This window comes from Ursus americanus, chromosome 1, assembly GCF_024610735.1.
Source record: "Ursus americanus isolate L20-20 chromosome 1, mUrsAme1.1.p, whole genome shotgun sequence".
Taxonomy (NCBI): domain Eukaryota; kingdom Metazoa; phylum Chordata; class Mammalia; order Carnivora; family Ursidae; genus Ursus; species Ursus americanus.
Window position 1 is genome coordinate 39,552,996 of NC_142127.1, and position 576,716 is coordinate 40,129,711.

Sequence of the window (576,716 nt, forward strand, 5' to 3'; positions counted from 1 at the left end):
TCTAGTAAGATCTACCTGTTAAAATAAGAAAGAAATATGTGTGTGTTTGTATTTATATATGTACCATATATATGTATATATATTGAGATATGCATATATATATATATATATATATATATATATATAGTGAGATATACAAACAGATAAAAATAGTTTAACAGGAAGTTTTTTTAAATAACACACACACACACCTATACTAGGTATAGCAAAGTCAACTGGATGAAAAAATTAACCTAGTGACTTTCTCCCCAGTTATTGACTAACAATGGTGTTTCATGATGCATCATCTTCAGATGTTGACCTGAAGCAGGATTGGCTGCTATGCAAGGACCATGAATGTAAATACATTTCAAGCTGAAAAAAATAAAAAAATTTGACTAGTAAGTTTCCCCATAAAACACACACCTAGAAATTGCAAAGGTCAGATTGAAATTTCAAAGTGAACTTGAACCTCCATGAGATTTGTAAAGTCTTAAAGTTGTTAAGGACACTGAAGAGCAGGTTTGGGTCCAACCTGTGCCGTCCAGTGCCCAGTGTCTCTCCCAGGGCCTACCTCCGGGACAGGTTTACAGGATGAAAACCACTGGGGTACCCCTGTTGCTCTCTCTTTGCTGGTTGTGCAGCCAAACGGGAGAGAACAGAGGATGAAGTTTTGATTCACATTTGGATATCTCCAAGGCACAGGGAGGCAGCATTTAACCCTGCTGTGGCCCACGCACCAAAGGAATTAATGCATTGGCCCACGCTGTGGGACTAGGTGGCTGCTGCCCAACCCCCTCGCTGCAGAAGCCTCATCCAGAACTTCACGTATTTAGTACTAGAGTAGCCAAGCCCAACTGACCTTTAAAAGAGTCACCGTGATGTCTTGAACTTAAGTTTCCTTGCTTTTTAGTTGTGTTAACTTGAGTCTGCTGCAGTATAATAAAATTTAATAGAAGGGAGAATTTCTGTTTATCACATTTCATTCAATCCCTGTTTCTCATTCCCTCCAAATAAGGAATTTTTTTCCCATTTAGATTTCCATAAAATTAATTGTTATGAATTACTAACACTTAAGTAAATTTACTCTTTTGAGAGGTCAGATTTCTCCTATGGTTAAAGAATGTTATTGATTGGATAGCTTTCTCTAGTACTGGAAGTACCTAAAGGACTGTATGTGGAGAGGTGAAGAAGAGAGCAAATCGGAAGACCCTGGGTTGCTTTGGGGGCTGCCCTTTGTCATTCGGGAGGCTTAACAGGGTGTTTCAGGGCATGATGGTTTCTGTGTTGAAGAGTCTTAAAGGGGAAACCTGAACAAGATTAAAACATGTGAACCCTCAGCTGAAACCCCCACGGAGCTGGGTCTTCCCGCTGGGAAACCCCACAGGCTGCCTTAGTCAGGGGAACAGCAGGTTCACAAGAATAAGTACATTCAAAATGAACAGCCAATCACCCCCACTCCCATTTTTCTCAACATCGCCCATACATAGATGCTACCCCAAAGACTTGCTCTTCCCACTTCCCAAACTTTCCAGTCTTTCCTGGATTTCCCTCAAGCCCAGCCAAGTAAACTTTTTGTTTCTTTCTTCTCCTTTCCTGGGCTCAGTGCCTTAATGTTCAGAGCAACTTAGCCTTGCATTCTTCTTTTAAAACTTCTGTTTTATTACCTAGATCCAGCAGGCACTCTGGACTTGGGCACAGGAGTTGCTGTGACCCCCCAGCCCCTGGAGAGTTAAGTAGAAAATGGGGCTTTGCTATTAAGGGAACTGTATGAGTTGGTGCTGGGTGACTACCAGCTTAGACCTGGGGGACAGGTGGGGACGAGTGGATCTGGGATGTGCATACCCTGATATTGTATATTCATTTGTTTACTCTCCTTTCCTTTCCCCTACTAGAAACTGCTTATTTTGTTCATTTCTGTATCCATAACCATAAGAATAATGTCTGGCATTTACTAGGCACTTAATAATACTGACTGAATGAATTTAGTGGGCATCTACTATGTTATAGGTGCTGGAAGAGACAGGCAGTGCCAGCATGCTGCAGATGGAAAAACTAAAGTGAAAAGTGATTTTTTCAGTGTTATTCAAAATGGGAACCACTTCTGGATTTCCAGATATCCAGCTTTTGTCTACAACACACAATTTGTTTCAGAGTATAAGTACTCTTGACTTGAAGACTTTCCCTATCCTTTTGTAAGGAAAGAGCCTTTCTAAGAAAAGGACTTCTTCTAAGCTGGCTCCTTTTGTAAGCACTGGTTTCTCTCTAGTTAGTTTTGGGAAAATGCGCATGGCACCATGGAATCTACCAAATAGATGCCCAGAAAAGTAGCACCGTCTAACTGTATTGGTTTGCTATAGCTGCCATGACAAAGTATCACAGAGTGGGGGTCTCAAACAACAGAAATATATTTTCTCACAATTCCGGAGGCCAGAAGGCCCAGATTAAGGTGTTGGCAGGGTTGTTCTCCCAAGGCCTTTCTCTTTAGTTTATAGACGGCCTTCCTCTCCCTGTGTCATCACATGGTTGTCCTTTTGTGCACATCTGTGTCCTAATCTCTTCCTTATAAAGACACCAATCATATTGGACTACGACCCAACCTAATGACCTCATTTTAACTTTATTACCTTTTAAAAGACCTTATCTCCTAATGCAATCATATTCTGAGGTACTGGGGATTAGGACTTCAGTACACAAGTTCTAGAATAGGGACCACAATTCAGCCCATAACACTAATCCTGGTTTTACAAAATGTAGGGTGTATTGTAACCATGCAGCAAACTGCAGCCAGTTCCCTGCTGTCTCCTGCCTTTGGTGGCTGCCTCTTTCTGTTCTTCTCCTTGACCCCAGAATGAGACCAGCAGGGTGGGCAGAGCAGGTCACACAGGGATCCAGAAATCCAAGAAGAGGGTTTTGTACCAAATAAATAAAAGGAATTATCATCCATCTAAGGTTCATTGTTTAAATTACCATGTTTATTTATGTCAACACAAAATACAATAAAACAGCTTACAAAAAAACCATTTATCTTCATGTAATATAACTCTTCAGTGAACAGAAGTACTACTGTTAATGTTTTGGCCTTTTCAAGGTCCAGCCTTGGGTCAAAACAGTATTCAGAGAAATAGCAGGTTCTTTTCTACCTTCCCCAATATACACACAAAGGAAACTCATATTTTCTAGAATTGTATTCTAGTAATAAAAAATATCACGTGTAGAGGTGAACACTAGTGTTGTATCATCACTATCGCAACTTCCTTGTTGCTGTAGATTTTCCCCAGACTCTGGGCTTCAGTCAGGAACACAGTGGGTACATCTGCCCTTCAGGTGTCCAAGGTGATTGTTTAGTAATTCTTTTAGTATAGCTGTGTATTCCCCAAGTGTCTGATTTACCTGAGTTACTTAGAAACCAGAGAAGAAATAAGTCTTCAAGTGATCAAATGTGTACAGATCTATATGGTAGAATTGAAGAAACTTATCATAGATTATCTGTGCCAATTCAGTGGATACATTTGAAGCCTCCATTACATAATGAACTATTCACCTAGTAAAAGGTTTCACGTTACAATTTACTCAAAGGTAACAAACACTGCACCAAAGTACAAGACCTTACCTCATGCTCTAGTAGTTTAAATGCTATTTTAGTCTCAGGACATTTTCAAACAAATGATAGTTACCACTTAACTAACCAAATCTTTCCATCATTTCATGGACAAAAGAGTCTCATACTGTGGAGAGAAGAAGTAGCTTGGAGCTGGAAGATCTAGATTCTGGACCAGTTCTTCTACTCACTCTCTGAGGCTTAGCTTCCTTATCAAATAAGATGACAGTGCTTCATGAAGCAGTTCTAATAGGAAATAATATTCTACAGACTTCATCTCTTCAATCAACCTAGGGATCCCTAATTATCCACATGTAGTTTGCAAGTAAAATCTTACTTTTTAAAGTAAATACACGACGCATATTCACTATATGCAACTGAAATGTGCAAGTAAGTTTATATAAATGGAAACGAATATAGATAGAAAGCCTATTACTCATGAGAGACAGTACTCTTGATGTGTTTGCTTTAAAGGCATTGAAAGTGTTATTCTGTTTAACCCATGTTCCTTTGGCATTATTGGAGCTCTTTTTGATTAAATTATCTGACCATTTAAAGTAAATTTTAATAAGATATTAAAACTTTCATATTCCATTTTCAGGGTTGAGATGACTATGAAACTAAGTAAAATGGATTGAGAAATATGGGAGAAGTAATGGTTTGAAAACTCAGGGTCAGGAGGGAACTGAGTGTAGAAATTTCTTCTTCAGGTAATTAAAAATAATCTAAATAATAGACTATTTTGTTTTTACTGGTAACTCTCTAATTTATTTTTTTTAACTTTCTAATTTATAAATTACTTCTTATAAAATACTTGTTTGTGTACGTGACTTTTAGGTACATGCAAATCCACAGAAATTATTAACACTTATTACATTTGGGACTTCTTTAGAAGAATTGCATCCTCTCCGTTGAAGTAAAAATCAGTATCTCATTTTTCATAGATTTTTAAAAGAATCCGCCTTTAGGAAAGGGCAGATTTCCTAAAAGTTTAAAATTAATTCGCAAGTGTGATTATTTAATGTGAGCATATGGACTTTGCGACTTTGCTGAGACAAAGACTTCAGGTAGCTATATTCCTGCAACAAATGAGATTCTAATTTCAAACATTTTTCAAATGCAAATCAGGCCCCCATGTGTCATTTTGATGATTTTTTGAGGCATTAATGCAACAGAGTTAGTATTCCTCAATGATCCCCAAAGTCACCCCTCTGCTAAGGATATTTCTCTTCCTGATTATTTTGAACCTGCCAACACAGTCTCTAACCTTCATACAGACAATGACTGATCTCCAAATGACCTATTATTATCTTAAACCAACCTCGTTTTGAAGCAACAAAAAAAGAAAAATTAAATAGTGCATTAACATTTCATATCAGCGAAGCAGACTTTTTTCATGCATGAAGTAATTCTATCCATCCGTGGAAAGGTCCATCTTTTGTTTTTCCCTGTGTTTATAGGTTACATTTTTAAAGGTACTGGTAGAGCCTCTGTATAATGGATTGGTTCCCTAAAGAAAAAAAAAGGTTCAAATGAAAGTATGTTATTACTTGGTTTTAATATATTTAAATAATTTCATTGTCCATTACAAACTAGAAGAAGAGAGTCAGGCTCAAGCTTGGAAGCCATTTGAATAATTTTGATTAATCATACTCTTAGCATTTTAAAATTTATACATCTTCATTTAATTTTTTAATATGCAGGACCAGTGCCTTATATGTATCATAAAAATCTTACCCTGTTGGAAACACACTAATTTATAGGTAGAAAATAAGACTTTGGCTGTTTTGTTCACTGCAGTTTTACCACAGTTGAGAGAAGTGTCTAGCCAACAGTAGGCACTAGGCACTCAGTATTTACCAAATTAATAGAATGAACCAATAGGTGGTCCCCAAATGAAATATAAAGTAAAAAACATAAAAAATGGGAAAAGTGAACTTGTAGAAGCATACAAAGATGAATGACATAGTATCTGCCTTTAAGAGACATGCTGCTGGTTGGGGGGCATCATGCAAGGGCACCGATAATCTTCCTAAAATGAGATCAAAATTCAGGATAAACATCTAGCTGCTTGGGAGAAGCAAGGAAAGATCCCTAGGACAGTGAACACCTGCTCTAGATGGTCAAAGAATTCGGTGGCATTCGCTTGCTAGAGAATAGCAGTGTGGAGCACAGAGTCACGAGGCACTAGTGTGTGGGATACGGGGCTCAGGAAGACCTGCAGGCCCCAGGGTAGGTTGGGCAAGATGGCTTTGCTTTTGGGGCAGTGCAGAGGATTTGTGCCAATGTCTGGATAATTCAGCTGTGCTCCTCAGGTTGTAGATGTGTTTCTAGGAGCCATCACCAGGACAACAGGTCCAAGTCTCTGTGGGTGTTTAAAGAAACACCAAGCTTGACCCTCCAATTTCTATCCTTTGGTTGAATTGCTCCAGGCAGGCTCAAGGTGTCTGGGTAAAGTACAGTTTCTTCTCTCCCACTTTCCAAGGTTGACCACACAGGCATGGATGTCAGAGAGCCTGGGTTCAAACCCAGTACCACCGCTTAAGCAATTCTGAGTCGTGGTGCCCTCACCCACAGCAGGCATTACCAAAGTGCCTATGTCATCCATGAAATAGCATACTTTAGAACAGACCCTGTCACATATCAAGTGCTCAGTAAATGCTGCCTCTTCTTTTTTTTTTTTTAAGGTTTTATTTATTTATTTGATAGAGAGAGATAGAGAAAGCAGGAGCAGGAGAAGGAGGGAGAAGCCAAGCAGGGAGCCCGACATTGGGCTCGATCCCAGGACCCTGGGATCATGACCCGAGCTGAAGGCAGACGCCCAATTGACTGAGCCACCCAGGCGCCCCTGCCTCTTCTTATTAGTTCTTATTTATACCTCTTCTTCACATTTGGAATTTCCTTTCCTTTAAGTTTTGGAGAGGGTTAGAAAGATACTTTTCCCCGGAGTTTTCACACTCAACATTTCCAAGCCCACTTCTGCATGTGTGTGAAGTCTAGGTGCCACCGATGACCCTCCAAATTACTAAATCTTGTATTTGGTCTCCTTATGCCATGAATTGTAGAGATGGCAGCAAGTTCTAGACATAGATTTCAAAAACACAATTGTATTTGTTTTCCCAGTACGTTTCTCTCAGTTCCCAGAAGAACTGAATAAAATTGAAAAACATTCCCAGGCATCTCCCCGCTTGTCACCCTTGGATCTGCTGCAGTGTCTTTATTGTGAGGAAGAATCACACCTGCACTTGCTTCTATGTTGCCCAGAGCCAGTGGCCTGACCTCTGACTGAGTAACATGTTACCTTTGTTCATGTGCCTTCAGAGAGAGATGTTATCTCGGTAATGAGGGCAAACAGAAGAGTCTCCTTAGTGGTGGATGATGGGTGAAGGCCAAGTCACCCATATTGCTTCTACTCCTGAACTCCTGAAGTCAACCCAGATAATTCTGAGGACCCCTCAGTCCTTATTTAGTCCTGCTGCCATAAGAACTTGGAATTTGGAGAGTGAAGGGCAAACAGATGTGGTCTTAAATGCAGGTGGAGTCGCATTGGGAAACAAAAATCATGTAGGAATTCTATTAAGTTTAAAAGACTACAAGCTATTAAGTTTAAGCTGGTCATGGAAAAATAAAGGACTCAATTGAAGAGGAAAAATGGCTAAAATAAGTGCATGCTGGGGATGACAAGTGGAGCATTGTCTGGAGGAAGGGGAAGCCTTAGGGAAGAGAAAAAATACTCTGAAAGAATAAATGGGCTGTGAACAGGGTGAGCTTAGATTTTCATAGGACCAGGAACTCTTTTGTGGGCTCCATCCCATATCATGTCAAACATATTAAAATGTGGGGTGCCTGGGTAGCTCAGTCAGTTGAGCGTCCAATTCCTGGTTTCAGCTCAGGACATGATCTCAGGGTTGTGAGATGGAGCCCTGTATTGAGTTCTGCACTCAGTGCAGAGACTGTTTGGTATTCTCTCCCTTTCTCTCCTTTCCTCCCCCTCGGCCCTCTCCTCATGCTGTCTCTCTCTCTCAGATAAATAAACAAACATATTAAAATGCACCCATGTTCCACACTAAGTATAATTTATATGCACTATAAAGGAGGTGACTTAAGTTGACCAAATCCATGATGTTACTTTGCAGACATTCAGTTGAATGTTAATTTTGATTGTGCGGTTTTCGTTCTGTATTTTGAAGCAACTTTTTTCAGGTCTACAATATTTGGGGGCATCTCTTGCAAAGCTAGTTGTAGAGTCTGGTTATGCTAATAGGGGGTGATGGACAAAGCAGACCCCACCCTAATAGGAGGGTAAGGTGGGACTTTAAAGGTGGAGAAAGAGCAAGTATATATTGCTGGGAGGCAGTCGTGTTTCCTGCCCTCAGCTGATGATCAGAACTCAGGAGAATAAGCTCAAAGCAGGTTTTGTTGGCAGGAAAAAGTGTGGCAATGTCTAGTACTGCCTCCTCTAGTGCCCTGTGGGTGGCAACTTCTCTACTGAGGATTTCCCCTGAGACATAGGCTTGGGTCTCCGTTTCATAGGAGTCTGAATTCTTTCACTATTTAGACAAGGTTCGGTTTCCCCCAACAATCTGAGGTGACCAGGCTTATTTCCCCAGGAGTCCAGGGGTGCTAATTTAGGCTGCAGATTCTGTAAATGCAATGGCACATTTTTGGAGCTTGAAAAAGTGGTAATAAGAAAGCTCTCTGTCATGACCCATAGCTCTCTTAATGATTGCCTAACTGCCAAATGCAGACCTGATTTGCTTAGCACAGTACAAAATCAATCCATGACTGCAAGAAATGTCAGACTGAACATTTTTTGCCTCTAGTTAATGACTTGTCATCCTAGAAAAAACGTCTAATCAAAGATGAATTTAAATATCTTCCCTTTGTGTTTTCATAAAGAATATGGATGGGGAGGTTATTTTTAAAAGTATAATAAAAGCTAACCTTTCTTTATGGCTATGATGAAATGTTTCAAGAGGCAAGAAACAAAGCTCTTTCTTGTCCTGAGCTCTGTCACCTTTGGAGTCCAATGGAGGCCTATGGGTCAGGAGACCTAACTACCCGAGCAACTCTGGAGGTCCCCTTGGATTTGAAGACTAGTCAAATTCAGTTCTTCAAGAAGAAACAGGTTTTAGATTAAAAATGGAATCAAACTGAGGACCCCCAAAATGGATGCACTGAGTAACATTTTTCAAATAGGATATATTAGTGAAATTTGAATTGAATTATTTGAATTAAACCTCTTTTGCATCCAAGTGAATAATTATTACCCAGCTATTATCTAGTCAAGAACATCAAATATTTGTTATTAAAAGAAACTCAATTTAACAAGGGAATAATACTTTTCATTTATGATTTTATCTGTTTAATGCGAATTTTTGTTCCATTTTAGATGAAGAAACAGTAAAAATTGAGCATTTGAATTTCAGTCATGTTCTACATCCTGAGGGAAAACAATGCATGTTTTGGGGAAATTAACCATTAATTAAAATGTTATTTTCAAGATATTAATCATTTGTCAGTATTCGTGCCTTTGTATGAGAACATTAAAATGTGCTGGTTAGTAGATACCCAGCACATCATTGCCCAAGTACTTGTTTGCAGAACACCTGCATATTATTTCTGGGAGGGTCAAGGCTGTGCTTGGAAGAGGCTGCAATTAGGTTTTCAGCTCCACCATGAACCAATTGTTTGGGAAGTCTCTTAACTTCTCTGAGCCTCAGTTTCCTTATATTGAAAATGGGATTATTCAGACTACTTCACAGGGCTGACGTTGTTCAACAAGCTACTGCCAAGTGGTTCTTTGTGCCAACTTAACCATATTCTTTTGCCTGATTGCCCTTTTTGACCATTGCCAGGCATTTGCTTGACAGTTAGTGATAGTTAAAAACATCTATGGCCAGGGGATCAGGTGAAGTTAACTGACCCAACACTTCAGCTTCATAATACTATGTTCTAAGTCACCAAACTAACCTATCTGGTTACATTTTACCTTGTTAGGTATGGATAAGTTATATCCTCATTGCAAATCCAAATTTACTTTCCTAAAGGTTTTTGTTTAATTAGGAAAAATTCATACATACACAAAAGAAGAGGAAAGCTGTCTAACAAATCTCTGTAGACCCATCACCCAGATTCAACAATTATCAAGATTTTGCCACATTTGATTCACTATCCCTCTCTCTCTTTTGGCTGAATTATTTCAAAGCAAACCCAATCTTCATTTCCATTCACTCCAAAATATGGATATTTTCTAGCAAAGTCATCATGCCATTATCTTACCTAGTCAAATTAATCACAATGTATTGCTATCATTCTAATACCCAGTCTATATTATCCTTCTTCCAGTTGTCCAAGAAATGTATTCATTTACAGTTGGGCTGTTCAAATTAGGAGCAAAACAAGACCCATGCATTGAATTTGCTTGTTGTGTCTAAAGGCATTTTTAACAGGAAGATGAAATAGATGAAAATTTTTATTGTCCATTGCCCTGCACCAAATGTTATGGTTACTTCAAAATAACTGTTTAAGATAGAGACATTCCCTCATCAGGATAAATTTATCCAAAACAGAAATTCCATTTTCTTTAAGAATTGAAGATATCACTATATACTTGGAGAGAAAAAAAGTGTTAACGTCAATTTATTTGGGCAGATGAACCCAAAGGAACATTGTGTTTGTCTGTATTTTCTCCAGTGATATCACTGTTTTTAGAATCAGCAATGTAAGATAATTGCTATTAGAGAGCTGGGCACACCATTAGAGATAGAAAGATGAAATTAAAACCATGAAATTGTTTCTATGGCCCTCCAGAAATGTAATTATCTGTCCTGTGGAAAAGAAACACAGAAAATTGGAGTCCTGTTTTGTGTTTGTCTACTGTGAAGAGGAGACACATAAATTAGATCTATTGAGTACATGTATTTAAAGGTTGACACTTTTTAGGTATCTTTCAGGTAGCTGTTTAAAATTTGTTATTCAGAAGAACTAACTAGATGGTATTTAAAAAGTCTTCTCAACCTGGCATTGTGACCTATTATAAGTAATGAGTATTTCTATGGAAATTGGCCTGAATTGCCATACTACTCATGAACATTATTCCTTTGGCTATAACACAATCAATTTATGGAAGTGTTTGGATACAGCACCTATGCTTTATCAAATGGGGCCTAAATGATCATCCTGGTGATGAAGATTAAATGTATTTCCTTGATGTCCCTAAGCAGCTATATAAGGAGTTTCATGAGACTCTTCAGAGTGGGGGAAATTCCCACTGCACTGAGAGAAAAAGCCATGCTCTGAGCCCTATCTAGGTCCCAGATAATGGACAGAGGTTCCTTCATCTTCAAAGCAAAAAAAAAAAAAAAAAATCATAGCTGTTAGGGACACAATGAGAGCGGTAGGGAAAGAACATGGCATTCTCACTCTCTGTTAGAGCAGAAGAAAGCTGACATCTATCTCTTCCACAAGTCACTTTCTCCCCTGGACAAGGAATAGCCCCTAAGGGTTTGCATACCGTTTGCCACTTGGCCTTCGACCGTTCTGCTTCAAATTTGGCAACTTCTTTACGATCATGAAATGACACCAGCAGCTTCCAAATGCACAATAGGACGATCCCAATGAGAAGAATAGCCAGTGAAACCCCCAACATGATCATGGGAATATTTGGGGGCTTTGGACAGTCTGTAGAAACAAAGAAAATTACATTAAGAAGATGGTATAATTGGGGCATCTGGGTGGCTCAGTCGGTTGAGCGTCCGGCTCTTGTTCTTAGCTCAGGTCTTGATCTCAGGGTTGTAAGTTCAAGCCCCGGGGCTCCCAGCATGGAACCTTAAAAACTTAAGAAAAAAAAAAAAAAAAAAGAAGAAGGAGAAGAAGAAGAAGAAGGTATAATCAATCTTGTGATGTAGAGAAAACATTTCTCATTAAATTTTCCAACCATATTTTTTTTCCAGTAGAAGGAAAAATAGTAACCCGTTTTATTTTGCTGAATTAAAAACAAATGAGTTACTTGTTGAAGGATAGCCCTATTCCTACAAAGAAGAACAAAAGATAGAGTTTGGTTATTTAAGGCAAATGGATATATACTTGAATGGCTGACTCAAAAAGAGTTAGAATCCAAGAATGAGGATTAATACACACGGAATATATAAAGGGCCATGAAAAAGACTGCAGTTTAATGACTAAAAATGGTCTTTTCTGGGTACGTGATAGAACAGAAATGAAATGTGTATGTGTGTGCGCATTTACACAAACACATGACATTCCTTTTTCATGGATTTCCTTGAAACATGAACTGTCTAGGAGATTGTATTCAAACATATAAACTCCACCCTCCTAAGAAGTTTATTACTTGCTGCTGCTTTTTTTTTTTTTTAATAGACAGAAGACAATGATGGCTTTTAGTTTTATTTTAACATTAATGCAGTGTTCTGGTGTCCTGGAAAGTTCCTGGACTGGGATCAGAAGAGGTGGGTTCAATTTGCGTCCAATGTATAGTAGCTATCTGATATAAAACAAGTCCCATGACCTCTCTGAGCCCCAGGATCCTCAACCATCAAACAAAGTGGTGGGACTTCAGCATTCCCTTAACTTCCTTAAGGATAAGACTGAGCTCAGGTGCTCATGCTTATTAAACTCACAGCTTCCTAGATCCCTCCCCAGAGATTCTAATTCAGTGGGTCTTAGATGGAGCCACAGATGATGATGATGATGATGATGATGATGATGATGATGATGATGATTAACAGTATCCCAGTGAATTCTTATCTTCAGGGAAGTTGGGAAACTAGATGTTCTGTGTGGTCCTTTCAACTTAAAACATTCTATGAAATGTTATTTTGACTCTATTGATGATATTAATATAATTTTACAATTACACAGCGCCTTCCCTCACTGACAGCAGAATGACTAATAATTCTTCCAATATGCCTGGGAGATGATACATTTCTTAATGAAACATTATAATTAAGCTCTCCCCTTGCTTTCATGAGAAAAAAACCCCACATAAAAATTATCATTAAGTATCTGTCTCCCTCTGCAAGAAGTGAGGCAAATCTGTGGTATCTGGGGAGGAAATGAATCATGCTTAGTTTATCCTAACTCTTATTGCTTTTAGATATTTAATAAGGAGAGTTATACACACAGGACTTGTCATGCTGCTTTCAAGGTATGGATCTATAACTGATCTGAATTTGAGCAGGACTAATGACCCCACAACAGCATGATGCCTGGCCTCACACACTTTTGTTCTTTGGATGAAACAAAAACAAACAAACAAACAAACAAACCATGTAAGGACATTATGCAGAAATAAGTAAAGGAGCTAATGAAGTAGTTACTATGGTATGAAGATCTAAAGACTGCTTCCAGCATAACAAATGAACCATGGCTGCTTCTAAGGGGTTAGCAACAGTATTGCAAAGAAAGTGGCGGGCATGTGTCAGTGAGAATATATACTGGCTACATCTTTGACTACGGAATGTCTGGGGTGGGGCATAGCATGTTCTTGTGGAAAGCAAAATGAAGCTTGCTAGACCCTGCAGCCAGAATGTGAATTAGGAGGGCTCTTCCGTAGAGAATAAATAAAGGAGGAACATGCATGGCCTGGCAGAGATAATTTTTTAAGAACTTAGGGTCATTATACATTTATACATTGAGAATACATTATACATTGAAATATTCTACATTTCTCAGGAAAAGATTTTGTCCCAAGTACCACAGCAGGTATTACACAATAGAAATGTCCACTATTTATACTGTCTTTAGTGTTTCCTGAGATGTTCAGACTGAAGGCATATTTCTAGGTGGGAGAAGAGGCGCCATGTTGACTGTCAAGTCCTGGCCAGTGCCAGCTGGTTCTCAGGTCCTGAATCCCTGAGCTGCCAGCCTGCCAGCTCTGTCACATGCAGCTATTGAACCCAGAAATGTGACTTTTCCGAATTAGGTTGTGTGGTAAGTATAAAACTCACATTGATTGTGAAGACTTAGTATGGAAAAAAATAAAGCATCTCAATAATTTCTGTATTGATTACATGCTAAATGACAATAGTTTAGATAGAATGGATTGAATAAAACATTACTAAAATCCATTTCACCAGATTTTTACTCTTTAGTGGGATTACTAGAAAATTTAAAATTACATATGTGGTTTGCATAACATTTCTATTGCTGCCGATCTAACAGGTTTCCATACAGCCAGTGGGAGGCAGTAAAGCACAGTAGTTAAGAGCACAAGCTCCAAGCCAACCGGCCAGATTTTCCCAGCCAGCACTGGTACGTAATTACTGCAAGACTTAACACATTTTTTAACTTCTTTTTGCCTCAATTTCCTTATCTGTAAAATGGAAATAAGAGCAATATGCTTTACATGGTTGTTATATGGAAGGTACTAAAAGAATTAATGCATGTAAAACATATGGAATGATACCTGGCATATGTAAAACATATAGAATGATACCTGGTATATGGCATTAGTAAGGGCTCAATAAATGAGACCTGCTATTATTATTAGCAGTAGTATTAGTAGTATTACTACAACTATACTCTTCCTGCTTTTCTATCCTCAAGAGTTCAAAGGCCTGGAACCTCCACATTGGGACCTGTGGGTGTAACATCCACACCTACATTCCTGCCAGGAAGGCTCCCAACTGTCATTCCTTAACTGTGGCTCTTATGAATGTTGCTCTTCTTCTCTGAAAATTCTTCCAGATGTAAGGAAAAAGACGAGCAAAGATCCCTCTACATCCACATACACCCTGATGGTGACTGTTCGCTTGGTTTCTTTTGAAATTTGTTTGTAGGACCGTGGGAATGCTTAGCCTTCACTTCCTCCCTCCTATCGTTGCGTCTGATGTGCAGTCCTGGGATTCTCCAGTCTTAGTGCTGTGAGAAGGGCTTACAGATTCTAGGACAGGCTCTGTCTTCAGGGCCCCTAGAAGCTTGGGTCCTACCTAGGAACGGGAATATTTGCCACGGAGAAGCATCCTTGGAGCTGTCAGGTGACTCCTGTTTAGCCTCGGGAAGCTAATTTTCTCCCTCACTTTTCCCAACTACAAAAGCACAGGGAGAAGAAAAAGCCCTAATAAGAAGTCATCAGGGAGTCTGAGTGCTTTTGTTTATGTGCCACTCAGATTGCGTGGAAGCACCAAAACAAACAAACAAACAAACAAACAATGACCAAGAGTTCGGTAACAAGGATGCCCTTATCAGCTAAAGGCATGTTTCTTTCTGTCACACACACACAAGATAAAAATAAAAGTAAAACCAACCAGATACAAAAGCCCTTGAATTAAAAACAATTCTGGAAGTTCATTTTTGTTGTTTGGAACTCATTTTTCCAATGGAATCAATATTAAAAGGAATGGCTTTGATTTCAGGAGGACTTGCTAAAGCTCCTGCCACTGCCACAGAGGCTTGGAGGGTGTAGTCCCACGAATCTGACTTTATAAAACACATAACTAGGAGGCAGGTTTTTTGTATTAGGTAATTCTTCCTTGTACAGCAGGATTCACATTAAATTTCCTTAACTAATGGCCTCTACAAAGTATTTTATATATGCATTTCAAAGAAGTTGATTTATATGAAATTTTCAAAGCAAGTCCCAGGTGCACTCTGCCCACCTGAGCTTCAAGGCCAAGGTCACAATCATACCTTTGTATCTTGTATTGTGCTGACTTCTACCTCTCCTTGACCCTCAACTCTGCAATGTGGTATTTTTCTAATATTTTCTTCCTTGGTTTATACTGTCTTGAACTTACTTTTTGGTTACTTTGGTATTGCTTTGGTTTTTACACTCTTTAGTGGTGGCAGTTTGATTCTCTTGGCTTTAAATTCAGGACTTAATTATTTTGTTGGCACATTGATAAGCAAGCACACACAACAAAACACATCTCCCTGCTAGCCTGCCCTTGCTGCTATTGTCTGGGCAGAACCAGGCTCCAAGCTTTTTGGAAGACGAGAAGGAGGTTGCTGACAGGGTCTGGAGAGATCTGATTTAATGCAGCTGTCATTTCTGCCAGAAAGATTTAGGAACACATCATTAATTGAAGACAGAAAGAGGCACCTGTGAATATCTAAGACCACAGCCAGGGAGGTCTTGAAGCCATCCGTAGCAGAGTAGTATTAGAATGCAGAGTCCTTGGGGCGCCTGGGTGGCTCAGTCAGTTAAGCGTCTGCCTTCTGCTCAGGTCATGATCTCGGGGTCCTGGGATTGAGCAGACTTCCTGCCCAGTGGGGAGTCTGTTTCTCCCTCTCCCTCTGCTTCCCCTCCCCCACCCCCACTTGTGCTCTTTCTCAAATTAAAAAAAAAAAATGCATGGGGAGTCCAGGGCCACACATCACACCTGCTGACTCAGGATGCACAGGATGCAGGCATTTTAACAAGCCCCCAGGTGAGTCTGACACTCACTAAAATTTAAAACTTCTCAATAAAAGTACCTTTTATACTATTTTCTTTTCTACCTGTATAAACTTCTCTCTCTCCTTCACTGAAGAGATTTTTATTTGAGAGCTTCCCAAGTTCCAAGCGAACTCCATATGGATGGTATGGGTGAAAACCCACAGAAGCGATGGACTCTTTGTATGTATGGATCACTTCCTTCCTCACCTGCTGCTTCATGTCTTTTCTGACTCAATGACCCATTACTGTAGGTTATGAACTGGCACATTTTTATATGCATTATTCTATTTAATCCTTGAGTCAACCCTCAGAAGAAAGTACTATTATTTTTCCCATTTTACAGATAAGGAAATAGAGACTCAGAGGCAAGTATCTTCCAGAATATCAAGCAGCTATTAAGTGGCAGAGCAGGATTTGAGCCAAGGTTTGCCTGATGCAAATCTCATTCTTTTCGACTATTATGCTCCTCACTACTAGCCATTCCTAAAGATATACCTTCTTCTAATATTGGACTTTATCATAAGTCCATCTTTCTATAAACCATCAGCCAGCTTTTGAGGTAATAATGCTTAGTACAAATATATCTTGTTATGCGGGCTAAGGAAGAGACATTGGAACACATCAAAACTTTCAACAGGTATATTTCAATCACGGAGAAAGTAGAAGCACTCTATCAAAATTTTGGCAATGTCTCTCCTGGAGAGCTACCACAAGCATCTTTCTGGTTGTTTCTTCCTCTCCCATGTGGTATCACTTACCATTGACAATGGAAGGCATGCCACCCACCTTTCTCACTGATGCTGTGAATGATGCTTTTCCCTTCATTATCTGTAGTTATTAGGAATGTAATAAGACATTCATTTTCTCCTTGCAGAGAACAGGGAACAGAACTATCCTTTGAAAAATCTGCAGATAAAGGAGTCATTCATTAGATTAAATGGGATTCCAAAAGAGATTATTTTTAAAGCAAAGTGGTATTAAGTTTTAATATGCAAATAAGAATTTCCAACACTGCAGAATAGGAATAGAAAAGACATAGGATTTTTCCCACCACCTGAAGTTTTAGTTTCTATTCATGTTCCAGAAGAACAGTTCCAGGTGTGGTCAATCAGGACTGACCATCAAATGCACTTATCATACTGATGGGGGGCAGAATTTCAATAGAGTGAAAGTACTTAAAGGCAGGTATGCCTAGTTGTTTGGGGAATAGAATGGCTCTGATTGTGGTAATGAGGGGGCTGTATGTTCCTCTTGGCTGACAGCATCTGGGAGGAAGCCTAGATTACATTTCAGAAAAAGACAACACAGCCCAAACTGATACTGATACTTCTAAGGGGGCCTTTCCCACAGTCAAGATTGCTGGCCATGTATTGTCACAACAGTAAATACCAATTAATATCAGGAAATGGGCATTGAAGTGTTATGTACTCAGGGATTGGGGGATGAAAGTAAACCCCAGATTAAAAGGAACCCAGTTGACAGTTGGCCTACCATTCAATATAGCCCTTTGTTAATTCAAAAAAAAAATAATAATAATCCAGTTTTCCTCAAATCTTTTTCAAAAAGAAATGTTTTCTTACTGAGCTTATTCAAAAGGCAGAAAATGAATGTCACTACAGAAACTGAAAATAGAGTAAAATGGTCAGTCCTAGATGTCAACATTATTTATCAGAATTTGTAGTGGTCTGGTACCTATGCCAGAATTATGTAGCATTTTCCAAATTAAAAAAAAAAAACCCAAAAACAAAAAAACCCACAAAACTTGCTTAAAATTCTCCTATCTTCTAAGTTGGAGACTTTGTAATGATACTGTTACAAACACTTTTTTTGGAAACCAAACTGTTTTTCAGAAACTTATAAACAGAACAACTGTTTGCTTTTAACCTAAAATTTTGACATGATCCAATATTAGTGTATTATGTATGACACAGTGGGTCAGAGTATTGAAACTGGGACTGTCCCAGATAATCTTGGACATACTCTTGCTAGACCTATAACGTTTCTTATTAGCTTAAAAATAAAACAGTTTTAATAAAACAGAATCTATATGTGTTTCTTTGATTCTAACAAAGAAAAAGTAAATAACATGCTATTCATTGCTCAACAATGCTGTAGCCACAGAAAGAAAAATGTTGTTTTTGCATTTAATTTATAAGATAAAAACCTCATGTCAGGGTCTGTGAGAAGAATGTCTGTATTATCTATGAAAAAAGGGACTAGTAAAACATTTAGCATTTTGGATAGGATTTCAGATGATAGATTTAAGTAAAGAAATTGCTTTTGAATCTATTAGAAGCATCTATTTACATAGGACTATTAGGAAATCTAATTCTAAATCATTCTCATCTGGTCATTCCCAAATGTTTAGGATCTTCTAAATCACCTGGGATTTTTTTCAAATAAGGATTCCAGGGACCCTCCTGGGTATCTGATTTGAGAGGGCAGTGGTATGCACAGGAGCTTGTATTTTAGTGAGTTGTTTAATAGTATTTTTAATATGGTGATCGGATTATGACATTTGGGAACCTCTGGGCAACAGTTGATTAGTGATATTTGTGTTATTTTGTGTGTATGTCATGAGTGGGCACTGCATATATAACTCATACTTTGGTCATTTTTAGATGGCCTTTACCACATGTCCTCTTACCACACTGCTCCAATTAATTAGGATTCATAAAGTCTTGGAGAATATGCCTTTTCTTGGTGGAGAGTTTTTTCCCTCCCTCTCTTTCTCTGCCATGACAGTGCACACCTACTCTGTTCCTCTCGAGCTTACTTACTGGAACATTTTATTCTTGGGTAGAAAATACACAGATAGCTTATAACACTCCTTTCAGTAATATTAATCCTGCTTTTTTATTTTCTTTTAAATAGCTACAGTGAAGTACAGAGAGGCTTAATTTACTTCACCAGGATTATTTAAGTTTTCACGGAACTGTTAATATGACCTTTGAGTCATGACTCCCTTCTTGCTTTAATTACTTCACCACTCTTTTCCATGGCTGTTATGACTCTAGATTTAGCCTGTTTGGTCATGTTTGGGTATTAAAATGGTATTATTGAATGTGCAATGAAAGGGTCCAGCTTGGGTTGGAGATTTGCATAATTAGCCGCTAAGGTTTTCTTTTGTTGTTTGTTAAGGAATGGACCTTTCTTTTTTACCCTCCTTTATGAGTGCCAGCACTGCTGCCCTAGAATAATACAATGAAAATAAGATCTCAGGCAGTCCATGAAATTTTACTTAGAAAAGGAAGAAATGCGAGAATGGGGGTGAGGAGGCTGGCATCTAGGAAGGTCCAGGAAGGATACAGAAATATAAACCATGTGCATATGCACCACGGAATTATGACAACTACGTGTTTAAGACCTGTGCTCTGGGGACGAGTCAGGAATTCTCAGGGGCAATAGTTTCCCAAGGAAAAGAAAAGGGTTCTGTGGTCAAGTAAGTTTGGGAATCCTTCCTTACTCTAATTCTTACTTTTGCATCTCCTGAAAATTAACAATGCACATTTAATGTAATGTGCATAATTTTTTAGGAGTCCTGCGGGGGGGGGGAAAAAAAAAGCTTAGCTTCCCATTTCCAAAACTGATATGACCATGGGTGCTATGTCCCATCTAATACTTTCAGAATTAATGTCCCATGGAACACACTTTGAGTAACAATGCTCTGAATACATGAGTGTTTGGGTAAATTAAAAAGTGACTTTCAGCAAAATGGAATGAGTAAAGTTAAACCCTGAGCATCTTTAGAGATGCTCATGCGAGTCTCCACGGCACAGTTAAGGAACAATGTCTTTGGGTTATAAAGTTACACTATTTGACTTTATTCTCTATGTCCTTGTTGGGGGAAAGATGGGCTGATAAAAGCCCCTGTGCAACAGCAAATATGTGGTGATAATTTCAAGGTGATGTGATCAATGCCATAACTGAGTGAGTAACTTGAAATAGAACTTATAAAAAGTCTCATTAGAACAGTGACTTCTTGAGGCACCTGGGTGGCTCAGTCGGTTAGGTGTTTGCCTTCGGCCCAGGTCATGATCCCAGGGTCCTGGGATCGAGCTCCGCATAGGGCTCTCCACTCTGCAGGGAGCCTGTTTCTCCCCCTCCCTATGCCTGCTGCCCCCCCTGCTTGTGTGCTCTCGCTCTCTCTGTCTAATAAATAAATAAATAAAATCTTAAAAAAAAAAAAAAAGAAAAGTGACTTTTTAAGTCATTTATAGGCTGACAAATATATTTTTTCTCTCAAATTGAACAAGGTTAGTGCTTTAAATGGAATTAGGAATCCAGTTATTATTTTCAGTTTCTGAGTTAGAAGTAGTTGTATTCCCCTGTTTTGAAGATAATTTACCCAGTTACACAAAAAGAATAATGCAAATATTTTAAATGCCCCTTGAGACCTAGTATTCCTCTCAAATCGAAGCATTTATGAGAATCTACTTAGAAAACTGTATTTAACTATAGTAACTCTCTGTTCAGGACTTACCATGTTTCCAAGGTTTACTCCTTTTCCCCCCTCAGCACATTAGATTTCCCATGCTGCCTGTGAATGGAGTTCTAGTCATTTGCAGGGCAGTTTCTGCAATTTTTAGCCATTTCTTAGAAACACTTGGTAAATATCTCAACTGTTTGCTGTGAAATGAAGCCCGAGGATATGCTTTGACATTGAACTAGTTCCTAATGTGGTCAGTCCACGAATGCTACTTTCCTCGGTGCTTTTACCGCATCCTACTTTCAGTATTAGTGTAAGACACACACCATCTTGCCCAATTTATGGTTATTTGGCATATCTATCTTTAGTCACCAGAAAAGCACAGCCGAGGGGTCTTACGAGCACGAATCATGGTCCTCCCTCCAGGGTTATTCAACTGTGCACAGTCAGAAACCCCAATTTTGAAACAATGTAGGTAATTTTCAAAACGATATAAATGCCACTAACGTATTCCACTTGGGAAATGGATTAATTTCTCTACTCCATTTCTGTGTCTTCAAGATACATATTCTAGCGTGTCATAAATTGTCTTGAGTATTGCACTTTGCCCGAGATACATCTTGGTCATGTCGCTAACGCGCGTAAAGCTGCAGTTCCACCTGAGTCGCGTGAGAACGCAGAGTTTGGGATGAAGGAAAAACAAATCCCCCTAGATTGACCCTGGAGGAGGAGCTAGTCCTCTTTTTCACAGATTATTTTTTAAGTGGACTTCCCAGCTAAAATACAATGGATTTAAATATTTGAGATGACATTTTGCCATTAAAAAGAATCTGAGTTTAAGTCATTAAATTTTAAAATGGCAGGTGAAAGAAAGCAAGAGCAGAATTTGCTTCGTAGTTAAAGGTCACAGGCCCTTCTTGTATTTGGGGAGTGAACAACAGGGAATTAAGGGTGGTCATGTAACACCCATGTTTGGAAAGTTCGGAGTAAAAACACTTGTAAAGAAGTGGAGGGAAAATGGCCACTGACCAGAAACTGCCTGGTGTCTCCGGGCTGCTCTGGGGAAACCCATATTACACTTCACCTTGTCCTATCTTGACACAAGGCAATCAGATGATAGAGGATGAGTTCAGGTTTAGGGGTTAACATTTATCTATTTAAAAAATTTTCTCCTTGGAATGCCTGGGTGGCTCAGTCAGTTAAGCATCTGCCTTTGGCTCAGGTCATGATCCTGGTCCTGGGATCTAGTTCCTTATCCTGCTCCCTGCTGAGCAGGGAGCCTGCTTCTTCCTCTGCCTGCAGCTCTCCCTGCTTGTGCGCTCTCTCTCTCTGACAAATAAATAAATAAAATCTTTATTTTTTTTTCTTCTTTTCTAATTAAAAAAATAGCATTCTAGAGTTCTCTACAATTGCATTTGTTAAGCAAAGATGAACTTGCCAATAAAGCCGAAGTCAAAGAGAATGGCTATGACTTTAAATTGCTTGTATCCCAAACCGTCATGTTTTTAGTCTTCTGGGATGCATTTACTCTTAAAAACTAATGTTGAACTAATGCCCGGGTTCAAATGAGGTCAATCTACTGAAAAGCCCCTCACAGATTCTGCCTCTCAAGAACAACATAAAGAAAAAGAAAGCAATTTAAGAAAAATCTAACCTTCTGCTTCACTGATGGTCGCACCAGCTAGTTTGCATTTGTCAACACATTCTTCTTGGGCCTGACCATCTGCAGACAGGTGGCATTCAATGCAGCTCCTGTGAACATTATTCAGTAGAGTTTATCAGTTCGTGTTGGTGGAAAACAGATATGCAGCTGGGATATTGCTTTAGCACTGTTACTATGATTCGTGCTATAAGAGTATCTCATAAGAGGATGTTGCCTTTTGTTACTTTCAGAAAGATATTTGGGTGATGTTCAAGAGGAAATTGCTTTATTCCGATTCCCCTTAGTAATCAGTGTTTCGTGAGCCAGGCTTTATAATAGCTACTATCCTCATTTATTTATAATGACTGCTTCTGATTGGTTAAATAACAAACAAAAAGCCCCAACAATCAGACATACTTATTTTGGTATTTGATTTAGTTTTTTGGTTCATTTTACATTCTCCTGAGAAAGGTTTATGCTCCTAAAATATGATCAGTGACTAAACAAATTCGAATTTCTTAACAGAAATGGTCTGTATTTTAACAAGAATTCTAAGATTTCATACATGTCATGGATGACTATTTAAAGAGTCACTTGTCTGTAACTATTTTGAATGAGTCTAAGCCTTAAAGAGTTATTTTCAAAAGCTGAAGTTATGGCTTGGACCTCATTAATTCAGGCTTTTTAATAAATGACCACTACTTACAGAAAAGTGTATTTCCAAGAACATAGCCAGGGAATTAAGCTTCTCTAATGATGTCTATACAACTAAGTAAAACTCAGAATCTGAATTAATCTTGTGCTGAAAATCACTTTACAACTAGATTCTGTTTGGATTAACCCAAAACAGCAAAAGTTTTCTTATGCATCATCCTGCCTCTCTCTTCCCCAGGCCATGCAAATGTATACTCTTTTAAGTGCTGGAAACATTCTCCTTCCCACGCTCCACCCCCAGGTTTCCCCCAATCTCAGCCAAAACTGTCCTGCCCTAGGCAACTCTTCCCTAACCCTTACACATTAGTTCTCTTGCAGTGTAAGCCTCTGTGTTCCTTTGTAGGAAGGGCTGCGGAGCAGCAATCGATGTGGGAGTGGGGATAGAAGTCTTGGCTGGAAATTGCCTTTGCATTGCAATTATATTGCATTTATCTAGGTTATATATTTACTTAGAGTGGCTTTGCAGGGGGCTGCTGGACACTGTGGAAACCCTTAAAACCTCTAACCCTTGGTGCATCTCATTGATGTCTGCCCAAGCTTGTGTGGTAGCCCTGCTGTATGGTTCCATAGCACCCTTCATATCCTTTATTGTGACTGTCAGCTCAGTTACAATTATAATTGTATTATATTTTTATTACATTTACTTTATCATAATTTTATTATAATTATTATAATTACTTTATAATTACCTTAATTATTATATATAATTATTATTATATTATTATAATTACTTTAATTAATGTCTGTCTTTCCCACTAGATTCTTAGCACCTGTGATGACAGGAACTGTAACTGTGTCAGTCATCACTATAGGCCCTTGGCTTAAGACGATTTCTGGTGAACAGTAGGTACTTAATACCTATTTGATAAATGAATGTATGAATGAATAAGTGGAATGGACTCATCTCAAAGCTAGCATAAACACCAAGGAGATTACCTGATTCCTCAAACTCAAACTACCTCGACTGTTAACTTCATATTTTATAAACCACATTTTAAATTGAATCATGTTTACAGAGAAGATTAAATAGATAAATAATGGAAGAAACATCCTGAAAGGACATTTTACATTTAATTCCATTCAAGTACATCTAACCATGTCCCCACACTTCTCTTGGAGTATGTCCAGGCACAGCAACAGAGAAGGTTTGACACCTGAATGGTGAGGAACCACTGAGTGAATATTGATTTTCTCACTCTGTTTACACTAGAAATGCAAATGTCACCATGTTGGGTACAGATTTAATGAAACTACGAACTGCTTTAGCATGTTTGCTGCATAATACATTATACACTGCAATGTCATAACACAGCCCATTCGGAGACTTGCTTCACTTGACCTAGAAATGTTGCCCCCACTTCCATTATGAAGTTACTTACCAACCAAACAAATAGTGATTTACTGGAAAACAAAAAAGTGGTTTGTTGTTGTTGTTCATGTGGTATAAAAGAAAACACAACACACAATAGCTGTGTAGAATGACAACCAAAGAGAGTTGCCAAAGAGCATGAGTGGTAAAGAAGAGGGAAGAAATGGAAAGCCACAGTCCTCTTTCTGCTTTTTTGCCTCCTTGAGTCTATAGAGAGGAATGAATCAGCAAGGTCAGGCTGTAAACTTCTAGATAAGGAAGAAGCTTGTCTGTTTCCCCTGAAAAGGCACTGAATGTGTGTGTCATCAGTCTACCTCCAGGGCATTCCTTATGTGTGGCTGGTATTGTAAGTGAAAGGCCATCTGATGTTATCAGTGTTGGACATTAGCTCAGCTTCCCCAGGCTTGTCTCTAGCAGAAACGTGACATTGTGGTCCTGGATAATCAGGACAAAGAAAGAGGCAAGTGAGACACCGACGTTCCAGGCTGACGATCACAGGGGCCTGCCTGGTGGGTTTGTGTATTTGAATGGATGGTCAGAGAACAAACCCGCCAAAAGCAATATGAGGGAAGTTGAGACATTACCGTTTAGAGTTACAGGGATCACCACAGGTAGGACAACGTTCACAGGTCTGTCCAGAGGCTCCGGGATTCGTGCAAACACACTTGCCACAGATGCAGTCCCCTCGCCCGCTACAGAGCACTCCATCCTCAGAGACGCAGGAGTCCGTGCTGGTGGTGCAGTTACAGTACTCGCCTGCCCAGCCGGGCCTGCACACGCATTCACCGCAGTCACACACGCCGTTATCTGCAAAACAAATGCTCCGTGATGCTTAGGGCCACGGCCACTTCAGATGGGGGGGGGGCGGGGAATCTTTTCCCTTGGCCTTTAAACACCATCAGAAAGACTGAAGAAGAAAAATGAGAAAAAAGTGAGTGTGGAGGGGGGGTTGGGGGAGCGGTGAGCGTAGATATATTTTATGGAACGAATTTTGCTAAGTGTGTATATTTATTGATCTGGTCTCTTAACTGAAGACCAATCTGATTACCTGATGTTATATCAAAAAGAACTTACAGAAAAATGAAATGAGATAATCCAGAAGCCTGTAATAGCAACTTCAGGGGTGTGTGTGTGTGTGTGTGTGTGTGTGTGATTATGCGTATGTGTGTATTTAAATTGTTTTTACAATTTTTTTGCTTTTAATTAAGGTGCCATAAAATAGAGATGCAGCGCAGACCTGGGTAGGGCCTTGCCTCTACAGCATTCAAGCCGGGTGATCATAAAAGCCTCATCTATCAAATAGAGGGAATAAAATCTTACAGCAGTTTTGGTCAGATGAGATAATGTGTAAATCTTCTAGCTTCCCATTCACCAATTAGATGTCCTACAGGCATATAGTGAGTGCTCAACAAATTCATTTATTTAAGAAACTTTAATTGAGCATATATCATGTGCCAAAGATTGCATTAGGCACGAAAATACAAAATTAAATAAGGTCACTGAGCTTATAGTCTAGAGTAGGAGACAGGCAAATAAATACTACCAGTAATAAATACAGTACAATGGGATAAGTGTTATGCACACAGAGGGAGAGTTTCCAAATTAGACCAGAGATTTGGAGATACTTCCAAAGGAGGTGATGCTTGAGCTGAATTTGGATGCTATAGATAAAAGATAGAAGAGGGTGTGAGCTGCTTAATACCCACAGTAGTTTCATATAGGTAGAGTGAAAGGTGCATATGAGCAGTGGCCAGAGGGCAGGATGGCGGGGGTGGGGGTTGGAAAGGTCAACAGAAAGTCAGAAATCACATCATGAAAAGCTTTATGGGCTAAAGAAAGAACTGTTATCCTAAAAGTTATGGAATTTTAAGTAGAGACCTGAATAAATAGATATGTGTCTAGAAATATCCTGGCATCAGTAGAGAGGGTCAAACTAGAGACAGGAAAACTGGTTAGGAGGTTTTGTTGCAGCAAATGAGGCAAGAAGATCTGAGGTCCTGAACAGCACCAGTGGGAGTGGAGAGGAAAGGGGATACAGTTCAGGGGACGGATACTCAGGGCATGAGTGCAATTACTGCCATGGTGGAGGGGGCAGGGAAGAGAGAGAGGGATAGAATCTTCCCCAGGTGACCAGACAGCTGCTCAGTGGAGGGTGCTGATTTTTACTCACCTGGAATGGAAGCTGCCTGCTCATGCTCACTGACTTATCCCCAGTGCCTGGCACAGTGCTTAACTGTTGAACGAATAGATTGTTCTGAAGCAGAGGAAGAAGAGCAGCTTTGGGTAGGGAAGATCATGAGTTCATTTTTGGTTCTGTTGCGTTCTGAGGGCCCTATGGGACATCCTAGTAGGCAGAGATATATATACGTATGTATATATATGGAAAGAGAGACAGAGAGGTTTGAGGTTTGGATCCATCAGAGATAGATGGCAGGTAAAGCTATGGTAGATCAGGTCATGTAGAGAAAGCAGATAGAGTGAGAAAAGCCCTGAAGAGCATCAGCATTTAAAATGTGATCAGAGGGGCTCCTGCGTGGCTCAGTCGTTAAGCTTCTGCCTTCGGCTCAGGGTGTGATCCCAGGGTCCTGGGATCGAGCCCCATGTCGGTCTCCCTGCTCAGCGGAAGTCTGCTTCTCCCTTTCCCCCTGCTCGTGCTCTCTCTCTCTCTCAAATAAATGAATCTTTAAAACAAATGTGATCAGAGAGAAGGATCTTACCAGGGAGACTGAGAGGTAGGAGAGCAATGAGAGCAAAGCTGCAGAAACCTAGGGCAGAGGCAGCTTGGAGGAGACGGCGCATGGCAACTTGCTGCAGACATAGCTCGTCTAAGTTATCCTCTAAAATACAATTGCTTTTTGTTTCTTCCTCAGCAAAAAGGGAAACTTATTCTCATGATAGGGATACATTTTTATATTGAAATTTATTCCAGAAAATTAATATGATTTATAAATATTGTTAAATGAAATGTGCATTTCCTTTGAGAGAGCCCAAGTGTATCACTGCATGTAAGAATTACTTGGCAAAAATTTAGAAAACTCTTCCAAGAGCTCCTGTCGGAATTTAGAAACCCTTCTTTCTGCAGCCTTTCCTCAACCATCTACCATATCACTGCTAATTGATATCCACAAGCAACCAATTATAAAGTACCTGTTCATATAACCACAACCACAAAAACAACAACAAAACCTTCACGATGGCTTCATGAAGAAACAAGATGATAACCAAAGATCAAGACAAAATTGTCAGGCTCTTTTCAGAGGGATAGGTCTTTCTGGAATGCCATTGACTGAAAACTGTAAGTGCATAATGGCAGGAAGTATTTTCTGTAATGCTATTTGCCTGTTAGTTTCCCGTCTCTTAGAATCAAAATATAAAAGACTAATGGAATTTGGGCAAGGGAATAAATCAATGGAGCCCTATATCTGTGAGTGCTTACAGACGGATGAAAGAAGGTACATGAAAAAGAACATTGTGGTAATAGGCCTTCAGAGAAGTGACACATTGCAGAGTGAATTAGTTGTTGAAGAAGTGAGATCTGCATGAGAAGGGGAGCTGAACCATATGTTGGCCTCTGCTGCAAACAACAGAGTGTCTGTTCACAAGGCCAGGCACCGTTTTTATCCCTGCACTAAGCAGGGTGCCAGGCACATAGTAGGTACTCCACAACTATTGTTGAATTTGAATAATAGTTCTTACTTTTGTTATACCATTTTTTAAACTTTTTTTTTTTTTTTTTTTTTTTGAGTAGGCTCTACACAAAGTTGGAGCCCACCTCAGGGCTTGAACTCATGACCCTGGGATCAAGACCTGAGTTGTGATCAAGAGTCGGAAGTTTAACAGACTAAGCCACACAGGTGCCCCTATTATACCTTTTCAAAAGAAAGTTAACTAATAATACAGTGACATCCTTTGCGATGTTACTACAAACAAAATAGCTTTTGAGAAACAGTAATGATTGAGAATTGTAAAGGACCCTCAAATATGAAGGAAATTGGCATTAGGGAAGTTTTCAGAGTCCAACTGAGGAAATCATTGTGTTTTCTAAATAGAATATCTCTAACGATCGTTGTATCTGATAAAAAGAGAGGCCCTATTGTCAGACCTTCCAAACTACAATGCACAGATCAAGTCAACTCTTTCTGAGTGTACTTCCCTTTGCAAGCATGGCACCAAGTAAAGTGAAAGACCACCCACAAACCGGAAGAACTGTGTTGCTGAGCACAGTTCAGCAGTCTACACTGCTCTAGAATTCTTCGACCTAAGATTTAAAGGGTGAAATATAGGTGGGGGTAGGATTGCGATCCTCCTGTATTAGATTACAGGTAGAATTTTTTTGAAAGGTGATTTCAAATGTTTTGAGCACATATTTTGTTGAAAGATTTTTATTAGAGATGCAATCTGGGAGTCTGCCGAGCATATTCTTTTCAAGGCGTGGTGACAGCCTCTGGCTTCGGGCTGTGTCCTGCCTACATCTTATGAGAAGAGAACTGATGTGGATTTGGAAACACACCCATTAAATAAGGAAATAGACCTCCGAATGAAAGGGGAGAGAAATGTGTCTCAATCTGGACAGACCCTACATTCTTCCCTCTCTGGGGAGAAGATAGAAGGCAGCCTCAGAGGCACTTGCTGGTAGCAAGGGCCGCCGCAAAGAAATGAAATGGAGGTACGCTTCTAAGGGCATCACAGGGTTTTCAAAGAGCTCGGAATTCTTTGAGGCTTCTCTTCTCAGGCCTTTTTTCCTGAAAATCAGTCTCTTTTATATGTTCCTGACACTGCGGTTTGAAAACATAACTTTCTTAGTTTTCTTTAAAGATAATGGCTTTCTGTTTTGAAAAGCTGCCTGCTCACACACTGTGAAAAAGGGAGACACTGGGAGCTTAAATTCAGCTGTTCGTTAATATTCCTGTTGTAACATAAATTTATATCATTTAAAGAACATGAACACATTTGCAATTCTTATGCAGAGAGATTATACTTAAATATATGGATACATATCAGAATGATTTTTATAATAGTCTTAGTATATGCAATATATTCTTAAACTACAGTGATTCTCCATATGCGAAGGATTTTAAAACATATATTTTTCTGCTATTTAAACATTTTCTTGATCATAAAAATTCCAAAAATGTTTCATTTTTACCCTTTCCATGGCCTTCATATGTCCTTGTTCATCTTTATTATACCTGTTGCCTAATCTAGTATCTGTCACATAATAAGTGTTTAATAAATATCTGTGGAATGAATGAAGGCCCTGAAAGTTCATTTAGTATTTCTGTGTCCCTTGTCCTTGGCAATATGCCCCTTAAGCAGCCTAGCTTTTTATTTTTCCAAAGTAATAGGCATTTAAGAGTTGGGTAAGATACCGAGAAACCTGATCCAGAAAAGTCTGGAAGATAATGGAGTACAGATTACATGCAATTTTGTGGAGTCTGGGTAATAACCAAAGAGAAGGCATTTCCATTTTTTTGCCTACTGAACTCTGAGGGAAATAACAGAAGAGATGTAAGTTGAATTGGCAGAGATCTCACCCCAAGAGAATGTAAGAGCCAGAGAAAATGCAAACGAAGTTCAGTTACTTTGGTTTAGAGATTGACCCACTCCCTTGATCAGCAAATATTTATTGAGCATCTGCTCTGCCCAGACAAGTGTAGAAGGTGCAAAGGATGCAAAGCCCCTTCTTGATACTTGCCCAGTTGTGGTGTGAGGTGGATTTAGACAACACCTACCTCCGCAGAGCAGCCCTTTGTGCCTCACGCAGGAGAAGTTGTCACACTGGCAGTAAGGCCCATAAATGTTTCCATAGGGAGACAAGTGGCAGATGCACTGCCCACAGTAGCAATCGCCTCTTCCACTGCATGAGGGGTGATCCGGGGCCTCCTTGCAGGAATCTGTGCTGAGTGTGTCCTCCCCACACTCACAGCGAGGACCCATGTGGCCGGGGTTGCAGGCACACACCCCACACTGGAAGGAACCGTTCCCGTTGTGACATTTGGAGCTGTTCACTTCCACTTCTTTCTGACAGTCACAGTTGCATTCCGGACTGACAAGTATTTCTAGCGCGTCCCCCAGCCCCACAGGCTTTATGATAATGTGTCTGCTTCTTCTCTCACAGTTGGGTATACTCACGGTCACGTTAAATGAAGCCTGGAACAGAAAATACTAATTATCTTCTTCCATCCACCGAAAGGCATGGGAGGAAACAAAGTTGCATGGGGATCAGCTTTGCCAAAAGCATTTATTAGGAAATTTTGAAAATCGCTTTTGAAACACTTGAAAGGAAAAATCCAGCTTCAGGGCAACAAGGTCACTTCTGACTTACCTGAATATTTTTTCAGACAATCTATTGACCCTATACTTACTGTGTCTCCCACCTTCATGTGAGAGCATTTCTTTTGGTGTGGGAAGAGGACCCCGTTGTTACAGGTAGCCATGAAAGATAGGTTGAGTCCTTCCGTGTCTCCTAACACTTCAAGTTCCACCTCAGACCGCAGTTCCTTCAGTTCGGACATAAAGGGTTAAAGTCATAACCAAAGAATACAACCAGGAGAATCTGTGAATCCTGTTCATTAAACTACAAGTGAGTAAAATGAAATTGGTCTAAAAGAAATTCACCATACCATCAATCAAGCAAGAGAGCCAGCAAGACACACACACACACACACACACACACACACACACGTGCACATATACTTGTCATGTTTTATTGAGTCTAAGAGGCTATCGATTACAAAACACACCATTATTTTATGACAATGACATTATGACAAAATATCTCATGATCATTCTTTGCAACCTATGGATCAATCCTATTAGTCTATCATGGCTTTGAAAATTATTTTATGCATTCTGAGGGATTTGGCAAATTCTCCAGCCCTGAGTAGCATTGCTTGGCATCTAAAACACTTTTCTTTTTTGCTTTAATCTCAGTAACACAATATAACAATGGCTTCCTTTACTTGTAAGTATTGTCACTTCTTAGCTCCCATAAAGCAGCTGGTTTTTGCTTTGCGAGGAATACCAAATTACAGTCATTCCTTTGACAATGAATATTTGTTTCACTGATACCAAATTTATACCCCGCTGCTGTGTTTTGGTACATTGCTGCATATACAACTTTTCATTTCAATATCAAATCGTCATGCAAAGTTTTTGAAAATATCTGAAAATGGCAATTATGCTAAACACCTTTAACACCAATAGTGAACTTAACAAATTGAGGTGACAACAACATATACAGTTAGGGCCAATTTCATACATTTGCAGGCAATGAATACTCCATTGTGACTTCTACCCAGCATTTGTAAGACACCATTAATCATAAGACATTTCCCAATTTTAGAGATGTTAAACGTGGGAGAAACTGTTCCTTGAAATCAATATTGGAATTTCATATGTGCCTATTATACATTTAATGTAGAGTCGGGTCTGGGGAATGAGTTTAAGATGGGATTTCTGCCCTCAAGATGATTATCATTTTGCTGTGAAAAAAACCAAACAAATGGAACCAAGTAAAGCAGTTAACATGCAAGTCAATCAATGTACCATTATGTTTTAAAAAATCATGTCATACAGATGCAGGTTTGGGACAGTTCAGAAAAGAGTGGTCAGTGAAGGTTGAAGTATTAGAAGTCCTTAATGGCTATGTTGGATGTGGATGTGTGGACAGGATGACAATGGTGTCTCAGGGGAGGGGACCAGGAGAGAGAAAGCTCAGTGCCAGGAGTGTATAGAATGAAGACAAATGGGGCTCAGACCCAGCCCAGACTTCTGCTATCCTGTGAGACACCAGACAACAAAGAGCCTTGAGGTTTGGAGAGATGACTTAAGACCTGTGGGAAATATTTGCTATAGCTTTAAAGCAGGGGCCAATCTGCTGAAAATACAGCTGCAGGGAAGTTGTCTGAGAGGTGTGTGCAGAACAGACTTATGGTGTGTCAGACTTACAGGGCAGGGGATAGGGAGACTGGAGTCAAGAAAGCTGAGATGCTGTATTTGCCCAGGCTGAGGCACAAGGATCAGGAACCTGGGGTGGTTGGTAAATGTGATAACATAGATTGAAGAGAGAAAGACTAGATATGAAACATTATGACAGAGGGGAGATAAAGACAAGGTTTTTCTGGGGGAAGAATGTCAGGGAAGGAGGAAGAAAGAGCTATTTATTATGGGGAAATCTAGTGTTATGTAGACTTTCTCTGTTCCTCTTTCTTTTGCAAAATAAAAGTCTATATTTGGAGGACAAAACAAAACTATGGAAAATAAAAACAATAAAACAGAATAAAAATAAATGTAAATGTAAAACATTATGAGTTAAGTAATACTTCAGCTCACCTAAAAAGATTCGAGTCCCTATAATCCTGGAATTTTAAAAGCATATTCAGCTTCAGATTTTCTTTAAGTATGATTTTTCCAACTGCATGGTAAAATGACCTTATCTTTCTCCAAATTCTAAGTTGCTGACTGTAAATTCTAAGTTATTCTTCTTCCCTGCTTTTATATTTGCCCCATATCGTCACTCCTTCAGTAGATGGACATAAGGCTGATTTTCCAGAATATAGTCTTCATCAGTGATTAAAGTGTCATTTCTCAGTCATAAAGATTATTTCTATCATGTCTTAGTATTTCAAATTCTGCCAATTTAGCATTACAATTTACTCTTTTAATCTGTTTCATTTCAATTAGTTACATTATAAGTTTATTCATCCAGAAAATATTTATTGACTGTCCATGATGTGCCAGACACTGTTCTAGGTGCTTGGGAAGCAAAACCCTCTAAAATAGCTGACCTTTTGTAGTCTATATTCCAGTGCGGGTAGTCAGAGAGGAAACAACATAACACATAAGAAAATTATGTAGCATGCTAGAAGATGACAATGCTATGCAAAACATTAGGGTGGGATAATGAAGATTAAGAGAGTGTGTTTAGGGGGTGTAGTCTGCAATTTTTTAAAAAGTAGAGTAGGATTCAGTAAGAAGATGACATTTCAAGGAAGTGAAGAATCAGATAACATGCAGATATCTGTCAAAAGAGTGTTCCAGGAAAGAAGTACAGTCAGTGCAAAGACCCTGAGGCAGGAGTATGTCTGGCCTGCTCTGGAAACAGAATAGCAAGGAGGCCAGAGTTGCTGCACTGGATCAACTCTCTGATGGAGTAATAGGAGGTGAAGTCACAGAGGTAACAGTGTGAAGGAGAATAGATCTGCTAGGGTCCTTGTAGTGGTTTTAAAGAAAGTGGCATTTACTCTATGTAAAATGAGAAAACAATTAGGGCTATCTATAGAAGAGTGTTATGACCTTACTTAATATTTTTAAAGAAAAATTCTAGTTGTTTTGTTTTATTTTGTTTTAGCAACAGAATGTAGGAAACCAAAGGTGGAAAAGAGAAATAGCATTTAAGAGGCTTTTGCAATCATTCAGGTGAGTGAAAATGGTGGCTCCAATCAGGATGAAGGCAGTGGAGGCAGTGTCTGGATCAAATTCTGAATAATTTTGACGATAGAGCCAGCAAGATTTTCTGATGGATTAAATGTGCAGGATAAAAGAAAGAGGGGAGTCAAAGGTCATTACAAGCTTTTTGGCCCTAGCCACATGAAGGATAGGATTACCATCAATTGAGAAGGAAAAAAACTATTGGTGAAGTATGTTTAGGACAGTCCAGGTTACCCTCCTAAATTGCTAATTAACATCAACCGACTCCTAGACATCTGCACTTGGTTGTCTCCTAGAGAAGTATATATAGCATGGCATGGTTGCTGGGCAGCAATGAGGGCCCTCCTGAGGTCCATGATCATGAATTTAGTGAGATCGGTTAGCACAATTGCATGTTTTTCCCTTTCCTGTTCAGCTATGCAGGGTGAGTGGACAGTTGGGTTTAACCAGGACCATGATCGGCCAAGCAACCTCAGTGGAGCCGTAAGGGGCATGGGAGCTGAGGGTGGGTCTATAGAGTGATCCTAATGGTTGAACTTAAGCTGGAGGCCCAGGCACAAGAGGACATAGAGGGGATGAGGAACTGAAAAGAGAAGGTAGGGTCACTTGAATAAAAAAGAGAGAGAGAGAGAGAGAGAGAGAGGGTAGGGCCAACCAACTGGAGATCCTGATGGGTTGGAAGAAATACTAGGGGAACTAGCAGGAGTGAGCTGAAAAGGTAGGAAGTGCTGAGCAGGGAATGGGTTGCATGAAACTGAGATTATAGAGGAGTCTATTAGCGATGGCAAAGTTTAAGTATGACAAAAGGGGGATAAGATCATTTTAGAAGCAGAGTTCAAGAAACAAAGGCCAGAGTACAGGAAGGAATATATGTATACTGAAGCTGAAATCAGGAGGTAAAGCAGGAGTAATGTTAGAGACAGTGGCTCTGTGAGTGCGGAGCAAAGGGAGAAATGAGAGATATGAACTGCAAGTCTGTAGATTTGAAATTAGGAAGAGTGGGTGACACAATCTGACCAAAAAAGGGGAAATCGCAGCATTGATATATTTGGAATATCATATTGCAGATTTTGCTAGGAATATTTTAATGTGAATTTCCCAAAGAAAGGGCATAAGTGTTTATGTGTATATTTCATCAAATCATTCACTCATTTACTGAGCATCTACTATGAACCAGGCAAAACAAAACAAACCATGTCACTTCCCTTCTGGAGCTTAAATGCTAATAGAAGAGCTTACCGTTGGGAGCACTGGTATTTCAGTAGCTTTTATTACATGGTTAAGGAAGGAATAAAATTAGTGAATGATGGTCAAATGAATACACACCAGGTATTTCAGGTTTTTTTTTTTTTTGTCAATATGGTACTGTAAAACACTGAGCTGAAATTCAAGTCACTAATTATAAACACAAATTGTCTACCTCTGCCTCAGAGTTAGTCAGAAGTATTTTCTCTCAATGTATTCTCTTTCCTTTCTATCTTTTTATAGACTAGAAAGAAATACAGTCAATGGATCCCCATATTTTATTTTATTTTTTAATTTTTATAGATGGGAGAGAGGCAGAGGGAGAGAGAGAATCCCAAGCAGGTTCCACACCCAGAGTGGAGCCGGACGTGGAGCTTAATCTCACAACCCCAAGGTCATGACTTGAGCTGAGATCAAGAGTTGGTCACTTAACTGACTGAGCCACGCAGGTGCCCCTGGATCCCCATACTCTAAAAGTTCTTTTAGAATACATTTTAAAATAACAGGATAGGAAAATAATGTGAACTAGTGCCAAGATCTATTACACACTTCATTCAGTGAATCACAACGTTATAATAATAACTCCAGAGCAAGATTATATAGTATAAGAATGATAGACACTTCTTTATATTTTTGGACAGTAACATAAGGACATGAGATTCACTTCAAATGTTTGATGCCTTGATTCTACCACCCCGTAAGTTACGTGGGTGATTTGGGAGCACAAAGGGAGACAGAAACCCTGACAGAGTAAGCAGGGGCATGCACGGGGCTGGTCAGACAAGAGGGAGAAATGTTTTTGATGTTTACGGTTTTCTAATTTGCTGAATTCCTTTCAAGATATTAGTGGCCAATGCTTCTGAGAGTTCTGGGTTAAAGAAAATTGAGTGTGTTCTAATGCAGTGGAGGATTGCTGTGTGATTTTATCTGATTCTACACATTAAAACTTTAATTACTGCATAAGAGGGAGGATGGTTTTTATAGTAGTTTGTTGACAAGCTTTCCTGTCTGGAAGAATTTCAAGCATGAGCTAATGTGTAGTTAATTTTTGATGTGAGCTAAGAACACTGAAGTTTCTGAGGACATAAGTTCAAAAAAACCCCTCATCCTATAGTTTTAATGGACACATCTGTTATTTTATTCTCTGAAGAAATGTATTTGAGAAGAAATACCTTGTTTTTCCCACTTAAGGTGAGTTTCAAAATTGGTGGTATGTTGTCAAAATCACTGGAAAGTATTTTTTGCAAAATGCGTAGCTCTTCCTTCCCTTAAAGTTCTCCTAAGACGTCTGTGAGAGGAATCTGGATACACTTTAAAAGCTTCCCAGATGATTCTGAAAAGTTGTTTAGTTAAGGAACACTGGCTCAGTACATGCCAAGTATTTTCATATAGTGCATATAGGTCATTTATTTGTAATTTTAAAACATCCAAAATTAAAATTTTATTTATTTGTTATTATGTAACTGCTGTTTAGAATAACTATCGGAGATTTACTGCTTTATAAAAATTTACTTTTTTCATTCATGTTCTAATTTAGACCTTCATTTTCATCTTTGTGTGCATGTATGTGCACATGTATGTGTTTTTTCTTTGTTAGTTAAGGCAAAAAATGGAAAGGGTACCTAGAAAACAAAATAAAAGAAGATCTGGTAACTGGCCATCTACCATTGATTAATTATGTTATGAAATGGGGACAAAGCAAGAGAACATAGCAACCCTATAGCTATGTATTTTCTTTTAAGGGAGGAATGCTGTCCTCTGGTACTAATTTAAAGTCAAGGCAAAAAAAATGATGTCTACGTATACATATATATGTATGTCTCTCTCTCTATGTATATATCCATAAAAATGAAAAATTCTTTGGTCCTCAAAAGTAGAGAATCTACAAAGTGGTGCTCCTGATATGCTTGGTGTCTTTTTTCCTCTTTGAGTTATGAGGTAGTCTTATTAAGCCTGTGGAGTTACTTCTCCACATAGTTCTGTTACTCACTGGTATTTTAAACTAAATTTTTTTTTTTTTAGGCAGGAAAGAGGGGAGCTTAATTGTAGGGCTCATGGAGCCTTTTCAATAGAATTAAAATTTTGCTATTGGTTATAATTACAAAAATAACTTCAACTTTATGATCAGGTTATGATTTTTTACCTTATTCCTCACCTTTCAGGAAGAATATCTGCAAATAAGGAGAACAAAATTTATGTTTTGGCTGCATTAGTGCAGAGAGATTTTGTACTCTCTCCACTAACAAATCCCAGTGCATTTAACTGCCTAAAACACATCTTAGTTTTTGAATACCACAGAAATGCAAAGAAAAAACAAAGCAAAACAAAAGAAAACAACTGTAAAATATCATACTTCATAAGCCGAGATGATCAGCTGGAGAATGTTTCCGGAGTCCTTTCGAAGTAGCCCTACTGTAGCTCCAGGAATGAGTTTTGCATAATTCTGTAAACAAAAAAGAATAAGTCAACCTGCTCCCTGTAATCAAGAAATGTTAAGTGTGGGTTTCGGCCTGCCGGTTGAGATCACCTCTATTTAACTGGCTGGGGGAAACAGGGTCCTGATAATAAACCAGTGTTTTTCCCGAAACTGTGGCCCTACTGGTGCTCCTTCCTGTGCACAAGTGGGAAGTGGACTGGCCAGAGCTGCCATTGGGGACATCAAGTGTGTGTGGTTGCCTTAGTCTAGAGCTGTGATTTATATCACAACTGGAGTCAAGTCTCAAATAATAATAGCACTTATATACCATCTTCCATTTGCAGAGCATCCTTTGTCCAAAAAATTCTGAGCATACTACCGGGAGCTATCTTCTCCTCGTGTAATGTTACAAAAACCCAGGTTCCACACTGGCCCCTCTTCGCCATTAGGTTGCTCTGCAAATCATTCAGTCCAGGGGTCTTAATTGTCAACCGCTTGATGGAGAAAAGAAGTGAGTTATTTGGATGCTTGCTGTTAACCTCCTTTCCTAGTAGTAATGAGCACCTGTTTAGGGATGTCACCGTGGTGCTGGGGTTGATCGGAATTGTCTCCACACATCACGATGGAGTTAGTCAGAACCTATCTCTAAATTATCTGCATTCTCTACTTATCTCCTTTTCCAAGATGTCGTTCCCATCTGCAGAGAGCTCACATTAGTTCAGCCACACTCCAGGTATCAAGCATGACCAGGGAATGAGGCGTTGCAAAGAAGAGAATTTTCTAGACCGCTGAAAATTACCCCTCCCTTAAGTTTTATGTTTTAAAACTTATTTTCAAATGAAAAGTTTTCTAAAGTATACAGCACACATTTCTGTCTTCTTAAAGATTCCCAAGCATACTTGGACTGTTTCCTTGCAGAAACAGTCATACTTGTCAATATTAACTATACCTCTATAATCATCAAAGACTTCTAAAATCCATGGGTAGATCACACTCATACCAAGTGGACACCAACTACTATGCTTTTGCTTCTTTTATTTGCTTTTAAATAGTTTCTATCTTCTCCTTGCTAAGCTGTAAGGTATCACTCACCTACCAGTTTTCTCATTCATTAATTTACTGTTGCGTTCAACACCTATTAAGCAGGCTTAATATTGTGTGCTACATCAAGAGGAGACAATCATTCCTTTTTGTCAGCTGTGGTCTTCTGAGTTGCTATGTGTTGTGAAATCAGATGACTGAATTTATTAAAATGATATGTAGAAAGAGAAATAAGTTTAGAGTGAAAGATTGAGGGCACCTCCTCGAGTTCAAACATAATGATATCTTGTCTTATTCCCAAGAAGATTTAAGTTGCTTAGAAGATGTACAAAACTAAGGTAGAATTAATAGTAATTATTGATTGAAATTGTGATACTAGATAAATAGATCAGGTCACAGGGAGCCAAGGAGAGGAACAAATGAAGCCAGAGTGACATTAGAACACCAACATGTTCTAGGAGGTCTCAGGCCCTTGCTAGAGGCGGGCACCTGGGGTAAGTCCAAGGTTTCTACAACTCTCATATGGAAAAATGGATGCTGCTTTTAATTGGTGGGTTTTGTAATATTCCACTTATTTCAGTGTTTATTATTATGTTTAAGTTTGAAATTGATGGAAATCTGAACTCTTAAAAATGTCAGCTGTCATGCTGCCTTGACACTGTGTTTTATTTTTGAAGGGGTCATGGACAGTAATCCAGGTAACATTCCTCCCATTACCCAGAGCCCCACATCACTGTGTATTGAAGGTGGGCCTCACTCTGTTTCCCTGAGTCAGGTAGAACTTGTCAAATATGAGGAAGGTACCGGTTCATTGACTTACCTTTTCAAATAAACACATGTCAAAAGGGCCGTGAAGCATGAGACCTGTGGTTAACAGTGAATACTTAAATAGGAACTTGACTCTCACTCAAGTGGAGCTGGAATGTGTGTAAATTTGGCTGGTCCCAAAAGAGAAGGCAAAGGGAAACTTTAAAGCTTGATGAAGAAAGGTTTGGATCTTTTTGAAAAAGAATTTCATGACTCTTAGCTTTGCACGAAACTGATAGCCTTGAAAAATGTCCTGGTTTCTCCAAGGCCAAGGTATAAGGGGTACTTTCCACAAGCACTAGTTCAAGTGGCCTCTGAATTTTGGGTTAATGCTTGGTTAACACAGCCAAATCCATCAACTTCCTAGAGAATAATTATGATCCTGCATGTGGTATGACATTTGGCATTGGCTATTAGGACAAGTGGTTTAACATTAATCGCCTTTGCTGATTGCTACTAGAGCAAGGGTATAAAGGAGTTGGCAGTTAGTAGCAGTACCCTGTGATAACTCAGACAATTGTGTAGGGGAAAACTACTAATTAATTTTTGGATGCTGATTCCTCCCAAAGCATTGCAAATAATTAACTAAAAACATGGACAATTTGGCTTCCTGATCTAACACTGTAAAAAATTATACTTTAAGTCTTCTAGTATTATGATTACTGTAAATATCACATGTCAAATGCCTTTCTTTCATTAAAGCCCTAAAGTGCTATTATAAATTGTCCTGATTAAACATGTTTAGTGTTAGAAAAAGGATGATTTTGGATGCCTGGGTGTGATAAATTATAGCACCGTGACTGTAAAAGATAACTCCTGGATATTAGAAATGGTGAACTCTAAAAACAATATGTTTCATGAGCTGATTAGAAATGCCAACTCCTTGGGCTTGAATATCTTGAGCTTGAATTCCCTGTTATCTATCCATGGATTATCCTAATTATGGATTTTTCTCCCTCTCCTTCCACCATGCTACCCACGAGTTCCCGAGGTTGCTTTTCTCACTCATGTTTGCAAAGTTGGCTTTTTCCGATTGCCTTAGTTATCTTAACTTCCTTCATCAAGCCCTATTTATTTGCTCACTATGTCCCCATCTCAGAAAAGAATTCTTATTTGTCCAACAGTCTGCATTTGCTCCTTAGAGATTTCCTGCTTGTCAAGGAAGAAGGATAAGAGGAGGAGAGGGGGTCATTTGGTGGGCAGACAACAGAGAGAGGAAAGTGCCTGAATTCACACCTGCACTCTGGGCTTCTCTAAGGGAATGTCTCCAAGGTCAGGGCCTCTTGGTGTCTTGCTGCTAGAACCAGCTGTCCGGCGTGTACTCCTGCTTGGTTGAGGGCAGAAGAACCTGCAGATGCACACCTGCCATCCCAGCTATCCATGGACAGACTACTGGTTGGCTTTTCCCTCAAGGAGACTCAGACTAAGGACCATGGCAGATACTTGGCTGCTTTTGGTGCTAGAAGGGACGTTCCTGATGTGACTTGCATTCTTCCTTTGACTGCACTTCCTGTTGGGTTCACTCTTCTCCAGGTTGAGGATCTGGGACATGGTTTAGTATTAACTGTATCTTTGCTGGACATCTTGATTGGGTTTCTGCCTTAGATTGTTACTCTCCTGGATCCTTCTGTCCTACTGTTGTGACATTTCTGCTGTGGTCTCAAAGACTCTTCACCACCTGAGACTCAGTAGCCACCATTTTATACAGACCACGATACTCATGCCCCTCATCAGAGGGTGGAGGGGTTGACTTCCCATACATCTGCTAGCAGCCATTTTAATAAAGAATTTGAAAACCAACCTGCTGCTTCTCCTTAGGCTCTATGCTTGCTTAACTCTTTATGCAAAGCCTCATTAATATGGAGGGATGTTATGCCCAGTATCGTTTATTTTCAATATTATATTATTAATCAACATCAGATCATTTCTGGTCTTAAACTGTATTACTAAATGTTTTTTGTTTGCTAAAATACATTTAGTCAAAGTGTGGCTTGTATAGATTGAGAACCTATGATGTTATATAATATATCCACAAATATTTTCTCTAATACCTCACTATATATATACACGTATAGTCATTACCTTGTATATCTTCAATTAGTAGCTCATATTTGTCCATTTTCTCTCTCTCAGAAACTTTAATGGGAGTATAACACACATGCACAGCATACAAGTAATAAGTATACAGTTCAATGAACATTTAAAAAGTAAACAAGCAAGTGTAATCAAACCAAGATCAAGAAATAGAGCATAATCAGCCCCCTGGAATCCTCCCTTGTAATGCTTCCCAGTCATTACCCTCCCTTAAAAGACTAAACACTGTTCTGACTTTTATTACTATAGAAGTCAGGGGAGATAACTAGGTTGCCTTAAGGATAACAAAAATGGCTTAAGTAGGACGCAAAAGCACTACCTATACAAAGGAAAGGATTGATAAATAGGACTTTAAAGTAGGGATTTCTGTTTTGAAAAGATGCCTTGAAGAGAGCGAAGAGGAGCTCTTGAGTGGGAGAAAATATCTGTAATACATACATCTGATTTGGCACCAGAATATCTAAACGACTCTTACAAATTGACAAGAAAAAGACATCTGGAAAAAAATGGATATGCAAGTGGCAAAAGAGTATGGCAGAAGGGTTCTACATCATTAATCATTAGAGAAATAGGAATTAAAGCCACAGTGAGATGCCAGGGTGTACCCACTAGAATGGTTAAACTGTAAAAAGAACTGGCGATGCTCTCAAGTACCTGCAGGGGCGTCTACATTGGGACCAGTACTTTGGAGAACTGGCAGTAGCTGCCATTGTTGAACATGAGCACGGCCGATGGCTCCCCCACCCCACTCTTAGGTATGGCCACACAACAGAGCTGAACCCATGATGTGTGACTGCTCAGAGACAAACAAATGCATAGAGAAACATTCATTCTTGTTGTCAAGAAGATGCTTCTGGTAATCAAGATGTCACCTAAATTAGAGAAAGTACAGATAATTCTTAAAGGATCTTAGATCTTTCAGGCGTTTGGCCATAAGGAGTAATCAGTTCTTCCCTGGATTCCTTCTACCTGGGGATGGACCCAGGGGAGCTATACACTGGCAAACTCCTCAGCACCCACAGCATAGCCTGCTTCTTTCTGTATCTCTCTCCATCCTCAGGAGCTGGTCTCAGGACCAGGTCCTCATGAGCTGCATTCACCAATTCAGGGGGCCTCACAATGGGGTGGAGAGATCCTCACAAGCCTCCTGGCCTCCCCATGCCTTTTGACACCTGCATCCTCAGGAACCCAAGGCTCCTGGAGCATCTTACTTATTGTGGGCACTCTGGGACAGCCTTGGGGAAGTGACAGAAAAGCACGGGAGGGGACCATCTTGCTCTTTAGGTCCTTAGTTCCATATAGTTCTTTGTTCTGGTGCAGCGAGCCCACAATGCAGACAGGCCTAAAGGTGTCCAGAACTCGCCTGTAGCCCACCATCATCTAGGAAAGATGAACTAGAGCTAATATTTGTGGTACCTGGCAGTCCCATCTCTCTCATTCTTCCCACAAGCTCTTTTGTTCAGATACCATTATTATCTCTGTTTTACTGCCAAGATATTGAAGCCCGGAGAATTTAATTCGCTGCCTGAAGTCATCCAGCTTAGAAAGAGCTGGATTCATCTTCTCTGCTCTAGAACCAGATCCCTTAGCCAGGCCACTGATGATAAGTGCCTGGCAATGGCTGTTCTGGTCTAGTGATGTTATTGGTGAGCCTGAGAGACATTAACAAGTAAGCCTAAGTTAACTGAATGTATTAGTTCCACAGGGCTGCTATTACTAAGTGGGTGGCTTAACCCAACAGAAATTTGTTGTCTCACGGTTCTGGAGGCCAGAAGTCTGAGATCAAGGTGTCAACAGGGCATGCTTCCTCTGAAACCTGTAGAGCAGATTCTGTCCTTACCCCTTCCTAGCTTCTGGTGGTTGTTGCCAGTCCTTGGTGGTCCTGGGCTTGGAGATGCCTCACTTGAGTCTTTACCTCCATCCTCACATGGTGTTCTCTTTTCTGTGTCTCCATCCTCGGGTCTCTTCTCTTCTTATCAGCACGCCAGTCATGTTGGATTAAGGATCTACCCTACTCAGGTATGACCTCATCTTAACTAATTACATCTGCAAGGCCATATTTCCAAATAGTACCATATTCTGAGGCACTAGGGGTTAGGACTTTAACGTATCTCTTGTGGGGATACAATTCAACCCCCTACACTCTGCTAGGGTTCTTTTGATTTGTTTAATCAAATTTGTTTAATTTGTTTAAACCCTTAGTTTTCGTTGGAGACGGGAATACCTTCCTTGCACGGTCACAGAACTTTTAAGTGGTAGAAACAGGTCTTGACTCCAAATCTAGTGCTCAGTCGGCTCCCCCAGGCCCTTGCTGGATGATGAGTGATGTTGAACATCTTTTCATGTTGGCCATCTGCATTTCTTCTTTGGAAAAATGCCAACTGCCATTAAGGGTGAGGCTCATTAGAAAGTTAAGATAATAATGCTTTGTATTTATATATAGTGGCTTAGAGAATATAGAACATTTTCTTACCTGAAGCAAAAAGAAAGAAAGAAAAAGGGTTGTGGCTATCATCACTTTCAAATGGAAAGGCTACATCTTGAAAGAAATGGAGCAAGTAGCAAAAGCATAGAAGCAAAACAATTTTTTTTTTTTTGTCCCAGGGGACTGTATTGTGCTATTTATCTGGTCAAAGGAAAACAGCTCTTTGCTGGTGATGCCTTGCTTTTGTTGAGCAGTGTGCTTCTTCCAGAGCTAGGGGCGGGCTGGGTTTGCTGAAATAAGTCCTTCTGAAGGCAATCAGAAGGGTTTCTTCCCGTGAGGTCTTTCATTCTTGTGGGATTTTATTCTGCTGGTTCTCATGTTCATTATCAGTAAATGCAGGGCTCCCAGTATTATGCAAAAGTTTACCCCCAGGCTTGACTGTGTTACTAGGACACCCAAGATTCCAAAAAGAATATGTAATTGTTTCTGGCACAAGGTAGCATGAATGTCTGTCTCTGGGTTGCATGATATCTGCTTTGCCTTCAGGCTTTCAATTGTCAGCATTCCACAGTCAGGCAGGCAGCAAAGGGAGTGTGCTAATTAGATCAGGTGCTTGATCTTGAAGTCTGCACCAGCAATGACTAGGTAGTCGGCTTTGGAACTTTTGAGCACTACCTGTCTTTCTCCCAGTCTGCCCTGGAATGTAATTATCTTGTCAGCCAAGGAGCTGTAGCGCACAGCTGAACGAGTGCTCGGCAGCAGTGACAGGGTGATAAGGGAAGACGAATGGACCCACCGTGCATGACTGTTCCGAGACAAACAAATGCACACAGAGGCATTGGAGAACGGAAACTTAGAGAACAAAGAGGCTGCACTGACTGTTTGTTGCTGAGGAGACTTCAGATCGTCCCTTAATAAGATTACCCTGCTTTTCGAGAGCGATTGCAGACCTTTGTTGGCAAACTCAAGTCCCAAAGCTTTAGAAAGCTCTTCTAAAATGGGAAGCAATGTTGGGTTCAATAGCAGCTTATGTGCTTTGCAGACCAAACGGCAGGTAATAAAACTTTGAAAGATGACTAGTAGGAGCACGATGAAGGGGACCAACAAAGAGAAAGCAGGTATATATACAAGGACTGCTAGCTCGCTATCAGCCCTTGCTACTGCAAGTGTGGTGGGTGGACCAGTAGCAGCAGCAGCACCTGGAAAATTGTGAGAAATGCAAAAACTCATTCTTAATTTTTTGAGGGCCCTCCATATGGTTTTCCATAGTGGCTGAATCAATTTACATTTCCACCAACAGTGCAGGAGGGTTTCCTTTTCTCCATATCCTCACCAACACTTGTTACTTCTTGTCTTTTTGATGAGAGCCATTCTAACACGTGTGAGGTGGTATCTCACTGTGGTTTTGATTTGCATTTTTCTGATGATGAGTGATGTTGAGCATCTTTTCATGTTGGCCATCTGAGTGTCTTCTTTGGAAAAATGTCTATTCAAGTCCTCTGCCCATTTTTTAAAAATTGGATTGTTTAGGGTTTTTTGTTTTTGTTTTGCTATTGACTTGTATGAATTCTTTATATATTTGGACAGTAGCCCCTTATTGGATATATGATTTGCAAATATTTTGCAGGTTGCCTTTTCATTTTGTTGATCGTTTCCTTTTTTGTGCAGAAGCATTTTAGTTTGATGTAGTTCCACTTGTTTAGCTTTGCTTTTGTTTGTTGCCTTTGCTTTCGGAGTTAGATCCAAAAAGTCACTGCCAAGACCAATGTCAAGGATTTACCACCTATGTTTTCCTCGAGGAGTTTTATGGTTTCAGGTCTTACATTCAAGTCTTGAATCCATTTTGCATTAATTTTTGTGTGGTGGAAGACAGTGACCTAGTTTCATCCTTTTGCATGTGGCTGTCCAGTTTTCCCAAAATCCTTTCTTGAAGAGACCTTGAAGAGACATTGTATATTTTTGCCTCCATTGTGGTAGATTAATGGACTATGTATGTGTGGGTTTATTGCTACCATATAATCCAATAATTCCACTTCTGGGTGTTTATTCAAAGAAAATGAAAACACTAACTCAAAAAGATGTATGCACCTCCATGTTTACTACAGGATTATTTATAATAACCAAGATATGGAAACAACCTAAGTGCCCATCCCTAGGTGAATGCATAAAGATGTGATATACATACACACACACACACACACACACACGCACACATATGCATGCACACACGCACACACGGTAGAATATTACTCAGCCATAAGAAAAGAAAGGAATCTTGCATTTGCAACAATACGGATAGACTTTGAGGGCATTAGGCTAAGTAAAAGCTAAGTAAAGTAAGTCTGGCAGAGAAAGACAAATACTGTACAATTTGATCAAATAAAAATAAAACAAACAAAAATGCCAAGTTCATAGATACAGAGAACACATTGGTAGTTTCCAGAGGAGAAAGAGAATGATGGGGCAATGAAATGGGTACGGGGAGTCAAAAAGTAAAACTTCCAGTCATCATGGGGATATAATATACAGCATGGCAACTATGGTTAACAATATTAACAATACCATATTGCATATTTGAAAGGCGCTAACACAGTAAATCTTGAAAGTTCTCATCGCAAGAAAAAATTTTTGGAAGTAGGTACGGTGATGGATGTTAACTAAATTTATCATGGTGATCATTTTGCAGTGAATGCAAATATTTAATCATTATGTTGTGCAACTGAAATGTCAATTATACCTCAACTTTAAAAAAAAAGAAGAAATGCAAAACCTCAGACCCCATCCTGTACCTGAATCAGTGCTGGTGTTTTAATAAGCTTCCTGAGTTATTAGAGACACCAGAGGAGCTTTAAAAAAAGAAACCAACAAAACACTGATGCCTGGGTCTCAGCCTTAGAGATACTGAATTAATCAGATCAGGGTGTGGCCTGGGCATTGAATTTTTTAGAAAGCACCCTAGGTGATTTTAATGAGCACCAAAGTTTAAGAATATCTGGTATAGAATAGTCTATCCATACCCTTCTTGTTGCCAAATGGATGCTTCCAGGAAGGCTGTGACAATTTGGAAAATAAAGTTGCTATGTTTTTAAACCTGTACACCATGGATGCCTGGGTGGCACAGTCAGTTAAGCCTCCGACTCTTGCTTTTGACTCAGGTCATGATTTTGGAGTAGTGGGATTGAACCCTGCATTGGGCTCCCTGCTCAGTGGGGAGTCTGCTTCAGATTCTTTCACCCTCCCACTCTGCCCCTCCCTGCTTGCATTCTCTCTCTCACTCTCTATCTCAAATAAATAAATACATAAATATAATCTTTAAAAAAAACCCTGTACACCCATAATTTATAAGGGGTCCTCAGTCAGTCAGATACCTGTGACATCTATTCTCTAATCAAGAAAAAAATTGGTGTTTTGGAATGCCTGATGCCCATAGAAAGACACCATGCTTACTTCCCTAGGCCTTCAAGACTGAGGTATCTAGTTTTAGCCTACCCTTTCCACTCCATTCTCTTCTATGCTGGCTCACATCAAGCTGACTCGCCTTTTTTCAGTTTCTCAAAAGCATTGAGCTCTGAGTCCTTTGCTGCCTCAGGGCCTTTGCACATGCCTTCTCCTCTTGAAAACTCCTCAACCTTAAGGTTGCTGCTCTATAATCACGTCTTGAAAGGCGTCTTCCCAGAAGATCCTATAGAAGTAAGTCTTATACTCTCCTCTTTAATTTTTTCCATTGTTATACATTATTCTTTTCCATTTTTTAGTAATATTTCCAAAGTTTTTAGTATAAGCATGTTCCAAATATTGCATGGAGCATACTAATACTAAAAAATTATTTTTGTTTATTTGAAATTCAAATTGAATGCCCTGTATTTTTAATGTGCTAAATCTGGCAGCCCTATAGAAAAAGTATGTGAACTTCTGAATAAGTGAATAAAGTGTGCCAAAACTGTTCAAGCTCAACAAAATGTTCTCCTTTGAGAATTTTCTGTCTACTTTTTGAAGATTCAATACCATAAGGACAACAAAATATTGAACAATGTTATAATTAATAGTTATCCCTTGTAGCATATTTTTGGCTTTTTTAGGTAATTAGGCATAAAATTAATATGCATAATACTCCCAAAATTTCTATGTCCAGGGGCTGTCAGTTTAACTTGTCCCTTGTACCTTGATGCCCTATGTAATCTGTAAAAGACTATGCCATGTGGAGAATGTGTTGTAGTTAAACTCCTCCTTGGTGATCTGAGCCAAGGTGAGCTTCCTTTAAGCATCGCTGTAATTTGGGCCAGCCTCACAGTCATGGACAGAGAGGCCAACTGTCACTGTAGAAAAGGCTTCAGGGGATAAATGGGTAACTGAGTTAAATAAGAATCCCTGAATTCTGTGAGGCTCTGAGGAAGTGAAGAGTAGAGCAATTACACAACTCTGAGCACTTTGTAGTACAGAGAGGCACCTTTGAAGAAACAGTTTGTTCACAGATGTTGGAGTCCCCATCAAAAGGGCACTTTCAGGGATTAGAAAAAGGATACTAGAAATAATTTGTTGGTCCTATTAAGGTTATAACATGAATGTATAAAAAAGTAACTAAGTATCATTTGAATATGTAAAAAAGTAGCCTGGTAGTTAATGTAAAAATATAGTAATTATGGATGTTCTGGGACTGCTGATGAGAGGGGAACAAGTTGTTTTTTTCTTTTCAAGATTTATTTATTTATTTGTGAGAGACAGAGAGAGCATATGCATGAGAGGGGAGGGGCAGAAGGGGAGGGAGAGGGAGTGGGAGAAAGAATCTATAGCTGACTCAGTGCTGAGTGCTGGAGACCAACACAGGGATCCGTCCCATGACCATGAGATCATGACCTGAGCCAAAACCAAGAGTTGGAGGCTGGAGGCTTAACTGACTGAGCCACCTAGGCGCCTGGGAGCAAGTTTGTTTTTATTTTAAAGCAGATACCCTATAAGTATGGCAACCACAGATTTGGAATACTGTAGAATGACCTTGATTTCATCTAATGTGATTCTTGTCAGTAAAAGTGATTGTTTGACATATAACTAAATGCAATTTAATTTTCATGCCTTTATAAGACTGTAAATGTATAAACTCATTCAAAAAATCTGAATATACTTAATATGTACAGTATGATGCCAATTATGTTAAACTATGTAAATGCATGCAAAAAAAGAGAAGACTTATTTTAAAATGTCAAGATTGGTTAGCTGTGTCTGAGTGGTGAGTTTATGAGTGATCTTTATTTTCTTTGTGCTTTTCTGTATCCACCTCCCCCTGCTCTTTTTTGGGCAAATAACATGGATTAATTTTGTCATCAGAAAAAAAGTAATTTAAAGTGTGTGGTCTTTTTTGATTTTTGGTTTTGGCCACACTCCCACAGTGTTGGTAGGAGAGTAACTGATACAGCCACTTTGGAAAGCAGTTTGGACACATCTAGGTGACTTGAAGATGCTGTTTCCTGTGAGCCAAGGACTTGAGTTCTAGACATGGATTGTCAATGGAGAACACATGTGTAAGGATGTGCATGGCTGCAACCTTGGTAATGCTGAACAACTGGAAACGATCTGATGTTGTCAGCTGCAGAAAGAACACACTGCAGTGCATATACTCAATGGACTGTGCGTGGCAGGGGAACAAAGTACACTGGAGTTACATGTATCTCTGTGGATAAGCCTCAGAAACATAACACTGAGCATCACAGTGTGAGTGTACTTAATGCCCCACCACGGTAATAGTTAAACATGGTTAAAATGGTAAATTTTATGTTATGTGTGTTTACCATCATAACCCAGCCCTCCAAAACATAACATTGAGTCAAAATGCGAATTGCAGAAATAATAGGCACAGATGAAATTAAAAATGTAAGCCAAAATTATGTAGTTATTTATGGATCTACATATTTTTTAATGGTACAAAAAATAAACATGGGCACAATGAACTCTAAGTGCTGAACATTGGTTACTTCTATGGAAGAAAAGAGGAGGGTAGGGTTAGTGTTGTACGAGGACACAGCAAGCAACTATATCTGGAATGTCTTATTTCTTTAAAAAATCTGAAGCAAATATGGTGGCAAATGTTGAGATTCGAGACAGTTGGGTAGTAGGCATGTGGGTGTCATTATATTACTTCATTTTTCTGTATGTTTGAACTGTATCATCATAACAAAACCCTATAGTCTTTGTTAAACCATGTGTCCCCCTTTCTCCTTTGGCTTGAACTGTATGGTGATTGCCATAGACAATAGCTGTTGGGGATGTGCTGGCCCATGGCATGATGGGCCCAAGCTGTGTGGCCTGTTCTTACCACTCAGAACTTAATAGCCCATAAGGCAGAATCCAAATGTCTCTCTTTTTTCAACTCCACACATTTTTAAATTACTCTATTCATCTAAATTAGCAGCAGCAGTCAAGATGAAGTGTACACTGGTTTTGAAGGACTGCCATTTTTAAGAATTCTATCTATTCATCTCTTCATCTGTGAGGCTGCTCTGCTCCACCCTTAGGCTCTGTGCTTTTACTGCTCATTGACTTTCAAAGCTGGTTACTTTGTTTACAAGGCTGCTTCTTTGGTTGTCTAGTAGTTAGGAATTGGCATGCTCTTTCAGGACAGCGGCCAAGGTTCCAGTGCAACTTAACTCAGTGATTGAGGCTGTAGACTCAAAGAGTCTTGGTTCAAATCCTGGCTCTCACAGGCAACTTGCTTTATTTTGAATTCTTTTATTATTTATTTCATTTTAATTTATTTTATTTGGTTCGATTTTTATTTTTTATTGTATTTGGGTTTATTTTGGGTCCATAACATGGAGATTAAATGATAAAATGAGTTAAAATACTTAACCCAAGCTGCCACCTAATAAGCCCTCCGCAAACCTTCCCTATTATTCTCATAGTCATAGCTGCATAACGTCTTTGGCTCTCAGTTTCGACTGCTATAAAGGGAAGGGCTTAGTCCAACGCTATCATACTGTTAGCATCAAAGCTAGTTTTACGATAGGCAATTAATTTGCTGCCCCTTCTAACAAAGATGGTGAGTAGAAAAAAGTAAAAACATTGACAGATATGAAAACTCTGACCCCTCAGCAAAACTCTGCCTTGGGATGTCTGTCCAGAACACAAGTTCTAAAATCCCCTCATCCTGCTCTTTAGGCAAATTATTGGTCTACAACTCTGTTAATGCTCTATGAGACTTCTACTTTTTTTCTTTCCAAGATTTTATTTATTTATTTGACAGAGAGAAAGAGTGCACAGAGGGAGAGTGAGAGGGAGAAGCAGACTCTCTGCTGGGCAGGGAGCCTAATGCGGGGCTTGATCCCAGAACCCTGGGATCATGACCTGAGCCGAAGGCAGATGCTTAACCAACAGAGCCACCCAGGCGCCCCGGCTCTGTGAGACTTCTTATGGCAGTTACTCTATTTATCTTCCTCTGTTGTCACAAACCATGGCCTAGTCCAAGGGAGGCTCTCAAGAAATATTTGATGAATGAATGAATGAATGAATGAATGAATGAATGGCTTTAGTCAATAGCATATTGGTTCTAATGATATGCTAGACATTCTGGATGTTCTGTAAATCTTGAAACATTTAGGCTTTGTATTGAAATTCCATTCTAGGGGGGACCTGGCTGTCTCAGTGGGAAGAGCATGAAACTCTTGATCTTAGGATCATGAATTTGAGCCCCACATTGCGTACAGAGCTTACTTAAATAAATAGAATTTTTTAAAAAAAATCCCATTTTATATTTGTCCAAGGGTTGGTCTAATAGGGCATCTCATTAAAACCCTATTTTAAAGCTGTATCTTTTAAAATTTTTTACCTGTGTGTTTATTTTCTGATTTATGAGTCTTTGAATTCTTTAGAAGAAAAGTACTATGTGTAAACTCGGTAACTACTGGTGACTTTTCACGGTTGTGATTTATTAATTAGTCTGGAAAATGCTTCTAACTACTTTGCCCTGATAGTCTGAGGACATGAGTGTTATTTCCAAATCCTCCCTCTCTACAAGCTGTTTTTATTAATGAGGAAAGCGTAGGCTGGCTCTCCTCAGTCTTTATTCCCAGATACCATCAATTAAAGATAAATCAAAATCCTTTTCCATTACACTTGCATTAAGAGGAATTTGTTAACTCTGTGGGGATTTCTTATAATCCAGAAGTTCTCTTTTTATTCCTAGATGATTTTATATTCACTAAAAGCATAAATTTGGAATACTTCTTTACAGGATGGGGTTGATAGGATAAAGAACAACTTTTTTGTCCATGCCCTAAAATTAGCTGTATTTTGGCTAGCTGGACTTGGTGTGTAGATCATTGGAATTCATGGTGATTTCTCTCTTCCAGGTTGAGAGTCACTGACTACTAAAGCTGGAGGTCATCTGGTCCAGTCCTTTTATTTTGTCAAAATTGAAGCCAGAGAAAAAGGGATTTTCATCAGAACAAAATTGTTTTGATCTTTTCCAGTAGTGAACATTATAAAACAAAACAATAATAGAACGGGCTAACAGACAGCAAAAGGGTCCAATTTTTGTTTTATCTCCCTCTCTAATTCTCTGCCTCCTTTCAACTCTCTTGCTGCACTGAAAAGCTCAGACGATGAGCAAAAAGGAAAGAAGGGGTGAAATAAAAACTGGGTTATTGATTCTTGAAAAAATGAAACTTTATGTGATAGATAATATTCACAAGCCACACAAAAACAGCAGGCTCATAGCATGTTGTGGCTACTCTTTATGCTTGTTCTTAGATAACAATGATCATCAAATGGGGGTACTTGCTCAGGGGTTTTCCTTTTGTGGCCTAATAAGAAGGCTCTTGAGCTTATCCAACAAGGTGGTCCCAAGGGTGATGGCAGAGAGTTCCTTTCCTCTGGTGCCATCTGGGTCCAACGTGGAAGGGGTGGAGGAGGGGACAGCCAGGGCTGCAAAGGATTATAGCAATGGGTCAGGCACACCTCTCCCTGCTTGTGTATATGGGCTCCCTCGGCTTTGACAGGTATTTGTCACATGAAACTCCAAATTACTATTTAGAAACTTTGGCCCAATTTGACTAAAGATGAAAATCTACCGTGTATTTGGAAATAGCCTAAACAGAAAGATGAGCAAAACCCACTATTCTCCTCAAAGAGGCAATCATTGAGGGCATTTCACCTCTAGAGAGAAGGGCCCTTTGGTGGTATTAAAACCAGCACGGGTCCACTGTCCCTGTGCTTTAGATACATCACTCTGTCCTAATAACCACAGGGACATCAATTAGCAGTCATAAATGTTAGCAACTAAACTGGCAGTGTCCATTACCAATGTCTAGTTTACTTTCTAATGTTTCAACATTACATTGTAAATACTAGGTTATATAATAATTATCGTTAATCAACTTCACAAAACTCATCTTTTCCAGCCAGATGTAGACATTTTGAAAGATTAGAATATTTCAAAGTCTTGCAACTAATCCCAGGTGATAAATAATATGATTTGACAATGTAGTTAAGAATGCTAATTTAATTGTTTTTTATCTCAATATCTCACTAGGAAGAAAAGACTAGTCAAATTAGACAGTCAGGCTTTAGTAGCCTGATACTATCTTAATGTAAATTAACAGTAAACATTTGAAAACAACAGAGGAGATAAATTTTTTTTTTTTAAGCTTGGGTAATTGAATCCTGATTCAAAATGGTGTTTAGCACTAGAATGTAATATGCTACCTACTGCTCGGTCTATTATCTATCATTATCTTTTGAACCCTGTAATTGGACAAACAGGCATCTATTCATAATAATAAGTTTGTTCAAAATCATCTGTTTGCTGGAGTCTGGGGTGCACACTGCTGTCGTATTGAACTGACTGCAAAGCTGCTTACTTTTTTCCTTTCCATTGTCTGTTCTTCTTTGTTACCACAAAGTACAGCAACACTACATATCTGGACAGTCCAGAGCATCTTACCAAAGTTACAAAAAAAAAAACCCAAAAAAACCCCACAACCCAAACCAAATTTTTCCTGCATTCCATGAATGGACAACATAAATCATATTTGCTGCAAGAGGGGCCGCCATTGAATCTGAGCCATCCCCTGCCTGGAGTGTGTGCACATAACTATGCTTAACACAGACCTGGGGCAAGCACATTGCCTTCTGGAATTTCCATAGACCCACCCACTTAGTTGCTTTATTTATCCTATCACTGGTTTCATTTTTCAGGGATTCTTAGTAGTCATGTTCCTTCTATCACAGCTATCCAAACATCAGCTTGCATGGGACTCCTGCTCACAGAGGTCTCCTTCTAAGAGATTTAAATGGAAGGGCAAGGCAAGCCATTATTGGTTTATTTTCAGTTTTCATTACCAGTAAAACAAGAGATCGGCATTTTCATGCTGTATGAAACCTTCAGGGAAGTGCAATGTCGCTGTCATTATTTTTAGACCCGACTGCCCCCGCCTGCCCCCACAAAAGCAGATGGAATGATGAGTCCATCAAAATAGAGATGAAATGATGAAAGAAAGCATCAGAGTCATAGAGTGGGCTGCTGCCCTGGTCTGCTGCGTGGCTCCCTGACAATGTCCCTTTGAATTTAGTGGAGCCTGGATGGTAAAGACCACAGATCATGACAAAACATAAATTTGCCTCATAATGAGATTAGTAGGCAGGCAAAATAAATGTCCTGCTGTTACATTAGAGGCAGGCTCTAATCTGGTGTTTTCCTTGGAAATGATCATTTCCTTTGCAACGGGGAACCGTCGGCGTCTAAGGAACTTAAATCTGACAGATTCTGTTTTGCCACGTGGTTATTTTTCATGTTCTGTCTTTTTAGTAGCAGTTTTGAGGAGGTGTGTAAAGGAGTTGTGAGTCTTAGAGACTATACCGAAGTGAGTTACGGACGACTCTGTTCTCGATCACCAATCCTATTTCCCAGACTCCCCTTTTAAGAAAAGTTCTGTACAACCCTCCTCCCACTTCTAAACAGGAACTGGCTGTGGAGGAGGTGTTGTGACCCCCAAGGTCCTTCCACTCTAGCCTTAAGGATCAAAGGCAGAAGAGGTGCACTATTGTAATTGGGGTATTTTTTTTTTTTAATCTTTAGTGCAACTCGACTACTTAAAACCACTGGAAACAAGTATCACATACTAAAGAGACTTAAAAAAATGCCCAGATCAGGTGAACCCACATGGTCTCTGAGTAGAACAAAGGACTTGAGTATGCAGCTTGATTGCAAAGGACTTTTTTGGTTTTCAGCAGAAGGCAAACTCACCTGGAGTACAATACCCTGCTCTCATTAAAAATGCAAGATAGGATCTCCTCCTGGATCCTTTCTACAGAACCCAATGCAAGTTCATGGGCTGTACTGTCCTTAGCAGTGAGTGGCATTTAATCAAAGCCTTCTGTGAAATAATCTGAGTTTCCTGAGCCCTGTAAAGTCACCAAGAGAGTTAAGGGGTCCTTTCAAAGGAAGGTCAGACTCTGAATTTAGGAGTATTTGAAGCTTCTGCATAGAAGGCATAGACAATTTAATGTACACTTATTTTCTCTACATTTTCTCAGGGCCAGGCTGGAGATTCCTTACTTCTCTGTGAAACCACCCTTTAGGAATAAAGCATTTGCTACTACCTTGATTCATGGTATTTGACCTACTGTTTTCATAGGCTGGAATACAACCACAGAAACCTTTTGTGTTTGCCTGTGCATTTTACAGTTTAGGCAGTGGTTTATGAACATTAGTGCATCTAATAAAACAGTTCCCTTTCTGCATCTGGTGTTTCTATCCAAAAACTTGAACTGCAAATCCAGCTAGTAGGAGGGAGAAAATATATTTTGGACCAATTTAACAAGTTTTTCCTTTCAACTTCTTACTTCTCAATGGTTGAAATTGTGTCTCTACTTATGTATTTTCTTTTCTTTTCTTTTTTTTTTTTTGAAGATTTTATTTATTTATTCGACAGAGATAGACAGCCAGCGAGAGAGGGAACACAAGCAGGGGGAGTGGGAGAGGAAGAAGCAGGCTCATAGCGGAGGAGCCTGATGTGGGGCTCGATCCCATAACGCCGGGATCACGCCCTGGGCCGAAGGCAGACGCTTAACCGCTGTGCCACCCAGGCGCCCCTCTACTAATGTATTTTCTATGCATCTGATTTGTAGGCGTCTGAAAGTTTCAAGTCAATTCCGCTCCTATTCTCTGTTAACCCCCTCCTCGTCAGATGGAACAGTTCAAGGGAAGACAGACTGATTTCTGTTAGACAGGTGCTCCTCCATTCATTCGTGCTCTTACAACTTACCATGTCATTCTCGAGTTCTTTCTTCCTTGCCCTACCATATCTGTCCCCCACTCTCCATCGCAGCCCTGGGCTTGTAATTTAAATTGCAGATAGTAACCGAATCCACTCTACCAAGTGTCCAGTATATTTGTCATGTGTTCACGATTTTCTAATGGCATTCCATGCATTAAACCCTCAGAGTTCATGTTAAAGTTTCATGTCAAGTAATCTCCTTGAAGGAATTCCCCAAATGGTGTTTACTTACCTCATATAGATGAACTTGTTCTTGGGTTACGGCAAAGATTAATAGCACGTTATTTTGCACCAGTTTATCAATGAGTTGTCCAATTGTTGGATATTCCTAAAATTGACATAGAGAATTTAAGTATCATCTTAACACGAGTATGTAAAATAAAGAGAGGAATACTTCTTTCAAAGATATCAAAGATATCAAACATATCATTGGCATTTTGCTTTGGTTCTAAGTTAAAAAAAAATCACAGTTAACATTAGTCACTTAATTGGTTTAATAATTGTTGCCTAAATCTTGTAAATCCAATTAATTCCTAAGAGTCAGTGCCCAGCAATGTGGTGCATTGTGGTCTGTCACTTCTAAGGAGAGCACTTGGAATTTATTTAAAGACTTATAGTGTGTCATATTTTCAAGGGTAGAGACACAGTTCTTCTAAGTGCCACTTGGCAGCAGGCTCAAGCTGTAGAGAATGTTTGTTAGAGTCAGGGGAGGAGCGGATAGATGATGACAGACGTGACTGAGGGGACTCAGGTAGCTCAGAAACTCCTACTGGAATTGGATGAGGCGGGCTGAGGGCTGAGGGCCGAGGAAAGGGCAGCCTGCTGAGGAATGATACACTACAGTTCCTGTGTCCATCTGATCTGCGACACTCCTGCGCCAGTTTCGGGTTTGGTCTTACTGAATTTTTGATGTCAGTGACCAGTTTTATGGGATCCTGCAATATATTTACAGGACAGCTGAAAACACATTGTACCTTTTTCTCATTGACACATTAATTCCCAAGTGATATGAGTTCTTTAAAAACTAAAGAAGGTATAAATTGTCAAATTTGATTACTTTCTAAAGTTAAAAAAGGTACAGCACATTTGGCTGTTGTAAGACTCCAAATGTGGATAATGTACAAAGAGGAAACTCAATGAAAGAGTAGCCTGCAAACAATGAAACTAAGAATATGTTGGTCGCGAAGTCAGCCAAAGTGGAGGAACGCTGATAAGTACGCTTTCCTGGACACTAACATGTTCACATATTCTCGGCATGCTGGGAATAATTCTGCCTAAGAGCTTCATTAGGCCCCAGATTCAAGTTGAGGGAAAAGTACAGTTTCGCCTAAAATACTCAGGTAGATGAACCAGCTGCATATCTGGCTGTGTAATATGTGCTTGCCATCCAATTTGGATTTTTATTAATAAACAGTAAGTAGAATCCAGGTAATATAAATTTTCCAGAGGCTGACATATTTAGTGTTCCCTTCTTTTTCAACTGCCCAAACACCAACAATCATTGACCTTTAAGCCTGAATTCCCCCAACGCTGGCCCCTCCTAACGACACGTTCTTGCATTTTCAGCTGCTGTGGGTGTGTAGCAAGGATCACACCATGAAGCCCTTCGTAGGTGGACAAATGTCGTTTTCTATTTGACGTAGATCAGTTGGCTCAATTCACGCAATTATATTGTGTGTGTGTTCCTCAAAGACAGGGACCATGTCCTATTATTTTGTGGCCCCAGAAGCCAAGCCCAGTGTTGCGTGCATAGGAATTACTCAAAGGACCTGGGGAACTATGCTGTAGGCATGGAGATAACCCATGACTTCTGTGCATTTGCAGCAACTTACTGGGCAACAATGAATTGAACACTTATTAGAAGGTCATACGAAGCAACAAGTAATGTTTGCTTCTATGATCCTGCTTTTTCCAAGACGTCTATTAATGGAGCATTTGAATAGTTACAAGAAAAAGTAATAAGAAAGAGATCTATGTCTCACAATTTCTTGGCACTCAAAGGAAATGTGGCTATTCTCATGGATATTGTAATATGGAAAGGCAACTTATGTGATAAAATTTTGAGGACTAATATTGATCAGAATTTAGGGGAAAACACTCATGGTTGAAGTTTAGCAATTTAAGTCAAGGAATGGTAGCAGGTGATTTGTGAATCATTAGTTTTTTAAAAAAAACCAATTAGCATCATATATATATATATATATATATATACACACACACACACACACACACACATACACATGTGTTATCTCGCTGAATTCTTTCTTTAGAGAATAGTTTTTCCAATCTGATATTAGTATTCTGGGTTCTCTTCTCTCTCTCTTTCTCTCTCTCTCTCTCTCTCCTTCTCTCTCTTATATACATTCCTATAGCATTGTTATTTTATAAAGTCACTTGAATTCTCTGTGCCATATTTCCCCAAGTGTTAAATGGAGATAATATGAACTTTCCAGGGTGCTGCTTCATAATTCAATTTTATTTCATACATAGTCAGCTCCCACTGTGTTCTGGACACTGTGCTGGCAGGAAATAGAGGTAATACACCAGTCCTCGTCCCAAGGAATGCATATTAGAGAAAGACAGACGAACATAAGCAAACACATTTCCACATAGCGATGGGTAAGAAGAGATCTATGTACTAGAGCGAGGGGAGGGATGATCACTTTGGGGCTCAGTAAAGGGCAAATAGGCCTCTCTGGGAGCAGTCATGATTGAGTTGGATTTTAAAGGATAATCGAGAGTCTCTCAGCAGCCTCGGAGGGAAGGGCATTCCAGACAGAGGGAACAACATGTGCACAAGCATGGCAGCCTCGTGATCCATTCAAGGAAAACAGATACCTAGGGTCCTGAGGAGTATCAAATGCGATCATGTATGTCAAAGAGCTCTGAAAATTTTATGTTATTTTACACAAGTCAAGGAAAACAGATACCTAGGGTCCTGAGGAGTATCAAATGCGATCATGTACGTCAGAGAGCTCTGAAAATTTTACGTTATTTTACACAAGTCAAGAGCTTTTTTCCCACCCTTTGAATGTTACCAGCATTTTTAAGATGATGTTTTAAATGACAAAAATAAGCCAAATGTGAATAAACACCAGCCAAGCAGTACTTGACAGCCGTTCCCCATGGAGCACCATGGTGCATAAAAGCATGATGTTATTTAGGGCCATGACTCTGGGACGTATCATTCACAGAAACTCCTAGGTGATTGTTGTTTTGGCCTCAGCTCCCCTTTCTGGGGCTGTCATTGAGAACAGAATGAGCCGATGGCACTGCTTTTTACTGACCTTGGGCTTTGTGAGAAATCAGGGAGGTTCTGGGATCATTCAAGCCATAGTAGACCCAAACTTCTCACCATATCCCCACCACCCACCTGTGTTCCTATGGGAAGCTCTAAGGGCAATTTGTTCGTCTCAAAGCAGAAAATGTGTACTGTTTTCACCAAAAAAAATGTGGGTTATGTTGTGTATTGCAGTGATTGTTGCTTCATTTGCCTACTTGCAGCCCTGGAAACAGTGTAGAGCGCAGGTTACACACCAAGACAGTTGACATGGAGTACTCATTCTTGCTGTCCAAGTGACAGAGACCATCGTTAGGAATGACAATGCCTGCCAGTTTGCTATCCATTCCAAAATGAGAATCGGCATCACTCACAAAGACCAGGAGATGGAGGGAATCATTCCGCCAGCCAATCTTTTCCTACAGTGAGAAAGAAACATTTGGGTCATGTGGGATAGAGGCAGGCATTTATTGAGAGTGGATCAATTATGACTGGACACATTCAGATTACAAAAACTATATTGCAGATCTATCTGTTTTGGCCTTTTTCATCTATTGTGAGTTGATGATTATTAATGTATTTAAAACATGAAATTGTATGGCAGTTGCTTTTTCTTGGATAACACTTTCTGATGATTTATGTTTCAGAAAAAATGGTTCCACTATAATCACTATCCAGTTGATCTTGATTTTTGTATAGTTAATTATTTTTACTGTCCAACTTTCAATTTACCAGAAAAATGAGGAGAGGGAATGAGGGAGGTCATAGATTATCCCAAATCCAAGCTGAAGAAAAGCTAGTAAGAATGCAATACACAATGGACTTAAAGGATGCCTGTTTTATTAAAATGTCACCCAAAATTAGGCACATTTTTCTCTTTCTACTGATACCATCCAAAAATTATAAATGTAATACAAAGATAGGAAATGGTTATCAAAGTATGATCCCCAGCATATGGCTTTTTAAGATGATCTGTTGTCTGTTTCTTAGCAGAGCTCTCCCCTTTAGTTGATATTAGTTCAGGAACTAGTGGGACAAAAAGTCATCCTGGCAGGGCCATCCCACTTTATCCTTTTTCTTCTTTCCCTAATACCTCGCCCCCCCACCACCCCAACCATCCAGGACTTTCAGCACTGTCTGTTTCCTGGTATTTTCCAGGAAGAGCTGTCATCTGAAGACAGGGCAGTCATTCCCTTTGATACCTGTCTGATTATCAAGGAGGAGTGGTGTTCCTGCATTGTTGTAGGGACAATGTAGCTTCTGATACCGATTTTGTTGTTTCAAAACAATAAATATCTATTCTTATGTAGAAGTTTACACTGACTCAAGACATTTTTACTTTTTTCGTTAATTTCTGCCTGTGGTTTTTATTTTTACCATGGTTAATTCAAAAATAATCTAATCTTGATCTTTGAAAATTAATCAATTTTTCCCAACACTACTCTAATGTTATTAGATTATTTGAATATCAGACATAAAAAAGTGTCTGTTTCAACATGACTAAATTACAAATTTTTGGAAATTTTATGTTTTAAGAAATGTAAAAATATGGCAATTAAAGGAAAGATAAAGTTAGCTAAGCTTTTCAAAGTAGATTTGCTAATAAGAGACTCAATTTGTGTTATCCCTCAGCATACCTTACACACAGCAGCTTGCATAATTGCATCAAATCCACCTTCTGGTGTGTCAATATTAGCAGAAATTTTCTGATTCTTCACAATTTCATTGAATCTTTCAGCATCATTCGTCAATGGCAAAATGTGCTTGAATCCAAATGTAGGTAAGCAGAAGTATGGAATACTACTGCAAAGGTAAGATGTGAAAATGTTCTTAATGAAATGTGATACCACACACAAGTAATGGACCTAGTAGCCTAGCAACTTCATCTTAAGTGAAGGTGGATTTTCCTTAAGAGCCTGACTCTGGAACTTCGTTCTCCGTCTCCCCGTTAAGCTTGTTTCAGCATTTCCCACTTACCCCTTCCAAATTGACCGTATTAGCTACTACTGAGTGCTTACTGTGCTTTTTACTTTGGCTCAAGCTCAGATAACAGATAATCAGGTCGGACTCCCCACTCCTCTGTGTGTGTGTGTGTGTGTGTGTGTGTGTGTGTGTGTGTGTGTGTGTGTGTAATCACTACCTTCTAGTGCTTCTCAACCAAAATCTACCATTAAGTTTCTGTGATGACAACAATTCCTTTGTATTCTGATAGCTTAAGCTGTTATCAAGTATGAGTCACCTTGTAGCAAGATTGAGAGAGATACCCATCTTCTTTCTTCTCTGCTCCTTCCTGTACTCCCAGCCCTGACTGCCAAGGGCCCCAAAATCACAGCAGGGCTCTTGGTTCTGGAGCTCAACTCGACTATGGCTGAACAGACTGTTGTGGACGTGGGTAGGAATAAAACTATCTCTTAAAACAATTGCCACATGGGAGAAATGTTAGGATGAGATCTGCCCCAAAGATATTGCAGTTGAACAGAAAAAGCTGATCATGAATTCAGCCACATCTTATTCTGAAAGCCAGTTAGTAGTCGTGGATGAGAGTTTGGACAAGTTGCTCAATCCTTCTGAGCTTCAGGTGTTCATTTGTAAAATGGAGAAAATGGTACAGAGCGGAGGTTCTTAAGTGCAGTCCTTGGACGAGCCGCACGAACATCACATGGGAACTTGTTATAAATGCAAAATCTGGGATACTCTTCCAGACTTACTAAGTGAGAAATGTGAGGGATGGGCTCCCTGATGCATTCAAATCTTCCTTATGCATTCTAATGTTTGAAAAACAGTTGTATAGAAGTACAGAGACACCAAAGGGTGGCCCCCAGTGAGGTTGTGCTATGCCGCCTGGAGAGAGCTGGTTGACTCTTGTAAGAGCAGCTTTCGAGGTTCAGGGCCTTCTTGCGAGCACATGAAGAGCTGGAGCATCTTTCAGAGTGAGGCTCCTGTCCACCAAGTTCATCTGCCTGAGGTAGACAGTCTTCAGTATTCAGATTCCATATCTGCAAATTCACCTACTCACTAAAGTTTACTTCTAACCCCCCAATCAATACCCTCAGTATTTTCTGAATCATTCATGTACACACACAGAGTGGCAAAAAATTTGAGTCGCCTGGTTCGCAGGTTCCCAGCGGAGGTGAAACAAGGCTCTGTGTTCTCGCTTCAGCTCTCCAACTGTAAACAAGTGTCCCTTTTGTGGTCTATTTGGTGCCAATTTTTTTTTTCATTTTTGTGCTTTTTTTGGGCACATTTTGCTGCTTAGAATGGCCCTCAAGTGTAGTGTTGAAGTGTTGTCTAGTGTTTGTAAGTGCGGGAAGGCTGTTATGGGCCTTACAGAGAAAATATGTGTGTTAGATAAGCTTTGTTCTGGTGTGACTTATATAGTGTTGTTGGCTGTGAGTACAATGCTAATGAATCAATAATATATATTCAGTTGTTTTAAACAGAAAGACACAGAAAATAAAGTTACGTATTGATCAATTGGAAAAAAAAATGGCCAGAGGCTCACATGAGCCTAATTCTGTGTTTCCCCTTGGAGCAGTAGTTTTAGCATTGGCTAAGTCAGTGTTTGAGGAGACTTTATAGAGCAAGACTCCCACGAATGATGAGAATCTACTATACAATCAGAATGACTCCGGATTAGTTCACACTGGGAAGTGGAGCTCTGCTGGGACCGAAATGCTGGTGTCTGCAAAGGTAGCTATTTTCTTCCTGTCAGTAGACTTTCATGGAAAGTAGGTCATAATCCAAAATGTCCTCAGGCTTCAGAACAAGGGGAGTTGGAGGACCGCAGCTCTCTGAGATGTCCCAAGAAAGCTATCTCCAGAATGGATGCTCTTGGTCATATCTGGCTCCTCCCTCACCTGTAGTTGGTTTTTTTAGTTAACAAAAATTTGGGAAGCCCTGGTAGCCAACAGGACTGGAAACTCTGGAAGAGCCTGGGCTAAGGCTCTTGGATGCATGTGGCCCATACTTGCCTCTGGGTCTGCTCTTTCTTGGCATTCCCCTAACCTACGATGAGTAAGCCTATGTCTGTTCATTCTTTCAGCTCTGTCAAGACACCTGGTCTGGGGGGCCCAGGAGCCAGCCTATAGCTTCTGGGGAACTTCTTGTATTTCCCTTCTGACTCATTATTTTTAACTTTAATTCTCAAAAGGCAGTCTTATTCTCTTTTATTATCTTGCATTAGCTTTCACTGAAGCTCTGAAGTGCTGACCACAGATAGTATCTATTTAGTAGGATTGTTGTAAAGCCTGAATGAGATTAAATATGCAAGGCACACAGCACAATGAGCTCTTCAGGTAAGTGCTTACTAAACATTACTGTCATTTTTTACATAAATCACTTTTACACAGAGTCTAGCACAGACTTGAGGACAGAAAGGGATTTGGCCAATGACATCTAGAATCATATGTTTTTTTTCCTGATTAAAGGAATAATACATGTTCACTGAAGAAAATTTGAGTTAATATAAAAGTGTAAAGAAGAAAATAAAAATCTAAATTTTAATAGTTACAAGATATATCACAGTTTGATAATCTATTACTAAAAATTTATTTCATAAATCTTTCTGTAATTAAATAATGTAGTGATCCTTCTGCATACACCTTTCGGACTCTATTATATCTCTGCTTAGAATTGATTCTTTCAAGGGTAATTGCTGGGTTACTTTTCAATCCATATTAGCAAACTCCTTTCCAAAAAGTTTGTATCAATTACATCATGAAAAAAAACAAAATAAAATAAAAATATATCAGATGATTAGTTAAAAATGACATCTTAATTTAATTTTTAATTTCCATTTTATTGCTACTAAGACTGTGCATTTGTACATATTTATTGACAGTTTGTATTTCTTTTTTGGCCAATTACCAGCTTCCATCCTTTGCTCATTTTCTTATTGGAATATTTTTTATTTCCTATCTTAATTTTAAGAACCTTTTCTCTTAAAAATATTAACCTTTTGTCTTTGTGGTTTGTCTTTTAATTTTGTTTATGCTGTTTTGGGATATATACCTTAAAACTTTTTATGCAGTCAAGTGTTTTTCAACCTTCAAATATGAGACATTTTTTAAAGAGGAAGAGGTTTAATTTTCTTTTCAAATTGTTACCTATTAAATGGCAATGATTTAGCATTTGTTCTAATTGCCCCAATAGCATTTTAAGTAGTTGTGTGTTGGAAAAAAATGCATTCAATTTAGAACAAAAAGACTGAACAGTTATCTATTCTTGGGCAAGCTACTTACCACTGCTGGGCCTCAGATCCTCATCTGTAAAATGAGACTGATAATACTATCGACTTCACAAAGTTCTTGTGAAGGTTACATGAGATAAAAAGCATGTAACTATCTGACGTGTACTGTTGTCCCTGTAATCTAACTGCTCTTGGAAACTGAGCATCTTCTGAAACCAAAGAACTAGCATTCCTATCTTTTTGTAAGAAATTTACATGTTTGTTGGTTAGAATTGCTAGGTAGATCCTACTAGAACTCTGTGCTTTTGGAAAGTGGAATGAAATGTTAGTTTAATTCAATAAATAGGCCCCTGTGCTGTGAGACCCATGTAACTAAAGCAAAGCAGAATGTCAGACTTGGGTCATGCCAGGAAATTTTGAGTGTAGACTCTCCCTGTTTTGGTCGAAGTCCTTCCTCTAATAGGGGCTCATATTTGGCTGTTACTTTTCTAGCATAGCAATTGAAGGAAGTATGTACTCATCACCAAATAATTTGATTTTGAGTCCCTAGATAACAATAGATTTGCATTTAAAATGCAGAATAATTATGAAACACAGTATACAAAAATGCTATTTATATTTTTGGTTAGATTTTTAAATAAATATACATAAATTAAGATTACAGTGATACATGCCAAATGGCTAACACCATCTTTTTTGAGTGGGATTAGAAATAATTTCCCTTTTCCTCTTTTTGTCTGCATTCCCACATGGGCTTCTATTACCTTTGCAATAAGAAACTATTCTGTATACTCATATATATTTATGTTTGTGTGCATAGAAGAAGTCTAAGCATTTCATGGTTCTGTTTCCTCTTTTGCAAAATTACGATGAATCCCTCACTGTTGGTGTCATATTAAAAAACAAACAAAACCTGAAACAAAACATAGCACATATGGAATAATGTTAAAAAAGAAATCTCTCACAGTGTTTGATAGAGGAAGGAAATTTGACCTTTGTGCTATTAAATATTTTTAAATGCACATTACAGCCTATCTGCAAATATAGAAATGGAGAGAATATATTCTTGTCACTGTGTCTTAGATAACAGCCTAAGGAAAACTTCTTTAAAAATGTAAACCACTTCAGCATTCTTACATGGTGAAATAAAATTTTTTAGTGACTCTACATCCAAGGGAGATAAAGAAAGAAAGCTACTCCAAAAAGCATTGAAATTAGATTAAAACAGAGGTTTTAAAAGTGTGGTGCACAGACCCACAAAGGTCTCTCAGACCTTTTCAGAGAGGCTTTCAGGTCAAACTATTTTCTAATAATAATAAAAGATGTTATTTGTCATTTTCACTGTGTTGACATTTGCACTGATGCTGCAAAAGCAATGGTGAGGAAAACTGCTGGTGCCTTCACACGGATCAAAGTAGTGGCTTGAAACCAGCTAGTAGTCCTTATGATTTTTCCTGGCATCATAATAAAATTGCTAGTTTCATTTGACTATCCTTGATAAAGCAGTAAAAGTTATTAATTTTATTAAGTCTATACCCTTGAATACGTGTTTTTAAAAAATACATATTTCTGGGGCACCTGAGTGACTCAGTGGGTTAAGCCGCTGTCTTCAGCTCAGGTCATGATCTCAGGGTCCTGTGATCAAGCCCCACATGGGGCTCCCTGCTCAGTGGGGAGTCTGCTTCTTCCTCTGCCCTTCCCCCTGCTTATGTGTGCGCACTCTCTCTCTCAAATAAATAAATAATATCTTACCAAAAAATATATATATATATATTTCTGGGGCACCTGGTTGGCTCAGTTGGTAAAGCATGTGACTCTTGATCTTGGGGTCACAAGTTTGAGACCTATCTTGGGCATGGAGCATACTTAAAAATAAATAATTAATTAAATAATTAAAAAAAGATTTCTGTGTAATTACATGGAAAGTGCACATATAGCATTTCTGCAGCATACCAAAGTACAATGTTTATAGTGAAAAAAATGTTTGCAATTATTTGAGCTGAACCGGCCCTTTTTTTATAGAACGTTTTTACCTGAATGAATGCTTAAACCCAGACTATTATTCCAACATGGGCACTTAGCAGACCTGCTCTTAAACATGAGGAAAGCCTGCGAGTTCAAGGAAGACAACTGTCAGTATTTGTGGCCAATGATAAAATTTGAGGTAACTAGAAAATCAAAGTTTTGGAAAACATTAATCTGTACCCATGAGATTAATAGCTTCTCAGTACTTCAAGATTTATCTGATGAGATTTATGGTGATATTAACAAATGAGACTTTCTTTATACTATGTCATGAAACTTGGAAGATCTACATAATTCACTGAAACAATATTTTCCAAGTGGCCAAAGCATTATATTACAAAATCACATACATAAGTAAAAGAGCCATTCAGAGTGCAAGACAGGAGCACCTGGGTGACTCAGTCAGTTAAGCTTCCGACTCTTCATTTTGGCTCATGTATGATCTCATGGGCTGTGGGAACTGGCCCTGCACCAGGTTCCTTGAGCAACACAGTGTGCTGGGATTCTCTGCTTCTCCCTCTCCTTCTTCCCCTCCCGCCACCTGCAAGCTCTCTCTCAAATAAACAAATTAACAAAATCTTTTTTTAAAAAAGATTTTATTTATTTATTTGACAGAGATAGAGACAGCCAGCGAGAGAGGGAACACAAGCAAGGGGAGTGGGAGAGGAAGAAGCAGGCTCATAGCGGAGGAGCCTGATGTGGGGCTCGATCCCATAACGCCGGGATCACACGCTGAGCCGAAGGCAGATGCTTAACCGCTGTGCCACCCAGGCGCCCCAACAAAATCTTTTTAAAAAATAGTGCAAGTCAGGCCAATGGCTTTATGAAAAGTTCATTGAAATTGTTTCAGATGCCTCTTGAAACTAACTTTTACCTCTTGTCTAATTTGAACTTAGTATCAAAGAAGAATGTCCACAGACATTGCCAAAATGTCTTTTCTTTTATATCAAATGCTTTTCTTTTTTCCAATTATATATCTATGTGAGGTCTTTCTTCATGGAGTTCAACCAAAACAAAATATTGCAACAGATTAAATGCAGAAGAAGATATGAGAATCCAGTTGTCTTAAACCAGATATTTATTAAACCAGATATTTTAAGAGATTTGTAAAAATGTAAAACAGTGCCACTCTTCTTGCTAATTTTTGTTTTGTTATGAAAAATATAATTATTTGTAAAAAGATGTGCTTTTATAGTAATGTGCAGTGTGTTTTTATTGCTATTATTAAACAAACCAATAAGTAATTATTTAAAATTTTTTCTGTTTTATTTTCTAATATGCTAAATATTGATAGATATAACCCACATAATCTAAAGCTCTTTGGGGGTCTTAATTTTTAAAAGTGTAAGAAAGTCCTGACATCTAGAAGTTTGAGACGCTATTTTAAAATAACTAGAGATACCAAGAGTTGATGAGAGGAAGAAAATTAATACTTTTTTGTTGTAGTCTAAGCTTAATTGTCACGATTACCCTAGGATGTGAATATTATTATCCACATTTATAGGTGAAGATATCAAACTCAAAGAGAGTAAGTTGTTTGTCCAAGGTTATGATTTAAACCCAGGTCTGAAAAACTCCACACTCTTTCCTCTTACCTCTCCTTGCCTTCCTACTAAAGATCATTTTATTCTATAATTATAAGGTTTGGATTGATCAAAGGATTGACTTTTATGTTTGGTATTTGAGTTCTTGGTGTGTATATGTCTGGGAGATGGTATCTGGACAGGGAAAGTGGAAGAATTAAGAATGTGATGGGCAAGGAAAAAATATAATGTTACAGGAAAGAGCTCGTTATTTATAATTTTAACTAATGGTGAATTTTGCCAATAAGAATAAAGGAAACACCTTTAGAAAATGGGAAAATACTGACCTTTCAAGAGATCAAATGTGTGATCCTCCTTTGGGACCCCATTCACCACACCTTATGCAGTGGTCTGGTCTCCTCCTAACTTCACTGTATTGGTGTTGGTAGTAACTACCATTTATGGAGGGCTTCACTGACAAGCCCAGGACCAAATGCTTCATTATCTCACCCAATCCTTAGGACCACGCTGTATGATCAGTGTGGTTATTCCAAACTAAAGCTTTGAGGGTGAAATTCTTCACCTAACATGATGTTATAAGTGAGTAGATGAGTCAGAACCAAATCCAGGGCTGACTGCAAAGCCCATGCTCTTAAATCACCGTGCTGTACTGAGTACCTGCTCCCCAAAGAATTTCAGCTTTTTGAGGACTGGATACAAATCTTTCTCTTCCAGATATCCCCATGCCTAGTACAATGCTTGGTGCAGAGTTGGAGCACAGTAAATTTTTGTCTAATGAATGAATGAATAAATGAATGCATGAATGAAATGCAATCAGAGCTATGAAAAGCCAAACTGCTTTCTGTTTTCTAGGAACCTGATTAAAGTCGGGGTCTTATTGTTAGATGATGGGCTGCCCACTTAGCTGAACCATTTATTTGTTAATTTTAATTGTTTTCTCTGGCAACATTCCTTACTCTTTGTTTCTCATTGTCATTATTGTATTTCATATTACTACATTTTATCTGGCCTGTGACAGAAAGAATGATTTTAAACAAGCCCTCTGAGACAGAGGTAGCATTTTGTAATCCTAAATGAAACTACACTGCTAGACTCTCTACTAAAGCTTATTGCAGGAGAAAGACATCTAACATACCAAAGATCTAAATAATACAGATTTTAAACAGGTACAATATTCTCTGATTTAAAAAAAAAGGCCAGAGCATTAGAAACACTTTTATATTAAACATTTAGGAGGCTGTTAGAACCAAGTTTATTTCACTTTACAAGCGAATCAAACAACTGATAACAGTAATCGTATCTTACTATTTATTATACAGCATAAATCTGTTCTCTAGAAATCTGTTTGTTCAGTGTTGTTGGAACTGCTAGAAAGATCCATTCTTTTTTTTCTTCCCTACTAACAGAATCCTGGCTTTATGTGGGGGTAACAATATACTTCCTTTGCAACTAGCAGTGGCCATGCAACAAAGTCCTGCCAATAAGATGCAAGTATAAGGAGGTGGGGAAAATTTCTGGCAAAACTCCTTAAATCGAGGAAATAAAATTCAACATCCATTAATGATTTTAAAAAATTTTACCCAACAAGGAATAGAAGGGAACTTCCTTGATCTGATCAAAGGAATCCAAAAAACCACTAGCTAATAACATAATCAATGGTGAAATGTTGAAGATTTCCTTCTAAAATCACAAGCAACATAAATGACATCTCTCTCCACTTCTATTTAAAATGACCCTAATCAGTGCAATAAGGCAAGAAAAAGAACAAAACGATATACATATTGGAAGAGGAAGAAGTTGTTACTCATAAATGACATGATCAAGTACAGAGAAAATTCTAAGGAATGTATAAAAAATTAAACTAGAACTAGTAAGAAAATTTATCAAGTTTGCAGAATACAATGTGAGTCTGCAAAATCAATTGCGTTTCTATATGTTTTCAACAAACAAGTAGAAAACACCGTTAACAATAACATTTTTTAAAAAGCCTAGGAATAAATCAAACAAAGGGCATGTAGGATATCTACCCTGAAAATGACAAACCATTACTGACAGAAAGAAGACAAGATCTAAATGAATGGAAATATATGTCATATGCAATGATTGGAACATTCAGTATTTTTAAGATGTCCATTATCCCTAAATTGACCTGTGATTTCAATACAATGCAAATCAAAATCTCGGCATGTTTTTTGAAGATGTCCATTATCCATAATTTTTAAGATGTCCATTATCACTAAATTGACTTATGATTTCAATACAATTCAAATCAAAATCTCAGCATGTTTTTTGAAGAAATCAAGAATCTGATTCTAAAATTTCCATAGAAATGCAAAGGATCTAGAATAGCAAAACAAAAAAGGAACAAAGTTGGAGGATTTATACTCCTGATTTCAAGACTTTTTATAAAGTTGCAGTAAGAAAGATGGTAAGGCATTGGTGGTTACAGGGGTCTATTCAACGGGTCAGTGGAACAGAATGAAGTGTCCAGAATTACCCTCATACATATGCACTCAATTGCTTATTAACAAAGGCATAAAGGTAATTCAATGTGGAAAGGAAAATCTTGCTTAACAAGTAGTGCTGGAGCAATTGGCTATTTGCATGGAAACAAAAGACAAATCTAAGCCTTTTCCTCATTCCAAATATAAAAACTAATTTGAGGTCATAGACCTAAATGCAAGAGCTTGAACCATAAAGTTTCTAGAAGAAAAATAGGAAGAATATTTGGGATATTTGGTTAGGCAAAGACTTTTTAGGACAAAAAATACACTAACCATAAAATTAAAAATTGACAAATTGGACTCCAACAAAATTAGAAACTTTTCCTTGACCAAAGGCATTACTAGAAAAATAAAAACAGAACCCACAAACTGGGAAGAAATATTTAGAAAGCATGTATTTGGCAAAGAACTTTTATCCAGGGTATACAAAGAATTCATATGACACAATATTAAGAAGAAAATCTAATTGTTAAGAACGAGCAAAAAGCTTGAAAAGATACTTCACAAAATAAGATATGGGAATGGGAGAAAAATAGATGAAAAGATGCTCAACACCTTTTGTTACAAGGGAAATGCAAATTAAAGCCACAATAAGATACACAGCTATCAGAAAGACTAAAATTAGAAAGACTGACCATACTAGGTGTTATCAAGGATTTGGAATGATTGGAACCCTCACACATTGCTGATGGAAATGTGAAATGATGCATCACATCTACTTTGGAAAACAAATTGATAGTTCTTTTAAAAATTAATGTGACACTTATTACACAATTCAGTAATTCCAATTCTATGTACCTACCCAAGAGAAACAAAAACATACATATACACAAAAATTTATAGGCAAGTGATTGACCATAGCAGCATTTTTCATGATAGCCCAAAAGTGAGAAGCAACTCAAATGTCCATCAATGAAAGAATGAATAAATGAAGTATAGTAAATACATACGGTGGACTATTACTTAAAACAAAAAGGAACAAACTGCTGATAAATACAAAATTATGGATGATTCTCAGAAACATTATGTTGAACAAAAGAAACCAGAAATAAAAGATATATACTATATTATCTCATTTATATGAAATCCAAAAATAGACAAAAACCCATCTAAATTATGGAAACCAGAAAGTGGTTACCTATGAGGGAGTGGAACTGACTATAAGAGGGCACAAAGAAACTGTCTGAGGTGATGGAAATGTTCTACATCACATTTTAGGTGGTAATTACGTTGGTATATTCAATTGTCAGAACTCATCGAACTGAGCATTTCTGATGTGTGCATCTTGGTACATGTCAATTATACCTCAAAATAAAAGGTGGGGAGAAAGACAGTGCCCTTTATTGACCCGCCCCTCTTTTCCTCTTTCTTTCCTGCCTGGAATGAAGAAGTGATGAATAGCATCCTAGAAAACTCCTTGGGCTTTGAAGATAAAATCCAAGAGCCAATATGACAGAGGAGAAAGCAGAAAAACCCAGATCCCAGCTGACATGCCAGCCCCAAATTGCCTTTCTCTAGACGCCCTTCATGTGAAAAAGAAAAGAAAACAACATCTCTCTCTTTTTAAGCCACTATCTCTGATGATTGGAACCAAACACAGTTCCCTAACAGTTACAATCAGTGATGAATTCCTTTCATGGTCAAATTATTTTGACTGTGTCAGATTCTAGTTAGGAACCACATTGAAATGTTTTTAAATGTTATTATAAAGGTGCTTGTCTTTTAGAGATTGATGCCTTGGTTGTATACAAGTATTAAAAGTCAATATATTTTTTGGAAAGTCATTGCATATATACTAGATTCATAGTGGTAAGGGGCTTGGTTTGGGACCAACCCAGATTTGGTACAGATTACTGATTAGTCATGCGGCCTTGGGAAAAGTACTAACCTTGCAGAGCCTCTATTACTTCCTCTGAGTATAGGTATGATAAAACCTGCTTTGAACTGTTCTTATTATGAAGACTGAATGAGGTCATGTATGTGAAACCTTCAGCACAGAGTCTGGCCTAGAGCAAACAGTAGCTCTTTTTAATAGAAAGATATCGAATAATTTGATTCTGAACATGTCATTGACTATAAAGGTAAGCCATCACAAAGCAACTTGCCCTTGGCCATCACCTGGATAATAAACGGTTTTAATAGCTGATAATAACAGATTATAATGGGGTCCATAAGGCTTAATTTCCTACTGAATTGGAGAGTGGTGAAGGCTGCAAAGTCCTTCTCCAAGCAGTAAGAGAAATCCACATTTCCCAAAGTATGTCAGAAGGAGCTGCACGAAATTTTGGCAGAAGTCATTGAAGAGGAGAAAGATACTCTGAGAAAGTGCAAGTTACTGTCCAACAGCCTCAGAAAGCTGTGGTCATTAGTCCTAGAAGGTCTCTAAGGGGCTGTGGCTGGAGACAGGCCATCGGAACCTATAGTGAAAGACTTGCTTCCCTAGTCTATAAAACATAAAGCCAAAGTTGCCACATCCTGAAAAAGATGCTGCACAGGAAGACAGATGTGAGGATGCTGCAAGAACCCAAGACTAGAACCAGGTATTAAGATGTAGTCAACTTGGTTCCAAGGAGCCCAGGCAACTGAGAGAGCTGCTGATATCCAGCCTGGCAGGAGGGAAATGTCAGGGAGTTAGCAAGCTCCTGCCAAGTGCAGCTCAGAGCGGGGCTCTCTCTACAGGAAATCAGTGTTCAAAGATGCCAGAGAATCATTTACTTACCTGCAAGGGTTGGCGATTTCTTCTGCTGTTGTTTTCACAAAAGGGGAGACAGGTTTTTCCACAAAAGAGCCGAAGCCCAGTCTAAAGTTGCTGGTTAATTTAGACATCTCCTTGGAAAGTAGGGAGCCCAGCTCCTTGATTGTGTTGAGGTCATCATCCATGGAGGCTGAGAGGTCCATGAGGTAATACAAGTCCACCGGGTAATCCTCCGTCTGGCGGACTTGCACTTGCAGAGTCTGTTCACTGCCTGCAAAGCCCCCACAAGAAAAGCAAATCCATAAAAATACATCGAGACTTCTTCGTGAGTGGCCAATTACTGGACCACCTGGCTATTTCATTTCAGTGAGAACTTACTTAAGATACTTAGGATTTCATAAACTCTCTGGTAAAGTTTACAAGTGAATGAGCCCATGAAAATCTTTCAGCAGGGCGTTTAGAGCTACCGAAGGAGGTAAAACTTAGGATATTTTATATCTCCTTGGGAGAACTAGCATCCATTTAGATGGAAGATAAGCTGAATTTTTTGTATGTGGTTTTAGCAAAAGAGAAGAAAATAAAGAGGGGTTTAAAGCTACATTACAACGCTTAAAGAAATGTGAGGTAAGCCTTAACAACATCTGAGTAATTCAAATGCTTACTATTAGATAAGCTTATTTTAGTAACGCATTTGGAGTATAAGTGACCGATGTGAATGAAGAAAAGTGTATTAAGCCAGCGATTCTCTACTTCCTTAAGAATGGGAAATCTGAGTAATAATAATCAATGATATGTAAGATGGTATAAGATATGTTAGCTTACTAATGGTATTACCGTGTGTGGCATGAGATTTATTTACATGAGCCAATGCTCGTGTAAATCATAACATACCTGGTCTCAATTTAAGAGTCAACTTTTGAGGCGCAATCTGAACAATGTCAGAACTATTTTTCTGTCTGCCTACACTGAGAGGCTTATTTGTATGTATTTCTACTTGGGAGACAGGGTTTTCGATGAAAGTTAGTTGACATCCTTTAGCTAAAAGAGTTGCTGGGGTATCACACCTTTCTCCAACTCCAGATGGATGGGTAAAATTCTAAAAAAAAAAAAAAAAAGACAAAGAGAAAAAGAAGACAAATCTCCATTTGTTTATAAGACAAAAAAATTTTTTTTGCTTGGTTTGGTAGTTAGGTATCTTGCCATACTCAGTTTATCATATTCCCATGTGCCTGATGTTAATTGTAGGTCTAAAATTAAGTTTTAGCAGAATAACCAGAGAATTCTGCCAGTAAAATTCTGAGTAAAATTGGATCCTCCTTTTAAGTATATCCAGTTGAATTCACCTAACAGTCTTTTATTTGTTGGTATTGCTATTTTGTTTTTAATATTCACTTCTTTAAAGCTTCTTCTGTGCCATGGCCAGATTCTTGAAACAGTTGGGTTCTAGAGTTAATATCCCATGAATTTATCTGTTTGGGTTGACCTGTAGGCTCCTGGACTGTCTTAGCTCTCAGTGTGTCTATTACCAAATCTGGTGGCAAAGAGAGCCTATCCTGTGAGGTCTGAAAGGGCAAAAGATTATGACATCTCGCCATCTAGCTCTCTGTTCTGGTTTAATTCGTGGATGCATCATTACACTTCTATAGCAGCTTTACCTCACTAAAGTCATCGTCTTGGGGACTTTAAACTCAGTGTCCGAAAGTGTTCCAGTTCAAGGTCTTTTAGAACTTTTCTCCAAGATTTGGAGGTGGAGAAGGAAAGAAAAGAGAATATGGTATAAAAGACTGCTTTTTTTGTGTAGGACTCAGGAGTTTCCCAGGACCCTTCTGATCCACTTGGTAATAGGAGACAGTGAGATGAATATTTCCAGGCAGAGATCTGGCCATTATAACCTTGCACCATTGACCTGTCTTACCTGATGGTCAAGGCGGCTCCAGAGCTATTGTAGCTCCAGGCAAAGTCAAGCTTGAGGCTCATTGACTGTCATGCTTGGAAAGAAGCAAACCAATACTCATATTGTTTTTCCTCATCTCTTACAAATCTAAGCCACTCTAGCTATTTCACCAACTAGAAAATGTACATTTCTTCTGAAATTGATTTTTAAAAGATTCATTTATTTATTTCAGAGAGAGAGCACGAGTAGGGGAATGGGCAGAAGGAGAGGGGAAGAGAGAGAATCTCATGCAGACTCCTCGCCGAGCGTGAAGCCCAACGTGGGGCTCAGTCCCATGACCATAAGATCATGACCTGAGTTGAAATCAAGAGTCGGATACTTGACAGATGAGCCGTGAAGGCTCCCCTGAAATTGATTTTTTACGATATAACTCATTATCTCTTTTAGTCAGACCTGTGCATATCTGAGGCCTTAGACTAAGCATAACGAACACTGTAACTTCCCCTGATCTATCCAAGGCAAACAGTGTCTTGATAAGGCCTCGGGATGCTTCTTAGCACAGTGTTACTGCTACCACCTCTAACCACAGTGTTGGCCAACGCATCAGAGGTGGTGTTAACCGTAAAACCTATTTTTTCAATCTGCTCTAAACGGAGGCCTAATGTACTTTTTGCTTCAGTTTCCTCTACTACTTCTACTGTTAGAGTGCATTTAGAATAATCTGGCCTTAAAAATTGATGGTAATTTGTGGGACACCTGGGTGACTCAGTCGGTTAAGTGTCTGCGTTGGGCTCAGGTAATGATCCCAGGGTCTGGATTGAGCCCCGCGGTGGGCCCCGCGGTGGGCTCCCCGCTCAGCAGAGAGTCTGTTTCTCCCTCTTCCTCCACCCCTCCCCCCAACTTGTGCATGTGTGCTCTCTCTCTTTCTCTCTCTCAAATAAATAAATAAAATCTTAAAAAAAAATTGACAGTGATTTGGCTAACAGCTATCATCCATGGTAAAGCTGTCAGTAGTAACTTAAGAAGCTCTCTTAAATGAATGCTAAAAAGAATGCAGTGAAATAAAAGTTCTACAGGTATGCATATAGTTAGACTGATTTGTTGCTTTTTGTCTCTGGCATGAATCTAATACTGTCTTCTTCACGGAGTCAACAACAAAAAAAAATATGTGGGTTTTTCCCTCTTGGTATATTCTCAAAACTACTTTTGATACATGAGCTCAAAAAAAGCATAATTCTTTTGCACTTTTATGTATGGCCCATCAGTCAAGGCAGTAGGGGGGGAGCAAGCTAGGGTTGTGCTCTGTGTCTGTGAGGCCTTCCTCCCTGGTACACATTCAATGTGGAATTTGAGTATTAATAGTTATCACCTCCTCCTGAGCCAGGCACCCAGGCTCGTTCCCCTTTGAGCCTGCTACTCAGTTCTTGCTGAACTTGGCATTTGTATGCTTTCATTTGTGCTCAGATACTCTTTAAGGGATTCGGCAGAGAATTGTTTTGAATCCAGAAAGAGTTAAGGCGGCTCTTTCTTACCAGGAATCATTTACAGACTGTTCTATAGGGGTCACAGGAGGCAGTGACTTGGGATTCCCTGTTACATGTGCCCCCACCCCTTATATTACTTTCACATACTTTTCAGTTTGATCAGATAAGGAATGTCTGTTTCGGGCTTTGTCATCTGTGTGGTACAGTCACCAAGCTCATGAAAGCTTAATTTTTAAAAGAACCGGGTACTGTCTGAGCAGTAAAATTTGACCCAAACCTAGAAGACGTCTCTTAGAACCTAACACTGGTTCCCAATGGATCCTGGTTCCCAGATGGAATGCAATTATGACAGTGAAGTCAAATGTATATTTGACTTTAGAAAATATCATCTCCATGATCTCTGATTACTCAGAGCCTCGGCATTTGACACGTAACCAGTGAGAAATGACTTTAAAATAAGAGGAGGAATCAGGTTGAATAAAGGAACCCGAGTTAGGTATTTTTCACAATGATTTGACCTTCGCTACCTCCGCAGGCTGTTTTTGGAAGTAATCACAGGATTGACACTGCGACCTACTGATGCTTCTATTTTCCTTTCCTGCCTTGTCCCACTCCTATTCCCCACGGGAAGCAGGACGCTAGGAGAACGATCACAGCGGAAGCCATGGAACCCGTAACTGCAGTTTTACCAACATGCTGAGGTTGTTTGTTTACCTCCTGAGAGCACCAGGCACACTGAGGTCCAATGAGTAAGCAGTCTTCACAGGTCTCTGCACCTCCCATGGCACAGCCGCCTGTGTTTAAACCCAGCAAGACACAAGGGATTCAGCACACGCGCAGTCGTTTCCATTTACGAGAAAGAAGACTAGTTCTTAAAGTACTTGAACGAAGCAACATCAAAGTTGGTGTTAGCCTCCAAAGATCAGTCCTTAAAACATTAGCAACTCGTTAAAAAGTTCTTATTTTATGTCTGTCACATTGAGAATAGGTATGTCTTTTTAGCCAAAAGTGACCTTTTTTTTTTCCTTAAAATATACAAATATCTCAACATTCACAAACTTAGGACCATTCATTATGTTTATTATCCTCATTCACTATCACCCACTTTAATTTTTGAAAATTATTTGCAACCAGTAAAAAATGAGTCTCTTAAACGCATGATTTTTTAATTTTTAAAGTAAGTTCTTCTTTCTCGAGATTATTCCTTTTAAGTGGAAGCCCTTGTCAATAGAATTGCCAGAAAAGTTACCAAGATGGTTGTCACGAAGGTATTAAGGAGCCCTATTGTGTAGTAAAGCTGTTTAATTCTCCTCATTAAGATGCCCATGCAACCTTTGTATTTATTTACCTGAAGCCTAGAGCATTTGCTGTGGGAACAGCCCTGCCTCTGCCTGCAATTTGTTAAAGCGTTCGTTCAATGGCAAACGAGCGATCGAACAAATCAAATAAAAAATGACTTCAGATCTAGTTTCTGAACCAAATGACAGGTTTGTCAAGCATACCACGAAAGCAATATATCGGAGAGCTTAGGTCTTACCTTGTACGTGATCAGTCCTTCCTAGAAATAGAAAGAACAGGCAAAGCAGTTCAGTCCCCATTCGTTTCAGTTCTCGCTGTGCAGACAGATTAAAAAATGAATTACCTTCAGCATTATAAGACCAAAGCTGAACATCGTTAAAGTCCTTCTTTCTTGAGGTGTTAAAATGTTAAATACTACTTACACTGCTTTGGAAAGAAACTTGAGATGTAAATTTAAAAGTTTTCATTAAGACTGAAATGAAAACAGGCTACCTGGACAGGTAAAGAAGGAAAGCTGTGTTTAAAAGCAACTTCAACATGATTTACTTCCTTGTTCTCCTTATAAGGAAGGCAGGTGTACAATCACCAAGAAGGTGGGGAAATTCATTCAGTAGAAATTTTTGTGGGAGTTCTCTTAGTCTTTCTGCATCCTAGAGAAAGTTAATATCTTTAGTGAAATATTGATCAATAAAATGTCAAAAGAGCAATGGAAATATAATCTAAAGTTGTTCCTAGAATAATTTTAATTTAGTAGCAACAGTAAAGGTGATAAATAAAACACAAACATGTAAGTTATCTGAAAGGAAGTTTTTAAAAATGAGCTAAAGGAAGATACCTGAGATTTTTGTATTCCATTGTTAAATGCTTTGCAGAAAATTGAAAGGAACTCTGAAAAATAAAAATCGTTTTACAATTAAAATAGAAGGCAGGCTAGGGAAAGCAAAACACTGTCCTTTGTTTTTCAAACTGGATGAAAGATATTTTTCCATGAGTATAGAATTCTTAATTAAAAAGTGATATTGGAAATAAACATAATGTATGAAAATGAAATTAGAGCCAGATTATACAATTCCACAACAACAACAATGGAAACACACACGGTGGTGCCTAGGATTTCGTGTCCCTCTGGACAGGGACCAAGGGCTCTTCTCTCTGTCCCAGCCTCTAGCTCAGCACTTGGCACAGGGCAGGTATTTACTTGTTAAAAGTTAGAGTGATCAATTTAAAATAGATACAATCTATGGTTAAATTCATGAGGTAGATTATATATTTTTCCCAATGTATTCAAGAGAGAGTTTGGAGATTTGTAAAAACTGCAAACAGGTAAGAATCAAATATTCGCTTTGTTACTCTCTAAACTCTCTGACCTTGGACAGGCTTCTTTGTGGCTGGGCGTATGTCCTGGGAGATTATCTTTTAAAGGTGTATTTCTAGACAAGCATGCGAATCCTGTGGAGAGAGGAAAAACTAATTATAGACTGCTCAGTTCTCCTCAGAAGGCTATGTTCAATTTTGAACTCCATCATACACAAGAACATGAAAGAACATGGCAAGAATCCTGTAGAGAGAAACCAGAATTATTAAAGAGCTGAAAGATATGCCTTTTGGGAGAAAAATACAGTTATGAAATCAGTTGATTTAGCTTAAAGAAGAAAGATTGAGGCACAAAATATCTCTGCCCCTGATATTGTCTCCATATTCGTACTTAATATTAGCTGTAATTCATTCATTCATTCATTCATTCATTCAACAAATGCTTATTGAGCATCTACTCTGTGCCGGGTATTGTTCTAGAAGGAGAAGATATGTCAGTGAGCAAAGCAAAGTTCTTAACTCATGAAGCATATATTCTAAGCTGCTGGTTAAAATCAGGCAGTCATAAAAGTGAAGAAAAATGATAAAGCTATTTAGGATAATCAAGGAAGAGTTCTCTGCTCAACTGACATCTGACAGAGCCCTAACTGACTTGGGCAACAAAGTGCAAAGGCCCTAAGACAGCCTCATGCTCAGCATTTTCAAAGACAGTGAGAGCAAGAAGGGAGAGGAAGGGTAGCATATTAGGTCAGATTTAAAGACGGAGGTCAGAGTGTACATCGCCTTGAACTTGAATTTTATTCTAAATGTGTTTGGAATGTCATTGGAAGGTTGAAACAGAATAATAATTATTTGATTTACATTTGAAAAGAATTACTTTGGCTGCCATGGAGGTTAGAACGTATGGGGCAAGATTAGAAGGTAGGAGGCCAATTAGAAATTTATGGTAGTTGTCTAGGACAGAGGCAAGGTGGTTGAGACAGGATATGGTAATGTAGAAGGATAGCAGTAGTCAGATGCATGTTATAATTTGAAAACAGAACAGGCTTGGGACACCTGGGTGGCTCAGTCAGTTAAGCATCTGCCTTTGGCTCAGGTCATGATCCCAGGGTCCTGGGATTAAGTCCCTGCACTGGGCTTCTTGCTCAGCAGGGAGCCTGCTTCTCCCTCTGCCTGCCACTCCCCCTGCTTGTGCACTCGCTCGCATGCTCGCTCTCTCTCTCTGATAAATAAATAAATAAAATCTTAAAAAAAAAAAAAGAAAAGAAAACAGAATGGGCTTATGGAATATTGGTGTGGATATGGAAGAAAGAAATGTTTGCCCAGAGCAACCAAATGTCTAATACTCTTTCCTAAGAGGGGTTACCCTGGGGAAAGACCAATTTTCGTGTGGAGGATGGGACTCAAAAATATGTTATGCTCGAGACTTCTAGAAGATAACCAAGGGAAGATGCCACATAGCAGTTCGCTCTCTGAGTCTGGAAGTGGGTCGGTGTTGAAGTGTAAACTGTACATTTGGGATCATCAACATGGATTTAAAGAGAAGAAACGGACTGAGAAGCTGGATGAGGAAGGGCGTGTAGATTAGGAAGAGCTCTGAGAACTGAGCGTGGGGTCTGCCAGCATCTAGAGGTCAGGCGGAGGAGGATCCAGTAAAGGAAGCTGCCCTCTGAAGAACACTCCTGGCTAAAAAGGAACCTCTTTCTTGGAAGACAATTCTCCAAGTATCTCTCACATTTCTGCATACCTTGCAAGCAGAGGCACTGACTGCCTCTGTTCTAGATTCTCTTTTCAAGGATGTTCGTAACGTGAACAGCCTTTGAAGGTAGAGATACGGTCTGTCTGTAGGGCAAAGAACAGATTGCTTACAGCTTTGGAAGATGGAGATCATGTCACCCTCCACAATGGGAGCAGGCATGCCTATGTGCCTGCACACGGGCCCCCTCTTCCCCTTTGCGTCACCTTGTGGGAACGGACCTTGGTGAACTGGTGGAAGAAAGTGCTGCCCTCTGGCCACTGCTATTGCTGTGAATCACACAGGCCTGTATCTCTGACCTTGGCACCTCCTGTGGCTATCTGCATCCATGAATCTGTGATGAGCTAACTTGTTAGCCTGCAAGGAAAATCTCAAGCCCTTCACAGTTCTTGACAATTTTCTTCCTGAAATCCGCCTTTTTCTATAGATGGAACACATAGTTGTCAAATCTCATTTTGGAAGGTAAGATCTTACACCCCACAAAACTGTCGGAAGTAGCTTGGACAGACCAGTGTTGCTCTGGTCACTGAGTTGTCTGTCTGCCCACTGACCTCCCTGGCAACCAGGGTCAGGCACTTTGAATAAGCTGGGGTCAAGGATGCCAGTACAACTCTGGATATGACCACTTCCTGGAACCTTTTCTCTAAGGTTCTAGCTGCCACCAAAAATCTCTTCTTCCGGGGAGCACAGTTAGACTACCTCTCCCAGCCTGTCTTGCAGTTAAGACAATTCTAACGACTAGCTCTTGCCGAGGGAATATGAGTGGGAGTGGTACACACCGGGTCCAGACCATCTTCCTGTCCCTCTGCCAGCTGGATGCAGACAGCAGCAGCAAGGTCCGAGAGGAATTGCAGATGCTCAATTCGACCCTGTGTTTAAATGGAGGACCCTGTACTATACCATGTATAGACTTCCCTCCCAGTTCTCAAAATCATAATTGCCGCCTTTATTTATGCTGTCTCCAATTGTGACCCCTCGATATTCATTCCCTCCCCTACTTCCACGCCTTTGCCCGCACCATTTGTGATGCCTGGGGGCTCCAACCTTCACTTCAGTCCTCTCATTGGCTAACTCAGCTCACTTCCAGGTCTCAGCAGAGGCCTGAGTGCCCACAGGAGGACCTTCATGGTCTCTCCAGGCCTCTTCCTGCAGACTTTCTCCAGATGGCCCTTTTCACTCTGCTTGTAATTGCCTAACACTTGCCTCTCTTGCCCACGAGGCTGGGAGCTCCTTTAAGGCACTTGCTTATTCAACAAGTATTTGCTGAATTCTTACTACACATCAGGCAGGGACTATGTCTTAGTATCTTCATATTCCCAGCAAACGGCGTAAGCCTGATACTTTGCAGGTAGTCAATTAATATTTATCAAGTAAATGGATGAATTTTATGTCTTCATTGTCTAGAATTTTACCTCTTATAAGCAGACCCTCCATGGATATTGAATAAATCGATAAGTAAATGAATGAATGATTTGGAAGCTATATAATGCAATTAGAAGAAGGAAAAGGTGTCCCTTTTGCTTGGGTTGTGATGAAAGCTGAGAAAAAGCTTAAAAGGCAGGATGGAAAAAAATATTTAAGAGAAAATACAAAGTAGAACAATGCTACAAGAAAATGTCCATCCACTCTGTTTTCACCTGGGCACCTCTCTGAAAATTTGTAACAGGCTATAAGGTATAGAGAAAACATTCTTGCTCGTTGAAAATGATGCACCTGGTACCTTCTTCTGGAAAGTACCCATCCTCTGTACCCTGTGGAGGGAGGTGGCCCGAGTTGTTCCATGAGCTGACCGGCACCCCATAAGGTACCCTGGATGAAAACTGTGTCCCCTTATCAAAGGCACCCAGATTAATTACCTCTGTTCCTTCGCATATGGAATTGGAACTGGGAAATACAGACTAAAAATTAGGAGTTTGGTATTGGGAACAAAAGCTAACAGGGAATGGACATCAGGTTGGAGGGAACATGACGCTTCAGGAGGGGATCAATGGCAGGAGGAACTGGCAGCTACAAGGAGGTGCAAGTAGGAAGAGGCCCAAGGCGGAGGAAAGCTATAATGAGCAGAAGATGAGGTGGTGGGCCGAGAGCGTCATAGTCAAAGCAGCAGAGAAGCGTCCCTGAGCCACATAAACAGGGCACGAGAGTCAGGTTGGCAAACTCCCTCTGTCAGGGAGAATGACCCAGGCTGAGAATGGCTATGGATCCCAAATGCCCTTCCAGATCGGATCTCTCTGAGGCCTGGCTCTTCCTGGGTCTCCCAGGATCCTGTCTCTTTTAGGGCCACATGTATCCTTATAAATAATTCCCATTACTTATAGGTGGTCAGAGGAGTCTCTATTCTTTAACATCAAGAGATCCTGTCACACCATGTACATTTTTACACAGGCTGGTCAGGCTCACAGATAGAATTATACTGTCCTGATTGCTCATAACCCCAGCCTGGGGGCTTTGACTTCCTCCAGGGGTCTGACCTTCTTCAAAGGGTCTGAGCCGGGGCGGGGACGAGGGGCAGTAACACAGCTCAGGGAGCCACTTCTGCACTCTGCCCTTCAATGAGCCTTTGCTTCTGAGATTTAGCAACGGGCTGTCTTCAGCGGAGCCCTGACTTCAGGAAGCCATGCGAACCCATCTGACCCACTGTAATTGGTTTGGGTCTCTCCTGATGTAGCCACTCATCAACATCAGAGAATGATAATTTAGGGCCCGGCTGGGCCAGCCCCAGGGCACCTCGAAATGCTCCGGAGTAGACCTGGCTGGTATCCAATTCAAACCCTGGGGACCTTAGTGAGGACTGCCAGCTTTGGGAATGGTCTTGCTGTGTTACCAGCTTTATTTCAAGTACCAGTGACAGGTCTACCTCTAGTTGTCCTTCTAGGAAAATGTTTCACAGTGAGTAGCTGGAAGAAGACAGTGGGAATGGATGCTTCGTCTTAGGGTCTGACCCTTATGTATCATGTGTGTGATACGATGCGGGGCAGGTGGCTTGTGGCGTGCTATGTCTGACTTAAGGATGTGTGTAATTTGCAAAGTGCAGAATCTCAAAGTGGATACCTTTGTATCCACTTGAAATATGATACCTTCATATTTCAAGGCTTTCAAAAAAATTCTTGTAAAGAGAATATGGACCAGTCTCCTGTCATCCTAGTGAATAATGCCCACAATGTATTAAGTGCTAGAGAAATTTTTTGTGGCCCAGGTCTTCCATTCTAGTCTGGAGTTCACTTTTTCTATTGTGGTAAAATATACAAAACATAAAATGTATCAGGGTAACCATTTTTAAGTGTATAATGCATTGGCATGAATTACATTCACATTGTTGTGTGACTTTCACCACTATCCATCTCCAGAATTTTTATCATCCCAAACCGAAACTTTGTACCCATTAAACAATAACATATTGTGTCCCTGGCCCCTGCCAACCCCCACTCAGTCTTTCTATCTCTATGAATTTGACTACTCTAGGTAACTCGCTGTAAGTAGAATCATAAAATAAAGCCTTCTATGTGTGGCTTATTTCACTTAGCATAAGGTTTTCGAGGCATCCACATGCTTTAGAATTTCATTCCTCTTTCAGAAATAATATTCCGTTGTGTGGATAAAGCACACTTTGTTTATGTACTCATCTGTCCCTGGCCACTTGAGTTTGTCACCTTTTGGCTATTGTGAATAATGGCGTTGTGAACATGGGTTTGGTTTGCATCTGGAGCTCTATTTTTGAAGTCTTCATGATGCTCATGATGTCAGGAAGTTGGGTGTAGTGGAAAGAAGTTACACTTTGTATGTAGAGAGACCTGGGCTCAAATTGCAGCCCTGCCAAGTTCTATTGTATATCACTGGGATTGCCATTGATCTCTGAGCACTTTCCAGTCTGAGAAATAGTGATAGTATCCACTTTTCAAGATTATGGTGAAGATTTAATTATATCATTCTGGGATGAATCCAGTTGTGAAAGGTCTAAAGAGTAAATGATTTGGGGTGCCCTCTTTAAGAAAAGGAATGCAGGAGTGCCTGGGTGGCTCAGTCGGTGAAGTGTCCAACTCTTGATTTTGGCCCAGGTCGTGATGTCAGGGTTGTGAGATGGAGCCCACATCAGGCTCTGCGCTCACCAGGGAGTCTGATTGAGGATTCTCTCTCTCCCTTCCCCTCTGCCCCTCTCCCTGCTCACATGCTGTCTCTCTCTCAAATAAATAAATCTTAAAAAAAAAAAGGAATGCAGAATTGGAAATAAATTGGGTACAAAAGGGTCTATTTAGTTAAAATGAGAAGGAAAGAAAAAAAAAACATGACAAACTATGGAAGACTTGGAGATTCTAGGTCTGTTCTTCTTGATATCTCCTTAGGCAGGCAGTTCACCAGAAATGCTTCCTGATAGTTATCTGGCTTCTGTTCTCAGTTGGAGCTGCCTATTGCCGCCAGCTACTCCCAGACACCTGCACAAGGTGGGACTTCATCCCTTTCATGGCAAACCCGCTCTGATTTCACTCAGGATTCATGTTTACTGTAGTTAGCATTATTGAGGTCTTCCCATGTGCTGGGCACTGTTGAACATTTGGTAATATTGCCTTATTTCATTCTCATAATACCTCTATGAAGTAGGGATTACTTTATTTCCATTTACCAGATGAGGAGACTGAGGCATGAGAAGCTTTGTGAACTGACCAGTGTCACAGAGCTGCTCAGGCACAGAGCCTTGGAGACAGAATGCTCCCTCCACCCCAAACTTAACGTCACCAGGCAAACTGCCTCCTGATGGATAAAAGATGTTCATAGAATCATCAAGCAGCGATGAGCAAGAAAAGAAATTCTCCAGGGAACCTTTAGACATGTCTGTCTCTCAATCTCTAGACTCCGTGTTCCAACTCTGGCTCTGTGTTCAGCTGTCTTCCTTTCGGTTTGTTTTGTTGTTCATCCCGTGGATCATTCACCACCAAAAAACGAGACAGAAATGTGGTCCTAGATCACACAATCCTTTAGTATTCTTTCTCTGATTGAAGTCTGATACAAATCACTTAAAAACAAATGAAACAAAGCCTGTTGCCCAGGCCTTCGGAGGAAGGTGACACCGCTTGCCAGAGCCAGGCCTGGCATCGGGTCCAGGAGAGGGCGGTCACAGGCATGTCCTGTGGCCAGGAAATGACTCAGGATTAACTCCTGCTCCTCCAAGGCAGTCCCTCTCCACCCAACTCTGGAGTTCAGTACTCAGTCACACTGAGTTAAAGGAAGAGAGTTCTTACTTGGCAAGTCTGGGGTACATCTTGTATGTGAGGCCTGCTGGAGAAACTCATTGACTTCAGGTTTTGGAAATGATTTTGAAGTCTAAAAGAACTGATCTTCTTCTGCACTTTAGTTTGTGGAAAAATTCCAAAGACAAGATTTTTCATAAAATCTCAGTGAATATGAGTTTATTCTAACTTGATTCAGAACTCTCTTTGTGCCCTATTTTCCCATCTATGCAGTGAATGGTATGCCATGGCAAGAGGTCCATATGAACACACAGATTGCAAAGTGATTTGCTCATTCACAGCTTGCAAAACTGCTTAAGCATTTTTTTTTCTTTTTAAAAGATAATTCAAACAGTCTAACCAGAAGTTAAGATTTCTTGGTTTTAAACAAATTTTTTTTTCTGATGAGCACCATGTCTTATTTCTGGGACTGCAATGGACAGTGGTATTACTGGTAAAAATGGACTCTGATTCATTCATTCATTCATTCATTCATTCATTCATTCATTCACTTATTCATTCAGCAGCTACCTATTGAGATCCTACTATGTTCCAAGCACTATTCTGGAAATACGGTATTGATTAAACTGACGAAGTCTCTGCCTCACAGAGCTTATGTTCCTGGGAAAGATGGACAATAAACCCACAAACAAAGATGTCAGGCAGTGATACATGCTAAGAAACATGAAGAGTAGTAAGGGGTTAAAAAATGACTGAGGTGGGGTGGCCAGAGAAGTCTCTGATAAGGTGGCATTAGGCAACACCCTGGGGAAGTGAAAGAGGGAGACACATGGCTCTCTGGAGGAAGATCAAGTATAAGATCCTGGGCAGCAGGATTTGGGAACAGACAAGGTGGCTGGTGAGATTAGGTTGGACAGGGTGGATGAGTATGAGGAGGTAATAGGAGACAGGCCAGAGAGGCAAGAGGAGGTGGGGAGCTTGTCAGGAGAGCCTTGTGGGCCATGGGCAGGACCCTGGATTTGTATTCTGATAGAGAAGGGAAGTTCTTATGGGTTTTTGTGGGACATGATGTAGCTTATGTTTTGAGAGGATCACTCTGAGCAGACAAGAACAGAAGCAGGAAGACCTATCAGAGGCTATTTCAGTAGTTGAGGCCAGAGATGATGAAAGCTCGGACAAGGAATGTAGCGAGAGGTGGTCAGATTCTGGACATACTTCCAAGATAGACAGGATTTACAAATGGGTCTCGTGTAGGGAAGGAGAGAAATCAAGGGCCCAAGGAAGACTCCAAGAATAACGAAGGTCTCTACTTGATAACCCCACCACCATCAACAGGTTTCTCCAGACACGTCATAGACATATTGGATGATGTCTGCCCACAGTAAGAGTCCTGGTCAGTTCTAGTTGACCCTAATGACCTGGGGAGTCATGTGGAATCGTAACTGTGCAAAAGGTATTCTGTGGCAGAACAGAAGGGTCAGAACTATGCAGGCAAGTGCTCCATGGTGAGACTATCTACATACTTATATTGTTAACATTCCTTCAGCTCGGTGAAAGTCCGATTAGCTGGCACCTCTGTTCTCGAATTCCCCATGACTTGGCATTGGAGGAGCAAAAGAAAGCCTGGAAAATCCCCATGGTCTCACAGTCCTCTCTAGCTGCACAGGCAGACAATTGGGGTGAGTTTCAATAGCAAAAGAGTCTGCCCTAACAGATTTTTTAAAAATACATTCCTTATTAGGCCACTGTAGTAAGAAGGCAGGTGAAATGAGCCATATTTTAATTTTTAAAAAATCTTGCAAAGTGGAAGGATTCTGAACCTTTTTTGACCTTGAAGATGTAATTTATGCAACTGCAACAGTAGAGAAGTTTTTATTTTCTAAAAAGTGGGAGAAATGGTCACCAACAATTATGTTTAAGGAATATCCTTGAGGAGGTCAGTAGAGGATTTACTACTTTCAGCTCCCATTTGATGGACTTTTCTCCTTGTTGTTGATGCCCACTCACTGAATCCTACCACTAAGTTTATGTGAAGTCAAATAGGGAAAGGGATTGAGCATCATCAAATGCTCTAATTGTTAAAGAGGCTAACCAATAAATTATTCTAATAGGCTATTCAAAATGTTGTTAACCTGGTGATATCTCGAGAATTGGAAATGTCTGGGTGGCTCAGTCAGTTAAGTGTCTGCCTTCGGCTCGGGTCATGATCCCAGGGTCTTGGGATGGAGTTCCATATGGGGCTCTGGGCTCAGTGGGGCATCTACTTCTCTCTCCCTCTGCTCCTCCCCCTAGTTCCTGCTCTCTCTCTCTCAAATAAATAAAATTTAAAAATCTTAAAAAAAAAAAAAAGAATTGGAAAAGAAGAAAGGAGAAAAGCCTTTAAAAGCAAATTCAGGGCGCCTGGGTGGCTCAGTCGGTTAAGCCGCTGCCTTCGTCTCAGGTCATGATCCCAGAGTCCTGGGATTGAGCCCCGCATGGGCTCCCTGCTCAGCGGGGAGTCTGCTTCTCTGCCCCTCCCCTGGCTAGTGCTCTCTCTCTCTCTCTCTCTCTCACCCACTCTCTCTTTTTAAAATCTTAAAAAAAAAAAAAAAAGCAGATTCAACTGGCATGTAGATTAAATGAAGCAATGTATCTACATATTGTTGGGCATGATCACTTTCAGACAAAATACGCCTCCCGTGAGCTGTCAGATGTGAGGGACTTTGAGGAAGTATGCAAACTGCCTGTCTGTCCTGCAAACTGTTGTCTCAGAATTACTCTGGCTGAAGCTGTGCTGGCAGATAGTCCCTTCCCCAGCCAGGTAGCTGAGGAGCGTGTACCAGGCATTGGGTTTTAATGGATGCCTAGAGCAGCAGAGGGCTCAACCGTAGTTTCAACATTTTTTTAAGTAGTGAATAATTTTCTTCATATCAAGGAGTTCAAAGTTTTAAAATTCCAACCAAAACACATGTAATGAAGGTTTTTTGATAGAAGAATATTTGTGTTAGTTGAAAATATTTTGGAAGAATTTTTTTTTGTTTTTTTGGCCAATATTCCTACACATTGATAAAATTATGACATCTTGAGTGTTAATAGAGTAACAACCCAAAGCGTGGAAAAGATAGTGGATTACTGGATATTTGTTGCAAGGTGTAAATTAACTTTGAGATGACTTCGGGTCTAAACTTCAGGCAGTTAAGGATTAGCAAGACAGGATTTAAACGTTAACAAATAGAATGATTTATTTTTATGTGTGTCACTGGAGGAAGAGCACTGAATAAAGTATGGACTTTAGGGGAACCTGGGTGGCTCACTGGGTTAAGCACCTGCCTTTGGCTCTGGTCATGACCCCAGGGTCCTGGGAGCGAGCCCTGCATCAGGGTCCCTATTAAAGCGGGGAGTCTGCTTCTCCCTTTCCCCCTGCCTCTCCTCCTGACTTGTGCTCTCTCTCACAAGTAAATAAAATCTTAAAAAAAAAAGTATGGACTTTAGATCATAATAATATATTGGTATTATCTCCCAAATTCTACTCTGAAAAGAGCTGTTAATCCTTGCCCTGATGGTGAAATGTTCCTATAGTTTAGTTAATACAGAGGGTCAAAACTCCCATATCAGAAAGCACAATGCTCATTAGCCTATTACACACTTTAAGATGCCCCACAGTGAAAAAAAAATTACTTACCTTTGTTTAACAATTAAAAAAACAATTAAACAAAAAAATTATTTACTTAAGGAAAGCCTTTTTTCTTCATGTACTCATTAGCATTCCTAGATCCAAATTTCCACCTAATAGTTTCAGAAGTGTTAGAAGAAAGAATAGAGATGCTAAAAGTTTTATGAAATTTTACAAACCAGGCTGCTGTCAAGGAGACCTAGAATCAAACTTAAACATTGTAGCCAGATTTCCTAAGAAAATCCAGGTGTTAATTTGTTTCCTGCTGCATTTTGAATGCATTATCTCATTCAAAGACCTTTCAAGATCGGTTTTCCTGGAGAAAATTCTCTTTCTCAGGGAAGTCCAAAAAACGAGTCCATTTAGATGATAGTTCAGATTAAGAACTTGGGGTAGTGATGACTCATTAATCTCTAAACTCAGACCCAGGCCTTGACCTTGGTTATTTAAAATGTTTTTTGTACTGAACAACCTAGTCTGGTTTCCCTTATGAAACACTGCACATTACTTCCTTAAGACACAGAGGACCCCAGTATGGCTTGTGTCCACCCTTTGCCTATTTCTTGTTAGCACAGCATTCCATCCTCGAGCTCTTGTCTGTGTACCCATCAGCCAGTGTTGCTTGCAGAAAGTCTAGGAGAGTATTTCCCATTAAGACAACAGCATTTTCTTCTTTGGGTAGGAAGCATTGCTTCGGGTGAGAAAGTGTGCACTTCATTCCAAATTTGCTTTCCTTCCTATTGTCTCAAACCTTTGGATGTGTGGCTTCAAGATTCTGCTTGAATCTGTATGTCCTTCCTTGACACGATCATTCTCATAAGAAGCTTCACTTCTTACAGTGGTCAGTTTTACGTCATTCTTTAACAAGAAAAATGTTGTTCTTTCATTGAGATGAGAATCTACATGAATATATAAGAAAGGAATAATTTGTCTACCTTGTGGGGTATCAACATAGCAAAGGAAGAGTCACTGTAATTCAGTCTGCTTGATTTATTTAAAAAAAAGGGTAAAATGTGATATAGGTGCTTTTAAAACAGAGAAGCCAGTAACCAATTTTTTTTAACACATGAAGATATGTTTCAAAGCTATATTTGCAAGTATTTTTTTTTCTTGTTCTCAGATAAACAAGCTGGATTATTCATTTGAACTGCATGCAGATCATAGGATGGTTGTCAGAAATCAGTCTGAAAACCTAAAAACCAAGAAATACTGAGGTATAAGAGAATGTTTAGTGACTTTATTTGGCTTCACCTAGCTTTGCAGTGAGACAAAACTAGAGTTACAATAACATTTTCAGACGTCCTTACTCTAACAATATAGCACTATCTTACTTTTAAAAGAAATTATTTAGCCTGTTTCGTGGAACACAGAAAACACACTTATCTTGGTCTTGATACTAATCCTAAAAAAATAATAGTAAACGATGGCCCTTACAATGTGCCAGGCACTGTTCTAAATCTTGTTTCACACAGTGAGGCAAGGTACTATTATTCTCCCGACTTAAAAAACAATATTTAACTTAATTTGATATTTTAGAACCATTTTAGATTGATTGGTACAGAGGGTTCCCATATGCCTCACACCCAGGCATCCCTATTATTCCCTAGTAGTAACATCTTATATTATTATGGTACATTTGTTACAATAATAAACCCATACTGATACGCTATTATTATCCAAAGTCCATATTTTATTCAAATTTCCTTGGGTTTTACTTACTGTCCTCTTTCTATTCAAGAATCCCATACAGGAAACCACATTACACCTGTTGTTATATCTCCTTAGACTCCTCTTGAGTTCTCCCCATTATACAAAAGAAAAAAAAAATGCGGTGTGGAGAGAGGTTAAATAACTTGCCCATGGTCTCATAGTTACTAAGTGGAAAAGTTGGCCTCAAATCCAGGCAATCTGATTCCAGGCATGGGATTAACCTTTGTACTGAATTATTGTTACCCTGATAGGATTATTTCAACTTGAATTACTGACATTATGTGTCTGGTCAGGCAGCGGAGGGGTGAGCGTACCTGACCCAGGTCCTAGCTAGTTAGTGACTGGCCACAGTCACATGGGCCGTTTTCAATAGTAGAGCAATAGCTCCTGGATCCTCAGAGCCTCGTGTAGATCCTGGAGGACAGGTAGCTGGAAACAACAGAACTTTATTCCCTCGAAGTTCAAGAAGACAGAAGTCTGAAATCAAGGTGCTGGCAGGGTTGGCTTCTTCTGGAGGCTCTGAGGGAGGATCCGTTCCATGCCTCTCTCCTCGCTTGTGGTGGCTGACAGCAACCCTTGGCCTTCCTTGAGTTAGCAACTCAGTGCTCCAGCACCTCGTCTGCACGCAGCTGTCTCCTCTGTCTTCTCTGTCTGTGTCGTCCCCTCTTCTTATAAGGACACTTGCCATTGATTTAGGGCCCACCCAAATAGTCCAGGATGATTGCATCCCATGATCCTTAATTTCCCTGCAAAGACTCTCTTCCAAATAAGATCACGGTCTTATCACCTGTCACAGGTTCTAGGCAGACATATCACGTGGCGCAGCCAACACTTAACTCACCACAGGGGCTGGTAAGGCACACAGGCGCGCTGTGAGCGTTATAGAATTACATCAGGTACCTGATACGTGGTCGGCATACTTTAAAAATAATAGCCATTTTTATTATTCTTTTGTATAACATGAGGCCCCCGAGACAAAAGTGTTAAGTTGGGTAAATGTCTCAACCGAAATGAATTCATTCATCTGTGTCTAGTTTACTACTATTATTAACCTTAACCATTGCTTTACATTATGGTTGTCTTAGTTTCTAACACTTAGTCCTGCCAGAATCTTCATAAGGCTGTGTGAATTCAGCCTTCTTTCTTTTCTAGGGGGTAGGGGTGGGGAACACCCTCAATCAACACTTTCCACTGATGACTTTGGTCAGAAACACAAAAAGACTTTAGGCTTACAAATAATCTCCTCATCAAGAGAATTATGAACCAGAATCTTGATGAATGAACTTCCTGTCCATCCCCCTTGTTGATAGACATGCAGCAGAATAAAACAGCTGGGCAGCCTCAGCTGTTTCTCTGCCCTTTGGTTACCCTCTGTGGTCACTGGATGTGGCAGCCCCATTTTCTGATCTGGATCTTTATCTCTGGGATGGAGTTAGGGCTCACTGCTGAGTTTTCAACACCCGCCCCCTTCACCCCCGCTGCTCTGCATTGCTCTTCCTGCCCCTCCCCGCACTGTCTCCTGCGGTCACTTCCTGGCAGCCGCAGCCCTCTGAGCTGGCTTCAGTGAAATTCTTTCTGCATTTGTCAGAGAGCCATAGAGTCTCAGAACGTTAGGGCAGAAAGGACTTTCGAGAGCCAAATGCAATCTCCCTCTATTGTCTCTCCAACCCTGTCTTCATACAATTGATCAATAGATGCGCACTGAACATCTGCTCTGGGTGACACACGATGCTGGGTGCTGGTTACAGTAGTGAGCAAGCTCAGGGGACACCTTCCCAGAGTGACAGTGGGGTCACCTCCATGCTGTATGAGTAGGTGTCCATATAATCTCTGATAGCTTATGTTTTACTTAGAAACAATCCTTTAATAAACATGTTCTTAACCCGAGGTCTACCTACTAACGGAACTTAAGGGGGAAGGTCTGTGACTTTGAAATGGAAAAAAAATTTGCACTATTTCCAGAATAAAATTAAACATTTCCTTCCATTATAAATGTAGACAACAAACCACTGTCATATTAGTAGTACCTGTTAACTCTCACTGAGAGAAATCACATTTATTTTTCATATCACTTTATAGTTCTAGCAGATATCGCAAAATGATGTCAAAAATGATCATTGTGTCAAAATCGTAGTAGTCCTCAGACCTCTTTCTGGACCTTGTTATTTAAAGTGTTAAAAAAGAGGGACATGTGTTACTATAACATAAATTTGTTTCCCAGCATTTTGATAACCATGTTTCAATCTAATTGGCTTTCTTTCTAATTATATATATTTTAGCTCAGGAATTTTAAAACATTTTTTCTGCAAAGGGATCCATAGGCTTCATTAGACTGCCAAAGGGGCCCATGCCATACAAAAAATGTTCTGAACCCCTAAGTAAGGAAAGGCACTAGTCATGCAGGCCAAAGACTCTTTTTCTAGACCTTCCAAAATCCAAAATTTTCTTCATCTTTTTATCCCTGAAATGAGATTGAAACATCAAAAAACAGATGTAGGCCACATAATTATTCCTGGACCATTCAATTAAATGTACAAGTTGGCCCTGTGGAAGGTAAAATGAGCATGATTTGGAGTTTCCAAACTAAGATCTAGTATTTGGGAGTTATGTTTTGACTACCATTGATGTTCTTTAAGCCAATACTTCCAGGTGTCTCTGAATCCCAAAGTTAAGAAAGACTGAGTTTTGAGAAGGGCCAAAAAGGAGTCCCAACAATGATTCCAGAGTTAAAAATAAAAAGTTCTTAAAGAAAGTATTATTCAAATGATTAATGTATTGAGTTATGCGTATGTCATAAATCCAACTTTTATTCAACTTTTTAAAAGTTTTTTAAACTTTACTTTTTTAAAACTCTCATTGTAGGTATGACATCATTAAACTACCTGTAGTGATTCACATTTGAATTTCCATATACCAGTTGATGAATTAACATTTTGTTTTATTTTATTTTATTTTGTTTTGTTTTATTTTAGAGAGAGTGTGGGAGCTGAGGAAGGGGCAGAGGGAGAGAATCTCAAGCAGATGCCTCGCTGACCTCAGAGCCCAATGCAGGGCTTGAACTCACTACCCTGAGGTCATGACCTGAGCTGAAACCAGAGTCGGTCACTTAAACAACTGAGCCACCCAGGGTGCCCCACAATGAATTAACATTTTAAATTTAAGCTATTGTACATTGCTCTGTCTGGGTGGCCCATATTTCCGTTTGGGGAATAGTGCCATCTTTGTTTATTAAAATTCAGGCAGATTGAGTATCTTGTTAAGTTAAATAAATTTGGTTCGTTTTATTTTTTTCAAAAAATTGTATAGAAAAAAGTTGTTGACAATATTTATAAAAAGAAGAAATATTATAAGCTTGGGAGCCATTAAGTTGAAAGCAGCACACATTTAGCCCCACATGGATGCTCACTCAACTGTGAATTTACTTATGAAAGAACAGAGCAAAATGAAAGACAAAACAAAACAAAACCACATTAGAAGCATTACCATTGAAGACCATGTAAAGTGAGGATGGTATTGGGGGGGGGTGTCTAAAGATTTTTAACTTTCTGGGAACAGACTCTCCCTCCCCCTGACCCCATCTGAAGGAAGTATTTAATAAGCTTTTGTACCCTGAACCTCCATGCATGTTTTCATGGAAACAAGACTATCTGCTTGTGCACAAGCAACTTAAAAAACTGTATTTTACTTATACAACTCCCTCTCCCTTTCCACAAACAACAGCAGTAATTCTTGAGTCAATGATATGATTTCCATCACTCTCTAAAACCTGCCCAGCCTCATGCCATGCTTCTTAGTTGAAAAGTAGGTGATTAAATAGGTCTTTAAGCCACTCTAAGTGGTCTTTAAGTGGCTTTTTCTCTCCCAGCCTTTTTCTATCACTTACATATTACACACTGGCTAAAACCCTACTTTTCAAAGTCAACCACCTTTGGTGATTCTCCATAACCTATAGAATAAAACCCCCAAACCTTGACCCAGCCTTCAAAGCCTTCCATAACTTTGCCCCAATCTATTGTCATGATGTATACTGCATGACTCTCCTATGAAAACTATGGTTTCTGAAAAACAAGTTTTTCCCAATTTCTCAAAAATCTATTTTCCCAGTTTCTGCCAACACCCTTATCCTTGTTGGAAATGCCTGCACACACCCACCACATCTGCTTAGATTATACATATTCTGTGCATCCTTAATCACCAAGCTCAAGTCCAATCTCTTGCCTGATACCTTGGCCCAATGTCTGTCCTGCACGAATTTCCATAGTCCTGAATATATTACTCATTTAGGATTTATTAAGAAGTGAAAACATTCATTTTTTAAGTAAATTTAAGTTTTTTAAGTTAACTTAAGGTAAACTTTAAGTAAAGTTCTTTTAAATAAGAACTAGCACAATTTCAAACACACAGTAGGCATTCAATAAACCTTGGTTTTGTCATTTACTGATTATTTGGGTCCATAACTTGACTTACCTGGCGCTTAGCCTTCTCATTGGTAAAATAAGAATAATTGCTAACCTGCAAGGTTGTCGTTAGAATTAGAGATAATATATGTCAAGGGTCTTGCATAACAGATAATATAATGAGGCATCCCCACCTAAAATAGATTATCATCTAGTTGGAGAAATAGATATAAATTAAAAGAGACAAATTGATGTAGGGGAAGAATAGTAACAAGGAGCTAGGAGACTTAATTCCCCTCCCCATTTAGCCTCTCAGCAAATTAGTGACTTCTGTTCATTCTTTTCCTAAGTCTCAATTTCCTCATGCCTAAATTCATCAGAGGTGGTCTGTGTGGAGTAGAAAATCCCCAACATCTTTTCCCACAGCAATTTACAATGATTCCAGAAGCAGAAAATAAAAACCGAGCATAGAGCTGTAATTCTGAATTTTGAGCAGGATAAAGAGTGAAGAGTAGTTCAAGGACATTGTTTTTGAAGATGAGACTCGAGACAAATCTTAAAGAAATTGAAGGACATAAACTTGTTGGAAAAGAGAGAGTACGGCAGGGATAAAAAGCATGAGCAAGATTAACACCAAAAGCAAAATCTTGGAGTAGTTGTGTAGAAAAGCATCAGATCCCTGGCTGGATCTGTTCTCGGGGCTGTGATGCAGTTGGACATTAAAGGGAAGACCAGTTGATGGAAGCCTTGAACACTAGGCTGCAGAATTTAGGTTTGAACTGCTCAGCAATAGGGAGCTGCTACAGGTTTTGAATAGGGAATGACAAGAGGTTAACAGCATTTAGGAAATAACATGATGGCAGTCACTCAATTGTTAATGTAATATGGAGAGAGAAGCAGGGAAACCCCAAAGGATCTGTGGGAACACTTCTACTGCAGCCAGATTTTATATATATATATATATATATATATATATATATATATTAGGATTAGTCATCCCTTCAGATTTAATAATGCAGGTGTGAAGCGATAGGATCCTTGGCTAAGATGGTAGAGTAGATTGTTTTATTGATCAAAGTATTCATTTTGTATAGTCATGACCACTGATGTCAAGCTTGGCCCCATGACTTGCAGTGGCCCCAATTTAATGACTATCATATATCTATTCCTACTGAACTCAGAAGAAGCCTTGTGGCCTTTGGCCAACAAAATATGAGTGGAAGTGTTACATGCTACTTCTAAGCAGAAGCTTTAAGAGCCACTGGAAGGTTCTACTAGCTTTTCTTTTCCCTCCGCCATGAACTAGTAGTATTCCTCAGAGGAACTGCTTCATAAGCCTATATCCTAGAGTGAAAAGAGAGTGAAGCAGAGCTGCCATTGACCCAAAGGCAACATATAACATGTGTAAGAAATAAACACTGTCAATGGAACCCACTGAGATTTTGAAGTTATTTGTTACTGCAGCTTATTTTAGCCTTAGCTGACTGATACAGCTGGTAAGTGTAAGAAAAGACTCTATTGAAGAGAACAAAGAGGGACAAGGCAGTCGCTAATTTAATGAAGTAGAGGAGATCAGCACTTCTTGAGCTCAGGGCATGAGGATGTTACCTCAGCTGTGATGAGGCACTTATCAAAGGTTTAGAGGTAGGTGAGAAGCAAAGGGGTGGTAATCCTGTTCCTGACATTCTGAATTAGAGCAGACATTAGGGCACCCAAAGGGAGACTCCTTAGGTGTCAGGCCTAGCCAGACTTCCTTCCTACTCCTCATTTTTCTAATTTGACCCTAGTGTGCGGAGGGCAGTGCTAGATCCAATGGAAGGTAGCAATTCTGGGGCTCCCAAACCAGATCATTGAGTATGCTAATGTTAGTCATAGGAATTTAGGTTTTGCTGTATAGGCAATGGGAGTCTAATGATGTGAAGGCAGTGAGTAGGAATGACCACTGGGCTTGGAGTAGTGATTTTGGTGGTCTGGAGGTGGGAGAAAAGAATTAGTGAATCAGGGCAAGAGGTGAGGGGGATCTGATGTCATGCAGAGCCCTGGGAATGAAAGGGATGGACAGTTTTGAGGTCAAATTCACATGACTAATTTATAGACTTCCTATATTTGATATCATGTTTCTTCTTTATATTACACCTATAATCAGTGATCCTTCCAAAAAGGAATCCAGAAATTAATCTCTGGTCTCACAACCAACCCACAACAGACCCTCCGTTATCTTCCATCTAATTGCCAAGCCCATTTATTTATCATAATAATGACGATGATAATGATAAGGATATTTAGCATGTACTGTGTGCCTGGCACTGTGCTAAGCAATTTATATGTTGTTGTTGTTGTTGTTGTTTTTCCGTTTAATCCTAACTATGCATGGGCAATTTGTTAAGTTAATGTCTCAGAGCTCCAGACCCGGCCATCTCTACCCAGTTCTGTGTTGCTGAAGCTGGGAGTCTACAAACCCCACTTCTGCCTTGGCAGCTGCCTCATGTCAGGCTCTGCCAACAGGCCGATAGAGGGAAGCTGCAAGGCTGGGGGTGAGGGAAGGACCTGCTGCTTCTTGCCTGCTTCCTGTTCCAATGTCTCCCCAGCGACACCTCCACACCCTGGCTGTAGAGCTCATTCCAGTAGCAGAGTCGAATCCAGTTTGCTCTTTTTGCAATTAGCAGAACCAACCTCATTATGCCCACCAAAGACCCCCAGTGCCAGTCCCGCAGTGCTCCTGCTCAGGGGTCTGAGTCTCAGCCCTGTGGGAGCCCTCCTTCAGTCCTTAAGTGCTTAAGTTTTAATAATTCCAGTTCCTCCTTTTTCTCTAAGGGTGGTAGCCACTTCCCACATTTGCTACCCCAGTGACACCTTTGATGTCTCTTTCCACCCTTTCGGTTGCCTAGTTGACAGCCTTACACCTGGTCAACAATTCTTTGTATTTAGTTCTTTCTGTTGAGATAACTGGTGTCATTTCTATCTCCTGCTGGGGCCCTGACTGGTACAGTGAAGTAGTTACTGTTCTTTCCTTTTCCTGAATGAGGTAACTGATGCTTAGTGTTAAGAGAGTTTAGGTAACTTGCCCAAAGTCATGCTGATAATAACCGGAGTCAAGTCATGAGTCTAACTCCCTGGTCACGGCTGCTCTCATGTCTGCTTCATTTTGGGTCTCCTCATCTTGCTCCCTTTCATGGCGCTCTCTTTTTTGTGTCTCAGGGTATGCCGTCACTTAGCAGACTGCACTCTTCCCGCCCTCTGGGTGCAGGGCGGAAGCCCAGGGTGTGGGTGATACAGCTGGCCTGGGACCAGAGAGATGGCCTAACCAACCGCTGGTGCCCACATTGGCCACATCATGAGCTCAGGGCTCCACGTCCTGAGAACCACTGTGCTGAGAACCACCCTCTGCTGAAGCTTTTCTCTACCCAGCTTCTCCTGGCAGCTTCAGTCAGGGAGAATGGAGCAGTAGGGTGTGGATAGCCTGGTGGCTTGAGAAGGAGAAAGGCTGCTGGGGGCAAGCAGGCGGGTGATCTGTGGGGAACTCCCCAGTGTTTGGCCTGTTGGCTTGGGAAGGAAGTACAGACTTTAAATCTTGGTCCTCTGTGAATGAAGCCATGCCGGGGTGATGCGGTTTTGCTTAGTGCTATAGCTGGAATGCCCTTCTTCAAACAAAGCTAACAGAACAATGCAAACAGTTGGTCCTCTTGACCACTGGCTCCCAGCCTGGGAAGCCTCCTGCAGGCAGAAGTGGTGCTCTGTGCCGTGGAGGAATGGAAGGAGGGTGAGCTCAGCCCGGCTGCTCCCTGCCCACTTCCAGGAAGCGTGACCTAAACACGACTTGCTGGCTCTTCAGCAGAGCTTGGAGGACAAGGAAATGCCAGTCTTAGTGCCGGGCCTACCTTGGCCTGCCCCCCTGCCCCGTGTGCCTCCCTTCTGTGACACTTGGCTCTGGGCCAGAGGACCAGAGGACCAGGCTGACACCTGGATGGGGGTGGGGGTGGTCTGGGAGCCAGGTGGGACCCTTCTGCCATTCACAGTGTCCTTGTTCTGAGGCTGTAGATTAAGAGAATGAGGCTGGGAGTATCATCTGCAAACAGCCACGAACTGTGGGAAGGGCCTGAAGGCTCGCCGTGCTCCTCTGTTGACGAGCATCAGGAATTGAACGGGCCAAAGTTTACCGACTGCCTGCAGTGCGCCAGGCACTGGAAGGAAGGTGTAAACCTGGATAAACACAATCCACATGGCTGACATTGTAGATTTGCCTATTCATTATGACAGTTTTCTGGGAGATGGCAACGGTGTCTTGAGGGAGGGGCGTCATCCTCTATCTTGGGTAAAGACACCACATGGGCATTCTTAGTGTACTTGGACACCCCCTTTCCTCATGCATATACCCCACTATGGATTTCTGTTTGCGTCTCTGGTGTCTGTACTGTCATAGAAATGCACAAGAGCTTTTTTCTTTCCTTCTAGAGAGGGAAATGCTGGAGGAGTGAACAAAGCGAGGAAGGTGGAAGGACTGGTGTGTTCTTTACTCTGCACATCCATTTTTGAGGACTCTGAACTCCGGTCACAGGGCAGATGGCCAAAGCAGATAAAACTGCTCAATAAAATTCAGTGAGGCAGGCGTGGTCAGTGAACTGCCTCAGGGCCCAGGGATAAAAGGCTGGGAAAGGAGCCCTTCTTCTCTCTGCATGGCACCCAGTTCTCTTCTGGCCCCTGAGAACCGTAGGCCTTGGGAGCAGGCAGTGGCTGCCCCCTTGGCAGAAACCTTGACCACCCAAGGATAGGTGCCGGCAGAGAGGCTCTCTGCAGCTTCGGGAGTGAGGAACATGGAGCAGCAAGCCCCTGGGATGACAGACGCTAACTGGAGATTGAGACCACCCCTCCGTTCTTCAAATCTGCGAACATCACAGACTTTGGAAACAACCATCAAGAAACAGCTGGCAGACCGGTGGGGGAGACTGAGATCCTGCTTCTTCACTCCCCCAATATTTAGAAACGCAGTTGGCTACTGTATCCGGGGTGGGAAGTGTAGTCCTAAGAGGTGACATGGTGCCTCAAATGACCCTAAGGGAGGAGCCCGACATAGGGAAAAGGGGCATTTCATGGGGAGGGAACTGGTTCAAAAGGTTTGAGGAGGGAGCAGGTCAGGCTACTCTGTGTGCCAGAAACTATGAGCCATCCAGTAGGGCTGGAACCAAGGGTGTGGAGACAGTGGTGGAGCTGAGAGAGTCCACAGGGAGCCAGACCCTGAAGGTCTCAAAGAGCGTTTCGGTTCTCCTGTCAATGAGATGGGAACCATTGGAGGGTCTTGAGCAGAAGAATTATGTGGTCTGATGTTCGCAGATAAGGTTCTTAAATCAGTAGCCATTTGAGGTTTGCACATAGCAACCTTTGATGGAGGTACTATTATTGTCCTAAAAGCAGGAAAGTTTCGCTTAGAGAATTCAAGTCACCGCTTGGTCAGCCCATGAAGAACAGGAACTAGAATTTAATTTAACCCCAAGCAGAATGAGCCATGCTTTTTATCGCTGCTGCCTCTCCATTGCTGAAAAGCTCATCATCTGCAAGAACCTTTTTCTTCTAGCCTCGTAGTAGAAGGGACGGTACTCTCCATGCCTGCCAAGAACTTCCTGACCTCCCAGGGATTTACTTCACTCTGCAATCATCCTTCCCACTCACTGGAACGCCCACCTGGCGGGGCTTTCTAGGGGATGCCAATGCCTCTGGGTTAAGGATCTTATCTGAATTTATTGGGAGATCTCCAGGGATCCAGAGATCTAGTCCCATTAAGCCTGCACATTTATTTAATTAAAAACAAGTCCAAATGCTGAGGCTTGGGAAATTGCCTGCCTGGTAATACAAATCTATAAATCCCACTTCCTGCTGCTTCCAGGCAGACTGTAAATACCCTGAAAATTCAGCTTCACTGGAAATGTTTTGACCATTCTGCTTCTGGCTCAACGGGTAGCAATAAATAAAAATGAAAAGTGGTGGGAGAAAAACGGGATTAAATTTATTTAAAGCTTAGAGCGGCTCTGCTCCGGGAGAGTGGGTAAGGACTTCTGGTTTGTTCCTGTCATGTCTGACTTGGTCCTTTCATTCCTAAACGCAGGCCCAAGGGGTCTGGATAAGCACCCCCTGCCTCTGTGATGACTCACCTTCAGCTCTCCAGGGGATGAGCACAGATGAGTCACCATTATTTCAGGAGCAACTGTTGATGGAAAGAACCTCAGTTTTGCTATCTAACTGGGGCAGTTACATAATCCTGAACCAAAGCAAGCATGAAGCCCTGGCGAGGGCTGCCCAGGAGGTACTCACCAGGCAAGGGAACAGGGTATCTGAGATTGAGGGTATTCTTGGGAACCTGTCATATGAAACTGAAGTCAGGGTCTTGGAGCTGCCTGAATTCTCTAAAAGGGTAGGCTACCATTTAAAGATGGACACATTTCCTAAAGGATACATTCCCTTCCAGGGCATAACAGCAGTAATGATTATGGTACACCAAACCTGCCCCAAGATGCTGCCATCTGAAGGTCTTCTGAGTTCGCCTGAATAATCCCTGGGAGATTCATTTGTGATGTCAGCTCTGAGATAGGCAGACTCTCAGAGCTGTTGGTGATGCTGCCTGGATTGCACATGGGACAATGTGACTAGCTGGTCTACCTGGTCTTCCCAGGGAGGCCGTCTAAGGAGCCGTAAATGAGGCGTAGCTGTCAGCTCCTTACTCTGCTCCAGCAGATACCTGCCTACCCTGTGAACATGACCATCTTCTTTAGGCACAATGACCAGCTTCCTCCCAACCCCATACTGATCTAGGGCTTTCTTTGATGACCATTCAGAGGTTCCCAGGCTGCTCAATGATGACAAAGCCCCATTGCATTTAGGTCAGTCTTTAAGTCTCCATCCTGCACACTGATGAACTTCATTCTAGTTGCTTAGCATGGCATTCACAGTGCTCACCATTGTGGCTGTAGACTAATGGTCTCTGACATTCTGTTAACTGATTTTCCCCATGTCATTTGGAATGTGCCTCCTCTACGCTACCCTCCAGGGTTTCACTTCTAGAGATGAGCTGCCAAGTCAGAAAGAACATTCATTTCTTGCTGCAAGTCGATTCTCTCATGCGACAGATGTTAAGTACCTGCTGTGTGTAAGATCCCAGGGAGGCTTTTGAGGATATAAGAATGCATAAGTTACGGTCTCTGCCCCCCAATAAACAAAGCTAAATTTCTCGCTGGTGATTTGGAAGATAATTACATGTGTTTATATTCAACTTCTAAATAGAGAACTTTAGAAACCCAATCTGAATTGAACCCTTTTGCTCCAGATCTGGGGCACCTTTCTGTTGCACTGACAGTGTCCTTACAGGGAAGGAAACTATTCTACATATTTGGTAAACTTATGCAGCATGTAACCCCTTAGGCAGAAGCCATTACAATTAGCTCCTGTTAATTAATTATGCCTATTTAAGCACAGAAGCAGAGGGGCCGGTGGGCTTGGAGCACCCTCCTAGCAGCCCACAGAGGGTTGGGTGCCACAGTAAGGCCATTGTTCTGCCCATTGTTGCCTTTGGCTCCCCCTTGGCATTGGTACTTAATTGCCTCCCAATTGAGTAGGTCTGAACCTGTTTACTGAGCCTCGTTGGCAAGGATGTAACCAAATGTCCCCAGGCCTCACCAGCCTGTGGGGGCCAATTAGATCATATTTTCACTCAAATTTTGCTAGCTGATTGCTCCACATGCTAGCCCTCCATGCCTCCTCTCTCTTAAAGTCTCTCTCCTTATTTGGGCTAAGTCCATAGGATGTATCAAGTATACTCAGAAAAAGTTTGCAGCTCTTGGGGTACATGGTTTGATGGTCATTTGAAACCACCACTCTGCTGGTGCCCTGAGTGCAAACATGTCTGCACAGGGCCCAAGTCTCTGATGCAGCCCCACCTGGCACAGGCTGCTGAGCTGCTGGCTGGAGCCTCTGTGAGCTCTTGGGTACTAAGGCCGTGCAGAACTCTCCAGTGACCTGGGGATCCATTCAGTTCACTGGGACATTGGCACTGCTCAGACGAAAGTGTTGCAGTGTCCTTGTCTTCTAGAACCCCAAAGCTGCCCCCCACCCTTGGCCCACGTGCAGAGCTCCCCCGAGCTCTGTGCTCCTTGCCATTGCTCTTCATGCTGTGGGCACACTGCATTCCTTGCATAGAAAGGGAAAACACCCTCACCCCACCCTGGGCCATGTTTATAGCCTGAGTCCCAAAGCTGCTTTGCTTGTGCTCAAAGATCCAAAATTCTTTCCTGCAAACAGCACCTGAGCTTCTGGCTCTTGCTTTGCCCCCTGAAGGCTCAAGCCCTGCTGGGCCCCCTCATTTCACCCTCAGTGTCCATCCCCATTCATTAAACTCTTCCTTGAGCCTTCAACTGAAAAACAAGATGATGCAGATCAACCAGGCAAATAAACTCTTGGAAAATATTGGTGGATCCTTGTCTCACATGTCTGATCTCTGTTTGGGCTTAGCTGGCTCCGCTACAAGGAAAGCACTGAGCCCCTAACATGCATATTCCTTTTTCTGGCATTAGACAGAAAGCAACATAGAGCTTCTTGGCAGCAAGGTCCTTTGATTACTTTTCCTTAATTTCCTCAGAGTTTCCTACAAGGATCATATGCGATAATGTGGCAACGTTTATACTTAGATCGAAGCTGGCCATGCCATTGTAATATAAGGTTAAAACCTTGCATACTGTAGATGCTCCACAGATAAAATTACTGAATGGCCATTGGCCATGACATTTATTATTTATCTAGTCATCCACTCAAAATAGATTTAAAAGCACCTACTCTTTGGCAGGCTCTGTCCTAGACACTGAAGATACAGGGTGAGTAAAAGAGAGATAGCCTAATGGGGAAAGATAAATGTTAAATAAATTAAAAATAATAAATAAGAAAATATCAGACACTGTGATACGTGCTCTGCAGAGAATTCTTTGAAGGCGATATGGTAGGGTGACAAGGTGGCTCCTTTGGAGAGGGATACCAAGGAAGGCCTACCTGATGAGGTGACTGCAAGTTGAGATTAGAACAAAGAAGACACCACCCATGTGAAGATCAAAGGAAAGAGGGTTCCAGGCAGAGCAACAACACAGTCAAAGAAATGGGGCATGCTCTAGGAGCCTTGATGATGGGAAGAATACAGGATGTCCAGGGAAGGGGAGGGTGCCACCAGAAGAGGTCAGTCAGTCACCATGAGAGACCCAGGTGGTAGAGGGCTCACTGAGGCAGGAGAGACATTTGGTTTTTGCTTTAAGCAGAATGGGAAGCAATTAGAGTTTGAAACAGGGGAGCCACATAATCTGATTTATGTTCTAAGAAGAGAATATAAGCTGCTGTGGGAGGAATGCACTTTAGAGGAGCAAGACATAGCAGGGTGACCAGACAGGAGTCTGATGTGGTAGGACAGATGGGAGAGGATGGTGACCAGGTGACTGGGTCAGACCTCCAGAGCACAGATTCAGATCTTTGGGAGCAGAGCTGACAGGACTTGCTGATTGGCTGTAGAGAGTGAGGAAAAGATGGGCCTCCAGAGAGTTTCCTCAACTGGCAAGGGAGGGAACCAACCCCTCACCAGCTTGGGATGTGGGTGGCCTCAACTACGGTGGTTGTCAAAGTATCTGAAGGGTTGCTTATTCTAGGTTTGAGCATGGAAAGGGGCATGAGCACCTCCTTCTCCCTCTCTTCCTCCTCAGCTCCTGCCACCCTCTCTCCCAGTATGTACAGGTAAAGGAGAAACATGGAGAAAATCTGCTAGAGGAATCAATTGGTTCCAGATTTTTTTAAAAAGCAGCTTTTGAAAGTAAACCATAACCAATTCCACAGGCTAGAGAGTCAGATAACTTAAAAATAGCCCAAAGCAGGTAGAGAGCATTGAAGTAGCCAATAGTTCTGTTTACCTGATAAAATATCCATGGCAGCAAGAGGGAGAGTTCAGGAGCTGGGCTGGGCATGGGAACTTGTGATAACAGTCTCCACGTTGGAATTTAATTTGTTTTACTTAAAGGTAAACCTGAGTGCCTATTCTTGCGAAGACTGCCAGCCCAGTCTATCCTCCAAGGACCTGAAACCCTAGACCCAGAAGGAACATTCTGCTTTGCCAGCATTCACTCTGTCCCAGTGTTTGCCGATTTCACAAACACATCTCTATGAAAATATGAAAAACCCCACAAAAGGGTAAATGTATGAAATACTCTGGGGGAGCTCAAGGAAATTTCAAATCTCTCAATTTTATCACTGTGCTTACTTTTTAATTAAAAACAATAACTGCTTCTTATGGGTTATTACTGACAAATAAAAATGCTGATGTCATTCAAGCCTAGGATACAATAATCTTTCCCAGAACTGGGAGTATCCAGGACTAGATAGTCATGGGGACTTTTCCCCCCAATGTCTGAGACTTTCTCCTAATTCTGTCTTAGTCACACATAGTTACTCATTACCTGGAAGGGCATTAGGAGTTTATCCATAGCCACCGTACATTTCGTGCTGCTTTGTTATACCAGGAAAAATGCAGACAACTGAGTCATTGCTTTCAATTAGTTTTTCATTTTCACCTGGAGCAAAGTTTTTCTATATCCATACCAGTTTTATTGCTCTCCATGTCACGCTGCTCGTATACTTTGTGAGATAATTCAGTCTTTTGCTTGAGGATATTAATAATATGTATTGTAAGTAGGAAGTAGCATTATCAAAGTACTCTTAAACAGATGTAAAAATGGAAATACGGCAAGATTTAGTAATTCACATTCAAGGTCTACAGAGATGGGGCAGAGAGGTAAATAGAATGAGACAATAAAAAACCTTGAAATCATGGCAGAGCTTGGTCACCTCTGAAAGAACTAATCTCGTATGGTTTTCAAATCTAAAACTTGTTTAATTCAACAGAAATTACACACCTATTATAGACCTAACCCCATTGTACAGAATAAGTACCTTCAAGCAATTGGTAAATAAAACGTGTTAAGTACTGCTTACGTGTAGAATACTAGAAACGAAGGCCCTCTCTTCCAGGAACCTTCACCTAATTGGACAAAAATACACACAGGAACTAAGTTCATGTTCAAATTTGATGACAAAACACAGTGGAACGTGAGATGGGCTAAAATGAGAGGTGTGGATGGTGCTTGGATATCAAAGACATAGAAACGATGCAGCCTAGACTTGTCAGGATCCTGATGTCAGCACAAACATGACTTGGATGGGAGATATTAGGACAAGGCACTCCAGGCAGTGGGAACAGTGTGTACAAAGGTACCGCACTGGGAAGGATTAGGATGTGTCTGCAGGAAGAGGGACCCACCTGGAAAGGCTATTTGGAGGAGACACATTGAAAATAATGTATACTAACAAATCATGTGACTTGCTGTGATGGAAGCAGCATTTTTCTGGTGGCAACAATGCCTCAGTTCACACAGAGTCTCTATGCAGTTGTGGAGGAACTTGGTGACAAATAGTCTGTCTCTCTTATCTATATTTGCATGAGTCAGGCTGGAGCTAAGAAAATCAATGATAAAACATCTCATCAAAGAAGTAGTAACACAGGGGTGCCTGGGTGGCTCAGTCGTTAAGCATCTGCCTTCGGCTCAGGGTGTGATCCTGGAGTTCTGGGATCAAGCCCCACATTAGACTCCTCGCTGGGAGCCTGCTTCTTCCTCTCCCACTCCCCCTGCTTCTGTTCCCTCTCTCACTGGCTGTCTCTATCTCTGTCGAATAAATAAATAAAATCTTTAAAAAAAATGGTAACACAATTCCTAGGGAACAGGAATAATTGGATGGACTCACACTGAAGTTATTTAAGGAAAGAAGAGACAGAATCACCCAATGGTAACAAATTTACCTCCCAGCCCTATGCATTCATTTCCACCCATTGAAGAAGTTTGACCTTGAAGGGATTCATTCTTCATCTTTTGGAATTAAAAAATAATCTCAATAATCAGGAGATTCCTTTGGCTCAGAGAGTTCAATGGACTTAAAACAAGAATGACAACTTTAGAGACTGTCCAATTCTCAATCCACCAGGACCATTCATTTGCCGCATGTGTGATCCTGGATATAATTATAAGGCTCCACTTTCTTTGTCTTTAAAATGCTTATCAAAGTGTCTCAAAAAGCGAAAGGTAGGACTCATTCTCCCTTGCTCTCTCTGGCTAGAATAATACCACAAATCTAACCCAACCAGTCTTCAAAACCATAGTTGGCTGTGCCACTTGCTACCTGTGTGAATTTGCACAAGATATTTAATTTCTAAAAGCCTCAGTTTCCTCCTTTTAAAATCAGCATAATAATACCCCTGGATAGAGATATTATAAAGAGGAAGACAATATGTGCAAAGTTTCAAGCATTCAAGAAAACACAGCTATTGTTCTTTTCATTAAATCTGCATAGTTATTTATAGCTTGTAAAACATTTTCATAAATTTTATAGAAATCTTTTAAGGTAAGTACAATTATTGCCATCATTAGAGATGAGAAAACTGAGGCTAAAAAAATAGAAAGCCATGCAATACCAGTTGCAATACCATTTCAATGGTAATTACTCTCTGCTCTAGTTACCTTTTATAGTGAGACACACAAACGAAAAGAAAATGAATTGTACTTTTATTTCATATAATGTGTAGTGAGCCCTCAATCCATGTGGTTCCCTTCTGAATGCTAGGTAGCTAGCAAGAGCTCTAGGCAACACTGGTAAGTTGGTTCTCTAACTTTGTGATGTCCCCTATGGGAGCCATGACCACGCGGAGCTATTGAGTACTTGGAATGTGGCTAGTATGAATGGCGAAGTGCTACACATATAAAATACACACTGGATTTCAGAGACTTAGTGTGGAAAATATGTAAAATATCTCATTAATAACCTTTAAATTGATTACACGATGCAATGAAGTTATTTGGGGTATGTTTGGTTAAGAATTTCACCTATTTTTTTTTACTTCTTTCTAATGTGACTACTAGAAATTTTTCCATTGCGTAAGTGGCTCTTACTTACGGCTTGCATGACATTTCTATCGTGCAGAGCTGCTCTACCTAATCTTCTGCCCTTCCACTGGCATTTCCTGGCCTCTCAGCCCTCCTTTCTCCTCACTAGAACCCTGAGATCCTCTTCTCTGGACAACAATGATCCACTCAACTACTTCATGCCAGGGTGTTAAGGATCTCTCTCTCTCTCTCTGCAGAAAATCTACTTTCAGAAAAGGTACTGAAGTGGAAATTAATGTATCTGGGATTGGGAGAGATATTAGGGTGACGATCATAATTTTGAGTGCCTACAGGGATCAGAAGGATAGCATAAAGTTGACGAGGCATAGGTAGCAATAGGGAGTGGTGGGGACTGTGGTAAACAGAAGCTCATGTGTCTGATCCAAAGGGGACAGCCCCACCCAACTCTAGCTGATTGTTGCCATATTTGGATTTGATCCTAATGCAGCCAGATCTTTTGATTTTTCAAGAGCAACCAGAAATTACATTCTTATGTGACATCTTCTGATTTTTAAGGATTTTCAAATGACATAAAAACATTTAACAACTATTATAAAGGGCCTATAAAAATCTGCTTTAGGGCTTTATTTGGCCCACTTGGCCTCATTTTCTACCTCTTTATTTACCTATAGATAAGGCCCACCTGGTGAGATGTGTGGCAAACTGGACAGGTAGCACTTATTACATTGGCTTTCTCTCTTGGCATTTGTAGAGCCAGAAGAGTCCTCTCCCTTCATGGAAGAGATACTGAGGTCGAGAGAGGACAAGTGGCTTACCCATAGTCATACTGTCACTCATTCAGGATAAGAATGTCAGGTTCCTGATTCTTTATCCACTGATCCTTTAAAACAACAGAAAATGTCTTCTGTCTGCCCCCAAGTTTTGCCTCTGAGAAAGAATCTTGATGAACTGAAACTACTCTGCCAGGTGTGTAAGTAAGTCTTAGAGCAGAAGGCACTGTGCCCATACTAGTCTCTGTTGGCTAGGGGAATAGCACCAATGGTTAACATCCTTTGTGAGTCTCTTTCACACATCATAGCTTTTATTCTACAAGGATACACACTAATCATTTACCCAGAGTGAATTGAAATCCCCAAACGATCCAGGTGGAGAAAAATAATCACAATGCTGAACACTCCTGCTATTTGTGAGCAAGTGTATATTCTAGACACCTGAGTCAGGCCCCACAGGGAGAAAAGTTCTTTATTCTGCAATTGACATAGGAAGATTTCCATTGATGTCATACTTGAAATGCGTGCGCCCTCTTCCCAGTTTTAAAGTGTGAATGACCTGGGGTGCCTGGATGGCACAGCGGTTAAGCATCTGCCTTCGGCTCAGGGCGTGATCCTGGCATTATGGGATCGAGCCCCGCATCAGGCTCCTCTGCTATATGAGCCTGCTTCTTCCTCTCCCACTCCCCCTGCTTGTGTTCCCTCTCTCGCTGGCTGTCTCTATCTCTGTTGAATAAATAAATAAAATCTTTAAAAAATAAAAATAAAAAAAATAAAGTGTGAATGACCTAACTTGGCCAGTAGAAAAAATGCAGACATGAACTTAGCATTCACGCAACCCCAGCATTTGTTCTTTCTGGCCTCTCCTTTTACAAATAGATTTTATAGCACTGAAGACTTAAGCTGCCTGCTTATGTTATTGATAATGGTTCAAAACAAATATCAGATTCGGAGTAATTTCAACTCTTGCTTAAAACCTGGGACTTCCCTGGGTGAGGTAAGAGGGCTAAGCTTTTCCAAATTATGCAGATGATGATAACATTGCAGAGTTAACTTTTTGGTAATTTATAATACCATGGCTTTTAGAGTTTTCAAGTCTTTCTTTCAAGCCTTAAGAGCAATTTCATTTCTACTCTGTTTCTGTCAACAGAATGAAATTGGAAGAACAGATTTATTGTCCACCTTTTAGAAATGAGGAAACAGTCCTAAGGGACTGACTCCATGACTCAGCTAGATAATGACAGGACCAGCTATCTCCTGGTCCTTAAATACATTTCTTTCTATTATAACTAAAGCAATGAGGATCTAAGAATTCTCTAGCTCCCATTTCCAATAAGAGTGAAACCCCATCACAACACAGTATATTATTACCTTGCCTTAGATATTCTGTGGGCAAAAAGGAGGTATACACCTTCATATTCACCTTGATCCTATCTCCTAGCCTGAGTCATAAAGATAATTTATAACATTAATTTAAAAAACAAACAAGTAAGCCAGAACAAGCAAACAAATAATCCCAAGACTATTGAATTTGCCACAATTCTGATATCCCTGAATGACATGGAAACATCTTCCCTTTTTTTATAGGTATCTAGACAAGAGACCACATCCTCCTAAACAGGTGGTCTTGACAGGCTCTTTTCCTGTGACTGCTCTTTTATTGTAAGGAAATTAAAGATACAGGGAGGAGGCAGGGGTTGGTAAAGGGAAACAGCCAGCAAAAGGGAAGGTGAAATGGCAAAGACCAAGGAAAAGGTGGGAGAGGGGAAGAATGGGGGATGTGGGCACTGGCATGGATGCAACACCAAATGTGAGGTCACCAGATTGAAACTCAGACTTCCAGCTTCCCTTGAGGAATTCAAAGATCCTTTTCAACATCTTTAAAGGCTTTTCTCAAGCATGGTCACCCAAAGCACATAACAACACCCTTTCTAATTCAATTTATATTTTGTTGTTTGAGACTGGTAATCCAATAGTATTCTTTTCTCCAATTTTTCGTCTTTGATTTATGGTACGTCAACTGCATTATTCTCAAATAGCCCTACCTGCGAAGCTCTCCCCTTCATCATGCAGGTTCTATAAGACAATGTGTTCCAAGTTCCATCAGCTGACTTAAAAATGAGCTGCAAGAACTCACCCTATCTGTCACCTGGGGGTGGTCTGTGAGGACAGTGACACCACAGGAGTAAGCTGCAGGTGTACGGTATGCATCTTAGAAATGCTTCAAGAAAATCGAAAAGACAACTAGCGCACAATGTTTTACCAAATTCACTAATCCCCGTGCCCCAGGGCCTACCTCTGTACTGGCCCCTGGGAGTTTCTGGGTAAATATTTGTCGAAAGCAGTCTCACATCTTCATGTGGACTAACACACACCTTGTTTAGCATATGTTTTTGTCTTTTTAACAAATCAAGGAATAAAATAATTATTTACAGATCACCACATAAGCCACAATAAATGTGCTTTGCTGCTTTAAAAAATATATGTACCAAATCCTCTGTACTAAATTATTTGACTGGTGCAGAACCCTGTGATAATTCTCCCACAAGCAAGCAGTCCTTTATTCACTCCAGAAGTCTCTATGAAAACCCCATTGTGCCAAGGTCTGTTGTAGGCCCTGGGGAGAGGAAAGAGGCAAGAGTCCCTGCTCTCATAGAGCTTATGTCCTGCAGCTGAGAGAGACAATAAACAATATTTAAAAAGTCAAACATACAGTTCATTAGATAGTTAAAATTGCTAAGGAATGACGAAAACAAAGCAGGGACGGGAGCTAGGAATTGTCAAGAAGGTGGAGTGGCTACAGAAGCCCTGGCTGGGAGGTGGCCTTTGTGCGAAGACCCAAGGCAGTGAAGGATATCTGAAGTGGAACGTTTAAGGCAGAGAGAACAAGCGCTCGGGGCCTGAGGCAGAAGCATTTCTGACGCGGTTAAGGAAGATGAAGGAGGCCAATGAGGCTGGCAGATTGAGGGGGGAATAGTGGTTAATACAGCCCACGAGGTAACACTTCATATGGGTCTTATGTAGAGAGAAGGAAGAAAGGCGTCTATTCTAAATCTGATATTATCCTCCCAACAAGTAGAAATTGCTGTTTAGCTTCCCTCACCTCCATGCAGACCAGCCATCTGGAAAATATTCCCCACAAATCCCAAAGATGGTCATCTCTTTGGTTTGCAATACACTTTGTCTTACTGATTGTACACAACATAAGCATACGTTTGCTTCATCAGCTCTGCTCCATTTCCATCCCCCTTACTCCAGCCTAAGACTCAGGGTCTTTCCTCTGGGTTACCGGAGAAGCCTTGAGCTCTTGTCCTGCCTGCAGTGTCTATAGCTTGTAACCATCCCGCACACCTGGCCCAGCCCCCTCCCTAATACCAAGAACACTGAGGGTCCCCTGAGGTCTCTGGGAAAGGCAAGAGAAAGAAGGAGGTGATGGTTGGGGCTCTGGATCCTCATTCCCTTTTCAGCCAGACCATCCCTTGTTTACCAGAATGAAATACGATACCTCCCTGGAAGATTTTTTTGTGCTCCTCAGACTGGAAAACCACTGAGCAGCTCACATCGTATTATTCTATTGCTCTCTTGCTCCCAAACCTTCAACACTACTTTGCCCGTAAAATAAAGCCCAAGCTCCCACTATGCCTGGAATAAAGAGCAACGTTCTTACAGTGGCCATCAGGCATAGCCCAGCCTGGCCTCCCATGGCCTCTCTGACTTCCTCCCCTCCTCTCTTCTCATCCCATTGTCCACTCCAGCCACTCACAAGGCTTGCCCTGAAACCCTCCCCATCCCCTAGCACCTCAGACTTCTGCGCTGACTTTTTCCTCTGCTGGGGGCATGCTTCTTCTGCCTGTTTGGCTGACCCATCAGTCCCATCTACAGGTGGGAAAATAAGACAGAGGTTAAGAGACACACTAAATCCACACAGCTGTTAAGTGGCAGATGAGCCCAGCGGTCTGTCTCCAGGGGTCCTGCTTTAAGTCACCCCACTCTAGTGAGGCGTGCCACATGGGACTCTCTGTAACATGGGTTTATACGAACATTTTCTAAGACCAGGAAAGCAGTACTCCTTTTGCAACCACTGTGTATCCAGCACGTTATGTACCTGATCTCATTTAAAGTTCTCAGTAACCTTATGAAGCAGGAATTATGATCAACACCTCCAATCACCCAGTTAGTGGGCGGTTCACCTCTCCACTGCCTTTCCATCCGCGATGATGCTCACAAATAGCACCAGGACCTAATGCACTCTCCCAACCACTCGTTAAGTCTTCCTTATGGTGGGGCACCTGGGAGGCTCAGGTTAAACGTCTGCCTTCAGCTCCAGTCATGATCTCAGTGTCCTGGGATCGAGCCCCGCATTGGGCTCCCTGCTTAGCGGGGAGTCTGCTTCTCTCTCTCTCCCTCTGCACCTCTTCACCCCCAACTTGCGCCTCTTCTCTTTCTCTGTCTCTCTCAAATAAATAAATAAAATCTTCTTTAAAAAAGTCTTCCCTATGGCCACTCCTTTACAGCAATTCCTTCCAGAAGCCTAGGGATGGGCTGAAGGAAAAGACCTCTCCTAGGAGGAGTTCGGAAAACAGCCCTGGATATTTGGAGAAAAGGCAACAGCATCCGCCAAGGGCACACATACATCCGGGTAGCTTTTCTTTCCTTTTACACAAGCCTGTCAGGCCAGAAATAAAAGAATAAAAAGGTCTGTCCGCCAATACAAGTGACAAATGTGGATAATCAAAGACTCAGCGAGAAAGAGGAGAAGGCTTGCCGGCTGGTACCTCTGTACCCTGAGAAGGGGGCCCACTTAACACGGAGCCAGGCTCTCTCGAAGCTTCAGTAGGCATCCTCTTCCACCCCAAATCACACGAATAGGCATTGTAATGGAGTGTAGGACAAGGATGAAGTGAGCACCATTTTTCTCTCTCCAAAGGGTAATGATGGCAGAGACCAGAGTAATCAAGCCAAGTCTAAGAGGAAAGTTTCTGCAGGTCTGTGTCCTCAGCACCAAGGCTGCTGCAGGACAATGGAACCCAAGGGCCAGTGCAAAAAATAATTTGTCGGGAACATGACTCGCTTGGGCATTTGCATTCTTCAGATGAGTCCCTGAAGAGGGAGTGGAACAGGGACACCTGGGCTGCCCATCATAGCTCTGGGCTTCCCTCTTGGCTGATGAAACTTCCTCAAAATTAGTTGGATATTTTTCAGCCAAGGAAGTGTTAAGCTTATTGAGATTCTTAGGTAAGTAAATAACCAGGAAGATAGAGGAGACCCTGGAGAGCAAGAGTAAGATGATTGTGAACCTGGAAGATTCTACTACAAGTTACCTGGTGGGTAGCTCTGCTGTCCTTAGCTCTGGAGCCCCACAACTCCTGAGTGAGCCCCTCAGGGAAGACCTGGGGGATTCAGTCCCATTTAGGGAGAGATCTGAAGCCGTGGATGCCTCTTAGCTAAATCGGTTAAGTCCCAACCACAGCTTCCTGAAGTAAAGGAAACCCTCACCTCCTCTTCTTGCTACTTCGTCCTCAAGTGAGGGGGGAAAGGCGTGGTCATGCTCTCGTTCAGGGAGAGAGTCGACTGGAAGGGCCTACACCTGGTTAAGGGAGGATCTGGCTTATACGAAGGTTGACAAGCCTCCCACAGCCTTCTCTTTGAGTCTTTTGGTTTGTTCCCTTTTCACACTGCTTTCTCTTAGGTTTTTTTCAACCGAGACTTACAGACATCAGGATAGCATATTCCTTTAAAAGCCAGTTTAAAAGGGGCCACTTTTCAATCTGCAGAACAAAGGCTCTTCCTGCTCATGTCCAGCAGCCCTGTTTCTGGGCCAACGTGTTTAGGGTGCAGTGACAGAACCCAAAGCCAGCCTTTCCCTGAAGCCTCTGGGCAGAGGAGAAATCCCCAGGGCTCCTGGAAAGGAAGTGAGGTCATGGTGAGTTAATCCCATCACAGCAGGCGGGGGAGTTCTTGAGAATCTGTACCTTAGGAGGAAGAAAGCTTTTTCAGCCTTAAGGTTGCCTGTATCCAGAAAAACCACCCTGAACATCTCTCTTTCTCCTTCAAGTTTTTGTCTTGTCTTTTCCTTCTTCCTTCCTTCTTTTCTTTTCTTTTCCCTTCTTTTCTTTTCTTTTCCCTTCTTTTCTTTTCTTTTCTTCCTTTTCTTTTCTTTTCTGTTCTTTTCTTTTCTCTCTCTCTCTCTTCCTTTCTTCCTTTCTTTTCCTCTCTGTCTCTCTCTCTCTCTCTTTTTTTTCTTCTTGGTACTGTGAAACTGGGTGCCCTGGACGCCTGGGCAAAAGTGTTTTATTCCTTCTTGGGTCTGTGCCAATCCTGGCTGTCCCTGCCCCGGGCCAGGGCAGCTGCAGGTGACTCACCGTCTGAGTCTAGTTCCTGCAGATTCTAGGCTGGGTTTGTTTCTTTAGGAAACCTCCAGCATCGCCCTGGACTTGCCTTAATCAAAGCTTTCTTTGAGATCTGGGACTCTTTCCACCATTATTTCTAGCACTTAGCACAATGCAGGGCACTTAGTAGGCACTCAAAAAAATATTTGTTGAGTGAACTGAAGGAATGAATGAACAGTGTGTTTTACATGATTCATGTGTATGCTGCATATCTGTTGGGGTTCTCCAGAGAAACAGAACCAATAAGAGATTTTAAATATAGGTATAGATATATAGGTATTTATTTTGAGCAATTGGCTTATACCCTTGTGAGGTCTGGCAAATCCTAAATCCATACGGCAAGCCAGCAGCTTGGAAACTCAGGAGGCAGGAGCTGGTACTGAAGTCTTGAGTCAGAATTTCTGCCTCTGTGGGAAATCTCAGATTGTGCTCGTAGGGCCTTCAGTGACTGGATGAGGCCCACCCACATTATTAAGAGTAATCTCCTTCATTTAAAGTCAACTGATTGTAGATGGTAATCACACCTCCAAAATACCTTCACAGCAACACCTAGATTAATATTTGAGTAACTGGGCGCCAACCAAGCCTAACCAAGTGACACAGAAAACTAACCATCATATCATGTGTCAAATTTTGTCTGTGGAAACAATTACCACCACCACCACAGAAAACCTGCCACCAAACAAATACCACGTAATAAAAACCCAGTAAAACCGAGTTAAAAACCTATATCCCAGTTCCGGCTAGGTGCCGGCAGCACCAAAATGCTTAAAACACATGCCCTCGAGGAGACAATTTTCCAGTAGGAGAGACAGTCCGGTAGGCAGATCATCCCAAACGAGTTTAATACATGCTATAACCAAGATGTAGATAAAACTTGCTTCCTGCTATTTAGAGTTGGTAACCTCGAAGTGGTCAGAACGACTTGGTAACTCGAGAGAAGGTCTGATGTCTGCCGAGCTAAGATACAACCTTAGCTGCCCTGCGGAGAAAGTTTCAAATACCTTAAATAAATGGGCTGTGAAATGGCCGCAGGGTCTTAATGCCAGCAAATGTCAAAACACCCAGGGCGATCTGGGTATTTGGGGAAAGGCCTGCCAGGCAGCCACCCTCGTTCTGCCGCCTGCAGCTTTTCCTGAATGCCAATCAGACCCCTCCTGCCCCAGCCCTGCTCAGCTTTAGAGCTGAAGTCCTCTGAATTCATTCCCCAAGAAACTGATGCCTGGAAGGGCAGGTTAGAGATGTGACTCTGTCTACTGCCTTACCTATGGTACATGAGGCCCCTGGGCTAACTCCAGCAACATTTCTGTTTCTGGAAGAGCGGCCTTGCATTCTGTTTCCCTCCCCTCAGTGTATGAGCAGATGAAAGGCATCTGTTTACTTCAACAGTGCTGATGGCTTTTATAAGGTGCATCTTCTTTTTTTCCAACAATATCCGTTAAGTTAAAGACTGGGCTCAATCTATTTAGTTGCCAATGCATGGCTAACACCAAGACGGGGTTGTCTGATGTACCTCTTGTGTCCAGCATAGAAATGTTCAGATCACACAATGAAGTGCCAGTGCTTTCTTATGCCAGTCCATGTGGTCAAGTCCAATGGCAAAACTCCAAGTCGAAGTTGCCCTGTGTTAAATCTGCCGCTGAGTCTTGTGGACGCACAGGAGCAGGATAGCGGTGGATCTCATGGGTACAGAGAAGCAGCAGGGATGCTAAAAGGTCATGTTAAGATGTCAGCTCCTGGTGGGTCAGAAAAGAATTCAAAGACCCCAACCAGAAGCATAGGAAGAGTCTGGAAGGAAAGCCTCAAACCTTATTATGGGTCTCAGGAGGGTGGGATCGGAAGGGGGCACAGAGGAGCCCTCATTTTTTACTTTGTGCACTTCCACATTGCTTCAATTTGATACAAAGGAGATATATTATTTTGTAATTAGAACATTAAAGCTAAAATTGTTTTGTTTTGTTTTTTTAAAGAAAATCGATTAACTCTGGCACAAGAGCAGCAGCCGCAGTGGCCGACACAAGAGTACCTACCAACTGACCCTGTTGGCAAATACCCTTGACCCCCTGACCCCACCAAACACACACTCTCTAGAGCAGATTCTAGCTGACTTTGATCTTGGGTTTCTTGACGTGGATTTTAAAAGCACGACCTATCCAGGGCAGTCCATTCAGAACAGTGTCAGCCTCCGGGGTCCCTGTGTGAGGAAGTCCCGCGGCCCTGCCTAAGCCTGAGGGGTGGCGGACGGCAGTGGTCATCCAAGTGTGTACTTGCCCACCCAGGCCGAGCTTGGGACTGACACACGGTTTAATTATCATGCAGAGCTGCTGCTGGAGGCAGCTGGAGGGAGTTGGCATCTGCTTTTGCAGAGCACAGTTTCTGCAAATAATTAACCACCAGAACTCTTGATTCTCTCTAATTAATGAAGAGGAAGGCTGGAATCTTCAAAGTCCACGGATGTCATGCTGCCATTGTGTCAGGATTGATCTCCTTTGTTCTAAACCGAAGAGCATGCCTCTCCTGCCTCTCCTAATTCTTTATAAATTGAATTTTTCTATTACTAGTTGTGACAGCTAAGTAACATGACTTCAGAAATTCACCCGCAGTTCACGCCAGTATTAGAAGCCTGAATAATAATAATTTTTTAAAAAGAACCATAATGGAACAAGCTTTCTGTCTCTGACCGAGAATTAATCATAGTGAGGAGACACCTACTGAAAGGAGGGTCGTTAATTAGCTCTAATGGATCTTGCTAGGTGGAGTCTGAATTACTGGGAAGCTGCAAACAGGGAAAGAGGGGATTCTTCCTTCTCTCTGTCAATCTCTATGTGAGGCTGGGATGAAGATGATGGGGTTTTGCTTCCAGAGGGGCAGGGAGTCATGAGGGAGACACAGATGAGTTCAGTTCAGCGGGAGATGCTGATGTGTTAGCCGGGAAGTCTGCCAACTCTGAACATCTTGGAGGAAAAGCAAGGGGAGTGGTTGTTTTCAGTGCAAAGGGTCTATCTCTGTGACGTTGCCTGAACATATAATGAAACCATACAGAACGGGATCATTTTAAAACCTAAGTCAGATCACTCTACCCCAAAGGCTCCAATGGTCCCATTTCACTAAAGAAAACAAAGTTTGTATATCAGTCTATAGAGTCCTACCTATCTGGTCACTGTTTCCTCTATGACCTGATTTCCTCTCTGTTCCTCCTTGCCCACTCCATTCTAGGCATACTGGCTTCCTTGATGTTCTACCAACACTCCACTCAATGCTCCTACTGCAGGACCTTTGCACTGGCTATTCTGTCTGTCTCTAGCACCACTTTCCAGATACCTCTTTGGCTTTCTTCTCTTCCTCTAAGACTTTGCTAAACTGTCACCAGTTGATGAGGCCAATATTGACCACTTCATGTAAAATGGGCCCTCTCTCCCCCAGCACTCCCCATTCCTCCTACCCTGCTCTATTTTTCTCTTACCTCCTCACGTACCATATAATTTCCTTATTTATCATGTTTGTTGTTGACTATTTGCCTCCTCCACCTCCTACTAGAATATAAACTCCACAAGATCAGGGATTGTTGTCTGTTTTGCTCATCGATGTATTGCCAGCACCTAGAGCTGTGCCAGTTCAATAAATATTTGCACAGTGAATGAATCAGTCATCACACTTCACAGTGTTTGCTGGTATGTGTGAAGACTGCATGTGCCCATCCAAGATGATTGCTCAAACATCTTATAAAGGCTGGGGTATGAGCTGTTCCTTTTTCTTTCTTAAGTGTCTAGATGAAGTGCTGTTATTTCTTCTGGCTGCCAAATGTTAATAATTAAAGCAAACAGTGTGATCAGAGTTAAATATTACTTGAGTTGTTTCTTTCCCAGTGGCTTCTGACAGAACACACTAGTGTGGGACTGGCCAAGAATGAGGCTGTTAAAAAGGGGGTTGGCTTTTGTCCCCAGAGTCTGTGTTCTTCCTCTTTAAGTCCGTAGAGAGTCCTCTTTAAGACTTGAGAGATAGTGTGCAGCAGAAATCATGGCAGGGTGAAATGGGTCCATGGTGAAATTTAAGTTTCCCTACTGAGGGGGAATTACTCAGAGACACCCAACGAAAAGGCAGATCTGCTGCGGGCATGAGGTCAGGGCCAGAGCAGAGAGTTTTAGGCAGGGAGTTACAGTGAATTTTACATCTGTGGATTGTTGCCATATCTACGGATTGTTTCCAGATCCCCTTGCACCCTTCCCCTCACGCTTCCCAGCAATGGGGCCATAATAGATTTCTGCTCTAGAATCTTTCCATTAAAGAATGCCTACCGAGTCTTGCTTGTGTCTGGCACTTGCTGGGGTTTAGATAAATCTGGAGGAGTTGCAGGGTAGACTGATCAGGGCAGTAGGAAGTATATAGATCTAACCTTCCACCCTCTACTTAATTTGTGCCTCATATCAATCCAGTTCTTAGCTCAGACGGGCTGATGTCAGAGGAAAATATATGTAAGTTCAGTTAACAAGCCACCTGGTGCTAGGCTAGGTGCTGAGTCCTGAGGCACAGGCTCTAGCCCTGATTCTACAGCTGCTGGCTGAGCAACTTCGGCCATTCAGCATCCTGTACCATGGTTTCTAACTGGGCCTTCTTAATACTTCACAAAATTCTTTCTCGTTTATTCTTCTGAATAACTCTGTCTCTTACTTTAGAGAGAAAGAAAAAAAGGCCCAGAAAGGTCAAGGTACTTGCCAAAGTACCTTGGCACTGTTATTAAGAGGTAGGACTAAAAACATTAAAAATAGAACTACCATATGATCCAGCACTCCCACTTCTGGGTATTTATCCAAAGGAAATGAAAATAGGATATTTGAAGAGATATCTGCAGTCCCATGTTCATTGCAGCACTAGTCACAATAGCTAAGATGTGGAAACAACCTATCAAAAGATGAATGGATAAAGATGTGGTATATACACTCACAAAAGAATACTATTCAGCCATAAGAAAGAAGAAAACCCTGCCATTGGCAACAACACAGATGGACATTATGCTAAGTGAGATAAGTCAGACAGAGAAAGGCAAGTACTGCACAGTTATCAATCATATGTGGAATTTTATTTTTTTATTTTTTATATTAAATTCAATTAATTAACATATATATGTTATTAGTTTCAGAGGTGGAGTTCAGTGATTCATCAGTCTTATATAATACCCAGTGCTCGTTACATCACGTGCCCTCTTTAATGTCTAGCACCCAGTTACCCAATCCCTCATCCCCCTCCCCTCCAGCAACCCTCAGTTTGTTTCCTATAGTTAAGAGTCTCTTGTGGTTTGTCTCCCTCTCTGTTTCATCTTGTTTTATTTTTTCCTCTCTTCCCCTGTGATCCTCTGTTTTGTTTCTTAAAATCTACATATGAGTGAGATCATGATAATTGTCTTTCTCTGATTGACTTATTCTACTTAGCCTAATACCCTCTAGTTCCATCATATGTGGAATTTTAAAAAACAAAAAAAGTCAAATTTTTTGTAACAGAGGGTAGAAAAGTAGTTGCCAGGGGCTGGAGGGTGTAGGAAATAGGGAGAAGTAGGGGAAAGAAAAGAAAGAAAAAACAACACCCACCCTATGTTCCTCTTGGAGCTACAAATGGAACTCTTCTTATGAGTAAAAAACGATTTTACCCATCCAAAGTGGATTATTATTAAAGAGGCCTCCCCAGGTTAGAGGATGTTCGGAGGGTCAGAGCTGAGAACTCAAACTAAGTCTCATGGCAGTAAAAGCATGAACTATTGTGTTTTTCACATATTCTAAATTCAAATTCCAAGGCTGACATTTAGAGCATCCCTTCAAAGCCAAGTTTGGTCCAGTGCTCTGGTTCTAAATAGCAAAACTGACCTTCCCTCTTAGACTCATATTCTAAATTATTCTGAAGACTCCCACTCTCAGACTGCTCCCGACAACCACCTGAAGCAGCAGCCCGGGGACACTCTTGCTGATTTACAGCTGCAATCTCGCTGAAAGGAATGGGAAAAAGCCAGGGCGAGTGTCTGTTAGGCAGAATGAGTGGCATGAAATACTAACATCGCTACAACTTGGCATACGACTGACTGGCTGTGGGACAGCCCTCCCTTTCTTACTTCACCAAAGCAGGTCATTTGTTAGGAAACTAAGGGAGCCTTGTTCCTCAGCCTCCACCCCCAAAAGATAAAGGGAGAAGGCTGCGGCCATGCTCCTTAGCGTGGGCCTGCGTGTCGCTCCCAAAAGCCAACACTGGGCCGGCGAGCCTTTCCTTGTGACTTAGTGGTTTGTCTTTGATGAGGGTCTGTGACTGCTGTACGCAGAGCCCTTCTGTTTCCTGCCTGTATCGAAGGGATAAGGACTGGGCAGGAGGCGCACAGCAAGCTCCCGCTGTCCCTGCCTAAAATACAATGATTAGATGTGAATCGGCCACTTGGGTTTGACAAAATATTATCTAAATGAAGAAAAGGGTCCTTTTCCCTCACCTTTATTTTCTCCCAGAAACTTGACCCCGTGCTATCAATTGGTCAATCAAATATGTGTTGACAACTCCCCCTATCTCATTTTACACAAAGCAAAGGGTGCAGCAAGAAGCAAAATCTTACAAGTTATTAAAGACTTAGCTTGGATAATACGGTGGATATTCATTCATTGAGAGTGGAAAACTCAAATGACTACAGGGGCCAGGTGGGCAACGTGAATGAATGAGGGCATGAAGCTGTTATATGATAGCTTCTTAAGGGTATTTTTTTGGACACAGATACATTTTCTTGGTGTATTGAATACCCAGGAATGTTCTTTTCTCCACAAAATCACAGCCCTGTTGGCCTATCTTTAGTTTTTAAATTTTTTTTTATAGCAACAAAGGTATCTTCTTCATCTCTCCTGTAAGACAACAGTAGGGTAAGTGCCGATTCAAATGGCAGCAATGGCAGAGCTCAATGTTTTGTGTGTTTTTTTTAAGATTTTTAAAATTATTTATTTATTTGACAGAGATAGAGACAGCCAGCGAGAGAGGGAACACAGGCAGGGGGAGTGGGAGAGGAAGAAGCAGGCTCATAGCGGAGGAGCCTGATGTGGGGCTCGATCCCATAACGCCTGGATCAGGCTCTGAGCCGAAGGCAGACGCTTAACCACTGTGCCACCCAGGCACCCCAGCAGAGTTCAATGTTAAGAAACAATTGGAAATGCTACACGAAAGTGGGGCTATGTCTAGTCGCAGAGCTTGGGGGTTACCACCAGGGAGCAGCTGCTTACTAGGTGCCATGTTGCCTTATTCCTGAATGAAAATGGGGCCCAGAATATATCTGCAAACTCCTCTAAAACACCATTCTTCCCTTCACAGGTCATGGAGTATGTTGCCATTTTGGTCCCTTAGATTTCTTTAAGTTTGTCTTGTTCTTCTGTTTCCCCCAAGTGGATAGGAGGCTCCTCCTGAAGGCTGAGGTTTCCCCTGTTTCGTCCACTCTTAGGGATGGTCTGAACCCTTTGTACATGGCTGCTGGGCAGTAGTTACTCCATATTGTCATTAGGCTCATCACAACAGAGAAAACACCCTTCTTGTGGTCTGGATTATGCAGAGTAATGCAGCAATGGATGAGTTTTGATTCTCAAGGAAAGCAGAAGGATCTCCAAAGTGACATCTAGGCTTCATTTAGGTAATTTTGAAAAGGTCTCTGTAGTAGACTGTGAAATGGTCATAAATACCTTTCTTGTGTGCTGGCCTCTTTGCCACTCTTTCCATCAAGAAATCTGTTTGACTCTGGGCTTGACTATGTAACTTGTTTTGATCATTGAGTATTAGCAAATGTAATACAAGTAGGGACTTGAAAAGCATTGGCACATCAAGGCTTACCAGCTCTTGCTTCCTTGGATCCATGAGAGCACCATAAAAATAAGCTCAAAGCCCCAACAACAACTTGCTAACCACCAGTCACGTGAGTCAGGCTTGTCCTAGACCAGCCATCTGGCCTAGATGAGACTGGCAGAAGAACCAACCAGCTAAGCCCAGCCCAAATTTCCAACTCACAGAAATGTGAACTAATAAGTGATCCTTGTTTGAAAAACCAAAAACATGCCTGCTCTCCAATCCAACTGAGAACAGAGTCTGCCCACTGCTATCAATTTACTCCATGCTGCGGTTATGGTAACTCCACAGCGACATGAGGGAAGTGCCTGTGAGATCACAGAATGTCTATGCAAGGACACCACACCAGTCCCCTCCTCCTACATGCCAGGTCAGCGCTCTGCCTGTTTCAATGCCTTTGATAATACCAGTCGCCTTTGAAGGTAGCCACTTCTACCTTAGGTCAGTTTTGACTCTCAGAAATGCCTTCTTTACATCGATCCAAAGTGTCTCTCCTATGACTTCAACCCAATGGTTCTGGATGCAGCACAAGGTGAGCAGAACAAGTCTTCTGTACATGAAAGTTCTTCACGTTCCTGAGCACACCAACCACAGCATACCTAAGGATTCTCTGGCTTAATCTCTCATTCCTTCAACAACCTTTTATAGGACATGATTCCAAATTTCTTGACCATCCTATTTGCTGTCCTCCACATGGGCCCCGGTATGTGTCTCCACGTGGTGCCCTAAACTGAGTACAGCTCTCTGCTGTGGTCTGACCCCAACACAGTAAAATAGGCATGACTCACTTCCTCACCCCAGATGGCACCCGGTGTTTCATGTGGCCTAGGATCCAAGGCTAGGATCCTTTTGAAGCAGGCCCGTAATGACCTCTGTTGACTAAACCTCAAAAGAATTTTCATTCAGACTGAGGTAAAATTATGTCTTTCACACCTGAGAATTAGATTTAGGCCACAGCTCCAATCTTCAACATTCTTTAGCAGCTTCCATAGTTTTAAAATATATTCACAAAATTTTTGAATACTCCTCCCTTCCAGGGGTGAAGCCTAATTCCTGTCCTTGGGTACAGGTGGACCTAATGACTTGTTTCTAACAAACAGAATAAAGTGGAAGTGATGCTGTGTGTGACTTCAAAGACTAGCTCCTAAAAGGAACTGACTTTCTTCTTCTCTTGACTTGCTCTTTCTGGGGGAAGTGGGTGCCATGTCTTGGGGGCGCTCATGCAGCCTGTGGACAGGCTTACATGGTGAGGACCTGAAGTCTTCTGCCCACAGTCATGTGAGTGAGGCAGATTCGAAATAAATCCTCCACCGTAGTCAAGGCTTCAGATGACTGCAGCCCTGAGCCACATCCTAACTGAAGCTACATGCGAAACCCTGAGCCAGAAACACCTAGCTAAGCTGCTGCTGCATTTGTGAACTAAATAAAGTACAAGATAATAAGCACGTGTTGTGTAAGCCACTCGGTTTTGGTGGGGTTTGCTATGGAGCGAAAGATAACGAATACATCTGAATTCTGTGCTTGGATAGCTTTCTTATCCACCCATGCTATTCACACAAGGAGTAAGCATGCCTCTTCTATGTACATCAAAATCTACAATTGATACAAATGATAGGTATGACAGAGCCCTTGGAGATACTACTACAGGCTTCCTTGAGATCATCCCTGGTTCTCTACACAGCATCCTTAGATATGGTGCTTTAGCCAGTTCTTAATACGCCCTGCTATAAGAGAGAGACAACACCAGGCATTGGTGGGAAGACTTGGATGGGACCTTGATGAGTTATAAGAATTCAGACAGGCCCAGAGGGATGGCAGGTGCGAGCATATTCAGTGCACACAGACAGATTCCTATATGTAGGTCAGATTCAAGGAACAATAGAGAGACAGCCAGATGGCAAACTCTTGAGGAGAAGGACTGTGCTTATCTCATTTACCACCCATATCTCAGGTCTGGCACATAAAGAAAGGCTCGGTAACTTTTTTTTTAATAATAAGAGAATGCAAAAATGGAGAGTTTGAAAGACGAAGAGTAAGAGAAGTTTAGATATGGAGGCTAGCCGGAAGAGTTTCTTGATCAAAATACTTTTCTGGGAGTCAATTTTTCAGTTAGTGAGGATAAACTTCTGCTTGAGCTTTGAGCAGAGCTTAAGCAGGGTTGATAGTTGGTGTGACAAGGAGGTACAGGGAAGACTGTGGGTCATAAACTGTGACTCAAATGTCACCTAAGGTAGGCAGACATTAGTTCAACCTCAGCAGGCTCTTGAAGAAGTATTTGTCTTGGGGAAAGCACTGTGGGGGGAAATGACTAACCTAGAAAGGCAAAGATAAGAACCATGCTAGTAATTGATCTTGGAGTCAAGGTTATCAGGTTAAGCCTAGATCTAAGCTGGGAATTTGCATGGATGAACAGAGGATATAGGAATGTAAGTAAGAGAAGAGACAGCCTAGAGGCATACAATATGTATGAACCATGCATGGTGCCTGTCTCAATGTTAACAGCTCCTTTGGTCCCAGAGTCTTCCAGAACTGGACTGTGCTCGTTGGGCAGCACATCTCAGCCCCAGCACATCCTTGCTCCTGACTCTTCTCTGACCTAATTCCCTGGTCCCCAATATTTTTGTAGTTCTTCTCTTGGCAAAAGCATCAGCTTTCCTGAAGTGCAGATATCGGTCCTTAGACCACAACTCAGCTTGGAACCTGATAAATCAAGTTCTGTTTAGCAAAGGGCATAGGTAAAGACAGGACTTAAATTAAAATACACTTTTCTAGATATGACTGGCTGATTTGTTTGTGAGACTTATATTTTTATGAATACGACAAAATTTATATACTTCTTTAATTTAAGTATGGCTGTAGATGTTGAGAACACACAAAAAATTAATAATATGATTCTTACATTAAGAAACTCACAGCTTAGTAAGGGAGAGTCCAAACTCTGTGCTTCTGTGGTGTGTGTGTGTGTGTGTGTGTGTAGTGATACAAGAACTAAGAGTCAATAGCGGCCTATGGAGCATCCTGGATGGAGGGACTAATTGCACACACGTGCATGTGAGCTGCATTTCCCCAAGGCGCAGAATTTTACTCAGGTACACACTGATCTTTATACTGTAACCAAATGACTTTATGTTTGAAACCCACTGCTAAAAAACTTTAACTATGATCTGCTAAGCCTGTTCGGAATCCAGAACAGTAAAGGAAAACCATGGCTCTCTGACCAGAATCTTTATTCTGTCCATTTTAGGCCTGTTGAAAGCCAATACGCTAGAACTCTGTGAGTCTATGGGGAGCTTTGGAAGAGTGTCAGAAAAGCTCCGTCAAAAAGATAATGCTCGAACTGAATCTTGATGGAATAAATATAGAAGATCACTAGGGAGATAAGATCTCTAGACAGATCCGAAGACATGGGAGAGCATGAGGGTTTGAGGGAGGGGGCATATTTATGTGATGAAGGAAGTGATGGAAAGATGGCATGAAGGGAATGATAAGAGATGAGCCTGGAAAAGTAGGCAGAATGCCAATCTGGAGAGTACGAGATTTATCTGGTAGGTGATGGGGAACCGAGGAACAATTTTAAACAGAAGAGTTATGCATTCCAGGGGTGCCTGGGTGGTCAGTCAGTTAATCGTCTGCCTTAGGCTCAGCTCATGATTCCAGGGTCCTGGGATAGAGGCCCACATTGTCGGGCTTCCTGCTTGGCAGGAGTCTGCTTCTCCCTCTCCCTCTGCCCCTCCCTCCTGTTCGTGTTTTCACACTCTCACGTGTGCTCTCTCTCTCTAGTGCGCTCTCTCTCAAATAAATAAATAAATAAATAAATAAATAAATAAATAAATAAATAAAATCTTATAAAAAAAGAAGTGTTATGCATTCTGATTTGTAATTTTGAAATATAACCAATGGTGGAATGCTGGTGAATTGGAGGCAGGAGATTGGTTGGAAAGTTACTCCAGCAATCCAGGCAAGAGTAGGTGAAATGTAATGACAGTGGACATGGAATAGGAGAGATCTCTAAGGATCTGAATGGACAAGGCCTGGCAGGGATTAGAGGCTGGTGGATGATAGTAGTAAAGAAGGAAGCTAAAGAAGCCTGGGGGTTTCCTGCTCAGGCACCTGAGTGAAGTACTTTGATGTAGTAGAGACGTATGCGTCAGGAAGCTTTGTGTTGTTCGACAAAGATCAGTAAGGTCCGTTTTAATATTATCATTGGTCATACCTGTGCACCCTCTCTGGGGGTCTGGAAACGGGTAAGATGTTATAAAGGGAAGAAGAGGCCAGTGTATCAAGCAGATTATGGTTGAGAATGGTTAAGTATAAAAGTGACTGCCAGCAGCATGAAGGACAATCAAGGGCCTTCTTGTGGGAACTCCAACCGAAAATAGCTCTCTGGGCTGGCCCGGCAAGCCCGCGCACTCCAACGAGGCATGGGGGCCATCTGGGTAAGCAGGCTGAGGAGATCCCCAGATGACCCTGGCCTATAGTTAGCTCTCACATCAGCTGTGGCTGGTTTCCAAAGTAGCAGCAACGGCAGCTGACAGCTTTGGAAGTATATTTTCTTCTCTGTAAAGAAAAAGTGTCCATAAGCAGTACGTTTCCCAAGAAGCTACTCTTCCTGGTTTGATTAAGGGCTTCTGTGGCAGAAAATATGCAGTGTTTCCGTAAGGCTGTTTAAAAAAATTAATCACTTTTCTCTTGAGGCAAAACACCTTGAACCTCTTGGGTAACTTAGAAGAATCGAAGTGTTATGTCCTATTCTTGGAACACATGTCCAAGTAAAGTCTGCTTGTGTGCCTTAGGTCATTAGAGAATCTTTTCCCCTTCTGCATATCACAATAAAAGTGAATTAGAATATAAGGGTTCAAAGGCAGAGAAGGAATGTAACCTTAACAGATTAGAAGTCAATGCCTGCTTTGGGGATCTGACGTAGGAATACAGGAATCTAAGTTTGAGACTCTCCAATAAAAAAAATTCTTGCAGTCACTCAGTGTTCATGTCAAAACGTCTGATGGCAAGTGTGCTTTAGTGTATGATAAGGGGGGAAAATATTGAGAGATTGCAATAACTTTTTGTGTAAGTGCAGCATTAGGTCCCTGTACTTCATCCAGAAAACACTAGAGGGAGTAAGTCAGATAGAGGAAAAGGCCACCTCAGAATGTACAGGAATGAGACTGCATTTCTGCATTTCCCCAAGGCACAGAATTTTACTTAGGTACACACTGATCTTTATATTGTGACCAAGCGACTTTATGTTTGAAACCCACTGATAAAAAACTTTAACTATGATCTGCTGAGCCTGTCCAGAATCCACAACAGTAAAGGAACACCATGGCTCTCTGACCAGAATCTGTATTCTGTCCATCTTAGGCATGTGGAAAGCCAATACGATAGAACTCTGTGAGTCTTTAATTTTAGAGGACACATTCTTTGGATGCATAACCTTTCACGGATATTGGATTTTTTTTTTTAATATAGCACTGGTAGTCATGCTTCCAGTGCTCAAAGTGAATAGTAATGATACCAGGCATTTTCAGATACTTGTAGAAGTAAAATGAGCTCTTTGTAAATATCTTAGACTGGCAGCCTTCCCCTCTTCGTTTTTTCTATGGTTCTCATGAATTAGGTCTACATTAAAACATCATTTTATAATCTAGTAACACTGAAGTTAACCGGCCCAATGTCATGCATGTGTTGATGAGAACTGATAAGACTTCTTGTTTAAATTCCCAGTTCTTTAGTTCCTCTGTGACCCCTTGAAAACGCCAAAAGACCTAGTGAAGTCCAGAGTCAAATTGCCTATTTTTAAAAAGAATTAACGATTAATCACTATAACCAGAAACAAATATCTTAAAAAGCTGCTTTTAGACCCTATTCAACTGAAGGTTAAAATATTTTCCTGAATGATGAACCAATAATTCCATGAAATACTGCTCTTAAACCATAGCAGATTTTTGAAGTACAGCTGTTAAAAGCATGTGTGAGTTCAAAAGTAAGAAAAATCACAATAAAGCATGCTAAATTAATGAGGAACCGCCCTTTCACAAACCATGGGTTCAGCCTCACCTGGATGTTAATATCCAGAGCATTGAAGTAACGTTATGAACTTCCTGAGGCAGCGTCTGTCGGAAACGATCAATTACACGGATGAGGAAAACTTAGCTCCGAAGTTTGGGTTTGCGTTTGTTAGTCATGCATTATACTACTTACCTCTCAGGGCAGACCTTTAATTTCAGAAAGTGCTGAGATGCATTACTGCACCCGTTATCAAGTCTTTGGCACAAATACCATTTATCCTTGTTGTGGTAATGAACAGATTTATAACACTCTGGTGTCACCATTCCTGAAAAAGCACGTTCATTTGAATATCTCTTCCACGAACATAGTGAAATATTTCATGAAGGCACATTGGTGTAGTCTACTATGGAGAGATATTGCTGGTGAATGACAGAATGTCTGGTTGATTTACATGAAACCCCAAGTGCTCGTATGAGAATAGGTTAGGTTTAGATTGACGAGCAAATGTGTAACCAGACTTCTGGCTGACAAATGGCAGAACTATGCCAGCGCATTAGCTGCTCTGGAGAGAGACCAAAAGTAAGGCGGGGGGGGGGGGTGGGGGGGGGTGGGGATCAAGTTCATTCCATAAAGGACGTTCAAACCTAATGGATGGCAGGGTGGCTGGGACATGAAACACATATAGATTTAATACCCCAAAATAGTACCGGGCAAGTTTAGAGCTGAGCTGGCATCCAAACCAATGACCAAACTCCTATCAAATTTTCCTGTATCGTGTGTGTTGTTTATATTTACATTCCTTCAAAAGGATCCTGGTGTTTTTTCAAGATAAGTCTATTTTATTGGCAGCTCTGGCTTAAAGTAACTAGCTTCTAAAAATGGCTTGCTTGGATAAACTAGAGAATGAAAATAAAAACTGATGAGATTAGTATTAAAGATGGTGCCAAACACTAAACAGTCCAGATTGGATTTGATTTGTTCCAGTTGGGCACAGCTGAGAAGAGATATCCATACTGCTTTTGTGAAGAAGGATGAAGTGTTTGGACCACACTCTTCTGAGGCTGAGACCAAAAGTGCAGGGTTTTGGGTCAGCCTTCAAGGAGGTCATGTGATTGTAATGACAGACATGCTCCCTGAGCTGCCGTGGTGTGCCGGGCCCCCACCCAGCACTGGACATGCATTATCTCACTTAATTCTTACTCCCACACTGTGGGGTGGGTTGATGGCCTCGCTTTAGAGATTCGTTGACTTGTCCAAGGTCACATGCTAGTAAGTGACAGAGTTAGGATTTAAACCTCAGTCTGACTCCAAAGCACTTTCCATTGTGCCACGTTGTTTCTTGAACGGCTGATGAGCATTGCAGGTGGAGGTCTGGCAGCTTTCAAATCATGTGGTATTTGAGTGGTATGGAAGCAAGAACAACAGACAGCCAGGAGACCAGGGTCTGAATCCTGACTCTACCATTTACTGCATATTTGATCTCAGAAATATTCCTAACATCTCTGAGCTATTTCCTTGTCTATAAAGAACGTGTGTCTTGTGTGTGGTGGAGTATTAGAAGATTTGTAAACCACATTTCATTTCAAACCTCTACGATATCGTGGAACCTTCAAGGGTCTTTTAATTCCTTTTGCTCATTAAGTAAAATCATATGTGAGGAAACGCTTCGATCTGGAATTCGAGAATGGACTTGATTTCTGCCATTGAGATATTATTCCTTCCCTCAAAATTCATTTCCTCTGTGGGTTGCCCCAACACTGACTATCTTCTGTTTCCTGGGGGGACCAACTCCACTGTGCACTGAGCGGGGTGCTCTGCTCACAGTGAGCCATAGAGAGGCCCGTAGGACATGCTAGAAATACAAAATGGTATTTCAATAATATTATCAAAAAGAATACCACTAAAGTTGGCAATAAATGTTACTTCCAGTGAGTTAGAGAACCAAATATCCACGTAGTTGCCTATTTTGGATGTTTTGTTCTATTTCTATAAATTAAGGAGGTTTTATGGATTTTATCCCCCTCCTTATGTATAATTCACCGTGATACGCTGACAGGTTTTGTCTGAAAACTGCCGTCTACCATTACAATGTGCCGTCCGGTCCTTGTTTGGCTTGTACCCATTCTCTTGTTGGTGAAAACGTATACCTCGGCTTCCCTGCCATGGGCGTTCATCTCCTGCTGCTCTGCTGCTCTGCTCGGCATTCTTGAGGATCAGATGACATGGGCTGGGCTGGATGTGGGGAGCAACGTTGGAAAATTCCTTTGATGTTGCTCCCTGTGATACTCAATGGCTAAATCCAAGCTCTTGCTATTTGACCAAATGCCAAATGTACTAGTTCCTGAATATCTATGATCTTACAGATAACTGAATGGAAAAATAAGAAGAAACCACCGGGAAAAATATTTCAAAACTATTTTACAGTGTTAATTAAGGTAAAGCTTTGATTAATTGGAAAGTTAGTTGAGCAGAGTGTTAATTAGTTAATTAGGAGCTAAGGTATAGCACTTAAAAAAATCCACTTAATATATCCTGAGTGTCATCCATGTATAAGGTATTAGGAATGCAAAAAAGGTCAAAAGTTCATATAGGCCTTCTGTCCAAAGCAACTTCTGGCTTTCTTCTACCCATTACTGTTGATTATTTTGCTCTTTTTCCTTCTGGTTCTTTTTAATGCTCATTTTTTTTTTTAAGCAATGATGTGATCAGACAGAATGTGTACTTTGAATCCATTTTTTTATTCATTTAACATTGTAAGAATTTAATCTAAGCATCACCTAAGCCTCTAATGGTGTGCTTAAACATTCTTTTATTTGTTTAAAATTTACGTTGTTTCCACGTGTTTTCCATGACAGGAAATGCTGTAAAGAAAATCTTTATACAAAGAGGTTGCCCTTCATCGTCATTATTTTTAATTTTTGTATTTCCTACGACAAACTCCCTTATGTGGAATTATTGGATCAAAAAAGACAATTTTATGTACTCATTTAAATATTTCATTTAAATATTCAATGCAACATGCATTGCAGTTGCTTTCCATAGGAATTATACCAACATATCTTTGCACTACTGCTGTTCGACTATAAATTTGTCCCTATTATCTCGATCATCATTGGGCTTTTGATTGTTTGTTCACATTTTTTCCTTATAAAACAGGCAAAATGCTTTTGAATCAAAAAACAAATTTAACACCCATTATCTATTGAATTCACACAATGACCTTGCAAAGTCAACAGTTCACAGATGAATTGATACAGGGAAAGATTAAGTGAGTTGCCCAAATCTGTACAACTATTATCAGAGCTGGGACTTGATCTTGCTTTTTTTTTTTTTTTTTTTAAGATTTTATTTATTTATTTGACAGAGAGAGACAGCCAGTGAGAGAGGGAACACAGCAGGGAGAGTGGGAGAGGAAGAAGCAGGCTCCTAGCCAAGAAGCCTGATGTGGGGCTCGATCCCAGAATGCCGGGATCACACCCTGAGCCGAATGCAGACGCGTAACGACTGCGCCACCCAGGAGCCCCTGATCTTGCTTCTTGAGTCCAGGCCCATGCACTGCACTCTTCCACACCTGCCCCTAAAAACCAGGAGGGTGGAGGCGAATGAGCCTCCAAGATAAGCCTGGAGAAGCTCCATGGTGGTACTGGTACGTATAGAGATGGACGTGAGCAGGACTGTCCAAATGGCTTGTTCCTTTAAAAGTCAAACATTTCAAGCTGAGTGAATTTTTGGTTAATTTACACATGCTGTTTCACCCTCCCACATGCACAAGGATTTTTTTTTTAAAGAGGAATGTTATTTAATAGTGACTGAGTGTTGGAGGGTTTTAACTAAGCTCAGATACACACGAGTAACTTCAGTGGAGGTTGTTCATGCATATCTGAAGCAGAATGTGGACTTTTGACTTTAGCCTATTAAACACAAGGAAATTCATAGTTAAAATTCCACTGTCAGCTCTCCAGCGAAGATGGGAATTGCCCTGGCCACAAAACATGACAGACAAGCCTGCCACGAGGCCCAATAAACTGTTGGCATTATAGAGTTGAGTAGGCAAGCCTCAGTAAATCAAGGCCTCACCTTCATTTTTCAAAAAGCCAAATGGATCAAAGTGTGTGCTTCATTCCTTACGGTGAAAACGGGTTTTGCTGGAGGGCACTGTGTGGAGTAAATGGCAAATGCCTCTCAGTTGGAGGGGGTTTGGATGTCCCAGGTATCCACTGGGAAGGTCATCATGGAAAAATGACATGGAACCATGTGGCCTTCTTACTCTTTGCAAGAGTGGAAAGAAGGAAAACCCAGTCTGGAGGTCCCAGTCCTGTAGGACAGCAATGTCTGACAGTGTTGGCTCCACTGAGTGTGGCTTGGGTGCAGCAGTTTGTGCTTCTGTTCAGCTCGGGATTCTTGAGCCTTAGAAGGTCCCCTGTAAACTGAGCAGGAGGCTGAAGAATGGAGCTGAACAAAACTCAGAGATAGGTTCACCTTACCTAGATTGCAAATTCCGTTAGTCGCTGATCTGACTACCATTTAATGGACGTTAAGAACAAACCAACAAATCACCAATACTTATTTCACACAGATACGACTCTGAATGTGGATAGCGGAAAGGATGTCCTATTAACATCACCCAACAACTCTGTTTAGATAATTGCAAAGAAGGCTGGATTTTTCAAGCATTCAGATAATTTTCTCTAGAGGCTTCTATAGGGAGACGAAACTGCTTTTGTGCATCCTTCAGTGCTGAGAAGTTGATTTGGATTCATTCTGCCTTAAGGAGAAAAGCTGGAAGCAGCAGGATGGATTTGTAGAGATGTAGACAAGTGAACGTCTCTCCAGGTCGCTCGTTTTGTAACTAGATTTTAATCAGTGAGGAATCCTGAAAAACAATAACGGAAAATAGCTTGGAAGCAGCTTTGATTTCAAAATTTCACAGTGAAGTCTCCACTCCACCAATGTATTTTCATTGCCTTTTGCCTGAAAGGCCGGGCAGTAAATATGCATATCACCCAGCGCTCTGCCTGGAGCTGGGTTCTTGTTTAGCTGGAAGGCATTCGAGAGAAGACATGCTGAGCTGATTACCAGGAGCATTTTCCCCTGTCTAGTCAGAAAGCTAGTCTCTCTGACGTGACCAGAGTGTCTTCTGTCACCTCCAAACCTTACACACTGTGACAACATTGATTTCCAAGGCTCATAGCCTCTGTGACACTCAGGAATCCACCGAAGATGCCGGCAGAGTTAGACAAGATGGCTGAGCCCCTCCCGCCCAGCCCCGGCCCGGAAGTGGAGCTGCGGAGGGGCTGACCCTCACGTTGCCTGTTGTTTTTGGAAGGCTTTCATTTAGGTTTTTGCTACTGGGTGGTCCCATGGGCCTCCCAGTACATTCCAAATATTTCCAAAACTCTCTGAGAGGTAGCGGTTCAACCAAACGAGCGGACTGTCCTAGCTCACGGGGAAAGCTGTAAGTGCTGGCTGTCCTTCTGTAACACGTTCTTTCATGTTTTCCCCATTCCTTTCCTTGAAAATGGTTCCAACAAAATAGAATTGTGAATCTGAAGTTCTAAGATGCTGCATCCAGTGGTGTGTTTCTTTGTTTTTGTTTTTTTCCAGCCCTTTATGCTTTCATGCTCAGTGGTCTCCAGTCTTTTTGGATGGTTCACCAGAATCAGTAAATGATTTTAAACAGATACGCCCCATACTTGTTATTTATTCATTAACATACATGTACTATTGAACTAATATGTTAGCTAGACACACACAAAGAGAAAATTTTAAAAGACGAAACAATATTAAGTTCTTTATTTTCTCCCTGGTACAAAAGACCCCAAAAAACCCTTTTTGCTTTTACTATTGCTCTCAGTGTCCTATGCTCATTTTCTAGTTACCTGTGACCTAGCTGAATATGCTTCACTTGATAAGCTTGGTGATAAGGATTCAGAAGTCTGATTCTAAGTGCAATTTGTTTTAATACTTGGTTTTAGTGACTCTTGTGGCTAAAAACAGTGCTCCGAAGATAATGCAAGAAGCACACTGCTGTCTGTAATTATTCCGTCATGACTCAGGTTTCAGCCACATCCACCAGCTAATGCAAAGGTTCTGCGCAAAGTTTACTAATAAATTTCCATCTTCCTTAGCATCAATCAGTTGTTCTTATACTCTAATCGAAAGTGCTTCTTATTGACCAAACCCAGAGAAAGGAGCAACGGAGCCTAGTTGATGCACATTTTTAGAGATGGATACACGATAAGTTAAATAGATATGCTTGAAGCTCTCTGAAACTACACATTTGAAAGATTTTTAAATAATTTAGAAAAATCCCACTTCCCAGTTTTAAAAATGTGTACATACCAGAATTTTTTCACAGAGGAAGCACGGTTTTCAGAGATAAACTTATTCAATGGTGGAAACAATTCTGAATGTCCATTTCCCAAGTGTTCTCTCCGAGGCATGAATTTTTCACAGCAGCCACGTTCATACTCACCGCTACAATGTCAGCCTCACCTTGGTTGCACAGACTGTCTGGAGTCTTTCTGTTTTGCAAGGGCTCACCGCTGGGTTGCATATACCAACAGCTTCTTGTCACCATAGGAGACTTCGAATTTTTTTTTTTTTTTTTTTTTTTTTTTACAAAGTGCAGTGGCAGAAGGCCCATCTCCCCCTCACCTGGGGACCCTGTGTACAGCTCTGGTGTGTTTCAGCAGGGTAGGATTACATTTTAGTAACAACTCCGACAAACTGTGAGGGAGACAAGTGGATGGGTAGAAGTTCCTGCGAGCACCTCCTGGTGCACTCTAATGGGGTAATTGAAGAGAGTTTAATGAAGGTAGGTAGTGAAGGGAAACCGCCATGATGGGGCAGCAAGAGCAGGGAGCCCTTACTTCCTTCCCCTCAGCGTGGGGTCCGGGACAGAGCAGTGACCCACGCCTAGGGAGAGAACTGTGTTTCTAGGAGAGGGAGCGTGGTCTGCACCTGAGATTCCAGTACAGGGACTGTAATAAGTTTGCTCAGAATGCCCTGACAAAGTACGGGAACAGGGTGGCTGAAACAACAGAAATTCATTTTCTCACAGTTCTAGAGGCTAAAAGTCCAAGCTCAAGGTGCTGGCAGGGTCAGTTTCTTCTGAAGCTGCTCTCTTGGCTTGTAAATGACCATCTTCTCCCTGTGTCTTTGCATAGCTTTCCCTTAATGCACGTGTCTCTGTTCAAATTTCCTCTTCTTATGACCACACCAGTCACATTGGATTAGGGCCCACCCAATGACCTCATTTTAACTTAATTACCTCTTTAAAAGCCCCGTCTTCAAATACAGTCACATGCTGAGTTACAGGGACATATAATTCAACACATGAATTATGGGGGGAACGCAATTCAACCCATGACAGGGACAGTGCCAACCTGTGGCCCAAGGGGAGGAAGCCGGGGCAACAAGCCTCACCGGATCTTCCCTCCAGCCCACCAGCTCTCTGCAGGGACTTGGCATTGGCCAAAACCAGATGGACGCCAGGGCCAGGGAGCTTGCTTGATGCTGCCCCCAAAGGTCAGTCTCCCAGTCTCCTAGGACATAGAGTTAAAAAGAGCAAACTGGAGGAACAAACGGAGAATATCCAGCTCACAAAGTCACTGTGCTGAGCTTAGAAAACAGAAATGTCATTGACATATAGGGTTATAAATAATTTAACATAGAAGGAAAGAAGGCATGGTCAGATAAGCCAGGGCATTCAGCTTTGGGGATAGCACTGAAATGCTAGTTTTTGAGAACTGCTGCCGCTAGGTTTGGCTTTGTGCAACAGTTTGAATGTCCTGCACAGCCCTTGTCCTTGTGAGAACTAGAAAAAGACATCCCCGTGGGCAGTCAAATGAGAGAAAGGTGGTTTCCATGGACTGAGCAGTTCTTTCAATGCATAGCTTTGGGGAGCTCCCCATTTGCCCTCCTTAGCCAAACACACTCTGCATGACCCTATGCAGTGACCCTTATCATGGGCTCAGGGTCATGATCATCACACCCTCCGTCCCCTTCTCCCAGACCCTCACCACGGACAACTGGAAGGATACACGTTGATCTGTGTCTGCTCTAGTCTTCAAACTGGCAGCCCCTCGAGTTCCCTATGGAAAAACCATTAAGCGATGGCAAAATTCACATCTATCACTGGCCGTTTTATGAAATCAATCAAGCCCCTTTTGCTGGCAGTTTCTGGCTCATCTGAACTTAACTATTTGGTGGATCTCCCACCTAAAGGGAGTAATTAATGTTCTTGTAGACAATTGTTTCTTGTTAGCACCTCTTGGTAACCTCATGTTAAGAGTTTGGGATTACTGGCAAACATGAGATTTGACTTTACTTATCCATCAGACAGACAGCCTGCTGGTGACAGTGAGAACAGCTCGCACATTCACACAGTCGTTGCAGACTTGAGTGGTTGTTCTGACAATTTTCTGGCAGGTGGCACTATATGGTCCTAAGAAGGGTACATAGAGAGTTCTGAGGCAGGGCACCTCCTCTGTCCCCAGCGGCTATGAAGTCGCTGTTTGGGTAAGTGGCCGGTTGGGTACGCTGTGTGTGAGGGACTCTGCTAGGCTCGGGTGTGGGGCTGGGGAAAGGGAAGGACACAAAGAAGATGAAGACGTGGTCCCAGCTTCTCCATGCAGTGAAGAGGAGGACATACGGGTACCCCTTCAGCTTCAGCTTCAGAATAATGTCCAGATGGACCACCTTACCTGCCCCACCCTCTCAAATTGTCAGTGAATGAGGAGTGGCAGGGCTGAAGAAGAACTTCCACACCCCTCCCAGGCGGTGGCAACATTTGGCTACTGCAGGGATTCTTTGGGCTCGAGGGGCCGAGCCTGTGAAAGACCCGTGATCCCTGTGGCCAGACCAGGAGTGGAGACCACTACTGGGGCTGAGGGGTGGGAGCCGGTGGGACTGGGTAGATGGGGGATGGGGGTGCTGGCTAGGAGCAGCCTCGTGGGTCCCACAGCGGCAGCGGGTGTCTGTGGAAGCCACTAAAACGACACCCAAGGCACCAGAGCCCCCTAACAACGAATGGCAGCTTGCTTGGCAAATCCCAGTTCCTTCTTTTCAGTAGAAAGAAAGGGAGCTCTTCTTCAGTGTTCACGGTGGGAAGCCGTTTATATTACTTATACCCTTGCCCCAGCACCTTCCCCCTCCTATGAAGACTGGGCCCCCTTCAGCTGTGGTTCCTCACCCTGACTTCTGATATTTGCTGATACTCACTTTTGACCCTCTGGGCTCTTACTACTGGTTTTCATGTTGTTGTTCGTTTTTTGTTTTAAATCTTAAGTAGAGGTATTCTTTGAAAGAAAGTTATTTCATCTAAGCCCAGGATCTGTGACCACCACTTTGAAAATATTTTGGCATTATCTTGTAAAACCGAAGCTAGGCATACCCTATGATCCAATAATTCCACTCCTGAGCGTAGACCCTGCAGAAATACATGCACAGCTGCACCAAGTAACAGTACGAGCGTTTCCATTAAGAATTGCAAAGAGCTTCCATGTCTATTAGAAATAAAATGGACACATTTTGGTATGTTTATGCAATGGAATACCATACCATACCGACGTATTACAGCTATGCAAAAACACAGGATAAAATCTTAAAGATATAATATTGAGTGAAAGAAGCAAAACACAATATATTTAATGCGTGATGTCATTTACATAAAGTTCAAATACAGGCAAAACTCAACGGTGGGTTTTAGGGATGCATATTTGGGTAGCAGAACTGTAAAGAAAAGCAAGGCAGGGTATCCCCTATAGTGTGTGTAGTGTTACTTGCTGAGCGGAAGGAGGGGTTCATGATTGTGAAGGGGCACCGTGGAGGGGGCCATGTTTTATTTCTCAGCTTGGGTGGAAGTCACAGGAACCCACTTTGTAATGAAACTCTGAGCTGTACATTTGTGTTTTATGCACTTTTTTAAGCTTCTTTTATAATTGAGGAAAAGTGAAAAAGAAAGTAGTTCTTTATTGCCTAATTATTCTCAGGAAGATTAGATACTGGGTTGAATCTTGAAGGATAAATAGGAGTTATCCACGTGGAGGAAGATATTCTAGAAGTCAGACAAGAAGGGGCAAAGGTGCAGGGTAAAGAACTTTTCTGAGATTTTAAAGATCAAGATGGGGTGTGGCTGGAGGTGGAAATGAGGTCTTGGGGAGCTAGGCATTCAGATGTGGAAGGCTGGTGCAGGGATTTTAAGCAGGGGATGAAATTTCAAGAAGAGCAGGACTGACGACAGGGACACATGCAACAAAGAGGTCATTCGGGTAAAGACTGAGAGGTGTTTGACTTGGGCAAGGCATTCCCTAGCCCCCCCCCCCCCCCCCCCGCCCCGCCCCCCCGCTGGGAACCATGCAGTGGGGAGCTGGCTGTGGGAGCCAGATTGCAGCAGGAGGAAGTGTAAGGGGAAGTAGGGGAGAGGAGACAGATGCATTTGGCAGCACTGGCAGATGCTGCAGAGCGGGGCCAATGGGAGGAAAAACAGATGAGGAGGTTTAGGCTGGTGAACTCCCTGTTTCTCCATGGCCAAAGAAGGTTGTAACTCTTTTCGGTCCCCAAGATTCAAAGGCATTTATTTCAGACTTCAAGATTCACTCATGCGTAATGAGATGGGTCAACTGGTAAGGAAGTGTCACCCTGCTCGGTGAGGTTGGACCACATTCCCTTGGGAGGGCTGGGAAAGTCCCTGGGAGTATCAGGAAGCTACCACACCGGGGTTTCTGTGGGATGTTGGATTTGTGGCCTCAGAGATGGCAAGTCGCTGTTGCCATTGGAGAAACATCTCTGTTCCCTTAATTTAATGCACACCAGAGTTGGTGGCTGAGAGCTTGTAAGAGACCAGTCTGTTAACCAGGCCCTGAAGCAATGGCTTTGGGAGGGTGGCGTCAGCCAGTGGTTTCTATTATCTTCTTTTCTCTCCTGTACTCCAACTATCATACCTGTGTTTTCCTACCAGTCTCCCTTTCTAAGCCTCTCTTTCCTACTCCCTTTCTTCCTCTTCTTCCTGACATCCTCTCAGTCTTTCCTTTACATATGCTTTCTGGAGTTTCCATTTCCACACCATTCCTGTACTTCAGATCCCTGTTTCAGACCTTTAACGACTTTCCATCTGACCGTGAGAGGTAAGCAGACTTCAAGGGACAAATTTATGGCATCATAAAAGGCCCCCTTCTTTTGGGGAGGCACCTGCCCCAATATGGCAGGGTGACTCCTGCCCCTTGACATACGGTTCTTGTCTCCTCCTGGGCAGAGTTGGAGGAGAGCCAACCTCCTCACCACCCCCAGACTCCCACACAGAGCCAGAGCTTTGGGAGCAAGGCTGAGGCATTGGTGCAGCCAAGAGAGTGAGCTCAGAGATGGGGGGCTGGTTATACACAGGGGGACTGACTCAATGTGTAAATATATCAAGGTTACTAGGAGCCAGGTTTCCTGCTGTCAGAGAAGAGAATTACAAATATGGGAAGGGAAAATAAACCCAGAGGTGTCAGACTGGAAATGGAGGTAAAAACATGCGAACACGTTTTTCACTATTTACGGATAAAGTAGAAAAAACGGACGTAAACGTATGCACGTGCGCGTCTGCGCCCACATACACATTCCCTAACCCTGCTCACTGCCGGGGCTTGCAAACAGCAGCGTATCCATAGCAGCGTGCACCCCGTCCCCAGATCTTGCCTTCTAATTACCGTTCTCCACTAAAAGGAACCACCAGGACGCTTTGGAGAAATGGTTGAAACCAGAACTGGGACAGGGAAGGTACAAGATGAGTTTGGGACACCTGGTGGTACCAGAAAGCAAGGAAATGCTTAAAAAATAATGGGGACGTGTTTTAAAAAACACAGAAGCCAGCATGCAGGGCCTCCCACTGACCAAACCACCTTCATTAAGTGATCTAAGGGAACATCATTGATAACGAGAAAATGGAAATCCCGCACCTTCCACAGGGAAGCAGTGAGGAGCACACAGATTCACTTTGGTCATGTTCCTGCCAAAGGTGCATGACCACATGGACTCGTCAGACAGGCGTATAACCTGAGGACATGCTGCAGAATAACTGGCCTATAATCTTTAATCATGTCAAAGTCACGAAAGTCAAATAAAGACTGAGGAGCTACGTCAGACTGAAGGAAACTAAAGACATGACCCCTAAATGCAATGTATGATTTTGAACTGGATCCTTTTCTTACAAAGACGTTACTGGAATAGCGGGTGCGGTCTTCACGTTACTTTCCTCATCGTGGTGGTTGCACTGTGGTCGTGCAGGAGAACGTCCTTGTTTGTAGAGGATAATGGAGCACCCGCTTGATAATTTGCTCTCCAACAAATCAGGCTAAAGCTTCTTTGTAGTGTACTTGCAACTTTTGTGTTTCAAAGTTAAACAAATAGTAATAATAAATAAGATGGCACAACCATTTTGGGGAAAATGGGAAAGATACAAGGGGAACACAAAATTCCCACTAATTGAGGAGAAAACATGACAAATTTTGTGTTTATGGTGGGTCATGTAGGGCTGTGCCTCAACATCCCTGGAGTTCCCTATGCTCTCTCCTCAGCTCTCAGGGGTCTTCTGACAGAAAAATAGAGAAGTGTTATTATTTTTGAGAGTCCTTGGAAAGCTGCAGTAGTAGGTAATGGAAAGTGCCATGATTCTCCTTCCCAAGTCACAGGCCTTGCCAGAGGTCTGAGTATAGCCCAACGACTTGGACCCCTTGCTGCTGCTTCCAGCGAAAGGGAAGAAACCTGACAGTGTGGTGAGGATAACTAGAAGCTCTCAGTAAGCAGTAGGACAACCTGTGGCTCACATCTCTTTTTCCATTTGAGGGAATGAATGTGGAAGTGAAAGGAGCGTCTCGAATGTTTGTGCTGTTACGAGACATTTTGAACTTCTGAATCAGAGTAGTGGGCTTGGTGGGAGGGATGAAGTACATAGAACATTTGAGAAGAGACTTAACTGAGAACGTTTATTACAAGTTTATAGCCTTCTAGAGTCACTTTCATGGAATGGTGCTGATGTGCTGTCCTTGGCTTTCATGGAGGGGCTCTACCTGAAAAAGCCTGGGGAAAGTGTCATTGTATTGGCAGAGGAATATGGTGGACACTGCCCAGTGCCTCCTGCAGGAGTCTCTATACAAAGCTAATCAATACTTTTTCCAGAGGATCTGGTAGGCTTTGTTCCCATTGACAAGAGTTATAGATGTGTGTGCTCTTCTCCTTTTTCACCTTGGCTGCTAGGAAACTCAAAATTATTGAGCTTCGACGATAGGGATGGTGGAGGCCTTTTGGCTTGCAGAGTTCCATTCTGTGCACACCTTCTCTCTTCACTGTTAACCGCCCAAGCACTGATTTCTAAATATGCTTTATTGTGTTTCCTATAAATAGCTTCAAACTTTTGTAAATTAAAAGTTTATAAACCAAATAGACAAAAGGATCATTGGAAGAGTACAAGTTGAGGGAAACAGAAAACGTTCTCTTTAAAACAGAACTAAACATTGGGGGGAAAGTTATATAGCAAGAATGAAAGAAGTTCCTTCAGTATTTCTCAAGTAAGAAAATAAGAGGCAAGAGGGCCAGGAGCAATATTTATGGTCTCAGGCATGTGTCAAAGCACAGTGTGTAACAAAGCAGATATAATGGGATTCCTGCCTAGACTTCTGAGAAGAAAGTAATAAATGTAAGAGTTTTCAAGATCTAGTAGAGGCGGGAGGGGTCAGAAAACTACACAGGTGTTTGCAAATCCACAATCTGGCAAGTGCAGAACATCTGACAGAGGGTAAACAAAGTCAAAATGACGCTGTTTAAAAAGTACCCTACACCTGGCTTGATTAAACCAAACCAAACCAAAACAATACTTTGTCACACACTGCAGTATTTTCAGAGCAGGAGTGACAAAGGCACATCGAGTCTTTGGATGTCTGCTCCAAGTCTCATTCTGGCAACAGCAGACCTACCAAAGACTTCATTTGTATGCCTGACAATTTCATCTCTCAGAAGGCACAGGAACTGGTGAGGGAAACGGCTGCTTCGGAGTGAATTCTGATCAGTAAAAACGGAACCGGTTGGTAATGCGGAAATGACAAGAATATCAGGAGAGAGTGTTTAGGTCGTCTTGGCCCCTCACAGAACTCCCAAAGCTCTTTATTTAGGTCATGCTTTTGTTACTTCTCCTTGCTGTATTGTCATTCATACATTTGTGCCTCCCATAAGAATGTGCCTTGAGGACTGGGACCTCATGTCATCTTTGTATCTTCTGATGTCTGCTGCGGTATCTTTTAAATGCAAAAAATTAAACATGCTGAGTTAGAATATAATAAACATGGAGACTTGTATAATTTCAGGATGATCGGACAACATTCTTTGTTAAAGCTTTCTCCGCCCGATTATAAAATGTTTTCATGGTATAAAACCGGAAAAATTTGGAAAAGTATAAAGAAGCAAATATAAACTTCCCAATATCCTTCCACCCACAGCTAAGTATTTTGGAACACCTCCTCATCTTTTATACTTAAATACTGTTTCCTAATTATGAACATACTCCATCCATAGTTCTGTACCTAACCGTTTTCATTTACTTTATATTGGGTTTTTCATGCCATTATGATGTCTTCTTTTAAAAATATAATATTCCATTGCATGTCTTTATTACAATTATTGTGACCAAAAAATAAACAACATAAGGATTTCAATTAGTTACAAGCATTAAGAACTGTGGTGTATCTGAGAAGTCAAAATGGAAACCATTTCACCTGTAATAGAAGGATAGGGCCGAGGGGCACCTGTGTGGCTCAGTCTTTAAGCGTCTGCCTTCGGCTCAGGGCGTGATCCCAGAGTTCTGGGATCGAGCCCCACATTGGGGTCCTCCGCTAGGAGCCTGCTTCTTCCTCTCCCACTCTCCCTGCTTGTGTTCCCTCTCTCGCTGGCTGTCTCTCTCTCTGTCAAGTAAATAAATAAAATCTTAAAAAAAAAAAAAAAAGGATAGGGCCGAGCGGGGAGCTAGGTGAGGCCTGGGCTATTCCTGGGGTTCTAGGTGTTGACCCGAGTCACCTGTGGTGCATCGACAGGGTGAGCTGATGGTGCACAGTGTGGAGCCCGAGCCGAACGTTCAAGCTGCAAGGAATGTTCACAGAATCATGGAGCCAGCAGTTCTCCACATTTGAAGAACGATCGACTTGTCTCTCCTTTTTTTTTTAAAGATTTTATTTTATAAGCGGACATACATTAAAAGATCTTTTTTGGGGGTGTCCAGTTCTATGAATTTTAGCACATATATTTGTGTAACCACCACAACCAGGATATAGAAGAGCTTCATCACCCTCAAAAAACTCCCTTGTGCTGTGGCTTTCTAATCACATCCTCCTGTCCTCTTTAATTCCTGGTAATCGCTCTTCCGTTCTGTCAATATACTTCCGTCTTTTCAAGAACGGGAATGACCGACTTGTTCTCCAGCATCTCAGTTGGCAGAACTCAGGCTGATAGGTAGAAATTACAAAGACGCAATTTGACTCCTTTAAGCCAGTTTGAGAGCTGTTCCAAAAAAGATCCGGGATGCCAGGTGAGGTGGGAAGTGACTTGTCACTGGAGGTATTCAAGCAGAGAAAGTGGATTCAGGGATACTAGATGGTAGGAGATACCTGCAGTCTCGATTATGATCCGTATCTTGTGCAAATGAGCAATGGAAGGACTTAGATCAAATCTCAGCCTTGCAGAGTCACATTTAAAATGAAATGAATAATAGCATTAAAGTTTGTATTGAATCCAATGCCACCTGTTTTCAATTCTGAGCAGCCCAGAGACCTGCCAGAGCTTTCTTGCTCCTCCAAGTCATGAGGTCTGGCAAGGCTTCTGGCTTCCTCCTCTGCCCCCAGCTTCCTTGAGCCTTAAAAGTCACATTTGTTACTTCCCGAGTCTGAGCAACAATGCCCTTGATGAGGAAGGAGGGGCTGGCAGCATCAGGCAGCGGTGGTTTTGTGTCTCAGTTCTTACCATTACTCCCCAGTTTGGGACCCCTTTACCTCCAGTGGCATGTGCCTGCAGCTGCTGAGTGCCGGCCCACAGTCGCCCTCCAAGGCCCCGTGCGTGTGCAGCCCCGTCTCCTGCCCGAGAGCTCGCAGCTGGAGCTGACGAACAACGTAACCCTCCCTCTAGTGGCTCGAGCGAAAACACTCCGGCCCCACCAAGACCCAGAGCGAGACGCTCTGGAGCCATCTCGCAGGGTTGAAATTCCAAGGCTTCTCCGAGTTTATCCCCCACGGAGGGATGGGCACAGGGCAGCGCCTCTCAGCTGTGCCAAGAGCTGCCTGCTGGGACGGGTGGGCGCCCACCTCCCAGCCCCGCTCCCCGCTGCCATCTGGCACGGGCCACGGGGTGGGGGCCGAGATCTGCGATGACGGAGGGCTGGTTGTCTCATCACGCTGCTATTTGAGGGAAGAAACTGCCCAGCTTTTCTTAAACCCTGAGCTCGGAGTTTCCTCCCTTCTCACCTACTTGCCATCTTCTGAAGCTCTGTGTGCCAGGGGGAGGGGGGCTGGTGACAGGTCCATGACCTTTACTCCGAGTCGCTGGATCTTTTCCTTTTTGGCTACTCTAGTGGAACGAAGAGATCGGTCAGACTGAGCCTTCTTTGAGCCCCACTCAGGCTGGGAGGCACTGCTTTTCTACCGGCAATTTCCAAATCAGTGTCTAGGAAATTCAAGGAGTGGAATTCAGGCTCCAGTGGATTTGCCTGGTGTCATTGCCCAACTTCATCCCAGCCAGTGGGGGGGGGGGGAATACATGCACGCCGGGGAGCGCCTGCCAGAGCGTCTGCCTTCCCTTCCAACACAAAAATTCCACCTCAGAGGCTGGGCCCCAGCCCATCTCAGACAAAGACAAAATCCTGGCTGCTGAGGATGACCCGAGCAGCACACTCTTTCTGCCAGGCACCTTGGTTCCTCTAGTGTGAGTGGCAGCTCACCATCACCCTCGTGTGCTTGTCCCTCTTGCACAGACAGAAAAGGTGCTCTTGAAAAAGTTATCAGTCTCCGTGTAAAGGCAGCCACTGGATGTCCCGGACTCCAGTGACATAAAGCCTTCCTAAAATACAAGAACAGCAAGATGAACAAAGCCTAAGATGCTTAGCAGACTGGATGGCGCCTCTTTCCTGTCTTTGGTCACTGGGTCCCATGAAGGAGCACTGGGACAGGAGACCTTTGCAGCCCATGTACGTCTTGGTGAGGCCACATTGCCCTTCTGCCCCGACGTCCTTTTCTCTCCAGCACTAGCTATCATCAGAGGGCCATGTTTCCTTTTCTGAACGAGCCATTCGGTACCGGGGCTTTCTCGGCCCTGGCCAAGTTACCTGCTCTAAACCCCACTTGTGTCCTTCACACCCCCCCTGGCCCACATGGCCGGGAGGTGTACAGAAATGGGGGGTAAGGGTTCTTCTTGCCTCCTCCTCTCACCACTCTGACAGTGCCCTTGGGTAGCAGAAGAATTCTGTATGACTACACTGTAACATGTGCTCCTCCTTGGGGAAAGGACTCAATTTCCTGTACTAAGTGCCTCTCATAAAGCACATCAGTGGGGCCGAGAGGAGTTCTCTCTCCCCCAGGAATGCTGAACCAGAGCCTCCTACGGGAAACATTCGAGGTCACTGAAGGAGGCCCACGTCCTCCAGGCATGGATAAGATCGGCCTGAAACCCTTACCCATGTGCTTGCTTAACACGGATGGGACTGTTTTTATTCCATTCTCTTGCTGGTCCACAAGCAGCGCCATAGTCATAGAGTAGTGGTAGGAGACAGGGAGGAGAGGGGTCTGGCTCTCGGGCCTTCTGGAACAGACCAGAGGTAGACTGCGGCTGACGTGAGATGTGGTCAGCTGATGGTTGATGTCTCTGGTTCCTGTACACGGAGTTAAGTAACCAGAGGAGGAGGAGGTGGAAAGGTTTTTCCAATTCTTCTCAAGGAAATGTATTTTGAGTACACAGTGAGTCTGAGATAATTTTCAACTCACTTTCAAACCAACTGCCTGAGCCGAAGAAAGCAATCAGAAATGAAATGCACGAAATTCTGATACACAATTAACCTACTTAAAAGAAACTGACAGGAAAAATAAAATTTCAGATGTTTTTTATTCAAAGGTTTTCAAAAGAAATAAAACAGAAAAAGCTAACAATCTGATCAAATGTACAGTTCAAAAATGTCTTTTGGCGTTTAACAACAAGTCCTAGGAAGGAAAACTACAGAGTTATCTTGAACCGGACAAATAAGTTACCACTGGCAAGTTTGTGGCACTAGTAAAACAAAAATAAAAAATTAACTCTCTTGATCATATAGATATCTCTATGAAAATCTTTTTTTTCAATCTGTACAAAAGGTCTTTCTTCATAAATTAATTTTTTTTATAATTTAATGGCTGTCTACTATGTGATGTTTAACTGATTTTTTTTTATTTTTTTATTTTATTTTATGTACAGAGGTTATGTTTCCCAAATCTTACCCAGACGAGTATGGCACTTAGTTCAGACATCTCTAGCAGCAGATTTCCCCTCCCCTCTAACCGAGCTATCAAATTTCTGTCTTAACTAATGCAAAAATATCAAGTAGTGAGAGACCCAGGTTTATAAATGTACTAGGTACAAGGAGGGCGCTGCGTTCGGTCTGGACTTTCACAAAGCAGTAATATTCCAGGGAGCATAGAACCAATAATACCACAACTTTAAAAAAGGAAACAAAAACAAAAACAAAACACATTTCTCTTAGGACTATGTAATTTTCACTAGAATCTACACTTCTCAGAGCAGCAAGGACTTTTGAAACTATGAAATGTCACTGACATCTATAATCAAATACAAGCATAAAATTTAAGAACTAAAAAATACTCGAAAGAAATAACTGCTTAGCCCTAGCTCCTGAGCTAGGAGGATTTGGTCTGTGGAAACAGGGAGGGCCAGCAACCTGTCCCAGCACAAAAGAAAACAGACTCTGAGGTAGATAACTGATCACACACAGTTGACCAGACAAGTACACAGTTTTGGAAGACAACTTAATTTACCATTGCTTTTCAAACGTATGCAATTGTCTTAATAAAAGAGCTTTAATAACAGTGAATTATCTTCTATGTACTAAAGTAGAAATAACTGTGTATTTATGAATCAGGAATTTCATAGTTTCAAAATTGGTTTCTCTTTACACTTAACACTTGTAGTGATGATGTAAAGTGTGGCACTGCTTGGATCCAAATCTTCCTTCATGCTTTTTTTTGTTTGTTGGTATGTGTCCATACATCAATTAAAATTATAAAACCTAAATGCAAAGGTACAAAAAAGGCACATTCTCCTAACCGCAAACTGGTCCGGCAAAAATAAAGAGCACAGAAGATATGATGCTGAGAGAAGGTGGAGCTACTGGTTACTGGCTCTTCGGTCTTTGGTGAAGTTACCTTTAAAAGTGCCAAGTAATTTTGATTTCTCAAATTTATGTAATAGAGAGAGCTAGTAGCCAATCATTTCGCTTCTATTCCTATCTCAGCTTATGTTTGAAGATAAAATCCTTACTTTTAGCTTTTGCCATTTAGTTGCAATAGCAACGTTTTTCGGTTTGCCAGATCTCAGGCGTAATTCTCAGTCTAAAGCACTATCATTAGTATAAAGGAAGGACAAAACATTCGGTGACTCCCCGCCCCCACCCCCCACCCCCAGCCCCAACGCTACCTACACTAAATCTAGAACATCGAGTTAGTTTTTTTTTTTTCCTGAAAAAAGGCAAAAAAGACTTTACATTGCATCATACAGCAGATATCCTAAATCAGTCAAACTATCAGAGGAAACTGTCGGCGTACAGCCTTACAAACAAGTTACCCTATTAAAAGTTCCCCAGTCAGAAAATGTGTTTCACACAAAACATTTTTCCCTTCTTGCATTTCACTACCTTACACATTATGTGAAAAATCATTAAAAACACCTACTACGTATTTAAAAAAGCCAAAATTTCAGCAACTTTTATTGACTACCTTTTAAAAGCCCTATGCTGCTGTTTTACAAGGCATAATAGACCAGCTCATTTGGTCGAAGCGTTCTACATCATTAGTTTGAACTAACTTTTACTGAAACAGCTACAGCATCAAAGGAGTTAAGGCAAATTGGAATTCATAGAAAAGGAGAAGACACTTCACACTACGTTGAAAGAAAAATGGAAAAGCTAAGAAGAGAGACGCGGAGGGCGACACTGAATACAGCGACACTCACACTCGCAAGCACGGAACACCATGGGGGAAGTCGGACTACTTAAACGTCAGAGCCCATTGCATACAGCCGAAGAAAACGCAAATTAAACACAAAATGGACAAAACCACAAAAATCCGGTCATGCACTTGGATAAGTCTTCATGGTCTTTGTGCATACCCAGAAAATTGAAGTTTTCTTTTTCTTTTCTTTTTTTCTTAGTTTTTTTTTTTCTTTTTTTTTTTTTTTTTTTGCATCATAACATTTGATAAAAATCTTTTGTTTTGTTTTTGTTTTTTGTTTTTTTTTTTTTTACTAAAATAAACCTGTTCAGGGGAACAGCTACTAGATGAATTTAAGGGTTTTATGCACCTTATAGAACTTATAGCAAAAATAGTTTTAGTTGATTTCATTATAAATAACGTTTTCAAGAACCTGTGCAAAACTGTCAATAATTTCCTAAAGCACAATTGATCAGAAAAATCCATGATTGTTCAGCCTTCACACCCTTCTTCATGTAAGAATGCCCTTCTGTACATCTGGAAGAGAAAAATAAAAGAGAAATGCTCTTATACATTTGGTAGAATACACCACGGGATTTTGTAACCTTCTTCTCACTTTAAAGGTATACATGTGTGACTAAGGCAAGCGGGGCTCATCACTGGTGGTAGACCAATAAATGCTAGAACTGAGGATCGTTTCCATGCCTTGACTCCATCTTTCAAACGTGGGACCTACAGCATACTTTTTTACCAGAGCAACCAGAGCTCTGGGTCTAAGGATACTGACGTTAAATTCATAGTCAAGATATTGCTAATCTTGTAATACTAGATGAAGCAAAATCTTATGCCATATTTCCTTCAAGCTTGTGAGCGTGAAAGCAATATAAATTTGGATACATGTATTGTAGGACACATTTGGTGCCTGGTGAACTGATTTGTTACAGATTTTTAGGGTGGATGGGTAAGGAGGATGAGACAGTAACTATCCATTTGACTTCAATACAAGGCACTCTTCTTTCTGGATAATATGCAAATCTACAAAATCAACCGATTTTAACCTTTCAATGACACCGGATTCTTTGGCCAGGATTAAGGCAGTGTGAGCAAATATGAGCTATTCTAAGTACCATTATGATAAAAGAATCACAGACTTGGCTTGAACTGAGCCCTAAGGTTACAAAGATGTTTCCCTCATACCTCACAGTTACTTATTAGGTTGAAAGGTATATGGTGAATGGTCATTAGACGTCTCGACCGCCACCTGCTGCTGACCACTTGCTTCCTACAACAAAGCAGAGCAGAGGAGACATGAGCAATGAAATCCAAACTCCACTCCTCCCGTCCGAGTTTCACATCTTAAAATACAAGCGCTCATTAAAAGCGATTTTCTTAATATTATGGAGGGTTTTCAGGGTTAATGATTTCCCTAAGGAGTTAAGATGTCTTACAGACCCAAAGACCCAAAGAACCTCCCACCCCAACTTGAAGAGTTGGCTCTTCATGTCAAGCTACAATTTATCAAACAAATATCTTATCCCTTGGAGCCAGATGTGACTTGGAATTCAGTATTTTCAGACTTTAGAATCTGAAAAATGGTAGGCATATACCCTTTATCACAGAATATACCCAGCGGGGCCTAGAGCTACGCCTCATTACCAAACACACGAGCAGGTCTACACAGAAGGATATAAATATGCACAGTAAGTGGGCTAAGATTTTGTCTTGTATCAGTTCAGGCTGGGTTTTGCCACAGGTCAGGGATTTGCTAAAGCAGTTATAAAGAGAATTTTTATTTTCAGATTTTACCGTGTGTTTCAGAACTGCAGATAAGGGATTGTGGGTTCCCTCACCTGTGGTTGTCAGTAAGTACACAATTTTAATCAATCAGCAGAAAACAAAACACAACAAGAATGCCCCCAAATAATCCAACCACAGTCCTAGGGCTGTTTCTGCAACTGGAACCTATGGGATCCACTTAGTGGGTAGGATTGATTGGGATGCTGAAATTTCCTTGGAATTTTAAGGGTACTATGCAGAAAAATGCTATGCTTTCTGTCCAATCCCTTTTTAAAAAAAAAAATTTGTATTTAAATTCAATTTAGTTAACATATAGTGTTTTAATAGTTTCAGGGGTAGAATTCAGTGATTCATCAGCTGCATGTAACACCCAGTGCTCATTGTATCGAGTGCCCTCCTTAATGCCCATCACCCAATTATCCTACCCCCCAACCACCTCCCCCTCCAACAACCCTCAGTTTGTTTCCCATAGTTAAAAGTCTCTTATGGTTTGTCTCCCTCTCTGTTTTTATCTTATTTTTCCTTCCCTTCCCCCATGTTCATCTATTTTGCTTCTTAAATTCCACATATGAGTAAATTATATGGTATTTGTCTTTCTCTTTCTGTCCACTCTTAATTTAAGCGTCAGTCTTCTTTCATTATCATTATATCTGCATCTTCCATAATAATAACTAAGAGTTATTTAGCTATCCTAATAGCCTCTGTAAAAAAAAGGTATGGTTTGTTCCTCATCCCTATTAACAATTCTGAAACACCAGGTTTTTTTTTCAACTATCTTAATTATAACTGATTTCTTCTTGTAGTTATTATTATTAACATAATCTTTGCTACCAGGATTGCAAACTCCAGCTTTATCCTAATTTGCGTGTTAAGTATACCTTTCCAGGAGACAAGACAGATTCTTGAAGGGTATGAAATGTGCTACAAGTGGGATGCTGCGTGGCTCAGTTGGTGAGCCGTCTGCCTTCGGCTCAGGTCATGATCCCACGGTCCTGGGATCGAGTTCCGCATCGGGCTCCTTGCTCAGCGGGGAGCCTGCTTCTCCCTCTGCCTGCAGCTCCCCCTGCTTGTGTGCACGCGTGCTGTCTCTCTCTCTCTCTCTGACAAATAAATAGCACATGTGCGCTCTTTCTCTGACAATAAATAAAGTCTTAAAAAAAAAAAGTGCTACAAGCTTGGAAAATAGCTCTGGGAGCTTTAGGGGTGTGGCCTGGATACTGCTACACTAATCTGTATGCAGAGAACTGTATTTCATAGTTGAAAATAACCCTAGCTCTATATGCCCTCTGAACTCCATTCTTTATGCAAACATTTGACTTCTGACTGATTTTTCTTTGAGTTCCATCTAATTCACCCATTTCTGAAAGTACTCATTGCCAGAATGGCCATGGGGGCGGGGGGGGGGGCGTGTTGCACCAACCTCAGCGGGCACTGCCGTTGTCTGCACGTGTGTGTACTGCGGCAAATAAGCTCCTTGCATCGCCGATGTCGCAGGCATGTACTGAAAAGGACGATATGGTCAGGATGGGAAGTGATAAGCCATGCAAAAATTCTGAGTGCTTGGAGAATTTTGAGATGGGATGTCAAGTACTTGGAAATCTCGAAGGAGAAATGTAAACAAGCTACCTCAAAGTTTAATTAATAAGTATGTCATATGGAAAGTGAAGTGACTGTTTCTACTTTCTGAATTTGTCAAACGAAAACTCCCACCTTTCTTTGCATTTCCCAACAAACATACACATGCATGAAGATCACTAAGGCTTCTCAGTCCCTTTGTTCTTTTCTGCCACCACTGACATGGTCTGAATTAAAAGCCTTCGGCCATCTTACCATCTAAACGTTAGGTTACTCTATGTCCATCCTGGAAGATCCTCTGCTAGAGGCTCGACCTCAATCCCCAACTGAGTCCCCTGGACTTCGGAGAAGTCTGTCAATCCCAAGATTGTGATACAGTGCCCCCCAATTCCGTGAAAGAAGTGAAGGGAGGAAGAATTCCGTGCCTTTTGCACCCTCACCACCTTCATCTTTTCCTTCACGACACCAGGTGCGCAGTGTGAATGCAAGGCACCAGTGTGCAGGGCTAGATGTGGTCGTGTGTGCGCTAGGTTCTGGGAAAGGAGAGATACCCAAAGGACAGACGTTTAGTCCATCAGTTAATCATGTGGAAGGCAATGTGGGGGGTGAGAGGGGCTCGGACATCATCTCTGGACATCCCAGAGCCTGTAATTGAGGCTGCATTAATTTACCCTCCTCTGTTTGCTGAGACACACGATATTAATTTGCCACCTACTGTTCCCGTGCTGCCTAGCGACAGATGACTCATCTGCTGGGCCAGAGGGCTGATCATAGACGCAGGCTGTAGTGACATGGTGTGCTCCATCGAGGGAGTTAACACGGCCCCCTGGGGATCGGGAGACAAGCACAACATCAGATAAACTCACCGAGGGAACTGAGAGTCTGTCATTCCTTTTGCAAAGGAAAACGCCTTCGTTTGTTGAAAAATGGGAACCAAAATAACCTCCTCGCAAACCTGCTTATGGTATCATAAACAATTTCCTAAAAACCTTCTGGGCAATGCTTCCTAAAACTTTTCTGAGAGCATTCATTTCACTGAAATGACTGCATTAGACATGTTCCTGCCTTTCCTCTCACTCCCGTGCAAAGCAAGCTAGTCCAGCAGGAGGAGCTGTAGTGGGAAGAGGGGACGATTTCCGGAGGGCTGGGGTTACAGAAATGCTTTCTTCATTTTTTAAAAAATAAATGACAGTTGATGTTTTATGCAGCCACAAAACAATAGGCCACATTGAATATTTATAAATACAGAGTCTTGTTTAAAAGTGTTCTGTACAGAGTCATTTGATTCAAGACCAGGCTGTTAGGATCAAGAGCACATTCTCCATTCACTGTTTCTCAGAACTTTCAGCTATAATTTGGTGCCAAGGGAGGGAAGGAGATTCAGATATGATTAATAATCCGATTTCAGATCCTCTGATTCATCTGAAAAAAATTCTGGTCATTAAAAATAAAATTAAATATAATTAAACAAAATCGGGGGGGGGGGACCAAAAAAAAAAAAACAAAAAACCCACAACCCCCCACAACCCAGCCTGGCCTCCCCATAGTACACGGCTGTTAGCACTGTCAGGGCACGACTGCCCGGATTCCAGCCTCGGGATGTTTGCAGAGTTGCAACCGGGGTACATAAACAATTGCATACCCTAGGCTTTTGCTTTGAACTTAACATTCTATTATAAATATTTACCTCAGTGCATAGCCATCATTATCATTTTTAATGATTGCATAATGGTACGTTGATTGTCTAAACCGAAATTTAATTAATTCTATTTCTGGATTTCTGCATTTTCTCTAATTTATCCTGTATAATATTCTTACGGATTATATCATTCCCCTCACTTTTGCAATCACTCAATTACCCGAGAGTGCAATTATTCCGACACAACCTATCAATATTAATGTTATGTTTTTGTATTATTGCAACCGATCTACCCCTTCAATACACTGTTATTTATTGCTAATCGGAACACAACTGAGGTCAGAGCCTGGTGTGCAGGCACTTTAATTCTGCTTGCCGGCAGTCTGAACTGGGTGGGGAAAGGAAACGGGCGTCAGATAGGAACCATCTGCACACGCTACCACTGTCTCCTCAAAGATGTTAAACTGGGACATGTGCAGGCTTTGTCTCTAAAAGTTGCCAAAAAAAGATAGAGATGTGTGTCAGAAACGGTTTGTTGTCAATGCAGTTCACAGAAAATTTGTTCTTTTTAAATTTTTAGTGTGCATCATCAAAAAGTGTGTGGTAACATGGAAATGATTCCGAAGCCCAGAATATGCTGAAGGAATTTCCTGCTTCTTTTTTTCATTCATGTGTAAGAGCTACTGTCCAAGACTGTGCGTACAGAGACAAGTACGTGCGCGTGTTTACAGAGACGCACGCGTACGTCATCCGAGAGCTCGTCTCCTGTGTTACCAACCCAACGTGTTTTAGCAGCGGCTTCAAAGTCACCTCGGCAACTTCCTGTTTCGAACTTGTCCCTACACTGCTGTTTCACAGGCACAGGTCTTGCACTGCACGGTGTCCTCTTCAGGAGCTGTCCTGAGAGAAACTCCTGCCTCGTCTTAAGGCCAACAATGGTGCGCTTCTCCTGGGCAACTGACCTGTTTTTCTCTTATAAGAACCGTGAACTGTTTTGCTTATTAGAATTCCCATTTGGCCTCAGTTACTGGAAAGCACAGGGCCAAATCTGTGGCCCTCTCATGCCAGTCATGTAGGCCATTGTGTTGCGCACTGTTCGCTTTTCTTGTGATTCTGTTCTCCACCTTGATTTTTCAACGTTTAAAATTCAGGCTTTAATTTAACAAACTGGATTTTATGTATCTTTGAAAAACACATTAAATACGCTATCTATTAACGGGAAGTATAACCCAATTAAAAAAAGTAATATGTACACAAGTAGAATGAATGCTCAAGTCACGAAAGAAGTCACATTTACCAAAGAAAGTGTTACTGCTTTAGTGTTTATAATTTCCACCCAGAGGTTAAGTAAACTGATAAAAATCTCTAGCTTCCTTTTCAACACTTTATATTTGCATTAAACGGAATACAATTTAAAAATGTGAGCTGTTTTCATATCAACTACTGTTAAAAATATAGCAATTTAAAACCTTTAAAATTTAAAAATTCAATTGAATGGACTTCTACAGAACTGTATGAAGAAGAAAATGTTATCCTGCTTCAAATACGATACACTTTAAGCTCTTACAACTGCAGATTTGATTTAATGCAACTGTCAATTTGTTTTAAAACAAGGGTGGGAGGAAGTTTTATAATGAACTTGTACACTCTCCTATTCCACGCTTAAAATTTCCCAAATCCCATACCATCTTTGGCAAAAGGTTTTAAGCCGGAGAATGGTCTTCCGAATGTCTGCACAGCTTAGCTGCAAACCACAAAGCCAATAAGCTGAGAAACTTACGGGGTGCTGTAGGATATATGGTTGCGGTTGCATCCAAGAAGGACTTTGCACCTGGAAAAGGGAGGAGTTTGAAAGAAACATTGATTTCCATTGGAATGTAGGCTATCTCTTTCTCTAGAGCTCTTTTAATCATGTTAAAATCTACAGAAGGAAAATAAGGAAGCAATACTATCAATGATTAAAAAGATTAAGGCAGTTAGAGTTCTTGGCAAACTGGTCACTCTGAATAGGATGAAATGATTATTTAAAACCAAGTTCCACTTGCCCATTCAAGAAGTATTTACTGAGTACCAGGCATCAAAGAGAAAAAAGGCAAGTAAGACATGGGCCCCACCCTCAAGAAATTTACTAAGAATGGAGATAAAACAACTAAACAACTCAAATAGTGAAAAGTGTGATAACTGAGGTATGAACTAGGCACTTTAGGAATACAGATGAATGAGAATTCCAGCACATCTTATTACACACTAATCCTTAAAGTATGTGCTTATTTAAAAAGAATAACGAAATTCAATCCCTCTTTGATACCAGGATACTAGGTTTCAGAAATCTTGTCGGGTGGTCAACAATTTCTAGTGAGTGTGGAAAATAAAAATCTGAAAGTCAGATTTAGAAAATGAAAAACTTTTGTAACTCGATCTTGACATGTACAGTCAAAAGGGCACCTGCACGGAAGACCCTCTGCGTTGAGGAGTACGACAGGAGAGTCAGGCTCCGTGGCAGGAAAGCAAGCCTGCGCGGCCTGCCACTCAAGAGAAGAAGTATCAGTCCACTTCTTGATGCCCAGAGCTCTCCTGAGACTACGTAATTTTTAAAAAATAAGTTTCAGTCTCTAACTCTAACCACAAAACCCTCCTGTATCTCACCCCTACGGTTAACTTCAGAGGTTCTACAGAGAGCATATGGGGAAAAGTCATGGGGGAAGAATGTATTGTGATTTACCTTGATAGCAGAGCCCCGATACTTGTTTTCTCTGGTTTCCTTTGCCACCTAAGGCAGACCAAAGTTAAGTGCTTCTGCCTTGTTAACATTTCAGTTATCTGGACTGCAGCCTTTCCCCATTGGGATACTGGTGGTTTCTCGCAGATGCCAATTTCTCAAATCCAATTGTATAAGCATATGGTGCTTTAGTGGAGAAAGGCCCACTCCAACACGAGTGCGAGGCCTTCACTGAATAAATCATGGGGAGGAGAGCAGCTCCCTGGAGACCCCAATTGGGGCCAGATGCTCTCATTTTTTGGTATGCTTTCAGTGGTCTTAATAATCTAATAGCTTAGAGCATTATGGGGTTAGGGAGCTAGGACACCTAATCCAATTTTTTTCAGCAGCAAATCAGCTGCTGTCAATTTCTATTCCTCACTTTTCCCTAACTATAAAATGGGAATAATAATCTATGTTCTTTGAGTTCTTTACCACTGGTTCTCTACCCTCCTTTGGGTCACAGATCCCTTTGAAAACTTGACGAAAGAGACAGAACTGACTTCCCCACAGCTAACTGCATACACACAAGCGACATTTTGCAAACAATATGAGAGAATCTCAGACTACTTAAAGCTCGACGGCTAACCCTACCGTGGCCCTGAACTTATGCGGGTTAAGAACCTCAGTCACAGCGAGTGTCGGGCAAATGGAATGAAATTCCCCATGTATCTTAGGGACACACAGAATGCCAGAAGAAAGGAGGCCTTTGAAATGAAATGTTGTTCCAGTCAGGTATATCAAATCTACTATGAATAACTGGCCTCTGGATTTTTCTTATGCTATGAACAATTCCGTGGCCAAAGTGCTCACTGCCTGACAGTAAAGTGGGGAAACGGAGGTGGTGGGGAGAGGCACTCATAGCTCCAAGAGCCACAGCGGCACACACCTAAATTAATGTGCACAATCATCCACCTGAGAGTAAGCTTACGGGCCCCCCTTTCCAGTGATCTGCATAAATGGCAGAGGTTTCCAAGGTCAGAGAGTTAAAAAAGACTACCTTTCATTAGGGAATTGTTAATTAGGGAAAACGCACTAGAGCAGATCTCACTGAGTCTTACATAGTCAGGGAAAATATAGAAATTTTAAGTCCAAAATAATGAAAGAGGCATTAAATGAGGGAATACTGTGGTCGGCAGATTGAAGCACCAGCCCAAGTAACATAAAAATCCAGACAGATAAACGAAAAGAAAATGAGGGACAACTGAGGGGAAGACAGAGAAAAGACCTGAAAGCCGAGGGAGCTGTGAACGCTCCTGTGCAACTTCATGATTTATTATTCAAAGCTACTTTTAAGTTTTCGGACAGCACCGCCTCGATGATATGGCTGACGTTGACCAATTCCTTATTTTCAGTATAACGAAGGCACTCTCATCAGCCTGCTAGTCCTGCATATGTATTAATGATGATGAGCGTGATCATAGCTAACATTTATTGACCACTAATGATAAGCCAGGGACTGTGCTGAGCTCTTCACATAACCAGTCTCATTTAGTTTTTATAACAAGCCTAGGAGAAAGAAACTATTATTATCCCCATTTTAAAGATGAGGAAACTGAGGTTTACAGAAGTAAAATAACACAGTTATTAGATATTGTAGTCCCCTAACCCCAGAAATCAGGGCTACAACATCTAATTCAATTGTTTTAAAAACAAGAATACACAAGAGTTTAGTTTAGTCACACAGGATCTCAACAGTCAACAAGAGAACTCTATTCCCACATGTCTGTGACTGAACTCTGTTATTATGCTTCTGTGTGGGCCAAGGCGATAGCCCTGTTCGAGGTACTCAGATATAGGAGGAGAGATGTGTATGCGTACACATTGTACACCACTGGGTTCACTGTATGCACACACATTGTATACCGCTGGGTTTGTGGAGAATAGGAGCTAACCCTGCAGTAAAACCAAATTCATCTTATAACAAGGTGCTTAAGGAGATCTTGGTTCTAAGTTGGGAATCTATTTGAACATGAAGCCTCCTCAATTACCTGTTTAAACAAGGAGTCACTTTTTTTTTTTTTTGGCTTTAAATCTCACTGCATTGCTCATTTAATGTTACCTGATAGAGACCCGACTTTATTTATTAGCATGTTTACTTGGTCTTTTCTTAGTCCCTGCTGATGAATACACCACGACAACGGTACACACCTCTTCTGTATTCTACCTAATGTCACTTCTTTTTAAGTTTCAACTTCTGGGACACGTGATGTCCAACAGCAGAGCCCGCTGTGGAGGAAGCATTTGGGTTCATCCCAGTTCTAGAATGCTACGATTTCAAGGACTGACAACCGATAACCATTTTCCCTTGTTTTATATTCTCCTATACATAAAAGCAAATCACTCTGTCAAATAAAAAGCAGCTTCTTCTAAATTGGGTATCCAAGCTGCATAACATCTGACTTAGGTTTCATTATAAATGTTCAAAATTTTAAGACACATAAAAACGTAGCAGTGGGTCACGGCCGACAAGCTGTCATACTCTTGAAGCCTAAAGGTACAAACCTGGTAGGCAGATACAGGAGATGCAATATAGGGTGTAAGAGAAGTTTGAGTGATCATTCGGTTTGTAGCAATACTGTATGGTGAAGGATAAAATCTAGAACAAACACAAAAGCCTTTATTAAGTCATCCTTTAAAAAGAATAATTCCCAGGACAAACGTCTGATATTTTCCACCTTCACATTTTCCCTCAAGCCATCATGCATTTATCTTAATGACATACCCGTTCTGTATAGCAGCTGTGGTTGGGTCATAAGTAAGTGTCATTCCAGCCTATGGGAAAGCAAAAGAAATAGAATCACTTACCCGCAAGGGCACGGCTTAAAAATTCCATTTCTTAGAGTCATGGCAACACAAAATAGAGATAGTTTGGTAGCATTTGATAAAATTAGAAGTTTCCATTAGAAAACATCAACTCAATACAAGAATTAAGCTCTACGTCTGTACTGTCCCATTTGGTAGTCATTAGCCGCGCACAGCTATTTCAAATTAAAGGAAAAGCGGAGTCCCTCCGGCACACTGGCTACGTCTGAAGCGCTCAGATAACCACATGCAGCTCGTGGTTACCACTGGACAGTGCAGACTCCAGAGCGTTTCCACTGGATGGCACTTCCCTAGACATTCTTGAACCAGCATGTTACTTCAAAAAATTCATTGAAAATAAATATGGAGAAATGGACATCCAACACTTTTAAGCAATTGATGTCTTTTTCTTAAGACCCTCATTCAAAAGAATTAGGCAAAAAACTCAACAGCAAATGCGCTATTTGTTTTAATAACATTATACTTAGGATAATTTCTGAGTCCTTATAAATGTAAACCTCTAAGAAGCCACGACATTAAAAATATACAAAACAGTTGTGCATTTCTTATAGCAATTTAAAATGGCCTTTTGCTTTACATGCAGCTAACTGGTAAACACAGCTCTACCCACCATCTCTCTGCCCCATCTGGAGGGTCATCACTCTCTCAGCACCATATCCATTGGGGAGAGTTTTAAAGTGACATTATCTGGATTATAAAATCTGCACCTGGCACTTATTTCAGAAGTGTGGCAGCCACGATGAGACATGGGTAACTATCCACATAGGGTTCCATCATCACACACCCACACTGAAGTCTCAAGAAGGGACTTACAAGTCTCACCTCTCCTTCTCTATGCCATGGTCTTCCATTAGGGATGTATTTGTTTGGGTTCTGTCTCTTCTTCTGTCCTCCGTCCGCAAACTTACACAATAAAGGTTCTGTAGGAGCTGAATGGGGACAAGTAATAAAAAACCAGAATTACATGTGTATGTAGGACAAAATGTAATTGTCCTCCTCTTTGAGGAGCTGTGGCAGTGCTACAAGGGAATGGATAGAACACTTCAAAGCAAAAGTTTACTCAGACCCTTCTACATTTATCTACTGGTGAAGAAGACAGTACAGAATATGCATTAGTTATTACATTCAAACCGGAGTGTAATGAACACATTTAAACAGCTATTTTGAGGAAACAAAGGAATCTTTTGATTCATTTTTTTACTTTTTAAGATTTTATTTATTTATTTGAGAGAGAGAGAGAGAGAGAGAGAGAGAGAGACAGGCAGGCACAGGTAAGCATGCAGGAGCAGGGGGAGGGCAGAGGGAGAAGCAGACTCCCTGCTGAGCAGGGAGCCCAACACGGGACTCGATCCCAGGACCCCAGGATCACGACCAAAACTGAAGGCAGACGCCCAAACGACTGAGCCAGCCAGGCGCCCTCACTTTTGTACTTCTTTATGTGCAGACACACTTGCTTTCAACTCTGCTGATAAATCTCCAAATATAAATCCGATCGTGTCACCCTTCCCTCCTCCAACTTAAACATGCTCCCTTCGCTTCCCAACATCATTCTTCAGAGAGGTCTTCATTCACCCCAGGAGAAAACAAATTCCCTTTTATACTGCTCGTACTGTATTAAAAAAAAAATTTTTTTTAATTTTTCTTTGTATTTTTATTCATAGCAGCGAGAACAACTCGGAGGTGTGGTGATTTGTTTGGCGTCTGTTTCCCCTCTGGCGTGTAAGCTCCAAGGGGGCAGCGACATTTGCTCCGGCCATCGGTGCCAAAGTGCCGGGCACGCTGTAGGCGCTCACTGCATCTTGGCCGAATCAGTGACTGAATACAAACAGGTCTCATTTGTTTATCTGTGGAGTACAGCCTTGAAGACAGCTGTTGTAAGAAAGGCAAAACACCTGTCCACACTATTTAAAGTTTTTTCTGGGCCTTTAATCATCCCTCTTGGGGTTGCTTTACTATATATCCACATCATAAAATGATCTGAAGAACAACTCAAGAAACTCACACAGAAAAGCAAAAGACGCAGAGACTCTCACAGATACACGCTCATTTAGTAAAAAAGAAAAATGGTGGGGGCGGGGGAGAAGGTGACGGCACGCTAGTCCACCCGTGACTTTTCATTTTCTTTGCTTTTCCATAATGGAAATAGCAGCATATTCCTGAAGGTGGTGCATATTTCTGTATGTTTCCAGTTAATGTAATAAAGGCAGTCACACCTTCCTGTCTGGTTCTCACATTCTGTCCTTTGTCTACGGTAGAACTGTGATTACTACTTTCAAGTTCTGTTTCAAAGTTAAATAACCAGGAAGAGAAAAATATTACTTGTGGAAAATTTACTCCTTTCTCCTTTGCCTCTTATTATCCTAATTCATCTCTTATTTTATATCACTATTACCCACCCACTAATGACAGGGTTGGAAGCAATAGCGCCTCTCAACACTTCTCTGCCAAAAAACAAAACACAACAAAAAACCCAACTGTAATTCCTTCTCGGCCAGCCGTCTAGGCTGTTGCTTGGCATGTCTTCCTCCTGCTCTCGCTGGTGTGAACCAGGCCAGAGGGATGGGCTGGAATGTGAGCTCACTTCTGAAAGGCAGCTGTACTACAGGAAATCGAAGGTGAGAGCAAAAATGTCAGGTGTCTGGTGAGAATACCAGGGAGTCTGAGCTCTACCTCTGTCTACCTTCTGACTCCCACCCCTCCAGCCCGCAGGCCTTCCTGAACAGGGAACTTCCGTCTACCGCAAATGGGTGGGAAGGAAGATCGACTGGGGCCAAATCCTAGAGTGAAGATGAATTACTCTGTTTGTCTTTCCAAAAAAAGGTTATCAACTTTTGGAAATTCCTGCATCCACCAACAATTTCCAAAGGTAAAGTAAATGGATGCAATGAAGGAAGAGGGCTTTCTAATCAGCGATGATGCTTTTAATTCTACAACTGGGCCGTCTGGGAACAGGTGGAAATGAGGGCCAGGAAAACACAGCTTTCAGGTAGAAGGGAAGGATATAGGGCAAACCCGCCTCAGAGTTAGGACTGTCCTTCTGCCAGGTCTGAAGATGTCTCACCTTGATATCTAAGGACAAAGAGAACTCAGAGAGAAGCAAGATCTCACTCTTCATGGATCTAAAAGACCTTATGGTATCGAATATCTTCTCCAATGACATGTTTTATAATTTTTTACTCCCCATCATCTTGTAGGACAAGAGTATAGTAAATTCTGCAGTGCTAGCACTTTGCGGGACTTCACTGAGACAGTTTTATCTAGAGGCATTCGAAAGACCAGCTCGGAGACTGGAAACCTAACATTTTTCAAAAAAAGAGTTTACTTGGCACAATGAGTAATTCAAATGGACCATTTTCCTCCATGAGCATCATTTCTTCCAGAGAAAGAAGGCAACCAGGTTGGACACATTCTGGAGGGTCACTACAGGTGGCCAAAGCAGGCAGGTGTGCACGAAAGCATTTCGGCAACAATCCCTGGGAGCACTGAGGCTCCACATTCGCTCAAAGCCACGTGTCCCTATCTGGGGTAAGGTGCCGCCAAGACCTTATCATTTTTCTAGACTATGCTCTGTCAAAAAAAAAAAAAAAAAAAAAAAAGGTGATCTCCTGAAACAATAAAGTCTACTAAAAACATATAATGACGAGGTAAATGCTGATGAGGTAAGTATCAAGTGAGCGAGGACATGTTTGCAAATATATTATTCAAAATGAAACAAATGGACCACGATGCAGCTGAATCTTTCAAAAATGAATTATATTTACTACATGATTTTGTGCTGTCATTAAGATATTTTCCTCCCTCTAAGAGCAAAAGGTAAGAAGTTAAAACAGTTTGATATTGGCAGGTATCCCACATCTTAGGAAAACAAATTTCTTTTTTTAAAGAATTATCATTATTATTATTTTAAAGATTTTATTTATTATTTGACAGAGAGACAGCCAGCGAGAGAGGGAACCCAGGCAGGGGGAGTGGGAGAGGAAGAAGCAGGCTCCCAGCGGAGGAGCCTGATGTAGGGCTCGATCCCAGGGATCCAGGATCATGACCTGAGCCGAAGGCAGATGCTTAACGACTGAGCCACCCAGGCGCCCCATTTTTTAAAAGAATTATTAACACGGGCACCTGGGTGATACAGTAGGTTAGATGTCTGACTCTTGGTTTCAGCTCAGGTCATAGTCTCAGGGTCTTGGGGTTGAGCCCCACATGGGGATCTGCGCTCAGTGGGGAGTCGGCTTGGGATTCTCTCTCCCTCTCCCTCCACCCCTCCCATTCGTACTCTCTTTCTCTCTAAAATAAACAAAAAATCTTAAAAAAATAAAAAAAGAATTATAACCAATTGAGTTTTTTTTTTTTTAAGATTTTATTTATTTGCCAGAGGGAGAGAGAGTGCACACAAGCAGGGGGAGCAGCAGGCAGAGGGAGACGCAGGCTCCCCACCAAGAAAGGTGCCTGATGCGGGACTTGATCCCAGGACCCTGGGATCATGACCTGAACCGAAGGTAAACACTTAACCAAATGAGCCATCCAGGTGTCTTGAAATGAGAGATTTTTTTACAGAGTTGTTGGCTCCTGTTTTAGGGAAATGGGAATGCCCCAGTATTCCATGAGAGGCAAAATAAAATTCTAATAGCTTGTTTCCTCTGTTAAAATTCTCTTTGGTCTATTTAGCAGCTGAAACTTTTACTGAGTGCCTACTATGTGCAAGGTATAGTGTTAAGAACTAGGGATATGGTTGTGGATAAAATAGGGTCTATTTTCATAGGAGCTTTTGCAATGTGACGGGAAGGAGAGTATACAAAATCTTACAAAAACCCATTTAGCCATTTATGGGACAGAGCACTGTTTTGAGAGATGCCTGCTGTTAATAAAAATTCCACCCAGAAGCGAAATACTTCTGATACTGAAACAGCTGTATTTCTTTTATAGTACATACCTGGTACTTCATGTATCTGGATGACATCATGAGAAACACTTTATCCCTGTAAGTTCTTGATACCTGATTTACTACATGGATTGTACCATGTGCTCTAGGAAAACAACTATGTGACTGTTTCTTTAAGATATTTATGTTACCATTAGGCTGAGCAAGGGTTAGAGGATTTCAGTTAGATTTCTGAATTGAGGGGTGCCTCAATGGCTCAGTGGGTTAAGCATCTGCCTTTGGCTCAGGTTGTGATCCCAGGGTCCTGGGATGGAGCCCTGGGTTGGGCTCCCTGCTCAGCGAGGACCCTGCTTCTCCATCTCCCCCACCCCCCACTCGTGCTCTCTCTCGCTCTCCCTCTCTCTGAAATGAACAAACAGAATCTTAAAAAAAAAAAAAAAAAAAAAAAAAAAGATTTCGGAGTTGAAAACAAACACACCCGGATCTGTGTCCTGGCTCACTTATTTTGAAGTATGTGGGAGATTGTTACAAGATGAGAGTTGCTTATTTGATTAGCATATCCTGTGGCTTATTTCAAACCAGACCAAAAGTCTGGAGTTTATGTTTTGAAGCCCAATACGCAGGTTCCAGGTTAAAGATTGGGAGATGCATGGGAAGCCATTTTGTTCTACACATCAGATCCTTCAGGTGGCCTCCTTGTTTCTTCTTTGTAGAAGGGAGATACTGAGGAGGACTGACATGCAGAAGAGAAAGCGCCATGAATACCAGTAATCTGACTGTGACCAACAGGTAAATTTGGGCGTATTAACTTCAAAAAATTAACATACAACAGTCAAACCTTATCTTCTATATGGTCGATTTTCTAGATTAGCAATTCTTTACCCTCTTGTGCAAAACAGTAATTGCTAAGACTCCTAACAAATTATTTGTGACTCAAGATATATTCCTATATTAAAGTGATATAAAAATTATATCACACTATTCATTATCAATTGATTTTGTCAAATATGCAGAGTATTCTCAGTTGAATTTCCCCTTAATTAATCACCACCTCTTGGGTTTGTAAAGGGTATGCCTCAAGTGTCTCGTGAGATCTCTCAGGTCAAATTCTCTTCCTTATTACCCAAGACAGAAAAGTTACTTTCTTATTCATCAGAACCAACAGGAACGTATAATGACTGTAGTCTAACCTTCAACAGACAATGCCACAAATGCAAACACTGACCTGATATTTTCTGGCACCTCGTGAGAGCCGTCTAAAGTAACTGCACTGTAGGATTCTCCAACATGCCCTCCACAGGGCTCCCTCCACAGGGCTTTGTGAGTGGGATGATCTTTTACAGATGCCTGAGTTTGTGGCACTAACCGTCCCTTCTAAGGGACGATGAGCTTATATGGGTGATGCCCATGCTGGTTCACTTCACATCTCTACCATGAAGTTTGCTTACCTATCTTCTGAGGCTCGAACCCTGTAATTATTTAGGCTCATATGTCTTCCCTTGATACCCGCACTAAAACTCACTTCTAGAAAGCCTGCATTGACTAACCACCTAGCTCCTAATTTGACCTCCTGGAAGTCTTCCTCACCATCTAATCAAATGGCTTTGAGGACTTGAGTTCTCTGTACTTTGTGACAGAGTGGACCTTTTCCTCACTGTGTTCTAACAGCTGGAGAAATTGCTACTTCCAAACTCCCATTTTTCTAGTTAAGCAGTATTTATCCTAATCAACATTCTGTAAAACGTGAACTGCCCTGGATAGAAGCTGTTCCACGAGTTGTGGAAAACTAGCCCACTCAGCAACTGTAATTAGCTGTCTTTCTGATAATGTTGCCTACTTTCAAAATTCCTCAACTAGCAACATGCAAGCAACTATCTGGGCTCTTTAAAAGTTTCGACATAGGGATCCAATACATTTTATCCATTTTTCTGTGTGCACGACATCACTTCCTTTTTAGCCTCCTGTTTGTTCCTCACCAAACCCTACTGTCCTGTCCAAGCACCACCCAGAGCTATAGCTTCTCTCCACAGACGCATGTGCTCTCCCTCTTTCCTGATCCTTCTAGAACGGCTCCATCTCCCACTCAGTTTTACCTACCAGTAAAATAATGATTTAACAACAGTAAAATCGGGTTAAATAAAAAACAAAAATATAACCCTTCCCCATCACTCCAACTTAAATATTTTAATGTTCTGTATTTACTGCTTTTCTCAGTCTTTATTTTTCATATCTGCAATGATAGGTCTTTTACCTACTGTTTACATTGTGGACTTTCCCTACCTGGTTATAGAATCAATTTTTTTTAAGGGGTTACATAAGGTTCTATTTGAAATGGGATTACGTACAGTTTCTTTGTTATTACAACTAACACTATATGAACATCTGTGTGTATATCTTGTTTATTTCTTTAATCCCAGGGCCAACTGCTAAATTGGTGGTCAGATTGTATGGTAATTAGAACACTGGCTCTAGACTAGTCTCCCTGGTTTGAAATTTGGCTTTGCCCTTTATTACTTCGTGACTCCAGGCGAATTATTCAATGTCTGAGGTTTCATATCTGTGGGACGGGGATAGTAATTGTACTTATTTCAGAGGGTTGTTACAATTAACATAGAAAGTATTTAGAGCAGCTGAATGCACATTAGCTATGGTTATTATACTATGACAGCAGGAGGAACTCAAATTTCTCATTTATGGTTCTTCCTCTTGTCTTTGAATTATTAAGATAAATTCTCAGGAGAGGGACTTCTGGTTTATAAAAGTTATAAACATTTTTAGAGACTGGCCTGTTTTTCATGGAATTTGATTTTGTGAGATTTTAACAAGCTGGCTAGGGTTGCCGCCTCGGCTTCACACACAATGAAGAAACGTTCAAGTTGTAGTTAAGGATGAAGTTACTGGCAAATGCCTTTGAGAAAACGGTTTCATAGTATGCTTACATCTCCCACCCAAAGTCCTTAGGCTTTAATAAAATTTTACTCTGCTATTTATTGTTCCTCCCTGGCAGAACCCGATAGCGAAAGGGTGTAAAAGCGATCTGAGGAACCTTCTATCGGCTGGGTGTGATCCGCGGTGAGAACAACTGCCCAGAGGCAGCCCCGCACAGGGCTGGCCCGGTGCTCCAAGCATCTTAGGCTGAAACGCTGGCACATGTCCAGCCGTGATTCCCTTGTTACTTTTTAAAAACTAGACTTGCCCTCCTTGGTGGAGAATGAGTTTGAGTTTGAGATCTGTAGGACAGCCCTCTCTCCCCACGGGCCACCCAGGAGTGTGCGAGCACTTCTGCTTTCACGGCAGCGCCTGCTCCTAAGAGCACAGCCCTTGGAGCGTCTGTCTCAACGGGACGCACACTTAGCCTCTGCTCCATGTACACACTGGGAAAGGGAGACAGGAACACATCGCAATCCCAGCGGTGTGAGCACATCGTCTTAAAGGTACCAGGAGCATCACACATGTCTTCAAGCGTTTCTTTTATCCGAGAGCTGCCGTTTTTGTTTTTCTTTTCTTTTCTTTTTTTTTTTTTTTTCAGAGGAACAGTGCTTAAGACAAATATTCATGGAACAAAATAGACAATAAACACCCTTGAAAGATTTCCAGCCTTTTTTGCTAGGGTCAATTTTTCCTCTAACCACTACGTTTTCTGCCTCCTGGCATAGGACAATGCCCTAATAATATCACCTAGGGACAGGAGTTATAAAATGTGGGCAAGAGTTTTCAAGCCTTGCTGGGCACATACCCAGCCTGACAAGTCGGCGTAACACAGAAAACAGATGTAAAAAAAAAGCTGAGGTCTTTGGCCAGGTCGGCTAGCAGTTAGGCACTTCGCTGGAGGGCTTTGGGCTGTGGCAGAATGGTACCAGCGTGACACCGAGAACCTTACGACTCACAGATCCGCTGACTAGACACATTCTCTTTTAAAAAATTCTCTGCCCTTAGCACATAGGAACTCATTCAGACTCCATTAATGTCATGGAGAAGTGCTGTAAAAAGGTTGCGTAATCACACTGCCTCCTGTAACTAAACACACATGTGGACTTTGTCCATGGTGTGTATGTGTGTGTGTGTGTGCGTCCGCGTGTGCACGCACACATGCCTGCGTCCCACACAGGCAAAAACAGCAGGCACAGGGCAAGCGGTTCTAGGACAGTTTCAGCTAACATGCCAATGTGCATTAATTAGTCTTCTCAGAGACTGTACTCTCTTTCAGGCAGGTATAGGAAGAGCATTTTTTTTAGAAAAAACCCTGAATCATGACCCTGAGTGACAGTGTTTTTGCCTTGGCCATGTCTCCTAATTTGGACATCTGTTCTAACTAACTAAAACTTCCCATCCCCTGTTACTAACATTCACTGTGTGGGAAACCACCACCCTACCACTTCTCCATAACAGAATTTTTATCAGGCAAATATTGTTATTTTAAACCTCCACGGAATTCACCAGGATTGTCTTACAAAGTAGTCATCGGTTCTTTTACCCTGACTGGGGACCTTCCAAGCAAATCTGATTTACTGCAAACCAGCTGGCACTCAAAAGCAAGATAAAAACCAAGATATCCAAATAAAGGACAATGCTTCCACATTTTCAGGGGGGAAAAATGAGAGATTAGATGAGAAAAGATAGAGGGAATGGCCCTATGAGTAATTTTTTTTCCAACACAAGCTATTATGTATATTTAAGGAAGATCCTGCTAGAAGATAAAGCCTCTCTGAAAATATGGTAACATCAGGCACAAAAGCACAAGATTTTTAAAAAGCAATTTCAGAAAACAGCATGAAAAACTGTGACGTGGCTTTTCGGACAGCTACAAACATGTACTACGCGACGCACCGCACCCCAAGACGGCGCGGCGTGTCTGGCATGGGGGAAACCCAGCCACTCCGCTCTGTATGAAAACAGCATGTTGGCAGGAGGGTGCGTGGCCCACGAGAAGTGTGCTGACCTCCTGCTTAGCCTTTTAGAGACTTTCTTAAGATTGTTACAGTGGAGATGAGTTCACTGTTCAGTTTGTTAATTTTCATAAAGTATCTTTTGGGGAGTGTATCTAACGTGGGTTACTTTTCTGTCCTTGGCTCCCGTGTCACAGGAGAACTGCCAGTCAGGCAAGAACCTGAGCGCTCTGACAGAAGCCACCCGGGATGATTCTGCTTGTGCTGGCTACACAACACGCATCCCTGACGAAGCCGACCTCGGACTCTATTTATGAAATGTTATGTCTGCTTCGCAAGGAACCTACATTATTTAAAGTGGGGGCTCATTCGATTTACCTTGGCCTGACAGTATTTTTGTTTTTCATCTGGTTCTACTGAAAATAATATATACATTCCAAGCAGAAGCCTCTGGTATGGAGTCACCGTTCGGACAATCTGAGAGAGCAGCATCTAATCAGCAGACCGGGAGTTAAAGAAAATTCTCATATTAAGTATACAAACAAAGGAGGCAGGGAACCCAGAGAAGCTGAAGACCGTTTCAAATTCTGTTGCGGTTCCCCAATCCACTTGGGACTTATTTTGGGGAAAAGTTGAGTTCCCTGGACCAGCGTGCTTCCGAGGCCCGCATTATACATGTCAAACCCCTGCCAAAAGGCGGTTCGAGCTTGCTTCTATGCAAAGAAGTATCCAGAAAAACCCTGAAAATAGCCATGATTATTGTGACGAGCCCTCCACAAACAATGCTCTTGGAAACTACTTGGTAACCTCTGTTGTTCTAGGGCGAAGCACAGGCTTTCTGCACCTAGCACAAAATTAAAAACAAAACCGAGGCCCTGCTGCTAAAGAACTTACAGTCTAGTTGGGAACTAAGACTAACACACAGACGGAATCGTGCAACGTTAGAAACGGCATACAACTGAGTTCTGATTCAGAACCAAGAGAATGGCTTGACTGCATACCCCCAAGCAGTGATTCTCTTGAGGCAGAAGGAATCTGTTTCTTACAGCCGACCCGTGGCACAACTTGAAGAAACTGTTCTCTACTAGTCGCGAAGGTACAGAGGATCCTATAATCCTTCACGTGGGGTTTGGAAACCAAGGTCTCTTTTTCCCTTGAATAGGTACGACCAACAGTCTTTAAACCTACTTCAAAACAAACAGCTAAATGATACAACCATGAAGTCCTTTGGAGAAAAAAGGACACTGTTCGACCTCGCTCTGTGACACCCTGAGATCTACTTCATTCAGGAAACAGGGAGATCTTATCGCATCTCAGACTGATACAACATCAAAACTACTGCGTGCAGGGATGTCTCTCCTCCTCGAACTTTCCTTGCCATACATAAATATGAGCTGAGAAAGTCAAGCGGTCACTGGCGGGTGGCCGGGCAGCCCTTCAGAGGGACTAATACCGTGGGGTCCTGCCACGGATGGCACGGGGAAGTGAGGAGAACACCAGGAGTCAGCCGTGCACACGTGTTAACCGCAGAAGGCCCCACAGTGGTAGGTCTGACAGAAAGCTCCCACGTATTAAATTTCTCCTTTGTCTTTACTAATTGCTTTCTATTTTCAACTCAAGTGTTGTTGATGGGAAAACAAACCCAACTTAAAAAACAAAAAGGAAGCTCTTGCCCAAGGTTGGGTTCCTTGGAATAGCATAGGTCCCAGTCTTTTGTTTGATGATCCAGACTCGTGCCTGCAGGCAGTTCAAGCTCACACGCAGCCTGCAAATCGCGCAAGCTCAGGTTTTAGCCGTCCAAGATGGAGTGGACTGCGGAATTGTATGTACTTACAAATAGCTTCTTCTGTGCAGTGAGACTCAACTGGGTGCAGGGAATTAAAGTAAATCTCTGATCATAACCATCAGCCATCCAGTTAAGGATGAAACTCTGGCAGAATAAATACAGAACACCAGTTACCCACACACGGCCTGGCGTATGGGGGAAAATGGAAATGTCTTCTGGTCTGTGGTCAGCCGCGAGCATGCTAGTGTGTGAACACAAAGTACTGTCTTGGGGAAGAGTGCAGTGAAATTTATACAAAACCCACAAACATTTATCGTTGCTTAGTACGGTTGAGGTACTGTGCTGGGATGAAAACAGCAAGAGGAGAAAACAGCTTCTGCCTTCAAGAAGCTCCCAGTTTAGTAAAGCGACACGTGTAAACGTGTTCAGTGCTGGGATACAGGCAGGTGTCCTCAGGGTGCTGTGCACACAGCCCGACTGGACCAGAGGAGGCTCTGGCAGGGGGAGGCAAGCGTGGAACACAGTCTTGGAGGGTGAGGACTGGAGAGCCAGGTTAAAGGGAACTGAAGGGCACTAGCTTGGAAACCACAGGAGAGAAAGCAGAGAGGAATGGAGGGCATGGTGTGCTTGGAATGTATTTGTAGTTTGGTCCTGGAGGACACACAGTAAGGCAGAGAACAAAGGGAGACAGGACTGAAGAAGCAGTCAAGAGCCCTCTCGCCTCTGGCCTTCAATGTCATTCTAGGAGCCTGGGTTTTTTTCCTCTATTGGGGGGGGGGGGGACTTTTAGCAGGAAAGTGACACAGAGGCCTATATTTTATCAAACCTCTGGGAGGGTATCTGGAGAGGAAGGGCTAATGATCAAGCAGGCAATTAGGAGCCTGCCGTAATGGCCTTGGTGAGAGATCAGGGCTTAAGCGAGGCTGTGGTAGAACGGATGGAGGGGAGAGGGTAAATTCTAGAAATTATCAAGAGGAAAAATGTAAGGACTTGAACGACTTCGTATATGAGAGATGATGGATGGAGGGGGGGATTCAGCCCTGAGTTTCTGGCTTGAGTGTGTGGCTGGATACTGGCTACTAACTGAGAAAAGGACAACTGGATTAGATGGGAAGGGGGGCTAGTTTCACCTTGGAGACAATGGATGTGTGGTGACTGAGACCAGGCAGCCTGAAGCTCAGGGCAAAGCCAGGGTGGGAGATGAATGTCTCCGAGTTGTATGAAGGTACACACTAGTTGAAACCTTGAGAATGCATGACAACTATTAGAACTGAGCCAGAAGTGGGATTAGGGAAACAGCAACAATTAAAGAGTAGATAGAAGAAACAAGCCCACAGAAGGCAAGAAATTAACGCAGAACAGGAAGAAAACAGAGAGGCAGGTGAAGCAGAAGTCAAAGGAGGACATGTTTCAGAGAAGGGTAAGCGACTGGCAGCATCAAGTACAGCAGACAGACAGCCTCGGAAAGAGAGGGAAGGTTGGATAATTGGATAATCGGGAGGTTAAGTGTTAGTTGTGTCCCCACTACCCCCCCCACCCCTCCTACAAAGAGTTAGGGTCCTAACCCTCAGTTAACTCATAATGACAGAATAGGACCTTATTTACAAATAGGGTCTTTAAAGTTAAAAAGCGGTCATTAGGGTGGGCCCTGATCGAATGACTGGTGTCCTTGTAAAAAAAAAAAAAAAAAAGGGAAATATGGACATGGAGATAGACATGCACAGAGGGACAATGGCGTGAAGAAACACAGGGAGAGGATGCCCATCTACAAGTCAAAGATGGAAGGAGGCCTGGAACAGACTCTCCCTCCATCCCCGCCAACACCTTCATCTTGGACTTTGAGCGTTGAGAACCAAGACAACACATTTCTATTGTCTGAGCCACCCAGTTTCTGGTACTTGGTCACGACAGGCTGGAAGGCTAATACAGTTTACCGTGTGAGACACAAGGAGAAGTCAAGCTGGGGAGAGCTGAGGTGGGAACAGAAGACAGAAACAGGGACTACGCTTTTAAAAGGTTTACGTGAGAAGGGGCTAGACAGGAACACAGTGCTTTCGTTTTAGTTTCAAGATCATAGAGACCTGAATGATCTCAAACACAAACAGATTTTTCTAGTAAATTATTTGAAACTTTGAAATGTACTGGCATAAAGTAGTTCACAGTTTTGTTCACTGTATTCTGTGATTTAAAAATGTCTACTGTAGTCATGGTCACAATTTGGGGGGAGACTGCAGCCGGGGAGGGATGAGAAAGCTGAGTGAGGACCAGTGATGTTGAGGGTCTGGTCAAGCTGGAAACAACCTCTACTTTACCTGCCTGGATGTAACAGCAGAGAAGGTGGCCTGCTGTAGAATTAATCCAGGTTTAGCATTCTGCAAGGCACGTGTAACCAAGATACGGGGTATAAGACAAGTGAGAAGATAAGTGACGATACCGCTAAAATGGAGACCAGGTTTGGTGGGGATGGATAGGAAGTAAAGAAGGACTCCTTTGAAATTTGAATCAGGTTTAGTGGGAGGCAGAATGAGTGTGATCTGGGAATGAAAAGCTCCTGGGGTGTGGTGTTCTTGGTCATGACAACACAAGGCAGGGTGGTGGGAGGAAGCGGCTATCCTGGGGTGGATGGAAGGGTGTAGGGACTGAAGTCCAGGCTCTGTAAGGGGTGCAAGGTAACACATGCTGAGACCTTCCACAGGAAAGGCAGGAGCTGTGGTGGAGAGTACCATGGCCCTCAACGGACAAGACTGCAGGACAGATCTACGGAGGCTGGTGGATGGTGGGGGAGGCAGGTTAGAGGACAGGCCTTGTATCTGAGAAGGAGGAGCTTCCGAATGCCTTACAAGTCAGACCCTCCCTCCCACTGGGAAGGCTCCCATTCATATTTGAACACTCAGTGTCTGGGAGTAAGGCACCTTCAAGTCTTATTTGTAGAACCAAAGACCTAAGTTTTAAGAGCTTGATAAGTGGTTTTTGGTTCTCGAAACATCAAGTGCTAAAATTATATGTATATTACATAAAAGATGACTGATAAAATCTTAGACAAACAACATACCAGAAACTCCAGGTGGTGTCTTAATGAATTTTCCATTAAAATGAGCAATAACGGCTTCACACTTTTCTGTTGATTCCATCCTATTCATCCATCAAAATAAAACACATATTTAGAGGATCTCTTAGTTTCAGATTTTGTTTTGCACATGTGAATACATTCTTACAGGTTTACTGGATACAAATGAAACCCAGCAAAAATGTGAATCAGAAAAAGTGGGTTTATCCTATCTTTTATTTGTTTTATGTGTATTCCTACAATAAAATGAAAACTGATATCCACATTCTGAATCATAAAAGAAATAAATTATATCCAGAGTGTTTACTATCAAGCATATCAACTGTTATTTTTTTCTACTTGTTGGAAAACTGGCGATCAATATATAATAGTTCTGCTGGTCATGATGCGGAATTAAAATGGAAATGCCAGTTCAAAATACGAGTGGATTTACTGCTGCCAGAATATCTTAAAGATAGCCTTTCCTTTCATATATTCGCAGAAGGACAGACTCAAAAGTCATGATAAGAACGAGTGAAAATCACAGGATACTCCTTATACGGTTTTCACATTAGCTTTAGGTATAAAACTAAATTAGTGCAGTCGGTTATGTACTGTCTTTGTCATCTTGGCTTCAGAGGAGTAATTAAAGGATTGAGCCTAACTTTACCATTTATTCTACATCTGCAGGTGGCTAAAAACCTTTGAGAAACATTTCAGGGAATTACATTATTTTGACTTATTTTTTTTTAATGGAAGAAACACTGAATAATCTATTCAAAATGCACCACACTCCAGGACTACCCAGAGAGTTACATCTTGGTTTTAATGGGCAGTAATAGTTTTAAAAAGCAATAGAACTTAATTGGGTTCCATCTTCGGATGCAAAACTGAAACTACTTCATCTGCTTTCACAACACCCACAGAGGCGATGATTTTTAGCTGGGGCTGGGCTTTTCATTGTTTCCCCCGGATCCTTTTAAACAATGACGTGTTCACTGGAAATGCAAGTTTCTACCTGTAGAAATTTTAGTTTTATCTCAAAATTAGGCTAGTATTGTCACTAATTCAATCCAGAGACACAGATAATTTTAAGAAAGAGCAATCAACTAAAAGCCAGAACCAAGTACTAGACTTTGCTTCATTACTTGGCAGTCTGGTGACAATGGAAACATCTCTTCTTTGACTCGATTTTCTTATACGTAAAATAGTGAACAATGCTGCCTTTGTTGATTTCACAGGTCTGTGGGAGATGGGACTGTCATCAAATCGGATGTTGTATATGAAAGTAAAATACCAGCAATTTTTCTTCCAAAGTCAAAGTCAACATATAGACATTATCTGTTCCTGCACAGTATTAACGGGTTCCTAAATAATGGAAAAATCAGTTTTTATACATGGGCTTTTAGATTAGCACTATGTCAAAACTCAAAGCACTTTCTGTTTGAGATTTTTCTTTCAGAAACAAAATTAACCATTACACTGAAGTATCCTTTCCGGAAAGGAAGGGATAAAAATAAGTTGGAAGAAGTGAGGGCACTTTAGATAGATCTGTGACATTCTGCCTCTTCAAAAAGAAAAAAAAAAATCTGAAGCAAAATTATAAAACGCTATTACTGGTGGTTAGAGAGGTGTCCTATCATTGTCTTACTTTCTGAATGTTTGAAATAATCTAATTCATTGACTTTATGATGAATCAAATTTCCATCTAATGAGAAAAGCCATACTGATTTATTTATGAAACTCAGGAGCCTGTGATGGTTATTTTTAAGAAGTTACAGGCATCCTGATCGAATTAATGAAAACATTAGAACTACTGCTCATGTGATATTTCCTTGCCCTGAGTCACCAAATATTTAGTGTCTTCAGGCTTAAGAACCCTAATGAACTTCCAAAAGATCTGGAAAAAAACAAACAAACAAAAAACAACCAGTATTTACACATTTAAATTCATGGTACAACTGGCTCCCATAAGCCTGGCTCAAATTCTCTCTTCTTGCTCAACTTTTATTTTGCAGGAAACTTAGCAGAGCTATTGTCATTGACATAGTAAGGACAGAGCAGCATGCTTACCTGGCAAAGCCAACACCACGACTTGTACCACTGGAATCACGTAGTATTCTTGTAGAAATAACTTGTCCAAATGGCTTGAGCATATTTTCAAGTTCTTGCTCATCCATGGACAGTGGCAAATTAGAAATATATAGGTTAGTAGGATCTTGTTCCTGTTGCTAAAACAGAACAGAGAATTATCCATTAATTTCCAATGGAAGTTGAAATACTGATGTTCACACACCTACTTTGAGTCCTTTCAGAGTGCTACCAAGCGCGAGCGTGGGAGCTACAGACACCCAAGTCACCTTGCACGCTTGCAAACAGTGTCTGAAGCTTGGACAATCTGTGCAGGTCAGACATGATTCTGTTGAGCTGTTCTTAGCCGAGACCTTTGGAAATGCAACTGCTGGCACGCGCCGTGGAGCTGGAGAGGGTGCCCTCATGGAACCACGCTCTCAGCTGTTTGCAGCGCTCCCAAAATAACCAACCTCTCCTCTGCAACTATTTTTAGGAGTCCATTTCAGGCACACTATTGCACAGAAGGCTATTACTGTCAATAATTCAATCCAGAGACATACAACGGATTCTGGACCAAGTCATCTCAAGTCCAGTGAGGCTTTGTCCCAGTTCCCCTCCTCTGCTCCATGGCAGGGTCCTTACTACTTACTTTGGAGTTCTGATCACCCATGGGGAAAGGAGAACCCAGAAATGAACAAAAACAAGTAAACTCATATAAATAAGTAAACGCATATAAACAAGTTTATCATATAAAATGATAAACTCTAGGACAGAGCAAACTTTATAATCAGCAAAAAGGTGAACTCAGGAGTAGGTGGGGGAGGGGAGCTTTGCTAAATCCTTGCTACTCAAAGAATGATCCAGCACCAGCAGTGATGGGATTATCTACAAGACCCTCCCAGACCTCCAGAATCCCGGGAGCCACATTTTAACAGGATTTCCAGGTGACTGCCTATGCATATAAAAGCTCAAGAAGCAACAACAAGATCATTCCCCACTCACCTTTCCTTTGCTGAGATAGAATCAGCTGAACCAAAGCTACTCAACTGAATTTTCTGAGAGCCAGTAACTGCTCTATACATTTACTAAGAGTATGGTGCTCAATCATGAGAGAGAAAGCTTATCTGACAACTGGAATATTTTCTGACCAAGTCAAAATTCACTTCTGCAATTGTGAGATTAGAAGAGTCTTAATTAATTTTAAATCAGGTTTTCCTTTGATCTTATTAACCAACTGTATCTTTACATATTGAGCTATGCAGGCTTATGATTTTTCTTTAATAAGCGCTATTAGTAAAGTCGTTAACTGATGTTTTAGCATTAGGCAACAGAACAACAGCACACTCGTTATATTTTAGATTTCCAAAATGCACAGTACTTGAAAAATATATGTGAAGCATATGCATATTTGAATTGTACAAAGTCTCTACTTTCAAATTTATCCCATTGTTTAATTAAACCTGAAATGAAATCTGCCTTTTTATATAATCTGCAGGTAAAAGTGCATATTGACCTTTCATACTATACTTACCTGGTAAGATTTAAAATAACATTCTGGTATCCTAGGAAATGACAAATGCCTTGGTATTCCCAAGCACTCAAGTTATCAAACCCAGAGCGACTATGGCCAAAAAGTACTGTCCCTATGGCCTCCCGCTTCTGAAAGACGGCAGCAGCACATAACCCGGCCGGTCCCAAAGGGGTGCAGGAGAGGCTCCAGGCCTGGGGGTCCCTGGGGTGTAGCAGTGGGGGTGGACCCGAGAAAAAAATTAAATTTTTCAAATGTTCAATAGTAAGCCGAATATTTAACCTCATTAACCCTTCACAGGCTACACAAAATGGTGACTATCTTTGCTTTTAGCTGAAATTAGATCCGTTCAATCTGGAACAGCTGATTATCTTGTGCTGAACAAAACCTATCTTTATATCTTTAATGTATAAAATTGGAAAGTGATTTAATAAATGCAGAACAGGTAACAGATAACATGTTTGAAAATATAAGGAAAAGCAAAATGGTCTGAGGTATTAAAGTTTTCCAGTGCTTCTGAGGTAGGGTGAGAGGTAAAATCTCTCTATCTCCATTTCACTCACTACCTCTGCCAAACTGGCCCGATTAACCGCACAGCTCTTTAGTCACTTCATGTCGGCTCTACCCTCCCAAGTCCCCGAAGACTTCCGGTGGTGCAGAAGACTCTATTTGTTCCGGTGTTAGCCTGGTCCTTAACGGGCCAGTACCCATGGAGTCCTTTCTCTCTGAGGGTGGGTGCCGATGAGCCCTGTAGCCTCACAGTCAAATGATACGCACAGAGCATCTCAAACAGTCCAGACTCGCACAAAATAACCTTGACTCCAGCCCCGTGCTCCAGCTGCTTACAGTTAAGTAGGGGAGGTAGAAACACATGCAGTAAGAGCCTAGGACAGAGGCGGGTACAACTCACAACGGGAGGAGAGATGGGGGAGCTTGTCTTGGGGAAAGGCAGGGAAGAGTTTTCAGAGGGCACGGCACCGAGTTGAGACTTGAGAAACAAACAGAAGTCATGAGGCTGAAAGCAGATTGTGAAAGGGTATGTAAGGAGTTGGACTCCACTCTGTCAGTCCCTGCCGCTAAACTGGTCTACTTAAGCATTGCTAACGGCAAGAAGGACCACGTATACTGAGAAGTCGGCAGGCAAAGGTCAAGGTAGCCTTACCAGAGTGCAAATTTTCTTGGAAGTCTGGTGCTTTATCTTTAAATTAAAAAAAAAAAAAAAAGTCATGTAAAGTTTGCAATCTACTCCCTAACTATTTAGATGTGTCGTAATATAGAAGCGATGCTTCTGACCTCATACTTCCAAGTAATACTGGTAACTTCAGGGAGAGAAGCCAGGCTTATCCTGTGATTTCATGTACTCTGGTGGGTGAGGGGGGGACCAGGAGGAAGGAGGTACTGTCATCCACCAACCATAGTTAGAAAGCCACAGTCTGACAAATGAGGGGAGCTTTCGAACGCATGGAAGCAAGGAAATGATATCATCAAGCCTACCTTAATGAGAAAAATCTCTGCCATCGTGCTTAGTCAGATTCAGAATAAAGCTGGGGACCCCCTAATTAAAAAGCATTAAAACCCTCCTTGGACAAAGATATGGCATAAAAAACCTTACATAAGAAACATATACCATAAATAGTGTGGGGCTTTCTTTTTAAGTTACAATTATAACCATTAAATGACTGATATTTAAGAATGTTCAGAGGAGAATTTGTCATATGTGAAGTATTTTTAAAAGGATTAACAATGTAGGTACAAAATACTTTCTAAATTTATGTTTCAGTTGCTTGTATGATTAAAATATTAATAAAATATTATATTCTTTAAAGTCCTGATTCAACTTGAAAGTTTATGATGAAGAAAAAAATAAGTACTAAACTCGGAATCCAAAAAGAAATTGAGCTCTGAACCCATTCTTTGATAAATAGTGAGCCAAAGCAGATTAACACAAGTAAATATTTCGTATGACTTTAATGGATTTTTTTCCAACAGCAACAACTCAGTCAACTAGGGTTTTTCATTTGGGATGATCTTTAAAGCTAATGTTATTTATTTTTCTTATCAAATGGTCAACTTGTCCTGCCAACATCGAGCACAAAGTTGTAATAATTAAAAAAGAAAAAAAAGAAAAAGAAAGGAGAAGACACTCCAAGCTGGCAGCACTGGCCACAAAAATATCTAATCCCCAAAGTGTCCGTGTATTCTAATGACCATACATTCATAGTGAATATAATACTTGTAGTAAGTGGGGGGTGGTTCTCGAATGAGGGTAATTTAGTTTCTTTAAAATCAGTGACAACCATAACTCTGTTTTATTACATACAATGTTATGTCTCAAAAAACAATTATTCTGTAAATTATGGGTGGCCAAACATAAAATGGGGCCAACAGGCCTCTTTATATCCATCCTTAGGCATGGAAAAGGTTCAATGGCTTCTCTAACAAGTAGAAAACTAGCTCCCACATTGGCCATGAGAGGGATAAATGGCCACTAATGTTCACTTGAGTAGAAAAGCAGGGCTCAGAGGTCCCGCGTGGTGTAAGGCACTCAGTCATCATCTGAAAGAAATTAACAAAAACCTCCCTGTGCATGTGGAATGGTTCCTAAAACGCAAGAAAGGGACTTGGCAGGAAGACCAGACATCTGTTTTCTCTTGTACTGAATAGGTTCCCCAACCAGCGGAGAGCTGCTCACAGGCATGTGAATGCCAACTGCCTGGAGCACCGTCGACTCTCTGGAAGGGGGATTCAACTCCTGCTCGTTTCACTGCCTATTTACCGAAAAGAAATGTGCTAGCTTACCACCAGGCAAACAACACGCGATGATCCGCTGACTCCCAGCAGGCCTTAAGAGGCACTGCTGAAAGGCCTACGGAAGTCATTCTCTTAACACATATTACCAATGTTGGTTCAAGTTTTAAGTCCTTTTAGCTTGATAGCTGATTTTTGCTCTTTTTATAGATTCTGAGTCTTCTGTTCTAAAAACAAACACATCTGAAACAAGGCCAAGTTTAACATCAATAGGAATGGCCTTGAGCCTTGGGGAAAACCTTTTGGTAAGTTTCCTCAGGGTACTTACTCTATGGACAGAGCCCAGTGAATATAATTTTTAAAAATGGCCCATTCTTAATTCTCAATATCTGCTCAAGCTAGGAAAAAAGTTCTTCTGTCACTGAGTTGGTTTCTCTGGTCATTAACAAAACAAAGATTTAGCACCTACCCTATGCCAGGCACCAAGAGAGGCACTGAAAGTCAAAACATGAAGAAGGAACAATCACTGCTGCTGAATGCTCTCCACTTGCAATTTTTCAACTCAATTTTGAGTGTCTGTGGAGGCCTTTTTCAACCCCAGATAGCCAATGTGTATTATATTCTCCTTCACCCAAACCCCAATCCACTCCCACCACCCTGCTGATTTCCCTAGTAGAATACCCCTTAAGTTTTTCTAATTACATAAGAAAGCAAGCCTTTAATATGTGGCAATGTGAATTTTCAAAACTTCATGTAGTATCCCTGTTAATTCACTAAAAAAAGTGGATGGCAATCTGTCTCTTATCACTTAAGGGAGCCAGACCTAAACTTCTTTTACAAACTGTCTGCACAGGAGGTGTGTGCCAGGTGCTCCTTTATCTGAATAGCATAAGGGGGTTAAGTCAGTTCCAGATCCTCAAATCCATGGTGCCACGGCACAGAACAACGGACCCCCTCCAGCATTTGAAATATCTTTTGTAACTTTAATGATATAATAAATAAGAAATCAGGCCCAGGAAACTCAGCTGTTCTAGAGAGACCTAAAGAAATTCACGAAGTGCAGGATGTTGGCACACGGCCAGCCTCTCTGAACCTGTGTACCGTTCCTTCCCTGCCGATGGTGTAGAAAGGGATCATTTTTCCTAGCCAATTTACAGTCCCAAGTCTCCTAAGGAGGCCTCTGAACAGTGCTCATTATCAATCCACAGGAAAGTGGCGTTCAGAGCGCACTGTTGACACGTCAGATCGGGCCAATCTATACCCAGGCCGGCGTTGACCAAATGCACTGCAAAGAGCTCTTTAAAACAGTGGATATTTCAGAGACTATGCTGCTTAACATCCCTGGCACTGAGAAGATGCCTAGGTAAGTGCCAGCTGCTTCGAGAAGGCCTCTGCATTTGTAACGGGTTGTTAAAAGAGCCCTCTTTCTAACCTTGTTTCAGCAGAAGCCACAAAACAATGGTTGGCACATTCCAGAGAGAGAAACCAGACCACCTAAAGAGAGCCGGCTGAGAACTGGTTTGGGATGCTTAGCTGACCACCCAGCTCACGCTGCCTTGGAGAGACCGGAGAGGCTGAGAATGAGCATGTATGTGGAGAGAAATGCTGCTGTGTTCTTAGTCTCACCATGTGGGCTGCATCCCTCTCACTGCCAGGCAAACGGCAGGGGTTTGAAGAGACACTGAGGAGGCTTCTCTGTGTCCCATGGAGCTTGGTGCCTACAATGGATCGAGGTCTGACTTCAGCCTGAGGAATCCAACAGCTGCAAGGCTGGCTGAAGGGGCCTCTAAGTGTGGCTGGTCAGTATCTACTTCTCCCACAGACAGCTGCCAAATGTAGATCACAGGTGGGCCACGCAAGGTAGAATTGGCCCAGGGTTGTGTTACATCCTTCCAGGAAGGCTGCATTGATGGGCAAGGAGGTCCCAGCAGAAAAGGGCTGAAGACAGACCCTTAAACAATCAGGAGCTGAGGCATATATTCACTAGTTTCAAGGAACCACAGGAGAAAGATCAGTTGGGGGGGTGGTGTAAGAGATCTCTGAAAAACACCCAAAGCATTCCATGAGGGAACACGTTATCTCTCTGGCCAGAGAAATCAACACCAGATTACATCACCGTCAGGTCAAGAAACTTGCCCATCCCATACCCTGTTCCACCAAGGGGGAGGGTCAGAAACCACAGCTACCTAGCTGATACAAGAGCAAGAAAAACATAAGTTTGGGAAATAGGAAAGAAACTAATCAAGCCCCCATCCCCCTGTAGGCTTATTATGACTGAGAGCAGACCGGAGCTGGAAGAAGGGAGAAACTTCAATGGGACTCTCAAAATTTCATCAAAAATAGGGGCGCCTGGGTGGCTCAGTCCGTTAAGCAGCTCTTTTTTCAGCTCAGGTCATTATCTCCAGGTCCTGGGATTGAGCCCCGCATGGGGCTTCGCATTCAGCGGGGAGTTGCTTGAGATTCTCTAAATCCTTCTGCCTCCCACCCCAAGACAAATAAATCAATCTTAAAAAAAAATTTCATCAAAAACAAACCAACAAACCTATTGGGATTGGACATTTAAATTACAGGGATCACACATGCAACATCAGTAATGTGTTCTTAAAAATGAGAAATCCAACATGCAAATGTTAACCAGGATCCTATTCTACATTATTTCAAATAAGAAAAAAACCATCATGTATTACACATTAATCACTACCCCCAAATTCCTAAAATGTAATTAAATACTTCTTTTCCTATTTTTCTACAATTTCCTAAAATGTGACTTGTTATATTGGGATATAAACCTTCAAATCATTGCTTCCTGATCACCCAGTCATCAATATGGTTGTTAGCAGACAACTGCCGTGTAAGCTGTGATTTCTTTCAGCACCAGTGACATCTAAGACACATATCCCTTTTGCTGACTCTCAGCAGTTTTCAAAACTTCTACATGTGATTCTGACATTTTACAAACTGTATTTAGAATATAACTTGAGACTCCCTATACAACATCTTGTTTAAAATCCTTTATTGAGCTTGGTGTGAGTACGTATAGAGACGGCTGAAAATGTGTTGAAAGATAATTACATTCCGTGAAGTTTGGATATGAAAACTCAAGAGGCATTCTACTGAAAAAAAAATAAAAAAATAAAAAAGACCAGAGTGAAGGGACTTTTTAGGACAATGAGAGTGGCCAGAAAAGTCATGGGACCAGCCCTGGATTTTATCCATGGGAGGAGGAAGCAGGAACTTCACAGAATAGAGGAAATGGACAAGGTAGTGGGAAAAATAGAGTGTTTTCTGATTGTGCCTTGAAAGTCCTGGGGACCCACTGTTTACAGAAGCAGGTTAAACACGCTGTAAATCATTATACAACACAGGTACTGCACAGTCACAATTAAATATACTTTAAACCCTAATAATCATGGTCTTCCGACAATGCCACAGGGAATTACTCTACATTACAGACAGATAAGCAGAAAATCGTGATGCTTAATATTTATAGTTTCGATTTAACTTCTTACTCTGGAGTTCAAGAAAACCTAAAATATGTCCAACTCAATTCAAAGCTTTAAAAATAGTTAAAGTCCAAGACTACTTTGGAAAGGTGATCACTTTCCCTAATTCCTGAAATCGTGATTTATGTTGATTCTTTGAGTCAAGGTAAATCCCTGGTGTGGCAGCTACACACGCATCCTTCAGGAGCCTCAAGGTCTTAGCAGGTAACTTCTCTCTTTACCAGAGTCCTTGAACTTCCATAAATTCTCCTTCCTTATGGAAATGTGAATGCTCCTGAGGGAATGATCACATGCTACTATTCAGGAGCAGAAGTAACCAAATTACTTTCCTCTGTGCTTCAAGAAGACAGAGAATATATAATTAATGATCTTTTGCAAAGAATACACAAAATATCAAACTGCTGAGTTTCCGGCTTAAAAATATTTTCCACAGCAATTCAAGGACCACAAATGGGGGGAAAATGCACAGAATTATATGAGTATCTTAAGAAGTGCACTATGGGTAGCAGGTGTGACATAACCCAAGTTTACATTTGGGCAATAAGAAGACTAGGGCACATACCCCGCTTCAACACTATTCTTCGTCTAGAATTCTAAAAGTTTATCAGAAACAAACTTTGAATAAAGTTTGAATAAAGAACTACTGAAGAGCAGATTCACAGCCCATAAATAACCAGTGTCTAAAAATGTCTGCCTTTTGTACCGATTTGAAATAGCATCTGTAGCTTCCTCTGCCCTAACCACTGAGAATGTGGAGGCCCAGGACAGGTGTCCAGAAGGAACCACGGTTAGCCGGGATGGAGGGAGAATGCCAACACGGACAGGCAGAGCCCCACTCCAGGCTTCAGAACCAAAGCCAGGGCCCAGAGGAGTGGCTACTGGCTCTCGACTCACCTTTGCCATTTGAGCTTGAACCCCGCTAGCCTTCAGGGCAGACACAGCTTTCTGGGCTGCTGCAGGACTGTCAAAGTCGACAAAACCGTAACCTGAAATGCAAAACATACTTACTTACTAAGCCATTATTTTGTCATGATGAAAAGAGCAAAAGAATGAGTGTCTGGTTCCCGATGCGAGGGCAGCCGAAATGAAAACCCCGATGTCCTGACAGGCGGCTGGCGTTACCAGCTGCCATGCGGCCTCCCTCTCAGGCTGTCTGTCCCTGTCGTCTCTCATGAGCTAGACAGATTTTCCTTCAAAGTCAAAAACAAACGAAACAAAACAAAACCCTAAAGATCCCGGTTTTCCCTTTTTCTCAGGTGTCCTACTTCCTGAAGAAAATGACACCTAAGTTAACCAACCAAAATTAAAAAAAAGAAAAAAAAAAGGAAAAAAATCAACTTCAGAGAAATAGCATTTTTAATGATTTGGTAATAAAGATGGAGCAATCATACAGAACTTAATAAATAACAGAAAAAAAATTAGGTTCATTCCACAGACTAACAATTATTTTTCAAGTAAATTAAGCATAACCAATAAATACCCCAAACATAAAATACATTCTATTTTCGTACTTGATTAAAAATATGATTACTTATTTGCTTAAAATACACCTCGTGATCCCCGTCAAATAAAGAAAGGAGTAAAAATGCCTCCAGACATCCAAAAGAGCTGTTTCAGCAATTCATGCCCTAACATCTAAAAACAAAACATCATACAAACAGACAAACAAATAACTTCCTAAAAGAGGCTCTGGCTCAAAGCTTATTTATTCATAGCTTCGAAAACATTTTTAACAAGCTAGTCAGCTAATCCCTGGTCACACTAAGTCAAAAGCAGGAAACTAGGGGGGAAAAGGCGTCAGGGTAAGGGTTACAAAATGAGCACATGGATGGTACCTAGCAGCAAAATCTAGCAACAAGCAATAAAAGAGGGAAACTATACAAAGAACAGGACTTAAGCAGCATAAGAGCAACAGCCCCATGAATTTCACACAATCCAGTGAGTACCACTGTATTAAAATAGGCCATCGCTGATTTTTCGCTGGGCTCACTCTTAAGTTATTGCGAAAAGGTTAAATCATATTTAACAACTGTTTAAAAGATCAGGATACCAGGCAAAAATACCAACAGAGATTTTATTGGAACTCAAACCTATTGCTATAAAATACACTTTAAACGAGTAAGAATATTTTGAAACACAAAAGCACCGTTTGGAGGCTGCCCAGAAGGGCCAGTGCTATCATTGATTTCTAGATACTGTAAAGACAGAGTACTTTTGACAGTAAAGTACTAGTGTCCAAACAGACAAACATACCTCTATCAACACGGCCAAACACAGAGCTCGGCAAGGGTTCAAAGGTCGGTTTGCAGTATTAGCACCAAAACTACTGTCTGGTAACCAAACAGGTTGCAATGAAACAGAGTAAACCATCAATTGTAGAATAGATGTTTCAGAAGAGATGCGTTAAACCTGAAATAAGCAGCAGCTTCCTTCTATTACTTGGAATTGGACTGAAATAAAGCCTAATTTGATTTTGACACTGAGGAAACAGCCAGGTTGGAAAGAAAAAGAAGAGCTAAAAGCAGAGAAAGCTGCTCAACGGCCACATCAGGACTTAGAGTCAACACAGTCTGAGTGTTTTTAGAAACCTGCAAGTTAATGCTAATATGCAACCCTCTATGGGGGACACACATGCGCGCGCGCTCTCTCTCTCTCTCTCTCTCTCTCTCGTACCTACTTTATCACCACGTACAACTTCAGCAGGCCATAAACGAACACCCAACTACAATGAAGTGATGTCACTCCCACTGATGGATATTTGAGAGTGGTCCCCCCCCCCAACTATTTTGCTGTTGTCAATAAATTACAAGAAACAGAAGATCTCAATTTTGATGTAACTGTGGTTGAACTTATTACCAGTCAAGAACTATTAGTATTCTTTTTTTTTTTTAAAGATTTTATTTATTTATTCGACAGAGATAGAGACAGCCAGCGAGAGAGGGAACACAAGCAAGGGGAGTGGGAGAGGAAGAAGCAGTCTCATAGCGGAGGAGCCTGATGTGGGGCTCGATCCCATAACGCCAGGATCATGCCCTGAGCCGAAGGCAGACGCCCAACCGCTGTGCCACCCAGGCGCCCCGAGAACTATTAGTATTCTTTTATCTGTTATTTTCTTATTAGGAAAACTCTATAATGGTTCCATTTTAGTTGTTTACATCCTTTTCTGGCCTTTTCTAACCACATAACTGTCTCATTAATATTTGCTGGAAACAAGTATTACGGGTAGGCATGCAATCTTTCATTTTCTCTATTTTATTACTTTCAAGTAAATTTAAGAGTATACAAATTTGAGTTATAGGTTCTATGGGTTTCATTATTTAAGTGGGTATGAAGATATTTTTGAAGGTGGGATTCTCTAAGTAACACGGCCCTCTCTCACTGGATCCCCAGAAGGACTCTCCTCAGGTCTCAGGACCAGGAAGAGTTACAGTACTCCTGCGTCTTGGATTTTCCTCCACATTGTGGTGACTAAACCATGGGAATGGCTATGTTTTTTTAGTTTTGCTTTGGTCATTAGGAAACTCAGGCCATTTTTGTAGTAACCTGAGAATTCCTGCTCTTGCCCCTATCTTCCCATTAGTCAGATTTATCCTCACCCATTTTAACTTCGTGTGCGTGTGTGTGTGTGTGTGTGTGTGTGTGTGGCATTTGTGTGCATGTGTTCTGCTCTTGTATGTAACCCCTAAGCATTAATCAATTAATCAATCAATGTCACAGTTGATACTTTGTAAGCTTTTTGTGATCCTGGATTGCCATATATACCAATGTTGGAAAGCGTTTAAATACCTTTAGTTGGCTAAAACCTGACAAAAATTGAAATGCAGAAGAGCAACTGACTCCTAAATTTTCAAATTTAATAACTAAAGTACATGTTATTCAGAGCAATGTGTCCTTCGGGTAATTTCCTTTCTTGGATAGAGGCTCCAAAATATTCTTCGTGACAAAAAAGTGTTCTGTGACCTCTAAGGCCTCTCATTTGCAGGTATAAAATTCTTTGATACGGTCAACCTCAAAGAATTAGTATAGAACACCTGGATGTTCTATTTACGTGCATACTCTATCCTCTTACGCATTATCTACATGTATCCATCCATTCATCCATTCACGTGTCTGGCTTCCCAAGTTATCAATGGCTAACATGTTGTCTTTATGATGAGGTACACTGTGTTATTTCTTCTCATTTGTTCTAAAATTACTTTTTTTCAAGAGCTCTCTCATTCTGCTTCCAGGATTTTATAAACCCATTTTGCTCCCTTGGTCCCCTCACTCGCTCACCCACCCACCCACGCACCCACGGCATATGCCGGCATCTGTCTACTCCCGAGAACCTGTGTGAGACAAAGAGCCCTAAAAGGTTCCTACCGTTGCCCTCACACAAGGCACGAGCTCCTGCGACTCACTTTAAGAGATGGTCTCTAGGAGACGTGCGGTATGGACAATCAGTTCTGAATCATTCCTTCCCTTATTCCGCAAGCCCCGCACATCTCTCCACTTATCTCTCAACACTTTCCAACCGTGAAGGGTTTGTATGACGATAGTATGTCCGATTTTGCATGACTATATTTTATTTACACCTTTTCTATGTCGCGTTGAGTATTTTTGGAATTTTGGTTTCTAGGGCACAGGCTCTCATCGGAGAAGAGGGTAGGATAGGTAGGGATTTTTAGCGCAGGGGCGTGGTGAACAATTCAGCCAGAGAGGGCTCAGAATCCTCTCCCTCACTTAACTGGGGCAGCCTTGCTAATTTTTAACACACTGATCTACCGCGTAAGATTCTTTTCTGCAGGGGGCGGGGTGGGAGGAAAGGTGGGGTAAAGCCATAAAACCACTTGCCGACTGTGATTTCTCTCTCAGTCTGCAACAAATGTTTGAGATCAGCTTCCTGTTTTATGCCTGCAAGAGTTCATTTTTCTTTATAAAACTGAAAGATTTTTTTTTCTGTGTCCCTGCTTTCTCAAATCATTTACAAATATGTGAAATAACACTAACCTTGGCAACTAAATCTAAACACTGCAGTCTACAGTTTGACTCTCTCTAGTTTAATTCATTTAAAATATTTATGGAGTACCTCTACATAAAGCACTGCTTTATTCCCTGTCCCAAGGCAGAACTGTCTTCATGTGCCATGTTGCTTAAACAGGGGCTTAGACATTGGCCACAATAGCTCCTTTAAATTTAGGAGCTTTGAAGAAGACACAAATACAATGAACCACTTCAAGTCTCGATTAAAGGAAATGGCTGGCTTCTAAGGCGAGGCCTTACCATACGGTTCATTGACATTCTTTGCCTTTCTCAGAGGGTGCTAAGCCAAAGCCAACGCCACTCCTTGAAAAACTGGGGTCTAATTAATGAGGAGATTTGCCTTCTCTGTCTATTCCTGTCAACCTTATTTCAATTCATGGGGTCAGTAGTTAGACTCAAAGTCAGCTGACTCCATTCTTCCCCTTTCCTAGAAATCACATGCCCATTGTTAAGATGCTGGATCATTAAAAGTCAGCGCCGCGGAGCACCAGCGCGGCCTCCTGGAGACGCCTCCTCTTCCAGCTCATGGAGCTGGATGAGCTCATCCTAATTACATGGAAAACTGAAGGTCAGTGCATCAAATTAGTGCAGCAGCATATTTCAAAGGGGCGTATGACCTCCCCTCCCTATTACAATTTGGTCAGTGGAAATGGTTCTCTCCTCCCCGCTGCCAATATTGTCAACAGGCATTCAGCACAGAACAATTGGGAGTATTGAAACATGTAATTAAGTACTGCTTAAAACTACTCTATTCTAATTAATAGAGCCAATTTGCACAATATGTAATCTTTTCAGTTCTTTAGTACAGTCCAATGGTCTTCAGTAAGCAGCTCTAATCTCCTCAGGCTCAGGAAAGAAAAGCTATTTTCTAACTCTACTTCCCTTTTAAAGTAGGGGCTACACGCCAACCAGTATCCTGCACGTTAGCTCCACTGGCGTCAGATCTGCAATTCTGGCAAACTGCTAGCTGCTGTAGGGTTTCCAGCCAGAACTCGACTAGGGACAACGTAAAGGACTATGCTGACATTGTGCAAGACAGGAACTGGGGGACCTAGAAGGCTTGGTTCTTAATAACACGGAGGGAGTCGTTTTGAAACCAAAGATCAGGTTTACAAGTCTATCATTTTCCTCAAACTGGGATGTAGTGAATTAGCAACCAAGGGACTATACCTTTGCATTTGTTTGTCGTCTTATCCAAAATTGCCTTCGTGGAGACTATTTTCCCGTATCTAAAAGATAAAAAGAAAAAAAAAAACAGGAGAAGTTAAAAATCAAGGACCCCTTAATAACGTCTAAGTCCAGAGAACACACATATTTTTCAAGCATCTGCAAACTTTCAAGTACAAAATGTCCTATACTTAGGGGACAGAAAATGAGAATTCTAAACTAAAAAAAAAGGGGACTGGCCAGGCCTCCTATTTGAATCTTTGGATTACAGTCTGATGTGGACCTTTGAGGAATCAGGTACTTACCTGACAGTCTTGGGACCCAAAAAAAAAAAAAAAAAAAAAAGGTGGGGGAGATGAGCTCCATAAAAAGCTACTTCTAGGAACTGTATATGAATTTAGAGCCAAATGTAAGGCTATAAAATTTACCTAACACTTTGATAACTATTTATATTTATAAAAATATATAAAAATATATAACTAATATACTATTAACACCTCTTTCAACTCAGTAATACTAGCTACACATATGTATGTGAAATGACATGAACAATCAAGAATATAAAACCATGAACCAGGGATTAAGCATTAATTCTAGGAGGGTTTGCATAAATGTGTTCAAATTCCTTAAGGTACAACAGACGTTGCGAGGAGAAGGAACAAAATCCAGAATATTAAGCTTTAATGCACGGCCCCTGAAAATGAAGTGCCAGTGTAGCTTAAATACGCGTCCTAATCCTACACCCTTTCCTAGTGACCACACCCCAAGCTAAAGCACTGCTGCCTACGTTTGTCTTCAAAAAACTAAGGAAAAAACCTTTGAAAAATAATTCTTAAAAATTATTGGGACTTTGAGAAATGCATATAACTTACTTCACATATCTGTAAACTGTGTCCTCATTTCTACACGGTCAATTCCCCAATTTTACTTTCCTGTGAATTACTTTTAAAATTTCACGTTTTCTTCTCTAATACTACTTTCTCATGATTGATCTTGAGGACGAAGAAGTCTTAAAAAGCTTAGGAAATGAAGCATCTGTGTAGCATTTTAGAGCATTTTTGAATACTGTGGGTTTCTAGTTTATGCACTGAACAAGCTGAAATATATTTATCTAGAAGAAACAAATGGCTTGAACCACCTCTTTTCCCCCGTTAATTTTCACTCTGTATAATCACGTAATCAAATGATTGCTAACCAGGCATGAAAGTAAAGATAATTTAAGGTTCAAATGACAATTACATCCAAGAGGCATAATGCTGCACAAACACCTTCAATTCCCTGTAGAGATTCTGAGTATTTACAACATTAACACAGGTCACCATGCTTACCAAAAAAGGGTAATAATTTTAAAAAACCTGAAAACCAGAGAAAATAAGTGGTTTAAAGACCACCTTTTCAGCAACCGTTTCTCTACTAGGTTACTTACATGCTGGATTATTTATCAGCACTCTCTCCTTTGCAAAAGTTTTGGCTGGAAAAGCTTTTAGACTGCATTCCAGTCTCATACCTTTCCAAAGGCACGAAGAAAGTTAGTATGACTCCAATTTAGGATAAGGGGATTGAGAGTCACAGAGATTAAGAGACTTTGCTTGAGGTCACAGAGTTCAGGGTCTTTTATAAACCAAAGAGAAGAAAGGAAATTTAGAGAAGATCAGGGGTGGCCTTCTACCCTTCTGGTCCTGCTCACCACACCAACAATGGGAGGGAAAGGGAGATGCGGGAAGCAGGAAAAGAGAAAAGACTCCTGATAGCACCGGCACGCAATCCATGCTGTGCTCTCTGCGGGTTTCTTTTCTCTTTGGTCTCTTTGCTACGGTGACATTACTCTTCACACTGCCACATCCATGTACCCTACACCTCCTGTGCTCTGAACTTGCTCCCCAGATCTCATCCCACTTTTCTGGGCACTCTTTCCATGCTGCTTCGCCCATTCAGCCTCCTACTATCCCTCCTCAGCCAAGTACTCTCATCTCAACCCTTCCTTTTCCTAGGAAATTCCTCCAAAGCTATGGTGTTATTTAAAGCATCTGTTCTGATGGTGCCTGTTTCTCCTTCCTGAGTTGTTGTTGTTGTTTTAAAAGATGTTATTTACTTATTTACTTGAGAGAGTGGGGGGGGGGGAGGGAGAGGGAGAAGCAGGGTCCCTGTTGAGCAGGAAGCCCAACGTGGGGCTCTATCCCATGACCCTGGGATCATGACCTGAGCCAAAGGCAGATGCTTAACAACTGAGCCAGCCTGGCGCCCCCTGAGTTGGTTTGTCTGTTATTCCCCCCAAACTTTAGTTTTTGTCTCTTTCTCTTTCAACTTAAATATCTTAGTATGTTAAGATACTGAAATATCTCATTCAATGTTACCTCATGCCCACTATTTTCTAAATCCCATCCCCAAAGAACCCCAAACACATCTTCACTGTCTTTTTTCATTCGGTAGCAGTGTCCCACTCCTGATCTCCCACCAGGGACACCATCGACTCAGCCATTCCTGAGTCCAGGCAGTCAGGGACTCTTCTGAGTTGTCTCTGACATGTTTCTAATAGTCACCCTTTCCCTTCACTATGCCGAGACCCGAGCAAAAAATACACAGTAGTTCTTGCCCTGCCTCCAGCTTCTGCTGCTTCCAACCTTGTCTGCTGCTTTAATGTACCTTAAACATCACTTTAAACGTGTCTCTCTCTCATCCCATCATTATCCCATTCTACCCATGTTTGAACTTGAAGAACCTGTTCAAACATTATCTCTTCCATGGAACCATCTATAATCTCCTCACCCAAATCCATTGTGATTTTATAAGAAACCAAAAAAGGGATTACATTTGCTCAGTTTCTACTTACGTTCTAGGCACTGTGCCAGGGACTTTGTATGCAGGATCTTATTTAATTAACTTTGCAACAGTCTTAGGAGGTAGGTGCTATTATTCACATTTTTGCAAACGGGAAAATGAAAGCTCGTATAAATTTTAAGCCTAAGGTCTCTCCTAAAACCCCAAAGCTTAAACAAATTTTGTTTAAATTCTCACTGCAATTTATACATGAAATAATTGTGAGAAACAATGTTTCCTTTATATACTGAGGGTTTGAAAGGGAAGGAACCAAGTGGGAGACCTCTTCTTATCAAGGTAGGGAGTAGACTTACTCTCACGCCAAAGTAAAGCTTTTGTTTGTGTTAAACACAAGAAATAAACATGTGGCTCACGGCTGAAAGAGGGAAGAGGGGCGGTGTGTGGGAGAAAAGAGATTTCTGAAATTTATCAGTTTTACTTTCTATTGTGGTTTTCACCGTGATTTGTGGGTTAAGCCTGAAAGACTGACTTCTCAGAAAGGTACTGTCTGTGGAGCTAATCCATACCGGCCTCCCTGGCCTCCAGGGGGTCAGGAGACTGCTTATATGGAATTATCTGAAGGGTACTGAAGGGGTTACCTATCGTAAACTATCTTCTTTCTTGGGCTGTCCACTCAGTTACACCTCCCACAGTGCCAGAGGTATCTTACGCAAATAACTGAACTGGGAGATGTCACACTTTCAATCCCTCGGGCCCTGGCTAAGGTAGCTTCTCAGTGGGTGATACAGTCACCATGTGTGGGAACCGAGTGCAGAACAAGTAGTTCTGATGACGTGAGAAAGGATCTAGAACATGGGCATGACCGTCTATCAAATGGTGCCTCAAGGAACAGGAAAAGGCACAGTGGGCTTCAGAGCAGGCACCCTTTCCTGCTACTGGTTCTTTGCGGTAAGATTTAATGTGGGGCAAGGGGTGCGGGGGGGGGGGGGTTACAGATGATTCACATTTAGCCTGATTCTATTGTTGATCACCAGTGCCCACAAGAGTATCAGACATCTGAGTAAAAATTCATAAAGCAACCAGATATTCACCAGCCCTCATTCCAACAGGCAGTTCAATTTGTTTTACAAAATCATTCAGTAACAGGAACGTGTTTGGGAGAAACAGGCCTCTTGACAGAATTCACACTCAGACAACACCAAAGAGAAGCAAGCAAGCCATAGAATTTTACAGGGAAAAATGTGAATAGGAAGATTCTTGGGATTTTCACCAGCTTCAAAGTAACAAGGCTCAGACCCTAACCCCGGCTACCGGCTACCCAGAATATACTATTCTTTGCTAAGAGCAGATAATCCACTCCAGAGGAAGCAAAAGGATAAAGAGTAATTAAGAGATGTGACTACAGAATCATTAGAATTTCAAAGGGAGAGGATAACAAGTGAAGTCTCACATTTAAACCTATTGGCCCAAGTGAACCTGGATGATAAAACCTTCTGCTTAAAATCTACCAGAATTTCTTCTGTTTATATCACAGCTTTAGTCATTTCTTTCCCATTTCCATTTAGATTTCCTTCATCTGCTGAAATATAAAATCAAAGTAAATTTTAGTCTGTCCTTAGTAAATAAAACTTAATTCTCTTCTCTGGCCTCTTCACATAGTCCCTCCTAAACTCTACCTTTTTATTAATTTACCTTAATTACAAAAGAAATGCACATTTGTAATTAGAAGACACAGAAAAGTAAGTTGAAATATTTTTTTAAAGATTTTTATTTATTTATTTGAGAGAGAGTGAGAGAGAAAATGAATAGGGAGGGGCAGAAGGAGAGGGAGAAGCAGGCTCCCCGCTGAGCACAGATCCTGATGTGGGGCTCGATCCCAGGACCCCGGGATCATGACCTGAGCCGAAGGCAGACACTTAACCAACTGAGCCACCTAGGTGCCCCAAAGTAAGTTGAAATAGTAAAATCACCTAAAATCCTGGATATGAATGTTAGGACACATTGGTTCCTATCCTCAGACTTTGTCCAGTGTGCATATACACAAGGAACACACACGTGTACGACCTGTGTATGTACACACACACATACACACACACGTGCATGCACACAAACACCCTGTACTAGGGAACTTGCAGCTTTGGAACATTCCCACTTACAAGCCCAGGCTCTGGAAAGTGAAGTCCAATCCACCCACCAACAGATGGCGACAATGGTTGGTAAGTTACTTTAACATTGGCCATTCCAGTTGTAAATTCCTTTAAGGCACCATGGAGAAATCTGCAGTGCTGCCGTTAGTTTTGAAAGATTTTATGAACATTATTAAACCTGAAAAAGCAATGAGTGTGTGAAAAACAACAGTAAGAAGAAGTATATACTTAAAATGTAAACAAAAAAAGCGATTTTCCGTTTGACAAAGAGTGGGATATTGCCCCTGTCTGCAGGATGACTGGTGGTGTTTTAATAGCTGAGCTGCCTATGCAGGACAACTGGGGCTCATGTGTCCTTTGAGATTCTGTGCCTATGCAGAGGGCCATCATCAGCAAGGGGGGACAGGGAACTGAAATGACTTCTGGGTAGATGACTAGCAGTTCAGCATCGATACTGGACAAGACGACCTAGAATATATGCAGGAGAATAATAAAAGGAATAGCTTCCATCTCTACAGCTTTTACTTTACACCAGGCACTATTTGAAGTGATTTAAGTCAATTATTTTAATCTTCACAGCCACCTCTGGAGGAGGTAAGGTATTATCCCCACTTTGCAGATGTGAAACCGGGGAGCAGAGTCTGGGACCTAGTCAAGAGGCACAGACAGTAAGTGGCAAAAATGGGAGACGGGAAGTTTGATTTGGACAACCATGCTGACAGCTGCAGAAACCGGTCACCAACCACAGAGTTCCACAGGCTCAAATCAACTCCTTGAATCTGCACAGTTCTAAACGAGTGAGGGGGTGAGGGCAAGCCTCTAACTGCCAAGGTCTCCAGGACAGATGCTGAGAACATTCCGAAGGGAGTTCCCGAACTTTCTGGGTGGAGACAACATGGTTCTATTTGGAATAAGGTGCCCCAGAGAGCATATATATTAGTGGGGAGGAGGCACAACTGGTTTAAAGCTTAAAAGGAGCAACTGAGGTATCTATTGGGTGGGAATGGATTTGGGGACTATACGCCCAAACTCCTCTTGTTATCTTGGACCTGTTAGGGGGAAAGAAAAAACATGTATGCACAAACACACCCACACAGACATGATACTGTGCATGTCATTTTCCACCTTGCTCTTTTCGCTGCTTTATTTTGCAGCGGCCCCCCGGGAAAAGAGGATTCCCTAAACTTTGCTTGAGCTCTCCCAACAAGGGGGTGAACAGGGGAAGGAAAGGAAAGTCTCAAATTACACTCATTTTGCTAATAAAAAAAGTAGTAGTCACTTGTCCATGTTATTCTCAATCTTCACTACCTTGAATAATTCACCCGGGTCGGTTTTCTTCATTTACTTGGTATAGAAAGTGGTCAACATTTAAGGATGAGACACAAGACGTGACATTTTAAAATCAGGTAATCAATACCAAACACATTTTGTAAGACTTTACCTTGTTAGCCCTGAAGATTTTAAATGTTTCTGTAAGATTCTGCTAAGATACACAAATATTAAAGGTATAGAAAGTTATTCCACTTTTTATTTCAGCTGTTTTGGCTTAACTCTGAACATTCGTTAGCAGTCCATCCCTCCCACTTGTGTGGTACAGCTGGGGGTGCCCTTGTGGATACATGATTTCTGGTACATGGGGCAGAACGGAAAGCTTCATCTAATGCAGCTGAAATTGGAGCCAGGGTTTGAAGGAGGTAAAGTGCTTGGCAGGAAAAACTGCTACAGCCCTAAAGGTCAGGAACAAACCTGGTGTGGAAGGTGAATGGAACACGGGAAAGACAAGGACAGCTGAGAAAGAGATCAGACCAAGAAATCAACCCACAAATATTTACAGCATGTCTCTGGCATGCCCTTCACCATACAAGGCCTACAAAAATATACATGATGTCATTCTTGTCATCAAATGGGGGGAGGGAGATCATCTTTGGGGGAATGTAAGGAATTTTTAGTATTAAAAAATAAGAATACTGAGGTCTTATCTGATGAATGTGAAATAAAGGAGGCATAACCATAGGATGAAGGTCAAGTTGACCAGGAAAGACTCTGGGGAAAGCAGAAATTCAGGTGAGCTACAGAGGACAATAAACAGAAGAACCTGTCTAATTAGCAACCTGTGTTGGGGGAGTCAAGGTAGGGAAGTTTGAAAAGGTCCGATAGGGCCCTGAGTTCCAGGAAAAGGAGTCAAGAAACAGCATGTGGCTGGAGGTTTTGTAACTGCACAGTGATATGATGAAAGCAAGAGTTTAGTAAGATTAATGAAAATCTCATGGCTAGGATTAGCAGACAGAGGTGTGCCACATTTTATTTTAGTGTTATTTATTTATTTTTTTGCTCTTGGTACTCAAGCAACAACAGTCAAGGTCAAGAAATTAAAATGGAGGGATGAAGACAGCGAGGAGATGACTGGGAAGGTTTTACAGGACAGAAAAGTTTGAGGACAGAGGACTTCTCTGAACAAGCCTTAAATGCTTAACTTGACATCTGAGGAGAAGAATCCACAGAGTGGGTGCTATGGAAAGCCAGTGGCTTACCTCTGTGAACGCACAGAAGATGGAGAAAAGGAGCCACCACCGCGCCCTCTCCTGCACTGCCCTGGAAAGGACATTGAGTTTCAGCTCCAGTCCCAGACCTAGAGCCTGAGGATGAGAGATGATTCAGCAGAAGCTCAGACCTGCCTCAAGGAGTCTCTCCCTCCACCGGGCTGGTTCTCCCACAGCACATGAGCTGAGGGAGGATAACCGACAGGAGCTTTGGACAAAGTATCACATTTTTCAAGAGAAAAGAGATGCATCTACGTATCTGATTTTTCGCCATGCTGGAATTTTAAGATAAACACACCCCTTCGGACTACAAATAAAATTGGTGACTCGCACCCAGATTTTGAGATTTGTATCCTCTTCTGACTCCGCTTAGAGCCGTGCCTGCCAATCTCCTTTTCAACCTTCCTGGGCGGCTTACCTGATTTATTACAATTGCTACAAAAGTAACAACTGATGCTACTTATTGCATATATGGCTTGAACTAAATAATTCATAGAGAATGAACATTAAAACTACCTCATTAGAAGCGGCTAAAATGCATTTTTGCCAAATTCGATGAAAACATTACACCTCTCTCCTAAATCAAAAGCACACTAGGAAGCCTGTGACTTATCACGCAGATCTGCTCTTACAGTTTAGTATCAAGTCTACTATGATCGGCAATCAAGGTAAAGTAGCTTTACAGTATTTTATGGTCTTTTAAGAGCACACAGCACACAAAGAGTCATTTACATTATCTTACGACAATATTTGTGCCCCAAGTCACTGCACCAGAGCACTCAGGGGTGCAGTCACGGGCGGCCAGACCCAGATGAGTGCTCCCAAGTACTAACACGTCAGAGGAAGATAATACTCGCTGAAAATGGAACCCAGAATTTTGCAAGTAACAGGCAGATTTTCTATCATAAAAAAGAATCCCTCAAAGTCTCGACCGCTGATTAATGGCTAGCCTTTAAAACAAAGGCACCTTGATTACAGAAAGTAGTCTTTATTTCTGAATTGAATTTATGAACTGACAAGGATAGAACATTTAAAAAATTTTCTTCTTCTCCCACCAAAACCCGTAGTATATTTGCTTTGCTTTGACAACTCGCCTTCATGCTTACACAGCGCTTCACTTCACTGTATCATAAGGAAGGCAACGTTATAGGAGAAAGAAGACAGAGCTGCAGCAAGAGAGGCCTATGCTCAAGTGCTCCTGTGGCCAATGACCGGCTCTGCGACTCTGGGGAGCTGTCTGGCCTCAGTATCCCCGCTCATACAGCGATATGGTAACACCTAAGCTCGCAGGACCACTGGTGAGGGGCTGGCACAGTGTTCGACCCAGAACAGACACTCAGTAACTACCACGTGTTATCCTTTTCTCCCCAACCCCTCCACATAATGGCACTTCTAATTCTCAATATTTGAGAGCACTCAGCTAGACTAACCTCCTTACGTTGATTTCGACATGGTCCTAAGGTTGCAAAGTATTGAGAAAACCATTTTTATGGTTACTTTTCAGCATGGTTATTTGCATAATGAAACCACTCCATATATATTGGCTGAATAAACGAAATATAAACATGTAACAAGAATTTTTTTCCCCTTGAAGTGTTGGTGTGGGGAATGGAGGGAGGTTGGCAGTGTAGGGAGAAGGGAAATACTACATTTTGCCTTGGAAAATGAACATGGCCTTGTATTTTATCCCAATTTAGCTTATAAAAACACCAAGGAGGGAACCAAGGTAATTTAACAGTTTAACATGGAAGTAAAAATTAATACGAGAAAGAAAACTGTAAAATGTTAAGGGGGGGACCCAAAAACCTAAGAGTTTTTGTTCCTAGACTGTTTTTCAGGTATCTCTAAATTGGTTGCTCTTTTTAAAAGAAATCAAAATAGAAATCTTTTAGACACACACACTATGTTAAAAAGAACAATGTCAGAGTCTATAGAAACTGAGTGCATTAAACTCCAACACTGAAAACCATTAATGACTGCTTCATTCAAAACAAGAACAGCGTGACAGAGAGTAAAAGTAAACATGCTCTCTGAAGCAAAACAGAGTTATCTGAAACTATTAAAACAGAGTGTGCAAATTACCTAGAAATTTCTTTTGATTCTGACACAAGCAAAAAAGGCAAGAGTCAAATTGGACATTTCCTAGAATGAACACTAATGTTGGCTTTGATCCAAAACACAGCACCAGTGTATTGATTTCCAAATGCAGTCAGTCCATCCTTTTTGTTTTTTTTTTTTTTAATTTTTTTTTTATTTATTTATTTTTATTTATTTATTTATTTTTTTTATTAATAATGATTTTTTATTATATTATGTTAGTCACCATACAGTACATCCCCGGTTTTCGATGAAAGGCTCGATGATTCATTAGTTGTGTATAACACCCAGTGCACCATGCAATATGTGCCCTCCTTACTACCCATCACCGGTCTATCCCATTCCCCCACCCCCCTCCCCTCTGTAGCCCTCAGTTTGTTTCTCATAGTCCATAGTCTCTCATGTTTCATTCCCCCTTCTGATTACCCCCCCTTTCTTTATCCCTTTCTTCCCCTACTGATCATTCTAGTTCTTATGTTCCATAGATGAGAGAAATCATATGATAGTTGTCTTTCTCTGCTTGACTTATTTCACTAAGCATTATCTCCTCCAGTGCTGTCCATGTTGTAGCAAATGTTGAGAACTCATTCTTTCTGATTGCTGAGTAATATTCCATTGTATATATGGACCACAACTTCTTAATCCAGTCATCTGTTGCAGGGCATCTCGGCTCCTTCCACGATTTAGCTATTGTGGACATTGCTGCTATGAACATTGGGGTGCATATGGCCCTTCTCTTCACTACGTCTGTATCTTTGGGGTAAACACCCAGTAGTGCAATGGCTGGATCATAGGGTAGCTCAATTTTTAACTTTTTAAGGGACCTCCACACGGTCTTCCAGAGTGGCTGTACCAACTTGCATTCCCACCAACAATGTAGGAGGGATCCCCTTTCTCCACATCCTCTCCAACAATTGTTGTTTCTTGCCTTGTCTATTTTTGCCATTCTAACTGGCGTAAGGTGGTATCTCAGTGTGGTTTTGATTTGAATTTCCTTGATGGCTAATGATTTTGAACATTTTTTCATGTGTCTGTTAGCCATTTGTATGTCTTCATTGGAAAAGTGTCTGTTCATATCTTCTGCCCATTTTTTGATTTGTTTATTTGTTTCTCGTGTATTGAGTTTGAGAAGTTCTTTGTAGATCTTGGATACCAGTCCTTTATCTGTAGTGTCATTTGCAAATATATTCTCCCATTCCGTGGGCTGCCTCTTAGTTTTTCTGACTGTTTCCTTGGATGTGCAGAAACTTTTAATCTTGATGAAGTCCCATAAATTCATTTTATCTTTTGTTTCTCTTGCCTTTGGGGATGTGTCATGAAAAAGGTTGCTTTGGCCGATGTCGTAGAGGTTGCTGCCTATGTTCTCCTCTAGAATTTTGATGGATTCCTGTCTCACATCGAGGTCTTTCATCCATTTGGAGTTTATTTTTGTGTATGGTGTGAGATAGTGATCAAGTTTCATTCTTTTGCATGTAGCTGACCGATTTCCCTAATGAATATGGACGCCAAAATCCTCAACAAGATACTTGCTAATAGAATCCAACAGTTCATTAAAAGGATTATCCACCACGATCAAGTGGGATTCATACCTGGGATGCAAGCGTGGTTCAATATTCGCAAATCAATCAGCGTGATACATCATATCAACAAGAAAAGACTCAAGAACCATATGATCCTCTCAATCGATGCCGAAAAAGCATTTGACAAAATACAGCATCCTTTCCTGATTAAAACCCTTCAGAGTGTAGGAATAGAAGGTACATTTCTCAATCTCATAAAAGCCATCTATGAAAAGCCTACTGCAAATATTATTCTCAATGGGGAAAAGCTGGAAGCCTTTCCCTTAAGATCAGGAACACGACAAGGATGCCCACTCTCGCCACTATTATTCAACATAGTACTAGAAGTCCTTGCAACAGCAATCAGACAACAAAAAGGGATCAAAGGTATTCAAATCGGCAAAGAAGAAGTCAAAATGTCTCTCTTCGCAGACGACATGATACTCTATATGGAAAACCCAAAAGAAGCCACTCCCAAACTATTAGAAGTTATAGAGCAATTCAGTAATGTGGCGGGATACAAAATCAATGCTCAGAAATCAGTCGCATTTCTGTACACGAATAACGAGAACGAAGAAAGAGAAATCAGGGAATCCATCCCATTTACAATAGCACCAAAAACCATACGTTACCTTGGAATTAACTTAACCAGAGACGTAAAGGACCTTTATTCTAGAAACTATAAATCACTCTTAAAAGACATTGAGGAAGACATAAAAAGATGGAAAGATATTCCATGCTCATGGATCGGAAGAATTAACATAGTTAAAATGTCCATGCTACCCAGAGCAATCTACACTTTCAATGCTATCCCGATCAAAATACCGAGAACGTTTTTCAAAGAACTGGAACAAATAGTCCTTAAATTTGTATGGAACCAGAAAAGACCCCGAATCTCCAAGGAACTGTTGAAAAGGAAAAACAAAGCTGGGGGCATCACAATGCCGGATTTCGAGCTGTACTACAAAGCTGTGATCACAAAGACAGCATGGTACTGGCACAAAAACAGACACATAGACCAATGGAACAGAATAGAGAGCCCAGAAATGGACCCTCAGCTCTTTGGGCAACTAATATTTGATAAAGCAGGAAAAAACATCCGGTGGGAAAAAGACAGTCTCTTCAATAAATGGTGCTGGGAAAATTGGACAGTCCATCCTTTTTGAAAGTAATAAATCCTGACTGCCCCATGACCTTGAAAAGCCAGTCTGAAAAACAGACTGAAAAGGAAAATGATATCTATTTTACTCATTTTAGCTCTAAGAAATCTGGGGATACAATATAAGTGCATCACTAGCTTAAAAAAAAAATACACTTAAGACAGTATGAGCAAGAGAATGCTAACATAGCCTGCCAGCACAGTTGATATTTCTAAACTTAGATATTTCATTCAAGGGTCACTTGTGACTGCGGTTGCGGCTCTGAGAGTGGATCTGATGGAAAAGGCACGATGGTTTCTCCCACACTGGTTTTCCTACTGGTTTGCCTCTGAATAAGACTCTTCTTAGACTCTGCTGATGAAGTTAGCAATCATTCCAGAGACACAGTAGCTCGGCTCTAAAAGTTTATAATCTTAAAATTTAAGAAAATCAGAGAGGAATCATCAGTCTGTGAAAGAATGGAACTAAGAATTTCAGTGTCAGTCTCACAAAATTACCATATCCCGAATGAAGGTAATATACCTCACTCACAGGACAGCTGGAATTCACTGCATTTTCCAGATGATATTCTTTCTCATTCTCCTTTGCAAGTAAGGGGGCTGTGAATGAAGACTGGGACTATTTACATGACTTAGTAAGAATTTTCCAGTCTTGGTTGCTTTGAGAAATCTCGCACAATAGGAGAGGTGCTAATGGAAAGGGAAAATGTTATTCAGATTCTCTAAAAGAACAAAAAACTAGACTTAAGAAATGAAGGCCCGTGCTGATCTGAAGCAAAATTCCCGAGTGTATTAGTAAACAGAAGGTTAGAGAGACTTGTGACAAGAACAAGTACCAGAGTAAAGACCTCAAGAGCAAGGCATGCACATTCAAGCTTTGTTCTTTTTCTTTTTTTGGGAGGGGGGGTGCTAAGGAAGACAGGGCTACTTGGGAATGCTACAAAGTATATTTTGATTTGAGCTAAATAAAAATCATTATTTGCTCATGGGCTAGATGAGGATATCCGGGAAGAGAAATTCGGTTTGGATGAGTGGGTAACTGGTTAAACAAGCGTCTGAGCTGACGTTGGTCAGTGATCACAGCATGGAGCAAAGGCTCTAGAGTTGTGCCACAAAGCTCTGTTCCTGGCAGCCCTTTGTCAGTACTTATACGCTTGCATAAATCAGGTGACTGATAGCAGACATATTGCACCCATACATGTTCCAAAGCTGGAGGGCGGGGGGAAATGGTGGATGTAAGACGTCAAAATTAATACTATGAAATCGTTTCAATAGGCTAGAATGAATTCTTGGCCAAAGCCAACACTATAATATTTAACAGGGAAAAATAAGTCATATATAAATTCCAAGGGGGGGGATCAACCTATAAAGTTAGGTAAAGTTTCAGCTTATTCACATGAAAATACCTGGGTTTTCTGATTAGGAACAAGTTCAAATTCTCTGAATAAAACAGACCTAGGTTGCACTAAGAAAAATATATGATCTGCTCATAGTAAGAAATTATGCTGTGGGGCCTCTTTGGTTGCCATTCCCCAACACCCACCATTAAGGGTTGGTGTCCCCCAAAAGATGTCCAAGTCCTAAGCTCCAGTACCTGTGAATGTGACCTTATCTGGACATTGGGTCTTTGCCAATATAATTAAGTCAAGAGGAGATCATTATTAGGGCAGGCCTTCAGCCAATGTGACAGCTGTCTTTATAAGAGGGAAATCTGGATACAAAACCACAGAGAATGCTGTATGATGACGTGAGGGACACAGCTACAAGCCAGAAACTCTAAGGATTGGTGGCGAACCCCCCCGAAGCCAGGGAGAGGCAAGGAGGGGTCCTCCCCTACAGGTTTCAGAGGGAGCATGGCTCTGCTGACACCTTAATTTTGGACTTCTAGCCTCTAAAACTGTGAAACAATAATTTTGTTAGTATCACTCACCCAGGGGTGGGGGTGGGGGACGGGCGCCTGCACGGCTCAGTCAGTTGAGCACCCAGCTCTCAGTTTCGGCCGGGGGCATGATCTTGGGGTTGTGGGACTGAGCCCCTGCATTGGGCTCCGCGCTCAGCAGGGAGTCTGCTTGAGATTCTCCCTCTGCCCCCCCCCAGCTTGTGCGCTCTCTCTCTCAAATAAAGAAATTAAAAGGAAAAAAAAGGCCACCCAGCTTGAAGTACTTTGTAACAGCAGCCCAACCAGCTCCTACAACTCCAGCTTGCCTACCCCTATACACGGCCCGGTGCTGGCCCTGCTCCATCGTAAGTTCCTGACCTTTAAGATACTCCTTCGCCTGGGAAATTCGGTGTCATTCTGCAAGACTCTCCAGCAGCAAGCCTTTCCGAGCGTCCCCACCAAGCTGAGCCCCGCGTCTGCACTAGGTCGGCTCCGCGCGGCCGTCAGCACACCGCTGCACCACCCGCACGGCTGTGTCCCCATCCAAGGCGCACCTCTGGACTGCTTTCCTTTGCCCATCGAGCCCCAGAATTGTCAACAGCGAAGATTCAGAAGAACGCAGCAGAGGAATAAATAAATGAATAGCAGTAATCTGCTTACACTGAGTGCTTTCTCCACTGAACACATTTGCTCGAAACATCTCCTTTTACCTAGTCTGAGCACTTCCAGAAGAGAGTGCGAGCACCGCAGACGAGCATCCAGAAATCACACCCTCCAAGGCAGGACTAGTCAGGGCCTTACAGATGCTTACCTGGAAAAGGAAACTAGATATAAAGACGGCCTCTCTAAAAATGCACACAGAGAGCCTGCCACCACTAGGTGTTTAAGCAGAGCCAGGGGACAGCCTGGGTCAGGGATGCTGCGGCGAGCAAGGATTTCAGCAAAACCGACCTAGGAAGACATGATCGCCAGCAGGAAATACGAAAACTAAGTGCGGTGAGTTTTTGCAAAAGCTTAATTTATTCTAAGATTATGTACTGCTCACACTTTTAGTTTTAAAATGGACTTTCTTTTTATGAAATAGTAGTGAGAAGTGGAGGTTGTTTCAATTTGTGTCCTTTTTGACAAAATACAATCTCAACCCTAAGATCTCTAACCCTAATTATTTTTGTTTAGTATACTGGTCCTTAAAATCCCTAAATCTGGGGAACCACTAAAACGTGGTAGGTTGGTGAGCGGGAGGTTAGTACCCTTGCTTTGAAAAGAGGACCAGTCTGGATGACTAATAAGATTAATGTCCATAAGGGGCGCCTGGGTGGCTCAGGCAGTTAAGCATCCGCCATGGGCTTGGGTCACGATCCTGGGATCTTGAGATCAAGCCCTCTGTGGGGCTCCCTGCTCAGCAGAGGTCTGCTTCTCCCTCTCCCTCTGCCCCCCCACTCGAATTGACCAGGCCCCCAGTAAAAATATACCTGAGGAAAAAATGAGGCAACAGGGAGAAAGGCTGTGGTTAGCTTCCCTCCCTCCAGTTCTCTCCAGGATTCAGCTAAGTGGGTGCCATGAGCAGCATGATGCCTCCCTGTACTTCCTGGGCAATCCTGCTGAATCAGCAGGGCACGACCCGCAGCCCCCTCCCGCCCCCCGACTTCCTGCTCTGTTCAGGGCTTGACCTTGAATGCTGAAACAGTCAAGGTAAACCAGGTCCTGAATGTAAGTGTTCTGGTTCATACTTGGTCTTTAGAGAGGCCCTGCAGAATCTGTAAGGAGAGGGTCCTCAAAAGAGAGCCCAGATCCTAGTGATACTAGTAAATCACTGAAGACAGGGGGTCAAAGGAAGTACCCAGAAAGTCTCACTACATAATACAGCTTTATATATCTAAACACATGCACATAAGCGCACACACAGAGTTCTTTTCAGGTGACTGTACAGTTCATTCTTCCCAGATGCATCCCAGGCACTAGCGGGTGGAGATGGGGGCGGGGGTGGGATAGGTGGGCTTTCTTCGAGCTTGAGTTAAAAATGAAAAGTAGGGATATGACGTGATTATCTCTCCTGTGCTTACTTGAAGAATACATATTACACATAATCTATAGGACGACCCTCCTAATACTAGTTCCCACTCTCTTGTCAGGAACAGGGCATCTGTTTCAGAATGTAGGTAAAAGAAAATACAAAGTTTTCAGTAAAAATTAAGTTCAGAGCTCCGCTTATCAAAATATTTGTTTTTCTTCTACTTGGGTCAGCCCCCACCAGGCCGGCGCCCGTTCCAAACTATATCTGAGGAAGGTGATAATTGTCCCCTTAGCACCCAGGCCAGCACCAGGCACACTAATTGCTCTATGCCCCCGACTGTTGCCATTACAAACATCCTAACTCCTGAAAAAAATCAGGGAATTGGCTTTAAGCTGCAGCTCACTTCCTACACCTGACTCCAAGCTCTTCCCAAACCGTGCACTTCATTTTCAGAAGCAATGGGATAGGAATGAAGGGCAAGTGAAGTAGGGGATGGCTGGTGGGAAGGAAATAAGTGCTCTTTGGTCCAATAAATGAAAAATTACATTTTCCTTCTAGCGGCTGGGCATACAACACATGAGACACCCAATTACAGAAGAATTAGAGAAAAGTTGCAATAGAAATTCCGAAGATGGTAACAAACCAGGATCCTTTAAAACAACAAATACTTCGGAGATGTGTGAAACCATACAACTCTTACGCATGAACCTTGAATGGCGAACCTTCAAGAAAACAGAGTCAGAGAGCGCATTCATTGTAAACAGGTGAGAACTGGAATGATACAGCACCTACTCCAGGACCAGGTGTAATGAGATGCCCACATCTGTTCAATCCATTCTGGCCACAACGAGAATTCTGAGCATTCAGTTCTAGAAATATTTTCATCTTTTTCAATGAGAACTACTTCTTTGGATTACTACTCATGGAGTAGTTATCTATAGTACTTGAAGATTTCCACTTCTCTGACATCATATTACCTAGGAAGATTCTGCAGAAAAGGAGAATAAGAAGTGTCAAGGCCCTTTAGGTCCTCGACGAGTTACTCTTGAATAAACAAATGAGCTAATAGATGGGGGATCTGTATGTCTACCAAGTGTATGATGAACAAGTAGGCAGTTAAGAACTAGGAGAGAAGCGGTAACAAGAACTTGATTTCTATGATAACCTTTGTAAAGAGTTGTCACATTTGATATGCGTAAGGGCTTTCACACACATGTCTTGACCAAGCCTCATGACAACCTGACAAAGCAGATCAGTCCCGTCCTACAGAGCAAAGGCATGAAGGCTAGGGAGGGAAGGGGTCCTCTTTCCACTGCACTGCAGCAGAAACTGGAAAAGAAGTCCAGTTATTTGGTAGGGCTCAGTAAAAAGAATGAGTCTGAATCAGGTTCTTCCTGAAGCTCACTGAATAGCCACTTCCAGTGACAATGTGCTTTAAGGAAACTATTGTTTAAATGGGAAGAGATTGTCACTACAGCCAAGATTGGACCTGTGCCACGAAGAGTGTGTTGGGCCAAGGAAAAAACGCAACACAACCTTCTTCTTTAGGAAAATGAAACCAAAACATTTAAAGCCAAGAGTCCATCTCTTTAAAAGTCACCATTTTAGGCTAAATTTAAGCACAAGTTTTAAGTTTATACTACTAAAAGTAGACTGGAGACAATTTGGGGAAAACAAAAAAAGCTCTCATGTGTATCTCAGACTTCATCCTGAAATGAGCGAATGAAGGAAAAAAAGCCAAAGCCCTTCAGCTGATCACATAACAAAAAGCAAAGTGATGAGGATTAAAATCTATCATAACCCACCATGCAGAAGACAGAACGAGAAAGAGTATGTTTTGTAGGTATGTGTTTATTCTCAGAAAATAGAAATAAACAGTTTCTGAAGAAATGGCATCTGACCTATCCATCACCTGAAAAGGCGATGAAAGAATGCAGAGGACATTATTTTTGGGGAAAATATTTTTTAAATTGTCTTTTCCTTTTAATTACCCAACCAAAGAATAAGTGAAACCATGCAGAGGCCTAAGGCTCTGCGGTGTCACCAAGCTCTGTTCAGAGGATGCAGGAGCCGGGGATGCAGGTGGCGCCCGTACTTGCGAGCGCCCAATCCCTCCACCGGCCGTCTCTTACTGTGACAACTGCAGAGCAATCCCGAGACAGGACAATTTCAGGACAGCAATCTCCTATGGAACCGTTCACTGCTGTGTGTGAAAAACGTTAATGACAACAGTGACGATGAATGTCTTGCTACAAAGCAGTTCCTCGCTAAACGAAGAGAAGGAAAGCGAAAGGGTGTTCAGTGTTTCTTCTCATTTGTTCTCCTCAATGGCAGAGGGCACAGAAGGGATTTTCATAAACTCTTGGCTAATTGGACTTGCAATCCTGATGTAACTGCATCCCGTGTAGCCAGGCCAATTAAAAACTTCCCACTCGAGAAGGACTCTTCTCCCCAGGATCTTCGTTATGTACTTCTAAAACTACACGTAATGTTAACTGTTCTTGGCTTCTTCTCATTCCTAGCTCACATGTATGGATGGATTGGTCCCCGTAAGACCCATCCCACAGGTATTCCATGCTAAAATGCATGGGATTACTTATTTCTCAGAGTCTTTGTTGCTGGCAAAGAGGACCAGACATTCATTAAAAATATAATTTGGAATGGTCACTGAGTCTGATGGACTTCTGCACAGACTACCAATTAACTCAAACCTCTATCCCAAGTGGGTTTAGATAAACTGTCCATCATTCTTTCCTCTTAGTTTACATTGAGCAGCTCAGGTCAGAGTATAAAATTTAGTTGTTTTTCCTTTTCTAATGGAGATAACACACACACTCCATCAAGTTGGTAAAGATGATGACAACAACAAAGTGAAAGATTCCCGGGGTGTGGAGAAAATGGCAGAAGACGCACACACCTCCAGTAAGAGCAAACTGGCCCCACTCAGTGGGCAACTGGTAATTTGGAGCAAAAGTTTAAAACCATTTCTTCTAAGGAAAAGATTAACATTGTGCATGAAGATTCTGTGGTAAAGATTATATAGCAATATTATAAATAATCCAAATATTCAGTAAACTGCAGAGAACAGCCATATGATCAACAGCCACTAATCACATAATCAATGATACTGGATAACCTTGTTATCGTGGGGAGACAGCCCAAGCCCCCAGGAAAAAGGGAACAGGATACTGTATTTTGTGAGATACAGACTATAAAGAAATCATACACAATCTCCCTCCCTTGTTTTCTCTTGAAATAGCTAAACTGGCTCTGTCCAAATAGGAAGAGAATTCAAACCACGAATGTGACCCACACGTGTAATTTTAAATTTTGTAGTAACCACATTAAAAAGTAAAGAGAAACATGAAATTAATATTAATATTTTATTTAACCCAACATATCCAAAATGTTATTTCAACATGTAATCTACATTAAAAATCAGAATGAGGTATCTAACATTTTTCCTAAGTCTGAAACCCAGGGTGCATTTCACACCCCCGGCACACCTCAAGTTGGACTGGCCACATTTCAAGCGCTCGATGGCCGTGTGTACCTCGTGGCTATCCTGCTGTTTGCACAGATCTAGCTGTCTGTGGGCTGCTGTCTCTTCGCAGTTCAACGTTTCCTTTGCCACGGGAAATAACAGCCTGACACCGTTTCAATCATGGCGACAGCAGCTGGTAACTACTACCTAAGGTTGCTTATGGCAGCTGCTTAGAATAGGCACAAATGAGGGCAATAACCCAACTTTTGCACATTGAAGTGATTTTTCTAGTCTTAGCTGTAAGGAAGATAATAATCATTCACTTTTGGGGGCTAATCTCTTTAAGAGTGTCTGAACAAGGCATATTTGGAAAGTCCTGACAGCATTTTTCTTTTATTTTGGGAGCGCCTGGGTGGTTCAGTTGGTTAAGCCTCTGCCTTCGGCTTAGGTCATGATCCCAGGGTTCCCCGTGAACCCCGTGTCAGGCTCCCTGCTCATGGGGGAGTCTGCTTCTCCCTCTCCCTCTGCCCCCTCCCCCACTCATTCACTCTCTCTCTGTCAAATAAATAAATAAAATCTTCAAAAAAAGTTTTTTAAAAAATAGCTTATTTGGTAAGATCTTATGGTTACTCTCATAGTATAAATGATGTCTTGTGGCACATAAGGGCAGAACATTCTGTAATTCTTCCTTCACCATCCCCAACTCTTGGGGCTTTGGATGAGCTTTAATCCCATACTTTAAAAGGAATGAATAACACATATGAAACAGGACTGCATGTCAGAATGATACATTTGTCTGAAGAGCCTCATTTAAAAAAAATTGGTGGTGGGGGGGGAACCACATGTTTAATCGCTGTCAAAAACAAGGAACTGACTAAATCTGAAGCCAGCTGGCGTTGCAGTTCCAAAACCTGTACTTGTCTCAGGTATCATATTTTAACTCCATGCTACCACGTGATGTTAGAGGAATAACCAGGGCAGATATAGCCTCTAAAACACCTTCGCTGCAAATCATAAAAAAAAAGTATCGCCTGGGTGGCTCAGTCGTTAAGCGTCTGCCTTTGGCTCAGGGCGTGGTCCTGGAGTTCTGGGATCGAGCCCCGCGTCAGGCTCCTCCACTGGGATCCTGCTTCTCCCTCTCCCACTCCCCCTGTTTGTGTTCCCTCTCTCTGTCAAATAAATAAATAAATAAAATCTTTAAAAAAAAAAAAAAAGTATCCTCTCTTAGAGGAAATCCCTTAGGCACAGGACTCGGCGACTGAGTGTGAGACAGCGCTCAGCCCCCCACACCCCTGGGCCAGGCCTTTCTGGTACAGATGACAATGTCCCCAGTTGTACATGAGGTCCTGGGAACACTATCCCAGCTGGCATACAACAGCAGACATGGGTAGCAAGCTCTGGAGACAGCAATGAACTCAATATGCAGGTTATAGATTTCCTCCAGGCACGTCAGTACCGAGAATGCCGTCCTCATTACATACTGCAAAATGGTGAGAACCCTTCCTTACGGACAGGTGAGGCAGAAGATGGGCAGAAATCAGATTTTCAAAAAGTAAAACTGCTGTGGAACATATACGCTGGAAATTAAAGTTTCCAAAGTTAAGGGAGTTCTTATTATAGATAAATACATGATGAACTTCATAAAAATGTTTTCTATAAACCTTTATAAGGTACATAATAAATGATTCTGAAAAAGTCCATCTAATGCTATAACGGGGAAGACTGGAACTTGTGGATCACACACTTTTCCATCTTCCTTTGCTAGAATAATTTGTAACAGAATATGGAATATTCAATTTAATTTTACATGTATGCTAGAAAAAAAACACGCTACTGTACATTCTATGGTCCATCTAAATAGGGTTTAAATGAAAATGCGCAATAACGACAAGCCAAACTCATCGTCTCCCAACCAGACCCAACGGTCCACCTACATTGGAAAATCAGGCATCACATCTTGCTGTCTACTGATTGATCTTTTTTCCCTCATATGTATTGTAATCTTGTTAAAGACAGGAACCATGCCTAGTCATTCCTGTATCTACCGCAATGCCTGTCACGTAACAGGTGCTCTATCAATGGTGGTGGAATTAACGTGAAAAACGTGAAGCAGTGAAAAGGTAAGGTAGTGGCCATAGGCATAGGCAACAGGATGAGCACGGAGACCTGGCCAAGAAGCACTCCACAGCAAGAAGAGGGCCAAGGAGGGAAAGGAAAGAAAGATGCCCTTCCCATTTCAGGCCCTATCAGCGGGAAGCACCAGCGGAGGAACCTCACAGACGTCACTCACTCACTCCCCCCACTTTATGGCTGAGAACACTGAGGCCAGAAAGGCAAAGCAACCTGCCCAGGATCAGCCACCTATTCCACATGGAGTCAGGACTGCACTAGGCCCATCTGAGCCAAATCATATCCCTTTGCTCTGTGCCCTCAGCTCCAGGGGAGAAGCCGGTAAAGAAAAAGCCAAGACGCCAAGCTGCAAGGCTCTGGAGAAAAATCCTATGCTACATTATCCAAGTAGCTATCTCTCCTCTTTCCTTTCCCTCTCACACATCTCATTCTGTTCTAAAACAAGTTTATTTTCATCAAGAATAACATTACAATCTGAGCATAAATTCTAAATTAACGATCAAGTAACTCTAATAATATTCAACATAAAATTTCAGGAAAACAAATTACTTTGAGCCTTTAATTTTTTAAAAAGATTTTTACTTATTTATTTGACAGAGAGAGGGAGAGAGCACAAGCAGGGAGAGCAGCAGGCAGAGGGAGAGGGAAAAGCAGGCTCCCCAATGAGCAGGGAGCCCTATGTAGGACTCGATCCCAGAACCCTGGGATCATGATCTGAGCTGAAGGCAGATGCTTAACTGACTGAGCCACCCAGGCGCCTCTGAGCCTTTAAAGTTCACGGTTAACAATGGTTTTGTTACCTGTTGTTTTTCCTGTTTCTGATGTAGCTGGAAACAAACAGATGTCAAAGCTATGTTGATGCTTTAAAATCATTAGTGATGACTGAAAAGTTCTGGGAACGGTATTCGTAAACTAATGTTTCCTACTGTGCTGGGAACTGAAACACAAGGATGTATTTATTACACACTGTGGACTATCCTAAAATAAGATTCTCAGTAAAGTGTCCAAAACAGTAAAAGGACTATATGTATATGAAACAGCCTTTGTCACTACAGTAAACTGTAATAAGCTATAATCAGTAAAAGACTAGCTCTCAGTTTATGGATTTTATCTTATTACACAGAAATATATTTTAAAGACACTGTTTTTATCCTCGATTTAGTGCTGTTTGGACCATGATTAGCGCTCATCAAATGTTCACAACATTCAGAATGCTACGTAACTCCACATCCCTGCCCTTCAGAAGCCCGTACTACTTAGGCTCCCGTGACTCCACCATATTCCCTCCCCCTCTCCCCCGCTTCTCCACGTAAATTTGGCGTTCTGTTGTGTAGACCTTAATGAATCAGTGTAGGTGAACTAAGTATACGTATTTTAAATACGAATCAGTGAACTGTGGAGAGAGGTTCTTTAGCAATGAGATAACTTTGGATTCTTAGTTTCTTCAAACTTTTGTATATATGTTTTTCATTTTTTACAAGCATATATTCTTTTTGACAGAAAATATTAAAACCTGCCATTTTTACCTCTGCTATAATTTATTCATGGATCAACATTAAAGAATATTAGCAAAATATTAAAATAGTCATGAGACAATCAACTGGAAACATCTTTAATTCTGCTGGCCCCACTGAGATGAAGTTAAAAAAGGGACATCTTTGGGGTTATGTCCTTAGGGTGAATGTGAGACTCTGGAACACACTGGAAGTAATAAGAATTTCTAAAAACATACCCCCAGGAGGCCAAACACTGGCTTCTGGATCCCCAAGGAGTAATCTAGTAACAGAAGAAACACACCAGCTGACCTCAGGGCACTTAGGAGACAAGGAGGAAAGAAATGTAATCTCAAAGGAAACAATGAGAAATTACAGGGGGCTGGAGAGTGTGAAGAACCAACAACTCCTGGAAAAGATGTAAAGCAGGTGCCAACTGAACAATGAAGAAATGCAGATAACCAGAATTTTCTGATACACGAGTTACAAAAGATGGGGAAACTGTTAACTGTCATCCAGAAAAAAAAACAAAAACAAAAAACACAACAAACTTTAAAGTCAGAGCTACAGAAATCAGTAGTATGTGTCTATCCCTTGGTGAACAGGTAAAACTTCCAATTTAATCTATTAGAAAACTGGGGTAGTCATAGGTATGTCAGTGAATATATAGGATATTTAGATCTTTTTTAAAAAAACTGCTATCCTAAAACACAGATACGTCTTGGAGGAGGATCAATACCCTCGAGCTGACTTAAACGAGTGTAAAATCCCAAATTATGACCCTTAATCCAACTGATTAAGAACATAAGAACATTTTGCACAGCCTACTCTCATTTTTCCTATTATTTCTCCCTGTTTGTGAAATGTGCATTTTTAAAGATTATAAATTTGGCAGATGCTCTTACAAAATGAGAAACATTTTCTTAGCGTTAAAAAAGTGTGTATTTGAGTAGATAGACAACTAAAAATTTTTAACAAAATTGGGATGATGTCGAACATATAAGTATTAAATCTTTTTTCACTTAATATATTGAGAATTTTTCACATGTCATTTTTCAAAAACAAGACCTGTAATGATTATAACATGTTTTAATGGACACACTATGAATTCATTTCCGAACTTTCAGTTTGTTTCCAACTTTTTAATATTATAAATGGCACTGTGATAAACATCTTTTCACTGATTTTTTCAAGCCCCATGATTACTGCCCTCCGTCCAGCCCTGAGCCCTGAGAACAGTGCTCTGACAGTGAAGCTCCTAACCTGGTACCATTGTCAAGAACAGAAAGTCTCCCTTCTGACACCCACAAAGGGCCAGGGGAATCCCACGTTCACCACGAGGTGGGGAAGGTGAAGAGTCCAGAAAGAAATCAGAACCGAAAAAAACAAACCACAAATCTACTAACACTGCCACAAAAAGAGACATATTAATTAGATAACACCTGAGAACCCTCTCCCTGTTCTTGGGGATACCTACAAATGGATATCCCTGAATGACGAAGGGATAGGACAGCTGAACTATAGTACCATCTGTTTTAAAATAAATCAGTGGAGTGCATTAAATTGTCCAAATAATTTTATCTCACACCTCAATTTCCCTTCCATTCCAAATCTTACAACAAATATTTGAGTGGATAAATGAATGTGAGCAAGGGCTGAAGTTTAAATTTTACCTCCAATATAGTTCTATCTTTTCAAACATTTAAAACTAAATTTAAAACACTTAATGTGTCCCCTAATAATATTGAGAAAACTCAATAAAAAACTTACTCTCTAAAAGAAAAGTTCAGTAAAGCTGGTAAGAACTCTCTTAAACCATTTGTTCTACCCAGTGATGATACAGACGTTTCAATTCACAGTCTGGTGTCTCATCTCAAAACCTGGTAAAATAGGGGCGCCTGGGTGGCTCAGTCGTTAAGCGTCTGCCTTCGGTTCAGGGCGTGATCCTGGCGTTCTGGGATCGAGCCCCACATCAGGCTCCTCCGCTGGAAGCCTGCTTCTTCCTCTCCCACTCCCCCTGCTTGTGTTCCCTCTCTCGCTGGCTGTCTGTCAAATAGATAAAAACTCTTTAAAAAAAAAATAAAAAAAATAAAAAAAAACTGGTAAAACGGCCTGTGAAATCAAGTGACAGTAACATGTTGTTCAAAGGGCTAATTAAGATGCCCTGAGATCTGGGCAGCTGTTTTTTACTGTAATTTACAGACATTTGTCTTAAATATCTAATCTTTTCTCCTTGAAGAAAAGGACTTCTATTTATATTTGGCATGGTATCAGGCCTTGATTTTCTTTGGGAGGCAAAATCATCTTCTGAGGGTGATTGAAAGGTATAAACTTCCAGTTTTAAGACAAATAAGTCCTGGGGGTATAATGTACAGCAGGGTGACTCTCGTTAATAACATCGTATTGTATATTTGAAGGTTGCTAAGAAAGCAGATCTTAGAAATTCTCATCACAAGGAAAAAGAATGAACCGTGTGGTGACAGAGGTTAACTAGACTGATTGTGGTGATCATTTCACAATATATACATGTATCAAATCATTATGTGGTACATCTGAAACTAACAATTATCTCTCAATTAAAAAAATCATCTGCGAGGTATGTTCCTAGATATGTTGAAATACCTAAATAGACGTTGCTAGTGTCCCTCACTGCTACTGAAAGATGCAAAACATTAAGTAAGATGCGAAATGTGTAAATGCAAAGTAAGAACACCCAACCAGGGATTATTTTTAAATCCATTATACTCATTTCTTAATAGTGCCAGCTGCCTACTTATTTACATGTTCACCCAGTAAAGTCTCCCCTTAAGACTGTTAAGTCAGCATTACATGAGGAACAGAGCATATTTTTAGAGGTCAGACACTCCTTGTACCCTGAAGCATCCACATCATTTGTTCGTGTTAGAGACATTAAGAGGCATTTATCAAGTTAGCAGTAAAGAAGGGATTTTTTTTTTTTTTAGGAAAAATTTTACATTGTCATCGCCCGAAAACAAGCCAAACTAGGACTCTTTAAGTGATGTATGAAAAAGTGATTGTCTCCTAAGAACTGGAATAAGGGACCTAAGAAGCCATCATGGCATGCAACACACCTCACAGAAACTTACTGATGAAACCAAATAATGATCGCGACTTTGTCATTATGGCCCCAGATCAGAAGGCTACCGCTTGGGTTAAAAATGCTCTCACTTCAGTCAAACAGTTTATCCAAAGAAGGACTGCACAGCTCTCAGTTAGGATTCCCCTTTCTATGCAATCTTCGGCAAGGCAGACCCTGATTTCCAGTAAATACTCTTTTTTTTTTTTTTAAGATTTTATTTATATATTTGAGAGAAAGAGAGCACATAAGAGGAGGGAGGAGCAGAGGGAGAGGAAGAAGCAGACCGCCGCTGAGCAGGGAGCCCAATGCAGGGCTCAATCCTCGGACCCTGGGATCAAGACCGGGGCCAAACACAGATGCTTAACTGACTGAGCCACCCAGGCCCCCTGCAGTGAATATTCTTAAAGTAAAATCAAAAGTGTCCATTACTTGTATCTTCAAAAATGGCTGTTTAGCATTTCAGAGATTCTCTCTGAATGTCATAAAACTAAGAAAAACAAAACGTAAAATCCACAATAAGATGACAAACCGATGTTAGCACTGTAGCATCAGCCGCATTCTGTTGTCTTGCTGTAGCTGAATCATAGCAGGGTCTGTCCTAGGTCTGCATGTGGAAATGGAATGAGTTCTACGGGGCCTCCAGTTTCATTAGTAAACCTATCGGATTACTGGTTCTAATTAAGGGCTGTGTTACTGGCTATCACACAGTGATATTAATGTGTATTATTACCATTATAGGAAATTGTGACCTCTGCTATGAGTTCACCTGCGGTAAAATGTAATAATCGACCAGAGAAAATAGGAGTTTGGATGATGTAAGATGCGCATCTTGTGAAGCATCTGCAATGGTAAAATACGATCTTACAGTTTTTGCTTTGAAACAGGAGAATAATGACAACTAAGCCCCTTTCTGGAACCTAAAAATTATTCATGCTACAGATGAGACCACGGTGTATCTATTCTAATTTTCTTGTGTGTTATTAATTCAACAAATTCTTTATATAGCATCTTTTCAAAGTTCAAGAATGCAAGAAACTGGATTTACTGACTGAAATAAGACTGATGTTAAAAACAATACCATAGGACTTGCCAGCGTATGTTTTATTTCCTATTCTATCCTTTGTTGGCCAAGTGCTTTGAACAACTTGGAATTAAGTTACCATTTGAATGGACATTTTCTTCTTTTTTTAAACCTGAATGTTATATTTTTAAAAAGTCAACATGAAATCAATAAAATTGACCTATTTGTTATTTTAATAACTAATTACTCACATGGTCCTCACAACAGCTAGTAAAGTAGGGTAAATAGGTAACTGGTAAGCAGTAATACTGCGTGGGGCAGTAGGTATTACCAAAAAGGCAACAGTTCATTCTCCACAAATTTTAAAGTTACAATCAAACACTTACCTTTCTGAAATACTTCCAAAGCCCTACTCAGAGACAGAACATGGGCAAATACACTTTTATACTCCTTTCCACATCTAGGATGTTTTGCCTGCCTTGATGAGCATTTTATTTTATTTTTATAAGATTTTATTTATCTTTAGAGAGAGAGAGTATAGAGTGGGTGTGTATGAGCCGGGGGAGGGGCCGAGGGAGAGGAAGAGGGAGCGCAGCAGACTCCCCTCTGAGCAGAGAGCCCGACGTGGGGCTCTCATGACCTGAGATCAAGACTGAGCCGAAATCAAGAGTCCAGCGCTTAACTGACTGAGCCACCCAGGAGCCCCTTGATGAGCATTTTAATTGATGACTCTAATGATATATGGAAACACTAATGTGTTCTATGAAAATGCAAATATACGCTATTCAAAAGGAAGAGATCAGAATTTAATTTTCAAGAGGCATGGGCATGGCAAGAGGCAAAGGGGATGGCAAACAACTTTCACAACAAGGACATTTCAGTGATTTGCTGAGTGCTTACTGTATGCGAGCACTCAGTCTAGATGCTAGACTAGAGAGGATGTAAGTTTATGAAACTGAGCCGAGTATACAAGGATTCCCAGATGGGACAGGTGATGCATCCTTAATCCTTAACTTAAAATATGACGACAATAGTCATATGAATAGAAACCGCCTTCTCTGAGTGTCCACAGGTTAGGTGGTTTATGCGACAGCTAGGATATGTCTCTATCTCTCCTAAAAATAACCTTGCAATTTTTGTATTCTACCCCTATTTTATAAAAAAAAGGAGACTAAGTTTCAGGCAAATTTGTCCAAGATTACACAGTAATTTTGGCAGAATGACACAGAAAGTAGAATCCTTTTTTTTTCCACCGAAAAACCCACAATGCTAAGGTGAGTAACCTGTAGGGCATTCAGGTCCTATAGTCTGGCAGACAAAACCATCAGAGAGCAAGCTGCTCAGAAGAGGACTATACCAGACACTGTCACACCAGAAATAATCAGTTTATAAAGAGCAGCTGAAAATATGGGAGAGGGAGGAAAGAGTGAGTTATCAACATTTCCCAGCAGGAAGGGTAGCCTTATGGAGAGGCTAACAGTAAGGGGGCATGGGGGAATTCTCAAGGGAGACCTGGAACTGCTCGCTCCTGAGAAAGCCTGAAGCAGAGCTTAGAAAGTCACAGTCCAAACAACACAACACACAGTCCATATTAACGACGAAGAAAATGAAACGTAAATACTTAGTGTGTTCCTAGGGTGGGCTTTGTAACCCACCTTTGTTAGTAACTGGTAGGTCCAGGGCCTGAAATCAGGTCTTCCATTTCTAAACAGACTCCAAATCACATGCTTTTATTCTTTGAGAAGACAGACCAGGTAAACTGTATCCCTTTAAATCCCCCTACAAAATTAGGGAAATGCCCAATGGGTGGGCAGAATGGGAATAAATCAAGTTGCCAGTGTCTGTTCCAACTGGTTAGCGTCTAACTGTTAAAATATGTTGGCTGTCAATCTAGAAGGGGATGGTGAGTGGTAGGAATACTCTTCCCTTAGAAAGCTGTGTGTAAAAGCTTCAGAAGGGTGGACATCACTTTAGCATTCCAGGCTGTGGCAAGCATGCTGTCATAATTAGTATCCTAAGCAGACAGTGACTGCTCAGAGAGAGGGTCTGTGGTATTAACCTCACCCTGGATTTCCCAGAACTTAGCATAGTAAGCACTCTCAATACATATTTGCGGAATTACTTGAGAAACACATTTTCTCCCAATCGGGGAAGCTTTCTCTAGTCTCCAGGGTCTCCTCGACCATGGAACATTTCCCATGCCTGCCCATTTAAAAACAACAACAACAACAAAATCAACAACAACAACATTTAATTAGAGCTTCAGCTCTTGACCTCTCTTGGTATGGGGTCTTTATAATTCTTATCAGAGATGGGCTACAATATTATTCACCATCAGAGTGTACTTTGTAACTCAGATATGCCAGCCCAGATGTGAACACAAATATTTAAATAAAAATTGTAAATAAAATTTAAATAAGGGGCGCCTGGGTGGATCAGTCCTTAAACGTCTGCCTTCGGCCTAGGGCGTGATCCCAGCGTTCTGGGATCAAGCCCCACATCAGGCTCCTCCGCTGGGAGCCTGCTTCTTCCTCTCTCACTCCACCTGCTTGTGTTCCCTCTCTCACTGACTATCTCTCTCTGTCAAATAAATAAATAAAACCTTTAAAAAATTTAAATAAATATTTTAAGTTAAATTTAAACAAAAATTTTAAATAAAATTTAAATGAAAATATTTAACTTCTGATAGGACACAGTCACCAACCAATCAAAATGTGAAGCAGCCAGGGGGACCTTCCCAGTGTTGAATGTGGGACAACCTCCTTCCTTGGAATAATAACCCATTTTCCTGATTTCCTAAACGGAGAATTTGTTTATCAAAATTACATAAAATAATATCATATCCTTAAAATATAGACAAGTCACAGAAAATATCCAAATCTCGTTTATATCTATTTCTAAATTTAACCTAGTCTGACCTGAGTTACCATGTCATAAACTGGCTTGAGCTTCCAATCTCTATCCTTTACTCCTAACTAAAGATATATGAACCAACACAGAAATGGGGTTTGAGTGAAACAGGCAGCAAGCAAGAGATGCTACACATGAACTCTCTCAATAAGGAAGGCTATGACTAAGCCTTTCATTTGTTTTAAGCCATTCTTAAAAGTTAAGACTTCAAAGGTAATACAATGCAGTGGAAGAACCAAAAACAGAGCTTAGTGGTCTTGTGTCCAATAACAAAATCCTCTGAACACTACAAAATTCTGAACAAAATTTCTTAAAGCTTCCAAAATACCACCACAGAGAACTTTTAGTTTTCATTTGGGTTCCTTAATCTATTTAAACTACATGTAATTATTATGCAAAAGTTCCTTTTTAGAAAAACAGCTAACTCTGCAAAAGAATGGCTACAAAAGAAAATTCCTTGTTTGCTTTTCCAGAAGTACTATGAAAAAAGAGATCCTTTCTTATTACCCGTGGAAAAAAAGAAGTGCAAAACCATTGTCAGAAAATGAGCCTTTGTACTTGAACTGACATCACGTAAGAAATGATTATCAGAGAAAGAACGAACGACTTTTAGATAAAAGCATAAATCATTGTTAGTATTAACGCAGAGGTGGAACCATGGATGTCTTTTCCTTTCTAAGGGCCAGCAAATGCTTAAAACACTGCGATATTCTAGTCTCTGTAGCTAAAATAATCCAAATGGTTTAGTTTCAATAAAAACAACCCAGCATATTGCTCACAAGACATTTCAAACCGTATAACCACCAAAGTGAACGCAACCCTACAAAAACACAACATCCTTGAACAATACTTTTTCATATAATGGGTCTAACACCATGTTGTGCTTATTTAAACATCATTTTTTACCTTATTTTTAATCCCACTGATAGTAACCAAGTAATACCCAGTGATGAAAGAGGACGGTCACAAAAATGGATTTCACTGATGCAAGAAACCAAGGAAGACTGTGAACTGACAACTATTTGTTCTAGAATGGTGGCAAACACAAGACGGCAGAACGACTAAGCAGTTTCCTCGCCGGAAGTCATCAAGTAGGTATATGAGTAACCAACCCTGCCTGAATACTACGGCCAAAAGCAACTCAAAGGTCCGCCTGGCCACCACTTCCATCCTTAGAAGGCACAATTTTGAGAGTTATAGTTTTGCTGATCTCTAACAATATATGATTATCACAGGAATCGTTAACACTTCTAAACTGAGGAGTTTATCTCAAATCTAGCCTTGCAGCACAGCAAGAGAGGCTCTGATATCCCTGATTTTCTATTTGAAGAGACTTCTTATACTTACAAAGTGCTTTCCCATGATCTTAGTCTTAATTTAGTGTTCGTGCTTGAGAAAGGAGGCTAAAATAAAGGGTAACAAATCAGACATTGTCCGTTGCATGGAGAATGGTCAGGGGCAATATTTCTGAACTTTGACCACTCTAGAATAGCCTGCACGGTCATTATCAAGAATTTTATTACCCGAAACAAGTTTTTCTCATTGTGATCCAATTAAAGAATGCTATCTATTGTACTTCAAAGACAACATGAAAGGAGATTATTAAATAAATCCGTCCCAAACCATACTGGATATGTTTTGTTTTTTTTTTCTCAAGGAGGGGGGAGTGTATGCACTTGACACTCCAAATGGTCCCTAAAGACATTTTGAAAGGTATCTCATTCAAAATACCTTCTTTACCACAGGAATGAAAAGATGTCTAGTTGATGTTTCTCATTATTTTACTTATTAAAGTGACTATGACATTTATCCATCTACCTATACATTCAGACCAATAAGCAGCTGTGTACACGTGTGTGTGTCCATATGTGTGCATATGTGTGCATGTATGTGCAAGCTGTCCTGCTGTTGAAAGGACGTAAAGGTAGGTCATAAAAAGGCATACCTACCAGATAAAATGAAGGTAAAAATCAAAGGCAAGGAAGACAGGACAAAGGGAAAATGAGGCAGGAAGGAAATGGCTCACTGACAAAGGTCAATTGTTTCAAGTGCCCCACTTGTCATCAGTGGTTGAGCCCGAGAGCTTCTCTAACGACTGTCACCAGTGCTGATCAAATACAGCAAACGACCTGGAGATCAAGCACTTGATTGACAAGAAATCTATCGTAAGTAGCTCTTCAACGCGAACATGGTTCGATGGTAATCGGCCCTAATGACGACTCTGAAATGCAAGTGTGAAGTGTAACCTGAATCATGGCAGAAAAATTATTTCCTTGTATCCTATTGCTTTGAAAATTGACATATAAAACATTTAAGGCAAAACTCCACAGTCAGAAAATTTGATACATTAACCTATTTCTTGACTAAACTGAAGACAGCCCCGTTACTGATTACTTGGAGATACAGATCCCTGGTTTGTTAATGCATTTTATGCAGACATACTAAATATAAAAAAAGAAAAACAACAACAAAAAAACCCCACAAAAAAACACGGAAGCAAGCAAAGTTCTAGGTCCCCAATAAGACAAAAAGGAACCCTATAATTCTGCCTCTCTTACACCACAGGGCTGAAAGGAATCTGCCACGGGTTTTAAATAGCCCTCATGTCACATGCCAACTCTGACGGTTATGTTGTGTAGGGAAGGACTCTGAGGCCCAGCCAGGCCTAGCAGGAAAGAATGTTCTCATCAATTTATTAGCAATTCTGACAGGGAAGAGGAAACGAGGCGGTTCGGTGCCACTTACTTGTTTATTCCTTATCTCAGTTCAATTTGCTGATGTTACCAATGACGAGCTGAGGCTTACAGTGGTTGGTGATTTATTTACCATTTCTCTTTAGATTTATTCATCTGTAGCCTGCCTTATTACAAAAACTATCTGGTGTGTTACAGAAATACACATAATAAGATAATAATAAATAGATGAGAAAAACAGGGTAAGAGAGAAAAAATACATATCCTGGGGGAGTATAAAGTTTGTCCCTGTGGCAAATTCTAAAGCCTTCATTTCCACTATGTCTTTTTCCGGCACTGAGTAACCCAGATTCACTGATGTATGAGCTACTCATCTCAGTGAGAGAGAGAGTGTGTGTGTGTGTGTGTGTGTGCGTGCACGTGCGTGTGCATGTGTGTGAAATATGCACCTCAGAAATAGGTCCCAAGTTTGTCTATCAAGAAAAGAATGCTTCTCCAATTAGAGATTTGGGCTCATATTCTGGCCTTTGGGCCATATAAAGAAGCATCTTATTCACTCATTTACGGATACTCACTTATAATAAATAAGCAAAAGTAAGCAAATTACACAGTATATTAGAGGGTAGCATTATGACAATTAAATAACACAAGGAAAAACGGGGGACTGAAATTAAGAATACCAAGGTCAAGTGGAGATAGATTACAGTTTTTAAAAAGGTGGCCGAGGTCGGCTCGTTGAGAAGGTGACATCTGAGCAAACCTTTGAAGGAGGTGAGGGAGTGAGTCCGGAGGATCGGGGAGGAAAAAGCGACGCAGGGCTAGAAGGCAAAGCAGGCCTGGTGGGCTGGAGAAACACCCAGGAGTCCTGCATGGCTGGAGTGAAGAAGTAGAGAGTAAGGGGAGACCAGGTCAGAGACATACGGGGGAGCAGCAGCAGATGATACAGGATCTTGTAGCCTTCGCAAAACCGATGAATGACAGGTATAGTAAACAAAGCCACTTGGGGTCAATAAGCTAGGGCACATGAGTTTACCTGTCTTTGGAGACAGGGCCTACCTGTACATTTTGTGCAGATGTGGGAAGCAGTAGGGTATGCAGATTATAGGCACACACCCAGAGATGTTTATCTTCACGGCTCATATGGATCCACGACATGAAAAGACAGGCTCAGGCTGTGATACATCCTGCAACTGTGTCCGTGTGACAGCAACACTCGTAAGACTGTGTTGCTAGGGAGGTTTAGAAGTTAACAGCGATACAAGGGGAGAACTGAGGGTTGCCTAATTTGCTGCTGTCTGAGATCATTTATAAAGTGTCACCTCCTCGTTTCTCGTCAATGTGGTATTAAAATTCTTCCTCCTGGACATGTGTTGAGTGTTGGACCCACAGAGGGAATGTTGGTCTAACTGTATTGCTGTGCACGCAAGCTCAGTAAAGGCTGGTACTGTTAGAACAGAGAGCCAAACAGAAAGGAATGCAGAGGAAAGAAGGAGAGGAAACTCGCAGAAACTCGATTATGATGACCTACTTCCAGAAGAAGAATGTTCCTTCAAGCTCAAATCTGGAAACTTATCAGTAACTCATAGTAGATAAAGAATAAAACAGATGCATAGCCCACAGGAGGTTTAGACGCTAGAACCAAATATTTTAAATTGTGATTTATAAAGCCACCAAAAAGCCAGTGAAATAAACTCCGACAGCTAAAACACATATCCAAGCAAATTACTCAATGTTTCCAGTCTTCAAACATTAAAAAAGAGGGACAATGAATTCAAGACAATTAATTCAAGTGGATTCCAAGTGAGAATGGGTATAAGGAAGGTACATTAAAGAAACACAAAAACAAACAAACAAAAACCAACTTCCTTTTACAAAAGACGTCAAACAAGCTACGGGTTGCTGGAAATCATGATTCCACATATTTGCTGATTTTCGTATTTGACAGTCGAGGAACAGTGGTGCATTCACTTCTGTCTTTATAGGGGCAAGAAGAGAGGGGAGTAGATTTTCCTTTACAATGGAAATACCATTAGATATTTTAAAATAACAGCAGCCTCCGGTGAGCCACTTTGACAAGAATGATTGCTGTACAAACTTGACAAAAGAAGACCAAGCAACATTCCACATGCTGTGATTTTAAAAGGGGTAGTCAAAGAGAGAGCACGAGAAGCATTTATTTCTGCCTCTCTCCCAAAAAGTTTGAGACTGCTGGCAAAAATATACGCAACAGCCCAAGACAGAAATGGATATGGAGAGTTCAAGGTGAAGGGAAAATAAACCCAGGAGTCGAGGTTACACAGAGAGGCGAGTTAGAAAGTGAGCTCTTGCCAACTGCCAACAGGGGACGCAAATCTGGCTCACAACTTCCTAGTCGTCAAAATTAAGAAGGAAATTATGAAACTGAATGTTCAAGCAGCATAAAAGCAAGCCCAGAGCTAGGAGAAGTTCATCTGTCCCAGCTTGAAGGCCAGAAGGAACTTCCTCCTGGGGGTCCTCCCTGAGGGCCACCGCAGGTGCAGTATGTCAGATGACCACCCGGGGCCCGGGGAGGAATTCTACAAGGGCAAACAGCTACGTGGTTCCTGTACTCTGATTCTTGCCGACCTTGCTGCATCCAGGGGTAAAAATCCACACTCCCCAGGAGAGCGGTTATCAAGTCAGGCTCTTGAAGAGATGCTTTAGAAGTTCCTCCATTTTCTGCCTGAATTCTATCTCTTGGTTTTGAAATAAAATACCAACAGGAAGGGCAAGCAAACCCGCGGCACAACATTAACACAATGACGACCTTCCTACTGAGTCACTTCAAATGCCGACGCTGGGCAAATGTGTCTCCGGCCATCTCTCTGTGTACATTTCAACTTCTTAAAAATGAGTCACCGATTAGGAAAGTTGTAACTCTGCGTTGGCGTTCTGGAGATTCAAGTTGGCGCATGCCCATTCATATAAAATTGGACAAACGACCTACACACGCGTCAATGCTCAAACAAATGACAAACCAAGAGCAGGTACAACAAGTCGGCGCCCACCCTCACCACGATCTTATAGCCAGTCGTTCAATCATAAGCTGCCTACCACGGTGACTCATGACAAAGGGACTTCATTAAGGCTGGTACTGACTGTAAGGGTTACGTGCTCCTGGCTGGACATCTGTGTCTATCATGAGGCATTTGAGCAGCTGTATTATTAGGGATTCAATGTCAAAATAAAACATTTCTGTTTCTCCCAAGCGTCTGGATCACATTAATTCAAGAAGGTACTAAGAAGACCAAATGCACTGTGAAAAAACTGTCACCTTTGCAACTACTTATGGATATAAATAAGCATTTCCCCAAATGCTGTACAACGAACGTGGAGCAGAAATAAATGAGATACGTGAAGCTGCTGATGCTGTTCTGGAAGTGTCATCCAGAAGTCCCGATCTCAAATGTCTGAGCTCATCAAAACTGTCCCACTCTACTCCCTGGTCTATTTTTTTTTTTCTTCTAAGATTTATGTATTTATTTGAGAGAGCGAGAGAGTGCACACAGGGGAGAGGGGTAGAAGTAGAGGGAGAGAGAGTCCTAAGTGGACTCCAGGTTGAGCACAGAGCCCGACGTGGGGCTCGAGATCAGGACCCTGAGATCATGACCTGAGCCGAAACCAAGAGCCAGCAGCTTAACAGACTGTGCCACACAGGTGCCCCCTCCCTGGTCATTTTTAAAATGCTGCAACTTTGTATTTATAAAATATATACTAAAAAAAAAAAACCCTTTGAAATATTTTTACTGTTAAAGATTGTATTGAAGATTTCATTTCACTACGGGCTTTCCTACTAAAACAATGTCTACACTCCCCCTGCTGGGGTAGTTCTACTACGGACGTGGAGATACTGACCCACCAACCCCTGGAGACTGGGTAGGGCCTATCATTCCAACACTGAGCGGCCTCACCAATTGATGAGACCTGAATCTGATCTAATACTAACATAATCGAATACAGACATTACCGTTTTCTGTGTGTGCCATGACAAGGCTGGGAAGCTCTGTGATGAACAAAAGAACTACAGATTCTTCAGGCCATTCTTCATAAACCCAATTTCTTCCAACAGCTTTTGACCAGAGGCGGCAGTGGAGAGGTTAAAGTTAAGTTCTTTGGCAGGAAACTGAAGTACGGATATTTCCTACTCATGAGTAAGGGCAGAGTTGAGGTAGAGTTTATATTCACTACGAACGGAGGCAAATCAGGGTGGGGAGGGGGTGTTCCAAGAGACAATGGGATCTACTCCTAGGACTGCCACCGCTTAATTTAGACTCAAAGAAGGTCACTTAATCTTCTCTGAGCCTTCTCTGAGTTTTGTCAATTTTAATTTGAAGGGACTAAATCAGAAGCTCTTAACTGGAACTGAACATCAGAAACTTCTGGGAGGCTTAAAAAAATACATAATGATAGCAGTAACGTTAATACGTGCCAGGAAATGTTCTGAGCATTCCACACACATTAACCCATTTAGTCCCCGCAAGACCCTTGTCTTGTAGGTACTCTCAGTATCCTCATTTTACAGGTGAGGAAGCTACGGCACAGAGCGGTTGAGAAATTTGCCTAAGGAAGTAGCCGAGCCAGGTGGAAGGCTCCAGAGCCTGTGTGCTCTTTCGTACAACTGTATGTTACCACTGCCGCTCTCCGTATCCATTTCTCTGAATCTTCTGACTCAGAATCTACTGAAGGGCCCGAATGGCCACGCACTTTTAATTCTGGTGAGCGTTCCTCGTTAACAGCCATCTGACTAGAAGAGATGTAAAGTTCTGTGATTCAGACTGGAGATGAAAAAAAAATGCAATAAACTTTTTAATTAAATAAATGCTCAAATTCTTTTGTTTCAAAAATCTGAGTCAAAATTACATGGCTTTTTAACAGCTAATTGCATGGTATCAAACAAAAAAAAAGATAATGAATAAAGGCATAGTAGGAAAAATTGAAGAAACAAAATGTTATCTATCCTGCTAAGTAAAAACGACTTCACAGGGCCATTTAAGTAGATTAAGTATTGGAGCAAAGGCTATGCCTATAAAGGGGCAATAACAATAATATTTTCATAATTCATGGCTTAGATTTAAGGGTGACAATGAAACATTTCGGAAAAAAACCCTCGAAAGGATCCGTGCTCTTGTCCAAATGGGCTGGCAGCCTAACTTGCTTCTAGGATCACAAATGACTGAGTCTTTGTTTCATCGTTAAAGAAACAGCTCTGATGCTATCAAAAACTGGCCTTTGCAAAGTCAGAGATCTTGAACTATGCACGTAAGCATGGATACTCAAAAAAAGGCTGGCTTTTCATTAAGGTTCCCTCATCGATATGTGACATTTAATAGAGGGAGGAAAAAGCCATGGCACAAAGAGAAAATAAAGAAGACAAGTGACCGGGCCCCACAGGCAATTTAGATAAGCTGAAACCTGGGACAACCAGGTCAGCGAGTGCAGAACCAGGAGAAAGAGCCCACGTCCCCGGGTAGAGCCATGAACTTGGTCAGGTTTGTTTGTGTTATGAGTGTACTTCCTCACTAATTCTAGATACCCCATTTAGGGAAGCTCAGCCTCTTCTCCTCCCACTCAGTCCCACATCTCTCTCACAAAATCTCTTCTCAAAAGTCTCCAATATGAAACCACACGATCCTATCGAGGGAGTTGCAAAGCACTTTATCAAACAAAAAGCGACCTTTTAAAAAGTTTTAAGCCCCAAATACCGAACTATAAAAATTTAAGAAAATAATTACATGTTGGAGGAATACATAGATCTTACTATTGTTGACCACGAGGGTTGTATTGACCGCAAGTTTCTCATATGCACAATCCCACTGGTGAATATACATGTTTAATCGCTAACCTGTCTTCTACACTGAAGATTCACTAGTCTGGAATTGATGCACTATTTCTTTCCATTTAATAACCACACCAAAAGCACACAAACTCATAAAGCAAACAGGCACTCAATTTGAAAAGTTTTCTAAGAGGGGATGAGAATTTCCGGGGAAGAATAAAAATAAGTTCTTCCTCCTGATCCCCTTGTCTGCAATGGTACCAAACTCCCAGTTTCCTAGACTCAAAATCTTACACTCATCTTTGAACCATCTTCCTCTTTGGACCCACTCCTTTTTTCACATTCCATCAAGGGCAAATCCTGAAGCACTATGTATCATCTACCTTCCCAGTGAAGTATAAGCCCTCCTCTGGCATTAAAATCCCCCATGGTATGGTCTTAGTGAAGACAGGGCAGGCGGCCAGGCGAGTCCTGGCTTTGTATCTGAGCTGGAGCTGCTCATTCCACCCTGAAGACTTACTCAAATGCCAAGCTTTCCCTGATGCCCCCCAATCACACGCAATCACTCCCTATTTTGTAATTTCTGTAGCACCTTCGTATCTCTCCCATGACACATCACATTCCGGCCTACATGATGTGTGAAGTTTATTTTCTATGTTAAGACAAGAACTTCCTGGAGGGCCAGAAATGTGTCTGGGGCAGTACCTAGCAAAATCAAAGGCATAATACTTAATAAAGAATGGAATTCCCCACTCACTTCTGTTTAATTTCTCCGCAGAAGTGGCTTGGTCTTATGTTTCAATGAGATTTATACTAACGGCAAACTATAATGCTATGTTGAGCCCATTATTTTCTAAAGCAATGTTGTTTGAGTTTGTCAGACAGTGATCCCTAAAAGAATGTTTCTTTCTGTATATGCACTAACCCCAGGCACCAAGCAGATGACACGTCAGGTGCCCTCTCGGTGCTGTGCGCCCCTGCGGAGCCGCACGTGCTTCAGCTAGCCGGGAGCTGAGCTTTGTAGAGCCAGCTACGTGAAAACAGATTACTCTGTTAGATGTCAAGAAAAACGAGTTCCTCCTCCATCCTCCTGCCTTTACTTTGAACTTTGATCCTGTTGGCTATTCAAGTGGACTTAAGGAAAGCTGATTTTTCTAACAAAATCTTATTACGACGATCACAGCTGTGTGTCTCTTCGAGGGTTCTGGAGAAATGAGTCTTCTTGTATCTTGCAGTCAACAGAGGAGCATGGATGCTGGCGAGGGGAGGCTGGAGGTGACGAGCTGGCATTCGGAGTGTATTTGGGAGGGAGAACACACAGGGGTTCAGAGGATGGTCTCTGGAGTCAGACCGTCAGAGTGCAAGTCCCGCCTCCACCATCACCAGCTGTGTTTCCCTGAGTCATTAGGGAAAGAGCCCTCTCTCAACTTCACCTTTAAAACTACGGTAGTACTACTGCTCAGAAAGCTGTTCTTAGAATTAAGTAAGGAAACTACTTGACAGAAATACTGGCACACGGTAAGCCCCTGACAAGGGTGAGCTGCTGGCATTACACAGGTGTTCACACATTATACAGGGTTTATTTCTCACATACATTTATTATGAAATGAAGATGCGGAAAGGTGTAGAAAGAGGCTGCAAATTTCTAAGGTCCGTGGTAACCCAATAAAGAAATTCTAAGTCTAACCAAGCACAAAGGCCAAATCAAGATTTTAATTTTAAAGGCTTTTATTCCCGATGACACTGCCTTCCCTTTCATATGATGGTTAAACAGCCCCAGCCTGCTGCTACAGAAATCTAAGGTTCCTATACTGGAAAATGGCATGAACATATACTAAATCCCGTCTGCTCACAGAGAGAAAGAGTGGTTGCTCTTAAAAATTCTTGTGGTTACAGCCATTGTCTTCAGTGCTGGCTTCCCAATTAGATTCTGCTAAGCTAGTATTAACATCGGTGTGCCAACAGCTTGTGTATAACTTGGGCAAGACAGGGGAGAATGGCTCTGAATCACGTGTGGGAAAAACAAAAAGGAATCCTAAAGAAAAGTGTCGACTGACAATAAGGAGGATTGGTTAAACCTCTAAATACGCATGCTTACCAGCCGATACTACACGGAGGATAAATCAGAAAACAGACATCACTGAGATTTTCTGCCAAAATATCAAATATTGGCAACGATGAATATGTGCAGTTTCATGCACTCATGACAAGGACACTGGACGTCTCTTACCTGTAATGAGTTTAATGTGGCTGCAGCTTATATTTGCATCGTGGAGGGATTAGGCAAGGGCACGTGAGTCAGGTAGCCCATCGCCCACAGTCCATATTTCAAGACGCTTTTTGTTCTAATTGTGTAGCAGTAACTCTCAAGAAGGCATTAAATAGTGCGATTTTCAAAAACTGTCCACCACCTAATAAAAACCAACTGGTCGTTCTAATGACCAAAGTGAAGGAAGGGCTGAGAGAGGTCTAAGAAAGAGATGGCTCTCTACTGGAAAGTAGGTATTTGTGTGGATTTTTTTTTTTTTTTTTTGATGCTGAAATTACTTTTGTGAAATTCTGGGATTTCCAAAAGTCTTCAGACTATATGTTGGCATGTCAAAGATCTACTGTGCAGGCCAGAATTCTTTCTTACCATGAAGGGAAATGAAACAACATGAACAAGAAAATGGTTCTTTATGGCACAGTCAAGAGATGAATAAGGAAAAGATGCAGTTAAATACACTGTTGGTCTTAAACTCTCAAATTGGTTTTGACTTCTGTTTTTAGAAAAAAACACAAAAATCACAAATATGAAATCTGGCTTAGTCTCCAATACATCATGTTTTGCTCTTTGAGCATAGAACCTTACTGGAATATTGTCCATTAAGAGAGACTTAAGTTACAATTAGTAATGCAGCATTTGGACTCAGTCGATTGGGATGCCTTTTTAAAAGGATGAGACAGTCTGGAAACTTCATGTCTTAGACAACACTTTTCACCAAAATGCCCAAGTTCCTCGGTCTAAACCCTCACTGAGTTATTTATTATGTGGCGTCCTACTACACTGCAATAATAGAAAAAGCCAAGTCCCAGAAACTATTGGTATTAGTATTTTAAGAATCTTCTAGATCAAGAAAGAACACTCAAGAGGCTAAAAATCAGCTGCTTTATAAAACAAAAACATTTCAAACTTTATTAAAACTAATCCTGTTATTCATAATATAAACAAAATTTGTACCTGCGTAAGAAGCTATATAATAGTAATAAAAACAAAAGTGACATGCATTTTCCATGATTAACTGTAGAAAACTCAGCATACCTCAACTTCACTTTTGGGGAAGGTTTTTTTTTTAAGGTATGCCAGTCAATAAAGGATTTTTTTTTTTTTTTTAAAGACACACTTAATGAGAGAACAAGTATCTTTCTACTACTCTTTGTTTCTGTTGACATCCTTCTCTTTCCTGGTCTTTCAAAGGAATCTGAGAAATAAAAATTTGCTACATACAGTTTTCAGTAGTCTTATAAAATACAATTAAAAAAAACCTAAAAATTCAGATGGGTTTGGAATACAATACAGCTCCACATGTCCACATCTCAATTATCTGAGATAGTCAATACCAAAGAAAAATATGGCCCGTCGGTCTTTCATTGTTTGGTGTGTGTGAGTTCAATAAAACACAACCACCACCACCACCATCGCTAAGACACTATACTTCAACTTGCTTGGAAGACACCACTTGAAGAGTAAATTATACCTTAAACAGAGATCACCTCCTTGTATCAGCTTCTAATTGAACCCTACATCAAGAGCTTCAGGTCTGAAAGATTCACGCTCCTGACTTTGGAATGATGCCTCATGGAGGCAATAAAACCTTTGGTCTGGTCTTTCATGTCTGTATAGCTATCTGAATACTCAGTATAGAATCCATGTGGAGTGAGTGAGCACGTGTGAGTGTGTGTGTGTGTGTGTGTGTGTGTGTGTTTCTTCTCTTAAAAAATGCAGTAACTCAGGGTATGTTCAGGCTTCCTGGACTGGGTCATCTGGAAATACCTGAATGACCTTGGATCACCTGGCTCTACAATCTCTCTTCAATATGGACGTGAGAACCAGCTCTCTTTCAGGTGGAATGATTTTTTCCTACTTCATCACAGGATCATTGCTTTGAACTTTTATCCTTCTCATGTCATGTAACTTCCATAAATTGCAGAAGATTTCATATTTACCTGGGATCAGGATATTAGACCTAGCAGGCCCATTGTTACTTTCAGAGTAAACACTGAAGGTAACTTCGTAATTGGGTAAACGTTCATCTTGTTGGACTGCCTTCACTTTTCATCTTTACCCTGAAAGTAGTCTAATCATTTTGGATTACAGGGATGATCATTTTATTTCATTTGAAGAGGAAAAACAACTTTTAAGATTTTATTTTTTATATTATTATTATTTATTTGAGAGAAAGAGAGAGCATTCGCGGGAGAGCACCAGAGAGGGGAGGGCTGGAAGGAGAAGCAGACTCCCTGCTGAGCAAGGAGGCTGATGTGGGACGCAATTCTGGGACTCCGGGATCATGACCTGAGCCGAAGGCAGTCACTTAATCGACTGAACCACCCAGGCGCCTGAGGAGAAACAACTTTTAGCAAAAATGATTTCTAAAAGAAATTTTAGAGCTAAAGAGATAAACAAAGATACACAGAGAAAGAACATAATCATTTCAAGTTGTCCATTTTCCTGACAGTTGCCCTAATTTTTTTTTCCTGTGCTCTCTCTCAGCTACTGCAACTCAAGTTTTCCCTTTATTTTTAGAGCTAAAACCTTACAGTCATTTTTAATCATGCTCAAGTCCCGATGTTCCTATCTCCATGACACTCTTGTGCAGTCCCAGCACCTTCTCCTTTTCCTACTTCCTACCACTGCCCTGGGTCAGGGCTGCATCATCTCTCACCTATGAGAGTCTCCTTCTCCATGCCAACCTTCTTATTCTGGGTCGAATTATCATTCTGAGAAGAAGAAAATAAAGAAACATTGGACTATGCTTCTCTTCCACTATAAGCACTAACTCTTCTGCAGCTGAAGAAAAAATGCCGAACTTTTTAGCTTATTATGCAAGGTGCCAACACTATGTCCCCAACCTATACCCCAACCTGCCTCATTTTCCTCTCTACCCACACTCTTCACTCTGGTCCCTAGAAGCCTTGCTAAATAACTATTAATTGCTGAACGACAGCTATCCACCAAGAATTGTTCACTGTGCTTTCTTTAACACCCAAGCACTGTTCCACCACTTGGGCTCTTTCTGAGGCCTGGAGGACACTATTATTTTCACCCTGCGAGGAATCGTCCCTGTCCTTCCAAGTCAAGATGCCCTCTCCTACTGAAAGCAACCCCAATGCCTTGGCGTCAAGGTTACCAGTCTTCCTCTGATGTCTCACAGAACACTGCACTGATTAAAAACATTTACTTTATTCTGTCTTCACTAGGGTTGGTTGTTTCTGTCTACCTCTGTTGACCATCTTGTTTTTCCGTTTCGCCCCTTTTTTAAGAATTGTATTATATTCAAAAGAATAAGGCAGACTTGCAGAAAACAGAAAACAAAGGACAGGAAATGAAATGTATTGGGTATTACAACCAGGGAAATGGATGACATTCAAGAAACATTTCCTTTTAATTAGTAACAGGCTATAATATTGTAAGCTAGATTTAATTTCACATTTACACTGAAATCATGTTTTATTGCACTTTGAAATGAATTAGGTATCTACTGAATGAAAGGATAAAAAATGGTTGACCAAGATTGTTTTGGAAACGAGAGGAAGGATATATAAGGTAAGAGGAGTAGAAATACCTCATTTTAATGTCAACAGACTCTTTCTCCTTTAAAGTAAGTTGCTGATACACGGAGTTATCTAGACTTTTTCATGAGATGTCAATACGACAGCAACCTCTACACTACCAGCCACAGCCAACAGAGACGCACAAATGCTCCCGCTGCAACCAGGAAGAACGACGAACCAGACCTTGCATACAAATATTGTTTTTAAATCTTCAGAAAGGATAGTTTGGACACAATGGAAAATTTCACATGCTATAGTCATTATTATGACAAGCAATAAATTACGAAGCTGAAACCAGTCTTTTCCAAGTGCAAAAAAAAAAGCCCCACGAAGAAGGCCGGCAGTTATGCAGCTGTGTTAACATAACCCACTTCCCTGGCTTTCCCAGCTTTCAGAATCAGAATCTGGTTTTTCCCCCCTTAGTTTTAAATGTAGGATTACATATAATTTAAGTTTATTCTAGTAGTTAGGGTTTTGAGGAGCAAAGACACGGGCACAAAGGAGACTAATATTTGTTCAATGACGACTGTGTTCTAGGCCGCAGACCAGCTCCATTCCTCAAATAACTTGATTTAATCCTAATCAAAACCTCAAGATTTAAACCTTATTTGACCCATTTGACAGGCTCCTGAGAATTAGGTACTTGCCGACCACTGTGGTTGGTAACTGGAGGGTACCAAACATTTGCCACGCTGACCACCACGATCTTACAAAGTAGGTGAGAAATCTACGAAGATGATACACCGGGGCGCATGGCTGATTCAGTTGGTAAAGCATGAGACTCTGGATCTCAGGGTCATGAGTTTGAGTCGCACACTGGGTGTAGAGTTTACTTAAAGAAATAAATAAATAAAGTCTGAAAGCAAAAAGAAAAACGATGCACTGTCAGCACTATATGCTGTCACAGACACGCTGCGGAACAGAGGAACAAGCACTTGGAGAATGGAATGGAATGAAAACAAGATGCTGACTGGGAGGCGGTGACATATAAAAGGAAATTAGGAGAATTTAGTGTGGTCCAAGCATGGAGGAGGCAGCATGAGCTTCGTCTTGGCCTTGGAGAATGAAGAAAGGGAAATGGGGAGGCACCTGACGTGGCAGCAGCAGGAGCAAATCGTTCTCACTTGTCACAATGTGGGCAGGGACAGAGAAAACATTCAATTCTTCTGGCAGTGAGAAGGAAGAAGAAAGGCCACAGAATCTGCAGGACTTGGGGACTAAGAGGGTAATGGGAAATAGTCAACCACTGCTCCAAGGCTTCTAGGTGAGGAGAGTTAAATTAAGAAATGTCATTGTTTGGAAAGGAAGGAGACAGTGTTGAATTTGAGGTGAAAAGAGGAGAGTGGGAAATGTGTAGAAAATGGGGGACAGTAGGGAAGAGCCCTACAGGAAAATGAGGCTAGAGGAGAACGAGCCAAGAACTGAAATCTGAAGAGCAAAGAGCGCCGTACGTCTGGCCTCTGCATAACACGTATCAGAAACACTATCATCACAGTTAAGTATCAAATAAAATACGTGAGATGGAAGATGCCAGTGCAGTTTCAGGTGAGAACTTGAAGGCAAAATGCCAAGGGTCACGGTGGCAAAGAAAGTGGAAACAACAAGAGCCCTCAGCTCATCTGTCTAGAAAATTCGCCTGAGAAGTTTGAATGAGAGAAACAAAATGGTACCAAAGTCAAGCAAAGTACCTGTTTGGCTGGATTTTAGAAAAGGGAGAGAATGAAGGCTGTCTGAGGTCCCGGGGTAAGAGATTAATCCTTCCTGTTACCCATATCATTCCATTCCCTAAACTTGCTCGTCAACTGTGCTGATGTACTTTCTGAGCAGAAAACTTCTCAGAACAGAAGCAAAGTTGCAGCATCCTGCCATGGTCATGAGGCTCCAACCTGATTTCCTGCACACCCACCACAATTCAGAAGTTACCTGGAGCTGGTCCGCTTCTCTTACTAAATCCTCCTGGAGAATGTCTCTACTCTCAACCCATACCAGCTTACCACCATAGCCACTGTCACATCTCCTCCTGGTTGCAGACCAGCCTCCCTCAGCAGCCAGGAACACAACTGGTTCCCTCCAGCCAGAGCCCTGTCCCCTGACCTTAACCACGCTGACCTGTACTTCCAGGGTCAGGAGTCTCTCTCTGACTCGGGGTGAGGCTGCTTTCTCACTCACTGCCATTTCTTCTAACACACCATGTGAGTATTCTACTCTAAACATAGCTTTTTAAAAATATTTTTTGCTTTCCTCTCCAGTTTTTACAACCCTTATATCATGCTTGCCTTAGACTCGTGCATTGTTTGAATGGAACTAGGTCACTACTACAAACATTCTCAGGTATCTTTTCCCATCTTTCTGTTGGCTGACCCTCTAAAATAACCAAGCTCCCCCCGCCCGGGGAGGGGGGACCCAAGCTATTTGTTTCAATTATTGCCCCTCCTGCCATTCATTCCATCAGGTCAATTTGAAATTATAGTGCTAAATTTGTAAGTCTAAAACATTTTTTTCTTTTTTAGACTTCTGAATTTACACCTATCTTTTCTGAGAAGTTTTGATACCGACTTTTCTAAAAAATCTCTAATTATGTCCACTGGGTTTTTTAGGCTGTAGGATGAGTCACTTTTCCCATAGGATGAGTCACGTCCATGTCACCAACTAGCAGTCTTTATTGGAAACAATTAAGTCCAGAACAGGAATGCCCTTTTTTCTCTCCCTCTCTCTCCATTCTAAGACACAAAATTGTCAGCAAGTCAAAACTGGTATTCATTAGAGGCTCTGTGGTAAATAGAATGAAGCTTTCAGCAGATACGGCTGTGTGTCTGGCCTCTGCATTACACAGATCAGGAACACTGTCTTCAGAGTTAAGGATCAAACCTGGGGTTTGCCGATAGTAGGGAAGAGTGACGGTGCCAAACGTTTATCGCTGCTATTGATAACAGCAAAGAGAGTGAAACACATTATGATAATCCACGTACATTAAAGAGACCGAGGACAAAAAAAGGGGTGAACTTTCTAGGAAAAGTGATAAAATGCTCTTCTCTACTGCATGTGGAATATGATTTCACTCAATAATAAAAAAAAAATTACTGGTTTAATTTTTCAAGTACACGTTTATGATACATAGAACATGGCATTACTCTATTAATAACTTTATGGTTATTGAACTCTGTCTCCTTGATGTTAAAACTCACATGATTCAAAACTAGCTGAGGAACTATCTGTCTTTTGAAACCCTCTCTCCTATCTCTTATACCTCAAAAACCTGAGGGTTAGCTCCATTCTTTTGTTTCCTACAGTTGTATTTTTAGCTCCTGAGACTTTATGGCGCTCTATCTACCTGTAATTATGCTGCAAAAGCATAAGACGACGCCAGTAAAGACCAGGAGCAGACAAGATAGCAGAAGGCCTATTTGTGGTCTTGAACAGCTGCAAGAGGGCAGGCGCAGCTGGCTGGCCAAGTTCCCTCTGCCTCTGGCCACGCATGACAAACCCCGAGAGCCAGACTTGCCTTTGGTGTAGTGCCTAGCACAGGACCGCCCTGAAAGCAAAGGGCTTCGGTCAAAGTCTGAGAGGGCTGATCAAAAGGGGAACCCAGGAAAGGCACAGGGAGGGTGCTAAGAGCGGTGGCCTTAGGAGAACTCCAGACCCTAAAGGCTACCACCCACCATCCCACCCTTCTCTCTAAAAACAAAACAGAGCAAAACCACGGCCACCTCCTTATGGAAGGCCAGATGTTACTTTTAGTTCCAGTTTGGAAATACTGCCCAAGTTCTGAAACATTCTTTTTCTTAAAATAATAAGTCATGAATCTGTATTTTTACCCAGGACAACAGAAATGAGATGCCATTAATCAGATGTTGAGAAATGGGAATATTTTTCAGGGACTGGGAAACATTCTCGAGTGGACATTTTCTGCCACAGTTACGTAAAACTCCTTTTTTTGCAAGGGGCCATTACTGTCTTTGGCTACATGAAAGATGTTCTCTGTGGAGGCTTTTATAGCTCAGAGTGATTAGTCTTCACATAATGCCCCCTGCGCCGCGCAGTGCTTTCCACTCCTTGATTTAAATTAGTGCTTTCTTACTTAGTGAGTTAACATCATTTGCAAAGTAGCATATTTACATTCTGTTCTTCCACAACATTAGCATATAATGCATATTTACTTTGGAACTCTATGCACACGCACACGCTTCTTCACCAGACTCAGAAAGGGTGGCGGTAATAAAAGAAACAGGAATTTTGGGAATAAGAATTCCCCAACAGAGGAGGGTGAACAACCCCGACCACAGAGCTGTAGGTGCTAGTGAAGACACATTATTATTTCCTGGCTCAAATTAAGAGTCTTACACGCATTTAAGATACAGTTAGACGGTAACTACCTTTCCAACAAACGGTAACAGCTAAAGTTTCCTTATTATGGGACAGACTGGGCCCCAGAGGTGCTACCGCAAAAAAAAAAAAAAGAAAAAAAAAAAGAAAAGAAAAAAAAAAAGAAAAATGAGCAGTCCTAAAAAGAATCCAGCCATAATTTTGCAAAAATTCTCATTTTACTTCTCATATGCCAATAAAGCCAAACTGTACTGAGAAGCTATTCCAGCGTAGTTTGCTACAGGCGTTCTGCTGATGTTAATGCTGTGTCCGAGGACTTAAAACTTGGAAACGGTTCACACTTGTACTAAATGTCTCTTATAAGACAATTGATACCCCTTTAGAATATGGTGAAGGATAAAAGAACTGTCTATCAGCTGAAAACAACCGAGAAGAACAGCTACTTACGGCTGACACAGCTTCACCAGGTCCTGGTCTGTGGTATTGGGAGGCAGACCCCGGATGTAGAGGTTCGTTTTGCTCAGCTGGTCCCATCCTGAGTTGCTACTGCTGCTGCTGTTGTTATTACTGCTGGTGGTGCTGGGGCTGGGAGGGGCCATGGGGTGGGCTGGGACCAGAGACTGCTGAGAGACAAAGATGGGGAGCATTAGAACAGCAGCTGCAAGACGCGTAGCGCCATTCACAGGCAGTATGATCACCACCACAGAATGGAAATACAGACCCCCTTAAGCGACTTTCACGTGTGCATTTTCATTTACACCTTAGAAAAGACCTGCTCATTCTACAGAAAAAGTCCTTTCCTTCAACATGCAATTAATAATGGGGTTTTATTCACTAAAATATTCTCTACGTGCACCTTAAATCGGGCTAAATTTATGTGAGATGAATGTATTCACACCTTTTAAGGAACACATCTACTGAGACTCAAAATTAACTTGCATGAACTTAGGTGATAATATCATTCTATGATACAGTCATTTAGAAATCACCAGACTTTTGAAAAGGTTTTCAAATTCTGAATAACATTTGATTGAAAGTTGCTGATAATTTTATTGAGACCCTTGGGGGAAAAAAAAGATTATCCTTCGAGTGTAACAAAGTTTGAGTTCTACCACAATGCTCAAATAAGGCAGACTTCACCTAGTTCTAAGTCTGGCCGCAGCACCATCGAGACATCTGGATAAGATTCACAGGCATGCTGCCTTTCGCGCGGGCCAACCTTGTGAAATTTAACCCCTGTGAGAACGGTGTGGGAGTTGGAAACCTTCCCAGGCCTTGCAGCAAGGAACATAACTTTTCTAAAGCCTGAACCTAGGGCTCAGTGTGGTTTCGCAGTCGGCAGCCACCTAGGAAGAAGGTCTGAAACTGTACTCACACCAGATAATTCTCTGTTAACCGATCGAAAGAAACCACAGTTCTGTGCCCTGTGCCACACACATGACTTTTGAGGAAGTTAAATGGTTCGGTCTGAGATGGAAGTGAGCACACCCTAAAGTGCCCTCAAAGCAAATGCTCAGCAGTTTCATACTGGGACAGGAATTTTTTCCCCCTCACATCTAAATAATAAATATACTAACCCAAGGACTTCACTTACAGTAACAGTTTGAAAATACAAAAATATAGAATTAGTCCCTAGACATTAAAGACATTTTTTTTCAAATCTTACAGTGTGATTTTTACAACCACAAACAAAACTATTAGGCACATCTAAGACAGTTCAATTCCACTTTGAAAAATTCAAAAAGCAGAAGACCCCCTTGCAATAAACGTAACCCTGCCTACGTTGCCAGCAATCTCAACTGTTCACTATGGATATGACTCTGCAGCCCGGTTCTGCCGTGGCCACCCTAACTCCACAGTATCCCCCGCCACGCTGGCATCCTCACTAATCTGCACATGTAACCATGACTTTTCTGTACTATGTATTTTTTTTTTATTATTATTTTTTTAATGTAGCACCCTTCACATGCTGTACGATCTCCACCACAGAACAGAAATACAGATCCCCTTAAGGGCCCAATGTGGGGCTCAAACTCACAACCCTGAGATCAAGATCTGAGCTGAGACCCAAGAGTCGAACGCTCAACCCACTGAGCCACGGAGGCGGCCCTACTCTGTATTTTTTTCTTCTCACTGCCCAGGGTCCTTGCTAAGATTATTGAGTCCAAACATCACTTTATCTCAAGTGATTCTCTCTTAGAAGGAGAGTAGCAAGAAGGGTTAACAACAGTCAAGGTATAAATGAAGACTGAACTTGAACTGGGAATATCCATATTGCTTAATCCAAGAAAAAACTTACCCAAGATCATATCCTATCAAATCTATTTGAGTTATGCCCTTAATAAGCAGTTGAACTCATATCCTTTGGTCTCATCTCTGGTTTTTCTCTAGGGGATAGACTCTGCTTTCTAGAAGTAAAAGGAAGAGTAAGCATCGTTCTTGCTGTGCCACAGGTGGCATCAGATAATCCGGCCATACCACACAATGGCCTGCGTTCTTTCTCCAAAATCACTCAATACAACTCGTGCTAGTTGCTCCTTGCAATTAGCCAGGCATCCCCTGGTTGTCACTTCAGTTCAGAACAGAGGTGCTGGAAAGCAACACCCACACCTGTTCCCCATCCCAAGCCTTTGATTTACACAAAGAACTTATATCTAGGCAAGGCTGAATTTTTTTTCTTAAATTGTCTTTGATTAATGTCCGAGAACCTGTCTTTGCCACAAACCACAGCTCCTCATAGTAGGACCCAGTATGTTCAGTGCGGCTCTTGGGGGATGGAACAGGGTCACCTCCAGGGATAAGCCCTGCAGAAGTCTGAGAGAGGCCGTGGACCTGCTCCATCCCCACCTCTCACTAGCAGGAGGCCAGTGTGAAGCAAATGAACCATCAGAGGGTTTAAAGACTGCATTCCAGGGGCACCAGGGTGGCTCAGTTGGTTAAGCATCTGCCTTTGGCTCAGGTCATGATCCTGGGGTCTTGGGATTGAGCCCCGTGTCAGGATCCCTGCTCTGTCCATCCCCCTGCTTGTGTGCTCTGTCAAATAAATAAATTAAAAAAAAAAAAAAAAGGCTGCATTCCAAGTTTGCATCAGCTCTAACCTCTTCTCTCGGGTGGAAAGTGGAGTGCCAGGTGTGGACTTGTAGGATTAAAAGAAACATTTGGGGGTATGATTTACTGAGAGATTATTTGGACATGAAAGGAGTAGGTTTATGTGTTTCTTTTTGGCAAAAGCAGAACCATGATTTACATCTCAGAATTTACATAGCTGATTTAATATATCTTTGACAGGCCTCTACATTTATTACAGTAATATTTTCTCACTCTGGGAAGTAGGTGTGGTTCATACACAGCCTGCCCCTGCTTCCCCTCCATTCTGCCCTACGGTGGAAGATCTCCTAACTTTCTGATCACAGGTGGGAGACGGGTTTCTGAATGTGCCCTGAGGAGGATGACTGGCCTCTAGTGAATTCTATACAGAACAAGCTCAAATTAAAGTGTTATCTAGTATCAACTATATTTCTCAGAACTAGCTGAAGACAGCTTCTTCTAGGTTACCAATTTTCTATTTTCTGCTGTAGAAAATTGTAGATCAAAGAGTAGGTGTGTAAAACTCATTGAAATTAACAACTGAAATCCTAATAAAGACTGGACACATGTTTAAAGAAGAAAATTCAAACATAATTAAGCTGTTTATTTCTAAATGTTCAGAATGGGTTAATGATAAGTGCAATAATTTGAGTACTATTACTGTTGTATACTACGTGTTCAATATATGCCACCAGGCTAAGTGCTTTATGTGTGTTATCTTCCCTCATCCAATGAGGGAGCTACATCATTGTTCTCCCATTCTGCAGATTAGGAAACTGAGTCTCAAGAGAGGTTCAGTAATATGCCATGGTCACACATGTAAGATGGCAGGGCTGGAATCGGAACCCAGGTCTGTTGGACAAACAAAGCCAGAGCCCTCAAACAGTACTGTACATGGTATACAAGAACCATGCATATCCTAAATGTGCTATTTGTATTATTTCATTTAGCTGTGCCCATCCTTCATGCAATCTAAATATTAAACTCTAGTTTCCCTGAAATGGGACACTTAATACCATTGGTGGCTATGCTTATATATATGGTTGTTTTGGTTTTTTTTTGAGAAAGACAAAGGTGCCCTTAATTTAATGAACACACAGTCAGCTTGTGTGTGTGTGTGTGTGTGTGTGTGTGTAACAAGTCAGCTTTTAAAAGGTTAGTTTTTAAAATTCTACGTTATATTTTTTATTAACAAAAGAATTCAGCAAATTTTCAAAGGAACAACACATTACTGCTGAACACCAGAGTCAGCATTTTAGAACAGCTGGACTTAACCAGTGAAGACTTAAACTCTTACTCCCAGATTAAAATGCAACTGAAATGTAAACACTGACAATTCTTTCACTCCAACTTCACAGCTCTGACCAATTTAAAACAGTAACACTTTGTAGCTATATGCTGAACAGCACAAAGGGTAAACTTAAAAAAATTTAAAAAGCTTACCAAATGATAATACTTTACCAATATTTTACTCCGTTTTCATCACTGGCTGTCTTTTTTTTTTATCTTGCCTCTCAACACCCCTCAAGCTTCCCTGGAGTTTGAAAAGGGTTCCTGTCCCCATTCCCATCCGCTGTCCCCTTGGACAAAGTTTGTGGCTAATTTACACAAATTCAACCTAATTAAGGACCTCGGTGCCTGGCTGACCCCAGGAGAACGCTGACCCACCCCACAAGAGCCTAGCAGTCGATCTCAGCCCCCTCAGGCCTAATTTCACCGCTTCAGATAAGGCAAGCGAGCTACCCATCAAGCTCTCTATCCAAGGGCAGGGAAAACAAACTAATTCAGTTTTCACAATGACAGTACCTGGGCTTCATTTGCATGCCAAAACTGATAGAAAAACAAAGCTGGTGGCGAATAAATGGAACGCTGTCCTTGTAGACCCTCTCCACACCCCCTGCAGGAGTGGGTGTGGGCACCTTCAGGAAGAGTGCTTGTCAGCAATCAGGGAGGACTTCCTGTGTCGAAGGCCCTGAGGCCTCCATCCCGCCAGGAAGGCCCACTGGCCGCCTACACTCAGACAGGAGGATCAACTACACGCGCATTGGGCCTATTTCCCTTCCCACCACGTCACTCCCACTCCGAGGCCACACTAAGCAGACTCTTGTACAGAAATACAAGTCTAAAGGTTGTTTACGAAAAAGGCAAAACTAACCAGTGGTGAACTAAAATATATTAGTAATCATGCATTGTTGGTAGACTTCTGTTCAGCAAAGACAATGAATAAAAATGAAAATCTGACATTAAAAATTCTATTGTCTCATTTCCTCCCTCATACGAATAGGCTGCAAGAACCGTGTTCCAACCAATCTCAGAGCTGCAGCTCTCCTCCCTTCCCCCTTAGTCACTGACGTCCCTGGGGACTCTAACTCCTTTTGAAGGGAAACCTAGAATCTGCCTTTTAATCGCCCTGAAGACTTCTTTAAGGCTATCAACCTTTCAGTTTAACAAGGTTATAATCCAAAATCCATAATCTGCATGGCCACCTTGCCACACTGCGGGCACGTGCACGCGTGTGCGTACGTACACGCACACGCACACCACCGCCATCACCCCACTCCCACCCCAAACAGCAGGGAGGTTTCACACATCTACTATTTCCTTAATCCAGAAGCAAAATAGCCACTAGAGTTGCTCCTGAGCGCAGACAGAAGTTACGGACGTTATCATCTTTCACCAGGAAACAGCACGTTATCAACCCCGCCGGGAACTGAGCGCTGCGCGGAGACACTATATACCACACTGATTCCACACACTGGCTCCTCTCCATAAAGCTTTCAAGATGTAAAAGGAATTGAACAATTTGAGGGAATTATCGAAAGGGGAGAGGGAGCATCCAAATGGGACAGTTTCACCACAGTTAGGGTATTTTCTTTGTTTTCTTTTGGACATCTGAGTGGCTCAAAGAGGGCCAGGAATAGCGGCTGTGAAAGATAAAGTTCCTGGCACAGGCTGCTGGGAAAGTACGCACAGCTGAGAAGTGGGAGGTGAATCAGTGAGAGATGAGAAACTGGCCCGGAAGCTTCTGCTTCCGGGTAGGCCAGGATGGGAGAGATCACCTGTATTAATGAAGAACAATAGTACCCCTTCACACACGCAGACTCTTACTTACCCGTCATGTGGGAGAGAGGGCCAAAGGGCAAATATCAATTAGTCCCATTGAATGCTAGGATATCAGGGCTTAAAATCACATGGCTAATTAGTTTATGAAACTGGTTTTCATAGAGCCACTATCCCTTCTTTGAAAACAAGTGTTGTAGCCTCTAAGACTATAAAACTGAGCAACAGATTATTCAATATTTCTTCTGGGGTTATGTGTATCAAAGGAGAGGGCCATGTTGTCATGCAAGCTATTAAAATAAAACTAAAACTAAAAATTTCCAATATACTTCACAATTAATATTCTCCAAAATACTTACCAAGCTGATCCTTGCATGTAAAGCTCTATTCTCTACATAGAAATCTCTTTACCTAAGTCCATGAATAAAGCATCATTTTCTTAGGCTTCAGATAAAAGAAACAAATTTAAAACTTGCATTGAATAAGTATCTGTTGTATACAACAAAACTGAATGAACGGACAGAGACCATGTCATAGAAGTAAAAATAAACAACAGGGCAAAGTCCTTAGAAATGAAAACAGCTTAGAAAAGCTTTTTGGGGGGGACAGAGTGGTTGCGAAGGAGGTAAAAAGAAAGGGCAAGCAGGTGTTGAAAATCTATAGTAGAAAACGTACCTTAGACACAATGTGTGATTTCTGAGGTCAAAGTCTCCTCCAACGCCCCATGAAAGAACTAGATGCCTTATCATCCAAATATCTTTTAAAGATCTGGTTTGGGCTCCAGCATGCAAATCAGCTCCATTGTTCGGTTCTCTCTAAAGGTTTCGCCAAGAATCCAATAGATGCCCCAAGTTGCCTACTGAGAACTCTGGGCCACGGAACACACCAGAGTTCTTGTGCTATTGTTCCTTTTAGTGTTTGTGACAGTTTATATTTATAAAGGGGGAGAAAGCTAAAAAACGACCCCAAAACCCCATAAATATAGTCAACTCCTCTTTGACAAAGGAGCGAAAGCAATACAATGGAGCAAGGACAGTCTCTTCAACAAACGGTGCTGGAACAACTGGACACCTGCATGCAAAAACACGAATCTAGACACAGACCTTACCCCCTTCACCAAAATGAATTCAGAGAGAATCACAGACCTAAATTTAAAATGCCCACCTGTAAAACTCCTAGAAAATAACATAGGAGAAAACTCAGATGACCTCAAGCATAGTGATAACTTTTTAGGTACTATACCAAAGACATACTCCATAAGTAATTGGGGGATGGACTTCATTAAAATTAAAAACTTCTATGCTGCAAAAGAAAAATCCAAGAGAATGAGAAGACGAGCCACAGAATGGGAGAAAATATTTGCAAAAGACAGATGTGATAAAGGACTGTTATCCAAAATATACAAAGAACTCTTAAAATTCAACAATAAGAAAACAAACAACCCAATTTAAAAATGGGCTGAAGACCTTAACAGAAACCCTACCAAGGAAGATATACGAATGGAAAATAAGCATATGAAAAGATGCTCCACGCATCGGTCAACAGGAAACTGCAAGTTAAAACAATATAAAGATACTATTATACGCCTACTAGGATGGCAAAAATCTGGAACGCTGACAATAGCAAACGCTGGGGAGCACACGGAGCCTCAGGAATTCTTGCACACTGCTGGGAGGAGTGCAAAATGGTAGAGCCACTTTGAAGACAGACTGACAGTTTCTTACAAGACTGAACATACCCTCATTATACCATCTAGCAATTGTGCTCTTCACTATTTACCTAAAGGAGTTGAAAACTTGTGCCCACACAAAAACCTGCAGCAGACAAATACAGCAGCTTTTTTTATAACTGTCAAAACTGGGAAGCAACAAAGACGCCCTTCAGTAAGTAAAAGGGTCAATAACCTGTGGTACGTCCAGGCAAGGGGCTAGTATTCAGTGCTGAAAAGACATGAGTTACCAATCCACGGAAGACATGGAGGAACCTTAAATGCGTATTACTAATGAAAGAAGCCAATTTAGAAGGCTGCATTTTATGTGGTTCCCACTTACATGACATTCTGGAAAAGATAAAACTATGGAGACAGTAAAAAGACCCGCAGTTGGTTGCCAGGGGCTAGGCAGAGGGAGGGAAAAACAGGCAGAGATGAGGAGAAGGCGATGATTCTACATGCTACTATAATCGTGGACACATATTCTCACACATTTGTCTAAACTCAGAGAATGTACAACACCAACAATGGACCCTAAGGTAAACTTCTAACACACTGGGTGAGTTTGATGTGTCTATGCAGATTCAGCCTTGGGGGAAAAAATGTGCCATTCTGGTGAGTGATGCTGATAATAGGAGAGATTATACATGTGTGGGGGCGGGGGTATGTGGGAAAGCTGTGTACCTCCCTCTCGATTTCATTGTAAACCTAAAACTGCTCTAAAAAATAGTCTTTTAAAAATGACATAAAGAGGGGCACCTGGGTGGCTCAGTCGGTTAAATGTTTGCCTTTGGCTCAGGTCATGATCCTGGGGTCCTGGGATTGAGCCCCCCCCCCCCATTGGGCTCCCTGCCCAGCGAGGAGTCTGCTTCTCTCTATTCCTCTGCTCATGCTCTCTCTAAAATAAATCAGTAAAATCTTAAAAAAGAGAGAAAAAATGACATAAAGATGGTACTGGAGGCATTAGATATAATTTATGCACCAGAAAACTGCAGGGCCAAGAAAGTAAGGGAGGAGCTTAATGCAATGGGCTCAAAACTTTCTTACCAGAAAGTACATTAATTAGGAAGGGAAAACATTTTTTATAGTATCTTTTTAAATTTTATTATTGAAGTATAGTTGACACACAACATTAGATTAGTTTTAGGTACATAACGTAGTGATTTAACAATTCTATACCCTATGCGATGCTCACCAAGGTAAGTGTAGTTATTATACGTCACCGTACAATGTTTTGACAATATTATTGGTTATATTCCCTATGCTGTATTTGTCATCGCCATGATATATTTATTTTATAACGGGAAGTCTGTACCTCTTAAATCCCCTTCACCTATTTCACCCAACCCCCACCTGCCTCTGTTCTGACAACCACCATTCTGTTCTCTGTATTTACGAACCTCCTTCCATTTTTTTTTGGTCTCTGTTCATCTGTTTGTTTTTTAGATTCCACATATAAGTGAAATCATATGGTATCTGACTTATTTCACTTAGCATAATACTCTCTAGGTCCATCCATATTGTCACAAATGCCAAAATTTTATTCTTTTTTATGGCTGAGTAATATTCCAGTGTGTGTGTGTGTATCACATCTTCCTCCATTCATTTATCAAAGGACACTTAGGTCACTTCCATATACTGGCTACTGTAAATAATGCAGAAATAAACATAGACACGCATCCATCTTTTCAAGTTAGCGGTTTTGTTTTCCTCAGGTAAATATCCAGAAGTAGAATTACTGGATCATGTGGCACCTCTATTTTTAGTACTTTGAGAAACTTCCATACTGTTGTTCACAGTGGCTGCATCAATTTATATCCCCAGCAACAGTGCATGAGGGTTCTCTTTTCTCCACATCCTCACCAAAACTTATTTCTTGTCTTTTTGATACCAGCCATTCTGACTGATGCAAGGTGCTGTCTTGTGGTTTTGATTTGTATTTCTCTGATGATTAGTGATGTTCAGCATCTTTTTGTGTGTCAAGGAAGGAAATACCTTTAACAGTGAGCTCCTGGCCTTACATCCCGCATCACATATAATGGTGCAATATGGCATAGTTTCTAAAAAAAGTAAGAGTTCAACAAAGAGAAGATCAGGGATGAAAGGGCCTTGGACAGAAAGGATGAGGAAGGCTTCACAGAGGGGTATACGTGGCTAAGTGAGCTGAATGTTGATGGCAAGTCCTTAAGCATTAGATAAATGGCAGTCTTGAAAGGGGTGGTATAGAGGAGAGAGGACAAGAGCCAACAAAGACACAGACAGGAAGGATCATTGCCCATGAACGTCAGTGAAAAGACCAACGCGGGTCAGCGAGGACAAGCTGATGTTTGAGGAAGGGAAGGTACAGGAGGACAGTACTAGAAAGGTAGGAGGATAACCCAGAAATCAAGAGAGAATATGGGCATGATATCACAATTATACAGAGGTCTCCCGGTAGAAAAGAAAATTTAAAGATGGTAAATGATAGAGGATAATTTGTAAAACGAGGGAAATTCTGCCCCCTCCTCTCTCTGAAAAGGTATATAGAAAAGAAAAATTAGTGGACGGAATTGTCTGAATATCTGGATTCAAATCCTGCCTTGGCAAGTAACTGGAACATCATCTGCGGGCAGCTCAGCTCCTCATCTGGGAAACAAGCAGGTTAGATTACATGATTTCTATGTTCCCTTCCAGCCTCCAAATTCGAAGGCTGGATATTCCTCCAGCTAAGACATATCAAAACAGAACCCAGACAGGCTCTTGGGTCCTCTCATCTCTCTGCCAAATAGCCAGGGAAATGGAGCAGGAGGTTAAACTGGCAGCCCCAAGAAAGAAGACTTAACACTTTGCATCGTGCAGCTGGAAGTCGCGGTAATCACACTGCTGTCACGTTTCCCTACCCCGCTTAGGCCAAGCACAGATTCCCTATTTAGTCACAGATGATTATGAGAAAATATTATAAATATATAAGCTATACTAAAATTACAACTAAAGCTCAAAGGAACAAATTGTTTTAATTGCATAATATTCAGAGTTCCCCAAATCGGAATGTTCTTAAGGTAAAAATACTATAGCTGAAATCACTTGAATAGCAGATCCGTCAAGACTTCATGTTGGTTAACAGTCCAGCATCTTTGTGTTTCAACATGTAATCCATACAAAAAGTTGCATTTCACATTCTATTTAATCTCTTATATAGAAAAGGACCATGTAATAGCTCCAAGATCATCTTATAAGAAAATTCATAACAATAAGCAAATTACACCCCAAACAACCAGCGATTAGAACTCGGTAAACATAAACTCCTGCCCAACTTCAGATGTGACGTGAGTTACTCTTCTGGATTCTGAATGCTGGTGGGTGGAGTGTGGTTTTTTCCCTCCTTCTGAGCCCCCAGCGAGGAATTTCCAGAGCTACACCAGTTTTCTTCCTCAACACAGAGCCTTGTGCAAGAGACAAGAACAAACTCTCCTTTTCCTTTTTACTCAAAATAAGTTGAAAAAATAAAACTTCCTAAGGGAAGTGCAGCATTGCCTTTATCGTGACAGTTCAGAACACCTCTGCAATGTTCTGATTTCCTGCCTCACCCCAATGCAGTTAGGATTCCAGCGTTGACAACTTCCTTCCAGCTGTTTTTAACAGTCTATGTACAGTACAGTTTGTATTTCTTGTAAGTAAAGAATTACTGCTGAGATTGCAAAGTCCTCAGGGTGGAAATTACCTATTTTAAAATATTGTTTCTTCACATTAAACAATACTTATTGAAAGTACTGTAAAGCGGTTAACTAAACATTAAATGGAGAAAAAGTACACGAGTCAGCTTACCCCAAAAAACCCCAAATGAATTTATTCACTTTTTTTTTTTTTTTTTTTTAAAGATGTAAAGGGCCAGGTGAATGAGCTTGCAGGCATGGGTTTCATAAACTAACCCCTGGAGAAAAAAGTGTTATCTGTACTTTCAGGAAACTAAATAAGTATTTAAAATCTCCCTATAAGAATTTTAAAAATGAAATCTTAATCTGACACTGTTGTGATTTGTACATAGCCGAAGTAAAACATCACAGGAAAATTTTCTGAGTTAATACAACTCAAAAAATTAATGAATACATTCATTTCTTCCTCATGATAAAATCCAGCAGCTTACATCTGATACATGGTGGATAATTAGTACAGAACAGCTCTTTATTTTGTTTCTCTGTGTATCCCTATGTAAATGTGTGTGTGAGAGAGACAGACAGACAGACAGACCCTGTGTGGGGGTAAACAGAAGGCGGAGATGCTTGTCTCTAAGATACACTGTCTCTGATGTATCGGAGATACATTGTCTCACTGTGTCTGACATATACTGTCCCTGTTACAAAGCACAGTGGCTTTTTATTTTAAATTTCTTTTTTCCCTGAAATCCACCTCAAAAATTCAGTTTTTGCCTGAGCTCACAACCCTGTATACACTTACAGGCAAAACTATATAAAACTGAAACAAAAATTTCGTGAAACAGTTATTTTCCTTTACCATATTCAATGCACCATAAGGTTATCTTTTCTTCTCTATTTCCCTAACAAAGAAAGCTGGTGGTGACCTACTAAATGGATCTGAGGCCCCACTATTATTGCCACTTGCAGATTAAAAACCAATGGTCTGCTACATTTCTCAAGCCCTGATGCACATATGAACCACTACTCAGTCATTTCAGGTGGGGCCAGTATTGTGCATTTCTACCAAGCTTCTGGGTGACGCCCGTGCTTAAGGGCAGGGCTCAAGGCAGTGCTCTTGGGTGTGTGAGGATGAATTTTAGAAAGGTTCCCTTCATGCTTCAAGAAGGAACAAGCTACAGCTATTCACGAAATGAGATAAAAACCTTTGTCTGATTTCCAATCCAGTATCTGCTCAGAATCATGAAATGTTGGCAATGAGAGAAGACATCAGAGATAATGCAATCTAATAATTCTCAACTGGAAGTATAACAGAATCTTGAGACGGTTGTGGGGGGGAAGGGGGGAGGTTGCAGTATTTTCATTTTTATCTAAGGGAGCTTGGCTTTAATAATATTGAGAAACAATGACCTAATCTAACCCTCAACCCAAAGAAGTCAAAGTGTATATCCAAGGTCATACAGCTAATTCAAGGCAGAACTAGGTCTCCATTCCCACCACTGCTGTCAAAAGGCACCAGCCCTTGTTTGCTGAAAGGACTGTAGCTAAAATGATGGTACATGCCAAGTGTTCTTAATGAGTTTTAAAAAGGAAAATTGATATGCTAGTCCTGTTAAGGCATCACAGAAAAAGTACATATTTTGTATAGCCTCTTCTATACCTCATATTTCATCTACTGTCAACTTCTAGGTGACTTACTTGGATGTCCATGTCTGTGCTAGACATCCAGTTTCTTGCTAAAAAAAAAAAAAAAAAAAGAAAAGAAAAAGGAAACTCACACCATCTATTAAATTTATAATTCAAAATTCCTAAAAATTATTAAGAATGGCACTACTTCTATCTCTGTATATATTAAAAACTTGTGATTAGCAAGCATGATCATTATCTGCACCGTGTATCTCCAAGAAGATACAATAATCAAACAGATTAATTACAGCAGTTTGTTGCCTTTCTGTCAGAGAAGTACATTCAGGGTCAACTGGCAATTTAACAGGCTGAGATGAGAAACCTTTGAAGAATCACCAGAATTGTCCACGCACAGTCTGATTTCCCGATATATGTCACAAATTCATACACCTAAATGAGTAACTTCAACTTCTCAATTTCCGTACCAAGAAAAAAAGAGAGGTTTGTACAACTTTTCCTTTTGTGTATTCCAGCATTGGCTCTTATTCCAAAGCTTCACGATGATTATGTTCATCTTAATTCTCTAAGATGAGCTGATTTTCCTCCAAAAGTCCCAAAATGTATGCAAACCCTGCTCCTGGTGGCTCGCCGGTATACTCTGGAAAACTTAACTCTCTCGAGCTGACTAAACATTTCCCCATTTTTGCAGGTCCAAGCTTTCAGACATATCAGAGCTCTCTTCATCGATACTACTTACTAGGACTGACTATCCACTGCTACTAACGCTTGAGACTGGCCCTTCTTTCAGGGAGCCGGCCCACGCACTCCTGTCTAATCATTTCAGGGGCGATGCTACCAGCCTTGGGGCATGAAGATGCCTTAGAGTCTAAGCAGCTCGGATGCTGGCAAGGTTCATCCCTCTCTTCATATCTCCCCAAGCAGATGAAGTGAAGGAGAACTGCATACTCTGCGGTAAGCAGACTCTGGGAAACGGCTTCAGTATTTACGTAAACCAGATGCAATTCTTTTCTCTTTTAGTCTTACAATTATTTCACAATACTCTTTGTTTAGAGTAGGGAGTTATTGCTCAAGAAGAAAAGGACTGAAGCTACTAATCTTCCCGAGCACCTTCTTATTTTCTGTGGCTAAAGTTAATCACAACGCATCAACTGCATCACCTTTACCAAAATGAGCTAAATGTACACATGGCTAGGTATTAACATTTCAGAGGGAGTTTCCTTTCCAAGGAACCTTGGGCAATAAAGTTCTGCCGCTCTATAAAGGACAACCAGAACCTCCGTGGGGGGGGGGGGGGGGAGTCAGATGGGAGGCTCACACTCCCCACAGCAGCACAGCACTTAGGGACTACACCTGAGTTTTACCAATCCCTTTTTCTTCTCATTATGTTTACTTTCATTATAATGTCAAATAAAATATCTTTTACCTTTGTTGCACATAATCAAACATGCGATCTTTCACTCTCAATCACAATCCCAGATTAACCTAACTTATTAGTGACAAGAATCCAAACTGGGTTTCATAAATCTCTGCCCTTCTAAATAAATGCACAGAACAAGAAAACAACACCATCCCTTCCCACAGATAACGAAGAAACATTCATAAAGAAAATCGAAGAAACATTCATAAAGAAAATCACGTCTACATGGAAACTGGCTTAAGAGACTCTACACACAAGGACCAGTGACAGACCAGCTCTCTTCCTCCCCTTCGCCACCCCCCCCAATCCGAAGCAGCCAGAGAGCACTTCCAGCACAGGAAAGGTGGCCCCAACTCTGCAGTGGCCCCCTGCCCAGACACAGCAGACAGGAACAAAGACCAGGTGTGGCCTGCAGCTCTGCCATGTCTCTGAAGTTACTGGTCACAAAGCAGTGGAATCCAAACTTCAGAGCACTCCCAGGTTATTGAATCATTTTGCAAAAAAGGAAAAAAATGCAGGAGGGGAACACAATTTTTAAAATTTCTGTTTCTCCATACAGACAACATCACAGATCCTAAAATTCAAGTTCTCTGGATTTTTTTTTTTTTTTTTTTTTTTTTTTTACATTTTGGACTAAATTTAATCTCAAAACAGTACTCTCTGCCCAATTTAAAAACCAGAGTGTAGAGGGGCACCTGGGTGGTTCAGTTAGTCAAGCATCTAGCTTTGGCTCAGGTCATGATCCGAGGGTCCTGGGATCGAGTCTGCGTTCGGTTCCCTGCTCAATGGGAAGTCTGCTTCTCCCTCTCCCTCTGCCCCCATCCCCCGGCTTGCGCGTTTGCGCTCTCTCTCTCTCAAATAAACAAAATCTTTAAAAAAATCAGAGTGTAGAGCAAAAGAATGAACTAAGAATGGTGGATTTTATTTTAAAGATCTGCATCAGGCACTATAACTTCTAACACGGAAAAAAAAATTAGGAACAAACAGGTAAGCTGCCTTTTCTACACTGTGGCCAGGAAGCAGAAGCGGTAGGTCCACACCTCAATGGCAGAGGACAGCAACAGCGGCTTCACACTCCTCCCTGCAACCCCGTACTTGCTCCCAGTTACATAAGAACTGTTCAAAATAAAATATCACCCTACTTTTAGAAGAACTTCCATCACCAAGCAAATTAAGAAGATACAAGCTAAAGGATAGTTTAATCCTGTCTGGATATATTTTTTAAAAGGCAATACATAAGCTGTAAATACTGGGGTCAGAATCTGTCCCTAAAACCTTGGACAGGTAAGCTCACTCTGTTGTCCCCGGAAATACATGCGGGGACTTTGCCTGCATGACAGACTCTAACTTCCTCCGTTCTCCCTTATTGCAAAATCTAATTCCTGGGGCGCCTGGGTGGCACAGCGGTTAAGCGTCTGCCTTCAGCTCAGGGCGTGATCCCGGCGTTTCGGGATCGAGTCCCACATCAGGCTCTTCCGCTATGAGCCTGCTTCTTCCTCTCCCACTCCCCCTGCTTGTGTTCCCTCCCTCGCTGGCTGTCTCTATCTCTGTCAAATAAATACATGAAATCTTTAAAAAAAAAAAAAATCTAATTCCTACCTTGCCATCTTAGTGGATGTGCAAATCCCTGCTAGCAGTTCTCTTTCCAGAAATAGATAAAAAGTCAGGACCGATGTTTTCCCCTTAACTGAAGGGGGTAGGTTTTAGACATTTGTTTACTCATTTTAGTTGGAGCTATAATATTTTATCTTTTTCTTACTCTCTCAAAGTAATCTAGGTAGTCTTTAAACATTGCTAGATAAGCAAAAACCAAAGGGGAAGGGAAAAACATTTTAAGCCAAGACAACTTACTGAAAACACTTCTTCCCCCTAGGGAACTGAGTGTTATTCATAGTACTAATCATGCACATTGTTGAACATTTACAATGTTTCTAGTACCAAGCTAAGTGTTTTGTATGTATTCTTTCATTTAACCAAAACAGGGTAGGTATGATTATCATCATTATACAGTTAAGAAAACAGAAGACGAAGGATTTTCCCAAGGTCACCGAGGAGGTAGCAGTCTGGTAGTGAAATAAGGTCTGTCTGACAAGCTGTTTAGGAGCTAAGCAGAAGAGAAAAATGGGAGGAAGGGAGGAGGAGGGGGTATGCTGGTAAGTTTCTCTGTTTCACCCTCCTTGTTGATACACAATTGCTCTAATTAAGGTTTTTAGTCATGGTTACTGCCACGGCTACTAAAAATCTTCCTGATACCCATCAATAAAACAAAACCAAAAGTTTTGGCTCAAGAAACTGGTTGCCAAACAGTGAAACTCAGTGACATGTTACTTCCTTACTCCCAAACCAACAGTACAACATTACTGTGATGGAATACTCCTGGGGAACACCGAGGCAACTTGTTTTCCTTTGGGTCTTCTCAATATACACTATGTAATCTCAAGAAAAGTTTAACACTTTCTAACATGGTATTTCTATATGTGAACTAAAGAACAAATCTCCCTCACTAGCCTGTAAGCCCCTTGAGGACAGGAGATCACATCCTGTCTGATAATCCCACTCTGCACCAGCACCCAGAGCTCTGTGTGTTTGGCAAGGAAATACAGACTGGCGTTATGACAGAAAGCATGTCGCTATTGCAGTGATTAAAATACTGTATGTTGAACAGCTCTGTGGTACCAGGAGGGAAGAGAAGTCACCAAGAGGTAGATGGTGGTGGAACCTCAGTATCTCAGAAAGGAGTCTGACATCTAGGGAGAAATACATCAATCATATCACTTTCTCAGCTGAAACAAGAGCTCTACTTCCACTGGCAATCTGTTCTATTACCTCTCTAGAGTGAAGCATCTCCGGAACAATGTCCCAACTCCATGACAGGTGGACTTTAAAAATTCCTGGTTTAGACTTCAAAACACCAGGGACACTAGACAAATCATGATTGATAGTGAGAATTATAATTCAAGGAAAAAATATGAGTCCTAATAATCTTCATCTTATTGCCTCTGGATACATGAGATATGTGGGAATCTGTCTTTTCAAAACAGATTAATCAGAATTACTCTAAACCTTCCAGAAGATGTAATCACTTTGGGATCCTACTGCCTTTGGTAATGGCCACATCTGGTCAGGCAGTTGTTATTCATTCTTGCCAGGATTCGCTTTATTAGACTCTCAATTGAAAAATGACACCTTCACTCCAATCCTTTTAATTGATTTTTAACCTTAGAGAAGTGTAGGAGAGTGAGTTATTTAGAAGACTAACTTCTTAATGGAGTCATCTGAGCGGTGTGATAAAATTCTTTCGGCTGAATGACACCCACCTCTCCCAGCAGGACTTCAAAAAGAGAGAGAGAGGGAGAGAGAAAGGCTACTCCTAGAGGTGTACCTCACCTCTTTAGAACGTTAATTCGATGTAAGCGTAGCCATGCTAATACGAGCTAATGTAATTCATTTCTGTCAGGAATTTAAAGCTCACAGTTTGTACAGTAACTACAACATTAAATCTGTGCATTAAGCTCTTCAAAAGTTAAAGATAAAATATAAATGGAGAGACCATGAAAATGGCTGCATTAGCGTCCAAGGGCTGGAGTGGCTTACACCAACAGATACTTATTCTCACACAGTTCAGGGAGCCAGAAGTCTGCAGTCAAGGTATCAATGCTCCCTCTGACAGCCCTAGGGGAGAATCCTTCTTTGCCTTCTCTGGCTTCTGCCAACTCCCTCTGTTCTTTGCCTCTTGGTGGCATAACCCCAAACTCCACCTCTCCGTCACATGGCCATCTCCTTTGTGTCTGTGTCCTATCCTCTTCTCATAAGGTCACTAGTCACTGGATTTAGAGCCCACCTTAAATCCACCTTGATTTCATATCAAGATCCTTAACAAACGACATCTGCAAAGATCTTATTTCCAGAAGAATTCACATTCTGAAGTTCTTGTTAGAGATGAATTTTGGGGACACTCTTCAATCTACTACAGCAGCTTTCTCTAAAGGTCAGTTTTGACTCTCTCAACCTTACTTTTAAAAACCTGAGCTATGTAATCAAAACGTGTACAGAGTGGGGCGCCTGGCTGGCTCAGCTGGGAGAGCATGCAACTCTTTGACGTTGGGGTCATGAGTTCAAGCTTCATGGTGGGCAGAAAGATTACTTAAATAAATAAAACTTACAAGAGAAATATAGAGAATTATTTTACATAAGTACCCACTAAGTTATATTACCAATTAATTCTTTAACCATAATTGGATCCAGGAAGAAACTTCTATGTCGTCTTGTCCATCCTCATATCCAAAGTAAGACATTTCTCTGTGGCATAGAAATTGGGGATGAAGGTGGGGGATCATTACAGACCAGCAGATGCCCCAACAGGACATTTCTCATTGGCACCACATATAAGTCTTGTCTCCTCTCCTTTTATTCACATTTAAATCTTTAATGATAACTATTATCCCTCCAGTGATATTCCTTTGAGCCTCCAGACAAATGACAATAACCAACAACTTCTTCGGCCAACACAACTTCTAAGGAGGCAGTATAGCAAATCAGACCGCCTCCGTTCAGAACCCACCACTGCCATCCACTCTCTGTGACTCCAGGCAAATGACTTCACATCCCCATGTTTCATCTCGTCCTCTCATGAGAACGATACCATCTATTCTAGCTCGCAGGATGGCTGTGAGGATTGCATGAGCTCAGTAAAATGCCCGGCCTGTAAGAAGCGCTCAGTAACTGTCGCCGTACTTGAGTTCATCTTTCTCAGTGTCCGCCTCTAAACTTGGCATCCAGATGGCCGTGAGGGCTCTGCCCCGAGCAGGCACCACCAGACCAAACCTCACAACTGACTGCTAAGTACTTTCTCAATCCTCTCCTGCTACTCTGAGGCTCTTTCGCACAGTCACAATAAGGGGGGAAAATGGAGAAAACAGAAAACAAAAATGACCCTGTGGTTCCAAGTAGGAGTTGCTGCATAAGGCAGGTAAAACGGGGGTGGAGAGATATTGGGGTGAGGAGGGCTTTCCCAGGAAAGGCTCCCTGGAAAAGCTGGCCTGATCAAACCTCGTCAGTCCTCACATTCCCTGGACTTTTTCACCTGGGTTAGTTTAATCACTTGAAATTCTAACTAGAGATACCTTTGGGTTAGGGCCCCTCTTTGAAATCCCAAAACTTCCAAGCTATGATATGGGGAAATAGTCATCACGTAAGACAGTTGAGAAGAGCATGAGCAAGAAAATCTGAAGATGCACCTCTGTTCCTTGGAGGTGCCTCACTTCTGTTATTCTCAATCTTCAGAGAGAGAAGAGTGCGAAAGGCCATCCAATTTACATTTTTCATTATGATTATTAGAAGTGAGAAAGCGACTTTTTCCCTCTACCTAATGTATCTACCGTGTGACGAGCCTTTGCTCACAGGAGACTCAGAGCTGGAGCTGCTACTATCAGTTCTGAAATTCCGTTAGAAGACTGGGGGTGCCTGGGTGGCTCAGTCGGTTAAGTGTCTGCCTTCAGCTCAGGTCATGATCCCAGGGTCCTGGGATCCAGTCGGGCATCAGGTTCCCTGCTCAGCGGGGAGTCTGCTTCTCCCTCTGCCCCTCCCCCTGCTTGTGCTCTCTCTCTCTCTCTCTCTCTCTCTCTCTTAAAAAAAAAAAAGAAGAAGAAGACTGTTGGCTTTGAGGCTAACCTGGCAATCTAACTACTATTATAATAACGTTTCAGTAAGAAAGCCTGAGAACTACACTACGAGATGCAATGTTACTGTGAAAAAAAGGGTCCTGATTAAAAAAACAAAAAACAAAAAAACAAAGCAAAACAAAAAAAAACCTCTACGGAGAGATGTACTTTTGTATTTAGAACTTTTAATGTCAATGCAGTAGGCTGATCTCATTACTTTATTAAAATATTCTAATTTTATTAATGTAGGTAAAGCTATGCTAATGGTCTAAGCAGCTAAGTCACTTTATAGGCTAACACTAATTGACGGTCAAACCAACCACACAGGCCTTTTTGCACACTTAGTTATACTTCATTTCCCTCAGTATTTTTCACTGAACTGCAAGACTTTGATTACTTATTCCTATTAACCTCCCTTTTGTTAGCTTGAGCCCATTTCCCAGTGTGCTGGTCTCTCTGGCCTAATCGTTCCTCGACACAGATCACCAGTCCTCCGAGCTGGACGTCATCTCAAGAACGGAGAAGCATGTTTCCTACATAGTGTACAAGTGGCTGTTTTCAACAAATTTTATTACAGGAGAGTCACTGGCCGGTATATCAGATCCTGACACTGCTCTCCTCTCTTGATTTTCCTGGCTGCTTTTCCCTTCTAGCTACTCAATAAACTGTGGTCTCTTCGGCGTCCATACAGAAGTCCAAATTTTCACGATCCTGTCACTGGCTACAGTGAGTGGGGCTGGGGAGGGGGTGAGGATGGAGAAAAGGCTGAGGCAAGCCACACTGCATCAGTCACCATTCTCTCTACCAGCCGGCTTCTCTCTGTAGTCTTCCCTCAGGAGGGATGAGTAAGAATTGAGTAAACCTCAAATTTTAGCAAGAGCTTTTCATTAGTAAATGCTATTTCCTAAAATTAACAGTAACTGGTAAGTTCTATGGACTGTGGCTAAGCAAGCAGCGGAAGTGTACCTGAAAGTACAAGGAGCGGGGGGCCACTATTCGAGAGGACAGTCCTTCACCTGCCTCTGTACATCCGTCCAGCTGGGGCAGGGGACGGCAGGGAGGGGGTGGTCTCTGCAGTCGTGTGAGCCCTGGGCCGTTCCTGTCTCTGCTGTGAATGGCCGTCTTGCCCACTCTGGGGATACAGCAGACGGTGGGGAAAAGGGTCAATGAAAGACAGAAGATGGGAACGGACTCATATCGCTCACTGTATTTTGGGCTCTGAGATGTCCAAATCTCTCCTCCCTGCCATGTCCTCCCCCAAAACAAGATAACATAGAGCCAGTCAGGATTTACCTCCCCTAAACCCCCAACACACATACACGCCACAGGAGTTACTTCAAAAAAAAAAAAAATCCATGGCAAAAACGCAAAAGGAACAAAAGACGAAGCTTTTCTGTGTCCTGGATTTCAAAGATTTTTATCTGGTCCTTAAGGTTTATGGCTGGCCCTGGAAATTTAGCTGGCTCAGCACAGTAACGGACGTCTCTGAAACCATTTCCAGTTTCTTACAGAAATCCAGAACGGCTCGAATGCATCAGCCCAGCTAGTCCAGTAACTCTGGCCAAACAAGTTTCCAAGGGACACGCGTGGTTAGCTTTTCTGACGTCAGTCTTAAGAGATATATCCCAATTTTTCTTTGGACCCAATTTTGACTTGGTTACTCATAAATTTGTCATTCTCTACTTGGCACCCATTTGCATTTCCTGCCTGCATCATCCCTGGACTTAAAAGATCACTGCTCTATAAGACAGCTCATTCTTCATCACTGAAAGAGCTTCTCTGAGGAATATTTCACCCAGTGGTCCTCAGACCTCAGTGAGCTTCTAAATCACCTGGACACCTTAAAATGGCCCCACAGTGTTTGAGTATGCCTGACGCCGTGAGACCCCAAAATTGATATTTTTAATGAGCACCCCAAGAGCTTCTGATGCAGGTAGCCCCAGAACCTCTGAAAAGGGCAGAACCCAGATAGTGTGTCTTTGAAATTCAGAGTCCTGGTGTTCCTCCTACTCAGGAAAGTCTACTCTATGGTCTCTACCGCTGAGCTGAATCTTCAGGGCACTGGGGCTCTCCTCATCTCTTCTGCCCCAGCACCCTGACTCTGCAACTGGGCCACTCCCAGAGCAGCCGCCATTTTGTCCCTTGCTCTCCACAGCGTCTCTTTCAACTCATCCAAATGACACTTGATCCCTTCCCTTGCCAACAGGAAACGGCATCTCCTGGTTCTAAAACTGCACACCCTCTGGCCACACCCTTCAGATCCTCTTTTGCATCAGCTGATCTGAGCAATTTCCGGTTCCTTGATCTGACAGTTCTTACCAACCCGTCCTCAGATGGCAGATGGTTTCCTGGCTCCTTGCTAATGGACATGCAGAGAGTTCCCTGTCCAATTCCAGGTTAACAACTCTACATACTTCACTGGGTACAAAAAAATACAAATTCTCTCCCTAATGACTCCCCCAGAAGAGGGCTTCCACAGTGCCTCTCCTACACAACATGATGTGTACACGTGTTCATTTCACAGACTATCTCAATCCTTACTTTAGTGTTTGTGACTATTTGTGGGGGGGAAAAAATCCGCTTCAGAAAGTGGCTGTTTTTGTAAACTCAACAACCTCATTTTGGGCAGAAAGATATAATCCCTGACACACAACACTGTAGTCACTGCTAAATTCTTGCAGAAATAATGACTAATAAGTACGCTCAACTTCACACACTGGATGGGTTTTGGAAAAATCCTACATGAGCAAATCCATGCTTTAAAGGCAGCAAGGAAACAGGACTTCTAAAGAAAACCTGAGAATAAAACCAACAAGTATTGTGACCCAAATATACATGAAAAACTATGCTACGTAAATCAAATGCTGGAAAGAAATATAGCTTCCAGGGCTCAAAAATATGACAAAATGTAGTTGGTAACGAGAAACATGACCAATCAAAAGAACAACTCATCAATTAAGCAAAATTTATATACAGTGAGGAATCCTTTTGTAAAGAGAAATAACTAATTTACTGTGTTTTTTTTTTTTTAATTGCCTGCCAACCAAGATGTGTCTTAGGTCTCAAAGAGAAGAGAAAAGGAGGGAGACAGGAAGGGAGGGAGAAAAGAGAAGGTTGAGAATAAAAGAAGTAAGGTACCTCTAATGGAAAAAATGAACATCTTTAAAATTTTGTGTAAGACTCAAGAGGCTTTAATACCACTTCACATTCCTACAGAACTACAGCTCTATAAATCGGCTTTCAAAACAAAACTTGCAAATGACCAGCACCTCGCCGTTATGGAGGACTTACCTAATAACTACAGTAACTCCCTCCTATTCCAAGTCCCTAGAGGTAACCTGATGCCTTAATGGGTAGGGGTGCAACTCATCCTCTCCCAATAGAAAAGGCATTATTGCTTCTCTACTCCACCTACACACAAACCCCACCTGAGATGCGGTTGATGGAAAACCATCACATCAGAATTCTCTTATAGTGTAACAGCAGGAACTGAAAAAAGGGAGAGCACAGTGATCATCGTCCTGGAAGAGGGAAACCTTAAATTTCAATTTAAAGGAGAGGAATGTGAACTTTAAGATGCGAGAAGAGAATTCTGTGGCCATTTGTGACAGCTTAACAAGAGCCTGGAGGAGAGAAAGGAAAAATGGACTTCAAGAAGCAAGGAAGTACCTTTTGGCTGGAATGATAGGTATGGACTTGGGCAAAGCCAATCAGAGGAAGGGACAGTTAGTTACTCAAGGTCCTTGAAGCCTATGGCTGGTAATGGACACTTCCAGAGCCATTTTACGTGGTTAAGCTATTTCTGTAAAGAAGTATCTTTTACCCTGTAGGTTAAACACACCACCACCACAAAACATAACATTTCCTTATATGTTGTGCACAATGGGGCCACCAGTATAATATTTCTGTTTGAAAGCTAATGTGATCATGAGTGAGTTATGCAGCATTATGGCTTTATTTGGGGCAAACCATGGTGCCCAATAGAAGAGTTTTGACTAAGATGAATGAATGTTTGGTACCAGGTGGTTATGAGTGGAGTTGTGCCCACCCAAAAAGATGCACGGCAGTCCTATCCCACACAGTATCTTAGAATGTGACCTTATTTGGAGACAGGGTCCTTACAGAGATAATCAAGTAAGGATGAGGTTATTAAGGTGGGCCCTAATCCAATATGACTAGAGTCTTTAAAAAAGGGAAAATCTGGGCATAGAGACAGACACATACACGTACACAGAGAATGTCATGTAAAGATTGGGGTTAGGAGAGAGGCCAGGGACTGATTCTTCCCCAGCACCTCAGGAGGGAGCATGGCTCAGCCAACACCTTGACTCGGACTTCTCTTCCAGACCTGCGAGCAGTAAGTTTCTGTTGTTTAAGAACTCAATTTATGAAATTTTGTTATGACAGCCCTAGCAAACTAATTACAAGGTGTATCAGTAGTTTGCTTAGACCAGGATGTTCTGATAATAACTATTAAAATACAAATTATGCCAAAAAATATTTTTAAAGAAAAAAATTGACCTTTTACTCCCAGGATGCTATTTCTGTTTCACCATGGCTGTCTCACCACTTCTGAATTACGGCCAAGCCTTAGGGGTTCAAAATACAAAAAAATGGCTACGGTAGTATTGATCACATAGATACATGAAGGATGCCTCCCCATATAGAACCAAATAAAATATCTAGCCAAGACTGAGCCTTTAATCCAAAACCTTTTGGTCAAAGCTATGAATCAGACGTGCATTCCCTTGGTTTTATTCTGTGTCTAACCTGTTTTGATGGTGCCAATGCTAGTAAAGTATCATCATTATCTGGTTTGAGTTTCATTTTCTTGGAATTCCTTCTGTGCACCTTTTGGTAAAAGAGCCAACGAAGGATTCTGCAGATCAGGGGTCTGCAACTACTGTCCACAGGCCAAATCCCGCCTGCCAATTGCTTTAGTAAATAAAGTTTGCTGGAACACGGCCGTGGCCATTTGTTTGGACATTATCGACGGCTGCTTCTGAGCTCTAAAAGCAGTGCTGACTAACTCTGAGAGAGACCTTATGGGCTGCAAAGACTAAAGTATTTATAATCTGGCTGGTCACAGAAAAAACATCTGCCAAGCCCAGCTATCGACAGTGTATGAAATGAATGAGCAATTCCTCTGTAATCCCATTGACCGTTTACCTTGATTGTCAACAATCCCAACTCCACAAGTACAATTTTCCAATCCTACTTGACACATTCAACTAGAGAACAACGACAAGAAGAGCCTCTGGGAAGTTGAAATAGCATCTTTTTTGCTTGGATTTCTCTTAATGATATCTAGTTTTCCACATCCCTTTTAAAGGACTAAAACCAAATCTGGCCATGAACTGATGCCAAGAAAGTGGACGACATACTTCCTTTTCTTCTACTCTGCTTTGATATCCCAGCAAGCAGCTCAATATGGCCCGTTAGAGCACAGAGTGACTCTAAGGTGACAACCAACACAATGACAAAATGGATCAGCCAACTGAGAATCTTGTTTCTATCCTGGATTCAAATCAAATGCCCCTGGAAGCCAAAGAGTCTAAATTCAGGTCAGTTGGAGCATGACAGCTGTAGGTCAGGCATGTTCTTACTATGAATTTCTTAAATATCTGCCCTTCTTCACAGCATTAATTTCAACCTTATATGGTTGTTTATGCAACTGCTCTATAGCCCCTGATAGACTGTAAGATTGAGAACAGGATCGTCAATTTGTTCTTTTCAGGGCCTAACATGGTGGTTGACCCAGAATGGGCTCTAAAGCATTAAATGAATGACGGATGATCCAAGCCGGATTTGTTTGAAAAGGTGCAAACTGCACCATTAGGATACATGGGGTCTAGCCCTGATTTTGTTACAAATAAGCTATGGGATATTGAAACATCCTGATCTCTAAAATAAGGACGTGGAAAAGCTGATCTCTTAAGATTCTTTCAGCACTAACAGTCTATGCTTCTTTTGTGATATGCTAGATACAACAGACATTATATCACATCACTTCATCCAAAACACTAGAATCACATCATTGGATGCATTTAGGGTTAATTCTCATGTTGCAGACACCAGAAAGAATCCGTGAGGGTCTCTGACAGACACCTGCTTACTTTTCTTTAGGCAACCAAGAACCTTAAAATACATAAAAAGAGAAATGCTCCATGTGAACTCTTGTGCCTGGAATATCTTAATTATAAAAAACGGCAATAAACTGGTCATTCAGATTTTTCAAGAACACAGAGCAGCATGTGCTAGTGGGGCCTTCAGCACAGCAGGGTTGTAAAGCCTTCACTGTGGTTTCTTCTATACAGGAACTTAACCTAGAAACCACAGAGCAAATTTTGCATGCTGTAATAAGTCAGGCAGGAAGGGGAAAAAATATGTAAATTTGTCTACCCACAGTCAATTATACAAAAAAAAAAAAAAAAAGGACAAAACAAATTTAGAGGGCCAAAGAGGGTATTAATAATGAGAATGTGTGGGTTTTCTAGATCACTGATACCTTAAACTAGATTGATTTCCAAGTCAGTAATCATGACTTCATAAAAATGCTTTAAGAAGCAATAAAACAGGTAGAAAAATTGACCTTAAGAGAGAAGAAATTAAAAACAAAAGAGATGATAGTTGGCAGATACCGGTTTATTTTGTCTGAAAATAACATGCAACATACCATCCCCAAGAACCTACTTATTCAGAAAATGATTTAAAAAAAAGAAAAAAAACCCTCATATGAAAACATGGCTCCGAGGATGTCCCACACTTGGAAAAGCCGAGACTTTTAAGGTGAGGGGGTCGAGAACTAAGAGTCAGAAGACTGAGGCTCTTCAAACTGTGAGACTTTGGACAAATCACTCAGTGTCTCTGGATTTTAATTTCCTTGTGGGTCAATTAAAGAGGTTGTACTAGATAATGTCTAAGATCCTTTCCAACTCCAAATGCAAAAGGCTCCTTAAATTAATAAGTGTCTCCAAAACATCTCACAGAACACACATGGTAAATATTCTAGGACTAAGTACTTCTATGATCAAATAATTATAGGAAACAATGAAATGCACAAAGTTGGACGAATGTCTTTACTACAGGACTTCTCAGACCATTTCACGTTAATTTAAACTGTTACTCTCCAAGACAATACTACGTAGTGTTTCCCAAGTTTCTCTGAACGCTGAATATTTTAATTCCTGGAACACTTTCAACATTTAATAGTATCTGAGTATCTCAGCGAACACAATTTGGGGAAAGCAGCTTTAAACAATAAACTTCATGAATTTAAAATCAGATGCGGAAAGAAGCAAAATGAGCACATAATAGTTTAGAGCATCCATTTCAGAAGCTGTAATAACATCTCTGTAGTGGCGACATGTCACGAAGCACTTTATCTTACGTTAACTCATTGACCCTTCACTCTAAACGTCAGGGACGGAAATAAGCATCATTTCCATTTTACCAGTGAGAACAGAGTTTCACTTCTAGATCTTTCTCACCACAAAATGTTTTCTGCTAATGAACAGAATGATCAATCTTCCACCACTATTATTTCAGGCTTTGCTTGAGCCATCCTCTAAGGTCCTCTTGTGCAAATGGACTTAGGGGACACTCCGAATAAGGAGGGAGGCAGACAGAGCCCCTGTGCCAAGAACCGTGTCAAGTGGGGTCATGTAGGTGACTTCGCCTGATTGTCTCAATAACATGAGGTAACTATTATATCCAGTTTTGCCCCTGAGGAAATCAAGACCAAGAGTGTTTAAGAAATGCCTTCACTGTAACCGTGAACTAAGAAATGATGAAGTTGGGACCCATACCCATGTCCACCTTTTTTTCTGTAAAAGCAATATATGAGCTCCTTCCTGCTGGGGGAGTGGAGGGAGAAGCCCTGTAGCTGGGCTCTAGATCTAGTCTCTCTGGGATTTGGGGTGGACAACTTACACTGTCCAAATCTGTGAAGGAAGGGTAAGAGGAAGTATCTCACGGAAGCGTTGCAGAAGACTGACAGTGAGATGTAAAAGGACCCAGCCTTATGCCCAGGGCACAGACAGTGCTCAGCAAATGTTAGCCCCCCTTCTTCAGAGAGCTACACACCTGGTAAGGAGACGTAATTAGAAAAAACAGTTCAGACGCTAAGGTACTACATAGATAGAAGGCAGAGAGAGACCAATAGGTGTCTCCGGAACACTGTGTAAAGGCTCCTGGAGGAGGGGTCTGAACAAAGTGGTCATGATAAGGAAGGTAGTGCTGATAAAGCCAGAAATCCATCCCATATTCTGCTTGAGGGGGAGAAAGAATCTGTCTGGGCACTAGTACTTCCTAAAGAGCAGAAGAGAACAAATGGAAGGAAGGAAGGAAGGAAGGAAGGAAGGAAGGAAGGAAGGAAGGAAGGAAGGGGAAAAAGGAAAAAGGACAGGACCAGTAAGTGATGGCGTTGGGATCCACAAAAATTTCCACCTTTTTTTTTTTCTTTAAAAGCAACTTAAGATGTTTTGAAATAGTTTGACAGTGTATTTTAAAACTTAAGTTGGGCTTGTGGTTCAGTTAAAAAAATTAGTGTTTTATTTTGGTTTGTGGTTCATGGTTCGTTGAAGTCTGTTTGAAATACGACTTGATTTACACAAATATTGTAACAGTAGAGATAGGGAGGTAGAGTACAAATTCTACGAGAGCCCCGCCTTCATAAGCATACCCACCTGCGCATTTACTGCGTGCCAGACACGCGCACGACCTCACTGAGCCCTCCCAGCAGCCCCACAGGGTAACATCCCGGAAATACTCCACATCCGATATCTTGAACCCAGAATTTCCTGCCACATTTCTCCTTCCCTCACTCCCAGAGACGTCTCTTTATCTTATCACAACCTGTATGCCTCTCCCTGTTCTCACAGGTCTTTCTCTTCTTCATTTCACCTGTCTCCTTAATCGGCATGCCAAGGCTCTCAATTTTTACATCCATTCACTTCAGCAATGCCAAACCCTCTCTGCCCAGATTCTCTCCTTCCATTTACTGCTGGAAAAGGGTCAAAATCTCTTGCCAGTTGAGCCCATTGAACTCCCAGGGGCCCTTACCATAGCCCCATCACCTTTTTACTCATCTCAGTTTGAATACTCACCAAATTCCCCAAAGTATTCCAAATTTTTTGTCATGATCTTTTAAGCCTAGAATTACACTCCCCCCACTCCCAGGTTTTCTTTTCCCCATCTTTAGAGATGACCTACCCCTTTACTGAAATATAAGTTTTTAAAAGACTGAGCATCACTGCTCTTCCTACTTTTCCTTGATGTCCCTAGCTTAACCAACCTCCTCCTCCTTCCAGTATCATTGACTGAAACGCACTCAGATCCCCTTCCTCTAAGACTAACGCTATCTCAGTCTTAAAATAAAGACCTATTTCCAACTATTCCCTCTGTTTTCTCTTACCTTGCCCTACATCTATAGTCAGCTACTAAGATAATCTTGCCTCAAGGCTGTCTGAAGAGACTCTTTCCTCTGGACACCTATTTCTCTAAAGACACACCCTCCTCACTCATTCACTCCTTAAATCCTCTGGAATGTGCTTTCTACAACCCTCATCCCCGCCTGCCCTTCCTGGCCCCATCACACACATACTACTCTATTGAAACTCCTGTTTCAAAGGCTTTCAAAGACCTCCCAATGGATATTTCCGATAGTCTTTCACTCAGCCTTTGTCTTCCCTGATCTCCAGGAAACAGGGAACAGAGCTGACCATCTTTTCTTGAAGCTTTGTTCTTCTCAGGCTTCTGCGACACTCTGGATTCCCCCAACATTTTGCCATTTCTTTCCCCTTCCCTTTACCAAAGGCTCATCTTCCCTCTTCCCACTAAAGAATCTATGTTTCCCTAGGTCTCTCTTGCCTCTTCTGGACATATTCTCTCCCTGGAGCGCTTTAACCTATTCCCAGTGCCCCACCTCTTAAGTTTCAGCGTGGTGCCCAAAGCTCCAGCTCTGCCTCGGAAGAGTAGTGATGTGTGATTCATGTAGCCAAATTAAAGTGGCCAAACCAAGCTCACTGTCTTTCCTTAGAAATGTTTAGGGTGGTAGGAGGAATACTGTAACCCCTTAAAGCACCCACCCCACCCATCTTCCATACTCCTGGTGAAGCGGAAGATCTTTTAACAAAACGAATGCCCTTGTCACACTATAGACAGTATAGACGACCACACTGTATAGATGACAAGTATAGATGACATGTACTATCAAGATCAAGATTTGCTGTATAAGTGCTCCACTCCAAAGAACGTGGGGATCCAGGCCAAACATGAAAATCCATGCACCCATGTGACACAGCCTCTATACTGACTTTAGAGCAATCCCAGGGGAGCAGTAAAAAAATGTTTATAACCATCTTCTGGATGCAAAATGGGCTCTTACAGTGGTTCATACTGTGGGGCCTACTACCCCTTTAGGCTGGACAATTAGTCCTTAATGAGACTGACTTGCACACGGAAGGGCCTTTTGCATCTCTGGTGTCTGAACATTGAGTATCAGTAGAATTTAGCACTTCCCCCGGACCCAATTCAACACATAAAAAAATGCAGAAAATCCCTGTATCAGAATGGCTGGGTTCTTTCTTACCACTGAGCCCAGAACAAGCAAGGCTATATTAACGTTTCATTTTCCTGACCATCTAAAACTGGAAAACCTAGGACCCTCTTTTATTAAGCCACCCTCCCCATCTAGTCACCAGCCAAATCTTGTCAATTCTTTGTGTACAATCTTAAATCCATCTCATCAAATCCCTCCACACTGCCACTACTCCTTTTTACAGCTTTATTTCAACTGGGCACCACCTTCCAAACTCAGGCTCTCTCCTCCAGCCATTCTAGCAAGCTAGACCCTATACCTACCCCTGCCCTCCAACCTCTATCCTGCAGTCTGGCTAACCGGAATTACTCACACTTCACCTAATATATTAAGCCCATGCGTTCTATCTTCAATCTGCTGTCATGTCCCTTCCGCCTGAAATGTCACCTTCCATGATGTAACCAACGATCCCATCTACTGAGTTAGAAATTTGGCATCATCTTTCAAGTTCTCCGTCTCCTTCCAGATGTGGTCATAAAATCTTTTGGAGGACACAGATCCCTTTGGCACACTGATGAAAGCTAGGAACCTCTCCCCAGGAAAGAGCTAATACATGCAACATTTTACATACAATTTTAGGGGTTTTACGTACTCAAATGTCTATGAAATTTGGTTGTTCCTCTTGTCCACAATTTAACTGCCTTCTTTCAGGTCCTCACTATCTCACAGCTATTTCAACAGCTGATTTCCCTGCCCAGCCTCTTCCCTGATGAGCAACAGTGTAGCCCCTGCATGTCCCCAGCCTACTACTGACGGAAGGATGGCTGTTCCCAAAACCACCTAAATTATGTTACACACTCACAAATTATTCAACTCAATGTTTTGGAGTCTGTTAAACTTTCAGTTCAACAAAAGAACATATCCACTCCTTTGGAATTGGTCTAATGCATGTGACCTATAAAACTGAGAATACAGAGAGAGAAAGTAAAGACAAAGTCATTTCTAGAGTCTTTCACTAGGTGGGACTGGTTTGATCATAAATGGTCTTCCAAAGGGGCCACTTTTAGGCAGTTCCCTGAGGGGGAGGGAGAGACAGATCTGGTCTTGGAACAGAGCTGAAAGGAAAGTCTAGGTGATGGGAATGACACGAAGAAAAAAATGCAGTGTAATAACCTGAGATAAGGCACAACATGAAGCCACATATCTGCGTCCAACCTACATACACAGTACCGAAACAATGAGACTTCAACAGATGTTGTCAAGTGACGCATCAGCTAACACAGTAAGAACGCGACGAGGCAGCACTGCTTTCCTTTCTCTCTCTCTCTCAGCCCCCACCTCTTCCTTCCTCCCTCAGGCTCTCTCCTCCTCTCACTCGGAAGCCTTGCAGCCTCCACGGTCCGTACACAGCTAAAACTCCCCTGATGCACTGAAAATCCCCCTGGGTTACACAGCAACAACAGCCTCTGAAATGCTGACATTATCTGTACGGTGTCTTTCTTACAGAAACCTCATGTTCCATTATAAATTAAAGCCGCCTGGAAAGAAGCCACCCCTCCCACTCTGCTGCCCTTTCTAAAAGCTAACGCTAAAAAGGAAGTGTGTGATGAAGATAGTCGGAGCATTCATAATAAAGCCAAAGGATTCTGACATAAGTAGTAGAACAGGGTCGGTTTTTCACATTTAATGTGGAAATGAAACACGGGGGGAATTTATCTGTCCACAAAACAGCTGTATTTAAGTGCAGCTGTAAGTTAAATGAAAACAGAGACGATAGTGGTCGATGCCTCAGGATTTAGGAGAGCCGCTTTCTTGAAAAGTCATCTAGAATATGCAATTCCATATAGATAGCTACATCTTCCCCTTACTGACTCATGTAGATAAACTGGTGTCCCAAAAATGTCTTAAAAACAGTTCTAAGCATCAAAACATAGACGGCCTCTGTGGTCTCTATAAAATAGGAAAATACTAAGTTCCTAAATACAAAAACTAGCCATCAGTAATAGGTGACTTCAAAAAAGATGGTATTAAGAGTTTGCAGTAAAAAGAAGAACAGAAATTGATGAAGACTAGGAAAGGCCATCTCAAAGCGCAGGCGCAGAACCAAGTAGCACCTAAGTGCCGAAGGCTGAAATTCTCAATGACATGAATTTCTTGGATGTTCACAATTTTTAGACATTAAAATAATATGATTTTCTAAAATTTTTTTCACTTTTTTCCTTGACAACCGAAGAACTTATATGTTTATTGTGAGAAGAAAGAAAGACTAGAAGTTTGAAAAAAATGTAAACAATCCCTAAAAATAAGTCAGTCACTCGTGATTCTACCTACCAACAGAGGAAAATATTTGTTAATATTTTGGCAATTTTCCTCCAGTCCTTTTTTTTAACGCAATTTTGAGACTGTAGTGTATGCACAATTAACAAATTTGAATATAATCCTCCCTAGTTTACACTTTATTGTTTTGAAATTCCATATGTTTAAATCAGCAAAGTGGAACCAAAATACAATTCTATTTATTAGGGGAGCACTCTGTCTCACACCAAGTTTGGCTGTCACTGCTGCCACGTAATACGTGCTAAATAACAAGAGCTATATTGATTCACTTCTTGAACACAGAATTCAGTTTGTTCCACTTAATTTTTTCACCTGTCTTTACTCCAGAAAAAGCTTGCTTCCTTTCCTCATGGTCCGCCTATCCTATTTTAAGATTTACTAAGCTTTTAGAATGTGTTAAGTAAAGCATTCTCTACAGATGCGAGATTAAAAACAAACACCCACCAAACACCTACAGATGTCCAAGGACAAAAAAAAAAAAAAAAAGTTTATTTTTTTTTCTGAGTAATGCAAAGACGGCGTCTTTGAAAACCAAATATACAAACAAGACAAAGGAAAGAATTCAGGAAATCATCATGCATATACTAATAATCATAGCTGTTTTCAAGCAAATTGAAGGGTAGAAATGCTTATTGATAAGAGTCGTCAAGGCTCTGTTTTTCCTTCTCCAATCATATCTTTGCATAAAATAGAGAGGACTGAAAGGCTTTCTCTCCGCCAAAGAGAAGGCAATCTCTGCTAATAAGAGCATGATACACGAATAATTGTTTTAAAATACAGTGGAATGCACTTTTCTACTTTTTGGTTCTTTCTCTCTCCCCTTCCAGTGGTGGAGTCTCCTCTTCAAGCTCCAGGTCCTGACCCATCTGGAGGCTGTTCCCACTTTCTAAACACAGTCCATTCTTACAGGCTGTGTCAGGGTCTCCCAGGATCACACTGAGCCTCCCAGGACCACCTGCTGTTACTTGCTCTGTGGGGACACGAATAATAACAGCACCTCGGAAGGACTGACGGCAACAACACTGTGGAGTGGGCACCACTACCTTTCCTTAACAGAAACCGAGGCTTCGACGGGTTAAGTGAAAAGCATGCAAATGGTAGAGCCAGAAATTAAGCCAGGGTCTTCCCATTAGGTTGAGGGACCATTAAATAAGTGACAGTGTGAAATCTGCATTATCATCAGGGTTCAAAGTATATGCTAAGAGACAAAATGTTAGTGGAAAAAAGGAAAAATATGGTTTGTAATGATGATTTTTTAATAACTAGTTTTAAAAAGCGAATCAGGTTCCTGGGAGACGGGCTTGCTGGACTGAGCAAATAAAAATACACAGAACCACGCAATATATGGGACATACAGATATAAGAAATTATTCATTACTTATTGGAAATTCAAATTTAACTTGGCGTCCTGGATGTTACCTGACAACCCTAAAGGCCTATGAAACAAACAAAAAGCGCTAATAAATTACAGAGCTACACTTTCCAAAGCTGAAATCTGGGACACTCTGTGTGCCACATGTCTTTGGGAGGCCAAGGAAAGGGAAGTGTAGTGGGGCTCCCTCCAGCTGTTCTTAGCTGGGCTTCCTTCTCTTTTTCCTGGTAGCAGACCCAGCCCTTGATGTCAGAGACCTAGCTTTCGCCAACTAGGCCATTTAATACATTCACGGCCTCAAAATTCCTGACCCTTCCCTCCTTTATATGGATGTTGTGAAGATAAAATATAATTGAGGTTGGGAGGGAATATCATCTATATATCTATAAATACTTATTTTTGGTGGAGTGCTTTGGAAAGATATTCTCAGAAACCTGGGCAAGGCAGACTCCCCCCCCCCCCCCACACACACACTCACGCCCTACCACCAAGAATGGGTTTGAAAAGTATTGCCAATATGTGGTGAGCCCAGCTGACATCAGTCCCTAAACGGAAGAAAGAACAAAAAGAAGAAATGTGTTCAAAATCTGAACTACAGAAAATGCAGTGAGCCGCCAAAAGGGGTACCCAGCAGAAAAAGGGGGTAATCACAGATGCAGAATTCTGTACTTTTCAAATAGCTATGGATACATATTTAAAGCACAGCTCCTTGATTCATAAATACTACTGAATCACCAACACACTGAGATAGCCTACGTGAAAAAAGGATAAGACCTTACTTATGCATACCAATTTAGTTTTCTGCTACCTTCCCTTCAACTGCCAGTCTCGGTGGCCTGAGTATATTTACCTTCTTCTAAAAGCAACAAATTGGGAGTAGCTTAGACAGTGTTCATTTAAATATTTCTATGCACAACTTTAATCTTCAAACTTAACAAAACCCCAATCTACTACACATCGATTGCTGTGAACAGAAAGTGCTTGAAGAGGATTAATCAACAGCTTTCTATGTCATCCTCCAACAAGGCCAAACACTGAATCACTGTTGGCGTCTTCACGTGCAGCTACACCCAGTTAATCTTCAAGAAAGTGGCAAACTATGTAAATCTACTTAAACTGGGGAGATAAGTACTTCACTCATCAAAAGTTAGCAACATTTAACAAGTACAGCTATTAGCTGGCAATATCATTTGTAAAGAAAGATACACACACACACACACACACACACACACACACACACGAAAATTCTTGCATTCACTCCTCTACCTCAAAGGCCCCGTTGGAAACCACGAGGGCATATAGCAAGAAAGGAATTGCTACATGCCACAATTTGTAAAAACCAAATTCTATGACATAACTGAGTCAACTACCCAGAGAGAGCAGTTCTAAAATGGAAGTCAGAAAATCTGGAGAGAGAAGCGGCTAATAAAAGAATTCAAAGCAAAATGGAAATATTTGTTTTCTGTACGTAAAGCCTTTCCCATACAGCATTTTTTTCCCCTCTGAAACACAATAACATATGTTCGTAGTACAGAAGTACTAATAAATGGTTCTTGTTTTGGTGGTAGGGGCATTTTCATACAGACTCGATACGCTTAAGGAGTACCACGTATCTGAAAGTCACAGTCAACAATAATAGGGTGTGCACACTTCTCCACTGAGGCCTGAACAGACCATCTTTGTCTAGATACTGCCTGCTGGGTTATCACTTCACGCAAAAGTGTCTCACTTTAACCTGAGCCAAGCAGGTGTATTTCTAATGTGCTCATAGGCCTGTGAGGCAGGAAAATCCTGTTTATCCGAGATGATGCCGGAGATCAGTGCTCTTTGATGCCCTCGAATACTACATGGGGCAGGAGGGGGACGAGCACCACCCCCCTCTGCTTTAACTGAAAACTGGCTGACTCCTATACATGTAAAATATAAAGGTTTAAAAAAGAGATTCCACAGTCACTCACTGAAGCAATACTTTGTCTTTCAAATATCACGAACCCATCATCCATTTCATCCATCTACTTCATCCTTCACTTTCAACCCCACAACCTCCACCCTCCCCCTCAAAAAAAAATAAAAAATAAAAAAGGAGGACTCCCTCAAGTGGACTTTCGAGATGAGAAAGGCAATGGGCAGTGATGCGGATGAGCTCTGTGAGTTTCTCTTGAGATGTGCACGGAAGCAGGCACTGGCAATGCGATGGTTTTATGAGCTTGACTGCCAGGGTCCAAATCCCGGCTCTGCACTTGGGGTTGTACTGACTGGACACGTTACCTCATCTATGCCTCAGTTTTCTCAACTGTACAGGAGATAGTATTACCTGTCTCATCGGACTGTCAAGATGACTGAAATTAGTTAATCCACTTAAGCATTCAGAACATCGACCAGCAGGCAGTAAGGTGCTCGGGGATGGTTAGCTACTACTAATACAGATGTCTAAAAAACTGTGAATCTCCTATCTTTTTCCAAAGGTGATTTTTAGGTATCCCTCACATTCAATTTTTTTTTTCCTCAACCAAATTACCTGAAATCAGCTCTCAGAGCTGCTTATATATTTGTAGATTAAAATTAAACCACGCCATACACCTAAAATTTACCTAGTCTTTCATCGAAATGGACAAATTAATACAAACTGAAAGGTGCAAGCTTAACATCACAGAATCTTACGAAAAGCATTAATTAGACTTCCCGTTTAGACTAAGCCAGGATGAGATCACAAAGTCACTCCCGGTAACCAGGTCCCCACGCTGGAAGTGTGCTTTCCCAGTGAATGGCTAAATACTAACAAAAGAAGCCTTTGACTCAAATACCACTGGTACCCGGGGTCTTGTGTCTGTATAATGCCTACACATTCATTTCTTTCTTTGCCTATAGAAAAAAGAAAGTCTGTTTGTTTTTCTGATTCAGTCAGCCCTTTTAGTCTCTGAATCTAAGGAGAGCCCACTGAAAAGAAGAGCATCTTATCAGCGTGCTCCAGACCAGCAGGCTGTCCCCCTCCACACACAAAACCCCCAGCCCCTCACAGCAAAAGGGCCTTGCCCTCAGAGCCTTTTCCCCATTTCAGAGCTAACACCCCGCCGGGTTTTGACAACAAATAAATGAATACACAAGGCCTTTACATAATTAGCCATCTTTTCAGGTAGAGAGAGGTGGGTGGAAGAGGAGGGTTCAGGAGAAGAATATTTCTTGTAAATTGGCATCATTGATGAAGTTGATGTAAGTGTGCTGGATCTGAGGGTATTTATTTTAAATGAGGCCACATGAAGTGAGTTTAGAGATGACTGGTTCTGAATCCAGACAATTTTAGCATATACTTCAGACAAGTCAGAAATGCAGATTTTTTTTTTTTTTCATAAAAAAAGCTTTTCTTAAGCCAGGTAAAAGTTGCATTGACTTGGACAGCAAGGGCACCCAGACCAGGGTGTTTACTGCCTTTTCAAGGGAAAGCTAACAAGTGAAAGAACCAAAGACCAGAAAACAATACTTTTTTAACACCAACAGTGTTTGACCAAATTAACCCTACTTTCAGATATATTTATGCTAAGACATACCTCCCACCAAATGACTTTGAGAACAAAAAGGACTACATATAATCAATAATCCTGTGAATGTCTTTAGGAAAGCCACCAGGCATCCCTGTCATCTGTCATGATCTTAACAGAGCCACAGTCTGCATGGAAGGATAGAGTTCGCTTGTATCATTATTGGGATAATAACTTAATTGATTTGTCTCCGTGGCTAAGGATGTAGACAAGAGATTTATTATGGAAGAAAAATATCTGCAATCGTGTTTTTGTTTTCTCAACAAGCATCTTGCCGCTGACCTCTAAATCAGTTTAACCTTTTCTAAACAGACCTGCACATTTTTTACATAATTTAAAGCTAGGTTTTGTTATTGCTGCTGATGAAAGGCTCTGGGAGATTTATCACAACATGGCTTCAGTAACCTTCTTTTAAAAACAAAGATGAAAAACAAAACAAAAGGCCGAAACTATAAGCTCCCAGCTCCACTCCTTTTCCCGGCAGGGGATTTCGATCTAACCACTAAAGTGCCTTTGGAGTTCAATCTGTTAAAAAATGTATGAAACGGTATTAAAATAGGAAAAGGCATGTGTATGACTCAGGCTTATCCAAGTATCTCTGCAACTAGGATGTCACAGGATTTCCCTGTGCTTCTGAAAACTGAAAACCTTGAGAAAGTGACAGAAGTTCCTGTTTCGTCTTTTTTAAATATATATATGGGGGGGAGGGAAGCGCGCTAACACACACACACACACACACACACACACACACACACACACACACATATTGGTCTTCCGGGTTTGCTATGAATCAGGCAGGTTCTTTCAGGTTCCCAGTGAAGATTGTTGCAAGCCGATGTTACGACTTATTATCGTACTCTTCTACACACAAAGGTTTCAGGGGGGGAAAAAAACCCAAACTTGTTGCAGAGCTGGGAGAAGCCCCTGGCCCGGCGCGCTGCGCTCTCGCCGCCTCTCCGCCCCTTCCCCTTCCTCCACGTCCCACCCGGCGCGGTCGGCGGAGACGAGGGCATCTCCCCTGCTAAGGTCACCGGCCCGAGCCGTCCCCGCGGGCCGCCTCCTTCGGAAACAAGGTCACCGCCCAGTCCGGTCCCTCCGTGGAGGGGAGCGGTGTCCGGCCGAGCGCTGGCGCCCTTTGTAAAGCTGGGCGGCCGGCCTCGGCGCGGCATCCCGGCCGCCGCCTCACCTGCTTGCGATAGGGCGTCCTGCAGTTGCTGCTGCCCCCGGGGTTGCCGCTGCTGCTGGGGAAGATCATCGCGGCGGGCGCGGGCGGCGGGCGCGGGCGCGGGGCAGCCTCGCCGCGAGGGGGAGGGCGCAGGAGGGGCCGGCCCGGGCCGCGGCGCTCTGGGAACTCCCTCTCGCCGCGCGGCGGCGGCCGGCGGGGGCTACAGCTCGGGGCTGACTTCTCCTCCGCCCCCGACCTCCGGACTCGCCTAAAAGTGCGGCGCGACGGCGGCGGCGGCGGGCGAGACTCGGGCAGCTCGGGCGGCCGCCGCCCTGCGTGCCATGGACGGGAGTTCGCGCGCGGAGCTGGCGGCGCCGCGGACTCTCCCGGCGGCAGCGGAGGAGCAGCGCCGCCGCGTCCCCACCTACCGCGGCCTCAACCACCGCCCCGAGAGCGCGCCGGCCGGGGGCGGGGAGGCGGCCGCGCACCGCCTCGCGCCGCGCCCAGGCCCACCCGCGCCTCCCCGCCCGCCCTCTGGGCGCCGCGCCCGCAGCCCCGCCAGCCGATCGGCCCCCGCTCGCTCCCTCCCGGGCTTGGGGCCGGGGCCGGGGCCGCGCCGCCCGGGGAGCCACCGGCGCCCCCGCTCCGTGCAATGGTTGGGTCTGGCTCCCCGCGTGCCGCACATTCCTTGGAGTAGCCACCCCCCCTCCCCTTTTCTTTTTTTCCCCTCGGCTCTTTGCCTAAGCACCAGCGGTAGCTTTGCACCCCTGCTCGAAGCCCCTTTTAAGGGTATGGCTTCGGGGAGCACTCTGACACCTGGATAGTAACTGAACCAGTCCCGGGTCTTCTCTCTTCTTTCATCCTTCCAAACTACCCACCACCCCCACCCCCAGTCTCCCCCAAAAGGGTTCGAGCAATCACTCCTACTTCAACCAACAAACCAGCCTTCCATCAAACCTCTGCAAATCCGAGTTCCCCCAAATCACAACGCTTAAATTTTAGCATGGAAAACAGGTCTTCACTCCCCACCCTCTCACCGCCAAGCATGCACGGTAAAGTTCTGTACTTCGTTCCCATGCCAGAGTTTACTGGCTTACCTTCAAGAAGACAATATCAAATAGCGAAAATCACTTACGGCCATTGGTTTGATAAGCCTTCCCTTAAACTGGAATAGTGTAATCCTTCTATACGTTAAATAATAGATGCCACCGAATGTGTTCTATTGAAGGGGCACAGAAACTGCAAAAAGGAGACAAAGGGAGGAGGTAGTTTCCTTTGTTTCCCAGTTGAAATCACCTAAGGCGCTCAAGACGCCCCCTTTCTTGATCACTTTCAGGTTGGTGTATGAAGCCTAGAACCTGTGCATTCCAGAAGGCCTCTACAGCAAGTCCTGCAGGCAGACCCCACAGGGTCTGGTAGGCTTGCCATCTTTCATGTTGGCCTGTTCAGCTGTATTACAGGGTAGTATCACAGCGGTATTACAAAGTTCTTCCCCTGGCCTCTGGCCTCTAACACCTTGGAAAGAGCCATCTGCCATGATAATGAAAAATCCTAACTCCTCTAAGAAGTGAAGGCACTCAACTTCTGGCTGCCATAAGGAAATCAAAGTGTCTGCTAGGGTCTTCTAGTGAAGCTGTGGCTATTTGATCTCAGGGTTCTGAGTTTGAGCCCCATGTTGCGTGTAGAGATTACTAAATAAATAAATAAACAAACAAACAAAAAAAAGGTGTGGCTCTTCAAAGGTCTTTCCGGCAGCAAGGAACTGAAAATATTCACCTTAGATAACCTGCTGGTGACTTAGCTACCATATTCCACCTCCATATTCCAAGATGCTCCCAACATTCTCCAGCAAAAGTGATGAGAACTAGCAAGTCTCATTTAATTAACAACTGTACACACAAAATATACATATATGTAATTCCTTACTCTTTCCACTAAAAACAAAAAGCAACAAAGGAACTTATTCCAGGCACAGTACTAGGTACACCGTGGACAAGAAAGAACTTGCTAGATAAAATTCACAGAAACATATCTGTCCTTTAAAGTGATTTAAATAAACACAGCACAACTAACATTCAGTTGCATGTTAATATGACATATATGCTAGAACTATTTCCTACTACTCCGTGGGTTTACAATTGTTTCAGCTGTCAGTTTGCTGTCTCCTGTCACTAGGATGTTTTACTGCAAGTTATCAACCACAGGTATAAAATAAAAGGTGTTAGGTAGAACTGTTCAAGTTACAGGCACCTTTTCCTGAGAACTTAATGCCCAGGACCCCAGAAGTTCAGACCTATCATCTATGGAAAAAATTCCATGTACAACCTCAGTTGTCATGATTGGTCTCTTAGGAAACCACAATCTAAACCACAAAGAACAGCAGAGATTAATTTTTCTATGGCTCTGCTCTAAGTTCACAATACTTTTGATGTTGTGCTATTCTAGAATGCTAAGACGTGATTTGATACCCTGAAATAGTTTTACAGGGATAAGGCAAATTTCAAGTGATAACAAAATTTAAGTTAGAATAATAAAATATACTAACAATATTTTATACTAAGTTTACTAAGAATACATTAGTATTCTTATTAAATATAAATAATATTAAAAAGACTCTTTTTAAGAATAAAAAAGATTTCTAAATATCAGAAAAATTTAGTGTCCTGTAATGATGAATGATATACAAGGAGAGAACACAAAGGCATATATTTTTAAAAACAACGTCTACCAGCCAGGGTTCAAAAGTTTCAGACTTAGGGAGGTACTATACTCTTAACTAAGTAACGCATTATAAAGAAAGGAGAAGATAGCCTCAAAGACTATAAAATGTAATGAAGTCACTAAAGCCCAAGTGATTCCAACCTAAGAGAAATAACAGAAATATGAAATCATGTGTGTGTATATATAATCAGTTATAGATATTCACAAGTCTTAGTTGTAAATGATTACAGGGATAGAGCCTAGGGAGATTCATTTGGGAAAGTTTATTGACCTTTGAAACAAATATGTTTTAAGACAGACAAAGCAAGGAAACATTCCAGAGAAACTGCAAGTTATCATGGGAAGAGTAAGGGCTTTGGAATCTGTCCTGTAAATGCTCCTTCTCCTGAAAGGGAAACTGAGACTTTGCTGTCCGGGCAGTCCTACAACACCCTCCACCCCCAGCTCAGCTGGTGGGTAAAGTTATGGGAATCTGACCCAAGAGCAGCCAATCCAGAGACAGGCCGGTGACCTATGACATGGTTATGACATGGTTCGGATAAAAAAATGAACAGAGCCAATCAGATTCTCACCCTTGGGAATCTGATTCAGAAAACTCCAAGAGCTGAACTAGTTAGGAAAGGGGCAGAAACTGCAACAGTGCCAGGGGGTAGAGTTGAGGCCACAAAAAGCCAAAACCATATGCAAGCCAAGGTTATGAAGCAGCAGAAACTATGAGTAAACAGGAAGCTGCCTGGCAGCAAGCAGAGAATAAAGCAGACGCCAGGAGCGGGCGAGCACTTGGCCGTGAGATGGTGAAGGGAGCAGCAGTCCCTAGAGCTGCTTTGGCTTCCAACAGCCCCTCCATGTGTATACTTAACCCCACACCCCCCTCTTCTTCAGATGGCTTAAGCGAATCTGGATTTCACAATCCGAAGAACAAAATTTAAATAGCCGAACAGATCTGGCTCCACATTTCAGCTTCTCACTTACTAGCCACATGGTTTGGGGCAAGTGAGTTCACCTCTCCGAGTCCCAGACTCCTCACAGACTGTCTTAAGTATGCATACAGTATACCAACAAAGTGCCAAACCCAATAAATGGCAGCTGTTATTATTGTTTTTCCAGGTTTTATAGCAGTGGTTTGTAGATTTAAGTGGGTGTACTGTATACATAACTGAAGCCTAGGACGTCTGGCTGACCATCAAAGAGCAGGAGCGAGGGTATAGATGGAATTGACAAGTAAAAAGAGCTTTCTAAGTCTGTGTACACCACAGACTTAACTTTCAGAGGTTAAAAAAAAAAAAGTGTGGCAAAAAGTCTATTTCAATAGCCTAGGTGCCCTGAAGTTTTTCTCCCGGATTTGTTTTTGTCCCATTTCCTTTAAAGTAGTTATGCGTTGGACCGGGAGCATTTCGGTGTGAATGGGAAGACCGTGGGCAGCACCAGAGATCACACTCTGTAAGGCAGGAAGAGTCTGCAAAGGAGACTAATAAGGACTGAGCCCATCTCTGCAGAGGAGAGGAGACCCACACGACCTCCAAGCATTTGTAGACCTGGAATTTGAGAATCTGAATTTAGGAGACATTTGTCCTAAAAAACAATCTGAAAATGTGACTTTCATTTATAAATCATTGGCAACAATCCTATGAAGTGGGAAGGGTGATTAGGCTCCATTTACAGAGGACAGGGAAAAAAGGAGGACTTGACTGACCTACCCATCGCTAGTAAGTAGCAAGCAAGTGCTAAAACTGAGGCCCGGATAGGGTTAAAAGACTTTATCCTGTGCTCCTTTAACTCTGTAATGCCATCTCCCCACAAAGCCTTATAAATAATGCTCCAATTCATAGGTGACTACTGTAACCCCTACAGTACCCGAGTTACTATACACTAATAATGCAAGGCATTAAGTGATAAGTCCCAGCCAAGTGGTCTAGACAAGTATGTGCTACAGGAGTCTGCCAGAGGGAAAGATCAATACAGGATATACAACATGGGTGGAGGAAGCTCAGATGTATACATGTTTTGTTTGACAGACATTTAGAAAGAAGCACTATGCAGATGACCAGAAAAACAGACCTCGAGATAGAGGGCTTGTATGAGACAGCGTGTGGATTTGGGGTGATAGCTGCTGAAATCACGGCTAATCGATGAACTCCCAGAAGGGAGCAGATGACAAAAAGTCAAAAGGCTAGGGAACCCCCTCATTCCAACCCACACATTACTGAGCCCCACAGAAGAGAGGAGCCTTTGAATGAAATTACTACAAAGAAAGTATGGTGAGGAAGTTAAGCTTTGAAAGAAGAAAAAAAAATGGAGGCAGAGAAGATGTCCAATGAGATAAGAAAGAATAGAACATCTCTATCAACAAAAGAACAGATCTGTAGTAGGTTCCATCCCTCCATCACTGCTAAAGCATTTCAGGCATCTTTGTTTTTTTTTTTAATCTGGATCACATTAAAAACAGAAAGGACTCAAGGAAAAATTCACCCGACATTATTTCAAATTACAATCTTTCATGAATAAAATATAATCACGTGGTATTGGTCAGTATAAGCTGTTCACACGAAAAAATTGTTTACATTTGAGTATCTCTATGTTTAAAAGCTCACAAAGCCTCTGGCTCCCAGAAAAAGAGAGAGAGAAAAAAAAAGAAAGAAAGAAAAAATATGAGGTCAGCAGATTCTTTAAATTTCTGTTCTTTCCTGGTACAAAATAGAGTTGATAAAGTACCCAATTTCTAAAGTAGCAGCAATATTTTCTATTATTTACTATTTTGCTTTTTAAAAAATCTACGATCCTTATTCTAGACTTAAGGCCTCCCAAGACACACATAAAATCATGTCTGTATAAAAATGAAGCCACTATAATAAAACTACAGCTCCATAGCTAAAATCCTAGAACGCATACAGAACGACATAAACATAGCCGTATTCTGAAGAGTCTGACCACAAGCAATAAGCCAATGATTCTTAAATCTATTCTGGGGAACCAAACAGAACAGGCTTTGCCCTACTACTGCTTCTCTGCATGGACTAATAAATAATAGCTGTCATTTATTGAGGAACTATTATATTCCAGGCACTCTCAGCATGTCCCTTGCCCTGTCTCCCTGTCTCTCTCACAGACATACAATCACGAGGCAAGAACGCTTACCCCGCTTTACTGAAGAGAAAACTGAAGTACTCAAGCTTGGAGGTTTAAGGAACTTTCCCAAATCCACAGATCCAATACATGATGGAACTGGGGTTTGAACTCAGGTGTCTCTGAATCCAAAGTCCCCTGTCTCCAATAAGACTCATAATGGTCTTTGTAATTCTTAGCTAAGGATCAAGTCCAAACCCCACAGGGGAAAACTTAAGAGCTAAAGACTAAGTGTGTATCTTCCTCAGTTACCATCTATGTGACTGACCTTAGGCAAGTCACTTAAAAAGGGATACGGAATAACACTGAATTTTCATTCAGTTGAATACGAAGGCAAGCTTTCCAATATTAGAATATACAGTTAATAGTACAGATATCTATTCTCACCGAACCTAGCTCCTAAATCTCTTTTAACTGATGGTTACTAAGATATAACTCCTCTCTTGAACCAGTTTTATTTTCTGGGATATTTGGTAGGATGGCGTTGGGAGAGATGCAAAAAGAACTACCTTCTAGAAGCTGGGATAGTGATTAGGTGGAAGGTAGTTCCAGAAACCTGCAATGGAACTGAAAACATATTTTCCCTTGAAAGTAGTAGCAGACCACATTAGTGATTCGTTTCATTGTGGGATTCATAGATGCTTATAGGTCAACTAAAATCTTAATCACTATCTAGGACATTTCTCTCTATGGCGAACATCTTCCAAATCTGATGCAAATCATTTACACTAAAAAACTTTCGGATATATTCTGTTCATAAATTAGTGATCGCCCTGCTCTTACAGAATAGTTATAAGGGGCACCTGGGTGGCTCAGTCGGTTAAGCATCTGCCTTGGGCTCAGGTCATGATCCCAGGGTCCTGAGATACAGCACCGCATCGGGCTCTCTGCTCTGCGGGGAGCCTGCTTGTTCCTCTCCCTCTGTCTGCCTCTCCCCCTGCTTGTGTGCACGCATGCGCTCTAGCAAATAAATAAATAAAATCTTAAAAAGAATAGTTAGTAAAATTCAAAGCTTACTCATATTTCTGGAATCACGGTTCTCTGTAAGTTAAATTTCTTTTCCAAAGTTTTTCTATAAAAATAGCTATGTGGGTTCTTACTCTTTTCAAAAAAAAGAAAAAATCTGGGACGGGGAAGGCTATATGAATTAAAAATTCAAGATTTTTGTCTTTATTTTTACTACATTGAATTTACATCAAATTCTAAAACAAAATAAAAAAGAGTCAACTACTTGGAAAACCAGGACAAAGAGCTCCGCTTCTCATTTATTGTGGATTACTGTTTTCCTAAATTACCTGGATGGATGCCTCAATCCTCTATCTTCCCTGACTGTGGAAATCTAGTATTGGAGCTGTTGTTCTCTATTCCTCTAGCAAGCCTATAAGAAAACAAGTGCTTATTTTCAGAATTCTTCAAGATAATTCAATGACTTGTCCATGAATTAGAGTAAAATGTACAAATTATGGAAGATATGAGATGATCTTTGAAATTACAGTTTCCCTAAAGAGATGGAAGTAACATAATCATCTACTGTGTGTGAGGAAAGAAAAGGGCTGAGGTGAGCAAGGGAGGGGCTGCTGTGCTGTGGGAAGAGCAATCACATCTGTCTCTTGTTACTTGGGAAGAGACAGAAAGGACTTAGGGTTTCAACAGAATTTGTAGAAAACTAGAGCCCCCTCCCCCCCAAAAAATCTCGAAATCATGAAAAACAAAATTCGAACCTGGAATGACCATCTCCTTCCCATGAGTAAAAATCAACTGCTGGGACGACAACTTCGAGAGTACAGAGAGAACAACTGTATGTGGGATACATAAAACCTTCCTGTAAGCTCAGACTGACAAGGGTTATCCTAAGACTTCCCTAAACATCTGGGGGACATAACCAATGGTTACCCAAAACCTGGGATCCATAGCACAAATGAGGTTTTAAAAGCATTTAAAAACAAAGGAGAAAAAAACCCCAATGAAACAGTTTCCTTTCTCTTCCATTGCTACGATAACCATTAAACGATGTCCATTTCATTTGAACAGGAGGGTGATAGGACAATTAATGATGTCCTTTAAGTAAATGGGATGCTGAGACGCTTTTCATTCTCCACTGAATTATAAATGTAAAGGTTCAAACAAGAGAATAAAAAATTAGAAATGAATTTCTATTCAGCTGAGTATGTACAATGGCAAATTTTCCAACATCAGAATATTTAGTTAAAAGCCCTGGAATGGGCTACATACAGAGCGTATAAAAATTCCCCACCCTAAGTGTCCTTAAGAATGACTAGTTCTGGGTTATCTAATACACTGAACGCATGGGGCAAACAGATGACAAACCTGTCGCAAACTGATACTCCCCAAGTGAAGACAAGGCGAATGAGGAAATTCTGATGTTGTCAGGACAATATGACTGATCATGACATCAGCAATTCCTAATTCCAAACTATAAAGAACACTCCCAGAATGCTGACAAGATATTAAATGGATCCTCCCAGAACCACCCTCCTTTCAGCTTCCTACCTAATGTTTCATCTAATGGCAAATATATAATGTTTCAACTAAAGGATTATTAAGTCTTAAAATCCTGTTAAATTCTTAGGGTACATAACCATATTGAAGTCTCAGGGAAGGAGGCAGGGCAGGCATTCTCCACTTCTTTTGAACAGGTGAGACAGCCTCAGATAGATTAAACAACGTGCCCAAGGTCATGAAGCCCGGAAATACGGAATCTCAGGGTTGGAAAGAATTATTAAGGGTCAGGCCCTGTGTCTGGCATATAATAATCATTCAATAAGTATTGCAATAATGGAAGGAATGCTACTGTCTCTCCTCGGACTCCCTGACCAAAAATAAATTCATTTTATCTATCCATATTTAGCTGTATCTATTACAAAGTTCTATGTTAAATGGTCGCCAGATCTAAACCTATGTATCACAGTCCAACTCCAGAACTAGTCTATGTCTTCTATAGATTGTATAGGGCTTTCTCTCTGTATTCCACACTACCTTACCCATAAAAGTGAGGGAAGAATCATCTTATTTTGAGCCTTAACAATCTTATAAGATTGCTTAAAAAGTCTGTAAATCTCCGATGAGTTGCTTAATCCACTGTCCTGTATAGAATACGTTTTGTTACAGTCGTGAATGGATGAGGCGAGCCAGCCTTCGGATACACACACACACATACAAGAAGCTGCAATGATCACTGTCTGAAGTCAGAAAGAGCAGAATCTAAGAAATGGAGTGATCAAATCCTAAAGAATAAGCTTCATAGATTATAGGAAACTTGAGGAGTTTTCATTCTAATTTTTAGATCACTTGGGATCACAAGAGGGGTTGTAATAAACGACGCATTTTGCATTTGTGTGGGCCTCATTAAGGAAATAGGAGTCCACAACCAGATGGCTTCTCTTGACCTAAACTGTTACTGTCAGAATAAATCTTCTTGCTTTACTTTTTGGGGAAAAGAGCAATGTCCTACTTATCTCTCTGAGATCAGTGTCCCATAAATATTTGGATATAAGCTGTATATCATGCAATCTAAAATGCCGCTGATGATGAGATGCTTGACAATTACTGAGATACTAACAGTTGAAAAAAATGGACAACAGTAATTATCAGACATCATAAATCATACGATGGATTCTTATTTCAGAGATGTTGAAATGTGAAAAAGGTGAGTCTTAGACTCTGTATAGATGGCACACAGGTGCATGGATACCATGCATAATGCACACACATGTTCTTTTTATTCATAGCCGAGGCTGGAGAAATATATTTTTTCAAACACTCATTCTTAACCTTCCTAAGAACACAGAGCTACTAAGAGGTTACAAGTAAATGACTCACAGACTGAGTTTTTCCAAGGAGATCTGACCGTGTGTCTTAGGACGAGTGGGGATAGTCTCCACAAGTCAGAAGGAGACACTTTACCCTCATCTCACAAAGGCATCCATCACAAAGGAGCAAGCTGAACAGTCTACTTCCCTCCTCAGCCATCTCCCCACAATCAGATCAGATTACACCCACAGTGTTTTATACAGTGCATTTATGTAATACGAAAGGGCAAAGGGAGAGGAGCCTAAATCTATAAATATTTATCGGACTTCTGCATTCCACACTTCTTGCTATTAGAGCTTTAAAGTTGTCAGTTGCTGGGGCGCCTGGGTGGCATAGCGGTTAGGCGTCTGCCTTCGGCTCAGGGCGTGATCCCGGCGTTATGGGATCGAGCCCCACATCAGGCTCCTCCGCTATGAGCCTGCTTCTTCCTCTCCCACTCCCCTTGCTTGTGTTCCCTCTCTTGCTGGCTGTCTCTATCTCTGTCAAATAAATAAATAAAATCTTTAAAAAAAAAAACAAAAAACAAAAATAAAGTTGTCAGTTGCAAAGAGAACTTGAGAACATTCGTTCTGTACTGTTACATCCTTATCAGGTTTTAGTCACACGGATGCATGCACACAGACATACACACACATTTCAAAGATCAGGCCTTGGTACCGTTTTCGCTCACGGCATCGATTCAAACCTACAAGACTTACAAACAGATTTCCATCTTTTTGCAGGACCTGGAATGCCAGTTCTCAGTCTTCCTCCAGCTTCAGATTGCAAAAGCAACATTTACATGAATCAGGGAAGTCAGATATAAAAGACATACATTTAAAATGGTTATCACAATCCTTAAAATTGATATGAAATTATAAAGTGAATCAAAAACAATAACTTAGCAGATAAGGTGACCCCATTATAGAGAAAAAACACAAATGGTTTACTTGGAGCGAGGATATTAGTAGATGCTACTATCTGATACTTCATATTTGTTCAGGATGTGACTAGCCCCTTGTATTTCCTCCTTCTTCCTCATGCAGCTTTCCTTTTAGTCTTTTCACTGTTGGTGTGAAGACAAAGCCAATATGAAAAAGTGAAACAAACTGGTCAGTCCATCAACTGACAATAGGTTGAACCAACCCACAGTCTGGAACAACCCTAGTCTCCAAAGGCTTGGAGATTATCTATAAATTTCATTTATCTATAATGTTTCCCTTGTAATAAGAGAAAACTGTAATTGATATCACAATGAAAATTACCTTATAGGAATTATTAACACATCAAACTATTAATATATCCCAAGCACCTAACTCAGGGCCTGGAACATATTAGGCATTCAAATATTGCTTAATGAATGTATGAATGAATGAATGAATGAATGAATGAATAATGTCTTTAAAATTCAGGCAAGTCCCATTTGAAGAGATATTATTATTCCATAAGAGTCAAACAAGCTTAATAATTTTGAGACATGTTAATTCAATGACAAATTATAAATTCTAATTTATTAGCCAAACTTCTTCAGTATTAGAGAATATCATTCCAGGATCTGTAATTCATGATCTCTTGAGTGATTTGAAAATATATCCTATTTTAGGGGCTCTTTTAAGAAGCCTTAGAATTAATTTAAGCTATTTACCATGAACATCATTAAGTATATCAGGCTACAAAATATCGCAAATCACTGTAGAAAACTTTTACTCCTGTCTCTATATCTCCTTCCCCTTTATTTAAAAAAATCATAATTTAAGTATTTGATGATTACCAAATTTTTTTAAAGTAGGTGTACAAGCCCTTGTAATGGAAAATCATGTAGTTCATTCCATTCTGTCACACAATAGTTTTAGAAGTTCTATTAGTAAATAAAAATGGACTTGTTGAGAATTGCTGAAGCTCATCTTTGTACTGTGATGTATGTTTGAAAATTTCCACAACCAAAGTATTTTTAGATGATATGTACTAAAATCCTTGTGGGGTTAATTTTCAGAGGATCCAGAAACCAAGGCAAATGGATTCTTGGTGCTCCAACACCTAGAAAGGACTACATAGTTGGTTATAAGTTTTCTTTTAAATAACTACTTTATCTGCCCATTTTACCCTTTCCTCTATGAATCTCTCCTTAAAAAAAAAAAAAAGCAAACAACCCAAACATTCGAAAAGTTGAGATACAAGATGACAGTCTAGATAGTAAAAAGGTAATGTGCTTCTGTTAGAAAATGCCACAAATCCAATTGATCAAACAGGACTCGGCCAATTTCTACACTTAACAGTGAAAATACATGATTTCTAAATCAGCAGCATTTCTTTGGTTCTTACTGACTCTCTCCTTTGTCCGTATCTATTATCTATTAGTTTCCTCAAGCTAGAATTGCTGGAATGTCTTCTCTTTCTCCCTCCGGCAGGTCCTTATTAATTCCAAATTGTTACGTACATTGCTTCCAAATATCTTCTTCACGACCTCTTAGGTCCTATCATTCTGCTTCCTAAAATCTCCACATCAAATGAAAATCTGTGCATATCACTTGTAAAGCACTCCACTTCTACCTCTTTACCCCCTTTCCCTCTCTTCCAATCACTGTTCTGTTTTGGCTGCCCGAGAACTCACTCTGTTCTGGCTCTGAGTTTTGCCAGGAAACAGCCTCTGTTTTTCCATCACCCAAACCACATTCATCCCTCCCTGTTTACTCTGTTGAAATCACAGTTTATGGGCCACCCCCTCTGAGTTTTTCCTACTCTCATCTATTTTCCAAGAGCTCGCACTATATTTTTTAAGGACTGTATTAATGCCCTAAATCAGGTCAACCTAGTGTCTTTTCATCATAAAGTCCTCTGCTGCTGAAACTACGGCCAAGGTCGGCCAAGTACTCTCCACTACTTACTACGCTGAAAGGCGTCCTCGGAGAGCTCGGCAAGTCCTTAGGGACCTGGCTACTCCGAAAGGCAGCTCTTTTTAGGTCCAGCACACCTGAAGAATGCAACAGACTCCCATCAGTCACTGTGTCTTACTCTGCACCATTCGGAGTCAGAGATGATGAGGACACACTCTCCCACCCTTATCTGAAAGGTGTTGTTATAAAGAATGAAACAGAGAGTGGTTACAGGAACCCAGAAAAGATAAGCATTGAACTTCAGCGCTCTTATGCTCATGTGCACTCCTTCTCTCACTCTCTCTCTTCCCTTCCCTCCCTCCCTCTCTGCCTGCCTCCCCCAGCTTTGTCTCCTCCCTCCCTATACATATATATATGGATATACATATTATATATAATAGATATAATATACAGATATCGATACAGTAGATATATCTATAACCTATTATACATATATAAAGCTCTGCTATAAAAAAGAGAAAGAAAGAAACCTTGCTATAAAGTACACGAAAATTACAGCCTCTTGACCTAAGAAGGCTTAGGAATGATTGTTTTCTCGAGTGAGCATATATTAATAAAACCCAAGATGGTACCAAAATGCATTTAGAGCGATTCAAGCTGCTGAGGAGGACTTCCCCCTGACGACATAACTTCCCTTGAAACTTCAGCGGTTGATTCTTGTGTCTTCCCCACACCTCTTCCTCGCTCTTCAATGCAAAACAGCACAGCCCTCGAAATGCACTCCATCTCCATCTCTCACCTATAAACCACCATTTCTGCTGAAAGCCCATGGCTGTCCACCATATGGAGGAGCGGACAGGCACGAGCTTTCGACAGAAATTGCCCCGTTCAAAAGATAACTCTACCACTTGCTAGTTTAGCAATCTTCACTTAAATCTGTTTAACTGTAAAAAGGGAAAAGAGACAGTATCTCCCTTACAGTTTTGGGGAGAAGCAAATTAGACACATCAGTTTGTTAAATTACAGCGATCACTTATCATTTACTTACCTTCAGATAATTTAGCACAAAGCTAAGAGCTTTTCCTAGTTCATATGTCACCTAAAACCCCAACCCTGCGGATCTTTGAACTCCACTACAACAAAACCTGCCTATCCACTTTTCTTCAAGGACTAATATCACTGCATGACATCAAGTTCTGAAATTACCATTCTTCCATCTATTCTGCACTCTTAATAAAAAATAATATTAGATAACATTTTTTTTGAGTGCATAATGTGCCAGGCATTGTTACAAGTATTTTACAGGCATTGTTTCATTACTCTTCACACCACCATCATTCTTCCCATCCCACATGTAGAAACGTAAGCTTCCTCTTTATTGTCTTTATGCTCCCATTCCTCTGTTCTATCAGGTCACAGCACCCCCTTCCCTTCTCAAGCTGTTATTCCTTTTCTCCTTCTTTGCCAGAGTTCTCGGAAGACTGTTCATCAGTGGATGTTTGCTTGTCTTCACTTCCCATTATAGTTACAGACTACCATACTGTGGCTTGTGCCCCCACCACTCACGCCCAAGCACCTCTTCATCCTCTCATCCAACATGATTTAGTTCCGTCACTCATCTTCGTGGAATTCCAAGATGTCTACTCTTCTGGTCATCTTCCTTTGCCTTCTTTTCTTCCCTGCTCTAGACTTTTTTCCATATAGGAGTTTACCCACAACTAGCACTCCACATCGAGAAGTCCAATCTCAGTTTTTCTGTAGGGATCCAGACCCACGGTTCAGACTTCCTTGAGCCTCTATTTCCCCTGGTCAGCATTCACTGCTGTCCTCTGGTGTCACCACTGAAATCGATATGCTCCCTACTATGGCCACTCATACCGTGTTTTGGTTCTATCTGTGTGTTTCACTGGAATATAAGCTTGTCAAGAGCTAGGGGTCTATCTTAACACCTTGCACATAGTTGCAACTCCACAAACAAGTTCTTTTAAATTTATTGACTTATGAATACAAGAAAAAAGTCCCATTTTCATAAAATTAAAGAGGATATTTTCCTCATACTCATGTAGCACTTTTATGTTCTATTTTGTTTTTGTTTGTTTTCACACAGAAAATCTTCAGAATCTGTGAAGCACTTTTTCCCTAATGAGGGAAAATACTCTCAAATGCATTTGAGAATGCTGATCATTTCCGAAGTGCAGTGGGAATGGAAGCCCCATTAACTGACCACTTTGGATATTCATGCTCTCGGAGGGACAGCTGAGCAACTTAATTTTAAAATGCTTTTCAGAGACTTGAACCCAATTTTTAGTTGAAAACCTTTAAACGAGAAGAAAAATTACAGATTTGGGTCTAATTATATCTACGCTCTACTTATAAACTATTATACAAATGGCAGAAACGAGCAAAGATTTTATTTTACAGAATGAGCTTCAGAACCTTTCACGGTTAAAAAGAAAAAAAGCAAGCAAAGGGGTGAAGAATTGAGAACTCCTTCCAGGTGTTTACCTTTATACCCTGAGCAACCAAGAGCTAAACGATGAGCAGCTTTAGGAAGGCATGGGAGTTTAAACACAGTCATAAAAGGGATGATTGCATTAAGGCAACCAGGAATGGAGAAGCTATTCACAGACAAATAATTAAGATTAAGATCTGAAGCCCCCAATTATCTCCATTCCTAACAGTAAGGATGTGTACAGCTGCCTAAAAGGGGCAGCACGAAGTGGGAGAATTTAAAGTATCCTTTAATGTGATAGTCTGGACTCTCAAGTTTAAACATATACAATTCTTTGGTGCCTCTGTAAACAAGTCCTTTTTTACTATTATTACAGTGAATTCTTTTTAAGCTAAAGGTCTCTTAAAATTTTCAAAATATCTTTTCTCTCCCAGCTGCCTTTTCATTATTTTGTATATTATTAGCTCCTTTAAAGTTTGATGAAAAGAGAAGATAACTTGCTCTTTACATCCCTTAACGATGTCCTTCATCTGTTCGTTCAGCCAGTATTTACGGGGAGCCTAGCATAGGCAAATTGCCGGGTGCCGGGCCTCGCAAGGGAGGCCATGAAGGAGCTGGGGGCCATGACTAAGCTGAAGCTGGCAGGATGCAGAAACAATGAGACAGAGGAATCATCACTTGTAATACTGACTCACAGGGCAGGGGTTTTCAACAACACTGAGACTCACAGGAGTGGAGGAATGAGATGCTGGCGAGAAGCAAAGTAGCCAGACACAGACACCACCTAAACAAAGAGCAACTGGGTGACCGAAAAGGTGGAATTTCAAGGGGAAAAATTCAAACCTCCTGTTCCTGAATTTGTGCCTTGAACTGAGAGTGGTCATCCAGTGGGTCTCCAGAAGGCCACAACCACTATGGTTCCTGCCCAACCCAAAAGCCTGCGAAGGCAGCTTTCCTGGGTTCCCTTGAGGTCTGGTCTCATAGCTGAGATTCTGATGCTCTTATATATTCTCCGAACCATGACACCCTTATTACTTAACACAAACAGGAGTGGGTCTCCATTACTCGCAATCCGAAGCATCTTACTAAACAAATGCTAACAGAGCTGTATAAGAAATTGCTTCTTGGAAGTTAGCACTTAGCAATATCAAGTTATTTCAAGAGGGAAATAATATGATGTCAGGCAGTACCACCTACTTATTAAGACAAGTTACTAAATTATTTCCATTTTCTTTCAAATCATTTATTATTAACAAAATTGCCCTCATTTTACCTATATGATCAGCAAGTACTGCATTCATCTTTCTTATCATTCCAATTAAAGGGTTGCCTGCTGTCCAAAAAACAAACAAAAAAACACAAGTTTCTCATATATAATCTGAGCTGTCTCAAATTCTGTAAAAGGTATGACAAGATATAGCCTCCCCTCCCCAACTCCCCCCAAAACTCATATACACATTAGACTATGCTTCATCAAACTTAACATGCCTTCAATGTTTTTCAATGTCTCTAAAATAAACTAACATTTGATATATAAGAGATAATGCTATTTGCTACAAATTCTTCTAAAACGTGTATATATGATGTATTGTTTAAGTAAGTCTTAGAGATTCTAGTTTGGTTTTAAGTGTATGTGTTTTAAATCAAAGGAGGCATCTTATTGCTATTAGAAGCCAACAGATTTTTGATAAGATGATCTTAAGGGTTGTGTTATATTTTGGGAATGAGCACTTCCTTTCCAGATTTGTGCTGCCGCCTCATTCCCTGGTGATTTCTAAACAACCTAGGGGTCACAGTGGCCTCTCTTTAATTAGTATCTCACTAGAGGGAGGGGAACATGTCCAGAGGAAAAGAATGCACGAAAACATTATAAACAAAAGTCTTCAAGACAACTTAGTGATTTCGTCAGGGAGCGAAAAAAGCCTGGTTCCTTCTTTGTTACCAAAGTAAAGCGTGAAATGGTTTTGATTTCTACAAATTGAGAAGGCTGGAATTTTTATGTATGTTTGTTAATTCTAGCTTAATGTGTTAGACTTTATCTCTATTTTATTTGATGGCCTTGATTGAAATCTATACATTCACTGTTTGGACAGCAAAGGAGTGATCTGTAATGTAAACAACTGATTCAAGTAAAAACTTTTCCATCTAAGGCATGATTTTATTAGGGTTTAGCAATATCCAAGTTATAGTCAAACAACATTTTCTCTTTTAAAAATAAAGAAGTATTACAAAAAATAAAAAAATAAAGAACATTATTTAAGAGAATAAAAGTCAGTAATATCTGCCCAAAAGATGATTTTAAATAGATATTAAATAGCTAAGCTGTACCTCTCATATTTATATGTATAAATCTTATAAGCCAGGAACAAAGATTCTATTTAAATTAGGCCCCATGACACAAATGAATGAATGAATGAGTGAATGAATGAAACTGAATCAAAAATAAATTTTGCCTGAAACCCAAGAATAACACAATTTAAAAATTCTGAAAAGCCTAAAAAATGCATGTATGTATGTATATGTATGTGTCTATATTTTTAGATCGATATCGATCTATCTATATGAGTGAGTGTAGACAGATAGATAGAGATTCCATATAAACACCATTCCATGATGGAATTATATTTTCAAAATACCAAAGGGTAAAATTTTTGAAAATTATTATGGTTCTGTATACAAATCGGCAATGCTTTTGGATTCTTAAATTTTCAGTTAAAAACACTGACACTGATTAATGGTTTCTATTGGGTACCATTTACAAGAAGTCACCTCAGCAGGGTGCCCGTGTCCAGTTTCATAATCACATAGTACACTCACCCTACCGGATTATGTTCCAGGCAAGCTCGCATGTAAAGTTGAATTTCATTCTCTTCAGGAAGTGACTTTTACTCAAGATTGAATACAGCTGTTAGCACAGACCACTGTTCCAAAAACATTTCTATGAGAACTGGAAGAAAACACCATTTTAAGAATTGCAAATTCACTTTCATTATTCCAAATCTGTGCAAGTAAATGGGAGGGGAAGCTTTGGTCTCTGTTAGTTAAATTAGGTTTTCATAAATATTCAAAAGAAAACCTGCAGGGTGGTTGGAAGATGGCTATGAGACTTTCCATGTACTTTGTAGTCTATGTATTTTAATAACCAGACCACCAGTTTGTTTACAACAAATTTAGTGCCACATTTTTTTACTTCAAAAATCAATGCTATACCGGCACTTAATTTTTTCTTAAGTTTCACTCTCTAATACAACTTGGTTTTCTCTCTTTATATTCACAGAAGTGAAGCCTGGCAAATAAAGTGGGGCCTCAACAGAGGAAACGCTGCCAGCTAAAAACACCGGATGTAATCGAGACCACAAGAGACACATACTGGGTTATAAATGTCGAACTAAAAAGAGGTATTGGAAAGAAACAAAGTCTAACTTTTCATTGGATAGTTTAATTGTTTTTATTAAATCTTACTAGTTCATAGTTTACTCCCAAACTAAACAAAATCCCTGGGAATTATTAGGATGATCCTGGGTTCTGCTTTCTGGAGTTTTAAAAGGAAAAAAAAAAAAATCTATGGATTCTTTTTTTTTTTTCTTAAGATTTTATTTTTAAGTAATCTCTATATCCAATGTGGGGCTTAAACCCACAACCCTGAGATCTACCAACTGAGCCAGTCAGGCACCCCAAGATCTCTGGATTCTTACCTACCTTCCCTGGCCACTCTCCTATCTTTTGGGGAAGACGAGAGGGATGAGAATCTCCACCAGCCAGACAAGACAATGCAGTACAAGTACCTTGGATCAGCCTCAGCAAATGGCTGAGAAAACAGCATTTTTCTAAGAATGTCTTTGCTGACAGCATTACAGAAAATGTCCTTTTCAAAAAGAAATTGGAATAAATCTGCCTGTAAACAGACAGGTAACAAAGTTAATGAGCATTATTAACTCTCTCTGGTGGTGGGTGGGGATAGGAAAACGTGATGTACGAAGCCCATAGTAGCTATTTTTCTATTCCCACCCTTTGACGTGCTTCCTTTTGTACAGTGATGGTGATAGCTATGATGAATATTGTTTCCCAACCAGCTATGGAAATCAAAACAAGAACTTTTTTTACGAGGAAAACATAAGGTTTTGGCGCCTTTTTTTTTTTTAATTTGACTATCAGCGCTTTCCAAGCTTCACATTTCAATAGTTATCTACTGCTCTCCTTCTAAAGATTTTTGCAATTAAGTACATGTATCTGTTCAAAAAATATTCTTCAGAGAAAAATTAAAAATCCAATTTACTTTTTAATCAGAGATCAGGATATTTTAGTTGTTAAAATATAGTAATTTTTACTTAAGACTTTGATTGATGAGAGCAGTTAACAGTTTTTACAACTTTAAAAAGTTAAGAAGTCTCCTTTCAATATTTTTCATAAAATATGACCAAAGTTTCTTAGGAGAGTGAACATTTCTCATAAATGAGGAAGAAATCCTATCATCTCACACAGGAGAAAGCATACACCTCAGTAAGAGCCACTCATTTCTGAAACTGCGTTCCGTTATATAGGTCAGCCATCTTACAATTTCAAGCAAGCTCTTTGGGAAAAGAATGAAATCTTCTGCCACTAGAGGGAGTTCAAAATTCCCTTTGTATCAATAAACATCTAGAGTGAATTTAACTTCTGAAACAATAAAAAGTAGGATTGTAGTACATTTCTTTTTTACTAAACAATAAGACTAAATCAGGAATTAGGTTTTTAGGAGATATATTTTTCCCTTCAACTAGAATAACTACTATGGATATACTTGATGATTATTATGCACAGCACATTTATATTAAAAACTACATTGAAATGTTCTTCTCCAGAAGTAGTATAGGTCAAGAGTTCCATTATCATTGCTTATTCATTGAGAATGGAATCTTTTACCGTATCAAGCTTTCGTCACGAAAATTGTGATAGAATGTTCTGAAGATGGCTGCCACAATCCCTCCGTTCTGCATATGCTTTCCCAGTATGAATTTGCCCTCTTCCGTCACGAGTTGGAGCCTATTTTTAATCCCCGTGAATGTGGGATGGCTCTGTAACCAAGCCAGAAGAATGCAAAAGTATTGTTGAGTGACTTGCAGGTCTAGGCCTTAAGAGGCCTTGAGCCAATTGCCATGTAAAAAAGTCTGGGCTGGTCTGTCATCCAAGCAGAGAGCCTACACGGAAAGAGAGGTCCTGCAGAATGAGAAGCCAGAGAGAGGAGAATGGAGGCACTCCAGTAAAGAGCCAGACAACTGTAAGATATAAGACTGTGGCCATCTTGGACATTTCATCTGCAGCCAAGCTCCCAAGGCCATGCAGCTGCAGAAGGGGCCCAAAGTAATCTGGAGCAGAAGAGGCACCCAGCTGACCCCAGCTGACCCAGGGAATTATGCAAAATAATAAATCATCGTTTTAAATTTCAGATGATTTGCTCCTCGGTAACGGATAACTGAAATAGTAACACTAGTAAATATATTTGTATGGTGCTCTAAAGTTGTTTTATTTTATTTTATTTTATTTTATTTTATTTTATTTTTTTATTTTATTTGAGAGAGAGAGCACACGAGCGAGAGAGCACAAGCATAGAGAGCAGCAGAGGGAGAGGGAAAAGCAGACTCCCCACTGAGCAGGGAGCCTGACCGGGGGCTCCATCCCAGGACCCTAGGATCATGACCTGAGTAGAAGACAGACCTTTAACTGACTGAGCCATCCAGAGGCCCCGGTGCTCTATAGTTTTTAAAAGCCCTTTCACATCCATGGTCTTCTATGAGCCCTACCAGGGGGCCCAGTTTCCCAGTAGGAGACTGGGTCAGAGATTAAGTACCCTGTCCAAGAGCTAAGAGTGTTTAAAAGCAAATATAGTTTACATTTTAAAAAGAATGATGTTTTCCTGAACACACTGCGTGTCAACTATACTTCAATAAAAATAAAAGAAAAAAATTTTTGAACTAAATTTAATTAAATATGAGAAGTCATGAGGCACACCCAAGGGAAGGAGACAGTAAAAAGATCTTTCTCATAAGAAAATAGCACACCTCTAGTTTTCTGTTTTGTTTTTAGGATAATAGTGATAATCAAATAATCAAGCACTGACTTAAAACGATTCTTTCCAGCATTTCTTTTTAGTAAGAACTGATTAACCCCCGCTATGATGATTTGACTTAAGCCATTCGTAGTTTCCACCAGAAGTCTTGTGTTGACTTAAACCATTCGTAGTTTCCACCAGAACTGATTAACCTAAACAACGTATGTAGTTCTAATAGTCCTAAGGATTCAAAAAGCAGAAATAACCTTTCTGGACCTGTGTCTCCTTATGCACACTTCTACTTTGGTTCCATGTTTAAGAAACATTAATCATTTAAAATACTACACACAAAGCACTGACATCTCCAAGCAATATTTATTATATACTGGATTTTTAAATCTGAAAAGACCCTTCAGGAATTTTTGCCTTCCTTGTTCTCACTGCATTTACAAATTTTACAACTCTTCTCTCTGCTTGAGTTCCAGTTCAACGAAATAATCATTGGACACCAAGCACAGGTCCTTTGCATTTTCATCCCTCCACCCCTTCCTTTTTCTCCTCCAGACTTACAAGGGAGACCGCTTATATGACTGTTATGGACCCACAGCTCCAGCAAGAGAAAAATGGAATTTGCCCTTTGGCTAAGTGTTGGGGTGGAGGGGGATGTGTGTGGCAGGGGGAATGGTTTCGGAATTCACCTAGGCAAAAGTCCACGAATAAACTGAGAGGAAGATGATTGCTAGAAATCAGGGTTTTGTTTTTGTTTTTGTTCTTGTTGTTCTGTTTTGTATTTTCAGAATAAACTGAGTGGTCCATGTCTAAGACAGAATAAAATTCCAATTCTGAGAGCCTTGGGTCCAGACTGGTAGTCCTTCAACCTACTACTCAGTTTCATTTCCAAAGAGGCATCTCATTATCTCCCGGTAAAGAGGTTCCAAGTACCTGTTTCAGTTATGCCCCTTCCTCTTTTCCCCCAACAGTCAGTGCAAATGAGAACAATGAGTGTAGCATTCTGTAACAATGTAAATTACAGAAGCTGGAAGCTGGAGGCTGTTAGGATTTAACTGAATAAAGGTGGATTAAGCATCTTCTACTTCATACCTTTTCAGTGGCAATTTCTTGATCTTACACTAAAGTATCAAATCCTTCACACGGTCCACAAATCCCTGTAGGATCTGATGCCTATCTACTCCTCCAGCACCATCTGTAGCATTCTCTTCCTCACCCACTGAGTTCCAGGTATTCTGGTCTTTCAGCTCTTGGGAACTGCACGGCAACCTACCCAGCAACATACACTTCACACGTGTTGTTCCCTCTGCATGGAATCCTTCTCTTCTACTGCTTGGTTGGCTCCTACTGACCCTTCACCTCTCAGTTTCACCACTCCTACCGGAAAATCTTCCCCTCTATCCCCCAGAAGCGGCGAGGCCCTTCCGTTACATAATGTGACACAAAGCACAGTGTTCATCTCCTTTTCAAGTCGCAATTTTAGTATTATTTAACATCCATGCTCTGATGAAAGCTCCTTTGGAGAAGGAGTCATATCTGTTTTGTTCATTGCTTTTTTCACCAGTGTCACGTACAAATGTAGAGCCGGTACTCAATCCTGTTTATTGAATATGAGTCTATTATATTTAAGGGACTAAAAACATATACATGTCTATGTATAAACTTACATGTTATACGGTTATAGCATAGGTGTTTCTAAAGGTACAAAGAAGAACCTGACAGTTTCCAGAAGACAGAGACATGCACCGGTGGCCAACTGGCAAAGCAGAACCTGATCAGTAATATGATAGAGATCTGAATGACAGCGGGAGAACAGAGACAAGGAGACTGGCTCCAAACGGTGACTATGGAAAGCTCTGTGGGAAAGGTCTGGAAAGGACCTGGGAGAATGGTTAAGATTTGCACACATTTTTCTGGCCCACTAGAAAGAGTAAAATTCACAAGTGTGTGTCCTGTCCACAAACACTTTTCTGTTCTTCACTGTTTCTTGCCACCTGGGTGTCTCAAATGCCTTCTAAACCCTACGGAATAAATAAAATGGTGGTTTCATAGAACACTGCCATGATTAACTCAAAGAAATGTCTCTTGAATGGTATCTCAGCAGACCTATGTGCAAAGACCGATAACCCCCGGGCAACAATGACGTTGTGGCATCTGTGGAGGGATTCAGGTTAGGATCTGCAAACCAATCCTGACAAAGAAAACTCCTTAGCTACATCCAGGTCTCAGGGAGGTAAAATGTTCGGGGTGTGGAGACAGCATGCAGGACACGCAGGCAGCCTAAATGGCAGTGCGTCTAAGAAAGAGCGAGGGCTCTGGGAGAAGTTAGGCCCTCCCGCCACACTGCAGGGGAACCTCTGTGCCTTCTTGATGTGTCATTACAGTTATTGGGAAACACTGATGACTCGCATTGCATTTAATCGTTTGCAATTCTGGACAGATATGCTAAGTAGCCTGCCCAACTACCTAGAAAAAAGCAGATTTAGACTCGGGACATCACCCTCATTGCTCAATCCTCAAGCAATTCACATCGTGTAGGAAATCTAATGAGAGAAGCTACGAGCTATTCTTCCCTTCTGAGGTTCGAGGCTCCTGGGTAACTGGCTGGATCTCCTGGGTGAGCACCTATTCTCACCGGTTTTTATTTTAAAAAATGGAAATATGCTTCAAACAACGCTGTTCATGGAATTCAAGTTTTCAGCAACAAAACTTCATTTTTAGTTTTACGGCTAAAATTTGGTCCATGTAGCAAATATTAAGTGACGTTAAGGTATAATTTGTTTCCTGGTTTTACATAAATTATGTCAATGTTACGTAAAAAGCAGGCTTCCATTATGGAAGACCTGTCTGGCAAACTACACTGCTCACAAATTTTTCTGGTTCTGAATCTGAAGAAACGTGGCTTGGCTTTGAAGACTGTTCTTTTTTACACCACATCTCTGCGGTGCTATCTTAAAGCCTTTTTAGCAACTATTCATCATAACTGAATTTTAATTTCCAGTATATTTCAATATCAATCCCTCAACATGAAGCACTATGATTTAAAAGCCGTTTGGAATATCCAGGAGCATGCCTGTGCGACCGAGCTGTGTTTCTTAAGTACAGAATTGTGCAATCCTTGTTTACTTTGGGTTGGGTGATAAGGACTCAGCTCCTAATCATTTTAATCTCACGTTTTTTATGACCCCTCTGTTTAAGTCAATATTTTAATTGGCATATACCAAGATCCGAACATATCTTGGATCAGAAATTTTGTTTAAACTGAGAAAAGGGCACGTACAACTTCAAGTGTCTTCGATATGAGCATAGTGCCCAATTTTCACCTAGTAAAAGAGTTTGTAGTAGAGGGAAATGTTTAGAAGTATGAAATAATAGTCAATAAGAAAAATGCTGTCACCAGCCCATGAGAAGTGTTTGGTGAACACGTGATTCCAGTCCACTTAGAAACCATACATAGCCACCTCTACAGCAACTGCTTCAGGCAACAGATCTAAATTAAGTTCAAAGGTACTTCAAAAACCTTACTCTGGTCAATAGTTTTAGTCTACCCAGTTATCAACCATTTCATCAACATTACTGAAAACCAGACATATTGGACATAAGTGTGATCTCTTTTTCCCCATTGCTTACCGAAAACAAACAAGCATGAAAGAAAGAGCCTTTGAAGGAGATAGCAGGAGGGAAAAAACCACCAACACATGGCTTAGACAAGTCTAAAATAGTGCTATCCATTAAAATTTTCTAAGATAAAAACATTCTACCTGTTCACTGTCCAATATGGTGGCCACCAGCCCTATGTGGCTAGTGAGCACTTGCAATATGGCTAGAGTTCACTGAGAAACTGAATTTTGTATTTTAATTAAATTTAAAACATTACACATAGCTAGGGGCCTCCCTATTAGACAGCACAGGCTATAATTTACTAAATCCCTGAAAAATGAAGAAGCAAACTCATCAGATAAATGTGGCAATTACTTATGGCCAGCAGGAGTCTAGAATTATTTTTATCTGATGATTAACTGATGATCTCTCAAAATCTTTATTAATTCAGTCATGAAAAAGATCTTTGACCACAAATAAGTAGAAGTATTGTCAACGAAGGCCAGAAATGATAGAATCAGGGCAGAAAAGACAAGCTCAATCCTGGGTCCTGCGGTCACTGTTCTGCCATGTTACCCAGCTTTTCCAGGGAATTAGCTATTTAAAGGGGACTGGTATTTTGGCCAGGGCAGCTCAGCCTGACCGAAACTTTCGACATAACCAGCAAAGCCAAACAGAACTGGAAACAGAAGTTCTTGCTAACTCTTCCTGGAAATAATTAGGGTTATTTTAAACTATCCCTATGCCTTAAATAGATACGATACTAGAAATATTCTAAGGAGACATGAGTGCCTTGGGGGGGGTATATGTGTGTGTGTGTGTGTGTGTATATATATATATATGAGTTCTTCCTCACTTTTTTTGGAATCTCAACACTTCTTTTACTATCATATCTTACATATGGCCTGAAATGCTTTCATCCATTTCAATTTCACAAACATTTTCTGAGGTAGGAGTACAGAGTATTCCCAAAACAGCCAACACCAATTCTTTCCCTTCCTTAAGTCACCTACCACTACACCCATCAAGGGGTGGAATCTATCTCACTTCATCTTGAATCTGGACTGGCATGTAACTTGCTCTGACCAATAAAGTATGGTGTCAGCGATGCTGTACCTGGCAGCTTCCACTTTTCCTCTTGGAAGCCAGCCACCATTAAGAACTCCAGCTACTGGGACGCTTGCGTGATTCAGTTGGTTAAGTGTCCAACTCTTGATTTCAGCTCAGGTCATGATCTCAGGGTCGTGAGATTGAGCCCTGTGTTGGGTTCTGCTGAGCATGGAGCCTGCTTAAGATAATATTCTCTCTCCCTCTCCCCCACCCCTGCTCGTGAGTGTGTGCATGCATGTGTGCACACTCCCGTGCTATCTCTCTTTAAAAAGAAAAAAAAAAGTCCAACTATCTTGAGACTACTGTCCTGTGAGAAAAGGCCAAGCTACCAAAATGGAGAGAGAAAGGATAAGTGCAAAGCAAGAGACACTAGCTATTCAAAGTGAAACATTCACAACTTTCCAGCTCATCCAGGCCACCAGCTGAATGCAGCTGAGTGAGTGAACCTACCTGAGTACAGCCCAGTGCCCCGCCCTAGATGATGACATGCAGAACGGCCAACCCTGACCCTGTCCAAATTTCTGTGCTGCAGAATCATGAGAAAGAATAAATTCTTTTTTTTTTTAAGATTTTATTTATTTATTTGACACAGAGAGAGAGACAGCCAGCAAGAGAGGGAACACAAGCAGGGGGAGTGGGAGAGGAAGAAGCAGGCTCCCAGCAGAGCAGGGAGCCTGACGTGGGGCTCGATCCCAGGACCCTGGGATCGCGCCCTGAGCGGAAGGCAGACACTTAACAACTGAGCCACCCAGGCGCCCCGAAAGAATAAATTCTTATTGTTTTAAGCTCTAAAGTTTTGCGTTGATTTGTTATCTACTCCATACTTCAGTACCAAACTTGTACTTCTACTTTTTATTCCAAATAAAAGAAATAACTTGGAAATTTCGGTTGTCCGCTTTCACCCACGCTTCAATCTGGTGTATCTATGAGGGTGTTACTGCCACCACTAAGTAAAAAGAAAGTAAAATTAAAAAGGAGCTAACAGAGTAATAATGGGTTCTTGGACAACTGTAGTGCACATGTTTATACTGTTCAGAAACAATGTATTTAGCGAAAGAATCCTCAGCTAAGGCCTTTAAACTGAAATGTGAAGGGTGATGAACAAAAAAAAGCCAGATTAACTGAAATCAAACAGCCAGGCTGTCTGTCTCTGAAGTACATCCTAGAATCTCACCCCTTCCCCCACTCTATTTCTTGTCTTTTCTTTTTTACCATGAATACTTAATTCAATGACAGGATTAGAACTGTAAATCATTAAAAGATGTAAGTAGATAAGTCCCAAGTTTACACATTACTCTTGTTTGCCTTTGGAGGAGGAGACTACGTTTCCCTACAATGAAATGATGCTGGGAAAATTTTTTTTTTTTTTAAGATTTTATTTATTTATTCAACAGAGATAGAGACAGCCAGCGAGAGAGGGAACACAAGCAGGGGGAGTGGGAGAGGAAGAAGCAGGCTCCCAGCGGAGGAGCCTGATGTGGGGCTCGATCCCAGAACTCCGGGATCACGCCCTGAGCCGAAGGCAGACGCTTAACGACTGAGCCACCCAGGCACCCCTGGGAAAATATTTTTAATAGACAAAATAAGTATGAATGATATGGAAAAAACATAGTTGGAGAAGTCTAAAATGCTAATAGGAATACTCGCCAAGGTAAAACCTGCTTGAGAGTTCCCGATTCACTTAGACTGAACCCTGAAAGAACACTGAAGGGAGAAAAACTTACATAAAAATAGAATAACAAATTGGCAACTACTATCCTGGAGGCCATCACCCCAGACTTTTAGGATTATTCTTCGTGACAGTGATTTAACTTCACCACAGCCACCTCCTTAGTTTTTTGTCTTATGTTTGTGGCTCCCACCTGAGCTCCTCTAAAGGCATTCTGGGAAGGCAGAGATACAAAGCATAGACTGATCTCATTTCTCTTGCAGTCTCTCCAAGTTTAGCATAATTAGCAAGAATGGTATATAATCCATAATAAAGTGATACATAATCCTTAAAGCAAAGCATACCTAATGCCTCATTCAATTTGAAAAATTGCCAGTTCTGGGGAGCCTGGGTGGCTCAGTCGTTAAGCGTCTGCCTTCGGCTCAGGGCATGATCCCGGGGTCCTGGGATCGAGCCCCACGTCAGGCTCCCTGCTCTGCTGGGAGCCTGCTTCTTCCTCTCCCACTCCCCCTGCTTGTGTTCCCTCTCTCTCTGGCTGTCTCTCTCTCTCTGTCAAATAAATAAATAAAATCTTAAAAAAAAAAAAAAGAAAGAAAGAAAGAAAGAAAAATTGCCGGTTCTGTCAGAAATGCCGACGCTCCAATCCAGTAGTCACTGCACAGAATCTTCATCTTCCCATCAGTATGTGCCAGAGTAACAGATGTTGAAATATGACCAATTTTGTGGCTGACAAATGAATTTTGAAATGTCTATGACCATATGAACAAAGGCATCCCATGAATATGACGCTTCCTCTGGGTCAAACTCCCAACGGTTTTGTGGACAGTGTCTTACGACATTTTTGCATCTTATAACACAGGAAATGTTCAAATTGTGAGGGCTCCAGGTACAAAGGAGCAGTCCATATCACATGCAATACACACTGCTATCATTCAGGGGGAAAAAATGAGAGGCACTGATTATTAATGGATGCAAGTGATACTTCATGGTTTTTCTAAAATCAAGTTCCAAACCAAAACCAAGTTCCAAACCAAGCCCTATTAGATACTTCCCCATTTAAGGGATTATGGACACACAAGTACATTTCTCTGACAGAGTTTTCAAGAGCCTGACTCCAAAAATTCAGGGAAACTACCCTATTCATACCACTTTCACTGATGTGATTGGCTGAGATTTTTGACAGGACCTGGGTAAGAAGTAAGAAATGCCTCAGGGTCCTGCTGTTCCTACCATTGCAGGAAGCGAGTAAGCTACTTTGATGTTGATGCCCTCTCTGACTTTCTATCAAGTCCTTTTTGCTTCTCAGCATTGAAAGCATTCAGAAGTCAAGAATACTCTTTGAGATCATTATATGGAACTCCGTAGGGGAATCGAGTTATATAAAGTCCATTGTTTATGCAGATGAAAGGCAATCTTTGGAGGATCAATGCTTTCCGGTAACTGGGAACATAAAGGAATTCTCCTTCTCCATCAGGAAGGCTGACCATATGGATCCAGCCTCATGTCTGAAGCAGAACCCCACATTTCTGGCCTTAAGAAACTGGGTTCAAGGTATAATTCTGATACCAAAAACCAATCCAGCTTCCCTGACTTCTGGATGCTTCTACCTCAGCTCCACCTTCAAAATACACTGACTAACTGATCTTTTGGTCAGTCGACTCTCAAGCCAAGGAACACAAGAGGTATCTTCAGAAGGATCCCCATGTACCACATTCTCCCCCAGGTGAAGCAAGGGAGTTGCCATCCTTTCTGCTGGCAAAGCCCACTCCTGCACCCCACCAACCCCCACCAAAATCTGTTTGTTCTAAAATATCTTATTCAGTGATGTCCCTAGATCTGCTGGTATAACAGCAGTGCCTTCCATTTGCATTTCCTTAGTAGGTTGTTGGCTCTAGGTCCTCCTCTCTAAGATTCTTTTGAAGGGTTCTCATAGCATAGACATACATATGCACATTGGAGGCAGGCAATTTCTTCTTTTTCCAAGAAATCGCACATATAACATTTTCTCACATTCTCTAGGCTCCCATCTTGGATTATTCATCAGTCTGCAATCATTTTGGTGGAAGAAGACAGATTCTTCTTCTTTTTTTAAATTGAGATATAATTAACATAGAATAAAATACACAGATCTTAAATGTTTAGTCCATGAATGTTGACAATTGCATGCAGTGGTGTAACCACCACTCAAGACAGACCATATCTGTCCCTAAGAGAGTTACATCATACCCCAGTCCTGTCACTCTCCCTCTCCAACCACTACCTGACATCACCATATAGTTTTGCCTGTATTTGGAGATCATGTAAATGAAATAATAGAATAAGGCCCTTTTTTTGCAACAGGCTTCTTTCACTCAGCATGTATTTGAGATTCATCGATGTTGCTCGAATTAGTACTTTATTCTTTTTTACTGCTGAGTAATACTCCATTATAAAGAAATTTGCTTATTCATTCTCCTGTTAATGGACATTTGGGATTATTTCCAGTCTTGGGCTTATGAATAAGACTGCTATAGACATTCTTATGCAAGCCTTTTTGTGGGCCTATATTTTTATTTCTCATTGGTGAATACCTACGAGTAAAACTGCTGGGTCATATGACAGATGTATGCTTATCTTTATAAGAAATTGTGGAACAGTTCTTCAATGGGATTAGACCATTTTCTACTCCCAGCAATGACTGAGAATTCCAGGTACTCCACATCCTCCCCAATATTCAGCACTGGCAGTCTTTTTTATTTTAGCTATCCTAGTGGATGTGAAATGACATCTCATTGTGGCTATAATTTGCATTTTCCTGACATCTAATGATGTTGAGCACCTTTTATGAGGTTACTGGCCATTCATAGATCTTCTTTTGTGCAGTATCTGCTCAAGTCTTTAGTTGGGCTGTCTTTTTCTTGTACATTTGTAATTCTTTATGCATTCTGGATTCAAGTCCTTTGTCATGTGAAAACGTGCTGTGAATATTGTCCCAGTTGGTAGCTGTCTATTCCTTTTCTTAAAGCTATCTTTTGGTGAGCAGAAATCTTTAATATAGATGACGTCCAACTTATCAATTTTTTTTTAGTTTATGATTTGTCTTTTTGTGCAGTGTCCAAGAAATCTTTGCCTACTATGAGATCACAAAGACAACCTCTTTTGTCTTCTAGAAGATTTATTGTTCTGAGTTTACACTTGGGCCTATGATTCCATTGAAACGATTTTTAATCTTAAAAAAATTTTTTTAAAGGTTTTATTTATTTATTTAGAGAGTGAGCAAGCAGAAGAAAAGGCAGAGGAGATGGAAAGACAGAATCTCAAGCAAACTCCACACTGAGCATGGAGCCTGGACATGGGGCTCAATCTCACAACCTTGTGATCATGACCTGAGTGGACACTTAACTGACTGAGCCACCCAGGCGTCCCAAAACCAATTTTTTGTATGGAGATAGTGTCAATGTTCATTTTCTTTCTAGAATAAGAATATTATACTATTATGTATATATGTATGTATGCATGTATATATTTATTTACTTAACACTATTCAATACTATTTCTCAATAAATAGTTGTATCAGTACATTTAAATATAATTTATGTACACTTTACTTTACATGCAAGTTGTACATACCCATACCATGCTGATTTTATTTTCTATTGCATTCAATATTCTAGTAGAATTGGCAATCCCAACACTGAGAAGTATTACAGGGATAGATCACTTAAATTACACATCCTACACCAGCTAGACACTGCACTACATAAATATTTCATTTTATTATTTTTTTTAACAGGCGCTCAGATATAAAGACTCTTAGGTTTCTAATTTTAGCGAAAGTCTTATAATCTCACTCATAGGTACAACTGTTTAAAATGAAATGTTTATAAGTTTAAAACATCCATGATTTGTTCACGTACTCAAAATGGGATAGGGAGGTAAGCAATGGGCCCAACTCGTACAACATGAATTCAGAAGGCAGGAAAAGACTGTTTGCTATGAAGACAGCTAAAAGAATTCATGGGCATTTTCTAGCTTGCTCTTTCTCCTCTTCCTGTGCCCCACACCACCCCTTTTAACCCCTGCCTGCCAAAGAGAAACAACCTTGATTGATGTTTATGGAAAATACAGCTCCTCCTTTAGACTTAGAAAGAGCCACAAAGGAATAGAGACCATCTGATAGTATGTGCTACAAATCTTGAAAAAATAATTATTTGAGAATCAGTTAAGTATACTTTCTCCGCCTTTTTAATTGATTGAAATTCTATTCATTGTCCAATTTAACATAGGAAATAGAATTTTGGCCAATGAATTGGGCAAGTGTATCTTACCAGTAGAGCTACTGGTAAGTTGTCCACTGTTTTCTATTTAGCTTTCCGAGACACTAACTAAATAAGGACATCTTTGACCCCAAACTCCCTAAAAGTAGAATTGAAAGACTACTGAATTTCTAAAATGGATGCAGTACCTTGATTTCCACAGCAATAAGTTATACAACCATGAGTTTTATTTTTAATTGTACAAGAAGGAAAGCATGTGTATATGCACACACATGTGTGTGTCAGGGCTAAGTAAAGTAACGGGAAATGTAGAGAATTCCTCTTTCTGTTGCTAGGAAAGTTACTCTGCCCTTGCTTTTTGGGAGAATGCACACAATTGTCATCCTGAAACCTTTAAGTGGTAAACAGTAGAAGGTCCTAAGTCTTTTTGGAGAGCAGACATTCTGTAGTACTGGGCAGAATGGGCATGAGTAGGGAGACCAGATCAACACCAATGGGAAAAACTTCTTTATAAGAACTCTGTGAAGTAAAATATATTCTATTCTCCTATATTCAAGCATCTATCAAGATTCAGGGGGAATATTTTTTTTCTAAAGATTTTATTTATTTATTTGACAGAGAGAGAGACAGCCAGAGAGAGAGGCAACACAAGCAGGGGGAGTGGGAGAGGAAGAAGCAGGCTCCCAGAAGAGCATGGAGACTGACGTAGGGCTTGATCCCAGAATCCTGGGATCACGCCCTGAGCCGAAGGCAGACGCTTAAGGACTGAGCCACCCAGGCGCCCCCAAGGGGGAATATTTTAAAGGCATGCTGTGTATTCCCAATGCCAGTAATCATTGATATCCATAAAGATGAAATACTTGAGTATCGCATATATAAAATCACAAAAGTCTTAGCTAAAGGTACAAATATCTAATCAGATATTTAGTAATAACTGACATTTACTGACCACTTACTGGATGCCATACATTAAGTACTTTGCATGTCTTAACTCATTTATTCAACATGATAGAGCCATGAAATAATTACTATCTTCATTCTAAGTTTACATAAAATCAAGAACCAGAGAGGCTAAGTAACTTGCCCCAGGTCACATTCAAACTCAAGCAGCCTCACTCCAGAACCCACTCATATGTGCTGTGGACTGTATTGTATCTCCCCAAAATTCATTATGTTGAAGCCCTAAGTTCCAATGTAACAATATTTGGAGATAAGGCTTTTAGGAGGAAATTAAAGTCAAATGAGGTTATAAGGGTGGGGTCCTAATCCAGTAGGGCTGGTAAATTCTCTCCAAGTGCATGCATCAAGGATAGACTGTGTGAGCACACAGCCAGAAGACAGGCATCTGCAAGCCAGGAAAAAAGCTCTCTTTAGAACCTGACCATGCTGGCACCCTGACCTCACACTAGCAGCCTTCAAAAACTGTGAGAAAATAAATTTTTCGGTTTTTAAGCCACCCTGTTTATGGAATTGTGTTATGGCAACCTCAGCAGACTAAGAGACTATGGAAATCACGCTTCCCAGAGATTTCCAAATAAGGAGAGAATCAAAGAGAACAAAAGATCTCATTTTTGCTTCACCTATAATTTCTTTGCATCCTAGTAAACTTGCCCTTCTTTCCTTGGCTACTAAAAGCATCTAAGAAACTGAAAACTTATTGGATTTTATCACTATAAATATTCATAGATTTTTAAAATATATGCATCAATACACGCAGGTTAGGACACGTTTACTACATTGATCTTTGCAAAAGAAACATAAAAGCTTCTGATCAATATAAATGTAAAAGTTTTTGGTCAGATTTTTAGCATAACTAGATTTTCAGGCAATGACTCTGGGAACAAAATGGAATAAGAATGAAGACCTTAAATGGCTGCTGTTACAGTGTTCCTGATTTATTAAAAATAATCAGAGCACTACTGGTAATGCTAAATCTCCAACATTCCAATCTAGTGCAAGGAATTATCAGTGACTAAAAGGTCTTTGTCAACTTGAACATCTATAAACATTTAAGTGGTATTGAACAGATTCCATAATCTGATCTGCTTTTAACTGTAGAAATCAATGCAATTATTAAGAAGCTATTTAAATAATTCATGTTGTAAGAGAAAGCCTTCAGAGCAGCCATAATGTGTTTGCATCTTAATGGTATTTTACATAAAGCTGTGTTTTGCTACAGTGCACATTGGTAAGCAAGACCAATCAATCCCCATCCATCAGTTCAGAGGCAGCGATGAGGGAAATTCTGACAGTTTAGAGGAAGAGTTGGGCTATCTGGCGTTGATAAATAAGGGGGTTAAGAGAAAGTTTCTTCCCCCAGTATCTCAGAGGAAGATAGTATCCGCCTTTTCATTCACCCTACTGTCTTCTTGGTGGAGTTTGACACTCTGCTGGAGATACCATTCAGTGATATCATTGCAAGGTCATTGAGCCATACTAACCAGACAAAATGCCTATTCATCAGCCCCAACAAAAAGTATGCAGTAAGTGCCAAATGGTTAGCTCTGGGTAAAGACATTTTTGTGCAGGCATGATTTCTCTCTGAAGTTTTTTAACCTTATTCGCTTTCTTGACTTTGAAAACAGGGTGAATATAAGTAAAGTTAGCCTCCATAAAAGTTTAAATCTCAGGTAACTATCAAGGAATATGAGACTACTGTTAGCAAAAACATCAAAAGTTTTCTAATCCCCGCCTCATGCAATACCTGAGCCACGTCCATCACAGTATCGCCGAGTTGTGGCGCCGGTCTGTTTCAACCCCTCTTGCTCTTAAAACCCGTTGCCATTTCTCTAGGACTGAACAACTGCTATTCAGGCAATTATAACAAAGTTTCTCCTTATGCTGAACCCAAATCTGTCTCTCTACCCTTCTACCTATTGTTTAACTAGCACTTTGGGACCATTCAGTCAAGTATAGTCCTCTTCCACCTGCTATCCATACTTGAAGATAATGATTACGGTCTTTCCAAGTTCCCTCTTCTTCAAGTGGAACATTCTCAACTCCTTCAGTTTTCTCATGTTCCATCAATGTCCATGTCCGTGTTAACACCATGGTCTATGATCACAAAATTTGAAGACCATATATGTGGGAAAACCCACTAAAAGCATGTCCATTACTAAGGATTACCTCAATTATGAGAAATTGTTTCTGGTATTAAACCATTTACCAAATCTGGGTTAGCTCCTAATCTTTACTGTTTGAACATTACACACTTTATCCGTTATACGGTTTTCCTTTCAGCTCTGGGTGGTTTTCCCTTAGCTTGGCCCACAACGCTTTCCATGATCTGCCCTTGACTTTACTCTCCAGTCCCATCACTTAAATACTGCCCTCCACTCCCTCTACACCTGGCCACACCAAACTTCGGTTTCCTGAAAGCTCCAAGCTTTCTCCCTCCCCTATGTTGTTGGCCACCTGGAACGCTCTTCCTCCACCTTCTTCACATAACTAATGCTTACTAGGGGCAGACAGTCTCAGAGAGGAGAGAGAACACATTAATCAGTACAATTAACTGCTATAAAAAATAAGCTCAAATCTAAGGACTTAACATAATGAAAGTTTATTTCTCATTTATATTATAATCCAATACTGTCTGGAGGGTCATGTTTATAGGTGGATGAGGGAACTGCACACAATGCTTCAGGGAACCAGGCTCCTTCTACCTGATAATGCTGCCATCTTCTATATCTGGCCTCCAAAGGCATCTTAGAAAGGGAAGAAGGAGACTAAAGGATCTTCTTCCCAGTCGAAAATGTGGTTTACATCACTTCTGCCCACATTCCACTCACCACAACCCAGTCACAGGACTCCACCCTCACTACAAAAGAAGCTGGGAAATGCAGCTGCCTGAGGAAACTGAAACAGGGTTGCCAGATTCATAGCCCTGTCTCTGGAGGATTCTACTACGTCGTTCACGAAAGTCTATGGTTACCGATCTCATTGCACTTACTGCTCTGATGGGGAAATCATATATGCTGACTTGTTTTTTTTCCCCAACTGAATCGTAAGCTCCTTGAAGACATCAATGGGCTTTCACCTTTGTATTGTTAGTATGTGGCACAGGACATTTCGGCCACAAATGGCAGCTTATACTTATGAATAAACAGATTAATGAAGGAGTCTTGCCCACGCTAATATTTCTAACTAACTTGCTGAAATTCTGAAGACCCCAAAATCAAGACAGACTGGAACATGGCTCCTCTGAGCACTGGGGGTCAAGAGAGACAACAGGGGTTCTTAAACTGGACTGGATGATGCCCTTGATGACCACGGAGAAGATTAAGTCATCTCATTTTCCCCTAGACTACGGGCTCTCCAAAAGCACAGGCTAGGTCTTACTCATCTATGAATTCTTAGCACCCAGCACTCTTAGAAAGTGTTGATTGAATGAATGCAAAATACTGTCATAAATAGGGGTAATCAGATCATAGGCTCTCCTAACTTTAATTTCATGCCAAAGGTAACAAAAGTATCAGGACCAGCCATGAAATGCCAAAAGAGGGAGTTTTACTATGGCTCACAACAATTACCTTTATATCCTTTTATAATACTGTTTATTCTGATATTCTTTTTATAATATACATTATAAGGCCAGGAAAGTTTTGAAAAAGTTGCCTTAATTTTTAAACAAAGTGAAATGGTGAAAATCACTTAACCGCTTGAACCTAACAACCCTGACCCCCAGCTTTTAAGAGCGGTGGTTTCTTCTGCAGATGTATAAAGAATGCCTTCTTCCTTTGGATTTATTCATCACACACTGAGATATCATCATTAGGAAACTGCAAAAGCAGGAAAGGCTGTCTTCCTTTTCCAGTCTATAAATAAACAGGAAGACAAAGATAAAGACTGAAGCAGCTCCCAAGCCAATATTTTGAAACTCATGTTGACCTGTCTTAACCGCCTTACTTACTTACCATGACCAATTTTCAAGGGAAAAACAAAAGCAAAAACAATCAAAAAACAAAACATTCACTTAACGTCTAAACTAGAAAAAAAATTCATAGTGTGTTGCTTTTCTTGACACCTCCTATTAACTTTAAAGAAATAGTGAGGATCCTGAAATGTATTTGTTTATGTCAAAATTAATTTAAATGCTTGCTCTCTGGATGTTGGTTGTTGTGCTCAGAATACCTGAGATAAATCTATTGAAATGAGTGCTCATCTTCCAGTGCCTACATAGTTCTTATCTCTCAATAACTAGAATAAATAAGCAACAGGTCCAAAACTAATCCAAAAATATACAGTATTATCCACAGGGAATACTTCCAAGACCCCCAATGGAAGCCTGAAACTGAGGATAGTACCAAACCAATATACACCTACAAAAAGTTTAATTTCTAAATCAGGCATAGTAAGAGATAAATAATAATAACTAATAATAAAATAGATCGATTATACAATATACTGTAATAAAAGTTATGTGAATACAGTTTCTCTCTCTCTCTCAAGATATCTTACTGCACTGTACTCACCCTTCTTGGGACGACGTGAGATGATGAGATGCCTACGTGATGAGAAGAAGTGAGGTGAATGTCACAGGCACCGTGACATAGCGTTTGGCTACTACTGACCTTCTGACAATATGTCAGACAGAGGACCGTCAGCTTCCAGACCATGGTGGACAATGGGTAACTGACAGTGCAAAAAGTGAAACCGTAGATAAGGGGGGGACGACTCCTGTATTTATTTTAAAATGTACAGTGCAACCAACATTTAAACTAAAATGTAAAAACTAAGAATTTATATTTTTTGTACTAACAAAATTCATTTATTGGTAATTTTCAAATCTACTTAAATCCAATCCATCAGATAAAATAGGAAAATCAAACTTTTAATGCAGCATTACCTTGAAAAATCGTCTTCTATGATCTCTTATTTCTTTCTTCCAAATTATAAAGCCTTAAAAGTTCAATGAAAATCAGACAGATAATACCTGAGTAAAAGCAAACTTGAATCTTTAAAATGAGCTGCTCAGAGAATTTGAACATCAACCTTGGCAGGCCTGGAGTCCCTACTGTCTAGACTTGTGTGAGGATGTGACTAGTTCAAGGCCTAGAAAATCAAATCAATTACAAGATGGCACCACGGAATAAAGGGGACTGAGAGGAGATGGAAAGGAAGATACCCAGTTTGATCTAGAGGCATTTAAGCCCCCAGAAAACCCCAAAGCCCTCATTATCTCAAGGCCCCAGGGTTATCATGGAACTCAGCTAACAAAAAGATTGTCTTCCAACGCGGGTGCTTTTACCAGGTTGGTGCATTACAGGCTTAGACTAACTTACCACAAGAGCAGCAGTCTTCAGGGTCAATTGGTTGGTTAACTGAACACCCTACTGTGTACCATGTGAACACAAAGCTAAGCCCTGGAGGGTACAGCCAGGAACAAGACGGACATAGAACACACCCCCACGGGGCTTACGATCTAACAGGGAAGATCGACGTTTAGCACATAAGTTCTAGCATGATGCAAGTCTTCCAGGAGAACGTAGGGGCCATGAGAACACATTACAGGGGTTCCCAACTCGGTCAGGGATGTGAGCTGTTAGAGAAGGCTTCCCTCAGTAGTGATATTTATACCTGCTGAAGGTACTTCATGTGGCAGTGTCTTAGTATCTTCATCTACAGAATGAGATCATCATGGGGCACCTGGGTGGCTCGGTCGGTTGAGGGTCTGACTCTAGATTTTGGCTCAGGTCATGGTCTCAGGGTTGTGGGACTGAGCCCTGTATGGGGCTCCATGCTCAGTGGGGAGTCTGCTTGCAATTCTCTCTCTCCCTTTCCTTCTGCCCCTCCCCCTGCTTTCACGCACATGCACTTTTTCTCTCAAAATAAATTTTAAAAACCTAAAAAAAAAGAAGAATGAGATCCATACACACCTTACAGAAATCTTGAAAGGATTAACCTAGATAACAAATGGAAGCGCCTAGCATCTGGCAAGTGATCAACGTATGTTTCTGCAATTATTGTTATGATGATGATGATGATGATTACTACCATTTGCCTGAAGGAGTAAAAATGAGCCAGGTAAAGGGAGGAGAGGAGGAATAAGCAAGAGGAACTACTCCAGACACAGGAAGAAATAAAAGCAAAAGCCCTGAGACCAAGAAGGTTGTGGCCCCTCTAGATGGAGAAAATTAGGATCTGCAAACAAACAAACAAACGAAGGGATCTCTCTAAGGGAAGATCCTTCTGATCTTTTCCAAAAGTTCCCCCCTCACCTTGACCATTGGAAAAGCACTTTCCCTTGACTCTGCTTTCCCTTCCAGTACCATATTGTAATCTTTATTTTCTTTTTCATAATCTGCTGCATTTTCCAAATTCTCTCTATTAAGAACATATTACTGTCATAATTTTTTTAAAAAAGAAAGATTTTTTAAAAAGAGATCCCATCATTATTTGTCTTCCCTTAACAACCTAATCTCTGCAAAGTTGCCCTCTCCCCTCCCGCTCTGTCAGCAACTCATTGCCACCACTAAATTGAACTCTCTTGGTAAGGTCTTCAGATAGAACTCCAGCATTACGTCTCTACAACACAGATCTGCTCTCTCACTCACATGCTTCAAATATTTTATGGCCTCTGTGGCCTACAAAATAGCATCCAAACCTGTTAGCAAAATCACCCAAATGATCCGGAACCCAAGTCCAATCTGTCCTTCCAGCATCATTTCCTGCCACTCTGCATGACTAACCTTTTCCCCACTCACTCCCAGCCACACAGTACTGCTCTCCACACGAACCCTGATGGCCCTTTGCCTCGGCCCATTTCAGTTTCTTTGCCAAGAGCAGCCTTCCAACCTTCTTCATCTAGCAAAAGTCGACTGCTTCTAAACCCAATGAGCTTCCATGTCACCTCCTTTATGAAAGTTTCTACTACCCTGTCCAGCTCTCCTCAAAACTTAAGCCCTTGGGTACCTTGGGTCCCCTCATGCTGCCTTCCAAAGAGGTAAATATTTACCTCTCTGCTGATCTTAGGAGTTCTACTAAGGGAGAAGCTGCATCTCGTGCACCTGTGTGTAGAACCCCCCAGCTCAGAACTCAATAAACGTTGTTGCTACTCAAATAATATTATGGGTTTTGTTGAGGAAATCACATGAGAGGTAGGATATTTACAGCAAACTAGAGAGAGAAAAGAAGCAAAGACACACGCAAACCATCTCAATTACGTATCCTTCTCTTACAATCTCATACGCGTATTTACCAATTCGGCACAGAGTTATTGAGTGCTTGCTACGTGCCAGGCACTGTGCCCAGCACTCTGCAGAGTTGTGACTAAATCCGAATCCTTGTCTTCATGGGGCTTAACAATCTGTTTGTGAGATGGATCCTAAAGAAACACACAAATAAATATACACTTGCAGATTGTGGTAAATGTCATACAAAGGACAGGAGACCGTGAAAAATGGCAACTTTGAGGCTCCAAATTACATCAGCGAAAGAGGGGAGCCCTCTCAGAAAGTAAGTGTGACAAGGAGAAGTATAGGTTGAGGAGGAATTAACCATACGAAGAACAGGGGAAAACATGCCAGAAGGGGAGAATGTCCTGGAAGGTTCTGAGGCAGGCGGACATGGAGCATGAGGAAGTGAAGGATGGCCAACGTGTCCGGAAGCTGGTGAGGCAGCACGATGGGCCAGTTTCTCGAAGGCATCCTGGTTCTATGAAAGAGACTGCACTTTCTTCTCAGGGTACCCATGAGCCCCTGCCCTGAAGATTTCAGGCAGTGTTGTCCGTTTGGGGGTGGGCGTGACAATAGGATCAGATTTACCTTTTTAAAATATCACTCTGAAGTGAGGAATTAAAATTCCTTTTAGGTAGAATTACTAGTGAGATGGAAAAGTTCTCCGTTTATTTGATTTTTCAGTACCCTTAGGATAATTGTTATTTGAACATCCATCAGTCATATATTATATTCATCAGTCAAATATTTGTCTCTGATCATTCTCAAAAGTTAAACCTGACCCACCCCCGTAGCTCTTGTTTCTCTGAATAGGAGAGTGTACAAAGTTACAGTACAGATAGATCCTGGTTCCTAGAATGCCACATGGTGCGTGCCAACAAATGTTTAATCAGAGCTATCGTTCCAAAGTGTGTAAATCCTCTTGTCAAGATAAAGACCAGTATCTGACGTTGACTGAAACTCAGTGCTTTCATTTTAACTTCAGTTGAAGCCTTGGCCTTTTCCACCTGAGCTGACACTTTATGAATGGCACGTAAGAAAGAGTGAAAGCTGTTATTTTTGTTTGTGTAGAAATGGCACAATCCTTCCCTCTGTGGAGAACAAATTCACTTGGTTACAATTATGTCACAAGAAGGAGATGAAGCCCAGTTTCATTTTAAGAATGTTTTTTGTGACAATTTGTTAAACCAAAAGAAATATTACAAGCAGGAAGAGGGAGAGGAAAGGAGAAAAGGAATGTTGCAGGTCGAACAAAGACTAGCAGGAACGTACTTGCACACTTCAGCATATGGCCGCGGGCTGGCAAGCAGCAGCGATGCACGCGCACTGCTTAGAGCTTGGGAAGGAAAACTGTGAACACGCATGGTGAGGACATATCCGACACCCAGCCAAGAAAGAAGAGAAAGAGAGCACACACGATGGAATATAAACTCCTTTCCCAAGCTTTTCATGTGCGGCAATTTCTCCAATAGAAAAACAATGTTTGGAAACTGAATGAAAGACAAAGAAATCTAGAGCAAACAAAGGAGTACAGAACAAGGACCTTCAGGTGATACCAGAGGAGTGGAATTTAATGGTTTCAGAAAAATAATCTGGAGAAGGTAAAATAGTAGTTTTAACATTCATAGCAAGAACACACCTGTAATGAAAGCCAACCTTTGTTTGGCAGGTACTTCAGGTAGCATGCTAAGGTTTTCCAGGGATTATTTTAAACCTCTTACTAGCTCTATAATGGGTAGTAATTGTATTTCCATTTGAAAGATGAGGAAACTGTTGCTAACTGCAATATCCAGAAGCCAAGAGTCAGCTCCCTCTGATTCCACAATGAACTCCACATTAAATTCTGTTGTTCTTTTTAATCTAGAGAATTGAGGCTTAAATAAAATATAATACAGATTTCTACCTTAAGTCTTTTCATGACAAGCTTTCTAGGTCATATTTTAGATTGTCCTGCTTTTTTTTTTTTTTTTTTTAAAGATTTATTTATTTATTTGACAGAGAGAGAGAGAGACAGCCAGAGAGAGAGGGAACACAAGCAGGGTGAGTGGGAGAGGAAGAAGCAGGCTCATAGCGGAGAGCCTGATGTGGGACTCGATCCCATAACGCCGGGATCACGCCCTGAGCCGAAGGCAGACGCTTAACAACTGAGCCACTCAGGCGCCCCAGATTGTCCTGCTTTCTTAAGCACAATATCCGGAGCATAACTTAGAGTTCTCCTAATGATTCACAGTATACTGAGCATAATTTGAACATTAGCTATCACGTTCTGCCTATTACTAATAACAACCTCAAGAGATACCAAGATATGTGGGACTATCTGTTCCTCCACCAAATGGGAGCCAAAGCTCTTTGAGTGGTTCCTGCTCCTCGTATCCTGACTGTCCAGGCCAGCCCCGCACTGCGAGGTCATCAGTTCTACCCACCGGCTGCCGTGGGGCACGGAGCTCTAGCAGCCGACCGCCCGCGCGCCCCCTCCCCCCAGTTCAGCTGCTTCTTGCTTCTCCCACCTCCTCCTGCGGCATCCACTGTCTTCTGAATTCCAACCAGGTCAATTCGACACGTTTTCATAAAGTCAGCTTTGCCCTGCATTTGTTCTCTGTGGGCCATTTCATCGACAGTAATAGCAGACACGCGGGGCCAAACCCAGAAAACAGGCACTTCCTCTCCAGCAAACCTCAACTAGCCAGTTCCGACGGACTCTGTGTAGCTTAACTGAGGCTGAGAAGACTAACGATCCTGTGAATTAGCAGTAGGGTCCTCATTTTCCAGAGAGGTAAACTGAGGCTCAGAGAGGTTAAGCGACTCCGTTAGGCTTTCACAGCAAATAAGCAGCAGAGCTTGCATCTGAACAGGGTCTGATTCCTAAGCGTCACTGCCACAAACGGAGGGGGCAGAAAACACAATTTCTTGCAGTACTAAGGGCCTCAAAAACAGCCAGTTTGCTTTATGTTTTTAATGTAAGGTGGGTATTGAAATATCACAAATACACACTGAAACTGGAAAACAGGATTCAAAGCACAGACCAGAGATTTGCTAAACAGGCAACATACAATATTTGAGTTGTGCATGAATCAGTGCCAGCCTGAATGTCACACTTTCACGTATCGTGTGACTTCCTCAGTGAGTTCCTGGCTGTGTTGGGTGCAGCCCACCACTTTGGAGCCAGATGATTGCCTAAGAGTACAACAGCTATACAAAGATATGAAGATGTCTCGAGTATATGTTCAATATCCTTTAGAGTAAAAATATTGCTGGCATCAATTTTTGCCTATCATCACACTCAAGCTTTACTCATCACCTTATGCAGAAGCCCATTTACCTCTCCTCTTTACACCTAATTCTATTACAGCCTGGTTGTCCAAATTCATTTATTTATTTAGCCGATATTCATTAAGTAGATGCTCGGCTACAGACACTCTGGGCTGCACAGTACGTGAGACAGCAGAGGACGGGAACTCTGTTTCCGGTGTGTAACCCCGGATATTTACTCAGGGACAGTGATTGTAGCTGAATGAACACACACCTTCATGTACTCTCAGTAACCCTTTAAAGAGTCGCGAGTTAAAAAGCGAATCAAGAAATTTGCTACAGAAGTTGTTTCACACATGAAATTACATTTTAACCGGTTTTCTCCCCAGTCGACTAATACTTAAAGGTACTGAAGTCTTTATGTGGAGTGGAGAGATGGTTACATGGCAACCACACCCTAAGAAGTTGCTCAGACCCGTAGTAAGCACTGTGGGTTATGCCTTGGGGTTCTGGGTCTCAGAAGGAAATCTCCAGAGAAACTTTTAAACGCAAAGGCCAATAATGAATACTATGTAGACACACAAGTGTGGAGAACGGCTTCTTGGATGGGGCTGGTCCCTGTGTTTCACTCCCTTTAGACTCACACAGCCTTTATGTGCTGCTTGGACTCTTTCAAACCACACATCAGAGGCACCCTGGCAAAAATCGCATCAGCATAAACAGCTCCTTAGAAATTCAGGCAGCACCTTTATGGCTCTGCTGGAGACAAGACCTAATGCCCACTGTGTGGTCTAATTGTTCCTGTGATGCAATTACATTTGGAAATTGTTTGGCCTTTACTGGGTCTGCATTTTTGTTCCAAACAATCCTGATAGACTAGCTATGGCATTTTAGATAGTTTTCTTTCATGTACATTCGAGAGCTTTCTTGGTCTTTTTTCTAACACTGTGCTATGTATTCCTATTTCCTACTAAGCATCCACTCTTTTTTAGGGCTACTAAGTTGTTGCCTCCTTTCTAAAAAAAACTCTAGTAGGCTTCCTAAGTACATGCCATTTAGTTTCATCTTAGAAAAATAAACAGGACACCACCCGGAGTGCTGCCACTCTTCCTGCTTATAAGGGTTACATTTAAAATGCTTTTACTTGATCCTCCATGATCTTTTTAATGGCACAAATGCTTAAAAGATTAAATGCATTTTGAGGAAACTTTAAATCCGTAATTCTTAATGGCATATTTCGAAAAACTGAAAATGATACATATGCTTAGCTTTAAAAATTTCTACAGAAATACAAGCCGACAAAAACATTACACTTCTGACCTATTTTAAAATGTTTTCCTCTTTCTTCCACTCATTAATCATTATAACCTGTTGACCAAATCGTATATTATCTCCCCTTCTATGGCTAATCTTATTGCCTCAGGTGATCAGGGAGCGTTTTATGACCAAAGTTCTCAGTAAATAATTTATTCCACTTTTCCATTACTTGGAGAGTAAAGTGTCAGAATAGTGCCTGACACTAATACCTGAAGCACAGCACCGGACTTACCGGACAGATGAGATAAGGTTTAATGCACTTATCTTCTTTCTAAAAGATCAGTTCATCAATATTGATTGAACGCAACGTGCACAAAAGTATATATTAGGAGAGAGGAACTTCATCTAAACACTACTTTATTTCAAGTTTAAGCTAACTGAGACATGGGAGAATTTATGGCTTTTCCTACACCAGCATCACTAATTGGGAAGAATCCTTAATTACAATCTAACACATAATTAAATCCATTAACCTTCTAGATAAGTTAAAACAAGAAGACTCACAGAGAGTAGAGTCTCCCTGAAACAGGTGATGACCCCACCCCACCCCCAACTGTTCCATCTTAACCTGAAGCAAGGCAATCAAGGTGAATGTTCCACTTCTGGTCATAAATTTCGGGATGCATCTGCTTTCTGTGGGGAATAGGAAATTGAGGCCACTTAATGACTCTGGAAGGTACCAAACGAGGGAAGGGAAAGGAGGTGGCGACCATCTCTGGGCACCTTCATTACTCATCATGTCACCACGGGGTGTGGGGATCAACAACCTGGGGCCCCACAAACCACCATTTGTTGATACGGACACTGCCGTTCGGAGAGGCTGAGTCTTGATTAAGGTTACTGTACAATTAACTGCTGGGGTCTGGCCACTGGTCAGACAGCTGGCAAATACCAGGAGAAGAAAGTTCCAGAAGCTGCAACACTTCTCATTCTCTTTTCAACCAGAGACAACCTGTTGCTTTTTTTGTATTTTTCTCTTTGGCTGTTTTGCCAAAATCCTGGTGTGGACTCAGTTTACTCTAGTTTCACTATCATAACCACCATACTGACTAGACGCTGAAGGTGGGGAGGAAGGAGGTGTGTTTTCTCTCTGGTCCCTAAGCTCCCTGAGGAATGGCCTTCCCCCAACTTCCCTGTGTGGTGACCTTGTTGGAGCTCTTCTGAAGACATTCAGCATCCTCTTGTCTCTGTTCTTCATCCAGTCTACTACGGTAAGAGCTAAACGCACAATGAAGCTTAATATTATCCTCTTAGAAACTGTGCTTCAAAAAAACCAAAACCAAAAAAAACCAACCAACCAACCAAAAAAAAAAAAAAACAGGGACAATGCTCTGGTGAGCAATTAAGTGAAAATGGTGGCATTACAACCATCAGAGGTAGGCGGGGTGCCTATGGCTTGGTCTGCACTTCTAGAACTTAAGTCAATCCAATTCAAGTAAGTGGAGGGGCAGGGTGTGACTTCCATCTCTTTCCTTTTGCTTTTTAAAAGTCAGCACAGAAGTCAGTCACTGAAGGGCCAGAGCCGGCACCATTGTCCGCTCCGGCAGAAGAGCCCACGGCTGGGTCCGGGCTCTCCGAGAGCTCCGGGGCTGCGCAGAGCACCCAGGGCTACCAAGACCGAGGAAGACACTCTCCTCCCCGGCTCTCATCCATCACAGCCACTCACTGCCTTCCTCCCTGAGTTACAACCTCCCCTTTCACTGCTCTATGTACTCCATTAGGCCCACACGAGTACTTGCCTACAGCAAAGGACTCAGAAATTCTTCACAAATACACATTTCCAGTAGAATGTAACAGAAAGGGGGGTCAGGGAAAGCAGAGAGAGTTTAATTTCCCGCGGACCTGCGGCTGCTTCCAGGCATTACCATGTGGCTGTCTGCTTCTCTGAAAGAATTCCTCGGGCTAACAGGCAGCTGAATGGCATCACCATTGTCACCTTCTTGATTTATAATTTCTTTCAATATTCAGTTTTCTATGACAATGGAAGGCGAAGAGCAGAGCCAACGACCCAGAACAACAGTTAACAGGAGTTATTATTATGTTTTAGCTGTTGTTGTTTTACATGCTCTGCCCCCACCCATCTCCTTCCCAAACTCTCTTCCGCTTCGCCCTAGGGGCCCCAAACTTGAACAGGCACTAACTTCATGGGGGAGAGGGTATTCAAGTGGCCTGAACGCATATTGTGTGTGGAGGAAAACCAACCCGTTTCGTGCCATTTATCACAGATAACTGGCAAGTGGACCTTCAAGAGTTTGTGCTTAGTATTTACTGAGTTCACAAATGTGCTAAGGACTATATTGAAACAACAAGGATGGGATCCCTGCCCTTTGCTCCTCTATATGCCTTTCAGCCCAGGAGGTTTCAAGGTAGCGGCCCTGAGGAAACCTTCCCCTGACCTATACTCTGACCATATCACACTGGTCAGAGGAGGGCAGGAAAGGGAAGGCTGACTACAAGGGCAGTGAGTAGACCCAGGAGGAACCTGACAACCACGTGATATCTGAGCTTCTAGTACTGACTAGATAGGAACCATACTCTGAACAACGGAAATCTTTGGCAATCAAAATAGAGAATTTAAACAAAAGAAGCATCATATTAGCCATGGTCATTTGCTCAATTTAGACAGACGTTTCAGTTGAAGAATGAGCATCTGAGAAGAATGGAAGAGACTGAGGTTAAAAAGGCTGTCTAACACTTGCTATTTTTACATGAAAGGAAAGCACGGTAAGGAAATGGGCTTTTCCTGCAGAACTGAGAGGAAAACAGAGCCCACTGTCAGGAGAAGAGAGAGAGGGAAAAAAAACCAAAACCAAAAACAAAACATGATCCATAAAATTAGTCATAATGCTTTTTTTTCCTTCTGACAAAACTAGGGTTTCATTTCTGCTAAGTAGCTTCCACATAAAAGAGAGATCTTTTCTAAAAAAAGAAGAGGTTCACGAAGATGTTCAGAGTGGTCGGGATGGTTAATCCAATGACTGTGAAAGCTGATTCTTAGCCACTTAAGCTATTTAATCCAGAACCTTCGTTAGATATCCACTTTCATTTCCTAATATGCCTCTCAAACAGCATCAGTTCAGGCTGCTACAAGACTGGGTATTGAGGGCTGAAAAATGATTACTATGTCATCTTGTCAGCCGGGAATGTCACTGGGAGGTTTAGCCACCACCCTTTCTGAATGAGATGCATGGCAGTGTAGTTCAAAGCAACCCCAATGGAGGGCAACAAAAGGGCTTTTAACCTAATACCTTCTATTTCATTCCAGGACTATCCCCTCTTGCACTCACAAGTGTTTGGTGTATTATGTTGTCTTCCTTTCTCCTCTATGGTTATGAAAAAGAATTTGAATTTTGTGAAATTATATAGCAGTTAACCCATCTACCATGAACTTAAAAAAAAAAAAAAAAACCCTCTTTACTAAATACGAAAGTCCCTTTGAAAGAATATGGCAGAGCGGTCCTTTCCTGCATGCTGGTGAAACGATAAATGGTGGCATTACAACACACTATGCCAAGAGACTGCACAACACACCAAGACTTTCCACTCCACTTCCAGAATCCTCCTTAGAGAAGCTTCTGCACATGCACACAAAGAGATCCAGTTAGGGATACTCAAAGGCACGTTTCCATAACAGGGAAAAAATGTGCAACAATTTAATTATGCATCAAAAATTGGATAAATTATGGCATAAGACAGAAAACTAAGCAATAAAACAGATATACAATATGTAAACAACACGGACATTCCTCAAAAACGTAGGTCTGCATGGACCAAACTGCATAACGATACTCTATCATAGAGTATGCTATCATAAATGTAAATTTAAAAACACAAAATAATCCACTACTGTATGTTATTAATACACATAAATGTAGGAAAAGTATCCAGATGTGAACAGTGGTCTCAAAATTCATAATGAGAGGTACCTGTGAGGAAGTAGGGAAGGCAATATTTTATCTCTGTTATTAAAAAAGAAAAAAGGAAGTAAAGCACATGTGGCAAACATTAACGACTATTAATACTTTCAGGTAGATATATGGGTTCTTATGTTATCTCCCTGCAGCTCTCTGGATGTTACATTGATTTTTTAAAATAGTTTACCTTTGACTACCATTTACTTAAAAGTCATACATTTTCTGGGCACCTGGGTGGCTCAGTTGGTTAAGCGACTGCCTTCGGCTCAGGTCATGATCCTGGAGTCCCAGGATTGAGTCCTGCATCAGGCTCCCTGCTCAGCGGGGAGTCTGCTTCTCCCCTCTCATGCTCTCTTCTCTCCCTCTCAAAGAAATAAATAAAATGTTTTTAAAAAATAAAAACAATAAAAAATGAAAGTCATACATTTTCCTAAATTCATTCAATTGTCCGTTTACTCAACAAATATTTGTTGAACATGTCATTAACCCTGGGATATGAAGAAAAGATCCTTGCCCCTGTAAGGCCCACATGAGTGGGCTAATTCCTATTTAAGAATCTTGTCACAGGAGCGCCTGGGTGGCTCAGTCGTTAAGCATCTGCCTTCGGTTCAGGGCGTGATCCCGGATTCCTGGGATCGAGCCCCACATCAGGCTCCTCCACTGGGAGCCTGCTTCTTCCTCTCCCACTCCCGCTGCTTATGTTCCCTCTCTCGCTGGCTGTCTCTCTCTCTGTCAAATAAATAAATAAAATCTTAAAAAAAAAAAAAAGAAAGAAAGAAATCTTGTCACATTCTGCAATGTAGTTTTCTGTATACAGTAAGGAAGGATTTCCGTTAGGTGTGAAATTGCCCAAGAGTAACTGTAGTGTGCTTATTTACAGGCTAGCATACTACTAAAGTTCCAAAAATATAATTGTCAATATTTGCCTTTAACTATCTTCTTGCCAAGAGTTTTTGAAAGGGCATTAAAGCAAATGAGTTTTGAAGATGTTCTGAAGTGAGTTATTATCAAACAGACGATTATAATGACAAATAGTCAAATAAGTTAATCTTTCTTTGAAAGTTTTCCAAATTGACAGAGTAATTGGCCAACCTGTCACTACTAATGACAACAGTAGGTGATAGAGTGAAACCTGAATTTGGCATAGTCGCTACACCACCACCATAGCACTTCCAACATCTCATGGCTCCATTCTGTAGAAATCCAAGAATAGAAGTACTGTCTATCCTGTTTTTCTCTAAGGTAGCTGCATACAGTTTCTGCACAACAAATATACATTGCCCGCTACACTGAAAAACACAAGGCCTCAATATTGCTGGCTAACTCCCAACATTACTGCAAGTGACCAACTCAATCCTCATTTTCCATTCCAGTTTTTTATTCGATAAAGATGAGAAAGGCCCCACTCTCAGTCATCATCTGTCAGCCCCCCAGGCCTGCAGTCAGGCTACCGTGGCTACTATTTACTTTCAAAGAGAGGCCACGTCTAAGGGTGTGAGGAAGTCAGACACTAACCAGATCACAGACGTATCAAGAATAAGGAATCCCGATATGGAATCATTAAAACAGGCTTGGCTCAGAAACCAAGAATGAGGACTGTGGGACAGAATTCTCTCCTCTCTCTAATGCCTTCTCCTGAGAGTACTTACCAATCATCAAAATTCACGGTACAGCCTGTAAGATTAGGAGGCTCGTTCAGATTACCCAAGCTTATTATGGCTGCGTCTGATCAACCAGTAGGGACCAAGAGGCCAGGTAAATATATTAGGCTTAGTAGAGCACAGGTATATGTACACACACACACACACACACGCACACTTCTGATTTTCAATCCTTAACCTAGTAATTATGAATGTCACCTAGCTTCCATAAAACCTTCCTCTCTGGGTAACCGTAACACTGATCAGAGAAGCTTTTTTTTTAGCTTAACCTGTATTCATGTGTTATTAGCATACGGTATATATACACTCAAAGTGTTTTATTATAATTTTATTGCAATTATTGCCATCCCAAGTGGTTTAGATGTCTGTCAATCACATCTATAAAAACAAAAGTTTCTAAAACCATTTCCTTTTAGGATATTAAAGTTACTCAATAAATTATATCCTAAGTTCCAGAGATTCTTAGAATGCAGCTAAATGTAAATACAAAATAGTGTTTGCTTTCAACTGATGCTTTACCAAGTCCCAAAGAGGGAGAAACTCAAAAGTCGTCATCCATGTAAAAATGAGACACCAAAGCAGATACCAGGCTAATTTTAAGATTTTTAAGTTTGAGAATTGGATCGGCAAGGCGTCAGCTTTTGTTTTTAACTGAGGTAAAAGTATGCGTTTCTCAAATGTTAACACAGTCACCAAAACCAACAAGTATACAACACACACACACATACACACACACACTCTCTCTCTCTCCTCAAAATGAAAGCCCAAATTTCATTTGACTATACCTGTGATTCAGTCAGATGCAGTCTCTGTTTTAGCTCAGTTCTGCACGTGTGTTCAATCCTTACTGTGGATAAATCACTTAAGAGAGCCTAAGAGAAGCTAACACAAACAAAAACTCGGCGAAGCTCAGACCTCAGATGAACCACTGAGATAGAATGAACCAGTCTGGCCCCTTGCAGTCTGACACAGGTTTCAAAGACTGGTTCAACTCCTCACCTGCTTTATGGCCTGGGGCAGGTGCTTGGCCTCCGTGAACCTCAGTCTCCTCTTATGTAAAATAGGATAATAATAATTACCTGCCACAGGTTGCTGCACGGATTATATAAAATAATTTCATAAAGTACCTGATGATAGTAGGCAATAAACACATGTTAATTCTCTTCCTCCTGTCTCTTTTCCCAAAGAAGAAGAGAATCACCTGGGGACAGAAGCATTAAGAGAATGTTGCAAACACTCATGAAGGAGAGAAATAAATAGTCTGTTATCAAGTGGAGAGTGTAATTCAGGAGGGCATTCTAGTACGCACGCGGGAGAGCAAAGAAACGGGCGAAGACTAATTGCTATGAGAAACGCAAAGGGACCAGCTGACCAGCAAGTCTGTAAGGGAGAAGTGTGGCCATTAAGGAAAAGACGGGGTATTTAGTAAGAGCTAATGAAAAGAATCGGGACTTCTGCTTAAATGCCACTTGGACTCCCGATTGTATCATCTGAGTGCCATCCCCCAGTGAACCTTAGGCAGGGCAAAGAACCATGATGAAGTAACTCCAGGGGGACCCTGTTTCCCAAATCCCAAACAGGCTGAGCAGAACTAACACTGCTAAGAACATGAGCTGTCATTCCGATCGACTCATACCTTCAGACCCACACGGGCATCATAACCGGTTATCTTCTATACAAAATAAGCTTTCTGGCCCCAGGGGCAGCCCAATTGGCAAAACTGCGGTCTGGGCTTTCAAATGCCACAGAGCAGCTGGATCACTGCACCCTGAAAGTACTGTCTTTCATCACGTCTAAGACGCCACCAACAATAGAAGCCACCATTATTTTATGGACCCTTGGAAATAAGAGATGCTCCGAAATGAGGAATCAGATAGAAGAGCGCCACGGACAACTGGGACACCAGAAGGTCACATTCTCTGGGGAAGGGCAAACCAGAAATCAACCTACCATGCTGGAAGAGACAGCGAGGACATGTGCTGCTTCAAGCTCGTGACTGGGTGAAGACAAGAAAAAAATCTCTGCCGAGAGTTTACAACTATCAGCTGGTACCACACCCACACGACCCGTGCGCCAGAGGAAAACCTCCAGCAGAGCATTTAAATTCAAGTGCTTTCAGACTGAGAGTGTCCCCAGGTGGCTAGCACAAGGACACACAAATCCAGAAGTCCCCTCTGGAAGAAGTGGACTTGAATCCAGGCTGACAACCCCTCAAACATGCCATCACCCATACAACACACTCTGATTTCAGGGAGTCGAAGTACCGGGGGGAGGGGGCAAGGAGATGGAAATGGGTGCATCTGGAATTTTTAAAATGCATTATCTGTTTTCTTACAAAGAATAGGGTGTTGTTATATATGGATCTGGGTCACTCAGGTATTTATTAGTACGTATCCACTATGTGCATAACAGCGATTTCAAAGCAATTGAAGGCATGACCTTGCTCACAAGCGGCTTACTAACAATCTCTCTGGGAACAGAGATTCATGTTTCCATCGATTTACTTTTGGATTATTACGGTTATAGTGTTGTCACCGAATGGTTAGAGGGGTAAGTGCACACACCCCTCATCTTGGGTCTGCTTTGTTACGGTCTAGCTTTGAAAAGGTGTCCAGATAAAATCAGTTCTAATGGAAGTAAACTTATTTTCATTCCTCCAATTTCAGCAAAATTCGATAAGCAGCCAAGTACTTTATGATTACTTTGGTTAGCTTTCGCTTGAAATAACAGTGTCATGCCCAGCATGTGGGATATGCAATTTTGATCATTTGGTTAAAACCTGTAGCATAAGTAAATACGATTAACTTCTATACTGGGCAGGAAAGTTTGAAGGAACTTCATCCTTAAGGCTTTTTTTAAAAGATTTTATTTATGTATTTGACAGAGAGAGAGAAAGAGAGAGATAGCGAGAGAGAGCACAAGAAGGGGGAGCAGCAGGCAGAGGGAGAGGGAAAGGCAGGCTCTCCGCTGAGCAAGGAGCCCGACGCAGGACTCGATCCCAGAACCCTGGGATCATGATCTGAGCCAAAGGCAGACACTTAAACAACTGAGCCACCCAGGTGCTCCAAGGCTTTTTAAAAAAACTATAATATTAGAAATCATTAGAGCAACTTTTATTCATTAATTCAGCTTTGAAAGGGAACATCTAATTTGCTGGTCAAGAGAGATCTGAACTCTTGCATACAAAGAGGTAGCAGGGCTAGCTTAGTAACAACTCACCGAAAACCTGTTAGCATTAGTTCTGTCCTTACGCATGACAGAGTTAGTATTTACCGCTGCTGGGATTACTACATTGTACATATGCCAAAATCCAGCCCCAAGGGACCCTTACACAAAAAGTCTCTTATCTGATGCCACTTCTTGGGAAATGTCCTATTACCACCGCCTGAAGGAATACAGGTTTCTCCTGCACAGACAGTCACTTGGTTGCATGCTTTGGTATTTTTCTTACAATGCCCTCAATCCCCACTCTGAGTCCTCAGCACTGCATGTTCAGAAAATCATTTAAAACAGACAAAACGCCTGACTTGGTAACTTTTCATAAGCAAACATGAAGACGCTTAGGAATAAACTACATACAAATTACACACATTCTAGATACCTACTCTCCCACTGCACCTGGGCTAGCTCACACTAGATCCTTCTTTCATGACTCTTCTCCAAGTGTACCCCCACTCTCAACCTTGGCTGGAACAGAGACCTTTGTCTGCCTCCTGGGACACGAAACACCCAAAAGTTCTTGCCTGGGTCTGGTCCTCCTCCCCGGGGTCCTTGCTGCCACCACAGCCCTGACTCCCAAGTCTTCTTAGACTCTGCACATACAGGTGACGTGGCCCCTAATGGCAACTCTAGGCTGCAGGGTTTTAAAGGCTTCAAGTGTTTTCTACACCTGTCATTCCACTGGTAAGGCTCTAGCTTCTTCACAGTTGGACAACTCTCTGCCAGAATCACTATCCAAAAGTTTCCAGTTGCCCACCTTGGTACCCCCCCACCAGAGACCATTTTTCGTTTTTCTTCAGGGAGTCAGTAATCTCAGCATTTAAATCCTGACCTATGTTCTCTCAGGTCTTACTGGTATCCCTAGAACTCTCTCTCAAGCCACAGACTTATGCAAGCAACTTGAAAATGATTCTGGGGAAGCACTGAAAGAATTGTCACAAGACAACATAAACAATTATAGGAGATACACATTCTGGAACGTAACTCCATAAGTGAGTAAAAAACAGAGATTTCAAAAAATAAAGTTAAGGAAACAAAAAGCTGACCTCATAGTGAATAGATAAAACAGTGAAAAGTAGGGAGGAGGGCAGGGTTATCAATTTCTGAGAGAAGGAATGAAAAAGAAGATTTTTTTAAAAAAGATTTCATTTATTTATTTGAGAGAGGAGAGCTTGAACATGAGCAGGGGAAGGGGCAGAGGGAGAGGGAGAAGCAGATTTCCTGCTGAGCAGGGAGCCCAATGTGGGGCTTGATCCCAGGACCCTGGGATCATGACCTGCGCCGAAATCATATGCTTAACCAACTGAGCCACCCAGGCGCCCCAAGAAGCCTCTTAATAGAAGATGCTCAACCTGCACTGGCAGCATCTCAAGTCTAATGCAGAGAACTGTGATTTTCACTGAGTGTGGGGCTCTTGAACCAAGATGGTAAAACTGTGCAGATGTATTTTTAAATCCATGAGGCTGCTGGGCAGGTGCAGCGGTAAAAGAAAAACAAATCCGAGCTGGTGTTCTGCTTGGAATAGCTCCACGTCTCACTTCCCAAATATTATTCTGTACATCCAATTTATTTTTACTTTCTAGCATATATTAGCTACATTATAGATTTTTTCAATTGTCAATATAAAACAGTGTCATTATTCATTTCCTACTGTGCCCTGTACATAGGTATTTTCTTGATTATATGAAAAGTGACAATTTTATAGATAAAATTTTTCTATTTATCAACCACATTAGTATGTTGTTCTCTTCCCTTTTTTTATTGTTTAACATAAGATATATTCATACCTAACTATATGTTTATATTTTAACAATAGTGATTTGCATACCTATACACATAAACTCCTTGGAACAGTGCCTGGCACACAGCAAATATTCAATAAATGTTAGCTGTAATCATTATCATTATTATTTTTGTTATTGTTGTTAAAAACAATTTACCTTACTATAATGAATTCTAATTATATCATAGCTTATACCTGCCAGGAAATTCCTACACTGTGCAGAATGGATTTACACAGTACTTGAGTTTATAAAGTGGATTTCAAATTCAAATAATTAACAGAAAAATGCAGAATCACTTTGGCTAGATATATTTTGTACACGTTGCAGGCACATTTGATTTTATACTTAAATACTTTTGTGATCAGTAATGAAAAGAGCTGTTCAACACTAATTTTCTTTGAAGAATATAGACGGTACCTCAGCTAGGGGTTTTTTATGAAATCTTTGACAAGATTCCCAGAGAATCAACTTTAAAATACTTACAAAGCCTTATTATACTTAGAGTTACCCTCACCTTCAACCCATTCTTCATGCATCTGCTAAATTAATCTCCCTAAAACATTGTCGTTCTTCAGCATAAAAACGTTAATGGCTCCCATTGTCCAAAGGATAAGACTAGGGACTTTTCACTTGCCTCATCTTCCTACATGGTTTGCCAGACTGAATGCATACTGGTCCTCCCATCACCTCCAACATAACAAGGCTTTTCTGCCACCAACCCCATCATGTCTCTCAAGGCTGAGCACAAATGTTCCCCTTCCACAGAACCTTTTTAATCTCCCCTAGAGAGAAGTGAGCTCTGTTTCTCCAGTTTTCCATAGACCATTCTCCTCAGACCATCCATGGCCCTCATTTTGGGTTGTTAATGGCCATTAATTATGTAGTACTTCCCCTGGTTATGCTCCACTCTCCCCAAGAGTGGGGATATGTCCGACCTTTGAATCCTCCATATGTGTAGTTAAGAACACGTGTGCAAAGAACATTATTATGGAAGGATATGTAACAAGAAACCAACATAAAAATCATGAGCTAAGTTCCTTGAAGTTACTGTAAGTTCTAAGAATGGTCTCTCTCGGACTAATGCCTAGCTTAACTTAACATTTTTCTATAACACTTAAAAGAAGCGGTACACGTTGAAACACCCACATCTACATATAACTCTCCACTCTCTCATCACGCTGACATACGGAGCTGATGAGGATGAGCTGTGGGAAAGTCGTGTCAAAGAGATGACAGATGATCTTCAGTACCTATCAGAACGAGACTAAAGTAAAGTAGACATCCCACTAAACTATGAGTTACAACTGGAACAATGTTCGGAAGTCATTTTGGACTACCTGAAAGTAGCTGCCCAACATGAACCATAACCCAAAAGAGCATTTAACATTGGGCATGGAGAATTATTTATTGGAAATAGAATCGAAGATCTAATGTTAGTATGTACAAAACTCAAGCACATCTTGGATGCTACAGGACGTTGTATTATTGCCCTTCCAACAAAATGAAAAACAACTAAAATGATTCAAAGAATAGAGGTATTTCCATGCAAGTATAATTTTAAAATTAGGACTCCTCAGTCTGGAAAAATATTAATTGAAAGGAGATATTTTTAAAGTTTATAAAATCATAACCAAACTTCTTCCTCAAATCATGGAAAATCAGGAGTGGAGGAAATTTTTGAAATGTTATTTTCTTGGGGGAAAAAAACACCGATAACACTTCATAAATGTGTGTGGATCACATTGCTTTCAGTATCCCAAACACACAAACAGGTCCAAGCACGGTGTAGCCACACTCACAGAAAATAGATCCATTGGTTATATAAGGGATATTTGGGGCATTTGGTTGACCTTGTCCAACCGTCAACTAATGCTCCCAAAAGTTCCTCCCTTATTTCCAAAAGTAGGGTCAAAATCATGCTTGGAAAATCCTTGGTCTACATCAATATAACCTTTCATATATTCTAATTATAAATGGAAGCTCACAAAGTATTTTGAGAAGTCGGTAGAAGGATTTACACTATAAGAGAAAGTAAAGGACTAAAAGAAAGTTGTCTGTATCGAAGGCTCCAAACTCAGTTTAGCTTTAGGCCAGGGTTAAGGGGAGGCAATCTGTTATTGAAAAATCATACTTCAGATAACCTTTTCATTTTTTGAGGTGCTCTAACACTCAGCCATTCAAATATCATGATGCAAACCTTTCACAGATCAGCATGACAGTCTTTTTCTGAAAAAAATCTTTTGGCCGTATAACAGGTCAACTTTCTGTCAAGCAGTTCAAACCTCTCTAGAAATACGCTTGACAAATTCTCAAATTTTAGACAACAGACTGGAAAGAGGAGATAAAAACAGCTGGAACCACTGGCCTAAACGGAATTCAAACCTTCTTCTCAGTATGGAGTTATATGATCTTGCTACGCTTTATTTCATGTTGATGTAAACTAATTTTCATTATTATAAAGCCAAACATCCCTGGGAAACTGACAGGAAAAAAATATTACAGAGAAAACCCAGTATATGTATTAAATATACATAGTTACATAACTAAAGCACAGAACTATAAATCAATCTCTTAAATATTTCCCCTTAAAAAAAAAAATTACTCCAGTTACGTATCTTTGCCTCTTGTTGCCATCAAAGCTGAAGGATCAACCCTTCAGGTATTGGCTATTACTACTAGATTAGCGTAATGGAACTTTAATAAACATGATGTGGATTTAGCTCTTAGTCTGTGTTTGGACTCATTTTAACCTATGGTATTCTGTTGTCTCTTTGCATTTGCTATTTTTAGTAAATGTCTGAAAGAGGAAACCAGGAAGTGTATTTTGTACTAATTTCTAGTGCAAAGTTATTTTCAAACAAATAAAATTCACTTTGTAATAAATTTAAACACAATCTCCCTTGTTTATATAAGCTCACATAAAAGTCCAAAGAGCTGAATGCTTAGGCTCAGTTGCAAACAAAATAAAAGTATTAAATTCTTTGACAGTCAAAGAAATAATTCTCATTCAGTGATCCCTTTATTACTGCTATCTTTAGTTTCCATGGGGGTTTGTGTGAATAAAATAAAATCAAATCCCACATGCACTTAGATAGAATTACAAATGAATGTTCTCCATTCCTGTTTAGGTTGAGAGTTCCAAGAATGACTATCATGCACGTATAATGGCGGTCTTTTAGCAGTACTGACATAAAAGGGCTGTTCAACTGTGTTGTTTAATTGTATATATTCCAATGCTAGGCAACTCTCCAAACCTTATTGTAAACATTGTATAAGGCCTGTAAGTTCAGGAAAATAATGGAGTTCAGGCTTTTTACAGTTAACTCCAAGTGACAGTTGACTTCTCCTTAGGATTTTATATATTGTTTGCCATGATTAGTGCCGATTGCTCTGTCACATAAAACGAGTTGACATTTGGAAACTCAGACTCATGTTATGCTCCAAGGGTGTCGTTTTTTTTCCCCATGAACACTGACTTGGTGCAGCGTTTTGTTTCTGTGTCTATAGAAAAAGGTAATTTATTACAAACTGATGTACAGTTATGTTAAGCTTAGTAATACGACAGAATATATAATCAGTAGCCATACTGAGCAAGTATTAAGTATCCTGGTTATTATGTTCCAGCAACAGAGAAATTTTAATTTGATGGAAATTATACTTTAAAAGTATTTCTACGCAAAAACTCATGTTTTTGTACGCTCTTGCAGGAGTCACTAGTTTCTAGTCACCAGTGCTATGATTAAGGAGGAAAAAAGGCAGAGAACCATAGGATAAAAGGTAGTACATTCCTACTCTTTCGTTTTATAAGAATGAGGCTCATTTACTGTTCAAAGGACATTGTTTATACATTCCAGACTTCCATCTTATAATTGCTCCAGGATTTGTAAAAAGGAAATCTCAGCAGGGCAGCAAAATTTATTCAAAGCAATAGCTGCACATAATTGGTATAAAATACCAGAACAGTCTGCTCTGAAAACTCTTTTCTCAGCAACACAGATTTCCACTCCCTCAACTCTCTTTCTATATTCAAATAAAGTTTGCCTTCTTTTCTTCCACTACTTGAACCTCTCCTCTCCTACCCAGCTAACATATTTTTTAAAAGGTCCTATGAAAAATATTCAACACCAATTATATGGGAAACTTTGACGCCCATTTAGTTTTATTAGTGTTTACCTGGTTACCATGGCAACAGGTAAGTAGGATGAACCCTGTTGTGGAAGAAAAGTTGGTTTTAACTTTCATATTTTCACAGAACATTGTTAGTCGTGTGTTTTATCACACATAAAAATGATTAAAAATTTCATTGTTGTCTTAGTATCACCTCAAAAAATCCATTAAATGAACAAAAGAAAAGAAGCTTAAGTCTGAATATTATGATACAAACTTAAGAAACAACGGAAGGAGAGTCACAAAATGTGATAGAGCCCATACATTACATCACAACCTTTCTCCAGCACACTGGGTCACTGTTCCAGAATGTTACTTGGGCTTCTGACCAAATTCCTTCAAAAGTGATATGGAAAGAAGCAAAACAACTGTTTCTTCCTATTTAAAGTGCCATTTTCATTTTAAAGTTATTTCAACAAGTTCTTTGTGCATTAACAAACAAGCGTACAAGAGCTTTGCTAATTTAATACCACTTTAAAATGCCATTAGATAGGATTTTAGCAGATGTTTCTTTCAGACATGAAGGGGGACTTGTGGATGATTTTCTTGTTGTTCTTTTTGGAAAAGAAACAAATCTCTGTGAAACTGGAAACATCACCTCCAATATTAAGGATTAAAAAATGTTCTTGAGTGGTCATGGCTGCACGACAAGGTCAATGTACTTAATGGCATGGAACTGTACACTTAAAAAGAGTTAAAACATTTTGTAAATGTTATGTGTAGGTCACCACAGTAAAAAAAAAAACAAAAACTTTTTTTTCAGATTTTATTTATTTATTTGAGAGACAGCAAGAGAGTGAGAAAGAGCATGAGAGGGGAGAGGGTGAGAGGGAGAAGCATACTCAACTCCCTGCTCAGCTGGGAGCCCGATGCAGGACTCGATCCTGGGACTCCAGGATCATGACCTGAGCTGAAAGCAGTCATGGCTAAACCAACTGAGCCACCCAGGCACCCCAAAACAAAAACATTCTTGAGCCATTTTCAAAATCTGTCATATTGAACTTAGAACTTGTTCCTTTTAAAAGGCACAGTCTCACATATAATCCTTATGTCCTATTTAAGCCAGGTCAAATAAAGTACAATGTGAAAAAAGGTAGGCAAAGGTAGGCTTAAGTAGAATGAGAATAATAAGAAAACAAATATCCATGAACTTAATGCCCTGAGAAGCATTTTCAGCTGTATTACAGGTAATACATTATACTATGATGTGATAATCTGCTTTTCCTTATGAAATAATTATGAGCTTCAAGTGATTTTTTTTTTCAGATAAACTCCAAGAGAACTCTCAGATCAGATTTAGGCATTTTGTCATAAAGCTGAATACACACACGTTACATACACATACAGACACCTGTATACCTCGTAAACTCAACAAAAGAAACAAAAAAAAATGAAGGTACTACATATCAAAATCTTGAAGAGAAGATACATAGGCCTTTAATATATTATCAGTCATATATTCTTCTAGCTGTATACATATTAATTTCCTATCTTCACTCTTCGAATATCTTCTTTGTAACCAAGTCCCTTCACATGGAAGCAACAAGTATGGTAATTAAGGATCAAATATCCAGAATAACTACATCATGGAAATAAAGTATTGTTTTTTTAATTGAAGTAGACATCTGAATGATAAGAAACCTGGACACAGCAGTCTTTTTAAAACAGAACTCAGTCTAAATAAATATAAGCTACATTTATAAAGCCTATACTATATAACAGGAAAGGTTCTTGTATTTTTTGCTTTGCTTTTATTATCCAAAGCCTTAGGACCTATTTTACCTTACCTGTTTTCAATTTCTTCCCTTTACATTCTGGTGACCAGTATTTATAAGGTTCCTATATATGGAGGCTAGTAATCCGAAAATCTTTAAATGCTACACCCAACTTCTTACTTCAAAATGGATTTCATACAGGAAGTAAATTGGGTCGTGCATATTGACTTAACAATTTGTTATAATCGCGATGTCCAATATGACAGCCACTAGCCACATGTAGACAAAAATGTTAAATTCAGTTCCTCCGTTGCACTAGCCAAATTTCAAGGGCCTAACAGTCCCCATGGGGCCAGTGGCCACTGTATCACAGTGTAGATAGTGAACATTTCTACCATCTCTGAAAGTCGTACCGGACAGGGATGCCCCGCAGGCTTGTTCTAAAAAGCAAGCTCCCCAAATTTACCTGAAATGAGGCATTTTGAATTACCTTATAATGCCACTTCAAACTGTTTGCTATCAACACTTGTTTCACTGCTTTCAGCATCTGTTACGTAAAGCAAGGCGCAACTGCACGAGCAGCTAATTTCTCAGAAAGTTATCCACAACTGAGAGCAGCAGGCCTGGCAAAACGCTTTCCACATAGTAGGCACTCCACTTACTAATGCTTATCTTCTTTGAGTAATAATGCAGATTTTTAAAAAGGCAATAAGTACCACTGTTAATTAAAAGAAACAAAACTGGGTAGCTCCGTCGGTTAAGCAACTGCATCTTGATTTCCGATTCGGTCCTGATCTCAGGGTCCTGAGACCAAGCGCCTGGGGCTCTGCGCTCAGCAGGGAGTCTGCTTAAGAGATTCTGTCCCTGGCACACTCACACACACCCTCCCTCTCTCTAAAAATAAATAAATAAATCTTAAAAAAAAAAAAAAAAAAAAGGAAACAAAACCATCCATTAGGAAAAGCGGTAAGCAGCCAGTCACTTATCCAACAAATATTTAAGGAACCCCAAACCTCCCTCTGTCTGTCCACCCTATTCTATGCCCTGGGAGGCTGACCTATAATGCCCTGCATCAAAGGAATCCTCTTCCCTCCAGGTTCCTACTGGCTCCAAAAGAAGGCACAGGCAGGAGATTCCTCTGTGGGAAGAGAGGGAGGGATATCTGCCGAAGATGGGTTGGCCTTCGTCCTCGGCTGAAGGTCACTGCTCCTCTCTGGCAGCCCTCTTCCCAAGGCTACCCCTCTAAGTTCCAATAACGGCTCCCGACCTAGCCCTTAGACCCTGCTTGCAAAGGTAGGTGCCCATCTTTTGCTGGCCTCAGAATATGGCATTATTCCTTTCTAGTTTCCCCAATTTCTGCCAACACATTTGTAAATATTCTCATTTATTAAACATCCTTTAAATACCAAGTTTCAGTATATGCTAAGTACATACTTTATGTTTCCTACCAGAACCTTGATAAACATAATCACACACCCTTCCACACAGTTCTGGCTCTTAGAGACCTCCAGCTAATCCTAAGAAAATATATTTCTCAGAAATGTAACCCTTCTAAAAAATTTAAGTGCTTTTCAATAACAATGCCCCAACCATATGTTATTTAAAAAATTACACGGATCAAGTAGAGACTGCATTTTAATGGGCCTCCCATTTCTATACACATGATATTCACTGTATTTAACTTAAGGCAGTCATTGAATATTTCATTTCGGTACTTCAAGAAGCACTTATATGACAATAACAGACTAGCTTGATAGTAGTGATGGGGTCTAGCCATGAACACGGAGCCCAGTAGGAAAGCTAGAGACTGAGAAAATTATTTAGGTAATTTAGACTAACTGCCCATTTTTAGACTAATCACGTATGTATTTTAAGCAGAAGCATTTCATTCCTAAAGAATTCTGCCTCTGGTTCATATTTCTTTTTATCATATAAGTAAACAAAAGATATGGACTCAATTTAATCAACATTTATTAAGTACCTACTATGTGCAAAGCATTTAATAGGCACAAATATGAACAAGACGTACTTCTTGTCTTAGAATCTTACATTCTTATAAAGGAGACCACAGGTATACAAATTACTGTTAACAAAATGTTATTTTAAACTGTTACTAAAAATAAATATATAATGTTTTGCCATGCTTTCTCTTTCTGATATCTTCTGACTTTTTCAATCTTTCCCCTAACATGTAAATTATATTATAATGTAAATTTATTATACAGAACAGTCTAAATGAAATTCCACTCGACAGGAGTTAAAATATAATAAGAAAGGGAAAAATCAAATTAGTAAACTCTCACATCTCATTTTAAATATCCTAAAAACGAGATTTTATGAAGTGCCTATGAATGGCTACATAAGAGTGAGTATATAACCAACAGAGAATTTGATATGTCTGCCTCAATTTGCCTGTATATTCTCAACGATGTGGGTAAAAAATTGCTCGAAAGCTTCATCATATGTTGAGGAAGTTAGATGAAAGCTACTCAAACCAGAAACTTCTGGTTTAGGAAGTAAACTTGGACCAGGCGGGAAACTCCCTGTATACTGAGAGACAATAATTACTCATATGCTTATTGGAACCCTCACTTTCTTGTACTTGACGTCACTCTCGTTGAACATGTATGTTTTAACTGAGGCAGATAATGCGCAGGACTTCGAAAGTGTCAAGCATGCCCACCCATCGTCCATAGCTGAATATTAACTAAGTAAAGGAAATCCAAATACAGGCTACTTCTGTGTTTGGACAGAGACTCAGAGCAATTTATGTACAAACATTAACAATAAAATGTGCTGGATCAACATGCTTTAAGATGATTTGCTCGATCCACCTGAGAGAACTTTCTAGCTCAAGCAGTCAACTGCTTGGTTAAAAAAAAAAACAAAAAACAAAAAAAAAACACCTAAAATGTCTAAAACGGCATGTGTCCCCCCAACCTTGAAACATCCCACCACCCTGGAAGACTCCCTGACTGCACGCATCAACTACCAATGGTCCACAAACCACTCCGTCTTCTCACAGATAATACAGACGTCCTAACCGTATTTTCCATCACTCGCGGCCCTTTCTGCCATTTCCTTTTGTGCATCCCGTGCCTTCCAGAGTTTTCCAGTTATGGTTACACACACTTACAGGAAGAAAAACAAAAAGGTTTGAACCAAGCAGTGCAGAGGATTCTTGCTACAGTGAGAAAAAAACAAAAGTAGCTACGGTTGTAACTTGCTTTACTCAAGCACGCATTCCTAAGATGCTGGGTGTGAATCAAATATAACAAAATATCCTCATCCTTTCCAAATGACTGAAATTATTTCAGAAACTATTTTTCTTAATATCTAGTTAGTCTTTAATAGGCCATGGTTCCTGATGGCTTTAACTTTAAATTATACTTCCTGTCAAAGAGGCAGTGATCTACAACAACCTTTGAAATACGTAAATGAACTAAGGATATATTTTTACTGGTGAATCTTTTGGTAAAGTGTGGAAAAATCATTCTTATTTCTTTAAGAACTCCTAATTTCTCCTGTAGTTGCTTTCCCTAATGCATGGCATAAAGCCAGGCATGATATTTTCAGCTAGTGTACTTAATGACTATATGATAAAACAGCATGAGGGAAACACTATGTCCAAGTGGTATAATGGGCTTGTTGATGCCACCCACTGTGCATTTTGTTTTCCCAAGGTTCCCCTCATAATTGACTAAAACAGAGTTCCTAAAGCCTGATCATATGATGAGTGCTAAAGGCCTCCAACTATGTTCAAATATCTCATGAAAAAACAAGAGATGCTAGAGACTAGAGTGGTGTGCCTGGCATTAGGAAGAAGGTGGTTCCCATCAGAATGGTTGGCTTCAAGAAATAAAGAGGTATTTAATCAGAGGCTCTGCGGGTTTTTTCCTGCGGCAACCAAACACATTACAGCAGGTAGTGACGGCAGGACAGAAAAAGGTTAGCAAGAATGAAGTAGTTTGGACTCTATCCTGCTAGTGTGGGAAAGCTCCAGGCGTGTTGAAAAAATGAGAGGGTTTTGGCGCCGGACCCAGGGCTGCAAAAACAAAGACCTTTAGGAACATGGTAAAGGAAGAATCCAGAAGCAGAACAAGGTCACAAATGGGCCAAAAGCCGTGGAGGATGAGCAGAGGCCAGCTCTGGGCTTCCCAGCTAATCTGCAAGGTTAGAAACATGAGAACAAAGCAGGATCAGCTCTGGAGACTGTCCTGGCAAACCAGGAGAAGAAACCAGAATAGTGGAAGGGACTGCAGAAGTCTCGCCGGTCCAGCCTGCAGGGGTGACCTCAGACACAGTGACCACAACTGGCTTCTCATCAGATAGCGGCTGGTGACACTGGCCCATTCACACCCTTCGACCTCTGTGATAAATCTCCCGGAATGACTGCTAGAACTGTGTGTGGCCCCTCTTTTCTCTTCCTCATCTCCAGGCCACTGCACTGACCAGTCATGTGAGATCAGGCCTGGGCCCCCCAACCCTTGCTCTGTCTCTGGGAGCCAGCCCAGCTTCTGTCTCTCTACATTGGGGTAGCTTTCCTCACCAGCACAGTGAGAAGCCTGGACCGGATTATCTTAAAAGTTCCTCCCAGGTCTAACATTCTGTGATTCCTGGATGTTACAAATTCCCAGAATCATAAAATTTGGAGTTGAAAGGAACTGCGGAAGGTGTCTATTCAACCTTCTGCTCAACCTAAGCGAACCTAGCCAGAACTAATAAGCTCTGCAAGTTCTATGTAGTTGTTTCTGGCTGGCTGAATACAGCAGTCATCAAAGCTTAAAAACCCTAACTATAAAGCATGAACAAAACATGTGTAGGATTTTTTAAACATTTAAGAAAAAGCATGAAGGAGCCAACGCCCATGGAGCGGTATGTTCTGCTGCTTAGAAGTTCAGACCTGAGCAGCACTTCCCAGTCTCTGTGGGCACAACCTCCAGGGCATCTTGAAACATCACAACAGTGTCAGAAAAGTCTCCAAACAAAACTAATTTTCAATTTCTCATTAGGCTTATAAATTTATAAGACAGGATGACGGGATGGCACATCAAATAAAGTCTCAGAAAGGAGAATAAAAAGTACTAAGGGGAAACGAGGTGATACTCTGAAATGCATTCAAGAAAAATAAAAAAAAAATGTCATCTGTTCTCAAACAGTGTGCTTTAGTTAGTCAGCTGCTTCTCAAAACTAATTTTGATCTCTGATCATAAATAGCCTCTCTCCCTCTTCAAAAACATCATTTTCTTAACAGGGTCTATGCCAACTATCATACTACAGATCTTGAAGACATCATTGGTTGTATTTAAGAAACAAGCATTTAAAACAATACTTTCCATTATGTCTTATTATCAACTACTTAAAAGTCATAAGTTTGCAATACAAAACAAATAAAATAAAAGTCACAAGTTCATCAATACTTAAGAAGAGCTATATTTACAGTTTGGAAGACATCAAATTCTCCCAAAAGTAGCATACAGATTTCATTAAGCCCAGTCCAATAAAAATCCTGTATTTCTTTTTTGTGGAAATTGACAAGCTGATTCTAAAATTTATAAAGAAATACAAAAGATCTAGAATAGTTAAGACCACTTTGAAGAACATACACTTAATATACTGCTATAGTAACTATGACCCTAGAGTACAGACACAAGGATCCACATGGAATCACACAGAAAGTCCAGAAAAAGAAAACACAAATGTGGTCACCTAATTTACAATAAAGGCCACAATGAAATCCAAAGGGGAAAATGAAAATGTCTTCTCAATAAATGGTGCTGGATCAACTAGATATTCATATGATGGCGCACGGTTGGAGGGGGGGGACAAGACTAAAAACGAATCTTGACCCTGTCTACACCAAACACAAAAAGACAGGTGAAAGACTAGTGGTTTCCTTCAGGGAGTACAAACTGGGGAGGGACATGAGGGTGCTTTTCAGGTGCAGGAATGTTATACAGCGACCTGGGGGGCCATCCCAAGAGTACATTAATCTCTAAATTTAAAATTTGTGTACTATACGTACGTTCCACTTAATAAAAATTTTAAATAAACACACAAGTAAACAAAATTATCCCACTGTGCTCCACGATGGCCCAAATCATGTCTTATTTACATATCTGCACCTTCCAGGGCCCGATACAATGCCTGCTCGGTGTTTGTTGGATTTAATTAAATTTGCCAGGTAGCTCCAACTATGTGATCTTAACGAGGTGATTTTGGTACAATATGTCTGAGTTGTCAATAACAGAACTATAGCTGTGCGCATTTGGCAGACTCCTTTTAAATTCCCAATGCATTCATATTTAAAATATCTGGCTTCCCCCCCCCAAAAGAGGGAGATAGGAACATTTGCATATTGAAAACCAGCCCCATTTTCAGGGTTTAACAAGATTCAGATCAAAAAGGCAAAGGAAGAAAAACAAAGAAAGGTGCTGCCATGTGGCGCCCTAGCAAGCAGATGTTCATTAGGGCCCAGACACACAGATTACTATCACAATGTACTTATCTGAACATGCTATCGTCAGACCACACAGTCAAATCAAATTCTGAAGGCTCAAAGGATGTGCACAGAAGAACATCCTGTACTGCTGAAACATGAATCTGAATTCTGTGACAGAGACAGAGGGGCAGAAAAGAACACCACAGATCACCCACTGTCATTTTAAATCCTATTTATACATTAAGAGATAATCTATTCTTCAAGAAAGCAATCAAAATCAACATTTAAGATTTCTGCTATTAAAATGAAAATCTAAAGAACGATGACCAAAGAAGAAGCATACCTTTTTTTTTTTTAGCCTGTAGCAAATTAGACAACATACAATACTCTTGTGATTCTTTTTAGATAAAGAATCGTTCTGTGAAATATTCCAGAAACAGAAAAAGACGGTTATATGTGATTTTAAATATCAGTTTGGGTGAAGAAAAATGTACAAGGCCTACCATTTCACTACCTCATATTTAAATTCTAATCTCATTGGGAGGACGCATTTGTCATCAAAATACTTTCTATTATGCTAATTATGTTCTCTTTTGTACAAAGTATTACATCATGTCTGCACTTCTATAACTACATTTATACATTGCCAAATAAAATTTTATTTTAAATTTCCATATAAAATTGGATAAAGAATCAGAAAGAAAATCTGATTCAAAGAGGCAATTGTAGTTAGCAAATTCTTAATCATAATCTGTAGCAGTAAGAGGTAGTAAAGTTTTTGGTTTTTTTTTTTTTTTTTTTTTTGGCCAAATTAAGTCCGACACACTTGGTCCCTGATTTGGGCCCATTGCAGTGGGAAGAGCTTGTATGCAACAATCACCATGGTAGATTGACCAGGAGCACAGCACACACACCTACAGCTGGTGAGAAGTCAGTCTAGAGGGACACCGCTCTTCCAGTGTAGGACGAAAAGTTGGGGGCAGGAACAGGGGAGAAGGGAAAAGAAGGAGGGAGTAGGGGAAAATGTGAAGAGAGAGTGGAAACACACTCTTGAGATCACCCAAACCCATCAAACCCATGCACTTTATCCTCACCCATTTCCATTTTGTAGGCCCTTGGGTCTTGTCTAGCTCTTCCCCCCCCCCCCCCGGAGTCAAGCCACAGTCCAGAAACAAAATACCAGGGGTCGATGGTCTGAATCATCCTCTTAAGCATTGTTTGGTTCCATTTTGATTTCCTCTCAGGGTAGGGTTCTTAACGTGTGCTCCACAGGCTGCTTTGGTAAAAATCTGAGGTGAAGCGGAATGTGCCGCCATTAGATGTCCAAGGTCTGGAGTTCCCCTATGAGTTACGAGCCACTGTTGGACCAGGACTAGAGGAAAAGAAGAGAAGCGCTGGAACAGGACAGTTTGCTCTTTGTTGTTTTCATTCTTGTTTCCAGCCTCAGAAGCTGTTTGCTTGATCTGACGCTCAAGGAGAGCAAGGAAAATTGGAAGGCTGTAATAATGGAGCCCGTGACGAGCAAGGGATGAAAAGCACTAATAGGAAGCTTTGGACTGTATTTTTTAAAGTGAGATTTTTGACTGGGGGTGGGAGGGGAAGGGAGCAAGAGATTATCTCTGAGGCCAGCACCTGAACACAGGTGAGTAGGAAGCTAGTCTCCCAGGGAGTGAGGAACAAGGAGGGCTCCCAGGCTCTCCCACCGCAGCAGGAAGCTCCCAAGTTCACACCTCACGGGACTTCGCAAGCAACACCTCCCATCTCTTCTGGAAACCCAGTCCCCAGGCCTAGAAGCTTAAAGCCCTACTGAAGGACTGACTGCAAGGGAGCGCCTGTCTTCCCACTGCCCCTCAGGTGAATTAGGAAAACCTACGCACTCCCCTGAAGGGGGCAAAGATGGGTTCCTGGAACCTGGAATTCCAACTCGGAAAACTCACGCTCTCCCCCCACCCAAACGTTGCACAGTGCTTTGGTCCTGGGATGAGATTAGTACAGAACAACCACCTGTGAATTATAAAGTGGGCCACTTTTACAGGCTCTTAAAGGCTGGCTGGGGACCCTACCATTAAGAATAACAATTTATATTGGGCGCCTGGGTGGTGCAGTCGTTGGGCATCTGCCTTCGGCTCAGGGCCTGATCCCGGAGTTCTGGGATCGAGCCCCACATCAGGCTCCTCCGCTGGGAACCTGCTTCTTCCTCTCCCACTCCCCCTGCTTGTGTTCCTGCTCTCGCTGGCTATCTCTGTGTCAAATAAATAAATAAAATCTTAAAAAAAAAAAAAAGTAACAATTTATATATGAAATATATTAGATGAGTTTCAGGTTCTAGATAACTGATAAGTGAACTTTTTAGAACAAACTTGAAAACAATTCACTTGTAAGCTAAGTTTATACCCAATCACTGAACAAATCACATAGAGCTCTAGAAAAATGTCTGCCAGCTATAGAATTTCTGCTATAGAAAATTTTTTGGTAGTCACTTCTTTTAGGGTTGTTTAAATTAAAGTGTGCAAATAATCATGTGGAACGAAACCTAGGAAGAGGCTGAGATTAGGAACTTTTTTTTTTAAGGCTTCCATCTTTAAAACAATGAAATTAATCAAAGGTGTGCTTTGTGAGGCAGAGAAGGTTTTGGGAACACCTCAGTTAGTGACCTGAAAATAAAAACTGGCAAATTTTTTTTTTTATTAATGTCTGTATTGGTCAAATCCTGTTAAGTGATGAACCCAAATGCTGTTGAGAAGACAAAGGTAAAGTTGATAGTATTACAAATTTCTAATAAAATCTACTTTTGCTTACAACCGAATATTTTATCTGAGACTTTATTTTATAAGCTGGTATTGTTGGGGCACCTGGGGGGCTCAGTCAGTTAAATGACTGACTTGATTTCAGCTCAAGATCCTGAGATCAAGCCCCACATCAGGATCACTCAGCTGCCGAGTCTGCTTCTCTCCCTCTCCCTTTGCCACCCCCACCCTCCAGGTGCACATGTGCATGCACTCACTCTCTTGCTCTCTCTCTCTCTCTTGCTCTCTCTCAAATAAATAAATCTTAAAAAAAAATGTATAAGCTGTTATTGTTACTCTATAGGCAAGGAAGGGCTTAGAAGTTCTCCAATAAAAATATACTACCAATTGCAACTCTCAAAATCACTGTGTTTAAAAAGTGTTAAATAGGGGAAATAGTATAGTGTTATTTGAGGAGTTTAAGTAGAATAAAAATGTAAGTTTAAAATCTAGAATTCATTTTTGGCAACTTTGATCTCCCCCCAATCACCAAGAAACTTAAGAGCAGTATTCCATGATGTATCCATCCAATTCTGCCCATTTTAATTAGTAAATTTTTCAACTGATAAAAATAAAACAAAACAAAGCTGGTATCATCTAAAATGGGGCCACACACTTGCAGAGCTGGGAAAATGATGCACTTTTCCTACAAAATTGGTAAAAATTATTTGTGATATCTATGAAATGATTTAGTTTTATTGCACAAAACCTTTTCCTAAAATCATTCCTCATCTGGGATGAAGCCCAATAGCACCTATTGTTCAATGGGCAGCCAGAAGGGTGGGTTCCATGTCCCCCAGTGAGGCAAACAGAGGACAATATGACTCCTGAAGGACTTAGTTTCCTTTGCAGAGATGAAGAAAGCTTTTTTTAGAATCAAAGCTAGAGGATGACCAAATAAAAAGAATAGTTATATCTATGAAAGATCATGAATAATAAAAAAAGCGGTTATTTTCTGAAGAAATAACAGCTCACATTGGATACATTATCAACATGTAGATTGCAGGCACACGATGATGTAATTAGCAGCATAACAAAACTCTAGACGTTTTCTCCCTTTGCCGTGAGCAAGCCTAATAAATTAGGAGAAATAAACATCATTTCAAATGGCTGAAAACAGTAAGAGTAACAATTCTGTATAACCATTATGTCATCATTTAAGCATTATATTCTCAGCCTGTCACAACCTGAATAGGTTGGCTTAGTAGCACATTTATAAGCATAAAACTTGAAAAATAATAATGAAAATTAAGGTAATTGAATATGAAACTTTGAGGGGAAGGCGTTAAGGTAAAGTACCAAAAAAAAAAAAAAGTGTTATTCTGTAAAATTCTAAGTACTCATAAGAGGATTAAAAAGGGCAAAAAATATACAACAATGCTGATTATAAATTCAAGAAATTTTCACTCATTAATCTAAAGCCCCGATTTCTTTCTAAAATTCCCAGGTCTATTGTGGCCTTTATTTGCCCTTTGCTTTTTCTCACAAAACACGTGGCAGAGTTTTTAACCCCACGGATCTTAGTGCTTTGTCTGTCACGCAGACCCTTGGTATGCTGCCTTCCTGGGTGTACGATTTCGTAAATGTTCTTCTTCACTCACTTCTTGTACTGTGTCTATTTTGTCCTTCCTGGTAGCTGGTGAGATGCTGGAGAGCAAGGACCAGATATACACTTCCTAACCTTTTCCAATTTCAAGTGCAGAGAACGGTGCTCTGGGATCACTCAGGAAATATAACCGATTAGTTAGTATTTCAGTCCTTCATGAACCTTCGTGAACCTCAGCAATTTTTCAACAAGCTTAACACTTAACCTAATTCCAGCCCACGTTGGAAATCATCCACCAGACATTGTGTTTACAGTACCAGAGTTATAAGCAAGTTAACTGCTCATGTTAGCATCTAATCTCACTTTTAGGATTTAGGTTTTCATATTTGTCATCTAGAAAACTGTTCTCCATTTTCTAAAATGACAAACGCATCCATTTAAGAATTAGCTAAAAGACAATGTATGGAGGACAGCGTTCAGTTCTGCATGTTTTCTTTCCCAGGAGGTCTAGCTGTTGATTTTTGCCCCCCTCCGTTTCGTCTCTCTCTTTCACCATCTTTGACATACTTCTCTTCCAGTGCTTATTTGAAAAATTAAAATATTTATGCAATTATGTTAAGGGGACAGAATACATTAAGAAAAAGTAAAGAATTCAGCTATGGGAGATACATATTCAGTTGATTTTTGGCTTAGCCATCACCATCCCCTTCACACTTTCCCTTCATATTAAGAAATGATTAGGGGTGCCTGGGTGCCCCAGTCGGTTAAGCCCCAAGACTCTGGGTTTCAGCGCAGGTCATGATCTCAGGATCCTGGGATCAAGCCCCTCATCAGGCTCCAGGCTCTGCTCTCTCCGTGCTCAGCACTCAGCAGGGAGTCTGCTTCTCTGCCTCTCTCCCTCTCCCTCTGCAGCCCCCCCCCCACCCCGAGCCCCCCTCCCCCACAGCTCATGGGCTTGCCCGTGCTCTATCTCTCTCAAATAAATAAATATTTTTTTAAAAAAGGAAAGAAATGTTTAGTTTCTACTATCAAATTTGTGTGTGCGCTCAAATTTGCATGTACGTTTCACACACCTGACTCTAAGGAGACATTCTGCCATGCACCATCATCTGGCCAAGCTCCCACTATTAAGTCTGTCTCATCCAAGTGTACCTCTCATGAGGCACAGACCACTCCCATCAGGTTTTACTGTGTATCCATTAAAATAACGGAACAGAGAAACCAGAACATTTAAAATAATTCCACATAAAATCTCCAAGTCCAATGTTCAATTTTAAATACATGGTTTGATTTTATACCAAATATTATGGCATTGCATTTAAATCACTCACATATCATTACTACATTTTCTTTAATAAAGCTATGTTACATTGAACATAGTACCTGTACTTGACAGCAACTCGGTACAGTTCTGCTTATTCCTCTCATCCCAATGAATGGGGTAACAAGCTAATCCCGATGGATGTCATGTTTAGGGTTATGCAACAGTCAGTAATTGAGAGAGAACTAATTTTGAACACCTCAATGCTAGTTTATAGTTTAGCTGTTATCCATTAAACGAATAAATGTTTTTATCGAGTCTGAAATACATTTTTTTAAAAAGGCAATTTTCTTGAAAATTGAGCAGGAAAAAATTGGAATTGTGTTGGTGGGGGTCACTGACAGGAAGCAAAGCCCAGGCTGAGTCACCAGTTCATCACATGTAACACTTCCCCCCTCAGTATAATACTATGAGATTTTTTTTTTTCTGGCACCATATGCTTTAATGAAGAATGTATAAAAAGGCACTTTGATTCCATAAATTAAGCATTGACCAATTAATATGCGATTCCTCTTAAGGATCCTAATTCATAAAACAGCTTATAGTTGTCACGATAGGCACAAAATAAATCAAAACACAAATCAAACTATAATAAGATTTCCATAGAAAATTAGACTGGATTATTACATTTGTCGATTTTGGTCTACAATTCTTTTCCTGGTCTAAAAAGGTTTTGCATGTACTTATTCTGAATAATAATAGTCACTAACAAGCATTTATTTAGCACCTACTGTTCTCTGGATCAGGCAAGAAACTAGGGAGGTGTTGATACCCCTTGCAGAGAGCCATACAGTGGGATAGGAGGCCAGGCTAGGGCAGAATTAACATTAGTGAAATGAGCATCCAATAAAAAACAAACTAGACAAAAAATTCCTCATCCTTAAAAAGAATGAACAATGTGTAAGTGTCAATATGATTGTACTAAGCACTTACCCTTTCATTCCACATATCCCTCGTGTGATTTTTACTGGTTAAGCAGACATGGCGAAAAATATTTTATTTTCTGAAAACCCTCTATTTAATAAAAAGAAAATGAAGAAAGACCCCTTTGTCTTTAACTAAGACCCATAACTTAAAATTTCAGTACTCATTAAATAAGCTGGGGTAATTTTAAAGTTTCCAATAAACGATTAAGCGAAATACAAAGTCTGAGTAAGATATCAGTAAAGTTTAAAATTTTTTTCCTTGAAACTGTATTCCATGGAAATTGCCCATATTTGAACTTAAATTTAAAACCAAGATTGCCAACCACATAAGGCATATCTAGTTATACTAATACTAAATGATTGAAAACTCTCCTAGTTCTCTTCACTTATCTTTTCCTGTTTCTTCCTAGCAGCTCAAGATTTAGCTCCCAACAAATAAAAATCTAATAGATGCTATGGGAAATCCAAAAGAAATAGCTATTTGAAGGGAAGAATGCTACAATAGTGCATGATAATGCATCTTCATTTTAACCGTCCCATGACCTTGAGCCTTCCCACACCACTTCTTGATAGCCACGCTCTCCCACTCACCTAAAGAACTAAGGTGTATTCAGAAGGGTGTAAAATATTGCATGGCTGTGTTGATATATTTAAGCAAACTTTATTCTCTGTATAAATGTGGTTACTTTTTAGGGCACAAAGCACCCTAAGTCTTAATATCATGCCTCTGTATGGCTCAACAACCTTAATATATTCAGTAGCTCTATGTATCAAATCATTTCCCCTAATTCCTACAGAAACAGATTGACACAATATTCCTATGGCTACTAAGTAAAAGTTAAGAATTCAACAAAATGTTAATGCACACAAAAATTCAATTCAGAAAAACTACTTTGTTCTACTTGCCTTTATTAATACAATCCCAAATTATATCACCCATTATTTTTCACATTTTGAAGCTTAGGTTCAAATACATTCTTTAGCACACACTTATACAAATAGAGCTTTAAAAGAAACTTTTGTTTTAGACATTTCATAAACGATACTGTTTATGCATAAAAATTTTAAAAGCAAGCTTTGAATATGGTATATTTTATAGAAATATCTTTTGATAACTATGAATAAAGATCACAAATGTGTCAAATTGCATTAGTTGGTACAAAATATTAGCTAAGCATGTAAAGAACATTTTGTATTTTCCTTTCTTCAAAAGAAATAGAATAAGTATTTCAATTCCCGTTTGTATTTGCATACATGCGTTGGCAGTAATGTACGTTGCAGTATCTTTGAAATAAACAGACCGTGAGGGGTGCCTTTATACTAAGTGAAATTAATACAGCCAATGTTTGAAAATATGCACATGCAAATCTTTAGGTTAAGATATGTTAAATTATCAGAATTCTTTTCTGTGTAGCTGAAAAGTGGATACCAAATTTAATTTTTCCTAATATAGCTTAGGTCATTTGTAATTCAGAAAATCCTTTAGAACAGTATGTGCTTATATTTACAAAGCTACATCAAACTACCTCTCAGAATGAACGTGTCAGGTGATAAAGGGAGCCTGCTGTGATAAGACCACCCTGACAGAGGAACACAAAAACTCCCAACACGCATGTAAAATCGGGTTACTTGCAATCTGTGTCACTCTGCACTAAGATATTATGAAAATTTCACAATCTCCTTCACTTCCCCTCAGGTCCTGTCCTTTCACAGCATCCTCAGATTTACTTTATGTTTAATGCAGCTGTACTGTTTTTCCAATGATTTTCTCTTTCTGTCAAAGTGCAAAACATACTGATATGGTCACACACCGTAACAGAGCTCCATAGATTTTTCTTGTCGCTGCTGTTAATAAATGTAGAAGTAACCAACATGTTTCTATGGGGGAAAAGTACTAAATAAAATGGCTAAGACAGACTCTGATTGGATGATTAACTCAAGAAGAATCATTTGACATAGGTTAGCTTTGTAAAGTATGGTAACAAAACTCCTTTCAAGTGCCGTTCTAATTGCTATGTATTCCTTCAGATGAAAAGAAACACAAAGCCATCACATCCGTCTCTGGATCGCAGGTTTGAGTCAGATATGCCACTCCTCAGTTTTTGATACAGCTTCCAAACAGAAGTTTCAAAACAACTTGACTAGCAAACACATCACTGTACTTTAAACAGACTGATGTTTTCTATCCCATGTTTCAGGAAGGTTAAAAGACACACACACCGAGGCAAGGACCATCACCAGAGACCAGACTCTAAGAGAGACTATTAACTCTTTAGGTAGATTGGGCAACACCTGTTTTTAAACTAACCACGAATCAAACGAAGTCTCTCTCTCTCTCTCTCTCTCTCTCTCTCTCTCTTTTTTAAATGACTCACACTACCCTGTTAGCAACAAATATGTCAGGGAGAAAAAAAACAGAGGTAGGTGTTTCAAACTGTGCTTACCTAAAATCTGCATCTAGTCACTTTACATTTTAGGAGATGCCCCTTTCTGAGATAATGAAGATTCTTTACAATAGGGAATTTAGGTTTAATTGTCAGACTTGAATACCATGTTATGTAGGTCAAGTCAGTACGTGTGTCTTTCTCCTGAAACAAAGAAATTCAGGAGTAATAGGATTTCAGTTCATAGTAGAAACAGCAAGATATGTTTTGAGAATGTCATTTACTGTAACACAAATCAATATTAAATGCTTTATGCAGGAAGCACACTTTCAGAAAATGGGCCCTAAAGCTTTCTGGGCTCCGACCCTAATTACTGGAGCAGGCTCTGGCCGTTTGTCTCTCTCTTCAATTATTTACGGGGCAAAAAGAGCCAAATGGCATTGCATTAGCTATATTAAATGCTATGTACTTGGTTTCTAACTTACTAATGGTACATAAAATTACTAAGGTGAATGTGCCTGTAGAAACATGGCCCTTTTTCTTCTTCACCTGAGTGTATGTATTTATTATTCATACAGTTAAGTGGTGAATAGGCTGTCCTTTAGGCGCACAATGCCGCATAATTTAAACAAGTGCATTAAACATATATGATATCTAAAAGGTAGTGCATTGCTTATACCTCAAAATTTCTTTGAACAACCTGTATTTACATTGTAGCTCACAAAAAAATGAGCACCTACCTTGGGTCCCTGAAAGCAAATATGTGGGGACCACACAGAAATGAATAATGGGTATCCTCGCTTCTACCATCTTGCAGCTTTCTGGCTACCCAAAGTAAGATGCATATTGGGGGGAGTAAAAAGGAGGCCCTTGATTGCTAGAAATTTCTGGTCTCAGTGCTGACAAGTGTCCTTTTTTTACGTGAGCAAATGCAGAGCTATGTTGTAGGTACAGAACATGGACCACACACACTGTAAGAAAGGAAAGCTTATCAAGATTGAATCAGAGATTCTTTGCACCAGGCCAGGAATGTCCTCTGCCAGCAAGGAGGACATGATTACAACCTACCAAAATAAGTTCAGGCACTGCATCCATACTTGAGTCTTTTGCGATCTAGAAGGGCACCGGAGTAGTGACAGAAGATGCTAATCGCTGAAGAGGGCTGGTGCATCCAACCTCAATCCTCCCAGATTATGAAAGAAGCTTCCAAAGCAGTGAGACCCTCACTCTCGATAGGCCCAATACATATATATGTGTGTCTATATATGTATGTATTTTTTTATGCGTTCGGAATGCCTCAAATCTTACTAAAAATAAGGTAGGCCCACTAACAAGGCACCCAGGGTCCCTGGAAAGTCAGTTGCAATTTGTACGCCTACATGTCACCAGTTGTGTTACCTAAGAGTATGCCAAGGCCACTTTTGAGAAAGCACCACTGGAAATGGATCTGTGGTCAACATATAGGATAGTATTCTTCTAAACTAAAGTCACTTCTTTTTCTGCACTGAAATCTGCCCATTGTCTTCCTTTGCAAAAGCTACAGGGAAGATTAAAAAGGACATCAATGAACGGTGAGTGAACTTTGGCCACTTTTCTACCCAAAACACCAGCGTAAAAGTAGAAATCAGTAACCAGGTGAAGTGCCACACCGCACAAAGATCAAGGCAAGGGGCGGGCGCGCAAGGCCGGAGGCGGGGAAGAAAACGTCCAGTCCTCCCCCCCCACCACCCCCAAGCGCCAGTCATCGCGCGCGCGGGAGGTTGAGGGGCGTCCCTGGGGGGCGGGAGGCTGCGCACCACTCCGAGGGAAGCCAAGAGTTACCGCTCGCAGGGCGAGGCCCAGGAGAATTGGTCGAAAAGCCGCGCCGCCCGCGGGTCCTGCCGCGGGGCCCCAAGCTTCCGCGGCCGAGCCGCCAACGCTTGGCGAGGGGCGCCGCTCGGCCCCGCGACCCTCCCCGCCTCCCGGGCCAGGAAGGGGCCGGCGGCTCTTTCCTGTCTAGTCTCTCCCCCCACGGCTTTCTGTAACCCGATCCCCGCACTCCTCTCCCCGGGCAGCCGCCGCCCCGCGCGCCGCCCCGCGCCACCCAGGCCAGCGCTATAGTTAGCAACCCTCCATCAACTCCGCCGGGGGTGGCGGGGGCTCGCCGCGCGCGCCCCTGCCCGGGCCCGACCCGCGCGCGCCCCCGGCGCCCCCCGCCCCCCGGCTCCCCTTTACCTTCGCTTGAAGATACTGGGGGTAGTAGTAGGTGGCGTACTGAGGGTACATCTGCTGTTTCCACACTTTGCCCATGAAGCTGGAAGGGAGCCTGCCGTGAGCCTGCCTTGCAGGGTCGCGGGCACTTTGGGGTTTCCAAGTCTCGATCTCTCCTGCCTCTCCCTTTCCGGCGGCGGCGGCGGCGGCTGCCGCTGCTCCACCTCCCAGCCCGGACCAGACGTCGTCGTCGTCGCCGTCCTCCTCCTCCTCCTCTTTCTTCTCCTCCTCCTCCCAGGCAGAGAGAAAGACACTGCAGAGCGCAGAGGGCACCCCGGACAGGGCGCTCCCAAGGAGTTGCCTCCCGGAGCCCGACTGCTCCGAGGCTGCCAAGGGCTGGCGCGCGGGCCGCGCTCCGCTCCGGCGAGCAGGGAGAGCGGGGCTCGGAGGTGATCAGTACAAGTGGAAAGTGCTGCGGAGGCGGCGGCGACGACGGCTACGCTCGGTGCCAGGCGGCATCTGGGGTGGGTGCGCCCGATTGGGAGAGGGGAGAGGGGCTGGCGCGCCGAGGCGGTGGGGGGAAGGGCGCGCGGGGCGGGGCTTGGGCGCCGCGGAGCCCGGGACCCGCTGGAGGTGAGGGCTGAGTTTTAACCACTCCTCACCTCCAGGGCTCGCGGTTGGACGGGAGGAAACCCTGGGAGCCCGATCGCTTTGTGTCGGGGGTGGGGGAGTGGGGGTGGCTTGGGGGACCCAGTTTAAGAACTGCAAAGTGGACACCTCGTTTTCTTTCCCGAGTTTTTATCTTCGTAAGGGGGAGGGGAATTAAGGGGAAAGCGGAGGAAATCTGATCAATTTCTCACTTTCCCCGCCCAGTGATTTTTTTTTTTTTTTACATGTAATCGAAAATGATTGAGTGTGCAGCCACAGAGCTGAAGTCGGGACACTTGGGTTCTGTTCCCCAAACCCCCCAGGCCACAACACTAATTTTCTAGGTGACCTTGGGAGGGTTAGTGTCCTTCGGTTCGGGTTTCCCAGATGTGAGAGGTGAAATCATGCCCCCTGCACAAGGGGAGGCAAGCTCTCTGAAATACACACACACACACACACACCTCACAACAAACAGACGGATCTTTCTAAGGGGAGATGCCGCAAAGAGGCAGAATGTTATTATTAGAGGACACAATATAGACATCAGCTTTTCTCTGCCTCTTTCTAATGCTGCCAGACAGTCTGTCAACTCCCACTCAGGAGCAAGGAAACTCCCTGAGTTTGGAATATTTTAAGGCCATTTTGAAAGTCATGCTGGCATATTGTTGCAGTGTGCTTCAGTGACATATAAAATCAATCTCTCTTTCTGCCTCTCTCCATCTCCTAATTGTCACAGTTCTAGACAGCCCCAGACAGCAGTGGTCCAGTTCACTATGTAACTGGATATAATTTAATGGACTTAATTGGTCCCTGAAGCTGCCTGTAGAAGACTTTTCTATTCTAACTCAAGAAGAGATAATACCAAAATGTACAGTAGAATAAGTAAGAAATCACACCCCAAATTGGAGTTCTTGCACATCTAATAAAATGTAATAAAAAATTCATTTGTTATTAAATAGACCTTGATTACTTTGTTTTGTCATTTTGGTTTTCCAAGAGTCTATTTTCATAACAGCACAAAAGGTAAATCAGACTGAAATGGAATGCGTGATTTTGTTAAACAGTTATACTTTTATATAGTTACATTTCAAAGCAGGTTAGTAACACACTTTAAGACAAAGAAAGTGACTTGAAACCCTTATAATCTTATATGATTTAGACAAATTTTAAGGTTATACATTTTAACAAAACAAAATAAGTATAAGTTCATATGGGAACATTTTGAATATGTCAGGAAACAAATCATGTTCTCTTAAAAAAAAAATTAACAGTTAGCCTATGTAAAATCCTATACAGAAACTGGTATTTACTGAGCTTCTGCTCTGTGGTGGGCATTGTTGAGGTTAATGTAAATCTGAAGGTCAGAATGGTTCACTGTCTAGTGAGGGGGGCTTTAAAGTTCCTTACATTGTTTCAATGTAGGACCCTTTAATGTTTTTGAGCAGAGAACTGACATGAACTAACTTGTGTTTTAGGAACTTGTGTTCGAAAGGCTTGAGGTGATAAGGGAAATTGCCAAACTTAGACTGTTCTAGTTTTTTCTAGATGATAATTCAGCCTGTGTTAAAGAACCCAGAAGCACACACACAATTATGTAGACACTTGATTTATGACTGAAATGGTATTGCAGAGCAGTGGAGAAAGAATGAGCTTTTCAGTAAATGATTCTAGGTCATTGGCTATCCATATGGAAAAAATGAAATCGGAGCCCTGCCTCACAAAAGGGAAACAAAAAAGTTCAAGTGAATTAAAGACCTAAATTAAAAAACAAAATGGTAAGGGTGTTAGAAGATAATGTAGGGAAATATATTTGTACCCTTGAGGTAAGGAGAGATTCCTTTAATAAGGTGACCAAGAGTGCAAGATTGATCAATTTGACTATATGAAAATTGAGAACGCTGGTTCATCAGAGGATTCTATAAAGTGAAGAAGCAAGCCACTAAATAGTTATGTATAATCCATAAAACTATAAAAAGTTAATATACAGAATATACAAAGTACTCCTTGGAATCAATAAGAAAAAGAGCAAAAGACCAATGTATATTTTTTTAGAACATGAGCAAAAGACCAATGTATATTTCACAGAGGTGGAAGCTCAAATGTTCCTATACCTTGTGAGAAGATGTTCACACTCATTAATAATAAAGGAAATGCAGGTTAAAATAATAATAAGACACCATTTCACACTTACCAGATTGACAAAAAATAAGACTGAAAATATTAAGCATTAGGTGAAGATGCAGAAGAGAGGAAAATCTTGAGAACTGCTTTCTAAAGAAATTGGTACAACCACCATTTTAGAAAACAGTTTGGCATCGCCTAATTTCATTTGCATGTATACTATGACACAGTAATTCTACTTGTAGGTACTTACCTCAAAGAAAGTATTCCATACTGAAGTGTTCACGATATACTAAAAATTCAAATGTCTATCAACCGTTGAATGGATAAAGAGGTTATGGTACATGCACACAATGGAACACTTTGCAGCAGTGAAAATGAATAAACTATAGTTAAAAGCATCAACATGTATCTTTTCAAAATTGATGTTGAAGAAGCAAGTCAACATAAAGCATCATTCCATTTGTATCAAGTTCAAAAACAGAAAAAATAACTAGATAGTATATTGTGTAAGAATGGTGCATGAATAGTAAAACAAAACACTCTATGAAGAAAAATAAGGAGATATCAGAAAATTCAGAATGGTGGATATCTCTGAGGGAGAAGGGTGAGATATTCAGGAAAGGACCAAAGGGGACTGGTAGAGATGGTAACGTTTCATGTTTTGCACTGGGTTTGGATACATAAGAATATATTTCAATGTTTTTCTTTAAGTGGTTCATAGACCTTTTTTGTATGTTTGCCATATTTTATACTAACACATTTTTTTTAAAGATTTTATTTATTTATTTGACAGAGAGACAGCCAGTGAGAGAGGGAACACAGCAGGGGGAGTGGGAGAGGAAGAAGCAGGCTCCTAGAGGAGGAGCCTGATGTGGGGCTCGATCCCAGAACACTGGGATCACGCCCTGAGCTGAAGGCAGACACTTAACGACTGCGCCACCCAGGTGCCCCAATACTAACACATTTTGAAAACAAAACTCAGCTTTTAATTTTAATCCTGGTCATTTTCAAACAAATACAAAAGCAGAGAGAACAGAGTAATGAACCAGCTTCAACACTTATCAACAGTTGTCAATCTTGTTACACCTGTACCCACACCCCCCCACACACAAACATGCTTTTATTTTTCTGTAGTATTTTCAAGCAAATCCCAAACATCATGTCATTTCACCTGCAACTATTTTAATATCTACTTCAAATAAGAACTTTTTTTAAACAAAATATCATGATGCCATCTAACAAAATTCATAATAATTTGTTAAGATCAACTCATACCCAGTTCTTGTTCATTTTTCTCTGGCTATCTAAAAATTGCTTTTGCAGTTCATTTAAATCAGACTGAAACAATGTCCACTCTTAAATTTGGTTGATGTATCACATAAGCCTCTTTTAATATATAAAAGTTCACTCCCACTCACTTTTTAATTTGATGTTTATTTGTTAAAGAAATCAGGGTGTTTGTTTTAGAAAATGTCCCACATGGCTGGTTGATTTCAACCTCCTGGTGTCATTTAAAGTGATGGTTAGTTCTAGAGGTTTCATTACATTCAGGTTCACTTTTTTTTGGCGAAGAATGCTTCCTAGATGGTGCTGAACACACATAGGTGATGTGATGTGCGTCATATCCCATCAGGAGACACATAATGCCCGATTGTCTCATTTTTAGTGATACTGAGATTGATCAGAAGTTCTGGTATTATCAGTCTGGTTTATCCATTTAAAAGTTCCATGGTTTTAATAGTCATTCAGGAGTGTTATCTCAACCCATTATTTCATTTGGTGTGACAAAATAATGGTTTTAAAATTTCATCATTTCTTCTGCACTTATTAGTGGGAAATTGTCTATGGAGAAGAATTTTCTTCAAACTCTGGTTAACTTGAAATACAATTAGCACAGAAAAAGCAGGATAAATTTTTCCCTATTTACTAATCTTCTGAATAATGAGTTGATGCCATAGGGAACTCCAATGCTAACCAGTTTTAAATACTATTCTGAACTTACAGGTTTTTATTTATTTTATTTGTTTCAAACCATGACAGGCATTATTCTTATTGGTGCTCAGATTGTCCCATCTTTGGCCAATGGGAGACTCTTTGACTTGACTCCTGTGTCTTTTTTTTTTAACCAGATCCCAATAGTTTGATAGATTTTTTGCTTTCGAGTTTGATAACATTGTCCAGGTTTTTGTATAGTTCGTGCCCAAACCTGGATCAGCTATTTCTCTAACAAACCCACGTGGGCTTGCTCTTAAAAAATTTTTTTTGAATAATAGCAAATTCTTTGAAATGTGTTCTTCATACTTAGCATGTTTGGGAGAAGAAGCTCAGGAAAGATTCTTAATGAAATTTGTGCGAAGATGACCACTAGGAGAGCATGAGCCACTGAGTGATGTTCTCCAAGAGAAGCTGTGTATTTATACCTTTGTCAACATTTAGGAGGCATCCTTGATAAGCAGGACACACATAGATACCATTAGGGATACAGTTAACTTGATCTTTGCCCGCATGGAGCTTACCATCTAGTGACAGACAGAAATAAAACCACGATAAATTGTGGCAAACTCTATGAAGAAAGCAACAGTATAATGGGGGGAGACCAGCTTTGTGATGGTTGGGTTAGAAATTTTAAGTAGAGTTGTCAGGGAAAACCTCTTTGAGCAGACAGGCTGGAAGAGAGCGGGTCAGCCATGAGAAGCTTGTGTGAGGTGAAAGGTGGGGAGCTGTGCCCTCCTTGCAGAAACAAGTTAAAGACGTCGAAGCACAAATTGTCCCATCTGAGATCTCCAATCTGGGATCGCTTAAAAACAAAGGAAAACTTTTTTTTTTTCTAACTATAGGTGATCAGAAATGGACCAAACCAATTAGCATTGATTAATGCCTTTGTTCTAATGCCATCTGCCAAAGAGTATTGAAATAATTGAAGGTAAGATTAGAAATTTTGCTACAAAACCCCCTGTACTAGAACATCAGCGAATTGGAAATGGGATTTAGATTTATTAGCAAGACTGCACGTGGAACTTGGAGAAGTACTGATTGTGAGTACTCTTGCTTCCACACTAGGTAACTAGGTGATGTCTGTAATACATTTACTGAACACTTAAAATAGAAAGGCCAGGTTTTGCAAGGTGAAAGTGTGACTGACATAAATGTTAGAAGTCTGAGAGGCTTAAACAAATAAGAACGTAGATAAAAGGGAACCAGTGGTTTTACTCCACAATAAAGATTTGTCGTGAACAGGGGATTGTTTTACAGTCTTCAAGAAGGTTCTGTGTAAATTTTCTAGCTTGATATTTCTTAGATATTTATCTTTAGGCCCTATTTTGTAGACCCCTGCATTAAGAAACTAAAATCATATTATCTTTATAAGTGGAATATGCTTTAAAAATGTTTTTTCATCAAAATAAAACATAAATCTAAAAATTCTCAGAATGTGTCCCCTATCCCCCACCAGAGTTTAGGAAGCACTGTTTAGTTCACACTTTTTTTTTTTTTAGATTTTTTAAATTTTATTTATTTATTCGACAGAGATAGAGACAGCCAGCGAGAGAGGGAACACAGGCAGGGAGAGTGGGAGAGGAAGAAGCAGGCTCATAGCGGAAGAGCCTGATGTGGGGCTCGATCCCATAACGTCAGGATCACGCCCTGAGCCGAAGGCAGATGCTTAACTGCTGTGCCACCCAGGCGCCCCGAGTTCACACTTTTTATCACAGCTCACAACTCCCTTCTTGGCCAGATCCTTCCCATTTTTCCAGATTCATCCCCATCCTCTACATTACCTCTTGGCTTGTGGTTCTTTCCTCCCCTCCATGCTTGCTCCTTTCAACTCCCACCATATTGTTGTATAACTCCAACCAAGAAATGAAATAGACAAAAAGTATACATGAACTAAAAATTGGTTTTGGTAAATTTATTGAGAACTAAAATTGGGCACAGTTGAGGGAACTCCATTACCATGAATATTTATTAATGTTGATGATGATGCTGGACTACTATGTCCTAAATTTAGCAAGTAATGCATGGAGTTGGATGCTGCTATCCAAGAACACAGTGAAACTAAGGACTCAGTTTACTATCAAGGACATACAATCCCCAAACAGCTCTGTTTGGAAAAGGTGGTCCATACAGAAGATTTCACCTCTTTATCATTTTAACTGACCTAACCCAGATGACCATCTCCACCAAGGGACAAATGAAATAATTTAGTAACTAATTAATTCATCCAGTGAGCATGCAGTAAGCACCATCAGTATGCAAGAGACTATTTGTTGATAGGCTCTAAAGGCAAGTAAAGATACGGACCCTGCCCTCAAGGAACCATAGTTCTATTATATGCAGTCATTAGCTCATCTTAAGAATCTGTTTGTAAACAGGTTGCTGATGAGTATTATTATAACCTTTGATAACATCAAAACCTCAAATAATCTAAAATTTTCAGGAGTCAAGGGAGTGGGAGTAAGCCAGTGGAATGGGAAGGGAAAACATTTCTCTCACCTTATTGTCTGATTTTTTTTCTATAGGCCAGCAGTCCTCCAGTCACTTTTTGTTAGAAATCTGGATTTTGTGGAGGTCAACGTTTCCTAGAGATAGATTTAAAATGTTGTGCCCTCACTTTCCAGGTTTTCAAAATGCTTTTGACAAAAATCATTTAATGGCATGACTTTTTAAAAAATGTTTTAAGAGGACCAACAAAATCATGTTATTAATCTACTGAGGGTTATTTCTTTCAACTGTAATTTCACTTTTTAAAATCGCCTGCCCTGTGCAGCCATATGTTTAGATGCCTGTGTGAGGTAGGCTGAGATTTTACGATTTCATAGAAGAGGTCAAGAAAAGGTGCTTGTGCTCCCAAGATTTTAAGGCTCTTTTAATAAGGATGTTTCCAGTGTGCTCTCCAATAATGGAACTTCTACAGAAAGTCTCCAAAGAGGGGCACTTGGGTGGCTTAGTCTGCCTTCGGCTCAGGTCATGATCTCAGGGTCCTGGGATCGAGCCCCATGTCGGGCTCCCTGCTCCATGGGGAGCCTGCTTCTCCCTCTCCCTCTGCCTGCAGCTCTTCCTACTTGTGCTTTCTCTCTCTGTCAAATAAATGAATAAATAAACCTGGAAGAAAGAAAGAAAGAAAGAAAGAAAGAAAGAAAGAAAGAAAGAAAGAAAGAAAGAAAGAAAGAAAGAAAGGAAGGCAGGCTCCAAAGAGATAGAAGAGAATGTTTGCCTTTCCCTGTTTCTTTCTTTAAAAAAAAAGTTAACCTTCCACCCAGATTAAAGGCAACTATTTTACAGTCATTTCAATCCTTAGATGTTAGAGATTTTAAGTATTTAAAAATGGGTTAGAACAAAGAATGTCTTAAAAGCCGAGGTTTAACCAGCGTGCACGCATAGTGATATATGCACGTACATACGTGTACACACACAGACGTGCTCTTCAATGCAGTTCGGAAATGAAAACTTATAACATGTTTCAAGATCACATAGAAATATTCAATAAAAATAAAAACCCAAGATTAGAAATTCTATCAGTTTTTATCTTCTAGGGTATGGGTTCTCTGGCACATAGATTATTAGCCAAGTCCAGGTGGAAGGCATTGGTGACTCTACTTACTAGATGTTGGGGAAGAAGGAAAGAACGCCTAAAGGAAACATCATCTTCAGCTTCCTTAATGCTTGTACATTTTCCAGATTTAAATTATAGTTGAATTCTCAGCAACACTTTGTTTTGGTTCCCAGGACTTCTTGTAGTCTTACCTGGATTTTGTCACCATCATTGCCATCACCATTATCTTGAAATTATTTTAACATCATAATTGCTTTTTAGTTTGCGAACCTTCTCTCATGAGTTACCTCCTTTGATCTTCCCTGAAATCCTTCCAGGTAGATATTTTTACTAAGGGCACAGACTCTGGAGTCAGGCTGCCTAGGTTTAAAGCTGGCTGTTCCACCCCCTAGCTGGGAAAGGGTAAAATGAGGTTGTTGAGAGATTAAATGAGTTCATATACAAATGGCACTTAGAATAGTGCCTGGCACAAGTTAAACACTACAAAAGTATTAATTATTATTAGTGATTTTATGTAAGGAAAAAGACCAAGGCTCAGAGATATTCAATGATTGGCCTCACTGAGGTAGTTCTCTATGGTAAGTTAAAAATCTAGGGCAAAATCCCAGGACTTCTGATGCTGAAGGTCCTATTGTTTCATAATGTTCAGTACTACCCTTTCTCTCCTCTCCCTTTTTCTTCTCTGAACCTGCCATCACTCTCACCGCCTCTTCCACTACTGTTGTCCCCAAAATCACCACCAGAAACACCATCATGATGAACTAAGTTGCCGCAAATTTGAAAGAAACTAATGTTGATAGATTTCTTTTTAATGGGATAATGAAGAAGGTAGAAGGATGGAAAGAAAGAAGGTAGGACTGAAGAAAGACAGGAAAGATGATTTATGTATTATAGCCTGAAGGGGCACATTCTAGCGGACGACCTTACTAGAAGGTATATTTAACTTGCAGTTATGATCTCTGCTTATGCATAAAAAAAAAATGCCTGAGATGAAAGGTGTACTTGGAAAGTTTAATAGAAACTTAGACACTGCAGAAGAAAAGATTAGTGAGCTTGAACAGAGAGCAGTAAAAGCTATCTGAAACAAAACAAATTCAGAATGCTAAACCATGTTAATAGTATGAACAGAAATTGATAATTTCTGTAAAAATATGGAAATTCTTGTGTAAAATTTACAACAGTATGTGAGCTAGGACGTTGTGATAGTGGATAGTTTTTGTTGCTGCTGTTGCTTTAATTTTCAATATTTATTCATTCCATTGTTTAGCACATGTATACTGGGTGGGCTGACACTGTGAATCAACAGGGCAGTAGGGACAAATTAAATATTGTTCCTGTCCTTGAGTGGCTCTCAGCCTAGTAGAGAAAACAGACATGTAAATGCATGATTGCTACAGAATATGGTGAGCTGGATAAGGAGGAAACACTTTATTTGGACTGAAGAAGTCCAATGAAGCCTCTCTAAGAAAAGACATTTTTTAGTATAGTTTATATTTACTGAGTAAATAGAGATGCAATTAGAATGGAGTAGGGGTAGAGGAGAATTGGAGAATTCCAAAGATCAGTATGTGCAAAAGAGTGTATGTATAGTTCGTGACTACCAGTCTTTCCTCATGGCTTACAATGACAAGTACGTAGAGAGGTGAGTAGGAATTGAGGCAGGAAAGGCTGAAGTGGGGGCCAGATCATGACAATCTTATTAGAATACTACTGTGCAATAAGCAAAATTTTTCTGCAAAGGCAGCAATGAAGGGTTTTGTAAATCACCTGAGCTTTATTCTGCCTGCACAAGGGAGTTATTAAGGGGTTTTATACAATCTGAATTGCAATCTGAGTTACAAGGTCAGATTTATGATTAGAAAGATTACATTGCTATCACCATGGCAGACACATTCAGCACAGTTGGGCGAGACTAGAATCAGAAACTCTAGCTATTCCAGGGAAGGAGTGATAATGGCTAACCTACGCCAGGATATATGAGAGCAGTGGGAGCGTTTCATTCTGGGTACAGACAATAAGGGGGTGCATTATCTGTGGAGAATTTCAAAGCAATAAGAAAGCTAACTAAAGTCAGTATGTTTTATATTATCACTATGTACCCTTTTATCGCTAAACAATGTTAATGATAAAACACTACTCCCTGAAAAAATCATTTGTTGGTCTAAGTTCCAAATAATTGCCATGGTTTCTGTTGAGTTTTAATAATTGTGTTAGTTATTTATTGGTGCTTAACAAATTACTGCAAAGTTTGCAACTTAAAAAATAAACATTCATTATCTCACATGGTTTCTGAGGGTCGGGGAATTTGGAAGTGGCTTAGCTGGACGAGTCTGGCTCAGGGCCTCTCATGAGACTTAGCTATCAAGTAAAACCGTAGTCACATGAAGGTTTGACTGGGGCTGGAGGATCCACTTCTAAACTCACTCATGTGGCTATTGGCTGCATCCTCAGTTTCTCTCCACATGAGCCTTTCTATAGGAGAGAGAGAGAGAAAAAGAGAGAGTGCCCGAGCCATAGACAGCCAAGACAGAAGCTACAATGTCTTCTATAATCTAATCTCAGAAGTGACATATATCAATCCTGCCATATTTTATTAGTTACATTGTGAAAAGGGACTGACTATGAAAGAATGTGAGTACTGGGAATGGAGATCGTTGGAGGCCATCTTGAAGTGTGACTACCACACGGCACATGCATTATATACCATGATATATATATAGAAAGTTTAAATGAACACATTCTGGGGTGCCTGGGTGGCTCAGTCGTTAAGCATCTGCCTTCGACTCAGGGCATGATCCCAGAGTCCTGGGATCAAGCCCCGCATCAGGTTCCCTGCTCCACTGGGAGCCTGCTTCTTCCTCTCCCACTCTCCCTGCTTGTGTTCCCTCTCTCACTGGCTGTCTCTCTCTCTGTCAAATAAATAAATAAAATCATTTAAAAAATAAATAAATGAACACGTTCTTATTAATTACTGTTTCACTTACTTTACTTACTCATATGATAAACATTGTAAGCTACATGGAAGTTAATTTAGAAAATTACCCATTAAGCAATCACTCCTACACTCCATTCTCTTCCCAGCCTCTGGCAGCTAACAATCTGCTTTCTCTTTCTGTGGATTTGCCACTTCTGTATATTTCATATAAATGGAATCATACAACATGTGGCTTTTTTTTTTTTTTTTAGTTTGGCTTCTTTCAGTAAGCGTGTTTTTGAGCACATTGTAGAATGCATGTATCAGTACTTCATTCTTTTTTGTGGCTGAGTGATATTCCGTTGTATGTTTATATCACAATTTGTTTATCCATTCATCTATTGATGGATACTTGGGTTGTTTCCATCTTTTGGCTATCTTGAATAGTGCTGTTATAAACATTTGTATGAAAGTATTTGTTGGGGGAGGTGCCAGTGAATATGTGAGTGAATGTGTCCAGCAAGTATTTATATCCATGGGTATGAAGTTAAGAGGAGAGGTCAGAGATGGAGGTGAGTTTGGAGTCAGCACTCTACATAGCTTGTAGTCAAAACCAAGGGAAGGGATGATGTCACATAAGGAGAGCATGTGCATAAAAAAGGGCAGCAACTCAAAGAAAGAAATAAGTCAAAATGTTAACAACATGTAAGACTTGGCTAAGACCTCTAGACCTGCTCTGGTCTAACACCTTGAATCTCATAAGCATCAAACTAGCTCATATTAGGCAGAGCTTCTTGTCACCGACCTATAGACTTTGTACGGTCACATAACTTCCTTCAATATTCAAGAATTCAGTCATTTGGGGGGCACCTGATTGGCTCAGTCGGTGAAACAGCTGCCCTCAGCTCAGGTCATGATCCTGGAGTCCTGGGATCAAACCCCGCATCAGGCTCCCTACTCAGCGGGAAGCCTGCTTCTCCCTCTCCCTCTGACCCTCCTCCTCGCTTGTTCTCACTCTCTCTCTCTTTCAAATAAATAAATAAAATCTTAAAAAAAATCAATTCAGTCATTTTTATTATCAAGAAATCACTTCTTTCTAGGTGCTTAAATTCCAATTTTTGACATTAAGAAATCATATCCAGCCCTGTGGAAGATGGATAATGTTTAGTCAGTGCTGTGATAACTCAGGCATCTTTTCTGTTGACTAATAATCTCGGGCCTTTCATCTTCTCTTTAAATATTTTCTAATATTTAGATGTATTTTCTAGATCTCCCATAATTTACTACATCATGATTCAATTGGATGGTCTAATAAAGCACTGTCTCATGCTCAGTAAAGTATGAACTCTACCAAGCTCTTACAGTCCACCCCTCTTTTAGGATAGTATCATGTTCTATTATTATAAAAGGGAACGAGACAAATCCACTATTGATTTATCAGTATCCTTAACATGTGTTCCATTGTAATCTTGAACCCATTTTTGATGTTTATGTCTCGATAATAATTTCTCCTGTTACATTAGCAGAGAGTATGAATTTCAGGGCACGGGTTAATGTTGTCCTTGCACTTTTCTATCAAAATTTTTTGTTTACATATATCTCTAATTTAAGAAGAATGCTTTCAGTTTTCTTCTTGTAAGTGTTAATAATCTTGTCATATCTGACATCATACCAGAATTGAGAATTTTCCCAATTCCATTTCATCACTGATAAGGATTATCAAACAATAACAGGGGCCTAAAATTCACCCCAGTGTGGTAGCTTTCAATCAGATTGTTGTTCACTTACACTTTGGGGGCCATTACTTTCCATCAAATTATGCTTCTAGAATTGCATGAATCTTCTTATGTTTGCAACCTTCCCACTTGAATGGGTATTGGAACATAAGCAAGACCGTACATCTGTCTGGTGGACGAAATTCCAGCTCACATAAAATTCAGTCCTTTCCATTTCCTGTATGTGCATTGTGGAATACAGTGATTGTAAGCTGTCCGGTCTCTGTCCGGGCTTTCTGTGTTTTGTATATATTGTGAGTGACACAGCAACGGTAATGAAATGCGAGTAATCCTGCACTGTCAAGATGCTTTAGATGGATTTCCTTGTATTCAGGAGATGTCTGGCCTTGAGGGAGGAGGAAATCTAATCTAACATTCGGAAGACCAGTACATGCTTCCTGATGTCTAGAAGGAAGTTAGGTTCCTGGATAATACGATTATAGGGCAGTGGTGTTTACTGCTGTGGAATCATCAGGATATTCCAACACTTTGAAAGATGTGTCTCTTATGTGCTCAAAGAGCAGGGTTAACACCCCTTACTGAATGCTGTGCAAGGAGACTAGATTGCCTAGTGGGTAATTGGTGTTGGTGGGGAATGGGCAAAGTATAGCTGGGTCCGGGCATCCCTACCCCAGCAGGATCCAGCCTGCTAACCATCCATTTTCTAGTTGGCTTGCTGGGGGTCCATGCTTACGTTTGACTTCCATGAATCTTTTACATTTGATAGCTCTTGCACAATGCCACTTACTAAATGTTATCTCACGTCATCCTCTCAATCACCCTGCTTTGTAGGTTACTATCTTTGGGTTTTCAGGTGAGAAGACAAAGGATGTGTGAGGTTACATCTTGCCCAAGGCTTCAGAATGACAGAATCAGGATTTGAACTGAGTTCTTACTCAGTGAAGTATGCCTCATTATTTCACTTCAAGCAAAGAGCCAACAGAAAACATAAATGGTTCAGTTCATTAAATTTAAATTAAGTTTGAAATCGGTAGGCACATTTATGTAAATTTTCCATACCCTTATCTTGTAAAAAGCTGCTTCTGATCTTCATTCTGGTATAATTAAGATTTTTATATATTTGTAACCAGCAAGTGCACAATTTCAAGTTCTACCTTTCTCATGTAATATTTCATTTCTACTTTCCTATGTTGTATACCTTTTACAGTTTTAATTTTAATAGCTACACAATGGTACAGTCAACAAATATCCAGTCATTTAAAACAATTCTTAACATAGTGGTGAAAATTAAGACAGTACTCTACAAGTACATCTCACTTTAGGAAAACCAGAATTGTGGACAAACAAAAGAAAGAAGCAAAACCAAGGGTGAATATTTTCTTAATGAAAGGATTCAATATAGAATTCCTTTAAATAGTACACGTCTCTGGATGCCCAGGGGATTCAGTTTCTTAAAATCAAGAGTCACACACACTTTTGTGAAGATCTGCCTAAGGCTGGCTAATTTCTGGGACCCTTTCTAGCACTACCATGTCTAATACATTGATTGGGTAAAAGGCGGCTACCCATATATTCTAGGTGTTTCTCAGTTACAGGAATGAAGGATGTGTTTACTTCTCAGGCCCTCATGGTTCAATACAAACTCAGAAGTGTTTTCCACTCATTTACTCTTATGGTGCCGAGTCTAAGCATTTCTAGAACCGTAGAGTCCCCAGGATGTCAGGGACAGTGTGCGGTCATCTATTCTAGTCCATCCTCCTGCCTCCAGTCGGGACCACACCCAACTCGCCCAGACAGATGAGACTCTGTCCTATTTTTAACAAGACCCAGGGACAGGGAGCGTTCCTCATTTCCTCAATAACTCCATTTCAAATCCTATCCACACTTTGAGTTTAATTTTCACACATTTAACAGAGAACCTCCACGTACTTCTTACAACTTTAGATTTAATATGAAACATTTTTCATGAATTTAAATTTAAGAAAATAATAAATATGGACCAAATAGAAAACAAAATGTATTTTAGGTTGTTGGTGACTTTAGATATACTAATAGAATGTCATATAATGTGATAACATTAGGATGTGTAATAACAAATATTTCCTAAAAATCCTAAATTTTACTCTATAAGAGTAAATACATATCTTAAATATCTTAAGACATTTGATTGGGAATATATGATCATATTTAAAAGAGAAGATAATGATACATCTTTCATTCACCCTCCGAAAAAGATTTCATTCTTGCTTTAGTAAGATTAGATTATATTTGAACGAGATTATAGATGAGTGAGGTTATAGTTTGGATACTTGATAATGAAAACCACTCTACCTCCCTCCACTCACAAAATACAGTTTTATTTTTGTTCGATGGGTTAGATTGCTTTTGGGGGAAAAAAATCTCTATTTATTATTCTGCTGGTGTTTTGCTAATTGCCTCCCATCAGCTTTTATTTAGTTCTTTTAAATATTGGGAAGCTGGAAATTTTGAGGAGACTTGAAAGGGCGAAGATGAATCAAGGGTAGAAGTGGCTACTTTAAGTCGTACCCGATCAACCTCTCTGCTTTTATGTTTTCCACGTACCCCAAACTGCTAGCTTGGCGTTGCATTGGAAATCTTTCTGGGGTAAAAGACATGCTTTCCTAAAGCATCATGTGTTATTGCTGTAGTTTTGGCTAGTTCATTTAATAAATGTATTTTATAAAAATAGATCGATTGCTTTCCTCGGATACCAACATGCTGACAGGCCTGGTTTCCTCACTTTCTTCTTAGAAGATTTCTATATTGAGGAGTGTAAACACTAGTGCCTCCTCCTCCTGGATCCATGTTCTCCCTGTCTCTCCCGGCTCTGAGGCTGATACGCAGCCAGGAGGGCTAGATAAGAATTCCCTATCAGATTCAGCCATTCTGCACATGAGTAATTTTGTTATGGGCAAAGCAGAATGTGTTTTCAAGGTTGCCCTGGCAGTCACCGTATAAAGCTACCTTGCCTTTAAATCATCTTAGTTTGTAGTAAAATAGAGGCATGTCTTAGTTGAAACAATTGTTTTCTTCTATTCATGCTACAGTATCTCCTGGACTTCCTAGGCTCATATTTTCACACCGATGAAAATGCTTAACCTCACTTTGACAGGTTGTCTTGATCTTCCTCCATGGATTACAAAATCCCCATGACAAAGACATGATCTTATTTTTTATATAAACCTAATTTTGAGGCAGGTTACATTAGTAAAAAAGAGAAAAGGACAACAACAGTGTCAATTGGAGAATGAAAGAAAGCAAACACAAAGCAGAAAACAAGGTATCTTTCTTATTAAGCTCCAGTGAAAACTTACAAACTCCTCAAGTGCAATGAAACTTTGTATTTTACCACCGTTCAATAGATGCACGTTCAACAAATATTACTAAGTGATTAACAGGACTGCAGACTCAAAACGTAGCCATAGATCGTATCAAACTACAGCGCAGTCTCTTTATGTCTGCAGATGGCTCGGTGAGTGGGAGTCAGAAGGTAAACGTAGATTTGAAACTTTCCTCTCTCACTTAATTGCTGTTTGACCCCGAAGAGGTTACTTAACCTCTGTGTACCTCTGTTTCCTCCTTATAAAATGGGGAAGGTAATAATTGTTCTTAGTCCTAAATTATTGTGACTTAAATTTATTGTGAATAAGTACATGTTTATTCACAGTATATGAATATTATGAATTACAAATATTATGATACTATTCACATAATATATGTATGTATCACTGAGACTTGTACCTGATACATAATAAGCACTATATATGTTAGCTATTATGATAATTTTAAAATCTGAGATCTCATTGTTGAGGTTATACTGATCTTGGACATTAGTAAAAATTATGGCGTTTGGAAATGATTGCCAAGAGAGCAGGAATTCTTCATAGAAATTCTAGACAACACAGGAACTCCATGCAAACATGAGGAAAAGAATTTACTCTTTACTGAACAAACCTTAAAGTTCAGTTGTTAACTGTCACGAAGAGTCACAGAGACTACTATGACTTCCTTGAGATGTCCAGACCTGGCATGACCTGATCCAGGCAACAGAAGTCAGGATGGGGCCACCAGGGTGACTTCGTTGGTTAAGCATCTGACTCTTGATCTCGGGGTGGTGAGTTCAAGCCCCACGTTGGGCTGCACACTGGATGTGGAGACTACTTAAAAAAACACCAAAAACCAAAACGAAAAACCACAGAAGTCAGGATGGATGGAGATCTATGTCCCAAACTTCCTTTAATTTAAGGGAACCCGCCAACTGCCTTAACTTCACACTTGTCGGTCTCTCTACTTACCCCATTGTGCTTTCTCCGGGTTTCATCTCTGTCCTCCACATTTGGGTAACCAGTTGTCAAGTTTCAAACTTCTTCAGATGGCATTGGAGCAGTCAGTAAAAATCAGTAGATCATTTGTAAATTCTCCCTATTCTTCATGTTATATGTAAGAATTGCTTAATTAAAAAAAAAACCCTACAAGCAGATTAGAATGCTTTTTGTTTCTAGTATTCATTAATTCAATAGATGAATATGTATTGAAGAGTAGTGTGTGTTAAGTACTTGACATATAAGGATAAATAAACCATGGTTTTCATCCATATTGGATTTATACTCTGGTAATTTAGTGTTGATCTCCTATACAGTTGATCCTCATTAAAATTTAGTCTACTCACTAAAATTTATTTGTAATTTCACAATCAAAACTTGTGGTGTTTCTGTGATCATTTGTGGACATGCACAGAGGGGCAAAAATTTGAGTCCCCTGTCACACACACTTCTACTTGAGACAGAACAAGGCAATGCTCTGCCTGCTTGTTTTGGCTCTCATACTGTAAATGATGTCCTTTTTGTGGTCTATTTGTTGCCACATTTTTTGCATTTTTGGGCTTTCTGTTGGTGATTTTGCTGTTTAAAATGTCTCCAGGTGTAGTGTTGAAATGCTGTCTAGTGTTCCTAAGCACGGAACTGTATTGTGCCTTATGGAGAAACCACATGTATTAGATAAGCTTTGTTTGGGCATGAGTTGTAGTGCTGTTGGCTGTGAGCTCCGTGTTCATGAATCAACAATATTGGATGTCCAGAAAAGGGAAGAGGGAATTCACCAATCAGTACATGAGACTGCTCCAGAAAGGGCTCCCTTACCACCTATAGTGCATGAGGAAGCCATGAAAAAGATGAAAAAAATGGATGAATTGGTGGATTCGTGAGATGATAAATAGTTGTGAGGCTGAAAACCAAAGAAGTTTATAGACACATTACTCGGGGTCAGGAAAATGTTAAAGCCCTCTTGACTACTGTTTTATTATGAAGAAATCCTGCATATAGTTATTTGTGAGAAATATGTTTTAAATATGCTGCTTTTATTTTTTTTAATTTTTTAAAGATTTATTTATTTATTTTATTTTAATGTTTTTTTATTATATTATGTTAGTCACCATACAGTACATCCCTGGTTTTTGATGTAAAGCTCGATGATTCATTAGTTGCGTATAACACCCAGTGCACAATGCAATACGTGCCCTCCTTACTACGCATCACCAGTCTATCCCATTCTCCCACCCCCTCCCCTCTGAAGCCCTCAGTTTGTTTCTCAGAGTCCATAGTCTCTTATGCTTCATTCCTCCTTCTGATTACCCCCCCCCCTTTCTTTATCCCTTTCTTCCCCTACCGATCTTCCTAGTTCTTATGTTCCATAGATGAGAGAAATCATATGATAATTGTCTTTCTCTGCTTGACTTATTTCACTTAGCATTATCTCCTCCAGTGCCGTCCATGTTGTAGCAAATGTTGAGAACTCGTTCTTTCTGATAGCTGAGTAATATTCCATTGTATATATGGACCACAACTTCTTAATCCAGTCATCTGTTGAAGGGCATCTCGGCTCCTTCCATGATTTAGCTATTGCGGACAATGCTGCTATGAACATTGGGGTGCATATGGCCCTTCTCTTCACTACGTCTGTATCTTTGGGGTAAATACCCAGTAGTGCAAACAGAAACATACAAAAAACAAGATTAAGTATTGATCTTATTGTGACCAGAAGCTTACAGGAACCTAACCCTGGACTTCCCCTAGAAGCAATGGCTCAATATTCACCAATTTGGTGTTCCCAGTGACTTTATAGACCCTAACTACTGTGGAGAGCAAGAACGAGCCGTGTATATTCTGGCACTCCACAGCTCTGGTTCTCAACACCATGATTTCGCACCCCATGGGACATTTAGTAATGGTGGAGGCATTTTGATGGTCTTGGTTGGATGGAGGATGGGGGCTGGGAGGAGGTGTTACTGGTGTCTAGTGGATAAAGGTCAAAGATGTTGTTAAACCTCCTAATGCATAGAATAACCCTGCACAAGAAAGAATTACTCCATTAAAAATGTCAACAGTGCCAAGGAGGAGAAGCCATCCTCTGTACTGAGGGTCTGCAGAATTTTTCTTTTTTTTTTTTTTTTAAGATTTTATTTATGTATTTGACAGAGACAGCCGGCGAGAGAGGGAACACAAGAAGGGGGAGTGGGAGAGGAAGAAGCAGGCATTCAGCAGAGGAGCCTGATGTGGGGCTCGATGCCAGAACACCAGGATCATGCCCTGAGCCAAAGGCAGACGCTTAACGACTGCGCCACCCAGGCGCCCCTGCAGACTTTTTCTATAAGGACCAAATAGTTCCTATTTTCTCCTTTGTGGGCCATGTGATCTCATCCCAACTATTCAACTCCGCCATTGTAGCATGGAAGCAGCCACTGACAATATCCCAGCTGACTATGGCTACAGCTGTTTTCCAATAAACTTCATTTATAAAAACAGTCAGCATGCTAGATTTGGACCTCAGCTGTAGTTTGTGGACCCCTCCACACCAATGATTTTCAGTCTTGGATGTTCATTAGAAGAACCCAGGAGCTTCTAAACAGTGGTATTGCCTGGACTTCCCTCCACCAAATTCTGATTTGATTGTTCTGGAGGGGCCCCCAGTGTTGGCATTGTTTAAAAGCTCCCCAGGGATTAGAATGTACAGCCAACGTTGAGAGCCACAGCTCTGAAATAGTTGCTGTTTGTGTATTTAAAAGAGGCCAAGCACAGTAGACCCTTATCAGTGATCAGCAGACCCTTCTCTTGCGATCTGGCTTTTGTCCCAGGCACTCTCTTACAGCTCCCCAAATTAATGGCCTTTGATCAGTACTCATTCCTCTGAACCTTTGAGGTTCAGATTTAGAAACATTCCATGTTTTCAGGTACCTTGAGACCCCTCATTCTCCTGGATCTCTTCCTGTGCTTCTAACTACTATTCTGCCTCTTCTTCAACCTTTTGCACCTTAAATATAGGTGCCCCCCAAAGAGCTGCTCCAGGGTTCTTCTCTCATGAATTTTCCTGGCGCTGTGTCATGGCTTTACCTCTCAATAAACGATGTTCACACAGCTCTCTGTTGGCCTGGTCTCTCCCACAGGGGTTGTTTTTTGGTAGGCCACCTGGTGACTCTATTCTTGGTTTGATCACAGTTTTGGAAATAGATATGAAAATTCTTATTCATAAAACTAAGTTACAGTCTCTTCTTCCAGATATCAACTCCCACTGCTCAGGATGTTTCATAGAACATTTTAAACACTAGAATCCTTTCTGTGGAACTAGCTTTCAGGAGAAACAACCTCACAATAAGGTCATCTGGGGACTTCGTAATGTGCTTTATGTGTCTAGACCTCCCTCATGCTGAATAGAAAGTTACCAGTGTATACAAATTTAAATACTATTGAATAAGGGTTGGTACTAATGTTGCATTTATGTCACCAGAACACTCCTAGAGTTCAGAGTTAGAGTAATGAGGCCCGAACACTTTGTTGGCTATACCTAGCAGATCTTGGCAGAAGACAGGTGGCACACACGAACTGGGTAATTGGCATGAGTTTTAAGAGGGTCTGTTTACAAAGATATGGGCAGGTGTGCTGGTTTCCTAGGTCTGATAACAAATTTCCACAAACCTGGTGGCTTAAAACAACAGAAATTTATTCTCTCACCATTTTGGAGGGTGTTAGCAGGGCTGCACTTCTTCTGGAGGCCCAAGGGGAGAATCCTTCCTTACCTCTTTCAGCTTCTGGTAGCTGTTGGCATTCCGTGGCTTCCTTGACTTGTGTCCACATCACTCCAATCTCTGCCTTCCTTTATAACACCTTCTCCTCTTCTTTGCTTCACATTGCCTTCTTCTCTGTCTGTTTTGCCGTTCTTTTATAAGGATGCTTGCCATTGCATTTAGAGCCCACCCAAATAGTCCAGGATCATCTCCTCATCTCAAAATCCTCAGCTTAATTATATTTGCAAAGATCATTTTTCCAAATGAAGGATTAAGACATGATCATATCGGGGCGCCTGGGTGGCACAGTGGTTGGGCATCTGCCTTTGGCTCGGGGCGTGATCCTGGCGTTGTGGGATCGAGCCCCACATCAGGCTCCTCTGCTGTGAGCCTGCTTCTTCCTCTCCCACTCCCCCTGCTTGTGTTCCCTCTCTCGCTGGCTGTCTCTATCTCTGTCGAATAAATAAATAAAATTAAAAAAAAAAAAAAGAAGTCTGTATCTTCAAGGGCCAATGTAGTCCATTAAAAAAAAAAAAAAAGACATGGTCATATCTTTTTGGCTGCCACCATTCAACCTCCTACAGCAAGATTGGGAGAAACCAACAAGGGACAGTGAAGCCCTATAGGGTTTGTCTTTATGAAGGTTGCAGGAGAAAAGGGAGGAAGCACTCAATGAAGTCCAGAGCCGGTAGCTGTAACTGTAGGATGAGAAGGAGGCATCTGACACCTGTGTAGCTTTTGAAAGAGAATTTTACTTAATGTGTGGACTGACATACAGAAGGCTGGGAGAAGAAATACCCAACTTTATTCTCTTCCCATCCTTGCCTCTCACTGGCAAAACCACAGTGGATCAGAGAAAAAGACGCCCAATAATGCAGTCCCTAAAAGAAAAGAGTGGAGGAGCCTTGGTGGCTCAGTCCGCTGGGCATCTGCCTTCTGCTCAGGTTCATGATCCCAGAGCCCTGGGTGTGAGCCCTGCATGGGGCTCCCTGCTCAGCGGGGAGTCTGCTTCTCCCTCTGCCCTTCAGCCTTCTCGTGTGTGTTCTCTCTCTCAAAAAAAAAATAAATAAATAAAATCCGAAAAAAAAAAAAAAAGAGAGAGAAGAGTGGATAGTGAACCTGGAGGGGCAAACAGAAAACATCTGGACATTACCACTCCTGAGAGGGAACAGAGAAATTCTCAAGTTAGAGGTACAAATGAAGGTACTTTCACAAGTGCGGCAGTACACTTAACTTTTTCTATATGTAAAAAACAAATGAGAGCACATTTCACTTTTTTTTCCCTGTAATTTCAGACCATCACACACTGGTACTGGGAAATACTAATTACCTCTGTGTTTGGGGAAAAGAACTATAAACAGAGAACAAACCACCACAGTCCTTTCCATATATAGAAACAATCCCATTATCATAAGCCCATCATCATTATTGTAATTTTACTCCCCCTATTTGTATTCCTTTTCTTTTCTCAAAAGAATTTAGATGGCTCATGAAGAAGAGATATATCGTTAAGATGATGAAATTGAAATACAAAAGTCAAGATAACGGAAAGGAGGAGAAAGCAAATATGTCAATCTTAAGGGCTAACAGGGGTGCTGTGATTGAGCGCCCCATTTTGCCCTGCCTTTCCGACAGCCAACATTATGATAACACAGCTATGCCCACCTCCCACTCTAGCGGAGTTTTGCTTATTTAGCCATGAGACATTCCGCAACACATGATTCCGTAAAAGCTGTCTCCTTCTCCTGTTCATGTAACGGTCACTTTCTATGATTACCAATTACTAGATAATTTGTACAACTAATCACTTATTGTGGAAATAAAAATTTGAGAGATGGGAAAAAAACTATAGAAGTATAGAGAGAGACCAGAAGGAAAGAAATAATGAAAAGGAGAAGAAGGCACATAGTTAAAGGCCATGTAGCTTTCCTAATTGCTAATTATTTTCAAACTTTCTCTCCTTGCTTTTATACTTTTTATTTGTTTTTTGAGGTATAATTTAAAATGTATTTTAAAATTTAATGATTTTACTTTTTATTTTAATTATAATATATTAATATATTTTATTATAATATGTGTATTCTAAATTCACCAGCTTTATATGAATTGTTGATGATTTTTGATAAATGTTAACAGCTGTGAAATAACCACCACAATCATGATATAGAATATTTTCATCACCACCCAGAATTCCCTCACACCCTTTTACACTCAGTCCCCTCTTCCCGTTGATGGCCTCCAGCAGCAACTGAACTGCTTCTTACCGATATAATCGTCGCTTTTCTAGAATTTTCTAAAATTTCACAGATACAGTCTTTTGTGCCTGGCTTCTTTCACTTAGCAGAATGCATTCCAGATTCATCCATGTTGTTGCAGGTATCACATAGCTCATCCCTGTTTATTATTGAGTAGTTATCCATTTTTTTTAATACACCACAAATTATTTATCTGTTTACAAGTTGAAAGGACATCTGAATTGTTTTCAGCTTTGGGCGATTATGAATATAATTGTCCCATGCATAGAGTACAAGTCTCCCTGTGAACATATGTCTTCATTTGCCTTGGGTAAATACCTCATAGTGAGATTGGTGGGTTGTATGGTAGATATACGTTTAACTTCATAGAAAACTGCCAAACCATTTCAAAAGTACCACTTTACATTCCCACCAGCCATGTATACTATTATTTCACATCTTTGTGAACACTTAGTATTGTCAGTTGTCTTAATTTTGGCTGTTCAAGAGTGTGTGGGTGGTATCTTTTTAATTTACCGTTTCCTAATGATTAATAATGTTAAATATCTTTTTGTTATTCATTTAGCACACTTTGATGAAGTGTCGGTTTAAACCTTGTGCTCATTACATTTTTTTTTTTTTTTTGGTCTCACTATTGAGTCCTAAGAGGTTCTTTTTGTTTTAAAATAAGGTCTGATCTGATTTAGACAAATCCTTTAGTGTGCTCTGTAAATTTTCTTTCTCAGCTATGAAAAACAAATATTACTTTTACCACAGAGCTATAGTAAGAATATGATTAGGCTAGGTAATAGGCAAAGCTTCTGATACCTAATAACCACTTAATGGATGTGGGTTCTCCTCCCAAGTCCTTTACCCTATCAATAGATTCAAATCCTGTAGAAAAGCTGAGAATGATACAAACAAGAAAAGCCTTTTGATGAGGGCATCTTGGAAATAATATCTTTCAGGACACTAGTGGGGTCATAAAGGAAATTATACAGGATTAAAGAGTAAATGGTAAGGATTTAACCAAGGGCGAAGAATATCATTTTATTCTTTTTTGAAAATTAGCAGATGAAGGAAGGAGAGAGAAGGCAGTAGCATCAGGGAGAAGCAATACAGCACAGCGGTTAAGCACACAAGTCCGCAGCCATGTTGCTTGGGGTTGAAGCCCAGCTTTGCTGCCTATAAGCTATGTGACCATGGGCATACTATTTAGCCTCTCAGTGGAAGAGCAGTTAAGTGAGGAGGGCAAGGTCCCAAGGGCACTTATGAGGCATGAGCCTGGGGAAAAAAGCTCAGATTTGCATTTACTAAGGGATAACAGGAGAAAAGTCCACAAGGAATTCTGAGGGAAGCATCAAGTCAGATGACCTTTATTTTTTCAGTAAAGTATGATGTTAAGTCATCTTCCCAGAAAAAGGCAAATCAAAGGCACGGTTGAGAATTGTGGAAAATGAAGAAGGTGAGGAAACAGTAGTTGTTGAGATTCAAATAGTGATTTGGAAAAAAAAAAAAAAAAAGCATTAAAAGATTGCCAAAAACCAAGAAGGATCCAGGTGAACTAGGGAGAACATGAATGAGAAATGGATTTTTTTTAAAAAATAATTTTATTTATTTATTTGAGAGAGAGAGAGATTGAGAGAACGAGTGGGAGAAGGGGCGGAGGGAAAAGCAGACTCTCCGCTGAGCAGGGAGCCTCATACGGGACTCGATCCCAGGACCCTGGGATCATGACCTGAGCTGACGACAGACACTTAACTGACTGAGCCACCCATGCGCCTCTAGAAACAGATTTCATCAACAGTTCTTGTGACTTGCCCTAACAATATTTTATCAGTCTGGAAGCCGGGAAACGGAAAACAGAGCACAACCTACTGAGAGAAGATAGTGGTTGACAGAAATAGCAAATATTTAAGGGCTTCCTGCTGAACACCTTGTTGAAATGGTTAAGCACCTTATAGATATATCTAAGTATGGAATAGTGTGCAGCTAAAGAATGAGGTGTTCATGAGTGAATTTTATTTCTGTAAGTAGAAAAAAGAAAGGATAATTTTTGAAAGTAACAAACTTTAAATGGCTTCCCAGCTGGACCAGACAGTGTAAGATGGAGAGAAAACCTGAAAACGTGTTGGCTCATGTATTTCAGATGCAGTGATAACCAGCTGCAGATGGAGTTGAACTGAGGGATGGAGAGATGTCAATGGAGGGCTCTTCTGTCGTGGGGAGTTTTAGAGAGGAGTTTTCAAGGTAGAAAACTTTGGAGGTTGAGGGACATGGTCTCATGAGTGTCAGCGCTAGAGTGGGGATGGGAGAAATAGCAAATTCATTGGTTAAGAGACTGCAGGGCCAGTATTAGGAAGGGTAATGCTGCGGGTGGTACGTGAAGGGCGCTCACACACACCGAGGAAGACTGAAGTCCACACGAAACAAGGAAGAGTGCTTTGGAGATCAGAAGTTATTGTAGAGGTTTCTCAATTACCGTATTTTGCCATTCAATTCTACTAACAGGTGGTAGATCTGTGTCCAGGGGAGTGTGTGTTTGGCCTTATCTTGTACGCCCAATATGAAGTGAGTCTATTATCTTTTTTTTTTTTTTTAAGATTTTATAATTCATTTGACGGAGAGAGAGAGAGCACAAGTAGGCAGAGCAGCAGGCAGAGGGAGAGGGAGAAGCAGGCTCCCCACTGAGCAGAGATGTCGTTCGATCCCAGGACCCTGGGATCATGACCTGAGCTGAAGGTAGATGCTTAACCGACTGAGCCACCCAGGTGCCCCACATGCTTTTATCTTGATTGATGTTCCAGTGGGTGGTGATGCGGGAGAGAGAAAGTCCATTTGCAAATAGGCTTAACCAACTGAGCCACCCAGGCACCCCTCTCTGTTATCTTTTATAATTGATGCCATTTCAGTGTGCATAGCATACCCAAGCCCTGTTCCAGAACACAGAAGCTGTCAAGGCCCAGGTCTCAGCTGCTTCCTCCTCACTCTCAGGGGTAATGAGCCTGCTGGGGCTAACTCTAGCAAGCTGCCTTTGCCTGGGACAGAACTGGGGGGCTGGAGAGTGGAAAACAGAGCACTCTTCCCTCCTGCTTCCTGTGGGGCCACCCTAAGGGGGCAGAAGTGTGGGAGGGAGGGAGAGGTTATCCATATTTCAGTGCTAGTTAAAAAACATACCTTGGCCTTTGACTTACGGTGCTAATTTAAGTATTTGACACGTTTGCACTCTGAGCTCCAGGATTCTTACCTACAAGCACACAAGCACGTGAGAGATCATTTAAGGCCAGTCACGGAAGTCTGTAGGGACTTCTATTCTCTTTCCTCTTCCACTTCTAGTGTGCTGCTAGGTGAAGTTGTATTTGAAGGCATCCACAGGAAAAGAAACAACCTTTATAAGTCAACTAAAGCTTATGAGACACCATTTACCACACTGAAAAAAAAATTGAACTTACCAATGTCTACCTAAAAAGGTTTTAAGGTTTACTTAAACAGGGTCAACTTCTTCTTTGTGAAATAGGCAAAAGATTGCCATTTAACATCCCTCTTCCAAGTACTTTGCCACGTGTGCACAAATAACTGAAGGGTTGAGGAGCCTGTATTGACAATTCAAATTCCAAAAAGTGATTCTGAGAAAATGTTTTACTGCTTATGTGGTCCAGACTGACTGTCTCCATTAAATACATTCATTGGATAATTGCTTAACTTTCCATTTTACTTCTTTGATGAAGTCACATATAATATCTCCAAAATGGCCAGAAGGAATCATGGGATTTATGCATATAAATACAGCATTGCTTTTCAAAAAGGACAGAATACATTCAGGAACTATTTATATTCTGGGTAAGCCTTGAATTATATATATATATTACATACACAGGAAATAATTCATTATGAGCATTTCACATGTTGTATGCCAAATGACCCTTTGATACTGATGTCATGCCCATTCATTTTGAAGGAGTTTTAGATACCAAGAGGACCAAAAACTAATGCCAAGAATGCATGGAATGGTTTCCATGGAGCATAATGGCACAATTGTCTGATGGAACAAAATTGAAAAGAACTAGAGGACGGGGAAAAGGGTGTGGTGTCTGCAAAAATGAAAAACTTTATTCATGGATTCAAATTTATGCTTAAAATGAATTGGATGTGATATATCATTCTCGGTTTTCAGGCAAAAGTTAGAAACTAGTTAAATAGTGATGGAACTTTCAGAGTAATCTGGCAAATTCTCCTGGAACTTTCTTTCCTTCCACCTCAAATATATTAATGATGATCAGTCCTATCTTCCTTCCCTAAAGGATGACAGAATATCCTCCATTTTTAAACCAATACTTTTGCAAGGTTTCCTTCTGTGTCGTTTTTAGGACTTCATGCCCCAATCTTCACATTGACTTGTAAACTTGCCATTTCTTCTCATAGATCTGGGAGGACCTGTTGGTAGAGTCTATTACCACAAGGAACCCTAACCTGACTTAGAGGCAGTTGGGAAAAATTCTTGAACGAGGGATAATCCAAAGCATTTCTTTTGTTTTTTCATTAGACTGTGGGTTATATTTTTATTCTGTTCTATAACCATAATTAAACCTTCCTTTGATCTCCCTTAAGGACACTGACAGCCAATAAAAAGCTTTAACATTATCACAAATATGCAAATACTGGTCACTGAGAAGTTTCTGGATGGTACAATTTCATTACTTTGGTGCCATTCCAAATTCAAATGAAGTTGCTTTTCTTGTGTCACCTATTGCTTAAAATCATTCCACAGTTTCGTTTCAAGTCTAGTTCAAACAGTTTTGTCATGGTGCCTTCACCACTAAATAGTCCCTTTGCTGCTCGGAAAGCAATCCGTTTCATCCTTCCTTAAAGTTCCTGACTTTCCGTTTTAATCTGATGAATTTCTTTATTTGTTGGCTGATACTTTCATACTTACCCTCATTCCCAACTCTTACCATAGAACTTTTTCTTGAGATCCTTTCATCTTAAGAGTATCAAAATTTGAATGGGTTGCTTTCTAGACTTGATGTCATACTAGAGTTTCCGTTTATTGTGCTCTTTGGTTGCATCTGCTATGTTTTTGGATTCTATACATTCCTTTTGATTACTTTGCACTTTGTTTTACTGTAGTACATTTTCAAACAACTGTCCATGAAAAGCTGAATGAGATGCAAATGTCTTGGGACTTTACCATTGAAAATGTCTTTTATGTGCTCTTACCCATAAGTGAGAGTTTGGCCGAGTGTAGAATTCTAGGTTGCAAAAAGCATTCTCTTATAACTTCCTTGATATGGTAGAAGGAATTTGTGAAAAACCCACAGTTAATATCATACTCAATGGTAAAAGACTGAAAGCTTTCTCCCTAAGACTGGGAATAAGACAAGGTTGTCTGTTTTCACCACTTCTATTCAACTTTGTACTGGAAATTTTAGCTAGAGCAATTAGACAAGAAGATGAAATAGAAAGCATCCAGATGGCAAAGGAAGAAGTAAAACTATCTATTCACAGATGACATGATCTTATATATAGAAAATCCCAAAGCATTCTTCAAAACTACTAGTGCTAATAAATGAATTCAACAAAGTTGCAGGATACAAGATCAACACATAAAATTCAGTTGTCCTTAGCATCTACAGTTGGTTAACTTTAAGATTATCCTTGATAATGTGGATGGGTTTCATCCACTCAGTTGAATGGCCTTAAGGGCAAAAAAAGAAATTTTGCCCCAAGACTGCAGTGTCAACTTCTGCCTGATTTTATAGCCTGCTGTCCTGCCCTACAAATTTCAGACTTGCCACCCTATAATTACATGTGCCAATTTCTTCAAATAAACCTCTCTCTCATATATATAAGAAAAGATTATTTTAAAATATCGAAGGCATCTTCCAATGTCTTCATTTTAGCTGCTGAAGAGAATTCTGATACTAATCTGATAATCATTCTTTTGTAGATGATTCCTTCCTTCCTCCCTCCTTTCTATCCTCCCTCCTTCCTCTTTTTTCCTCCCTTCCTTCCTTCCTTCCTCCCTCCCTCCCTCCCTCCCTTTCTTTTACCTTCTTTTCTTTTTTCTCTTCTCTTCCTTTCCTTTCCTTTCCTTTCCTTTCCTTTCCTTTCCTTTCCTTTCCTTTCCTTTCCTTTCTTTTCTTTTCTTTTCTTTTCTTTTCTTTTCTTTTTTTCTTTCTTCCTCTTCCCACCCTCAGCAACAAAAGCCACAATGGTCACACTGAGAATGATCTGGCTCGTATGCTTCTGCTCTTGAGATAATCTTGAACCCTCTCAAAATAATTTTATTCCTGACTTAGCATTTGAAGTTCAAGAAGTCAGTCATGTAACCATCTCTTGGCTGTGATGGGGAGGGTGAGAGGGAATCTGGATCATTTGGCTTCTGACATATGAGGTGTCCATAGGAAAACTAGGCAGATAAGAAGGAGAAGTGGATACCAGACAGAGATGACCAATGTCTGCTGTACATACTATCTTCAATGGCATCTTAAAGTTCAACACATACTATTATATAAATGCTTATTATAATATATTATGGACTTACAGGGTGGTGGGGTTAAGTGACTTGCTTAATTATGTAATTATTTGCTCATTCATTTGTTGATCTCTCTTGTGTGTCTACAATTAAACAAGAGCCCTTGGTCAAGTTTTCCAAGATGTGCTCCTTAGATCTCATTTCTGTCAACCCAGGAGTATACTAATGTTCAAGTGAAGCAAATATACACGTGGCAAGAAGTTCAGAATTTCACGAATCAGATTCACATCTAAATACGCTCTCATCAGCCATTTCCAAGAAACAAGATCGTCAGAGGTTGCTGATAACCCTCACAAATGAATTTGTTCTCGGTTATCAGGACACTAAGCCCGTATTGAAAATCAATGTTAATTCAAGAATTCTCGGCTCAACCTGCAGCTTGTTCTGAGCTCTAGGAATTGTGCAGGAAAAGGAAAAAGGAATGATTTGTGATCTGAGGAATATGCTTTGACAACCCAAACCCAAAACATATTCAAAAATTTTCACAGGGGCTTTAAAGGTGACCTTGGTGAGGAAGGGAAAGCAATCTTCATCCAGCAAAGATAGGGTGAGAGGCACTGCCTAGAAAAATACACAGACTAAATTTAAAATGAAAACAATTTTGAATTTTACCAGTTGAGTGCTTTGGGCTTTTGGAAATATAGTTTGAAATGCTGGCATCTCAGCAATAAGTATCAGAATCTGGAGACTAGAAATCAGTGGGTGGCACCTGCCAATCACCCTTCAACAGCAATGAAAAGATTCGCCTGTTGTAACCGGAAGCGTTGGCTCCCACTGCCCGCAAGTCACAGACTGTCATGGAAATGACCCTCCAGCAGCCTCCTTGGAAGCTGTTTCTGGAGTTGGTCCACAGGGAATAAGTATAAGATTCTTAAGCTCCCATGCCACTTTTCACTAGAAATAAAGGTCATCTCACTTACAGTTCAGCTAGAAATCCCCATCCTGAGTTAAGTATGAAGGGACAGGAATAGGGAAAGCCTTATGCTTCAAGTCATAAATGCTTAAAAGGAAGCATTGATAGAGATCATTCTACCTCTTCTTCATTGTTTAATAAATCAATATAGAAATAAAATGCTAGATATTTAAATACAAAAAAACCCCAAAACCAACCTTCAAGTGTGCGCTCACAGTAGAGCACATAGGCTCCACACTATAAAGTCATGGTAAACTGTGAGGCACATTTTTAAATGAAACTTTAAAAAATAATACTTTCTACTCATGATTATCTTCATTAGCCTAGCAGCATTGTGAGACAAAATGAGACACAACGCTACCCGAGTTAGACATTTTAAAAGCCTTGTTTCATTTCAAGATGAAAGATCGTTTGCAAGGACATGGACATGGATGGAGCTGGAGAGTATAATGCTAAGTGAAATAAATCAGTCAGAGAAAGACAAGTACTATATGATTTCATTCATATGTGGAATTGAAGAAGCAAAACAAACAAGCAAAGGAAAAGAGAGAGAGGGAGTGAGGGAGAGAGAGAGAGAGAAGCCAAGAAACATTCTTGACTATAGAGAACAAACTGATGGTTACCAGAGGGGAGGTGATTAGGGGGATGGGTGAGATAGGTGATGGGGATTAAGGAGGGCACTCGTGATGAGCACCAGGTGATGTGTGGAACGGTTGAATCACTAATTTGTATTCCTAAAACTAACATAACACTGTTATGTTAACTATGCTAGAATTAAAATTGAAAAAGAAATGAAAGATTACTTTCTTAGGCTTTAAAAAGAAAGCATTAGATTGAACATAAGAGAGACTGATCTTGGGAGCCTTTCTTTCTTTCTTTCTTTTTTCTTTCTTTCTTTCTTTCTTTCTTTCTTTCTTTCTTTCTTTCTTTCTTTCTCCTTTCTTTCTTTCTTTCTTTCTTTCTTTCTTTCTTTCTTTCTTTCTTTCTTTCTTTCAGATTTTATTTATTTATTTGACAGAGAGAGAGAGCGAGCACGCAAGCACACAAGCAGGGGGAGCAGCAGACAGAGGCAGAGGAAGAGGCAGGCTCCCTGCTGAGCAAGGAGCCCGATGAGGGACTTGATCCCAGGACCCTGGGATCATGACCTGAACCCAAGGCAGATGCTTAACCAACTGAGCCACCCAGGCGCCCTGGGAGTATTTCTAATTTGAAAAAATCAAAGTCTATTCTCTCTCAAAACTAATGTGAGTTTCAAGGATTATTTCTTGTTCAAAGACCCTTTTACATATTTTGGGCCTATTAGAAATATTTTAAATGATTATTTAAATGTCTATTTGGGGCATTCCCTGTGTATCACATTGGTCTAAGCCATTAAATTGGAAGACGTGACCTTGCCTTCACAGGACTCACAATTTAGACGTCATAGACTCCAGATAGCCCAACCTCAGCGATGGCAGACAAAGAGTACCAGGCCAGGAAGATGAGGTTCCTGCCTTACCAGCAGTTCATTTAAACCTGTTGAAATTCACTAAATGCTTAGTATTTCTCTTTCTTCATCCTTCAGTGGTAAGGTAATAATACCTGCCTTCCTTATCTCCTGCATTCCTGTATGGAGAACACAGATACTGGTTAAAAACATTCCTAAAAATTCGAATGCATTGTTATCTATATCAGGCTCAAAAGGACTGCAAAGAGGTGTCCATTTCCCTTTAAATAGTTTTAAGAAGCACCATTAAAATGTGTACAGCCCTGAAAATCTTCTTTCAGTCCCCAATCGCAGAACTGTGTTTTTAGCTACATCTTGGGCTGTGACTTCAGAGGAAGATGTAAAGTTCTACTTCCTCCACCCAGAAGCAAAATGTTGATATTTTGAAGAACTTTTTACCTTCCAGTCTTATTGAGAAATAACTGGCATTCATTACTGTGTAAGTTTAAGGTGTACAGGATCTCGATGGTGTGATTTACATATGATGGGAAATGATGACCATAATAGGTTTAGTTAACATACATCATCTCATGTAGATATAATAAAAAGAAAAGAAATTCTCCTTGTGGTGAGAATTCCTAGAGTCTACTCTGTTAATAACTTTTCTATGTGTCATACAGAAGCGCTAACTATAGTCATCATGTTGTACCTTACATCGCCAGACTTATTTATCTTACAACTGGAAGTTTGTCCCTTTTGACCACCTTCCTCCAATGATCCCTGCCTCCACATCCGGTAACCACAAATCTGATCTCTTTTTCTATGAGTTTGGTGTGGGTTGTTTTGCTTTGTTTTATATTGAAGACCTTTTTTACTGATACTCACAGGAATGTGGAAAGAAGCAAACTATAAGAGGAGGAGAAAGAGTATTTAAGTCCTGAAATATATTTAAAAAATTGGCTCAGGTAACTGACAAAATACCAGGGTTAACCTACTTTATTGAATCTTTAGAATGTTAGAGAATAGAAATATTTAGGGATATGATGATACTTGAATAGCATATTTAAAATTTATAGAAAACAGTGACTTACAGAAAAGCAAATGTAGGCAGTTGAGTTAATATGCTAAAGGAAGAAGATAGTTATTTTAATTCTAGGTTCGTTTATGATAAAATGAAAACTTGAATGTAAAAAACTTCATTCCCATAAGAGTTGGAGATATTTTGTGCCATTGCTCTTATCTTGCTACCCAACTGTGTGTCTCTGAGTTTCTGCTGCCGTGATTAACTCTGTTTCCAAGTATTTCACATTTGAACTTCTCAAGAGAGGGTTGGTTGGGTTCTTCAGTCTATTCAGTATTCAGTGCCCTTCTAGGTCTCAGAACAGGTCACTTCTGAGGTCACTGGCCAGCAGGTGTTGTTTCAATTAGTTGTGGATATGCTTGTGGGGTCAAATGGTGCAAAGCACACCCTGAGGATTCCAGTGCACACAATTTATGTGGGGAGGGCAGGAAACACTAACTGGGGAGTAGGGAAGCAAGACAGGGAAGGAAAGGCAGCCAATAAAGCGGGGCGTTACCAGATACTATGGGTGACCAGGACTTTAATTGCACAGGGAAATCCGGTTATAAAACACAGCCCCCAGGGCTATCCCAACGAAGTACAAGGGAGAGGGCTGTCTATCTATATACCGACTCCCCTTAGTCCGTGGTTGAGGGCTGCTGGGAGGAAAGTGGAGGAAGGGTGTTCATTCTTCTATACACCAGCGTTTGCCCCCTCAGGCCAAGAGATGGTGTTGAACCAGTGGTTAAATGTGCTGTAGCTCGGTGAAGTGGTTAGGCCTGAGGGATCTGGGTGGGGCATTCACTGCCCTCAGAACCGTATGTGAGTGATTTCTCACTCATAGCCACTTCCCAGCAGAAAGGCTTTTCATGTGTAGGCTTCATAGCTTGTCCGATACCATTTTTATTAAGGCTATAAATTTTTAGTTCAAATTAATGTAGGTAGTGTTAGATTTTTGTGTTGGACTTTTTGGACAACCTTTATTTATATACACAAGTTGAAGTGCCTAAAACCCCTCTTTACGTTGCATTTAGATTTTTGTACGTTTGCTGATAAATAAATATCAAGCTCGTCTGTGGGAATGCTGGCCACTAATCAATAGTTCAGTTTTGGCAGCATTAAAACTTTTGTCAATTAGTTGAATTGGGCAATTAGTTGCCTATTTTATTTTTATTTTTGTCCCAATGTTAATGAAAAGTAGCAGTCTTCATATTAGTTATAGGACATTTCATATGATTATAAAATAGAAACAGAGATGCAAACCACAAAGCATGCCAAAAAATAGAAATCTTCAGTTATATTTGAACTTAAACTTTATTTTCAATTTCAAGAACAAAATCAATAAGGACAAAGCACAAGATTATGATTCAAATGCAGGGTGAGATTAGGATTTTTATATTTTTTGATTTCTTTTTTTTTTTTAAGATTTTATTTATTTGTTGAATAGAGAGAGAGACAGCAAGAGAGGGAACACAAGCAGGGGGAGTGGAAGCGGGAGAAGCAGGCTCCGCATTGAGCTGGGAGCCCGACGCGATGTGGGGCTTGATCCCAGGACACTGGGATCATGACCTGAGCCGAAGGCAGACGCTTAATGACGGAGCCATTCAGGCGCCCCAATATTTTTTGATTTCTGAGAACCAGCACCCTTTAAAAAAATAGAAGTTTATTGTTTGACTTCCACTTTTTGAATTTGGAGAATGTTGTTTCAGAAATGCGCAGAATCAGAAATTGGAGACTACAAAGTAAACTGCTTTATGAAAAAATAGAAATGATTAAAAATGTCATCTTAATAAGGGAAAACGGAGCCCTGGTAGAGATAGAGTGCCTGACCAAGAGACCGTGATTTGGAACCGTCCCTCAGAATCTGAGTTCTGTCAGTCTCACCAAGTATAAGGTCAGGCGGGCACAGTGGCCATCGCACATGAGGTGGGAGTGATACACCTGGGGGTGAGCACAAGCAGGACCAGCGGGCACGAACAAGCTGTGTGAGCAGAAGGCCCAGACCCCATGTCTGGAGAAGCATCTTAGCTGACACCCATGACTACATTGGAATTCATTATAAACAGCTGATGGAAGAGGAAATAACCTAAACTCGACTTGTGGGTGGATCTGCCTGATTTGCGGATACAAACCAAGAAGTTGGGAGAAAAGTTGAAAGACTACTGAGCAAAAAATCCTCCAAGTAAACTAGCTGCTTGTGGGTGAAGCAGGACATGCTACCATCCATGGATCCTGTAGACTCAGAAGACTCTGGCGACTTCTGCTGTGAAGTGGATCCCCTGGTCTTTGTGGCATCCAATGCTCATGGACCAAACACTGTTAGCCCTCAGATAGTGGTATGGCTGGGGTCCTGCGGGCGGGAAAGGCAGACCTATACCTGGAGTGTGTGTCTACTCCTGGCTGGACAAATCTCAGGCCGTTCTAGAATGGAAGGGTCCATGTAGTCACTGAGTGAGGTTGCTGATGCCAGCTGTCCATGCCATTTTGTCTTCTTGCTTGGTTGGTGTTTCTTTTATGTGGACGCTCTCTGGTGGATGCTGGCATACGATACACAGATCTTCATACTTAGTGCCCACTCCCATATGTCTATCCACGTGCCTCTACCTTAGACCTCATTGTACTTCATCTTCCAATTTTTTGTTTTCCAGACCTCAGAATATTTGACCAACTTTTGGCTTCTGGTCAAAAAGCCACACCATTTGCTGTTGCTACTGAATCATATATAGTCTGACCTCGGGCCACTTCTTCCACCGAAGTGGATATAACCAGGTGCTAGGAGCATTTATATATGTTTACATTCCTATGTTTTCAGTTTTTCTCAGTAAATATCTAGAAGTGCAATTACTGGGTCATATGGTAAGTGTGCGTTTAACTCCATAGGAAACTGACAAAGTGTTTGCAAAGTAGCTATAGTATGGAATCCCCGCAAAGCAGGGGGATTCATGCTAACACTTGGTTTTTTCTATCTTTAACTTTAACTATTTTAATCTTAATGTGTCATCACATCTCATTGTGATTCTAATATGTATTTCCTTTGGATTACTTTTTAAATTGTTGTTGAGCAATAAGATTTCTTTATATATTTTAGATTCAAGAAATTTTTTTTCCCTTTCTGGGATAGCTTATTTATTTATTTATTTATTTATTTTTTATTTTATTTTTTTTAGATTTTTATTTATTTATTTGACAGAGATAGAGACAGTCAGCGAGAGAGGGAACACAAGCAGGGGGAGTGGGAAAGGAAGAAGCAGGCTCATAGCGGAGGAGCCTGATGTGGGGCTCGATCCCATAACACCAGGATCACGCCCTGAGCCAAAGGCAGACGCTTAACCGCTGTGCCACCCAGGCGCCCCAGCTTTTTTATTTCTTAATGGAATCCTTTGAAGAGTGAAAGTTTTAATTTTAATTCAGTTTATCAAGTCTTTCTTTTTATGTTTCATGATTTTTGTGTCCTGGCCAAGAAATCTTTGTCTACAACAAGGTTGCAAAGATTTTCTCTTATGTTTTTATCTAAAAGTTTTATAATTTTAGCTTTTACATAGGTCTATGATCCATTTAGAGATTTTTTTTTTTTTTTTTGCATATGTGTATAGAGTGAAGGAAATACCAAGACGGATTTTTCTTTATATGACTATCTGGCTGTTCCAGTATCATTTGTTGAAAAGACTCTTCACATTGAGTTACCTGGGCACTTTTGCCAAAAATCAATTCTCCATATATATGTGGGTCTACCTCTAGACTCTATTCTGTTCCATTTATTTATATGTTTCTTCTTATGCCAATATCACACTGTCTTCTGATTTGTTGTAAGTCTTCATTACTTTAGCTTTATAATGTCTTGAGGTCAGATATACAAGTTCTTCAACTCCATTCTTCTTTTTCAAAACTGTTTTGTGTATTTTAGATCTTTGCAATTTCTACACAACAGCCTCCTGGTATTTTGATTGGGATTGCACTGAATCTGTAGATCAACTTGAGTAGAAACGACATCCTACTCCTATTGAGTCTTTCAATCCAAAAGCATGGTATATTTCTCATTTATTTAGATATCAAATTTTTTTGCATTTTTCAATGCAAAGATATTACACGTGATTTATTAAATGTATCTCTAAGTGTTTCATGTTTCTGGATGCTGATGTGAATGGCATTTTATCTTCCAACTGCTTATTGATTATATATATTGCAATGCACTTGATTTTCATATATTCTTTTTGTATTTAGCAACCTTGCTAAATTCACTTATTGGTTCTAGTAGTGCTTCTGTAGGACTTTGGGGGTCATGTTCTTTTACTTCTTTCCTTTACATCTTTTACTTCATGTATGCATGCATTTATTTATTCATTGTTTGTCAGCCTACAGCACTGGCTAGGACCCCCAGTTTATCGTTGAAAAGTAGTTTGAGAAGACATCCTTTTTTTGTTCCTAATCATAAGGGGAAAACAGTCAGTCTTTTACTATTAAATATGATGTTATCTGAGGTTCTTACAGATATCCTTTATCAGCTTGGGGAAGTTCCCTTTTATTTAAAAAAATATTTATTGCGATATAATACATATACCATATCACAGAGTTGTACAACCATCCCCACAAGTTTAGCTTAGAACATTTTCATTACCCAGACGAGAGACCGTGTACTGAATAGCAGTCTCTGCCCATTCTCGCACTCCCCGCCCCTCCCAATGGCAAACACTAACCTACTGTCTATTTCTATAAATTTGCCCATTCTGGACATTTTACATAGATAGAATCACATGATATATGTGGTCTTTTGGGATTGATTTCTTTCATTCAGCATAATGTTCTCAAGGTACCTCTACACTGTAGCATGTAACAATACTTCATTCCTTTTCATTGCTTAAAAATGATGATGGTGGTAATGATGATAATCCCTTATGGTACATTTTATTTATTCACTCATCAGTGAATTGTTTCCACTTTTTGGCTATTTGGAGCGATACTGCTATGAACACATATGTACCAGTTTTTGTGTGAATATTATGTTGTCGTCCCTCTTGGGTATACACTTAGGAGTAGAATTGTTAGGTCATATGGTAAATCTATATTAAACATCTGAAGAACTACGAGACTGTTTTCCAAAGAGACTGAAACATCTTAAATTTTTACAAGCAGTGATTGAAGATTCTAGTTTCTGCATACTCTAGTACTTGCATTAGCTGTCTTTTTGGTTATAGCCATTCAAGTGGGTATGAAAGGGCATCTCGTAGCTTTGATTTGCATTTCTCTGATGACATTCTTCCTGTGATATTCTAAAGACAAATAGAACTGCAAAGAAAATTAAATTTAACTCAGTAGCTTTTTTGTTAATAGTAATATTATTATTATAATTTTGAAACTAGTTTATATGTAGTAGGGTAAAGCAAAAAAAAGACAGTTTGTTAATATTAGGAACTCAGATTTTTATGTAAGGAATGGGAGATAAAAATAGAAAATTAAAGTAGTTAAGGGAAACAAACCTCTGATATACAAATCTGAACTGAATATATCAATATAAAACCCCTCATATTATATTAAATTTGAAATTTTCTAGAATCATTGACACTCCAGTAACAACAGTTATACTTAACATCCTCATCTTGGTTGGAGCTGAGAGGAATCATCTTCTTGCAGAAATGCCTGATTCTCAGGCATGTGACAGGGAAAGTACAAAGTGAGCCTGATCTGTCGTGTCATAGAAAGCAAGGAGGTGCTCAAAGCCCAGTGGGCGTGTGATGAAAGTATGTTAGAATCAGACTGAAAAGCTCCATTGGCCAAATTTGGGACCATTTTAGCATTAAGAGTATGAAGCGTAACTGATTATAATTCATAAATCCATAGTGAGAGAGAGAAGGAAAGAGCATGCATGCCTCATCTGTCACATTGAAGGTGACTTTTACATCAAATCCTCACTCTGAACATCTGTAATTAAAAGGGAAGAATAATCATTTACCATGTCGCTTTAGAAGATAGGGAAAGCTCTTCTTTATAGAAGGATGTCAGCTAATAAATGTAGAAGAAATGAGAGAATTAGAAAATCGTCATTTTGCAATTCCCAATGAAATCATTGATTTTTGCTGGGATGATCCATAAATGTAAAGGCTAATACCATTAGGTGAATGGTAGTTGTAGAGAAGGACTAACTCATGGTGCTTAATATTCCTTTATTGCTAATCGCTAAGGGAAAAATAAAACTGCTTTTATATAGATGAATCTGGTTGTCAACCCTTAACTAAATCAAGTTCAAACAATGTCCTTTTCCAGTAAGAGAATCCATTCCAGAATGATGTGTTGCTCCCGACTGTCATTTCTTTTTAGGCTCCCTCAGTGTGGAACTTGTTCTCTGTTTATCTTGAGTCCCACGCCATTGACATTCTTGATTACAGGGCATCCTTCTTTTAGAATGTGCCTCAATTTGGGTCTGTCCAGTGTTTTTTTGGGATAAGACTCAGGTTATGCATCTTTGTAGAAGTGATACTGTATTTGCCTCACTTCATGCTATCTGGTGTTACACAAAGCCCATTTATACCATTGCTCATGATCTTAACTTTGAGTACTTAATTAAGAGGTGTCTGCTAGATATCTCTACTATTAAGTTTCTTTTCTTTCCCTTTGTAATTAGTCTTTTCTGAACAGATACTTTTTTTTTTAAAGATTTTATTTATTTATTTATTTGAGACAGGGAAAGAGAGAGAGAGAGGGAGGGAGCACAAGCGGGGGGGGGGGGGAGGCGAAGGGTAGAGGGAGAGGGAGAAGCAGGCTCCCCGCTCAGCGTGGAGCCCAATGTGGGGCTCAATCCCAGGACCCCGAGATCATGACCTGAGCCAAAGGCAGACACTTAACCTGCTGAGCCACCCAGGTGCTCCCTGAGCAGATACTTGTGAGAGCATGTCAATATTCCGTTTCTTATTCTACTTTCACCCGCTAGTTTTAGCACCCGTTCATATTTCTTATGTGAATTATTACTGATGATTGTCAAATGATTTCCTAATTCCATCATTTCTTCTACATTTATTTTCTGGCGTTCTATGGTAAGAAAGCTCTTTCTTTCCTCCGTATTTATTTGTTTACTTATGTATGTCAGTTTGGACTCAGGACTCCTATTTTATTCAATGGCTTGTCATTCATCACTGTCTTTATTTTAATGCTCCAGTTGTTCCACATCGGATATTAGGAGCTCCCTCAAGCTGCTTTCTGTGTTCTTTTGACATCCTATCACTCTTTGAGCATTCTCTTACTTTGTGGCACCTCGTACCTTGCCTGTCCACTCCTGAAATTAGCGATTTCTCCAAGAAGTCCTAGTTCCTTTTAGTGGGGAGTGCAATTTGGAAACTAAGATTTGGGTGAGAACTGCGCTCATGGTGATTAGAGTGTTACTGCTGCCAGCCCTTCTCACTGGGAGACGCACAGACAAGTCTTTCTACATCTCTCACTGAGTTCACAGAGCTTCAATTCCAATTCGGTAGGGCAGGATTCATTCTACTTTCTTTTTTCCCCCCGTGTTTGTATTTCCCCTTCCATCAGTGAGAGCCCTGTCTCCCATTATCCTTAGAATATTTACTTATTTGTCTCGTCACCTATATGTAGCTAATTTCCTGATCCTGCCAAGCTGTTTCTACCACCCATTACGACGCTGTCCTTGTGTGGGACACAGGTACTGGCCGGCACGGCAATGCCTTCCTTCCCGTTCTGACGCTGTTCGTGTTATTACCAGCTGCCACTGGGCTTCCCCTGACAGCTCGCTCCAATCCTTCTCACGCAAGCTGTCATTATCCATCTTGTTTCTTATGGTAATGGAAATAGTTCTAGTGATTCTTCATTGTGTCTGATGCCAGATTTGGCTCATGTATATATGTATGTTATATATATATGTACATATGCGCTCATGTACAATATATATACATATATATGCACATGTATGAACTCATATATACATATATGTGAATATATCTATGACTTTTAAACCAGGAAAGGACATTCAACTTTGCAAAATAACCTTTTATCATTTATTGAAGTGATTAAATAGGATTTCTCCTTTAACTTACTAGTGGGATAATAATAAATTAGCAGGAATTCTAATTTTGAACCATCTCTTGCATCCCAAAAATGAACCCCTTTGATCATGTATTAATCTGTTTATCTGCTTATATTTTAGGCATTCTGTATTGTTATTAATTACATATTAGTATCTAGTTTCCCTCTTGTGCTTATTGTCAGATTCAATGTCAGTCTCATTTTTTTTCTTTCTGTCTCCATGCTTAGAGACCACTTAGGATTGAAATAATATGTTCCTAGATGTTTTGAATGACGTCATTAGTGAGATTGATAGAGCCTGGTGCTTTTGTAAAGGGTTAATCTTTGATATCGTCTTAATTTCTTTACTGATAATTGGTTTGCTTGTCTTAAAAAAGTCTTTTCTAGGGTCAGTTTTGATAATTTGTATTTCTCAGAAACTGATTTATTTTATCTTGATTTTCAAGTGTATTTGTATAATTTCATGCAAAGTATTTTCTTATGATTATTTTGGTTTCCTTTCAACCCATCTAAATGCCAATTTTGTATGTTCGTGATTCTCTTACACATCCTTTAAAAAACAAGGGAAGGTACCATTTTGCTCATTTTGTTAATTTTTCAAGTAATCATTTATGTTTATTTCATTTATATTTTTTGTTTCAAAAATCATTAATATATCATTTTGTCTTTAATTTCTTTTTTGCTTTCCTTAGATTTATTTTCTTATTCTTTTTATTATCTCTTGTTTTAAATATGGACTCATTTATTTTCTTTTTTCTTGTTTGATAACTTGGATAAAGCTCTGAATACTTCTTCAAAACATTTCTTTTATCCATAGCACATGGATTTTGATGCTTAGCATTTTCATTAGTATTCTTTTAAAAATATCTTTCAATTTCAGTTTCTATTGACAGTAAGTCAACTTTTTAAATAGTCTTAATTTTTAGGCAGTTGTGAATTTTGTTTTCTATCAAAAAATCAATTCTACTTTGTATTAAAATTTGACAATATGATCTGTACTATTTTTTGCTTGTTGTAATATAATGGGAGTATTTTGTGGTCCTACATAAACCAAATTTTTGTGAATATTCTTTGGGTATTTAAAGATGGAATATTATTTGTTTTCAGGGTGAAGGGTGTGATATATTTTAGAGAGATTAAAATCTTAGAGAAACTTTATGAATTGCAGAATTTGATCCTATACATTTTTACTGTTTTCTTGATCTGTCCTGGGTCAAGAGAATGCGTGAACTTTTTCCATTACTTCTGTATTTTTCTCTGTTTCTCTTTGTATCTTACACAGTATTTGCTTAGGACTTTTCAGGCTAAGATTTTGGCGTTAATGATCCATGACAGACCTTCATTATGATTGACTCATCATTGTAAAGTGAACTTATTTGTCTTATGTCATGCTTTTTGCTGTGATTTCAATTTTGTTCGCTCTTAATAACATAATCGTTCTGTTAGCCTTTTAAAATTAATTGCCTCATATATATGCCCAATATTTAACCTTATTTTAAATGTATCTCTTGCATGCAACAAATAGTTGAGTTTGATTTTCTAAGCCTATCTGGAAATGTTTTTCTTCTAGTATGTGGCTTTATTCTACTTACATATATTGTTATGCAGACACGGGTGTTCTCTTTCATCTTTTATGATTTCTACTGTTACCGCTTTATTTATTTATTTATTTTTGCTGAATTATCTATACTTTTCAAATCAAATGTGTATGTGTGTTTTCCTTCAGATAGTTCAGAAGATTTATAATGTGTTTATAAGCCCTTTGGTGATTACCTAACTTGTATTTTTTTATTTTTCAACTTCTGACGCTATTGCCTCCCTATTATAAATTTAAAAACTAATTAATGTCTATTTCCATATAGACAAGTTCTGTTTGCCAAGCCCTAATTTTAATTAATTATATTCTCTTCAATTCTTCTTTATAACTATAATTTTCATGATTTATAAATTAGTGTCTTTTTGAACATCAGATTTATGGAGATATAATTTATCCTTTTAGGTATATAGCGAAATTCACCTCTTAAGGTGTATAGTTCTATGAGTTTTGACACGTATATACAGCAGTATAAACACCACCATCATTAACATATGGTAGAATATTTCCTTCACACCATAAAGCCTCGCTGTAGGCCTTTGTAATCAACCTCATACCCCACTCCCGACCTCTGACAACCACTGATTTTTATCCCTACAGTTTTGCTTTTCAGAAATGTCATAGAAGTTGAGTAATTGGTTATGTAATCATTAGTGTCGGCCTTCTTTCACTTAGTATAATGATTTTGAGGTTCATCTATGTTGTTGAACGTGTCGGTAGTTTTTCTCTTATGTTTCTAAGTATGGATATGTCGTAAGCTGTTTACCCATTCCCAGGTCAACAGACGTGTGGGACATGTCCAGATTTTAGGGATTATGAGTAAAGCTGATTTAAACATTTGTGTAGAGGTGTTTGTGTGGACATATGTTTTCATTTCTCTTGGATAAATACCTAGTAGTGGATTACTGAGTTTGTCTAACCTTATAAGAAACTGTCAAACTGTTTTCCAAAGTAGCCATGCTACTTTACATTTCCAACAGAAACATGGAAGATTCTGTTGCTTTGATTCATTGTCAACTCCTGGTATTATCACCTTTAAAAATTTTAGCCATCCTAGTAGGTGTTTGATACTGTATCAGTGAGGCTTTAATTTGAATTTCCTAATGACATAAGTTAAACATATGTTCATGTATTTGTTTGCCATTTGGATCTTTTCTTTGGCAAAGTGTCTATTCAAATCTTCTACTCATTTTTTTTTTTTTAAGTTGGGCTCTTTGTTTTCTTATTACTGTGTTTTGGAAATCTTTATATATTCTGGGTACTAGTCCAATGTATTATTTTTTTATTTATGGTTTGTACTTTTTGTGTCTTATTTAAGATATCTTTGGTAACTCAATGTCATAAAGATTTTCTTTATTTTTTTTCCTCTAAAAGTTTTGTAGTGTCAAAGAAAAAAAAAACCTAGCTGGACAGTAGCTAAAGTGGTAAAAACAGATTTTACTCAGGACAATTACAATAGTTAACAGGGCTCAATTCTGAATATATGGGCAAATGAGGATTTATAGCTAAGGAGCAAAGTGGGATTCATGGATGAAAAATTACTAAGAGGAAGTATTAGAGGCAAGGGAGATTCTGGCTAAACTCATCTGACAGAATTCTTGCTGAAGACAAATCAGCACGATCACATCACCTGAGAGATGTTGGAGGACGGGGAACTTGATCAGACATCAAGAGTGATCAGACATGGAAGGTAGGAGGTTCTGATTAGACTGACCAAGTGGGATTCTTGCTAAAACTGGATTTTATAAAGAAGTGCATAGATGGGCTAAGGGAAGGCACCTGACTAAAGTTTGGTCAAGCAAAGACTCTTTGTCAATAATTTTAATTTACATTTAGGTAAAGATTCAACTTAATTTTTGTATATGGTGTGAGATATGGATCCCACTTACCAACTGTTATTTTTTATGGTTTGTGCTTTTTGTATGCTATCTAGAAATATTTGTTAGCCCAAGGTTCCAAAGATTTATATTTTCTTCCAGAAGTTTTATAGTTTGAAATTTTTCATTTAGATCTATGATTGATTTTGAATTAATTTCTGCATATGATTGGAGATGTGAATCAAGGATCATTTTTTTTAACATGTAGATGCCCAACTGTTCTAACAAAGAGACTATCTTTTGTCCATTGAAAGACTGTCAAAATTTGATGATAGATACATGGATCTGTTTCTGAACATTTGTCCTGTTCTATTATCTATATGTCTATCCTTTTGCCAATATTAAGCTTTCTGGATTACAATGGCTTTATAATAAGCCTTAGAATCAGGAAGTATGAGTCCTGTGACTCTGTTTTACTTTTTCAAAATCATTTCGGTTATTCTAAAACCTTTGGTTTTTTTCATATAAATTTTAGAATCGGCTTGTTGGTTTCTACAAAAATGTCTTCTGACATTTTGATTGGGAGTTGCATTGAATCTGCAGATGAATTTCGGTAGAACTGACATCTTAATGATACTGAATCTGCCAATCCATGAAGATAGAATATCTAACCATTTATTATGTCTTTGATTTCTCTCATCAGTGTTTAATAGTTTTTAGTTTATTTGCTGATTATAGGGGGTAATACAGACTGGGAATAAAAATAGTTTTACTTCTTCCTTTCCAATCTGTATGTCTTATATTTCTTTTCCTTACTTTATTGCTTTGACTAGATCCCTCAACAGAATATTGCATAGGAGTGGTAAAAGTGAAATTCCTTGTCTCATTCACAGTCTTAGGGGAAGAGCATTCAATCTTTCATCACTAAGTACAATATTAGGGGTAAACTTCATTGGTTTTTATTTTTTTATTTTATTTTTTATTGTTTTATTTTTTTCTTCATTAGTTTTTAAACAGTATAATTGACCATGCCCCCTTTTCACAAAAACTGATTCCATCTCTACTTACCAACTTATAGATTTTCTGAGTAATATTATTATTTCTACATTGCCTTGGTTCATAAAATTTACATTTTATTTTGTAACCCCATTGTTTAGTCTTAGTTCTACATCAGAGTTAAGTTAAAGAGCACTGCCAGTAGTTTAGTCACATTTTCTCTCTTTGTCTCTTGGTTAGCAAAGTTCTTCAAATTTATTTAAGAAGATTCAGATTAACTATATTCCTAAGTTCATTCATGTTTGAAAGTAGCTGTTGTTCTTTTACTTGAGTGGTTGTTTGGTTGGCTTTTTTTCCTATGATCTTTCCAGACATTCTTCTGGTGTTTTCTAGAGTTGAGTACTGTATTAGAGAAATCCAAAGCTAGCCTTCTTTCCTGGAGGGGAGGTGGAGGGGGGTCTGGGGATGGGTAAAGTAGATGATGGGTATTGAGGAGGGCACTTGTTGTGATGAGCATTGGGTATAGTGTGTAAGTGATGAATCACTAAATTCTACGCCTGAAACTAATATTACACTGTATTTAACTAACTAGAATTTAAATAAAAATTTGGAGAAAAAATTGTTTTTAATCCTGTTAGGTGATTTTATTATTGTTATTGCCCAGACTCTCACAGAAATATATTTTTAATTATTTATGTTTAAATAGTTCACTTAGTGCCCAGATCTTACTTAGTAAATATTAGCTCTCTGCTTTGACTTCTTGTTGCATAAAGACCATTGTTTTCTTCTAAGTGCTCTTATTTAATGGAGAACTCTTTGGCTTATTCTATGGCAAAAATTCATGTGTGTGCTCTTCATCTGTTTTTTGTTAGCTGTTTTACTTGAGTTCTTTTTGTATAGATTCGAAGTTGATTTTGTTATTGAAAATTATTCATTTCTAAATATGGGGCATTCTTCCTGAATAAACTATTTTGGAGAGAAATGTGAGGAAAGAAGAGCCAGGGGACTAAGCTGAAGTAGTAGTAATTTGAGAAATCTTAGAATTTGTGGAACCTCTTTTCTTAGCACACTGGCCAATGGGCATTAATTGTCTCTGGGATAGTGCGATTTCTCCACGGCTCACAGGGAAGTCCCGTACGGGGTAGGACATACGTGTGCATGTGCGTGTGTGTGTATGTGCGTGTGTATGATTTGGATTTCCTTTTCCTCCATATCTTTGACTCTATTTTAAGCACGAAGACTACTTTTTCCCTGTTTGTTTTCTGTACTGGTTTTATTTTCTCTCAGCTGCTCATCGACATGTCCTTCTGCAGGCTAATTGTCTTTGTTTTGCTCCTTTCCTCCTCATTGACGGCACAGCTCAGTTTCTGATTATTACCCATCTTTGAAGGAGGGTAGTCTGGTCACAACTAGCTATGACCTCAATAATTTGGAGGAAAGGGGCCCAGAGGGCGAGCTGAAGCAGCGGGCACTTTCACTTCAGCAGACGAAGCTGAGGTAAGAGCGTGTGAGAAATCATAGTTTATGGAACCTCTGAAAGTCTCAGAGCACTTTCCACCACTCCGTGTTAGGGCTCTGCCTGTGGGCATGGCTGTTCCCAGGGTTTTTAGTATTCTCCGTACCCTTCTTGGGTGAGCAGGTTGGCTTTCTCTTTAATAACGACAAAGGTTTTGCATGTGATGATGTTTCCTTCCTTCATTTTCTCGTTCATTCCTATTTCCCTTCGAAGAGGCACTCTGACTTGGTGGTTATGAGCGTGAGCTCTGGAGGCCTTCGCGGAGGTGTGAATTCAGACTCTGTCAGTCACAAGCCGTAGCCCTGGGCGAGACGCGTCACCTCGCAGTGCCTCAGTGTCCTCACTTGGAACAAACCGAGAGATAGTACCTATCTCACAGAGCCATCAGGGTTAAGTGGGCTAAAATTTGTGAGATACCTTGAGCAGTTCTTGGCAAAGCGTAAGAACTAAGTGTTTATACAAATAAACAGGTCTGTGATTATCTGCTACGAACTCCGCTTGCTTATTACTGTGTATTCTCCATCTGACCACACGAGCAGACCTCTTGTCTAAGTGTCATGTCTCCACGTTTCTCCCTCAGCTCCACATCTAGTACTGCTTGCACGTTAGAGAACGCTTCAGCGGAATTCCTGGGCACACTCCAAGAACCGGCCGTTCTAACCTAGGGATCACTGATGGAGCCCTTCGGGGCCACATGCTGCTTTTGGGGAATTTGGCCCTATTGCAAAAGATCTGTCAGTTTGGTGTCTTTCCTCCCAGCCTCTTTCTTTCATTTTGGTCCAGAATCTACTGTCTTTTGGCAGCTGGTTTTCATAGTTTGTGGTTTGAAGTTGTGATTATTTTCCAGCTTCATTGGAGATGAAGTTTTTGTCCCTGTTTTTATCATTGTTTTGTTGTTTAGGTTGGTTTCAGGGAGGAGCGCAGCGGTAGAAATATTTTTACTAGGTCATCGAGAGCTAGAGATTGAGTCAGCTCGACTTAAATCACTTTTATTAAATCAAATTTTAAATTGCTGTTCAGGAACTAGAAAACCTATATATTTGTTTTATAAATTAAGCACTGTTATTCACAACTCAAAGGGCCATGTTCCATTTTAAGTTTATACATTTTAGGGCAGTAATTAAAAGTCCTTTATTAAATTAATAATTTGCCTACTTACAAATCAAATAAGACAGAGAAGCCCAAACAAAAATCCCTCTGCCCCTTCCCCATTTCCAATTTCCTCAGTCCCACTTCTCAAGAGCAATCTTTTCTCCCTGTTTCTTTTTTGACTTTTTCTGGCAGTTAGCTTGATATATTTAAATTATCAAGGACATATTTATATATGTGTGGTTTTTTTTCCAGTTCATTGCATAATACCTAAAAAACCCAAATAGCAACTTGGCATGTTAGAACATGTTCCATGGATCACTGTCGCAATTCCTCTGATGGAGTTGCACTGTCTGAATTTTACATGAAACTTCATTAACCCAGTCTCAGATGCAAACTCCTTATGATTGGCTGTCAGAGTAGATTTTCCCTTCTGCCAGAGAACTGATTCACTGACTCTCCCGTAAATGGGGGCAATTTTTCTGAAGACTGCTGGAGTAGTCTGTTCAAAGCCTTCTCTGTTGTTTCTGCTTGTTTTTAAGTCAGGCATCACTTCCCTACTCCGATCTACTCAAAGTTTTCCTGAAAACACTTTAATCCAATCTTAGATTTAAAAAAAATATTGGTCCTTTGATTAGTCCTTCGGTAGTGTTTCCTAATACAGGTTCAAAATACTTTATTACAATTCAAAATTAAAAAGCTCTGAAAACCACAAGTTGTGTGTGTGTGTGTGTGTGTGTGTGTGTGTGTGTGTTTAACTCATTTGTTGGTAAAACTTGACCTGAACTGATTTGAGGGAATATTTATTCCCTCAAGTGTTTAATAATGAAGAATAGTCCCATACCCCATTGGAGCTATTATACAATTAAATGTATTCCTTCCTAAAATCTGAAATATTCTGAATTCTGAAACATTTCTGGCTCTGAAAACTTTGAATAAAGACATTGTGGACCCGTGTTATGAAAGTAGAATGTTATTAGTACTGGAATTTTCAGCTCAATTAAGTAGGCGAACCCCGTGCACTGAATGCCATCATAGGCATAGTGCTGTTTATATTTGCATCCCTTAGTGTCTAGTCAGAAAAAAGAAGCCACGCCAGTTATTTTAATGGGAGAATTTAATCTAGGACCTTGGTTGAATGGTTGCTAAAGAATCAAAGAGCAAAAATGAGCCACTGCATTTAGATAGAGGCGGCAGGGAGTGGTAGAAAGAGCTACTACGCCAGGGCTGGACATAAAGGGAAGAGTTTAGAATTATTAGAAATTTAAAAAATGAATAGAGACCCTGGGGGTTGGAATTCAAGCCTCTAAAGAGATGGCACTACCTGTCTAGAGCTGGTGTGTTTGAGGGGGCCTTATGAGGTTGGCTCCGGGAGTGCCAGAAAAAACCGAGCAACCCCAACTGCTGCTGTCAGGGTGAAGGGCAGTTGCTGGGGCAACGTGGGCAAGAACAGCAAGCAAACAGGAGGAAATCCATCGTCTCCCTTCTCTGGCCTTCCTGTTTCCTGCTAGTGCTCTCTATCAATAGAGCCTGTCAGAAAGCCCGCCGGCAAAGGAGGAATACCATTTGCAGGTTTTTATTGACAGGATTCCAAAGCGGGGTATAGAAGGACGGGTTTGGAGAGAAGGGGCAAGAGCCAAAAAATGGGCACAGTCCAAATTTGAGGCGACTTGGCATCCATGCACCCCTTCTAAACACATTTGAATTTCTATAGGGCACCAATGGCAAATGTATGCAACTACCCCCTACAAAAGAAGTTGTTTTCTTTTCCTCAGAAAGGGGAAATATAAAGGTGTAAGATCAAATTAAGTAATAGTCTAACATATAATATTTGAAACAGGGAGATCATGGCGTCCATCTCTAGGTGATATTAATTAGTCCTGGGGTTTATTCCCAGTTCTATATAAATATTCTGCAATATGATGACTAAATTTTAAAGTTAATCACTACCAGTAATCATTTCAAAATAGTAACGGAAAAAGAGGAAGGAAAGAAGAGATCAATATATGCAAATAAATATTATAATAATACTATCTTATATAATATATGATATACAAGGTAATAAAATAATGCAACATTATAATTATATATCATGTAATAATAATATATTTATTCATATTTATGTAACAAGCAAGGAAGAAAATACACATAGTTGTTACAGTTCTAGTTTTAGAAGGTTGTAGTGATATTTATAACCTCCTTCTTCCACTAAACATTCCATGTTTTCTTTGCCCTCAGCCAGCACTTCAACACACACTAAATCCTTTAACTGTTGGGATGACTCAAATCTTTATTATTTAAGGGTCTGAATCTTTAGTGGTCACACCTTTCTTTAGTTATAATAATTTTCCAATAACTTTGCTCTCAGAAGTGGAAATACTAGGAGGCACCTGAAAGAATACCTGGTTCCATGCATTGTCCTTCCTGCCCCCACTCTGTAGCTGCAAACTGGCCCCCCCTTTGGCGATCAGGATCAATCACTCTAGTAGATAAGCATCCCCTCTCTTTCACTGTTGACACTATAGCATAAGGAACTCGGAATAGCCACGTAGTAGTCTCAAACTTCCAATTCAGGGGAATGATTGTTGTGTCCCTTGGTGGAAGCCTTCCTCTAACACCTCCAAACCTGTAGAATTCAAAATTGGGAAGAACAGGAACCAAATAATCTGAGTGGGTATAATACTGGAAGGAGCCACCCCCACTATTCTGGCTATGGGAGAAATAGCACCTTCCTGGTTGCTGATTCAAAGCTTGTACTGTAACTTGTAAAGGAGAAACCAAACATTTTAGAATACTATCTCATAATTGGTGTTGTAACTGAATCTTCAGTAGGTTCTATCAGACCAGTTATTTCTGGGTGACGGGGGTGCTTGGTTATATCCCATTAGCCACAGATCACTAGAAACATGAAGGTAAGTTTATTAGTTTGTTCTTGCAAGGGAGAACACACACACGGGGTGTGTTACAAATGGGTGAATCAAGGAGGTTTTATAAGATTTGAAGCTGGAGTTAGCCATTGAATAGTCTTGTCAGGGATTAGTAAGAATTTGTAAACCAGTCAAGTTGTGGGACAAGTCAGTGGTTTTTTCTTTAACACAGGAATCCATCGGTCACCATTGGATCATTTCAACAGTGGTCTTATCTTGGAACACAGGGATCTAAATGAGATATGTTAAAATGGAATGAGTTTAAATTACTTGTCTTGCACGTTATGGTTTAGAGTAGTTTATCTGCTTAGTGAGACTCGGTACAGTTTTGCAAATTGTATTCTCTGCTTCCATTTTCAGATATCCCCTCACAGCTACCATCTGGGATTTTTTTTTTAACTTCATCAGACTCCCTTTCAGAAAGATGGACTGATGGACTGCTGTCTTCTGAGGATGTGATCAATCCAGATCTGCACCGTTCGTTCGTTGAGATGTCACTATTGTGTATTGAGTTTCGAACGGTAGCTGTTGTTCATCTTTAACTGTCGGGTCTTCTTGTTCTCTTTGCTGGAGGATCACTGATTGAATTACGTTCCACGGCAGCAGTTGTACAGCGTCAAGTAAGACTTGTTTGGCTTCTGCAACACAGGCAAATACTAAAAAAAGGATTATGATTAAAGCTTACGTGGTACTTAAAAAACAAAATGCTAGACTTCCAAATTTGAGCCGTGAAGACACGTCTCGGAAGACATTTGTAATCAAGGGCTATTTCCCCTTCACTTGGATATGGACTCCTCCACGTTGCCAGTGTCTGAATAATCAGTCCCGTATCAGTGACTGACACGGGTAAGGACCTTAAGAGGACTGTGATTAAAGGCCAGGGATGCCTATGAACTGTTTAGGACCTTAAGCCAACTAAGAAGGAAGAAAACAACCCAAGAGTTAAAGACCAAAAATACGCAAAGAAGCGAGAGGCAACTGGAGATTTTTGGCAGCTGGAGGGTCTTGTTCTTGGGTGAAATGAATCTATTTCTACTAGTCTTTTCTTCTAAAGTTCAAGAGACAGAGCAGCTCGTACTGCAGATGGACGGACTTGCTACAGAGATCTTTCTTACTCTGAGCCCACTCAAAATCTGCAAGGTTAGAGGTTATTTGGTAAATGGGTGAGAGAAGCACATATATCTCCTCCAACTCGAGATTCCCAGCTTTGGTACCAAGAGACAAAAGCTTAAAAACCAGCACAGTATTTAACCTTCTTGGACTTTCACATTTTTAGAGAGAGAAGACAGCTGGACTCTAGATATACCAAGATGAAGAAGTCTGTTGTCTTTCAGTTCCATTATAATAAGCATGTGAAAATGACTGCTCTCAGCACGTGCTAACTATATGAAATCCTTTATATGCATTATGTCATTTAATGCTGACCAGACTATAAGGAAGTAAAATTTGGCAGCATCTCAAGTTTGTCCTTAATGATCCTTGACTCTCTTGAAGACACGGATCCATAATTTACAAGCTCAAACTCACATCTTCGCTGATGCTCGATGAGAACTTCGAGGACTCCTCAAGGCTGGTGGTCTGAAAGTACCTACATCGGAATCACTTCAAGAGTTTAGTGAAGATGTGGACTTTTAGATTTCGTGCTCTGATTTCCCTAGGGGTATTTTCGAGGCTAGGACCCTGGAATATTCAATTCATCAAGCTTTCTACATGATTCTCATGCACAGTAAAATTTGGGGGCTGCTATTTTACCTATATCTATTAATTTCAGATTTCCATTGGGTATGTTAATTTTTTAAAAGAAATCTCCTAAATAATTTAGTGCAATGCTTAAGGAATTTTATAATATTAAGTTCTTAACAAAGTCTTTGACCTCTTGTACTTATTTATACTATCTTAATAAAACAGCTGTTTGAGAAAATATCCAATATGTCAGATAATAGTCCACCAGATTGGTGAGGTGTAGTCTCCTAAAAAAACCACGGAAGGAGAATTTGCAGGAAAGAAATTTTAGAACTTAAAGGAATACAGAGGTTGGAAGATTAAAGTCCTATGTGAAACTACTCTTTTATGCATCTTTCTATGGACACAAATTAAAATAATAAAGATATCTGACTAAATAAAGAGACTATCATTGGGCATTTTACATGTCTCGTATGAGTAGTTCAGTTTGGGTTCTCTCTGCTTTAAGTAGCAGATCGCCAAATCAAGCTGAAAAACATTTTTTTTTTTAGTTGGCCTATATAATTGCAAAGTCAAGTTGGTAGACTCAGTTGGATCCAGGTACACACAAGAGGACTTCAGGAATCTGTGTCCCTCCCATATGTCCTATGCATTGTCATCATTTCGGACAGGACTTGCCCAGTAGTGAAAAAAGATGGTTACCACCAAGGACAGGCCTGGAACACATTGGCTTGGCGATTCCTGGGAAGAATCCTTCTCTTTTTCAGTAATCCCAATAAAAATCCTGTGGTTGGTAGACTTCCCATACACATGGATCAGAGGGATGCAGAGTTTTTAACGGCCAGATCTGGGTCATGGGTCCAGGCTGTGAATGGAGTTTGCCCTGAGATGGTGGCAGAGGGTGAAAATCAGGGAGCTCTTCTCAAAAAAGAAATACAGATCATGGGCAGATAAGAACCACAGCTTAGTGTGTAAACTGAATAGAGTACAATTGGTTTCCATTAACTGCCTTAAGCTACTTTAAGAAAATCTTTAGAATCTTCTTTAAACTTTCAATAAGATGCTTGTTAAGTTTGTTAGCCTTTGCTGTGGATAGTCTTTATACAACGAGGTTTCCCTTCCTCCCTTCCTCCCTCCTTTCCTTCCTTCCTTCCTTCCTTCCTTCCTTCCTTCCTTCCTTCCTTCCTTCCCTTTCTCTTTCTTTTTTCTTTCTCTTTCTTTTCCTTCCTTTCTTTCTTTCCTTCTTTTCTTTTCCTTCCTTCCTTCCTTCCTTCCTTCCTTCCTTCCTTCCTTCCTTCCTTCCTTCCTTCCCTTTTCTTTGTCTTTTTTTCAAGTAATCAATGCCTTTCTAATTTATGACTCAGTTTTAATTTTTCTCCTCATTCTGGGCCCAGAGATAAAGAATAACCAGAAATCTTAGCCTACAAAACCTTTACTTAGCTTTGATTTAACCTTTTTGGCAAAGCTAATGAGGTATATCTCACACCCTGCCCCTGTACAGAGAATCATATATATTTAGTCATAAGGACAGTATTTTACTATTTAAGCCCACAGTCCCTGGAGTCAGACTGCCTGGGTTCCAAATTCTGTCTTTGCCATTTGCTGGGTGTGCCCTCAGCACTTAAACCTTTCTATGACTGCATCTTCATCTCTACAATGAGGCTCACAGTGCCACTCCAATAGCATTATATGATGATGGATTACATGATCTGAGCTGTGTGGTGCGTGGTGAAGGCTCAGCGAGTGTCAACAAAAGTCTGTATTCACGCGGAAGCTCAGGAAGTCCGCCATCACTGTTACAGTTTCCCGCTGGCGTGCCCTCATAGACGTGCATGTGTAGCTCCAAGCAGCAGGTCCACGTTTCTCTCAAAATTCTTTTTTCTTTGCAAAAAATCTTTACTGCAAAACGCTCTGCTTTAGTTCTGCCACGTACTTTACCTTCCTCTTCTATTTCCAGCTCTCAGGTTCCCCTTTTCTCATGACTGCTGAGAAGCCTGACTCAGCAGTCTCCTCTATGGAACTGAAATTCTCGACTTTGCTGAAAAAGGTGTAGAAAAGTAAATCCACGTGAGCAAAACTTTGGTGAGGTCAACTCCAGACCGGGGAAGAATCTGTGCTACTGTGCGTTGGTTCTTACATAACACTTCACAAATCTTGACTGCCACAGACCTGTGACTGGGAGAGAGTTAGGGATGCAGGTGCAGTGAGAGGTAAAAGCTAAATGCTGCATGGACTCTGTTCTTCAGGAGAGGACAATTTTGCATCCCATTATTATGTAGTTGAGCTTAACACAAACTAAAACCATTTTTACAAAATGCTCTGATTTTTAAAATCCTTTTTTAAAAAGATTTATTTATTTATTTGAAAGAGAGAAAAAGAGTGTGTGTGAGTGAGCCCGGCTTGGGTGGGGGCAGAGGGAGAGAGAGAATCTCAGGCAGGCTCCCTGCTGAGCACAGAGCCCAACACAGGGCTCGATACCAGGACCCTGAGATCATGACCTGAGCTGAAATCAAGAGTCGGACACTTAACCTACTGAGCCACCCAGGCACCCCTCATTTAAATCTTCCAAAATCAATTTATTGTTTTCTCTGCATATAACGAATCTGCTGAAGATGATGAGGATGATAATCACAATTTTAACTAATAATCATTGTTATGCTTAACATATGCCAAACTCGGTCCTACCTGATTTATGAACACCGATCATTGAACTTTGCCGCACCACTGATTCCACTTTGCAGATGAAGAAAAAGAGTTTTGGTGAGGGTTGGTTTCTTGTCTAAGGTCATGCAACTTCTAAGTACGGATTTTGCATAATAACTATACAGAGTGGAGTATTTGCTTTTAGGCATATACTTGAAAGAAAATCAGAAAACTACCAAACAAAATGATGGGGGATTAGGATAGCTGTTTGCTTTTATTAATCATTGCAGCCATCTACAAGATCCCTCATTTTGAAAATTCAGTTTTTTAAGCCTCTTATAATGTGGTATTTCCACTTTTCTCCTATCTATCCTTTTACTGTTTTGACTTTTTTTCATGGATTTATTCCATAGACATAAATTGAGTGTCCACTCTATTGAAAATTACATAAGACTGAGATAAATAAAAGATCCTTATTCTCTCTAGAAAAGTAGGTTGCTTTAACTTATGGATAGTCACCTTTGGGAATTATAAGTTGTTCTTCATTAAATATATATATATATATATATAGAGAGAGAGAGAGAGAGAGAGAGAGAAACGGAGCAAGTGAGCACAAGGCAGGGAAGGGCAGAGAGAAAGACTCTTAAGCAGGGTCCACACCCAGTGCAGAGCCAAACAATAGAGCTTGATCTCAAGACCCTGAGATCATGACCTGAGCTGAAATCAAGAGTCGGACACTTAAAGGACTGAGCCACCCAGGTGCCCCTCATTAAGTGTATATATGTATATATATATATATATATATATATATATATATATATTTTTTTTTTTTTTTAAGGTTTTATTTATCTGACACAGAGACAGAAAGCACAAGCAAGGGGAATGGAAGGCGGAAGGAGAAGCAGGATCCGTGTTGAGCAAGGGGCCCAATGAGGGGCTCAATCCCAGGATGCTGGGATCAAGACCTGAGCCAAAGGCAGACACTTAACTGACTGAACCACCCAGGAGCCCCTCATTAAATATATTTTTTAAAAAGTCTTTTGGGTGATATTGACAGGGAAGCCTAGGATAAAAAGCAGGCAAAATTTTTACCAGCACTTCACTCACAAAGTGTTCTGGAGACAGGAAAATGTCTTTTAGGGGAGCTTTTTCTTGATTCTGCCTTGTACTTTGTCCACTTTGCACACATTTGTGATTTGCTGTCAAAGAAACCAGCAGATGCACTAATAGATAAAGAAAAAGCTGAAGTTGTGAACCACCTGTTTCAGAATTATAAAACATTTTTTCTCTCAGTGGTATTGCCTGAAAGTTGAAGCTGACTCTCAAAGAGATAATAAGAGTTTTCAAGGTGACCTCTTAAATTTCCAATGTTATTATATACACCTGGTAAAAATAATTTAGATGAATGTCTTTATTGTTGTTCACTTACTCTGTTTTCAAAATTTTCTCTATTAAAATAATGCTTGGAGAAAATATTCACTATAATAGATGCTGGCCAATGCTTACTTCTTAGAATTGTGTACAACAGTATTCAGAAAGACGAAAATTCTAAAAAGTGAATCTACTTGATGAGATAAACTATCTTCTTTCTATTAATACTGTGCATTCTTGTTTTTGACTGTTTACACCTCACTTCTGATGGAATTCCTGTAAAACAAAATACAACAAAACAAAACATCCCATATCCTTGATAAGATAGTCGAAGAAGCATTTCTTAATTCCTGATGGAGGCACTTGGACCAGAGGTACAGATGCTTCCTAAGCAGGAAGCTGGGACATTTGGCCCAGGATGTGGGGAACTATGGAGTTTTAAATCCGGAAGCGAAAAATGTGAGCCCTGGAAAACAAAGAATCCATTTCTCATGAAAGAACATCATAGGTTAAGCTACTACAAGACAAAGGTTGGCTGGTTGTCAATTTCATTTATTACTGGTGTCGGGAAGCTCTGTTAAATTTGTCCATGTTTTAAAATTTGGAAACAACAATCAAATTAAACTTCAAGATTAAAAATATCCCCTCCCCTCAAGCTAACTCTTTAAAAATATATATATGACTTTATTTTTTTCCGGTGGCTGAAACGTGAAAACCTAACACAGAGTAAAGATAGAATACCTTCAGTTTAGATTTCACGCCGCTATCTTCCTCTTTGACTAGAGGTTAGTGATTCTGGACATATTTTTTGGTTATTTAATAAGACCCACAAACCAGGGTGAAGTTGTATGATACCAACTTGAAAAACTCATATTGTTCAGTGTAAACCGCTTGATTGCACCGACAGAGTTGGAAAATGTTCCCTTGGCTGAGCAGCAGAGCAAGGTAGTGAGAAGGAAACGAGGCATTACTCCATATAATATGCGAATGTGCTGCTTCTCAGACTTAAAAAAGAATGCTTATTGATTGAAAACTGAGGCCATGTGGGAGATGAGCAACCGGCTTTTTCACATAAAGGTGTCAGGACTAGCAGGATTTTTCTATGTTTGGTTTTGGTTTTTCTTCTCCTACTATGTATTTATGGAATCAGTTCTGGTCAATAATTTGGGCATCTTCAAAATTCAAATTTTTAAATTTCAATTGAGGATCCAGCAGAGAAATCTTTGGTTTTTTATCCAGGCGTCACTGGCTTTTAGCCCAACATATTTGTGCCTCAAATGAGCAGAGGCATTTTAAAGATTTCTTCAAGGTTTTGATGACAGGAACACAGAGTGCCTTTTAGCATTAAAGATATCTTTAAGTTTCTCATTTCCTGTCCCTGATGTGTTCACCTTCAATATTTCTTTCATATCAACAGATTTCTGAACAGCTCTCCAATAGCATTCCATCTGAAATGGAATTGATTTTGTTTTGAGGCAGGTAACATTAGGAGCTAAGTGCATATTTCCTGTTTAATCATTTCAGTTCATTTCCTAAAAAAATGAACACACTGAGTGTTTAACCTGTTTGGTGGTGGGAAAAAAAAGTACAGACTTTTGGCCCAAAGCCTAAAAAAACCCAATAAGAGCTCAAGAGGCAGCAGTTTGGGAAGCAGTTAAGTATGTAATTAAAAAACAAATCTAGAATCCTCAGATTGCATTGGATAAACTCTCAGGGTTTCTGAGGGTCAATGTCAGAAGACATCTAATCCAATCATCCATTTTGGATTTGAATCCCATTATATCCATGCCAAGTGGTCACCCTGATGTATAATGCCTCATCATTGTGGGGACAGGTGACTTAACACACCCCAAGGTACATCTCCCTCATTCTGACCACAAGGAAAATTTTCATTATGTGGACTCAGAATCTATGTCATGGTAATTTTTACTTATTGGTTCTGGAGAAATCAATGGGGGCCACACAGAACAAGTTCTAAATTGTATTTGACAGATCATTAAACTTCTAAAGGCAGACTGACACCTCCAATTCTGTCAACAGTTCCTGCATCCCAGGTCTGTTGAACAGACTCCAATTTGTGTATGATAGTTTGTGACCATGGCGCCCAATCTCAAACCCCTGCTCCAGCTGCAGCCTGAGCAGAAGAGTCAGTCAGGACTTTCATCAGCCTCATTTCAGTCAGAGGGATTCTAATTAAATAAAGCCCTAAATGACATGCACTCCTTTGGTAACTCTGTTCTACAACTGAATTCTATTAAGTGTTATATCAACTACTAAATCTTTCTCGTAACTATTTACTAGGTTAACACTCCCACCAGTACTCCCCCACACCCGACGCTCATAACAACTAATATTTTTTCTGTTACTCTGCCAGGGATATTCAACTGCTTTGCATATATTAACTCACGTGAGCTACTATGAGTTGGCTGTTAGTATTATTCCCTTTTACTGATGCAGGAAGTGGGGGAAGTAACTTGCTAAAATTTATCAGGTAATTGACGGCAGAACTGGAGAATGAACTCATGCTCTTTCTTTACATATGTAAAACATCACGCAATTACTTGGCTTTTCTGGACTCAAGGAAAAGGCTGCTCACATATGTCCATTACGTCAGTTTTTATTGGCTTTTCACTCTGATTGATCCAGATCTTGGTGGATCCTGAGCTGGCCTCTGATGTATTCACTCTCACCCTAGAGTTGAAGTCATCAGCATTAGCTTGTTTTCTAAATCTCATCCAACATACGTATAAAAATGTAAGACTGGACAGGGCCAAACTAAAACAGACCCTCTGGTGCATCAAGAAAAGCCACGTCTAGGTTGACATCTATCCATTAATCAACAACTTTGATTAGAAGTGTTCAACCATGTATGTGGCTTTATAATTATACTATTTTTCTAGCTGAAGGTTTCTCAACTCTAATGTCACAACCTACTGGTGTGTTGTGATCAACTGTGACGTGTTTCATAATTAATTTATTTCTTTAAAAAAATAGAGTAGATTAAAGATTACCACCAAATTAAAGCCACGCTCATTCACTGCCACTTTGTCAAACTTTCTTGAGTAAGATAAATAAGGTAGGGGTTATAGGATATAGGATATAGGATAAGAGTGGATGTGTCCTTGGGAGAGTGACAAATAGAAAACTCAACTCTCAAATGTGTAGTGGCGGAAAATAAGATGATAAATGTTGCTCTGGTCCACATTTTTCCATCTTGGCTACAAGGATTTAATGAGAAACTTTATCAAATTCATTTCGAGTATTTCCTCTCTCCATTCCCATGGCCATGACCTTGTATCAGGTTCTTATACCCTCTTTCAAAGAGTATTAGAATAGATTTTTCACTTTGTTATTCTGAAAAATTTCAAACACATAGAAAAATGGAAAGAACAGTTATAATGAACATCCATATACCAACCCAGATTTAACTTTCATCTTATTACCTTCATCTGTATTTATTTGTATATTTTTTTTTTCTCTGAACTGCTTGCAAATAAGTTGCAAGAATCAGGACAATTCCCTCCTGGGACCAGTCATCTGCTTGCTTTCTCCATTCCTTTCTCTTCCTTTGAATTGTTCTGTATCTACCACTGCCTGCAGACTAGGTTTCCCATACTCTCTGGTGACTGGGTCCTGCTTAAGTTTTGGCCAATGGGAAGCACTGGCTGGAGAAAAGATGGTAAGAAGAGAAAAGAAGACAGGATATTTCTACTGCCCTCGCTGTGTTTTGGGAAGAGCGCCTTTCTCCATGGTCCAGTCTTCCACTGGTGAGCCCCTGTCAATTCCCACTGGACAGCCCTGGATCCTGGGCTCCAATAACACCACTTTGTCCCATTGTTCCTCCAACTCAAAAGGTAGCAGTGGCTTTCTGCTTTTAATACCTGGATTGCCTCTTTTTACCTTGCTTGCTTTTCAACTCTGCCAACACCTTTTTTTAACTAGTCCCCTGTATTGAATCCCTTCTTTTGAACTCTCTCTCTTGTGAGTTCTGTTTCCTTCCTTCTTTTCTTTTTTTCTTTCCCTTTCTTTCTTTCTTTCTTTCTTTCTTTCTTTCTTTCTTTCTTTCTTTCTTTCTTTCCCTTTCTTTCTTTCTTTCTTTCTTTCTTTCTTTCTTTCTTTCTTTCTTTCTTTCTTTCTTTCTCCTTTTCTTTAAGGTGTGCACTTTATTGAACTGGATTCAAGTCAGCGTACAGGTAAGCCCTGGCTGCCTCTATGTCTCAACTGCATTCCCAGGGAGACCAAAAGCCTTCATACATCTCAAGTTGGGGGAACAAAAGGGGGGACCATGATGGCAGACCATTCAAAATAAAACAAAAAGAACAAGTATTAAGGTGAAGATTTTTAAAAAATTGGACTACATAATGTACACAAAAGCAATGCCATCACCCTCTCCTGTGTGGACTCCAGGGAGGACTGGCCCTTCTCTTCAGGGAGAAATGGGTTGCTTTTGGGAATCCAAGGGACTTCCTGTGGTAATGCATCTCATGATATTTGGAATGACTATTAAAAAGAGAGAGCAATATATAATCAGTCCTCTGCCACATTGTAGAACTTTGGGGATGCTTGCTCCAACCAACTGCTGTCACCTTCACTGTTCCAGTTTTAAAATCTTGAGTCAAGTGCCAAAAAACAAAACAAAACAAAAATCCAAAACCAAAACCAAAACAAATTAAAACAAATGAACGAACACATAAAGCCATGCCAATCCCATGGCATTTTCCGCGCAAGTTAGGTTTTTGTCAAAAAAGGGTGTAACGCAATGAGCTCACCCAGAAGCACTTGCGGTGGACGATGGAGGGGCAGGACTCGTCGTCCTGCTGTCTGCCTGCTGATCCCCATCTGCTGGAAGGCGGACAGCGAGGCCAGGATGGAGCCACCCATCCACACAGAGTGCTTGTGCTCAGGCGGTGCGATGACCTTGATCTTCATCGTGTTGGGCGCCAGGGCGGTGATCTCCTGCATCTTGTCACCAATGCCCCGGGGGACACGGTGGTGCCACCAGCCAGCCCCGTGTTGACGTAGAGGTCCTTGTGGTTGTCGATGTCACACCTCATGTTGGAGCCGAAGGTAGTTGCGAGCCACAGGATTGCGTGTCCGCTCGTCGCCAGTGGTGATGGCCTGCCCATCTGGCCGCTCACAGCTCTTCTCCAGGGAGGAGCTGGAGGCTGTGGTGACCATCTCCTGCTCGTAGTCCAGGGCGACGTAGCACAGCTTCCCCTTGACGTCACACACGATGTCCCGCTCGGCAGTGGTGGTGAAGCTGTAACCACTCAGCAGCATGGGGTGCTCCTCGGAGGCCACACGCAGCGCATTGCAGAAGGTGTGGTGCCCGATCTTTTCTGTGTCGTGCTCCATGGGGTACTTCAGGGTCAGGATGCCCCTTTTGCTCTGGGCCTTGTTGCCGTGTAGGAGTCGTTCTGGTCCATGACCGCCATAACGCCCTGGGGCCAGGGGCGCCCCACGATAGAGGGGAAGACGGCCCGGGGGCGTTGTGGCAGGTGAGGTCGGCCTTGCAAGCGCGGGAACTGTTCTTGACCGTGAGCGCAGCCTACCGTCATCCACCGTGAAGGGGTGGTGGTGTAGACCCGCGGCCTAGGTGGTCCAGCCGTGAGGGCGAGGGGGCCTGTGCTTGAGGGGTGGATGCGGTCTTGACAGTCCCGAGTTCTGCTTTTTTGATTCTGAGTAACATAGGCTTTAAATTCGTTGATATCGTTCTACCAAAAATAAGTATTCTATCAACCTCAACACCATTATCACCTAGGGAAAGTAATAATACCTCCCTAATATCATCTAATACTCCAGGTCTTAGTAATGCTTCCTCATTTATCCCCCAAATGCTTTTTATGTGATTTCTTCAAAGTAACGCAATCAATGTTAAATCACTGCATTTGATTATTATGTCTTGTCTTTTCTTTTTTAAGCTTCTCTTAATCTGGAACAATTCCAGGATTTTTTTTTTTCCTTCTATGACATTGACTTTTTGAGGGCCAAAGTTGTCTTCTAGAATTTTCCACATTCTAGATATTTTCTGATTTTTTTTCCTCTTGGTGCTGCTGGACTTATTCCTAAATTTCATACATTATTTCATAATCTGGAAGCTAGGTATAAAGGCTTGACTAAATTCAAGTTAAAATTTTTTGGCAAGAATGCTTTTTAGATGTTGTTATTTATTTCATATTGTGTCACACCAGGAAACAACATGTGTGAAATATTTAATCACTTAGGTAAGATTATGACTATTAGCTCTTTTTTTGTTTTTATGACTGCTAGATCTTATAAGCAGTCAATTATCAGGATAGTTGCCACTTTTGCATTTGATTTTGGCACTTTTGTAGCCCTGTATGATAACTAATTGAATGTTAGTATTCTATTTCTATTACACTTTAAGCTTATGTTTTATGTATATAACAGCTTAGTGACCTACGTAATTTCTACAGACGTCTACCTGCAGATTGTACATGTTCTGTGAATATTTGTGAAATGAATGGCCAGCTGTGAGTTTTATAGCAGTGTGATTGCTTGCTCTTATATCCTAGTTCTTCTTTTACTGATCTCTTTCTTTTTTGCTAATCTCCTTTACTTTTAGCCTTTATATCCAGTTTAAAAAAAAAGAAATAGAAATGGGTTAGAGCTGAAGTCAACTTGCTTTCTGCTCATTCATATTCAGTGACTCAACATGTCTGAAAATGAACTCATCATCTTTCCTACCAAACTTGCTCTTCTCCCTGTATTGCTTAATACAGTGATTAGCATTATTCAATGGCACCAACTGCCCACGGAGGATGCATCTTTGACCCCTGACTGTCACTCACACCCCTTATCCAATTATTCCTCAAGGCGTGTCCATTCTGCCTTCCTGGCTGTGTCTTTCTCTATAACTTGAATCTTACCCCCATTACGCAAGTTCAGTTTTTCACCCACCCACCAAATAGACTGCTTCAAAAACTGCCCTCCCTGCTTCCAGGCTCACACCCTCAAATCTTTCTTCCACAGTACTTTCAGAAAGATATGCAGATTTTTTCATTTCATTTTCTTGCTTAAAATATTTTAATTGCTCTCCATCACCAACAGGATGCAAGGCCCTCCCTCCATGTCAAGGTGCTGTTCAGCTCTCCAGGATCTCATCTTGATGCTCTGCTTCTTGCCCCCTCACCCCTACACTAGCTCTCACAAGTTACAGCTCTGTCATAGGCTATGCTTTCTTCTCTACACACCTGTACACATGTCGTTCCTCCTCCCTGAAATCTGCCTCCACGTTGTCCTCACCTGGTCACCTCTGCTGATGCTTCAGTCTCAGCTAAAGAGCTGTCTTTATGTGAATCCTTCCCTGATGCTCTCAGACAAAATATTCTTGAATCCCAGTACCTAGCACAGAGTTGGCACAAGGAAGTGAGCAGTACTTCCCTCCAGCCCACTGAAGGGAGTACTCAACCACACTTCTTCCTGCAACTCTCCAAGGCTTTTCCTGATCTGTCCTTCCAACTAAATTAGCCTGCATCCCCATTAATTACTCTCTCAGCAACATTTTCCTTATTTGCTTAGACTCATGATGGCTAGATGTAAGTATAAAGATATTAAAAATATAAAAACATATCCCAAAAGTGAAGACTCAAGGCTTGAAGCAGAGATCCTCAGGCCAGCATCAAGGCTCCAGCCTAGGCCTGTAGAGAAAGCCTGGGGACAGAAGTCTAATGAGGTCGAAGAAATCATCAGGCCAGTGTATGTCATCTCCAGGAGTCAAGGGCCAAGATCCAAATCGGGATATGGGAACAACAGCAGAATCCCACTGTGTCCTTCTTTTCGTCTCATCTTTGGGGCTGTGAGGCCAATGATGAATCTAGAAGTTTGTAGTTTGTGACGTCACAAAATAGGCCTGATAATAGTTGTGTAAGAAGGAAGACTGGGCATCAGTCTTAAATTGTGGTACATTAAATAACCATTTCTTTTTCTTGAATGAATCACTCTGTGTTTTTCTGCATCATTTTCTGCATCATAGGCAAATGAAAAATAGGGACCTAGGAAAGAACAAAAATAAACCAATGATGAATTTTAACAAGGCCAATTCAGAAGAATGCAAATACTACTGCATGAATCTGGATAGGAGAAGGAAAAATGTCTTCAAAAATGATTATATACAGAATGATAAAAATAGCAGTATAATGTATGGGAACATGTTACCCACGAAAAAGAAAAAACCACTATCTCCTAACTTCCTTACTTGCTTAGTATCTGGTAATCACGTCACTCTTCTTCCTGAAATCTCTCAGTGCCTTCCTAATGCATTTGGAACAAAACCCACAATCCTAAGTAGAACCTGCAAAGTCCTGGGGTCTGGCTCCTGCTGACACTTCCAGCTGCATCTCACACCTCTCTTGTCTGTCACTGGGTTCTAAGCACACGGGCCTTCCTTCTGGTTTCCAAAGACACCAAGTCCCTTCTTTCCTCAGGGCCTTTTGCAGATATTTCCCCCTCTCCCTGGCATGGTCCCCCTGCCCCTGATTCTGTGCCAGCTTCCCCTGGCTATACTTCTCCCCACAGCCCTCAAAAGCCTTTTCCTGATCCCCTTTTCCACCTAAATTAGCTCCTATCCCCATTAATCTCTCTCTTAGCGAAATTTTCCTTTATTGCCCTAATCAAAATTTGTAATCATTGGTTCATCTGATTGATCATTTGTTTGACACTTGAAAGCTTCAGAAATGTAGGAACCATGCCTGTTTTGCTTACAGCTAGGCAGCAGGAACTCAACAGTTCAGTATCGATTGAATGAAGACAGAAAGGGAGGATGAAAAAATGGACTGCTACAGTCATCTTTGTGGTACAGGCTCTTATTTATCCCTCAATCTCTCTCAGTATCATCTTTTCTTCATTAGTAATAGAACCTCAGTTTTGACTCAAACACATGCCCGACCAGAAAAAGACCACATTTTTCTAGACTCCCTTGCAGCACAGTATAGCTCTGTGACTAAGTTCTGGTTAACGGGATCTAAGAGGCAGTAGCATTTGCAACTACTGAGAAAGATCTTTGGAAGAGAGTTGTGTGCCTCATTCTTTGACCTCCCATCCTTTCTGTTGGCTGGAGTACAGATATGATGGTTGGAATTCAAGCAGCCAAACTGACACGTGGTGGCATAAAAAGAGTGACATAGCACAAGGTAGAAGGACCCCAGATCCCCAAGGATTTTGTGAAACAGAGCTGCCTTATCAGGTTGGGACTATGGAACTGTTACAACTGTACCTAATCCTAACGGGTAAGCATAGGTAAGGTGCTGTGGCACAGGGAATGGGGCTTAAGGAAGTCTGAGCGGAGTTTTGAGAACACTGGCGTTAAAAGGTGGAAGGACATTCCATGGAGAACAAACTCCATTCATATATGCACTAAGTAATGAAATAGCATAGCATATGTAGGTAATGATAATTAAAACTCTAGGATCATCAATATACAAGAGATAGAGCAAGAGCAGGTTACAAATAAACAGTTTACAAAACCAGATTACAAACACATAGAAGATTGAAACTGTGGCAGAGCCTGCTTCCTCTCCCGACATCCATGCTCCCTTTCCTCCTTAACTGTGGTGTTACTATTCATAATTCTGAAACATTTCCATTTCTCCTCCTTTTGTTTTTGTTGTTGTTGTGTCTTTTTGTTCTGTTTTGTTTTTAGAGGGGGTGTGGGGAGGAGCAGAGGGAGAGGGAGAGAGAGAGCTGGACACAGGGCTCCATCTTACAATCCTGAGACCATGACCTGAGCTGAAATCAAGAGTCGGATGCTTAACCCACTGAGCTACCCAGGTGTCCCTCTCCGTTTAATAAATGGTAAAATTGCACTTTTCTGTCCCTTTGCAGGTAGATTCACCATGTGACTCACTTTGGCCGATAAAATGTAAACTTTAAGAACCAGAGTGAGATTCATGCTCTTTCTCTCTACTGTGATAACTGGCAATGTTTCCAATACTGGTTTTGGGTTTCAGAGTGAAGATACCATAGATCAGAGCCCTAACAATCCAGGTTGGTTATATAAGGTGAGAGGAAAATAAGCCTTTGTTGTTTTAAGCCTCTAAGATTTTGATTGTTACTGCCGTTTTACTTAGAGTGCCAATGCACTCAGATGAGATAACCTTTCCCAGACTCTTTTGCAGCTAGGTGTTGTCAGATAACTGTTTGCTGTAAGACACAGTACAGGTATTGTCTATAACTTCTGGGAAGACTGCATAAAGGGAAGTGCCATAACTGGCGAGGACCCTTTTGCCCTTCTGTTCGTCCTCCTTTCTGTCATCTGGAATTCAGGCAACAATCTCTGACATTAAAAGAACTATCTTGGACCACGAAGCAATGCAATTTTTTTTTTTATGAAACTAAACATGCAACTACCGTAAAACCCAGTAATTATACTCTTGGGCATTTATCCTAGAGAAATGAAAACTTATGTTCATGCAAACACCTGTCCATGAATGCTCATAGCTGTTTTATTCATAATAGTAGAAAACTACGAACAACTTAGAATTTCAACAGGTGAATGGTTAAACAAATGGTACACACAGGTATGTACCATGAATACCACTTAGCAATAAAAAGGAAGCAAGCTCTTGATACATGAGACATGCAACAACCTGGATGAATCTCCAGAGAATTCTACCAAGTGATAAGCCCCAAATGTGACCTACAGTATGATTCCATTTATACAACATTCTCAAAGTGACAAAATTGTATATACAGAGAACAGATTAGTGTTGCAACTTGTGTTGATGAAAATGTTCTAGATCTCAACTATTATCACTGTCAGTAGCCTGGGGCGACATTGTACTATAGATTTGCAAGATGTCACCGTTTGGGAGAACCGAGTAAAGGGCACATAAGATCTCTCTGTATTCGTTTTTACAGTTGCATGTGAATGTAAAATTATCTCAAAAAGTTTTTAATAAAAAAGGCAAAAAGAGTTAAGAAAGAAAAAACCCAGAGGTCAGATTTCACCCAGACCAGTTAAAAAAAAAGAAAAAAAGGCCACTAGGGCTTGGACTTAGGACATAGATATATTTTTTAAAGTGCCCCATGAATGTAATGTTCAGCTAGACTTGAACTCTAAAGACAGCTGGTAAAAAATGGCACCATATGCTGTCCCAGGGCTTTTTCTAAAGCCATGGAGACAGACTTATCCCCAACCCCAAACCAGTTACATATGCAGAATACTGTGGAAAGAGAGAAGAATGGGAATGGAAGGTACCAAGATCTCAGTGTTTGTCATCTGAGGTGATTCCCCACCGCCAGCCAGGGAGAGCTATTTATGCTTCTTACCTGACCTCCACCAAGCTCAAAGGGGAGGTGGGGTTCTAATATTGTGTGTAGGTATCACAAACTTGTGGGAGGACCCCAGAGGGGTGTCTGCTTAGGCAGAGAACATGTTGATTTACCGCCCTCTGCCCAAGCAGGGCAAAGGAGGATGGGATAAGGATGGCAGGGCGAGGGTGGAGGGTGCAAGGGGGGAGGCTGCGCTGCCACCCCTTTGGCCTCAGTTTCCCACGCACCATGGCCTATCACACAAGTATCATTAGGCTGGAGTCTTCGGGCTATTGCTCCACCCACGAAAGAAAGGCTGGTTGAGGGTTAAGGTTGAGGTTGAGGAAGGGGGGGAACGTTGGTGATAAGAGCTGAGGAGGGCTGAGGAGGGTCAGCAGGAGTGGGTCCTCAGAGCAAGGTGGTGGGGAAGCACTTACAGTCTTCTGAAGAGCTCGCAAGGATGCCTTATGAGGCAGCAGGAGGATTTTGAGGTAAGTTCAGCCAGAAAAGGAGTGAGAGCCAGCAGACAGAGGACCTCAAGAGCAGTTAGCTGTGGGAGAGGCCCTCGTCCCTTGTCACTTCCCTCTCGGCACAGCAGAAGAGCTGGTGTAAGGTTTTCAATCCGGGCTGCTCATTAGCATCACCTGGGAGCTTTTGAAAGTATTGCTACCCAGACCTCACCCCCAGACACCTCACCTTGCGTCTGACTCACTCTAAGACCCGTGTTACATTACCTCCCAAAGACATGGTACAGGGCATCTCCCTTACAAAGCCCCGCCCATTTGGGGCACCAGTCACCCATCAGAGATCAAAGGTGAGCCAGAACCCAAGGCCTGCCTTCAAGACCAAGCCACCAGCCATGGATTCCGTGGCTTCTCTGCGCGGACTGGAAACATATGACAGCACCGACAGAGGCAAGCGGGAGAGATTATAAAGTAAATTTAAGAGAATGCTAGAACAACATGACAAATGAAAGTCATCCAGTGGGAGGACGGAAGGATCGCCTGGAGGCTTGTCGGGCTTCGTTTGCATGTGCACAAGGAATGAGTTATTAGTGATGGTGACAATAGGGCTTTCTCAGAAATGGAAGATGCCTTTTACTAAAAGAGAAGGTAAACATTACTTTTAACAAATCTCATATCATACCTTAATGTTTGTAAAGGAGACAGAGGGAGAGAGGGCAGGAAAGAACAGATTTCCCAGGGGAGGAAATTGCAATGAGAACAAGTAATCTGGATCAAGTCAGAGCATGTTTGAACAAAAAGACTACCCGAGGACAGAGGGAAACTGGAAGGATAAGATAGGGCTTTACATAGCAGGAACCCCTGACTACACTGCTTTTAGACTGTTTTAAAGTGGCGATGGTCGTCAAAGGCGAGCGCAAGAAGTTCTGTACATGAATACTATTTCCTACAGGTTTTGATGCTCGAAGACTTTTCCCAAGTTCAGAATAAATATTTTTAAATTAAAGACATCTTGAACTCCCAACAATAGGGAAACGGTTAAGTAAATCGCAGGGCACAGCATGAGATGGAATAGTACGCTACCTTTACAAATGATGCCGGTGACAAGAACCCTCGAGAACACAGACCAATGAGGTTAACGAAAGCAAGACACACACCGTGTGTGCTCACAGCCCCCATGCGACAAACGTGTGTTTTCTTTTATACTTCTTTGCTGTACATTTCAAAACCTCCATCAAGGAGGATATATTTTTTAGATTATCAGAATCAAAAGATAAATGTTATTTATAATCTTAACAGCTCTCTTTCATGTTTTACATCCTTTTTTCCCCACCGATGTGCTCACAGAAGTTACTTCTGACACCACTGCGAGGTTCTTAGCTATTGATCTCTGCCCAGGCTACAGACGCTACTATTCATTTATTTATTTATTTAAATTTTTTATTTTTTAAAAATATTTTATTTATTTATTTGAGAGAGAGAGAGAGAGACAGAGAAAGAGAGAGAGGTAGCAAGAGAAAGCACAAGTCGGGAGGAGAGGCAGAAGCAGACTCCCTGCTGAGCAGGGGGCCCAATGTGGGACTCCATCCCCAGGAGCCTGGGATCATGACCTGAGCCGAATGCAGACGCTGAATGGACTGAGCCACCCAGGCGCCCGACCCTGCGATTTATGACTCAGACTTCCTTCTCCCAGTGCTGCACTTGCCCAGCGTTTTATTCCTCCAACGGCTTTTTCCTGAAGATGCCACATTAACTTCAGGGAAGTCTCTTAGATACCCCGCTGTCAGGTGGGCATCGTCCAACATTTAGCACAGACTCTTCCATACAGTTTGTGTTAGTTTTCTCTTTCTACGTAGCACATTAGTACCAACTGGGTGGTTGAGAATAATTCTTTTATGTCATGGCTCCTGTGGCTCAGGAACCCAGGTATAGATTAATTGGGTCTTTGGCTCAGGGTCTCTCAAGGCTGATATCAAAGTGTTGGCTAAGGCTGTGATCTCCTCTGAGGCTCAGGGTTCTTTGCAAGATCAATTTTTGTTGTTGTTGTTGTTGTTTTGTTGTCGTTTGTTTATTTGTTTGATTGTTTTGCCAAAATTCAGTCTTTTTGAGATTTCGGGACTGACCTGCATTTTCCTGCTGTTTATTGGCTAGGGGTCACTCTTAGCTTCTAGAGGCCACTTCCATGTGGCCCTCTCACAGCATGTCAGCTTACTCCTTCAAGGCCAGGGGAGAGTAGCTGCTACGGCTTTGTGTCTTTTTTAGGGGATCACCTGATTAAGTCAGGCCCACCCAAGGTAACCATTTGATTAGCTTGAAGTTGACTGAATAATGTCCTTGTTTACACCTACCAAATCCCTTCACTTTTACCACATAATGTAACCTAATTATGAAAGTGCTACCCTATCATAATCACAGGTCCTTCCCACTCAAGGGGAGGAGATTATAAAGAGTGGGTATACAGGGGCGCCTGGGTGGCACAGCGGTTAATCGTCTGCCTTCGGCTCAGGGCGTGATCCCCGGCGTTACGGGATCGAGTCCCACATCAGGCTCTTCCGCTATGGAACTGCTTCTTCCTCTCCCACTCCCCCTGCTTGTGTTCCCTCTCTCGCTGGCTGTCTCTCTCTGTTGAATAAATAAATAAAATCTTAAAAAAAAAAAAAGAAGTTGTACTTTATTTAAAAAAAAAAAGAGTGGGTATACAGGGGATATGTCTTGGGGTCCATGTTAGAATTTTACCTACCACAAGATTACAGAAATAAGTTAAAGGTACTACAAATACTGGATTAGAATTAATTTAAAATATATTTTAACTGAAATTCATAAAAAAATAACACATTCTTAATATATCGTATGCCATTTTTGTGCATATTTCAACATTGTCTTGCAAACTGTTTGTTTAAAGAATTTCCCAAGAATGTAAAGTAATCTACTTAAAAAAAGAAGTACCATTTGCAAAGAGTCATTGCATTATCTCTGGTAATCTGGGTTCTCTTGAGACTATAAAACCAATGAAGGAATAAAAGAATGAACCAAAGAACCAAACACAGCCTGGAAATAAATCAGAGGGGGAGGAGAATAAAGGAATATTTATTATTTTTCATATGGGGAGGGGATACATTTCAGATTTCCTTTGAAACAGCCAAATTCTGCTGCTGGAAAGTCAAAGCACTTCCAGAAGTAAGTACTGAGGTAGGGTAGGGGTATGTGATGTGTCTTGAGGCAGGAGGGGTGGGGCCGTGAGAAGGTGTAGCTTGTGCTGTCTGGGGTTAAGAGGCAGTCTACTCTCTTACCTCACAGCCAAGTAGCACTCCATCATTTCCAGCCCGGCTGGGACGATAACAGTAATGGCTAGACCTCTGTTGGCACTTACTGTATATCCGGCATTGTTCAAAGCTCTTTTTACAGAGTAACTCATTGGGTCTTTGCAATTATTCCATGAGGGATGTGTACTATTCCTGTTATTATTACCCAACCCATGGTTGAACCCATCCGTTGTTTTTTATCTTCATCTTTTCTGCTTGGCTGCTCTCTTCTACCTTTCTTTGCAGCACTGTATCTCGTGCCTCTGATTCTTTTTGCGTTAGCCATTTTGTGCATCCTCGATCTTGTGGTTAACTCCCTTCCCTGTAAGCTTTGAATGCTTTTGTGACAAACATTCCCGTGACCTCTACCAGGACTCAATCTATTCCATGCTCACCTTAATTAGATGAGAGCCTCATTCCCTTGTGTTTCTCGGAATGGCCTTGTGGACGGCGCAGGCTCCTGAACATTTCCACCATTCACAGTGGAGCACATTGTAGAGCACGTTTGGTTGCAAGTGGCCAAAACCCAAGTCAAATGATCTACATCAGAAAATAAGGTATGAGTTCTCATAGATTTTAAGGGTGCCAAAGGCTCACAGAAGTGAGCCCACAGAAGAAGCTCAAGAAGACACAGTAGCTCATGGAACTTTTGGTGCCAGAGTCTCAGAGACAAGACCTATGGGCTCACTTCCGGACTCTTGCCTCTGCTTGGCCTCATTTTGCAGCTTGGCCATGTCCACATGGCCGAGAAGATGGCCATCGCTAGCTCCGGGGCCGCACCGTCCCATTTTATCCAACACCACATCCAGAGGGCTTCCTCCATCCAGCACCTGAGTGTCACTCTCGGGGAAAGACTCGGGTTGGTCTCTTTGGGGAGGCCTGCAAGTGGCCCAGCCCACGTGAGCTTCCCCCTGAGTTTCAGAGTAGGGGTGAAGCTGTGCTCTGGGTTCACTGGGAGAGTTGGAGCTTCTCGAAGGAAAAGCGATGTTTCCGAGGGGATGGGGAATCCTGCTATGCGACGAAAGCCGCCGCTGCCACTGCGCAGTAGAAGTCAAGAGATCTTCAAATATAACTTAACCTGCAATGAAGTGTCTCAATCATTTTCTCCCTAACATTCAGTTTTCACTTGTGTGACATGATTTAAGATCCGTTTTGCGCTGGATAGAAACCGTAGAACACGATTCGGGGAGCAAAGCACAGTGCTGTCCAAGCCATAGTGAGCCTTATGACTATGCAAACCCATAAATTAAAAATCCCTGGGAATCAGTGGGAATTTTCTATACAGGCACAGGAAAATCTCATCCCCAGGAGGGAGAAAACTAGAAGAGCTGGGTCAAGGGACCACAGCAGGGCCTTGTCGAGCCCCAAGTTAGCATCTGGTGCATGACCGTTTCACATGGTGACATACGCAGCTGCCGGAGAGCACCGCTGCCTGGAGGGCGCACCGGAGCTTCATGGCCGACGGCAGAAGGCCGCTTGAGAGGGATACTGAAGGCGTCAACAAGCGACAAGGGCACTTTTTGCCTTTGTCAAGAATCAGCAAAAACAGCCAGGAAATGCTGTGCTGCAATACTGGGTTTGCTACAATTAACAATCAAGGGTCTGGAGGTAACTAAGGAAGGGGAATGACTAGGACTGGGGAAGGGGGAAGAGGCGTTCGTGAAATACTTCACTAATCTGAACTTGGGAGAGGAGTTCTGGGATTTTCTCATAGGACCACACCTTGAAAGCCTCCATCTGGGTAAAATCAGGATGAAATATTTGCTGACTGCTTATACCCTAAGGGGGGGGATGCTCTTTCTAAGAGCTTCTGAAAGCTTCTTTTCAAGGAAGCCTCTGTCATAAAAAAGACAGTAGGATGTTTGCAGTTTCCTTCCTCTCTCCCTTCTCTCCCTTCTTCCCTTCCTCCCTTCCCTCCTTCCTCCCTCTTACCCTCCCTCCCTCCATTCCTTCCTCCATTTCTCCCTCCCTCCCTTCCTTTCTTCCTTTCCTCCCTCCCTCCCTTCCCTTCCTCCCTCCCTCCCTTCCCTCCCTCCCTCCCTTCTTCCTTCCTTCCTTCCTTCCTTCCTTCCTTCCTTCCTTCCTTCCTTCCTTCCTTTTTTTTGGTAAATTCTAGCTGATGGTAATTCAGAACCATGCTTTGTGTTATTTAGTGTTCTTTTATGCAGAAATGCAATGCTTGGACATGTCATGAACTTAGCAAAGAAAAAGAATATGCCTTTTAAAAAATTTAGTACCCCAAATTTGGAACCCAGAAAATTAGAATCTATGAAGAATGCACATCTAAATCTTTAACTTGGCACCTCTAGGGGGTTGTGGGTGGGAGCAGGGTGGGGGGATGTAATTCAAATACCAGCCTGGAGGAATCATTTCGATTACGATGTAAGAAATGTAAGAAGTTATTGTAATGAGGTCAGTTCTGGTCCTTATGTTATTAGCCGACCAGTGAGGAAGCAGACGGGGTAGAACAGAAATTAATTAGAGTATTATGGGGGCTTTACAATCTAAGGTATTCAGAAACTTAGCAAAACTAGGTCTGTGTTCTTAAAAAAAAGATTATAGAGAGACCTTATTAAAGCACAGAAGGCTCAGCTATTTAAGATGGTGACATACATAGAGGCAGGAATGTGCAAAGAGAAGCTGAAAGGCAGCCAGGCCCTGAAGGAATTTCAGTGGAATTTCTTCACCGGAGGAGTAGTTAATAAATAGAGCAGATTTCTAAGGGCAGAAACTAGAGCAGCTACTACAAATAGGTTTTTTTTTTTTCTTTTTTTTTTTTTTTAAAGGAAGGGAGTGATAGGAAGTTAGAGAGGAAAATGTTGAAACAAAGAAAACAAGCCTTTTAGCTAGCAATCCAGGCCACCTCCCATGCAAAATGTCTGCTCCCAGACACTGAGAATGTTGTATCATTTAATAATCATAAAACACACTGTGGAGTTGGCCTTGGGTGTTAGTTTTAGATTCATGCTAGATATCATTAAGAAATGCATGTAATATAATACTTTGCTCAAAGTCTGAGAGACCATTTGCTTTGTCTTGCTGCCAACGTGTCTGCTATTTTCCATTGCACAGAAGGACAGAGCGGACGGCTAGAAAATCCTTTTGTGCTCTGGGATGGTCTCTCCTCCTGCTTCGATGTGGGGCTGTTCCTCAGAGTCGGATGCGTGAAGCCTTCTCTGGGGCAGTGTTAAGAGACTGAGTGCTTCCGAATCCGAGGCTCTGAGTTGTTGAATTTCTCTTCTCCTCGATCAGGTAGGTTGGGACGGTTACCAGCTCATTGCGTACAAGGGTTTTTATGCTTCAGGTTGTCGAATGATGACGAAAAGGGAAAGGATATAAGTGTGTGTCTCTTTGGGCCAACATATCTGCAACTTCATCAACATGCAGATTTCCTCCGCCTCACCAGTCAAAAGAATTTTACCAAGATTCAACTCGGCAAAAACTAAAATTTGCCAATTGATTCATGGGGTTGGAACTGTTCTCTGTTATTTCTGTTAGCGGTTCTCCATGTGGGTCCCTCTCACTATCCATGAAAACTGAAAGAAATATTTACCGAAGCCTTGAGATTTCATGGCAGGAGGGTTCGGTCAGGGCACCGGCCCCCGTGGATGGTGAGGCGGACAGGTGCGTAAGATGACTGGCATTGCCACCCAGCAGCACTTCCCAGACCGCGGGCCTCACAGTCTCCGGGGATATGTGTAGAAATGCAGATTCCTGGGCCCCGTGGTCAGACCTACTGAAATAGAATTCCTAAGTTCAGGACCTGTGGATCTGCATTTTTTTCTCCAGTCACACACCTGATTCTGAGACACGTGGGCCTGGAGGACGTGGGATGTGTAATTTGAAGGGGAAGACGTGACGGGACTAAGGAGGAAAACTTACGGATATTCGCTTTCCTTTCAGCCCAAACCTTGCTGGGAAGAGCAACGGCAGGAGTCACAGTGTGTCCTGAGCCTCAGCGATTCGGGGGACCAGGCAAGCAGGACACATAGGAAATTGCAAGTCTGTGCAGGTGTAGACTGGGGCCAAGTGGCACACAAGCATTCGGGGAGTTGACTAGAAAATATAAAAGAGGTGATGAGTGGAACATTCTGATATCATGAGTGTATTGGGGATCATTGTTTATGAATCTGGCCCACGCAAGCTCAGAACAATCCACTCGCACATTGAAGGAAAGCCTAAAGACTGAGCTAGACCTGGAGGAATCGAAGGCATGGCTGGTAATCTCTTGCAGATCCCTTGGCTGGCCGAGGGCACGGTGCCTTGCTCAACAGTCCCCTAGTTTGTACCAGTGGAAGAGAGGGATTCGCATGAAGGCACTCAGGATGCGCTTACTGAAACTTAGGTTGTAACATGGAGTCGGGTGGGGCAGCCAAAATAAACGAGGCTCTCAACCGAAAAGCATGCACACTAAGGAGAGTCAGTCTCACTAAGTGAATAGCCCGCGATCAGAGGCCCTCCAGTAATCAGGATGGTGTGCGTGGTCAAAGGGCCGGAGAAAAATCAGGAACTTCATAGGAACAGGGGCAGAAAGAGGCCGAGTTAGCTGGAAGAAGGCAAGTACTCTGCTGTTAAAGGGAGACCTGTCATAATGTTATGCTGCTTATCAAAGATCTAGGGGGCTGGCCTCTGCTCCTCTGCCCCTGGACTCTCCCCAGTCTGTGATGGTCCTACTCCGTAAGCCCTCTCCAGACCGGAGTGTCCTCTGCTCTGAAATCTTCACTTCTGCTTGGGCGACAGCTACCATACCGCTCAACCTCTTTCTTGCCTCCTCTGCCTCGGGATTTCTCCCTCCATGTTTCCGTGGAAACTGTTAAATTGTCATGGGTTCCACTCTCTTGTTTACTCCCCTCTGGGTCAGCCTTTCTAGACTCAGGGGACCCCATGGCTTAGGCCAGCTAGGCCAGCTCCATGTTGGTTAAATAGGCCTTTGTGGATTGGCCTGGGAAGCATACCACTATTTATAATAATTTTTTTCTATGGGGAAATTCTTTGAGTTCCAAACACCCCATTGACTGGTGACCTTTTAGAACACAACAGTCCTATCTAGGCTCCACAGTGGGGTGAGATCATTAGGAGTCGTCAGAGCCAAGCTGGGAACAGCAAACCAAGGCCTGGCCAAGCTGGGGTGAGATAGTGAGTTCATAGCAGAGAGATTTCAAAGTGAAGTAGGGATTTGAACTTCTAAGTATACGGATGAATCTAAGATCAATCTTGCTGGGTTAGGGGTCGGCAGGGAGAGGGTAGATGAGGTGACAAGCAAACCAGGTGAGGGAAACCAGGGTGAGTACAATGTGCCACGGGGCTAGAGATGTACGATGGCCATGCCTTTGTTACCACACCGCCCCTCGTGGGGCCTGAATGCTTTGAAGTGGGAAACTTGGCTGCTGTTTCCTCACTGAGTAAATAAAACACAGTCCCTAGGGATCCTGGGGCAGGGAGGGCTTATCGAGAGCAATAATGGTTTTGGGTTGTTGGTAAGTTTCTGTCAGTACCATTTCCTCCACCCAGATCCCTCAGGCTCATCACTCAGATACCCTGTTGCTTCTCTGTTCTCTCTCAGCTCCTCTTTTTCTCCTTCCTTTCACAAAGAATTTCCTCAGTGCAACAGCACCAACTGTCCGGCATCTGGGCCTCTGTCTGCAACTGGACTCGGAGCTTGCCCCGTTGCACAGACGAGCTGAGCTGCAGGGTTGTGCGCTGACTCCAGACCAACTCCTCCACTTCTGCAGAGGATCTCATTGCCTCCCGCCTATTTGCAAGTGGACTTTCTCTCTCCCGCATCACCACCCACTGGAACATCAATCCAGATAAAAACGTGGGGCACCTGGGTGGCTCAGTCGGTTAAGCATCTACCTTCAGCTCAGGTCATGATCCCAGGGTCCTGCGATCGAGCCCCTCATTGGGCTCCCTGCTTAGCAGGGAGACTGCTTTTTCCATGCCTGCTCCCCCTGCTCATGCTCTCTCTCTTTCTCTCTCTCTCTCTGTCAAATAAATAAATAAATCTTTAAAAAATTAAAAAAAAAAATGTAATGTCTCCCACTTAGAAACCAGCCATACCTTGACCCCACATTTCTCCCCAGCTTCTGTCCCCTTTCTCTGCCCTTTTATAGCAAACTCCGAGAAAGAGTTGGTCTTCTCAAGTGTTCTGTAATTCTCCTCTCATTTTCTCTCTCCTCTTTTCAATTACAGCTTTATTGAGATATAATTTACATACCATAAAATTCACCCACTTAAAGCATTCAACGATTTTTAGTATATTCACCAACTTATTAACCATCACCACAATCAATTTGAGAACATTTTCATCACTTTGAGAAGAAATTCTGTATCCAATTGGTCGTTTCTCCCCATTTTCCTCAATTCACCTCCAGGCCCCAAGCAAACCCTAATCTATTTTCTGTCTCTGTAGTTTTGCCTATTGTAGACCTTACGTATAAATAGAATCACACAATATGTGGTCTTTTGTGGCTGGCTTCTTAGCATATTTTTAAACTCATCTATACGGAAGCACATATCAGTACTTCATCTCTTCTTATGGCCAAATGATATTCCATTGTATGGATACACCATATTTTGTTTATCCATTTTCCAGTTAAATGCTTTGTTTCTGGTTTGTGGCTATTATGAACAATGTTGCTATGAGCACTCATATATGAGTTTTTGTGTGACCATAAGTTTTAATTTCTTTTTCAATTCTCAAAGTTTTGTGTGGATAAATAATTTACATACTTAGCAATGGAATTGCTGGGTCATATAATAAATCTATGTTTAACATTTTGAGTAACTGTTTTCCAAAGTGGCTACACCATTTTACATTCCCATCGGTGATGTGCAAGGGTCCCAGTTTCAACAGTTTTAGTCAAAAGTTGTTTGTAATCTGTCTTTTTATTATAGCCATCCTAGTGAGTAGGAAGTGGTGTTGATTTACATTTCCTTGTTGGCTAATGATTTTGAACACCCAATGCTTATTGGTCATTTCTATATTTTCTTTCGGGAAATGTCTATTCATATCCTTTGCCCAGTTTCTAACTGGGCTGTCTTTTTCTTGTCAAGTTGTAAGACTTCTCTATATATCTTAGATACAAGTTCCTTGTCAGATATATGATTTCCAGTTATTTACTCCCATCCTGTGGGTTGTCTTTTCACTTTCTTAATGATGTTTAATGATTTGTATATTGTTTAATTTCCACATATTTGTGAATTTTCCAAATTCGTTATTGATTTCAATTTCACTCTATAGTGCTCTGAGAAAAAAACATTGAAGAGGATTAAAAACATTTAAAAGGAATTTTAATCCTTTTAAGTATGTTGATGATGTTTTATAGTCTACCATAGAAAGTTCTATGTGCACTTGAGAATGGATATACCACTATTGTTGGAGGTAGTGTATTACAGATACCTATTAAGTTTAGTTGGTTTACAGTGCTATTCAAGTGTTCTATTTCCTTGTTGATCTGATGTCTAGCTGTTCTACCCATTACTTAAAGAGGAAAATTGAAGTCTCTAGCTATTATTGTTGAATTATCTATTTCTCCTTTCAGTTCTGTCAATTCTTGCCTCATATATTTTGGAAGCTCTGTTTGGTGTGTATAATTGTTGTATCTTTCAAATGATTTGACCTTTTTATTAAATAATAAAATGTTCCTCTTTATATATAATAATGTTATTTTTTAAAGTTCATTTTTTTTCCTGATAATGTTGTCCCCTTCCTTCCTTCCTTCCTTCCTTCCTTCCTTCCTTCCTTCTTTCCAACCTTCTCCCCTCCTTCCTCCCTCCCTCTCTTCTTTCTTTCCCTTTTTCTCTTTCTCTCTTTCCTTCTTTATCTTTTTCTCCCTTTCCCTTTCTTTCTTTCTTTCTTTCTTTCTTTCTTTCTTTCTTTCTTTCTTTCTTTCTTTCTTTCTTCCTTCCTTCCTTCCTTCCTTCCTTCCTTCCTTCCTTCCTTCCTTTCCCCAGTGCGGAGTTTGAATTCACAACCCCAGGCACCCCTAATATTGCCAGGTTTCTAATGATTGTTGTGTGCATGTTATATCTATTTCCACCCTTTGACTTTCAACCCATTTATAACTTTATTTTTTTATTTGAAAAAAAATTATTTTTATTTTTTTCCAAAATTTTTATTTAAATTCTAGTTAGTTAATATATAGTGTAATATTGGTCTCGGGAGTAGAATTTAATGATTCATCACTTACATATAAACTGGTGATCATCATAGCAAGTGCCTTCCTTGATACCCATTACCCATTTAGCCCATCCCCCGCCCACCTCCCTCCATCGACCCTCAGTTTGTTCTCTATTGTTAAGAGTCTGTTATGGTTTGCTTCCCCCTCTCTCTCTTTTCTCCCCTTCCCATATGTTCATCTGTTTTGTTTCCTAAATTCCACATACAAGTGAAATCATATGGTATTTGTCTTTGACTTATTTCACTTAGCATAATACAATCTAGCTCCATCCATGTCACTGCAAATGGCAAGGTTTCATTCTTTTTGATGGCTGGGTAATATTCCATTGATTATATATATTATATTATATTATATTATATTATATTATATTATATTATATTATATTATATTATATTATATATACCACATCTTCTTTATCCATTCATCAGCCAATGGACACTTGGGCTCTTTCCATAGTTTGGCTATCGAATTATCCTGAAGATAGCATATACCTGGAGATTTTGTTTTTTTAATTGAGGCTAACAATCTCCAGCTTTTGATTGGACTGTTTGATCCATTCATATTTAATATTATTATTGATATAAGTAGACTTATTATACCTGCCATCTTAATTCTTATTTTTTATGTCTCATATCTTTTTTGTCTTACTTGTCCTTTTCTACTTTCTTTTGCATTAAGTAAGTACTTTATGGTGTAGCATTTTAATTCTTTTAGTTATTTCTCCAATATATATATATTTTTAGTAATTTTCTTAGTGGTTGTTCTAAGGCTTACCATATGCATCCTGACACTCCCATTCTCTCTTTAACCTACTGTAAGAGGAATCCTATAATAAATTTTCATCTTATCCAACAAGCATCTGATCTGGTTAATATCTCCTTCTATTTCAAATCTTTCTTAATGTGGTTTCTGATATACACTCCTTCATTCATTCCTTCTACATCACTAGTTACTAACTCCCTTTCCGTTTCCTTTGATAATTCCTTCTCTTTCTCCAGACATCAAAATATTGCAGTGGCTCAGTGCTTGCAGCTGATTGTCTTCTCATCGATCTTCACTCATTAGCTAATTCAGCTCACTCAAGTCTATGACTCTTATTTCCCTAAACAACAAGAATTACATTCGTAAATCCAACCTGTTCTGAACTTGAAACTCCATGTCCAATTGCCTTCTTAACATCTCCACTTGAAGTTTAATAGGCATCTAAATTTTAAAACATCTAAAGCCAAACTACCAAACTTGTTATACCTTCAGTTTCCCCAGTTCAACCGCTTTTTTTTCTGGATGCTCAGGCCAGAAATCTTGGAGTCACACTCAACTCTTTTTGTTTGTTTGTTTGTTTCTACCTTCAAATTTATCTGAAATTTAAATACCTCTCCACTTTCTGTATTGTCACTGCTCTATTAGCCAAATTTTCCTTTATCTGGAATTCTGTAATTATCTCCTTCCAGCATTTCCATCTACAGTATATTCACAGAGCAGCTAGGGTGATGTTTTTTACAAAGTCAGGAAATGTACCTTCTGGATTGAACACTAACTGGCATGGCAGGCTAGTTCTTGGTGGGAGGCCTCTGATCCCCCCCTATGTATGCTTCTCTCTAGGTTGCTCGAGTGTCTTTATAATATGGCAGAAAGCATAGTTTTCTCCAGAATGAGTGACCCAAGAGAGAGGGCAAGCACAAGCTGCCTTTTTTATGACCTAGCCCCAGAAATCACACCATCCTTTTATCATTTTCTATTCATTAGACTCAAGTCCCTAAATCTGGCCCACATTTAAGGGGAAAAGAATTAGGCTTCTCTTTTTGAAGGGAGGGGGTATTACAGAATTTACAGACAAATATAAAATCACCACAATTGGTTCCTCATATTCTTTTCTCATCTCATTTCTTTACCCTACTTCTTATGTGCTCAACCACAGCCATGTTTGTCTTTACTATTCCTAAAACATGATAGGAATGTTGTTACTTCAGGACATGCACATTTGCTGTTCATTCCTCCCGAAAGAATTTCCCTCCAGACAGCCATGTGACTCACCTCTCATATCTCTGCTCAAATGTTACCTCATCGTGGAGGGCTTTCCTGACCACTATAGCTAAATAGCATTTTTTCCCTTCCACCTCTCTCTCTATCTGCTTTACTTTGCCTTGGTTTTTTTCATAGTTCATATATATTCACACACCTACTCTTCCTGCTCTTAAATATAAACTCCCTGAAAGTGGGGATTTGGTGTTTTTTACTCATTCCTATAATCCCATTGCCTTGAACATTTGCCAGGCACATTGTAGATACTTGATACATATTTTGTCATTGAATGAACACATTGAATTACTCTGTTCATAATTATTTTGGTGGGCATATCTACCACATGATACAACGAAATTTGGGGGAATCACATTTTCAGTAAAGTAATGGAGAAGATGAGATTGTATGGGTGACTTTGCTAACAACTTTTTTCTTGAATTTGGGCAGTATCTCTTTTTATATTCTTACATGGCATTTTATCCAAAATTATAGTTATAGGTCTTCAAATAACTTTTCAGAAGGGTAATTCTCAAATGTCCAAAAGGCTTTTGAAGTTGATATTAAATCATAGCATTTCAACAAAGCATCTATTATATAAGCATTAAAACCATTATGCCTAAAAAATTTCTTTCTTTCCACAAGCTCCCTTAGTGAGCACTCTAGTATGAATAATGTTTTGATAGATAAGATAAAGTGAATTAGCTCCAGAATTTTGAAAATGTATAGATGTATGCTCAGTTAGAAACATTTTCATCCTAGGAATCTTCAAGTCAATAACTTTTTGATGTTGTTTTATGTTTTCATCTGAATTATGTGTTTAGTGAAAACTATAAATTTGATATCCTTGGTATTCGCCTTTCCGGAAGTGTTACCATTCTGCATCTTTTAAGAAAAGTAAAACTTTGTGCTTAGCCTCAATGACTACTCCTTAGACATTAATATTCTCTAACTATTTTAAAGAAGGTTTATTAGTAAACATCACTCTGTCATATTTGTGTCAATTTAAACATTCTTTGAAATAAACATATTCACTTATATCGTCTACATTTTCCTACTCTTTGCTAGCCAAACCCAAAATGTGATAACCCTTTAAATAGGATTGTAAAGAACATTGTAATGCTAACCATGCATTATCAAGTTAGAGGATGAAATGTATGTGTGAGTGGGTGTGTGTTCGTATATATATAAATAGGTATCTCCCCAATGGTTTCAAGGACATTTGCTGCTGTATTTGGTTATGAGTAACAAGAAGCATAAAACAAAAAGGGTGTATTATTTATGGATATATAGAGACATCTCAAAGACCTTGAAGTGTAGGAAAAGACTAGAAACAAAAAAAATAGAAATGGATTGGAAAATTAGGAAGCCTTCTTCATCTCTAGAATTTGCTTCTTTCAGGAGATGTCTCTTCTTCCGTTTCTGCTGAATAGTTTTAGCTGCTACTCTAATATGGCAGAAAATGGGTGACCCAGAGCTCCTGAGATGTCACATCTCTATCCATCATACCATCTCCCACCAGCCTCGAATTCCTTAGTCCCAATTCCACACTCTCAAGAGAGAGAGAATCTGATTGGTTAGGGAGTCTGCTTTTTAGTCAAGCCGCTCCGGTCAGTTGTGTGCAGTGTAGATGTGCTTGCTGGGGTTCCAGCCAGTGAACAGGGCAGGCAGATTCTGGAGAACAGGGGCTGGGCAGCAATCCAACTTCTCCTGCTTTTCTTTATATGTATATGTTCTTAAAACTTGAGAAGTGGCCCTATATATAATGATACTATGAAATTAATTTTAAAACTAAGCACTTGCCCTAAGCCAACAGATTATTATACAGGCTAATATTGATTGAAGGCTCTCTTTCTGCCCATATCCAACCAATCGTCGAATGTTACTGACTTAAAAACAAATTCAGTTTACTGTATATTACCCCAGTGTGACTGCTTCCTAGTGTTAGCTAATGTTTGTGGAGTTTGTCTATGAGCTGAGCATAGAGCTCTCTGGAAGACACTTAACGTCATATTTAGTCCTCAGAATTTGTTCTTAGTAGAAGACTGGGGCTCAAAAAAAAGTTAAATATCTTATCTAAAGATACAATCTTAATTGGCCACGGGTTGGAATTCTAACTCTTGTTACTATCTCTGATCTCTCATTTACAACTAGTAAGGGGTAAAACAATAAGCTAAATGGTACCATGAGGCACATCCAGAACATGGGACATTATATAGGACAACTAGTCTAGTCTCTTTAACAAACTGATGTCATTAAAAATAAAAAAAATGATACAGCTACATTAAAAGAATCTGAAGAGACATAGAAAAAGACGCAGTATGTTGTCCTGGATTGGATATTTATTTAAGCAAATCAACTGTAAAAGACATCATTAGGTCATTGGGAAAATTTGAGTATGTTTTCAGAATTAGACAAGAAAAAATTTACTGAGATACTTGTCTGAAAAAGCAGATTTTAGAGCTAGGTGACAGTATGATCTCATTTTGATGAAAATAAATATGTATATATAGAATGGGATCTGGAAGTATTTGCTCTAAGGTGTTATAGTGGTAATTTCTATGTAGTAGGAATATGATATTTTAATTTTTTCATATGTGCTTCTCTGTATTTGAATTTTTTCACATCACACATGTACTGCTTATGCATTAATAAAATGTTATTTTTTTTAAAAAAGAGAGTACAAGCACTGAATTTAGAATGTCTTGGTTCTGGTCCATGGCTCTGGTACTGATTTAATATTTTGACCTTGGGCAAGTTATTTACTTCTGTAGGTCTTGCTTTTTTTAACTCTGAATGGGCACTGATCATGGGACGCCTTCATACAGTTACCGTGAGAATCAGAGAGATAAAAAATGGAAAGTCTGTTATCTAGTCATGGCCTAATAAATGTAAATTATTATTACGATGCACAAGTATTACCAGCAAATATTTGACTATAAACTTCATCTAAGAAAATAAGCCAACTTAGTGCTTAAAATCATGGCTTTGGGGGTGCGCTTGGATGGCTCAGTGGGTTAAGCATCCGATTCTTGATTTCAGCTCAGGTCATGATCTCAGGGTCTGAGATCAAGTCCCGTGTCTGGCTCTATGCTGGGTGTGGAGCCTGCTTAAGATTCTCTTTCTCCCTCTTCCTCTCCCCACTCTCCCCTGCTCACTCACGCACATGCTCTCTTTCTCTCTCTCAAAAAAAAAAAAAAAAAAGAGAAGAAAAAAAGAAATCATGGCTTTGGGGCATATTGAGGCATATAGAGTGAGACGTCCATGAACAAATCTCCTTAGCTTAACATGGTAAAGGCCTTTCTTTATGGCCTAACTGCAAATCAAATAAGCACCCCGAACCAAAGCACACTCTGTTCCTAATGGTGTGTGGGATCCAGACACATGCCAGTGCACGTAAAGTGTCTGATGAACTCAGGAGTTTATCTAAAGCATGCTTCTCTTCACTACCCTTAACCATCCTTCAAAGGTTTAAATTTCACAAAAAGGAATTCCACCACGACAAGGGCACTACCACTTGCTATTTATATTACAGAGCTGCACCATCTGTTTTAAAACCACAATTTTCTAAATTGTTTTTGATGACATATTGTAGGATTGCCCTTATCTGCAGTTCATGATGAAACCCTTCAGGAAGTCCTCTTTGGTTGAATCGAAATCAACATATTAATGACTTAAAGCAAAAAGGCAGCATCCACATTCCCCTTGATGAGTCAGGGATGCAGGTTGCAAATTTCATGAGGTGAAGGTGTGTTTCCATCAGAATGACATCCAGAATCTGCGTTAATATTTTAGATCACCTTGACTCAGGTCATCTTAATTGTCTGCATACCAGTGAAGGCCCCCAGGAGTGGAATCAAGTTCAGAGGAATTATTGGTTCCACATCTTACCCTTCACTCTCCTTTTCCCTTTAAGACATCCTGGTAAACATCAAGAAAGTATAATTCAGGAATATATAGAAATAAATGTAAGGCCGGTCCACTCAAGGTTAGAATATGGTGATGAAGAAATGTTGTCTCTCAATCAATTAATCATATCAATACCATAAGAGACAGCCAAAGACTAGAAGAAGTGAAATACTCCAACGTTAAAGAAAAAATGGGGCAGTGCTCTTTGCTTGCTTAATTAACACCGGTTGCCGTAATAGTTAAACCCTGAAATCCCAATAATTTAACCCTATACAAGCTTAGTCCTTGCTCCTGTCACAATCCATTGGAGGGTTTTCTGGTCAGCAACCTTCTGTGGATCAGCTCCTTTCATGTTGTATGGTCCTCACAATTACTTAGTATCTACTTGGGTCTGGAAGAAGCTTCTATCATGTTCTGCGGGGAAGAAATAGACATGAACTAAATGAAGGGGGCTGGGAAATATGGCCCCTGGCTGGGAAGGCATTGAATAGCAACCCTGTAGAAGGGACACACAAAGGCGGGGGGTCAGCTAAATGTCTTGTTTCTCTTTCCTTCCTTGCCACCTTTTGGGAGCGGATACCTCACACGTGGGGGTGGTAGAGATGGCAAAGCCTTTTGTGGCATGTCAATAATACAGTTTCACAAGGCCCAGCTAATGATACGGTTATTGACATCACCAAGCATTACCCAATCCAATAAACATTTGTTAAGGATCTAGTTCATGCCAGATTCTACTAGGCACTAAGGGAGAGAAAGATGAATGGACTTGGTCTGAAGGAAAAGTGAGGAGACAGATACATGCATAATTAACATTAATTGAAGGCGAGATAAAAGTACCAAAATTGAAGTATAAATCAAAAGGGTTAGTAAATGCCAACCAGGAGGATATTAAATTTGAACAGTGAGCAGAGAAACCTGATCTCTATGCTAGATGCTGTTTTACTAAAGACCTACCTCTAACTCAGGTAAAGGAGAGATTGTTGAAACAATATGAAGGTCACAAAACATGAAAATTGCACTCCAGGCTCTTCTCTCGGCTTTTCTTTGTCCCTCTCTGTTTCTGCTAGCTTCCACCTGGCCTTGTCGTGTCGCCAGCCATAGCCTGACAGAACGTTCTGGGTACCACTCTATGCAGTCCCTATATTCAGGAAGGAACCTGATTGGGGGCTAATCAGCTGACAGGCTGGGCTCGGGTCAGCCATTGCTGAAGGGCATGAGTGTGCAGAAAGGGTGGGATCACACGCCCGTTGAGCTGCCCCCGGCAGGGATTGTGAAGGGGCAGGCAAATGAACTGCCTAGTCTAGGAGGCAATGTGTGATTCAATATTAAAAGACGTACTGAATTTCAAATGGGGGTAAAGGCTACAGGACATTTTTGACTTGGGCAGAGCATAAACAAAGGCAAGAAAGAAAGAAAGTCCAAGTAGTTATTTGGGGAATAATTAGGTGTCTAGAGTGAGGGGAGTATATGTTAAAGATAAAAAGCGCAATGCCCTCCCAGGTGATGTGAGTATTCAGCCTAAGTTCCTCATGGATAACTTGTCATCCAGCATCTTAATGGTCACAAAAATCCTCTTGGTATGGAACTGGTCACTCGAAGAGGAGGAAGCGTGGTATAGCAAAAAGAAAAGTATCTCAAGCTTTCAAATCAGGCAGATCTGTGTTCAAGCCCTGACTCTGCCATTTTCTAGCTGTGTTTCTTAGTTACTATAAGCCTCAGTTCTCTGGACAATGTGATTTACTACTGGCCAGTATTCAGGGGTGTGGCATAATAACCTGAGAGCGTACGGATAGGTTATGTGTCCATTAATTTGTCGGACCAGTGGGGTAATTACTATGGAGTATCAGGAATGTCATCCCATTCTTAGGTTTATGGTAAGATTTAAATGGCAAACGATGTTTGTAAAATGCTTAGCAAAGTGCCTGGCACAAAGCTAATAGTCATTACACATTAGTTTGTTTTGGTTTTTTTTTTTTTCCTTTCTTCTGTCCATTTCTCTTTGAAAATTTCAACTCTTCAATATGATGATGAGAGCTTGAATCAGTGACTCTTTGAGCTGGCTAGTTGTCTGAAGACTATCTAAGGCACTTCAGCAGCCCCGTCCCCAACCGCCCCCCACCCCCCGCGTTCGCCATCCCCATCTTACAGACAGACAGGTAAGGAAACTCCTCACTGCTGTATCTGAGGGATTAATCTTTTCAATAATGACTCTTGCCCAAGGTTGTGGATGCAAATTCTACAGATGCCCAGTCATCATTCCGGAATCTTTTAACGCCTCAACCACATACCGATTTCTAGAACGCAGGTGTATTACCTCATTTCAGTGATTCCTTACTTTGGCAGTTGACAGAGGACGAACTCACGGATAGACTTTAGATAGGTTCACATCATTATAATAATTAGCTGTTGAGGGGAAAAAAAAATATCAGGAACATCCAGTGTCACCTTCAGAAGAAGCTACTAGTATTAATTCCAGTCAAGAAAGAGAAAATGGAATCTGTGATAGGCCCAGGCTACAAATAAAGCAAGAATGTGGTCCTCCCAGATTTACTCCATTTTGCAGATTAAAAGCAATCCAATAATTTTGATTTCTAAGCATGAGTATACTATCTGGGTGTAAAAAAAAAAATTCATAGGCTTTTGAATCTGTGGTACTGTAACCCTCACAGTTTGTAGTGAGAAGTGATCCACTGGTAATTCCTGGGCCCCCTGTTATGGGGGGGGGGATGATTAAAAGTATTACATAGAAAGTATCATGTTGTCTCTTTTTTTAAAACCCAAGAAGTTTGAATATTTCTATTGCAACAGCTTGAAGAAGAATGGGGCTCCTGCACAGAGAATACTGATTCACAGCAGCGTTTAGCAAGAGCTAGACATAAAATTTGAAAGATAATGCAAAATGTAAGCCCCCTTTCTTGTCCTTTGGGACTCCCTCTACTGCCCTTAGAGCAGAGATGAGCAGAGTAGGAGAACCAAGTTCAAGGTCAGTAAGCTGCAGGCCTGTGGACTCCTTGGTGTTCTATGAGGACCCAGCTTCTTCTCTCTCCCTCTTTCTGTTTCACCTACATTTTGATAAATCTCTATTGAAGTGAGAGCACTTTTATGCTCCTTGCCCCAGGCACAGAGCTCTCAGGGGACAAAGAGCTGCGGCATTACTTTGCCATTCTCAAGAACTGACTAGGCCATCTGGCTAGTACTTATCAGAAAATGCAGGATAGAGGCAATGCAGAGCTCTAATGAGGATGCCAACTAGACCAGAACTACTCTCTTAATCACTCTGGTTAAGATTATCATTAGTTCCATAGTGAGGCAGAACTGGAAACTGATTCCAGAATCACTATTTCTGTCTTATAGTGTAGTGTATACAAGCATGTAAAGTAAATGGAATGGGATTCTCATTACTGAATGTGGTTTAGTCATTTTTAGTAAGTCCTTTGGTTTTCTTCACCCCAAGATAAGATTTAAAACCCTAATTGTTTCCTTGTGGTTCCCAAGTTGTTGTATGTACCTCACCTCGTAATTCAATGTTTGGATGCCCAGAGTGAGCAAAACCAGGCAAGACACTGACAAACTGATGAATTTGCGGGACTTATTTCAACACTAGTATATGACTAGTACATTAAAATGATCAATAACCACTCTCTTCTTGTTTTTGACACTTCATCTCACGATGTCGGGGTTGGGCATAGTCAGGGGCAAGTGCAAGAGAGTGGAGGCACTAATTGCCTAATATCTAAGAACAGAGAAATCCGTAAAGCACAGCTACACAGAAATTGATTGCAAAGCCCTTGCTCTTGACAAGTGCCACAATTACCACTAAAGGTGCCTCTAAAATTTGTGTTGATTGTAATTTTCTTTTAGCTCCTCTTCTAGAAAAGAACCAAACCCTTTAATTATGTCCCTCTAAAGAAGCTTATTACTAATCTATTTACTGATCTTTATTACTGCACACTTGTCTGTAAATCTGGAAGAACATCGTCCAATGTCTTCACCCTCAGGCCTTTCTTTCTACAGATTCCAGATCTCGTTATGCCACCTCCACTGGAAATTTTAGTGTTAGAAGACTTCCCTGATCCCTGTGCTCACGCAGATCAAACTCCGATTAACTGTGTGGAATCCCACGTAGCAAATCTTAAAATAGATGTGGAGGAGGCAGAAAACCATCCTGGGGAATTCAAGTCAGTCAACATGACTTATCATTCATAGACAATCCCTTTTATGGTAACTTGAGAGTTATTCTGGAAAACAATTATTACTTTTTTTTTTTAAGTCGCAATACTCACAACACATTCAGGAATTATTTATTTGTGTGGAGGCAGAAGCTTTAGCTCTTGACAGTGAGTTTTGATTTTTACATCATTCGCTGTAAGGAAGAATGTATGTAACACATGTTCAATGAATTGGCAAATATGCTGAAGGCATTGGTTTTTCCACAAAAACGTGAGCATGAACTCTTGATATTTGATTATCAATTGTTGCATAAGGAGAACTTGAATGATTATTCAAATTTGAAAGAATTTGACTGTGGTATCTTGTGTTTTGAAACAAGTAGCATTTTGAATTATGTAGTCCCAGGCCTCTGCATAATGAAAGAGTGTTATTTGCAATATACAGATGGCAAAAGTATCTGGTAAAATTTCTGCACTGACTTCATGAGGCCCTGCAGCGAGATATTATAGGATTCTTACAAGGGTTTCAGTAGTCCTTGGTGGGACTCCTGGGAAGGACAGCCCTGCCCTTTATGGAGCAGTGTTACTTGACGGATAGTGAAGGACCAGGATTTAGAACTCTAAGTAGTAGCAGGAGCAGTGGCCATAGAACTATCATGAAATTAAGGGACAGGCCCTTGTCCTGTTGTGAGGCATTACATAAGCACCTTGGATTCTGTAGCGCTCAAAGGAAAGGCTCCTAAAATATGACACCCACCCTGGTGAGGGAAACTTGGTGTTAGAATTACTTTAACTTAAAGATCAACACATTTTTGGAATGCTTCTTGCTCCCAAGTATCATTGGGTAAATTCATACTCTTTACACAAGATAAAATTTCTTTTTTCGAGAAGTTACACAATCTCTCTTTTTAGGCTCAGTATCACCTGGCATTCTCTTCCTTTCAGTTGCAGGATTTGTGCTGCAGAATTCTTTATGGGAAAAAAAATCATTATTTCATATATGTCTATTTTTATAATTCACAAACACACTTCCATTAATTCTTACTGTAGTTTTCCAACTTGGCTGGCTTTTTCTTTGGACTTCCCTTTCAAAGCCGGCTTTAAACGGCCCAAATTTTTGTGTTAATCTTTGTCTATTGTTCAGTAACTGGGGTCATTAATTCACTAATAGCATTGGAGAGGTGCTAAAGTTTTTCAAAACTGCAGATTGACCTAATTAATGTCTTTTCTGAATTGTGCTAATTCCCCCATTAACCACTCTGGGGCCTCTTAAAACTCCCCAGTCTCTCCCACCATCTATTCAGAAGTGTTACGTGCTTAGAACAAGTTGTGATTGCCTTGATTATGCGTAAAATAACAGTGTTTTTAAAATGTTTGCAAAAGCGGTTTCCTTCTTGTCATTTATTGCTTGGGTTATTCATTTATAACTCTCACTTTTACTTTGCCAACTTTTAATTGTCTTCCATTATGCTTTCCTGTCCTCACCGACGTCTGCCTACCACCGCCACCCAGCAGCTACTATTACTCGGTGATTGACAGTGAAGAGGATTAAGCAGAGGCCTAGATCAGAAATATTCTCAGAACGACACTGATTAAAGATAATTATTTCACAGTGAGAAGAGACTAGAGATTAGTTCCAGAATCATCGCCTAGCTTTCATTGTTCATTATCAGGGACCATGTATAGTAAACCGTATATAACGACAAGTCGTTCTGTCATTTCCATGCCATACATTCACAGAGCTGGAGTGGATCGGGAGCTGGAGGTGCTGGGATTAATATTTGAGTGCAGAGGATGTCCACATTAAGTAAGCAGCTTTTTGGCAGAATGAGGACTGAAAGCTGATTTCTGTCTGTGTGCCTTCTGTGCTACACACGTACATAGATAACATAACACAAAACACCCTCTCCTATTTTATTTTGTAATGCTGTGCTTAGCCACAAAATGTGATTTAACTTCCACGTGCCAGACTTTCTCACCTGCGTGTCAATCAATTCTGCACTGGCAGCTAAGGACTGAATTAAAAAGTCCAAGGAAACATAAACCCAGTCTAAGAAAAATTCACATGTCCATTTAATGATTTCTTTGATGAATATTCTAGATTTGGAGATGATTGTTGGCTCCTCCACATTATTTCTCATCTCTGCCCTCTTTGTTTCTCAGAGCACTGTATTAAGCATGTGTTCCTGATGTTTTGACCTCTGGTGCCTTGCTGACCCTGGAGAGACCATGCCTCCGGTGCTAGCCACTTCCTACCTACAGAAAACAGCAGGCCTGTAAGTGCGCCTTTCATTTGCAAACCAACAAGTCCAGAGCCCACAGGCCCCACTACCCACCTGGGACAGTATTCCCGTCATACCCTAGTCATCCCAGGGCCAGGTACCCAAACTTCAGAACCTGCTGAAATTATTCAAACTAGCCAATCCTAAACCTGCTTAACCTGCCTCACCTGTTACTTCTTACAGAAACAACAGTAAAAGCTCTTGTCCACATTTTCCCCTTGCTTCCTCTGCCTCCTGATGGACCCGTATTTCCCTGTGTGGCCCCTGTGGTATGGCGGGACCTGTGAGTATAACAACTATCTTTTTTAAAGATATTATTTATTTATTTTAGAGAGAGATAGAATGTACAAGTGGGGGGCAGGGGCAGAGGGAGAAGGAGAGAGAAAATCCCAAGCAGACTCTATGCTGAGCGCAGAGCCTGTTGCAGGGCTGGATCCCACGACCCTGAGATCATGACCTGAGCTGAAATCAAGAGTCAGACACTTAACCGACGGAACCACCCAGGTGCCCCTACAACTATCTTTTTAATGGCAGTCGTCCTCTGATCCGTTGGCCTCACCAGAGCTGAATATGAATAAAATTTTCATTTTACAACAGGTATCTATTACCTTCAAAAATAATATGTGATTTAATCACGTTAATATTCACCATCTAACTCCTTCCCTTTCTGCCCTCCATCTGCTAGAATGCGTTGGAGGACAGACATTTTGGTCGTTTTGTGTACCGATGGATTCTAGGGGTGTCGAATGGTGACTGGCATATAGTATATTCTTAGTAAACGTTTAATTGAATTAATTACTTATTTGATTTCTTTTGTTAGCTTTTCTCCAGAGGTGCTTTGCAGAGATTAGCCAAGTTGTGGCTATGGCCAGGATCAGAGCAAAGAAGAAATTCTGTATTGTCTTATGTTCTTGACCCAGATGGAGAAGGCAAATAAAAAAGCCCAGAGGGCATCTTCCATTCACTTTCAGTTCACAGTACAGGAGCTGTCCTTGCCTGTGTGTGCTGTCCCCTACGAGCTGAACTTCCGGCCCTGACAACAGGCCAGCTGAGGAACCCTGAACAAGATCCATCACTTCTCGGTGTCTTTGTCTAGTTGTAAACTGAGGGGATGGGCTAGATAAGCACACATTTACTATGCTGAATCATTTTTTATAAATTTTCCCTTTTAGCAATATAAAGCCAGTATTGTTTATTTTGCCTTTATTTCAAGATTTTATTTATTTATTTGAGAGAGAGAGAGCATTAGCAGGGTGAGGGGCAGAGGGAGAAGATGGCTCTCTGCTGAGCAGGCAGTCCGATGCAGGATCATGACCTGAGCCGAAGGCAGACGCCTAACTGACTGAGCCACCCAGGTGCCCTGATGTTCTCTTTTTTTAAAGATGAAAAATTGAGGGGCGTCTGGGTGGCTCAGTTGGTTGGGCATCTGCTTTCGGCTCAGATAATGATCTCAGAGTCCTGGGATCAAGCCCTGCGTTGGGCTCTCTGCTCGTCAGGGAGCCTGCTTCTCCCTCTCCCTCTCCCCACTGCTTGTGCTCTCTCTCTCTCTGTCAAATAAAAAAAAAAAGATGAAAAATTGAGGCTGAGAGAAATGACATAAATTACCCAATGTCACACGGTCTGTAAATGAAAAATAAAGATTTCAACCCTTGAAAGTCAGTCTATGCCCCCAGACCTATGTTCTTTCTCTCTCTTTTAAATTTTTTTAAAGTATGATATGCTTAGAAAAGTACACAGATTGCATACGTATAGCACAATAAATGATCACAAAATGGTTCCATGTGTGAAACTATACCGCTTGTCAAGAAAGGAAAAAATCCGAGAAGTGCCCCTGTCTTGCATCCCCTGTCAATCGATATCCCTTCCACTCTCCCTAAAGGTAAACCACATCCTAAATTCTAAAATCACAGTTTAGTTTTGCTTATTTTTGAAATTCATATAAACGATTTCCTAGTTACATGCTTTTGTGTCGGGCTCTTTTGCCCAACATAATGCTTATAAGATTCGCCAGTTTGAGTGCGTGTTAAGTGTAGTTTTCATCCGATAGCCTCTTGTGCGAATACACTACAACATGTTTATTCGTTGTCTTACTGGTAACACTTGCGGCGTTTGTAGTTTGGGGCTATTAGGACTAATACTACTTTGAACGTCTTGCACATAATTTGGGGGTACATGTGCATGCAGTTCGCTCAAGTACATACCTATATCCACAGGTATCCTTATCTTTCCTATCAGTGGTATGAAAGTTCCAGCTGCTTCACATCTTTACTGTGTGGATATTATCAGCTTTCCCCCATTTTTGTCCTCTACTAGAGAGTTGCTTTTAGTTTGATCTGAGTTTGCATTTTCCTGGTGACTAATGAGATGAAGTACTTTTTCTTAAATTTATTAGCCATTGGATAGCTTCCTTTTGAAGTATGTCAAGTCTCTTCCCCGTTTTTCTATTGAGTTGTCTGTGGTTTTCTTATTGGCTTGTAGAATTCCTTGTAAACTTTGGATAGAGTTGGTTTTATGTATTTTAAGTATATTTTCTCACTGCAATAATGTTGCTCTATCAGTTGGTTGGTGACATCAACACGGGAACTAATTTTGGAGCTCCAATGTTAGGCAGACATAAGTTGGCTCAGTATTTACACTTTATCTTTTTTGATGTTATTACTAGGCATATTAAACTTCCCAGAGCAAATGTGGGTTGATTTCCTCAGAACCCATTTTTTTTTTTTTTTTTGGTAAAATTCTCTTCACATATACATGGACTTTACAGAGACTAAAAACCACTTCTTGGTATTCAAATTTTTTTAAGAGGAGTGCAGAAAAGTTGTGTGGATTCAGTGACCTTGAAATAAAAAGTACTTAGCTACAAGCACCAAGCTTTCCCTGACCCTCCTTCCACCGGAGCCTCATCTTCATCCTGACCCTCCCTTTATCTTGATCTCCCCTTATCCTGGCTTATGATAGGTGGTGGTGCCCTTTACCTAAGGGTAAATTGAAGGTCAGGATTATAGTATCAAGGATGAAGGGAGTGTCAGGGATGAGCATGAGGATGTTAAAGTAGATACTATGAAAATTTTAAAAGCTGAGAGATTAAGTATTCTTAGGTGTGATGTCAAATGTTTTCTTTTTAAGTTTCAAAATGGTGGTAGCATGAACTCCACAGCATAGACCAGCATAGACACTGCGTGGAGATGAGAGTCCATACGGTGTAACGCCGGGCTATCTCATCTGGAGTCTCTAGGACATCCCTCCGCAGGCCTTTGTTGAGTGGAGCATGGCTGCACTTACACATTGCTTGAAGTTCTAACCTATTCACCTATTAGCCGTCCCTTTATTTCACCGTGGTGCGACTCGGCATTTGATGTATTTAATATGCCTAAATCGAATGCCTGTAATCTACTATCTCCATGTAGAAGCTGCTCGAGAAACCAAAATCATAGGTTTTGAAGCTCAAATTACCTTAGATTATCTGGTTCAGGGGTTTTAAACCGGGATTCTTGACTAGGCTTCTGTTGATTTATTCCTGCCATGATATGTATATTTCTGCCTCTGCATGTGTCTACCTGTATTTTTCTGGGGAGAGGGTCCATAGCTTTCATAAGATATTCATAGGGGTCTATGACTCCCTACCTATGCCTTCAACTAGTCTAGTTCAACACCTTCCTTGGGAGAGAAAACTGACGTACTTAAGGCGTGACATCTAATGAGTAGGGGAACTAGAACCAGGCATCACCGCTCCAGACCTGGATGGACACTTTGGCCAGAACTGAAGACTGCAAGGTTAAAGGTAAGAAACTGTATAGGGAGCTATCTCACGGTCCCTATTAATGTGATTAGACTTTTTTTTTTCCTATCAAAACTCACTTTCAATTATAAGAGGATTCAGTGGAAATAGAGGATTTAATATACAAAACATTGCTTTATTGCCAAGCCGTCCATTTATTTTGTAACTTGGGGGAAGTCTGTAATTAGAGTTAACAGTAGTTCTGATTAATAAGTCCTATCCGCTCTCATACTGCGCTAGGGTTCCTTCGAGTGCTGGGACATGTGTTATTAACATGGAAGGGCTGTTCCCGCTCACCTCTTGTCACTTGAATCAGTTGCCTGCTGGCCTCGCACTCCATTTTGTGTGGCAGAACCTTACCGAGTCTGCATGATAATGGGCCTTTTAAATCCTAAACAATAAACATTCATTTTACCACTCCACCCAGCACAGAAATGCTCTCTAACCTCAAATCAGCCACAAAGAAGACTTGGAAATCAATTCATTGTGCATCGGCTTCCTGCCCGGCTCAGGCTTTGCTGCAAATAATTTTAGTGAAATATCTGCAGAGCATGTGTGTTTTGAATATGCACAAGTTGAGGCTTTGTGTGTAATGGGGTCTTCAACCCTTTTGCGACATTTCTGTTTTTATCCATAGAACAAATTCTATTGAGCAAAGTTGATTTTTTTATGCATTGGTAACTAGGATTGGAAAGCCCTGAGGTGGGTTGCAGGGGAGAAAAAACCCTTTAGTAAGTTCCCCTAAATTTGGGGAGAATTTTCAGCACCCCAAAGTCCTCTGGTTATTTGAGAAATGACATTTCATGGAAAAGCAATTTATGATATTTGCGCTGGTCAGATTCATTAGAATATTCTCATGCATAAGGTATCAGTTGTTGGAGGAGCCAGGCGGAGTGCATTTGGCCCTGAAAAGGAATATCTTGTCAGGTTGAGACAGATCAAATGGTTATGTCTCAAATTCCCTTCTGCTGGGGTTTGAAGTTTGAGCCAGACTTTCTTCCTCCTATCTCCTAGGCCAGAGTTCCATTATTTCAACACGCTCTGATGCTCCTGGGAGCTTCCAATTTCTTAAAATTCATGAGAACTCGAAGCCAGGAGGGGCCCATCTCAAATGTTTTCAGTTAGAGGACCACTCAGGGAGGCAAAGAGCCCCTGTCCCAACTGTTGCTATTGTAATCACTCTCCTTCTCCCTCCCCTGCCTCAACAGTGCTGCAATTAGTGGCAAAACTGATGCTGCTTTGGGGAATTTCAAGGAGCTGATGTGTGTTTTTCATTAGCATAAGAAAATTAGTAACTTATGCCAGAAACTGAAGCTTGGCTCTGTTAATCTATAATATGAACCTTAATATGCAGGAGACCAACCCGAAACAACATGGGGGTCCTCTTGGCCCACACTAAGATGGATGTTTTAGAGCAGGGACCTGTGGTCCAGCCGCAGAAGATCAACTCACCTTTTAATGATATTCATCCATTTTCTCTCTCTCTCTCTTTCTCTCTGCACATTTGCTTTCAAGCAGGGCTTTTTCCGAGTTTTCATCATACGTTCTAATGAAAAATGGGGACCTCTCCAAGTTTATCGTATGCCTTTTATTTTATGTTTCAAGAGCTCATCTTGAAAAAAGGACAAACAGGGAGGGCAGGTGCCAAGGCTATTGTAGGGTACCAATTCTATTTTAAAATCACGGCAGTGTATTTGAGATACGGGCATGATATGATGATCTCCCTTATTGCAGTTATGATTAAACATAATGAGAAGGATCAGTCTGCAAGCTTATCACTATTCCGCGTTGTAAAATTACCCAAGAGTAAAATGAAAATACAATCAAGGAGCTTTAATGAGCCAAGGTAATAAAAGACACAGGCAACAGGAAGCTGGAGGTTGTGCTTTGGTTCCTTCCCAATGGGTGGTTTGAACCGGACTCTAAGAGCAGGTCTGAGTTAGGGTGAGTCACTTTCCAAACATAAAATTTAAAGTACTGAAGATTACTTCCAAACCACGGTATTCACTTAAAAAGACATTCATTTCATTTTCGTTTAGGTGAGAGGTTCCATTGTACTAACCTGCAAGATACAAAAAGCAGTAAAGCCCATTTCCTTACAATTATTTTTTTTGTTTTGTGAGTTCATTTAAATGTTTTGGCCATTTTAATTGACTATAACTGATAATACTGGGTTAAGAAAAAGGTCTTTTGGGAGCACCAGAACCAGAGTTCTTCTCTTGCTGCAGTGTCATGTTCTAACAAGAGGTTTATACTAAGTCCTCATCATAAAATAAAATGTTTTTTTCTTTTTGTGGTGAGAACAGTTAAGATCTACCTTCTTAGCAAATTTCAAGTATACAATACAATATTGTTAACTGTAGTCACCATGCTGTACATTAGATCACCAGAAGGTATTCATCTCGTGCAACTGAAACTTTGTTCCCTTTGACCAACAGCTCCCCACTTCCCCTCCACCAACCACCCTGTCCCTGGCAACCACCATTCTACTCTTTGCGTCTATGCAACTAAAGTTTTCATACAATATAAGTAATATTCTAATGGTCAGACTGAAGTGTATTTTAGTCATCTCTTTGTAGAATAGCAAAAGCCCTTTGGTTTTCTTCCCCTTGAATATACATACTTTTGCCTGCATATAAATATCCTAAAAGTGCCAAAGTGGGACCTGCATACATGGAGCACTCAGGTTAACTCAACGTGTGAGAAGGTCTTCTTTTTAATTTTTTGCACAAGAACTGGTTGGATTTCAGACTTAGGCAAAATGGAAGTAGCAGGTGATAGGACTCTGTTCACCTTGAGTTGTATCACCAAATAATTGTGTTGTTGGCAAAGGTTCTGTGATGGGTGAGGATAAACATTCACGTCTTAACGTGGCAATATCTCGTGTGGCTCAGGACCATTCTGGGTGTTACATGAGGACCGTGTGTGGAGCATTGCACATCCGTAAGAAAGGGAGAGACACCTGATGACTTTTTCTGGGCTAGTCACAAATTGTTTACATATTAGACATTTGAATTCTGGTGGGACACTCTCAGGGAAACCAGGATGTAAATTTTCTTTCTTCATTATGACATATAAACTTTTGGAAAAGAAAGTACCTTTCTAGTATTGTCCACAATTGATTGATTGATTGATTGATTGATTGATTTTACCTGGGGTGCATATCCTAGAGCTTTGGGATTTTAACTATATCCTCTCTTTTGTCTAAACTTTCTCTGGACAGAAACATTTGATTCAGTAAAGATGCATTTATCTTTGTGATTGGAGGGTCTCTATCTAGGCTGACCAAGAGCTCTTGCCAAAGATAGATTCCAAAATGCGAAGGCAGTAAATACAGTCACCGTTTTAGGAGATGCAACTCATGTCACTACCACACTTGGGGAACAAATATATTGTGAAGCAGGATTTTCTTCTTGTTTTGAAGCCAAGAATATAATTATCACTTGATAATTTATGGGGTGCCAACTCTTTAATGGCATCTAGTAAGCACTGGATTGCTTTAGGGGACAGAGACTTTGTGTCACCTGCAATTCATTAAAAGGTCACAGGCCATTGTCAAAAACAGCATGTTTGAGTTCCCTACTGTAATTTGATAACATTGTGTTCTGTCTGTGAAGATTCCCAAGTCTGAGGTTTTTCTGGAATCCCCATTTCCTGGGAGCATGAGGCTAAAGATCTACTATAAATTGGATGTTTGGTTGGAACCAGAGTGGCTGTTGTCTCAGAGAGATGCCCTTTAAAGCTTCAGAGGACCCAAACCTACTGGCTTTCAATACATGTTGATTTGACCTCACTGCTCACACAATTTCAATGAGCAATTTCCTGTTTATGACTCTTGATTTAAAAAAAAAATTCTTTTGTGCTATGATCTTTCAACCTTGTGAATATACCAGAAACTTCAGAATAAAGGACTATTTCACTGTTGAAGGAAACCATATTGGGACCGGGGGGCGGTTTTAAAACATATCTAATACCCGTCAAAGGAAGGGAAAAATCTTGGGAATACTAGAAACATCAAGAATCCGTCCCAAAAGCTCCCCTAAATTTAGTTTGGAATATATTTTCATGGGGCTTAGGTAGAGATGTAACAGTGTTGTCAGAGAAAATTTGACAAACCCGTAAGAGTGGCAGCTGTTACTCTTTTAGCTTTTCACCTTCTCTTTTGAGTCAGATTTCCCTGATGGCCTGTCTATCCTCCAGCAACCTCTCAGCTGTTCCCTCAAAACGCACTACTGAATGTTGTAAGGTACACACATACACAGATAACATATGTAAAGAGTCACACATTTCCTAAAATGTTGACAGGTGTCTGCAATACTCATCATTGGAGATACTTACTGCTAAAGTTAAAGTACAATATTGAGATTGATAAAGATCAAAAGAGATGGGGGAAAAGAGACTTAGCTAGTTCATGTAACAGCTGCAACCATTCCCAAATGTTTTTCTGCATAATCATGCAAGAAATTCATCATGCATTTCCTATTAAATATTCATGCAACTTGCTCCATAGGAGGGCTGTGGTATTTATTAATTCCCTGGTGTTGGTACATTTTGGTACATCTACTGCCAGCAATAAATGTGTCATGCCTAGCAAATTCAATTCTTGGCAGAAAATATTAGAATATAATGCTTACTTACAGGATATTGCAAACTTTAATTATGCCTAGATGATTTTCAAGACCACCTTGAAATAAGCAATTCCCTTTGCTTTTAGATGAAAGGAAGGGTCAATAGGGTGGGGAATGGATGGATAGATAGCATTTCATTTTAAGTGCCCCATCTTTGTGAGAGGTGATCCATTTCTACACAAACTAGTCATTACCGTAAAAAGAGTTGTGTCTAATGATTATCAGCAAGTGAAGTCATCTGCTCTTCTACACAACTGAAAGTTCCTTATCCTGAGATTTTATTAACTGAAAGGATGAAATAGAAAAAGCTAATTATCAAAAATTGTCCCCCAAATACGTCAACATATAACATTATGAATCTGTAAGCTGGGGCATACCAATAAAGATTGATAAAAACCCAAAAGAAGCTTACAGCTTGCACTTCAGAATACTTTAACATGGATAGACACGGGGTAAATTGGCATCTGTTTCAGTAACACATTTAAAGAATGTCTATTTTGTGAATTACACAAAACTTGAAATTGCAGGGGAAAAAATGGAAGTAGAAGACACAGATCCTGTCCTTAGAGTGTCTATAGTCTAGTTGGAGAAGGAAAATATTCATCCAATGAACAGCTAGAGAAACCAAAAAAATATTTGATCATGTAGAACTAATTGACCATACTCCTAATGTGCAACATATTTACCTCTAAGACATTGAAATACCTTTCTCCTGACAACTACATTAAGGAGGAAAAGCAGATAATGTCCTCATTTATTAAGTGGGGAAAGCTGAATGGCTGGTCTGTGTTTATTCAGCCAGCTATTGAAGAGTTGTGGTTACAGCCAGTTATTCTGACTCTTGGATACAATGAGGTAAAACACCACCAAGGGAACCGCCAGGTGAGGTATCTTCCAGTAGCTCTTCTTTTATTCCATAACAAGGGCTTCTCAGAGCCCATTTAAAAAACAATATGGACCTTTGCTTCTGGTTATGATGAAGTAGTTTGCAATTGGCCACTCTCTAGCCAAAAACAACTAGAAATACTGGATAAAACAAAACAAAACAAAACAAAACAAAACAAAACAATTAGTTTTAAGGCATAGGAGAGCTGCTGAAACAACCAGGACTAGGGAGGGAGGGAGTACTCCAAAAAGGGGAAAAACTCAGAGATTTCAATCAATAATTGGCATCATTTTCTTACCTCGGGGCATTTGTTGGTTATGGGCATGAGGAAAGAGGATGAGAATCTGGAATTTGCCTCCCATAAGGAGGGAATATTGTTGGGGGATAGAAAAACCAGCAGGGATCTTTTTCAGGAGGAGGGTGGAGTGGCTAAGAAAAGAATGGGGTGGAAAACTGAGGTTGACATAAGGCCGGATATCTCCTCAATACATTTGCTAAAAATATAAAGCTGTGGCTCAGAAGGCTAAGAAGCTAAGCAGAAAGCCTTCAAAGAGCAGAGAAAAGTTCTTAGCAGTCTTGCCATGCTGAGACATAAGGATTAGAGTTCAGGACTCGTTCAGAAAAGCACTATCTCTTAGGAACTGAAATAAACCAGGGGTCGACTGAGCCATAGCAAAACTGCCACCAACCTGAGTCAGTTCACACTTTGATTGAATTAAGTTGATGAGTTCTCCCCCTATCTGCCTAGCAGAGTAAAGTAAAACTCCCTGGATGTAGTTAACATTATATGGAGCTTCTACTACCATATGTATCTATCTATCTATCTATCTATCTATCATCTATCATCTATCTATCTATTCTGGTATTCCATAAAAAAAAAAAAGTACTGGGTGTGCTAGAGATGGACTCATATGACCATAGATAAGAGGGAAAAAAGATAACAGAAACAGACCTACAGATGATGCAGATATTGCTGTTAGCCCACAAGGATCTTAACTATGATTAGGATGCTAAAGAAAATAGAGAAAAGGTAAAGAAAATAGAAAACAAGATGAAAAATATTACCAGAGTTCGAATCTATTTTTTTAAAAAGAGGTAAATGGAAACTCCAGAATTGAAAAGCAATGAACTGTTTAAGGGTTTCATAGCAGAATAGATTCAGCAGAAGACATGATTAATGTACTGGATGATATGTCAATAGAAAATTATCTAAATTGCAGCACAGAGGGAAATAAAAATGGAAAATACAAAAAAAAAGCATGAAGGACACATGCAAGACAGTAAAAAATTCTATCATATATGTCCATTGAATACATAAAGAAAGGTGAGAGCACAAGCAATATTTGAAGATAAACTGGTCAAAAATTTTCCTAAACTGATAAACTTATAGATTTAAGAAGTACCTAAAATCCAAACAGGGTAAATAAAAGAAAAACAAACCAAGGTACCTCACAGTAAAAACTGCTGAAAACTGAAGATAATAAGAAAAAATTTAAAGTATCAAAAATAGGTCCATTTTCTTCGAAGAAATAACAAAATGAATCACATCTGACTTTTCACAAAAATGATGGAGGCCAGAAGAAAACAGAATGATACCTTTAAAGTCATGAAGAAATATATCTGTCAACCTAGAATTCTATGCTCAGCAAAAATATTCCTCAAAAATAAGCTAAAACAGACATGTTTTTCAGGAAACACAAATGAATTTTTGGTAGCATATCTCCACAAAAAAAGAAGAAAGGAAGGAAGGAAGGAAGGAAGGAAGGAAGGAAGGAAGGAAGGAAGAAAGAAAGAAAGAAAGAAAGAAAGAAAGAAAGAAAGAAAGGGAAAATAAGGGAGATTTTACAAGTGAATTTTTTTTAAAAATATTTATTTGTTTATTTATTTGACAGAGACAGCCAGCAAGAGAGGGAACACAAGCAGGGGGAGTGGGAGAGGAAGAAGCAGGCTCCTAGGAAGGAGCCTGATGTGGGGCTCGATCCCAGAACGCTGGGATCACACCCTGAGCCGAAGGCAGATGGAACGACTGCGCCACCCAGGTGCCCCTTACAAGTGAAATTTTAACTAAACTTTATTCAGAAGAAAAATCAGTATAGATGCAAAACCAGAAATATAAGAAGAAATGAAGAACACCAGAAAAGATAAAATATAAATAAATCTTGACTGGAAAACCATTAATATTTGCTGGCTTTATAATATATAGAGAAATAAAATGCATGATAACAGCAATGCAAAAGGTGGGAAAACTATACGGAGTTCAAGTGTTCTAAGGTCAAGCATTTTCAAGGAAGTCATAAGAGAAAAAATTCGATCTCATTGTGATAAGTCAGTGATACATGATGTAATCTTTAGGATAACCACTGAAAGACTATTTTAAAAAGTATAAATACAAGATGCCATAGAGAAAATTGAAAGAAAAACAAATAGATTTGTTTAATTAAAAAGAAGATGATATAGTAAAGTGTCTGCCTTCAGCTCAGGTCATGATCTCAGAGTCATAGGGTTGAGCCCCACATTGGGCTCCCTGCTCAGCAGGGAGTCTACTTCTCTGTCTCCCTTTGCCCCTCCCCCCAACTTGTGCTCTCTCTCTCTTTCAAATAAATAAAATCTTAGAAAAAAAAAAAGAGAAGACAATAAAGGAGAGAAAAAAGAGGATAAAACAGGTTGGATGAAAAGAAAACAAACATGGTAACCATAAACCCAAATTTATTATAATACACTAGATAAAAATGGGTTAAATACTACTACAAAATATTTGTAGACTTGATATGAAAGCACAATTCAACAATATTCAAACTAAAAAGCCTACCTTAACTGTAAGGACACAGAAAGGTTATAATTAAAAGAACAGAAAGAGATATGCCATGTAACTCTCACCAAAAGAAAGGTACACACTTCAGACAAACTACACTTTAAGGTAGTAAGTATGAAAACACATTGAAAGAGAATCTTTATAATGAAAATAGGGTAAATGCACGAGGAGAATATCACAATTCTAAACTTGTAACCACCCAGTATAAAGCAAAAATTGATGTAAGTAAATGAAGAACTAGACAAATCCACAATCACAGTAGCAAAATTCCGCTCACCTTTCTTAATAGGTGATTGGATAGACAAAATAGTCAGTAAGGTTAGAGAAGATCTGAACAATAAAATTAATGAACTTGAGCTCATTCATATCTATAGAACAATGCACCAAACAATGTCAGAATACTCATTTTTTCAAGTGCAAGTGGAATACTTGCCAAATTTTTTATGTGCAGCAACTTAAAGCAAGGCTTAATAAATTTTAAAGATTCAGTCCTTTGGAGTATGTTCTCTGACCATGGTGGAATTAAGCTACAAATCAACTAACTAGAAAATTCCCACCTTGTAAAAAATTTAACATTGCGTTTCTATGTTGTCACACATAGAAATTAGAACATATTGTGTACTGAATGATAAGGAAATCTAACCAATTTATCAAAACTTGTGTAATGTACCCAAAGTACTAGAAGACATGCTTTAGGAGAAAAGGCAGAAAAGGAATGATCTAAGCTCTCATTTCAAGAATCTAGAAAAAGAACAGCAATCATAAACAAAATAGAAGAAAGAAAATAAAGATAAATGATCAATGGAATAGAAAACAAACAAACAAACAAAAAGAAAACAAACATAAAATAGAAAACAATTTCAACAAAGCTAAAGTTTGGTTATTTGAAAATTGATAAACCCCTAGCAAGACTCCTCATGGAAAAGAGAAGATACGAACTGCAAATATTAGGAATGAAAAGCAGGCATCACTATGGATCATCCAGACACAAAAGTAATAAAACTAGGATAATTTTACATACAACTGGCATACAACTTTATGTCAATAAATTTGAAGATTTAGAGGAAATCAACAAATTCTTTAAAAAATTAAAACAAATTTGTTTTTGAGGATTTTTTTAGTTTTATTGAAAATCAAACCTGTTATTAAAAGCCTGTCCACAAAGAAAACTAGGCATATGTCACTTCACTAATGAATTATTGTAAACATTTCAGAAAAAATAATGCCAACCTTACATAAATTTTTCCAGAATATAAGAAAAAAGGAGGATTTCCCAACTTGTTTCCTGAAGCCACTATAAACTTGTTACTAAAATCTGAAAACAAGTTTACATGAATAGAAAATCATAAGTCAATCTCTTTCATGGATTTAGAAGCAAAAATCCTGAACAAAATAGAATCAAATCTAGTAATATACAAATGGATAGTTCAAAAAAATCAAGAAGAATTAATTTCCAGAATGTAAGACTTCCTTAAGAAAAATGCAGGCAGCCTGATAGAAAATGGACAAAAGACTTGTAAAGGCACTTCTTAAAGGTCAATACTTGAATTGCCGTAACACATGGACAGGTGCTCAACTTTATTAAACTTCAGGGAAATGCAAATTAAAACCACAATGATATATACTATACATTCAAATTGAGCTTTGAAGTAATTGGTGGTAACAGTGTAAATGGGTGTAACTATTGTGGAGAGCCATTTGGCAATATCTGCTAAAGATGGTCCAGCAATTCCACTCCTGGTGTATGTGTATTCACCAAAAGACATGTACAAGACTGTTCACTGTGCACAATTCATGATAGTTCCAAGTTAGAAATAAACCGAAATGTTCATCAAGAGTAGATTGGTTGAATATGTTGTGGCACATTTATAAAATGGCATGACATATGCCAATTGAACAACACAAATGAACAAACTATTGCCACATAAGCAACATGAATGAATCTCACAAAAATAGTGTTGAGCTGAAGAAGACAGTCTAAAAACAGTACACAGTACAAGAAGTCATGTATATAACTTTCAAAAAGAAGCAAAGCTAACATATGTTGGTAGAAGTGATGGAAGTGGTTTTCTTTCAGTTAGCGACTAAAGTGGACACAAGGGATGATTCTAGAGTGGTGGTTATGTTCTATTTCTTGATCTGGTGCTGGTTACAGTGTGCCCTTTTTCGTCTTTGTTGTACTTTGACACAAAGTTTACTTTAAAAGATAAAAGGAAGCTCTTAGATAAATTGTTGAACGTTTTTGAATGAAAGAACAATCCTCTCGGTTGACTCAAGAGACTCTTTTTCAATAAAGAGAGAAAGGGAAGATGGGTAACAAAAGCTTTCCTTCTTTTACCCACAGATCCTATGCATGTAGAGGTGTAAGAGGATAAGGTCAGTGTGAGGCAGATGAGAAAGCGAATTCCAGATAAATGGAAGACTGGTCTTATCGGGAAGGAAAGTTTTGAGATAGAGGCCTTCTGGGTGAAGCGAGGGCTCTGTTTGAAGCAATTTATCCGTTCACTGTTGGAGTTCTGTGACAGTCAGGTAGACGATGCCCCTGAGATGTGGGGCATGGGAGTGGTTCCTCAAAGCCGTCAAGAAGTTGGTTGAAATCATCCATCATAGAGGATGGAAGATGGTCAAATATCTTAACTCAGATTCTAACCTAGATTATCTGTTTATTCCCCGTCTACCTTACACTAGGAAGGTTGTGTCTTCCCCAGAAGATGAAGAACTAGTTTACTTGTTCTATTATTTTGGTTTTCCGAGTACTCTTGTGTTTTAGCCACAACATAAAGTGCTAATCAGACTATAAAAGAGCCCAAATTCCACTTTGAAAAATAATAAGCTTTTGTAACTTTTAACCATCAGTCAAGTTTTCACCATCAGCTTATTTTTTCCCCTAATTAGAGTACTGATTGTGTGTGTGTGTGTGTGTGTGTGTGTGCGTGTGCGCGTCTGCTAACAGAGGGGGATATTAATTTTCTACTCCTTTCTTTGATCATAAAAAAAAAAGTTCTTGGTGTACAAAACCTGAGTTTCCTTGATCTCTTGGTCAATTTAAGTTTTGTTTCTACTTGTGTAACTCTCCTGAAAGTCATTGTTAGTTTCTTACAGAAACAAAGAATGACATGAATAAACGTGTTTTACTAGGACACAAATATAAGCTTATCTGGGTCTAATACTGATGTTTATATGTTGTTAATACACACTTAAATGACCTGAATGGCTATATTAGAAGAACCAATTTAAAAATATAACCAAAGATGAAAGGCAAACCCACTCAAGATAGTTTATGATTTTAGCTCTCAGAAAATTGTAAATGCTCAGCTGCATTAGATGTAAAAAAAAAAAAAAATCCCTTCCATAATATTAGCTGAGAAAATAGTCCATTGTAACAGTGCATATACCAATTTACCACTCAGAAGCCTTAAGTAAGTAAAATAGTAAGTTACAGCTCAACAATATACAACCTAAAAGCCTTCTAGAAAGGTCCACTGCAATAACAGTACATTATTTTCAAGAGCTATTAATGCTGTGCCCATGCTGGTTTATTAATCCTTACAGTCTTCTGAAAGGAAACAGGTAACAAAGGAAATCCCCCATGGATATTCGTGAGCTTTTTGTGACAAGAGCTCCAGCAGGAGGCTGAGCCCAGGCTTCGAGTCCTGAGCACAGGGCGCCGGGATACTGGGTGGTGGCCGGCTAAACTGGGAGAGACCTCCAAGCAGAGCATCTCAGAATGTGGTCTGTGCCTGCACTGGCATCACCTGGGGTCCTGGAAACAAAACCACACTGACAACAGCAGGATCCTGGCACCCATCTGGGTGGGATTTGGACTTTGATCCAGAATCTCTGGGTGTGGGGTCTGGGAATCTGCCCTTTTATTCTATTTTTGACCAAGCTTTCCCCAGGGACACTGATGCTCACTGAGGTTTGAAACCTATTCCCTTAGAGGTCATCTAGTCCACTTCCTCATTTTCAGATGAGGAAGTTGAGGCTCAGAGAGGGGAAATGACCTTTGGAAGGTCACCCAGACGTTCAGTGGCTGAGCTTGGGTAGATCCGGGTTTGTTACCACTCCCAGGCCGGCTCCCTTTAGCATACCTTGTTGCTTCTGCGAGAATTCATTTCCTCCTTCAGTGAATGTTATGAGCATCCTAAGAACCAGTGCTGTATACTCAGAAATACGACTCCGGATAGCTCTGAATTTCTCTAACCTCCATATTTTATCTGATTTAAAAAAAATACTGTTGAAGTCCAAACAATACGGACTAATTAAAACTAACTCCTTCTTTTCGCTCTTCAGAAAGCGGTAAGGCTGGGAAACCAGGAAATCCTCCCTTCTACCACGCATGGAAGTGCCATAATTTCCATTCAGTGCAAAAAGACAATCCCAAAAGTTACGGTTTGTTATCCAGGACATTAACCAGTTTTGCATATAACTGAGCAATCTCATCCTAACGTCCCATTATTAAATGCCTATAAACACTTGCTCCTCTAACTCTCATTTGAACCAGAGTTAATATCTCATTGGTTCCTTCATTAGTTAATGAGTTAAATACGATCTTGGACGTATTCATTATGTAGTTGAGTAAGTGTCCTCTAAACTCTTAAAAATTGTACTTTCACATGATAAATAAATCATTGTAGATGGCAGGAAGGAGTGGGCAGCAACTCTATGACGTCTTCCCTGATGTCACTGGGGTACCTGGCACTTCCTCTTCCCATTGCCCTGACATGGCTCTCATATGCATTTATTCCATTGCCACAAACACCTGCTTGGGGCAGGGACCACTGGGAGACTTTGCATTTCATTTTGTGTTATTTGCACACAGTAGACACTTAATCCATTTTTGTTTCAAGAGTGACTGAGTGGCTTTCCTAGTGGCTGAGCTCCAGCACGGGAGTGTGGGCTGAGGGCCAGGGCGCTATTGTACACGTGCATGCGCTATTCCACTGGGCTGAATGAAAGAGGACTAATATGGACAAAATGGTGAAGAAGTTGCTGTGGTTTTGGAGACCCCCCCTTCTTAGTAGAAATAATAATAATAGTATATACTAGTACTATTTAAATGCACATGTATTATATATTACGCAAAGCTCAGCACCTCTAGTCATATAAATATATGTATTTATATATACTATTTCAACCTCACAGTACCTTATTTTTTTAATAATAATATTTTTTATTATATTATGTTAGTCACCATACAGTACACAGTACCTTAGAAGCTAAATAAGCCTTCTTACCCCAATTTTCCAGAGGAGGAAAAGAAACACAGAGAGGGAACTTACTTGACAAAGTTATGCCTCTGGTATGAGACACAGGATTTGAACTCTAATTCCAAAGCCCAGGAGTCTATCCAGATTTCATCAGTTGCTGGCTACAGAAGCCGACGCAAGTTACCTAACCTCCCTGAGTTCCCTGCGCCTTATGCTCCATGCATTGCGGGGTTACTATGAAGATCAGAAACAGTGCATGAAAAAGCCTTACCATAGTGCCTGCCGTTGCCAGTGTGTAATTAAAGCTAGCAATCGCCACGATCCGTACTGCTACCCTCTTGGTAATTCTTCCCTCACTTGGGCTTGCCTGTCCCGTTCACCTGACCTTTCCCTCCCTTCCAGCATTTACAGCCCCCAGAAGTCAGGGCCCCAAGCACACGCACAAATACCAGGGTTTCTGCTTTGAAGATACCGCCCCACGTCCTAGAGCAGTGCTTCCTGAGATTTAAACCTGTGCAGGAATTCCCTGAGGGTCTTGTTACAATGCAAGTCCTGACTCAGTGGGTCTGGGGTGGAGACCAAGCTTCTGCACGTCTAACAAGCTCCCGCTGCTCCTGCTCTTGGTCCCAGCTCTGCACTTGGAGAAGACCCCGTCTTTCTATTACTTGCCCTCTCTGCCCTCTTACATCCCCCAACCTAGTCTCATTCACTCACAGACTTGTTTTTGGCTACAGTGGTAATAGAAAAACTATGGATATTCATGATTTTCTCAGGTAACAGATTTGCATTTTAATCATTTCCTGCAGTTCATCCTTTCCCTCTCTTTGCCACCTCCACGCACAGGAGGAAGACTCACTGATAATTTTACACAGCTGTGAAGAGAGACTAATTTTTTAAAAGATTTTATTTATTTGAGAGAGAGAGAGAGAGAGAGAGAGCATGAGCAGGGAGTAGAGGGAGAAGCAGGTTCCCTGCTGAGCAGGGAGCCCGATGTGGGGCTGGATCCCAGGACCCCAGGATCATGACTTCAGTGGAAGGCAGATGCTTAATCCACCAAGACCCCCACCCCCAGGTGCCACGAGGGACTAACATTTGTAGGTAAGAAGGGATAAGGGGTAAGGTTAAGGAGTGAAGAGGAAATTTTTTGGTCTTGTCAAGTCACATGTCCTAATGGCCATTTACGTATATGGGTCTAGTTATTGAGTAAATAAAATAATTCACTGTAGTTTCAAAATTCCTAAAATAGGCGAATGAATGCCTTTCTCTTAGGAACCTATCTTTCATATTAAATGTGAGTTATGGATGCCAGCACAGTATTCCTGTAGAAAATGTTGATTAACTTTTTGTGCAATTAGGCTGTTAATAGGCAGTTCTGTGGCTCTGGAAAATCTAACAAATACTGACAGAACCCAGTGAAATGATGTGGTGATTATCATACCCTTTTTCCCCAAGACTAAGTGGGGCCCTCCTACAGCAGCCCTCAGGCAGACTCTGCCCTTGGGGAGAGACTCAGTAATTGACATAATCAATGCTTCTTTATCCAAGTTTATAAATAAATAATTCTCAGAAAACAATCCATTTTGAATATATATATATATATATATATATATATATATGCCTTCTCCAAGGGTTATTCATGCTATACCCATTTCTTTCAAAGTAGGACATTGATTCATAGTTTATATATCTGAAGAAATTAATTGATATCTAAGGGGGAAAAATCAATCATTCAGAAATACCCAGTTTTATTGACCATTACTTAGAAAAATACTTTGCAACTGCCGGTATGTTTTACATTCATCATCATCGTCATCTGGAATGCGGTAATGCCCCCCCCCCCAATTATTACCTAAGTGCAAACACAGTGATGCATGCGGGGAAGGGACGCTGTATGTAAGTACAAAGGAGCGTGCTTTAAATGTTTATGTTTAAAAGGAGCTGCCATTAAAAGCAGGGAACTTTCTGCTTGTGACACTGTGGCTGTCCACCCATTTGCATCTCATAGCTGCTCCTGCTGCCTGCCCAGTCTCCACTTCCGTCTTGCTAACAGACTTTGACAGGAAGAATCAAAGACAAGGAGATGGGGGCGCCTGGGTGGCTCAGTTGTTAAACGTCTGCCTTCGGCTCAGGGTGTGAACCCAGTGTTCAGGGATGGAGCCCCATATCAGGCTCCTCCTCTGGGAGCCTGCTTCTTCCTCCCCCACTCCCCCTGCCTGTGTTCCCTCTCTCGCTGGCTGTCTCTCTCTGTCAAATAAATAAATAAAATCTAAAAAACAAAACAAAACAAAACAAAACAAAGACAAGGAGATGATCCATATTGCTTTTTCCCTTTACAGCAAGGGCTTGCACATGTACCCAAGTCAGCCGAAAGTCGTTCGACAGGAGGCTTCTGGCAAAGGACTTTCTCCGAGATAAAAAGAGAGGCATGGAAAGTCTTTCTTCTACATTTTGGAGTGATTATGTGAAGCTATAATACCCTGGAACTGAGGCAGCCATTTTGTAATCACTAAAGAAAAAGATTTAGGACAAAAGTAAAACTCTGAGGAAGGAGAACAGAAAGATGAAAAGAACCTGGGTCCTTAGTGACATTGTGGAGTTCTGGCTTCAACTGCGGAAGCGCCTCTGTTCCAGACTGCTTGTTCTGTGAAATGATAGCTGCTTTTTTGTTTCAGCCACAATTAGTGTTCCTTGCAGCCCAGAGCACCCTGACTAGTGTTCGGTTTTATAGAACAGAGCCTCTGGGTTGTGCCTGAGTTCTTCCAAGGCAGAGTAAGCTGCGCTGTTTGAGCTCTTCCCGAGGTGGCCGACAGCAGAGGTGTGGTCACCTGCACTTGGAAACAGGTCTATCCAGTGGAAGCCATCAAAATGGGCTCTGCCATCCTTGATCAAGGAGCCTGACCCTGTTTCCTTCCTGTGCCAAATTCCTGGTGTCATTTGTAGTAAAGTCTCAGGTTTGGGGCCAGTGGTGATTTTGTAGAGCTTTTAGTTTCATGGATAAGTAGACATTTGGGGAAGTTTATTTCTCTGAATATAACCTATACAAATTATAGTCTCTTCAGTCATATGAGTGGAATAGAATTTAAAAGCAAACTATTAACAGAGGCCATTCATGTCCTTTGCAAGTGATGTCACATAGAAAGGTCTTTTCCTTTATATAAACTGTTTTTGCTGTTACAAGAATTATCTAAAATTGAGCTCATATCCTCAGACTACACTGTGGTGAAAGGGGATTTGTGTTTATGAACAAGGTAGTAACCATGAAGTGATGCAATTCTATTTCTGGAAACTTAGAGGAGCCATTTGTAAAACATAAACTAGAGGTTATGTTGATCTTGCCTGTCCACTGTTCTTTTGATTTTTATTACAGCAAAAACAATTTTTTTTTATTCAGACTAATCCCCTTTGGTACAGATAACTTTTGACTTTCTATAACCATGCATTATTGCAGTTACTGTTTGTGTATAGGACATTCAAAAAAAGTGAAGGTTTTGGAATTAGTAATTCCATACCATTTTGGACTTACAGCCTCAAGATTTTAAATGCTTTCACATTCTGAAAATAGTGGTAAACCTCTTTCATTTCCTTCATTTTATCACGATACTTTTCTATATCTTTTTTTTTTTTAAGATTTTATTTATTTATTTATTTGACAGAGAGAGACAGCCAGCGAGAGAGGGAACACAAGCAGGGGGAGTGGGAGAGGAAGAAGCAGGCTTCCAGTGGAGCAGGGAGCCTGATGCAGGGCTTGATCCCAGGACCCTGGGAACACTCCTTGAGCTGAAGGCAGACGCTTAATGACTGAGCCACCCAGGTGCCCCTCTGTATCTATTTTCATATGCCAGGGAAGTTTGCAAGCAAAATATATTTCATTCCACAGGCATACACAAGAAAAGAAAACAAATTCAACATAAAAAAAAATCACACTGATAGGTACTCATTAAATTTAGAAAGTATAAGAACTAAGTCATCAAACAAACAAAAACAAGATGGTGTCACAGAGGACATTGTATAACAAAAGCTACAAAGATGTTATCACATCAGCTGCGGCTCCTTGGCTCTCTGTTCATTCTTCCAAATACTAAGGGAGAAAAAAGATGCTAAGGGATGGGAGGGCAGAGAAAGATGAGGGCTGGGAAGCCGTGCTTCTGCTCTACCTAATTGTACTTCTCTCTACCTCCCGTCCATCATCTCCATTGTCAATGACACCTTTGTGTTGTAGAAATTTTTGTATTATTTTTATAGCATGAAATAAGTAAATAGTTAATTGAGTCTTACAATAATCCTTCAAATACAAAATACAAATAGGAATCTTGATTCTTTCAGCAATAGGGAGCCATTGAAAGAATATTTTTTCAGGAGAAGAGCACGTTCAAAGTTGTGCATTAGGGAGATTAAGAAGGCAACAGTGTGTAGGGTAGATTGAAAGGAATGGCGGAGCCTGATTGGGCAAGCTGGTTAGAGAACACTACATTGGTCTAGATAAACTTGAGAGGCTTTGGTGGGTTGAATTAGGGTGGTGTCCAAGAGAAAGGAGAGGAGATAAGTGCAGAAGTTCAGTGTATCTTAGGTCTTGCATTCTATTCTACTTCATCTAAATTTGATACTCGAGTCCAGCTCTGCTTGAATATCCAAGGCCACTTCCAGTCAGATGCCAGAGATGCTTATCCAACCCCAGCCACATGGTCTGATGGCTACACCCGTAGCCACCCTTGCTGTCAATGCAACGGACGTGAATGCCTTACAATTTTCTAGGCACCCATCTTCAGCACCTTTGCTATGCTCTGTCTGAAGCTCCCTCTCCACATTGCCAGGGCTTAATAGTACTTCAAGAACGTGCTCGAGCCCCATTTCCTCTGCGTAGGAGAGCAGAGGAATAACACTTCCAGGTGGTACAGTTGACCATCCCCTCCTTTGGAGACTTCTGAACCTTATTTGAATCTGGATTTGGAACTTATCATACTGAATTTCACTTACATTTAAACTCTTTTCCAATGTCCACTGTGGTGGTCCATAGTAGGTAGTTGGTAAATATTTACTGGACAGTTAAATTCTGATAGTCGAAGATTCCTGATTCTTACTCAACTTTATTCTTCAGCCCTATCTTCCTTCCTTCATAACACAGTTCTTACAACTGAATTCCTTTGCTAGCCCCTGTTTCTGAGTTTCTCTTGTGCTAATGATTTAGCAACAGAGTCCATATTTAAGGGCTATTCATCTGGGTTGTCTTATTGCCCCCTTCCCCTGCCATCAAGACCTGCCTGAAATCTACCAGTGTTAGCCACTCCGTGATAGACCAACTATGAATCATGTGATCAACCAGGTGACAACTTCCAAGTGTCACCTGATTAGACACCTGATGACTCAACTCCTAGTTGCTGAGTCACCCTCCCCACTCCCACCCCCACACACATACTTTTGCAGACTACCTGGTTTATAGTTGGAGAACTCTGCACACTTGATCTCACACTTGCTCACCAGGCTGAACACCTGCCACCAGCAACTAACACCTCCCCTAACATGTGTTCCTTTCCCAACCACCCACAAGTGGTCATGAGTGATGCCTAGTCTGATTCTTCCTGCCCCTCTAGTAACTGGTGGTACCTTGCAGAACCTCAAGATATGACACAAATCCATTGCATTTAAAAACTGCTTGGACTTGGAGGGGAGGCAGACAAATGTGGAGCAGGAGTCAAAAGGTAACTGAAGCTAACTTGGGTGACTAGGAATGTGGAGGAGGCATGAGGGAAAAAAGCACATAAGAAGGAGCAATTTTAGGAAGGGAGGAAATGAGTTTAGCTTTTAAGAGGAGATGATGAGTCTAAATTTGGATATACCCAGGGGAAATCTTAAAATATTTCATGAGGTATGACATGGCATCAGCCAATCAACATAGATGCCAGTGTTACCTAATGGGTACCTACCAGCCTAGGAGATATTACGTGGGGTGGAGTGAGCAGGTGAACAACTTACTGGAGATGAGAGGAGTTGTAGACTTGGGCCGGCAGGTTTATCCCAGAAAAACTTCCCACCTGAACTTCAACCTGATTGTCCCTTCCCCTTCCTCTAAAGGTTAGACTGTGCTTATATGCCAGTGGGTAGTAGTTAGCCTTTTTTCATCCTCGTATTAACCCTTAGTTTGTCTTAAAATTACGCCCAGGCTCCTAGTGAAAGAACTCCATTGCACTCAACCTCAAACCATTTTTCATGACTTTGTAACAGCAGAGCCAGCCCTCCCCTTCAGCATGTGAAGACCTCTTTTATTCTTACAAACAAGAGAGGGCTGACTGCTATGGATTTATGCAAATTCAGTTTTTAACCTGCCAGCCAAAGAATAAGGCATAGAGATTAATTCTTAAGATGCTTTTCGGCTTTTGAATTTTGTGTTTCAGGGAGGATGTTTTTGATTTTTGCTTTTGGCAGATTTGACGTAGACATAAAGACGGAAAGTTAATTGTTAGCTCTGGGCTTTCAAAAAAGGTGAGGATTTCTACCACCCTGCCCAGAAAGGACAAGCCTATCGCCCAAGGACTTGACTCTGGGTTAGTGGCTTCTGATTCAAATTGAAAATACAATACACGTCAAATAACCAAATTGGCTGCACTGGGGGTCACTCCAAGAGAGCAGAGAGTTAGCATAGCTAATGAGAACATCTCTAACAAGGGAGGAAAGAATGCTGGATTCTAGTCTAACTTCTGCTAGTATCATACTAGCAATTCCAGGGCATGAGACTTGGATTTTTCCAAATTCTTTCAACAAGGAATGTGCATTTGTTTCCCTTACAGGTGTGTAGGAGATTTAGGTATTTGGAAGGTACTAGCTTGCGTGTCTACTGGCACCTTAGGCTGATTACAAGCTTTTGTCCTTTTATTTCAACTGGTTTAATGGGTATAAGGGGCATTGATAGCAGGACTGTTTGTCATGCGAGGCAGTCGCTGGCCTATTCAGTGGAGACAGACTGCCACTTGGGTCTTGACTCTGCTATGAGCTTTGCCAAGTGATGACATGAACACCCACTCAAACGTCTGCGAAATGTCTGCCTCTTGAGTGTTCCATTTGATCCACTCCCCACCCCACCCAGACACTTGTTTCCTCACTGACCTTGCTCCAGTCCCAGGAGTGAGCTTCTTGGCTTTGATCCTGTGCTGGCAGAATCAGCTACCTCCTCTGAATGTTCAAAAGGCCCCTTTTGGCAAGCATTTCTCTCCCAGATGAGTCGCAGGGCGTTGGAGGCACATCACTTCTTAGTGAGTTTCTTAAGTATGCACTTTACCTGGCTTTAGGCCCAGGGTTATGTGGAAGGAATGATATGTTGGCTGACTGCTACATTCACAGAGATAAGTTTAATGGATTTCTCAGTGTTTTCAGGTGTATTCTTTACAGTTAAGATTGACTTCATGAAAAAAACCTCTACGTATTCTCTGCCTTTAACCATGCCTAAGTTTCTCCCTCCCTTGGAATATAGAGCTTTACTTTACATCCTTGCCTTCTGAACCGCTGCATCCAGACAACTACCTTTCCTTGACAAATTCCTGAATAGGTAGTATGGATTTATTGATTGTGTTAATTTCTTTTCATCGCCTATTCTCATATGAATCCTTGGCAATCTGGTTTCCATTCCTGGTGAACAACTGACATGATTTTTTTTTTTCCCTGTGCTTTTCTACCAGCCCTTTATCACTGTCTCGGTTATTATGCCATTAAATCTTTCAGGGGCCTTTGGCTCTGTTGATTATCTTCTTTCCTTAAAAATGTGTTCAAGGCTCTGACTGAAACATGGGATCCTTTCTTCACCTCTTCAACTCTTCCTTTTCTCCTTTGCTGGCTCCCTTTCCTCCTTTTAGTCATTGACTCAAGGCTTTGTTCCTATCTCTGTGCCCATCCATTTTCAAAATTAGCACTTTTATGAAAATGGTAGTGATTTCTTCTTAATATTTTAAACTCCAATTTCTCACATAAAATCTGTTCTGTACTTCTATCTATCTACTAGTCATTTCCATTTGGATATCCAATCTCCTTCCCAAATTCTCCATTCTAGGAAACAGGCTAATTGTTTTAAGTCTTGGATCTAGTCACCTATTGGTGTGGGACTCTGGGCAAGTTACTTTATTTTGTCTCAGTTTCCTCAACTGGAGTGGATGATGACAGTGATAGTAAAGTCCCCTTCAATGGATGTAATGAGTAAAATATGGAAAAAGCTTAGCACAGCAACCACATACCACAGTAAATGCTTTTTTAAAAAGGTAGTTACATTTCTAGTTATTATCTACAATACTGCCTTCTCCTTAGCTCTTACATTTAATAATTCGCCAAATTCTCTTCTGCCTTAATAATCTATTTTCTATCTTTGTTTCTTTTCTACTATCCATTGAATGAATGTTTTCATAAATAGAATTTAAGAACCTCTTTGCTGTGTGTTTATCATTTATTAGACTGCTTTCCAGTTCAAAAATGTTGACCACTCTCAATGAATACCATTCAAATCCTTCAACTATATATCCAAATCTAAGCATCCTGTTCCTACATTGGTGATGAGTTTTATCTCCCGCTACTTAATATATAAACCCACTCCAGACAAGGCAGTCAACTTCTCTGTCCCTGAATATGCCATGCCATTTCTGCTACCCAGGCATGTTCTTTAGATGGCAATACCTAACTTGGGCAGGGGAGAGGTGATATGAGCCCCATGGATTTGCCATCTTTCATAACTTCTTAAGAAATACATCTTAAACCAAATGATTTTGAAGGTAGGAGAAAATCCTTTTGAAAACCTTGGCAACAGGATACACAGTTCTAGGGGGCATAAAAAGTGTGGAAAATAGAAGTACTTGGTTTATAGTATTGATTCTCTAAGTTAGACTATAATAAAAAGTATTGGTTAATTGAGCACTTTACAGTTTGCTGGCGTCATATAGGAAATAAGATCAGCTCTGTTTTCCTCTAGTTGCATCTAATTTCTCTTTCCAATATCAAGACAAAGGACTGCACAGCACAGTTTGACCTCTAGATCCTTTTTGTAAAGAGAAAATTAGGTTCCAGATTATATCCCACAGGATCCACTGCCAAATCCACCGAATTAGCATATGAGTGGTCATTATTAAACAGTATATAATTATCGAGTTCCTAATATATTTAAGGCACTGTTTAGTGCTGTGAGGAAACCTCAAAGAAGAATAAAACATGTCACTTCACTGTGCATGTTCTGGACTTGGCAGTATTTTCAGTACTTGAACGTATTTTTTCAAATATTAATTTTTATGAAAAAATACATCTACAAAGTTAAAAATGTCAAATACTATTACAAGACTTCTGATAAAAAATAATAGTCTTCTGCTCCACCCTTCCCTGAGTTTCATTACCCGGAGGTAACCACATTCAGGTCTTACAGCTTTTTGTCGAGCTACTTAATTCAGTATATATAAAGAGTATTGTTTGATTTTTTAATTCTTGCCAGTTGAGAATTTAGTTCTTTTATTATCCCCAACCTCTGCTAACTCTCACCTTCTTCTTTTTAAGATAATTATAATTTTTGGCAAACTAAATATTCAGGGTTTTTATTACGACATTTATACAAACATTGTTCACCATTCACTAAATAGTGTAGTATGATCACACTTCCTTTCAGGTACAACGTTTTTATTACAGTTAATAATTGCCTCATTTTGTCATTTAAAAAATTGTTGTTGTACCTCTAATTAAAAAAAAACAAACCACCATAAAATCCTTCCTAATATGGTCAAACACATTAAATAATCTGTCAGTTTCATCCCTGATCACATCACTCCCAAGAGCTCTCTCTTGGAATCCTCAGTTTCATGTTCCTCTCTGGACTGGCTGTTCTTAGTTTCAAACAGTTATCATAAAGGAAAATATCCTTTCCATATGGGAAATGATCTTTCTCTTCAGTTGGAGCTCATGTTTTCCTCTTTCTTGTTTTCGTCTTCTTTTTTTTTTTTTTTTTGAGGCCATCCTTCACTAGCTTCCTGGGGACGGGTTTATAAGAATACATTTTTGATATGTCTTCTTCTAGCTTCAAACTTGAGTGACAGCATGGCTGGGTATAGAACTTTAATTTGGAAATCATTGTTGCACAAAATTTTGAAAGCATGCTTCACTGTCTCCCACCTTTCAGTGTTGCTGCTGATAAGTCCCACATTGTGTTCACATCATTCCTCCACTGTGACCACTTCTTGCTCTTTTTTCAACTTAGTGACTTTTTAAACTTTTAAAACATATCTACCTCAAGTCTGTGTGATGCTTGGAGATAATTTTATGGGTTCAATCTTCTGCCCTTTCTTGGGAGTGTTCAGTGTCATATTAGTTCTCAAACACTAAATTTTATCATGCGTAGAGTTTATTTTTGCGTTAATCACGGAGAAGTGTCCTGATATGACCATGCACTCATTATTCAGTGGCTATCACTCTCACATGTTTGAAATTAATTACCTCTTTCTCAATGCATCCTATTCTTTTTTTCATTACTTGTAGCTTAGAGAGAATAATACCATTTATACCACTTTAAGAATGTGTCTGTCCCTACTGATGTTTATAAACATATCTATTGGGTTATAACTAAATTCTATAAAATTTATCTATTTGGATGTACAATTCACTTTTTTTTAGTATAATCACAGAGTTGTATAACCATCAGTACAATGTACACTATCACCCCCCAAAAGACCCTCTATCCACTAGCAGAAAGTCCCCATTTTCCATTCCCTCCTGTCCCTGCAATCACTAATCTAATTTCCACTTGTATAGATTTGTCTATTTTGGACATTTCATATAAATGGAATCAAATCATACAATTTGTGGTCTTTTATGATTGTTTTTTTTCACTTAATGTGTTTTCAATGTTTATCCACGTTGCAGTGGGTATCAGTATGTCATTCCTTTTATTGCCAAATTCTACTAAGCATCGAGTTTTCTGAAACATCAAGGTTTCATCTTTGTATACCCAACACCTAGCATAGTATCTGGGAGCTATTAGTACCCAGCATATTTATTAAGTAGATAGATGGCTAATGCTAAGTCCATTTTCAAATCTGCCCTCATTGTTCTGTTTTCAAAATAGAACATTATTTGACCATGGTCTTCCCCCTCCCCAAAGTTTTTTATTTCAAAAAATTTTGAAAAAGATTTAGATAAAAATTAAGGTATTCTAAATATAGATTATTCTTAAATTCTCCTCACAGTGGGAATAGTATACTAGCCACAACTGTCTCCTTTACCAGAACTTCATTAGGGTTTTTTGGTCTTTAACTCAGGCTTTAATCAAATTCATAGTCATGACAAAACAAGATGAGGCAAATAAGAGTTTCTTGCTTGGTTCTAGAGTCTCTTTACTTTGCTGAGGGAGATGGCCTTGGTCGTCAAACTGATGTAATAATTGAGTTCTTGTGGAACTCTGTTCTGATTTAGCACCATAATTTTTTTTTTCCCCTGACAGCACTATTTTCTCTTTTAATCTGTTTCATTTCTTTAAGCCAAATAGAATTAGGTCAAGGCTGAGGCACTAGCATTTCTTCTGGTGTTCTGTCAAGAACAGGTCAAATTGTGTGGATTCTTCTCCTATCTCCTTGTTCAGTCATCGTTGCTAAGATTTCTAAGCTATACTTTCATGGTTCCCCCAAAACGCTGCCTTCGCAAAAGAAAATACACATAAACAATGATTTAGGAAGTCTTCCTGCCTCAAAATCTAAGGATAATTTAAGAAGACTTCAGTTTGAAGAAATAGGGATGAATAAATGACTTCTCAAATTTACCTTTCTGCAATTCTAAAGTATTTGAAATCCTAACATAATGAGGGGCACCTGGGTAGCTCAGTCAGTTAAGTATCTGCCTTCTGCTCAGGTCATGATCACAGGGTCCTGGGATGGAGACCCGCATCGGGGCTCCCTGCTCAGCAGGAGTCTACTTCTCCCTCTGCCTCTGCCCCCTGCTTGTGCTCTCTCTCTCTCTGTAAAATAAATAAATAAAATCTTAAAAAAAATACTAACATAATAATAGTAAAACACGTGGAAGGTAGTGGTAGGATGGGTATGATTGAGCAGATACCAACAATTAAACTCACATCTATCTGTGGGCTACAGTTTCCATCTATGTTTATGACTTCAAAAACAAGGATTTAATTTTTTAAACTAGCTTAATGGCTTTGAATTGTTTTTGAACAGCTGGAAATCTTTTACAGTAACATCAAAGGTGATTACTCCTTCATGGCAAGAGATCAGGGGGTTTGTGTCTCTTGGATTGATGTTAACTCAAACATTTTTTTTTTTTCTGAACACACACACAGTATTTTTTTTTAAATAAGTCTTTTATTCTGAATTCAGGGGCTATGAAAAAGCTTTAAATGCCCTCTGTAGGGGAGCTCAAACTCAACAATGCAAACATCTGACTTTATTCTTATGTTTCTTCCTCAAAAAGATGAGAAGGACACAGGGGAAAGTTTGCCTATTTTTATCCATGAAACAAGGTCACTAAATATGTTATGTCAGTTAAATCAAATCCCTATCTTTTAAAAATGTTTCTATATAATATATTGGGCCTTCATTTTGCTATAATTCAAGAGTGACACGGGTTCTGTAACTATTATTTTCCTAGATGGTTATTAGAGTCTGAATTTTTGGTTGACATTTCTGAAATAAATATAGGTACTGGAGCACTAGCATTCTGATTTAAAAATCTGACTACATTAGAAGAAAATTAACCTTTTCAAAAAGCCACTGTTCTAAGGAACGATTTTAATCAAATGAGCTTTAAATGTTGTACCTGCATTTAGAATTTTTAGAGGGATTGCAACTCCCCAGTGATCTTCCTTTTGAAGGAGAAAAAAAAATTAAATAAACGATGGAGAAAGTAACTATAAAAATTATAAAGAAGATCCTAAATGAAACCAATTTTTTAAACTGAAATGCTTTTTAAAGTAACATCAGCTTCAGAAATCAAAGTAGAAACTGACTATTGTAAGTAGTTTTGATATCTTCAAAGAAAAATATCAGGTTGTATTAATATCCAGTAAATAGTATGTTTTCTGTTGAATCCTCAATGATATGTTTATTTATACATTTATTTCATATTTGATAAGTACTTACACTGCACAAAACACTGAGGGTGGGGGTAGGGAACTTTTGCAGAGAAGTCCCAGATCTATTGTATGCAACAGATTGTTCATATATGAAGCCCTTCACATACATATTAACCATCTGAGTGAAAATCATAGCGCACATAATGTTTAGTCTACAAACTCAAGTATACAAGACATATTTTTACTTTTCGTTTCCTCTCAGTTGGCTTAATTTGGTATCCAAGTCCTGATATCATCAGTATCAGGGAGATACTATGGAGTGTCTCACCTCAAGAATTCTTGGGGTTCCTTGTCACTCTGGGATTAGGTGGAGATGTTGGGGCTTGCAATAGATTGAATTGTTTGCCCCCCAAAGCTATGTGAAGTTCTAACCTGTAGAACTTCAGAATGTGACCTTACTTGAAAATAGGATCATTTTAGGCATGGTTAGTTAAGATGAAGTTAAACTGGCGCTATATGGGCCCTTAATGCAATAAGGAGAGAAAAGAAACATGCTGGGAGAAGACAGCCATTAGATGATGGAGGCAGGGACGGGAGTGTTGCATCTATAAATCATAGAACACCAAGGATTGCCAGTACCACCAGAAGCTGGAAAGGGCAAGGAATGATTCTTCCCTATAGGTTTCAGAGGGAACATGGCCCTGCTGACATTTTGATTTTAGACTTCCAGCCTCCAGACTGTGAGACAATAAATGTCTTTCATTCTAAGTCACCTGGTATGTGGTAATTTGCTAGGAAATGACTACAGGGGCTTATACTGTGTAAGGTGTCAAGGGTGGGGTGACAGGGCATCTGGTCTCTGGTCTTCGGGACACATAAAGTGAACAGGCTGCTTTTTACCTGACTCCCCAGGCCTGGCAGTCTCTGCTATTTGAATACCATGCTTGGGACTCAGGTACTTTTTAGGAGGCAAGAACCTCTGAATCCTTTGCCTGGTATATCAAATGGCCAAGGTTAAGACTCTGACACACCCTGGAGTACTGCTTTCCCCATTTCCTCTCCTAGCCCTGGGAGAATGTTTACTATTTTGCAGATAGCCCCTTTCTCCTGCCTACTTTCAGACTGCTTGGTTTCTTCTTCCAAAACTTGTGTCCCCTTTGCCCTTTCTCAAGTCTTGTAAATTCTCCTAAGGGATTGGACCTTTGGAAATCCTCAGAGATAGGGTCTTCCTCTGTCTTCACCCCCCCTCCACCCCTCTTCAGGCAATGAAACCACAAACAGTGATACAGGTAGACTGGGGAAGGAAAGAGTGGAAAATGTAAGAAAGAAATGTCTATAAAATAATCTACCAAACTATTATTCACTCACAGAATTATTAACAGGGCTACATTAAATTAGCCAATGGATTTTTAAACTATTTGCCCAGACTCCTTATGACTTGACAGTAAATTAAATTTAGCAGATTGGGGCTGAACAAGGAGATCAAGAGAATGGGTCTCTCCAAGATTCCATTTTAGGACATTGTTGCATGAATAATTGACAGACTCAACCATATACATTACTGATCACCACGTGACAGGTACATTGATTTTTAAGACAGACAAAGTAGCCAGACACAACAAATTAAGAGCCAGTTATCTTGGCTTTCTTAAGTCAGTGATTCCAAACCTGTCTCAGAATCACTGAGGCTCTTTCTAAAAATACATGCCCAGACTTCAATCCTGGACATTGCTGTCTGGAGTAAGGTCGGGGAATCTGTGGTTTTTAAAAGTCCCTGAGGTGATTTTGGCCAATCTGGGGGCACCACTAATCTAAAAGATGAGATTAATTTAATAATTTGTGCACTGATCATTTGTATATATATATAGTCCAAATGAACACATATATTCGGTGTTTTGGTATACTGTCTTTTATCATCTGCATAACCTTTGCTTTAGCAGAATTAGTTCAATAGGTTATACTTACCTATCTTTATTTTGAAATCCACACTTGGTATTTAAAATGAATTCATTAACTTCCTGGACATAAATCTTTACTGAAGTCCCATCAGACTGGTAGGAAGATTTCTTGCCGTTTGATAAAAGGAGAAACTGAGTCTGTTTCTAAGTGACACAAAAGTTCATCAATTACCAAGACATTTCCAAGTATTTAGACCTCAGTTATATTATCTAGTCCTCTTAATTTAACACTATTAGCATTTTTGAAATTAATCATCAAAGTATTCTAAATTAATTATGTTATTCAAGTGCTAATAAAAATGACTCATTTTCAATGCAAGGCTTTCTTTAAAATTTCTGCTCCTATGTAAAACTCTCACTTGCTTCAGCAAGTAATGTAGCTGTGCATGTGTGTGTGTGTGTGTGTGTGTGTGTGTGTGTGTAGTAAGGTGTACCTATGACACCCCTTTTCCCATTCTTGGCTGAGGTATGCCAATCAGGAACAATAAAGCAACAACACAATGACAAAACTAGACGAGATCAAGTGAATTGCTTAACTAGATGTGTCCCGTAAATTTAGAACAAAAAGAGTTGATCTGGTAGATTTAGAAAGACATAAAGCAAAGTCTATCCAAGTGCCAAAATCCACTGGATAATGCAGTTAAGATAAAAATATACATATGGAGAAGCACCTAACAAAAAGACACTGTCTAGCTTATTGTCGAACAAGAGTCTTTGTTTGTTAAACACTTGATCCAGGCCCAGCCCAGAAACCCAAAGACTAGTGTAAAAGGCTTCCAGGAAAGCAGGAAAGGAATGCTAACCAACCTAACCTACTGGAGCTTATCACTTCTCTAGAAGTTGTGGTATTTCGAATTGTTTGTGTAAGGAGTAATAAAGGCCTGGCAGGCTGCTACCTGTTAAGCTGCTGACATATGTTGCCTGAGCAGCTCTCGGATTGGCTCTGTGCTCCTTCCTGTGGGGGCCACAGCAGTGACACAGCCCTCGTGCTGGCAAAACAAGGTCTGAAAAAAAGAGTCAAGGCTGACCTCGGTGTCACCTCCTTTTCTCTCCACTCCTGGGCAAGGGTGATGCCACTTGGATTTGGAGGTAGAGGCTGGCTTTGATGCGTGGAATTACTTTGTCTTTCCTCATAGGGCTGTTTTTCTACATAGGATTTCTGGCTAAGTAGCCTCTTTCCTTTGGTTTCCTTTCCTATTTTCACCTAAATCTGTGTCCTCTGTCCTTCACTGGTACCCAGAGCCTCAGCATCTGGGTTACGCTGACATGATTGGGGTGTTACTACAGAGCATTTATGCGGAGGAGTGAGGGTCTCTACTGCAAAATGCCCCCCAAAAGTATTTCTGGGAAGGTTGCTTAAGCTGGGTGTTTCTCAGAGGTGATGCTCTTCTCCACACGGATACTTAGGGAGTATTGGATTCTAGCTTGGTTTGGAGTGTATGTAAATGTTTCCATTCAGTTTATTAGGCTCTAGTAGTCGGTTTATGCTAAAATATTTCGCTAAATCAAATGAAAACAGCAATAACTTGCTCAGTAACAAGATTAATATATTTTCAGCAAATCAGGGCCACTCTTCATGGATTTTTCCTTGTCGTTTGTAAATAGAGGGCTGGTAGAAAGTGTGAGGCCTGATGACGGCACTGTGTCGGTGGTACCCTGAAAACCCTAGGATATACCGCGTCTAGAGTTGTCTCTGAGTAATGACAAAGTGACTCACCTTGCTACTTGGGAAATTTCATCTCACAGGAGTTTTCCAGAATTAGATTCATACATAGGGGAAAAAAATTCCTATGCACATCAGAGAAGTTGGTCGCCATTAAAATAGTCTCAGGAGGTTATTTTCTCACATTAGAGCTGAAAGTTTCATGTGATCCTCAACTTTAACACATTTCACAGATCATTAAATGCTACCTCCTTGTGTTGCTCATGCCAGAAACCTGGGAATTGTCTTCGACAGCTCTGCTTCTCTGGCGGTAGTCAACCCCTTACCAAATGTGGCTGTGTCAACCGCCAAAGTACATTTGAATCTGTCAGCTCTTATCTCCGTTGCTACCATCTTCTGCTTAGACATAATCCTGACGGGCTCTCCTACTTTCACACTTGCCCCTTCCAATCAGCTCTGTACAGAGCAACCAACATGATCTTCTGTGTGCGAATTTTCATTTCCATCGACGCTGCACGTGGGCAGAGTTTCGTATGCATATGCACAGAACGAGGACGGTCATAATTCCGCAATTCTTACACTAACTATCCAGAAATAACAAAGAGCTGTCTCCTCTTCCTCCTGCTTTCTCAGACCCCAGCGGTAACCGCTGGTCCCCCTTTATAGTTGTTGAGAATTTATGTTATGTTTGTAAATTACAAGTTTATACTGCTTTAACTTGAGATTTCTGTTTTACTGAGAGGAACAGATACCACACTTGATCAGAGCCAAAAGGCCAAGAAGCTATGATTTTTCCGTTTTAGAAAAATCACCACTTTGAATTCCTGTTTACTATGAAATGATGAGAATGTATGCTGTCCTAAACACCCCCTTCTCTCTTCTCAGCCCCAGTCCATCTTCCTAATGGAATCATATCATGATTTTGAGTTAGATCAAAATTCAGGGTTTGTAGTACTCTGAATATGATTTTTAGTCTTAGCCGAGTCATGTGGTAGACTATTATTACATTTCCTTCCCTGTTTGAATTGTTTCCCTGTTAATAATTGCCTGGTCTTTCTTGGCTTAGTTATCTATACACATATCACTAATCCATTCCTAATTTTTCATGAGAACTGGGAGCTCTAGTCCTAATATATGTCCATGTTCCAGTACAGTTTGGTGACTCGTGATGGCCTCTACAAGCTGCCAGGAGTTTTATTTTGCCATTATTCTGAGGATTTCTATTACTTCCCTTTTGTATTGGAATCCTTATCTCTTAGATCCACTGACCGAAGGGATTTTGTTCTATCCTCCTACTTGATTGAGAGAATTAGTTCTGGGTTAGAAATCATTCTTGCCCCAAAATTTGAATTACTCCATTGTTTTCTAGCTTCTAGAATTAATATTGAGTAATCCAATGGTATTCTGGTTGTGGATCCTTTTATGTGACTTTCCCTCTATTTTATTTCATGAGTCCCTTTTAAGACCAATGTGCCTTGGTGTGGGTTTCTTCTCACTGTCTGCGTTGGTTTTGTTCCCTGTTTGTTTTTCTTTTCGCTATTTCTGTATTTTGGTTTCTGATTCTCCCACTAGAGATTTTCCTCAACTGTCTGGTGATTTCTGGCTTTCCATTCATATTTAAACTAGCTGCTGGGAGGATTTGTCAACTGGGAGACTTTACTCCAGAGCAGTGGGTTTGGCAAACCGAGACCCATGAGTCAAAGCTGGCCCACTGCTTGTTTTTTATGGTGCTAACGATGGTTTTTACAGTGCTAAATGTTGAAGAAAATCATGAGAACAATAATATTTTGTGACACATGAAACTTCTTCTGTTTTTACTCTAATTAGCTTACTATAGAGAACTGAGTGGACCCAGAAGTTGGAATTCCTGTAGAGAAGAAAACAATCTCAGACCCCCCCCCCCCAAGGACTTATGTTCTTCATTAAGAGCATTTCTGACCATCCCAACAAGTAGAGAGCCCTAGCACCGATACAACCCAGGCAGTTCAGGCACTGTCCCCTCAAGCCTGCCTCTACTTGAATAGTTTGAAAAGATAATGCTCATAAGGCTGCTCTGGAAAGGACACTAGGCCCAGAGTATAATTGTTCTATACCAAGATTTGCAAGTCCCAGATGGGTCCTATGGGACATTCTGCATCAGAGGGGCAGGACAGGGGAATAATACATGGCAGAGATTCGTGGGAACATATGTATACCCAACATCTGCAGTTACTTGTATTTTCAAGGTGAATGGAATCTTTCAAATATGTTGATCAGTTCACATGACTCTACTACTCAAACATTTCCATGATTTTCCATCACATTTAGCACCAACCATAAGTTCCTGATCATGGCCTAGAAGGTCCTGCATGCTCTCTCCTCTTCTCTCTCTCTTTCTGACTTCCTCTGCTGCTGGTGTACCCTTTGCTTGCTCCACACAACCCACACCAGCCTCCTCGCTGCTCCTTGACCATGCTGAGCTAGTTTCCTTCCGAGTCTTTGCATTTGCTCTTCACCTGCCTGGTACAGTTTCCCCAGATCTTCAGATGTTTTGTCTGTTTCATCTCATACCCACTCCCCACCTTTGCCTCTCTCTGTGCTGCAAGATTGATCTTTACAAATTATATCTCCCAGCCTCCCTTGCCAATTGGTTTCCAGTTAAGTTTGCTGAGTGAGAGACATTCGTCTTTTGGGGTAGGGGGAGTGGGGAGGAGGAAAGATGGAGGGGAAGAATCCAGGAGATTTCTCCCCTTTTCTCCATTTTGGGTAATATCTCCAGCAATCACCGCATCTTTTCCATGGTTCCAGCATTTGCAAAATGGCCTTGGCCTCCGGGCTTTTTTTCTTTATTCTTCAGCCTAAGGGTCAATTGCAAATCTCTGGGTTGTCGCATTGTCACCTGTTTGCTCTTTAAGCATTTCTAACATCATCACAATTGATTCTCCATACTAAATCTAGACTACTGTGTATCGGACTACTTCTTTCCTGCTTGGATCCTGACTGATATATCTTGCTTTATGTTTCCATAACACTCTATCACTACCTCCTGTTAAATTACTATTGGTTTACTTCTTTATTTTCTGTCTCCCCTATTAGAATGTAACTTCCACGAGGCCCACATGCTTGAAGACTCCAGAACAAGCATCTGAACCTGCTCAGGAATAGAGGGCCATGAATTTCTACTTCCTGATGATTTACCAGCAAGCTGGAAATAAGGGCCAGCTATAAGGTTTTGTCTTTCTTTTTTTCATTCTTTCTTTCTTTCTTTTTTTTTTTTTTCCGGAGAGGAGTAGGAAAGGAAGCAGGTACATTTGGTAGGATGGAGCCTGAGTCAAGCGCTACAAAGAAAGCTTTAACTGCCCTATCTCAGGTTTAGGTAAGTTCTTTATTATATTTCCAGTTTTAGGGAAGATGTTCAAGTTCTGGCTCCAGGAGCCCATAGAGAGTAATAGGAACTGACTCTATTATGTAGAAAGAGGTAAAACTATAGGATATTTTTGAGCACATTAAGGGAAGGGACATGTGGACTGATGGGGGGCGGGATGCAGGGTTTTCTATGAGGCAAAGCAGGTAGGAACTCATGCATGGTAACAATAATAGTTAACACTTGATGTGTGACACACTGTTCTGTGTCCTGTCCTAAGTGTTTGGCATTATTAATGCTAATATGAATATATGTGACTAATAATGTATAAAACTATATTAAGCCACATATTTGAAAATACCAAAACCAATCACATATTCTGTATGTTTAAATGAGCAGCCATTTAACTTGTTCTTGAATTATTGATTTACTTTTAAAAGAACACATCAGTTACATAAATAAATGAACCTGTAAATATCAATCCCAGACACATACCAACATATAGGAGGAGTAAGTGTAATTGTTTTGCTAAACACTGAAATAACAGATGGGAATGAAGGGTGAGTTCTTACCTCCTCACAGAGGGCTCTGTCCATGGAATATGTGGGTGCTTTCTACTTCATACCATTTTTAGTAGCCACTTTCATTTCCAAGGGTTATTTAGAAGTATGGGTTTTAATTTCCAAGTAGGTAAAATTGCTTGGGTATTTTTCATAATTTATTCTCATTTTATTGGTTATGATTACAGAATGTGGCCTGAAAAGTCTATACTTTAAAGTTTTTTTCTAAGGACATCTTTTTGTGGCCATTACATAACTGATTTTGTAAATATGTCATGGGCAAGTAGGAAGAAAACTAAGATCATCTATTTGAAACATCTCTATTTACATTATTATGAGTTGTTTATTGCATTATTTTATCCTTTTCTTCTTACTTACTTTGTCTTATTCTTACTTTTTAGCCTACTTCTGAAAGAGATATTTTTAAATCTCCTACTATATTTTATATATTTTTGCATTTCTAAGGATTTTTCTTGTTTATATGCTGTTTTGTGCTTAGAGATCTATGAATGTTATCTTTTTTTAAAAATAGGACTTATAACTTGTGGCTTTTATCATCATATTCTCTCTTTATCCTGTTTAGTGCTTGGAACCTTAAATTTAACTTACATAATATTGACATTTCCTCTGTTATTTATTTTTGTTTGTGAATGCCTAGTATTATTTTGCCCTCCTTTTGTTTTTAGCCTTTTAGAAAAAAAAATCCACTGTTGAAAGTGATTCTCTTATAAACAACATGTAGCTCTGGCTTAAATTTTTTTTAAATGCTAAAGTAACAGTACCTGTCTTTAAATAGGAAAATTCAGTCTGGTCACATTCAGGGTTACAATTGACATACTTGGTTTTATCCCATCTCTTTTAATTAATATTTACATCTAATTTGTTAGCCCTTATTTTTTCTTATTTTTTATATTTGATCAAGTTATTTTTCATTCTTTAATTTCCCCTGTCAATTTGGAAGGTCTCTTGAATATTTTTATTCTGCCATTGGTATATTTCCCTTTTGATCAAACATACATTTATCTATTGGATTGACCCCAGGTTTTGAACTCTGCAAAACCTCAAGGCCTTTGGTCAAGTCATAAGCGAATGATGCACCTCGAGAGGCAATGTTTTCCTTCCCACTATTAAGGTTTCAGGCGCTTAAGCTATTAATGGGAAAAAGTAGGTACATTCTAACAGTGGAGTTTCTGAAGAAGTCAAGACCAGGAAAACACAAATGAGACAGTGCCCTCACTAGGCAGCTGCACAGAGCCCACGAGGCAAGCCACAGAGGTCTGAAGATGGGATTAGGAGTCATCTGGTACAAATGCAGTGGAGGATCAGCACTTGGGCCTTTAATCTGATTTGATAGAACTGCCCTACCTAGGTCTTCCAGGGTGTGCCTTAGGAGAAAGCTTCTGGTTCCATATGGCCAGGTTGTCAGAGGAATGCTGACAAGTATGAGGTTGGGAAATATAAATTGGTCAATCTCTCTATGGTGGGAGGCCTAATATCAGTAGGAAGAAGAATAGGTAAAATTTTATATGAATGTGGAACAGCAATTAAACCTGTAATAATAAACTGTAAAGAACAGTAATGAACTCACATATATGACTCTAACATTGCAACAGTATTCATGAAAATATGAATACATTTTTCATTAGGGAATCCAGTTCTCCTCTCTTTATGAGGCAGCACTGTGTTTCCCTGTAAGTCTCTGAGACCAACTTCCCCAGGTGTCTGTGACTTTGAACTTCTGCTCTTCAATACCACCACTTGCTTCTAATGGACAGAATATAAAGTGGGGCCTGAGTAGAGGCTGCAGAGCCCGCCTCTTTGGTTTGTTTCCTCCCTATTCTGCTCGTCTTTCCTATTCTGTTTTTTTCAGTTAACCCTGGGAAGCCCACCTCACCTGCTTTCTCCAACATATTTAGATTTGGAACTTGGTTCAAAATTTTGTTCAAGATGCATCTTTTCCAAAAGAATTCCATGACTAATCTTTGCCCAGTTTATAATTTAGGCTTTGTGTCCCCCCTCCTAACTAAATACTTATGTATTTTTTTCCATCAATATAAGAAGCTCTTTAAGGTCATAAAAATGTGTCTTTTGTTTGGTTTTCTCCTTCTTTACACTAGGATACTTATATGTGGGCCTTAAATACTTAAAATTTTGCTTAATTGATGTTTGCACTGAAAGTATAGAAATACACAAATATAAAAATGGAGGGACGAATTTTTAAGACATCAGTAGAATAGCATTGCAGATTATCTTAGAACTAGCTATTGAAATATCAATGGATAAGAAAAACTATTTTTAGAACTGTAAGAATCAGTGAAGCAGAATTCTAGCATTAAATGGTGTTATTGAAAACGATGAAAGAACCAACAACACAATAAAAATGGATGAAGGATATAAATGCATTCTCACAGACAGAAATACAAAAGCCTCTTGTTAAACACATGAAGAGATACTCAACCTCACTCATAGTAAGAGAAATTCATATTAAACTGATAGGAACTTCTGATTCTTAACAAGACAGAGTAAGAGGAATCAGATTTAATCTTCTGCCTTAATAAAATAGAAAACTAGACAAAATATATGAGACAAGTTTTCAGATAGTAGGCAATAAGCAACCTAAGTCTGTGATCCCTGGAAAAAAAAAAAAAAGAAACAACAGCAAACGAACAACAAAAAAGAAAGACCGATACAGTAGTGCCCCCTTATCTGTGGTTTTGCTTTCTGTAGTTTTAGTTACCATGGTCAACTGTGTTTGCTAGTAGCTTCACGCTATATCACAAGGCCTGCGTCATGCACCTCACTTCATCTCAGCACACAGGCATTTTATCATCTCACATCATCACAAGAAGAGGAAGGTGAGGACACTATAATAAGATATGTTGAAAGAGAGAGAGAGAGACCACATTCATGTAACTCTTACTACAGTACATTGCTATAATTGTTCTATTTTATTATGAGTTATTATTGTTAATCTCTTCCTGTGCCTAATTTACAAATTAAACTTTATCATAGATATGAATGTATAGAAAAAAAATATATATATATAGGGTTTGGTACTATCCATGGTTTCAGGCATTCACTGATATGTCTTGGAATGTATTCCCCACAAACAAAATGAAACTACTGTAATTGCTCTAGCTTGCTGTGCCTGGACAGTTTCCAGTCTTCAGTGCAGAAAAAAGGAACTCAACAGAATAGGATCTCTGGCTGAAAAGAGGACAAAGATTAGAGTTCAGGGAGGCCAAAGGCTAGAAATTGTGGGGCAGATACTGGAAAGGAGGAACTGGCTCAGAGGGAAGTGGAGATCTGCGGGGCGGGGGGGGGGGGGTCCCTTGAGTGTTTTGCTGATTACTAATGGATATGTGCATGAAAAGAAACCACCTGCAGCTGGGTTAAAATCCACTGAATGGCAGATAAATTCCAGGACCTCACATAAGGCTGGAAATAGTTTGTGTTCATGCCTGCCAGGGTGGAAAGACCTAATGCTTAGGCGCTGAGTAGAATTCTAAGTAGAGCTAAATTGGTCCTAGACTAAAGTCTCATCTAGACCCATCTTAACAAAGCTTAAAAGCAAGTCTTAAAATAATGCAACTTATTTCAAATTACTTAATTAAGCATAAAAATAAAACACAATATTATTTAAAGGAATACAAGAAATCCAGCAACAAATAGCATGAAATCATAATGCCCCAAAAAACTACCAGGGATGCAAATATGCAGAAAATATAATCCATAGCTCAGAAATAAAAATCAATACAAACACACAGACAGAAATGATGAAACTAGCAGACAATAATGTTAAAACAGCTATTATAAATATGCTTCATGTGTTTATGAAAATATGGGCAATATGAGAAGAAAAATGGGGACAAAAAATAAATAAATGGTACTTATATGAAGTATATTTTATAGTTTTCAAGTAAATGAAAATTCAATATCTGAAATGAAAAATGTACTAGATGAGGTTAATATCAAATTAGTAATTATAGAATAATTGATTAATGAACTTGAAGACGTAACAATAGAGACTATCTGAAATGAAGCACGCAAGGGAAAAAAATGAAAGAAATGGGCAGCAGTAACCTATAGGTTAAGCATTCTAATACACATTTAATTGGAGTCCCATAAAAAGGAGAGGGATAGAAAAATTATTTAAAGAAATACTGATCAAGAACTTTCTAAATTTGAGGAAATTCCAAACTCATAAATCCAAGAGACTCAATGAATCCAGCAGATTTTACATACAGATAAGCAGGACAAAGCACACCATAATCAAATTGTTGAAAAACACTAACAAAGAAAAGAATCTTAAAAGCAGACAGAGAATACAGACATATTATGCGGAGGAACAAAGATAGGAATGATAGAAGAATTCTTATCAGATGTTATGCAAGCTAGAAGATAGCACAGAGACATCTTTAAAGTACTAAAAGAAAAGAAATCTGTCAAACTAGAATTCTTTAACCAGTCAAAATGAAAAGTAAAAAAAAGAAAGAAAGAAAGTAAGAAAGAAAGAAAGACATTCAGACATATAAAAGCTGAAAGAATTCATTATCAGTATATCTGTACTTCAAGAAAGATTTTTAAAAATTCATCAGGGAGAAGGAAAATACCAGAGGGAAATTTGGATCCGCGCAAAGGTATGATAAACACTAGAAATGGAAAATACATGGGTAATATAACAGGCATATTTTTCTTACCTTAAAAATTCCTTTAAGAACAAATTATCTGGGGCGCCTGGGTGGCTCAGTTGGTAAGCATCCAGCTGTTGATTTTGGCTCAGGTCATGATCTCGGGGTCCTGGGATGGAATCCTGCATCTGGCTCTACACTGAGGGATGGGGGGGAGGGGTCCGTTTCAGGATTCTCTCTCTCCCTCTGCCCCTCCCCCTGCTCTCTCTCTCTGTAATAAATAAATCTTTAAAACAAACAAACTGAGGGCTTCAGAGGGGAGGTGGGTGGGGGAATGGGATAGGCTGGTGATGGGTAGTAAGTAGGGCACGTATTGCATGGTGTACTGGGTGTTATACACAACTAATGAATCATCAAGCTTTACATCAAAAACCAGGGATGTACTGTATGGTGACTAACATAATATAATTTAAAAATATTACTAAAAAAATAAAACAAACAAACAAACGCAAAAACAAATGATCTGTTTAAAGCAAAAATATCAACAATGTGTTATGATCTATATAGAGATCATAAAGGAGAAATAGATAAATCCACAATTATAGGTGGAAATTTTAATACTATTCTTTCAGTAATTGATAGAACAAGTAGACAGAAAATCAGAAATGATATACAATACTCAAACAACACTGGCAAGCAACCTGACCTAATTAACATAGAACACTCCAACAACAGAAAATCAGAACAAGATATGCAATACTCAACACTGTCAACCAAGCTGACCTAATTAACATTGAACACTCCATTTAACAACAGAAAAATATACATTCTTTTCAAATGGACACAGAACATTTATCAAGATAGACCATAAAACATAAAACAAGTGTCAGTAAATGTAAGATTGAAATCATAAAAAGCATGTTCTCTGACCAAAAAAGGTTTAAGTTAGAAATTGATAACAGGAAGATGTCTGAAAATCCTAAATATTTGAAAATGCATCAACACATTTCTAAATAACCATGGTTCAAAGAAGAAATCACAATGGTAAGTTAGAACATATTTTAAGCTAAATGAAAGTAAAACACAACAAAATAAAATCTGTGAGATATAGTTAAAGCAATGTTGATTAAAGGGAAATTTATACCATTAAGTGTTCATATTAAAAAAGGAGAAAGCTCTTAAATCAATGATCCAAGCTTAAATATTAAACTAGAATAAGAAAGGTAAATAAAGCCTAATGTGAGCAAAAGAATGACATAATAAAGACAAATCCAGAACACTTGAAGTAGCAAATAGAAAGATAACAGAGAAAAACAATGAAACCAAAGTCAGATTTTTGAAAAGATTAATAATATTGATAAGCATTAAGTTAGATTGTTTGGAAAAAAAAGAAATAAAATACAACCAATATCAAGAATGGGAGAAGTGAAATTACTTTAGATTCTACAAGTATTTGAAAGATAGTAAGAGAATATTATGAGCAACTTCAGGCATTAAATTTGATAAAAAATAAAATGAACAAATTTACGAATGACACAAATTAATTAAACTCACTTAAAGAGAAATAGATAATATGAACAGTCCTAAGCCTACTCAAGAATTGAATTAGTAGTTAAAAACTTGTCCAAAAAGAAAATTGTATGTCCAGTAAGCTTTATTGGTTAATTAACCAAATGTTTAATTTAAAAAATCCCACTATTTTTATGTGACCTCTTCCAGAAGACAGATGAGAAACGAATACTTCCCAACTTACTTTATGAGGCCAGCATTACACTAATACCAAACCCATTAAAGACAAGATTAAAAAAACAAAAAAAACCAACTACTATAGACCACGAAACTCCATGGAGATAGAGGCAATAAACTTTGACAAAATTTTGGTAGATCATATCCAGCAATAATAAAGATAATACATCCATCGTGACCAAGGGGTGTTCATCATGGGGATACAAAGTTATTTTAGCATTTGGAAGTCAATCAATGGCATTCACCACAACAACAGACTAAAAAAGAAAAGCCGTATAACCATTTTAACAGATGCATAAAAAACATCTGACAAAATTCAACATTCGCTCATGAAAAAAACTCTCAGCACACTAAGAAGGCATTTCCTCAATATGATAAAGAGAAGTTACAAAAACCTACATCCTACATCACAATTAATGGCAAAAGACCAAAGATTTTCCCCTCAGATTAAGAACAAGGCAAAAATGTTCACTCTCCTCATTTTTTCCCTCAAATGGTACTGGAGATATTAGCTAGTGCAATATGACTAGAAAAATAAAATAAAGGCATACACATAAGAAAGAATAATATTCAATCATCTACCTAAAAAATTAATAAGTGAATTTAGCAACAACTTATATGATACAGGGCCAATATACAAAAATGAAATATATCTTTATGCTATCAACAATTGGGAATTAAAATGAAAACACCATTTACAAGAGCATCAAAAATGAAATATTGAAGATTAAGGTTTTTTTTAAAAAAATATTTAAGATATTTAAAATGTTCTAAATATTTAAAATCAAGAGAAATAAAAGATCTAAATTAATGAAGAGAAAGGCTACCTTTATGGATTAGAAGAGTTAATATTGTTAAAATGCTAGTTTTCCCCAAATTGATACATAATTTTAGCACAATCCCAATAAAAATGTAGCAATATTTATGAAATTCACAAGGTGATTCTACAACGTATATAGAAATAAAAAGGACCTAGAATAACCAACATGCTTTTGAAGAAGAACAAAATCATAGGACTTACGCGACCTGAATTTAAGAGTTACTGTAAAGGTAAGGTCATTAAGACAGCATAACATTGGTATAAAGATAGGCACATAGAGCAGTGGAACAAAATAGAGTCCAGAAAGAGACTCTCATATATATGGTCAAAAATGTTAAGGAGATTCCACAGGGTAAATATAGTCTTTTCGATAGAGTGCTAGAGCAAATGGAGATCTGTATCTAAGAAGATGAAACACAACCCTTGCCTCCCATCATACACAAAGATTAACTCAAAATGGATCATAGACAGAAATATAAAAGCTAAACTGGTAAACTTCTGGAAGAAAACATAGGTGAAAACCTATGTCACCTTGGTTAGCAGAGATCTGTTAGATAGAAAACCAAAAGCACAAACTATAAACCAATAAATAAGTGGTTACATTGGACTTCATTAAAATAAAGAATTAGAATATTTTGCTCTTCAAATGAGTCTTTTAAGAAAAGAAAGGCAAACCATACCTTGGGAAAAAGTTTATTTTTTTTAATGTCTTTAATAATAGACTTTAACTGGAATATATAAGAATACTTAAACTCAGTAACAAGAAAACAACATGATAAATATTGGACAAAATACCTGCGTAGGCATTTCACCAAAGAAGATACCTGAATGGCAAATAAGCATATGAAAAGATGCTCAACATCATTATCTTGAGGAAAAAGCAAATTAAAATCTCAATTACTATGACATATCCACTAAAATGACCACAGTTAAAAACTGACAATATTTTGTTTTGGGAAGGATATGATGCAAATGGACCTCTCACACATTGCTGGTGGGGATAAAAAAGGGATACAGCAACTTTGGAAAACAATTTGACAGTTTCTTATAATGTTCAAAATACACATTATACAACTCAGCAATACCACTTCTAGAGTATCCAAGGTATCTAAGCGAATTCAAACATATTTTCACACAAACACTTATACTCACATATTCATGGCTTTCTTAATAATAACCCCAAACCAGAAATAACCAGTATGTCCATCCATTGGTAAGTAGATAAACAAATTTTAGTTCATCCTTACAGTAGAATGCTACTCGGCAAAAAAAGGAATGGAAGATTGGTACAAACAGTGTAGATAAATGCTCAGAAATATTTTGCTTAGGAAAAGAAATACAGAAAAGACTGTATGCCATATGAAGTTTATATGAAGTTCTGTAAAAGATAAAGCAATAATAACTAAAAGCAAATTAGTACTTGTAAGGGATTGGGGATGGGACTAGGGGATTGTCTATGAAAGGGCATGTGGGAATTTTTGTGTATGTGATGGAAAAGTTCTTTATTACATTTGTGGTTGTGACTACATGACCATATACAGTTGTCAAACTTCATCAAATTGTACACTTAAATTTTATTATACAAATTATACCTCTATAAAGGTGATTTTAAAAAAACTACTCAATCAATTTTTCACCTATGAAACTGGCAAAACCCTTAAAGTTTGATAATGCACTGTATTGATAAGACTTTGAAGAAACAGATACTGTTATGCACCATTTGTGTGGTTATAAAATAGTTCATTATATTATAAAGGGCCGTTTGGTAGTATCTGTCAAAATTACAAATGTATATAGCCTTAGGCTCAGAAACTTCCATTTCTCAGAAATCACCATAGTCATAATCTTGCATTTGTGCAAAAAGTTTATGTATAAGATTACATTCTACCTTATGTAATAGTAAGTGGTTGGAAATAACCTGAATATCTATCAATGGGGAACTGGTTCCATAAGTTACAGTATGTCGTGCTACAGAATGCCAGACTGTTGTTGAAAAGATCGTGGAAGACTTTTTTGAAGGTACGTTGTTAATTGGAAAAAGCAAGGTACTGTAAAATATGTAAAAGAAATGTGAAGAACTGTAGGTGAAAAAAAAAAGTCATATTGGCTTAAACAGACTTAAAAATTCTCTGGAAGGGTAAATATGTTAATAAAATAAAATGAGAAGAAGAGGGAACTGAAAAAAAATGGAGCACTATATACATGTTATACTTTTTGAGTCTGAATTCTAAAAATTAAACAAGAGTTTAATAACAATGAGAATTCATAAAGTCTATGTAATATAAACACAAAGATATGAGAGAAAAAAAATCTCTGAGAAGAAAAACACGTATCTAAGGGAAAAAGAAAGAACATGGATGCTAAATAAGGATTTGGATGAAGTTAATTATGATGCAAATTGATTAGACATTTAATTAGTGATCTTAAATCTTGTAGACATGCATGAAAGATGAACAAATGATGTCTATAAACGAAGTTATAAAAATCTTGAAAACACACTCATTAAAATGTATTAAAAATATTCTACTCAGTGTACAACGTAGTAGCTATGGATGACATTATTAAGATAATTACCATCCTTAGTCAAGAAATAATTATAGAAAACCTATTGCAGCTATATCACTGTGTCTACAGGATGCATGAAGCAGAGACATACTTCTTCTCTTTAGAAGGCTAAGATGATGAGGACAAGACTCAAACGTTATGTTTGAGTTAAATAAATGTTAAATGTTAAATAAATACATGCTAAAAAATGGCAGGTCATTCCTGTATGATCAGCAAGGAGATGGCCAAGGAGGGGGACCAAGACAGTGAGTAGGAATAAATGGGAAGGGGTACCCTTTCTAGGATGAGGCGCATTGTTTGAGCCGTGAGAGGGAGCAAAGGGAGGGAATGGAACAATGCACAGGTCAGACCAGAGGGAAGGACTTCAGCGGAGAGATGGAGAAGATAAAGTAAGCATAAGAGACTGTGATGCTGAACTTCTTACAGGCACACGCTGCCACTGGAAGCTCGGAGCAGAGCTGAGCCCTGCACAGCGGAGTTGTAAATAAAGCATGTCCAGCTGCGGTGGGCAGGAGGGATCGCAGCCCTGAGAGATTGCAGGCAGAGACCAATGAGGGAACAGTTGTTGTAACTTAGGTGTGAATGATAACAGATTCTAGACAAAGGTCTGGTTGAGGGATTGGAACGGAAGGCATGGGTCCAAAATAGATTACTTCACAAGACACGACAGAGCTGGTGACTAATCAGATGTGTAGGAGAAAGGAAGGAAAGAATCAAAGCCATCTCTGGGGCTTGAGATTGTCTTGCAGAGACAGTGGTAGTGCCTTTTGCAGAAAGAAGAGAGTCAGGGAAGGTGCTGCCTTGGAGAAGGAGGAGCGGGAGTTTGATCTTAAAAATCCTGTGCTGCAGGGGCGCCTGGGTGGCTCGGTCGGTTAAGCATCTGACTCTTGGTTTTGGCTCGGGTCATGATCTCAAGGTCCTGAGATTGAACCCCACATCCGGCTCTGCACTCAGCAGGGAGTCTGCTGCTCCTCTCCCTCTGCTACCCCCACCCCGCCTGCTCACATGCACGCTCTCTCTCTCTAAAATAAATAAGTAAATCTTTTTTTAAAAAGTACTATGTTGGAGTGGTATACTGGATATCAAGTGGTATACTGGGTATCAATTTAGGAGGAGAGATCAGACTCGCATAACTGAAATATGAAAGTCATCAAAGGACAGGAGGGTAAAGAGGGAAAGTAGCAGTTTGCTGGAAGGGGAAGCTAAGAAGGAGAGCGATACAGACAAGGTGAGGCCCTGGTAATGGCTAACACAGTAGGGAGGCCAAAGGGAATAAGGCCTGGAAAAAATCCATTAGATACGGTGCGTAGGAGGTCAGCAGTTCCAGTAAAGCAGGCAGTTGAGGACAGGATTCCAGGGGAAGAAGTTGTGGGGGAAGAGGCCCCAAAGCATGAGAGACGGGGGTACTGACCACTGGTTTTAAGAAGTGTCATGAAAAGCAGGGAGAAAAAATATAGTCAGAGTACGACCGAATGGTCGCATATTTCGGGAAGCCAAGGCAAAGGAAGAACCCGAAGAGGCATTGCACCAGGTGCTTAATGTCTACAATTGTCTTAATTTTAAAAGGTTTGAAAGGGGATTGACATTTCTATTAGTGCATATATTTCAAAGAAAGCCAGTCTTCCAATGAAAGTGAAGAACAATGTGTTTCTTGGCACTCCAGCATAGAGGTCCCAGTCTAGAACCCCCCAGGCTGACTCGGGCTCACAGACACTTGTTGCCTGAATGCCGCAATCCGCAAGCCTCCCGGTGACCCCATAGCCAGCCGAAGCCAGGTAGACATATGCGTTTTCAACTTCTCATCTAATACTTTCTAAGGCGAAACCATCCAAATGAAAGAGAGACAGTAAAATAACCCAATAATTCAAGGCAAATACATCCAGACTTTGTCTGAATATACTATTTTTTTAACACACTGAGTTCAATAAATTTTATTTCTAGTTGTTATTTTCTTCTGAATTATCTCAACGTGCAGAGCCTGTCTGTGCCCCCAGCCCCAGGGCTCTCGCTCTCGAAGAACTGATTAAGGTTTGAGGGCTCAGACCCCCTTGCCTTTGCCATGTGCTCCTGGTCGCTTGAGTGTTCCTTTTATCCCGTTCTGTTTAATTACCATGCAAACCCTCTGTTGAGCTTTTAATTAGCAAGTTATCTTCATCTGAAGACTGGAAACCCTGGGCTCTTTCAGCATATATTAGACAGCTAAAATATGAAATTAAAGAAAACAGAGTTTTAGCCAACAGAAACAAGTGACTCATTTCCTCGTGAAAACACACAAGGTTTACGTTACTCTGGCAACGATATTCCAGAACAGCGCCTCTCCCCTCCCCTTTTAGAGCTTTTATGTGTTCCTGTTACAGTCTGTGTTCTACAGTGACCTAATGTGGAACGAAGTCACTTAGTGATTCATGAGACGGAAGAACGGTGCTTTCAACTCAGCCCATCCAATGTCCTTTTGACCGAAGGAAGAAAAGTTTACTTTGCACAAAGAGAGGAACTGTAAGAAGAGAGAAAGAACTCTTGACTGAGTGCTGTCCTAGGGTGTAAGTGTGGTCCCGCTGTGACTTTCAAAACACCATGACTGGTTCCAGTATGTTCGAATTCTAAGTGTTTTTCTAAAGGCAGCTGATTAAATCATAGTGCGTAACCTGTATGCAAGCCGCGCAGGGAGATGAAGATTTAGAGACTGGTTTCGCAAAGACCCCAGATGTTTCTTGGGCCTCACATCATGGGTGGGAATTTCATGGTGCTGAGGTCCAAAATTTCAATCCAAATCACTCCAGCGCTCCAAAGCAGAACTGTGTAGGGCAAAAACAGCTGCACGAACTCTCTTTTTCCCCTAGGTTTTAAGCTGTCTGAGGTACTGGAAAAGAAGTGGAGAGAACCTTCGATTGATTAGGCTCCTGTTGCCGATGTTATGTGAAAATTACAGTCTGGATGAAGGGAAGGCTTCAGGATTCTACGTTGAGAGACCCTGCGTGAGCAGCTTTCTATTTTTATTGAAAGGGCAGTAAATTATGTAGCTATTAGAATGTAACAGACGAAAAATTCCTGGTGTATGAAGATTTTTCATTTCTCATACTTACAGTCTGCCTGTGCAAGAGATTTTCAGCCTTGCTCAGCCATTTGTCCTCCTCAAAAAGTGTCTTGCCAATTCTCTGGGCTTTGGAGAGAGAACAGAACAGGCGGAGAGAGATGGGAAAAGTGGGAGGATGAAGGAAAACAATTTAGTGTCAATTTATACATAATGTTGTATTTATATATAATGTCAATTTATATAATGAGGGGCTAGGAGAAAGAAGATAGGTTAAAAATAGTAAGAAAATTCTGGGTGCCTGGGTGGCTCAGTCGGTTGAGCAGCCAGTTCTTGATTTCAGCTCAGGTCATGATCTCGGGGTCCTGGGATCAAGCTGGACATTGGGCTCAGGGCTCAGCGGAAGTCGGCTTGAGGATTCTGCTTTTCCCTCTTCCTCTTCCTCTACCCCCCCACCCCCACACTCATGCTCTCTCTCTTTCTCTAGAATAAATAAAAAATGAATCTTAAAAAAATAATAGGAAAATCATATAGACTGAAGGTAGGAAAGGAGATTTTTTTTGAGGATTTGAAGAGAAAGGTCCAGGAATAGTTCCTATATGTGATAGTGGCAGATGGGAAGGGAGAAAAAAGAAGGATTTTAATAATTGCTGGGATTCATCATAGTGTTGAGGAAATACAAGAAAAGGACCTGATCTATTTTGAAATCAAAATTAAATTTGTTTGCAAGAATTGTATATGTTTAGCCACAACATGGCTCTGGAACATGAACCACATGGGTCATGGTATTGTAAACATTATGCTATTATATTTAAAAATTGCTTGGCAAAACTGAAAATTATTCCTCCTGGAAAGATCATTTTAACTTGGAGCATGCTGAGTAGAAATTATTTTCTCTCTTTTCTTTCCTTTCTTTCTTTCTTTTTCTTTCTTTGTGTTGTTTCTAAATATTAAGGTAAAAGGCAAAAGTCAACAATTTATTTAGGACAAAACACTCTTATTCAGTGTCGTCATCAGGAAGTTGGCTCTGATGTGAATGCCTTTCCCTCCCAACGTACACAAATGAAAGGCATTGGGAACAATTTTAAATTCGAATTAGTTCATTATTAATTTTTTACATGATTTTCTCTTAATGAAAGAACATAATGATTTTTTTTCTTTTTTACTGTGATTTTTCTCTTTCTTCTGACATCGACTCCCCTTCCGGGTATTAAAAAAAAAAAGTCCATCTATTGGGCATGTAGCTTGTGAAGTTACAATTACAAATCCCCCATAGAAATACGGATAACAATTTTTTGAAATTAATAATCCAAAGAATTGCTAAGTATTTTCAATTTATTCAGCAATGTAAAATGAGAAAGCAGTTTTCTGTACAGGATGAAGAATGCATGTTTTACGTTTTTGAAAATTGTGATTGTCTACTATAAATATTAATGGATCACATCTACATAACTGTGTAAGTGCCAAACAGTTTGTAAATATTTCAAACATGAAATATTAAATATGAATGAATTATAATTGACTACAAGAATTGAACTTTAATAGAAATAAACACTAACCAGAGCCTTGACCATCAGTTTTAAAAAGATGTTACATGCTACAGCATATTGGCTATGAAATGCATCATTATTATTAGTGAACAATGAAACATCAGATTCCCTATTTGTTTGGCCAACTGTTTTGGGGTCATCTATTAAATTTCATGATAATATTGCCAAATTTAATGAGTTATTTTGCATATGAAAATTTCGGGCAAAATTCAGGATGATTTTATTCTATAATAAATGCTGGCTATGTCCATATGATATGAGAATGAGTAAGACTGAGAGAAACTCTGGAGTCATGGAGCCAAAAAACCTTTGATTAAATAAAAATTTTGTAATCGTGATAAAATACACATAATGTAAAATATACCGTCTTAATTTAAAATTTACCAATTTTTAAGTCTACAGACCAGTAGTAAGTATACTCACTTTGTTGTCCAACCAGTCCCAGAATTCTTTCCATCTTGCAAAACTGAAACTCTACACCCATTAAAGAACTATTTCCCATTCCTCCCTTCCCCTAGCCTCTGGCAACCACCATTCTACTTTCTGTCTCTATGAATTTCACTACTCTAGATACCTTATGTTAGTGAAATCACATAGTATGTGTCTTTTTGTGACTGGCTTATTTCACGCAGCATAACGTCCTCAAGGTTCGTCTGTGTCATAGCTTGCATCAGAATTTCCTTTCTTGGATGAGAGCATGTCATTTGAAAGAACATGGATGGACCTAAAGGGTATTATGCTAAGTAAAATAAGTCAGACTAGAAAGACAAATACCGTATAACTCCATTTGTAAGTGGAATCTAAAGAAAAAGTGAATAAACAGACAAAAACAGAATCAGAGCTATAAATACAGAGAATAAACGGATGGCTGCCAGAGGGGAGGAGAGCAGGGGTGAAATGAGTGAAAGGGAGAGGGAGATACAGGCCTCTAGTAATGGAATGAGAAAGTCACAGGAATAAAAGGCGGAGCCTAAGGAATACAGTGATATCGTAAGAGCGATGTAGAGCTATACTTGTGAACATAGAGTAATGGATAAACTTGTCAAATCACTAAGTTGTACACTTGAAACTAATGTAACATTGTATGTCAACTATATTCAAATAAAAAAAATTTCCTGTCTTTATATTATAGGCTGAGTAATATCCCATTGCTTGTATATACCACGTTTTCTTTTATCCATTCACCCTTTGATGGACACTGGGTCACTTCCATCTTTTGGCTATTATGCATAATGTGGGGTGTGCGTATACTTCTTCATGCCTCCAATTATTTTGCATATATACCCAGAAGTGGAATTGTTGGATCATATGATAGTTTTATCTTCGATTTTTCGAGGGACCGCCATACTTATCCACAGTAGCTGCATCATTTTACTTCCTTTACTTCTGCAACACACGAGGATTCCGATTTCTCCACATCCTTGCCAACATATATTTTCTGTTTGTTTGTTTTTTTAAATATTGGCATCCTAGTCAGTGTGAGGTTGTCCTTGGTTAAACTTAACTAAATTCAAACATAAAAATTATTAAATAAAGTGAAGTCTCTTGTACATATAGAAAGAACCATAACTTTATTTTTGCTTAAGTTGCTTATCCTTTTTTTTCAGTTTATTTTTTAAAGTGATATAGATATCATGTAACACCATATTTTAAAATAAAATTATTTCATGCTTAAGGGTCTACTTGTCTATTGCTGAGTATAAAGCTCGCAAACTTAGTGCCTTACAACAATGAAAGTAATTTGCAATCAATAATTTAGTTCAGAAATCAACTATCTGTACAGGGTTTGGAGAGGACTGCTCATTTCTGTTCCACTTGGCATCAGCTGGAATGGATATTTGGAGACTGGAACATTCTGACGGCTTGCTCACTCATGTCTGGTGATTGGTGCTGGCTGTTGGCTGGGACCTCAGCTAGGCATGTGGGCAGGAATGCCTACATTTGGCCTCTCCTCATAGCGTGGTGACTAGGTTCCAAAAGCGAGTGTCCTGAGAGAGAGCCAGGAGGACGTTGTATTGCCTTTCATGTTCTATTCTTAAAGAACACGTGGTGTTGCTTTTTGTACTCTACTGTTAAAAAGGTCATAAAAGCACACCCAAGTTCAAGGAGGAGACATAGATTCTACCTCTTGATGTCCCATCAAGGTTACTGTCCCAATGACAAGGTTCTAAAGGAGCATGTGGAATGAGAACTACTGTTGTGGCCATTTTTGAAAACCATGATCTGCCACTCTTAGTGATTTACTAAACCAGGTAACCACGTGTGGAAGCATCTAACTCTAAAAATAGTCACATTTGTATTATGTTTTAAGGTATATTATAGATCTTAACCATGCTATGTTATATAGAGATAATCTAAAGATACTCGTTGGTGTTTGTGTGTGTGTGTGTGTGTGTGTCTGTTGGTTGTGCAAAAATTATCCTCTATTTACACACAAATAAAGTCTATCTGTCTATCCTGCCTCTATTCTATGGCTCATCTATCAGCCTTGCAGGCTCAGAGCAAGAGTGTAGCTAGAAAACCACATATCATATATTTAAATAATTAGTAGTTTCAAGCAATCAAGTTAGTCACATGTTAAGAAGAATTGTTTCCATTCTCTTAACTTGACAAATGTTTATTCATAACAACCTGGAAGGTCAGATTTTAGCTTAGAATTTTCAATCCGACAGGTTTTCTGTCAGATGTGACTGGGACAGACTGCCCCTGACCGCTAGCTTCTGTTTCCTTCTCTCCGCCCCCCAGCCCAGCTCCACCCAACACATTGGAGAATCTCACGCACACCCACGTGGACAAGCCAGCCCATGTCCGAACCTCAGCTGCAATCCCATACTACAGGTGGCTACGCTTTAGCCAGCTCTCAGGGCTAGGAGTACAAACATCAGAAGTGTAGAACGTCTTCCAGAAGATGATGCAGGGAGGGGGCCCCTGTGGACATTGGGAACCTACATGGCATTTGGGGGCCATTTGTGTAGGGAATTCTAGGGTCTAAAATTCACTGAATGAGATGTAGAAGTGGGGATGTGGGTTCTGAGTGACCATGTCTGCCTAGTCCTGTCCACTTAGCTCCCATAGGATGGAGGAGGGCCAGTGCAGGGATCTTTAAAACTCAGGAACCAAAACAGGGAGCCTCTTGCCTGGATCTGAAGGTGGTAGCTGTGGGAAGGTAGAGAAGTGAGCGGTGCTGCTCCCTGCCTGAGCCTCTGCTTTGAATGTTAGGTGCCGCCCTATTTTCTCCCCTCTTATGTTTTTCTTCTTTCTTCCTTTTCCTTTTTCTTTTTTCTTCCTCCTTTTTCTTCTTCCTTTATTTCCCCCTTTTATTTTTCTGTTCCCTTTCTAGATCTTCTAGTCCCTCTTTTTTCATCTTTGTAAACTCCCAAATGTTGGGACTTTGTTAGAGACCTTTCTTTTGTGAAGTATCGTTTGCTGGACTGAGGTGGTTCTATCCCAACAGGGATTCCACTGCCTTTCTTCATCTGCCATTTTACTTTATTTTCCTGCATTTCTAAGTTGGAGTCTGAGCCTCCATAATGGTGCTGTTGATACCCATCTCATGGTTTGAAGACTTAAAAACCAAGCTTTATCATATAGGAACCATTTCATTTCAAGGTGCTCAAAAAATGGTTTGCCCTATTGACCTCCAACCATGCATGAACAAACAACTTTTATTAGAACTGGTGATACTTGGAAAGGATATTTGGAAAGAGTGAGTCAAAGCTGTTTGTATCTTATGAAAAACATTTTTCCCCCTGGTTTTTAGTTCATTTTAATTCAAGTACCTTAGCAGATGCTTTGGGTTCAGTTCCAGTTGGTTTATCCAAAACTAATATGACAGAATTAATTAACTCACCCTTCACCTCTTTTTTCTCCTATCCTGTTTCATGTTCTCCAAGCCTCCTCTTTGGCTTGAAGTAGTTTGCTATCTTATACCTAACAGCTTATTTCCTGCTCCTCAAATAAGGCTACTTTAGTTCCTGCTGGATTTGCACATCCTCCATGTCCAGATGGGTGACACTAAGAGGTAACTAGATTATACTCCAGTCAATTGCCTTTATGTCATTATCTCTGCTGGCTCTTGTCTCTGGCAAAATTCTAAGACTAGATTACTAACATACACCTTTCTACATAGAAATAAACAAATAAAAAATAAGAAAGTCACATCATGACAAAATCTTTTTAATATTAATTAAATAAAAAGCAGAATGTGTGTTAGCTTCAACTTTTTTCCATTTAGATTTTAAAGGGGGCAGAAGCTTCTGGATACTATATTTGTATATGTCTGAAAGCTCTCAGTGTACATTGGATATATAGAATATAAGACACTGAAAATTGAAAACTAAAATTGACATAAAAATAGATCTGTCAACTCCTAATTCCCAAAGGTATAACATAAGCGCTGGGAAGTTAAGCATGGAAGCTATGGGCCATTACAAAATGTTTCAATTCTTCTGATATGATCTGCCTGACAAATTTTTACTTTTGGTTATTTTTGATAAGATATATGTTTTTGTTTTTAAAGCGACATTTGCTGTTACTTTCAGTTTTCAGTGTAGAAAATTTGGAAGAGCACAAGAGTAAAACATCAATAATTTCATAAACCAAAGATACCCCTTATTTCCATGCACATGTTTTTTCTTGTTAAAAATAGTGTATTTTTTCCATGACAAAATATCTTCTTCTACAGCAATATTTATAATATTTTACAGCAATATAAAAATACTTTGTGTAAGTAACATGTGCACTTGGTAATAAAGTTTCAAACCATATAGGTGAGTTCAAAATAAAAAATAAAATTTTCCCCTGGAAAATATGACATGTATTCTTATGTCACTAAATGTGTGTTGTTTCAAAGAAAATATTACTAAAAAACAAATTAACAGGAGAAGGTGGGAGAAAAGGAATTACTTAAATCTTCATTCTCATCTTCTTTCTCTTTTATTAGAGTATGACTTTCTTTTTAAAAAAAAAAAAAAAGGCCAAAAAAATCTATCTATTTAATTATATACTTTTTACAAATAATTTACTTTCCCCTTGAAGACATTCTTGTTGGAACCTGTGATTCCCTGTTACAATTTTTAGCTATTGTTTTATAGACTGGCTGATTGCTGTCAACTTGAGATTTCTTTCTTTCTTTTCTTTTTTTTTTTAGAGAGAGAGAGAGGGAGAGCGCGCATGTGCAAGTGGCGGGGTGGGGGGAGCAGAGGGAGAGACAGAACCTTAAGCAGGCTCCACACCCAGTGTGAAGCCCCACACAGGGCTCCATCTTATGACCCTGAGGTCATAACCTGAGCCAAAATCAAGAGTCAGATGCTTAACTGACTGAGTCACCCAGGTGTCCCTTGAGATTTCTTTTCATTGCATTCTTGGGTTAGCACTATCATTCCTTAGATTTCATGTCTTTCTTGACAACCTTTTCAATTTGTTATAACATATCCTTTGGTAGTATTTTCAAGACAGTCTATGGGTCATGATAAACTGTCTTATTTTTCCATGTCCAAAACTACATCTATTATGTACTTAAATCTGATTGATATTTTGGCTAGATACAGAATATAGATTCAAATTCTTTCTCAGTATTATTAAAACATTGCTCAATTGACTTATTGAATCTCATGATCCTAATGAAAACTCTGATACCATTCTGATTCTCATTTCTTTATACATAACTGTTCTTTTTTGGAATCTTCTAGGATAGTTATTTATCATCGGACTTGTGAAAATATCCTGAAGATGTCCAAGTAATGGCCTTTGAAGAAACATCAGTAGTATTATACATACCCCTCAAAGATTTAATACTTTAAAACAACAGCAATGAAATATTTCTTACCATTCTGTTGGTCAGGAAATAGTGCAGGATTTGATGGGGCTGTTGTTTTGCTCCACAGGGGTCAACTGGGATCACTCACTCAGTCGTATTCAGCTGGCTGCTGGGGTGGGCTGGAAGGACAAAGACTTCATTCACATCTTTGTTGCCTCAGTGCTCTTCAACATAGCTTCTTTCTCCAGATGGTGTTCTTCGTTCTAGGGGCTAACCTAAGCTACCTTGCAGCATGGCAGCTGACTTTCCCAAAAAGGGCTAAGTTGGACCTACAAGACTACATCAAACATAGTCTCAGAAGCTACCCAAGGCCACATGTGCCACATTCTGTCAGTCAAAGCAAGTTTCAGGATAAATACAGGTTTAGGTATAGAAAACTTGATTCTACTTTTTGCTGAAAGAAATAAGTCTCATCACAAAAGCCATCTGGTATAAGAGGTATTGTTGTGGCCATCTTTGGAAACAATCCACCAAGAGGATTAATGAGAATTTTCAAACCTGAGACCTATTATTTTCAATTTTAGAAAATTTCCTTTCACTATTTTCTCCCTTTCTCTGTTACATTTTGTTATATTCTCTGTCCTCCCATTTAGGGATTCCTGTTAGATAGGTATTGAACCTTTTAGGTTGATCTTCTATATCTTAACTTTTCTTCCAGGTTCTGCTTTCTTTAAAAAAATTTTTATTTATTTCTTTGAGAGAGACAGAAAGAGAGAGCATGAGTGGGGGCGGGGGCAGAGGGAAAGGGAGAAGCAGGCTCCCCACTGAGCAGGGAGCCTGACTGGGGGCTCAGTCCCAGGATCCTGGCATCATGACCTGAGCTGAAGGCAGACGCTTAACCAACTGAGCCACCCATGCACCCCCCAAGTTCTGTTTTTTTATCTTTTAGAAGATTTCTTTATTTTTCCCCAGAACCGCAATTGAATTTCATATTTTGCAACAATGTTTTAAATTTCTAAGAACTCTAAAGAGTCCTTTGATTGCATATTTTTCTTAACATTGTATTCTTATTTTCTATATGCAACTTATTCTCTAATATTTTTAAAATTGAAAGTTATTTTTTGTTCCCTTAATTATCACTGTTTCTTTTGTGGTCCATTGTTTTATTTCTTCATCATATTTACGAAAAAAGCACAGGAAGACAAGCTTGTTTGGTAACGGTAACTAGTTTGAGATTTCTCTGTACGTGTTTAGACCTGTTGAACCAACAGGTTTCTCCCATTCATGGAGACATGAGTGAGAATATGAGCACTGAATGATTACTGGCAAGTTTCACTTAGGAAGTAAGATCAGAAAGTAGGCAGGCAAGTGGTCCAGCTTCATTTTGTGTTATGTCAAATAAGGAAGGTTTTGTTCCGGAGCACTTCCATTCCCCACTGGTCCTACTTTCTCCCTAGCATATCGGTCAGGTTTTTGTTTTGTTTTGTTTTTTGTTTTGTTTTGTTTGCATTATTACTTTAGTTTTATCCTGGAGACAAACATTACAACTCTCCTAGGAAGAGTAGGATGGGTTTGATGAGGGGCCAAATGGTATAGTTGCTGTGAAAATAATTCTTAAACATCTTGACTTTTACTACTTTCCTAGTTTGGTCCCTCTCCAAGCTTGGAGCCTCTCCTTGGCTTTGTTGCTGAGGAAAATTATTCCTATGCTCTTTCAGCCTTTCTGGTGTACATTCTACTTTCTGTCTACCAGAGATTTACCAAAAGCTCTGATTGCCTGATGTTTCCTCCTCTTCTTTACAACATTGCTATGCACTTATTCTTTTTGTGCTTCTTTACTGTCCTAACTTGGGAATATATTCTGTCTGCCATATTGAAATGGAAAACTACAACATGATGTTAATGGTTCCTTGGTATTCCACTATATGGATGGACTGTGATTTGCTTAAATAAGCTCCTATTTCTGAACAGTTAGATTGTTTCCATTATTTGGTTGTTACTCTTATAAATGTGTCAAGAAGGACAAAATATTATTTCAAGAGACAGTTCTAGGCATAGCTGGAGTAGGACGGATGAGTTAACAAGATAGCTAAAGTGTTTCTCATAGGAAATAAGATTTTTTTGGGAGGAAGGGGTAAATGAGCTGAGGAGAAGAGAAAATTGAAAGATGGAGGAGGTCCAGCAATATAGCAAGAAACTGAACCAGGTAGAAGAGACAACCAGAAGTAAGGAGGACCTTGCCAGGAGAGGGAGGTCTAAGATTGGCTGTGTTCTGCTGCTATGTAACACTCTCAGTGGCCTCACACCTACAACAGTCTAATATCACAGTCCTAGGAAGGGAAGGGATTGGGCAGTTTCTAGCAATGAAGGGTGACATGATGCAGAAAAGAGACATTGGGGATGAAGAATATAGCAAAAATAGGTACTTGGAGCCAGAAGTTACTAGGAGAAATATAAGCAAGTCTTCTCCTTCCCAGCCTCCACAGATCCCCAGAAACATGGGAAGAGGGTTTGGATTTCCCACTGGGGATTCAAGGGAAATTTTACTTGAAATTTAAAGTGCTAACTCCCCATATCAGGTTTCTTCCACTCCATTTCAATATCTTTTTTATTGGGTTACACTGCGTCAGGAAAAGTCTCTTCTTCTTCTCCTTCCCCTTCTCTTTCTTCTTCTTTTTAAAGAGAGGGCACACACATGAGTGGAGGTGGAGGAAGATCAGAAGGAGAGAGAGAATCTTAAGCAGGCTCTGTGCTGAGTGGGAAGCCCATCGCGAGGTTGATCTCACCACCCTGAGATCATGACAACCAAAACCAAGGCTCAGATGCTTAACCGACTGAGCCACCCAGGCACCACAAAAGTCTCTTCCTTTTAATTAGAAAAAGTTTCCAGGATACCTTAGGTGAGTGGGGCTGGACTGCTGACCGTACCCTAATTCCACCATATAAGAGCTTAGATTTGGCCAAGAGGGTGGCCTGAACGACCATATCCTCCATGCCACTAAGAGGCCTCTGACTATTGTGAAAGAAAGCTCGGCTCACACTGGCTTATAAGAGAGAGGCAGAAATGATGAGCTGACTTGATGTGAAGTCCTGCAATAGAGTAGGCTTTAAGTTAAGCTTCATTCTGTCTCTCTCTGATATTGCCATTACTCTTCAAAGAGTCAAAAAATGGCTGCAGATGATGGCACGCAGAGCAGGAAGAGAGGATATTCTCCAGATGTTTCTCTTGAGAGGAAACTTTTCTCAGAATCCCCCAGTAAACTTCCCCTTACACATGTCCACTCTTAAACCAATCCCTATTCTCAATGGCTCATATGGGTCCTGAACCAGCCAAGAGAAATGGGATCACATGATTGAATAAGAGTCGGAGAGGGGGGAAAAGAAGACTGGGAGAAAGGAGAAAGGGTGTTAAGAAGATATCCTCAATGCCCAGTGTATTCTCTTTTCCATAGGCAGGGCTCCCTTTCTCCATCTCTGATGCCCATATGATAAGATCTTGCTAATTAAATGCAGCTGTCTTCATGTCCTCTTTCTGACTTGAGGCCTCCAAGAAGGAGAGATAAACTTGGTTTCTCATTGTTCTCCAAGCCCACGGCTGTTTTCTGACCCTTTCCAACAAAGACTACCTTCTATTTCTCCTTCGTGGGATTCTCAGCATCAAAGTAGTTGTCGAGAAATTCCCGCAGCCTCTCTAGTCTACCAAATGTTTTACCTCGTAAGCACCACTCCTACGCAAATATTGGCATCCCCAGCTATCTCTGGGATATTTCCATGACAATTCTATGCCTTCTCCTCATACGGACTATAGTTTGCTAGCCACCAGAGGATATAAACATTTCAGATGTTGTCAGATATCTCTAATTGCCTTTAAAAGAGATGGTACCAATTCGCACTCCCATAAATAAGAAATGAGTGTCTGTCTCCTGTCACATTCCTGCCAACACTGTGTACTATCAACCTTTTGATCACTGGGAATTTTATAGGTTAAAAACTGGAATTCTTATTTTTGTTTATCTCTTGGTCAGCTAGTATACTTCAAGTAATTTTTTGCATGTTTAAGAGTGTCTGCAGGAAGTATTTTCTGAGCCCGTGCATATCTAGGACAACCTATTGCCTACACACATGAATGCAAACCTGAAAGTTCTAAGTTCATAGCACAATTGCATCTTGTTTATTAGGAGAAGTGTGAAGCTAGGCCGATTTTTATCTTGATGCATAACTTGATATTGTTTTGAATCCTTAAAAATTGTGGATTTTTTTCTTTTGTCATCTAAGCTTTTCTTCCCCAGAACTTATTTATGCATAAGTTTTTTTGTATGTAGGTATATATGTGCGTGTGAACACACCAGTTTCCCTCAAGAATATGTTCTTGTATTTTAGTTCTACTGTTGCCACTGTCTATTAGTTCTGGTTTCTTCTTCAGCAAATGCAAGTTTCGATAAATTCGATCTTGGCTCCCTATTTCCTCTATTTGGCATTTTATATCTGGTCCACTTTTCCTTCACTAACTCTCCTATGATAACACATACCACATCTTGCACATCTTAAAACTTATTAATATACAATAACACCTTTTGGTTATTTGTTCATATGTTTCATTAATAAGACATTTATAATTTTTATTCTTCGAAGTGTGGCTGTTAGTATGTACAAAGATAAGATGCTTGCAAGGGCATTCTTTTGTCTATAACTAAAGGTAGGCTTTGGACCATCTAATCAGACTTTTCCCAAAGCCCTTCTCTGTGACACTCAGTTGTTTGGACAATTCTTATATAACCATACCTGTGTGAGGAATTCTAAGCCAAAATTGGTGACATGTGTTTAACATTATACATTGTACCAATTAGGAACTTTATTTCAAGAAGATTAAGTGATCAAACATTAGCTAGCCACACAATTCCTGCAAACAATGATTCTCTACTTCTTACATGTCATTGTCAACATTTATAAATAAAATAATGGAGGTTTCGTGAATCAGTAGACTAGGTAATCGGGGGTGAACTGGCTGGAGTAATTATGTGGGAACCACATCCAGCTGAATCTTAATGTATTTTGTAGCTGTGACAACATAGAAAACAGTCTCAAGCGGTAGTTCCTCATCTTGGCTGCACTTTGGAACCATCTGGGGATGTGTGGATGAGCCGAAACATACTGACACTCCAGACACAGTGCTCACTTCAAGCACGTCAAACAGTCTGGACAAACTGACCACCCTAATAATATCTACTCAAAATGAGCAAAGAATATGCCCTTTGATGCAACAGTTCCTTTTCCAAGAATCTGTTTTACAGAAATACTCATGTATATCTACATAAAGATTCATTTTAAAGATATTTATTTATTCATCCAACAAATATTTGTGGAGCCTGTATTCATGGCCAGCACTATTCTAAACACTGGGGCTAGTAAACTGTTTGTGGCCAGGAAGATTACAGCCTTGTGGGAAAGGCCAGATAACAAACACACAAACACACAAACTGGGGAAAGTAACAGATAACATAAGTAACATAAGTTATGCAGAGAATTCAAATATGGTACCCAGTGATGTCCTCTGGAACGTTTACTTCTCACACAGGACTAGGGGAGATCTATTTTAGGCTTCTGTCTGCCTCGACTTTCCTTGTTATTTCCACATGCTGTGGAAGCCTATGGTGGGGAAGAACCTTTCTGAGGGTCTCTCCCTACATTTCCAGCAGGGAGTAGGACTATATCCTGGGAAGCAAGGCAGTCTTTTCTGTTCCCAGATGCTCTCAACCTTACCTGATTTCTTTTTGTCTTTTTCAAAATTTTATTTTTATTCTGGTAAAATACACATAACATAAAATTTATCATTTTAACAACTTTAAAGTATACAATTCTGTTATTAAGTACATTCAGACTATTGTGCAACCATCACCATTATCCATCTCCAGAACTTTTTCATTAATTTTAATGAATCCCAGCTTATCAATGATTTCTTTCATGGATTGTGTCTTTGCTGTTTTATCTAAAAGGCATCACAAGTTATAAGCATTTTAAGAAATAAATCAGGGACCAAAACAAAGTCAAGGAATATGTTGTTTCTGTAACTGAGGAAAAACAAATAGTAGAAAAAGTACACGCACGCACATATTCATTCATTCATTCATTCATTCATTCATTCATTCATTCTTCTCAGAGACCAAGCTATCAGAACAGACAACAGGGAATAGAGAATCAGAAGATCAATAGGGACAAAGAATTGACTGGTAATGAAATTCAAAGTAAATTGTGTGAGATAAATATTCACAGTCACTTATTGAAATCATTGCATATGCACTTGTTATCATTTTATAGAATTTAAGAGCAATAAGAGTATTGGAAAGGTAATACTATATTGTTTTTTAAATTACTGTATAAAGCAGCAAGGATAAGCTTAATTTCCACGTCTAGGAAATACATTGGAAAGAATTATAAAAAATAATTTTTTAATTCTTAGAAAATAGATATTGATTAATCCCCATCAAAGCTTTGGCAAGACCAAATTCAGGTGGGTTAATCTGACATATTTCTTTTGACAGCCATTGATCCAGATCATACATGGAATACTTTAAAAAATTGTTGTTAATAGTTCATAGCCCTCTCAGAGGGACATAGAATGATTTAAAGTCTGCAAACCAGCTTCTTACATGTATCATAGGTAAAATAACTGTAGGGCAGTTAGTGGTCATCATGGAGTTGCAAGAATATTGGGTGGATGCTTTTGGGATACTTGCCTTTGTACTGACTGACTTGATAAGGAGGGAGTAAATTTCATCTCCTTCAGGAGGAATTTAGTCTAAAGGTTAGAAAAGTCCCTTTTTTTCTGACTGTGAAACATGGAAATACATAACCATCAGAAATCATGGAAGCTCATTCTTTGGACACTGTGAGAGTATGGGGAATGCTCCCTGATAAAAACTGCTTTGATGAAGTTGAACACTAGTCAGAAACCGATAACACACAGCTCGGTAGAAATAAGAGGAAAGTAATAATAAGTAAACACTCCTACAACACTCACCAAATACCCGTCAGCATTCTAAACCCTTCCATATGCCAATACTGAGAGGGAAATAAAAAGCATGCAGTACTGTAGAGTGATAAGTTCTCAGCTTGTGTTGGGGGAAAGACTCAAGATTCTCATTTTAAAAAAATACTAAAAGATTTAATTTTTATGGCAGGCCACTGAACGGTTAGATGTTGGTATATACCTGTATTTTTAAAGAAAGAATGAAGCCAATAAAGTGACAGGTATGAAATGAACATAGGAAAAAGGAAACATTTCTTAAAATCTGCTATGTGTCAGTCACCATGTTACCTATTGTTTTGTGACATCTCATTTAATCTGCACAATAATCTCTATAGGTGAGGGTCATTGTCACCATGTGGTAGATGAGGAAACTGACACTTGGAGCAAACTCCCTGTTGCCTGAGACGTCCCAATATCCAGGTCTTTAGGACTCTAGATTATGGCCTCTCTCCCTATGATTTATACTACCTTCTACATAACAACAGGCACCCTGGTGATCAATCAAAGCCTGAGTGAAATAAAAGGGAGGCTATAAAATTATAGTCTCCTATGACCATAGCTAAGAGAAAGTACATACGCATTTTGTCCCAGTTATCCATTGCTGAGTAGCAAATATCTTAAAGGGACAAACAACAATTATTTTAACATGCCCACAGATTCTTCTGGTCAGGAACTTGGCAGGACACGGTGGAGATGTGCTCCATAATGTCTGGGTTCTTCTCTGCTCCACGGTGTGTCTGGGTTCTCAGTTTAGAAACTTAAATGGCTGGGAGTGACTGGGTCAGCTGGGCCTGGAATCATCTGGAGGCTTCTCTCAGATTCTGGGCACTTGGGCTGGGAGGACTCAAAGGGTGGACTCAGCTGGAATGATTGACTGCAGGCCTTATGCGTGGTCTTACCATGTAGTTTGGGTTCTAAGAGGGCATCCTCCAAGGAAGCATCTGGAGGGTGAGCATTCCAAGAGAACCAGATGGACCTTTTCTGGCCCAGCTGTGGAAGTCATGCAGCATCACTTCTGCCTCATTCTATTCACTACCCGTGAGTCACAAAGACCGGCCCAGATCAAGAGAGGGCAATGAGATTCCACCTCTTGATGAGAGAGTGGCAAGGACACATGCAGAGGAGCAGGTGGAATGGAGATATTGTTGCTACTGCTTTCAGATAAAACAATCTATCACACATAGGATCAGAGATTGGGGAAGAACAAGAAAGTAAAAACTATTTATCTGGAAGGATTGGAGTGTGTATCTGCGTGTGTGTACCTTTGAAAAATTTCTCTGGTAAAATATTTTTGCAAAAACATCTTTAAATGATAAGCATGACCCTTGGAAGTGTGAACAGCTGTAGTCAGAACAGAGATGTTGACTCCACTTTCTGGTCCACCTATCATGCCCTCCAGATAGAAGTAGTAACAGGATGACTTATTTCCTAAGCTAAGTTGAACTTAAGAGAAAAAGGCAAAGGTGGGGTGTGGCCTAAGGTACAGGAGGGATGTGACTTATTTGTCTTCGGGGATATTACTGTGACTTATTAGAAATGATTTAAACCGTTGCTCAAAGGATTTAGTTTAGATTAAAAAAAAAAAATCCTGGCACAGTAAAGTTAGAAACTCCAATGAGTTTTCTGGAGGAAGATTATGAAATCTTTCTTTCAACTGTCATCCTCACATGAAGGTTTGTAAAAATATAACTTCCCCAGGATGAGCAGGACAAATGGTAACCTATGGGTAGGCAAGCAGATATTCTGCTTTAATCTTAATGAGAGCTGCTGGACTGAATTTATTATTCCAGAAGAGGGAAGTTTGAACTCAGAGGTAGATTCTCTGTGTGCTTTGAGTCTAGAATTTTCCTGAATTTTTTAATAAGGATGGTTGAGTTTTGTGGTGTCAGTAAAAGGATTCCCGTTGCCTGTGTTTAAAAAAGCACTGCCTAGATTTTGCCCAAATATTAGTTTATGAGTTGAAGTTTTTTCCAAGTCTTAGTTGGTAATTTTTGGTGAATTTCTGCTGCTTCGTTACAGTGAGCCAATGTAAATGTGAAAGTAAATCCATAGAACTAAATGTGCATGATGAATAGAACTTTGGTCTGTGTTGAGTAGCCTCACTTGGAGTATTACGAGCTTGAAGAAACAGGGAGCAGCCGTCAATGAAAACTTTGTGCTCTGTAGAAACCAGCCTACATAAATATTTTATTTAGCTGAGATAATAACAGATTCGTAGAGTAACTTATTTTTACTGTTGCAATCGAATATGATTTGATCTAGAAACTCCTAACTATATATTTATCTCCAGTGAAGTTAAACACTTATTTAGACACATCAAAGAAATTAATTTTGCCTTTTAGAACAAAATACGGAATCTGATCAGGTGAGATCCATAGCTCTCCTTATTGGAAGTGACCGTTTTCCCAGTTATGGTGAATAATTTTGCATATCATTTTTCAAAAAAGTGTATTTTAGAGTTGATACATACAACACGATTCACTTTAAAAGTAATTCTTCAGAATCCAAGAGAATCATATTTTGGAAAAGGCATGGTGATGTGAGAGTTTCTAAGAGTCTAAACTATAGGAGATGGATTGTCATTGTGAAATGCTGGCCCCTTCACTCTCCTTCATGCCCACCCATAGGTCTGCCCTCCATCTCTTCTTGAAGAAAGAGCAAAAGAAAGCAGCTAAATACCCAGAAGAGAGATCATGCTTGATTACAAGGTAGAAGAGCCCGTCCTTGAGAGCTGTGAGGCAGCCGGTGCTGATGCTTGGGAATATCCTCTTCATATTTTAAACTTGGATCAGTTCCCAGGTCCGGGCTGCAAAGATGGACTGCAAACCTGTCACTCGGCTCCGGAAAGCACCGCTTCAGTGCTAGAGGACTTATCAGTCAGTGTTGTCCTCCCTCAGCTTGGTCAGAAGAGACCTGGAAATACTAGCTGAACTCAAGTGATGGAAAAAAGGGCCATTGTCCCCCAGTGTAGAGACAGAGGTGGCTTGTTCTCTGGATTCCCACCCAGCCTCGAGACTCCTGTACTTCCTGTCTTCCTAAAGATGTTGGTGCAAACACACGCCACCACCACCAACACTGTGACACCGCAGCAAACACAACCACAACCACAGCAAAGACTGCTGAGCCCAGGGGCAGAAATAGCCCAGCCCAATCGCTGAGAAGCCATCTAGAGGGACGCTTTTCTGCTTTATTCATGCACTGTTTTAAAATAAAGGTCCTATTTTGATGATTCACTAGAAACTACTGAAGTCTTTAGCCTGAGGGCTAATAGTGATAGCCATACTTCTTTTTAAGGAACACTCATAACTAGTATTTATTTTTTTTCTGATTTCTCATTCACTGGGGTGGATAAAACCATATGCATGAGATGATGAAAAAATAATAAACAGTAGTTGTAGCCAACATGTTTTGAGTGCTAGAATTATGTGTGTACATTATCTCCTAATATATTAAGTCACCGCAAGTCTACGAAGTAGGCATTCTTGTTATCCCATTTTACAGATGAATACCCTAAGGCCTACAGAGATTAAGTAAATTGCTTTAAGTCATAAGCCAGTAAGTAGCATAGCCAGAATGAGACACCAGCTGATAACCGTCTTCCTGCTCATGGTATTATGAAGAGTCTCAAGTGAACACAGTGTCATGCTGACATGGCAAATTCCGAAATTGCTTGGTTCCAGTGATTGACAAAAACAGTTAGCTCAAGAAAACTCGTATCCATCCAAAACCCCAATTTAAGTCATACTGAAGTGATGCCAGGAGGCCAGGGACATTAATTTGACAAATGAGAAGTGTACGTTGTCACCCCTGGGCAAGGATGTATGCTTTCGGAATAGAGTTGCCTGTCTCTCTACTAGTTTGTAAATCTCAAGCTTTCTCTATTCCAGGATTGAAATAAAAGCCCAGTTGGGCACACGGAATCAGACCTAGACCAGAGCAATGAGTCACAGCCAATTCAAATATTCTGCTAAGTCAGCAAAGGATATACTCCCAGGGTAGAAAATCCCCATTAGAATCCACAACTTATAATAGAAATAGTGTCTAAAACGTTTCATGTCCAGAGGGTAATCCTTGGCAAATATGAATTTCTCCAGAGGTTAGTAATAAGACCTAACTTTTATTGAGCATTTACTATGTGCCAGGTACCTTCCTGAGCTTTCTATGTGGACTTATGCAATTTTCACATCAACCTTAGGAGTAAAAGACTATTATTATCAGCTTTTCTAGTCAAAAAGGTTTAGGCTTAAAGAAGTTGAAGAACTTGCCCAAGGTCACATGGTATGTAGGGAGCTAGACCTGTATGACTCAAAAACCAGTGCTCATGGTGTCATTGTTCTTATAATTCTGGTGTATAAAGAGAGCATACAAGAAGAAAGAGAATAAGTTAAAGTCAGAAAAGGTAGAGAGAGAGTTGGCTGCCTCCCCCTTTTTCTTGTTTATGGAGATAAGTCTTCAAGAACACCCTTTATGCTATAGGAATTGGACATTCCTTGGTCACTAATGTTCTCCCATCCTACCAGTGCCTTCCCATCTCCTAACTCCTCTTTCTACCTCTGCAGCTAATGCTCTACATTCTGTATCCTCACCTACCCTCTCTTCCCAGCACTACCATTTTCCTTTCCCCCTTGTGTCCCCCAAAACCTGGCATACAAATCCCCAGCTCTGGGCAGATCCAGCCCTTGCTGCTCTCTGAATTAAGGCAAGCTAGCTTCCAGGAACTGCTAGAGAAAGGTCTCCCAGCCAATTGGTGGTCCCACTCCGCAGTGCAATGTGCATCTTTACCCCTCGCTTCTTTACTCCACACCTCCCACACTCAGTCCCAGGAAAAAACCTTCTGGAAAATTTTTAAGCCCCTACTCAACAAATTTATCTCCACCTAAATTAGAACTTTTCCATCACATCCCCTGTGTCACTCCCATATGGACCCATATTTCAGAGGAAGAAATGGGACTTCCCATGGGAAATTTTATGGATGACAGCCCAAATCTTGGAGATGAGTGAGATTGTTCCAGTGAACAGTAAGAAGCTAAGGGAACTAAGGACAGAAGTTGGCATCTATTATGTGCTCATAGGAACAAAGACAGTGAAGGAACAGAGAAGAGAATGTCAGGGAAGATTCCAGGAGTAGGTGGTGTTAGGGAAGCCAGCAAAGGACTGGAAAGTTCATAGTGTTAAATGCTGCAGAAGGGTCACCTAACTAATTGCAGCTCAACTGTTAGATTTCCTAAAGAGAAGTTCAGCGGGTACATTTGTCCTGAAGATTCAGTGGAAGGGCAGGAATTCAAAGTTAGATTGCCATGGTTTGAAGGACAAATGGTGGAAGATGGTATGAAAATAGTGACTATAGAACTCTCTGTGTTTAGGGATGTGTTCAAGCCTCTACCATACTTTCTTTGTTTTTCTTTGCCTGGTCTATGTTGCCTTCTCTGCTTGGCTCCTATTCTATGTGTTTGCCGATGTCCACTGGGAAAGCACTAGAGTATCTTTCAAGATGCTCGGTGGCAGACAAATGTATGGAAGAAGCCATAGATGAGTGTAGGCCTGGGAAGAAGTGTTTTTCATTTTTTAAGATGAGAAAGACTTGTCCATTATCAGTTCATCAGTAACTGTCTACTGAGTGTTTCAGCTAAGCTCTGTGAAAGGCAGGGCCCTGGGGCTCAGGGGGTGAAAGTCCATCAGGAACAGCAGGCATTAAATGAATAATTCTAAACAATTAAGTAAACAATTATGAGAAAAACAATGAAATATCAGGTACTCTGGGAATACAGAACAACAATTGCCTATGGGTTTGAGGAGGGGCAAAAAGAAGGCCAAGTGGAAGGAATGGTGGCGTGAAGACAGCATTCAAGCATACTTTAAAATCTATGCAAAGGCCCTGAGGTAGGTGAGCACATGGAATATGCCTGGAGCCAGTAGGAAGTGCTATGTGGCTGGAGCACAGAGAAGAAGTGGGGAGTTTTCAAGATGAGGCTGGAGGTGGGAATGGAAACCATGCAGGAAGGCAGCTCCCAGCTATAGGGAAGGAGCCCACAGAGAAAGTGAGCATGGAAATAAAGAAGGGAGAGGGGATAATTGCTGTCCTCTCCACTCCGTCTCCAGAGACGCTGTCCTGGTTCAGTCTCAGTGTCTCTTACTTGGACCATGTAACAGCCTCCCAATTCTTCTTCCTGTCTCCAGTCCAACAAGTACACAGCTGCCAAGGTAACCTTTGTAATATTCAAATATATGGATATGACTTCTTTCCATAAGAGAAAAAGAAAAAAAAACTTTGCTATTTTCCCCATTGTCTGTAAAATCCGAACTCCTCAGTTCAGCACACATGCCTTTTGGAGTCTGGAACTCTTCAGTATCATCTCTTGCTTTCCTACCTCATGCATATTTCAGGGCTACTCACAGTCTCTCCACTTAAGCACATCAGCCTGGGAATCCTCTCTTCAGCGTATGTATGTGCTAATCCCAAACCATCCGCAAGGTCAAGTGTCACTTCCTCCAGAATGTCTCCCCTGTCCTTCCTCCCCAGGCAGGTTTTGGTTCCTCCTCTGTGCTCTCATTGTGTCCCGTGCATGCGACTACCATATCACGTATCAAACACCGTCACGATTGCGGGTCTGCTCCCTGGTGCTTCTACCTAACTGTACATTTCAGAGATAGGAAGTGACTGAAACCTGTTAATTGTCAAATTTCCAGAAACTAGCACAGTGCCTGGCGATAAGGCAGATACTCCACATGAATGATGAATTGAATCTATTTCTTTGGCAGTTAGCTAAGAACAGGAACTATGTACAAAATTTTGCTGGAGATCCACATCCCCCCCCCCGCCCCGCCCCAGCAATGGAACGGCTTTGAGATTTTGAATTAGAAGTCAGGCTAGTCAGGAATTATACCTCATTCACCTGAGTTGTAATTACATCATATGAGAAACTGAGAACTTTTGCAGTGTCTATTTAATTTGATGCATTCAAATTTTTATTATGACCTCCTAACTTCAGACCAAAATAGATGTAGGGGCTGATACATTCAAAAGGGTAGTTGTGTTGGTCATGGCTGGTTGTGATTGCCCAGCTCTTTCTGTCAATCAAACACTGATTTTGTTCATTTTGTTCAGGTGGCAATGAGCCTGGGGGGGAAAAAAATCAGTGTCCCTTCTACCTAGGATTGGTCATATGATAAAGTTCAGACTAATGAAAATAAGCAGGAATGGCACATGCCTTTTGATATTTGTTTTTCTTCTTCATTCCAAGAATAAGGATTCAGTGCTAGGGTAGGACAGCTATCTCAAGAGCACAAGACAACAATTGTAGAAGGAAAGTCTGCCCTGAAGGAAAGATTCACTGTTATGTGAGCAAAATAAGATCCTACTTGTTTAAGCACCTATTTGAGGAGTTTCTTATGTTCATGGCCAAACCTAACTCCTAACTGATAGAATAATAAATGTTAGAAGTAGGAGAGAAATATGAGACAAAGGGAAAACAAGGTCAGGGACATAAAAAAGAACCAGGAATGTATTTAATATGAAAAGTACATACTGTGAAGTGCTATGTACTTTCTATGGGCAGACCCTATATTTGACTCTAGGTTTCTAGAAGACAATAGGAAGAGGGAAATGTGGTCAGTTATCTATATAAGAGAAAAAGCAAACTTACCCAGAAGAAGAAAATGAATTTCGATAGCAAGACAAAACAGATATTTCTTTTCGTCTGGAACAGCATGACATAATAAACAATGTCCTTGTTAGCATCCTTAGAGCAGTCACCATCTCTGGGTGGTTCTAATAACTGATGGCCTTATCCAAAGTGCAGTGAAGCAAAACAATTAGAATATTTAGACAAATAATGGGCTACACATAGTTGAGGTAATCCTCCATAGATAAGCTTTCTTTAATTACTTTTTTAGGTACATCACATTAAAAATCTGTTGGAAACTATGGGTCTTCCAACAGAAAAATATGCATGCACACCAATTTTTAACCATACGGTTGACCCTTGCATGACGTGATGGTTGGGATGCTGACCCCCTGCCCACTTGAAAATCCACATATAAATTTTGACTCTCCCCAAAATTTAACTACTAATAACCTACTGTTGATTGAAAGTCTTACTGGTAACATAAACCATTGATTAACACATATTTTGTATGTTATATATATTATGTACTGAATTCTTACAATAAAGTAAGTTAGAGAAAAAAAAAGTTATTAAGAAAATCATGGGGTGCCTGGATGGTTCAGTCAATTAAGCATCCAACTCTTGGTTTTGACTCAGGTCATGATCTCAGGGTCGTGGGATCGAGCCCCTGTGGGGTTCCACGCTCAGCACAGAACCTGTTTGAGATTCTTTACCCTTCTTTTCCCTCTTCTCCTCCCCCTGCTCGTTCTCTCTCTTTCTCTCTCTCAAATAAATAAAATCTTTAAAAAATGAAGAAAATCACAAGGAAGGGAAAGTGTAGTGACAGTTCTGCACTGTAAAAAGCCCTGTAGAAGTGGACCCATGCAGTCCAAACCCATATTGTTCAAGGGTCAGCTGTAATTTCAAGTTACAGACATTTAAGGATTTGGAAGTTCTAGGCTAAAAACCCAATTCCAATCTGGACTTTTTTATATCTAGCAGCAGTGACTTATTTGACAACATGTATATGTTGTCATATAAGTAGGGTGACCAACTGTCCTGGTTTGCCCAGGACCAAGAGATTTTCTGGGCCATAGAACTATCAGCACTAAAACCAGGACAGTCCCAGGTCAACAGCCATAGTTGGTCACACTATATACAAGTGCAGAACCATATACCTTGCTAGCCAGGCAAGTTTCTCTCTCTCTTTCTCTCTCTCTCTCTCTCTCTCTCTGTACCTGTGTGTGTGTTACAGAGGTGAGAAGACTTTTTTCTATGAAAATTAAGGGTTTCACAAGGACACTTGCCTGAGTTCATGGTCACCTATGATACCAAAGGACTCTCACAGGCAGAACCAAGAGGCTTCTTCAAAATAAAATTTGAATATAGCCCAATGCATGAACAAATGGACAAACATGTTCCCAAAATCTAACCCCTTTTTGTAAACCTACAATAATTGGTATTCAGTACTCATCTTGACTGTGTTTTATGTCCCCAGAAGTACAGTTACAGGTTTTTGGGATATATCTTGAAATAAATCTTTTGCAAAAGTATTCCAAAGTAAGCGAATGAAGAGACTTGCTATGTGGAAATAAGTAGTCATAAACCTGTTAAAAGTTGGAGCGAATAATAAAAAAAAAATACAACTTTGCTTACAGAATAGTTGATTTTAGGTTTTAGACTCACTGAGGTCCTTCTTTGTGGTAATATTGTATAGCAGTGCTAGTTTTTATTAAAGTTGCCAGTCGACTCCCATATTAAAACCCCTATTACCAGGTGTAAAGAAATTGTTGATTTTATAATCTAACAGGAAGACTGGCCCTCAAAAGCTGGATAAGCAACAAAAAATAGTTATCATATTAGTAGAGAATCCAAAGTCTGTCTTTGTTTTACCCCTTTGGCAATTACTAACTGTCCGGTCAGGAGAGCTTTTTTTTTCTTTCTTTCTTTTTTCTTTTTTGAAAGTAGAAAGTAGTATTCTTATAAAATTCCCAAGAGGCATCAATGGTCACTGTTCTCAATTCAAGTTGTTTGGCCCATCCTCAATTCTGAAGGCTTGTAAAAGTCAGGAAAAACTACAAACAATATTATATTATTTCTGAAGACTTCTTCATGAGAAGATAGAGGGCCCCTCACTTGCAGAGCCATAGAGGATGCTGGGAGCTCCTAGTTGTGTTCAAGCTGGGAAGAGGAAGCCAGGGAACAATGTGGAAGAATTTTATGTAAGCATTTCTGGCAAGAGATCTCAGAAGAGAAGTCCAAGACTCCCCACATTTCTTGTGATTGCTTCTCTCATTCTAAAACGTACCTAATTTTCTATTTGTAATTTCATGTTCTTTTTCTTTAAAGTGACTGACCCTCCAAATTGTATAAGCCTCGGGTCCCCCAGAAACATGAACTGCCCCTGCTGGAAGTCCACTAGATCCTTCTTTCCCTGATAAACATACTACTTCCCAACAAAAGTCTGGCCTAAGTTTTCTATAGAACAGTTAATTAACTAGAACCAAGGTTTAGCTTCCAGTAACCTGTTACAGTATCTTATGGTTCAGGACGCCTGGGTGGCTCAGTAGGTTAAGCATCTGCCTTCAGCTCAGGTCATGATCCCAGGGTCCTGGGATCGAGCCCTGCATCGGGCTCCCTGCTCAGCAGGGAGTCTGCTTCTCCCTCTCCCTCTGTTGCTCCCCTTGCTTGTGCTCTCTTTCTCTCTTCTCTCTCTCTCTTTCTCTGACAAATAAATAAATAAAATCTTTAAAAATATATCTTATGGCTCCACTCTAAAGAACAAAGGTGCTGGAAGGTGGAGCTCAGAAGGTTGATTCCTCTGAGTACTAGAAATGGCTATAAAAATAAAATTGATCATGCTTTCAGCAAATTCCAGTTTTTAATATAAATTAAGCTGGGGCCAACTAGGAGCTGTAGGCACAATCTTTGTTGAGTAAGAGAGAAAACTAATGAAGGTGGACCATAAGGCACTGTTTTATATTATACAAATAGAAGGTATACTAGTGTGCTTGATGAAAACAATACTGCAATCTAAAATCCAAAATTCTGTGTCTGTCTGTCTGTCTGTCTCCATTTCCCTCCTCTCATCCCCAAAGAGGCAGGGTTCTCCTGTTGTAAAAGACAAAAATGATCATTCTAGGGTCTTCTTGAGTTAATAAAGTCTTCTTAACTTGAAAAAGAAAATTATGAGATCCCGGGGCGCCTGGGTGGCATAGCAGTTGAGCGTCTGCCTTCAGCTCAGGGCGTGATCCTGGCGTTATGGGATCGAGCCCCACATCAGGCTCCTCCGCTATGAGACTGCTTCTTCCTCTCCCACTCACCCTGCTTGTGTTCCCTCTCTCGCTGGCTGTCTCCATCTCTGTCAAATAAATAAGTAAAATCTTTAAAAAAAAAAAAAGAAAATTATGAGATCCCATATGTAATAGGCACTGTTTCCCTTTAACCACTGATGCTAAGTTATGTAAATAGATCTTAGGCTGAGAAGTAGTCACTTAGTTTGGCAAATATAATCTGATCCGTTATATTCCCTAATCCAAAGTAAATAACTTCTTATAGAACTGATTGATCTGGGATTCAAGTGTCAAAGATTTGTGGGATATGAATAAAAGCATTAAGAAAAATAGTCATTGCATTTAGATTTATGGATAGAAGATATGATTGATTTAGTGGAGCCGTGATTACAAGAAGATGGAATTTCCCTTAAAATGAAAAACAGTCATTGTATAGGTAGAACACACTTTGGCTTTCCAAACCTTTCAAAGATTAGTGAGGGCAGATGGAAAAAAATAATAAGCAAAGTTAGTCTTAGCACCAATGACACGGGGAAAAAAAGTACATGTTTGCCACATCCCAGGTTCTACCTAATAGAGGGGGGGTGGGGAATGGAGGTTAAGGCTCATTAATTAGTCAAGTACATTATCAGCATGAACACTGAGTTCTTCGTCCTTCATTTCTTATTGCATGCCTCTGCTTGCCTGTTGCCAGATTACTGAAGTTTCCTTTCAGAGTAAAACCATTGGAGTAAGAAAGTGTGCACGTAGCACTTTGGGGCACCAGGTATGGATTGCGGGTCAATGAATTTTGACATTTTAGGAATCCAAGTGAAAAAGGAAAAAGAGTGTGGGGAAGGATTTTTAAAAAGCATTATAAGCTAGGGGCACCTGGGTGGCTCAGTCGATTAAGTGGCCAACTCGATTTCAGCTTAGGTCATGATCTCAGGGTCCTGAGATGGAGCCCTGAGTCAGGCTCTGCGCTCAGAGGGGAGTCTGCTTGAGAGTCTCTCTATTCTCTCCCTCTGCCCCCCCCACCTCTCTGTACACACTCTCTCCCTCTCTCGTTCTCTCAAATAAATAAATAAATCTTTTTTTTTTTTTTTAAGTATTATAAGCTGTGTATGAAGAACTTGATGACTTTGGGAGATAGTTTCTCAGTTTTTCCAACTAGAAGTGGTATTTCTCTCTCTATGAATTTCTGCTATATAACTTTGGATTCGTGAGTAGTTTCCTTTTTTTTTTTTAAACTAAAGAATACCTCATATTGCCTTACCACATACCTTCTTGCTATTTGTGAGAAGTTCTCCATTTTTCCTTTGGTTAAAGGATATGTGGAATTGGACTTAGTAATACAACAACTAATCTTAAGCCAATTTGAGCCAACCTTAGTAACGCAAACCAAATCTCTTCTATGTGTCTCCATTTTCCATTCTGAAATATGATAAGAAAAGCTATCCTTGAAGTATTTCTAGACAAATTAAAAGCAGGAAATACCAGAGATTTCATGTGTTGAACTCTCATGAGATTTACTGCCCAATTTAGCAGTTTCAGCATGAACCTGAGATATGCCTCTGTACATTTTGATGCGAATTCTGAGTGGACTGAACTTGTAAAGCTTTAGAATTTCATCCATCACTTAGCATTTCTTTGATTCGGGGTTATATGTCACCATTAATCACAAAAATACAAGATCCCTTGAAGTATGCTACTTGGGTTCCTCTGTAGAATTAATAGGGTATAAATGAACAAACCAACAAACAAATCAAGTTGATCCAAGAGCTTAATGATCCAGATTTAAGTCTAAAAGTTATTTAAAATTTTGTATTTTCAAATAATTTTCAGAGTGCTTAAACACAGCATTCTCTCAGGGGTGCGAGGTGACTTTCTGGACTGCCTTACTCCGCGTCAATGAGGAAATTTAGCAGCAAATGTGGAACCTGAAACTACATAGGATCTCCCTTGGCTTTGCTGCCCATAGTATAGCTATCACCTTTGAGATCCTGGTCCCTCTATTGTTAAGTCAGTGAAATAGACAAAAGCGGAAATAGGGAAATGTTTGTAGAGCACACAGCTAATGGTCTGAGTGGGATGCAAGGGTTTTTTGATTTAGAGAAAAAAGAAGACTCTGTAATTCTCTTACATGAAATTGTTCATTCCTTCCTCATTGGCTGCATCTGAGGTTCTAAGATTCAAGCTCATGCAATAGGCACCAGTGTGGTAAAGGTTTTAAAGTATCAAAGTTGGGGGCACCTGGCTGGTTCAGTCCATGGAGCCTGTGATTCTTGATCTCAGGGCTGTGAAGTCTGAGCTCCACATTGGGTGTAGAGATTACTTAAAAATAAAATCTTTAAAAAAAATAAAATATCAAAGTTAAAGGAACTTTGATTTGCTAATTTTGGGCTCTTAGAAAAGAAGAGCTTCTCCTTTATGAAATGCTGGCATTTACAAAAGTAAGTTTGAGAAAAAATGACTCAACGAACAAAATAGAAAGTTGACCATCTTAAAATGTCTTAAAAATTTGCTGGTCTGTAAAATTCAAAAGTCTGGGAATCACTGCCCTGTGAGACGGTGAGGAACTTCCTCCTGTGCCATTTAAGACTCTTCCTGGTCCAGCTGTTTATTTTCCAACTTCATTCTTCCCCACTTTAAGCATAGGAATTCTGGAACTCAGACACAGTCAATGAGTTGTATCACACACTTCTGTACTGTGCAATTCCTTCCATTTCTTGTTCTCCTGGAAAACTCCTAATTATCCTTTAAAACTCAGGGGGAAAAATACTATATTTTTTGTGAAACCTTTGTTGGCAACTCCATCCGATCTCCTCAAGAAGAACCTGGGCACTCCTTGTTTTCTGTTCCCACTGCTCCCAGGTATCCCCCTGGTCACAGGATATCATAATGATGTGTTTGACTGTATGCTCCGTATGGAGTGACGTCCTTCATATACGGACTTTTCTTTCCAGGTTCATCCTTTATTCACTGCATCTAAGTCAATGGCTGACACATAGTAGGTGCATAATAAACTTATGATTGGATTTTGGATTGATGGGTAATTAAATAATATCTCGTAATAGTCTTGCTTGCACTCATTTATTTAGCAATTTATGAAGAAATATTTAAGTGCCTGTTATGAAATAGCTTTACTTTGTATCCCGATAGTTGCACAATGTAAAATATAGCCTTTATTTGTAATTTGCATATAATCCAATTGGGAATGACAAAGAATCCATATGGAAAATGTTATATAATCAGTACAGGAAATGATCAAAGGCCAGGGCAGCATATGTTATATGCGAAAGAATGGAGCGTAAGGTCAGTGTTTTCAACTTTTACCAGGAGACTTTGTTATAGTTTATGTTGGCTAGAGGTTTCAAGAAGGATGTCAGAATTGGTTTGAATATTATGAGCCCTCTGTGCTGCACAGCCAGGGCCACACAAAATCAAGCCTCTTGTTCTCTCTCCCAAAGCTGTTCCCTCCATCCATTTCACGACCCTTTGACTTGTCTGCCCGTTTGTAGCCCTGCCTCATCCCTCATCCTTGACACCCAGGACTGCTTTTCTGTCTCTGATCCTTCAGTTTTTCTTCCTCAACTGTAATTGAGGCTCACCAGCTGATTTTGCAGCCCGCCATAAAGGCCTAGGGTGAATAAGCCACCTGGTGTTTTCTCTTCCAGTCCCTTTATTTTATTGACAAGAAATCTGAGACCCGATAGTCAACTCACCTGAGATCCTCTGGCTATCATTAACATTCTACCTCCAGGGCTCTCCCCACCCTCCTACATTGTATCCCCCTGGAGCATCTTTGAGATGTCCGAAGTAAATTAAAACGTGGGTCTCTCTGAATTGCGTTCTGTTGTCCATGAAACCTTGTTCGTTTGAGCGCCAAGGATCTGTAACTTTCTGCGGCAAGAGTGCGTTACATTTTCTTTCATAGGAATTCTACTGGGTTTTGATTCTACATTTTTCTTTTCATTAAAAATGTTGAATGCTATGTAGAAATTTGTTAGCAGTTTTAGCAGAACTGGACCGTGAAAGTTACATCATGAAGAAGCTACGTGAGTTCTACATTATGCATTGCCTGAGAACCCCCGGCCTTCTCCGGGTCTCAGCGGGCTTACAGGTAAATTTACGGCTAGGAGAAGATAATCCTAAAATCTCTTCCAGCTTCTAAATCCTAAAATTACGTGCAGACCTGTTATATGAAAATTCGTTGCTCATTGACCTAGTAGCGCGCACACTTAATTTTACAAATCCGTGCTATACAAAAGCATGTAACATAAAAACTGAGTGTTTCTGTAACTTACATACAGCTTCCCCTCACATAGACGCCCACACGCACACACACTCACACCCACACTTAGGATTAGAAATGATTCCCTTTTATCCAAACTCACTTGAGGGTTATCTTTCAGATCGGTTTCCCTAAGCATACAGAGAACAAAACCCAGAAATTCTTTCTAATTTAGATTACGGGAAGTGGTATACGAATATTACTATTTTGCAGAATTTAACTCCACAGACTTCTAGCAATTATTTGCAAGGAAATAGCTGCTTTCATTCCTAATTACAATAGATAGAAGAAAAGCCAAAGGTCATTTTCATCTTTATTCAAGTCTTTAGGTTTACTTTATTTTTAAAAAATCAACTTTCAAGGAGCATTTAAACATGATCTTGTTTAACTTAAACCAATTTGTACCCTATTTATATTTACTGAGATGCAACAGAAGTCCCAGCTTTCCACTGGTTTGTTTTTTGTTTTTGGATGAAATCTTAGTTGTTTAATGAACTTCAATATTTATATTTAGCTAAAGCTCTGCTATCATTTATAACCAGATGAGACAGCCAAGGGAAGATAAATTGATAATTTATTCCTCTTGCATTAGGGAAACAGTGCTTGTATTTACAATATGCTTAGCATAGCAATTCCCTGCCTAGCTTCCTAATATTTGTGTACATTTTATGATGGAGTGTGACTTTCAAATTAAAAATGATTTGTTGCAAGAATATTGACTGGGAAATGCATTCTGAGAGGAGATACAGAGAAGATGTAATGAGATTTTTCACTATTCTTAGCCCTGGGCTATTCAATAATTTTTCTTCTTTAAAGCTAGGAGGAAGAAAGGGGACCTCAAACTGAGTGGCAGATGTTAAGTCAGGAAATGGGAAACTGCGCCTTCCCCAGAGCTTCAAGTCATCTCCATGACCTCTGTGGCCTCGTTGAAAGGCTTTCTCTGAATTGAATGACAACATGGAGGCTGTGGGTAATATTCCAAATCAGAGAATGTGGGTGTGACTGGGAAGCCGTGACCCTTGCCCTTTGTGGTAGTTCAGACCTAGGTTAGGGGCGAGGTGTGAAGGGCTTTGCAGCCCTGGGTGGTCTGACAGGGTCTCTGAGGTCCTCCCACCAAGAGGACACCTGAGAGATTTACCCTGAGTGCTCCTACCCTGGGTCTTGCTCGGCTCCTCTGGGTCTAGCCTCCCAGCCTTCCTTCAGGGTATCCAGTTAACAGCCAGGAGTCAGCTACCATTTGACCCGCATGTTTTCTAGAGTCAGCATAGACATGCAAAATAGATAAATGCAGAATGCATTAGAAAGCCACTCCTACCTCCTATTTCAGGGCATATACACAGTGGTGTGGCTCCGAACAGACCCAAGCTCCTGCAGAAATAGAGCACAAATTGGTACAGGCAGAAGTGACAGAAAAAGTGATTCTGAGAACAGGGTCCTCCCCCCACCCCTGCCAAAGCTTTATGGAGATGTAACCCACATCGAACGCTGCGCAAGCTCACGATGTAACAATGTGACAGGATGTGATGCAGGTCTACCCTGAGAAATGATTACCGCAATAAGGTTAGTTAACACATTCACCATCTCACATAGTTACTTTGTGTGTCGGGGCGGGGGAGGGGCAAGGGGATGAGAACTTCTAATATCTGCTCGCAGTAACTTTCGAGTATACAGTACAGTATCGTTAACTAGTCGCCATGGTGCCCGTTGCATCCCAAGGACTCACTCATCATATAACTCAGTTTGTTTTGTACCCTTCGGTCACCTGCACCCATTTCCCGCCCCCCTCACCCCTCACCACCACCAATCTTTTCTGTTTCTGTGAGTTTGGGTTTTTTTGAGATTCCACATAACTGAGGTCATACAATCTTTGTCTTTCTCTGCCTGACTTATTTGAATGGGGTCTTTTAAGGTAGAATTTTTTATGCCAATTTCTTGAAGTATTGCAGCAGTGAAATAATACAGTAGTGATTTCAGCTTTTTTTTTATTAAGGAGTTTAAGAAACATTTTTGTTTTTATGTGTTTTTAAAAAGACGCCAGTTACCAAGACCAAGCAATTTATTGTCTTCTTCAGTAAACTTTGTTCATTTTCTCAAAACCGACCTCCCTTTTACAGTGTATCACACACTGAGTCTCTTCTCTTGCCCCAAGCCTCTGCCCAATTTGCAGGACCTTTTTCCCTCCCATCATTGCTTGTTAACCTAGTAAACCAGGGAGTATTGCCTTTTAGCGGCTTTGCCTGCACTTCCCTACGTGTAACCCACTGCCAAGCAGACAAAACTGGTATTTATCACATCGGGGCAGGTTTTCACTGCTGGTAAGTATCAGCTGTCTAGAGAGCAGGCGTGGGGAAGTCACTGAGCAGTTTCTATGAAGAGAAGAAAATGTGAAGCTTGGGAACTGCTAACAGGAGGAATCAGCATGCCCTCCCAACCAGCAGAAGAGACGGGGTAACTCTGAAAGAAGAGGATGCTTCAGGAAGGAAGACGGAGAAAAGGAGGCAGAGTCAGCAGAAAGGAAATGCTTTAGATCTCAGAACGTGGCACGGTGATTTTATTTGAAGATGGGGCAAGGCCATCAGCTACTAGGAGGTTTCTCGAGGCGTAAGCTATCATTTTTCTCTGAGTGGGTTCTGTTGATATTTGGAGAGAGATGAAGTACATTCCCTCCTCAAGGGGATGGGATTTATTTCAGGAAGTTTCCCTTCGTCACCGACTGGCATACCTTTATCAGAATATATGTCTCTTTGTTTATTCGTCTGTCACTAAGGAAATAATAGCTAGTATCGTGTGTGTGTGTGTGTGTGTGTGTGTGTGTTTAGGAGAGGCACAGAGGACTGGAAAAGGAGGTGGAAGTACAACGGAGTAGGTTTTGGTCATGAGACACTGGAATGAAGGCATTCAGATTCAAAAAGTACAGAGTACCGACTTTGTTAGGGTCTGGCCAGGGCAATGGGAAGCAAGAGTGGAGTAGGGGTCAAAATCACCAGCAGGCAGAGAAGCCTTAAACCAAGGTGTTCAGGTTTGTCCATGCAGAGTTATGGGGGGAAAAGATAAAGGCAAAAAATCCAAACAACATAGAAAGGTGTAAAATGAAAGGAAGAAAATTTCCATCCCAAATCCCCACCCCATTAGGACACTATGGAGGTGTTCTTTATTAAAAATATACCCACTTTGGTGGTGTTGGAAGTCAATGTTAACCCTTGCAAGGCGATTGGTGCTGGGCTACCAGTGCTATTTCTTGATCTAGTGTTGCAGTGAGTTTGTGAAAATTCATTAAACTTTACACTAATATTTTTTGGTCTATATTACACTTAAACTAAAACGTTTATTTACTTAAGCCCCATTTATTTGAAATATTTCAGACTTACAGTAAGATATTAACAATATTGTAATAAACACAAGCACTTGTCTACCCATTACCCAGTTTAAGAAACAGAATGTTACAAAGTGCTCATTACCTGAGCACAGTTCCGACTCCCATCTCCAGATAACTACCACCTTCATATTGTAGTTTTTCTTTCCCATATATTTATACTTATACCAAATATATATCTATTCCTAAACAGGGTATGCACTGTTTTGAGGGCTCTCTGGTTTCATTCTACATGGATCTCTTTGCAACTTGTCTTATTTTAAAAAATGGAAGTGAAATTTACATAACATGCAAGTAACCATTTTAATGACACAATTCAGTGGTGTTTAGTATTCAGTTTTGTGCAATCACTAGCTATCTCTAGTTTCACAACTTTTTCATTACTCCATAAAACACCTCATACTCATTAAGAAATCATTCCCCCTTTACCCATCCTCTCAGCTCTAGTAAATTCTATTTGTCTCTATGGATTTGCCTATTCTAAATATATCACATAAAAGAAATCATACAATATATGACTTTTGCTGTCTGCCTTCTTTTACTCAGCATAACTTTTTCAAGGTTCATCCAAGTTGTATAGTAACATGTTTCAGTATTTCATTCATTTTTGATTGAAGCCCACCTAGTGGGTGTGAAATGCTATCTCATTCTGGTTTTAACTTGCATTTCCCTATTGACTATCTGTGTGGAACATCTTGTCTAGTGTTTGTTGGGCCATTTGTATATCTTCTTTGAAGAAATGTCTGCTCAAGTCCTTGGCCCAGTTTTTAATTGGGTTGTCTTTTTATTATTATTATTTTTTAAAGATTTTATTTATTTATTTGACAGAGAGAGACAGCCAGTGAGAGAGGGAACACAAGCAGGGGGAGTGGGAGAGGAAGAAGCAGACTTCCAGCGGAGGAGCCTGATGTGGGGCTCTATCCCAGAACTCCGGGATCACGCCCTGAGCCGAAGGCAGACGCTTAACGACTGAGCCACCCAGGCGCCCCATGTCTTTTTATTATTGAGTTGTAACAGTTCTTTATATATTCTGGATACTAGACCCTTATCAGATATATGATTTGCAATTATTTTCTCCCATTCTAGGATTACCATTTCACTTTTTAATAGTGTCTTTTCATGTACAAAAGCTTTTAATTTTAATGAAGTCAGAATTAACATTTTTTTCTTTTTTTTCTTGTGCTTTTAGTGTCATATCTAAGAAGGTTTTGCCTAACTCATAGTCATGAAGATTTGCTCTCATATTTTTCTTGAGAATTTCATGGTTTTAGCTCTTACATTTAAGTATGTGGCCCATTTTGAATTAATTTTTGTATATGGTGTGAGGAAGACATTAAACCTAAATTGTTTGTATGTGGCTACCCAGTTGTCCCAGAATCATTTGTTGGAAAGACTCTTTTTTCACCAATGAACCGTTTTACCACCCTTGTTGAAAATCAATTGATTATCCCTGTGCCAATGCTGCATGGTCTTGATTACTATAGCTTTGCATTAAAGTTTGATATTAGGAAATCTGGATTCTCCAACTTTTTCATCTTTTTCTAGATTGTTTGGCTATTTCAGGTCCTATGCATTTCCATATGAATTTTAAGATGAGCTTGTCAATATCCGCAAAAACCAGCTGGACTGTTTTACAGATTGCATTAAATCTATAGATCTATTTGGGGAGGCTTGCCATCTTAACAATGTTAAGTCTTCCAATCCATGAAGTTGGGATGTCTTTTTATTTATTTAGGTCTTTCTTAATATCTGTCAACAGTGTTTTATAGTTTACAGAGTATAAGTTTTGTACTTCTTTGTTAAATTTATTTTTAAATATTTTATTCCTTCTGATGACATTATAAATGCAATTGTTTTCTTAATTTCATCTTTGGATTTTTCATTGCTTGTGCACAGAAATATGATTGATTTTTGTATATTAATCTTGTTGACAAACACATTTATCAGTTCTAATTATTTTAAGGATTTTCTTTATACAAGGGAATGTCATTAGCAAGTAGATAAAGTTTAATTTTTTCCTTCCAATCTAGATGTCTTTTGTTTCATTTCCTTGCCTAATAGTCCTGGCTCTACCTTTGTTACAAAGTTGTGTAGAAATGGCAAGAGTAGACATCCTTGACTTGTTTCTGATCTTAGGGGAGATTTCATTGATTTATGTGCTAATATTTATTATATTCTCCTTTCAGCTTGCTTTAGGTTTAATTTGCTCTTACTTCTAGTTTTATTATTTAGAAGCTTAGGTTAATTATTGTAGGTGTTTTTGCTTTCTCCTATTTGCATTTAATGCTATAAATTTTCCTCTAAGGACTGCTTAGCTTTATCTCACAAATTCTAATATTTGTACTTTTTACTTAGTTCAAAATATGTTTAAACTTCTCCTGAGGTTTCTCTTTGACATAAATGTTATTTAAAAGTGTGTTCTTTAATTATCAAATACTTGGGAATTTTCCAGATCTCTAATACATTTTTTTTTTTTAGTTTTAATTTTGTTGTGGTCTAAGAACATACTTTGCATGATTTCTATTATTTTAAATGTGCTAAGGTTTTGTTATAGCCCAGAATGTGGTATATCTTAGTGAATATTTCACGTGTCCTTGAGAAGATGTGTATTCTGTTGTTGTCAGGTGAAATGTCTTGTAAATATCAATTACATCAAGCTCTTTGATTGTGCTGTTCAGGTCATGTATATTCTTACTGATCTTCTGCCTACTTGTTTCATCAATTCCCAAGACAGGAATGTTGAAGTCTCAAAGTATAATTGTGATTTGGTCTATTTCTCCTTTCAGATATATTAGGCTTTTGCTTCATGTATCATAGAAGTCTGTTATTGGGTGAATATGCATTTAAATTTTTATGCCTTCTGGGAGAATTGGTTCCCTTACATAGTGTCCATTTTTATCCCTGATAGTTTTCCTTGTTCTGAAATCTACTTTGACTGAAATTAATGTAGCTATTCCCGTTTTCTTTAGATTGGTATTAACATGGCAGATCTCTTTCCACCTTTTTACGTTTATCCTGTCTTTATATTTAAAGTGGGTTTATTATAGACAGCATGTGATATATGTTTTCAGTGTATCTATATGACTATATGTATTATCGATAGACTTACAGCTTTCTGTCTAAATAAATACAGCTGATCTATTTTCCTGATATTTTTCCTAATGAAGCGAAGGTCCTTTTCTTCTCAAAATACCAGTAATCACTGGACTGTAATAGAGCAGTTTCCTTGAATTTCCTGAGTCACGGTAGTTGTTTTCTGAAGTCACTTACGGCAGGACAGTTATTTAATATTGAACATCATGGGTTGAGACTTGATTATGTGACTGAGGGACCGGAAGAGTCCAGGAGGATAAAACTATGACACAGAAGACTCCTGAGTGCCAGGAAACTTTTTAAATTCAGAGAAAATTACTTCATCGTATGTGGTGATTATGTCCTACATCACAACAATTTAGACCGAGTACAAGCAGAGTGTTTAGATGAGATGGAGTTCAACACTCTTGATTCATAAATGAGGAATCTGAAACCAAGTTCTGTGCACCTAAGTTTCCATACAGCAGATCATATTTTCCTTGTGCTTTTGGCAGAACAGAATAAGTGACATTATTACATTGTTTTTGTGATTGTTTTACCAGTAAGATCCATCCCAGCAGCTACCTAGATTGATGCTTTACAGGGGCCATGAGCCTAAGAGAGAGGCTGCTTTCTGTGGGGATGGGGGTGGGGGAGGTATTATAATAAATAAGATGTCCCAACCTCGAGCTGGGCTCCATGTGTCTAATCTCTTTTTCGGTTATTTCTCAACATTCTTGTGTTAATTTTCAGAGCTTGCAACTTCTAATCTTGAATTAAAATTTCCACATTGTATTTAGCAATTCCATTTAGATTGCTGCTAGTGACACTGGCACCCTCTTCCAGCCAGGAGAATTTACCTGCGTCAATGACTATTACTTGGCAATGCCCACCTGACATTGCAGACTTGCCTTCTCTGGGCAGTTATTAACTACGAGCTTCAGGGTCAGTTTGAATTGGTTAAAAAAAATCTAAAGGTTAAAAACGAAGATTGGAATTGTCTGAAGCTCCAATGTCAATATTAAATTACCGTTCCTAACGTAGATGACTTGAGAAAACAACTATCGTGACCCAAAAAATTCAAGGAAACTGCTTATAAAAATGCTCTACGAAATACATATAGTCATATAGATACACCGAAAACATATATTACATATGCCTTAGATATTTTAACTTTCTTATTCTAATCACCCACAATGCCAGCAAATAAGAAAAGTCCTTAATTTAGCAAAATCAACCATCAAATATTTGTAGTATTTTTCTTTTCAAATGTTTGAATTGTCAGTTTTATTTCAGGGTGTTTCTTACTTTTTCCAAACAGACTTGTCAGCCTGTGCTGTTACAGGGGCTCCTCGCAGTATAAGTAGAATGACAGTGTTAGTATGTCTTTCCATTATTGCAGAACCTCTATTTTTTTAAAGTGCCTTTAGTAGGATTCTGGGAATTCTCTGTAGGTTAACAGTGGGGCTCCCACCATTTAGAATTCTTTTCTCCTAATGAAAGGCGTCTGAACCCTTGAACTCTGTCAGGGACTTAGGCATGTTCCCTGGGCCTGATTTTCGTCCTCAGAAAATGGAGGTCAGATACATGTCAAGAATAAAGGAAGGGTCAGATTAGAGTACTTAAAGACTTTGTACATATCCAGATGACATTAATGTGTTGACCATAGTCTCTGGAAACTGCTAGGCACTTGGTGAGTGAGTGAACTAACAAATGAATGAATAAGTAAATAGTGAGTGAAAATGACAGCAAATATTCAGGGAAGCAATTAATTATATGTGTGGTAAAACATCTTACTTTCTGTGTATTTGCCTGGGGTAAATGGAGATTGTTGTAAAAAATATAACACTTCCCAACGTGTTCCTTTTCCAAGGGACTAAGGCAGTATGAATTGATAATGCATTTTCATAAAGAAATGTCTACTGGAGTTGCTAATTTAGGATTATAAGGATTTCATCATTTCTTATAAAAATTGGCTTTGAATATGACTACTTTACTTGATGATAGTATCTACAAATCTCTGTTTGACAAATATGTGAAACAACATAAGGGGGAAAAATCATGTCTCTGTTTTATCTCTGTAATTACAACTATAGTGGGTTTATGAGCTCAGGTGTGCAACACATAAAATTTTCTTTATTGTCTCTTACTCAGCTTCTGGCTTTTGGCATCTTTTCCATTAGACTGAAAGAAAAGGGGCAAAAACTTTCGATCTTCACTGGGATCCCTTCCCCCCTGACACCCACACTCAGTTCCTGAGGTTGTGCCCAGTGTATGGGAAAGTACACAGTACTCAGATTCGGGGGAGAGGGTGCAACTTATTTGTCATTAGTCCCCCCAAAAATGCTGCTGCAATGTCCCTCATCCTTGTTTGTGTGGCCTCATCAGGTCCAGATGGCACCCTGGCTCATGATTGGGGCACAGGAATTTTTTGTTAAGGTTGTGTCAAGTCTGACTTTGCTAGATGTGTGCCCTGCTCCCTCTCCTCTCTGGGGCCTTCCTCTGTGGGGTTTTGCTACCATCTTGGAACCTTGTCAGGATGTACTTCTCTCTCTCATCCCAGCCCCTCTGCTCTATCTATCCTTCATTCCTGCTGCCCTCTCCCACCCCCAGGAAGAACTTCTATGCAGCAGAGGGGCAATCCTTCACTACATTTCTTCTGGACACTTTGTGGCCATTAGTGTACCAAATGTGGGGAAGTCGTACTGGGTGCTTTCATGTTTTGCTCGGCCACTTTCTCCCTTATAACCAACTTCCTGCTGGAAAGCGAGAAAGGGAAAAAGAAACTAAAAAAGAAGGGGGAAGAAAAAACAAAGAAAAAACATTTTTAAATCCATAAATAAATATCTCAAAATAAAAACACAGACTGAAGTGTGAATGGGAGCTAATGTTATTATTTAATACGTCCCAGGCCCCCTGTTTGTTTCCTTCAGCTATATTACCCCATTTCATCAGCACAACAAGACTGTCAGTAGATGTACTTATTACCCTCTTACAATTCGGTTAGAGAGATTACAGAACCGCTCAATATTAAATTTGAAGTCAAGCGGTTAAAATTCGAAATTCCATACTTTCTTCTATTTACTTTGTGCCTCTGCACAGCCCTCCGTAAAAGCTAGCCAGCGAATGAGAAATGTGAAGAGAAGTTATTTAGAATTACATTAGACTAGCTGATCTTTCTGGGGACGTGTGGGTTGAGAACTAGGGTCTGAAAGCGAGGGTCTAGTTAATATGGACCTCACTCCTTGCAGAACACACAGTACAAAGTTGCTCAGCCCAAGTACCCTCATCTGGGCAACTGAGAGACAAACTGTGGTGCGGTACCAGGGAGTGCTACTCAGAAACAAAAGGGAATGAGCTACTGATGTACTCACCAATGTGGCGGAATCTCAAATGCCCAACGATAGGTGAAGAGAACCAAACTTAAAGGCTTCATGGTATGTGATTCCATTTATATGACCCTCCAGAGGAGGCAAAATGATAGGGACTGTTTCATATTTTGATTGAGGTGGTAGTTACATGACTGTAGATGTCGAGATTGCAGAACTGTCCGTAAATGGATGAATAGTATGTAAATTATACCTTAATTTTTTAAATGGGAGAAAAAACACGAAGTTGTTTTGGATTGGGTGCTTTAGTAACCTCATTATCTATCTTAGGATTTTTAGGTAAAACTTGGAAAACAGAATGGATTCAGTCCTTTAATAAGCAACTTCCTCTTAATATTATACATAACCCACAGAAGCCCTAGGAGCCCCCAAATATCATTATTTCCTCAACTACATAGCCACAGTGAAATTAAAATGCTTCTTACAATCAATGAATGATAAGTGACAATAGCCAGATGCATGCAGATCAGTAAGTTTCGATGAAGTTGTTATTTTCCGCAAATGTTTAAAATGTACAAAATTAGCCATTGGGTAATTAATATTGACCTTCAATTAAACTTAAATTTATTTATTGTTCCTTCAAATGATCTCAAAATTACTACACTTGGCTGCATATTATTGTACACAGAAGATTGACTGATACCTGCCAGGCTATTTAATTTAAGGCAAAAGAAATTGCCAAATCCTGCATAAACAGAATATTTTAAAGCTAGGAGGTTTTGAGGGTTATTAATTGATGTATTTGAAGAATCATCACTCAAGACTTGAATGTATACCTTTGATAAGAAAATATAAGCGTTTGGCTCTCCCTTCCTGCAGTGGAGAAGTCTTTTGACTCCATTGGTTTCCCACTTTGCAGTGGCATTTGGGTCATGGATGAGGGGAAGACAACCAGCTTGACTAATTCACACGGGGAAAGACAGAGGGCTTCTTATGGAAGAGAGAAAGAAATTCAGAAAACAGAAGGGAAGAGAAGAGAAAAGAGAACAACCAGGAGGGGGTGGGATTTAGGCAGAGTTTTAGAGAGATGTTTTATTTTGTTCCATTTAGTGGGGGGGGCAGAGTGGAAGGATGGGGCAAGAGACGAAGATGGAGAAAGAGTATTTGAATATGTTTTTCTATGTGTAATAAATAAAAATCCTCTTTTGGCATTTGTAAACGATTGCCCTAAAGATTTCAATTACTTTTTGATGACTTCTGGACGTTAAGATTGGTTTTTCTCTTGAAGATGATACCATGCCAAGATGGACCATGAGGAGGCTCAACTTTTATGAGTAACATATCTGTCAAAGGCTTCAGGCTGACTTTCAAGAAAAGCTGTTTAACTTCTAGGGAGATGTAATTTAATGAAGGAAAAATATGAAACTATTAGTTTAACCAAATAGGAAGTGCAGAAGACATTCTGATATTTTTCAATATCCCTCAGAATTATACTGTCAATCTTCAAGTGCTAAAGAAACCAAAATAATGAGCCCTGGTTATGAAAAACAGCTTGTCACCATGACGCCAGGCATATCTGTCAAGGGCCCAAAGTGAATCCGAAGACTCTTTAGACAACGTGTATGAACAAATCTGCAACTCAAACTTTCCTCATTATACTGAAGAAGTTAGTCTATAATTCCATATGAATGCTTTTGTTGGTTATTAAAGTATATGCAGTACTTACACCATTAATCTGTATGCCTTTTTCCTCCTGCACAGCTATTACTAAACCTGTGATACAGTGTACGATTTATGACATCTTAGAAACAAGTTCTAGGTGTTCCAAAAATAATTTTCCAGTTACTGTATTTTTCTTCCAAGAGGCCGACAGAGAGATTGGATGCTTGTGTGTGGGCAGGGGACAGGTGAAAGGGCCGATAGGAGAAAGAGATGTTAGGAGGAAGAGGAAAAGCTAACAGTGCTGGCAGGTGTGCCCTGCTTCCCTCCAGGATGGCCCTGGAGACCGGCCCTGCAGCACAGCGTGTGTGAGAGACAGGAGCGCTGACAGTGAGGCCACGGTGCCAGTTGGCGGAGTGGCTTTCTTTTAGTCCATACCCACGAGGTTTGGCAGGCTGTGCTGCCCACAGTTCCAGGTTCCATTTTCTTCCCCAAGTGTGTGGTTTGTGAGGGATCCATAAGTGAGCATAGAGCAAGACCCCCTCCAGGAAATTTGAAGATATCTGTTCCCCCAGTGCCTGCTGACATTTCTTTCAACGGTCAGACTAGGGGTGTGGGAAGGTATGGGCTTCTCTGAATGGCTCAACAACACCTTGAGACATTCTTTTTTATGGGGAGAATGTCTCTCAGTTGCCTGTATTCTTGGTTTTCGGGTACCTTTGACTTGCGCTTTGCACTCTTGCTGTTCAGACGCGTTTATATTGGAAGGGAGCAATAGTGATTAAAATAGCTTTATAGTGAAAAAATTCATCACTGTTTCTGAACTGTAAACTTTAAGACTGGTGTCTGTTTCCTTGAATATTAACAGTTCAGGAGTGTTGAAATTGCTTGCTGAGCATGCATTTTCTATGCAGGAAAATCAAGACTAAAGCAAGAACTCAAAAACCAAGAACACCTGACTTCCCAGGTAAGACGAGTGGTGTGTCGTCTACTTGGTATCAATGGCAGATCAACGAAAGAAACGAAAGACTAACTGTGGCCTCATAGGGGAGGATTCTAGCATTTGTTTATCATCTGTTCGGCAAAGGGCTGTGCCAGGCATGGTTCTGGGTGGTGGTTTTACAAGTGGTACGGAGCGCCTGAGCCTTGGTCAAATGCTGTCTGCATTCTGGTGTAAGAATAATGCACAGCCACAGTCCTTAGCCTGCTTTATTCAAAGCATAGTTCACACTGAACTTCTCCGAGATCATTTCTCGAGGAATTTCATTCATTACTTTCTGCCAGTTGCTCATTATTTTCCTTTATAAATCAATTGGCTAAGTGACATGCATTACAGATAGATTATATTTCTAAACCTCCTGAACCTTCGTTCTGGTAAACATCAGCATCCGCCTTGAACAGAGAAAGTCACAATAGCGAGCTGAAGTTGTTATAGCAACAATGAGAACACGTCAACATTCAGGAACCATCGTTTTTTCAAGAGTAAACGATACAATGAATGCTTGATACTCTATTGTTTACAGACTTCCTTGCGACTCATAACTCTTCACATGTCAGTCCCAAGCAGATGGAAGAGTAATTCAATGAAACTTAAACAATAATTCAAATATTGGTATATGAAGCTGCTTTAAAAAATCTTGACAGGCTTTTACCCATGATAGATTTATACCTCTTTTTTATTGCAGCAAAACTTCAAAAACTGCATCTAAATTAATGAAACTTTTTCTATTTCCTCAGAGGACAGCTAAAACATGCTCATCTAGGTAAGTATTTTTGCACATGCCCAAAGAAAACCATAGAATAGTAGAAGAGCATGGCCCACACAGGCTATGGAGCCAAGTGGGCTGGATTTGAGGGCCTGGCTCTGCTGCTCATAGCTGAGTGACCTTAGGCAAGTGTTTCCCCTCACACCACCTCAGTTTTCCTATCTGTAGAATGCAGATGGTAAAGTACCTTCTTTGTGAGGATTTTTTTAAAAGATTTTATTTACTTGAGAGAGAGAAAGAGAGAATGTGCACGGTGGGGGGGCGGAGGCGAGTGGGCAGAGGGAGAAGCAGACTCCCTGCTGAGCAGAAAGCCAGAGGCAGGGCTTGATCCCAGGGCCACCCACCCCCCTCAATCATGACCTGAGCCGAAGGCAGACACTTAACTGACTGAGCCACCCAGGCGCCCCAGGTTGTTGTGAGGATTAAATGTATATTACAGAAAGGGTTTGGCCCAGAGAAAGCATTACACAAATGTTTGCTCTCTTTTAAAAAAAGGAAAAAAAAAAGATTTACTTACTTATTTGAGAGAGAGAGAGAGAGAATGTGCTGGGGGAGGGGCAGAGGGAGAGAATCTTCCAACAGACTCCCCGTTGAGTGCAGAGCCCCACTCAGGGCTCGACCCCAGGACTCTGAGATCATGACCCGAACCCAAACCAAGAGTTAGACATTCAACTGACTGAGCCACCCAGGCACCTCAAACATTTGTTTGCTCTTCTTTTATCTGGTTCAAGTATTTGCATTTGAGCAACATTTGGTAAGATGAACGTGTTTGTTGACCATTATTTTCTTAACATTCTCTATGGAACAAATAAATTAAATATAGGGGGGTATCCATTTTATCTAAGTTTTCTTCCAAGAGCATGGTTCAAAAAATTATTTTTATATCTTCTTTCATATCTCAAAATACTCCATTTGTATCTCATCCCAGGTCTTGCTTGCAGGAACATGTTTAAGGGTGAAATGATGGGAAGCAGTGTGGGATTTGGGGAGGAACAAGGCCTCTGAAGTCAGGCAAACCTGGTTCAAATCTAAGCCCTGCCACAGATAGTGATTTAACCAATGTTATCACTTGTCTATAAGGGCAATGCTACTTAGCGTTTATGGCTGTTGTGAGATTAAATGATATGTATGTACTTAGCACATTCTAGAGGTCAACAAATGTTGGTTCCTGAGTGAACCGTCCTAAACGATTCCTTGAGCAGAAGTGGCCAAGTTCTGACCCACATAGGCCTGCCCTGCTCTTCGCATCCCACCTGGGCACCACAACATCACAATCACTGGAAACACATAGCCAATTCAAACTGGAGTCAGACATTTAATGGGTTGAGCTACAACCTATAAAGGCAATTGCATGAAAAGTTTTCTTCAAAAAGGGATAATGAGATCAGCTTGGCCAATCAGTACCTGTTTCAGTAAAAATTTTGGAAAGAAATTGATGGAGGGGATTAGCAGGAGCTAAAAAGCCAAGGTTTAGGGTGGTCAAGTGTACAAAAGTGCTGGCATGATGGGGGAGCAGAACAGAATCTATGAGCTGGCACAAACTGTGAGACAGAGAATTGAGGGAAGAAAGGGTGAGTCAGTTGGCTGGCAACATGAAGACTAGGAAAAACAAAGTCCAAAGAGTTAACTCATTCTGATGGCAGAGGCTCCATTGACTCCTGCTGCTGAGGGGCTTCCTAGAGCCACCCTAAGTATGAACTCCCTGACTTCATCTCCCTGAGGCTGATGCCCCACACTTCCCATGAGGCTGGGGTGTGGGTTGGGGGGTATCTTCCCCTGGGTTCCCAAGTAGCCCTAGCCTGATGGCGGAGGCTCTTGTTCTACCCATTTCTATTTCCACTCTTAAAATAAGCTGTTTCACTTGGGGTCACGCAGACAAGTCCCTGTTTCTCTCTGTTCCAATGTTGCACCAGGAAAAAGAAAGTGTCTGACACCAGGAAAAGATGACATCTTAGTGTGGAGTCCGTGTTGCCTGTGGAAGTGGCCTGTGTATTTCAGGGTCCCAGCTTGGCTAAGCCTTTATGAACAGAGGTCAGTAGAAATTGGCCGTCTAGGCTTGAGTAGTGGATGTCAGACACTTGTAGCTCCTAACTAGCTGTCCTTAACAGCTTTTAATTTTTGTGTTCTTAGGCAGGAGGCTGTGGTGAAAGACATGGTTCTGGCGTCAGATTACTTATGTTTAAGTTCTGCCTCCACCACTTACCCACTTGGGGAACATTCGTATCTCTCTATGCTTTAGTTTCCTCATAAGTATTGTTATGACACATGCTTTAAGATTATTGCTGAATATTTTGTCAATCTTCCACCAAAATACCCATTTGTTATATTTGTTTACTTATATTTCTCTTATTAGACTCTCGCCTCTTTTTTAAAAAAAAAGATTTTATTTATTTATTTGACAGAGAGAGAGCACAAGCAGGGGGAACTGCAGGCAGAGGGAGAGGGAGAAGCAGGCTCCCAGCTGAGCAGGGAGCCCCGATGTGGGGCTCGATACCAGGGTCCTGAGATCATGACCTGAGCTGAAGGCAAACGCTTAGCCAACTGAGCCACCCAGGCGCCACTAGACTCTTGCCTCTTTGAGAGCAAATGACAATAAGCACATTTTTGTTTTTCTATCACTTATCACAGTAGGGTCTCAATAAATTAATATTTTAATATTTCCTTGTCTAAAAAAAACTCCTTTCAAAATTTATCCTGCTAGTTTTTATTCTCTGAATCTTGCAGAGATTTTAAATCTCTTTAACCTCCCCTTCCACATGTGGATATAAATTTGTGATAGGTATTTTTTTTTTTAAAGATTTTATTTATTTATTTGACAGAGATAGAGACAGCCAGAGAGAGAGGGAACACAGCAGGGGGAGTGGGAGAGGAAGAAGCAGGCTCATAGTGGAGGAGCCTGATGTGGGGCTTGATCCCATAACGCCGGGATCACACCCTGAGCCGAAGGCAGACGCCCAACCGCTGTGCCACCCAGGCGCCCCTGTGATAGGTATTATACTTGCTTTAATTATTCATTTATTTTATTAACTCATCTGTTACTTAATTAGCTTCAGCTCAGCAACCTTCAGGCCCTTTAGAACCCACCTTTGCTTACCATGTTTGCCCCTTTCTTCTGACATACTTTTTTTGCTCTTTTTTTACTCAAATTAATTATTACGCTTATCATTCTTGAGTGTCTTTCTGCCTGAGTCTGTCTACTTCTCCAACTCAGCAAGGTCATTTTGAATTCCAATCCCATCTGTTAAGAAGTTCACTCTCTCTCCAGGTGACTACAGCAGCTAAATCAATGACTTGCCTATTTCTTCAAACAGGTCATTGATGAAAGTTAAAACACACAGCTTCTGCCTGCCTTATAAATAAAAATGTTATTTTCCAAAGCTGTAAGAACATGAGTAGGTATTTGAAGAGCCAAGTGTAGAAGACATTTTTATGTAAGGAAAACTTTTGATCGTGAGAACAAATGGCTCAATAAATCTTTGTATAATTGCTCAGTGTCCTACAACCCAATATTTCAGTTCATAAACCAAGACTTAGCCTCATGTAACTTAAAAATTTGTTTTAAAGTTCACTTGAGCCTGTCCCACATCTAAGTTTATCCAGTAGATATACATAGTATCCTATACGTAGGTGTAAGTAAAAATTTAGCAAAGCAGCAAATAAGAATATATCCCGATTTTAGTGCAGTTTGGGTGAGCAACTCCTAGAGGCTGGGTAAGAACAGTTTGTATCGATTTTCACAATAACTGGCCGAGTCTTGATTTTAATTAGGTTTGTTACTCTCGGAAAAAAGTATATTACTCGAAAGAGAAAGGTGAACTAACAGATCAAAATATTTTATTATTTCATTAGATGAAAGTAATAAATCTAAATAACGTGTTTGCAGATGAAAGGAAATCATTGTTGGGTTTGGTTTTTTTTTTGTTTGTTTTGTTTTTGTTTTTTGGTCTTGAAAGAATACATCCTTATTAGGAGTCTGAGAGAGTTTCTTGAGTGAAGTTGGGCTCCAAAACCCTTTGCCACGTTGAAAAGTGTGTTCGGCTTTCCCGGTGTTTACCCAGGGACTTTATGCCACACTGCAGGTCACAGAAAGTGACCTAAGCTCTTTACCATTGGCATCCCAAGGTTTCCGTCCAGTCCTCGGGAGAATGCCCTTTCATTGCTTTTCCAGCCAAACGGACCTACAGCAGTTTGTTTATATGATCACCTGCTAGAACACTAGAAAGAATCGTGACAAAGGTAAAGATTTACGATCATGGTTAAAATTTAGGCTGAATTTTCTTGGATTAATTTGCTTCATTGAAAAATAGTCTTTTACGGAGATATGAAGACTTTTGTAAGCAAGGACTGAAAAGGTCTCTTGGGGCTTTCAGCCTGACGTTTTGTTTTGCCCTACCGGGGCTTTTCCTTAGGTTGTAAATTTCAGCTTTCTAATGTCAGGTTTCTCCTTTGTTGAGCTTGAAGGCATTTCTGGAATTACTCAGCAGAGGGACTTTGACAATTCCCTGCCCAGTTCTTAGGTCATAGAGCTGATTTATGGCTGGAGGAGGTTCTCTAAACAGTAGATGAAATTGGTGAGATGTTATCCATTTATTAAAGTGGGTTCAGGAGTTCCTCCTGCTGATCAGTGGGAGTCATCCTAAAAAAAAAAAAAAAAAAAAAAAGTCAGCCCTGGGTGCATTTATTGCTACCGTGTGAATTTTACTGCAGGAAAATGAAAATCAGTCTTACAGAAATTGTTTAAGGATGGAATCTGAAGAATATATTGATGGCTTTACGGCAAATTCTAAATTTGCTATTTCAGATTGATAGCATTAAAGCACATTCAGAAATGGCTGTTCTTATTAACGTAAATTTGCAATTTCAATATTTATTCAACCAGCATTTATTGAGTGTCTTTTCTGTTCAGGTACTCTCTAAGTACTGTGGACACAGCAGAGAATAAAGCAGACAAACTCTGCCGTCTATAACTATGGGGAACAAACATCATATAATAACGAATTAACATATAGCAACCCAGCTAATATTCGGACTCTGATGAAAAATACAGGAAGGATATAGAGAATTGGGAGTGGTAGTCATTTTAGGGATATATAAGTTTCCTACTGCTGCCTTAACGAATTACCACAAATTTATTGGGTTAAAATAACTTAAATTTATTATCTTATAGCCTTATAGATCAGAAGTCCTACACTCCTAAAATCAAGTTTTAAAATCAAGGCATCAGCAGACTCCAGGAGAGAATCCTTTCCTTCAGCTTTTCCAGATTCCAGAGACTTCTCACATTTCTAGGCTCATGGTCCCCAACTCCTCTGTCGTCAAAGCCAGCAGTTTAACATCTCTCTGACCCTTCATTTGTTGTCACATCTCTTTCTGGCCACAGCCAGAAAAGGTTTCCTATTGTAAGAGGTAATTCGCTTAGATTGAGCCACTCAGATAATCCAGGATAATCTCTGTATTTTCAGGTCCGTTCATTAGCAACCTAAATTCTATCTGCAACTTTAATTTCCTTTTGCCACATAAGAAAAACATATTTGCATTTATTTAGACGCCTGAATTATCTGAGGTTTGACCAGTGAGAGCCTTTTCAAATTGGGTTCTGTAACCCTTTGACATGTTCCTATCATAATTTAAGCACCCTCTCACTTCTGGCACAATAAGGTGATCGTGGCTTCTTTCGTAGTTTCCCAGTCCCAGCTCAAGAATCAGCCATTTATTCAAGGATTCTGGGTTCCTTTTAATGAAAAACTGGTAAATAGTTGCTAGGTATGTTCATTGACTTTGAGATCTGTATATATTTTGAAGGTAGAGTCTGAAGGTGTGAGTGAAAAAAGGGAACAAAGGATGAACTGAAAGTTCCTGAGCTGAGCTAATGGAAGGATGGGGTTAACATGAACAGGGCTGGGGGTGCTGAGGTGGAGTAGGTTTGGAGTTCAGTTTGGCCAAGGTCAGCTGAGATGCCCGTTAGACATTCTACCAGAGATGGTAAGTAGGCAGTTGGATATCTGGGTTCTGGAGGGAATTCTGGACTGGGGATGACCTTTGGGAATCATCACTGTATATAGATGACATTTAAATCCACGAGAAAGGATAAGATCATCAAAGGAATGAGTATAGATACTGAAGGGAAGATGGCCAGGGTCTGAATCCTGGGGCTCACCAACATAAGAGACCAAGGGGAAGAGGAACAAGCCATAAAGGAGACTCAGAGAGAGTGACCACTGAAGCAGAAGGAAAAGCAGAACTTGGTGTTCCAGAAGGCAAGTGAAATACCATGTATGGAGAAAGTGATCAACTGTGTCAAATGCTACTGCTGAGTCAAGTAAGGTGAGCGCTGAGAATTGACCATTACTGAGGGGGTGTGCGCGGTTCCTCTGATTGGAATGGATGTGAACAAAAATAGGAAAGATGGACTCAAACAGAACACATGTAGACAAATTCTTTGAAGGGCTTGCTGCAAAGAAGAGCAAAGGAATGGAGTAGTAACCACTGAAGAACTAAGGTCATATAAAGTTGTTGTTGTTGTTTTCAATAAGATGGAAGAAATACCAGCCTACTGTTATGTGGTTGGAAGTGATAGACTGAGTAGGGAGTGGAAAGATTGATAGATGGCAGCAGGCGGGGTTGGGGGTACATTCTGTTGCCTTGCCATTTCCAGCTTCTAGAGGCTATCCACATTCCTTGGCTCCCAGCTGCCTTCTTCTAGCTTTAAAACCAGTAATAGCTGGTGGGTCCTTCTCACACCTCTCTAACAGCTCTTCCCATCACCATCCCTCTCTCTCATTGTACCCAGGAGAGACTCTCCAGATTTAAGGACTCCCATGGTAAGTTTGGACACACCAGATAGTCCAGAAGACTCTCCCCATCTCAAGGTCCTTAACCTGGATCACATCTACAAAACCCCTTTTGTCATGTGAAGTATCACATCCACAGCTTCTGGACATGAGGACTTGGACATTATTCTGCCAGCGCTAACATCCCAGAGTTACCAGAATGCCTGAAATAGATGGTTTCTTAGTTGGTTGTGCTTTTCCTTGAACCTCCTTGGCTTCGTCTTTAATTATTTAGACTGGGGTAAGCTTCTTGTGAGTTCTCACAAATTCTAGACAGGTGGGGCTTAATTCTGTGTGCACCTGCATACGGGCCTCATGGATCTGTCATTTAACTGATGTTGATTAGGTCTGCATTCACTCAGCTATCACTGAAAGGGAAGATGGATGCAACTCCCCGATTCATCTCCCACTCTTCTCCTGTAAATAATGTTTTCCAGGCTTCCTTGCACCTGGCTTCTAGCCAAGTTGCATCAGTGGAGGCCTGGGGAGAGATTAGACTACAGGAAGAAGGAAGGAGCTGAGGTATTTCTCGCTTTCTGTTTCTGCCTCATGGGGTGGTTTCCTGCAGCGACCGTATTTGCTCTGTGGTGCCAGCTCCCCTGGGCAGCCCTCTCTGGGATTCAAGCTGCAGCCAGAGGCCTGGCTTCTGGATTCTAGTATCACCACCTCTTTCTTAGCCATGCTTGTGGCTTCCTGCTGTTGCTAATCTCCAGGCTGCCTGCCTTCTCTCTTTGGCTCCTTAGCTCTTCCATCACGGTGTCAGTCGCTCACTGCATCAGAGTTCCTCTATTTGAAAATATCTCAAGTACTTTCTGTTTTCCTGGCTCAACTTTCACTGATAGAATGGAAAAGAAAACTATGCTAATTTCAATCTTGCCTTTATAAAAATAATCTCCCTTGCCCATCTGAAAGGGACCCTTGTATTCTTAAAAAATAAAAAGCTTGACAGAAAATCCATTCAGTTTGTTTAGAGGTATATAAAAAAAAATTTAGCACCCTCATGGCATTTCTGACATGAAATATGTAGCTTGATGTTTACTTACTGAGGCTGATGTCATAGAGTGAGCGCTACGAGTGCACAAGAAAGGAATTTCGGGAAGCCACCCTGAACTGCGGGGGATCAGGTTTCTGAATGATGAGCTGGGTGGCGTTGTTGTGGCAGGGGACAGGACCATATCCCGCGGCCGGTGCCGATCAAGAACACTCAATCACGGCTTTGGGGCACAGAGGACAGGATGAAGAGAATTCCACATGTCTAAGAAGTGCTTTCCTCTATTTCAAGGAGAGGGAAAACTAGGGCAAGAATGCTGTCGAGCCTGGTGGTGGCTGGCTGCCACTCATTTCTTCTTAAACACAAATACACACAGACAGTGGGAAAGGAATGAAGGGAAGTCGACTCTCCTCTGAACAGGAAGGCTATTAGCCAGAGGAAAAAGATTACAAAATAATTTGCATACATGATTATTAGGATGGAAAAGGATGACTCTCTCTGCAGTTCTTGACACAACTTTGTGGCTTTCCATGGTTGAGATAATGTACATAAAGCAGAGAGCCCACCATCTGACTAATTAACTCGGCAGCAGGGAGGGAATGGATGAAAGGATAATTAATAGGTCAAAGACCCAATGCTGTGTTATGATTATTTGAATAATATTATGATAATTTGAATAACGTACGAGAGTTTGTGAAAATTGGTTGCTGGCTAGGACTCCAGCTGACAAAACATTTGAATCACGCTCATTTTATACCTCCTGGGTAGCTTTCCTTCCTTCCTGAAAGTACTGAGCATATGTTTGGATATTGGAGGGGAGGGGGGAAGAGATGGTGGGAAATGACTATGAAAAAAAAAATAGTGTTTCAAATGTCCATGGCAGAGTTCCTCCATTTCTATTCACATTGAAGTGACCTTAACTGGCAGCGTGGTTGCCCGCAGAGACAATAGATACTGCCGCAGACGACTTTGCAGGGAATGTTCAATGAAACAAACAGCCCAGTGCCTATTTCCTGGCTTAAAAAAATAAATTACATAATTAGATTAGGTCTATGGTTGATGGATTTCCATCTTTATATAGAAAAACAAAACTACAGAATTACTCTTATTTTAAACAAGTAGCGATTTTAAACCAAGACATTTATTTAGAATTGTTTGAACATACTGAACGTTGAATAGGTCCTACACAAAAATTTGTTTAGAAAATCTTGTAGGTTATTAACTAATGTGGCAGTATTTATAGTATTCCTACAGGCGACGATGGGGCAGTTTCGTATCATATATCATTTCCGTGGCCTTTTTCCCCCCTCTTACTGAGAAAGTGGACTTCATTGTCAACATCTAAGCAGCAATCTAGAACATGGCCTGAGGGTGTTTAGGACAGGTAATACGAAAGGCCAACCTGCTTTCTGCTACATGAGGTTATTTTCCTGCAGGAGTTCTGGGTCAGTTGTATTACTTATGTGAAAAGAGTAGCTTCCTTCTACCTTTCCATTAATCCAATTACCCTCCAATCGGGGAGATTTGTCCCCCTAGGGGACATTTTCGCCTTGTCATGATTTGGGAGAGCTGCTGATATCTACAGGGCAGAGTCTAGGGATGCTGCTAAACACCCGGCAATGTACCGGCCGGCCCCCTCAGCAGAGAATTGCGTGGCCCCACATGTCAGTAGCACTGACGTTGAGAAACGGCGGTAATCGGCGAACACAAGCGCGAAAATGATGCTGCCTTGGCTAAGACTCTCCTAAGTGACTGTGAGCCTTTGTTCTCCATTTCTAAGATTTTGCCTCTAAAAACAGGGAAAGTGAGGACTCTACTGCCCATGACTAACTGTGGAGTCTCTAATACTAGCATTTAAGTAGAGATGCTATCTGGCTACAAGTCGATTGTGAAGGATTAACACGAATGATTGAAGTGCAAGCCATTCTTAGCCCCAAGATGTCATAGGTCAAAGATGAACCTAGGAATAGGATGTGTTTATTTTTCTGAATGTTCTGATAAGCAGTGGCCTTCGGGGGATCTGTCGGGCTGCCGACAGCCTTCTGCCACCAGAAGAGATAGAGCTGAGGGTACCAAGGAAGCTGAGCAGGGCTTCAGAGGAAAACGGGGCTCTATCTCTAAAGATGCAATCTAGATGCCTACCTGCACAGCGTTTGCAGTCCCGTATGTTCTTGCTAGCTAATTTAAAGAGTTTCGTGGCTCAAAGATTTAGTTGAGAGTGTGACACATATTATTTATTATGACTGGTAGGTGAATTAAAGAGACAGCTTTATTCCTGAGGTAGAACCGCAAATAAAAATTACCAGCTCTCAGGGGACCTCATTGATAGTAAAGAATATGCTATTTGGTATTTAAGAATACTTATCATAGGGGCGCCCAGGTGGCTCAGTCAGTTAAGTGTCTGCCTTCGGCTCAGGTCATGATCCCAGAGTCCCAGGATCGAGTCCGATGTCGGGCTTCCCGCTTAGCAGGGATCCTGCTTCTCCCTCTGCAGCTCCCCCTGCTTGTCTCTGTCTTACTCTCTCTCTTTCTCAAATAAATAAAATCTTTCTTAAAGAAGAGTACTCATCATAAAAATTGATAAAGAACATTATTTGCGTTTTAGAACGAGCGACTGGGTTTTAGACCAGCTCTCAGCTTTCCAGCTTGAGTGTTCTTTCCTTGATTTCACTTCCTAAAGCAAATATTACTAACATTTAGGTTGCCAAGCAGCTCACAATAAGCACCTGTATCCACCACCCAGTTTCTATAAATAGAAAATATAGACAGTGGAACAAGTATCATTGTTATGCAGTTAACGGCTTGATGTAGAACAAGAGATTAGATGTATTTTATAATTAAAATATAATTTTTGAAACATATGTAGTTGGGTATTACTGTGTAACACTTGAGCTCCAAATGTATGTTGTTACATAGGGATCTTTGAAAAAGAATAGGAGCTGGTCAGATGCAGAAACTTTCATCATTTACATGTCGTGAGAATGTAGAGTAATACACTCTCCCCTGCTTTCTTTCACTTATTAAGCTTTGTATTATAAATGCATGTTTCTTACTTTTGTGTCCTTAACATAAAAGAAAATTTAATAAAGGCTTCTTGTGATGCAAAAAGAGAGAATATTTTTTAAATGTTGGCTTTTGCTGTTGACAAAAGGGTTTGTAAATAAATGATAAAGTTACACCCACTGACATCCATCAACACAGTAGGAGACAAGTATGTGGTATTGTATTCTAAATTTCTAAATAATAATAAACCATTTTTAAATAATAAGCATACACACACATGGTGTTAAGATATAAAGAAACTATTGTGGTGCTTAGTTTGGGAATTTGAGGTAGATAACTTTGGTAGATAAAAATACAGTATTTGAAAAACAGAATTATGTTGGATTGCTATATGAAATCCCAGCTTATAGACAGTCCACTGAAGAACATGGCTCCTTTGTAACTCGGGGATTGTCAAAATAGGCTACTAGACCATTAAAAGCTATGATCTGGGATTCATGGCCCAAAACTGTGAATGATAAGAAAAGACAATGAGTAACCAACATTAAAAGAAGGATCAGTAAAATGCAGAGGTTTAGAGTTCTAGAAGATTCCATCACCAAAGCAGAATTCAATTCCTCAGACACAAAGGCAACCATGAGCAAGCTGTGGAGTCCTTTCTTAATTCAACTAGGGTCTAGTAGACATATGGGAAGTAGTGACACGGGGGCCCCTCTGTGATGTTTCTTGATGGTAAGTATTACCTTCCTGGGACTGAGTCCCCAAGCAGGAGAGGGATCAAGCGGAGCTGGAGCTGGGAGGATGCGCTTCAGCAGAGCCGTTGTTCTTAAAGCCGTCTTGTTCCAGCCAGCTCTTGCTAGCTCCGAGAAGGTGGCTCTGTTGACTTCTTAACATCAATACAATGTCAGCTGACGGCAAAGCAATGGCGGGGGTACAACTTCATAACACACTTTTATAAAAACATGTCAGCCAAAAGTGTACTACTTTCAATGACCATCAAACCCAGAAGCCCCTGACCAAGTGGGGTTTTTAGTAGGGACCCCAGCTCTCTCACCATGCATTTTCAATATTTACCAGCAGTTTGTAGAGTGGTGATTTGTAACTATACTTTCTTTCCAGCCTTTTGCTGCATCTCCAAGCCTCTATGTTGCTCACCCAACTCCACTGAGGGTTCTGGTGCCCAGATTATAAAGTTTCTCTCTAGCTCCTCTCCTAAAATAGTCCTGGGTAAACACAGTAGATGCCATCGGGACCACAACTCTATCCCTTGGATCTCACTGCTCTTCTCCACCATAATGCATGCTACAAGCATCTGTGACTCTCACCTGGAGCCAGAAGTGCTGCCGGGAACTGCCCTCAACCACCAACAAGAGGGAGTTTGGGAGAGAAATGCCCCAGCTTTTTTTTTTTTTTTTACCGCTGGAGGGACCATGGGTCACCATGACTGGTGCTCTGTGCTCTCTCCCAGAATTAACCAGAAGGATTTGGCCCCAGTTGTCCATAGCAGTAACATGCCCAATAATGCACTGCATTTAATGGCACTTCCCCCCATATCTGTACCCACCGTTAGTCTGCTTAATTATGCTCACCTGCATCCTTATCTATTCTCTTAGCTCCATGATCACCTTCTACTCCGACCTTGAAAATCCTCAAACATATATGAACTGAACCATCTTATTTAGATTCAACTTCATGTCTCCAATCTTACCCATGTGCCTGATACATTCCAGCTACATAAACCTTCTCATTATTCACTGCAAATGTCGCATTCTCTCCTATCACTGTATTTGTATTCCTCGTGTGTTCTTCCGGCCTTTGGAACTCTTCTCTTCCCCTGCTTAAAAGTCACCCCCTCAGTGAAGTGCCTTCTCTGACACTCTTGGGCAAAATTACTTGCTGTCTGTTGTGTTTTTCATACCATTGCATATGTATTCATTAGAACCATCATCCCTTGAAATTGTAATTGTTTATATGTCTGCCTTTTCAACCAGGGTATGAACTTGAGGACAAGAATAGTCTTTGGTCAATATCCTGAGCTCCTATGGCTGGATTTGCTGGAAGATAGCAGGTAGTAATTTAACATGTGATGAATGAATAAAAGTTACTCATTAAAGTTGCAGTCCTTTTCCCCCCAATACTTCATCTGATTTTTGTAGAAAACAAATGTGTTGCTTTTATTTCTGTTGGTATGTGTCATCCCCAATTCTGAAATGATCTGCCAGCTGGTTTCTTGTGTCCACATGTCTTCCACTTCAGCTAGGTGTTTTTAGTTACCAACTCAGCCCAGACTGAAAATAATCAGATGGGTTTCTGCCACCAGAAACCATAAAACAGCTTTGGGTCTTATTTGATCTGCTGTTTCCCAGGCAAAGTCCTACCTCCCAAATTCTGTTGAGGTAAACTGTAGATGTCCTTATGGTCTAAGTCACTATTAGTTTGGCTTTTAATTAATTGCAACTAAAAGAAATCTTAAATGATGAATTTATGAAATAATAATTTTAAATTGCATTAAAGAAAAGACACATTACTTAGAGAGGCAGACAGGAAGGAGGGATGAGGGAAGAAAGTACTGGAATGAGGAGAAGGAAGGAGTGAGGAAGAATTAGTCTGTAGAGGCTTTACATCATTGGCAAGTCCCAGAGTATTAAATAAGACAAGAGTGGTTTGGTAAAAAGGACAAATGAGCATTCTTGAGTGGACATGTTCAATGACTCAGAGATAGGATCAGTTAAAGGAATTCATTTGCAACAAGCTACTTAAAAACAAACATTTGGAACACAAGTGTACACAAATTAGTGGAACTCATGATTGCTGACTTATGGAAGACACTGTCTGAAGAGCAGAATACTATTTCAGCATAACGGTGGGAAACTGTACTGGGTACCATGATGATGACACGTTGAAGACAGAATTCCAGTGCCACCATTGGCGGTGACTCAGAAACACTCCAGCATCTCCGAGATTATGTGCACAAGCATGTATAAGGAAAATACGTACTGTCCTGGTTGTATCATCAAAGGACAACATGACTTAGGTCTAGTCACTTAATTACCCTAATAGCCACCCAGGGCTGGCTCACTTTGTTCATCTTTAGAAAAAGGAAAAGGAGTCTGAAGATTCAAGTTCCTTTCAACTCTACATCCATGGCTCAGTGGTCTCAAAGTTAAAAGATTTTTTCCTACCAGTTCTGTCTTAATGTCCTTATATTTTTTTGAATCTGTATTTAAAATATAACAACTAAAGTTCTTAAAAATTACAAAATAAAAGAGTAAGAGTAGGGCATTGGAAAAAAGTTAAAAGTAAAATTATATTTCATATTTAGTAAGTTTTCTGAACCAAATTGCTTCTGACAGAGAATTTTCTATTTTACTATTTTTACTGCTTGGCTTTTTTTTTTTTTTTTTTAGCCCGTTAGATAGGTAATTAATGCTCTGAGTTGTATTTCAAGCAGTAAGTTTTGTCAATACTAACTAAATAGTGATAACATTTCCTTTCTGCTCTGGGCTTATGGACGATGATCATAAAATTTTTTAGTTTTTAGGAAAGTGAAAATATCTTCCTTTCTCAAAGAGCAGACAGTTTCAAGGGTAACATGTGCAAATGCATATACTCCTATCAGAAAAATTGCTTCTTTATAGTTGAGGGAAAAAATGGTGGCCTACAACGTGTTGGACAAAATTCCGGTTCCTGTGGAAACCAATGTTCACAGATTCTGACAGCACATGGCCTCCTGATGATCTTGGATCAAACAGCTGCACACGGCATTTTAGTTTGCATTGTCAAATGGAAAATAACCAAAAACTCTCAACTGAACATTCATGAGGCAGCTTGATATATGTTGACAATGGCATTGGACACACCAGTGCAGATATGACTTAGCACCACCCATGAGCATTACAAGATCTTGAAACATTAATTCTATCTGCCTCCAAAATTGTATTTGTGAAAACAAATAAATTATACTTTCTCTTTTTTAATTATATTTGCTAAAATTTATTTGACTAGTTGGTTCTACTTAGAACAGCCTTTTAAAAGTGGGACGTGTGTTTCTCTAAATGCCAGGTGTCTTCCTAAGGACTGTCCTATATGCTTTTTGGTAATACTTAGCTTGTAATATATATAGATAACAAATATTCCTTAGGCTACATAATAATATGAATGATTAATTCCAACATGACTTAAAAGCTTTTGTTTTTAAATTTAAGGAACATACTTGTATTGAGGGTTATGTTTAATTGTTATTGTTTTGTTTTGGTCTGAACTTCATCTCATTTTTTACCCTTTTGGCTATGGTGTGAAGGATAATTAAATTTCTATTGAGTTTTGTGAACCCTGTGGAGAAAAGATTTATATCCACGTAGGAAATCTTGGAAGCATGAAGTTTTGTACTCACATTCTGGGATTTCTGTTGCTACCTTGTTAGAAATCTTGAGAGTTAGCCAAGGAGTAGAAATGTAGAGCATACCCAGAAAATCTGGGGAAAAACTGGGAAGATTTGAGACTGAGAATGTGAAATGTTTAAACGTTTTCAGAATTTATCCTGAGATTACTGAATAAGTTATCTAGATAAGATTGGGTCTAGAATAGAAGCATAGTAAGAACTGACTGAAATAACAGAAATAAAGGTTCTGATGATAATCAGTCATAAATGACAGGGTTTATACATAATTGTTTAAATATTTAACCATGAACAACATTTTTATTAATCATTTTTACCATTAGTGAATTTTAAGGTAGACATACCTCCAGATACAGTAGGAAAAAACTGTAAACTGAAATTATAATAAATTCCTTAAGCCTTTTCTCATGTATGAAAAGGGAATGCTTATTCAATATGACAGTCTATGTTTAAACGATCCACTGAGTACTCAGGATGCAGAGAACATGTTTCCAGAACATTTGAAGACAAAACCATGTATGAACTTAATTATCTTATAGAAGGTGACATTATTAGTCAGTGAAACATTTTTAAAAGAGTGAAATGATTCATAAGAAACATTATTGCTAATTATTAATAAAATGTATCATCTGGGAAAACACAAAGCTTTCTGTGGTCTGCTGAATGTATGAGCATAATGGTGGGAAAGAACCGTCAGCGTAGCCATGTGTTAAGTTGGAAGGTAGGAAGGAGGGTGCAGGTGCAACATACAAGCTCTTCTTTTCTGAAAATATTCATAAGCAACTTCCTGGTGGCTAGCTATTGCCAGAAAGAAAAGCTACAGACTGATCCTTCTGATGTGTATTTTGGTGAAATCCCCTGAGTTTTTACCAGTTTATTAAAAGCCAACCCTTTATGAGTGGATCGATATTTTTGCAAGTGCATCTTCCTAGTAATCAGGTAAGCCTTGGGAAATATTTCTTTCCACTTAAAACAAAAAGATCACAAAGAAAGCATGGACCATTTTCTCACAGAGGCTGCCCTTGACTAAAATCTTTATTGAGTATTACCACATCATATTTGGTACTCCATGCTCATGGATTGGCAGACTTGGTGTCAGTTTTCTCCCAAATTGATCTCAGTGCAATCACAATAAAAATTCCAACAGGTGTGTGTGTGTGTGTGTGCGTGTGTGTGTGTGTGTGTAAGAAAATAACAAGCCGACTTAAAAACGTATATGAAACACAAGGAGCCAAAATTACTAAGGTAGTCTTAAAAAGGAAGAACAAAGCTGGGAGCCTTTTACTGCCAGGTTTCAACACTTACTGCAGAGCTACCAAAATTAAGACAGTGCAACATCACAACAAGTGTAAACAAATCGTTCACACAACAGAATAGAGTCTCCAGAAACAGAGCTACACATATACGTCACCTGAATCACGATTGCCCCATTCATGACAAAGTGACATTGCGGTACAGAGGGAAAAGGATGGTCTTTTCAATAAATGACACTAGGTCAATCAGCTGTCCATAGAAGAAAAACTGTATCCTGACCCCATATTGCACTATACACAACAATACACACACAAAAATCAACTCAAAAAGGATTAAAAACTTGAACATAAGACCTGAAACTGAAAAATTCCTAGAAGAAACTTAGATGAAAGATGTTTTAAATTGGATACAGAAAACACTAACAATAAAAGAATACATGAAAAACTGGACTACGTTAAAATTACAAACTTCTTTTCATCAAAAAACATTACTAAGAGAATGAAAAGGCAAAGAACAGAGTGGGAGAAGATTTTTTTTCAACATAGAAAACTTACAAAGAGCTCATATACAAGATGACTCCAATAAATTAATGAGAAAAAATAATAAGCCAACTTAATAGAAAAACATGCAAGAGACTTATGCAGGCACTTCTCAAAAGAAAATATACAAATGGCCAATAAATATATTAAAAGATATTTAACCTCATTAGTCATCAGGGAAATGTGCTCTCTATCTCTATCTCTATCTATCTCTATCTCTATCTATCTCTATCTCTATCTCTATCTCTATCTCTATCTCTATCTCTATCCATACAAAACAAAACAAGAAACCACAATGAGAAACTGCTTCATACTATTAGAATGGCTGCAATGAAAAAGACTGATAATGTCAAGTGTTGAGAAGGTTGTGGATAATTGGAACTCTCATAAACTGTCGGTAGACAAATAATACTATCTAATAAATTTGGAAATAAGCATACAGCAAAAAGAAATTTGGATATATGTCCACCAAAATGTGCAAAAATATTCTTAGCAGCGTTATTTGTAATAGTGTAAATTTGAAAAACAATGCAGTGTTCATCAACATCTGAGGGACAAGTAAATTGAATCATATAAAGATAATAGAATAAAAAATTGTCACTATAAGCGACAATAAGGAGACTGTCACAAACATAATGTTTAACAAAGGCAGCCACGAAAGAATTACATGCTGTATGATACCATTTACATAAAGCTCAAAAAGTGGCAAAGCTAATTACAGTGTTAGAAGTCAAGCTCGTGTTTACCTTGACGGGGGTAGGGACTGAGAGGCTTGGGAAGGGCTTCTGAGGAGTTAGTAATACTGTTTCTTCATCTGGTGCTGGATACGTGGGTATGTTAACTTTGTGAAAATTCGGTGCTGTGAGTTTATAGGTTATTTACATTTCTGTATTATATTATACCTTAATAAAAAGTTCATTTTTTAAAAAATCATTATCTTATCTGTACATAATCAAGTTCTATGGAAGAAAGCTTGGCAATATCTACTAAAATTTTAATACATTTATAGCCTTTAATCAAGCAATTTCATGTTTAGGATATTACCCTCTTAAAAGATAGGACAGAGACACAGAAATAACTTCATTGCCCCAGTGGTCATTCCCTTTTACTGGCACACTGTCATTTCCAGCTATCACTTCACGGCAGCACGTTCCTCTCATTTCCCCTGACCTATCCAGCATTCTTGGTTTTCTTTGCTGGTTCTGCCCCCTCTTCCACTGCTCCGAATGTAGGAGGGCCCCACAGCTCTGCCCTGTCCTCATGCCTTCTGTCTAAGCTCTTTCTCCATATGACCTCTTTTAGTGTAATGGCTGTAAGTGACATCTAGATGCCAGTGGCTCCCAATTTTCTTTATCCACTCCCTATCTCTCCCCTAAGCTCTAGGCTCATATATCCAACATCCAACTTGCCATTTCTACTTGATTGTCTGATGAGCGGAGCAGATTTAATATACTCAAAATGGCATTCTTCATACTTAGCTTGGTCAAACATATTCTTGCCACTCTTCTGCGTCTCAGTAAATGGTACCTTCACCCTCCTAGTTGTTTGGAACATTAATCTAGGAGTTCTTCATAACACAACCTCTTTTCTTTACCATCCATTCAATTCTTCGCCAAGATGATTGTTGTCCTTGAATTTGCTCACTTCTCTTCATCCCTAATGGCATCAGTGGGGTCATTAAATCCCAATTAGGTGATTTAAATAGGCCCTTAAATGGTTTCTCTAATTCAATTCTTCCCTTTTAACAATTCCTTTTTTAGCCTGAGTACCCTTTTAAATCATAAACCAGATTGTGCCATTTCCTTCCTTGAGAACTTACATGGCTTCCCAATGCTTTTAGATTAAAATCTAGACTCTTCGCCGCAATGACCTACAAAGTTCTATATTTTCTAGTTCCTGCTTTACATGATACGCCTCTTATAAGTACTGACACCCCCCCTTGCTCTCTGTATTCCAGTCACACTGGCCTCCCTGTGTTCCTCCAGCACCCTAAGCCACTTCTGTTCCCCGCATCTTTGTATTTGCTTTTCCCTTCACTCAGTATGGTCTCGCTCTGCAGATAGCTTGTCCATTCTCATCCTTTAAGCCTCTGCTCAAATGTCTCCTATTCAGAGAATTCTTCCCTGACTACCCTGTCTAACACGGCCTCACCAGTTACTCATTGCTTTATTTCCTTCACCACATTTATCATGAACCGAATTGTTTTAAATATGTATCCATCTATAATTTTTAATCACTATTTATTTACATATTTTCTTTCTTACTAAAATGTAAACTGAATGAAGGCAACATCCATATTTATTTGCCTTATTCACCAACATCTGAAAGAGTTGCTGGAAATGGTAGACAATCAAAAAGTTTTGCTGAATTGAGAAAGTTTCTCCCAGTCACTGCTCTCATCTGGAGGTGATTTTGCCCCCCAGGAGGTATTTGACAGTGACTAAAGACATTTTCTATTTTCACAGCTGGGGGGAGGGGAGGTGGTGCTGCTGGCATCTAGAGGGTAGAGACTAGGGATGCTGTTAAGTGTCCTGCAGTGCACAGGACAGCTCCCACAAAAAAGATTTATTTGGCTGCCAATAGTGCTGAGGCAGAGAAACTTGGATGAGGGGAGGCAGTATCTATCTCTTACTATCTGATGTCTGCTTGGAGACCCGAACGACATGGAGTGATGGTCAGCTTCAGATCTTTACTTTTTTAAAACTGCCCACATCCAGCCGCCATAATGAGTGATCGTAACTGACAATTTACCACCCACTATTAGAACAGCCAGGATTTCCCTAACTTACTCAGCCTGAGCAGTTTCCTAATTTTTAGTTTTCTGCATAGTTCAGACTTGAGACATATTTCTAAAATATTTTAGGAGGTATTTGCTTTGTGACTGCCCTTCTGCTTCTCTTCTCTGGTGGATAATTAGAAGGATTTATTCTCTGGAGATGTCAAGTAGGCACCTTTCTCATTACCTAAATTCACTTAGAGAAAAATAAATCAGGATCCAGATGAAAGTGCAGGAAGTGTCCAAGGGAGCTGTTTCAATCCGGAGAAAATAATTTCTACCATGTATAATCAGAAAGATGCTAAAGAATTCTTTACCTCCTCTCTTTGTAATAACCTTCTTACACCCCCAGCACTGTGTTGAGGCAGAATTTATAACTTGCTTAATTTACAGTGCAAAGAAGAACATTTACTCCCCAGTATTTTTTTTTTTTTTTCAATCTGTGCAGGCCAAGTTCTAGGGTCATGTGAGGTAGGGACCATATGTTTCCCAGGATAGAGTGAGGATATCAGTTTGAGTAGAAATAACGTTATCATCTATCTTTTAGAAGATTCCAATGACAGAAAACCAAATAAGTGTCAGGGAATAGCACAGTAATGGAAGTTGCTGCATAAAGAGAAGAAAAATACTACAGAAGGTGGGGAATAAGCCCAGAATGGTGTTTCTTCCATCCAAAGCCATGGCTCTTGAGAACGGCCATGTCACAGAAAGCCTCCTGCAATATGTGAGTGTCACATCCCTCCCTGTCTTAAGCATGACCAGGGAGGAGAGAGAGAGGGCAAGAAGCTCTCTCTCAGGTAAAATTGGATTCAGAGCCCTTGTCTTAGTCATTTCAGGCTCTATCACAAAGTGCCATAGACTGGGTGACTTATAAACAACAGAAATTTATTTTTCACAGTCTGGAGGCTGGGAAGTCTAAGATCAAGGCACCAGCACTGGTAAATCCTGGTGAGAGCCCCCTTTCTGGTTTATAGCCAGGGCCTTTGTGTTCTGTCCTCAAATAGCAGAAAGGACCCCTGTAGAGTCTCTTTTATAAGAACACTAATCCCATTCAGGAGGGCTCCACCCTTATGACCTAAGCACCTCCCCAAAGCCCCACCTCCTAACACCATCATCTTTGGGGGTGAGAATTTCAACAAATGAATTTGGGGGTGATACGAATATTCAGACCATAGCACTTGCCTACTCTTTCCTGCCTCCCCTAATTAGAAAATTCGTTTTCTAATTTTACCTTCCAAATAAACCACCAGCACCGATTCCTTGAAAATCAGGTTCTACTTCTGGGAAGACCCAGACTGAAACAGACACAGGGTAAAGAACACAAGAATCCTGCCTCCCAGGCCAGTGGGCTGTGGCATCAAAGACTGGGGAAAATAGATGGTGCTGCTCTTGTGGGAGGCAAGAGAAAGGATGTTTGCTCCAGAGAAGTCATGGAAAGGGGGAATGGGAGGCATAAAGCTGTGCAGTGCGATAATGGGAAGAGAAGAAGAGGGAGCTAGAAGGATTAGGGAACTTAGAAAAACCAGGGAAAAACTATGCCAAATGGAGTGTATATATAAGGCAGAGGGTATGGCAGGTGCGGTATAAGCTCTCTCTGCTTCCTTGGTGGGATCTTCAGTAAACTTGACTTTGCTCACTAAGGAGCTCAGTGGGAGCGGCTGCTATTTGCAGATCATCAGAGGTGCTGAGTGCTATCTAATGGTAGATGTGACGCGCCACAGAAATCACGCGCTAGACATCTGACTTTTATTTTTATCATTTACAATACCTAGCTCAGGGCAAAGGCACACAATAGCTTCAATGAACAATAAGAAAACTTATTCTTCCGGAACAATTGCATAAATAGATGTACTCTTCCATCTTTTGATAGGCATATTGATTAATAATCAGTGATAATCATCTTTTTGTGCTCTCTAGTTGAAATTGCTTCGGCTTCAAAGCATACCTATCATATTCATTTATTTCCTTATTCGTTCTACCCCAGGTAAGTACACACACACCCACCCACCCACACACACACACACACACACACAGACGATATGCCACAGCTCTTTTAATACAGTTACTCGAACACTCACAGAATTCATTTTCAGTGCTGCTCAGGAAAGCCCAGGAGAATAAAACTCATGGAATCATTCAACAAATATTTATATGACAAATATTTGTAAGTTATTAGAGACTCAAAGATGAAAAAATAGGGTTCTTGTCTTCAAAGAGGTCTCAGTCTGAATCATGTTCGTTATTCTCTCTACAATACTTCCCCTTCAGTGGGAACCATTGGGGGGTCATTTCATGGCAAATGCCTACATCTCATTCAGTTCTGCTCTTTGAGCACAGACTTGCTGTGCCATTAGTATATCACGTTGTCTTTCTTTAAAGAGAACTCTTAAATGTACTTCTCTTTGTCCTGGAAAGGTGGGAGTACATACCAAAATGTAAGCACATGTATTATTATCTTTCTAATCCCCAGGCTTCCTTTTAACCACCCACTTCCCTTGATATTCTGTCCAAAAAGCAAAGCAGAATTTCCGGACATTTTGTTAAAAAAAAAAGTTGAGAAACACACAGGTCCATTTATTTGGAAATCACAGCCAATGTGTGTGTGTTGATGGCTATTGTATGTAAGGCAGTTACAGGTCAAAATGAACCTAAGAACTCTACACGGGGGTGGAGGAAGAGAGGTGGAGAGCAATAGGGGTTGGAGATAGTCTGGAAGTGCAATGCGAGGGCTTTGTGAAAATCTATAGGCTTTTTCTTTAAAAAGGTAATTTTACAATTTAATTTATTACTGGCTTTGGAGACTGTCAGTGTCATTCTTTGGAAATTGCCCATTTGAACATCTCAGAAAATCTGATGGATAAAATGAAAAGTAGAGAAGGGAAAATAGTAAAGAGGCTTAAGTTGTAAGTTACAAATCTAGTGATTCTGACTTTAACCTTCAAAGAGAAAGAAAAATAGTTCCTGGCTTGAAAAAGAACAATTATGCACTCCTGCCTGTTTTCAAGCTCAATTCTTCTATAAGCCTTTAAAAGATAAATTCACCTATAAATCACCTTGGAAAATGGACTTGGAATCTGAGTGGGACTGCATTGTTTGTTTTTTTGCTTCTTTCTACGCTTGATTTGGGTTTAAAGAATTATTTGACTTTAACAAATTCATCTAATGGATTTCAAAGTGTATCTCACTAATACCCTAAGATTTTTTTACCACTATATTTAACTCCTAGTTGTTTCTTTGAACAGCAAATACATGAAATATATTTAACATATATATGTAAAATATATATATAACATTTATATATTTATGTATATAAAGGCAAGCCAATGAGTATTAAAGCAGATACTTAGTTCTGCACCACATTGTATGGGATGCCCAAAGTGGACTTCCTTCTCTCTCTCTCTCTCTCTCTCTAATTTGATTATTTTTAATGCCATTAAACACACACACACACACACACACACACACACACACACACACACACACGACCTTGCCCCTGAACCTTGAAGGAGTTTACATTCTCATTAAAGAGATAATATTTTATTCACAGGTAACAAATGGAAAAAGCAATCTAAGGCTCTTTATGTTTGTTTTGGTTTTTAAATTAAGGACCACAGGAACTCAGGAAAGGGCAGGATCATTCCTGGTTATAGGTGTTTGTCAAAGATCAATGAATCCAGTGCTCTTTTGGGAAATGACTGCTGGAGGATGGTGAGATTGAAGCGGGGCATCAGTGAGCTGCGTCAAAAGGCTCTAACCTGTGTGGACTGCAGAGGTGGGGGGGGGTGGGGGGTGGAGGATGTGGGACAGGTAAGGCTGTGGTTGGGCAAAGCAAGTCCAAAGAATGAAATATGGTCAGAGAGGGGAAGTGGAGCCTGGTGACAAAAGGCTTGAAGGAGTGACATGACAGGGCAATTTTCCTTGCTGTAACTGCAGCAAGTAGTAACTTGTATGTTCAAAGAAGCTCTTATTACAGTTTCTATTGACGTATGTGATTAAATCAGCAAAATCTCTTGTCTTGCATGAAAAGAAATCTGGCTTTCTCCAATTGAAAGATAAAAACTTTCCTAAGGTTTAAATAGACACTGAGGTGAGAAATCTAGTCATTTTTTTCAGCTATGACTAAGTGATGAGTTATTTTTCTCAAACATCATAATGTATATTAAATAATATGACATGATTTTCAGGCATCGTAAGTATACGAAGAGCCGGAATTTCCAGTCCCTTGATAGGAAACTAAAATATGTATAGAAAAAGAATTAAAAGAAAAATACAGGCCCAGAATTAAAAAAATAATAATAATACAGGCCCAGACAAATGCTTTCTTCCTCTGCTCTTTCTTTCTTTCTTTCTTTCTTTCTTTCTTTCTTTCTTTCTTTCTTTCTTTCTTTCTTTCTTCTTTAAGAGATGGAGAGGTGTAGGAGGAGAGGGAGAGAGAGAATCTTAAGCAGGCTCTATACCCAGCGTGGAGCCTCACCAGGCTTAATCTCACAACCCTGAGATCGTGACCTGAGCAGAAATCAAGAGTCAGATGCTTAACCTACTGAGCCACCCAGGCACCCCTCTTCCTTTGCTTTCTAAACTGACATAAAAGTAATAAAACTTTGGCTAGGGATTGGAAATGTGCTGTATACAAGAAATTAATTAGGCTGTATTGCAGAATCAGATGACTGATTTGAATGTTCATGTTACCCAAACCAGTTTTGCTTGATTATGGAGAAACCTGAGGTTGGAAAACTCAGCTGAATAAACACTCAAAGATAGTTTAGGATTTCTCAGTATTTATTTTTATCTCAAGTTTCCCCTGTATATGAACTTAAGACCATTGCACTTAGTTAATTATTACCTTTAAATCTATGTAAGATTTGTAACTTCATTTTAAAAGATATACTGCTTGGGGCACCTGGGTGACTCAGTCAGTTAAGCATCTGCCTTCTGCTCAGGTCATGATCTCGTGACCCTGGGATCCAGCCCCACGTCAGGCTCCCTGCTCGGTGGGGAGTCTGCTTCTCCTTCCCCCTCTGTCCCTCCTGCTACTCATGCTCTTCGCTCGCTCTCTCTCAAAATAAATAAATAAAATCTTAAAAATATATATACCGCTTATTTGTTAAAGGGAAAGAACAAGAAGCATCACCATTTAAGCCAGGAGTTGGCAAACGTCTTCCTAAAGTTCTAGGTAATAAATGTTTTAGGCTTGCAACTACACAACTCCACTACTGTCGAGTCAACCCAGCCATAGACAAAACAGAAAAAAATGAGCATGGCTGAGCTATAATAAAACTTTATAAAACAGGTAGCTTCCTAGAGGTATGGTTTGTCTACCCCTCCTCTAAATGGTATGGCCACCATTAGAGTAATTGCTAAGCCTCTTCCAAATTGAACACTGGGATAAGCCTCCCTACAGCTATCTATAACTACTGCTTGGGGTTGAGGTTGGTATATAGAAATGGGGGGAAGAAGGTTATTGTGATAAACAACTGCTATTTATCAATAAATATTATGTATCCCTCTTCAACTTTTCTTATTTTAATTTTTAATTCTGAAACATGTCAAACCGGTAGACAAGTAAGAGAATAACAGAACAGACACCATTACACTTACCACACAGATTCAACAATAGTTAATGTCTTCATACTTGCTTGAGGTCATTTTAAAAGAAATAAAATGTTACAGATAAAATTAAATGCTTATTCCAACCCTATTCTCCCTTCTCCAATGCTAAAAGGTTAATTCTTTCTTTGTAGTTAATCTGTCTTTTCTCTCTGGTTGCTTTTAGGATTTCCTTATTGTCTTTGATGTTCTGAAATCTGTGGATTTATATCTTTTATCAAATCAGAAAAATTATCAATAGTTCTTAAATGTAATATCATCTCCATTTTGTTTTCTCTCCTTCTGGAACTCCTATTTCAACATATCTTGTATCCTATATCCTCCATTTTTCTCACTTCTGTCTTGTACTTTCTCTTTATCTTTCTGTGCAGCAGTGGGGTAGTTTCCTTATGTCAGCTCTCCAGTTCAATAATTCCCTCTCAAATTGTCTAATCTTTATGTCGATTGAATCTTTAATTTCAAGGATTTTTTTCATTTCTAAAGATATATATTTATTTTTATTATTTTTTTATTATTATGCTATGTTAGTCACCATATAGTACATCATTAGTTTTTGATGTAGTGTTCCATGATTCATTGTAGCGTATAACACCCAGCGTTCCATGCAATATGTGCCCTCCGTAATACCCATCACTGGGCTAGCCCATCCCCCCACCCTCCCTCCCCTCTAAAACCCTCAGTTTGTTTCCCAGGGTCCATAGCCTCTCGTGGTTCATTTCCCCTTCTGTTTACCCCCCTTCATTATTCCCTTCCTTCTCCTACCGATCTCCCTGCTATTCCTTATATTCCACAAATGAGTGAAACCATATGATAATTGTCTTTCTCTGCTTGACTTATTTCACTTAGCATAATCTCCTCCAGTTCTGTCCATGTTGATGTAACTTACTCAGCCATCAGAAAGGATGGATTACCCAACATTTATATTTCTTTTTCAAATCTCCCATGTATTTTTATAGTGTCATATTGTTTGAGATTTATTTCTATTCCATCCCTTTTTTTTTTACTCTAATCATTTTGTTTCATAGATTATTTCAGATTTTTTTTTTATTATATTCTGTTTGACTGCAGGGAGAGAAGGCTATATAATCCTCATGTATGTCTTGTGTGTTTATTTTCCCTCCTGGCTTGTTTATTGGTGTGTGAGAGCTCATTATAACAGAAAAGTGTTCTTCCTTTGTATGTTTTGTTTTGTTTTCTTGCTAGAGTCCTTGCACTTTCAGGAATGTTGTTTGGGAATAGTTTTGTGTTTGTTTTTGCTAGGTGCTCCAGGGATTTCACCAACTGAAGTCAGTCTTGTTAATTTCTCAGATTAGGCATGTCCACACCCAAGGAATATAAAAATTCAGACAGTCCTAGGATTTTTATTTTTCATAAACGAGGGTTTTTTCCTCCTTAGAATCCCGGACAAAGACAAGTTTCCTTCTTGCTTTCTTGTGCCAATTGGTAGAATTTCTCTTTCCCCCTTCCACTGAAAAGATAGTCCTTCCATTATCCCAGCTTTGTGATGGGGTGTGATGCTTTAGCTCCCCAATCTTGCCTGAGCCCAAAGGCATATCTTCTATAACTCTGTGGGCTTTAAGGCACTTTTAGTGCCTTATACCTGAAGACTTCGATCTGGGGCAGTTTTCTTTTTGGTTGCTGGAATACCAGGTCCTGAATTTACCACTCTGATTTTCAGTATCCCCCTTATTTCTGTCATCTTCTTGCTTTTGAACCCAGCTACCTAAATAAACATTATGTTATTGTATATATGCATCATTTCTATGTGTTTATAAGCGAACAACAAATCTCTGACTTACTTATTTTGTCATGTTGCTGGGATCACTCTTAAAGTCATCATGGTATCAAACCAAAGATTTGTATATTGAGGATATTTTTTTAGTTACAAAACTATTTTGGGGTCTTTTTAAAAGACATTCTAAAAAAATGTTTTCATTCTTGAATATAAATTACATGTCTAATAGACTTTGTCCATTCGAGTTGAATCTGAACAAAAAGTCTGTTAATTAATAGATCCAATAGAGGAATCATTGAAAAATTTGTGAGTTCAGATACTATTTCCCATGAGTATATAATATATGGTATTAATGGTGCTATACATTCAACTCTTTAAAAAATCTAATAGATTTCACAATTTTCTCTTGATACATGATTGAAATGTTTATTATTATGCCAAAAGAAAGCCTGCACACTCTGTGATCAAAGATGCTTTTGCAAGTATATTTGGAAATTAATTTTTGCATTGTAGGAAAATACATGGCATTACACATTCACGAATTGTACCCACGTTGCCAAAAATCCAAGTATTTAATGTGACTTGGAAACAGATTTTGACTATTATATCTGTAATTATCTAATTCTGCCCCAAATAAGGATCAACATTGCAGCTAACTTTCTGCTTCTTATTAAGGTGCTTCTTTCCAGTGACTGAACCATATACTGTAGTCTGAAACTGGGAACTCATGTAACAGTTAAAGGCTTGTAGTTCTTAATATCCTCTCTTCATTATCATCTTACAAAGTAGGATTTTTAGAAAGTGCTTCTGAATTCAATTGTCCTCACATGGTTGGGACTGCGCCTACAGAGGCACCACATGCTGAAATGTTGAGCCTGAATGAATGTTGATGCTAGTGTCTTCCTGGAAGATGTAACACCCCCTGCAAAGAGTTTATAGCATTTAATAAATATCCCGAGTGTAAGCATTTCAAACTGGGAACTAAAAAATCGCATGACAGCTAGAGTCCGTTTGTTCATACATTTAGGCATTTTGTCTGATTATGGCATGGGTATAGTAGACAGTCTGGGCCAGTCAAGCCAACAGCTAGCTTTTCCGGTGAACAGATTGACCCAATCTTCACTTGATAGAATTTGTTTCCAACCCTTATCTCATCAGCTTCTACTTTTCTCCTGATCTCATCCTTTTGTGTTTTCTTGATTATTGGAATACCTCCATTGGAAATCCTGATTTCAGTCTGTTCTATATAGTTATGGAAGAAGTGGTAGCTCTTGCATCATGTTTTCTTTAGTCATTGGGTGAGGCCCCATTTTCCCCCTTTGATCTAATGAGCATTGTTTCCTCTAAGAGTCACTTTAAGAGTGACCTTTCTTCTTTATTTCTCATAAAACTTACTCTGACTTGGGTGTGCATTGGAAGGAGCGGAAGTAGAGCAACAGATCTCTGCAGTCTGGCTTAAGGCAAAATACTTTTTTTGTCTCTATGATTTTTCTCAGGTGATCTTTAGTTCCTTCCACTGAAAGGTATCTTATCTGATACCAGAAAGGTTTTCAAGCTCTACAATGCTAAGAGGTTACAAAGGCGAGTAATTTATCAATTTTAAATGCATTAGAGTTATTTCTCCATCTTGTCTTTTCTGCTTTACAAGTGCTTCCTGATGCATTTCCTGCAAGTGAACTTTTCCATTTCTCTTTATAGCCCCAAGCTCAAGCTCTAGCTCTAGCTCTTTAAAAGATGGCACTGACCTATTTCCCTTTCTGCATACAGACAGGTTTGAGCCTGACCTTAACATAAAGAGTAGGTAATAAACTGTGCTGTAAGCTGAATATTCTAAAGTAGTCTATAAAATAGGTTATTTACCACATAGTGATGGATGACTATAGAATGACCTTAGCAAACTATCAGCATCTATATTTAGATGCAGTTATCTAACAGCTCCTAAGTCCTGAGAAGTACATAGCAACATAAAAGAAAGTACAACCTCTCTTAAACTTATCAAGATCAGTAGATATATATAAATGTATATATCACTTTTCCTGCTAAGAAGGAATTTCAATAAAGATCAAAGGGTCGCTTCCTGTTCATCACAGATTTCTTCTAGTCATCTTCCTTCCGAGGTTGGCAAAGTCACCCACATTAGTGGTTACACCTTTTCAAATGAGCAACTTATAAATCAAAGGAGCCAAAATGGATCATGAATATTTGAAGACAGTGAAAACTGCAAAGCAAGAAAAGTCACTTGAAACTTAAATAAGAAGAATAAAAATGATATTCATGAATCTGGGCATTCTGGCCACTTGAGTTTATGCTTTTTCAAGCCCAGGAAGAGAATGTGTCCGACCAGAAGCACATTTAACAATCAGTCAGGGGAGAACTAACCACAAGGAAATGAAAACATCTTCACTGTTGCCTGTAGTTCTAGAGGAAGTGTTAGGATTATAACTGTCCTGAGAAAGACAGACCATTTAGCAAGTGTTATCAGTGGTGGACTCTCTGCGGAGCAGGGCAGTATATCTTCAATGAGAGAATTTCATTAAGCAGGAAAATCTTAACCCTTGAGAATATAATTTATGACTTTCAAAAAAATATTAAGCCCACTTTAATTCCTATATTAGATTGTAGGTGGGGCATATTTTTCTGAGCCTCATCCAAGCATAGTGTTTTGGTTTTTTTTTTTTAACTAATCATGTTTCAGAGTGTCAATGCAATATTCCCTACACACTTAAAATGAAATTTGAGGTAGTGGTCATATTTTTAAAAAACATTTATTTATTTATTTTAGAGAGAGGGCAAGAGTGTGTGCATGGTGGGGGGGAGGGGCGGAGGGAGAGGAGAGAGAGAATCTCAAGCACACTCCCTGCCGAGTGCAGAGCCAGGTGTGGAGCTACATCCCAGGACCATGAGATCATGATCTGAGCTGAAAGCAAGAGTCAGATGCTCAACTGAGCTACCCACACACCCCAATGGCTGTATTTTTCAAACCTTGGGCATGAGCATATCTTATAATATTATAATGTGTCACTTCTAGCGCAATACGGAAGGCACATACACAATAGATGTTTGATAAATACTTTGTGATCATTTTACAATCAATCATTCATCGTCACAGAACAAACTAATGTTAAATCTGGGCATTCCATGTCCCAGCTCAGGATTTTTGTTAGACTATGAGATCAACAATTAAAATAATTTGATTGTGAAAAAGCAAATTGTATTAACCTAGAGTTCATAGAGAATTTTGTGTCTTAATATTTAGTAAAACTTTGTAAAATCTAAAAATCAACCATCTTTCGACTAGAAATAAATGTAGCCCTACATAACCTTGGTGTTACCGTTCAGATGATGAATTTTTACACAAACTTTTTTTCATGACTTACTTTAATGAATGAATCTTCACTAGCAAAGAGTGCTGGGACATTCTAACATCCATTGTTATTGGGTTTTCTCAATGAACTCTGAAATATGAGTACTAAATTGGTTATAGTGGAATGCAAGGGATTGGGACTTTAGTCAATGACAATGATTTATGTATAATCAGGGGAAAAATCAAAATAAGAAATATTTTCCAACATTAGCTACTGTAACTGCATTGAAACCTTCAGGAATACTTGACATGTATGAATCAAAGAATCATTATATGTCCATAGTATCATTTAAAAGGAAAATAAGATCATATCACTCCCTTGCATAAAGTCTTCTGATGGTTTTCCAAAGGACGTAGTATAAATTCCAAACTCTTTGCATGGCCATTAGATTCTGAGTGATCGAATTTAGTTTCTGCCTTCATCTGTTAGCACCCTTCTCTACTCTCGGGAGGTCTCAGCCCTTTGCTCTTCACACATGCCACACTCGTGTCAGCTTAGGACTTTGCACTTACTCTTCCTCTGCCTAGAATTCTCTTCCTCTGCATCCTGCCTCTTCCCTATTCCTTAGATACCAGCTCAAATGCCACTTCCCCAGAGATCCCTCCCAAACTACCCGATCTGAACATGTATTCACACACGCATGCGCACACTCACATACCCAGACACACACAGGCACACCTCTATTGCATTACTGGGTTTTATCGTGGTACTTACATTTTTCAGAGACTATCTGTGTTTATTCTAATATTCTGCCTGTGGCAGCTGCCTCTGGGGCCCCATGTAACACATCCTGGGCCCACCTTGATTGTAGCTGCAGCTGTGATAGACAATCCCCTGCAAGCTCAGGTTTACCTCCCTTCTCAGCCCACTCCACTTGTTTTTTTGACTTTTCTGCTGTCTCTGATCCCACAGGTGCCTGCTCTGCCCCAAGACAAGCACAGCTAATGGGAGGTGGAAATCAGTGAATAAATGCTCCAGTCTCCTCCCCATCTTCAGGTGGGCCAGGCTTTCTCAAGAGATTTCAACAGAAATCAATCCCCTGTTCCCACAGAGCACCCTTACTATTGGCTATTTCTATTTTCTCATCTCACATTCTCCCCTTCCTCATCCTTGTTTCCTGGGATCACCTCCAAATTTACCACTAGTGATCAGTACTCAAGACTGTCTCATGTCCTGCTATCAGGGGAATCTTAATTAAGACATCTCCTGTAGGATATAAGATCCTTAGAGCTAAGAACCTTATCCTTTTTGTATTTTGCTTTATTTACAATACCTAACAGGGATTGTCATGTGGTGAATGCTATATGTATGCTTACTTGAAGAATTATAGGCAACAATAGAGGTTATGGGTGAATTTAGGGAGAAAATGGTATTCAAAAGAAAGGGATGGTCAGAGGGAAAAAAATGCAGAAAATATAAGGTGGTACAAGCATGGATAATATCAACCGAATGCAGGGAAGATGTAAAATATGCATATAAATTGCTGGAAAGTTCTAAGACATTCAATCATATACAAGAAGATTAATATTACAAAACTCTAGTAATCCTCTATGGTGTTGATCATCCTGTCAGGGAAGTCAAATGGTGTTAACTATTTGAGGACCAAAAATCTCATTTTTTGGAATTTCAAAGATTGATCCATGTGATAAAACGATGATTTTAAATTCAAATATTTGATTTCCTAATCAGGCCTTTTTGAAAAACAGGGGTGCAAAGACTTCTATTTATAGCTATGCCAAAGTCACTGGTAACGGACTTGTCTTGCCATAAACAATGAGATAGTATACATGGAGCGAGTGTTCTCAGTAACTGGACACAGGGATCACAGGATTGTGAAATTTGAGAGAAGGAAAACACATAAGTGGAGCCCCATATTTGCTATGGCTTTCTGCCTAGAGACACTTACCAGCTGGCATAGGGCCCTGGAGGCAAAGCAGGGAGGGCAGTTTTGCTGAGTGGAAAAGGCTGAGATCAGATTAAGGGTGGCTGAAGCGATAGGAACTAGCAGGAAAGGGTACCAGAGGAAGACCTGCCTGGGGAAGGATAGCCAGAGGAGCTCCTACATGATGGCAGCTGATAGAGCCCAGAAATCATGAGTGCTGGGTACTGTTGGAGCTCCACTCCAGCCACAGTGAAAAGATCACAGAATACCTGAGATATTCAGTTTAAACCTTGGAAAGGCCAAACCTTACAGGCATGTACCATACTCAGAGTAAGAGCCACAATCTAGGACTGAGGCAAAACCAAAATAGATCCAAACTAACAAAAAATAACATTGAGGTTGACAGGCTCAAACGGATCCGCAAGTAATTTAATTGGTTGCTAGAATAAAACCCAACACTTTTTAAAGGAAGACAACATAGTCTGGACTCCCTACCCTGTGTCATACATGATGTCCAATATCCAATAAAAAAAGTAGCATTTTTACAATAAATTTCACTGATAAAACTCTAACTAGACAGATTAAGAGAAAGAGAGAAACCCAAATTACCAATAGCAGGAATAAAACAGGGGATATCTTATAGATCCCGCTGATACTAGAGAGATTATTGGGGAACTTTATAAACAACTTGATGTTAATGTACTTAACAACTTACATAAATGGAAAATTCTTTTGTTTTGAAAAAATTATTTAAATAACACAACTTACAAAGATGGACACAAGAAGAAA

General features: G+C 40.4%; 2 protein-coding genes, 1 long non-coding RNA gene and 2 pseudogenes across 13 annotated transcripts; 1 reads left to right on the plus strand and 4 right to left on the minus strand.

Moving 5' to 3' along the window:
• Positions 1-2,932: 2,932 nt before the first annotated feature.
• On the minus strand, positions 2,933-130,216 carry ITGB6 (integrin subunit beta 6). 6 transcript variants are annotated; one of them, XM_087860973.1, is made up of 20 exons: positions 129,953-130,216; positions 129,809-129,864; positions 79,141-79,222; positions 78,609-78,661; positions 78,196-78,423; positions 78,012-78,087; positions 77,189-77,268; positions 73,988-74,192; positions 73,121-73,367; positions 60,778-60,943; positions 59,359-59,559; positions 56,093-56,188; positions 37,165-37,254; positions 30,500-30,634; positions 29,867-30,284; positions 24,719-24,941; positions 22,064-22,161; positions 16,767-16,886; positions 11,097-11,263; positions 2,933-5,090 (listed from the first exon to the last, which is right to left on the minus strand). In XM_087860973.1, exons 5-20 carry the CDS (start codon positions 78,238-78,240, stop codon positions 4,992-4,994), a joined length of 2,466 nt encoding a protein of 821 aa, XP_087717099.1. In that variant the 5' UTR covers positions 78,241-78,423; positions 78,609-78,661; positions 79,141-79,222; positions 129,809-129,864; positions 129,953-130,216; the 3' UTR covers positions 2,933-4,991. The 6 variants fall into 6 exon arrangements, with proteins under 6 accessions (XP_087717099.1, XP_087717094.1, XP_087717108.1 ...); XM_087860968.1 differs by lacking the exon at positions 129,809-129,864; XM_087860982.1 differs by lacking the exon at positions 129,809-129,864 and having other exon boundaries at positions 78,266-78,423; positions 129,953-130,215.
• Positions 130,217-147,855: 17,639 nt separating this feature from the next.
• Positions 147,856-357,947, minus strand: RBMS1 (RNA binding motif single stranded interacting protein 1). 6 transcript variants are annotated; one of them, XM_045780924.2, is made up of 15 exons: positions 357,731-357,947; positions 240,583-240,755; positions 191,204-191,262; positions 185,906-185,997; positions 177,233-177,390; positions 175,166-175,245; positions 161,376-161,491; positions 160,462-160,511; positions 160,242-160,335; positions 157,701-157,748; positions 156,759-156,809; positions 154,055-154,165; positions 153,185-153,265; positions 151,165-151,249; positions 147,856-150,504 (listed from the first exon to the last, which is right to left on the minus strand). In XM_045780924.2, exons 1-14 carry the CDS (start codon positions 357,803-357,805, stop codon positions 151,172-151,174), a joined length of 1,266 nt encoding a protein of 421 aa, XP_045636880.1. In that variant the 5' UTR covers positions 357,806-357,947; the 3' UTR covers positions 147,856-150,504; positions 151,165-151,171. The 6 variants fall into 6 exon arrangements, with proteins under 6 accessions (XP_045636880.1, XP_045636877.1, XP_045636896.1 ...); XM_045780921.2 differs by having other exon boundaries at positions 240,583-240,758; XM_045780940.2 differs by lacking the exon at positions 357,731-357,947 and adding an exon at positions 279,321-279,538.
• On the plus strand, positions 357,943-410,954 carry LOC148110742 (uncharacterized). The gene is made up of 2 exons (XR_015723964.1): positions 357,943-358,230; positions 409,252-410,954. It is a non-coding gene; the product is annotated as an uncharacterized LOC148110742 (long non-coding RNA).
• An 8,373-nt stretch (positions 410,955-419,327) lies between these two features.
• On the minus strand, positions 419,328-419,943 carry LOC148110743 (actin, cytoplasmic 1 pseudogene; annotated as a pseudogene).
• A 64,880-nt stretch (positions 419,944-484,823) lies between these two features.
• Positions 484,824-484,933, minus strand: LOC123783376 (U2 spliceosomal RNA; annotated as a pseudogene).
• Positions 484,934-576,716: the final 91,783 nt, after the last annotated feature.

What these genes read in the sequence shown, in the direction of transcription:
- ITGB6 (XM_087860968.1), bottom strand. Translation starts at nt 78,240, where the DNA reads ATGAAAACTTTTAAATTTACATCTCAAGTTTCTTTCCAAAGCAGT. An exon ending in ACATGAAGGTGGGAGACACA is followed by an intron (nt 30,285 to 30,499) that starts GTAAGTATAGGG and finishes TTTCTGTTCCAG; the next exon opens with GCTTCATTTAACGTGACCGT. An exon ending in CGAAGGCCAAGTGGCAAACG is followed by an intron (nt 5,091 to 11,096) that starts GTATGCAAACCC and finishes TTTTTTCTTTAG; the next exon opens with GGAACCAATCCATTATACAG.
- RBMS1 (XM_045780921.2), bottom strand. Translation starts at nt 357,805, where the DNA reads ATGGGCAAAGTGTGGAAACAGCAGATGTACCCTCAGTACGCCACCTAC. An exon ending in TTCAAGCTCAAATGGCAAAG is followed by an intron (nt 177,391 to 185,905) that starts GTGAGTCGAGAG and finishes GTTCTGTTTTAG; the next exon opens with CAACAGGAACAAGATCCTAC. An exon ending in ACAGCTGCTATACAGAACGG is followed by an intron (nt 160,336 to 160,461) that starts GTATGTCATTAA and finishes TGTTTGTTCTAG; the next exon opens with ATTTTATCCTTCACCATACA.